General features: G+C 35.0%; 11 protein-coding genes and 1 long non-coding RNA gene across 15 annotated transcripts; 6 read left to right on the forward strand and 6 right to left on the reverse strand.

Annotated features, from left to right (window-relative positions):
- Positions 1-46,019: 46,019 nt before the first annotated feature.
- LOC128202452 (uncharacterized) lies at positions 46,020-85,567 on the reverse strand. The gene is made up of 3 exons (XR_008253791.1): positions 85,298-85,567; positions 47,332-47,424; positions 46,020-46,215 (listed from the first exon to the last, which is right to left on the reverse strand). It is a non-coding gene; the product is annotated as an uncharacterized LOC128202452 (long non-coding RNA).
- A 330-nt stretch (positions 85,568-85,897) lies between these two features.
- LOC113522687 (pseudouridylate synthase TRUB2, mitochondrial) lies at positions 85,898-89,149 on the forward strand. The gene is made up of 5 exons (XM_026908455.3): positions 85,898-86,120; positions 86,220-86,411; positions 86,838-87,054; positions 87,498-87,634; positions 88,472-89,149. Exons 1-5 carry the CDS (start codon positions 85,997-85,999, stop codon positions 88,744-88,746), a joined length of 945 nt encoding a protein of 314 aa, XP_026764256.2. The 5' UTR covers positions 85,898-85,996; the 3' UTR covers positions 88,747-89,149.
- An 822-nt stretch (positions 89,150-89,971) lies between these two features.
- On the reverse strand, positions 89,972-90,613 carry LOC113522688 (PAXIP1-associated glutamate-rich protein 1). The gene has a single exon (XM_026908456.3). The coding sequence runs from the start codon at positions 90,480-90,482 to the stop codon at positions 90,021-90,023; it is 462 nt and encodes a 153-aa protein (XP_026764257.2). The 5' UTR covers positions 90,483-90,613; the 3' UTR covers positions 89,972-90,020.
- Positions 90,614-90,808: 195 nt separating this feature from the next.
- LOC113522686 (box C/D snoRNA protein 1) lies at positions 90,809-92,759 on the forward strand. Its single transcript, XM_026908454.3, has 5 exons — positions 90,809-91,008; positions 91,084-91,360; positions 91,641-91,959; positions 92,143-92,295; positions 92,378-92,759. The coding sequence occupies exons 1-5, from the start codon at positions 90,965-90,967 to the stop codon at positions 92,704-92,706; spliced, it is 1,122 nt and encodes a 373-aa protein (XP_026764255.2). The 5' UTR covers positions 90,809-90,964; the 3' UTR covers positions 92,707-92,759.
- LOC113522684 (nudC domain-containing protein 1) lies at positions 91,982-95,247 on the reverse strand. Its single transcript, XM_026908453.3, has 2 exons — positions 93,720-95,247; positions 91,982-93,256 (listed from the first exon to the last, which is right to left on the reverse strand). Exons 1-2 carry the CDS (start codon positions 94,957-94,959, stop codon positions 92,763-92,765), a joined length of 1,734 nt encoding a protein of 577 aa, XP_026764254.2. The 5' UTR covers positions 94,960-95,247; the 3' UTR covers positions 91,982-92,762.
- A 2,429-nt stretch (positions 95,248-97,676) lies between these two features.
- Positions 97,677-100,493, forward strand: LOC113522978 (uncharacterized). 2 transcript variants are annotated; one of them, XM_052902896.1, is made up of 4 exons: positions 97,677-97,858; positions 98,604-98,709; positions 98,949-99,104; positions 99,317-100,493. In XM_052902896.1, the coding sequence occupies exons 1-4, from the start codon at positions 97,812-97,814 to the stop codon at positions 99,428-99,430; spliced, it is 423 nt and encodes a 140-aa protein (XP_052758856.1). In that variant the 5' UTR covers positions 97,677-97,811; the 3' UTR covers positions 99,431-100,493. The 2 variants fall into 2 exon arrangements, with proteins under 2 accessions (XP_052758856.1, XP_026764634.2); XM_026908833.3 differs by having other exon boundaries at positions 97,681-97,858; positions 98,581-98,709; positions 99,317-100,492.
- A 154-nt stretch (positions 100,494-100,647) lies between these two features.
- LOC113522856 (vesicle-trafficking protein SEC22b) lies at positions 100,648-107,066 on the reverse strand. The gene is made up of 5 exons (XM_052902895.1): positions 106,838-107,066; positions 106,552-106,661; positions 104,755-104,875; positions 103,505-103,706; positions 100,648-101,972 (listed from the first exon to the last, which is right to left on the reverse strand). The coding sequence occupies exons 1-5, from the start codon at positions 106,910-106,912 to the stop codon at positions 101,824-101,826; spliced, it is 657 nt and encodes a 218-aa protein (XP_052758855.1). The 5' UTR covers positions 106,913-107,066; the 3' UTR covers positions 100,648-101,823.
- A 1,616-nt stretch (positions 107,067-108,682) lies between these two features.
- On the reverse strand, positions 108,683-408,190 carry LOC113522849 (ecdysone-induced protein 74EF). Of its 3 annotated transcripts, none has more exons than XM_052902908.1 (10): positions 407,903-408,190; positions 342,230-342,320; positions 319,193-319,247; positions 294,668-294,756; positions 293,454-293,848; positions 292,700-292,951; positions 291,856-292,207; positions 153,481-153,606; positions 137,447-137,650; positions 108,683-112,823 (listed from the first exon to the last, which is right to left on the reverse strand). In XM_052902908.1, the coding sequence occupies exons 5-10, from the start codon at positions 293,526-293,528 to the stop codon at positions 112,279-112,281; spliced, it is 1,554 nt and encodes a 517-aa protein (XP_052758868.1). In that variant the 5' UTR covers positions 293,529-293,848; positions 294,668-294,756; positions 319,193-319,247; positions 342,230-342,320; positions 407,903-408,190; the 3' UTR covers positions 108,683-112,278. The 3 variants fall into 3 exon arrangements, with proteins under 3 accessions (XP_052758868.1, XP_052758867.1, XP_052758869.1); XM_052902907.1 differs by having other exon boundaries at positions 291,850-292,207; XM_052902909.1 differs by lacking the exons at positions 291,856-292,207; positions 292,700-292,951; positions 293,454-293,848; ... (2 more) ...; positions 342,230-342,320; positions 407,903-408,190 and adding an exon at positions 196,564-197,090.
- Positions 298,016-345,851, forward strand: LOC113522848 (U7 snRNA-associated Sm-like protein LSm11). Its single transcript, XM_052902910.1, has 4 exons — positions 298,016-298,395; positions 307,267-307,382; positions 343,187-343,334; positions 343,818-345,851. The coding sequence occupies exons 1-4, from the start codon at positions 298,098-298,100 to the stop codon at positions 343,973-343,975; spliced, it is 720 nt and encodes a 239-aa protein (XP_052758870.1). The 5' UTR covers positions 298,016-298,097; the 3' UTR covers positions 343,976-345,851.
- Positions 408,191-451,354: 43,164 nt separating the features above from the next.
- LOC113522852 (ADP-ribosylation factor-like protein 16) lies at positions 451,355-454,614 on the forward strand. The gene is made up of 3 exons (XM_026908694.3): positions 451,355-451,648; positions 452,546-452,644; positions 454,378-454,614. The coding sequence occupies exons 1-3, from the start codon at positions 451,397-451,399 to the stop codon at positions 454,582-454,584; spliced, it is 558 nt and encodes a 185-aa protein (XP_026764495.1). The 5' UTR covers positions 451,355-451,396; the 3' UTR covers positions 454,585-454,614.
- Positions 454,615-455,891: 1,277 nt separating this feature from the next.
- Positions 455,892-463,059, forward strand: LOC113521117 (zinc finger protein 771-like). The gene is made up of 6 exons (XM_052902862.1): positions 455,892-456,153; positions 456,742-457,273; positions 458,094-458,268; positions 459,188-459,282; positions 459,596-459,774; positions 460,532-463,059. Exons 1-6 carry the CDS (start codon positions 456,043-456,045, stop codon positions 460,739-460,741), a joined length of 1,302 nt encoding a protein of 433 aa, XP_052758822.1. The 5' UTR covers positions 455,892-456,042; the 3' UTR covers positions 460,742-463,059.
- A 56-nt stretch (positions 463,060-463,115) lies between these two features.
- LOC113510416 (dual specificity protein phosphatase MPK-4-like) lies at positions 463,116-473,553 on the reverse strand. The gene is made up of 8 exons (XM_052902864.1): positions 473,286-473,553; positions 473,084-473,202; positions 472,325-472,456; positions 471,453-471,552; positions 468,540-468,775; positions 467,375-467,745; positions 465,837-466,026; positions 463,116-464,973 (listed from the first exon to the last, which is right to left on the reverse strand). The coding sequence occupies exons 2-8, from the start codon at positions 473,193-473,195 to the stop codon at positions 464,870-464,872; spliced, it is 1,245 nt and encodes a 414-aa protein (XP_052758824.1). The 5' UTR covers positions 473,196-473,202; positions 473,286-473,553; the 3' UTR covers positions 463,116-464,869.
- Positions 473,554-497,520: the final 23,967 nt, after the last annotated feature.

Genomic DNA, 497,520 nt, shown 5'->3' on the forward strand with positions numbered 1-497,520 from the left:
GGTGATAATGGAATGGTAACCCCACCAGCGCTATCGGTATACACCGGCGGGACACCAGTGAAGGATGATAGGTGAGGATGAAGCAGGTCAGTTAGCCCATCGTGACGAATTCAACAAGAATTGTTCACGATGGTTTCCAGGGGGAACCACTTGGAGGTCGACTTAATATTGCTAGCAATAAGGCTGTCAAACTCCATTGCTAATAATCCCTTTCCCCCTAGGCTTGCAATATTGGGTTAGTATTAAACACTTGAAGCACAAGTTACCAGTTGTGTATATTCATGAGTATTTTAAGTATTTTTTTATGGTAATATAGACATGCGGGTGTAAGGAGCAGGAGTAGCTAAGACTTTATAGTTTTTACGTGATACAAAAACACGGGCAAAGGCACTAGTGTCTTATATTCTAGCTACTAAGTAGTACAGGTGTATAATAATATTGTGGTATGTTATAATTGGATACGATAAGGGATCTGACGAGAAGATAAATATAGATAATCGAGGTTCTTAGTGTATTAAGGTGCATATATTAATTTAATTAATGTATCCGACACTTCATAATGTAGTGGACGACTATCACAGCACCGCACACCGCGTACTGTGCAATGCCAACCGAGGGGTCTGCGCTAACCGAACAGAACCAAGACGGTCACGGTTCGGTGGCTACAGATAACGAACGCAATTCAATGTCCTCCCCTACATAGGCTCCACAGCCACACACTTAGGCACCATAGTGACGAGGCCCTCAACAAAAACTCGGCAGGTACGTTGCACACTTGTGCTTGTTACGAACCCATACAGAAATGGACCGTGTATATGAGGTAACAATACTATTTAGAAACAATGCTTCGTTGCGGAGACTCTTTGATTCTCCCCTCTTGTGTCTAATTCGCTGTTTGTTCGTAATAAATTAAAAGCGTTCCTTGATAGTTACATTTTTCTATTTTCACAGTAGAAACATAGTTTATTTGTTTCGTCAATATGCATTCGAATTCAAGACATCTATGTAATATACGTTTATTAATTTTTACATAAATGTTTATGCATCACCGATAACATTACACGTTAATAATCGATATTTTTATTTTTTTATACAACTTAGAATGGCATACAAGCTGATGGCCCACCTGATAGAAAGTGGTAATCGTCGCCTATAGATATGAGCAGTACCATAGACATAACAGAGTATACAGTTTCGCCCATGATACCCCCCATGTGTTGCCATTCCTGAGGACTCGGGTGTTATTCCTCTGTACCCAGTAAATTCACGCCATATCCCACTCTTCAAACCGAAACACAGCCATGCAAACACAACTGCTTCACGGTTGAAACACGAATGGGACAGAGGTACCCAAGCAAGTTGACTTTTGTACAAAGTCTCCCTCTCCTTCAAGTTTTTTTTTTTATGGGTGATAATGAAATGGTAACCCCACCCGCGCTATCGGTATACACCGGCGGGGCACCAGTGAAGGATGAAAGGTGAGGATGAAGCAGATCAGTTAGCCCATCGTGATGAATTCAACAAGAATTGTTCACGATGGTTTCCAGGGGGAACCACGTGGAGGTCAACCTGGTAGGGCACATTGCTAGCAATGGGGCTGTCAAACTCTATTGCTAACAATCCTCAACAAGAATTGTTCACGATCGTTTCCAGGGGGAACCACGTGGAGGTCAACCTGGTAGGGCACATTGCTAGCAATAGGGCTGTCAAACTCCATTGCTAACAATCCCTTTCCCCACAGCAAAGTCCAGGTTAGCTACAGAAATATGTAGGTGATTACTCATGAAGATAGATGACACGCTGTAGTCTCTATATAGTTATTTGAAATAAAACAACCGAATGAATTTAGACGTGATAAATTTGTTACTTATATACGTAATCACAAGAATTTTGCCTTCAGCTAAAATTACTTAAACAATGTTCGTTTAGGTAAATAAAACGCGAGAACATCCTCCCGAAGCACGTGAAGCGGTACATATTTTGTCGGAGTTTCTTGAAAATATGCGTGGTTTGTACGCATAGTGCAGTGCGAGCGTGTCTATTTGATTACATTCTATTTAATAATTCTCATTTGCAAAGATTACGATAGAGTAACATTTCAGAATGGTTTATATTTATTTTAAACAATACTGCACTATATTCAGTGTATGCTGTACTACTTGAATTATTTATTTATTTCTTATTGAATTCCATAATATAATTAGTAGATAACATTTCAATTTCAATTATGGACCCTGTTGGGCATAGCAAGTATGAGAGAGGAGAACAACACTTTTTCACTTTAGAAATAACCTAAGAATCTGTTACAATATTATCCAGTCATTGAAATTGTATCATTATTATTACATTATTAATATTATAATTATTCATATTCATATTGTAGAATTAATTAATAAATAGTTTAATAATAAAATTTCAGCAATGTCAGTTTTAGCTATGTCTTAAATCATTATCAATTCATAATTAATCATTTATTTGTAAATTACAAGATAAATTTTATTTTACATACATACATATCTGTCACGCGTGTCTCCCATTAGGGTAGGCAGAAACAATGGAACGGCAAATGCTTCGAGTTTTTTTTTCGAATTTTATTTTATTATTATAATTAGTAAATAGATCATGATTAGGTCCGTTCACTTATTTTAATTAGAATATTTATTCAAAGATAACAATTCAGTCATAGATACAATTTTCTTTTGATTTAAAAACTATTACGGCATACAAAAGTAAAAAAATACCCGTAACCGGCGAGCGTGTATGACAAGATTGATGAATGTGGAAGAAGCGAAAGAGGTTTGTTTGAATCGAGGCATTGGCGTTCCATTGTTTCTGCCTACCCTAATGGGAGACAGGCGTGACAGATATGAATGTATGTATGTACTGCATACAGTACAAATTGCAGCTTAAGATTGCAAATTGAAAGGAAAAACATCGAAGAAACAATAGGACGTTTATAACAAATCCTGAACTGGCATAACATAGTTTTTCCGGGAATAAGAGTTTCACTGAGTAGTAAAACCGATTGCTTTTAAATAGAGCATCGTAACTGAATCGCAAATGCCTTACATTTTATTGCACAGTGAAGTTTATTCGTCGCGGACGCTCGCTGGCATCTGGTTAATGGCGCGGGGCACCGGCACCATTACTAGTTTACGGTGCACGCACTATATTTACTATTGCGAGCACGTACACATGTATAATTAAAACAAGTTTTCAATTGATTCAAAAAGAAGATTCGGCTGTATATTTTCATTTATGTATATACCAATTCCGAGTAATAGTGGTAGTGGTGTATTTCGGGTATGGAAGCGCGATGATCGACGATAAAACGCCAGATGTTCATTATTGCGGTGCAGATTTAAAGAATTCCTTGAAAACTTGATTGATTTACTTATTTTACTTCGACCAATATATAGCTGATGTAAGGAGGCCAAATAAATGAAAATTTATAATAAATTCGACGAAAGGGATGAACACTTTATAGTTTTTTCAAGTTTGGTAGCGTGCAAGTTATTTTGAACAATATAACAAAAATGTTGACGCCAATATTTTACAAAAATGTTGACGCCAATATTTTACAAAAATGTCGACGCCAATATTTTACAAAACGCAAGGATGTTGAATAATTTTATGCACATGCCAAATCGCCTCATCATTTATTTATTTGAAAATTACTCACCACACTTACAGTCTCCTAAAACGTGTAGTGAGCCATAGGTTTATTTTACAAACTTACAAATTTTGTACAACATTTTAAAAATATATCTATTTTGTCATTAAATATATCAATATCTGGCTGCTGAGCAATCAGAGAATTGAACAGAGAAATAGCCTGATAAGTGGGAGCAAAATGAGCAGTACAGGTGCGAACCGGCGGTGTCGATAGTAGTCGACAAGCACGCAATCGCAATCATCTCTCACATAAGAGACTTTTGATACTCTAGTGTTACAGTCGTCCATAGTTACTACGTTTATCACTTACAATCAGGTAGATAATTTGCTTGGTACCCTTCTTGATTATAGATATATATATATATATATATATATATATATATATATATATAAAACTATTAAATTGTTTACTCAGAATTTAGAAGAAATTGAATTGTAAGAATTCGATTCATTCCAGAGAGTTCCAGACAATCTCATGGCCTATGAGATGATCCATAATCGATATATGTACGTGTTTTGTTTGCGAACAAAACGGCAATGAAAAGCTAGTTAACAATAATAATAATAAAGGATGTAGCAGTTAGTTACCCCGTTAAGTGTACACGCACGTGTGGATATTGTGTAACGTGTACGTATGTACTCACACGAGCTCGGATCCGATCTGGTGTTAATTAATGTATTTCGTAAACTATACGTAAATAAACAGACTGTGTGAACAGTACTGGAAGATTAAAAACAAACCATCTGTTATCATATTAATTGTACGACGTTGGACGGCCGGCTAATGATGCACTATTGGAGAATTTTATGTATTATTTATTTTTTTATATATTAACGAATAGATGTGCATTTGGCCAAAATCTCACCTGATAGAAAATGAAGATCTAAGAAGATCTAAAAAGATCATTTCGATTATTGACAGTTCCAAAACAAGTTTATCAGAGGATAGAGGAAGACTTTGTATAAAAGTCGTTTGCTAAGGTACCACTGTCCTACTCATTTTTCTGTCCTCAAGCAGTTGTGCTTCCATGGCTGTGTTTTGGTTTGAAGGATATGAAAATAAAATTGCAAGGGACGAATGCACCTTAGTTCTCAGAAAGGGCAATACATAAGGTCTATAAGCGACGGTTACTCTTTTCACTATTCCTAGTTATATAAAAAATGAAGCTCATTTAGATTATTTCTAGAATTACGTTGCATAATACTTCTAGTGGTATTTGTTTAACTTTTGTAATTTTTATTGCTGTCCAGCTTTGAGTTTAAACATCTGGACGTGTGGCCGAAATGGGTCCAAGGTCGTGGGTGCGATCCAGATGGGCCGGAGTCGGGTATCAGGGACAGATGGCCTGCCTGACCTCAGCCAGGCCAGCGCGCGACGCAAGGCGTCCCTTTGTTCTTGCGTAAACGAATACATATTAATTGAAAAAAAAAATGTGTTCCTACTAATTAATTGGAACTGAAGTTAAGATTATTATTATATTTAGATTGTTATATTTAGACTTTTGGACATTAACTCAGAAGGAAATGGATAAACTTAGAACCTTTGAAATGTGGTGCTGGAGAAGGATGGAGAAAATTAGCTGGAGGGATCGAATTAGCAACGAGGAGGTCCTGCTTAGGGTTAAGGAAAAAAGACAAATTATTAGAACTATTGAGGACAGAAGGGGAAAAATGTTGGGACACTTGATACGACACGACGAACTTATGAACATTATAATAGAAGGTAAGATAGAAGGAAGGAGGGGGAGAGAGAGACCGAGACATAGTTACAACAGGCAGATCAAGGAAGGAGTTGGTGTCGTGTCGTATCAAGAGGTGAAGAGACTCGCTGAAAATCGTAGCGAGTGGTAAGAGCTCCACCGACAAGAGCGCAGCTCTTAAATAGGATAGATATTTAGATAAGCTATAACACAAGATTAATATACAAGCTAAAAATTAAATTATAATATAATCCTCTAATGAGGATAATTCTTATCCTTATTAGAGGATTATATGATCAGTTATTCGCATTTATAAATTTTAATGCAATGACACCTAAGTTGATATTTTTAGAAACAATATATGAGGAGTAAATAATATGTAATTGTCTGATAACGTAATTAATTCATGTTGGTAAACCGCACGATAATTACTATAATAAAATTTGATTAGGTACTCGTATACAATTAAAACTTGGGTAATTTATTTATGTACGTTTCACTTAAATTGTAAGTAAATTTCCCATCAACCGTTATCTGTCCATTACTGAACATAGGCTTTACCCTATTGATGGGGGAGGGGGGAGGGTTTGCCAGTAGATGCCTTGATTGGCAACTACAAGTAAAAGTTAGGCTTTGGACCACCAAAGCCTAACCCTAAAACCTCTTAAACCATTAAGAGAGACGCTACTTCCCATTCCACGGTTATTAAACTCCCTTAGTTGCTTGCAACACCCACGGGAAAGGAAGGGGTGGCCCATTGTGTGTCAAGACCACACTGAAAGTAAATTTAGCTTAAAACGATAAACGACGGAAAATTCAGTAGACACATTGTTAAAAAAAAAACAACAGATTTAGAACTTGCAAACTTTTAAAAATTACACAATAAACACAATCTGCAATGAATTGCTCAATTTTCTCTTTCGCTTTATGTAACCATCTCGCCATGTTATAATTAATTACGGTAAATACAGTAATAATAGGCCAATATATGTGCATGGGAACGCCGTCTGGTTGTACATTGTACGGCCCACCGTCACCGTTCAGTTTCGCACGCACGCACCTGGTGCGCGCTTGTAAACACGCTGATATTAAAAGTCAAGGGGGAAGGGATTGTTAGTCATGGGTTCTAACAGCCCCATTATTAGCAATATACCCTATCAGGTGGACCTCCACGCGGTTCCCCCTGGAAACCATCGTGGTTAATTCTTGTTGAATTGTTCACGATGGGCCAACTGACCAGAGGGCCTACCATGAAATGTTTTCCGAAATTTCGGAGCCAGACAAAACACAAATTTGATGTTAAAATTACATAATACATGCTGTTTGGAAATATTAAAAATGTTAAGATATCGTTCCTTTGGACTTTTACGATAGGATGTATGACGAACGAAATGTTAAATGGTCTTGATTTTGGTATAAATAAAAACATGAAATTGACTCCGAAAATTCGGAATTTCATTTCATGGTAGGCCCGCTGTTTCATCCTCACCTATTCGTATCATCTATCACTGATGCTCCATCAGCGTATATCGATAGCGCAGGCAGGATTACTATTCCATTATCATCTATTAAAAAAAAGTCAATATCATTTATTGGAGTAAGACATTTTTTTATCATTTACACACGTCATTTTTTGCTCTAACATATAACACGAGGTTTCAACTGAACTAACAAGTAACTGGAGTGTTGCTCTATTTAAATACATTACTTATTTACATGCTGTTTGGCCCCGGCATAGAATAGGCCATCCCTTCCTTAGCCGTGAGTGTCGTAAAAGGCGACTAAGGGAAGGCGAGGGATGGGCAGCAGCGTCCCTCTTAAAACATCTCCAAAGCCTAACTGCGGTTGCCAATCCGCCTGTCAAGCGTGGCAACTACTGGCAAAATCTCTCCAAGGAGAAGGCTTATGTTCAGCAGTGGACAGTTACGTATTTTACTATTTATTAATTTTAAGCAATTGGAGTTACTGCTTTGTTATCCACTTTTCTAGGATGCAGTAAGGGGAGACAAAGAGAACAAAAGAAAAGAACACTAGTGTAAGGAAAGGAAAAGTTGAAATAAAACCTAATAGCAAGTTGTCTGGACAACGTGGTAACATTATATCCGCCGTATCCGTCTTACACGAAGCGAAATTTGTGCCCAGTGGTGGGATGTCTATGGGTTATTAAGGCATGACCAACAGTCTACATGACTGTCAGCATACTCATATAACGTATCAACAACACAGATGTAACAAACATTATATGGATGAATTGTGTATATCTATTTTATGACTATGTATCAAAATCATAGTCTATTTGATGAACAAATAAATATTTTTTAAACAAACATCCAAACAGTGAGTAAATATCGTGGATTACGCGGAGGTCGCGACTACTGCGTTCACCGCGAGCGAGCGAGCGTACGAATTTCCGGACATCGGGTAGTCACCTATATTTTTCACGTGACACAAATACATAATATTATAACGGTACGGTATGACTGTTTCATTTGATTGATGGCCGTTTACTAAAAAAAAAAAAGGAAATGAAGGAGAAATAACATTAGATAAGATCTTTCTTAGTCGATCACTCTTGTCGGAGCGGTCGTTGTTGTTTACATGGTCTGTACACACGGTGGGTCTACATAATAGTCTTCTTGTTTTGGATTGCTTGTTCTATCTTGTCTCCAGTTATGCAGTCGGTGAATGTTAGATAATAACTAAAAAGAAACTGTAATAATATAAACAATGTGCTCAACGTCGCTTATGATTTGACAATGTAGGCAAAAACAATGAAATAAATTCACCATTAGTTCTACACTTGGTAGACGAAGAGTACTGAGTACTAACCAGGTTTGTTTGCAGAATTCGTATGATCAAATTTAACGTTTTAAGACGGGCAATTTCTTGGACACAAACAACGGGGCGTCATATACAAACTAAACATATATTTGTGCAGAGTCAGTCACTTCCGTGGAGTACGCTCACTTCCGGTACCATTATTTATGCTGGTATCGTGCCTAAATAGAAGACGTCAAGGAGCGGACCGTACACCGCAGCGGTTGCACCGTCGACTGCATGCCGCGTGTCGTTCAATCATATGACGGTTAGTGGCTCTGTCCTGATCATTATTGTAAAGAATTAGTGAAATTGCCAATTTTCTAATAAATCTTTTAAAAACTAAAAGTTAAGTTCCAGAACTCTACAGCGTCAAGTTGTTACCTAGTTACTCCGACTTTTAAATTGCAAAGAAAAATATATAAAGTATTACATAATAATGTCCTAAAACCTAAAGAGTTATGTATCTTCATGGAAATTCAAGCGTCTTACTTCAATCGGCTTTGTACCAGAACATATACTTCTTCTTTAACTATACGGCATGACTCTTAAGCTTTTTATCATTTGATATATAATAATTTCTTTCTAAACTGAACGTAAAGTATTATGTAAGTTACTTAATTCCCGTAATTTGCTATTGTTTAATAAAACTCACTACTGTTTGTTTTTTCTTCCAAATATAATAAAATTTTTAACTTAAAGTAACTTAATTTACTAATTTTCTAAGTAACTTGAAAATACATACTCATAAAATATACTCAGAGTTCATCATCCTAAGCTAAACTGTATTATCTAAATTGTTCTCATTGCGGCTTTATGAGGGATTTATTGCAAACATGGGTAATACTGGAAGCCAGCGTCTGGAACGGTTCGGCAGTTAAACGTGGCCTAATTGCTCGGTTGGCGGTGGCGAATGTAAAGCAGATTCCAGACAATAAACACAAGTTTGCAAATAGTCGGAATGGGGTCGTAGTGGCGCACGGGCGGGCGCGGAGCAGGAAGTGTTGCGGCAACCGCGGATGCGCGCATCAATTGGTTTATTGCCATTCGTTATACGGCAGCGATTACCACCATTGGACCTAATTCGTGGCAGACCTTTTCCTAGTGTACGTATTTATTAACAATATATACTTCTGAGTAAAGCTGTAAAGAGAGCACGGAACAAATAAGAAATACAGCAGCACAAGCGTCCCATCAAGGGGCGGGTCGCTGCCGTCGGAGATGAGGTGAGTGCGAAAGCGAACCCATGTCTCCGACATATGGCACCTCGAGGGTATATCGTCTGGTTTTTGGTGGGTACACCCCCACCTTACGGGGGGACTCCCACAGTACCCATTCACCTCCCACAAGGTGTATGGGTCTGCATAAAGCATTTTCCAGACGTTAAAAAAAAAAAAAGCACAAGCGTCGAGCTTAACAAACAAAGTAGACAGGAACCTCAGACTTCTTCACTGCTTTATCTTTGATGTAACTTTATAAGAGTATCTATTTATTCTGCTGATAAAGTCAAGCGTAGCGGTGATGACCGACGTTGTGGATATCACAAAATATATAGTTACAACCATGTCACCAGCCTTCATTATCACTGCTGAGGAATAAACAATTATATATTGTGGGACAAGCGTTATTTTATATTTCGGCTTCTTATAATGTTGCACGTTTCTTCTTGGTGCTTCACGAAGATAAGTAAGAAGAAAGTACGCCAGCAAGTCACATTGAACCATTAATGAATTTAGGAATTAAAATAAAACCACTTATTTGTCAAGAGCCTAATATTATCTGTTGTAAATATGATAAGAGGCGATAACATTGAACATGCAGAATATGTGGCATTAGCAGCAACTGATTGCGCCGCACGCAATGTACGAGTACACACAAATAATACACATATGTGCTATCTTGTTCTATTTACGAACATCGTTTACCAGTATGGTACACAAAACTGAGTTATGCAATAATGCTGGACTTCGTCAAACCAATTAATAGACTGACGTGTTTATGGGAGGTGCGGTGTAGACGTGGCCCGCACATCAGTTTATCGCGTTAATCACTGTGGCCAGTTGCCAGCACATTGCGTAGTTGTATCCTACAGATCCTATTGGCATTGCTGCACTTTAGTTTCATACCACTCATGTCAACAACATATATTTTGTTCAGAAAATTAAAAAAAAAAAAAACACGACCGCTCTGACAAAAACATAAAAAATATATATTATACTGTGACTCTGGATACAAGCCTGTGAAAAATCGAAATTTTGGATTAAATTTCGTGTTTTTGTTTATACCAAAATCGGACCAATAAATGGAGTTTAACATTTCGCCTTATCATAAAAGTCCAAAAGAACAATATTATAACATTTTTAATATTTCCAAACGGCATGTATTATGTAATTTTAACATCGAATTTGTGTTTCGTTTGGCTCCGAAATTTCGAAACATTTCATGGTAGGACCTCTGAATACCTCATACATCTAAATCGGTTGAAGTATTTACAAATAGTGGAAAAAACTCACATACATACATGAAGCTTAAAATATAACACTCTTTTTTGAGCAGTCATACTCATATAAAAAATTGTGTACTATGTATTTTTCTGTAAGCCTTTTTTGGTAGTTACAAGATTAGAAACAGAATTAATTTTAAAGAACAATATAATAGCTCGTATCTCGTTTGGCGCATTACTCGCATGTGTGCGGGTGAGCAAACATTAGTCGCCTTGGAAATGAAACGGAATGGAATTAACTGGCATAATTGGTAAAGATATATGTAGTTACCATGCGCAATGCGAGTATTCACACTCTAACAAATGACAACAACAAATATTATTAGGCTTTTAAATCAAATAATTGTTTGACTACTTTTGAGTACATTTTAAGGATATTTAAGATTTATACAATTCCTGTTTGCTAATAAGATAACACGCACCTGCGACTGTCAATTTTGAAAATAAATTTAAATATAAAAATCTTTTATTTATTAACTTATAACGTCTGTCGTTTTATCTGTTGTCTTCATTATATTTCATAATTCAATCAAATTATCAGACAAAATTTTTTAACTTAAAACTTTCTATTTGCGGAGGGCCTACCATAAAATGCTTCCCGAAATTTTGGGGTCGAACGAAGCAAAAATTTGATGTTAAAATATTATGTCTTTGAATTGTTATGATTGGATTTATGACGAACGAAATGTTAAGTTTCATTTACTGCGCCGATCTCGGTATGAACTAAAACACGAAATTGACTCCGAAAATTTGGAATTTCATTTCATGATAGACTCACAGATAATGATTTCGTGACAGCTCTTTTAAAAGCAAATACAATAAATATTTCGATTAACGTGATGTTTAATAATAGAAATGAAATTAACAAAACAGAGGATTCACTGAAAACGTTATCATGCTTCGTAATTAATGCAGTCATAGTTCATTATGGCCGCTGTCGCTATAATTTTGTTAGCACTCCGGTAAGTGCCTAGAAAATGAGCGAAGATGACTCCTCGCCGCGTAATTGTTTTATTTATTCGCGTGTTGTGTGTGCATGACGTTATCTATTTACACAGATGACTTCAATATGAAATCAGCGCGTGGATGTATTGAGCTGTGAATCAGTCCGCCTACAAGTTTTGGCAAGGTCCGCGACCCAGAGGTGTTTCCCGAGATCTCAAACTTTATGTGATTATAGCATTTTATTGTATACATTAATACATTATTGTATTCAAAATATTTTCTTTTATCTATAAAGAAAATACAAAAAAAAAAACTATTGTTGAGAAAGAACGAAGAACATGCACTGGTATAAAACATAATCACAATCATAAAAGTGAATTTTAGATTACAGTAACATATTATAACCATATCCTGCTACAGTTGCTAGTATTCATACATGAAGTAGCTTTTTCAAAAATCGATTTTGTTTATTGCCATCGTATAAAAGTTTTATGAATATTTTTTTTTTATTGTGATAAATGAGCGTTAGACCTCGATTTTACGCAATAGTAAACGACGGCGAGGTTTAAACTGAAGTACGCTCATCTTTGCTTTCGAAAACAGACAATAAACTGCATGATTCGAGGACACAAAAGCACCTAGTACTTAGTACTTCATTCCCTAAATAAATTTATGTGGGCCACAATATTAGTGTACCCGACGATACACGAGCTTAGAATCCACCTCTAAGTCTACAAGACTTAGAGGTAGATCTGATGATAGGTAATTCTCATTATAAATAAAGAAATAATCATGGTATAACCTTAATCGTGATGAAGAGTTATTAATACATACTACAAGTACATGACTTATTGTTTATAAGAGACAGGAATTCACGTTAATTTCCATTTCTTATAAACCATAAATCATGCAATGCGAAAGTCTAAACGTAAATAACTATATGACTTTTTAACATTTAACTCAACACTTGATCCGTAAGCATAACAGGAAAACGGCTACTAATCTAAGTAATCTATGTTTACAAAACAAACTAGTAGAGCCGACGATAAATGGGAATGTGACCGAGCGGAACACAATGTCACACCACACCGCCCAATCGCAAGGTCGTCGCTCGTCCGACACTTCGCCGGCCATTGGAGATTACCGACCACGGACCTCTTAAGGATTGTTTGAGCAGACGCTCCATTAAACTTACTTATGTATACTTAATCTGATACCTCCAGCAACATTTGCTACTCTGTCACTGTCCTAAGAGCTCGCTTCTAAATCGTTATTGGTAGAATAATTCTGCTAAATCTTTACCCTCTTCCATCTTCCATATTTGAGACTTACTCTAACTGCATACGTATTTATAAATCTTCCATAAACATACCTGAAACAAAAAGAAAAGTCGTTTACATAAACGTCAAAGATAAAACAAACGCGGGAAGCTCTCTCAAAACCCAACAATGTTGTTTACTATCTTGTGTTATATTTTATATTGTGCTTGCCAAACATTCCGCTAACATTACTAGGATGAGATTGCAATCTCTGCCCGACATGTCCTTTCCGAGTGTCAGTCATGTCATTCAATATATGTATCTTGGCATTCTCGTGGAAAATCACAAAACTTTTAAACCTTGTTATAATTATAATGTAACCTATTAATACAAATGATTATTTTATCAAAGAAACTTGATGTAAAGTCGTTATTTCTATTTTCTTTATAGAAAAACATTAAAGCAGTATTATTATATTCATTAAATGTCTTAGCAAGACGAACACTAATAGCATATTATGAGCGTCTCGCCGGTAGTCTGTCGTCAATTGCCGACGCGGACTTATTAGCTTATGTTCGACCTCGGATCAAGTTTCCTTCGACAATCAACAGTACCGGTGCCGTAAGGGTTTGCAATAGTTTGCATACTTCTCTATAAAGTGTTCATAATTTACACATTAGGGTTTATCTGTTCTATACATTGCTACTCATGTTAATAGAACTGTGCATGATCATCGATTATAAAATGTGCATCGTAAATCTTACAATCTTACAGAGATTTTTCCCAAAAAAACAAAACGGACTTTAAGAGATTCTAAAAAGTTTACATTTTCTAATACACTAGAGACAACATAAACATTATATTAATAGAACAATAAACTCTTAAAAAAAAAAACGAACCCTTGAATTTCATAGATAACATCATTAGATCAACAATATAAAATAAATTACAATGTAAAACAAGTTATTTGGACACCAATACGCTTCGAGAATACGACATACACTAAAATTGCAATAAATTCTCCTTGAATCACAATGTACAGTCGGGCGCCAAAGAGCAAAATATTAAGAAATATTTTCTTATGCGATCTGTCACGTCAAATTATTACAATTATAAAAATGTTTGCAATATCCAATGACCTGAATTGTTGGAAAAAAAACTGTAATGGAGTGGTGTCAATGGACACAAAAACGAAGGTTGTACATCAACAGTAGCAAGTAGTTTACGAGCGGGTTCACACTCTTACAACAAGTTTCGTTCGTGTTTATTTACTCTGCGGCACTAAGAAAATTCAACTCTCACTGTTAATACTTTGATACTAAAGAACCGAGCCGTAATTATGCTTTGAAATATTATAGGTCTGTATTTCCGAGAAGTATCGCGTCTCGATTTTCTAAGAATTTGTTGTGTTCAGCTCTTTTCATTTATCAGCTTAATTATTCAAGATTTAATTACGGAACTATTTTTCCTGTTCTTATTTTGGCGAATCGGTTCCCCGAATTGACAATCAGTCCAGGTCTCAATCAACAGTTCCGCTCTTCACCTCGCCGACCTCGTCAAGTGTCTCGTTTCGAATTAATCGTGGTGCACGCCCACCTAATTGCGAGGAGTTTATTAACCGTAAAACTGATTCGTCCTTGTAAACCAAGACACTGAGTGACAATCATTACTTCTGTCAAAAAAAGCACAGATACAAATAAAAACATTATCGTATCAATAGCCTTCAGTTATTTTTCTTATATAAAATACTTCATAATGCGGAAGCGTTACGATAATTGGATTTTGAAGGCTGAAGAAGAAGAAGGAAACATATGTTTGCCTAAAACTACGAATACTGTAAAGTAAAAACTTGTTGACTCATCTTAAACGCCTTGTAATCAGTCAAAATATAATATCAAGTGGGTTGTATTCATACCTACATAAATACATTGTCTTCCACAATTAGAGGCATTAATTAGACTTAAACGAATAAGCTTTGGTGGCGTGAAGGACGAATTTGTAATTAAACACGTCATGCTACGTATATAGTATCATCTATTTCTTGAACAATATTCATTTGACGTTACGCAAGATTCGTTCCATTTCATAGTAGCGAATGCAAAATAAAATTGCATTGTGCATCGGTGGATTACGTATGTGGCAGACACTCGATTGGTCAATTTAACGGGATGGCGCGGTGCGCAAGGTCGAGCAAGGCCATCTCTCGAGCTGTCGCCGCGGGTGAAAGGTGCCTGCGAGCCACTACAGCGTTTTCTCGAACGTATTGTTACGTGACTGTTTTCGAATATCATGAGAATCTCGATGTACGTAATGAAGATTGAAAAGTTCATACAAAGCGATATTGTTGTGAAGCTGATAAAAATAATGGAAGATTCATTGGATCCTCTATAGTTTTCGTGATTTCAATAAAATGCATTAATTTGTTAAAAGTTTGTCCGGGTTCTTAATTTAGGATAAACTTTGTGAAATCATTAGCCAGGAGTAAAACTTTGTAAGTGTTTGTCACGGAGATTATCTTCACAAGCAATTAAAGATTAAGTGAGCTCAAAACATTGAAACCACGTTTCATTAACACGGTCGTCGGCAGTGCCAGTAATTGCGGAACTAGACGCCGGAGTAGGCCCAGACGTCGCCATCCTTAATAACTCGAACCACCCAGCCTACACCCCTCCTCTGATCTCCCTGTGGTATTCTCTTCTCACTCATCTCATTGAAACATTACGACATCATTTTGACGAAAGTGCCGATAGTCAAATCGGCAACGGCGACGGTGATTCAGTGGAACAAGTTTTAGCTTATAACTGACTAAATAACATTGAAATTTTATGTAGAGTTGTTGATATTGAAATTAAAAGGCAAAGGTTTTTATCTGTTTGTATTGGTTCGGTAAGGTCAACATGATCATCGTACTCGTAAGATCATCCTGTGTTAGCTAATGAATGAAAGATATATCAATAGGTAGTATAAGACTAAATAGTTGTTCATAGTGATTAAATAAAATGGTTTTTGAATCATAAATACAATTTATATATAAATTTTACAACGATTCGGTATGTTTTAGGAACCTAGAGAAGTCAGCAACCGTTAGTCATTCACTCTCTTGGATTCAATGTGACACAGTATTTATAGAGTCTGACAAGTCATATTCGTACATTTTATGCAAAGTTACATTTTGAAGCACCAACAATTTTTAAAACCCGTCTAGAGAATTTCTCTATAATAAATTGAGTTCTTACATTTCTGTAGCTGCTACGCTCTTTTATTACAGTTGGCACGTTTCTCCTTACGCTTTACATATTCAGTGATCCAATATGCGATTATTACCCGAGTACAAATTCTTTGAGCGATAAAGGCGAAGCTATTATTTCCTCGTTACGTTATGAACATGTGTTACTTCTAAATATAACACCGCCGCCGGTTTGGGCAGAGCTGTTCAATTCATTGGTGTTATCGTGAACTCAACTTGTTAATGGGCCTACGTCACGTATGTAGGTTTGTCTGTATAAATAATAAATGTAGGTAACGTCGTGGTTTATTCCAATTACACTAGGATATCGACAAATGAGGCTAATATTGAATTTATATACGTATTGTGGTTCTATTTTTTGCCAAGTTTAAATATTTAATATATCTATAAGTATTAGATAGAATAAAGATATTAATTGTATTAAAATGTTTATACCTAATTTGAATTTTTATTTGGGTCAACGATGTAATGTAGAAACAAATTTTTTTCTTTATTTGACATTAAGCACTTAATAAACTATCTTGGCACGTCTTTTATTGAGTTAACGTCGCATAAAATGATCATACAACTAGATATTTGTATTAATAATTGAATTATTTATTGCATTTATTAATTTCTTTATTTTAATACAAAATATTATAATTCATCCTACATTTATATACTATAGTTAATAATGCATATCAAAGTCTACCAATGTACCGAATCGACGCATCGTACCCAAGATATTGGTAGCATTACTTCTTTGGATTGTTAAACTTATTTTTTTGCGCGTAATACAGTCTTGGCCAAAAGTATTTGACACCCTAAAAACCCTTCGAAATTTCTTATCTATTGACATGTTTTGGATTAATAGTCGCATAGTGCACGTTTAAAGATTAAAATGAGCCAAACAAAACAACATCTCATAAAAAATAAACACAATAGAAGTGACTCATTTCCAGGTAAGTCGAATTTTAGGGAAATTTTTATTTCATCATAGTGTGAGGAGGACTGTGGACAAATTATTGTAAAATAAATGCCGTAATTAAAGCTAAGGGTTTCAAAACGAAATATGAATGTAATTTTAGCATTAAAGGTATTTTAAGTACATGGTTTTTTCCCGTCCAAATTTTAAGTATTTTTTAAATCAATTGTAATTTTCTAAGGTGGCAAATACTTTTGGCCAAGGCTGTAGGTATCAGCTCTCTCACCATAACCCCAAAGAAAAAAGGCGCGCTGCAATTATTCGATAACAAAAGTTTTTTATCTGAGCTCCACGGGACTATAGTCTCTACAGTAAATGGTAAGAAACATTAAGACCTCACCAGACGTTAGTGTTAGTTAGTAAATTAGTATAACTTTTAAACGGCGAATATCGATAAAAAAAATACTTGTACTTCTTACTCATACTTATAGGCTACATTTACGATGGCGCGAAGTCACGGGTACCATCTAGTAATATATATGATATCGCAAAATAATATTACCGCATAGTATATTCAACAGAAATAGAACTCGACGTAGACTTTCTAGAAACGTTTGAAATAGCAAAACACATCGCGTCTGATTTGCTACGGATATTAAACTAATAATCCCGGAGCGTAAAAGGCGAAAAGTGGGACAGATAAACAAACGCAAGCACGTGCAGTGTATGGAACTCGTCAGGAAGCGTCGCCACGCAGACAAGTAAGGTACTAGGCTATTTGGGCACGTTTATTGAAAGAAACATGGAGCTTCCGCTAACAACCAAGGACTTTTTGAAAACTTCTTGAGATGTTGCAAATAAACAGATACTGCTGCGTTGATGCTTGAAAAATCTGCAGAAAATTAAAACTACAAATTTTATTGCATGACTATACATATTGATGAAACTGATATACGAGGGGGGAAAGGGATTGTTAGTAATGGGGATCTAACAGCCCTATTACTAATAATATATTCCATCTGGTCGATCTCCACACGGTTTCCCCTGGAAACCATCTTGATTTTTTTTATAGGTGAAAATGGAATGGTAAACCTGCCTGCTCTAACGGGATATGCTGGCGGAGCACCAGTCGATCAGTGATCGATGAGAATGAAAACAGGCCAGTTAGCCCATCATGATGAATTCATCAGGAATTAACCATGATAGTTTCCAGGGGGAACCGCGAGGAGGTCGACCTGGTTGGGTATATTGCTAGCAATGGGATTCTAAGTCTCCATTACTAACAATCAGTTCTTTATGAATTCGTCATTATATACCAATTGACCTGTCTCATCCTCATCTATATCTCCCCTCACTGGTACCCCGCCAGCGTACATTGATAGCGCAGACGAGCTTACCATTCCATTATCATCCATAAAAAAAAACTGACATACGAGTGACGATTGAAACTGTCCAATAAAATGTGATTGATAACGATAGCAATACAGAGTGTCATTGGATCATTCGGCGAGTTAGTATGCCGCACACGACCCGTCATTGTATGTGAATGATATCTCGAGCCATGATTTATAATATTTGCATATCGATGCCACCGGAACATACACACACACGTCACTTGTGGCTTTATAAACAAGCTGACGCCACTTGTGAAGATGAGCAGTACCATGGACTTATAAATACATGTGTTTTTTATTCACCAGCCATATCCCACCCTTCAAACCGAAACACAATGCAAACACAAATGGCAACTACAATCACTTTTATCGTGACAAACTGAAAGCAAGCATAACCTTCCAAGCGTGAAAACAACCTCTTATCTAAACGACGACCAATCGTAGACATTAGATCGAAAACATTTGAATTTAGAACACGGTATCGTGTCTACAAGTGAATTAAGTGATGTTTTTTATCAACAAATAAAAAAAAAAACCGGCTTCAATCGTCAAACAATTGATATGGGACTAACAAGAGCGCCAAATTTAACGACCGCAAAAATGATTATAAAAATTAGTACAGAATTGGCGAAGAAAAAAACCGGACGAATTAAGAACCTCTCCTCCTTCTCTTCTGAACGTCTCTTAAAACACGCTCATTATTTCGAATCGAGCATAAAATGCTTTATTTATAAGTTATGTCAATAAATGTCCATTCATGAGATGTATGTACGAACTGCGACATGTGTCAGTAATGCGCGTGGGCATACGGCGTGTATGTATTGCCTGCACGTGGTATGGCGTAACCAGGCCTCGAGGGTGCACATGCTGTCACATAATCGTATTACAGTGCTGTCAGTTACGTATACAACACATATAAGTAATATGACCAAATCACTACGGGTTCAGGACTCGGTTCTCTCTGCAGACTTGGTGTGAAGATAGATTTTTTTATGCTCCTTAGAATGGCAAACAAGCTGACGGCCCACCTGATGGAAATTGGTAACTAAAAAAAAAATAACAACTATAAAAAATAGGCAACTATAAAAAAGTAATGGATGGAGTAGATTTAGCATTATTTATTAAGAGTAAATATAGGATCAAAGGACACAAGTTGTCCTGTTCTCCCGTCATTGTAAATATACGTAGTAAAGATAAAAATGTGGAGGCAATAACGGGGCGGATGCGTTCAAAATGAGACGCGATCACGCGACGCGTGCGCGTGCGCACGCACCTAGAACACTCGGATTAAGGGCGTCGTTAGTGCGCATTTGATGTATTGAGATCGTTTGTGACAACATTAGACGAACGTGAGTTACTTAAGACACTTTTCTAGTTTCAATTTGTTCTGCTTCGTTAATCTTTATTACAGCCTAAAAAACAGCTTCTTTTATAGAATAAACTATATTTGAGATTAATGACTTATCAATAATTGAACTGGTCTTTTAATATTTATATAGATTTTAGGTTTTTTTATTTATTAAATTTTTTTTATACAACAAATAAATAAAGATTTTAGGTTGAGTACTTATTACAAATAAAGAACAAAGTATTATTGATAAAATTGTAAATTTTGTGCCAGAGAGAGTGGTGTAGTAGTTTGCCGAGCAAAACTTATAAAATTTGCATTCAAGGTAATAAAACTAAAGCGTCTTTCGTAAACGGTATTACGACAGCGAGAGTGAGCATTATAAGAAAGTAGATATTTTAATCAGGCGTATTATTAACATTCACAATCATTTCCACGTAACGTTAGTGGCAGGTAATAAAAAAGATTAAATATATGTAGAACACTTATCATTTACACAATTATTGATTAATATCAAGAATATTTTGCTCCCTTTAAAAATAAGTATATGTTTTGTAGATATATTACCTTTTAGATTACTAATGTAATAAATTTGCAATTAAACGATGTCTATACATGGCAGATATTTAGGAAAAATATACGGGGTCTTTGTAAGAGCAACACATGCCAAAACTATAATTTTTAGAAGTTTTATCTGCCTGTATGTTTGTGTTACGACATCCCGCTAAAACTACTCCACCAAATTGGATGCGGTTTTAAAAACAAGTGAATTTGAACCGTAGATTTTGCTTTAATAAACGACATTTGGATCCGCAAAGAAAACGGCAGCTTAAATCTTCGCAAAATTAATATGGGACTAAGATGATAATGGTAAATATGGAAATCAGACTTGAAAACACCCATAGCGATTTCCAAAATTCTGTATTACAGCAGAATTTTAAAAACCGGCACAGAATCGGCGACATAGTCGTGTAACATAATCGCAAAAACACATGGCCAATTGAGTGTCCACCTTTTTTTGGAATGCATAAAAAAAATACAACCTTATCAAGCATGAAGTCTGGACGTGTCATGCCCGACCCGTTCACCCTTTACGTGGTGTGTGGGTCGTCGACCGAGGGGACCGTTTCCGGCCTTGTTTGTGTCTCCTACACATATCTATGGATGCGAATACAACATGACAAGAAAGCAGCTACGTACCTACATGAGTGCCGTGAAAAGGTTATTGTTCTTGATTGGCCTGGTTCCCGAGGCACAACTTGTAAATTGATTACTTATATATAACAGAAATAGAATACAGCTTTAGCTATTGATTGATATAATACGAGGTGCAGGGGGGAGAAAGGATTGTTAGTAATGGGGATTAGACCTCCTCGTGGTTCCCCCCTGGAAACCATCGTGATTGATTTATTGTTAGATTCGTCACGGTGGGCTAACTGACCTGCTTCATGCTCACCTATCATCCTTCACTGGTGTCCCGCCGGTGTATACCGATAGCGCGGGCGGAGTCACAATTTCATTATCATCCATTAAAAAAAAAAAAATACGAGGTGCATATATATATATATATATATATATATATATATATATATATATATATATATATATATATCATTATATAAAATTTATTTCCTAGGGTTTAGCCAAATCTCTTTTTTCATGTAACATGCACTGGAATACAAGCTGCTGGTCTACCTGATGGACTAATAACGTCTATAGATTTGAACAGTACTAAATACATCACATAATGCACTCTGAGGGCCATGGTACCCTCTCTCATACATTGCCAGGGAGAGAAAGGATTGTCAGAGAAAGGGGGATCCCGTTGCTAGCAATATATCTTGTCAGGTCTACATACGTGGATGTAGCCACCTTCCACAAAAGCATTATAGTTAATTACTGTCTTAATCTTCACCAATCATCCCTCATTAGTACCTCGCTAGTGTATACCGATTCACCTATCATTCCTCACTGGTACCTCGCTGCTAGTGTATACCGACAGCGCAGACGAGGTAATTTGTCCATTTTTATCATTAAAAAAAAATGCTTTACCTGAAACGAACTTGGTATATTACTGTCTATAATGTCTAATATAGTTTGAAACGTATTTAAATTCGAATATTACTTTCATGTGAATGTATTAATTACTTTCACATGAATATGCAGTCATGAATATTATAGCCTGCTATTAATCTGAATGTATGAGATAAAGTAGATTAATGAAATGAAACCAACTTATCAGCAGTGGGGGAAGGGATTGTTAGCAATGGAGTTTGACAGCCCCATTGCTACTAGCAATATGCCCTATCAGGTCAACCTCCACGTGGTTCCCCCTGAAAACCATCGTGAACAATTCTCATTGAATTCATCACGATAGGCTAACTGACCTGTTTCATCCTCATTTATCATCACTCACTGGTGCCCCGCCGGTGTATACCGATAGCGCGGGTGGGGTTACTATATCATTATCCCACAGATGTGAGAAAATAACTTAAAGACCTTAGTTTTATATGAATGCGTACAAACACAAAGACACACAGCGAGAGACACGCATGCACCTACAGACACACGCATACACACACGCACACGTACTCGCACACACACACACACTCACACGCGCGAGCGCGCTCACACACACGCACGCACACACACGCACGCACACACACGCACGCACACACACGCACACACACACACAACTCCCAGATTGAATTATAATTATTTATCTCTTCCTATAAATTATATTTATTACATTGAATTAATTTATTATATTACAAGTACTTAGTAAGTAACCCTGCGGAGTGAGGCCCTGGTGACCTGTAATACAGGTATTCTTATACCTATCTCAGGCACCAGTCTCTCACAAATATATTTATAATACTGATTACTTTAATATAAGCATGTCTCATTGTATCTCACTGTGATGAATTGTGAAGAGAAAATAAATCGATTTATTATCACCTATAAAAAAAAACTTATCAGCAGTAATGACAAAATAAAAGCAAAATCGAGATGAATATATATAATATTTGATCATTACAGAGTTATAACAATGTATGGTGGTGGGTTCGACTCAGATTCTTTATTTGTAAAACTGAAATTATATTACCAAAGGGAGACATTGTACAAAAGTCGTTTGCTTGGGTATCTCTGTCACATTCGTGTTTCTACCGTGAAGCAGTTGTGTTTGCATGGCTGTGTTTCAGTTTAAAAGGTGGGATATGGCAGTTAATTTACGGGATATAGAGGCATAACATCTTAGTACTCAGGTATGGCAAAGCATAATGTGCTGAAGGCCTACTATGAAATGTCCGAAATTTCGGGACCGAACGAAACACAAAATATTTATGTTTAAATACATAATACATGTCGTTTACAAATATTAAAAATGTTAAGATATCGTTCTGTTGGACTTTAATAGTGGGATTTATAACGAACGAAATATTAAGCTCTATTTACTGCGCCGATTTCGGTATGTACAAAAATACAAAATTGAGTCCGAAAATTTGGAATTTCATTTCATGGTAGGACCTCTGTTCATGTCTATAGGCGACGGTTACCGCTTTCCATCAGGTGGGGCGTCAACTTGTTTGCCATTCTAAGTTGCATAAAAAATATTTAGTAAGACTGCTACTGCTTACGTCACAACAATATAATAGTAATTAGTTTTTATCACTCATTCAATCGTGCGCATCTAATACAGTTTTTTTTAATGAAATAATTACAACATAAGTAAATAACACAAATGCGATAAGACACCATCATAAAACTAGAACGAGACGTCAATATATATCTATCTCACCACTTTGTAGTCTCGCTTCGCGTTGCTACAATTAGGTAATGTAATTTAGTATTAATTTTGTTTACTCGCGAAATTGGATATACTGTACTCGGATAAAAAAAAATTAAAATAATCTATAGATTTTGATAATGTTGTAGTATTCTGTACAATAACTTTATTTAAGTACTTGTTAAATATTTCTAACATAATTACGTATTTATTTTTGTATAATTATAATAACAATAAAAATTAATATAAAATCATCGGATAATGATAATAATCGTGTTTCCAGAAGGTATAATGTGAATACAGTTCTATTAAAGGAATTAAATATAATTTTAAAGCAATATACATTTATAATAAGGGATTCGACAACTCCAACATCAAGTTGAGCCAACGTTACTGTTCCATTAAGTACTGTATACAAAACAGGAAAATTACTGAGAGTTTGATGTTAATTTTCATTTATTTTACAAAGCACCAACAAAATATCAGCGCTGCGAGTACTCCACAACTTATTCTGAGTATAAATAATAACTAACTTACAAATTTTCGTTTTAAAAATTAATAAATTATACACATATTACGGTGTATAAATAATTTATCTACCTATCTATATAATGTCTCACAAAAAAACAAATTTGTGCAAAATTAAGTGAACCCACATAATATTGAACTGTGTCACTGAACATAACAATACTGTAGTATTTTGTCATATGACTAGATATTTTCTTAACGATTTCATAATATCTCTAGTTATTTCACAAAACTTCTAAAACGTTCATTTCCCTGTGATACATTTGATAAATAATGGAACAACACAACAACAATGTACTCATACAACTTACGATATTTCTTTTAAGGAAATCTCGCACAAAATTGTTCGGTTTGTGCGCATGCGCGCAAGGTTGCGTGAATGATAACAACATGTATATTGTATGAGATGCCACTTGGCACCAATAGTGTTATGTAAATAAACAGGTTGTTACGCAAATATATCAAAAATGCGGCCCTGACATTCGGACACACGAACCTTGATCAGTGAAGAGAAACTAAACGCACCTAGTTGAATTTAAATTATACATATTTAAGGACTAATCTATTTGTCAATTTAAATTCTGAATTGAAAAACTAATCAATAGACAATTAAACGAATTATCAGTTCCTTAAACTCGATGGTAAATGGTTGTATTTGTTTGGTCTTGGAATGAAATGAAATTTTCAATTTAGTTTCGTAAAATGTAACAGCAGTTTCAAAAAGCTACTATAATATTAATAATCACTATATAGTATAAAACAAAGTCGCTGTCGCTGTCTATCCGTCCCTATGTATGTTTAAATCTTTAAAATTAAACAACGTATTTTGAAGAGGTTTTTTTTTTTAATAGATAGAGTGATTCAAGAGGAAGGTTTATATGTATAATACATGCATAATATAGTAGAGAAACACTGATAAATTTAGAGGTTTCTAATGTGATGTCAGAAAAAAACACATTTTTTAGCTTACATTTCAAACGCTGGGTGAACCCCACGAGATAAATCAAAATAATGTACTACAGTATCGTACACCTTAAAAAGGTCAACAAAAAAGTCCGCAATGGTATATGTCTATCTCTTAAGGATAACCCACAATAACCATTTTTTATCCTTTACATTTTATGGAAAAAAAATGGCTTATTTACGAAGTGATTTTAAGCATCATTAATTTTTATCCAATTAAGAACCATAAATACATTGTCCATTTAATATAGATCAATATATAGTATTTACAGCATGTAATTTAAATGAATATTTCCGAGGATATTACAGATTTAAAATGCAAAGACATAGCGGTGCGGCATTGCACCCGTGCGAAGCCGGGGCGGGTCGCTAGTATTTATATAAAAAAAAAGATAATGATAGTTTTAAAAATGGGTTCCTAGATATTAGTTAATATCTACAATTGTCTGTAATAATGAGTCACAGTACCAGCGCCATTAGTAACATAGGAAAATTCAATCATTTATACTAATAGTATATAAAAATAACAGAAATGTAGGTACTCATATTTGACGTAAATTGTCTATATGCAAGTAATTAAAATACAGTAGAATCTCGAATTTCCAGATGAAATAAAACCAGGGGTATTCCGTATAATCGTACATCCGGATAATGGAATTCATTGGCAAATCAATGAGTAATTTAATATTAATATTTTTTTTTTATTATGTAAAGGGTTTTACACATGTTATTAAGACAATACGATATAAAAACATTACGAATTATAAAGATAATATATTACATAATACCTATTTACCCAATTAATACATAATACTATTTCTAAATCGGTAATAAGAGCCGTGAAGAATAAGTCCGGATAATCGAATATTCGGATAATATAGATTCAAATGTGCTTTGTATCCTTACCAGATTTGTGTAAATAAGTTGACTTTACATTGTAATTTTTTTTGAGGATGTAATCGTCGGCATGCAAAACTAAAAACATTAAAAAATTGTAATACATATATTCTTAAATTGCAAATAGAAACTTTGGCCATAAAAGAGTGTATTATGAAAATTTTTAGTAACATTTATAAAGCCCAAAGTATTTATAGCCAATTTAGTCATATCGAGACATTTCCCAAGGTATTCCTATATTCTGCAAACCTATTAAAGGTTACAGAGAACACACACACAGAGAGAGAGAGAAAGAGAGAAGATTAAATAAATTGTTCAAGTAATAGACAATTTATTCGCTTTATCTGAAGATACCGCATTAGTCTAGTCTATGTGGGCGCCGACAGACAGGCAAGTGACGTCGACGAATTTTTTATTTTAAAAATATAAGTAATATAAAAAAAATACTCATAAAATATTGAGATATTTAGTGTACAGTGTGACTATTGGTTGAATGATTATGAACACCTTTCAGTAGGTACGTTATGTAGAAGTAATCATCCAAACATCTCAAGGTTCAGTAAGATCAATCAACGTATTTGTTTGTTACATTTTCAAGAGTGAATAAAGACGAGGGATTCAATCAGAGACCCGCATCTGAGAGACGACGACAACGTTGTCATCCGGTAAATTGATTAGAAAGACCAATCCATTTCCACGAAGTTACTTCCTTCTGTTTATATTTTTAATTTATTAACTTTTTTGAGTCATTAAAGAAAAGCCAATTTCAATTGAATTTTAGAGAAAAACAGATTTTTTTTTACAACACAAGGGGCAAACGAGCATGCGGCTCACCTGATGGTAAGTGACTACCGCCGCCCATAATCACCCATAACACCAGCGGCATTGCAGGTGTGCTGCCGGCCTTTTAAAAAGAAGCCTTTTCTTGAAGGTTATGTTGTCGTATCGTGTCGTAACGAAAGACTAAAAATGGAGGGCTAACTAATGACGTAGATAAGTGAAGTATATGTATGCATAAGTAGCTATATATTATATAGTATATGCACCCACATTCAGACTTACATGCATTTATATATCAGCGTAACAATATTAGTAGGTACATATATATACACTGAAAAATCAAAACTACGAGTTTATAAGAATTACACAACTAATGCATTAGGGTGAGAAATTTCTCATATTCCATTTTACAAATGGATCATTATTAGGGGGAAAAGGATTGTTAGCAATGGAGTTTGACAGTCCCATTGCTAGCAATATACCTTATTAGGTCGACATCCACGTGGTTCCCCCTGGAAACCATCATGAACAATTCTTGTTGAATTCGTCACGATGGGCTAACTGACCTACTTCATTCTTATCTATCATCCTTCACTGGTGCCCCGCCGGTGTGTATCGATGGCGCGGGTGGGGTTACCATTGCATTATCATCCATTAAAAAAAATGGATCATTATTACAAAGTTATTTCTCCTGATGTAACTGGACATTTTTTACCTAAACTTTGTCATACTGATTAAGATTATTACGTCATCAAATTATTTCATTTACCTTTGATCACACCATCATTGGATGAGGATATGAAATATTAGATAGTAATAAATTAAGATATGAACTCTCATGGTAAGTATGCGAACACATGAAACCGCTTAATATTCACCGTACAACACGGAAATAGGCCCAGCGAGGCAGGGACACCACACATACTATATATTTTTATATATACTCAACGATCGATCCATTATTATGATACTGCTAGGCACAGGTTTTTAGGATCACATTTCCCCATGCAGAACTACAGTGTTTACATGTATATACACACACTATAGTAAAGTATAACTTGCTTAGTATAGATTTTTATCTAAAGTTCTCCTTCTCTTGCACTTATTTACTTAAGTATGGTGTGGCGGGAAAGGGATTGTTAGTAATAGGGTATAATTGCCAGCAATACACCCTATCAGGTTGACCTCCACGTGGTTACCCCTGGAAACCATCGTGGTTAATTCTAGTGGAATTCGTCACGATGGGCTGACTGACCTGCTTTCATTCTCACCTATCACCTCTCACAGAAGCCAGCATATGTATATCGATAGCGCTGGCGGGGTTATCATTCCATTATCATCCATTAAAAAAAACATGTACAGTGCTTTATCCCTTCTGACGAGAAGTAATCTTCAGAACAAAAACAACCTACTCCAATTACGAATAAAAAATATGTAAGTAACAGACAAAATCAATACAATAAGATCGTAAATATCAATATTATTAAATAGTTGTTGCGTTTCTAAACATGTAGATAAAATATTTTTATATAGAATAACTTGATGTTCGAGAGACGGGCGGAGACGGAGAGAGCCTCTCTACGTGACGGAATGAACTATCCGCCAAAAAACAACCAATAGCATCCAACGAGTCCTACATAATTTATTACGTGGACAGACCAATCTCTACCGTGGTTGTTTAACATTTACTAATATAAAATTATACAATTTTTAAATACAGAAAGTTTTCTAAGGTTCTAATCTAACTAATTATGGCAATTAATATATTTAATATAAATGTATCAAATAAAGATTATCAACTGGTCACATCACTGTGGATTCGGCAAGCGAGTATGATCTGCGCATATTGAAATCACTGTACGATGTATGTATGGGTACAATGTGTATGTGTGTTATAAGCACAACGAACGATGTATCTGGTTTTTATTTTTTATTATGGCCATCAAGGTATCCTTGAAAGTCAGCCATGTAGCTATTTTTAGTACTCAGGACCCTTTCTTTGTGAAACATGCATAAGTTTATTGGTAATCTAAAACTCAACGATGACATGGATTTGTGTTTCGTGACTTCTAAAATATTGAGTCCTAGTTTTAATTCTAAAAACAGATAACAAGTACATAAACAAATCAGAATCATGAAATTCAACAAGAGAGACGTTTTATGATGGTTTTTTTAAAGAAAATCTTGGAAATACCTAAACAATTTTATTATATCTGTTTTTTTTTTTTTTATTCTTGAACAAAGCAAATTTACTATACAATAGCTTCATTAAAATAGCAGTCAACAGTATTAGGTATTTTTGTCTTAATCAAGAAATGAGCTCAAACAGCAGATTATAAACAATGATAAGAAATCATAAATGCGAATTAAGCGGAAACATCAAATACTAATGTTTGTATGCAGAAAAATATGATATTACTTGCATCACATTAATTAATAAATCACAAAACACATGCAGAAAAAGCATTATTTTGTAATAATTTTGTATTCGCTTATTCTTCATTATCTGACCATCTAGGGGTGTTAAGAGACCCGAAAATTTGAAGTTTCAAAATATGGACAGGCTTAAAGAGGAAAATGAAAAAATGGATACAGATGTAAATCCTGACCCTTTTTTATCTTGAAACCTTCTTGGTGCTAGTTGTAGTAAACTTGTACCAAATTGTTTCTTGAATTATTCAAATATTGGCACAGACTAGAATATAGTATTGCTTGTATTTTATTTCCTACGCGAACTATGAATTTATTATAGTTACAATGCGAAAAATTTTAATAAAAAAGAAGTATGATGCTGATATGAATCTCACCTGATAGAGCGCTAATTTAGACCAGCTTGGCACAGAAATGAACGCTCATCGAGATTACTGACTCCAAAAAAAAACTATCAACTTAATCCATATTTATGTCAATTGCCTTTTATCACCTTCATTAACATTCCGATCTTAAATACATAATACATTTTTGTCTATCGTCAACGACCTACCCACACACTCTCTTTGTTGATACTAGTATATATAACAACACAGCGAAATTAAGTACAAGACCAATAATTCAAACTATTCAAAGAATCTCAAAATATGAAATATTTTAAACAGTAGCGTTGAAGAGTATGTATTTTATTGTTATGTATATTATTTCCTTCTTTTCGTTGTAGTATTTATATGTTTACAGCAAAAAATAAACAGGACTCTAAAAAATGTAGGTAGGTATGTTTCTCGTGTGGTCCCAGCATAGAATAGGCTACTTCATTTCCTGTGGGTTTATTAAAAGACGGCGAGATATGGGTGGCAGCGTGCCTCTTAAAATATTTCCAAAACCTATCTGTGGTTATCAATCCGCCTGGCAATTACTGGCAAAACTCTCCAAGGGCTTTTTTTTAATAGGTGAAAATGGAATGGTAACCCTGCCTGCGCTAACGGGATACGCTGGGGGAGCACCAGTGAAGGGTGATCGATGAGAATGAAAACAGGCTAGTTACTCCATCATGACGAATTCACAAGTAATTAACCATGACAGTTTCCACGGAGAACCGCGAGGAGGTCGACCTGGCTCCATTACTAACTATCCCTTCCCCCTTATTCCCCAAGGATTATGTTCAGCAGAGGATAGTTAAAGACTGATACGAAAAAATGAAGGATTGTAAGATCACAATAAGATCGAGACAATTATAAAAAAAAAAAAACATGAGAATCCTTCAAACGTCCGAATAAAATTTTCCATAAGTTACAGCCCCATCGGGAATTACAGTCGTGAGTTTATTTATTTTCCGTAACAACTATTATCTTTATTACTTTCCTAATGTCTTATCGCAATACTTTCTTGTTTGCTGTAGGTGTAATGTAATACTTTTGTGAAATTGAATACGCACTGGACTTTTTCCGCGAAACCGTTTACGTGGAACAAATTTATTACGTTTTTTTTTCTTTGTTATTCACCGGTATTCTTGCGTTTGTTTCGTAAAAAGTTTATTTTTGACGGTCGTCTAATTTCAATAACAATATCCGAATCCGACTACATACTTAGGGTGGCTTTTTCGTAGGTAACGAAATTTCTAATATATTTAGCATGTTATCGTAAATATTCGGTGCATTTCTGTTTATTCACATAAAATAGCTATTGTAAACTATCATATTTCAGCGCCACATCTTCGTTGGCTTTACGCCCCGAGTGAACGGCCTGGGCTGCCCTCTCCTAAAACCAGTACTGCTATAGCGTTGTTGGTATGAAGTCAATAGGTAATTTTAATAACTTTAATTTTCGTTTCTACGTCTATATTCACGTCTGTTGTCTGGTGTATATTAGATATATATGCAGAGGAAACCAAGTGTCAAATAACTTTATTATTAAAAATATTATTTGCTTCGTTTACTTTTATAGCTCTATGTAGACAAGCTCGACGTTTCAAGAGATATGAATTACCATATATGTGCACTATTTAAAAAAAAAACATACACACATAATACTTTCAAGACAATAGAAAATGAATGAAATGAAATATAATTTGTCGATTTGTACTGATTTTACAAATAAAAGGGAAAGTGTTAAATGATGCATTCCACATAAATAAATAGTTACTCAGTCCTTTATTCACATGAGATACACATCAAATCTATTAATTCATGGCATATTGATGGTAATGTAAATTCTATGACGTCACTGTTGACGTCATCAATCCGACTAATTGTCGCATCTTCCACTTCAACAGTGTAGAAACATCGTACAGTGCTGCCGTGCCGCTGTCATACAAAACGAGGTGTCGACAGACGGTGCGCAGGCGCCGTGCGCGCGCACTACTATTGGCCGTTGCCAATTTTGTTTAATAAATACACATTTGTAACGTTTGAACTTTTTCGTAGAATGTATCCGTGGCTCCAAACAAAATAGACGTTATTGCTTTTTTCACTTGCGTAATGAAAAATATGCCAATGCCAATGATTTTCTCGAATTCCTTTTTTATTATGCATATTTACAGATAATAAAAATAAAACAAAAGACATTCAGTATGAGGACGTCACATTACTATGATCTAATATTTCAACAGCAATTTCATTTGCTTCCTATAAATAAATACATTTACTTCCTCCCTCTACTTCAGAACAGCCAATTCAATTGTGCCAAATTGTCAAGGCGTCGCGAACTCGATATGTAATGTAAATTGGTCTCTTATTTCCGCACTAAGCTTGTCATTTGGGTCGGTGTACGTGCGAGGCAAACTCGACATACTGCAGTCGCGGACGGAACATGTGGAGCGTTTGACGACGTTAGCCTAGCGATGGGTTCGCAATCGGCCGCGGAATGTTGCCGCGACGCGTTTCGCTCACATACTCATACTAAAAGCATTATAGGCCGATTTATACAAGTTGTTTACATCGGTCAAGAAGCTAATGCGTGCTCATATCCACGTACATATTTTAGTCTAGGTGGTCTCTCAGTTGCTTCATTATTATGTATTAGCTGTTGCCAGCGATTTTGTCCGCGTTTCCGTCGTTTTTCTTAAAATAAGTAGTATATGTCAGGGTACAGAGAAATAACATCTGAGTCCTCAGGAATGGCAACGAATGGGGGGCATCATGGGCGAAACAGTATACTCTGTTACGTCTATGATACTGCTCATGTCTATAGGCGACCGTTACCACTCTCCATCAGGTGGGCCGTCAGTTAGTTTGCCATTCTAAGTTGTATAAAAAAAAATATCAATAATTACATTGTAACATTTACTTGCACCCACACATAATTACAATATACAAAAATAGAGCAGATAATATTCAGCCGGGCGAGCTCACCCCTAATTGCTTTGGTAATGAATTAATGCCCAAAACACCGACGACAAGTGGGTGTAAAGAATAATTATATGCCATTTGCGTATTCGCCGTAAATATAGTTTAAATTTACGATCCCGGTGGAATTTATATAAAAATTAGTCACCTTTATTGTAGAACAACTATTTTACTAGCCTCCATAGTTTCGACTCGGGAATTTGGGATACATGAATTTGGAAAGAGGTATTTTAGTTATTTATTTCCGCTAAGAAAATCAGGTTACAGGTATCATATTTCTTAAGTCTACTTTAATTTCATTGATAATTCCCGTCAGGATTTCATTGATAATCGAAATAAACTATTTAATGGCACACTTAGATCAGTCAGTTTGGAAAATATTATGTTCATTGAACAGTTACTGTATTATATTATAGAGTCGAATTAACAACAAACTGAAATTAAATAAATTGTAAAGTAAAAGCTCAGTCCAAGTGCATTAACAGTTCCCAGCAATTGATTTAAGCACCGCCGCCGCGTCGCTCTGCGGAGTTTACGCTATGAATTTCACTTTTCACAACCGTCTGAGCGCGCAGACCGAGTCATCTATTATTTAATAGTTAATTAATAAGATGCGCTGAAGAATAACTGCTAATTTACTCTCAACTATACTGCGCACTTTTATCTATTAACTCGTCTTTTAATTTTCCTTCTACACCTAAAATTGATATTATATTTACCATTTCATTACCAATTTACCAGAGGGAGACTTTGTACAAAAATCGATTGCTTGGGTACCTCTGTCCCATTCGTGTTTCAACCGTGAAGCGGTTTTGTTTGCATGGCTGTGTTTCGGTTTGAAGAGTGGGATATGGCGTGAATTTACTGGGTACAGAGGAATAACACCTGAGTCCTCAGGAATGGCAAAGCATGGGGTGTATCATGGGCAAAACAGTATACTCTGTTATGTCCATGGTACTGCTCATATCTATAGGCGACGGTTATCACTTTCCATCAGGTGGACCGGTCAGCTTGTTTGCCATTCTAAGTTGTATAAAAAAAAACAAAATTAACACACAAGTCTTCCAATTAATTTATTCTACTCACCGAGTGATTTATGACTCGGTTTATACTACATAACATTCATAAATTATCTATGTAACAGCACTCGTGGACGACTCACATGCGCACACAATATTACGCATATTGTGAAGAATAGATTTATCAATCCATAATTGTCGAATGTGGGGGAAGCGTAAATGGTTAGGACTGGAATGTATTAAGATGAGTTATGGCCATCTGTTACTAAGTTGGAGCTAGCTACGGCCGTAATATTTGTGCGAATGCGAACATAATTACATTTCAGTGAACTTCAACCCATATAGTGAACGATTTCTAGGTAGTTAATCCAAGCAATATCTTTTGTCTACAGTCGAGACGGCAGACAATTCTCTTTTAAGACTAAATATAAGAGAGATAACACAAGTTAGACAGTATTTTCTTGCATTTAGTACAAAAATATCTCTTTATATACATTGTATATAATATGTTGGTGCGGTATATAATTAATACTTACCTGCGACGACACTACGCACTAGTAAACAAGATCTAATTATAGCATTGAGAGAAAGTAGCAGGAAAATTGTTGATGCAATGATATCATTAAATATCTATGTACACACGGGTACAGTTTGCTCAGATAAAAAAAATATACACCAATTTCTGTAATGGCAGAAACACACCGATGAACGACGAGATATTTTGTAGACACATTAGATTGAAAATATTTGATTTTGGAACGCAGAACCGTGCATCTACAAGTGGAATTGGCTTCGCAATAAACAGGATATTACTTTGTAAAATTGTAGCTTTAATTTTCACAAGACTAATGTATAACCAACATGGAAGTAAATAAATAAATATTAATTCCAAAAAGAATTATAAAGATCGATTCAAACAGGACGTTCGTGGCAACCAGGTGACAAAGTCTTTTAATAATTATTATGAAACAAGACGATGAAAATAATAAGGAGAAAGCGAGCAATGTGACTCGATGTAATACTCGTAACAGAGTGCGAAGATCCTTGTATTCCGCTACACTTTCGTTTAATCAATGCTTTTAAAAGTATAAACGCATCTGTAAGTACTATTTGTATTTATTCTCACGCCAGGTCCATTGCACGCCTGGCTAGAGAGGATCGAATACCAAAGCTCGCTATTTTTACAACAGATAATATTCATAACTACTCTTATGCATGCCTGCCACTTGCCTCTCAGGTTCAAGCTCCATTTTATAGACACTATATCTTCCGTTCGTTCATCATTAAATAAATAAATAAATATATTCACACAGATTATATAAGTTCACTTGTGTTATGGGATACTAACTCAACGATACTATATTTATAATAGATACATATATAGATAAACATCCAAGACCCAGGACAATCAGGATAAGATCGTTTTCCATCATGATCTGGCCGGGGATCGAGCCCAGGGACTCCAGGGCCTCCACGTCGCAGGCAGGCGTGTTGACCGCTGCGCCACGGAGGACGACAATAAATCATTGTATATATTCAAATACATTATACCATTATACTTTTTATAAATAGGGTTTTCCTTTTATAAGAGACCAAGCTGTACTTTTATGAATTTAATTTCACATGCTGTCATTACTCAGTCGACCGTATTCACACATAAATGTGTAGCCACGTGTAGTTTATACAAACATTAAAATGGATTAGAGATGTAATGTATTCGTACATACCATTCCTATAAGATACAAGTACAAAGAAAATAAGCGTGTATCTAAAAATAATGGTCTATCAATAGCGTGTAATGCTACTACTATGGTGGTTGGCGGCTAGCCATACACTCAACCTTGATGCTGGTGCATTGCAGGTTCGTTACTTGCCAATGTCATGTCGTAAGGCTACCTGTCCATATAGTGTAGATGGCAGATAACTTGCACATTTTAGAAAACATTCATTTATTTATTCTACACTTTATTGCACCATGTAAAAAAAAAATAAATACAGAAAATATTAATAAGAAGTTATAATATTTAATAGCACACGTATAACAGGAGGGAATGAAGGAAAATGAAAAGAGAACACAGGAAAATAGTACTAAAGGCAGAGGTAGTAGGATTTAACAGAGGTTATGATGCTAGTAAGAGATTGAGCGCACTGGATAGAGGAGGGTAGTGAGTTCCACGGACGAACTGCTTGGACAGTAATGGAGTTAAAATAAAAGGAAGAAGCAAGAGCGGGAAATTGGACGTGGAGGTTCATTCTTTATAAATGTCCACCGATTTGTAGAGGACGTAAAGAAAAACCATTGATAGTATTCGTGAAACCAAACAAAGCATATATAGATTATAATGAATCCTTTGTCCTCTCTCCACTGAGAATATGGCATGTAGACACTACACCTACATGGTGATATAAGAATTTTATTGTTACAATATTGTAGTACCCAACGCTTTGAGGTCATATTGGTCAAGAGGTCGTATTGGTTTAACTACCAAACAGTTCAGACGTTTATCCTACACTGCGTATGTATTATGAAGATCTTTAACCCATATGCATTAGTAATTGACACTCTTAAATGTAAAATAAAATTTGTTATAATCTGGAGTAGGAAATAATAAAAAAAAGCGTAATTGTACGAAACATATAATACACAATATGCTCCCATTCTTTCAATAGTTCTCAGTTTTCATCCTCGTCCTTGTATTCTATTCGATTTGATTAATCAATTTAAATTACTTGTTTAATTGAATGTTGTTGAAGATGGAAATGTGGAGTTAAACGAAGATTGTGAGATGACTAAATCTTTGAACATAGTCCTGACCCTATTCAAAGATTTTGCCTGTAGTTACCATACTTGGCAGATGGCTTAGCAATCGTAGTTAGGATTTGGTGATGTTTTAAAAGGGACGCTGCTGCTCAACCCTCGACCATTAAAGTTCGGTTTAGAAAGGAAGTGATGGCTCATTCTATGCCGGGACCACATGGCAATGTTTTTGTTTTAATATTTACAAACAATAATAATAATAGTCTCTTATTTATTCTAATATTAAAAGCCTTTTATTTATTTCCATATCTCTATTATATTTACAATTTATAATTTTTCTTAATAACTAATTGTTAGTGCAATTCTTACTTCGATTCTTGGATATGGACCCCTCTTTGGGTGAAGGCCTCCTTCATCTTTCTCCACAACTCTGTTTCTGCCTGTCATAAACCAGTCTTTTCCTGTATATTCTGTTATATCATTAGCCCACCGTCTTATTGGTCTACCAACATTTCGTAATACAACCAGTAAATATTTACAAACAAACGCATGAAATTATATTACTGCCCTATCATCAGTCCCATTGTACCCTGTCATATTTACAAACAAACAGGTGTATTCATCATGAAACCTGCTTTTTTATATTACTATAATGCTATATACCGTTAGCGCAGGCGGGGTTCCATTAATCATGCATTAAAAAAAAAATGCTATATGGGATCTCAGTCTTTTAATTGTAGAAATAAATATAATAAAACGATCGCAGATAGACAAACACAAACAAACGCGGCCGATAACGTGACGCGAAGTAATAAACAGAGATGAGATAGCGCCACTAATAGGCCACCCAGAGAACATTTTCCAACTGTGGGTGCATGTCAATTTAATAGTATCTTCAACCGTCATACTCTAATACATTTTTAAGCGACTTCGAAAAGAAGCAATTTCTCATTGCTTCCGATTTATTTGTTAATTTCGTTTGTCTATGTCACGCGATTACGTTGCCAACCGTTTTTACAATTCTTTTTCTAATCAATAGAGTTTATTTCCCGTTGTTAATAATTTCATGAAGCAAAAACCTGTTTGCTGCAGAGCAAGCTGAGTTTATAACATATGTGTTCGCGGGGGAAAAGGGATTGTTAGAGCAAATTGCTAACAATGGGGCTATCAAACTCCATTAGGAGTTTGATAGGACCATTGTTAGCAATTTGCCCTATTAGGTCGACCTCCACGTGGTTCCCCCTGAAAACCATCGTGAACAATTCTTGTTGATTTCGTCACGATGGGCTAACTGACTTGCTTCATCCTCACCTATCATCCTTCACTGGTACCCCGCTGGTGTATACCGATGGCGCGGGTGGGGTTACCATTCCATTATCACCCATTAAAAAAACATATGTGTTCGCGTTCTAAATACATATATTTTACTTTTCCTTGTTCTTTAGTGTGTTCACTATTGAAGTCACTTTTCAAGCGACTTAAAAAAAACGATGTTCCGAATACGGTTGTTTTTCTTTATGTTTGTTACTTCATAACTTTGTCAGTTGTAAACAGATTTCGAAAAATATTTTTTTATTTAGAAGGATATACTTACAGATTGGTCCCATACAAATCGTATCAAAATCGTTTCAGTAATTTAGTTTTTAAATCAAAATAACTGCTTTTGTTTCAATTGAAGTAATTCTTTTTGGACACAATCTCTTTTACGGAGTCAAAGGTACTTGTTAAATAAAGACATAAATAGTTCACAATTCGGCTGATTTGCAATCAAGTATTCACAGATTCAACGGCTCGAATTCTATAACGGCAGATCTCCTTACTTCAGTTTACACTTATACGGTACAACAATTAAATCGCCAACAATACGAGTAACCACGATGGTCTCCGCTCACCTAGTCAACAAACACGACAGTAAACGATCGTATGGTCGCACACGGGCGACAAATTCCACATCGTATCGCTAAGAAATTGTATATTCACAATAGTGGGAAATAAATCATAAAAAAAAAACATACACAATAACTCTCTATATTTATGAATATATGAACATCTGCGTGCTCGAGAAGCGAATGTAGTTATAGCGTATCGGTTCATCCGCAACTCCTTACGGGGTTGCAGGTATGGGTCTCGAGCGTGTAATCTTTGCCCGGGCAGTCTGCGTAGACTGCAGTCTGCGCGTCATTAAGTTTAGGCCCATAGGGCCAAGCCGACACTATTGTAAATAACGCCGGCTGAAGGGAAATAATATGGAAATAGTGTGGGGAAATAGATCACTTATAACTATTGTAAATATTTTACAGATTTAGGTGTTATTTCACAGAAGACCATATCATTGGTTATGTTGGCAGTTGTACGCGTAGTAGAGGAATTAAAATATTATTAAATTAATGACAAAGATAAAATATTCTATGTGCACAGTAAATTTTTAAATATAACTGATTAATCGCTTTCAATTCAAACAAATTATTAATCTTCCACCGATTCATGATTACAAATAGATTTAGCTAAATTTATTAGTGGTCCAACGCCTTTGACATATCCCAAACGATTACATGACAGTGGAAGATAGGTAGGCTAGAGTTCTTTAGAAATGTAATATACACTTACGTTACGTACTTATTACGGATTTATTATTCACAAACAAATATCTTAGATGGAGTTTAATAGTAGGTCCCTAGTTTCGTATCACGTGTTAAAATTATACGAATCATACTTGAAAAACTGCCACTCTCTTAATAGATTTACCTATGTATATATGCTATGCCAAAATAGTACCACGTGGCTTTTGTAATAATTTTAAACTGTTTATTGCAAATGAATTAATTTCATTACTTTTTATTTCATATGTAGATTGCTGCTAATTGTGCCTGCTCAATGCTTTGAAAAACAAATGCTGAAGTCAGAACCATTTAATGTTGATCTCATTTCTCTCTCTTCGTCCTCTTCATTAACGAAGGTCGTGTCCTTGAAAGGTGTCTGTTGCCTCTCTTATGATATTATTCCATTTTGCACGGTATTCAGCTTCTCGCAGGGCAGCTGTAATTGACAGTCCCGTATCGGGGGTTCTTGGTCCGACCATCGATTAGGCGATCGTCCGCGTGGTCTTTTTCCCTCTATCTTGCCTACAACCATTAGTTTGTCCAGATTGTCGGACTGTCGTCGAGCAACATGACCGAAGTATCCAAGAATCCTGTCTGACTGTCGAGAGCCTATATTTTAATCTCAATTATATGCATAATAATTATTGTTGGAACAACTTCGTGATATTCTGACGTGGACACGTCAACAACAACTTACTTCATAGACTTCGTTACGGTTTGAAAATCATTGTTTGTGTTTTGTATTCTAATATATGGCATCATCCCGATCATCAATCAGCGTCAGCGGCTGACAAGAGGTGGGATCAGGGCGCGCGGTGCTCCGCCGGGCCTCGACATAATTATTGACTTCACGCACCTGTGACTCGGTTAATTACAAGTGTATTTTCGGAAGCCCACCGGTACGTATACTGTGTGTGTTGATTATGAATGGAAGAGGGCTTGATTACTTCCTTTAATGCTGTTCAGTCGGGTGCAAACCGGTGCTTTCTGGGAGGTTAAAAACTCCACTGTATGTCAAGCAGAATAGTATCTTTCTAATGTTTTTCTAGTCCATAATATATATATATTATATATATATATATATATATATATATATATATATATATATATATACACACATTTGTGAAACACTGTGTTTTGATAATCCCTTTATGGACTCCCGCGATACAGGTTACCCTAGTGCGAGGTCCAATGTATTCTATGTTGTATACGTCTGTATATGTCTTGTGTTTAATAAATAAAATAAAAATTAATTTGAGACACACACACACACACACCCAGAGACAGAGAGAGAGAGAGAGAGAGAGAGAGAGAGAGAGAGAGAGAGACAAATCGTTCGCCATATATATGTATATATATTACATCTTATTAGACTAATAAGACGACAGGTTTATCAGACTCGGTGGGTTATGCACTTGAAGAATCGTTTGCCCCGTGTTATAAGAAAAAAAACAAAGTATCAGATTTTAACTAGCGACGTGCAAGTACCGGACGGAAAATTTGCGAAAAAAAAAACGGTCACATAATTTGCAAATATATAAAATTTATGAGAATATTTTTCTGACATCAAATATTGATCATGTTCTTAAACTGACTGGTTTGCCACTAAATTACTGGTTTTGGCGGCATGCTCCATGTACCTATATACTTTGATACTACGTGCGTAATAATCAAACACCTGATTTTAGGTCTTTACAACCGACTTCAAAAACAACTCCTTGTTTACAAAAATACATTCGAATTGAGAACGAAGGAATGTATTTTTGTTTGTTGGCTCATAACTTCTTTAGTTATGAACCGATTTGCGAAATACTTTTTTACTAAATTTATTTACTTACAGATCGGTCCTATAAAAATTTTATTAAAATCTATACAGTAGTGTAATTTTGAACCGGTTTCTCTATATTATTACCAGTTAATTCATCAATTGCTGTTATTTCCCTGGAGAATTCGTTTCGATTAAAATTTACATTCGTAGCAAAATTACAAGAACAAAAATAATAGAAATGTATTTTAACATTTGGGAACGACAATAGTCCCTAAATTATATAAAATATTCAACGGATATAACGTTTTCTTCGACGCAATTTTCTTTTATTTTCGACCTCCATTAGATTACATAATAACAAACAGGGATATATCTAAATATAAAATCTTGTAGCATTTATATTTATGATTGTTAACGAAATTTTATTCGCGTTAGCCTCCTGTTTCAATAATATTATAAAACATGTAAATCTACAATTGTAATTTACAGGATACAGAGGAACAACACCTGAATCCTCAGGAATGACAACGCATGGAGAGTATCATGGGCGAAACAGTATACTTCATTATGTCCATGGTACTGCTCCTGTCTATAGGCGATGTTTACTACTTTCCACTAGGTAGGCCGTCAGCTTGTTTACCATTTTATGGTGCATAAAAAAAAATCTTTATAAACTGGCTATTTATTACCAACGACGCTAAAAAATACAGAATGGGTTCGAATTGAATTTGGTTATAGGCAGTGATTAGTGTCTCGAAGGAAAATGTAACAAATTTATCTTTATATCCATTGGAACAACTCTGAACATTCTAGGCTTTTACCCCCGGCTGTTCGTAAAACACCCAGGGTACCCCACTTTGAGAATCAGTGAATCATTTATATTGTACTTACGGTAAGAAATTCCTATGTTGGAAACTTCAACAACACGTTGTCAAACTGTCAACATACATTTACTATGTGACATTAAAGTTTTAAGTGAAATCGTTCGTAGTTAGAACGCAGTGGGAAGTGAGTCGTTAGGGAGGGGCGCAGAGGAATGCGGAGGCGTCCGGAGCACGGCTCGGCTCCCGGCTGTCTCTGCTGCATAATTGAGGACGGCCCGTCAGCCCGCCGTCCCGAGTCACCGCCAATATTTAATAGCTAGTAAACTTTATTACAACTGCATAGAAATCACCACAATACGTTTCAGAGCCGAACAAAACACGAACGCAATAAATAAATCACGAAAGAAATGCTGTAAAAATTGTAGAGTTTCGATCGTTCGAATATTTCATGTTCTGTATTGGCCAGATGGTGGATACCATTTGCCATCTATGGACATGATTTCAATATGATCAAAAGTTTATGTGTACGATTGTTTCATATCAAAGCTCCTTATTCACGCTTCCTTTATTCGCGTTTTCACTATTCGCGGATTAAAAAATTGCGACCCAATTCCTATATTCGAGGCTAAAGATTTCTATATTCGCGGATCTAATCATTGCACATATTATTAAAAAGGATTAAGTATCCTTAATAAACGTGTCACCAAATAGACTAATAAAAAAGTAAAACAGACTTACAAACATACTACGTCTAAAGTATGTTATCAAATGCTAACGTCGCTGTATAAGTGCTTCGGCTGTCCATATTCACGGTTTCTGTATTCGCGGTATATTTACGGAACGTTTACCCCGTGAATAAAGAGCTTCTGCTGTATATTAAATAAACAATATAGGTACGTGATAATATAAAAATAGATAGAAAATGTAGTTAAATAAATAGGTACATGTATTCAGTTGGAATTCCGGGATTACGTTTCATATTAGATCCTCCGAGTCATACTACATTTTGGGGTTCTTTAAAAGTTTAAGTATTAAAGTGTCTTCAGGGTCAGCAACGCGCACGTGACACCCCTGGTGTTGCAGGCATTCATAGGCTTCAGTGACCGTTTATCATAAGACGAGCTGGTGCTTGTTTGCCACCTTTGTGGTATAAAAAAAAAAACTTAATTGAATGGATTTGAAAGAAATTTGATACAAAGATGGATCAAATCCTGAATTAAAACATAAGATACTTTTATCCTAATACGCGCGGGCAAATACACGGGTTACAGCTAGTAGTTATAATGTATTATATAGATTGTTACAAACTGCGAGTTACTACAATGAAGCCGCGGCCACTATCAGTTGCCGGGCGGACGTGGTCTAAAACTGGCACAAGACCGTACGACATTGTCGGTTAATAATGACAATGAACAAAATAGGGCGGAATATCTGGGTTAAAAGTTATAGGGCATCGAAGGAGCGACAGTATATTAAAGGCAAACGAGATTTTCATAAACCGAGAATAGATATCTACGTCTAGTGGTAACAGAAAGTTAGGCCAAATAGTCAGTTTTAGATATATTATCTCATTATGTAATTTCTAAACTATTGCCAATCATGGAACAGTCATGAATTAGTTTAATTTCATGCAATCCAATACAGATTTACTACAATTTGAAGTTTAATTAGATTACGAGAAGTTTTAGAATACAAATTATGTAACAAATTCTATTAATTTAGAAGCGCAAACTCTCTCTAGTTAATTTGAATTGGAAGTATCGACGAATGTCAGAAGCAGTTTGGGGATCGCTGACTAATCGTTTTCATTGAATGATTTGTTTACGTGTATGATTCGATCATTAAATTAAAGATGCACGCGATAAAATCTGTTAACGTCCATTAATTAATGTTCTTTTAATAAATTATATTCAATTAAAAAACGAAAGGTTTACGATGACCTCAGTCTACGATATGTCTGCACTTCTGCAGAGGTTTACGTCGGGTTGCAGTAATTAACTAAAATTAATTACTTGCGAGTTTTCGTACACCGCGCCTTTGAGTTGTAGCAAAACAGACGAATAAATCAACAGAAAAGGGCGTAAAGTAAGTGAGCATCGCGGCGTAGTTTACTACAGCCAAAAGACTCCAAAAACCATCAGTTCTTATGTTGTTGATACCAAAAGCTTTGGGTTCTCTATATAATAATTGAATTTTCAACTTAATTCAGATTTTACTTCACAAAAAACAACTTCAATCGTAATTAATCTAATGTAAGACTAATCTGGAATCAATCGCTTTCCATTGCAAAAAGAATTATCAAAATTGTTTTAGATTTGGCAAAGAAAATGATAAAACCAACCACAGATAAAAAAAAAATCAACCGAAATAATAAATAACATAGCAACAGCTACTAACACAGTAACAGCTTTAAATATCTCCTAAAAATACCCGTTAGTGTCTTTGATTTCTAATAACTTAAAGTTAAAACGATACTTATACGTAACTGTCGACGTAGTGACAATGGTACCAACTTTATTTAAAACTAACTTCTTTGACCTTCATTTCACGCGGACAAAGTAGCGGGTACAACTAAAAATACAATTTATGAGGATAAAGGTCATTAAAATAAATTACAGTGGCCAGCAAAAGGGATCGCCCCTCCGGGTTATCAGGAAGGACACACGAGTAGATATAGACTACGTCACAACAGCTTGCTCGACGCCTGTCTACCTTAATGATTTATAGCACGTTCCAATCCATTTTGATACTATTGCGTCATTGTATTTAACGTAATATTTGTTTATTTTCTTAGTACACTACACTAAGTGTAGCTAGGTAATTAGAAAGTTATGTTATAATCGTATTAAAGCTAATCTAATGCTGTGTGATCTTAATAAAAGATCAATCGTGGCAAGAGGCAATTAACTCAAGATCATATTAGTGCCTACGCTCATTAAATAGACTTCGAAGCTCATTTATTGCTGAACACCAATGGCGGATATGGCGAGACAGAAGACGTATAGTAATTTGTGAGAGAGAAATTTATCTCTGACCTGAAATAAATATAGTAGTTATCTCACTGCTTACGCGGCCTACAGGAAAAACATGTCGGACCTGATATTACTAAATGGGAACCACAATTAACCGCAAAAGTAAGTAAAAGTTGTTTGTTTGTACGTAAGAAAATGAAGCACGAACAAAATTATATAGTAGCAAATGATGGTGTATGCAATTAACTATTAAGTAATAAAAATTTATATTTTGGACGAGATTGCATTGATCGTTTTTAAATAAAATTGATTAATCGTTATAATGATAACAAACTGTCCTTACATATTGATCGTGTGTCAAATTAAATTTGAGAAACAATGTTACTACTATCGAATTGTTTGGAAACTTTATGAAGATTGATGAAATGAAGTTGACAGTTCCAAAGAATTAAACACAGACTGTTTTAGTTAACAAAATTTAGAACTTTCTTGCAAAACATCTTAAGAATTTTATCTTAACAATTTGTTACATATTCATAAAACTGCAATATGAATCCACATGAAGTCGTCAGGTGAACAGCACCGCCGAGACAACGGTCAGCTCCTCGAGGCAGCAAACAATAATTTGGACGCCGCCAAATTAAATTTGAGTCCAGATACAAACACACCACACCAAACAAATGTTACTACATGTGTGTTATCGAATTGTTTGTAATATTTAAAAATATTAATGTAAAGATTGATGAAATGAAGTGTGACAGTTAGTCTGCAAAGAATGGTTAAACACAGTATATTTATGTTTTAGTTTAAATTAACAAAATGTGTAGAACGAAAACTTACAAGACCTATAGTAAAATTTTACAAAAGTGCAAAACAAAAAATATATAGAAACAAGCAAAAATTAAGAAATTTTAATGATAATATTAATTAACATGAAAATTTGATATGATTAAAATTGATAATATAATACATATTCAAATATAAACAATTTATTTAATGACAATATGAATAAATTATATGATCATATCAGTAAGAATGATAATGCCAAAACAATATTTTTGACGCCAAGTAGTGACACTGAAATTACGGATATTATAAAAACATTAAAAAATACAAACTCAGTAGGTTATGATTCAATTAGCACAAAAATTTTGACCTTGGCGAACAGCACCGCCGAGACGAACGGCACCTCGGTCAGCTCCTCGAGGCAGCACTGCACACCGAACTTGTATCGCATTAAATAAATTATATTCTTCTTCGTCTAAAATGAACGCCATACAGAGACGCCGCCAACATCGGGCCGCGTATATAAATGTGCCTAATATAATCACACATAAATGTATACTATAGCTGACGATACAACTATATTAATAAAATGTAAAAATAAAGATCCTAGAAACACAAATTAATGCAGAAAATAATTTAAAAATTAATTTAAATCAATTTGGCACATATCATTCAAAATCTGTGAAAATGAATATAAATTATCAAAATCAACCAGTGGAATTAGTGGATAGTGTCAGATTCTTAGGATCTGTAGATAGACATTGTCCAGATACAAACACACCACACCAACACAAACACTTCACTTCACATGTGTGTTAATAACAACGCACTTGTAAATGAATTTGGTAATATTTAAAAATATACTAATCAAGTAAAATATGGAGTGATTATTTTGGCATCAGGGTTGCATCGCCTTCGAACGGGCGTGTCGTGGCACAGTCGCATAGCTGCCGGAGTCATTAGTCTGCAAATGAACGGTCCGTGGTTAATGACGCCCAGGTATAAGTATACGTCAAAACATTCTTCAACTATCCAGAAAAAAGTAAGTATAAGATAATCCAAAATTACATTTGATACTTTTCTAATTTTCTATGGAAATGAGGTAATCTTTTAATTAAAATCACATGTCTGTGAAGCCACAGAAATGTTGAGAGGACACTGGACAAATATTGGATGTGGCTGTCAGTTCATCAATTTATAGGAAACCATAAAAGCGCTGTCATGTTTTAACTTAACACGTTTAGGTAAGTAACATAGATAATGACAGGACTATGAGCAAATCATATAACGTTAAGCTAAGTCGAAAAGATTATGATTATCTAGAAGGTTATGGTGATTGCATCATAATTTGTCATTCATTAAACAACATTAAGCCATCAAGATTTGACACAGACGTAATAAAATTTACTGCTGCAATTATTATTCCTTTATAACAAGAGAATTGTCGATTTTCTCATTATTTTATATCCAACTCTCACTGGCAAATACCAGAGCGGAGATATCTATGGAGTTGTTGTAAACCACCAGTTGTGCTTTATGGCTTATATAATGGTAAAAGAAAAGCTCAAATAATCATTCTATTACCAATTTTAACTATTCATTCCACATCGGCTATTTCAGATTATAACTGATGGACGCAAATAATTTTTCTAATTCAAATATTTTTTCTTAATTAAAACGATAACAGTAGAAATAGAGTTAATTTGATAAGTGGTCACCGCATACCATGAACACTTACAAATATCTATACATTGATTATCCTTGATTGTGTACTCAGTAGTTATATTGTCATAACTTACTGTTCAAAAAGAAATCGAAGAATATTTGGTGACAGAAATTAGATAGATTTAATGGAAATAATAAATTTAACTTCCGGTCTAATTTATGTGTAATTATATCGAGAAAGCTCGATTCACTCGCTCTGATTTCGGGACCAATTCGGGATCCTTAATCATGAGCGACTGTGACGAGAGCGAGGACCTGACTAAGTTAGCTTGCGACAGATTTACTAAAGCAGACGACTTTATTTAAAGTTCTCTTTGGTATTCTTAAGTTATAATATCAAAAAATGAAAACTTACAAAGCTGGCTATCGATTCACAGGCGGCAACAGGCACCGGCCAGTCATTATATTGATTACCCACCGCATTGGGCTCAGGCAAATCTTCACATTTCTGCAATAAATAATATTAAATATAATTTATTATTCTAAGAATACGAACACATATAAAAGGATGTTTGCAATTTTAATTGTAAATCTGTGCCAACTAATTATTGAAATAAACAATAATTACAGATTACTTCTAGAGATCGTCCTTCGCGTGTTGCCAGGTGTGTTGTTTGTGCGAATACGATCTCCTTCACAGTTGATTAATTTGGATAATATAACATATATATATATATATATATATATATATATATATATATTTTTTATATTTTATATATATATATATATTATTTTTTATTAAATTGCTGATAAACAATAATTATATTCTTAAAACTACAATATAAAAATTCTTTTTCATATATTTCTGAGTGTAAAAAAGAAAGCAGTATATAGAAGACAATTATGTACAACAATCACCAAGATAGATATTGCAAAATCGTGACTAATTACTTCGAAGATTCATAAATTAGCTATTTATAGGTAGTCTGTGAAAACATGAATCGAGTTATGTGCACGAACGCTCGCCAGATGTTTAAATGTTCACTACCTGTTACGTACTGCTCGTATCGTCTAATAAGCTAACAATGTTTGATGTACAGCTAGTTCGCTACTAGCTGAACTGACTGGTCGGGTCCTACGCTGAGATGGGAATGTTGGCGAGCAGCCAAATCATTCTAATCCGTTACCTTGAAACTTTTACGGTCTGCAAAGCTTCGCCCGTAGGGCCTCAGAGAAATCCAATAAAACAGATGTTCAAAGACAGCAAGATAGTAAATTATTGACTCGGAGTTAATCGGCACAGCAGTTTAATAACTATGAAGGTGTTGAAAAGAGATGTTGAGCGAGGCGATTATAGTAAAAAAAAACTAGTGGAACAAATGATACAGTTATTGATAGACGAGAAAGCCGAAGAAGCCGAGAGAGCAGACACATTACACAGCTGATCATATGCAAATCATATGCTCCATTTGTTGTCATTAATTTGTTACACTTTTGTAACATGAATGAGTCAATGAGTTATCAGCGGATGGTGATGGCGCCGGAGCCACGACTGATAGCAACTAATCGGTCAATACGAACTATGTTTAGCGTGATTGCGAGCTTCTGTCGCTCAATAAAATTTAAATGTTTTACATTAAAATCCTAAAGAAATGTGTCATTATTTGCCTCAAATATGTGAGAGAAAATCTTGATTTGGTTAAAACCAGCCATTATCTATAATATTAACAACCATGAACAATTTTCCCCGAGTTTCATTTTCCCATAACACGGATTTCCTATTGTCAGGTACGAGGAAAGATGCTAATATAAGTATTCTCAGAATCACGTCACGTTTTTAAAGTAAGTGGTGTAACCTCCATAACCCGAGAGAATGTTGAATCTGGGATAATCGGCCGTAATCTCAAGTTACACCTGTTAATGTTGTTGTATCATATAGACTGCTTTCTGTTAATTAAAATAATTTATTATTAATTTTTTTAACGGAGATCAGTTTGCTTGCGGGGATCGTATAAATATAGTAGTGGGTAGGTATTATGATGAAAGTTCACAGAAGAGTATATAGAACTTTGAACTTCAAAGATCAGATGTAAAATAAAATACACTTGTACCACGATCTTTATGATATTTAAAGAAGTGATCTGCAGGAAAACTTGAACGCTTCAACAGACTAAACAAATGGCTCAGACAGAAAAAATTAATTATAACTAATGGCTTTATAATATTACATGGAACTTATTGAAAAGAAATAAAAGACTTTTTACTTATTTTAAAATAGAAAATAAGAATTGCTCATATGAAATAAATGTGAAACCAACAGCAAAGTAATTATGTGTTATTATATTAAGCGAGTGTACCAGCATTACGAGTAACAATATGAGAACGAGGCATGGTGGTAGTATCGGATTGTCGGCGACACACGTACAAATGCGCCATTTACTTAATTGCTGTTTTCCGCTGGTCACGCTCGACTCGACCAGTTTGGGTTGAACGATCAATTGAATAGTCTGGTGGCAAATGGCAATGATTAATTGTGTACGGAACAACGGAACCAATCAAGGCAATGGTAACCACGTGCGATTACAAAGACTAGGTTTCGGTATTTTTCAATGTGTTCAGGATTACTACATGAAACCTTCTTCTTTGAGTTGCATCCCTATTGGAGGTTGGAAAACATAAGGGCAATCTTAATTTTTGAAGCGGCTGCTCTGTAGAGCGAGGTGCTATAGTTAAACTACTCTCGCAGATTCTTTAACCAGGAGGGCCGCCTCCTTCCGGCATTTCTTTTACCAGCAATCTTGCCTTAGATGATTAGCTGGAATATTCTGTATTTATCATTGTTCATGACGTGACCAAAATACGACATTTTCCAACGCCTAACGGTGTTCATAAGCTCCAACTTTTTCCTAATCTATTTATATATTTATAGGATTACCAACATAAGATACAGCTAAACATTTCAATACAATACACTGGTAGATTAGATCTAACTGTTCTTACATTTATAGGCAACCACAGCATGCCTTGAGTTTGATAAACATTAAAATATAATTAAATTATTAAAAGTCATTATATAAGTAAAAATATTAACAATATGAATAATAATATAATATAATTAATGGAAATTGTATTTAAATTATTATAAATTATAAATAAATATAATGTAATGGCGAGGTACATCAACATTTTAATTGATCCATGAACACAGAGTGACAATCGTTGTGAATATCAAGTTCAGGCTTGGTTTTTATAATATCGTTGTACAGACGCGTTATGCGGACGATAGGTGATTCGCGAGCCAAGTTTGTTCGGCAAGCTGCATTTTTAAATAGATTGCAACGATGCCGCGGCACTCTAGTTGGTACATTGTAATCAAGTTTCCTCAGTATAATCCTACCTAATACTTCAATATTTGCGACTCGGTCACGCCAAAAGATTTCCAAAATACGAGAGTATGCCCATATCGCAAAAGCCTTCAGCTTCTCCATTGTTCAAAAGGGGGGTAAAGAGGTTTCTTCAGGGTTGGCAACGCACGCGTAATACCCCTGGTATTGCAGGTGTTCATAGGCTATGGTAACCACTTACTATCAGGTGGGCCGTAGGCTTGTTTGCCACCTCAGTGGTATAAAAAAAATTGTGTTCTGTATGAGAGGAGTTCATGCCCCTACGCTATACTACTATATAATATCACTCGGAATATATTATTCTGTCTTTATCATCTACTTAGACATTGTTCTTTTATTATCCTATCATGTAACGTCAATAGCATCGTATATGATACCAGATTATCTGTACCTTTATGAAAAAAAAATCATCGATTTAAGTTTATATCAATAATTATATTCAATTCCCTTGAAAGTTTCGTGAGATGTCTAGATAGTGGTAATTTTATAGTAGTTTTAGGTAAGTTTATGTCTATTTGCATTGAGCGAGTAAGCACTTTGAAACAAAGTTAAGAATATCAACAGATGTTTATGTGGCAGTCTGGTAGCAGTTTATCGGTATAGATTCACGTCGCAGTAGCAGGCTCACTAGCGTAACACAATCATCAACCGAGCGTGCACTGAGACCAATCGATCACTTACGCTGTGTCTCACTTAGATTAAACAAAAGAACGCTGAGACAGCTTAGCAATCGCTCTCTAAAGCGCTTAGCGAAAAATTGGCATTTTAGGATCCCGCTGGGCGCCCTTAAATATACACTATACGGAACAATTGAAAAAATCTTCGACAACAATAAATTGCACAAAAGCAGAGCGAGAATTTCAGAATCAGGATCGATTTATACACTAGAAAAAGGGCGCATATTAAGGTCATCAAATACTATATTGTTCCAAACATGTCTCACCGTTTCCGGCATTCAAATGGACCGCATATACGGCGCGGCGTAGTGTCGTCATGTGTTCGTAATCAATTATGCTACACATAGTGACTGTTTGTGAGACCTCAACTATAAACGGAGATTCAACACTTCTCATAGTGGCTATTATATTCAGTACGCTACCGTATATTTTATACGATTATTATAAAACTGCCATTTGATTTCCACCATTATTAATATGGTACACAAAAACGCTGTCGACCGACTGTGACTAAGTGCCAAATTATAGCTGCGCAGGTTGATGTCTGTGACATTAGATTTGTACGTTGACTAAAAAATTTCGTCAGTACAGATGCAGTGAAGCTATTATTTTGCAGGTATGTCATTTTTGCTGTATAATCAATACTCCACATTAGAGGACCGATGCAGAATGCTAAGTTGATAACATTAATAAAAGTAGCTTTTATTTCAAAGCAGCGTGTTATAGATTCAATAAGAAAAACACATAAAAGAAAACGTGCCTCGGATTCGTGTTACCGCCTCTATCGGCAGGCGACGAAGCAAAAACGTTTACCATAAACCAGTAAGCAATATCGAACTCTATTATTATAAACTGTGAGTCGCATTTGTTCGATATGGTCTAATTTGAAGATTGAAATCTCGTTTGACATTGAAGCGAGAACAAGAACCAACATTGACGTTGCTCGGCATCGAGTTATACAAACCGGCGCAATAAAAGCGTATCTTCTTTAATCGGAATTGAATGAGGAATTAACAGCAACTCTTGTCGTGTTCACCTTAACATGTATACATAACTTGTGCCTAAATCTAAACGATAACTCTGTTATTTTTTTAAACATAACGCGTGTGCGACATGATCTTATATTATTATTACACAAGACGACTAATCAGAAAGCTTGAAACTCGACGCATTAAAATTGCAGGCAAAAATAGTAGCACAATGAGCTTCATAAATATTAATTTATTGCCCGTTATTTATGATTGAATATGAATAAACCGAAATATGTTTACATCAATTAATATCCATATTTTTTAATAACACAAAGGTGGCAAACAATCATATAGCCCGTCTGATGGTAAACTGGTCACTGTAGCCTATGGACGCCTGCAACGCCAGCAGTGTCACGTGTGCGTTGACGACCAATAAGAAACTTTGCAACGCCATTATTGAAGAACCCCATACTGCAATTTCTAGAGAAAACCTCGGATGGGAGCTCGTAGGAGAAAATTTCTCTGAAACCGCACTGTAAAATACTTAGTAGTTTTGGCGTAGTAACGAAGACACAAATAAACAAATAATAAAAAGCACATTTGTAAAGGAAAGGAAATAACCAACAAGTGTGAAGTTACGTCGCTAATTGAGATTGAGCATGGTACCTGCTGAATAATGCATATTTTACACTACACCTACGAGAAACATATCACAACTCGTTTACTTATTGTTTAATAATAAATTTATTAAAACTGCAACTATTGAAAGGCAGTAAAAAAGGTTTTATGTAAGTATATTTATCGATAGGAATCATTATACTCTTACCTTGATCGCAACTATTTGACATAAACACGTTATTACTGACTTGACAAAGCACACACGACAACTTTTACTAGAATTCAGATTTCAAGTTAATAATGGATTGGATTGACGAAGTTAAAAAGTTTAAAATATCTCTAAAAAAAAATATTTAATTACAAAAAGTTATTATATACACTACAGGAATTTTTCAATGAAAAAATTTAATTGTATTTGTACCTATTTGTTTCAATGTAATAATGTTTTATTTATTTTATGTTAATCGACGATACATATATATATAATGTAAAAATTTAGTTATATACTTTATGTAATATTTATTAATGTGATCGCTGTGCCCTTCCAGGGTTCGTGTTGATTCTTTACTTTTAATAACTTGAGACCTATATTGTTACAACATGTAATAGCAATAAATTATTGAATTGAATTGAATAACATAAGGTTATTCTTACAGTAAAGACGTACTGTTTTTATATTTATATATATCCACTCACTCCATATACTTATTAATATTAATAATGGAATATTATGAAAACAAATCAACAGCGGTGGCGCGTACATTTCTCGTTGCTCCGTCAATGATTACAACAGCCGACAGACAGTTTGAAGGTTTCTAAATCGGGGTGATATATTATGATTGACTGTAATATATGTTATATATTATGGCTGGTAAAGTTTTGTGACACTCGCCTAGATACGTATAACTGTTACCGAGTTTAACATGTGGCATATTGGTCTCTGTTTATTTATCTGACCTAGATTGTTGTTATTTTCAAAATTGGTCATTCAAAAATAAAATATTATATATACTAAACAATAACATTAGAGAATAACACATTTTTTTTAAATATTTGTTTATTTTATTAGTAGTCCCTTTTAATAAAAAAAAAAAAATAAACTGTCATTTAAAAGATTAAGTAAAAATCCAGAGACTATCTATAAGATAAAGGTATGTCTTTTATATAATTTGGAAAGGGAAACAAGCCCCCAGCACTGCTGATGGGAAGTGGATACATGCTTTTTTTATACAACTTAGAATGGCAAACAAGCTGACGGCCCACCTGATGGAAAGTGGTAACCGTCGCCTATAGACATGAGCAGTACCATGGACATAACAGAGTGTACTGTTTCGCCCATGATACCCCCATGCGTTGCCATTCCTGAGGACTCAGGTGTTATTCCTCTGTACCCTGTAAATACACGCCATATCCTACCCTTCAAACCGAAACACAGCCATGCAAACACAACTGCTTCAAGGTAGAAACACGAATGGGACAGAGGTACCCGCAATCGACTTTTGTACAAAGTCTCCCAAAAATTCATGAATTCGTTCAATCCTTGCACCTTATAAAAGGTATTATTATAATTAAAAAATCGCATATGATACCTATAGTGGTATTATTCTTATAATTTTTTTTTAATATATGATACGTTTTGAAAATTCATTATGGCAATCTCTGCTGTATACTTTTTTAAAATATATACGGAGCCTCATAGTTGTTAGGATGCGGATGTATGTAATCAGTAAACACTAACTACCGAAATGAATAATTTGCAAGTCATTACGCGTTCAATGTGAAAACTTGTGGAAAACACGGAAATGTGTTGATAAAGCGCTAACTGATGAGTCGGGAGTTCGCTAGTGTTGGCAAATTAGGGGCTAAATTGCGGAACAAAAGCACCACTGACGTACGCTTGAAAACAATGCTTAATGATGCAAATTAAAAAATGCTAAATAATAATGGTTTGTTTAAATCAGAGCAGTTGGCAACAAACAATTTTTTTTCGTATTTTTAAGAGCTAAATTGCATCATTCCTACATAGAGTTAGGACAAGTACCAGCAGCATTCTAAAAGTAATAGGCGAGAAACACAACTCGTCTATAATTAGGCATTTCATTCAGATGCTGATCTAGTCGGCTGGCTCACATTTGAGTAATTCACTTTAGTTGTATGCTTACTTTTTTTTACTAACATAATTTGTAAGAAAATTATTACTAACATAATGAACCAAATTGTAGTCTGAATCAAAAATGATTATAATTATAAACGATCTAACAGTCCACGTGATGGGAAGTGGCTAAAAAGTTGTCCATGAACACTTGCAACACTAGAAGTGTTACCAATGTGTTACCGACTTTTTTATGTATATGTATGTAAACCTGCTTGATGTTAAGTAATATTTACCTAATAGAGATACAAAATTCCACGTTCTAAATTCAAATTTGTATTAAAGAAATAAATAAAAAAAAAAACTAAAAAAGTTTCACCATCGATCGGTGACTATACTAGACAATATTGCTCGTAATTTTGTTTTTTTATACAACTTAGAATGTCAAACAAGCTGACTACCCACTTGATGGAAAGTGGTAACCATTGCCTATAGACATGAGCAGTACCATGGACATAACAGAGTATACTGTTTCGCCCATGATATCCCCCATGCGTTGCCATTCCTGAGGACTCATGATGTTATTCCTCTGTACCCAGTAAATTCACGCCATATCCCACCCTTCAAACCGAAACACAGCCATGCAAACACAACTGCTTCACGGTTGAAACACGAATGGGACAGAGGTATCCAAGCAATCGATTTTTGTACAAAGTCTCACTCTGGGAGTTATGATTGAAATAGGTGGTTTTTAAGGAAACCATGCGCTACCTGTTATGTATGCATATATGTATATGTAAATAGTATTAATTTAATGTATTCTAATGTAAGTATATTATAAGATTATTATAAGATCATATAGATCATAATGTACAATAATTGTCCATTGTATGTGTTATTAGTTTTATTATTAGTGTATAACAGCGTTATCTACGCTTAAGTACATAATTAATTAAAACAATAGAAAAGGAAGGGTATAATAAAACAAATATATTTTTAGATCAAATACAACACATATAATATAACACATACACACACACGCACACGCACACACACACACACACACACACACACACACACACACACACACACACACACACACACACACACACACACACACACACATACACGCACATACACGCACACGCACGCACGCGCGATCTTTGTTCTAATATTAAATCATATTTATTTTTACTCCACGCAACTACCTTTTACTTTGAATTGTCAATACTTTATATGGGGGGGGAACTGGTGTCTAAGATACAATTTACTACTTAGTTTAGGCTCCAGATCACCCACAAATTATGATACTTTTATTTTGTATAAAGTAAAATGTAATATTATTATACATTGTAATTTGTGGAGATGAATAAACTAATTTTTATTTTATTATTATTATATAATTTATAAATCAATAATGGACACGTCTGTTATTGTTTATCTACGCCAATTATCAATTTGTCACCGCATAATTATATTTCTGTTTTGCCAAAGGTTGATATGGAGAAAATGTTATACAGTATTAAGTCCGCCTTTTGTACCGATAATTTTTTATAACGTAGCCAATAAAGAATAAATAAATAAATAGAACAATCTAGTTGTGCGTGCTGTAAAGTCACATCCAATTTCGCGAAGTACTTTTGTATGATGATGTAACAAACGTACAATTTTTCCAAAAATTGTTGTTTTCGTTTCTATTGCTCTTATCAAGATCTCTCATAACATTTTTTTTAAATATCTCCCATGCAGAGATATCGCGCAGTTACAAATTTTATTATACTCGTATGTATCAGTGAGATTAGATCAATTTAAGCAATGTATTAAAAACAATAGACTGAGAGGAGGCCTATGTCCAGAAGTGGACGAATAATGGCTGAAATGATCATTAGAAACCAAAGTCCTCGGCACAGTTAATACTTTTTGATTTCGATTAAACTGACATCAAATTTTGTCCTTATTTAATATACAGACCACAAATACAAACACGTCGCCACAATGAAGCGCTGGTACATCAAATCATCGATCCTTAATTATTTTTATGCCTAATCAATATAATGATTACGTATTATATCTACATTAATTGTTGAACCTTATCGACGTGGTATGCAAATACTTTTAACGCGGGGGGAAAGGAATTGTTACCAACGGAATTTGACAGCCGCATTGCTAGCAATATGCCTTATTAGGTCGACCTCCACGTGATTCCCCCTGGAAACCATCGTGAACAATTCTTGTTGAATTCGTCACGATGGGCTAACTGACCTACTTCATCCTCGCCTATCATCCTTCACTGGTGCCCCGCCGGTGCATACCGATAGCGCTGGTGGGTTAACCATTTCATTATCATCCATTAAAAAAAAATACACACAATATATATTTACCAACAATGAATAAAATATATAATTGGCAAGGTATATACTCGTTATTCTAGATAGATAATAGAGTGACGTCACCGAGTCTTGTGACTGATAAGATGCCCGCTGTGCAAGCACTGCGATAACGGATGATTTAATTGAATTACTGCCTCGATGACATTTCTCGTCCAACTGTCATTGATAATCCTCGCATAATAAATAAACAATATCGGTATATCCGTGTGGCGGTCATTATATAAACATGCGACCAATATATTTGTCGAGGTGGGAGGGGGGAGGGAGAGGAGTTATTGTTAGTAATGGGGACTAACAGTGCCATTGCTAGCGATATACTTTTTTTTTATACCACTGAGGTGGCAAACAAGCATACGGCCCACCTAATGGTAAGCGGTTACCGTAGCGTATGAACGCCTGCAATACCAGAGGTATTACGCGCGCGCTGCCGATCTCTATGGGCTACACCTGGAAGCCAATGTGCTGAATTCTAGGTGTTCAGGTGTATTTATCATGATGAGCTAACTGGCCTGCTTTTACATTTTATTCTATCATCTCTTACTGGTACCCCATCAATGTATACCGATAGTGTCAACGGGGTTATCATTTCATTAAAAAATAGAGCTATGTGGTAATATTAGGTCGGTATCCTCGCGGTTTCTTTCCCCATGGAAACTTATTAGATCCTTGTGAATAGGCCAAAACTATATCTTTATTTATCATCCCATACTGACCGCGCCATATATCTACAGAATATGTACGGTTTAGGTTTGCATCGGTTGAGAGGTATGGGGTGCAGTAAGTCGGCAATGCCGCTATAATCCAAGGAGCGACAGGAACCATGCATCAAAAAAGTTACGCCAGACTCTTCCCAGGACAAGCAGAGTCAAGTAATCAAGTACTCTATCCTTTCATACAACCTTTAGACTTTAACAACACTTCCATAACTCATCCGTCGCGTGTATACCAGTATGGACTCGAATTTATCACCATTACAATTTTAGTGTTGTTTGTCAAATTTTCGTTATGGTTTGCCCATTTGGAGAGGATGGATGAAAGAATAATTACGAAAGAGATAAATCGAGCAAGAATGAATGGAGATGTAGGTAGGGGCCGCCCTAGACGGACGTATGTTGATCAAATAGGCGACGTGCTGAAGAAGGGCCAAATTAAATGTACCCGTAACCGGCGAGCGTGTATAAAAGGTTGATGAGTGTGGAAGAAGCGAAAGAGGTTTGTTTGAATCGAAGCATTTGGCGTTCCGTTGTTTCTGCCTACCCTAATGGGAGACAGGCGTGACAGATAGATATATATATATATATATATATATATATATATATATATATATATATATATATATATATATATATATATATATATATATATATATATATATATATATATATATATGTATGTACAATTTTAGTGGTGATAATTTATAAAGTACCTACAGCCAGCAGTGATCAAGAAATAAATATAATATAATCTAAACAATAAACACGTTATAATGTTACTCTAATTAACAATTGTCGATTAAGGTTCGTTGTGTACACGGCACGGTTGGCTGACTGCTTGTTACTTGCACGAGTTGCAAACCTTCACTTTCCCAATATGTGGATACATTCGGTATGTTTCATACACATTTTTTTACGTTGCAGGGCGTGGAAAATAAATGTGGCTCCCCACCACTGGCTGTGTTCAGAGTATTATAGGGTATTAGATCTCGAAGTATGTACTATGAAAACAAAGTCATTAGCATCCTAGCCAGTAGTTGCCACGCTTGGCAGGCGGGTTGGCAACCGCAGGTAGGCCTCACTGATGTTTTAAGAGGGACGCTGCTGACCATCCCTCAAGCATAAAGTTCTCTTAGTCGTCTCTTACGACACTCATGGGAAAGGAAAGGATAGCCTATTCTATGCCGGGACCACACGGCGCCTATAGAATACCAGAGAAAAATTTCAAAAAACCAATAAAAACATTGTTGAAAGTAAAAAAAAAAACACTGACACTTACTAAATAAGTACTTAAATGATATTTTTGGTAATGTATAATAAATCAACGCCAAATTTGCTAATCGGGACGGTCATGATACATCTCAAAACGCGGGGCGCTCTTAAAATAACTAAATATTATCGTTTAAAAACCAGTTAATAACCGTTATAGCTCGAGCTCTATTAAAATATCATGAAATGTTTACTACACTACATAACAGTCTGCGCTATGACTCCTATGACTGACGAATTGAACGGGTCAACGGCACTAACATCTAGATGTTATCTGCCAAGGAAATTTATTTGCGCATTTTAATGTCACCATGCAAACAATAAATAAATTGCAAATAGGTACATTTTGTATGAACAAGAAAAAATATCAAAACATAGAAGTGTATGTATATTAAGTCCTCAACATTCAAAATATGCCAAAAGAATTTATATTTTAATCTTTTAGTGTAATTACTAAAACTCAAAATCGCCTAATGTTTTTTTACTATATGATCTAATTCTAGTAATTTTAGTTTATACCAAATACTGTAATATAAAATGGATCAGAAAATATTATTGGTAATCGACAATATAGGTAGCGGAGTAACATCTTGTAAAAAAAAAAAGAACAAACAATAAAATGTAGAAGGAAATAAATCAGAGGGAGACTTTGTACAAAAGTCGATTGCTTGAGTACCTCTGTCCCATTCGTGTTTCTACCGTGAAGCAGTTGTGTTTGCATGGCTGTGTTTCGATTTGAAGGGTGGGATATGGCGTGAATTTACTGGGTACAGAGGAATAACCCTTGAGTACTGCTCATGTCTATAGGCGACGGTTACCACTTTCCATCAGGTGGGCCGTCAAATTGTTTGCCATTCTAAGTTGTATAAAAAAAAACGAACGATAAAAAAATACCCTTGACAACTCTATGGTCTATGGCCTATTGCAATTTATTCCTCTCTTAGATTTTATCGCACATAAAAGCTAGTTTCCAACAAAAGTAAATTAGTACAAAACTAAAACTATTATTATATGTAAGAAGAAATGACCATAATTGGTGCAGAATTGGCAAAAATATCGTGTATGATACAAAAAAAATATACAATCGAATTGAGAAGCTATTCACTTTTAAATTGGTTGAAAATAAAGCGTAACAGTACTTAACACAGTGTATTCTAGTCAGAGATCTAGGATGAACTGCGGCCAAGTTCATTGACACGCATGATTTGACTGCGCGCGCGCATCTAGGCACCGTACCGCAGCAGGCGTCCCCGCGTCACCGAAAGAGTTTTCACAACTCTTTCGGTGCACTATCGTAATCTATTTATATTTCTATGTATTAATTATAAACATTCAACTATATTTTAACACAACAAATGGAATATTGCGCTCTATTTTAAATGAACATTGGGTTGAATAAACGAGGTGAATTTCGCTGTAGGCGCGTTTATTTAAAGACAATCGAACCATTTAGACAACACGACACATCTACGCTACAGTTATTCGTGAGGTAACGCCGTGTTTGTCTCACTTCATTGTAGCGTAAGAAATAATTAACTGATATATAAAACAAAGAAAGTTCCCAATTAAAATTTATTATATTTCGTAAATTTTACACGACTGCTGTTACTTTAAATGTTTAGGGTGGTTTCATAGGAACGCGGACAAAACGTGTCTGTGATATAAGCTTGTTATATACCATACTTGGTTTTATTAATACTATCCTAAGAGATGGCCAGAGATCTATTTCAATTTAGAGAGGAGGGACTTTTTATGCATGTAAGCGGGAAAAATAATTCATGGTCGTCAGGGGATGTAAATTGGGATCTTCTAATGGAACATTGATATGCTGAGTGGGAGTCCCATTTGGTACTCACTGAAGTAAATGTAATGAGAAATTTTTTTTTATTCAACTTAGAATGGCAAACAAGCTGACTGCCCACCTGATGGAAGATGGTAATCGTCGCCTATAGACATGAGCAATACCATGGACATAACAGAGTTATACTGTTTCGCCCATGATACCCTCCATGCGTTGCCATTCCTGAGGACTCAGGTGTTATTCCTCTGTACCCTGTAAATTCACACCATATCCCACCCTTCAAACCCAAACACAGCCATGCAAACACAACTGTTTCACGGTAGAAACAGGAATGGGACAGAGGTACCCAAGCAATCGACTTTTGTACAAAGTCTCCCTCTGGTAATAAAATAAAATGGCGAATATTTGTTATTATATTTATACCTAGTATTATTTTCATATTTACATGTAAGTACTTATGTTACGTTTTGTTACATTTACTTCACTATACACCAATAAAAGACTACAAATTGAGATTCCCAATTCTCTTGTATGTACTCGTAGATGTTAGTTTGTTATACAGTATTTTTGTAAATTTTTAGTCCATTTTGCTTCAATTCATTTTACAATCGATTTGGTTGACTACCTAGTTTCTTGCCAAGCAAAATAATTAAAAAGTTTAACGTAACCAATTTCTAGTAATTTATTTATCTATTTATATTTATTAGCGTGCCATATTTAAATCCGATAATTAAATAAATGTTAATTAAGGAAACAATACATCACATGGTATGTCCTCGTCACTATATTATTTGTAGTATGTTTAAAACTACGACAGAATTCGTCACCAAAAGCAAATTACGATTGATTACAAATCCCCTCGAAAGTACACAGAGTAAAGGACGATGTCATTGGAAACAAACGCACGTATTTACACGGTCATGTAATTTGCAACGGATTGTGGGCAGTTACGTGTAGCGAGATGCCTCGAGCCTCCAAACATGGCTTGGTTGTGGTGGGCGACAGACGCTGCAAGTTAATGTTCCGTTGAGGACGTCTCCTCTGCAAGGACATCGTGAAATATGTCTTTCGATTAGAATGTATACGTGGATCTGAAGCTTGAACCAAATATAGATGTTCTCTTAGAGATTCCTATGAACTGTATACTTTTGAACATGGTCATATGGTATTCCTACACTACTAGCAGCATTCATAAGCTCCTAGTCAGCATGTTATGTGATTTATGTGAATCTGATTTTTTTTACACAACTTAGAAAGGCAAACAAGCTGACGGCCTACCTGATGGAAAGTGGTAACCGTCGCCTATAGACATGAGCAGTGCCATGGACAGAACAGAGTATACTGTTTCGCCCATGATACCCCCCATGCGTTGCCATTCCTGAGGACACAGGTGTTATTCCTCTGTACCCTGTAAATTCACACCATATCCCACCCTTCAAACCCAAACACAGCCATGCAAACACAACTGCTTCACGGTTGCAACACGAATAGGACAGAGGTACCCAAGCAATCGACTTTTGTACAAAGTCTCCCTCTGGTATAATTAGGATACAAACAAAAAGCCAAAAGATAAGATAGGCAGCCAATTTTAAAATGGAAACAGTATCAAGTGACGACACAATACAGATAAACGTAGGAAAATCCTTCACTAGTACATGGTTCAAGAGCGTCTATGGGATATAAATAAGAAGTTATAACTGATAGGTACAAAGACAATGATTATTCAGTTGTTCTATCCTTAGATTATATAGATAGAGTGTCTCCATACAAATGCTTCGAGAAAAACGACTCAACTTTTTCATACAATTTTGCGTGATAAATAGTTACGAGTGATTCCTTTATAACTTCTATATTTATATTCTGCATCTTTTGAATGTGTAAACACTCATTTTATGTATTATATAATATATATAATAGTTTAAGATGTATTTTATGCGTAAATGTATAGAATACTGATAAAAAAAAAAAGAGTCAGCTAATTTCACAATTAGCTGACAAAAAATTGACCCGTTTTTGAGGCTCAATGCTTTATTTATATAATCTAAGGTATCTATATCATATGATTCTCGTCAAACAGGTAAAATGGCATCATATTTTTTCTTTAACACGTTGAGCGCCACGCGTATTTCTACAGCAATCCCGTTCAGGCCACGCGCGCCGCTTCGAAGCGCTGGTACTGCAGGAGCTGGTGTTTCCTATCGTAGTAGAAGGTAGTTTACGTTTGGAACGTGATTCCTATAAATTTTAAATAAATTTTCTGTAATTCCGTAAAATAGTGTAAAATTTTATAGTTCTCATGTTACACGCTGTCAGACACCGATGGCTGACGCGGCCTAAACGGAAAGTCTAGTGTCAGCCACCGATGGCTGACATGGCGCTCAACGTGTTAAATACAGACTCACAATATTTAATTTCCATGGCTCGCCAGTCCGAGTCGTAATCTGTAACCCCACCCCTGATATAGATATAATATTTGAAAACATAATTTTACAGCTCACAGATAATCTGGCCATTAGGTTCATCTTTGGTCTTCGTAAATATGATCACGTTTCTGCCTTTCGCAACCAGTTAAAGTGGCTTCCTATCCGACTTCGACGTGATATGCACATCCTTTCTTTCCTTTATAACATACTTAATAACCCCAATTCTCCTTCGTACCTCCGCTCTCGATTTAAATTATACCACCACCAATTTCAGTCCAGGATTCTCGACCTACCTTTGTGTAGAACACATTTTAAACCGTATCGAGCTGCCCAATTATGGAACAAACTCCCTTAATCAAGAGAGTTATATTTAGAAAAGGAGAAGTTACATTTTCTTTCCTTTGAGTCATAATTTATTTATTTTTATAATTTTGCTTTGAAATCATATATAAGTGATTTATTTAGTAGTATATTTAAACGACATCTACTGTATAATATTATTATATTTATTTATAGTATATGAATAATATTTTATTATGTATCTTAATATTTTATTTAACTGTATATTTGTTTATGTATTCTAAATATTCAAAAATTGGGTTGACTGGAAGAGATCTCTGTCAGAGATAAGTCCACCCTTGCTCACATTATTTATAAATGCATTAACATTGTAATTTACAGCAATAAAGAATATATATATATATATATATATATAATACTTGCATAAATTAGGTTGAGGATTCCTGTGAAATAATTTGCAAACCAAACCGTGGCCACAAATAATCAAGTTATATTTATAAGAGATGTTGCATTGCGTCAACTTATTATTATTTTTGCTAATATATAAGTGATTTATTGTCTAAAACGACCTATTAATATTTAACCATGAATAATTATGAAACTTATTCAAAAATAAACTAATGCAGTCAAACATCAGCTAAGGAACAAAACCGCAAATTGTTTTAATGTAAACAAAACGAATACACATATTCTGTACCAGTGATATATTTAATAACAATTATATTCTGGACACAAGCTGGCACTCGTTTGTTCTAGAAAACACCAGATTTTCAAAGTAATTTCATCCGCCATCCAATTTTCGAATACACTTAAAAGAAAAAAATATTTAGGATATAATTTTACAAAAAAAAAAAAAACTCCAACTTTAATCGTAACAAAAAAACAGTTATTTTGATTTAAAAACAAAACTATTGGACCGATTTTGATAAAATTTTAACGTAACACATGTACATATTATTATATGGCAAAAACATAAAAAAAAAATACAATCGAATCGATTTGAAAGTTTCCTTTTTCTTGAAATCGGTGGAAAAATGAAAAATATTTACTAGCCACAGGCTTTTTTACGATTATCTATAGAAAAAGTTTAAATTTGAAATATTTATATTTCGAATTCTTCAATTTTTATAATGTGCTCTCACGCTATCTCATATATCACTACGAGAGGGAGGCTTTGTACAGAGGAATAACATTCGAGTGTTATTCCGTGAATTTACTGGATACGGAGGAATAACACCTGAGTCCTCAGGAATAGCAACGCATGGAGTAACATGGGCGAAATAGTCTCTGTTATGTCCATGGTACTGCTCATGTCCATAGGCGACGGTTACCACTTTCCATCAGGTGGGCCGTCAGCTTATTTGCCATTCTAAGTTGTATAAAAAAAATCTCCAAAATTTTTCCAATCTATCCACTGCCTCGTGAAAACCTCCTTCAGATACATGAGGGCTATCGCTATTTTAGAGAATATCTGGTCTAGATGTTCAGACGCACACGTGATCGTGATTGGGGTCAACAGCGAGGGTCAGACGAAATACCGTCCGATCGTAACAAACTAGTTCGTAGGCACCCGCACCGCTGTTTCGGGTTACGTTACGGTGTCGTTTAAGCTTCTGGGCTTAGCAACACGCGCGACACTGACTGATGTAGCAACAAAACGACATACGTAGACAGTTAGCCAGTAAAGCCAAACTAATCTTTTATCTTGATGTGGTTCGACAAATAAAAAAAAAAAACAGTAATATAATCGTGACAAAATTAATATCTTATACCATAGAGATTTTTTAAAATCTAACAGGTTTATCAAGCACATTCAGTTTTGAAGTCGCTTTATAAAAATTGTCTTTCATTTCTTCTAAGGGAATATAGATTTTTGATTGGGTACCTCTAATTATATCTTCCGCCAAACTACTTCTTTGCCAGCTTTACTCTTAAAATTTCCATAACTTAAGAGACAGCAATTTACAAATGATGCCTGTGAAGTAGCAAACTTTTATGCACCAGAGTGACTGTTAAAATTAGGCGTATTATACGCTTCATAATTTCCTCGCATGGATAGAAAATAAATGAGTTCATCTATGGTGTTGGTTTTATATTAGCTGGGTACAAAACTATTCTCTTTTGTATCGTGGAAATAAAGCTGAGTATAAAAATGAAATTGAGAAAATAAAACTGAAACTTCATGGCTGAGGGATTTCAAACATGGAAGTTTCACGAGTCTATTTCTACAGCTATTGGAATTCAACGATACATAAAATACAAATGCCTCTACAGTATTCTTTGATCGTAAAAAGGAAGATAACAATCATGTTATGAAGCGGACAGTACTACAAATGGTTAAGCCGGTCGGTCGGTCCGTCGGTAGAGACACAGTGCACGGGAGCGGGGTATTCGTGTCAGGACGCATTTGGCTCAAGGGCATGCATGCACGCGGTGCGGTGTCAAGAGCAATAGATATGGAACACCATCCACCATCCACCGTCCACCGTCCAGAACGATGGCGATTAATCAGGCGGTCTCCATTGCCATGCTATCAAACTTATTTTTTTTTTAACTAAACAAATCAATTTCAATAAAATTAATATGCGAGCAGTGATGTTTATAAAAAAAAGATAGTTAAGAGTTAATAAATAATACCTATAAAATTACCACAACACCAGAAAGAAGTTCTCAGAAGCAGAACAGAGCAGAATTATTAAAAAGAATTTAAGATTTCTACAATCTTGAAACCAAATTATTTCGAGGGAATCTATAATGTTTTACTTACTAGTTGTGAATGCACTCGTAAATGGATTTCGCAAGTATTTTGTGATATGAAATTATAAAAAAAATAAATGTGACGAATCAAAAGAGTTTGTAAACAAGTATATTAGGTGCAAAGATTATTGTTATCTATGTATTATCAGATGATCGATGAAGGAACGGATCGATTCAGGATCTAAACAATGAACTTTAATATACACAGTACACATACACACGCGGAGTATTGCTTAGATAGCATATATATGCAGAACACGCGACAATTTACAAAGTAAGCACACAATTTGGCAGTGACTTTGACCGTCGCGGCGCCTCTTTGCGGCGCACAAAGGCAAGGCCGTATCAACGTTACCGGCCAAATATTCATATATTTTTTGCCTACATCTATTACAGCTTCGCAGAGTAATAGTTGACATACGTACTTTGGTATTCCACAAGTTACTAGAATGATTGTAGCGGAATTTTAGCTCTTCTTTGAAGTGATGCAAATTGTCTCTATTATTATGTTTGGTCTTCTTATTTTCTTAGTATTATCTGAGTCACCATCTATATATGTTCTTATACATACCACATCACATATTTTTGTTAATATCTCCTTTCAAACAATTAAAACACTCATTTTGGATTTTGCGCATTCTTTGTATTCATCGACTAATAATTTGAAATTTTCTTCCACCAAAAAAAAAAAAAAAAAGTTTTTATGCAATATGAATAAAAATAATATGCAACTTACAACAACTACTTACCATTAGGTGGGCCGTATGCTTGTTTGCCACCTCAGTGGTATAAAAAAAAACTAATACGGGAGTAAGCATTAATGAATTTAGGAAGATGATATTTACATTACAAGGTAGTATTTTTTATGGTTTGCGGTACATTATTTAAGGCATCCCGTCTTCGCTATTGGATACGGGCGACGAAATGCCTATACAAGAGGGTACAAGGTACAATGTAGACGCAATATTTGAGGAGCAATAAGAAAGTACATTATAAGGTAGTCAAAGCACTTGCCAGGTAGGAAGGTGAAATAGCGATGGTAACACATATGCACCCAGAGGAGACACACAATATATCGTACCAGTAGAGACGAACTTTATACTGTAGCCAGACGGTGCTGTATTCGTATTTGTAATATTCAATATACCTACATCAGTCTAGATGCTATCTTCCTTCAATAATTGCTTGGTAGCTGGTCAATAGACATCCCAATTTAAGCACTTTAAAATAATTGACAAATTGTTTATGCAGAGCACGTGAGGTTTGCCTACTCCATATGAACACTACAAGTTTGGGAAATTACCAAAAGAATCTTTGTACAAAATCGATTGCAGATAGAGATATCTATGCAGACGATTTATTATTAGAGAGAAATATATAGAAACAAAGATGTTTCCATATATTTTTGCAGCCAAGCAGCTGTGGTTACACTGCTGTGAAATTAAATGGGTATGGAGTATAACATCCTATCATCATCACAGCAGTTATCTGTCCACCGCTTAACACAGACCTCCCCCATAGACTGCCAGCCATATGGGTCGACCTCCACGCTTGTGGCTTGTTAGCAATGGGGGCATTAATCCCCATTCCTAACAATCCCTTTTCCCCGGGCGTCCTATACTGTATTAACATTAACTAATAGCCTATGCTTCTTGGGAATAGCAATACACAACAAGCATAAGCATTAAAAATACAATAACTTTCGACAATTCTAGACAATAGTTGACGATATTAATTACTGTTTTTCTTTTCACACTAGCGTTTATATAATATGTTATAGTCGAAAAATCAAACCTACGACGAACCTAGCTTGGGTTTGGCATGTCAACCCTCAGGCCTGCCAAAAAATTTTAGTCATCGACACAATTACTTTTGAAATAGTTCATATTCAATTACTTATCTCGTATCTCCTAGGAATAAGTACTAATACTTAGGACTCTAAACTTCATCACAAATTTAGTCACCATTAAAAACAAGATATAGACTTTGTTATTCCTGAGGACTAAGCCACAAAGACATAAGCCTTCGTACCCAATAATTTTACTGCAATATCACTCTTCAAACCGAAGTACATCCAAGCACAGCTGTTTGATGATAAGAACATTAGTAGGACTGAGGTAGCCATGAATTCTGAACACACTTCCTTTAATAAAATCCTACCTTGATTATTTTTCGGGGGAGCTATATACCAGCCTATATACCAACTACAAGTATAACATCCAATTTGACGAAATACTGATACAATTACGTATAAATTTCGCGGTGCTCTAAAAGATATTATAAGTGCGCATCAGCGATGTCTCAGTTGGCTCGCTCACAATGCCTGTTTTGCGCAGTTTACTCAAGTGTCCGATGAACAATCGACTTGACAACAATCGAGCTCGCAACCAAACAGTCAATAACGCACCCGCGGCTCCGACAGCACAATATCCTTGAATCACTACGACTGTATCACATTGTCCCACAGCCATATAGGTATATAGATGACAATAAAGGGAGAAATATAAAATCATTGGTTCTAAGGAAATGTTCGACTAATGAAATTGAACATCTTTCCCGAATAAGCATGAATCTTCGAAAAACGTGAAAGCAGTTCGGTCATTAATTTGACAGCTGGATGAGCCGTGTTCGTTGATCGGGGCTGAAAATTTTAATTTAATAATTGTTGGTTTGGATCCATTTAAAAAAATAAACTGCTATATCACAAATTGTTAATTACACGATATTTGCAAGCCATTTGAGCAAGTCAAGAAAGCGTTAAGCGTCGTGAAAGTGCAGCGAGCTAGGGCACCAGTGATTAATTATAAGGGATTTACTGATTAAGGATAAGTTTGAAGTAACTAGTGGATAGTATATTTATTTATTCGTTTGCCCTAGCCTGGACTATTATTTTGGTTACACAAGATAATGTTATCTTCATAATTCAAATCTAGGACTTGTGCATAAATCGTTACACCATTCAATGTTACATTAGATGCAATCGCTTTTGTATCAGTTAAAATACAACATTATTATCAGCTAGGCTAGGCACTCTTTATATGAAATTAGCTTATACCCGCGACTTCGTTTGCGTGACTGGGATATGTTTACTGACTGGGATAAAAAGAAACCTATATCCTTCATATATTGTGTATGTATACCAAATTTCACAGTGATTAGTTAAGCCGTTAAGGCGGTTTGAGGTAACAAACAAATAACGATACATACACTTTTCAAAATCGCATTGCCGTGTTGTCCCTGCACAAAATAGGCCACTTTTCCCATAGGTGTTGTAAGAGGCGACTAATGGAGGGCGAGGGATGGGCTGCAGCGTCTCTCTTAAAACATCTACAAATCCTAACTGTGGTTGCCAATCCGCCTGCTAAGCGTGGCAACTATTGGTAAAACCCCCCAAGAGGGAGTCTTATGTTCAGCAGTCTGATTGATACGACGATGATGACATTACCTGAAAAATTAAATGTCAAATGGACTGTCCCATCCTAAAATTTTGGTTCAGTGAGACACGATTGTATCAATGTAAGAGTGTATGACTGATACGACCATGTTTGCCCAAATACTCCAGATAACATTTGTAAACAAATGTACATTATCAGAGTCTAATTAAATAAATATTATTATTATTATTACTCAAAAAGGTTAAATGTCAATCTGTTGGGAACTAAAACCTAAATTTTAGGGTTCAGTGAGTAACGATTGTCGACTTCATTTTACAGATGGAGTGACTGACCTGACCATGTTTGCCCAAATACTGGATAACATTATGCTAAACCGTTACTTTATGGCAGTCACACTTTTAATAATACAAATAACGTAATGGACGGATAAAACTGAAAAAGATGAAATGAAAGTAAATATTATATCTTCAACACACGAAGACAAAAATAAAATAAAAGAGCATAAAAGAGCAACAAAACCGAAAAATGTTTATGGCTCTTTAAAAACTGAATTATTGTTAATAAATTACAAAATTCATTAATAGTTATTTAACATTTATAGAGTAGGTGACGTTAACTCATTGTCTGTTGCTGAGGAGATTGATAGGTAAGAAAAAACAATACAGTGACGGAAATAAGTGAGATCACAAGAAGTATCTCACGCAGAAAAATTTGTTAGTAGCCTTCGATATTAAATATTTTGAGTTATTAAAATTTCTAAAAACGCAAAATATTTTGCACCATACAGAGTTTACGAAACAGTAGTTTTGTAACAGCAATGACGAACTAGAGTTTTTTTTTTATATAACATGGGGCAAACGAGCTTGTGACTCATCTGATGGTAAGTGACTACCGCCGCCCATGATCTCCCACAACACCAAAGTCATTGCAGGTGTGCTGCCGGCCTTTTAAAAAGGAATATGCTCTTTTCTTGATTCGGAAATACTGCTGCTGGAAGTTGATTCCAAAGAGTGGTTGTGCGTGGAAGAAAGCGCCTTGAAAAACGCACGGACCGCCATCTATCACTCAGCGTGGCGTCACCCTATGATTACAGGCTTAACAAAACCGAGGAATCTATGTATTGGAACTGATATACCTTTACACTAAGTATATTTGTCTTTAATACTAGAATAACGCAATTTCACGTTTTATCAGACATATGTGATATCGGTGGCAGTTCGCGGATGCGATAACACGAGTGACGATCGGTTGCCAAAGCCCTAACGACCATGTTAAGTGCACTCAACAACAGACATATCACAAGATCTGTTGTGTTTGTTGCAAAACAGCAAACTTACTTAACAAGTACACTGTTTAGTTTATAAACGTTCATTATTTAAGCATAGCGGCACGCACTATTTGACAGCTGTGTCACTGTAATTGTCATGTTATCTGTCATTTATATCTGTCATTTGTTTTTTGGTTAGGTCTGACAGATTGACGACGATGCGTGCGCGTTATAGTTGCCGCCAAAAAAGGGGGTTTTTGTGTTTGTTAATATTTTTATATTAATACAAAAACAGGGTTAAATTCGTATCTATGTAACTCTAGCTAGATATTCTAATGGCATGCGCTGTATATAAAATATGTCAATTTACTAAACAAGTACAAACGGTCCATGTAATTCTAAAAATACTTTGCAATTAATAAACGACCTTCAGAATTATTTTCCTTTTTCCTTATAGCAACTGCTATTCTTTAAGAGAGTTTTTCCTTTTACGTGATCCTGATTCAAATAAAAGTAAAAGGAAATATTGCTTTGCTATATATATATATATATATATATATATATATATATATATATATATATATATATATATATATATATTATGAATATTATTATTAGCTGCCCGTTTATTATTATCTATATTAATTTTGTCCTAATTAACAATATCTACTTTGAAGTTTTCAAACACAAACGCCACTATGCTCTAGATTATGTACAATGTGACTAGCATGTTCACAAACGTGATGATCTATCACGACTTTCTAACTTCAATCACCATCACTCTCTTTTTAAGTTTGAAATAAATATTCTATTCTATTCTTCTGTGATTATCCCTCTCTTTAAAAAGAAGGAGGTTTTTAATTCGGTAGGATTTCTTTTATATTTGTTACCTCATAACTCTGTCAATTTTAAAATTCTTTCTTTTTCTGAAAGGATATACTTACAGATTGGTCTCATAGAAATTTTACAAAATCGGTTCAAAAATTTTGTTTTTAAATCAACACAACTAGTTTTGCCACAATTGAGGACGGTTTTTTGTGGGACACATTTTTTAAATTATTATAAGGTCGATACGGCATATTTTTGGTTTCCATTTAGACCTTGATTTAATTATTTCACTTGTTATGTCACACTTTCAACATTTGCACATTTTTCCCCAGTCTGTTTCTTTAAGTTCACTTTTATACATCCCTTCCCAAACTCATTAACTTTTCTACAATTAGCGTAATCGTAATATTGATGTATTCAGAATGGCATTAAGTTGCAAACCATGAGGTCAGCAGCCAGTCACGAGTCTGCCTCCGCACCGCACCGCGCTCATAAAACCGGAATTAACCACGGTGTCTAGTGACCTCAGAGGATGGGCAAATGTGACGTAGACCACAACATTGTTCGCATCGACTCAATATCGAATACTACAGCCGCCAGGGTCAAGTTTAAGAGGCGTTTATTAAAAAAAAAAAGAATTAAATTTTCGCGATTACATTTGCCATTTATTTGGGGTCGACGCAATATGTCTTATTCTTCCACGAATCCCTGTCGACAGTCAATTCTGAACTCACTTCTCTATTGTGCATATCATCTTTCATATAGTCCATTCAACATTTCTGTATTTACACTTAATATGGTAATAATAAAAATCTAATTATCGTGGTACGAATCTGAGGGCCTACTGTGAAATGTTTTCCGTAATTTCGGAGCCAAACGAAACAGATGATGATGTTAAAATTACATAATACATGCCGTTTGGAAATATTAAAAATGTTAAAATATTGTTCCTTTTGACTTTTATGATAGGATGTATGACGAATGAAATGTTAAACTCCATTTATTGGTCCGATTATGATATAAACAAAAACACGAAATTGAGTCCGAAATTTCGGAATTTCATTTCATGGTAGACCCGCTGCTGTACTTTTTATTCATTATTTAGATTTGACTACACGTAAACAATGTGCTCTATGAATTTAACAATCATAAGATGTCAAAAATAAAGAAGCAAACCGGACATAAACAAAATACAATCGCTTTTAATGTCATACACATTGTGGAGTACAGGCCAGATATATTATTAATAGATTTTATATTATTTAAAAAATTCGAAATTGACACATAACTCTATTGTTTACTTTTGGCTTCCCTTTACGGCCTTAGTCTTCTAAGTTCTAAGTTCGTCAGTATACATATATTTCCAATTTCCATTCGTGATTTCCTTTGTCGCCTACACACATACATATAGAAGATGTGGGAATGAGAAAATCTTCCTCTTGGAAATAACCTTTCTTTGCATGATTTTGTTTTATTGGTGAAATAAATGTTAAAAAATTGTTAAAAAAATAAATTTGACAGCTATGTTTTCTTTTTCTGGAATGGACATTAAAAAGGTATCCAGACACGATTTATTTAAAGTGAACTTGTTCTTTTATATAATTTTTGGGCATTCAATGTTATGATTGAAATTTCCACCATTATGCAAAGAAGGGTTTTTTTTATGCGTGAAAATGGCATGGTTACCCTGCCTGCGCTATCGGTATACACTAGCGGGGTACCAGTGAGCGATGATAAGTGAGGATGAAAAGGCAGGTCAGTTAGCCCATTGTGACGAATTCAATGATAAATTGGTCACGATAGTTTCCAGGAGGAACCGCGTGGAGGTCGACCTTATAGCAATGGGGACTAAACTCCTCATTACTAACCATCCCTTCCCCCCTGCAAAGAAGGGTAAAACTGGACTGCACGGTTGATACTACTCGTAACTTAAACGATCATTTTCTCCAAATACATTTTGTATTGCCCGCATTAGGTGTGAACGTTAGGTAAGTATAATACACTAGTGTTATTTCCGCACGTGAAGGCCACGTTGGTGATAGCTTACAATGCTACACATTAATATTATTTTCACGATCACCGACACAATGGGGGACAATTATCATTTCCAACATTGAGCAGCGTCGTTCATCACGGCTGAACGGCTCATCAATCGTGCAATTAGACAAACAATGAGACGCGACAACTCGGCAATCTTTTACTAAAAATTAAAAGAACGAACACAATTATTATTAGCATTGTTTCGTATTTCACCTCCCATGCTCGCATTTGTTACGCCAACCTCATAAGTGGTAATTGGTGAGAATAGTTAAAATAATTTTTAACAGACTTCCAAAACGTTTTCGTGTCTATTTTAGTGGCTACGTAACGTAATGCGATTACGTAGAAACTAAAATACCAGAGGGAGACTTTGTACAAAAGTCGATTGCTTGGGTACCTCTGTCCCATTCGTGTTTCAACCGTGAAGCAGTTTTGTTTGCATGGCTGTGTTTCGGTTTGAAGGGTGGGATATGGCGTGAATTTACAGGGTACAGAGGAATAACATCTGAGTTCTCAGGGATGGCAACGTATGGGAGGTATCATGGGCGAATCAGTATACTCTGTTATCAGCGTCGTCAGCTTGTTTGCCATTCTATGTTGTATATAAAAAAAAAGTCGACTATTCAGCTTCGATTTTGAATTATCAAAATCGAAGCTGAATAGTCGACGTTTTTTATGCAATCGATATGGCTGGGGGAAGGAATATTTTAGTAATGGGGTCTGACAGCCCCATTATTAGCAATATACACTATCAATACGCGGGTTCCCCTTGGAAACCACCGTGGTTAATTCTAGTAGATTTCGTCATAATGAGTCATCTTTCACTGGGATCTCGCTAGTGTATACCGATAGTGCAGGCGAGGAGGTTACCATTCTATTATCATCCATAAAAAGTCCATAAAGTTTACTTTAGATATGTAAATGTGACGATAGAACTACTGTTACTGTTTTTCTTTGTGGAGCAAAAAAACTACTCATAACGGAGCAAGATATACTTGTAGAGACGATTCCGATATGTACAAGAATTGTCAATAAAACGTATCTACAGAACGTGTAGATTATAAAGCCCACCTTACACTAATCATAATAGAATTTGCTTTACATAATTCGCCAAGTTCAATAGTCCTCTCACACTGAGGGAATAATATTGAGAGACTAGTATATTTAAATGGGCGGATTATACAAAGCGAATCCTGTTATGTTACTGTTAATCTTGTTTTTTTTTGACGTTTGATCTGCTCTTTTTTTAAAATAAAATTGATTTGCGAGAAACATTATATGTTGTGTACAATAACATAATAATGTTCAACAACGAACAAACATTAAACATACAAGCTACCGGCTCTCGGGCATATTTCAAAAGTTTCGAATTCACGGGAGCGAACAATGGAGTTGTGGTTAACAGGAATAACGAGAACAAATATGATCCAGAATCCAGGCTCATTCATATACAAATTATCACTGACTACGATTATAGAATAATTCAATCCATTTCGCATTCAAATCATGATTGACTCTGATAACAATAGGTATGTTGTTTTCAATTAAACATTAATTTCAGGATATGTTTATTATTATGTACATATTTATATGTTATACATATTGGCATTCAAGCATAAAGTACATAATTTGTATTTAGAATACATAGAATCGTAATATGTTTTAGACATTGCTTTGCTGATGCTTAGGTTTCCTTTGTATCCGAGTTGTTTTTCGATCAATATTATATATATACATTTGTATATATATATATATATATACATATATATATATATATATATATATAATGTAAATGAAATGAAATGAAATTTATTTGCTAGAAACATTGTAGAAAAGGTGTTGCATTTGTGAAGTTTATAAGATGTCCATTATGTTTCGCCACATCGAATGGCGTGCAAATATTAATTATTGAATTAAATTATTTTTTTAATTAATTAATTAATTAAAATATGTATGTATAATGTAAGTAATATAAGTAGTACATATATGTATGTTATTTTTCAATTACTGTTATAATTTAATATTGTTTATTACGTTGCACCGTCAACTTCTATTATTCCCGTCTAATGTCAATGATGGTATGGTAGATAACACCATATGGTATTAAGTCAGCCATTTACACTTTCTAGGTGTATTAAAATTTAATAAATAAATTATTAGGATCATACTTCCCGTACTTTATTAGAGGTTTTTAAATATGTTTTAACATTGGACCTCTTTTGCATAGCCTTTAAATAAGAAAAGCTTGGTTTTGTTTATTTTTTAATTAAAATCATCCAAAACTTGACATATAGATATTGATTCCATAAAAATTTTAGAAATTATCTGCCGCAACCAAATCCGCCAAAAAAATTCACGAATGTACATGATTTATATCTTAAGGACATAAATATTATCACCGAGGCCTTACGGAGCCTCAAGGCTCAGTGAAACGCACATTGAGTAGCAGTCGTATATAATAATAAAAAAATAAAAAAATTGGCAACAAACTTAATAAATTCAACACAACATGTTGCAGTGTTAACATCGCCCTTCAAACTAAAATGCCGATTTCTACGATTACTGTTAAGGATTGTTTTTACAAGTCGTGTCGACAATTCGTACTAGTGCCGAAACCATCACGAATATCATATTATCCTAATTTTTTCTCGTAAAATTGTTGTATTTTGCAAATTCTGCAAATAGTTCCAGAGGGAGACTTTGTACAAAAGTCGATTGCTTGAATACCTCTGTCCCATTCGTGTTTCAACCGTGAAGCAGTTGTGTTTGCATGGCTGTGTTTCGGTTTGAAATGTGGGATATGGCGTGAATTCACTGGGTACAGAGGAATAACACCTTAGTCTTTAGGAATGGCAACGCATGGGGGGTATCGTGGGCGAAACAGTAAACTCTGTTATGTCCATGGTACTGCTCATGTCTATAGGCGACGGTTACCACTTTCCATCAGGTGGGCCGACAGCTTGTTTGCCATTCTAAGTTGTATAAAAAAAAAAAATTATAAATATAAATACTAAATTACTGCTTATGTGTATTTAGTTAATATTCATGTTTACAAACTATTACTAGAAATAAGTTTGATTATTCTAGTCGCTTCTGTAATTAATTTAACGTTATCATGTAGGCACTCAATGATAATTACCAATGCAAACTGCAGAGATAAGGAAAGAATCGTTAAGGATACCTACGGTATTCATTTGAAAATCGAATCACAACAAATACGGTCATCAATATGTCGTATACGTAGGGCCGAATGGCACACGCTTACGACTTACGACCTTGGATGAGGAAATATGTGCCCTTGATTTGTTTTCCGGACCGTTGGTGACCTTGGCGACAGACGTTACGCAGTGACGCCATTGGTATTGACGAATAAAGTTACTACAAATGGTTGTTTCGCACAACGCACAAGCGATCGTTTTATTGGCATCTTAATAAACCCTAATTGTCTTGGCATGCCAATTTTTAGATGTCCCAATCCTAGTGATACCGGTGCTAATATAAATGTGACCGTATATTCTAGTATATAAGGATTATATGTGTTAATTTTAATAGTTGCTTCTTCGTTTAAGTCATCAACATAAATCAAACCTCGTAATTTGCTCGATTTAAAAAATACATATATAAGATGACAAGTTTTTTTTTTTTTTTATTACATTGTTATGTTCAGGAATTTCTGTATAGTGCATGATTTAGATACTGTCCACTCAGTTTTATAATATGTATGGATACACATATAACTGCCTATGATAATTACATTATTCATTACCCTAAAGATAATAAAAACAATATTATTTTAATTGGATATTAATGACTTAGTAGCTGAGGGCCTATCATGAAGTATTTTCCGAAATTTCGGGGACGAACGAAACAGAAATTTGATGTTAAAATTACATAATACATGCTGTTTAGAATTATTAACAATGTTAAAATATCGTTCCTCTGGACTATTACTGGATAGGATTTATGATGAACGAAATGTTAAGCTTCATTTACTGGGTCGATTTTGATATGAACAAAAACACGAAATTGGCCCGAAATTTCGGAATTTCATTTCATGGTAGACCACCTGAACTCGTGTCTTACTTCGTATGGGCCTCTAAACTATCCATATGAGAATACATATAGTAACAGTTAAATACCAATTCATTCGTTTAAAATAAATAAATCCACACACCTTTATCAAATTTATTACATTAGATTTGCCTAACCAAGTAATGCATTATTTACCAATTAACAGACTGGACGTGAGGAACTAAGTACATCTTCAATTTAACTCCTCAAAGGAAATGAAAGTAAGCAAACTACAAACCAACTTTTAAAGATAAAAAAAAAATAAGAAGAAGAACACGTTTGCTATCGTTTTTGTTAGAACAATAGATGGCGTTAACCAAGTACAAATATCGTTCCATAAAAATTTTAGATTGAGGTCTGAAGGGGAAAAATATTGGGACATTTGATACGACACGACGAACTTATGAACATTGTAATAGAAGGAAGAATGTGAAGAGGGAGACCAAAGCATACATCAGACAGATCAAAGAAAAAGTTGGTGTCGTGTCATATCAAGAGGTGAAGAGACTCGCTGAAAATCATAGTGAGCGGTAAGAGCTCCACCGACAAGAAATCAGCTCTTAAATAAGAAATGAAAATGAAAAAGATATTACAAAACAATCCGATAGTCGTTTGCTTATTATTTTCCGAGAAATATAAAAAACTGGAGAGAAGTCAATCGACAGTAGGGAGGCATGTATGCGACATAATTATAATGAACATTTACCTATCGGCAGCCTTGGCGAAAGGCTCAGCTGAGATAAGCTGCCATTACTGCTATTAAACTGTATGTATGTAGGTCAATATGACTCGTGTAGGTCGCAGTCAAAGACACGAACACGAGCAACAGCGGCCGCGACGCGAACGGCAAGCTCGCGTGCGATGCGACCACATTCACTGACGACTTTCTTTGTCGCGAAAAAAACATTAGGCATCTACCCATTACACACACAAATTTAATTATTTTCCAAATATCTTTTGTAATCAAAATCACTATAATTTTGGACGTAGTATTTTTATGAACGCGAAATGATCATGCGATTTACAGAGTTATATGTTTAATACTTTCTTCTGAAAGAAACCTTTGAAAAAGGACTTCAATTTTTCTTATGCAATTTAAAATGGTTGCTGAAAAGCTTACATTTCACCTGATAAGAAGTGGTAAACCATAACCATAATGCTAAAATGGTTGATTCTTAGAATAACCATATTAGCATTCTGGACAACACAGATTGGACTGAGATGCATATTTCATATTTTATCGTTCCTAAGGCTTGAGATATTTACATCTCCCTGTTTTTTTTTTTATATGAAAAAATAAATAAACACCAGATGGGTATACGAGTAAAATAATAATTAAAGAACACTAATAATGCATGTACAACATACGTAAATCTCTGGTTTTCCTTGTTATAAGTCTAGGATTATACTGCTAACTATATGAGGAAGTTTCAAGTTGCTCGGCGATCTATACACGGGGCTATACTTAGGAGTTTCCGAAATGAGGATATACGCCGAAGAAACATGGTAACTGATATAACCCGAAGGATATAAGGAGCTTAAAGAAATTTTGTAATACTAGATCTAGTACTAGGTAATTTTAATTATATACAAAAATCAAGCCAAACAGCAGTCCATTGTGAAATGTTGACTTGGCTGAGAATAGAAATAGATGAAGGCATATTGCGAGGACCTTAATCGCCACGAAAAGCTTCGTCGACAATTCAGTGCACGACTGAAGAAATAGAGATCAAGATTGGCGCGAAAGTTCGAATCCTGGCCAACCATCAGATACTGTCCAGAAGTCATAACAGCGACAGCGCCCGCGTCCCCTCGTCACACATATCGATTACATCAGCGCACGTGGCCACCGCGCTGGCTGGCTGCCTAGCGTCTGTCTGTATACATGGCAATGAATAATCGACCTCGACAATGTAACTATTCGGCCCGTGCCGTGTCAACAAATTAAGCGCTGTTATCGTAAACAACAATATTAATATCATAGAAGGCTAACAATAGCTTCCGCTTTTTCAGTGTACGAAATATCTTTACAACAGAGAGGACACATCGACAGCTTTTACCCTTAAATAAACTGGAATACTTTATCCACATAATGCGTCTCTTGCGGATGCCGCTGAACAGGTTAGCTAGTTTTTCTCCTTGTATCTGCATTACATATTTTATTTTTACATTGTATAATTATTTCATCCGGCATTCTTTCCGCAAGCCTGAACCAACAAAATAATCGAATAAAAAAATTAATTTCAACGAGTTTAGAAAGAAATTTTACTACAGTAATGTTCATATTCCCGTATGGTCCTGACATAGAATAAGCCACCCTTTCCTTTCCCATGGGTGTTATAAGAGGCGACTAAGAAACGGCGAGGGATGGGCATCACAGACCCTCTTAAAACATCTCCAAAGCCTAACTGCGGTTGCCAATCCGTCTGCCAAGCGTGGCAACTACTGGCAACATTTACTGGCGTGAATTTACTGGGTACAGAGGAATAACACCTGAGTCCTCAGGAATGGCAACGCATGGGGGGTATCATGGGTGAAACAGTATACTCTGTTATGTCCATGCTACTGCTCATGTCTATAGGCGACGGTTACCACTTTCCATCAGGTGGGCCGTCAGCTTGTTTGCCATTCTAAGTTGTATAAAAAAAAAAAAAACATCCTTCGATAGTGGGAGGCTTATGTTCAACAGTGGACAGTTAAGAGCTGATATGATGAGTGTTCGTATTATGTTCATTAGTACCTATTAATATTTTTAAATACATGTTATCGTTACAGTAAAATATAGCCAAATTCGATACGCACATGCCACAACATGAAATTGACACGTATATTAAATAAAATAAGTATATATATATATCACCTTGAGATCATCGTATATAGTTAATTAAAGGAAGGCGTAGCGTAACCTGGCAACATGTTAATATGGTGGGCGGAAAGACGCCGTTGGGAATTCACTACAACAACAGAGGTACTCAGATAATGTCGCGTGGCTACGTGCCGCCCGGCCGGACAATACAGATCGATTATTTACGTTATTCCATTCAATTTCCGGGTCCGTTTTTGGTCAGCCTAATTTTTCTTATAGCCGAGCTATGAATACACCACAACACCTCTGGCACATCCATTTTAAAGTTTACCACCTGCTTTCGAATAAAAATAATACGCTGTCCGATATAGCAAAAGAAATATTAAGTATGGTCCGTTTTAATACATTTTAATTATTTTTTATGTCTTTATTTATACCACGATCTATCTCCTTGCTGGAATAAAAAATAGTATGTTTGACGTATACTTTAATGGCGCGCTCAGTATGCGACTTGAGTCGCATCCTACTTTATTTTATTTAATCATGTCTTGGGACATTTTGCGTTTTAGTCTGCGGGTCGTGAGCTCTACGTCCATAAGGTCTCTTGCCAGTCTGTCAGGCAGCTTTGTTACTCTCTTCTTGTAGGATTGTGTGTGCTGTAGTATCCTAACAGTTCCAATTTTTAAATCATAATGCAGCTGTTGAAGAATGAAATAACAGTCTACTGATATCCAATGGAATAACTTTATATACTTAGAGGTGTGTTTCTGCAATAATCTCTACAAACCTTGGTTACCTTTTCATAAATTCCACTAAAGTAGAGGGAGACTTTGTACAAAAGTCGATTGCTTGGGTACCTCTGTTCCATTCGTGTTTTAACCGTGAAGCAGTTGTGTTTTCATGGCTGTGTTTTGGTTTGAAAGGTGGGATATGGCGTGAAATTACCAGTACAGAGGAATAACACCTAAGTCCTCAGGAATGGCAACGCATGGGGAGTATCATGGGCGAAACAGTATACTCTGTTATGTCCATGGTACTGCTCATGTCTATAGGCGACGGTTACCACTTTCCATCAAGTGGGCCGTAGGCTTGTTTGCCATTCTAAGTTGTATAAAAAAAAACTAAGAAATAGACTGTAATAATATGAAATTAAATTTAGTTAATTTATTTTAGAATGTAAGTAATATACTCTACATAATAGAGCGGAAAAATTTACTTTCCGACGAGATTCGAACCCACATTTCTCAACTGTCCAATTCGCGAAAGATAAACGAAGCATGCTTACAAATACTGTTTCTCATAAATGTCTAATAACCAGCTGCGGCTGCCGTAACCGCTAACCATTAGACTGAATACATGTTTGCCATTACCACCATCGTATAAAAAGGCAGGCATTATCAAGAGTTAAATATTCGAGTGCGACAATTATTTTTGTTTCGATGCACGATAAACGGCGGGTGCCGTTGACATGTGACATCATTGTTGAGTCAGCTGGCGGCGGTGCGCATGCGCAGCAAGGTGAGCCGAGCACAAACGACCTAGGCAAGGTGTCCGTTTCATATACCTACGTGTCTCGAGTTTTTGCAGTCAGCTATAAAACAAGCCGGGCCATTAGTTGCACAACCCTATTTAGTGCTTACAGTGAAGTAAACTTTATTTTAATTGATACATTAATACATATGCTGACTTAGCCATTAAAAATTTATTTAACCTCCTAACAGTCTCTAAGGCAACAGAACCAAATGACCAACCTTCCAATTAACAAAAACAAGACAAGGAATTTATGTGAATTCAATTATGATGTTTTATCAAAATTTTCCACTTTCCCCTTTCCCATAAACCATAATTTTATTTTAATGAATAAATAAAATAAAATAAAAACAATAGTTAGAAAATATTTCACAATTAAGTATTTATATTAAAGAACATTTAGACACAAAAAAGATTTTGTAAATGAATATTCTACTATTATTGAGTCCATATTGACAGAGAAGTAAAATACTATTATTATTCTACTTCTCTGTTAATCTTTATATTTTTCCCAAGATTCTGACTTAATTATTGAACTCAATCTTTCACACATCCTTTCTTTTCAATAAATTTTAATTGTAGAAAAAATCAGCAACTTGGCAAAAACAAATTGGCAAAGATTCATATATGCATATTTATTCAGTAACTTAAAAATTATAATAATTGGCAGTTTGAGTGATATTAAGTAAGTTTTTGATATAAAATATAAATAATATTATAGTAGATATAAATTAATCAAAACAATTTTGTTCATTAAAAACTACTGCTCTGTTTAATTAACATTTTTTCCTCGTATCTTACTGAAAAAGAAAGTACAGTGACATTCTAACAGCTTATCATAATTGTTGAGAATGTAGGTAAAAGGCAGACGCTCGAGTTATTGTACTAGATAATAAGAAATAGAATAATATATTACATGACTTGTAAGGTAGATAACACAAAACACACACACACACACACACACACACCTACACCTAACAATCAAACAAGTTACTACATATCCAGTACCCAAGAATTTTATAGAATATCTATGTCAAAATAGTTGACTGTCAGCTTGTTTGTTATGTTGTTGCAAAAAAAAATTTACAAATATTCATCTATATCTCTATAGATAAAGCATGTACTTTCACATGTAGTATGTACAAACATTAGATACAAAATATTTTTTTTTTTTTTTTTTTTTTTTTTATACAACTTAGAATGGCAAACAAGCTGACGGCCCACCTGATGGAAAGTGGTGACCGTCGCCTATAGACATGAGCAGTACCATGGACATAACAGAGTATACTGTTTCGCCCATGATACCCCCCATGCGCTGCCATTCCTGAGGACTCAGGTGTTATTCCTCTGTACCCAGTATTAGATACTGGAATAGAATAGGTGATATCTATTTCACGATTATTATATTATTTCATTGTAAATAGGCCACGTCTGTGCATTCATTACACAAAAGCTATTGGATAGGATAGTGGATAGTTACTATTATATTTAAATATTTTATAATGTTAACTGTAATTGATTTGTAATGTTATTTTTATTTTATAATTTGAATGTTATTATTATTGTTATTATTTATTTTATTAATTACAAAATTAGAATGTAAATATTGACTTGCCATTGTGTGACGAAAACAGTTACATTGGTTAATAAAGAAATATGAATATGATAGACTTTTATGTAATTAATTTAAAGTAGTGATAACTTAATATCAAAGTCAATATACAAGATGATTGTTATGTTTTTGCAAATAAAATACTTAATTGATTAATATTTTTTCCTACTGTGATTGCGTTTCATTTGTATAGAAAAAAAACTTTTTAACGTTGACTGGTAGAGAATGCTATTAGCATTAAATCTGCTTTTTGTACCATAATACTAATTAATAATTTTTGTACCATTTTTTGTGGTCAATAAAATTATTTAAATAAAAAAAAATGCAAAAAATTACTGTTGCCCAGGTAAGCACTGCTCTGCCCATTACCATCAATACTGGATTAATTTTTTCATATAAGAGTAAAACTTTTGCACCTCTCAAATTGGAACAAACCATACTGTTACAAAATTTCATATATATATATATATATATATATATATATATATATATATATATATATATATATATATATATATATATATATATATATATATATTAGGAAACAGCCAAAGACATTCAGATTCTTCTGCTTACTTTGGTAATGGGATCTGTTGTGAAGATATAGATGCATCAATACTCATCATATTTTAATATTTAGTAAAATATGTAAACACACTGATTAATAAGGCAAATCCAATTTCAAAACAATTTAAGATTCTGACTTGCAAAAGAAAAAGCAACATTAATTTTTACACAATTAATAAGGGACAGACACTAAAATCCATTCAAAACTGGCAATGATGGTGTGTTATACACACAACACAGATTGAGAATCTCCTTGTTTTTGATATAGTTTAAATACAAATCATTATAAAACCCATAATTGCAAGTATTAGATTGTATGTTGTAAAATATGATGTCCATAGGCTGTTTTTTTTTTGTTGCATTTTATAAACAATTTTGACATTTTCTCCAAAATGCATAATGATTAATAAAATGAACTATAATATTTAAAACTTAAGAAAATGTATGGAAAGTAGTTTAAATACTGCAACAGGTAATCAAACATGAATGTATACAATGACAAGGCATTATACAGTCAAACTTATTTAATTAGAATTTCGAGACAAAACAAAATTAACTGTTATTACTTATTGAAGTAACCTATTGATTGTAAACTATCGACTGTACAACGAAATTCACAAGCGACACACGTTAAAACATAACGAAACTACATATCTATACAGAGAAGGCAAAGGGGCAACGGTTTTAACGACATAGAAATAAGCAGAGTTAGTACATTAAAAACAGGCTAGAATTCTTATCAAGAAAACGATACGCCAAATAGGTTTTTAATTACTTTTACATGTTGGTGGTCAAGTACGTTAACTACAGTTAAATAGTTACTTGATTTAACAAAAACATATGAACTTACCAATAATAAGTTTCAAATGAAATCGCAGTCGTCCTATTCTTCGTTCACACCTACACAAAATTTTATTTCACTGTCATATAAACACAACGTTAATACACAAGAATTTGCACTACCATACGTACTTTTATCTAATTATTCCAAAACAGGAATTATATAAAAACAACACGAAGCAAATCGAGACAGTCACTCTACAGAAACGATATTCACCAATCGGCCATTGCACGATCACTCAACTCGCCACGGCAAACACGGCATTCAGCAGTTGTCGTGTCAATATTTTTTTTCTATAAAATTGCCAAAACTAATAAATACATTTCTACCACTACGGTAGGTATTCAAGATAGTTATCACAAATTGAATAATGATACTACGTATGTCGAATGAATTTATTATGTTTATGGTTGTGACCTAGTTACAACAAATATATAAATGCGATAAATTGCACTATATTTTTTGTAAACATTCAATAGTACTATTTAAAAATATTTTTGATGCATAATGCAAGAATAATTGTTGGTGCTGCCTCTTTAGAGCGATTAACAAATTAATGTCTAAACATATTATGTTCTGTGGTTTTGTAAACATAGTTGTATTATCTGTGACCATCTTTGACAATTTTGTTTTTTAAATTTTTATTTGGATGCAATGTAAATCTTTTTTAAGTTATAAAATTGTAAACATATTAATTTTCTTTGTATAATGGGGAAAGTTCGTAATGCGGTAAATGCATATAAAGCTTTAAATGGACTTATATGTGTCTATAAACCTGCGTGTGTTCCTGTAAGACAAGTTCAACATACACTTATAACCAATTTGTGTAGAGGTTAGATTTTATTATTAATTTTTAACTATCGGTATAAGCTATGTAGTTAATAATTATTGCAATTGTGACTTTTGAAAATATATAATAAATCGTTTGTAGATTTGAATGCGTTACCTAGTCGTCCTCAAGAACAGAGAGTTGAAATAGTCGGTGCCACCAATGCTCCTCTTACTGTAAAAGTAGTACCAAATCTTGCGGATGATCCCTTGGTCTGCGGGCCACGATACATACATGACGATTTCCGATGTAGCTGGGCCTCTCATTTAGGATTATTCACCAGTGGAGTTTTATGTAAGTTACAATGTTGTTATATTATGAATTTTTAAATGGTGTCTGGTATTATTTTACCATTCCTAATACTTCCCATATTTCTATTATAATTAAAAATAAGATGAAGTAGTCACTAATAAGTAGTTCTTTCTTTTATTCCTATTTGAAATGTATCTTTAGAAGTTAATTCATGAATTGGTTTAAAGAACCTTGTTTAATTTTATTAAAAAGGCCGACAGCACACCTGCAATGCCTCTGGTGTTGCAGGTGAGCATGGGCGATGGTAGTCACCATAAAAATCAATATGGCCATGACCTATATATGTAGATATTATTTTTTGTAATTCCTTTAAAAATAAGCTGATAATACATTAATATGTTCTATTCAAAAAATATAATATTTAATATAGATATTAAAAAATGTTCTAATACCATTTTTATCTTTTAGTATTAGGTATAAACGATGGCACCAGATTGACATATTACATAAACAGTGCTAGACTGACCAGAGCTTACAAAGTCCACGGTCAGTTTGGAAAAGCTACAGACACTTATTTCTGGAATGGGAAAACGGTTGAGAGGGCTACATTTGGACATATTACAAGGCAAAAGATAGATGGCGTTGTAGCTCATATGCAAGCTGCACATCAAAAAACTATGTTTCAGTTAGTATTGCCATTATACTTAAATATACAACTTTATTATCAATATCAGTTTTCTATAGTCTACTGCTGGACATAGGCTTCTCCCAAAACACAATATAGTGATCTTTAGTTGTTTACTTCAAGCTGTTCTAAATAATTCTTCACCTTACATGACTATGACTACCTAATCAGTGTTTGTTCTATATGTTATACCTTGCTTGCTGGTAATATTTTATCAGTAATAAACAATATATTTAATAATTTGCAGTATGATTAATAACAAATACTGTTATTGGGGAAATTAGTCAAAAAACTAAAGTGACAGACACAAAATCAAACTTATGACCACATGCCTAGGTTTGCTTTTATAATTTTATCATAATTCAATAGAATTATTTTAAAAACAGATATGAATTTGCTTAACAGTTTAATGGATTTTAATGTTATCTAAACACCTTCTCCAGGTTGACCGGATTGCACATGGACTCGCAATCAACATATGAACTGGCATCTCAAGGGTTGATTCGACCAGTAGACAATAAATTACCAGTTATTTATGGCATGAAGTGTATACACTTTCAACCACCTCACTTCACTTTAGGTAATTTTTATGCAATCTTTTTTTTTTATGCAACTTAGAATGGAAAACAAGCTGACGGCCCACTTGCTGGAAAGTAGTAACCATCGCCTATAGACATAAGCAGTACCATGGACATAACAGAGTATACTGTTTCGCCCATGATACCCCCCCATGCGTTGCCATTCCTGAGGACTCAGGTGTTCTTCCTCTGTACCCTGTAAATTTACGTCATATCCCACCCTTCAAACAGAAACATGGCCATGCAAACACATCTGTTTTACAGTTGAAACATGAATGGAACAGAGGTATCCAAGCAAACGACTATTGTACAAAGTACAAATTATCTAGTCTTAGTAATTAGGTAGCAGTACTTAATTTGTATAGCAACAATGAATTGTGATACTTTTGAGTAACCATTCTAACCTTAGAATGCACCATTATATTTTAAAACAAATTCTGTGTTTTTATGAATTTACTTGCCAATAAAATATGTAACTAAGATAGTGAATTTAAATAGTTTTTATGACCCATACTGCTGTCAGGTTAGCATAAATTGTGGCTATTTTTTGTTACTGTGGCACCATAGATGTATTATAACATATTATACATTCTAATCAAAGTGTTGCATGCACACAAAAAGAAAAAATGTTATATTTTTTATGTAATTATTGTATTTTTTTTTCTTTATTTTATGCATTTATATGTGCTTGTTATTATTTGTGCTTAAAAAATACAAATAAATGTTGACTGAGATGATGATGATGCTGCTTTAAGTCCTTTTAAAATGATTTTGATTTCACCCCCTCCACATATACAGAGGGTGAAATACTATATAAGTGCAATATTATTTTGTTACAGAAATTCAGTCTGTAAATGAATATGATAAGTATCTATGGACGATAATTCACGATTTGGGTATACAGTTGAAAACTGTGGCTCACTGCACTGGGGTCCAGTGTATAAGACAAGGCAAGTTTGATGTAGAACTCTCTCTGCTCAGGAAGCATTGGCAGTTGGAACACATCTTGAACAATATGGACAGATGTCATCAGCTGATAGAAGAACATGGAGAACTTTTAAAACCAGAATCTGCTACTTTAAAACCATTAAGAAGTAACAATGAAGTCTTATAAATATATAAGTCTGGTCATTGTCTGCACATAGTCATAAGAAACATTTATTTCCGAGGTCTCTGTAAAAGTAATAAGGTGCTAAATAAAAAAATAAATAGTATCTTATATGTCTAAGCTTAAATGTCCATATTTCATTGTGATGCATCATTTAGAAGCTGAGTTTCAGGCTGAACTTTTTTTATTCTAGACATCTATAAAATAAATGCAAATAATAATCAATTTTTGGTTCCTGAATCAATTGACAAGTGGTAAATAGTGCATTCTTAAAAGTAATAAAATTACTGGATGCAAAATAACAGAGGACTAGTTAAAAATTACTGTTGTTATAGTAAAAAAAGTTTTATTAAACTGTATAACTGTAATACAATTATTCCTATATATACAATAAACAAATTATATTACATTTGTTATTTTATTATTATAACTTCTATTGCTCAAAAAACTTCTTTAAAGACATCTTACACACATACATAGTGGTATAAAGAAAAAAATTAAATACCCGCTTTCTGAAATTTTATTTTATACTTCACTCGTAAACATTGGTTTTTCAACTATAATAGTTATTACATTTTTATATATGCTAAATGACAACTGGATTAGGTTGTTTCAAAATCTCCTTGAGCGGGGGGAAAAAGGATTGTTAGTAATGGAGACTGAGAATCCCATTTCTAGCAATATACTCAACCAGGTCAACCTCCTTGCAGTTCCCCCTGGAAACTATCATGATTAATTCGTGATGAATTAATCATGATGGGCTAACTGGCCTGTTTTCATCCTTAATCAATCACCCTTCACTGGTGCCCCATCAGCGTATCCCATTAGCGCAGGCGGGGTTACCACTCCATTTTCATCCAATAAAAAAAAAATCTTGAGCTTCTCACATACATATTCCTTAATGATAATGTTTTATTTTAATTGTAATCTATCAATCAATAATTTATAAACAAATTATTAGTAACCAAATCATTTTTCCAAAAAGTAACTATATTTCAATTTAAAAGTAAATTAGCTAGTATAATTTGACATTTCTTCATCCTTGATATAATTAATTTAACCAAACTGTAAAGAGGATTATCAAATTGTTTTTAAAATTGGAAAAATGTCTGTATAAGTTAAGGATATTGTCCCCAATTCTAAACACATTTTTTACATAAAAAATATAAGTGAATTGAAACCTCTTTTGAAGTTGCTCAAAAATTAAGAGTGCATATTGAAAAATACTGCATTCTTCGTCAGAATAACGATTTTATTTGGCGGTTGTACTAGTATATATATCAACTTGGTTTAGTAGACGGTGCATTCGATATGGGTGTATTTGCTTGCTTTTCCATTTGCTCTATCCGTTTGTGTCTGATCATGTTGGATAAAATTCCATCAAATGATGTAGTTTTCTTTTTAGCCGAACCTCTCAATGTATCCTCACCTTCCCTGCGTACTCGTAAATTTAGCGAATTCACTTCGTCCATAAAATCAAAATCGGATTTCTCTTCTCTGACTGGTGATACAGGCATTTCTGGTTGATTCGCTTTACTTACTGGAACAGGTGAAGGAGCTCGCCTTCCTGGACACTTCCATTCCAAGCTAAGTGTCCCTGATTTTTCAATATTCTTATAAAGTTCCTCCAGTTCTGTTGGATCAGGCATCCAGCTTTTGCCGATAATAACGCCAGCTTTTGATAATTCCTCATCTGAACACGGCAGCTCCCAATCATCCTCTTGAAGCTCAGGGGTTCCCATTTCTATATATTTTCTGTTTAGAATTTTTATATTTTATATAAAAAACTAACAAAATAAAAAAACAAATTTTAAAATACAAAACATTGACCATTTGACATTTTATTATAATCAAAGAGAATGGGAATTATAATATCTACGGTAATATCTGCGCAAACCTACTATCTATGGTATATTAGGTAAAATTAAGAATAGTTGTGATTCGTATATGACGGCCCTTTAATTTAAATCCTTTTCGTAGTATGTGTAAGGAGTTTATGTAATCTTTGGTATAAAAAAAAAATCTTTGGTATCACTTAAATTCATAGAGTAATGCTATTGTCATTCTTTTTTTACGGCATCTATGGTTCAGTAGTGGTTGTCATGTTGACATCAGTTTGTTTTGTTTTGGAAACGTTTGTCCATGCTTGGTCTAAATTTTACATTGATCGTTTTATTTTTGTTGTAATAATATAAGAAGTATATTTTTGTAGTTTTACAAAACAATGTCATCTTCCGAATCTGAAACTGAAAGGGACCCTTTATACAGGTACATGCTTTTTTTATATATGTTCATTATACTTTCATTGAACATAACCTCTATATTAAAACAACTATATTTTAGATTGGGTGATTGTGAAGTATGCGGAGCAAATAAAGCTATTTACACTTGTCCGAAATGTGAAGTAAAGACATGCAGCTTAAATTGTGTGAGGATACACAAAAAAGAATTAGAATGTGATGGTATAAGGGATCGCACTAAGTTTGTAAGGATGAAAGACTTTTCCGACAGCGATCTACTAAGCGATTATCGTCTGTTAGAGGAATGCGCACGGTTCGTATATGCCGTGAAACGAGACGAAAAGAAACGATTTACAAGAATCGATAAGGACTTACCTATTGTGAGTAATTTACCTCCTAATTAATAATCCTATCAATTATATCTATTAATATTTTGCCTCAGGTATTGTTATTACATAAACAATTTGACTCCTCCATTGGGATTTATTTAATAAAGATTAACAGTTAGTTAATAGTTAATCTAAAAATGAATGAATAAATATTAGTACATACTTTGTTTTTACAATATATAATATTTACACTTTATATTAGAACAATAATAAAATCATTACAGTATGAAATATATGTATTAATTTATTAATACTTTATTACCTATTACAGCATTTATTCAAGCTTAAATCGGCAGCCAGGCAGCGAGGCATAGTATTGCAATTCTTAGCACAAAACTTCACAAGACATAAAATAAATACAACTAAATACAATTACAAGGAGAATTTAATAAATTGGAGGGTGGAATGGGTGTTCCCTAATGTGGATACAGATCCTATAAAGTTTGTGGATGACAAATGTTCAGAAAAGAAAAGATTATCAGAATTATTGAACAAATACTTAGATCCAGATGCTGTCGCTTTTGAGGGTTCTAAAGCATTGACTTACTATAAATCAGTTGGCTTTAGTGGAGTCAAGGTGCTTCTGAAAGGTATAATAAACATATCAGTTAATACTTTTTGTTAATTATTTATTTATTCATTGACAAATTATATACAATTTATTTTAATGTTTACTTTAATATAAATATGCTTATTTACTGCAGATAAAATGAATAACATGTATAATATTTAGGATTATTGCTGCAAATTTAGTTTATCAATTATTTTCACAGCTGAAAAAGTGAGAGGCTCATCAAAGAAGTTTTTTGAATTGGATCTGACAGAATCCTTGGCAGAGAACTTGTCTGGAAAATGTATTGTGGAGTTTCCTATTATATTTGTGGTACTCAAAGACCATGCATATAATTTCGAAATAATTACACCAGGTAGGAAAATTAATTTTTTTTACTGTATTTATGTACTTAACTGTAAAATAATAAAAACCTAATATATATATTTATATTTTAGAAGATACATTTGAAAACCAAAACAAAAAGAACGACAATGATGAAGTAGTAAGTAAAGAAAATGTAACTAATAGAGGAAAACTATCAATTACTAATGGAAGTATGAGGCATAATAATGGTAACATAAAAAGTTCTGTAGTGCAAACTCAACATAATTTACAGCCAAGAAAGAGACAACTTTTGACAGAGAAAATAGCAAAGGAAAAAGAGTTGGAGATTGAAAAAGAAATAAAAGCAGCTAAAAAGAAGAGGCCTAAAAATCTTCTATTTACAACAGGGTATTCCTCTGAGGAGAGTTTAGGGGACAATGATAGTGACATGGAAAGTTAGATTTAAGGATATATTTAGTTTCTGTATATAATAAATAAAATTTGTATATATTATTCTTATATTATTTCTATAGCAACCAAATTGTTTTCAGTTAATACAAACAAGTGTTCATTTGTAGCATTGATACCAATAATTTCTCCATACTTGTCAATATTGAACACATGCTGTTGTCCAACCTTGATATTTTTCATTACACCCCCAGTACGTTTTCTCAGTTGGCAGTCTTGGGTACCTGCATTTTGATAAATAAATATATGTCTTGTTGCCTCACATACAACACTATATGAGAAGTTTGGTGGGCATGTAATAAACTTTCGATTCTGTTTCGATGATTGTACATATCCAAAGGCCAGGAGAGTTCCCTGGTGCTTGAAAGGCCAAGTGTTTGAATTGATTAGTTCAGCATAAGGTTGCCAAATGCAAGCATCTACGTCATGCCTCAATACCAATGCTGGAGACTCATGGGTTTCCAATTTTACATTGAACAAGTACTGGTGTACACTCAGCGGTATTCTGTGTGTGATTTCATGATTTGCTGCTTGTATTCTCACTGAAAATGAAAGAAATACTGACATTTTAATCTTCACTATTTAAATACAATGATCAATATATATAATATATAGAAATTGTGTCATCTAATCTGTACTAATATTATGAGTAAGAAAGTTTGTTACTAGACAATATCATAATTAAAAACTAATAACCATAATATGATAATAATAATAGCTTTTGAATTGACAAACCTAACTTTCAAACATTCCCTATGAGGCTGGCATAGAAATCCAGGTGTACTGAAACCTCAACAAAAAATTTGTAAAAAACTAATAACTTATTTATTTATTTATTTACACTTTATTGCACCAAGTAAAAAGAGAAATAACAAATACAGTAAATATTAATGAGTGACACAAAAGGCGGCCTTATCACTTAGCAATCTCTTCCAGGCAACCTTTGGGTAGAGGACATTAGATTACATTGTACATTATTAAAAGGGAGTAGAATATTATATTTACCTAAGACTGTATCTTCTTCTGAGGCAGCATCACATTCCTCCAATTCCTGTGTAGAGAACCCTGGTACTGATTGATCTACTACTGCCTCTGTCTCCGAGCACAAGTGTGCTAGCCTTTTGTGTGCCTCCTCTACTAAGCTTGCATCCATAATTTGCTCTCCATTGCAATCTCCACCTTCTAGAAACTGATCCCAAATCATGCTCTCAGATTTAGTGACTAAGACATCAACTTGCCCATTCTCTTGAATATTCCATGTTGTTAACTCACAATCCACCTTGTGCTTCAACTTGCCCTCCACAAAAGTATTACCAGCATAGCTTATTTTAATTGTTAATGGTGTCACACTAACATGTAATAGACTTTTATCAAAATTCTCTTGTAATTGCAATGTGACTGTAACATCTTCTGTTGTCTGCAGCCACGTGTAGATAATTTTTTTTGCTTCTTGTTTTGTTGGCTCGATAATATCCTTCTCAGAGTCAGATGTAAATTTGAAAACATTGTCTGAAGCTATGTACAATGCTGAGCAGTTTGTTTCAATGGCCGAGTAATGTACAATGCCTTTGCCTTGCAACTGCTTCATGCTTATTTGTTTCCAAGTCTCCTCAATATTTTCAAAAGTGACCCATGTGAGAACAGTGTTGAAATGCTTCTCGTTCTGTTCTACAGATTGCAATAAACAATGCAATAATTCACTATTGCCTTTTTCTTGTATCCTCGAGTCTACAATTATAAAGTATTTGTCTTTCCCAAGAACCAGACTTGAGTGCTGTGTCTGCCATAATTGATTTCTACTAGCAAGACGGTTTCTGCAGCCAGTATCAATAATGTGAAGGTATCCAGTACCATCACTAACTATGGCTAAATTACCTGAAGGAAATGTGAGACAGAGATTGAAATGCCCAGATTTTCTTTCAACATGTGCAGGAACGTCATAAACAACTGTACTCTGGAAGCTATGGTTAGTGGACTCAAATGTAATGTGATGAACTTGCTGTTTTTTATCAATGTAGTAATAGTTAAAAGTATGAGCCCAATAATCGAGTATTAGGTGATTATGGAGTGCGAAAAGTTTTGCATGTATAAAAGAATACTGGATTTCGTCTGGGTACACTTTATCCACAGGTGAGGCGAGTTCATGCACATAATGTGGAAGAGCTTGTAAGTTTAGCTTGTAGCCCTCGAATTCATGATCTAAAAGTCGTCGATCTGGACGGAGTTCTACAAGTGACGACGGCATGATGTACTTTAATGAATACTAATGTCGCAGTATTTATTTTATTTACGTAGTTCTAAATTTTTCAAATTCCAGGCAAGTCAGAGTTCTTTTTCGCAAAAGACAATGTAATTTCCTGTTCTTTGCTGATGAATTGGAAATAGTTTTTTACTTAACACTGAGGAATTAACCACTACGTTCACGTTATTTAATTATTAAGGACTTAAAATTATATTGAAATGAAAAATTAAAAATGCTGAAAACACAAAACATAAACTAGGGTATGACAGTGCTGAGCTGACAAATTACTAATGTTGCCATATGCGAATATTGAGTTTTACTCGAACAGCAAAAATTTTTTCTCCAAATCGAATCACTAAATTTTTTCCATGTGGCACAAAATGAGGAATAAAAAACATTTCTTCTTTTATCCCATTCTCTGTTTTGCTACTCTAATTCATATTATCATCATATCAGCCGTTAACTATCCACAACTGAACAAAATCCTCCCCTTTAAAGAGTTTTCTCAGTCAGTAGTTGCCACGCTTGTCAAGCAAAGTGCTAATTGCAGTTAATTAATAATGGAATGGAAGCGGTGGCTTAATCTATACCGGGATATTTATTCATATATTCCATTATATTTATACATCTTTATGAGTTTATGAGTTCAAAATTTCCAAAAAAATTACCTGAATTTCTCCAAACCATTTCACTTTTCCCCAAAAATTTTCTATGAAATATGAAGTCACACTTGATAATATTGCCACGTATAGAAAGACTGTCCCAATATCATTCGCTATGACTCAGATAATAACTGGGCATTCCTTTGCGAAGTAATATCTACATAAGACACAAGCTTGCGCGTTCACCGCTAAGAAAACCCCATTTGCTGTGGCTCCACAGTTCCAAGGCACGTCTCTTAACATCTCTAAAAGCATTGGGATCCTTGGTGTCGACATCTCTAGTGATGTACAATTCCGTGGCCACCTCGAAGATAAGGTGAAGCTGGCATCCAAAAAACTCGGTGTGCTCAATAGAGCGAAGCATTACTTCATGCCGGATCAGCGATTAATTCTGTACAAATTGCAAATTCGGCCCCACGTGGAGTATTGCTGTCACTTATGGGCATGGTGCACCTAAATACCAGCTTGAACCTTTCGACTTGTTGCAACGACGAGCTATGAGAATTGTCGATGATCTCAGGTTCACAAGCGGTATCGAACCTTTAAGTCTTAGGAGAGATTTTGCTTCACTCTGCGTGTTCTACTGCCTGTACAACGAATTGTGCTCAGAAGAATTGTTTAATATGATGCCCACAGCCACTTTCTACCATCGTACGGCTCGCCATTGACAGGGAGTTCATCCTCATGTCCTACAGGCTCAATGATCGCGTACTGCGCGGTTTCAAAGATGTTTCCTCCCACGAACACTCAGATTGTGGAATGAGCTCCCTGCCAAGGATTTCCCAAGAGACTACAGCATGGGGTTCTTCAAAAGGGGGGTAAAGAGGTTTCTTCAGGGTCGGCAAGGCACGCGTAATGCTTCTGGTATTGCAGATGTTCATAGGCTACGGTAACCACTTACCATCAGGTGGGCCGTATGCTTGTTTGCCACCTCAGTGGTATAAAAAAAATCGCATCCGCATTACCGATAACAATACGTGCCCCTGCGATAAAAACTCAATCCAGACCATCCAGCACTTGTTGCGTTATTGTCCTATATTCACTACATAGTGGCATAACCATGCTGCGCCATGCTTAGAGTCGCACCATACCAGTTAGATGATATCATCTCCAAGGAGTCTGCTGTTGATTTCCGTACATACATTGTAAATAGGTTAAAAGTAATCAATAATACATAGGTTTAGACAGTCCATTGTATAAATCCATATACATCTTTTTAAACATTTTATTTATCATATTTCGATCATGATCATCATAGCTATAAATAAAAAATATATAAGTGATATACCGTATCAAATATTATAACTATATAAGTGTATAAAAAATAAATAAAAAAAGTATAACAGAAAATAATAAGAATAATAAAAAATAAATAAATAAATATAATAGTATGTATATTTGGTATAATAAAAATATAATAAAATACTAATAACCAGCAGCTGTATATACATAATTCAGTTCGTTATTGTATGTACATAATTATTCTTTATTTCACAGCGGTTTATGGACTGTCGACTTTCGGATGCGCGGCCGCAACAATGCCCGCGTGCCCGGTAGTCGACTATTCTTTTCCTTCTTCGCGATCCCTAACCGCTCTCTACAAGCCGTTTTCAATTATTTTTACACAGTGTAATGCAAATACATGATTGATGTGCTTTCATACGCCCTGCGTCATCTCTTACGGCTGATGATCGGCCGTGCCTCGAATTGGGGACCGGTAGACAGCAGAAGTCGCCAGTTCAGAGACCGACCACATATTAATTTGTTGCAGTATCCGGCCGTATATTTATCTTTCTAATACTTTTTAAATATTGCGTCTAAGTTGCGCTCACCAAGTACCCTCTTATATAGGCATTCTGCCACCTGTATCCAATAGCGAGGACGGGATGCCTTAAATACTGTACCGCAAACCATAAAAAAAAAAGAAATCATTTGTTCAAAATTTCGCATATAAAAATTTTATTACTTTAAAATGCGTAAAAAATATTCAATCTGGTAACGTTGCAAATTATACAGATTAGACTATGACAAATCACTCAGTTTGACAGCACAACGTCAACTGTAATAGTAATCTGTGTATGTTTTGAAATTACTTATGAATTTATTCTTAATGTTACTAAAAAGTTTATAGTTATTTATTTTTAATTTAAGTTAATTAGAAAATATAACATTGGCAAATGTCGTACGTAAAGAATGACGAAACATATTGTAATATGGGATTTCATAAGGAAAGTACTGTGGTATGTAACCCTTCCTTATGAATTTAAAAATAAGTTTTGGCGCCTTAAATTATTATGAAATTTGGGAATTCCGCCTCTAAGAATTTTTTCAATGAATGGTAATCCCGCCTGCGTAACGGCATACGCTGGTGGGGGACCAATAATGGATGATAAGTGAGAATGAAAAGGCAAACTATTTAGTCCATCGTGATAAATAAATCTGAAATTCAGCACGATGGTTTCCAGGGGAGACCACGTGGAGGTCGACCGGTATATTTCTAGCAATGGAACTGGCAGTTTGCATTACTATCAACCCCTTCTCCCTGTCCCTAAGTGTATCCTATACCCGAATTTTTGTTTTTTTTAATAGATGATAATGAAATGGTATTAATGAATGGCTTTTTTAATGGGTGATAATGGAATGAGATCCCCACCCGCGCTATTGGTATACACAGGCGGTGCACCAATGAAGGATGATAGGTCAATGGAGTAGGTCAGTTAGTTCATCGTGACAGATTCAACAAGAATTGTTCATGACAGTTACCAGGGGAAACCACGTGGAGGTCGACCTAATAGGGCATATTGCTAGCAATGGGGCTATCAAACTATATTGCTAACAATCCCTCCCCCCCTTCCGAATTTTGGCTTGTTATACACATAGTATTAACGTTTTATTATAATTATTAATGTATTATTATAGTTGAAACAAACCTTTGAGAAATGTTTGTTGTCTCTAATTACAGAGTGAGTTTTATCTTCATTTAAGTTTAAAGGAATTGGCTGCCAGGAGTGAGTTGAACAAGGATGTCACATTCAGATGCAGGACCATTGGTATTTTGCAGAGTGTTAATGGAAGGTTTTATTTGACTGAAGTAAATACTTAAAAATTATCTTAAATATATACCTTATTAGATGTAGTTTTTATATACAAAAGTTGATTGCTTGCACGCCTCTGTCTCATTCTTGTTATGAAACAGTTATATTTGCATGGCTATGTTTTAGTTTGAAAGATGGAATATGGTAGCACAAGTTTGTGTCCTGTACTGACATATTTTAAGCTTTATTTAGATTATTAAATTGTCATAAAACAAAACTAAATAATTGATTTTAGTTGACTACACCTGTGTATAGATCTGAAACAAGTATTCAATTATCAGCTGCATATCTCAAGAGTCCCCCTCCATCCACGGTTATCCCGTATCCAGTGCAGGTGTTTGGGACGGTGCAGTGGTGTAAGAAGCCAGTGTTAGTTGCCAAATTTATTCAAGTAAGTCGACTAATATTTTAATCTGTAAAGATTTTTCATATACAGCTGAAAGTTATAAGTATCCTTTTAAGGAAGCATTCTATCAGCGAAATTAAAAATATTTTCCTAAAATAAACATGCCATGAAAATAACAAAATTTTTTATCCTTATATCAATTCTGTTTAGTTGGTATGAAGTAGATAACATTTTGTTGCATTTATATTTTGTTGCAGACACTCAACGCTACGATGGCATTACGAATGAAAGATGCAGTTACTTCTATAACTGATACACATTTAGCTACCCATAGTGATGATGAGCATTTCGAGAGAGAAGCAAAGATATAAATTGAAGTTTTTTTTGTTGTATGAATAAATGGAATGGAAACCTCACCTGCGCTAACGGGATATGCTGGCGGAGCACCAGTGAAGGGTGATAGATAAGAATGAAAACAGGCCAGTTAGCCCATCATGATGATTTCATCTGGAATTAATCATGATAGTTTCTAGGGGGAACCGCGAGGAGGTCGACCTGGTTGGGTATATTGCTAGCAATGGGATTCTAAGTCTCCATTACTAACAATCCCTTTCCCCCCAATTGAAGAGTGTTGTGTATTGACTGTCATATACTACCGATTTTATAGGTTTTCTAAAAGTGTATATAAAAAAATATATGTAATAATAATGGATCTTGTATAGTTAACTTGTGGTATACCTAATTAGTTTAACGAGGACATTGTTAATTCAGAGTATTATAGGGTAGGATATATTACAAGTACAATTAATGTCTGTGATAAAACAGCTATGTTACTAATTCATTTAATATAATTTATAAATAAGTTGACATTTGTTACTTATTTATTACTGAAATATAATTAAATAAATAAACAATATGTATTTTTAATTTCTATAATCAAAACAATAATAAGGGAGACAGTTTAAAATAGATGTGTTGTTTATCTGTTCCACTTGCTCTACTGCTGGCGTTGACAGTTGGCTATATCTTACTGATTTATTAAAGTTGTAACTAAACGATGTCTACATAGGAGATATTTAAGACAAATTTACATGAGGGGTATGTAAGATGCCAAAATAATATTTTTTAGAAATTTTGTCTGTCTTTATGTTTGTTTTGGCATCATGCAAAAGCTATGGATGCGGTTTACACAGTTGTGTTCCTGAAGGACTAATTTAAAATTCTGTGTATATTTTACCTTAATACCCCATCAAGAAGTGTTCAAAGATATTGGTTTTCCTACTTCTAAAATCACATGTACGAGTAGCGAGCTAAAAGTTTTACTAACTTATTATCACTGAAAATTTGAAAGTTTTTTTATCACACCATAGTTTTTGTAAGCATAACCTATTAATAGGCCCGTCCTTAGCCTATTTGGTGTCCCTAGGGTTTTTTGGATGGCAATGGCAAAAAAAGGCTGCTATAATCCCCCTGTTCAAACATCTGTTCTGCGTGGTGGTGGATCTGCCAGTGTCTATTGCTAATAAAGGGGATTAACGTCCCCAATACTAATAATCCCATTTCTCTTAGCTACAGAAAAAAAGAAAAAAAAAAGTACAAATAATGCACATTTTTATTCATTCTTAAATAAATATATTTATTAACAATAAGTGAAAATTTACAACATTCCTTCACCGAACATAGCTATTTATAAAAAAAAATATATATATATATGATTTATTATCTGCAGAGATTACAATTGAAGCCATTTCATTAATAAAATTAAATATTGAATCATTTATTGGTTGAAAACAATACAATTAAAATAAAAAAAAAGGTAATCTTATTGCAAATATATTGCAATGGAATGCTTTTTTCCAAACGTATTTACCTACACAAAAAAAAAAAAATTGCCTAAAGCTAATATTGGTCATGTAAACACTACTTCAGGAGCATATCAGTTTGTATTTAAAATAAACATACAAGGACATATCAGTACTATGTGATGTCTGTATATGGCCAGACCTTCGAGGTTCACGCCATTGATTTAATATGTACTGAATGCATGTAGTAAAACAGTAAAAAAAATTTTTGTAATTGACCAGCATGCATAAATTATTGGACCAATTAGTATTTTTATTTTATTTTTATTAAAATGGAATATAAAAGGACAGTAATATGTTCACAACTTTCCCAAGGTTAAAAAAAAACTGTTACTCACTTGCCAGTTACACTGATTCTTGATCGTGGTTATTTCATTATCTATGACAAAGCGATTTCGCAACAATTTCTTTTTCTTTCTAGATCATCCCTTTCTTCTAAGAAAATGTACATTAGTGCGAATACATAGAAAATTAAAAGAGAACTCTCGTTAATAATTGTTTATCAATGGCGAAAATTTTGTCTATGGATTATTTATAATTCAATGTTTAACAATAGATAATTTTCTGAACATATTACTTTTTGTTGTATCTAATGCTTATATTATTTAGTTTTGTAAAAATGAGTTGAAGCAATTTTTTTTTTAATAATATAGAGCAATTATTAAACAGAAAATCTCTATGTTACAATTACATATTCTAAGTTTTTTTCATACAATTTATATTACCTACTATTAATAATATCATAGATAAATAAGGCAAGTTTTACATTATAATACATTTATTAAGCCACAAAGCTACGAGTCAAAAACAAAAATTCGATAACAATATAAACATAGACAAATATTTATTTCAACTCATTTTTACTATACTAAGATCACAAATTATACAGCCAAATTAAACCCTTAGAGAACCCAGAAGTACAATACAAACACAAGTAGTATAACTGCGCCCGCTGTTACCTTTACCAACATAGATTTTGTGTTTAGGTATGTTGCGTCTTTCTTGTATTTTTGTGTCATCATTGATAGGTTTTGCGTCTTTGTATCCAATTCTGAAAGATTAAAATAAAAAAAAAATCAATAATGTAGAATGAAAGTGCAGTTGTCATTTAATTGATGGACATAATAACTTTGGATGTGTGATTTAAAAACTGCTTTGCTTCGCCTTTCGTTGATATCTACACTACAGAAATATTCATGAATATATTTTCGTTCTAGCATGGATGTTTTCCTATATATATTATACATTCACTATCAATTTTCTATTACATTTGGGACTTTTTTATTAGATGAAAATGGAATGGCAATCTCGCCTGCGCCATATAGGTATACGTTAACCCTTCTCTGCATGATTTTTTTTATTGGTGAAATCAAAGTCATATAATCAAAGTGATATAATTCATGTTTAAAATTAAAGGAAAAATGGTTAAAACAATAAATTTGACAGCTATGTTTTTTTTTTCTGCTATGGACATTAAAAAGGTATCCAGACACGATCAACTTAAAGTGAACTTGGTCTTTTATATAAGTTTTAGGCATTCAATGTTATGATGGAAATTTCCACCAGTATGCAAAGAAGGGTTAACGAGGCATGAGTGATGATAGGTCAGGATGGTCTCTTATTAGTTGGTCTACTGTGACAAAATGATCAGGAAAGCACGATGGTTTCTAACGAGGACAATGCCAGAGGGTCTGAGATCTGATAGTACATTAATATATTGTAATATTGTTTGCAATATATATGTATCACACTTAATTATTAACAATACTCCTCCTGCTTGACAAAGTCGGTTTGCTCATATTTTTTTTTATGGGTGAAAATGGTATGGTAACCCCGCCTGCGCTAACGGGATACACTGGCGGAGCACCAGTGAAGGGTGATAGATGAGAATGAAAACAGGCCAGTTAGCTCATCATGACGAATTCTTCAGGAATTAACCATGATAGTTTCCAGGGGAAACCGCGAGGAGGTCGACCTGGTTGGGTATATTGCTAGCAATGGGATTTTTAGTCTCCATTACTAACAATCCCTTTCCCCCCTTGCTCATATATTCAATATGCTGTGTAATATCATCATATCAGCCATTTACTGTTAACTATTGAACATAGTCCACCGTGTGGTCCCAGCATAGAATAGTTCACCCCTCCACGGGTGTCGTAAGAGGCGACTAAGGAAACTTAATGGTGGAGAAATGGACAATTGTCTTAAAACACCACTAAAAAAAAAGTAAAGGAGTTAAGGGGCCGCCTGAAAATCAGCGCTATATAGGTACATCTCGCTGGAGCTGTACATATATAGCAACAGCTGAGGCGGCTCCTATTACCAGCAACATTGTTCTTTTTTCTTTTTGTTTTAATTTTCTTGATAATGGTAATAAAGGTTATCTATCTATCTACCTATCTATCTATCTAAAAGCTTAACTACAGTTGCTAAACCGCCTGCCAAGCATGGCAACTACTGGCAAAATTCTCTTTCTGGGGAAGGCTTATATTCAGCAGGGGACAGTTAACGGGTATGACGATAACTGAACCTAGGCCTCTCGCTGTAATGCTGTAAATGTTGAGTAGTATTAATCAGAATTACCGGAGAGTACGGCGCCGCGCTGCAGCACGTCGTCGATGTTTTGCATCATGATGCGCTGCACGTCGCCGAGTTGCGGCGCCAGCGAGGCCGCCGCGCCGCCCGCGCGCCGCGCCCGCGCACCACCCTCCGCATACTGCCGCCGCGCGCGCTGCATCCACGTGTCGAACTCGATGAACGTATAAGGCCGCGTCACTGTATTCACCTGCAACGTTACAGTCCTCTTATTTTGATGGTTGTTTTTTATACAACTCAGAATGACAAACAAGCTGACGGTCCACCTGATGGAAAGTGGTAACCGTCGCCTATAGACATGAGCAGTACCATGGACATAACAGAGTATACTGTTTCGCCCATGATACCCCCCATGCCATTGCTGAGGACTCAGGTGTTATTTCTCTGTATCCTGTAAATTCACGCCATATCCCACCCTTCAAACCGAAACACAGCCATGCAAACACAACTGCTTTACGATGGAAACACGAATGAGGGAGAGGTACCAAAGCAAACGACTTTTGTACAAAGTCTCCCTCTGATAAATGATAGGCAGCAGGCGCTGGAAGTGCCTATATAATGGCTATATAATTTAAGGGGCCGCCTGAAAACCAGCGCTATATAGGCACATCTCGCTGGAGGTGTGCATATATAGCAACAGCTGAGGCTTTCTTTTTTTTTTTTTATATTATTAGTGGTAATAAAGACTGCCTATCTATCTATAATGTAAGAAAAATTTATAATTTATATATACAAATCATAATTCTCAGAAGTGGTAAAGCATGGGAGGCGCTATGGACATCACCATGTATTCAAAATGTGTATCGACGACTGTTACCTGAGGCAAAGGTTACTACTTTCCATCAAATAAATCATCAGCATCATCAACACATTTTTAAGAATACATGGATGGCGAAATTTGAGACTGTACTGTATTGTTACTAATGGGGAGATTTGTCCCCATTGCAATCAATATATCCTATCAGGTTCCCCCTGGAAACAATCGTGACTAATTTATCGTCGGATTCGTCACCATGAGCTAACTGACCTGCCTTTTCATCCTCATCTAACACCTCCCACTGGTGCCCCGCCAGTGTATACCGACAGCGCAGGAGGGGTTACCATGCCATTTTCATCCATTACAAAAAGTTGAAACTTGCATTATTGAGTGTTGGCAGAGTTACCATTCTATTTTCATGCCATTAAAAACAAACCTAACTAAATTATTATTAATGTACATAGTATATTTACAAACATACCCTTTTACCGTATTGTTGGTAGAATTCTTGTGCAATTTCTTCTAAATAGCTGAATGCTAGTCTCTTACTATAGTTACGTTCACAGAGGACCAAATAACAGATCTCGTTCTCAATTAAATAACTGGAAAAATATAAACGCAATAGTTAACATTTAACAAACATATTTAGATATATATTTAAATTTTAATATAACTAACATTATTTTAACTATTAAATTTTATAGTGTGTATATATATATATATATATATATATATATATATATATATATATCATACATATATATATATCTCATATATATATATATATATATATATATATATATATATATATATATATATATATATATATATATATGTGTATATATATATATATATATATATATATATATATATATATATATATATATATATATATATATAGGAGAGACAAAGAGAAATTAATGGTAGAAGGGTTTTCCTGCCCCCCTCAATGATTGAGGGTAGGGCAGCAGCATCCTACTTAGAATATATCACCAAAGGCTAACTGCAGTCGCTAACCTGCTTGTCAAGCATGGCAACTACTGGTATACCACATCTTTATAGAGGACGCCTATGTTCAGCAATGGGTAGTTAATGGCTGATGATGATGATGATATATCTGTGCCTCTAGTGAGAAAGGGTTCAATTCAAAACACTTTTCAGGAGAGCCAAAAAACAGAAAAAAATTCTGCTGCTTTTATTATTTGCTAATTGAACAAGTCAATGATTGCATTTATAGTAATTTTTTCTCCTCTTTCTTATGAAATTGTCAGTTTTTGTGTAAAACCAATAGTTTTAAAAATAATTCTATTATACCTAATCACACTTAACAAAAATATTAAAATTATCATGTGAAAATAATTTTAAGTTGAATTAAAACTATTTTATTGAAGTATTGAAGAAAAACAATGTTGTTTATTTTACGCTATAAAAAAATAATCGCTATTAAATGGTGTAAAAGGTTCAAATCAAATGATTCATTTTTCATATTTAAAGGGTGGTTCTAAGTATGTTGTCATTTTTGGCACTATTTTTGTAAAATATTGTAGTTTTATTTCTAATTATGACTTTTTTACCACAAATATTTTGTTAATTTTAGCCTTTTACATGTTTACTATCTCTATTGTTTTTGTTACGGTTCTTATACCATTCGAAAGAGAAAAATTTGCTTATTTAAAGTAGCCTAAAAAAGAAAAAGGCTATAACTTGAGTTATACCCTTTCTCACTAGAGGCACAGATATACATATATTTATGTAGAATGTAGCTAATTAAAGTATTTATTATTTTAATAAAAAATATATTTTATTGAGTGGTTCTAAAACAAAAAATAGAATGATAATAATAACAGAGATAATAAAAAATAATAGAGAAATTATGTTCCACAATAAATAAAAAAAATTTTTGTTCAAGCAATCTTTTAGTACCATTAAGATTTATATTGCACAAGGAATGATATCTATTTCATCAGCTAAACATAAATCAACTGAACTTATCAACAATATAATTTTATGGATTATTATACATTCTTAGATCATTTATATTATGTGTATTTATAACATTGCAATATGTCTAATGTCCAAGGCTATATCCATTTTCAATAAAATTGGTAGGAAGCTGTCAAAGTATAAAACACATACAAATAAAACATCCCTATTAATATTACATGTACAGGTATTGTTTTAAGATCAGGGGTTTAACAATAGTACACTAAATAATAGTTAAGGTAACAATAAAGATGTATATAGGGAGTAAACAAAAAATAACAAGCTCTGCACTCACTGGAAGAGGTATGGGCCAGTCTCAATGGAGCAGCGCAGGGGTGACTGTGGCCCTAGTTTCCTAAACAGCATTTTTGCTTGATTCTGATACTCCAGAACATTGCAGCCGCTCTGCGAACCACCACAGCAAATTAAAAATAAAAATATAATTAAGAAAAAAGAAAGTAACGCAACTTAAACATATTCGGGTCGATAACTCTTAATACGTATGTGGGTGTTGTGAAATTTACTCCGTGTGCAAGGAATTGGAACTAATTATACGTGAAAAAAATAAATTATTATGTTACCTGCTCATCTTCTTGCATAGTGGCTGCTAAGGGGAGCCCATCCACAACCCTCGCAATCATTGTCATTAAAACCATTTTGTAATTTGTTAAATGTCTATCACCCTAAATAAAAATAAATTTATGTTTCAACCAGTAATTTCATACAGCAAAATTCACTTTTACTTCTCATTATTGGGATAGTGAAATTGGAAAACAACTCGAACTGACAGCTGTGGATACACGTAAAACGTCAAAATGTTAGTGACATGACAACAACACGTCATTTATGATTGTCTGTGGTATTGGATATCGATGCGTTCGTTGTATCTTAATTTTTTAAATGTGAAAATATAAAACAACGTAATATTCATGAAATTACTTTTGATTTTGGTAATATACATCTACAACCTTTTGTAAATAATTATGTATCAAAAGAATGTGCTTCTGGTAAAGTAATTTATGAATGTACCATTTATTTGCAAAGAATAAGTAAATTTTTGGTTGGATATTAGCAGTTTTTATATTAAAAAATCTTTTGCGTTCGAGGCCACTTTTTTTATTTATAAATTTAATAATATTTAATTTAATATATTTGGATATATTATGTAGCGTCATCTATTAACTAAACAGAGATTATAATATGGGCTCTAGAGAATTAATAAAAATATCTCAACATTTGTTAGCACAAAACTTTGAGTGTGTGTGGGGGGGGGGGGGAGTTTTTTTTAATGGATGATAATGGAGTGGTAACTCCGGTGACGAATTCAACGATATATTAGTCACTATGATTTTCAGGGGCATTCATCTATTATTGATAGCAATGGGGATTAACTATTGTTAATAATGGTTAGTTAACAGCGTCATTGCTAGAAACATACTTTATCAGATCGACCTCCATGCAGTTCTTCTTGGAAACCATCTTGGTTAATTTTTGTGGAATTTATCTGCGGATACTATAAGCGGGGTTACTGTATCGTTATCACTATAATTTAAGATATACCCGCTTATTAATAAAAACGTCAAACCTCTCAGAAAACTATTTTAGATATTGAAGTGTTTTGTCCTTTTTTTGTACTAATTTCTCAATTAAAAAGACAGTACACTTTAATAGTTAAAATAGGTTTGTAGGTTTTAATTTTTATGAATAAAGAGGTAATCTATTAAAAAAACTTTGTAAATAGATACAATTTATATAATACCAAAACAAACATATATACTCATGAATCTTTGTGTTGTACAGCATTTGAACCCGTCACTATGCCTGCACAGGCCATGAAAATGTTTATAATGTAAAAAAAAGTAAACTGTCATTAGAAGTCTGCTAACAAAATAGTATGTTATGTATCTATTTTTGTATTATTTTTCTCTTTTTCTTTCAGGGAAATTAAGTTTTTAATAAATTATTTTCCCTGCTATCACTACAGATTAAAACTGGCCTAACGTTATAGGATCCTAATAGAATAAATTTTAGTAATGGAGATTGAGAATCCTATTGCTAGCAATATACCCAACCAGGTCGATCTCCTCGTGGTTCCCCCTGGAAACTATCATTGTTAATTCCTGATGAATTCATCATGATGGGCTAACTGGCCTGTTTTCATCCTCATCTATGACCCTATACTGGTGCTCCACCAGCGTATCCCTTTAGCGCAGACGGGGTTACCATACCATTTTCACCCATCAAAAAAAAAAAAAAAAGAATAGAATAAATTGCTGCAAACTTCTTCATTGACCGCATTAATAACGGTACAAATGATAATATTTAATTCGTAGGCCTGTGTATTATATTGACTAGATATAATAATTTCATTGTTTGCACTCACAGTCTAATATTACGTTTATTGAAGGGTATAAGAAAACAAGAGATTGTATTTTATTGTGGATATTTTATTAACATTATCATCATGCATCAAATTTATGTGCTAACTCATTTACACTTATAACTAACTATACATAGAAAAATAACTTAACTAGGGGGCAGAAAATACAGTATTTGTAAAATTAACAACTAAATTATAATTAAGATATCGGACTTGTAAAACTAAAAGCAAGATCACTGTGTCGTACAAAACTCTCAGAATACGTAAAAACAATTTTGTTACAACGAAAGTGCCATCTATTGTCGGGTAGTCAAAACTCAACAACGGGAGTCGATTATAACATTATGTTGTCAATTTAAAAACGTTTCCCTTTGGAATTATGTATTCAAACATCGGACACAGATTAAATAACGTCAATAATACATTGAAATAGTATAGTCAACGACAAACATTTTCAAGTTCTGCCTAAGGCGATCGCAGCGCCCTCCTCGCCTATTACCAAATCACTAACCTTCTCATTGCTTCCATGCAAAATATTTTCATATTTTACCTATCTAACGGCCTAGTACGTGGTACTTGGGCCGTGAGGGTGTGCGTTTGGTTCCTACATCGTCACTTTATTTACAATAAATTTATGGTCGGCGCGACGCTGACGAGCGACGCGCAAGCGATCGTGCGTGCGTAACGCGTGCAACGCGACGCGACGCGACGCGACGCTGGTCGCCGCCGCGCGACTTTCAAGTGCGACGACATCGCATACCGAACACGCGTCCGTATTAATTTTAAATAAATTTTATGATGCTAAGACTAGGCTCGATTAAAATAATTTCTTTAACAATAATTTTCTCGAGGTGCTGTTATAATTTACATTGAAAATTTAAGTACATTAAGTTTATTAGAAACTTTGATTTTTCAACAACATCAATTCGACTAAAATTATTAAAACTTTCCGAGCATCATTTTAAATGCTTGCTCAAACATTTTGCCTACTAACCGGTAACTCGTGTTTCACAGTATCGATTAGCATTATACACTAGCCGACTTATAATTCTGAGAGCATTCACCTTCGCGTGGTCCATTCATTAACTACTAATAATTAATTTATTATAAGTATATTACAATAAAATTTGTAACCTATAGAACGAAATTTCCTAAAGGGAAAGACTATGAAGTAGCAGCGGAGGCGAAACGATTAAGTACGGCGCGACTGTCGCACGACAAACAGTCGCGCGCGAGTCGCTACCGACCCGCCATCACGCACCGCTGCGTCGCTGCGCCTCGACCAGCGACGAAAATAAATAAGTTAAAATCTATAGATATATTTACAAAAGCATAAAGAAAAGTGCCGAAAGGAATAGGTCGTTTTGAAAATTCCATCTAGCTATATAAAAATATTGTTAAAATTCCACTTTTTTAAAATATTGATGTACATATATATATATATATATATATAAATAAATATATATAATATTTAATCACATGGAACGGGCACTGGATTTGTTCGAAGAAGTTTGGACACTGAGATCTTTTTACCTATTTTATTAACAATCACTTAACGCACTGGTTTTTATATAGTATCGCTTCACCTGTATATCGGTACTATATTATTGGTCTAACATATTGCATGTGTTGCTAGGCTGTCAGTCGGTCCCTTGTAGCACCCATCATCCTCGACACTGGACTCTAAGGCTCGTCACACCGCACTCTGAGCGCGCGCAGCCCGCCACGACCCTCCAATTACACTATAAACACTTACTCGCTACAACTTGATATATTTTACTTTGAATATAAAAATATTGCATATTCAGATAGCCGTGCGGTGTCGCGCGGGCTGCGGCCGCCCTAACGTACGCTACGTACACACATATAGCAAATACACCGCACCACTTCGCGTAACCACAAGTAGTTGTGGCTCTCCTATTTTATAATACAATACCGTCTCTGTATATAAACACGTATATAAATGATTGCTTCTCTTGTAAACTACAACGCAACGTACCGTCCACTGCCGCGTGCGCCGCGAGCTACGCTACACCCTAATCGACCTTTCTTTATCATCTATCTAGTTAAAGTATTATGATTCATTAACATTGGACCACAAATCGTAATTAATTATTAATAATATTTATTCAGGTAACAAAAAAATAGAGATCTCGCGTGGCGTTGATGCGAAACAAATGGCAATAATCTCTTAAGCGGATAGACTCTTGATATGCGCCCGTGGGAGACGGCACTATAACGATTTACAATATAATACGATTGATATGTCAAACAAACGATGTAGGCTGCGCCCGCGCGAGATCTCCGTCCAACAGGCTTACTATCATAAATTTAAATAAACAAAATAATCTAGGACATGTCCACTTAAATAGCTCACTTATAGTAAACATCTATTCATAATAATTAAAACAATAAACGCACAAATCATCCCTTAACTATATTCATTATATCAGATTTCTAACAGAAAGTTGGCAGTAGGTTTCAGTACTAATGTAGACTTTTAATTCCACAAAATAAAAGAACCAAAAATAATATCATTTGAAATTCGGTTTCTGGCTACATGGTACGCGGGCGCGGGGGGAGGCGGGCCGCTCGCGATTGGCCGCCGAGCGGTCCGCTCTCCCCGCCCCGTACACTGACAAGCGACGACCAACACTGAGATGAACTGAACAATAACTTGTACAATGCACTTCAAGTAAACAATATAATATGCTATATAATATACATGTATATAATCAACAGTTTAGTGAGGTCCTTTGTAACAAGGTGTAAATATGCAAATGGCCTTGACAAGCACCAAAAACGTGATCTGAGGATGTCACATATGTTATATGATAGTTCCGTTGCTATATAAACATTTTACGTAAATATTTCTTTAATATAAACTCTTATTGTATGTATATATCTACTATAAGTTCACACTAATTGCATTATTGTAAAACTGTATTTTCAAACATCGTAAATTGTATATTATATCCTTATGAATCGTTACTTTTGCTTAGTTTTGAGGTAGGAAGTTCTGATTTCGTGGATCCACGTAAACATGCAATATATAGAAACTTCAATACAAACATTTAAAAATTCGTTTTGAACATTATACAAAAATCACTCCGTACCGTAGGTATAACAAACAGCTAGCAAATTTAGTGTTCCTCTTCTGAAATACCCCTAAAAATAGGTACCTATATAAACATTTGAGCAATATATTTCGTCTCTCCTATTTTTGTATAAATATTAAATTCAATGATAAGTTTATATTAGTTCGATTTGAGAATATAATATTTATCTTAATAACATTATCATAAAGCGATCGGAGAACGTAATGCATGATGATTTGAAAAATAGACGAATTTACTAAGTATTTAGTGAAAAAATGTAAGAGAAAAATGAATACGCATCTCTATAACGTAGTTACGTATGACAGAAAGTCCTGTGTCACTCAGTCCATCACTGGAGATTCGAACCGATAACGTTCGGGATAAGTCCGGCTCGGCGCTCAGCGCTCAGCGTTCAGCGCTCACCGCTCACCGCTCAGCGTTCAGCGCTCAGCGCTCACCGGTCAGCGCTCACTGCGCACCGCCCACCGCACCGCTCGCTCGCTCACTGACACGCTCGCTCAGCGCGCACGCGGGCGGCTCGCGCCTACGCCAGCGAGCAGTCTATTTCGACGATGTCCTTGGGCACGTCTACGAACTGGTAGACGAGCCGCTGGCCGTCCACCTTGGCGAGGATGCCGCGCTGGTAGTAGTAGCGCAGCGCGCGGCCCATCGTCTCGTAGTTCATGTCCGGCTTGTTCTTGTGCAGGCCCCACAGCCGCGACACCGCCTTCGAGTCCACCAGCTTGAACACGCCCTTCTCGCGGTTCGTCCACTTGATGTAGCGCGGGCAGTACTCCCGGTCCTGGAGGAGCTTCAGCAGGAACTCCCACAGGTACGTGGTGGAGCCCTCGCGGCTCTTGCGCTTGACGCCGGGCGTGGGTGGCGCGTCGCTCCGCGGCCTCTTCTTGGGCTTGAGTTTGTTGTGGTGGTGGTGCCGCTGGTACTCGCCGAAGTCGAACACGGAGTAGGGCAGGTCGTCGTGGGGCAGGGGCGGGGGTGCGGGCGCGGCGAAGTGGTGCGCGCCGCCGCCCCCGCCACCCCCGCCGCCGTACCCGTAGCCGTAGGCGTCGCGCTCGCTCATTGCACCCACTGGAAAAGAACGCAAACGTGGAGCTTAGCTACAAGTGATGGGCAAGAAGTAAAATATACTAGTAAAATAGCACACACAGAAAACCATTCATTCTTTTTTTTTTTAATATATATTTTCTTTATTGCACGTGAACAATAGACACAGCGATTAGTTTATCAACTTGTTAGCAAGGAAGGACTTATCTCTAAAAGAGATCTCTTCCAGCCAACCCAGTGTAGTTAGAGAGAAAATAATTAATTGGAGGGTAATCTAGTAAAGGAAAAGTACAAGTAAATGTATGTCTATCTATCTAAACTTGAACAAATAAATTCGAGATTTTCAGTTTAAAGTAGGGCCTATATCGTCATAGTCGTAGAATACTGACGGATCTTTATATGTAATCTTTGTTCGATCCGTCAGTATTCTACGACTATGACGATATGTACCTAGTACATATTTGATCTCGTGAATGTCGTAAGAGGCGACTAAGGGAACTTAATGGTAGAGGAATCGGAAAAAGCATCCCTCTTAAAACATGTCTAAAATTCTAACTGCGGTTGCCAACCCGCCTGTCAAGCGTGGCAACTACTGTTAAAACTCTCCTTAATGGCAAGTCTTATGTCCAGCAGTGGACAGTTAATGGCTGAAATGATATTATAATTGCACTGTAGGCTCATTTGTGTGTGATCAGTGTAAAACATATTTGAATTGGGTGTAAACTCAATTTAAACAATAGTGAGATCTCCCACAGTTTCGGCGTGGGAACGCTAAGTCTAGACAATCCATATTGTCAGATCTAAGCTCGCTGTTATAATAACATTCTTTAATGTACATATTAATTAATGATCATTAATATTTAAATGTTAAGCAAACGTATTGTTCATTAAACTAAATTATTCGTTAACTAATTCATCTATTATAACCTAAAAAACAGATCGTAGTTTCAATTCTTGTCCAGAGAGGCACAGGATTTTTTTTTCCATTTGGAGAAAAAATATACCAAAAAATTTGGTAGTAAAATTTTATATTATTATAGAATAATCTAGGCACTGAGAATTGTAGATCAAATTGGTTGTTGCTATTTCAGCTGTGGAAGAATTGTAATTACTTATTATTTTTTTTTAATATTCAATCTTAATATCACGGGACTATAATTTTTTTTTCTCATTTAAGACTTTCCTCTTGTCGGTGTAACTAATTCATGCATCTTCTTCCAGCCAGCTCTATCGCAGGCCATATACTTGACCTCCCTATACGACATGACACCTAGTGTTTCTTTTATCTGTCCCATGTAGTTATTCTTCGGTCTTCCTCTTTCTCTTTTGCCCTCTATTTTTCCTTCTACAATGCTCTTAAAAAAACGTCATGTCGTATAAGGTGACATAGCATTTTGCCTCTTCTATTCTCTATTATTTTAATTAATGTTCTTTCTCGTTCACTCTTCTCAGGACTTCCTTATATAATATAAAATTAAATTAAAAAAAAATTGCTTCTTACTCGTATATTGAAGAACATGAAGAAAATAGAGTAGCAACGGAAATTTCTCATTTTTAACATTTGAAAGTGGGGGGAAAGGGATTGTTAGTAATGGAGACTGAGAATCCCATTGCTAGCAATATACCCAACCAGGTCGACGTTCTCGCGGTTCCCCTGGAAACTATCATGGTTAATTCCTGATGAATTCATCATGATGGGCTAACTGGCCTGTTTTCATTCTCATCTATCACCCTTCACTGGTGCTCCGCCCGCGTATCCCGTTAGCGCAGGCGGGCTTCCCATGCCATTTTCACCCATAAAAAAAAAACATTTGAAAGTTGGTTAAAATTAATGCAAACGAGGTTCAAATGTTAACGATCAATGTTTTACGATTATCTTTACCAACATACTAGCTTTCACCCGCGACTTTGTTCCCGTGACGGGGATATAGTCAGTGACTGGCATAAAAACAAAGAAAAAGCCTATAACCTTCTCAGTGGCAAATATTACGTGTATTCCAAATTTTAATAAAAAAAATAGTAATTGGTTAAGGTGTTAAGATGTAACAAACCAACAAACTCACTTTCATATTTATAATATTAGTGAGTATTCTTTCATTGATAAGGATTCATGATTAACGCTAGTTCCGAAGTTGTGTTCTAAACGTGAATAATGCCGCTGATTCTATTTTGGCGCCATTGGTTATGATGGCCCAGTTTCGTAAATATACTAAAGTTGTAGAATTATTCATGGGAAATGTTGGCAATAGATCATACGACTCGTCGGACGTTATATTTGGATTCACATAGAATTTTATTTAATTGTAAAACATTCAATACTTGAATGTAAGGAAAATTAAGTATTAAAAATATAATTGTTTCAATATAATATTTTATAAACAATATTACATTATCGTCATCGTCATTTCAGCCATTATCCGTCCACTGCTGGACATAGGGTCCCATAGACTGCCATAAAGGACAGTCCTGAGCTACCCGCATTCACTTACTCCTTGCAACAGCATTACATACCTAGTAGTCTATTATGAACAGGAAAGATTTGTATTTTTGTGTGTATATGTTTGTAATGAATAAACTCAAAAACTACTTGGTCGATTTCGAAAATTCTTTCACTATTAGGAAGCTACATTCACCCTGAGTAACATAGGCTATATTTATTACTAGAAAAGATTAGGGATCCTTACTAAAACTTTAGTAACGTAACTCAAGGTGTAAAGATAATGCTAAAAAATATCTTTGGTCGCGTGCGCTGCGGAAACTATTGGTGATAGAACAAAAGTATGTTCTACAATATTGAAGAAAATATCGATAACTACAAAAAACTTGTTGGTTGTTATGTCACAATATTCACTTTATAAAATGTTGTAAAAATGTCCACCTGTCCGAAGTCGGGCCGAGCCGCTAGTATTGCATAAAAGAAATTGGAATTTATTTTGATAGCTACGTAGTCATAACTTCGGAACTAGACTCGACTCATATGTTATATGTATTATTTTTGTTTATGTAATGCAAGCATTTGATATTAATATGTCTATTTAATTTAATTTTCAATAGAATATAAAAATTAATAATTCGATATTTTAAACATTAGTTTTTACACTTTTTGTTATGTATAATACACATTTAAACGAATCCATTACGATTGTTTTTCAGCAACTATTTCTACAAACTTGACTTCCGTATGTCATCGTTCAAGGAACGAAACTTGGCTCCCGTTCAGCCATTCATTATTACGAAATAGTTACTGTAAGAATCTAACACGTATAGGTACCTAAATACAATTTGATAACACAATAAGTGGTATAGATAAAGGCGCGCTAGATTGCGTCAACGTTGTGTATCGCCGCCTTGACCCCAATGCCTCTGCTCGCTAGCCTGTCACTGCGATTTTCCTCACGGCACACGTCGGACATGATAGTTCTTTCAAATATCTATTATTATTATTATTATTTTACTAATTTGCCCTGTTTACGTTTTAGATTATAATTTCTTTGTTTTTTTTTTTTAATTCTAGACATAAATATATAAAAAAATATGAATAAGGTTTCCTACGTATTTTACTATTATTAAAAGAATCGAAATTTTATAAACATGTTTGTTACTGAAATGACTGAACAGATTTGAATGTTTTTTTTTCTATAGTACAAAGAGCAAATGAGCATACGGCTCACCTGATGGTAAGTAACTACCGTATATTCATATTTATCTAAAACATATTTTCATATTTTATCTTTTGTTGTATATTTTGAAAAGTGTTAATAAATTTATTGTATAAACTCATTTGTAAATTTTACGTATGTCATAAATGGCTCAAATAAAAAGTTTATCTATCTATCTACCGCCAGTCATGAGTAAGGTAGAAATTGCAGGTGTATTGCCAGCCTATATACATATAAATTTGGCCTGTATGGATAGTTTTTACTCTAATTGGCGTAAATAAGTTAAATTAGAAAGGCCAAAACATAACATATGAACTGCAAGCAATGTTTCCATTTAGGCGTACAATACCGAAGCTATATATAGACAGATAGGTACTAGCCATATTTTCATTATATACTTTCAGAGATTCTCTATATTAAACAACGGTGTTATTATTTGCGAACAACTAACATTCTCAAGAATATCTTTTGGTAAACAAAGTTTTGCGCCAAAGCTCTGAACAATTCGGCGAGGTGTTACGGGAAATTTTCACAGAAACCAAATAAAAAACTTCGTAGCTATTCAGATTTGAAACTTCAAATAGATAATGCCACGGGAAGCGATAAAATTCGCTTGTTTGCTCGGCCTGTAATTGACCTGCTTTTTATTCTTTTGGCCACAAAGGAAAATGTGTTATGCGTATGCTGGGTTACCATTATAAGTTTGCACTAAGACGCTTAGGTACTATCTTAAATGATTATTATCGAATCATTATTCGATTACAAATTACGCAAATATTCGAACGATTATAAAAACAAGTGTACTGTATACCTATTTACGATGTCTCCGTAATATGCAGCAATACTTGATGTTATAAATAAATACTTATGCGATAAAATTCTGTTTTGTAATGTTTTCCTTTAATAACATTATTTATCAATTACTTCGCCTTGTAGGTTGTCCTATTTATGCTTGTTTTTTTTATTACAGTACCTACTTCACACTTGTTCACACCTATTAGTTATTTGAAATCATCTAGATTAATGTGTGCAGATAGGCATCTTCCGAACGTATAAATGTCGCTTGCCAATCCTGCTATGGGCGTCGTCCACCATTTTATGTCTAATATTATCTAGTCCGCGTTATTTTGCGTGGCTTATCGGCAGGTCGTTCACCCTGCTTATTGACACGTGTGTTAGTCCGTTTGTCACGTTCGCACTCATAATTCGATGCTAAGGCGTAAGGAGCGCAGTTTCTATGCAAAAGCCTTTTATGGATGCCCTATAGTGAAATAATCAATCGTGCTTTGTTGACTTTTATAATTAAAAACAATTGGGAATATATATGAAAGAATTTAGGTATAGAGTTTCGACGTCATAATGCCAAATCATTTAGTAATATACCACCATAGGGTTAATATTAAATTTCTGTCCGCAATGATGATGGAAAAGCTGGGACTATGATACAGTATCTATAATTTCCCTGATATGTATCGAATTTTTAACGATAACGGGCTCTAAAGTGCTCGCAACGTTTATTTACCTGGTATTTACAATTTAATGAACCGTTCCACGGATGCAGTCCTCATAAAAATCAGTCGCGGGCCTGGGAAGCTACCAACAAAACAGGGTAGAACATGTATTTTATACCCTGGCGGTTCTATTTATAGCGCATGCGCTGGACGCATCCTACTGGTAGTACAGCAAGATCAAGGTTACGCTGCCATACACACCCGTTTACAGTCTAAGAATGTCATCTTTACTTGGCTAGTTAGTAGCTGCAGCGAAACGAAAAGAAAATTACGACTGATCGCTCGCTGTTTCAAAATAAGCTTTATTCTATTTAGCTTCGGTAGTAAATAGCGTGTCTCTGGTCAAGATGGATTGTTTTATTCCCGGATGCAAGTATGCGAACAGCGTTCGGGGCGAGGGGGGCCGGGAGGGCGGTAACCGGTTGCGCTTGCGCATCCCGCGGTCGCAATAAATGGGTTACCCCACAAACCTCTTGCGATACAAACGCCCGCTGCCGTGTTCCTTTACAGGCTCTATATGCTGTTTCGCAGCAAACAAAGCGAGACGATGGACTAGGAAATAAACAAAAGGTTTACGTCAATAGTTACGCGAGCACGTTATCAGTTTGCGAAAATATTATCGTCTATTTTCGCGCACTGTGTAACGAATTAGATAGATAAGATACGCGCATCGTTTCCTCCAAGCAACCGGTCGAACTGTGTAAAAGTTACGTGAACAACAATGGTCATGTAAAGATAACTAATATAATGAAGACTAAATTAGAATAAATATGCAAATTTATTAATTAATTATGTATGTACATTCAGCTATTTTTTCATATAAATAATGACATTTTTATTTAGCTCCGCATCGTCCTTTCCTATCCAATTGGCATAAAATTATAAATCCATGTCTTTCCTGTGTAACCGGAAAGCGGTGTGCGTGTTTCTAAGATTGCGAGTGCACCATGGCGTGGTTGTGTGCGCGGGCGCAGACGGGCGCGTCGGATGCGGCGGGCGGCAGGCAATGACCAGGAAATGACGCCGCCGGTTGACCTTCACATATACACACAGCGGACTGCGCGAGCGCATCCCTCTATGCTCCTGCGTGCCTGTCTTCACTCCATTTGTATACAAATTTATTGCTCATCCATAACTGATATACGGCTTTCAATTACTTAGAAGTTATGACTGATAGGTAGATATAGCTAATCGAAGTTAGATTGCTATCAATCGATGCTAATGACTATTTGTAAATACCAAAATATATACTTAAAAAAATTATAACAGAATATCAGTGCTTTGCTCTTTTGAAGGCGAAACAATAAACTGAGTTGTGACCATTTTGTATCGTTATGGCACACGCACAAAGAAATATTGTACTCGGCTTTATGTATTTTTTAAATCATTTATGTTATCTCGCTTTTTATTTATATCTATATATGTTGTAATTTGTGTGCTTTAAGTAATGCAAATAAATTATCTATCTATCTATCTACGGATACCTAAGTAATTCGACCAAGCTCGGTATAATGTTATTTATTATCAATAAGATAGCTATCTACAACAAAATAGCTCAAATTTCATGAGCTTTATAAATTCTTATGCATTATATTGTTCTCCCTCTCATTATTCTAATTCATGGGAAATATTTCTTTCTTAATTTTCGTCTGACACCATCTGGATAATTATCATCAAACCATGGTGCGAGATGTCAGGAGGAAACCAGATTTCCAATTTTTTGATCTTGACCGTCTTCGAAATTATTTATTTATTAAACTTAATTGCGTCGTTTATAAAAATAATAAATACATAATAAATTTTAATGAAATATGTTAGAAAAGAGAATAATTCAATAAATTTGACTAATCTATATTATTAGAAAATCTCTTTTAATTTTATTACATTTATTGCATTTAAATAACAAATATAAAGTAGGCACATATCATTTGCAATATTATGACATTTGATCTGAGCATGATGTTAAGATGGTTATAAGAGACGATAAGTCTTTGATAAGTCGCTTTTTTTATGCAATTGTTATCAAGGTGACATTATATATTAAGCGGATGTCTAAAAATAAGTTGTTTTGTTAATTTACACAATAATAAATTTGCTAGAAGCGTGTACAGTTTCTTTTTCGTGCTCCTTTCATTGCAATGTGTACCACGGTCAGATTAGTGGGATGCATTTTATTTGGCAGCGCGTGCACGTGCGCCGAACTAGCGCTGCGTTAAGTAAGGTCAGCGCTGCTATGGTTGCGCGGGCGCACGGCGCGGCGCTGTCTTCGCTGCACCTTGCGTAACGGCGCGATAACAGCGCAGAGGGCGACACTTGTATTGGGGTCACGTGGGGGCGGGCGGAGATCGTGACACCACACTTCTAGTGTGACATTGTAGACTTTCTTTGTGACATAAATAGAATAACTTCACATATAAAACGGAAAATTAACTCATCCAGATCGGTTGGATCCAGAGGTTGAAGTGATAAAATGCGATTACAGCTTATTAGTAGGTAGAAGCTTGTTAATAGTGCAAATTTTTGTTTTCTAATATTTTTTTTATACAACTTAGAATGACAAACAAGCTGACGGCTCACCTGATGGAAAGTGGTAACTGTCGCCTATAGACACGATCAGTGCCATAGACAGAGTATACTGTTTCGCCCATGATACCCCTCATACGTTGTCATTCCCAAAAAACGCAGGTGTTATTCCTCTGTACCCTGTAAATTCACGCCATATCTCACCCTTCAAACAGAAACACAGCCATGCAAACATAACTGCTTCACGCTTTTGCTGTGTTATAATGCGGCTCACCTGATGGTAAGTGACTAACGCCAACGATCACTAGCAACACCAGAGGCATTGCAGGTGAATATATCACCAAATGTAATATTTTTTTTTAAAAGTGCCTATTAGGCGTAGTAATGACTGGGTAATTAAGCGAGATGGCGCCTGCGCATTGGTAGTGTCGGTAGAGTTACTGCAAACGAGTTTTTATTTTATTTCATGAGTTTTGGAGAAATAAAAATTATACATATTTAGTACGTATTAAATTATTAATTTATTAAATAATAAATTCAAGTGCCGTTATTAGGATTTGACTTATAAATTTTATAATGTCATTGCTGTAGGTCACATATTTTATATAAAGACTTTTGACTGATTGTTACGTAGTGTAAGTACTTAGTCAATCATTTTACTATTAAGATTGGTTAGGTTTATAGCCAAAAGGAGTGGGTGGGCAGTGGAATTTCACGTTTGGCTCTCGTACACTCACTTTTCGGTTATATATTGTAGGTATATGAAATAAGATTCAAAGATGTACATATATTATTGTATGATAATGTGAATATATATATATATATATATATATATATATATATATATATATATATATATATATATATATATATATATACCATGTCTTCTACTCCTTTTCGATGCCAGAGCATGGAAGAGACACCTTGAAATAGCTGCTTGCTATATTAAGCTAATTGTATCTTTTTATGGGGAAAACAGTGGGACGTTAATGGGTTGTTCATATAACTCATGTGATATAGAGTGAAAGGGTTTCTTATTAATGGCAACAAGCAATACTATATTATACTATAGTATATACTTTATCATCGTATTTAATTCTTGATCAATAAGTCATCTCATCTGTTTTCAACCTCACCTATCCTATCCCTCACTGGTGCCCCGCCAGTGTATACCGATAGCGCAGACGGGGTTACCATACCATTATCATCCATATGATATATATCGTTATACATTTAAATGTGATACAATTTTCGTTTTTTTTTTTTTTAAATACTTCCTATTCATTAATACAACATAAACTTCTTCATAGGACACATCTACCAGAGGGAGACTTTGTACAAAAGTCGTTAGCTTGGGCACCTCTGCCCCATTCGTGTTTCAACCGTGAAGCAGTTGTGTTTGCATGGCTGTGTTTCAATTTGAAGGGTGGGATATGGCGTGAATTTACTGGGTACAGAGGAATAACACCTGAGTCCTCAGCAACGCATGGGGGGTATCATGGGCGAAACAGTATGCTCTGTTATGTCCATGGTACTGCTCATGTCTATAGGCGACGGTTACCACTTTCCATCAGGTGGACCGTCAGCTTGTTTGCCATTCTAAGTTGTATATAAAAAAAAAAAAACCATTGGGATCTGTAAATATTATCAATAGCTGTGTTTGACCAACTGGCAAGCTCTGACGGCATTGTAATCAATTTTATATAGATAATACAGTAGTTAATGTATATATCGTAGGTATGTACCTGTTCGTAATCACCATTTATATTATGGCAAACAGATACGAGGGTATGACAAGTTTAGTTCTATATGATCTGAGTTAAAGTAACCTTTGTGTCTCTGCTCGGCACGATAAATGGAATGTTCGGCTCGAGAGTAACTAAGTTATTATTGCCTTTATTTAAATAACTAACTATTAATATAATTAAACACATAAAAGTTATAATTACGTTATAATATTTATTATCATCTATTATTATTACATGTCCACTATTAATCATATTATTATCTGTAAAATTTGTCTTTGCTAATGTTATTTTTATCACATATTTGCCTTTTGTTTCTTTAACAGAACTGTGTTAATGTAATACGTATTAGTAATAAAATAATATTATAATTTAACGATGTTGGTATACGATAGATGTTTAAGAAATGGTAATATGTGTGGTTTAAATAAGACCAATAGATGCCGTATTAATATTTTTTTTAAAACTGTCTGTCTAGACAAATATATCTGTACGTTTGTTTCACCATTATGTAAAAACTACTACACTAAATTGGATGCAGTATACAAAGTCGTGTTCCCAAAGGTCTGACTTAAAATCTGAGGGCCTATCATGAAATGTTTTCTGAAATTTCGGAGATAAACGAAACAAAAATTTGATGTTAAAATTACATAATACGTGCCATTTGGAAATATTAAAAATGTTAAAATATTGTTCCTTTTGACTTTTATAATAGGATGTATGACGAATGAAATGTTAAACTCCATTTATTGGTCCGATTATGGTATAAACAAAAACACGAAATTGAGTCCGAAATTTCATTTCATGGTAGACCCGCTGGAATAGTTTTTCTACATCTAAAATCCACGGGCACAAAGTAGCGGACTAAATGAAATATAAGATTTTTTTTTTAAATACACGTTTAGTTTCGTTAAAGGAAGTTCTATTAACTTGATCAGTGGAATTCATGAGACTAGATGACTAGAGTTCGGATCGAACGTTCCGTTCTACCGATTCAATATGTAACGAACTTGAGTACATTAATGTACGTAAACATGATCAATAGGGTGGATTTTTTAAACCTAACTCTAAAAATAAAACCTGTGATAATAATAATTTTTTTATTGTAAGGACCAATATTTATTAATTTTCTAATTGATTTAAGGTAAAATTATTATAATTTTATGTCTTATTTGAATGTATTACAGTTCTTAGAACTGAAGTTTTTTTTTTATATACAACTCAGAATGGCAAACAAGCTGACGACCCACCTGATGAAAAGTGGTAACCGTCGCCTATATACATGAGCAGTATCATGGACATAACAGAGTATACTGTTTCGCCCATGATACTCCCCATGCGTTGCCATTCCTGAGAACTCAGGTGTTATTCCTCTGTACCCTGTAAATTCACGCCATATCCCACCCTTCAAACCGAAACACAGCTATACAAACACAACTGCTTCACGGTAGAAACACGAATGGGACAGAGGTGTCCAAGCAATCGACTTTTGTACAAAGTCTCCCTCTGGTAAAAAAAAAAATGTCTCTCTGGTAAAGAAGTTCAAGTATATTTCTATGTAGCTAAATATATAACTATAATCTTTCACATAGATATTTTATTTCCATCTGTACATTATCTAGCATAATATATTTTATATTTATTCAGATCGTCCGTTTCTTTTTTAACAAGTAGGTACACTCGCATGAATATTTCTTTCAACTTGCACTTGTATACGGTAACAACCATTTATGTTTTGGCTCGACCCGATACCCCAAGATAAGGTTATCACGGTGGAAAATATACATATAAATAACAAATGATGTGTGCAAATATACTGCCGGATGCAGTTATCATATGGTTGGATGTGTTTCGGTTCAAATGCGCGCACTGTTTGTTTAGGTCGGTTAACATCGCCGCGATATTGTGGAAGGTCAGGTTCTGTAACGCCATATTGCGTACCTACGGCACGGATAATGTATTTGTTATTACCACTACCACAGATTAAATATAAACACTGGACTGATTGTGCCAAGTTTGCCCATGCGGACGTGATATTTTTTATCTACGCTCAAGGCAAATAGACTCCTCTTATGCAACCGCGACATTATTGTTACATTTATATTGTTTTTATTTCCGTGTCTTTACTAAAATAAGATCGTAATACGCATTAGAATACATTATAAATATTTAGTTTTTTGTTACTTGTCCTAAAAAATAAGTCAAATAATAAAGCCGTTTGAAAATTATACAGGTCTCTTACATCGTAACACAATTTTTAATCTTTATTAATAATATTTTTAGTTTAAATAATATGAACCATAGATTACTTTTATGCATAATTACATATGTATCATGGAAGTACGACAGATAACTCTATTTTTAAAGCGAAACAGTATTTTTTTATTTTTTTTTTTTAGTTTCGCAGGGAACAGTAATAGGTCCTCTTCTGTTTACTAATTTATATTAAAGATTAACAAATTTCCGTTAGTAATTACCAATTTAAGGTTTATATATCATCACATTGAGTCCCTGCTGAGTATAAAGAGAGAATCGAGACGCGAAAAAAAAAAAATAACTGATAGAAGCTACTGATTTAATTTTCAAAATATTAGTTGAGTATTCTATCTTTCTCTATACTTTTTGACGGGAAACATTCATTTATAAAAATCCACACCATAATGAAATAATTTTAATTTTAAATTACAACATTACGAGTTCATTCATATAATATTTAGATAAAAACTTCTATTATATTATTGGAATTTTACGATTTCAATTCGCAATTTACGGTCTTTCAAATTTTTTTCTAATAAATGTATAGTAGCAATTAATTGAACGATTAATTGATTTTTTTACTTTTATTTTTATTGAATGTTAATTTATCACAGAGAATACTTATATTTTTTTTTATGTGCTAGTGGAGGCTAAGTAGCGACGATGTTCATCCGATCGTTGTACAGCTTAAATTTCCCGCGCTCGCCCAGTGCTGCAACCGCGTGAAAGTCAGCGGTACACACTGTTTGTGGATGTTATCGATAACTATTATTACCGAAGTGACCTCAACCTGCAGATTGGGACGCGACGAAGGTGAGATTCAATGCTAAGTTCGTGCACCCCGCTTACGTAAACGTTTACAACTGTGGAAATATGTTTTAATGTTGTAACACCGCACTGTCTTTTGTCTTCTGGAGTAACATTTTGACCTAAGCGACGGGTTTTCGATGCCATTGGTTGACTGTTCTTTGTTTTACTTCATGTCAATGTACCATAGCGGGTGACATTGAGAATGCATATTTGCATTTGTCAAATTCCATATTTCATTACTTACCTATCTATGCATTCTATGTGTGTATGTGAGAATTAAGTTGTATGATAAAAGATTTAGGGAAACAAAAGTGCTTACTATGTTACGCTCCGCAAGAATGATTAGGAAGGCATAACTTTGTGAATTATTTAACTAATTCAATTTTTAAAACAATAATGGCGGGAAAATAGTCTGATTGAACACTCCCTTGAAATTACATAATCTCAGTAAAGTCATTCGGTAATATTTATGAAATTTCTGCGCAACGCTACATAGCTACTGGGTATCATGTAGCAGATATATATAAATTATATATAATGTAATGTATATCGCGAAACTTGTGCAATGTTAGGGGGAAGTGGGAGGAATAGACGGCGGGGAGGAGTGGATGGGCGCCAGGGAGAAGGGAACGAGTGTGAGGGACGCGGGGAGGGTGGTTGCAACTGTTTGCGCGCAGCGCTGCGCTGTGTGGTCAATGACACGGCGACATTGCATCAACGCGCGAAGGTCACTCCCCCGCCCGCGTCCCTAGCGCCGGGCCTCCTCTCCGCGCGCCCTCTAACGCGTCTTGCAAATTCCTACACTTCCTTGGAGTCGCCATCTTGGATCAATCACTCATGAGGTTGCTCTTTGTAAAGTTTATTTATAATTTATTATTTTGTAAGTGCTATTTGAATTACCAATAAAAATGAGGAATAAAAGCGAGGCCCAAAAAAGGAAAAAACAATACTACTACTAAGAAAAATTTAAATTACAAATAATTTAAAATAAGTTTGAGATCTTTGTTTAGTTTTCTTATGTCGTATTTTCAGAAAGGAGGTAAGACACCTATATATGGTTTTTAGAGTGTAAATGAATAATTAATTACCTACATATTAATTTAATAATTATTTATATTGGACGCCACAGGTGTATTTTAATATGTTAATTTTCTACCTCAATTAAGTATTGTCGACATGCAAATCAAAATATAGAGAAACACGCAAGTAGTTATTTGAAATTTGAAAATACTTTAGTATTCTCAATTCACTGTTAATATTTTTATTTTCATTTTATGATACCTACTTAGAATGGCAAACAAACTAATGTACATTGGCTGTTTCCTTTCCGGGAGTGACTCAGCCTTCACATAAATGGCATAATGTATATGATGTTCGTGCTGGTTATGTTGGCACTACATGAAAATGCAATTAAAAAAAAAACATATTTGTCTAGATTATCTACTTATTCAGTTAGTATAAATAAATATTCTACTTCCCTTTAGATACCAATACTCAAAGATATAATGTGATGTATTACAGAAAAGGGGAAAAACGTACAGAGAAAAATTAATACATAGAGTCGAACATAGAATCTTTTACTTTTTAAAGTCAGTTATAAAAGTTCGTAGCCTAAAATACTAATCTATTGGTCATCCGATAATCGATTAAGAAATCATTCGAATAATTCAATTGTATTAAGGAACAATGCTTTATCTTTCCACTAAATTTACGTCAACACTAGCTGATCGTATTTGATTGAAATCCGCTCTGGAATCGAATCAAGGGTTCGTTAAAGTCTGGTACCATTATTACCTGTTCTATTGTTACTGTAAACATAATGAATAAACTCTTTTTATTTCATTCATAATCCATAGTTTGTATTACATTATAATATATAACTATCCACAATTATTGAATAATAACTACCGTGAGTCATACTGTATTGTGATTATTTATGTTGGCTTTACACACGTTTTAAAATTAAGGGAGTGTCCGATTAGTTTCGGACTCGATAGGAGCCCTTATAATAATGTACATATATATATTATTGTTTAAACTAGTAAATATAAATATTTGTTAGTTACTGTAAGATATTAAATTAATCATCGCCATTTCAGCCAGTCTGGATTCATTATCCGTCCACTGTTGGACATAGGTCTCCTTCATAGACTGTCATAAGAAACGGTCTTGAGTCCTGAGCCACTTGTATCTCATTGACTTTCTGTAATGCATTTGAGGTCGTCACTCCATCTCTCCATCTAGTGGGGGGGGGGGGGGGGGGGGGGGTCGTCATACACTGCGTTTGCCAGGTCACCACTCAAGATCCTTTCTTCTCCATCGGTTGTCGATTCTACGAGCTATATGACCAGCCCATTGCCACTTCAGCTTGTTTGTCCTTATTTCGATATTAATTTAAATGTTCTCGATATAATTTGATTACAATTTAAAAATCTGAATGCGACTTTATTAAAATATCCTTTAATATAAGGATTGTGACTTCATTCATACTTCATATCATTATTACACTGTATTATGTAGTGATTTTTGTTTTTCCTCATAGATTATATTCGAGTTCGAGCCACGGCCGGTTGTTTGGAACATAACACAAGTGAATTTAAAAAATAATGTGTCACTCCCCGAGCGGTGTAGAATGGTGCTAGTAACAATTGATAAATTGTCGGTTTTTTAAAGTAAAAGAACTATTGAATGAGATTTTTGGAGTCAATTGAATTTATTTCTATTAATCATATGTTCTAACCTGATATTCTTTACAATCAATTGTTTATTGGAATATAGAAAAATTGACAAATGTATGGAATATAGTAATCCTAGTAGACCTATTTCTACTGTGATAGAAATAGGTCTACTGGGATAGCTTGAGCTGTGCACATAATGTAATAACCTAATAACCTAGCCGAATGACAAATGTAACTATTATTTAAGTTTTTAATAATAAATAAATAAATAGTTGGTATACTATATTAACCTAAAATATATGTTAGGGAACCGAAAATTTGAAAAGCAACAGATCTATGATTTAATAATGATTTATAAATATATATGCGTCACGCCTATCTCCTATTGGGGTAGAAAGAAACAATGGAACGCCAAACGTTCCGATTCCAACAGAACTCTTTCGTCTTCTCAACATTCATTATTTTATTTATACGATTTAATCGGTTACGAATACATTTCACTTTGTCATTTTACATCACGTTAAGTTGCCTTTTTTATTTTAAACATTTTCATTTCCATTGGAGTTCTACGATGAATATCAGTTAAGTTCTAGGTTCTTCAAGTTAGTGCTATAAATAGTTGACCGGACAGGATTAAGCAGTGAGACGTAAGAGGCAGGGGGAGGGGGGGGGGGGGACGGTGCTGCGCGCGCGCGTTCATGCGTGATACTAACGAATTTTCGCCTTCCGTTCATCTCTTGTTTCCGGTAAGTCGGATCCGGTGACCGCAATGCATTAATATTTCATTATTAGCAGCCCTTCATACATCGCTACATCAGATACAGTTGTTACAGAATGCAAATGGGTTTGTGATTATGAATTTGAAGAACTAATATACATATTTGCTACCAGCAATTGTTGTCACTGCTTCGTACGCGTGTTTTCAAGAAGTAGGAAAGATCAATGAAGCGTACATCAGTTTTTAAGTTGGATATTTAGGAATATAACAATGAAAACCGTTTGGTGCAGTAGCTTTTGCGTGATGCCGGAACAAACATATAAACATAAGACAGTCAGATAAACTTCTTAAATATCTTCCACGTGCAGACATTGTCCAGTTATAATTTTATTATATTAATATCTAAGATAAGATTTCAAGGCGTAGGATTAATTATGATTGGGTATTCATTTTCAATAATTAAGAACAGAATCGTCATCGTCATTTCAGCCATTATTCGTCCACTGCTGGATATAAGCCTCCCCCATAGACTGCCATAAGGAACAATCCTGAGACACCTGCATCCACTAACTCCCTGCAATACATTTCAGGTCATCACTCCATCTAGTGGGGGGGGGGGGTCGTCCAACACTGCTTTACAACAGCAGAATAAAAATAATAAATGAATGATTACCCTGTAAGGTGTTACCGTGAAGATATCGAGATAGTATTAAACGTAACACTAGATCACAGTTATAATGTTAAAGTTTACGGTGTGACCAGCCATTGACGTCATGTTCTGTCACTTCTACTCCGTAACAGGAAACACATGTACTATGACGAGGTAAACAATAACTGCCCTTTGTCTTTAGGGCAAAAACTAAGGTAGCGCTTGCGATAACAATCTGTTTTTGTACAACTCTAGTATAACACTGTATACAGCGTCGCAGCGTACACATCGCTTCGAAATGCTGCGGCAGTAAAAACACGGGTTGAGGGGCGGCCGTCGCGGTCAAGGCTAGCCAGATTTCCATCAAGCGTTGCCCAATCTGACCCTGACTCCACCGTAATCAGGCCGGAACGACTTTTTTCACCTAATTATCGATTGAAACTGTCATTTGATACCTGTGTCTATTGTCACACGCAAATTGTCTGCAAAACACATTTCGTGAATATCATAAACCTCAACTTGTAGCGGCCGCGTTCAATAAATAGATTCGTGTTACCATCATCGCTGCAACTATTTCGAAAATGGCCCGCCTACTTTAATCCGTCCCATATTCCCACGGCCCGACGCCGGCGGCAGCATTGACACGGACGTTATATTAAAACAGTGATTTTGCAACGCCACTTCCCTGGAATCTGTCGGGCTGTTGGCACGGGGCTGTCGTGTAAACAGATTGCGAAAGACCCCAACTATATTATATTTGCCAGTTCCATAGTGCGCGGGCATCGTTGCACGCGGAGAGTGGAGCGCGCGGCTATTTATGCAGCGCTATGCGGCCTAACACTGACCCGGTTAGGTCTCCGACGCATAAACACAAGGATAGCCGGTGGATTCGCGATCTCCTCTTCAAATTATTTACAATCGTTTACAGATGGCGTGTCGATGTCAGTTTATTTAGAGTAGAGGTACAGGGGCGACAGAGGACCATGAAGGACGAGTCTTTTGCCGCTCCGCCGGGAACGAGCGGATAATTTTAAAACGGGAAACCAGTGGAGCGCGTATGTAGGACGCCTGGACTCCGGTGCCCCTCTGTTTTTATACCTATCGTAAAAGATACTCTCGTATGAGGTTTCCGGATAAGTGGAGCGCTGAGATTCTAGTATGTGGAATTGGGTCACGATGATTTAACGAGTGTTGGATTGCGCGTATTTCGGAAATGGGAAGATCGAGGCGAACGCCGGATTGCGCCACTTCTCTCTCGGTGCGAGATGAGTTACGAAATGAAGCGGGCAAAGGAAGCCGCGTGTGAAACGGAACACGTAAGATGACGCACTGTCCGCTTGCGCCGATTCTATAAATGATTCATGGAGACGTAATAGTTGATTAATTATTGCGGTTTTGCTGAAAGTCCTGTTGATCGTACGGGTTATAGGTCACGTACGCACATGGGACACCGTGATGGGAATCGGGCATGGTAAATTCCGGACGGTGCGCGCGGTCCTTTCGCTTTCGGCGGCGCGTGCGCTGCGCAACACTCAAGGTCGGGGGCCGTTCAACTCGGATGCGACCGTGGTTGCGACACCGAAATATGTAATTGTAGAGGAGTAGACTCGCGTTTGGCAGCGGCCGCGCGCGCAAGTGGGTCGCTTGCGTGGTTGCGCAAGTGACTCTCGTACGACAGATGGCGACGTGTCTTCCTTATACGGCGATGCTTCACGGGATTATTTTGAACTGTTTAACGAGTTCTGAGTTTTGTTGCAGGTACTATTTGTACTAGCACTACTCTACTGCGTTAGAATATTTACGATTATTTGCCTTTAAAAAGGCCTATATGTCCTCTTACACATATTTTGCTGACAGCTAAAAGCTCCGTTCCTGATCCTGGGTCGGGTACCAGACATTTTTGGGACGGGTACGCTCACCTCAAAATAAATATGCCTGTGACTGTAAGCTAAATGCAGCCACTATATTATTGCCTTGATTGTCTGAAGAAACATTCAGATCATGAATTTCTAAAGTCTTAATATCTCGGAAATTTATATTTCTCAAAATTTTTATATTTATTATAGGACTAAAGAATAATTTTAAATAAATATTACAAAATCAGCGTGGTGATCGATGATTAAGAATTTAGAAGTCATTGTTATTGTTGTGTCGTCTACATATCTTTGAAATTCTAAATAAAATAAGGAGCTCTGAGATAAATGAGGTTAGAGAAAACGTGAAGAATGTTTATGGAATGAGCGCCTATTTTTTCAATGAACGTGTTAAGTTGAAATATTGCGATAATGAAATCGTTATGGAGTGTTTTATCATTGATTGCGATAACTCTTGTCCAAGAACCGTCTGCTACTACTGCAAACACAAGTGCCAAGTGTAGCTGAAATTAGTCACAAAATATCTTTACATGTATCATGACTGGAAATTTGTAATGTTCATTATAATTTTTAAGATGATAAGTTTTTTGTCTACATTTTAATTTTTATGTATTTCCAAAAGATTAAGATATTTTTTAATAACAATACAATTAGGACAATGTTTTCTTTGGTTATTTTTTATTATTTCATAATTTTAACTCAATACTTGACTGTACAGATAGTACCTATTGTTTTTTTCATAGTAATTCATATCTTGTTTATCTTAACATTGTGCAAAGGTTTTAACTAATAAATGGGTCATAGATATAATCATATTGTGTAAATGACTATGCTACCACGAGATAAATATTGTTATTTTTGCAGAGATGTCTAGTATTGAGTTATGAGATGAAGGAAATCATCGCATTCACTCCGCAAAACTTAAATAAACTAACATGTGGTTTCAGTTTGATCTAGGGCTTACAATTTGTTCAAAAGCTTTAGATTAAATTGATGATTTAATCTTTCAAAATATTTCATTAGATCCATAGTGAAATGTAGCAGATTCAAAGAGAAAAGTCGTTGTTTCCTCGGCTCAAATACGACAAAAACAGGAAGAGTGTGTCATCTTTGGTGTGATGTAAGTACTCGTTTCGGTTTGCGAATGTCAATATAACGTTCCAATCCCCCGGCAGCGCGGGCGCAGCGAAAATAGTCGCCAACTATTAATACAAGGCGAGCGCTAGCGCTGCACTGCCCTTGAAACGGGCCGATCACCTCGCGCACACTGCTGCGCACACTCACACGCTGATATGTTAGAACGCACACATGCACCTTATCGCGATGCAGCGCAGAATAGACGCACCGATAATTTTAATTTCCATTTCATTCGCGAATGTCACATTGACGGTATCTCTGTTTGCAGTAGTTATCTTATAAAAACAGGCGCTCTACTGTCCGGAGTGTGTGACGCAATTAAGGAGGATACGCTATCAATTAATTTTCTCTTATAATTTGACACAGACTTAAAATTATATATATGAAAAATACTTTGTGCATTTATAACAAGCTAATGTATTTATCGTATGATTGATTATAATAAACCAATGCACTGCGTTTTGTACAAACGGATGCGGATAGACATCCGCGCGTACGCACGCCACTACCCATAGCCACGGATCTGGTGGTCACGACTCGCGAGCTATGCGGTTTGATTGTGCCGACCAAACATATTTCATTTTACACTTTTACTGGTCGTAATCTATATTCTATTTGCACTAAAGCGTATTTTGTAATACTTCTAGGTTTCCGTTGGAACTGCCCGCATCATCTAATGCATTTCAAAAATCAACTCACAAGGTTCTTGCTTTGTGTCCGCACGCACACAGTTGTGTACTATCTGTATTCACAATTTGGCAATTGGCAACATCCAGCCAAGGCCCACTGTTAATTAAAGATAAGATTTGAGTAACATTCCAAGAATCTTGATATTCATTTTTTATTTAGTGATTGTGGCATTTTTAATATCCGATATGTGTCTGCGATTATGGTTTTGTTTAGTCTATCTCGTAGATGCTAAAAGTCATTCACAATATAGTTACATCAACACATTTGCTGTTTTGTGCGATATTTGTGTTTTGCTAAATATAAAAATTGGCTTCATTATATTTGAACGGCTTTATCGTTGTCATATTGAAGTGCCTATATTTTTGTCGCGCTGTTTATTTCGTGTACTTACACGCTGTACATTTATCTAGGTTGATTTGTAACGATGAAGTAGACAAATGGTAGCTAGAATACATGTCGAGGTACTCTATAGCCATACAATCAGGTTTTGACTGCCCAATCCGAATAGGAAGGTCGTGTGCGTTTCGCCAGCGGCTGACAATGGCGCGGTGCCGGTACCAGCGCTGTTGCCCAATAACACGTTTGCAACACCGAAATTTCGTGTGTGCCGTTACACCAACGGGCGATTTAATGCCTCCTCGTGTTTCAGACATGCATCAACAGTGCTGGCACTAAAAAACAATTCATGTTGATAAGCCCGTACGTTTGTGGTTTCGGATCTGCGCCTTTGTTTACTACGAGCATAGTTATTGAGGGATTCTGACGCAATAAATTAGTTCATTTAACGGTGGCGGTTCTCTTATTAATGAATGGCTATGGTTTTAGCTTCAATTACAGCCAATTAGATTGTTAGATGCTTTGAGGTTGTAATTTAGATGGTTTTTAAATGAGCATCAGCATTATGTAGAGTTTTATTCATTACTTGCTAATCATTCACATAATCACATTTGGAATGAAAATGCAGAAACGCAGCATGCGTTTATTCAGATTTTGGATTGACATCACAATTATATGTACTTTTATAACTTATATTCCAAACCTTATAATATGCAAGTACGCATTCAAATTGGCAACCATCAGAATGTTCTAGTAGGCTGGAAAACAAAGAGACGTCAAAGAATTTACCAAGTACCAGTGGAACATTATAATGCAACACAATCGAAAGTGGTCGCTTCGCATGCGTCGGCAATCGCCGGCGACGCGTCGTGCATGCATGTACGTATAGTTGGTCGGCTCGATTTTTTGCATCTTTATATTAGGAGCACTGACCTTGCGCAATGTCAAATAGCTGAGGACGGACGGCGGCCGGAGAGCCAACTTGGCGATAAGTGGCCGATGCATCCATTCCAACTGGTTCCGTTTGTCCGTCGGTCGCATCTTTCGTTTTAGTGCCACGGGAACCGCTTCGCTCGTTGTGTCTAGCAATGAACTCCCCATTTTATGTATCGATAAATATATATCTTGTATAGCTTTACCTTCGATGTATTTTTATCATAAATAATAATGTATCTATACTGCTTCCTCAGGAATATTTATTTGATATTTGTTTATGTAGGTTTTTTTTTATGAAACAAAAAATGGCAAACAAGCTTACGGCCAACTTGATAGAAAGTCATAATTGTTAAGTATAGGTTTTTTTTTTTTAAATATTCCTTTGTTATTAATATATGTATGTAAATGTGAGTTTGTTTATGTAGTATTTATTTGTAATTTCTTAACAGGTCAATACTCAACTAAATTCGAAATTCTCAAGGGAATTAAGCATCTACATAGTATGTATTTGGCACGGAAAAGATTACAGGTTACTTTTTACGCCATTTTCCATTATGTTACGATACGTTATCTTATTTATGCGAAATCACGGGCAGAGTCTGTGAAACGAATAATTTCAATAATGAAACAATATGAATACTAGATATGCACGTACCTGACATAAAATATGGATGGTGCATACAAACAATTTACAATTTGAAAGGATTATAATTTTAAAATTATGACAGGCCGTCAGTTTGGGTCTGGTACCAATAAATATTGTTTACGTTTTGTCAGAATACTAATATGTTAGGTAGGTATTACGTGCGGTTTGTTTTCCGCAAAAATAACCATCCGTGAGAAATTGGTGTTTACAATGTTTTGTATTTATAAGAATCAACGGTCTAGACGTCTTTATGCATAAAGAAATAATACGTAATTAATACAGGAAGTTAAATAATTTAAAAAATTATTTACGCATTTTCTAGACTATCCGTTGGGCTAATTTAAATATATATATATATATATATATATATATATATATATATATATATATATATATATATATATATATATATATATATATATATTTATTTATTTATTTGAATAATAAACAGATTTTATATAGTTATTTATTTATTATCATCTGATATATATAATATACCAGATGCAGTGAAATAAACAAATTATGTTATTTAAAGCTATAAACGTGTGGAATCCGCGAACAAGGAACGTAGCGTTTTTATTTCAAACAAATTGTAACATATGCAGACTTGATATATTACCGATTTATTAGTTCATTTTAAATTTAAGAAAAGGTGAATTGGCGGCTTGCCAGGGTGCAGAAACAGCCCCGGAAGTGGCTCCAGTGGTGTAGGATTGCATTTTAGATGACATCCAAATTGCGACTGTTTATCTTATGAAATGTCAGCGTTAATATATCTACTTATTTAGTGATTTATCGTTTGGAATGTGAAGTATAGATACATAGATTATTACCGTAGTTTTGCGGGTTGCATTTTAATGATCGTCCATTGCTGGTTGTAATACATTGTAACGAATTTACACGCTCGTAATACCGAGATATCGCAAGCATTCCTGCGATTCTGGTCCTATTTATATAACGTCATATGTCAAAGGTGCAGTTCCATCACTGTTTCTTTGGAATGCATACTGGTAATACAAAAGAATAATTAAAAAAAAAAAAGGTTTTTTTATAATCTTGCAAATTAAAGAAGAAAGCAGAGAACAGAAGGGGATTTCTATAGGAAATTATTGCAGTAAATTTAAATAGCTAAAACTTATGTGAAGCAATCATCTATTGAATCTAAAAAACTATACCTATGTCAAATGTCTCAAGAGATTGTTATGCCATATTATTGTTTATTTCTTAATTAGCACGCTGTGTTTCCTTTAAAATGATTGTACACTAAGTATAAATAGACAGTAATTTTAATATTAAATCTTATCAGTGTAACAATTGCTAGGAGACCAAATAAAGATAAAATAAAAAATAAATAAAAAGCAGAAGACGCGATTGAAAATTTTACGAATGGAATACTGAATCTTGATCGAACAAAGAATATTTGATTCGAAATTTAAAATCTAATATACAGGAATTAGCAATATGACAATACATTAATGTCATTAATCAATTAATTACTTTAACAATCTTCATATGGGTGGGGGAAAAGTGAGAAGACGGCCCGTTCGCGTTTTCCCGAATTCCCTGCGCGTACGCACGTAAGGTGACCTTCCGGGTACGGTTACCAGAGGGAGACTTTGTACAAAAGTCGATTGCTTGGGTACCTCTGTCCCATTCGTGTTTCAACCGTGAAGCAGTTGTGTTTGCATAACTGTGTTTCGGTTTGAAGGATGGGATATGGCGTGAATTTACTGGGTACAGAGGAATAACACCTGAGTCCTCAGGAATGGCAACGCATGGGGGGTATCATGGGCGAAACAGTATACTCTATTATGTCCATGGTACTGCTCATGTCTATAGGCGACGGTTACTACTTTCCATCAGGTGGGCCGTCAGCTTGTTTGCCATTCTAAGTAGTATAAAAAAAAAAAAAAAAAACGTTCACCGGGTCACCTACAACGCAACCGCCTCAAACAATACCGTGCTATTCTATTTTTAATGTTTCGTCTGTTTTATGTTTAATTTTTCTTCACTTATGCAAGTGTGTCGAATACTTTTTGCCATACAATAAAAATATTATGAATAGCCATTGGTTATATATCGCATTGTTGGAAGTATGTAGTATAACTCTATGTAGTATGACTCGCATTATTTTTGCTATTGGCCAGACTGATCCTAGAAAAACTAGAAGAAACCTACATGTACCTTGTTGTCAATTTCATAAGTGCCGACCCAGTTGTTAAGGCATTATAAGGTAATGGATTCATAGGTTATCGAACTTCCACCATTCTTTCATACGCTACTATTATTGAGTAATAATAATATATCATTAAGTAGTACAAATACATTCCATTCTTCAGAGCAAAATAAATCTTCGCAATCATGACTTCTTGGTGGGAGAAACACGAGTGAGATAAAATATTCATGCGGTAGACTGCACATTTCTCTTCTCTCTCGTCTTCTCAGTAAAAAAAAGGAGTATAAAAAGGCTAGTACTCACCAGGTGGCCTCGGATGTGCGGCGACATGGTGTTGTAGCGTGTTTGCTATCTGGTGGTGCTGGTAGAAGGGCAGGAAGGGCGTGTGGAAGGGCGCCGGCGGCGGGGGCTGCAACCGCGCCTTCAGCTCCTCGGCGGAGCCCGCGCCTGATGACGACGACTCCACGTCGGACACGCCGCTGTCCGCCGGCGACGGGGGGAGGGAACCTGGTCGGAACATAAGAAATATTACATAATTACTGCGCGAAATTTAGAAAAAAATTTTTTTTTTCTTAATTAAAAACTACTTTAGTAGTTAAATCGATTGACCGATGATAATTTACTATTATATTAAGATTTTTGACAGCATTAAAACACGCAGTTAGTGGTTAACCTGTGATATTTTCCTGATGACGAAATATAGGTGAAATTTATCTTTTTTTTTTTATGGTTAGAATTGTCTAAATAAGAAAATTTCATTCAATAAATCTCCTTGTTTTTTATGTTTATTGATAAACATTTATGTTGATAATAAGTAAATAATTAGGTATTCAAAATAATGTTTAATTTCTATGTTTGAGCTTTTAAATAAAAACATGTGGATGTAGTACAAATGTTCTCACGTAAATTGTGTATATATATGTATATGTATATGTATATGTATATGTATATGTATATGTATATGTATATGTATATGTATATGTATATGTATATGTATATGTATATGTATATGTATATGTATATGTATATATATACAATTTTACATTTATATATTTTTTAATATTTTCAGCAAACCGTTAAACACGTTTTCACAATGGGACAGTATCTATTATAACTCTAACGGCTACTTGCATAATATATTCGCGTGCAACCCTGCAGATGCAGTGATGAATCCTCTACGGGTCTTTAAGACCCAACGGTCAGTCTGGACAATAGGTACGGTGAGATTAACCGTTAGAAACAGCAAATTCTGTAATGCACTTGCGTTCAACCTGTTTTCACATGTGGGAATATGCATGGCATGGTCACTATGCGATTGTTATGCAAAAGTTACATTGCATGGTGTTATCTTAATTTATGATTATGCAGATTGTTGTTTTCAGGTGGGTAGCGGTGGGTAGGGGTTGCATTTTTTTGCATTTTAATGCGATGTTTTCGGTTTGTTGAATGAACATGTATCTATTTAATTCAAACGACGAGTATTATATTGCTGGCATTAGTAAATCGTGTTTCGTGTTTGACACAAATGATGTAAAGAAAACCAAAATATGTCATGTAGAACGCGGACTCGAAACTGTACAACTTTCTCATGTCCGGCCCTTGCAATAAAAAAGTTTGACGAGTAACGGTTATACGATATTTAAATAATATAATCAACATGAGCCATACAACTAGGAGGCGAGAAAGAAAGCTGTTTATTCATACATTTCCTCGTCCATTGAAACTATGACTGGTATTAAAATGACCATTTGACCGGTGTGAGCCATAATGCGCTGTCCACACCCCTTTGTGGCCATTGTTAACCCTTCAGTGTCATACAATGAGTATGGGAACCGGGAAGCGCTGCCGGTCAGTTTGACCATTTAAATAGAGAATGGTATAGCGTTACGTGTTTGGATATTAAAAAAGGCAAACTAGATTAAAGGGCGCAATCTTCGTCGGCGAGCACGCAGAGCCGTTATTAAATATTTCTGTTTTAATATTATAAAGCATCTAATTTAGTAAAGTTTTTTTTTTATTACATTTTTAGTGTCGAAAATATGTTGTCCTAGAGCTTATTAACGCGAGATTTCTTTGCATATTAATGTTCCCAAGCTGGCGATGTCACAAAAGTTTGTCACCCCAGCGGCGGGCCGGCAGCGGCGCGCTACTTCGGCCGCGACTGACCAACGGGTACGAACACGGAATTCAGCCCTATTGTATCAATCCTTTCATCTCGCGTATCAAAATAATAATAAATTAACTGTAAATAATGACCGCTACGGGTTCCTGTGACACGAGGGTCCCAAATCAGGTCTACCGGTCGACGAGGAATGCGGTCCCATTAGTAAAATATCACAATGTGGAACAAAGGTGAGACGGACCCTTCCTTAATCGGACCATCTTTATGGAGTGACCACTGTCCATCCGCTTTGTGTGCCGGTCGGCGTTAGACCATAATCCTTGCGAATGAAGAGTTAGATTTTTGCGACTGTTTGCATATGAATGCGGTGACGATTATGCGCAGGTAAATGTTATGTAAACGGTCTTGTCAAACGACCATAAAATGATATCCTTCACGACTGATGTTACACGTGCAAAGAGTTTCACCTCTAACTTCTTTATTTTAATTATATTACTCCTCTCCATACAAAGGTTGTCTGGAAGAGATCGCTATTAGCGGTAAGGTCGCCCATTGTTTTCTCATTGTGATTATTTCTTGTAATTGTTTATATTTATAATAAGTTTACTATTGTAATCTTTTGGAGGAAACAATAAAGAGTATCTATCTGTCTATATTTAATTGTAGCTTATATACGTATATATAAAATTCCCTAAAACTAAAACCTAAAATGCAAAATTCCCTTATGGGGGATGCTTATGTTCAGCAGTGGATAGTTGAAGGCTGATATGATGATGCAGACGAAAGATTTTGATAAATTCGTACCTCTTCTGAAATGATCTAGATTAAACAATTACTAGAAATAACAACATGAAATTTCGTAAAGATTAACGGATTTAATGATCATTTGGTATAGAGATGTACCATATTGTAAATTAATATAGGATTTTTTATCCTTATTTACTCCGACAAAGTTGAGGGTCAGATATTTGAAAATAATTTTTCTGTCACTATTTCTAAATATATGCATCTTATCCACGTAAAAAGTTTTACAGGCGAGTAGGTATTATCCAAATTTTATTATTTAATTCAAGTAGATACACCATTCAAATCGTTCGTGCTTTAGAAGATAAAAAAACACGGGATCTCACAGCATCTTTTGATGTCCCCTTTACTTTGGCCCCTTTTGTTACTAGCTCCTTTAAGATGTTAATTCTGCTTACGATTGTATGTAATTTAGATGCGCTGCTGATGGCCAGTATTTAGAATATGACTTAGGTATATAGAGTGCGGTTTTGGATCGCCATTGTTAAGACATTTCGGGTGTGAGACGTCAATAGTGGCAAGAATAGAATCCAGAGGCTAATATATAAGCTGCCATAATTACCCTTCATATTTACTGATTGCAAATCGAATACAATACTCGGACCCAACAATGGGTTGCATTTATGCACCCACGCGTGACATTCTAATTTCAAAGTGTCAATAGCTCCGGAAAGCCGCCTGGGCGAGTTCAAAAGATGAAAGGGATGCAGCTATAGACGGGAGGGAGATATAGCTATCAGATTAGCGTCTATTGTGATGTATGACGCAGCGATTTCGCAGTGCAAGGTGCAATAACCCATTTTTGCATAGAAACAGGGTTTTTGGGTGAAATGTGCGATGGCGCAATGTGTGCAACCATCTGCGTTCGTCAATTGTTTGCTTAGGATGTTGCATGTTTATTTGTTAGCAGAGGGTCGCACTGACCTGCTGTACGATTTTAAGGGTTAAACTTGTAAAGGATTTTGCCGACGATTTTAGTCGGTTTTGAATATTGGATTTCAATGGTTCTATGTTATCTATGCAATATAAATTCGCTTTATAATAATGAAACTCTACTACTTAGTTTTTTCCAATTTTCGTTCTTATTTAGTTTAGTTTTTTTCCTTGCTTGTAAGACATGCCTTTTTTTTAATTCTGTAGGCATCATAACTACTTGATATTTTACAAATTTCTGCAATATGATTATACTGAAACTTACATACAGGTAAAAATTGATATTACTTTTATCCCGAGAAATGAAACAGTATCATGTACAAGAACAGTCGTTTCAAAAAATTTAAAAGTTGAGGTGAAATGAATAACTTCGCCTCTTTCGAAGATTTTCTTTTAACCCGTACTACTATTGTGGCCACGAAGACCTTTACAGCTTCACTGGAGTCTTAAAATGCTGTTTGTCCTGTGTTATACACGAATTTTTTTATACCACTGAGGTGGCAAACAAGCATACGGCCCACCTGATGGTAAGCGGTTACCGTAGTCCATGATCATCCATAACACCAGCGGCATTGCAGGTGTGCTGCCGGCCTTTTAAAAAGGAATATACTCTTTTCTTGAAGGTTATGTTGTCGTATCGGTTCGGAAATACTGCTGCTGGAAGTTGATTCTAAAGAACGGTTGTGCGTGGAAGAAAGTGCCTTGAAAAACGCACACATATATAGCTGAATGACCTGAGGACATTGTGTTTGTATCACGTGTCGCTCTATTTCAAAGGCTTATAATAATTTTATATTAAACATTGGGATTTCATTGTTAATACACCACGGGCGCCAGTCCGCACTGTGTTCACGTGTAGGTACAGGCTGCACAAAAGAAATCCTCTAATAAGACTGCGGTAACTTCAAAGTAAACATTACACGTCAAAATGACGTAACGTGTCAAATGTGTTTACTGACTGTGTGCAATATTAAATTGAAACCCCTTTTTGTTATTATTATTATTTTTACCAAACACTGGCGACGTATCGTATTGTCAGGTTTAACATAATCCACCCACATGCTGTAAAATTAATAGTATTTATAATGAAATTGCACATTTTGGGTCAGCACGACCCGCGCCACTCGAGCGGACATCTGCGTAAACTTAGCACAGAAGGGTTAGATGAGAGTGAAAGCCGAGGGGTGGCCAGTATGAAAAAATATAAATACGTTGCCATATATATACGTATTGTGCTATTTATCGTTTATATATATTTATGCCGTGTGGTCCCGGCATAGAATAGGCCATCCCTTCCTTTCCCGTGAGTGTCGTAAGAGCCGACTAAGGGAGAGCGAGGGTTGGGCAGCAGCGTCCCTCTTAAACTATGTCCAAAGCCTAACTGCGGTTGCCAATCCGCCTGCCAAGCGTGACAACTACTGGAAAAGTTAAAGGCTGATACAATGATGGTGATGATATATTTATCAACTATTAAATATATATTATATATATTTATGTTAATACAATGAATATTTATGAACATTGAATTTAATGAATACCAATTACCTAATCAGAGGGAGACTGTACAAAAGTCATTTGCATGGGCACCTCTGCACCATTCGTGTTTCTATCTTGAAGCAGTTGTGTCTGTATGGCTGTGTTCTGGTTTGAAGGGTGGAATATGGCAGGGAATTTGCATGGTACAGAGGAATAATATCTGAGTCCTCAGGAATGGCAACGCATGGAGGATATCATGGGCGAAACAGTATACTCTGTTATGTCCATGGTACTGCTCATGTCTATAGGCGACGGTTACCACTTTCTATCACTATATACGTATATATATATGTATATATATATATATATATATATATATATATATATATATATATATATATATAATATATATATATATATATATACACAAATTTAGTCGAAATTCAGTGATAGTATTAATTAAAGTAACTTAATAAGAATTAAGTTTAAATTTTATTTTTAAATTTGATAAAAGGTACTTGTAATTATTTTCCTTAATGTTTTACTTTCTTAATTATATAATTCTTAATTATATATCATACCTACTTGTACAACAATTAGTCCATTACCCTAAGGTTGTCTTGAAAAGATTGCTCTCAGCAATAAGACCGCCTCACTGTACTTATACAAGTGTATCGTTATATTTATTAATTGTCTTGCTTATTTCCTACATTGTATAATGCAGATAAAGTACTCATTACTAATTATAATTAAGTAATTAAAATATTAACACAAATATAACAATATGTATTATTCCGGTGACGGTAGAGACGACGGTAGACCCGTCTGCGCTACAACGTGGGATTAGTCCCCATCTGGAGATTATTCTCTATTATGATTACCCTCAGGACTACGAAGCCCTGTAGGTAATTATTATTTTACAAACCCTTCAAATTTGTTTAAAACCTAAAAGTCCTGGGTTCGATCCCTGAGAGAGATGTGTTGATGAGTGAAAATTAATTTCCAAATTTTAAATTATTTCTATTGATGCAAGATGGGACGATATACAGGTTTACAACTGGGCTAATAAAAAATTAAAAATATTCATATATACTAATATTTATAGACAATAGAGAAATTAAATAACTTTTTTCAAACATGCTTGGAAATGTGAGCATTATTTTGACAATCTTCTTAGAGATAAATCAAAATTGCCGTACTGGCCAGATACATGCGGGCAGCGGCCGGCAAAAGTTGTATGAAAATCCATATCTGTCGTGTTTAGCGGACAGATAAATTACTATGTAAACTCATATCTGTCCTGTAATTTAAAAATGGAGTGACTTTTTACTTCGAAACATGGCTACCAAGGAGGTAACTAGTAAATGATTTTATTTAAATTTCGAACTGGCTTGCAAATAGAAAGCTGTTTATTGAGAAAAAAACAAAGTAACATTATAGCGCGTGAAAAATTATTATAGTTCGTTATTCGTCATTGAACTTAAAAAGTAAAATTGTGTTTTTGATTTCGGCGCATTGTTCGAGAAAAGTACTATACAAGCCTTGGCCACAACTAGGCATTGATGGACTCACGTATGTGTGCCTCAGCTACTCCTCGGCCCACATTTACACGTTCGTCCATCAATGCCTCAGTTGCTGGCCGCTGCATTAATGTACTATTTTATACAAATTTTAGTAAATTATATAAAAACAAAAAATTTATGCGATTATTCTGGTTGAAAATAACTTAAAGTAAATAAATATATATAGGTACTTGTAATATAAGTAAAAAATATCGACGCGACAATCTCCAATTTTTTTTAAAGAAATGTATATAACAATGAAAATCCATGAATAAATTGAGACAAATATCGGAAAAATACTAAATTGTATATAAAAATGCTTATACATCATGGCGGTATTTTAAAATCATTGGAAACGTCGACATAAAAAGGGCCGGATAGGAAAAAACATACGTTTATAAACACAGCAAAACGCGTGTTACCACGCGAGCGTTACGCAACGCGCGCCGGTGTGTGCGTTCGGGGGTGTAGTGCGTGTGCGTGGGGGTGCCGAGGGCGGGGGTGGGGTCCCGTCGGGCCCCCACGGCCCGGCGCGGTCTTGACATTGGGCGGATCAGCTGACGCCTATCGATTGCCAGACTTCCTCTTTGTTCTATGAATTTTTCATGGCACCGCTCAGTTGTTATGACGGCTGGATGGTATTTTGGCCGATTGGTGGCCCACGCTAGTGTAAGTTAATGCGAGTTAAAGCCGGCAAGCGACTTTTGCCGTTAAGATAACCCACGTGACGTCTGAGACGTCATTATGGTCGATATGAATAGGTTTCAGGTTGATAAAGAGATTAAAACAAAGTTTGTTCATTAGTTTAGCATTTACTAACTGTATCTTTACTTGCATGAATTAGGATAGGGTTTATTTATTAAACTTTAATACAGCTAGTGTAAGTGGCGGACTTAACACTATATGGCGTTATCTACCAGTTGACCGCACTTTATCTGCATCAAATTTACATATATAACAAACATTGAAACATCTTCACATTTAGATATTTTGGTAAAAATAATTTTTATTAATCCATTAAGGATTCAATAAAAGTAAAAAAAAGTTACAAATAATTATTATGAAATATATATATATATATATATATATATATATATATATATATATATATATATATATATATATATATATATATATATATATATATATATATATATATATATATATATATATATATATATATATTTCATTCATTAAGTACAGGAAAGTAAAACTTTGTTTTGTTAAGTTTGGTTTCATCCGTAAATAACGGGCAAGAAATTCGACCGATGTTCTTTTCAAACAAAGAACAATTTTATAAAGAATAATTAAAATATAGTAAATATGCACATTTTTATATAAACAATGAAAGAAAGAAATATTTATTTTGTGCTTAATTTCGCACGTAATTACAAATTTATTTAACAATAAAAAAAAAATGAAAAGAAAAGCACTAACATGGTGTCACTCAGCTGTATGCCATGTTCTTTCGAACATGGCGCCGGATTTTCAGTGGCACAAATTTGTTTGAGAGAGCCCCACTTTAAATCAAACAATATATATATATATATATATATATATATATATATATATATTGGTAGTTGGTTTATTGTATTTAGTCTTTTAATGTGTATACACGACCTTTATTCAATTTCTCCTTGCTGATGCCCAAGTTGACTACGATAGAAATCCTGTTTCAAGGGATCAGTCTGCCAATGGATTACCTGTGGACCTTACTAACATTATAAATGTGAAAGTGAGTTTGTTTATTACCTTTTGGAGTGGTAATGGTTCTACTAAGTTTGCTATATGCGTAGTTTTTAGGAGCAAGAGGGATATGGTTATTTTGTACCTCGATCATGCGAACGAAGTTTTGGATACATACTAGCTAACTGCATAATCTTTTGTACTCGTATAATAAATTTGAATCGAGTTTTTTTTTGCTTAAATTTGCTAGCAAACTTGTTTTTGCTCCGCTAAGATAAATAGCATATGCCAAAATTACGTTTTTTATGCAACATAGAATGGCAAACAAGCTGACGGCCCACCCGATGAAAAGTGCTAACCGTCGCCTATAGACATGAATAGTAACGTGGACATAATGGGATGTATTGTTTCGCCCATGGCACCTCCCATGCGTTGCCATTCCTAAGGACTAAGGTACATAGTAGTAAGCACTTTTTTCATTTAAGAGTTTCCTCTTGTTGGTGCAACTAATTCATGCATTTTCTTTCAGCCAGTTCTATCCCAGGCTATATCTTTGACTTTTATTCCAAAAAGAGAAGTCCCTTTGGATAAAAATTGTAGTTATTTTATGTTTAGATTATCTGTATATATACGTATTAATACAGACACGGCGAGCGCAGACTTTATAAGAGCTGTGTCTGAAGTGAACGTGTAATATTCAGGAGCAAAGTGGGTAGTTATGTAATATGTTACATAGGTACCTAGTACGGACGTGATCCCTTTATATATTAGAAGTTGTAAAGGTGGCTGCATATCGGCGGATCACTATACGCCACTGATAAGAGAACATTTTGAACATCGATACAGAATTTTTATTGGCAATTTAACTTATTTAGAAATGTAATAAACAAATTGATTTTTACTTTAGACAAAAATATTAATTCTAAGATTAATTCATACTGAAAGAATTGAAATTGAATTAATATAAATTTTATACTGATTACATATATTGTACCAGACTTTTGTTTTGTAATGTGGTCAAAGATAAAGATTAATAAAAAAAAATCTTAATATTCTTATTTCAAAATACATAAAATGCACCGACGGACGAAGAGATGTTTCATAGACACATTAGATTTAAATATATTTGAATTTAGAACATAGAATCGTTGTATAATATACATCTGTAAGTAGATTTTGCTCTTCGCCGTTGGTGTCAGCATGGAATGAGCCACCCCGTTCTTTCCCGTGGGTGTCGTCAGAGGCGACTAAGGGAACTGGTCAAGTGATGGGCAGTTGCGTCCTTCTTAAATCGTCACCAAAGTCTAACCGCAGTTGCTAATTCGCCTGCCAAGCATGGCGACTACTGACGGAACCTTCCAATAAGAAGGGTTTTTTTTATACAACTTAGAATGGCAAACAAGCTGACGGCCCATCTGATGGAAAGTGGTAACCGTCACCTATAGACATAAGCAGTACCATGGACATAACAGAGTATATTGTTTCGCCCATAATACCCCCCATGCGTTGTCATTCCTGAGGACTCAGGTGTTATTCCTCTGTACCCTGTAAATTCACGCCATATCCCACCCTTCAAACCGAAACACAGCCATGCAAACACAACTGCTTCACGGTAGAAACACGAATGGGACAGAGGTACCCAAGCAATCGACTTTTGTACAAAGTCTCCCTCTGGTGAAAGGTCTATATTCACCAGTGGACATAGAAATGAATTCAGAATCATTGAATTATAATTTGGAAATTGTTTGAAAACATAAATATTGCAGGAATCATATAATAAACATGTACACAGATAAACATGTTAGATATCAGAGTACAATTTTTATTGACTACATATGTATATGTATGTACAACATTGTTGACTGTGATAGTGGTAACGATCTTATCTTATTGTGTATCAAACAAATAATACTGAAACGGCCATATTGAATTCAGACATTGTGCTTACTCACTAGTGCTGTTTCCAATATGCAATATCTTTATTCATACAATACAAACATAAATACAATATAATATTTTAAAATTGAGCTACGATCCCATTTATTGGAAAAAATACCAGAGGGAGACTTTGTACAAAAGTCGATTGCTTGGGTACCTCTGTTCCATTCGTGTTTCAACCGTGAAGCAGTTGTGTTTGCATGGCTGTGTTTCGGTTTGAAAGGTGGGATATGGCGTGAATTTACTGGGTATAGAGGAATAACACCTAAGTCCTCAGGAATGGCAACGCATGGGGAGTATCATGAGGGAAACAGTATACTCTGTTATGTGCACGGTACTGCCCATGTCTATAGGCGACGGCTACCACTTTCCATCAGGTGGGCCGTCAGCTTGTTTGCCATTCTAAGTTGCATAAAAAAAAAAAAAATGTTATTACACTGTTATTGACTTTTGTTCTAGTGATTAACGTAAATACTTGATGATGAATTGAAATGATGAATGACGTATATATATTTTATATTATGACTTTATTATGAGCTTGACATTGTTAATTGTAAAATATATTTATTATTTTTATTACAATATTTCTAATATTTAATTTTGTTTAATGTATTTGTTTTTTTTATAAAATCGTACATAATTACACAATATACATTGTTTTATAAATAAATGATTAATGATTAATTAATATTAATTGAATCATTCAAATAAACTTAATTATAAGCATTTTTATTTTTAAATTTTTATGATTCTATCGTCTATTTGGATTTTTTTTTGTAATTGGAGAGGTTTGCCAGTAGTACGCTTGGCAGGTGGATTGGCAACCGCAGTTAGGCTTTGGTGATGTTTAAAGAGACGCTGCTGCCCATTCCGACATTACGACATCCACGGGAAAAGAAGGGGTGGCCTGTTCTATGTCGGAACTAGGTACGGGGACATGGCTATACCGTACATTGTTTTATCTCAAACGGTTTAGGCAGCATTTAGTCATAGTCGTAGAATACTGACTAATAATATATATATATATAGGTAATCTTTGTCATATCTAATCCGTCAGTATTCTACGACTATGACGATTTTCGACGAAAGTCAACGAAAAACTTTCAGTCGGCTTGATTTCTTCCGAATCCGTCGTATTTTAATAAATTAACACAAAACAATATAAAACTACACATATACACTTACTTCTTAAATCATTTATTGATGAAAACTATTTACATTATTTATTGATTAAAACTGTATAAAAATCCGTTGCGTAGTTTGAAAGATCTAAGCGTACAGACGGCGGGAAGCGATCGTTTTATACTATGTAGACATGTTGACTAGGATTGAATATTTATAACTTTATATAAAGTTATAAATATAAATATCTATATAGAACATTTTAGTAATAAAGTTATTTTAATAAAATACTTATTTAATAACGTGTTTATTGAATTGTTTATATATAATAGTATTACTGTAGGATTGGACGTTAAATGTCGACGCTTGACATTAGTGCACACCCACCGGTCGGGTCATTTGAATAATTTATTATAATCATATATATACATATATATATAGATCTACTATTATATACGTATGTCTATATAAGAACTACGTAGGAACATTAATTCCTATTTTAGACAGATAATTGATTTGATTACTTAATACGCTCCTATTTGGAATTTCCCGTGATTTTTTTTTTGTTGAAATACGGAAACGGTCGCTATATTTATGAGATTCTTTACACTTGTGCTCGTGTTATTTTTGTAAAATAACATTAAATTATAGAATAGAATAGAATAGAAATCATTTATTCAAATAAACTTACATTGAAGCACTTTTGAAAAGTCATTACATTTTTTTTAATTTACCGCTCGTTCGGAAAGCTGTCTCATCACAAGAAGAACGAGCAAGAAACTTGCGTGATGCTCTTTTAAATAATTTTATTATTATTTTACATTTTTAAGTTTAATTGTGTGAATACAAACCACCAATTAGCACTAATTCAATTAAATACTCAAAAAGAAAAAAAAATTGAATACATAACCAACTGGTTAAACAATTAATAAGAGGAAATCAGTCATAGTGATTAGAGCAGACCAGTCCCTACAAGCAGCACCCGTTCACGAGTATGACGGATGAGCCAGCCATCACTGCGCTCGACCATATTTTAGGGAGCCCAATGACCTGGCCCACCACGCCGCCACAAGTCTGGACATTTTAGTGAGCATGACTACTCAAAACACTAGACCACGTCAAAGCTACTCACAATTGCCATCTGATAGTTATAGTATTCACATTTTACATAAGAATGCATGCGGCAATTAATACAAAAAACCGCTACGCTTTCATATTTCTAAAATTAATCAATTAAATCAAGAAAGCAATGAGAAAATAAAATTATAACGTTGTATGCTAATAAACTAATTATTTACTTGATATGTTGTCATCTATGAATTCGTCTATCCTGTAATAGGCTTTCTTACATAAAAATTGTTTAATATAAGATTTGAATTGCCTCTCTGTCAGATTTAATGCAGATTCCGGCAGTTTATTATAAAATCTTATGCAATTACCATAGAATGAATTACTGATTTTGTGCAGACGGCATTTAGGTAAAATAAGCTTATTTATATTGCGTAAGTTTCTACTTGTACAGTCTTTGAGTTTTTTAAAACTCGCTAAGTTCTTCCGTGTATACATAATATTTTCATAAATGTATTGTGAAGTAACTGTGAGGATATTTGAGTCTTTAAAGCACTGACGTAATGACTCTCTTGAACCCATACCATAAATAGAACGTATGGCTCTCTATATTATACTACTATATTATATTTTTAAATAAAATAAAATAGTACAATTTTTCACGCATCCTGTATGCAATGTATTAGTATGTTTGTGAAAGAAAGAAATAAATAAATATTGTTATTCAAGTAAACTTAGATTTCAACATTTTTGAATAGTCATTTTTTCATTGCTGCCTATTCGGATTGTTATTTGAAAAGCAAGAAAAGTCTTGACCAAAAGCAAAACATTTAAAAAGTCCGTATATTTTCACAAATGAAAGTAAAAACTACACTCGCCGGTCGTTTTGTTACAATACATTTTTAACTTATAAAAGAATATTAAGAATTCATTCATTCATGACGTCAAAATGTTTCATTTCATTTAACCGACTTAAAAAATGATGACCACCTTTCTCTCAATTCGATTCTACTTAATTTTTTTGCGCGTTACTATATACTACAGACACTTCGGTGATTTTTTATGATCGAGGTGGATGACGAGTGTCGATTTTGATGTCTCTTTTTAAGCGACTTCCTAAAAGAGGAGAGTATTAATTTATTTATATTGTTTATAGTTAAACAGATTGTTTTAATTCTTTCTGTAATTGACAGGGTTTGTCTCGTGCTGGTTAACTAAAAAACTGCATTAAAATAACTGCAAAATCAAATTGTAAACATACAATTCCGCTTTCTATTCGTATATTAAATTATTTTCAATCTTATACGTCGACGAAGTTGTTACTTGAAAGTTTCGCAACAAATTTTGTCAAGATTGGAGTAAATTTTTTGTGGGAGTTTTAAATTATTCTGTACAATTGTAAAATGGCCAGTATGAAGCGAGCCGAAGGGCAGCTCCCCGGCGGAAATTACTCAACTCTCAGCTCTTGAGGGCAGGGCATTCGCACAAACATTGTAGCATGTACTCCTAGCCAGCCACCCGGGCGCCCGCGCTCGTGCCCTTCCTACCTACAACTACCCATCTAATTTCCGTTAGCGCCAACGTATACGACAATTGAAAGCAAAAAATTCTCAATTATAACACAGAGGTAAGCAAAATTGAGAATCCTTACAAGAAGGCAAGAGACTTTTGAGAACACCTTTACTTCCTTAATTGAAAAATATTTTTAGCATGATCGTAAATGTAATAAATAATCGAAACAAGTTAAAGCGTACAACACCACAAAAACAAAGATGATTTTATATATATTTTTGTCGTATTTAAAAATACTGGGTACAGAGGAATAACACCTGAGTCCTCAGGAATGGGAACACATAGGGGGAATCATGGGCGAAACAGTATACTCTGTTATGTCCATGGTACTGCTCGTGTCTATAGGCGACGGTTACCACTTTCCATCAGGTGGGCCGTCAGCTTGTTTGCCATTCTAAGTTGTATAAAAAAAACTCAACTATTATTATTAGTATTAAGTAAGTTAAGTAAGTAAGTTCGTAGTAATTTTTATATAATCTCACGGAAACGAGACGTTTTAGTTTTAAGGAATTATAGTTAGTATATTTTAATCTAAGAAATAAATTATCATCTATACCAAATTTTTAACACTATCTGTCTAGCAGGTTGTGCGTGCAAAGACACGGTCTAGTTACAGTTTTATTACATTTTTTTTTATACAACTTAGAATGGCAAACAAGCTGACGGCCCACCTGATGGAAAGTGGTAACCGTCGCCTATAGACATGAGCAGTACCATGGACGTAACAAAGTATACTCTCTCGCCCATGATACCCCCACGCGCATTCCTGAGGACTCAGGTGTTGTTTCTCTGTACCCTGTAAATTCACCGCCATATCCCACCCTTCAAACCGAAACACAGCCATGCAAACATAACTGCTTCACAGTAGAAACACGCATGGGACAGAGGTGTCCAAGCAAACGACTTCTGTACAAAGTCTCCGTCCGGATAATTGAAAGAATAAAGCAAAACAGACGAGAATCGACAACGTGACAAATAGTGTTTTATAAGTTTACCTACGCTTCTTGACTGGTTGGATCACTCGATAATATTTTATTTATTTATGGGTATTTTATGTCCATGGTCTAGACTTGTTCTATTTTTGGATGCATCGAAATCGGATCTATTGATATTTGTAATGTAGGTTTACTTATACGACACGACATTGATACGAGTATTAGTAAGGAAATTTTTTATCTTTAACTATTTAAATTTTATTCCATTATAATCAAATCTAATTAGTTATTTTATGTGTAATTAAATTAATTGACTGAAAAATACAATAAATTTATATGTAATTATTATAGCTGCATATGTAAAGGCTAAACTAAACTATTAAAGTTCCTTTTTATATTTCTTAATAGAAACGTCTATAGTAAAGGTTAATTATAAAATAAATCGACATATCAGAGAAGTATGTAATCATATCGAACCTAGATTTTGTTATTATTGCCTTGGATTTTATAAATATACAATCATTTTAAGCATATTAAATACTGTTAAAATATATTTTTAATAAAAAACAGAGATGGTTTTAAGCTTAATTTTAAGCATTTTTTATAACTATCATTCAATTTAGAAAAACATTTCTTTAGAAAAACTCAAAAAATTTGGGGAGATTAATTTTACTATGAGTGGATTTGTGATCCATTGCAATATGCAATAGTATTTTAATGAAATAGAAGTAGCTAGAAGTTTCTATATGCCTTTATAGCCTATAATTTTACTGCGAGCGAATCGATTTCCTAACGTATTGCAGTGGGATGGAAGAACCAATAAATTATAAGCAGATGTATTATTAATTCCATTCTTTACGGTAGTTTATGCTCAGCAGTGGACAAACAACGGGGTTTTATGGGCGACACTATAGAGGTGTCCCTCTCGTGTTAGCGTTTTACACTGGTGAGGTACTGGTGAGAGATCATTAAGTGAGAACGAAGTTATGTGAATTAGTCTATTGTGGCAAATTTATTAACAATTACCGGTTAAACTGATGGTCTTTTTGTCTTGTTTTATTTTTAAAATATACCAGATGTCGCTAAGCTACTCTATGTGAGAGGAAAGCATAGACTGACCTGTGTTAGGTGCGGTGTACAAGTGATGCCTGGCGGCGGGTGCAGGCGCTAGCAGCCCGTGCAGCAGCGCTTGGCCGAGGGAGCCGCGCGCGCCCAACCTCAGCCCTGCCGGCTCACCGCCGTCCACTGTAACAATACATAGCATTTAAATAAATAACGTGATAAAGTATTCACTTCTAAACTAATATTATTGAGAGAAAAGATCGATTTAACAAATTCTTAGAAGCTTATCTAATTTATCTTTCTACTTGTTTACCCATGTGACGCCGGAGTGAGTCGCTAGTACTGAATACTGTTGTATTAAGTAAACATTCTGTAGAAAGAATAGGCAGAGATCAAAGTACATGAAGTTTAAATTCCTGGCAAATTTAATTTAATGAAATTGTAAGGGCACATTGAAATCGTTTTGCATGGTTAATGAAGGAAATATAAAGTATTATGTGGCTATGTGACGGATGGGAGATAAGATACAATAAAGATATAATATGGAGTTAATTTTAAAATAGTTTATCGTATTACATATATCGAAGGTGACACAAAGGGGAGACATAGTGTAAACTTAATCGAGAAACTGGAAGATATACTGCGAATTTGGTCCCTACAATATCCACGTTCACCAAATAACATTTAAGCGGCCACGTCCCCGTGAAGTTGGCGGACGGCATCTTAATCTTGATCTATGGAACCTAAAATCTTTAGAGCCAAAAGCTTCATGTAGACACTAAGGTTAACGTCGATAGACGTCGTTTATCAAATCCTTCTTTATATAAGTTACAGATTACAATGTTAAAGTGGTCCCGACAGGCACACTGTTCAGTTCAGACGGTAATTATTCTCTGGACCTAGTTGTCTGGTGCTCGAGCGAGTCTTTTGTAGTCATTAGTGAAGACGAGTACATGGGTCAGACGTTCGCTACGATGGTTTCCTTAGGCTCCCAATTTTATGATTTTGTTACTGTGGACTGTCTATTTGCCTAGATTTTACAAAAGCTATTTGTTGATAGCAAACGGCAGGAAGATCGTTTAATCCTCTATACTTTTTTCGACATCAACTTTGTGCAGGAACTTTGAATGGAGATTTGTCATCGATTACAATCTGCAGAGTCTAATGTAGGATAAAAAATTAGTACATGCTGTTATATCTATTTATTTATTTATTCTTTATTGTACATAAAACATTTGAATTTATTTGAAATTTGTGGCACCACGTCTAGCAAAATCCGAGAAATACATCACGTCTGGAGCACAATAAGACATGCAAATAGGTTGTGAGCTTATCAGTCCACAGCGATCACCTTCATTATTCCATATGCTTGGGAAGTATACATTATGTAGAGCGGGACATCTTGCAATTGTGCTTCGTGCAAATTTAATTAAACAGTAAGGCATTGCCGATTTACCGGCAGATCGATAATGTATAATTTATAATCTTAATACACTCGAGCCAGACGCTTCCGTGCTCTGACCTTGGAGCCACCCGCACCCTCCTGAATAATTCAGCGAGCCACCTGTTGTCTCCCTCTGACGTGGGCCGGACTGCGCATGTTTGACGCATAGAAAGGGATGGAGGGTTCCCCGTCGCTTTCCAGGTTGAAGTGTCTAGACGGTGAACTTTTTACGGCTCGGAACACATGTGAGAGAGAATATCGTCTGATAGCTGCTATCACGGGACCTTATGTAAATTACTTTCGCTTTTCGTGATTGCGGCGATAGGTTGGCGCACGCGAGCCGACATCGGCGCAGCAAAGGTTTCAGGTCGAGCTACACTTCGCTCGGGACGTCGAAATGAGCTGCTTCGGACCGCAAAGCTAATATCCACGGGGAATACAAAGCGCTGGATTTCGAGTTACCCTTACATTTGTTGTTGAACGAGTTTGATGTCTTGAAATATGTTCTCTTCAATGTAAACGGAATGTCTAAGTAGGCTGATAGAAAATAAAAGAGCTCTTCGCTGTTCTCTGTGAATAAATAATTTGCGATAACTAAAGGGAGTTTTAGAATTAGTTTGGTCGTATGTGGATACTGTAGATTTTTATTCACCGACCTCATTTCGTTCGGAATCCCCGCAGAATGCTCGCATATTGAGAATTTCAATACGAATAGCTAGTATTGGAAACAACAATTCTTTCATCTAGAAGATTAGGTGTGTAACGGGAATCGGGGCGAGAGTGGATTAGGTAGGAGCTGCGAAGCTCTAAAGGCTGCATAAGGAGTAGTACAGACATGCACAACACTTGAGAAACGTGATGAAAATATACATGTTCTTATTGTCAATATTGGGATGTAAAAATGGTATTATGTTTCTTTACACCAGATCCCTTACGAAGGACTTTGTGCTAAAATTTCTTTTGTTACATTTTTATAACTCGGCTTCTGTATGCATATTGTTACTAGAAAAGATACGACATTCAAATTCTAAGCATTCTCAGACAGCATATGAAAACTCTGATCGTGTGAAGTCACTCTAGGTCTTGTCTGATACTGTAAATTCTATTCCCATATGTGTTATATTTCTGTTCTTCTGTTATGTTGTTTCTATATACTCAAATGAATGCAGCATACGGACTAATTAAAACAAACATACTGTTGCTGTACATTACAAATGTAAAATTGTAAAATGTAATTATTTATTTCATAACATTTGAACAAAAATATTTCTAATTGATTTACATTGTTATTATGCGTAATTGTCAATTGTCAATGTTTTTTTTATTATATGCGATTAGAAATGGCAAATAAACAGTCCTCAAAGTTAATTTGGAAGGAAAAGTACAAAAAATATTGAAAATTTGTGACTTATGTCTTTCGTCTTAGCTGAGCAGTTACCACCGACTATGTTACATCAGGGATGAAACACGTAAAGTTTAAATATGTATATATTTGATTTTTCGCCTTTTTCTACAATGTTTCTTATTTTATATTTAAATTTTGCCACCGTCGCACTTGTGAGCGCAGCTTTATCGCGTCAAACGGATGCACTTCGGATGTGAGCTTGCATTATTCAGTAGAATCTAGGAAGGCGTTGCATGCAAACTGTTTTTGCTATTGCTTTTTAGGGGTCGTCGAACTGCAGCGCAGCAGTATAAAATACCTACAATACTGTACTGCATTCAATTCGTATTTGTATAGTTAGGATATCGAGTAATATCGTAAATGCTTATGTTCGCACTGTACAACCGTTTCACAATGTGCCACGGCAAAATGTGTTCTCTGTTATTTTAATAAATACTTTATTTATTTAACATTATCAAAAGAGAGCTATATTGTTTATAAAACACCAGTACGTATCTTTAGGTTAACTAGCTAGGGAATTCTTTTTGAAGTTAATGAAAACACATGTAATAGACTGTCTGATCCAGACCGTATCTGAACTAGGTCTAGATTATTCTAACATCATACATTTATGTTCAAAGAAAACAAATAGGTATGTATAAGATCAAAGGAATACATCGTAGTACATAAATAAAATAAATAAATACATATGTTTACGACTATAGTACACAATGTCTACGGGTATCAGAGTCTGAAATGGATAATTATCAGTTTCTTAATTGTATTTAACACATTAAATAACTTTAAAGTGGTCTCATATTTATATTTTTATATATCATCATATCAGCCCTTAACTGTCCACTGCTGAACATAAGCCTCCCCTAGGGGGGCATTGCCAATAGTTGGCATGCTTGACGGACGGATTGGCAACCGTAGTTAGGCTTTGGAGATGTTTTAAGATGGACACTGCTGCCCGTCCCTTGACATCTCTTAGTCGCCTCTTACGACACCCACGGAAAAGGAAAGAGTGGTCTATTCTGTGCTGGGACCACATAGGACTATTTTTAAACATAGTTAGGCGATAAACAATGTCGAATTACTACTAAATGCTTATTTGTTGTAAAAGATACGATTTACTAATCTGTAGTTTTCTTTGAATTACATATTCTTCGTTACTAATTTATAAGAGGAAAATGGGGGGCGTAATAAAAAAAAATAGTTAAAATATATTAATATAACTACTTATAATTTTAATTTTTAAAAACTTTCCTTTTAATTATGTTTTTGAAATAAAGTGACTGTTATATTTCGTTGTTACAAGTAAATTGGATAAAAAAAACATTGGCCTTATTATAATGGGAAATGGGTACGTTCCGTTGGTTTTTACGATAACCGTGAGGCGGACGTAGTACCCGGTAGCGTTTCAGGCAATCGATACGGTGGAAAAGCAGGCCGTTCGATACAATAAGCACTACTTCCTATCGCCTCACAATAGGGTTTCGCGTCCAATGTCTACCGCAGGTAGCGCCTTCAATCTGGTGCCCTTATTTCGATGGTCTCAGTAATCGATACGATGACAATTAATTTTACGAGATCTTTTAACGGAGCTCTTCAATTTGTCTGTATTTTTTTGTATGTTACGCGATACTTTTGCCATTCTCTGAATAGATTTTGTTTTTTAATTATTTTCGAAATAGGCGAGGTTTATTTAATTTAGTAAAGAATGAAGCCGCTATTTTTCTTTTGCGTAAAAAAATCCTGTTTTATTTCTTTATTTCTATTTATATAATACTTTATTGTACACGTTAGTAACACTTAAAAATATGACAGAGGTAATCAAATGTACAAGGGCGAGCTTAACTCTAATAGAGTTCTCTTTCAGCAACACCCAAAGTTTATTTTTTGCAAATTTACTTGTATTATTTAGATACATGTATAATTTCGCGTTCAAATACTTTCTGTTGACTCTTCTGTGTTTTTACAGAGGAAAATGTATTGGTTGAATCATACATTCAGTTACCAAATAAAGTTATGTACAATCATAAATATATTTGGTAAATGAATTATTATGTGTAACTAAAGTATTTACGTGGTATAAATGAATATCTATTGTGTAGGTATACCTTGTACAAAGCTGTATCGTAAAACGCGCAACTAATACTATTTGTCGAGCACAGCACTGAAAGTGAGAGTGTCAAACTTCAGCAGCAAGCAGTGCGCTTTCATACTGGCTGGATTTAATTAAAATTAGCCGAGATAATTGCTGGAGCCACAGCGGACGCTTTGTGCATACAGCTCGAGATACAAACTACTTTTACTTTCCTACCCTGAAATATTAACATTCATAAGTTATGCGAGGTGGAACCACCCTCAGGTGAATGCTCGCGCCCTCAGCCCCCGGGCTCACAGCCCGGCTGCAACTTTATTATTACAAGCGAAACACTGGTGAAATATGTTCGGAGGTGTACCGTGTTGGTTTACTGCGGTGCAATGTTCGTGGTCTTTTTCCCTTTGTGTTGATGTGTTTGACCTGTTGGGTAGTTACTGCCCTCTAGGGGCGGTGGCAGAGTTGCCAGATAGGGTATTTTTGTCGCAATTTCGGCTAAAAAATTTAACATTTATGAAATTTTGGATTGAAATGAAATTCTTGGAAAATTTTTTGGAGAAAAGTAAAATTTGACTTGGAAAAATATGAGATTTTTTGCAATTTTGAGTAATAGTTTTAGTACTTACAATGTCTGTACAGGTATATAAGGTACATAATTACACTAAAATATATCACTATAGGTACATAACGAAAAGAGAGAGAAAGAGGAAAACGTAGAAAAAAGGGAATAACTTTTTTTTGTAGTTCATTTTGTGGCACATGACAAAACGTAGTGAAAAACGATACAACTTTATGACACGGTAAAAATTCTGAAAATCACATCGATTTAGAGAAAAACTATTTGACGTGTGGGTAAAAATTTAAATTCGCATCTGGCAACCCCGAGCGGTGGTTTGAAACAGGACGCTTCGGGGCAAACACTATCACTGGCTTAATACTATGTACTCATACTTTATCAGCTATATATTACGTATTAGTACAACTACATATATGCAATATTGCCAGTATAAAAAAATACTTTTCAACTAATTAAGGGAATTCCATTGCAATATGGCTGACATGTTTGTGTCAGTATAATCCTTAATTATTATGTCACATAATAAATGAGTGCTATAAATATAGTGGCGAGTGTCTACGTGATATTAACCAATAATTGTTATTTATTTATATATTCTCTTGGTTTTAACCCACATTGTGTGTGGCTAACGTTAGTATTTCTAAGTAATTAGGCGGTTATCTATCTATGTGGTTCTATTAATGTAAATTGTAAGAAATGACGCGTATTTCCTCATATTGTGTTCTTGGTTACTATATAAAATATAAATGAGACGAAAACAAGAAGTAATTAAATAATTATTAAAAGTCGTTTAGTAATATTTTTTTTAAACTCATTAGTAAGTAACTGACAGTTTACGATATTTTACTTTGTTTTAATTCTAAATTTTGGCATTTTCTTTTTAGGTAGACATTCTTGCCCAGCAGTGGGATTATAAAAGTACATTGAAATGTTACTTTATGCCTACTGAACCCCAAGCGTGTCGCATACATTCCGCACTCATAATTATAACCCGAATAGCTATTTGTCACTTCTTGCCTACGGTTTTGTCCACATGAAAATAATTATAATTCTAAAGTTATTTTTAATTTCAACACAAAGGGACGCGACGTTTGTTCGAAGATTGTAAATCTGTATGTTTTGTTTTTAACTCGAAAAAGAATTAAAGATAAGTATTGCGATTTATGGTACAAAATAAAAAGTCAGATTTCGTGTTTGTGACACTGGGATCGTTTTACGCGTAACGAATTGAAGTTGTTTCAGGTGATATTGTGTTATTAATGTACATATGTGCGTTTGATGTTTGTTCACATAATGTATCAAAAATATAATTAGCATAAGTAAATAAAAAATAGCCGATTTCTATTAAGAGAAATTTTCAATGGAAATATGACGCATTTTCAAATGTGGCGTATTAGGCCGGATCCACACTGTAATGCCGCCCTTGGACCGTTCTCGGTACTGTATTATAATGTGAAGAACAATGTGTTTATTAATACTACATTAAAGGGGGGGGGGGAAGGGATTGTTAGTAATGCGGACTATCAGTCCCATTGCTAGCAATATACAAGTCGACCTCCACGTGGCCCCTACCTGGAAACTATCGTGCTGAATTCCAAGTGTATGCTACACGATGGACTAACTGACCTGCCTTTTCATTCTTACTGGTTGCATCATTATCATCCAAGCAAGCGGGGTTACCATTTCATTATCATCCATTGAAAAAAAGTACTATATTACAGTTCCCGTACCGTTTCAGTGGCGATCAATCTGAAACTGTTCCTAATATCGAGATTGGATCGAGAACGAACCTAGGACAGTGTGGATTATGACTTATACTTCTTATATTTCGTTTACTAATTTTATACAATTATTTTTTTTTTATACAACTTAGAATGGCAAACAAGCTAACGGTCCACCTGATGGAAAGTGGTAACTGTCGCCTATAAACATGAGCAGTACCATGGACATAACAGAGTATACTGTTTCGCCTATGATACCCCCCATGCGTTGCCATTCCTGAGGACTCAGGTGTTATTCCTCTGTTAAATGTATGGACGTATACATGTTCTAGTGTATTAATTTTTTTTCAGTTAATTAATAATTTTGGTCATATTTCTTATAATTATTTCAATTATTAATAACGTTAATTGAGTGAGACATGTTTACCACCATCGAGCATGGGGATAAAGTTAGGGATATTTTATAATTATATACCTACATTGCTTTTGGTCTTTTTATTAGTGGTTTCCTTCGTCCATGGTGTTGTGGTACTATATACCTAAAGGTTCACATTCGAATTGAGTGTCGACTGAGTCATATTTTTATACTATTTTTTTTTTATACAACTTAGAATGGCAAACAAGCTGACCGCCCACCTGATGGAAAGTGGTAACCGTCGTCTACAGACATGAGCAGTACCATGGATATAACAGAGTATACTGTTTCGTCCATGATACCCGCCATGCGTTGACATGTTTGAGGAGTAAAGTGTTATGTCTCTGTACTCTTTAAATCACTGCTATATCCCAACTTTCAAACCGAAACACAGCCATGTAAACACAACTGTTTTATGGTAGAAACACGAACGGGATAGAGGTACCCAAGCAAACGATTTTTGTATAAAGTCCCTTTCTGGTAGTAGAATGTAATGCGTTAGAGGTCGAATCTATCGCCGTCACTCGGATTTAGTTTCCATTACTGGAAACTCTTCAGTTTTTTTTTTAAATAAGTCGGAATAGTATTATCATTGTGGATCAGAGACTAGGTTCTGAGTGTGACCGCATCAGGAAGAAGTATTGGTCGCGATCCATACCTATGAGGAAACTAAAGTGGGTGACACAATAAAATTAATAAAAAATACCCAGGTCACGCGCTCTGACATCACAGCTCAGGTGTTCGTCGAGGTGCAAGGAATAGGGGACTCACGAGAATATTAGGAAAATTGAAATTATATGATTGAAGATAATTAGTGTGTTTGGAAAAAATATCATATTATTTACTATGCACAGGTATCTTGGCGTAAATTTACAGGGTACAGAGGAATAACACCTGAGTCCTCAGGAATGGCAACGCATGGGGGGTATCATGGGCGAAACAGTATACTCTGTTATGTCCATGGTACTGCTCATGTCTATAGGCGACGGTTACCACTTTTCATCAGGTGGGCCGTCAGCTTGTTTGCCATTCTATGTTGTATAAAAAAAATCTTTGTCAATATAGTTTTATACATAAGTGAGTGAGTTAATTGCTGGTATAGAAAAAAGAAGAAAGAACAAATAAATATTCATGTAAACTTAGATTTTATTGCATTGCTCCCTGCAAGTGGATGCAGGTGGCTCAGGACCGTTCCTTATGGCGGTCTATGGGGGAGACCTATGTCCAGCAGTGGACAGATAATAGTTGAAATGATGTAGATAAAAGTTAGGTTTAAGCATTTTTGAATAGTAATTTTTTCACTAACGCCCATTCGGAATGGACTACACAAATCGCAGACTACAGTTATTCATCGACTGATTATGTTGCATTATTTTTAAATACCTAATTGAAACTCCCGCATTTCAGTTTCAATCACTGTTGGTCCCATGTTAAAAAGTACGTTTAATCTCCACATCAAATCTCCCGATACAGTTTTAAAAATAATATAAAAAAAATGTGAATAATTCGTTAATAGTATCATTGGCCTTACCTTACGCGTGTTGACGGACGGTTTTAAATTAGTGCGAGAGACATGCTGTCTTGAAATTAAACAGCTAAAATTTAAAAACAAAAATGATTCATCTGAAATATAGCGCGGCCGTGTAAACGCTTGTTGAATATAACGACGACACAAACAGAAGACGCTAGCGTTTCTAGTTTAGTCATAATTATTTATCTAACTAATATTATAAAACCTTGGCTTCGTTTAAAGGACGAGAATTACATTTTCTTTCACTGTAGTTACTCTTTTGCATTCGTCTGTAATTTTTTGACTAGATTTGTCATATTTCCTTGTGTGTGTGCTATGTATGTGTTTATATGTGTGTGTTTACGTATTTTGTATATTGTTATAATAAGTAGTTTAATAAGTTATATGTATTTGATATTTTTGTGCATTTATAAGTTTTTGCGCCACTTACCCACTTCTGTCTGTTCTCCTTTAACCAATGTTTGCCTGTAAGAGATTGCATTAGCGATAAGACCGTCTTTCGTACCTTTATGTGTATATTTCAATCTGTATTTATGTTACTGTATTTCACTTGAATTATTCACTTGTTATTTATATCATATCAGCCTTTACATATATATATATATATATATATATATATATATATATATATATATATATATATATATATATATATATATTTTTTTTATTTATTTTATTTCATACATATATAATACAGGTTTAACACCTAGTACAGGCACCAGCTCCCATAAATAATATTGTTAAAATATTTTGCAATAAGCCCTTAATTGTTTGTGGTGAGAAATAATAATAAATAAATAATACATACAAATGCATACATACAAAATCCGAAGTATGACTGCCATAGTATCAACTGTCACTGAACACTCCAGCTTCTCTCGAGACTTTAATATCAAAATTCTTGTAATTTTAAATTTGGAATTTGAAATTACAAACATTAAAATTCGACAAATATTAATTCAAATTAAAAAAAGGTGTATTTTTATTTTGGTTCGTAGGTACCTACACTACTGTCTGAATTTGTATTTAAAATTTTATATTTTTTCATAACAACTGTTCAAATATAAAGTAGGCACAAAATAATATATTCATAATTGTAAATTATAACAGATTTTGTATTATAGGGCAACCAATTCTTTATTGCGCACAATTGACACCTTATTATATTAATATAATAAAATTGTGACAAGACGGTGTTTGTTCCGACACCACGTTAAAACTACTGCACCAAATTGGATGCGGTTTTCACGTTTATGTTATTGAGGATCTAACTTAAAATATGGTGTTTATTTCATCTTGATAATTCATCTAGAAGTGATATTTTTAATTGTATTTCCTTCTTTTCAAATCCACATAGCAAGTAATAGTTAAAAATGGTTGACTGGTAAAGTACGCCATTAGGTGTTAAGTCCGCTATACTTATATAATTGTGCATTGAAGTTTAAATAGATTTTTTTTATACAACTTAGAATGGCAAACAAGCTGACGGCTCATCTGATGGAAAGCGGTAACCGTCGCCTATAGACATGAGCAGTACCATGGACATAACAGAGTATACTGTTTCGCCCATGATACCCCCATGCCTTCCCATTCCTGAGGACTCAGATGTTATTCCTCTGTACCCAGTAAATTCACGCCATATCCCACCCTTCAAACCGAAACACAGCCATGCAAACACAGCTGCTTCACGGTTAAAACACGAATGGGGCAGAGGTACCCAAGCAATCGACTTTTGTACAAATTATGCTTTATATTATTCTCAATTTCGTGTATAATATAGTATATGTCATACATATGTAAGTATATTTGTTATTTATATATATTTAATCGTTTATATATGTAATTTTAGTATGTATGTATATCAATAATTACTAGTACCGCATTCGAGTACTCTGACACTTGCCTATGGTTGACTGGGAGAGAATGCTTTTAGCGTTAAGTCCGCCATGTACACATATTTGTACTAATGAATAAATAAATAAATAAATAAATAAATAAATAAAATATGCACGTACTTATTTAAACGAACAATAAGTTTATGATTTGGACCAAACCCGCTTCGGCACTAGTTGAGGAAAACCACGGTAGATAATGACGTTCCATGTTGATTATGCGATATCGATGAAAAGTGTTAAGTGATGTTCCCACTGGCTTAAGTGCGATGTGATTATGTTCACGACAATATACAGTATGGGACGGGCTCTGAAATGTTAATTTAGATACATACTCGTGTATACGTTTGTAAGAAGATTTTGTATTTCCTAAATGTAAAAGAGTAACGATTTTAGCAGTTTTTTTTAAATCATCAAATTATTTTATTAGACACGAACACACAACACGGTACGAACAAGTTAGTAACACATGGATTGCATTAAAAAAAAGAACTCAAAATCGGTCCAAATTTAGTAAAGATATCGTATAACATAAATACAAAAATAAAGGAAAATTCAAATCTCTTATTTTTGAAATAATATAAAAGTATTCATTATAATTGGTTTATAAATGACGAGCACGTCACGTAATGAGGTAACACCTAATACACACGCAAACTGCAAGCCAATTGAGAAATTAACTTTTTTTTTAAAGTGTCGTAAGTAGAAGATTTCATGTAAACACTTATTCAATTAAATATAATATAAGGATTTTCAGATAGATAATTTGGGACCGTCTAAGCATCAATTTATTCTTAATGAAGGTAATGGAGGGGATATTTACCGTACACAATGGATTTTGATCCTTCCAACACATAATAACAAGGATAATTTGAGATTGTCAGTGTTTCGGCAAATCTCTAGCGAGATGCTTGACGTCAGAGTACATCCGGGAAGCGATTGCTATTTCGAACTCCAACAGCCAACCAGTTGGAAAAACTTGGATTACTTGTTAAAAGTATGGTAGCTGAGGTCATGCTGTGCTGGACGGTATGTACCTACAGCCACGGGACGGTGTGTTATTTGACGATTGATATAATGAATGCTTAGAATAATGGCGAAATCGGGACATTTCAAACTCACCTGCGGGGTTTTTAATTATAGTATACAGGTGGAGTCGAATTTTTTACAAATATCGGTGATGAAAAATGTTGAGTGTCCCATTCCATAATGGCGCGTTCAGCTGTCATGTTAGTTTTTTTTTAAAGATTGGCTCCATAAGGAACAGGCTAAGGTCGATATCTATGCTGCCTAATCTTCAGTTTCAGCTTAAAAATAGCTGTTAATTAAACGAAATGATTGTCTTCACTTGTCAATTATTTATATTTCACATTTTATTGTCCGAGTCAAATTTGTTTAGTGAAGTTTTTGGGGATGGACGTTCTTAGTCGAGAATACACATAGATTGTTCAATTGGTTTTATAAAATTCCTTTTTCCTTTCAAGTTCTTTTAGTAGGGAGTTGTAATTTTTTTTTTTTTACTTTTCGAAGCACAAGTACGAATACGTAATTGGAGCTGTTGATGCAGAATGTTGTTGTATGGAGCTGCTGATGTACGATAACTACCCACAGGAACATTTTGAAATCTACTAAACCGTAATATTTAACTCCTGTTCTACCGTCACTTGTAATATATTTACAAAACTTTGTATTTTCTCGAGCAAATTAACTGTAATTCTTTGAGAAAATAAATATATTAAATTATAAAAAAAAGGACGCTCAAAGGTCGGCTATTAACATTATAAATACATTAATTTAAATAGTTTTATTGACCAAATGAGAGTACTTATTCTATAAAAGGGGGAGTTAACGCTAAAAGCATTTTCTACTAGTTAACCTATCCATAAAATACGTATAGGCGAATTAAGCTACTGATGTATCTAAAACAAGAGCAACGCCACTCGACATCTATATAGTTACGGTTGAATCGAGAAAATAACAATCAATTCTCGTCCGCCGTCCGTCCTTGACGGTGACTTGCCTCCAGTCACGCCGTCACCGTCCGCAATGCATACTGAACAGTTTTTTTTTTCACATCTATAAATTATAATAATTATTAAGGTGTCTAAGTATGCGAGGAACTTATATCATATAGTTTCTGACTGTTATTTCTAGCGCTACTTGGACAATGTTAATAATTTTGAGGCGATATTAGGATTACTGTGAAATCCCAGCATAGAATGAGCCATCCCTGATAGTCCAATTGCTTTTGTACGAAATATCTATAAATATATAAAATGTGTCGTGCTGCTGACTCTGCTTATGGATAGATAGATAGATAGATACTCTTTATTGTTTCCTCCTTAAGATTACAATAGTAAACTTATTATAAATATAAACAATTACAAGAAATAATCACAGTGAGAAAACAATGGGCGACCTTATCGCTAAGAGCGATCTCTTCCAGGCAACCTTTGGATGGAGAGGAGTAATAAACAATTTGGTGGGAGGCACGTTGTTAGTTGTTAAGCATTTAATAAATAAGCTATATATATATATATATATATATATATATATATATATATATATATATATATATATATATATATATATATATATATATATATATATTTCTCCGTACTTATTGTTATAAATGTACCAGTGCATGTTGTGTTTGGTTATAAAAAATTGTTACACTTAGTTCTGAGCTCCATAGTTGTATATATATTTACATTATTTTTTGGAAACAATTGTTGGTGAACCTAAATAAATAAATAATTAAATCCCTTCCTTTCTCATGTGGAACAAAAGAAACTTAATAGTCAAGTATTTTTTTTTATGCGTGAAAATGGAATAGTTACCCCGCCTGCGCTATCGGTATACACTAGCGGGGTACCAGTGAGCGGTGATAAGTGAGGATGAAAAGGCAGGTCAGATAGCCTATTGTGACGAATTCAATGATAAATTGGTCACGATAGTTTCCAGGGGGAACCGCGTGGAGGTCGACCTGATAGGGTATGTTGATAGCAGTGGGGACTAAACTCCCCATTAGTAACAATCCCTTCCCCCCTAGAATAGTCAAGTCTTAAAATATCACCGAAAGCCTAATGCCTAGCGTGGCAACTACTGGCAAACCTGCCTTATGGGGGAGATCTTTGTTTAGCAGTGGACAGTTAACGGCCGATGTGATGATGGTGATGATGATGATGATATTAGATTCACAGAATTATACTTAAATATTTTTGTATGTTTATATGTGTATCTATATATCTACTTTATTTGAGATAGCAAAAATATTTTAATAAGTTAGTTCAAGTGAATATTCAAGTACATAGTTATCTCTGCGGGACTCATTAATTATAAATATTTCATACATTATTGCGACTTTATACAAACAAAGCTATTATTGTACCGTAACAACACGCTACATTTCAAATTGATCAATGTGACTCTTTTGTACCCCAACCTTTACACCTGTTTCTACATTATACATGGGTGTGACTCAAACAGTGTCCTGCCTTCTGTGAGGAAAATATTGAAATTATTACATAAGCCTGTACATAGATAATACCTATGTAACTATAGAACACGAGGATAACATATGTAGACTTATTTATTAATAATATGACATTCCTTATATTAAAAAATTGTATGGTTTGAAGGACCATAATAAAAAGAAAGTATCACTTACTTATAAATAGTAATAAAATATATGTTAATTTTATTAATAATCGATAGAGACCAAAAATCATTACCCAAATGTAGAAACAATAAAAAAATAATTTAACTATTTTCATTATTATTGGTAAATGAAACGTTAAAACCGAGCAATCATCTGGCCCACAGGCAAATCCAAGATGGCGTCGGAAAAGCGCGGGCACTTTCGCCGCGCGCGGGAAACGAAAGAAAGTCGCTGGATGGCGGCGCGTCGCGCTGCGAAATGGAAACTGTTGCGATTATGTTGATAATACGTTTATCTCACTTTAATAACTCACTTTGCACTGCATACCGTTGCATTTACAAGTAATGTAGTTTAAATACATTTACATTACATGTTGTTTGCAATATGAGTAATATCTGATGATTTAAAATAAAAGAAATGGGTATATAAATGTATAATAGTTATGGACGTAGGTACTATTTTGGTATAACTTTAACAATTAATACATGTAAAGTATTAATAATTCGTTATTAGGTCCTAGAATAATAGATTAAGGACCGTTCCCGTCAACATTTTAACTTTTACATTATTAAGCTGAATGATCGATAGATAGGTGCTAAAATAAACTTAAAATGTTTCATTATATTAAGCTAGAGATACATTGGTGCTTAGGTCCTTATTGTATAACTATTTACTTATAATATTTTTATTATTTTGATGTAAATCATTAAAGCAAATTTCTTATTTAAAAGCAGTAAACTGATAAAAAAAGATTTGTTATAATTTTGCTCAACAAACGTAGATACATTTCTATTACCGCGATACCTGACAGTCGGAACTGGCAACCCTAGCTATATACGGATATCCGGAAAATATTATATAAAATAAAAAAAAAATAAGTTTTTGGTACTTATGCAATAATAAAGAAGGTAATAAGTATTATCTAATAAGTAACAATACAATCTTCAGGCCGTAATGCTTTATGCAAATAATTTTTCATTACGTGACTTTAATCTAAGTAGGCATGAGTCACGAGGGAAAATCCTGTTAAGTCAAAGCCCGATTTTCGTGGTTGATTGCTTAACTTTTAATAAACAGTATGTCGTCAATGGTATTACCGTTATCAATAAATGAGAAATAGAGTGTATTCATGACTACTAATCTTAGGAATAATGGTGGTCTTAAAAAAATACCAATTTAGAATGATCATTCTCATTGATTGTTTTTCTTGGATTAAAAAGATTTCTGTAGTATTTTACCAGAGGGAGACTGTGTACAAAAGTCGATTGCTTGGGTACCTCTGTCCCATTCGTGTTTCAACCGTGAAGCAGCTTTGTTTGCATGGCTGTGTTTCGGTTTGAAGGGTGGGATATGGCGTGAATTTACTGGGTACAAAGGCATAACATCTGAGTCCTCAGGAATGGCAACGCATGGGGGGTATCATGGGCGAAACAGTATACTCTGTTATGTCCATGGTACTGCTCATGTCTATAGGCGACGGTTACCACTTTCCATCAGGTGGGCCGTCAGCTTGTTTGCCATTCTAAGTTGCATAAAAAAAAACGTATTTATGTGGCATTTAATCTTATTATTTATTGAATTTTTCTTTCCTTTTTCGGTTATACAATTCAATTTGTTTAACAATATGCTAAGATAATGAATAAATGTAAAATCGTAATGATCTATTATTTTTCATCAGTCCACCTAGAAACAAATGCGTAGTATAGTTATTTGTGCGCCGGCGCACTGCGGGCGCAGTAACTAGGTCAGCCGGGCGCGAAGGGCAGAGATGCGCGCACGCTTCCTACGCTCCGCTCACTGCGGACCAAAACAAAAATGAAACACGCAAACATTAACTCTATTCCGGTACTACAAGGTCCAAATAGATACAACTGAGTCTCAGAGAACGTCTACACTGATCTATGGTGTATGGTCGATTAACAGAATGTGATTGCTGTCGACTGATATCACCGCGACCCTTTTAAAATAGGTATTACGTTAAAATATTTTATTTAAATCATTAGAAAATGTTTAAGGGATTTACCTCAGCCCGTTATAGAAATAATAAATTGTGTAAATAGTTTAGAAAACAAAAAATCAATAGCGTTTAAATATTTAATTTCTGATTTGGAAAAAAATTCGTCGTTGTGTATCAATCGGTAACGAATGCGGAAACCGGTTTCCCAGTTACGGTTCAAAAATCCATATAGGTTTAAATGTTCAAAAAAAAAAAAAGAGAATCGATCACTATCGAGTCGGTCGTTTCGCAACTTATTGTCCATTAGTCATGTCCTAAAAGCTGGTCGTTGCGATAGATTTTTTGGGCCAACTCCCGCGGCAACCTTGTCTGAGGAAACAACAGGTTGCCGACGTGCAGCCTCGAATAGATGTTAATTCGATTCACGGTCGTGCTTACAAACATGTAAACAAGCCTTTATATATATTTTTTTCTAGATCTTCGCGGTTATCGGTTATCGGTACGAGTAGCGATGAACTTTTGTTTGTTAGTTTACTCCAAAACGGATGCAGTACGCTGTGAATATAATAAGTTATTTAGAGAGCCATATACTAAGATCGAATAATATATGTATAATATAGTTATTTCATATTATAATTTTGAATAAATTAAATATCACCTATTTTAATATCGATCGTCTATTACTTTCTTTCATTTCAAGTTAAATTGAAACGTAAAATTAAATTGTAAATAAAATATAATAATAATTTTTTTATACACAAAATTCATAGACACTTATTGAATTTCATAAGATTCGATATCTGTTCTATAGTTAGAAGATTCTTAAATAACCCAGGTCACAACATAGCTAAAGATCCATGATAAAATAAAAACAAGAGACTTTGGTACATAATCCCGTACTTATTTTTACAAAACCAGTAGCACACTGAGAAGATCTCATGCATAGCATGTAACAATAAAGAATAATAATCTTTATTATTACATGCTACAATAGCTCAATTTGTTAGTAAAATAATCTTAGCCCAATGTTAGTACATCTTATAATAAAGTAAATAAATAAAAGAAAAAAGAGACAACAAATTGTATAAATTGTATGACAGAACATAATTACAAAGTTGTTTATCATATACGGGAGCGTGTTGCATTAATTCAAGTCGTCTCTGATAAGATGCCACTACGAACTGATAAACACTATCACGATTACGTATGATACTGTACGTAGGAAATAAGAAATAGGGACAAGGATATTTGGCCGATTCAGATATATTTGTTTGTTGTTTCGTCAATTAGTTACACGTGTAAACTGTTGCAACATACATTACAACAACAACATATTTATATACATAATGAGAGTAATTAATTTAAGAAAAATCCAGAAAATCGTAAATGTGTCATCGAAAAGGAAATTGCACGTCACTATCGGTCCGCCATGTTTGGTAGTGCAGCGCGCGAAAGTGAGATTTCACGTGAACGGTGCATCGCGGCTCCCTTGACCCGGTTGCGAACGTTCCCCGCACTGCGCCGCGTCCGTCCCGCGCGCCCGCCGCACCCGCCCGCGCCGCGCACTACGATAGTAAACACATAGATTGTCTAGGCGAGATGTGCATTCTACTGAATGCGCATGTGTGTGCAAACAATATCAGAGTTTGTGCTCGTATCAGATATTAATAGTCTGAATGCCGTTTTGTGGCCAGTGGAAATATTTTTCAGGGATAAGTACCAGTATGTCTTATTATTGACGTACGTGAAGGGTTAAATTGTTCACAACGTAAATTTTGCAATTAAAGTATTTCGATCAGGAGAGTTTATAAAAAACGTAAGTAAACTTACGTGGTTTTATCATCTATCTTTATACCGGTTTTTATTATATCAAATACCGGTATTGAAAGGATTTCTTACAGAACTGACCTAATAATTACGTGCAATGGATCTAGTACTGGGCCACGCCGGCGCAGCCTGCTGCGATGCCGTCACGCTGTTGCCACGGTTGTCGTTGATTGGTGAACTTTACATTGAAATATTTATGTAACCGGCGGCAATTCTATTCATCTGGAAATATTGCTCTATTCGGTTTACATAATTGCTGATCAATTGTCATTAATGGCATAACCGTTATTAACCGGTTTATATCATTAAATCATCTTCGATATTTATTATCGTATTATTATAGATCTGTCAAATAAATTGACATGAATAGTATTAATAAAAAGGCAATTTATTTGAGGAAATCTCTTATAGACCGTAGTTATAGTTACTGGCATAAAAGACGCAATGTACTTTTTCAATAGTAATTACGAATTAAATGATGAAGCAATGGCGGAAACGTATTTTTTGTTTTGTAACAACAAACGAATAAGATCTCCGTTTGGTGTAAAACAATCAATTGAGGTCTCCAACCGTAGTCGAGCGGCATGTAACATTTACAATGACGGATGATATAATTTGCAGCAAAAAATCGATAGTCTAGAACCGATAAAGTGACCGGAAGTGTTTGCCAATCACTAGTCGGCGGGAGATTGTGTTTGACATACGCAATACGTGCCTGTGTGTAATATTGGCTTACATTTACACACATATAACAATATAGGTTTCATTTTATTTCCACTGATGGATGAAATTGACTTTTAGCCTTTTGCTACTATCGATTTTTGTTATTGTCTATGGATAACTCGAGGTTAAACCATAGATGAAATAATATTTGTTGTGAGTACTAAAATTACCGTCTTAGAAATAAATGTTCAAATAAACCTGTTCACTTGTAATCACCATGTAATTTTGTAGAGTAAATGATTGTTAGATAGGAGATTTTTTTATACAGGTAACACGATGCATATTTTTATATTATTGTATATATACTTATATATTACCAGAGAGTATAAGTATTATTTATTTGTACATTGTATTACATATTATCATGTTCTTAATCAATATACCTAAATGATGACTCAATTCCGGTAATGTTGTGTGAGAATTTAATGTCGAAGTTCACGCAGCGGAACCCGCGGTCATTCGCTAGTAATCCTCTATTTTTACGAATTATATTACATTAGTAAGGAGGTCACATTTAATGATAAAATGGAATGTACAGATTTAGGTTCTCAGCGATTGATTTTCCTGTTTATACGCGGCGCGGCAGGGCCGTGGCGCGGCGGCGTGCGCTTGCGCAACACCGCGCACGTTTGTTCTTCTCAATTCACTATTACGAATTACGATATGTAAAACTGGTTTGATGTCACGTCACTGGTGATTGCAGTGTGTTTAACTATATATGTGTGGGAACAGTAAGGTTTATTTGAAAATATTGTAATACTAGCACTCAGCGTTCGATCCTACAATTTCAGTATGTTTTTTGACCGGGATAAAAAGCCTATATCTTTCCCTATTTCATACAGTACATGTGTATGGTCCCGGCATAAAATGGGCAACCCCTTCTTTTCCCGTGGGTGTCGTAAGAGGCGACTTAGGGAGCTTAGTGGTAGAGGGATGGGCAGCAGCGTCCCTGTTAAAACCTCTTCAAAGCTTAACTGCGATTGACAAACGTGGCAACTACTGGCAAAACCAAGGGGGAAGCTTATATTCAGTTAACTGCTGAATTGCTGAATGTTGAATTCACCAGATAACAAAAGCTATATATTGTTTTATTGGTGACAATGAATTAATAATAATTTTAGCAAATATAATTTCACTCACGTCACGAAACATGTTTGATGACGCCAGTGAAACTATTCGCGGCTGCACAGGTGGTCTGTGTTTTAAATCCAATATGTTTTCGAAAATAATATAATATCCAGTTGGCATAACTAAAAATTCACTTGCCATCATTGTCCAACGTATACATACTTGTCCAATGTATAATAAGTACAAAGTACGAGTAAATATGCACAATGTTATTTATGCGTATGTGTGCGTGAATAAAACATGTTTTTTTCAAATATAAGCGTTTGAATGTACATACATCACAATACAACGAATATTTTCTTTATTACTAACCTATCATTATTGTGTAAATAAAATGTAGGTACATTTTTATAAGGATCGTGAAAATCAAAGAATGCGCTGTAATGCCCATAGTACTTTAGCCCTGTAGATTAAAGTGTTATGTTTTCGACAATTAATATACATATATGCGTTATTATTGTAGTTTTTGCCAGAAATGCGTTTTATAATGATCTCTAAGGATCTGTTCTGTCATACAGTAAGGGCATATGGGTATGTAACTCCGGCTTCCCGAGCTATTGCAGTATTTTGACCAATAATCTTTACTCGACTGCAGCGTTCCCCTTTTTCTTTATATTTCATTCCTTTTTTTTAGCAACTTCCTTTACCCTCCCTCCTTTTTTCTTGAACCTTTTTTCCATACCGTATACGACAGATATCACCGACAATTGCATTCCTCAAGGAGGGTTGGCCAGTCGTAAAACCAGAAGTGAAAACTTTATGTAATATCAGTAAAATTATATTACGCCAACCTCAAATGATCAGGATAAGAACAGGATGATGATGACCCGTTATTTGACTTTTTTTTTACAACACAGGGGGCAAACGAGCATGCGGTTCACCTGATGGTAAGTGACTACCGCCGCCCATGATCACCCACAACACCAGCGGCATTGCAGGTGTGCTGCCGGCCTTTTAAAAAGGAATATACTCTTTTCTTGAGGGTTATGTGGTGTGTGTTACGGTGGTGAAAATCAGCAGCAGGTATCAAAATATTATATTATATTATATTATATAGGTATATTAAAATATTATCACTGTATATGCATATATAATTATGTATCGTCAACTCCTAGTTTAGATGACTTAACAATATAACCTTGAAGAAAAGAGCATATTCCTTTTTAAAAGGTCGGAAGCACATCTGCAATGCCGCTGGTGTTGTGGGTTCATAGGCGATCATAGGCGGCAGTAGTCACTTACCATCAGGTGAGCCGCATGCTCGTTTGCCCTTTGTGTTGTAAAAAAAACTTGTATTTGGTTTCACTGTTTCCATTATGTATACAAGCGACCAGTTTGTGGCAGTGATTATAGTTTTGTTATACTAAAACAGCGGAGGAAGCAAATAGGACAACATCAGGTGGATGTTTGTCCTCTCGTTTGTTTGTTTGTTGTCGGCGGCGCGTGCGCAATGTACGGCCGCGGCATCCTCCGGTTTCCTGTAAACCAGCTTGTTTACCACCAACTACTATGTCGCGTAGTTTGTCTATATTCGATTTAAATTTTGAATAGTTTAGAACTATAGAACTATGTTTTTTTTTTCGTAAGTAATTTAATACATTATATAAGCTTTTAGTCGAAAAAAGGTTTGTTTTAGAATGTTATATTGTCGATTTTTAGCAGGCTGATGCTTCTAAAGTTAAAATCTTTAGGTGAATATATTATTAGGATGGTTTCCAGTTTACCACAATATGACTGCAACAATTAGCACTAATTGTATGTATTTATGACTTGATTTTAATTATATGAAGCTGTTTCAGTTGTACAATACTAACAAAAAACCCAAATTTCCAAATTCTGAGTTTGAAAAGAACGAATCAGTCTTTTTAGTCCATTTTCAAGACTGTGAAATAGACTGTTGTATTTTATTACGTATATATTATACTGTAACTAACTTAATTAGAATTTAAATAATGGAATAATTAACTCGATCATAAGACAGTCTACCGATGTCTAAGTGATACTTACAAATAGAAAAAAAAAAACGATTCATTGATTAAATATTTCGATTTGTTACTAAATTGACTTTGAGAGTACTTCTATGGTAATTTTAACAAAATTTTCCCCTGATGTATGTGTGCTACTAAATATATGTATGTTTATATATATAAAAATGTGTGTGCGTGTGTGTGTTTGTGTGTGTGTTTATATACATTAATATCTATATAACAACGCGCCACCTACCCTTTGTCTTTTTCTCAGTGTCCTTTACCCAAATGTTGTCTGGAAGAGATTGTTTAGCGATAAGACCGTTTTTTGTATCACTTCTCATTAATATTTACTGTATTTATTATTTTTTACTTGGTGCAATAAAGTGTAAAATAAATAAATAAATAAATTTGGTTATAGTTTCATTATGTCCTATTGAGACAGACCATAGATGTCTAGAGGTACCTGTCTAATATGGGAGGCGAGCGGCGAGCGCCGGCGACGACGCTGACGGCGCGTAATGGCTGCTAGTTCCCGCGCTCGCGAGATTCTGACATTGACACACTTGGCGGTTTCGTAAGAGGTGCTATGTTTGCGGAGACTGTCTACTATTGGACAAATTTACTCTAACTCGCTCGCATATGGGTGTTTTCGAAATATTCATGTGTCAATTACGTTTACATTACGTTTGTTAACGCGAAGAATAAGTGCGTGCCAATTTGCAATTACGATTCATTGATTTCATTGTTGCTATAAAGAGTTTTCTACAAATTGTAGCTATTGATGTATATATATGTATTTATTTATCAATAAATAAATAAGTAACAGTGCTACTGTGTTCCCCTTGAAGATGATTTTCGGTTGAAGTCGAACCAATTGTCGGAAACGACAAACATATTAGGAATTTCATAATATTCCCGTATGCATATGTGTATTAAAAAATGGACACAGGTTTAAAAAAAATAGCTAGATTGATTTTTAATACAATACTGCCTATTATTATTTAAATATGTCTGTTTTGTGTAACGAATTGCGTTCTGACGAAAGACATGAACACTACAGCCAGAAAAATTACTTAGAAATTCAACTCTACTAAAATGGCAGCGTGATTTGATGAGTTAGTTTTCTCTAGCAAATGCTCAAATCATGGAATAGGATTTTTGACGACATCCGACAGACTAGTGGTAGACAATTTTGGTGACTGTAGCGAGTGTGACTACTGTGGCATGCAAACGTCTCCAGGTCACCATTATAGTTTTTCTCCACACTTATTCGTTTATTTATAAATATTATTTTATTTAAACTTTATTAATACATAAAAAAATATGACAGAGGTAAGCAAATGTACAAAGACGAGCTTAGCTCTAAAACAGTTTTCTTCCAGCAAACTTTGGGGAACTCGTTTGCCATCATTATAAGTCTCCTCCTTTGGGACGTTTTGCCAGTAGTTGCCACGCTTGGTAGGCGGAATGGCAACCGCAGTTAGGCTTAGGAGATGTTTTAAGAGAGACGCTGCTTTACCTTCCTTAGTTGCTTCTTACGATACGCATTAGAAAGGAAGGGGTGGACTATTCTATGCTAGGATCACACGACTAGTTACAATATAAAAAAAGAGGGGGAAAAGGGATTGTTAGTAATGGAGACTAAGAACCCCATTGCTAGCAATATACCCAACCAGGTCGACCTCCTCGCGATTTCCCCTGGAAACTATCATGGTTAATTCGTGATGAATTCATCATGATGGGCTAACTGGCCTGTTTGCATTCTCATCAATCACTCTTCACTGGTGCTCCGCCAGCGTATCCCGTTAGTGCAGGTGGTGTTACCATTCTATTATCAACCATAAAAAAAAATATTAAAAAAGATCCTCGGAAAAGTGAAGCCTAACGTAGTGTTAATTTCCCAATAACAGCAACAATAAACTAAAGTTTAACTACTCATGTTAACGGCTATAAAATTTCTGTAATCTACTACGGGTTATAAAATAGTGATATATATGTAAGTATAATACTCGATTCGATATTAGATGTTTCTAATTGAAGTGTCTGTTTGCGCAAGCCGGCGGGCTGACCTTGCCGCATCCGCATTGTGTGAAGAAATCCCGACCTACCGTCCCAATGATTGAACAAGAGTACATACAGAATGCCTGTACAAATACCACCGCACGGAAAACGTGTTGCTTTCTTGCGTACAAAAATTCACATGAGTCATTTTTAAACATTTTCGCGTTATTATGATAGAGACTAGCTTATTCGAGTTCCGTGCATTAATTTGCATATGTTTAAATATAAAAGATTACGTTCTTACGTATAACGTGTCTTTGTTTTTCCGCTGCACCAAATACAAATAGGTACAATACAATTTTGAAATCTTTTTTTTTTAAATCAGTCGTAGATACTTGGAAACTCGACGTCCGTGATGGTAGGCCTTGCGTTCTATTAGTACGAGATGACTTCTCCTCTCAACGGATATTGCCACATTATCCGGCGAGATTTGTCAGGAAATGAATTTAGTGTAATTAGTGAACATTTGTGGACATGTCGACAACAAAAAAAAAATCTAAAATTATCAACAACAATATGTTAACATTGTCACTGAAATTGCAAATTGTGTTGCGGCCGATAAAGCGGGCCATGCGAAAATGGAGCTTGTCCCGTTGTAATAAGATGGCCCAACGGTGGTAGTGGCACAGGCGTCGACCGGCTTTTTTTCAACACATCGCTTGCCCAACATCCGAGTGACGCAACCCGCTCGGAACGTAGTCAACGTGCACGCGTACCTTGAGAACGCCCACTAAACGGTTTCAAAACGTTACCTTTCCAAATTTTGTTCCGATCAAATCTACTTTGGTGTTTTTTATTCATTAAAGGTTTAACCAGTTTTATATTGTACGTTGTTAACTAAACGGGAAATATTTTGTTTATGGAAACTGCAATGCCCTTATATTCAATTAAATTTCAAATAAATCATTAAAATTAATATGATCCTTATTTACAATGATACTATAACCCTATAAAATATTTATTGCTAAATTACATATGTCAATTATCTACAACTCTGTATGTATTAGTTTTTACTATATTACTTAATTGTAGGTTTTCTTCTTTTTTCATCCCTGTATATGCTTACTTTATACGCGTACGGTTAAATTTTGTCAATTAACTATATAAACTTCTATTGTATATATTTCGGTACTCGTTGTCTATTTTTATATCACTTAAAAAAAATATAATTAAAATTTTTTTTTAATAACTGTTTGTACCATAAATAAAATGAAAACTTTCTATAAATGTACTTTAATTTTTACACTGTCTCGTTACTTTTTAAATTAGATTTTAGAATTTAGAATAAAGAGACAAAACAGTTCAATAGCTAAAATAGGTTTATGAGAGAATTTATGTTTTTTTTTTTTATAATAAAGGGGTAGTTGTAAATTTGTGAATATGCAATTGAAGTGAACATTGAACATATACCATTTTCAATAGAATTCAAAATTCAAAAGTTTCTACAAATTATATGAAGACAAAACATTTACCACATAAAATAAAAAAAAAATTACAACAAATGTGCAAATATATTTTGTGCAAAAAAAAAAGAGTTAATTAAATTAAGAACTATATTACTGTCAGAATAGAAACATGTAAATAACCATTTACATACTATAATACCTTATGGAAATCTCAGTATGGGCATTACAAGTATGAGGAAAAGTTGTGAATCTAGTATGTAAGGATATTTTCTTTCCCAATATAGATATAGACGTATAAATATTGAAATATTTATTGTATTGGATTCTTAATGTCTAATCTAGATTCAGAGTACCGCACGTGTAAGCCCTCGGTGGGGGTATGTACTAACTAATACATAATTTATAAGCTGTATAAACGCTACCCTGGATACATAGGCTAGGTATATAGGCTTACGGTTTTTCAAACTTGTAGGACACGCCCTGACGAGTGAAATTTTAATTGGAAATCGAACACATTGTTCGTGGTGATTTAGAACATGATGTTTGGTTTGGAGAGTTAGTTGAGTGACGTGCCTAAAAAGGACTGGACATCTAGATTTAACTAATCGAAGTGACAGCTTTGGGACAAACATTGTAGAATTAACATTTAGACCTTCACGTTGCATTTTTTACGGTTTATAAGTAATTGTAACTAACGATCGTTTAGGTAAATTATGATAATTCTCTCGAGTTATCTCGACATTTCGACTGGATTATATTGGCCGTGGTTACGAGTAGATTGATGTGGCGATGTAATGTCTCCGTCCAAATGATCGTGTTAATTCCCATTTCTCATAAAATATGAAACATTGTAAAAATCTACAGATTAATATGAAGATATTGGCGATTGACCGTAATCTCTTCTGATGAGAGATAACAATGATATGAAAGATGGAACCTCTCGGATTCATAATCAAACGTTCTGATTATAAAGCTCAAGAAAAACAGAAGCTAGAAGATAATTGGTTAACTGAGATAAGAAGTGTAAAGTTGAAGTAAATTTGAAAAGATCTTTATTTTATAATTAACTATATACAACGAAAGTGACTACAACAGTTTATGTTATTGTACCAAGTTAAATAGTTATTCTTCGAACAATGAATTCAGAATCCAGACTGTACGAAAACAAAGCATACTGATTAGAAATAACTAAAGATATAACTAATGTCTGAAAATATATTCGGTTAGAAAAAAAAAACAGTTGTGTAAACACAGAGAGAGAATTTTGAATATGACGTCGAGTCTGTTGCTTTGGGCTCCAGTGCTCTGCCTTGCGAGTCACAAAAAAAAAGGCTTGCGTAACAACGCCCCCGGCAACCGAATATGATTTTCTAGACAAGACCGAGACATGTAATTGGTATTTATTACCAAAATACAGCGGGGTACCTACTGTCGTTATTATATAGCTATACAATAGATCTGTTTGTATATTCTTTAACCCAATTAGAGGCATGTTTGTTGGAAATATCATCGTGAATATGTACAGTAAGTCGACTTTTTGGATCTAGTCTACTCTAGAAATATTAAAATGAGGCTCATAATAAAAAAGATTGTCAATATGATTCTGTGAGAGATGGCAAATAATTTTATTTTATAGTTTGCTCACTACTATACGTATGTACGTATGTAATACGTACGAGGTAGTGTCGGAGAGTAGTTATCACGTTTCCTTATGCACTCACGCTTGTTCTGAAGATTAAACTTCTCTTTTAGACCGTACATGATCTTTTAAATCTAATTTCGTAAATACAAATGCAAATTCCGTCATATTATATTACTGTAATAAGAACAAAGAGTTGAAACACGTAGCCTACTGTGATGCAAACTCTGAGTTCATTTAGTACAATAAATGTCAGAAAATTAATCTCGCTCTAAAATGGATCATAGTGTATATATAAAGTGTTCGTATTTACGCAAACTATTGTTCCATATTGAAGTATAGTGGTCTCTGTCAGTGTGGGTGTCGGTCAGGACGGAAGCGGCGGCGCGGTGACATCACAGATATCTGCCAATGCCTCCTGTCTGCCATGACGCACGCTTAGCACCGAGCATTGCGCGCTGTGTCCAGCCAGACCGGCTCAACGATCCGTCCACTCTCATAAGTACGATTGTTACAATTTACAACTTTATAATAGTAAAAAAAAACATTTATGTTGAATGTACTTATAATATACAACCATATTTTGTATTAAATAAACTAATAAAATTTTATCCCAATCGTCTGGACGAGTGGCGGTCCTCCACCGTGCGTTTTTCAAGGCACTTTCTTCCACGCACAACCACTCTTTGGAATCAATTTCCAGCAGCAGTATTTCTGAACCGATACGACATTATGACCTTTAAGAAAAGAGCATATTCCTTTTTAAAAGGCCGGCAGCACACCTGCAATGCTGCTAGTGTTGTGGGTGATCATGAGCGGTGGTAGTCACTTACCATCAAGTGAGCTGCATGCTCGTTTGTCCCCAGTGTTGTATATATATATACATATATATATATATATATATATATATATATATATATATATATATATATATATATATATATATATATATATATATATATATATATATATATATATATATTAGGTAACATTAAAACTTAATTGTCATTGCCCTCTTGAATTGCCTCCAACAATAATTTGGCTTTGTTTTGTCAACGTAAAAAAACGCTATCAGCGAATTTTTTGGCAACACCAATTGTACAATGTTTTTGTTTAAAAAATACAGGGTTTAAGTCGTTTTAAATAGAGAGAAAGACGAAGAAAGGTTATTGCGAAAATAATTCGAGGAAGTTGCAATATTTCATGTATTGTTCGTTTTTGGAACGCATAAAAAATATTTGTTACGTTAGACAAAGGAGCATGAGAAGGTACCGTTGCTGAACATGGAACGCGACCGTAAATTTGGCAATAAAAACTTTAGTGCAGCGTTGCAAAAAATCGCGAAAACTATGTCCCGTTCTTTCCGATGCATGCATAAAAAAAAAAATATTTACAGTTAGTTTTTTATTCACCGGGGGTGTACTCCCGCTACCGGAGGCAGGTAGATTTTTTAGGGCGCGTTTAGAAATTGGGTTAAGTGTTTTTTTTTTTTTTTCTGTGCGACAGATGAGACGGCCAAGGTGAACGGTGTATGGTTACGGAAACTTGGTGGTTTTTTACCGATACAATATGACCCCATTAAACTATATTTTTTGTACTCCGGCATAATCAGTTCACATGTTTTACTTTAAGCATAGAGCGGTGCAAAAAGTAAAGCGATTGTTTTTTGTTTAATTAGTGAATATTACAACACGCGAACTGAAATAGTGGTTGGTATGAAACGCTCGCGTCGCTGCCGAGTAACAGTGGCCGGACAGGTCGCCTGTCTGTTTGTCTGTGTATGTTGTGAAACTTACAGCCTTGTATAGCGGTTGAAGGCCGGCCGAAACTGCGCACGCGGCCCCACGCCCAGATGTACCCAATTCAAAGAGCATTGCACGCATAAATGTAATACAGATAAGATTCTAATAAAATATCGATACCTGTGGTCGACAACGCGCCACTATCGCTACGTATAATGCTAATGTTTATGAATAATACTGCTCAAATTTTATTTCCGCATATTTTCAGATATATTAAAAAGCTTTTATTTTTACAACACAGGGCGCAAACGAGCATGCGGCTCACCTGATGGTAAGTGACTAACATCGCCCATGATCACCCACAACACCAACGGCATTGCAGGTGTGCTGCCGGCCTTTTTAAAAGGAATATGCTCTTTTCTTGAAGGCTATGATGTCGCATCAGTTCGGAAATACTGCTGCTGGAAATTGATTCCAAAGAGTGGTTGTGCGTGGAAGAAAGTGCCTTGAAAAACGTACGGCGGAAGACTGCCACTCGTCCAGATGGTTGGGATGAAACTTTAGCTGCTATTTCATTCAAAATTAATATGATCAACACGAGTGTGCAAAGAACGAAAAACATTAAAAATCATTCAAATTGTAATTTTTTTTTGATGTCACTTAAAAATATAATGATTTCATTTGTTTAGAATTATTGTTAAATTCACTATAATACAAGGAAGTTATAAAATTTACAACACTACCAATAAGCACTGCCGTTGTTTATGATACTGTATTTATTTTACAAATACTAAAAACGGATGCGCTAACATCATTTGAATACGAAAAGTTAATTTGAAAAAAATACCGTCAATGAAGATACCGAAAATATTTTTTGTGTTAGTGTCTCTTTCTTGCACAAATGTTAAACGGTTGTGCGATAGAGGTAAATAGATTGCAGGAAGCTATCCTAAAAAAAGAACAACCCTTCCTCACCCTTTTGGGCATTCTATTGTTTATATGATGACAAAAACGTCATAATGCACCGCGAGGGCATTCAATTTCGATCTGAACTGCAATGACTTTAGAGTTTATGTTTCGAAGACAATGTTTAGGAATATAGAATAAATTGAGTCGCGGAAAGAATTAATATAATTCAAAAATGATCTTTTTTGTCGTTCGAAATTTAAATACCTACGATGGAACAGGTAGTCAGTCAGCCAGTGTCTTGATTGGGGACTAATAATAATCATTAGATAATAGGTACGCTGACACGTCTCTTATAATGTTTACGCCAATAATAAATTAGTTTTTTTTTTTTATTACACGAATGCTGAAGAGACCAATGACCTTTCAATGATGTCCTGGTTCAAGAGTGAGTATCGTGTGTTTAGTATATAGATTATTTTTTCGGGCGTCTGGTGACTTAATATAATTTCTAAATTTATTTTTTTAGAGGTAATACTGAGTTATTGCAATATAGTCCTGGCATAGAACGGGCTACCCCTTTCTTTTCTGAGGGTACAGTAAGAGGCTACTAAAGATACTTAATGGACGAGGGATGGTCAGCAGCATCTCTTTTAAAAATCACATCAAGTCCTAGCTGAGGTTAAACCAACCTGCCTGCCAAGCATGGCAACTACTGGAAAAATAGTTCTTCATGGGAGAGGCCTATGTTCAGCAGTGGACACGTAATAGCTAATATAAATAAAATACATAAAGGGAGTAATCTTCGGCATGTCTTCTCTTCAGCTTGTCATTTAACTGACAATCCGAACCTGTTTCACAAAGAATTTTGAAAATTTTATATAACCTATCTTAGTTGTTGATAATTTTTTGTAGGCGAAAAACTTTTTAAAATAGTTTTTAATTTTACCTATTACCTAATACAACAACGACGATTTCCAGGGAGAAACACGTGGAGGTCGACGTGACAGGGTATATTGCTAGTAATGAGGCTATTTGACCTTATTACTAACAATCCCTTTCCCCCCTCACTAACAATAAGTTAACTTACTATTATGTAATTAAACGTTACAATTCCCGATTAACCCGAGTTAATTACTGCGACATCATATGTTTACAATGGGCCAAATTAATGAAGTCTAATCATTGAAGGCGGTCGTGAACAAATTATAGGTAAATCTCACACAAACATCAATCGCTTCGTATTGTTTACGGTGGAGAGGCGCGCGCGCATCCGGCGCTGTCCGTCGATCACGTACTTATAAATAAGATTTTTTACGCACCTTTCACTTCCGACCTGCGTCCGCGCATCGCAGGTATCATGATAATGCCGATACTATTTGGCAGCTGCATTATGATATTGTTTCCTGTGTCATCCTTTCCCGTGAAGGTTCATGGGAAAGTCTGCGACAGTACGGAGATAGGTACCATCAATACACATGGCCAATTAAAAAAAAAAGTATTTTAAACCAAATTCAATTCAAATCGGTTAAAGTTACTTTGTACTATAAAAACAAAGATTAGATATGCTACTATTTTTAACTGGTTAAACGTAATAACTGTTTTTTATAGGGGGGAAAGGGATTGTTAGTAATGGAGTTTGACAGCCGCATTGCTAGCAATATGCCTTATTAGGTCGACCTCCACGTGGTTCCCCTGGAAACCATCGTGAACATTTCTTGTTGAATTCGTCACGATGGGCTAATTGATCTGCTTCATCCTCACCTATCATCCTTCACTGGTGCCCCGCCGGTGTATACCGATAGCACGAGTGGGGTTACCATTCCATTATCATCCAAAAAAAAAAACAAAAAAACTGCTTTTTAAAGTCAAAAGAAATTTCGGCCGTTCGAGATGTGTGAGTGCAACATGTAAGTACCTACATAACGTTTGGGGTTACCCACATTTTAAAATATATTACAATATACGCCGAGCGGATAATTTACAAGTGTTGCCCATTTGATTAGAAATGATTTTTATGTCTGTCCGCTGGACGTTACAAAGGTGAGTTCATGGCCATGACGGACTTGTTTGTCTTGTATGTGATTTTGTGGCTTGTTTACGATACGCTAAAGTTATTTCCATAGAGGCTATGTTGGTATTGTACAACGTAAGACTGTTTCTTACTTTTAAATTATTACAAAAAGTGGAAGACTCACAATTAATCTTTACTTTTTTTTTTGTGGTTATATTACGCGATTGTATTGCCAACTGGCTTTTTTTTTTTAATTTGAGGGAATTTTTATGAATGATAATAGAATGGCAACCCTGCCTGCGCTATCGGTATACACTGGCGGGGTACAGTGAGGGATGATAGGTGAGGACGAAAGCCATCTCGGTAATCGATATGTTTCCTGTATTGATTCTATATTTTGTGACCTTTTTTAGCCGAGTAAACACGATTTTATATGCTTCAAACTTAAAATCTCTACAAACATTCATTTGTTGATGTATTTATTTATTTATTTTACACTTTATTGCACCAAGTAAAAAGAAAAATAACAAATAAAATAAATATTAATGAGAAGTGATACAAAAGGCGGCCTTATCGCTGAGCAATCTCTTCCAGACAACCTTTGGGTAGAGGACATTGAGAAAAAGACAAAGGGTAGGTGGCGCACTGTTATATAAATATTATCACATACAAACATATATACATACATACACATATTTAATAGCACACATACAACAGAAGAAAATGACGAAGGAAAACGAAGAGAGAACACAGGAAAATAGTACTAAAGGGAGAGGTAGAAGAAATTAACAGAGGTATGTATATATATATATATATATATATATATATATATATATATATATATATATATATATATATTACTGTAGTTTTTTTTTATATTTATACTGTATGAGTACATAGTAATAGATCATTAGTATTCCGTTTCTATGTACTTTTAAAAATCATTAGCTTCATTAATATTAAATACAAGAACGAGATACCTACTACATGGCTTTGACCGCGCAAAGCCTGTTTCCTGTCGCTCCATAGGGAATACCCGAAAACCCTCACATCGGATTCCTTTATGGATGACATACCGGTCTGAATCAGTTTTGTTTAGAATTAGTAAAAGTACAGTAAGTAAAGTACACGTGTCTGCTGGGATTGAAAGCGAAGTCGTTTCTTTGCTCTAAAAGAGATATAAGTGAATTATTTATATTATTTATTTATTTATTCATTAGTACATATATGTGTACATGTCGGACTTAACGCTAAAAGCATTCTCTCCCAGTCAACCATAGGAAAGTGTCAGAATACTCGAATTATGAATTCTTCTCTTTTTTAAGCCATTTAAAAATTTAAAAATATATGATTTTTGAGTGAAAAACTTGTGGTAATTTGTATTGAACATATATTGTGGTAAATATTTGGATAGGTATAATAAAAATAATACATTTTCATGCAATTTCAACAAGGAGGACTTTTTCAAATTGTTTGTATTTTTCATATGTTACTAGGCGCTATCTTCGCCGAATTTATTTATTTATTTAATCACCTATATCAGCATTACAGTCTCTCAATACGCTTACTTAGGAAAGCATCAGTCCAGTAATACGTATGTATAATTAAAAGGAATTATATTAATAGGGTTTAACTCAAATAAAAATAACATTAGAATTTAAATCTCTGAACACAAACACTGTGCGGTCATCCGACGAAACTCTAGCAAGTTGGAGGCAACTTTAAAACTGCTTTATAATAATTTCATTAAAACTGACATTAGTATTTTTTTTATTAATCTATATTTTTTTATATATCATTACTAGTCTACTTACACGTCACGTCTAGTACGTATAGTCTAATATAAGAACTGAATCGCCTAGTTTTATTTGTTATTCTGGTATTTGGGGCAGATAGCAAGATTAATATTGTATTCGCGTTTTTAATTTCAGTTGATTTGTACAGCGACTGTGGCACAGATACTTTCTTGACAGACTATATGATATGTTTCATTTAATATACATATTTTAATTTTTTTTTTAAGAATATAAACACGTTAGTACTTGGCTTTTCCTTCTTGCCAGAACTTTTAGTGTGCAGGTATAAGTATATAAGTAATAATTACTATTTTGAAAGAAATATTTAGTGAGTAATTTAGTGTTACTGTTTATATAAAAATCTCAAAGCTACCTAGCTAATAGATTTTAATATTTGTTTAGTACACTCGTGCCACCGATCAATATGTGTGTTAGTAGATATATAAAAATATATACTCTATCACCTCTATATGTAAGTGTGGTAAAATATAAAACTTTGCTTGGAATTTCCATGACTTTATTTTTGATTTAAAACGTTAAAATAATTATAATATTTTTACATGATAAGTCATAGTCAATTAGATACAGGTCAGCCGTATGATAAACTAAGATGGTCATGTTGTAAAAATTATCTAAGTTAGATTAAGTTACATCATTTATCGTTATATGGATACATTGTTTGCATTCAAGTTATTTGCGACAAAAATGGTGTGTTGACAATTGTCATTCGATCCGTAATTGTATAGCGTCGTGCCTAATCGTTTTGCCGACTTTTGCCGTCCATACTAGGAAGCGTAGGTCGTCGACCTGGTAGGTACCGCGAAATGCTGATGAAGCTCTCAGCCGTTTGCTGACCGTAGGTATTTGATAAACGTGACAATTGCATTGTAGTCAGTGAGCGATCGAACGATTTATGGTATGGAATTTTATCAACCAAAATGAAACTTAGTACAAAGTAAGCAAATCTACCCAATTCTAAATTCAAATCTTTTTATTCTGTATCTATGAATAATTTTATTGTTTATTAATGTTTTTTTATGTTCGAAATATTTTTTTAGGTAGCTGTATCTAGTACGAGAATGTAAAAAGCCTTTGCAATCTCTGTTTTTCTTATAAATTCGGCTGCAGTTTGCTGGATTATTTTTCCATTTTTAAAGGGTGTGATATGATAGGGAAATTAGTAGTTAATTTGGCTCAAGATTTTTATAGATTATTATAAATCTACAATACCTAAGAAAGAAGCATATTACGAGGTCTGTTTCGTATAAAAGTGTTCTGGAATGCGAGAAAGAGGAGTGGGGAGGCCAGGTAAGCGCAGGACCCCTTCCTTATGTCCCTAACAATGCTTCAGTTCTGGTCTGACCGCCGTGCGGTGCGAACTGGCTTGTCACGCCATCTGTGAAGTTACCTCTTAACGAAACCCCGTCGGCATGGAGCCCGCTTCCGTTGAAGAGCAGCGCGTCGTAATCAAGTTTCTCTCGAAACTCGGCAAGAATGGCCGTGAAATTTTTGCCGATCTCAGAACAGTTTATGGGGATGATGCTGTGAAGGAACCAACCGTCCACAAGTGGCTAAAAAGATTCAGAGAGGGCCGAGAAAGCGTTCAAGATGACCCACGTTCAGGACGTCCTTCCACTTCATTTTTCGAACATTTTTAATGGGGACCGTCGTTTAACGGTCAGACAGTCGTGTGGCACGAGTTCGTCCAGAATTGGCGCGAGAGGGGCGTTGATTCTTCACCACGACAATGCCCCTGCCCACACCTCTCTTGTTGTCCGTGAGTTTTTGAGTAAAAATTCCATTACGGTGACCGAACACCCCCCCTATTCGCCGGATTTGGCCCCGTGTGACTTCTTCTTGTTCCCAAAAACCAAATTGGTACTTCGGGGGCGGCATTTGGGGGACATAAATGAGATAAAAAAAGCTACGACGGGGCAGCTGAGAAACTACACCCAGAGGACTTTCAAGGAGCCTTCTCACAGTGGAAACGGCGTTGGCACAAGTGCATTATGTCACAGGGGGAGTACTTTGAAGGGGATAAAATTGATTTACCTGAATAATTGTAAAATAAAATTTTTAAAAAACTTTTATATGTACTTTCCGGACAAACCTCGTATATCAAATCGGTTACTTCAATTTGTCATTTTAGTTATCAGCAGGACTTATAAATGTGTGTTTTTGTAAATTTCACCTATTTATTTATTACTTATTATTTATGTCTTATATAATATTAGTAAGGATTTACGCACTATTTTTTTTTTATGTTCTAATAGTATATTAAATAATACTGATATAGACTGGCTGCGTCATGCCAGACCTGTTATAATGCAATTCATCCGTTTCTTTCCTTCAGGTGTCGTAAGAGGCGACTAAGAGAATTTAATGCTCAGTAGATGGGAAGCAGCGTCCCTCTGCAATTGCTAAACTGCTTGCCAAGAGTGGCAACTACTTGCACCTTTCCCCCTAGGGGGAGGCTTGTGTTCAGCAGTGATTATTCATTGCAATACATAAGCCTCCCCAATAGATTACCACAAATATAAGACAGTAAGCTCCTGTACCATAGTCATTGTTTTTAACTTAGCAATTTTCGAATATATTTCGATGATCATTTTCGCAATCAACAGGGTTTACTCCGCGTCAGTCATATACTGTGACATGATTTAAATAGTTTTCTTTCCGAATTAAATATCACTTGTAGACATAATTAAATTTTGTATGAACACTTTGTGAGTAATTACGAAATACGTATTAATTAATGAGGAAACGAATAAAATAAACTTATCGGAACAATATGTTTGTATGGTGCAGTGTTTTCCGCGATGTGTCAATGACATTTATTCGTGTTAGCGCTGCGTAGGTATAACGTAATGAATTATGACCGCCATTTTGTTTGCATTATGCATTTTTATGCTCATCACTGAGCGTTGTTACGAGTTCAATTCCTTATTTGAACATGTCATGTGTTATTTTGTTGCGAGTTTAAATAATAAAATTGATTTACAATTAAGTTCTAAACCTGTGACGTCATGATGAGTGTTTTGTTCGAGACGCGGGTAGTATCTAGTAAATTCCAACGTATCAATAACATAAGCTAGTACCGAAAATAGCAAAACAGTTCAAAAAATATTCGGTCAACATATTTAGCCACTTATTGCGTACCGAACTATCAAACAGAGGGGGGAAAGGGATTGTTAGCAATGGAGTTTGACAGCCCCATTGCTAGCAATATGCCTTATTAGGTCGATCTCCACGTGGTTCCCCTTGGAAACCATCGTGAACAATTCTTATTGAATTCGTCACGATGGCCTAACTGATCTGCTTCATCTTCACCTATCGTCCCTCACTGGTGCCCCGCCGGTGTATATCGATAGCGCGGGTGGGGTTACCATTCCATTATCACCCATTAAAAAAAAAAAGATCGAGCAGAGAGGCCATACCTTCTTATTGTGTTACAAACAAATTCTATCAAAAAATATCATCGCATCAGACACGCGAAGGGATTAATTTTAAATATTTTGTTTTATATTAATACACATTTTATCCTTTGTTTAATAACAGAGTAAAATAAGCTGCGTATAAAGGAACGGAAAATAAGGAATAATTGGGGCGAGCTATGCGAACCTCTTACGGCGTAGGAACTTAGGTACTAACTTCAGACATTACTAAAATGGTTAGATTTTAGTTAACTTGTGATTCAAAGAGTATTAAAATTTAACCAAAATGTAGACTAAATAACCTTGAGACTATTAAATATAATACAGGCACACAGCTATTGTACGTTTATTTAGACTTGGTACTTAGTAATTCATGAATTGTATCCACAGGGAGATAGTTATAAGTCTAGAAAATAATTATTTGCTTCTTTTAAATTGTCTTGGTGAGCGAGAGTGTACTTATCTCTGACAGAGATCTTTTTGACCTCCTTGCGGTTCTCTCTGGAAACTATCATGGTTAATTCCTGATGAATTCATCACGATGGGCTAACTGGCCTGTTTTCATTCTCATCTATCACCCTTCACTGGTGCTCCGCCAGCGTATCCCGTTAGCGCAGGCGGGGTTACCATACCATTTTCACCCATCAAAAAAAACAACCCAATACAGTGAGAAAGCATGTCGTTAATATAAATAGTCGCTAAAAATATGTAATTTTAGAGAGACGACTCGCGTGTTCACAATTAGGATTTGTTTTGCAATAAACAGTATTTTGCTCTGCAATAAAACGACATTTTTATTCGTCACAATATTAATATGGAAGTAAACTCTATTAATTACAAAAATATTTTATAAAAATCAGTTAAAAAATTGAAGACTTGAGAAACTGCTTGCGTTGGTTGCTTGTTTTAAGTTTTTTAAAAAATAAGCAAGAGGAAGTGGTCATCTGAAGCCTAGTTTCTCTTGCAAAGATTATGGATAATCAGTGTCAGAGTGACGTATAATTTGAGTCTATGAGTGAGTAATTATTGAGTATTGACCGAGATCGTGAGTATTGACCTTAGACTCGAACGTAACGTTACATCTCGCGCGGTTCACGTAACGCTTGGAACGATTCGCGGTCACAATTTGTTAAATACGATAAGAATTATAAGATTTACAAATTATTTTTAAATCAACTATGTGTGGAGTCAAATTATATGTAACAGATGTGGTACCTTGTCATATTAATAATGTAATACTATAACGAGAAATACTCAATTGAATCATTAATAGTACAACTGTGACAAAGGTTTAAAGTACATGCACGTTCTAACCGTGATACTGCGTTGTGTCTGATAATGGAATCGATTGATTAAACCTCTATTGAAAGGTATGGTACAAACAAATTAGTGTGCAACGTGTTCGGTGTCTGTTTGTCTGGACCAGAGCTATTTTAGCTCCCAGTGGGCGGCAATCCGACGTACGTTGTGTATAGAGATGAATCATTGAATCAGGAAGCTGACTTTATTTATTTACTTTTTATATTTCTAGTGAGCGAGCTTACCTGATATTGATGAATTTTATATAATTTTTTTATGATTATAACATTTGCATACACACGTTGCACAAATGTTACATTCGTTGACACATGTTACATAAATGTTACATTTGTTTACACATGTTGTAAAAATATTGCATTTGTATATACCAGTACATTTTTTATTTTTTTCAGCCCTTAACTGTCCTTTGCTGAACATAAGCCTTCCCCATAAGGGAAGTTTTGCCAGTAGTTAGCACGTTTGGCAAGCGGATTGGCAACCGCAGTTAGGCTTCTATAGATGTTTTAAGAGGGATACTGCTGCCCATCCCTCTACTATAAGCTGCGTATACAAATATAAATACTAATACATATTACATTAAAAATAATATATAAATATTACGCGATAGTGCATGTTGTCGTTGTATATGCATGTTACATTTATATATATACATGTTATATTACATAAAATTGTAATATTTCAAGATAACATGTATTGTATCATGATTATTACAATTATTGGTCACGATCTCTTCTCCATATAAGGAGGAGATTTGTCAATTAATATTATGTTAATAAAACTATGCTTTTAAAAACTTATGTACTGTGCATTGATATTACATAAAATAAATTCATAAACAGACAACCTTGCGTATTTCTAAAAATGATAATAACATTACATTATGTATGATTTTCAATCATTAATAATCTTATATGTCTACCATCTCATATATATATCTAATTTAATTATACCTACTTACTATAAGTAGTCTCTTATCGTTCAGTGGCATTAACCATATTATAAGTAAATTTCTTCTAAATATTCTAAATGTATTTTTTTTCTGTAAAATTTACTTTGTAAATTAAATGAAATTAATTTAATTTATTCTGCTAGAATATAGATAATTTTTAGACGAAAGAGGTTTACATTTCCCGTGTACATTCTGGCTCTCACATTCAGACCCCCGTTACTAACAATTCCTTTCCTCTCCTACACATAGTGTCTAGGATAGTTAGATATTTATGAGTTACTTTTTATCGCAATCAGTCAATAGATATATTCTGGTAATATAGCCGGAGTTACAGGTAAGGTAGAAAGTATATATAAGCAAAAAACTATTATTAAATTTCCTATCGTGTATGCACTATTTGTGTGTACATTTACGAGTATGTATGTGTATATAAAATATATGTATGTGTATATATGTGTATGTATGTATATATGTTTGTATATGATAATATTTATATAATAGTGCGCCAACTACCCTTTGTCTTTTTCTCAATGTCCTCTACCCAAAGGTTGTCTGGAAGAGATTGCTCAGCGATAAGGTCGCCTTTTCTATCACTCATTAATATTTACTTTATTTGTTATTTTTCTTTTTACTTGGTGCAATAAAGTGTAAAATAAATAAATAAAAATATAAACAACGTGGTACGGGGGCGCGTGGCGGCATTCTTCATGGAACAATAGATCATTGTCGCTGTCCGCTTGTTTGTACTGTTTACTACATTTTTTTTCCACTGCACACACGAGTGTACACCACACTCCATTACATTGCTGTGACGTCGTTTTCCGGTTCATATTAGGTGTTATCTGCGGATAGTGGACGTCGCGATAATATTGTTTGGATGGTTCAATTCTGTTTATTCAAGAACATTATTTATCAATGTATGTATTAGAAATTAATCATTACTAATATGATTTAAGTGTAAAAGTGAGTTTGTTTGATTTTTATTACTTATTATATATAAATCTCTATCATCTAAAATTACCTGCATTCTAGCAAAATAAATTCATTTCATTATTATATGGGATGGAAGGCATAAGTTTTTTTTTATCGTGGTCAAAGAACATATTTCCGTCATACAAAGATGCGGGTAAAAGCTAGTCAAAATATTCTTAAATAAATACGTAAATAAAATACAAATTACCAAAAAATTACCACGTTAAATATTACCAGAGGGAGGCTTTGTACAAAAGCTGTTTACTTGGGCACGTCTGTCCCATTCCTGTTTTAACCGTAAAGCAGTTGTGTTCGCATGGCTGCGTTTCGATGAAGGGTATGTATATGGCAGTGAATTTACAGGGTACAGAAGCATAACACTTTAGTCCTCAGGAATGGCAACGCATGGGAGGTATCATGGGTGAAACAGTATACTCTGTTATGTCCATAATACTGTTCATGTCTATAGGCGACGGTTACCACTTTCGATCAGGTGGACCGTCAGCTTGTTTGCCATGCTAAGTTGCATAAAAAATAAAATAAAAAGAAAACAAATTGACGAAGTAAAACAAAATTATAAACTAGTAAACATAAATCAAAATATTACACACGGTTTTTTTTTATTACCGAGTAATTAAATTCATATTATTCGAGAATAACATCACATAATTTATTATTCATGAATAATTTGCATTATGATGTTTGAAATATATAATTAGTAATCAAAATAAAATCGAATAACAAAGCAATAACAATTTAATATATATATATATATATATATATATATATATATATATATACCACATACAATACATATATTGCGTATATATACATAACTATAAGTTGAAATATATATACGAGTCATGGATAATCATCATTGTTGTGGCAGTTTAAAAGAAACGACCACGAAGCTACTTAAATTAAGCGGACAAAACCGCAATTTACAGACAGTAGTATTATAATTTTTAATTAAAACGCCGCACCATATCTCAGATTTAACAGCGGCTCACACTTTAAGATAAGGCTAGGAATTTCCAATTCCGTCCAAGTGGAGAGAGGAGCTTACAAAGTTCCAAATATCTAGTACTTATCTGCGCTTTGAGCAATTAGGAATCGTGTCTTGTACACAGGTAGGTACGCTAAAGTATATATGGTCGTTGAATACCTATAATCGGGTATACAGGCATCCCGCGGGGCACACGTACTGTATATAGTACATATAGCGGACGTATTGTATATATTTACTGATCACGCGTTAACTTCGAGAAGATTCGGTAAATTTTGAAAGGAAAATAACAGCAAGATTTGAAAGGCTTGAATTAATCACATAGGTAATGTATATAGGAGTTTGTTTGCGATTCTAAGTTGTATAAAAAAAAAATGTATAATTGTTACTTCAGTATATATTAACACTTATCTATAAAAGCTGTATACGCCACTAATTGATACGTTCATCTAGCCTTAAGCTTAGAAAGAAAGTATGAAATGTTTTTGTTCAAGTAAACTTAGATTTAAGTATTTTTGAATAGTCATTTTTCATTACTTACTTAGTTATAACATTGTACATAGTCCTGTTTAATTATTGTGAACATATTGTTTGTGTATCTTTTATAAATGAATAAATATTATAATTTTTTATTATATGTTTTTATGTATTCCAGATTGGACGTGAAATTTTCTTGCAATAAAGTGTGCGAAAATAAACATTATGCCATACCTATGTACAACAATTATGTAATACCTAAATATGTAGGTATTGTACAGACATGACGCGACGCTGCGATAACGGGCACAGTGGAATAAAAGATTGTGTACTAAAATAATAAATGTTCTAAAAAATACCTAATAGGAAATTATCACGGTAGATAAAAGTTTGAAAACAAAAGATTAAAGCGCCCGTAATAGGCACCCACCCACCGGCTTTGCATTTTCCTACGTTAGGATAGGTCAATTACGTATTTAATATCGCTGTATTGAGTCATTTAATAAATTACCTAGTTACCAAAATAAAACGCGCGGAATATTAAACACATGTACATGTAAATCTCGCTATTAATATTTATACAAGAAAAGAGAATTAATGACAGAGAAAAAGCGACTTCTTATATATAAATATACAAAGTACTCCAGAAAATTTCATAGAAACGGAAGAAAATTGTCACAATGTGATAAAGGCACGTAGCAACCGCTACGGATGTAGCGCGTAGCGGACTCTCGCATCCCTCTACAGACACTTTCACGGTCTCGTAGCTGCGTAGGCATATGCATGACCTAACTTCGTAGACTTGGGCCACAGTAAAAATTTGGTGCTCAAGTTACTTTGTAAAACTTAAAATATTTTTATAACAATATAATGTTAAAAGTGCGGCGTTAAATAATATGTTCTGTAATAAACTGCCCGTAAAAATATTTGTTTACATCACAACTTGTCCTCATTCTGTCACCGACAGGCTGCTAACTGTAAAACTTCAGCTCACGGCGGCCGACCGAGGTGCCGGAAATACTCGACACGTAACAGCAAAAATACATTTATCATAATTAATGTGCTAAGTGAAAATTCTTACTGTATCTCTTCATGAGTGACTTCTTGTACGCCTTGCCGGAGACGGCGTCGTCGCCGGGGCTGAGCCGGCCGGCGGAGTCGTCGGACTCCGTGCCGGAGTCTCGGCCGGTGGCCAGGTAGTCGTGGGACTGTCTCAGGATCACCTGTGCTCTCACGTAGTCCGCCGGGTCCGCGAACGAGTGGCGCGCGAAATCGCAAACTGATATCTCTTTACGAACGGTCAAGTCCAAAGGCGCTTCGTCTTCTGGCTCCTGCTTTGGGGATAGCGGCTCCTCAGGGTATGCCTTCCTGGCGGCCAGGGTGCGAGGCTCGGCATCAGCGCTGAGCGCGCGGCGATCGGCCGCCGGCGAGCGGCGCGGCTCCGGGCCCGCGCTCGCTGGACGCGCCACAGCCATCATATTTAATTATTTACACAGACACCATAATCACCACAGTTTCAGTTATGTCATACAGCGTAATGTGTCGTGTTGTAATCGCGCGCCGCGTCCACCGGCGTTCGCGTCGAATTGCGGACTGATGTCCCAGTTTCGGCGATGAGTTCCACTGACTTCGTGAGCTCACTTCGGCAGCGCTCGGCGCCGCTCGGCCACTTTCGTTTTCGTAGCGCGCGGCTGTGTGCCACAGTCACACTAGCGGCGCGTCTGTGTTCGCGGCGATACGTGTGTGCGTGCCGCCCTGCTACTGTGTGAACCAAGCTTTTTCCACTTTCGTCGGCGAGCTTTCCTTCATTTTCCGAGTTATCTAACAGGTTCTCACTGGTTCCACAGCAGCCTTATTAATTTACCGCTCGCGGCTCGTCTCTAATTGTTTCCAGTTAATGAATTATATTGCGAATTATTTACATAAATTTATTAGTATTTTAGAAAAGTGTGAATTACGACGTATTGTGTTGTCTGGGGGAGAACAATTATTGTATTATTAAAAGTTGATTTTTTTGTATGTATTTATATACACATTAATGTTCTATTTACAATTGGCGAGCTCGTTATCACCGCACCCGACTATTACAGTAATAACTGTACGCTTATATTGTACTTTATAAAGTATCACATAATATTTATATAAACCGGAACGCGATGAACAATCTGAACTTCGTTTTGCGTAACGAAACACGTAAACAATTCGTATGTTTTTTTTTATCTAACACACCGGGGCATTGACCGACTTTACAAATAAAGTTGCGCGCGCGCCGACCACGTGACACAGTGACTCGGCCAGTGTAAGCTGAGCTGTGTTGTGTTCGCTCCCACCGTAGTTTGTACGTAGCGCGTTTGAATTATCAACTATAGCGCAGATCAAGTAATAATGGTGGTAAATAGAGTGGGTACATACGAATCTAGAGCCAATGTCACAGCTCTACTGCTGTTTGTCGGAAGATAAATTTGGTTCCTCTACGAATAGCTTATTTAAATATTCGACGAGATTGTATTTGTAGTAATACTATTGTTACTAAATAAGTTGAACAATTTGCTGCGTAGTACAAGTAAAAAATATAGTATTTTTTAATTTTTTTTTTTTAATTATGCTCAAAAGTTGTTTGTATTTTTCAGTGTGTATGTTAAGGGCTATTAGTCGTTAATTCTGGAACAAATTTGACATATTTCTTTTTGTAATTGAAAAGTTTAATTCCTTGTGGGTCTAAACGCTGTTTAAAAATAAATTTATAACTGGCATTGTTTTATTTGTCCGTCGCGGATGGTATTCGTGCTGAATTAACGACATTGTTACATAAACGCGTCACTAAATATCTAAGCGTGGCGGTGACAATGTCAAGAAACGATACCGGGGTCGGGAATGGTTTATCACAGAAATATTACATGAATGAAACTCGGAGTTAACGATTGATTTGTATATTTACATTAAAGTTCTAAATTAGGATCAATATGACAACACCAGAGGGAGACTTTGTACAAAAGTCGTTTGCTTGGACACCTCTTTTCCATTCGTGTTTTAACCGTGAAGCAGTTGTGTTTGCATGGCTGTGTTTTGGTTTAAAGGGTGGGATATGGCGTGAATTTACAGGGTACAGAGGAATAACACCTGAGTCCTCAGGAATGACAACGTTTGAGGGGTATCATGAGCGAAACCATACTGTGTTATATCCATGGTACTGCTCATGTCTGTAGACGACGGTTACCACTTTCCATCGGGTGGACCGACAGCTTGTTTACCATTCTAAGAAAAAAAAAACCGACATTCCAGTTAGAATAAGTTACTTTATACGGTATACGGTAAAAGATTTTCCAAAGAGTTACCAAAGATGTAGTCCATAACCAACTTTATCTAGCAGAGTTAACAGAGGAAGTTTTAATTTCTAGAAACAGTGTCCAGGACTTAGGACACTACTCAACGAGAAAAACCAAAAACATATTTCATTTTATAACCAGAATTTATTTACAATGACATTTATGTGAAATGTAATGGGTGAATAGTTAAGTAATAAACATATATAATATATGTGGAAATTAGAGACGCTAGTTAGTTATTTATTTAAAATGAAACTATAATAATGTGGGTGTGGGTTTACCGATGTACCAAGTGACTCTCCATTAGTAATGTATAATTGGACTCCAGATATAATTAATGAAGTAAGGATATTACTTTGAAATCAAAGAAAGGATGACCAAGACGAGCATTTATGTTGTCGAGTACAGAGTAGAAAGTGAGGAATCTTTTTGTTTTTATTAATATGAGAATGCTAGCTTCGAAACCTCAGTTAAATCCTATTATCTCTCCCTTTAAGTACTATTTTCATCATCTTCCAGTATTTCTCTCTCCTGTTGTATGTATGCTTTTAAGTTTGTGTATGTTTATGTATATATTTGTTTATATTTGTTTCTATACATATAATAGTGCGCCACCTTCCCTTTGTTTTTCTTTCTTTTCTCAATGTCCTCTACCCAAAGGTTGTCTGAAAGAGATTGCTTAGCGACAAAACCGCATTTTGTATAATTTCTCATTACAATTAAATGTATTTACTATTTTATGAATGGTGCAATAAAGTGTAAAATAAATAAATAAAAATGTAAAATAAATAATAAAATTGTTCAGTGACTCGTACGTTCAGACCACCCAGTGTAGAGCTCGAGCCTGTACAAACTGTGGACTTTGAACGTTTTTCACAGAGTCATTGTGCTGTTGGCGAACTAATGATATCAATATTCATATCTTTCGTGTCGTCTAGACTAGGTATACATTTCAAAATTATTTCGTAACAAAAAATTAAACGCTGGAAAATCTGGACAGCACTAATATTTTTTTTTTTCATTTATTATACTCGTATAAGGACCACAAACAGGTTTATAATAATAATAACAAAGCTTTTTATTTCAGATATAGATCGATAGATACTCCGTATTATTTCTTCTAAAAAAATTACAATAGTAAACTCAGAGTATATACCCAGAGTTTACGTTAATTTATTTTTTTTATTTTCATTTAAGAGTTCCCTCTTGTCGGTGCAACTAATTTATGCATTCTCTTCCAGCCAGCTCTATCCCAAGCCATATCTTTGACCTCCCTATACGACACGACACCTAGTGTTTCCTTAATCTGTCCCATGTAGTTATTCCTCAGTCATTCCCATCCTCTTTTACCCTCTACTTTTCCCTCTATTATGCTCTTTAAAAAGTCGTCATGTCGTACAAGGTAGCCTAGCATTTCGCCTCTTCTATTTTCTATTGTTTACATTCATTAGTGTAATTAAATTTTAATTAATTATAATTTTTACAATATATAGATCTAATTAGCAAAATACCATTTAAATTTTTTTATTTTAAATTCCTGGGTCATCAGGTGCGCACTGTGGAATACTGTCTTAACAATAGAATCAAGTATTTTCGTCAATCTTATCAAATAAGTGTTATTTGATATTTTTTTATACAATTTAAAATGGCAAACAAGCTGTCGGCCCACCTAATGGAAAGTGGTAACTGTCGCCTATACACATGAGCAGTACCATGGACATAACAGAGTATACTGTTTCGCCCATGATACCCCCCATGCGTTGCCATTCCTGAGGACTCAGGTGTTATTTCTCTGTACCCAGTGAATTCACGCCATATCCCACCCTTCAAACCGAAACACAGCCATGCAAACACAACTGCTTCATGGTTGAAACACGAATGGGACAGAGGTACCCAAGCAATTGAATTTGTACAAAGTCTGGTGAAAATTATATCATAATATATAATTATTTTATATTTTATGAGATAATTTATATATTATAGATTAATCTGCATATATTGTTTTATGTTATTTCATATAGAATAATTTATGTTTAGGCACATTGTTGTCAACGAGAGTGTATGAGTAGTGGTTTATGTTTGTCGTATTCAGCGAATCGGAGATGCTGCGCAGTGTGATACCGTTATCGCCGCGGGTCACGTGTTATCATATCAGATCGGGCGGTCATCGAACCCCCCACCCTGGCTTATGTAAGGACATTATCAGTTCTAACCAAGTAGGTTCTAACCAAGGTTCTTAATAACATCAAACTTGTTGTTAAATATCAGTTCGTGATGTAGTTGGAAAAATTTATATATCGATTAAAGAAAGGTAATAAATAAATATGACCACCCAATTCGATTTCGCCCATACCAGAGGGAGACTTTGCACAAAAGTCGATTGCTTGGGTACCTCTGTCTCATTCGTGTTTCTACCGTGAAGCAGTTGTGTTTGCATGGCTGTGTTTCGGTTTGAAGGGTGGGATATGGCGTGAATTTATAGGGTACAGAGGAATAACACCTGGGTCCTCAGGAATGGCAACGCATGGGGGGTATCATGGACGAAACAGTATACTCTGTTATGTCCATATTACTGCTCATGTCTATAGGCGACGGTTACCACTTTCCATCAGGTGGGCCGTCAGCTTATTTGTCATTCTAAGTTGTATAAAAAAAATAGTTCTTTTAAATTGTACTCTTCTCTTAGTTTTAGAGAGTACGAGTCGTTATGTCAAGTGAGATATTACCTTAATAATTTTCATTTCATTTATTTATTTTGTGATACATAGGTATATATATATATATATATATATGTGTGTATGTACATATTTTGTATACATAACAATGGATGGTAAAACAAGTCCTCGCTGATCGACCTCATCTATCGAGATATACAAATTCACAAACGCATAGGTATATAAGAAAAAAAAAAACAAAAGAAATCCAGCAATGTCATTTACAGTATAAAAATCATAGTATTATAATTAAGGTAATTTATTGCATTTATCTCCGAGGAAATCGTCAATTGATTTTTGGTTCACTGGAACACATATTGTATTTTCATACGTTATGGTATGCATAAAATTTTGTGTACGTCATCTGTATGCATGATGATAAAAAAACAGTCTCGATGATCAAAGACTGTTTTTTATATATCGCTTTCATAATTTAATAAAGAGTTTATCTATCTATCTAGTTTCAGAAGGTAATTTATCTGAGAGATATTTCAATAGTTACTATTATTATATGTGAATGCTTATAAAGATGTTCGCTATTGAATCACGTTGAAACGGCTGAACAGAATTGAATGCAATTTGGCACGCAGATAGACCATGGCCTAGATGAATGCTTTTTGTGACGACCTCGGTGGTATAGCGGTCTGACACCCTGACTCGCCTTCCAATGGTCACGGGTTCGATTTCCGTCTGACACAACTTCTAAATGTTGAACAGATTTTTTTTATAAGAATGGCAAACAAAACCAAAGTGGTATTCATTGCCCGTAGACATGTAGAGTACCAACTGAACAATGTATGTACATGGTAAATATTTAATTCAAAATATATGTAAAGGATTTGATTAGGAGCAATTGAATCTTGAACAATAATTTTTACATTTTTTTTCTGTCTGTTTGTCTCTCTATATGTTTGTTCTGGAATCATGCAAAAACTACTATACCAAATTGAATGTGGTTTTCACTCTTGTGTTCCTAAACGGAGGGCCTTTCATGAAATATTTTCCGAAATTTCGGGGACGAACGAAACAGAAATTTGATGTTAAAATTGCATAATACATGCCGTTTAAAATGATTAAAAATGATAAAATATCGTTCCTCTGGACTATTACTGGATAGGATTTATGATGAACGAAATGTTAAGCTCCATTTACTGGCTCGATTTCGGTACGAACAAAAACACGAAATTGAGCCCAAAAATGTGGAATTTTATTTCATCATCCACCAGTTAACTGAAGGTTTAATTTTAAAACTGGTGTATGTTTGTTTGATATGCCATCTAGAAGTAGTCTAGTCTCATTGTTTTTTTACTTCTAAAATACCCGCAAATGAAGTAGCGTGCAAAAAGGTAGTTTTAAATATTGAAAAAAATATTTTATCTTCCATTCCATTGCATAGGCAATAATTAAAAAAAGAAAATTAGATATTTTTTACGAGATTATCCTATTAAGACCTTAAATGTAAAAGTTTATCAAGATGTTTGTTATTTACAGAACTACGTTTAAACATTTGAACTTTAACACGTTTATAGATAAAGTATAGCCCAGATAAACACAGATTATTCTTTATCCTAACAGTGTTTTTTTTTTAATAGATGATAATGGAATGGTAACTCCACCTGCGTTAACGGTATATGATGGCGGGGCACCAGTGAGGGATGATAGGTGAGAATGAAAAGGCAGGTCAGTTAGCCCATGCAGTGATGAACACACCTGGAATTCAACACGATGGTTTCCAGGGAGAACCATGTGGAGGCCGACCTGATAGCGTATATTGCTAGCAATAGGACTGGAAGTCCGCATTACTAACAACCCCTTCCCCCAACTTAATAGTGCTCAAAACCCAGTAATACATACATCTAGTAATTTACATTCGCTATTTCCTTTTATTATTCCCTGAAGAGGCTAACATTGAATAACGTGGCATAACATATACCAACATGCAGTTGACCGGAGAGGGCTAAAAATATAGCAGAAACAAAAAAAGGCCATAGACAACCAGTCTTCCTGTGCTAATCGACGCCAATTACAACTAATGTATGTGCAGAGCGCGCGTGTGTGGGTTACGCGATGTGCAGTGTGCAATGTTGCTAGATGCAAAATTTTATTTCTACCCAAATTAAAATAAAACAAAATCTTTAAATTGTTACGATTAATTTCATTTTGAGTGATTGAGTCTCACAAATTTGTGTCACTTTTCACTACGTTTTTCCATGTAATTACTATGCGAATGACAAAAAAAAAAATGCCTTACTATTATTTCTATTTTGCAACGCTTTTTCACCTCACATTTACATTATATTTCTATTAATTTACAGTTCACAATAATAAAAAAGCTGTCAAAAAATATAACCCAAATTTCTTCTCACCTATTTTATTTTGCATCAAAAAATTTTCCAACAACGTTGCCAACATAAAATTGTTTACCCAAATTGTGAATAAAATACCCAATCTAGCAACACTGGCAGTGTGCAATGCGCGGGCGCAGCGTAACCTTGAATGCGTGCGACGACTGCACTTGTATCAATGTTAGTTCGGATACTCGCAACTACGCTCTCTATTTTTTGCAATACATAACGGCTCTGTGTACTGCCAGCTTTTTATAGAAATATTAAAGTTATGCTTGCGTTTACGTTACCAAGGGCCCATTTATTGCAGAGTTGATTTTTACAACTGTATTTTTATGGGATTTGTTTAAATAGAATTAGTATATAATTAGAATTATTTCCTATAAGATTTTTTTAAGAGGTTTTCTTTACGGTCCAATTACTAAAAAGATACCTAAAGCTAGAGTTAATTTGGAGTCTACCAGAGGGAGACAAAAGTCGTTTGCTTGGCACCTCTATCTCATTCGTGTTTCTACCGTGAAGCAGTTGTGTTTGCATGGCTGTGTTTCAGTTTGGAGGGTGGGTTATGGCAGTGAATTTACAGGGTACAGAGGAATAACACTTGAGTCCTCAGAATTGGCAACGCATGTAGGTATAATGGGTGAAATAGTATACTCTGTTATGCCCATGGTACTGTTCATGTCTGTAGGTGACGGTTACCACTTTCAATCAGGTGGGCCGTCAGCTTGTTTGCCATTCTAAGTTGCATAAAAAAAATATAAATATCTTATGGGGGAGGCCTATATTCAGACAGATAACAGCTGTTATAATGAGAATAATAAACACATAATCTAATCTTATTAGAAAATAGTCAATACCAGTTATTTTATTAAATGACATAAGTACTCAACAATATCTGACGATAAAGAAGATTTACGTGTTTATTTAAAATACATTTTATAGCAATAACCTTCGAGAAATACCTAATTCTCAGTTATTAGTAATATTTTTGATAACACTTTAATAGTATAAAAACAATTCTTATAACATTTTTGCTTAAATACGAGTATAAAAGTAAAAAAGTGGATGAAGCTGGCGATGTAAGGAACTAAGGATAGAGACTGCATTCGGTATTTTTTTTTTTAATGGGTGATAATGGAATGGTAATCCCACCCGCGCTATTGGTATACACCGGCGGGGCACCAGTGAGGGACGATAGATGAGGATGAAGCAGGTCAGTTAGCCCATCGCGACGAATTCAACAAGAATTGTTCACGATGGTTTCCAGGGTGAACCACGTGAAGGTCGACCTGATAAGGCATATTGCTAGCAATGTCGAACTCCATTGCTAACAATCCCTTTCCCCTCTGCATTCGGTATTATCTACCTTTACCACTGTAATTTAACATAAACAGTTTTACCACTAAAATATTTTGTAATGTACATTTTATATTACGAGATTTTAACACTATTTCTCGATAAAGAAGGCATTTCCAAACGTGCACTAGTTTGCAACACCTTCGTCCCTAAGTTGCATCTCGTTTCTCGCATTCTCCGTTCCTGTCTCGCCAATAATGCAGAGGTATTGCTATCTCTGTCCCGCTTGTATATAATTGGCGCAGGAAGCGACGAGAGATTGACGATCTAAGCACTGGTTTGATCGGCTACCAGCGCGCGCTTTTTTCTTTTTAGTACGCCGTTGTTTCCTTTTTTAGGCATAGGAATATTTCAAGCCAGCATATCATTTTAATTACTTTTTATTTTTCCGTTTTATATGTTTTTTTTATAAATTGATTTAAAGCTATTATTAGTATGTAAATATTGGTTTGAAGACTACAAAGAATTTATTTTCTTATATTATAACAAATTAATTAAAACAATGATTTTGCATTTTTTTTATGCAATTTAGAATAGCAAACAAGCTGACAGCCCATCTGATTGGAAGTGGTAACCGTCGCCTATAGACATGAGCAGTACCACGTAAATAACAGAGTATACTGTTTCGCACATGACACCCCCCATGCGTTGCCATTCCTGAGGATTAATGTGTTATGGTTTTTACCTTAAAATTTACTGCCGTATGCCACTCTTCAAATCGAAACATATGGGTGGAGAGGTGTTGGTAGTAATGGGAATTAACTATCCCATTGCTAGCAATATACCCTATCAGGTCGACCTCCACGCGGTTCCTCCTGGAAACTATTGTGATTGATTTATTGTTAATCACGATAGGCCAACTGACCAGCTACATCCTCACTGGTGCTCCGCCAGTGTATACCGTTAACGCAGGCGGAGCAACCATTCCATTATCATCCATTAAAAAAAACCGAAACATAGCCATGCAAACACAACTGCTTCATGATAGAAATACGAATGGGACTGGGGGGAAAGGAATTGTTAGCAATGGAGTTCGACATTGCTAGCAATATACCCTATCAGGTCAACCTTCACGTGGTTCCCCTGGAAACCATCGTGAACAATTCTTGTTGAATTCGTCACGATGGGCTAACCTGACCTGCTTCATCCTCATCTATCATCCCTCACTGGTGCCCCGCCGGTGTATACCAATAGCGCGGGTGGGGTTACCATTCCATTATCACCCATTAAAAAAAATACGAATGGGACAGAGGTACCCGAGCAAATAGTAACAATGTGCTAATGTAATAATAGTTCATCCTATTACAAATGTTAATTGAAATGTAATAACTACGGCTGTAGTGCCCAGTAACTGACCACTCTATACGTACAGATAATTGTTTTATTGTTTACAATTAACATAGGAACTGTTATCTGTAAAGAATTAATTTACAAAATAATAGTATTTAGGTATGTATGTATTATTACTTATGATAAATAGAGTATTCGATTCGTCATACAGTGATGATTACTTGGATTGGTTTTGTGGTGTAAAAGTAAGAGAATTATACATACATACATACATATCTGTCACGCCTGTCTCCCGTTAGGGTAGGCAGAAACAATGGAACGCCAAATGCTTCGATTCAAACACACCTCTTTCGCTTCTTCCACATTCATCAATCTTTTCATACACGCTCGCCGGTTACGGGCACTTTTAATTTGGCCCTTGTTCAGCACGTCGCCTATTTGGTCGACACACGTCCGTCTAGGGCGGCCCCTACCAACATCTCCATTCATTCTTGCTCGATAAATCTCTTTCGTAATTCTTGTTTCATCCATCCTCTCCAAATGGGCAAACCAACGCAACATTCCTTTTTCGATTTTTGTCACTACATCGTCTTTCAGTCCACATTTCTCTCTAATCACACTGTTTCTTACTCTATTTTTTAATGTAATATCACACATAAGAGAATTATAGAGTCCACTAATGTGACGATTCGAATTAGGATTCAGCGAAATTATATATGGTAGTGACTAGTACAGCAAATGTTAAAAGTGAAACTGTTTCCTCTTAGCACCTTAACGGAACTCTGTATAAAATTTGGTATACACATCTACACTAATATTATAAAGAGGAGAGATTTGCATTTTTGTGTATATGTTATGTTTGTAATGAATAAACTCAAAAACTACTTTGCCGATTTCAAAAATTCTCTCACCGTTAGAAAGCTACATTCACCCTGAGTAACATAAGCTATATTTATTGCTAGCAAAAGATTAGGGATCCTTACTAAAACTTTTGTAATGTAAACTCAAGGTGTAAAAAATGCTATAAAATATCTTTGGTCGCGTACGCTGCGGAAACTATTGTTGATAGACCAAACGTATGTTTTACAATATTGAAGAAAATATCAAGAACTACAAAAATTTTGCGATATTATATGTCCAACTATTATCGTTATGTCACAATAGCCACTTTTTAAAATGTTGCAACTTATGTTGTCGTATCGGTTCGGAAATACATAAAAATAAAATAAATAGTTGGGGGTGCTCAATAGGGTGAGACGGTATTTCACGCCAGAAAACCGCCTGAAACTGCTCAAGTGAGGCCACACATTCCCACAGTACCAACTCCTTCCGTTAGACCGCATTCAAAAGCTCGAAGTTGACGATCGGCGTCTTGTGCGTGAACTGCGTAGAGAGTTGCATCTCTGTGTCTTCTAAAACGGCCTGAAGAATTGTTCGGATTGATACCTGCTGCAGATTTTCACCATGTACAAACAATACATCTATTTATAATATAGGTATTGTGTAATTAATTGAATCATGATCAACTTACCGTACTCAGTGAGCCGCACTCGTTTTTGTGTTAAAAAAAAAAAAATACTGCTGCTGGAAGTTGATTCAAAAGAGTGGTTGTGCGTGAAAGAAAGCGCCTTGAAAAATGGCCAGATGGTTAGTTGAACAATACCTATTTATAATATAGGTATTGTGTAATTAATGGCACTTTATAGTTAATATGAAATAAATCATTCATTATTATTTATATATGTATATTGATGGCCAAGTCATTTTATTTATCAAGGCTCTCAATTCGCTCGTACATATTTTGTTTGTTTGTTATCTCAGAACGCTGTTATGTTATTTATAAACCGATCTGGTAAGTTCTTTTTTTATCTGAAAGGATATACTTTCTGTTCGGTCCCATTGAAATTTCATCAACATCGGTTCAGCAGTTCGGTGTTTAGATTAAAATAACTGGTTTTGCTAAAATTGAATTTAATGTGTTTATATATGAAACATGATCTACTTTTTAAAGAGATAAAGATGTTAAATTTTGATATGGGCGCTATGAAATATCGCCAATAAACTAATTAGGTAACATTTATCAGAGGGAGACTTTGTACAAAAGTCGATTGCTTGGGTACCTCTGTCCCATTCGTGTTTCAACCGTGAAGTAGTTGTGTTTGCATAGCTGTGTTTCAGTTTGAAGAGTGGGATATGACGCGAATTAAAGGGTACAGAGGAATAACACCTGAGTCCTCAGGAATGGCAACGCATGGGGGATATCATGGGCGAAACAGTATACTCTGTTATGTCCATGGTACAGCTCATGTCTATAGGCGACGGTTACCACTTTCCATCAGGTAGGCCGTCAGCTTGTTTACCATTCTAAATTGTATAAAAAAAACCATTTGATAGTTGTTGGATATATATTATGCTCCTATAGGTAGGTACTAAATACATTAACCAACTTAGTTTTACATTAGATTTTTTTAAACCGCTTAGGTGGAAAACAAGCATACGGCCCACTTGATGGTAAACGGTCACCGTAACCAATTAACGCCTGCAATACCAAGGATATTACGCGCGTTTTGCCGACCCTCCAGAAACCTCTTTATCCCCCTTTTGAAGAACCCCATGCTGTAGTCTCTTGGGGAAACCTCGACAAGGAGCTCATTCCATAACCTGAGTGTTCGTGGGAGGAAACATCTCTGAAACCGTGCAGTACTCGACCATTTAGGCTGTAGTACATGAGGATGAACTCCCTGTCGATGGCGAGCCGTACGATGGTAAAAAGTGGCTGTGGGGGCATCATATTGAACGATTCCTCTGAGCACAATCCGTCGTACAAGCGGTACAACACGCAGAGTGAGGCATACATTCATCTAAAACTTTAGATCTACATTTTTTTTGCGATAGAAGAACTGCGTTGTGAGTCTTGACTTTTTTTAAAACATATATTTTTGATACGATACATGTTTAAATTCACTATGATATGTGTATGACAAAATTAAGCAGAATGCTCAGCGTATTTAATATTCAAGTTGAAATTTCCCCTTATTTTCTTAAATAATATGCCTAAATGGGAAATATCGATATATTACAGTTATTTACCGTTTAAAGTAACATTCTAATTGTGGTTTTGTAGAAACACACACGGGAAATAACCGCTAAATATGTGAAATAGAAACATTTATCAACAGCTTTAATGAATTACAATAATTATAATGTAATAATAACAATACGTACATACACATAAATAATATAGGCGATTTTATATACTTTTAGTTATCTACAAATTATGTATTACAAGTAATATATATATGTATTATTTGTTATTCTCAAATGTACGTAGGCAATTGACACATTTCTGACCTAAGAACGGGAAATACGAACATAATAAGTACTGTTTGCTAAATTTAAATGTAACGATATTGTATATTTTTGTATTTTATTTTTTATTTGTATTTATTTTTAAATATATTACGAGTATATTATATAGATAAATTGTAACAGAATAAAATAGGCAAATACATTAGAACAGTAAAGGTCTAGAAATTTTTAAAATATATAATTATCTATTATTAAATTAATTAATAATTAATGAGTCTTTAATATTTAGAGGCAACCACAGTATGCTTTGTTTTTAAAAAAATATTAAAATAGATTTGAATTATTGCAATACAATTAAATTAAATTAAAATTATATTTGATCAGTGATCAGTTTCGAGGACAAAATCTCAGGGAGAGGCTAGTAAATAAATAAATTAATAATCTTTGACTTTTTCATACAGATCCCGCGATTACGTGACAGATTTAGTATGAAATTTTCAAAATTAATTTTAGATATAAAATTTATTTAGTAGTTTTGAAGATATTTTTTAGAGATTATTTTTTTTAAATTAATAGTTATATTTCTTTCAAATCATAATAGAGATTACACTCGAAATGGCTACAATTTGACGTGTCATCGGCGCACGCGCAGGCGTGCACAGTTTTGAATGAACACAGGCAGTACGCAGTCCAAATTGGATTACGATTAATGACTACTATGAATGATAACCATTTATCAGTCAGGTACGTGAGGTCATGATAAACCATAATGGCGGGTATCAGATTAGTTCATTAATGAAAAAAAAAATAGTTTTCTAACTTACAAATAAGTATTTACTTATTTTGATGGTTAAAGAAATGCTTAAATGTTAAAAAAATGCTGGTTTTTTTTTATTATATATTATTTATTAATTATATTAATTGTAAATTAAAATACTGTCTGTTGACGTGATGCATTACATATTTTTTTTCTATTTTTCCATAAAAACTATATATAAAAAGGTACATTTTGAATAAGAAAGTTTCATAGTTTTTATTACATTTGTTTGATTTAAACACTAATTTGTTAAGTGACTTAAAATAAAAAAAAAGTAAATTCTATATTTTATACAGACAGGACATTTTTACAAAGCAAATCATATTAGGGTTGCCACCTACTACTCCTAGTTACAAGGGTTACCAATATAAAAACCTGGTAATCAAAAATCATAAAGTAATCCAGCAGTACAATATAATACATATGTATGTATTAAGATACGACCATACACGATGTTCATATGTTACCGTTACTATTAGAAGTGGGGGGTAGAAGAAAAACCTTCCGATAATACACGGTAAGCGGTAATCAAAGGAATTTTCACTCACGAGAAAAATATAGAGAGTGAAAACTGTAAACAAACATGTTGAGATATGTTGTGTACGGTCAGCACACAAGTGGGCTGTGAATAAAAATTATAATTTAATCGTAATTCCTCAACAACAGTACCTTTTGATATTTTATAATATTGTTAACCATTACATGGAAAAAAAGGTGTATTTGACAACACGCAAATACATGTGAAATGAAATTAATTTATTTTGCTAGAATGCAGGTAATTTTAGATGAAAGACGTTTACATTTCCCGTATACACTCTGGCTCTATGTCGGCGTGCAAATTTTTAATAATATAAGAAATTTACATATATTCTGCATTATATTTTCTTTGAAAAAAAAAAGTCTGTACGATAGTTATCTAAATTTTTTAAAGAAAATATGAAAGCGTATTATTAATAACAGTAATAATTTTGAAAACAAATTGTGGATCAAATATTTAACCATCGAGTCCATGACGAGAGACCTCTCATGATGGTTTCTCTTTATTTTTACGTGCCCAAACACTTTCTACCTTTTTTTTTATACAACTTAGAATGGCAAACAAGCTGACGGCCCACCTGATGGAAAGTGGTAACCGTCGCCTATAAACATGAGCAGTACCATGGACATAACAGAGTATACTGTTTCGCCCATGATAGCCCCCCATGCGTTGCCATTCCTGAGGACTCAGGTGTTATTCCTCTGTACCCAGTAAATTCACGCCATATCCCACCCTTCAAACCGAAACACAGCCATGCAAACACAACTGCTTCACGGTTGAAACACGAATGGGACAGAGGTACCCAAGAAATCGACTTTTGTACAAAGTCTCTCTCTGGTCAATCTAAATTCCTAAATTCTTAAATAAACAAACATAATTATTACTATTGTAATTTTTTCCATATTTAAAAAAAAATAGTTGATATATATCGATAAAGAACGTCACTGAATTGATAAACATATTGAGATATGATTGTGTATGTTTAATAGTAATAACTTCTAAATGCAACGTTATCTAATGTCGAATAACGCAAAAATAACTGTTTCATTGATAAATGTGATAATATTTTTACATCCACTTATCATTGTATGATAATTCATTTGGAATATTAGAAACTCGAACGTGATAACGAAGTAAGGCGTAGATCGCATACGAGCTGGTCGTTCAAGCAAGTATGGAAGGTCCCAAATTTCCTGTCGTCTTTGAATTAAATACATTTGGGAACTTTGTTGTTTTATTACTAATATTTTTTGAGGGAAAATGTTCATTATAAGCCTAATTTGTACTAATTTGTAATCATTCCAATGTTTTCTATATAATTTAATTATATTCATTATATTATTTTATTATTAATTTATATTTGTAATATTATATTTATAAAGCTAGCCGCATAGATTATTTACTTTAATGGAAATATTAATGAAATGTTTCACAAAATGTGTTAAATATTTTGTAGAAATTTTCACAAAATAGAATATATTTTACAAATAAACCAGATCAAATTAATAAACCGTTTAATTTAAGCCTTAAGAAAGAACAATTAAAATTTATACAAATGCAGCAATCATCGTTGCATGCGCACCGTACAGTGCTCTGGTGGCGCATGTCGCTTCAGTTTTTGTGCGCCTGCGCAGATCACTGTCCATCAGCGAAATTGAAAGTGGAAACCGGCTCCAACACCACATTGTTCTCGCGAGAAAAACTCGAGCGTGCGAAAAGCGGGGAAACCGCTTCTATTCCGATAGGTGCGCGTGCGCGCGCTGCGGTACTAGCATGCAGTTTATTAAATTGCACAGAAGTATAACATGTCATTAGGACATAGACATAAAGTCGAATAGATGTCGCAAGATGTTTTTCTAGAGAGAAACTGTGCAAGAAAGAGATGAGAATAAGATATCGATTCGGATGAATGAAAAATGGGTGTTTATCCGGAGTCCTAATAGACTTTATTGAGCATAGAGAATTAGCTAGAATCCAAGCCCCACTCTAGTGCGCGTGGGAGTTTCTGTATAAAATATATATCAGAAAAAAAGATTAAAGGCGCATTAGACGTGATATTTTCGAGTCTGGCTTAGAAAGAAACTTACGGTGTGCGTTGGAAATAAAATAGCTTTTGGTAATATAACAGTAAGTAGAAAATAATGTACGATGAGTTTTTATAGATGTGTTATCTATTTCGATCAATGTCTGTGTATAAGACGGCCGTCTGTGTAATTTGAGTAAATTGGTATGTTAAAGAAAATGCGTGTAGGGAACAAAAGAAATATGTGAATGTAGGTAACCTGGTATTACTCACTGGCGAGCCGCATTGATGTTTTTTGAAATGTAAATACTTGAACGTTAATTTTCCTATTAAATTGTCATAGTAGAATAGAATTGTCTCCGTGATGTATTTGTTATATTATTTTCCAATGTAAAGGGTTCCGGTAACTGACTCAGGTATAGTGATGGAGAGAAATCGCTTACAAAACGTATGTACTCGTATACAAGCACGCCTGCATTTAGTTGAGAGGGAATTTTGATAAAATAAAAAGTAGGCATAACAACGACTAGACTTTCATCATCATCATCCTGAGATGATGACGATGATGGCTGGCTATTATCAGGGGATCCTGCCGATTAGACTTTACTGGGGGGAAAGGGATTGTTAGTAATGGGATCTAATAGCCCCATTGCTGGCAATGTGCTCTCTCAGGTCGATTTTCACGCGGTTCCCCCTGGAAACCATCATGGTTAAGTCTTGTCGAATTCATCATTATGGGCCGCGGCTGACCTGCATTCATTCTCGCCTATCATCTTCCACTGGTGTCCCGTCGGTGTAAACCGATAGCGCGGGCGGCGTTGCCATTCTATTTTCACTATTAAAAAAAAAAAAGACTAGACTTTACGTGGTAAGTAATTTAATTCCATTAAGATATTAATTTTAAAAAGAAGGAGCTTATCAATTCGGTTGTTTTTTTTTTTATTTTTTTACCTCATAACTAAATCAGTCGTAAACCGATTTAAAAAATTCTTTTTTTATTTGATAGAATGTACATCCCATATGGAGTAAACCCACAGAATTATTGATAAAATATATTTAGTTTTGCAATCACTAATTGTAGTAACTAATTGGTTTTGCTACAATTTACCAGAGGGATACTTTGTACAAAAGTCGTTTGCTTCGGTACCTCTGTCCCATTCGTGTTTCTACCGTGAAGCAGTTGTGTTTGCATGGCTGTGTTTCGGTTTGAAGGGTGACATGTGGCGTGAATTTACAGGGTACAGAGGAATAACACCTGAGTCCTCAGGAATGGCCACGCATGTAGGTTATCATGGGCGAAATAGTATACTCTGTTATGTCCATGGTACTGCTCATGTGTATAGGCGACGGTTACCACTTTCCATCAGGTGGGCCGTCAGCTTGTTTGCCATTCTAAGATGTATAATAAAAAAATCGATTCTCTTTCTGAGCAATACAATCTATTACACAATACATTCTGTCCATGTGTCTACATAACAGCTCGATTATCTAATATTTTTTTACGAAACAAAACAGTACTTGTATACACAAGTAGTCAATTGTTATCCTAGAGGAATGCCCAATTTATCTTAATACGATTATTGTTACCTCCTCGCTTGGTTTCTATAATGTTCTAGACTTATTTGAGAAAGGTGACCTGTAAAAGGTACACTCGAGTAGGTACGTAAGACTCGGTAAGACGACCTTTTCGTGTCATTATTCACATAAATAATGTTACATTATTGTAATAACAATAATATATAATTCTATCACAATTTAAAGCCAATTTACTAATGGCCGCGTGGTCCCGGCATAGAATAAACCACCCATTCCTTTCCCGTGGGTGTCGTAAGAGGCAACTAAGTGACGGCGAGGGAAAGGCAGCAGCGTCCTTTTTAAAAAATCTCTAAAGCCTGACTGCGGTTCTTTTATGGGTGAAGATGAAATGGTAACCCAAATGGTAGCCTACGCTATCGGTTTACGTTGATGGGTCACCAGTGAATGGTGATAGGTGAGGATGAAGGCAGGTCAGTTGGCCCACTTGTGACCATTTAAACAAGAAATAACAACTATGGTTTCCAGGGGGATCCGCGTGGTGGTCGACCTGACAAGATGTATTCCTAGCAATGAGGTTGTTAAATCTCATTACTAACAATCCCTTTCCCCCCGCCTGACTGCGGTTGCCAATCCGCTTGCCAAGCATGGCAATTACTGGTAAAACCCCCCAAAGTGGAGGCCTATGTTCAGCAGTGGATGTTTAAGGGTTGATATAATGCTAATGATACTTCTATCACAGTCTAAAGATGACTTTGAAGGTTGGTTTGACACACAGCCTTACCTATCGAATGCGGGTTCGATTCCCGTACATTAATATCGTTTAATTTTATTATCGTTTAATATCAATTGTATCGATTAATATCGATACAACAATTATTCGATTAATAACGATACAAACATTGCTTCGTATAACTGTTTATATTGATCGGGAAAAGATATCTATCAGTTGTCTAGTATCCAAAGTAAAATCTTTGCTTAGTTTTAGAACTAGATGTCGCTGTGCAATAGTTTATTATGTAATAACAAGTCAATGTTTAATACAATTTATAAATATACCTAATAATATTATTAGATTAGACCTTACAAAAAGAAATCGACATTAATTGTGATAAAATCAGTTATTTTTATCTAAAAACTAAAGTAATAATTAATTTATAAGTATATCCTTACAGATAAAAAAAGAATTTAATATCCCAAATCAATTTACAACTGGCCGACTTATGAAGATAACAAAAATAAAAAAATACAAGCGAACTGAGAACCTCACTTTTTTGATGTCGGTTGAAAATAATATTATTAAAAAATAATAGATTTTTCCTTATTCAACAATAATTATGAATTACAGAAGTAGTATATTTCTCTAGGAATAAATTTTACACATTTTTTTGGGCCCATAACCTGTTGGTGATGAGGTAACCGGTTTCCAATTATTAATTATTAACACGCACAATACTTTAGAGAGTAGACAGCGTAGTGATAAAATCGTTACTATACACGACGTGGGAAGTGCAAAGGAAAGTGCATAGACTGCCGACATAGGTTTCAAACTCGGTGAACATATCTTATAACTTATTATCCGATATGACGACGCGCCAGCTCGTAAACACTAGGGGAAATGCTCATTACTCGGTAGTCGTACAAACGGGAACCCGGGATCCAACATAAGCGCCTTGTGGTACGTCGTGTGGTTTTTAGTGGGTACGAATCTCACACACCCCAGCTGCCCTCCCTCCGCCAGATGGGACGGTCTGGCTGAAGATTTTCCACACGTTAAAAAAAAAAAAAGGGGAAATGCTCATAAACATTGTCAGGTTTTGATTGTAAAATACAGAATATTTATTATTTAATCAATTATGGTTTTTTTTTTATAAGGAATAATACAAGTAGGAAGAAAATTTTGCTGTGCATAAAATTAAATAAGTTGACTGCTCACCTTATGGCAAGTGTCATAATAACGACTTAGACATCATGGAATATAGGAGTATACTGCTATTTCTAAAGACAATGGGGTTATATTTTGCAAAAATGATTATCAAAATTGTCGAAACAGAATTACTGTTCAATTCTTTTTGAAGTCTCTTAAAACGATGAAACATATGTTTTCTTTTTTTTTTATATACAACTTATAATGGCAAACTAGCTGACGGCCCACCTGATAGAAAATGGTAACCGTCGCCTATAGACATGAGCAGTACCATGGATATAACAGAGTATACTGTTTCGCCCATGATACCTCCCATGCGTTGCTATTCCTGAGGACTCAGGTGTTATTCCTCTGTACCCAGTAAATTCACGCCATATCCCACCCTTCAAATCGAAACACAGCCATGCAAACACAGCTGCTTCACGGTTGCAACACGAATGGGACAGAGGTACCTAAGCAATCGACTTTTGTACAAAGTCTCCCTTTCTATATTAAACGTGATGGTAATGATATTATGAAAGTCATTACGAGTATCCAAGTTCAAATAAGTTGATAGTTTTTTTTTTAAGTAACAGCGCCCTAGGTAACCGACTAGGTAACAAGTTAACGACGTATTGTTGCGATGTTCTAGACTTATTTGTAGGTACTGCAGATAAAACTGTGTCGCGCTTGACTGTGTGTGGGATGTAACGAGACCTCACAAATATTCTAAACTAACTGTATCTCGCGGCTTCGCCCGCATGAATGAGTAGTTTTTTAATGGATGATAATGGAATGGTAACTCTGCCTGCGCTAACGGTATACGCTAGCGGGGCACCAGTTAGGGAGGTCAGTTAGTTCATCGTGATGAACACATCTGGAATTCAGTACGATGGTTTCCAGGGGGAACCACGTGGAGGTCTGGAGGACTGGAAGTCCGCATTACTAACAACCCTTTTCCCCACTCATAAATGAGTAAGCATGAAATCCGTTTTAAGGTAGGATATAACCTATCTGTTTATCAAATATCAATTAATCAAGGGCTTCTCTTTGCCCCCCAGATGATGTGTGGGCGGGCGAGGTAGGGGCCTCGGGGCGTTCCCTATTACCCCAGTTTTTACTCCGGAGATGACAACCTTCAGATCGCTGGATTTGCAGCCGGCATACACTGTTGGTCTGTGTATGCCGGCGTGTTGTCTTTCAAATATCAAATATTTTTTTATAAAACTTCTATGGGACCATATCCTTTCAGATGAAAAAAGAATTTTTCAAATCGGTTCATAACTGACCGATTTATGAGGTCACAAACAAAAACAATACAATTAAACTAAGAACCTCCTGCTTTCTGAAGCCGGTTTGAATAAAAAAAAACACATAGTAGAGATAGTTTTGTATTCACGTCACTTGTAATGTTAACTGGTGAGCTAGGTAGACTCCAAGGCCTCCCCAAGGCCTACGTCTAGACTCTAGACAGTCCAGATGGCCTAATTTTCTAATAATTATTATGAAACTACCTATAACCTACAGCCTTTTTGTTGTTCATTAATATTATATTTATAATACGGGTAATATATTTATTTACTTTCTCTATTTATGTGAATTATAAGAAATAATTTTTACCAGAGGGAGACTTTGTACAAAAGTCGATTGCTCGGGTACCTCTGTCCTATTCGTGTTTCAACCGTGAAGCAGTTGTGTTTGCATGGCTGTGTTTCGGTTTGAAGGGTGGGATATGGCGTGAATTTACTGGGTACAGAGGAATAACACCTGAGTCCTCAGGAATGTAAACGCATGGGGGATATCATGGGCGAAACAGTATACTCTGTTATGTCCATGGTATCGCTCATGTGTATAGGCGACAGTTACCACTTTCCATCAGGTGGACCGTCAGCTTGTTTGCCATTCTAAGTTGTATAAAAAATATATATAACTGCTCAGTTTTATATAAAATCGCCTACTGGTTAACTGTAACTAATGGGAGTGGTAACTAAGCCGACGGCCCGCCCATTGGAAAGTCATGGGCATTACAGTATAATTATACTGTGCCATCCAACGCACTAATCGCAAATTGTGCTGCAGATTGAGGTGTTATTTATGTCTCTTGCCACTGATTGCACTGGCTATCTCTTTTCTGAAGTTGTTCCGTTTAAAAAGTACTTTTTATGACAATAGTTTTATTTCAAAAACTTATATTTATTTTCAACAATGTCTATGTATAGGGGGGAAAGGGATCGTTAGTAACGGAAACTGAGAATCCCATTGCTAGCAATATACCCAACCAGGTCGACCTCCTCGCGGTCCCCCCTGGAAAATATCATGGTTAATTCCTGATGAATTCATCATGATGGGCTAACTGGCCTGTTTTCATTCTCATCTATCACCCTTCACTGGTGCTCCGCCAGCGTATCCCGTTAGCGCAGGCGGGGTTACCATTCCATTTTCATCCAATAAAAAAAAAACCTTATCATGTCCATAAAAAAATCACCTTGGTTCCACCACGGTGGGTTCCGTACTCTCCTGGCCGGGTATCTTATAACAGTTGTCTTTGAGTTTTATCCCGTTAGCGCAGGCGAGGTTATCATACCATTTTCACTCATCAAAAAAAAAAAGGTCTATGTATAATGGGATTTTTTTAAGCTGCTGTTCATTTAAAATAAACATCCAGTTTCTTTACTAGATGATGTATAACCTTTAATAGTATATTAAAATTCATAAAACCTTTTAGTTATACTATAATGTAAAATTATGACAAAAATCCGGATATACCTACATATATATATCACCTTTATTATACCACATATTTATATCACCTTCTATTAGTCGAAAGAAAGAAAACAAATAACAAGTTAGTAGTAAATTTTGAAAGCATTTTTGAATAACCATTTTATGATTCTACGATTAATTCTAAATACAATTTTAACTAAGAAAAACAAGTAATAAACTCAGTTGTTGGTTTTTTCAAAAAGTTTAAATTTATAAGTTATGAATTTGTGTGAATACAAACGACTAAGCAGTAGCGAAAAGTAATAATTAATCCCTTTATACATTAAAACTAAAACGTTCTATTAACCTATTTTTACTAATAAAGTGTGTATGTGTTTTACTGTGTTTTAAATTGAGAAATTAGTGCAATAGAAAAGGATAAAACATTTGTACAACTAAAATAGGTTTTTGAGCGGTTTGACGTATTTATGAATATGGGAGAAAGATTTATGAATTGGCCGCTCAATTACAGGGATCGGGAAGCATTAGTTTCTCTCGATTAAAAAGACACAGTATCCAAGGACTGGTAGAAAGATTTACAGGCAGAGACTGAGAGCTGGTTAATGGATTGGCCTCATCATTTATTGACAAAATTTAAACCTGACATCCGGACAGCAGATTGGATTATTGTTCTATAAGGAACAGATTGCCAATTAGCAGACTAAAAAAGAAAAAAAAAAAGTTTTAAGATTTTTTACTTCTATAATCATCATTATCATCAGTCATTAATTGTCCACTGCTGGACATAATCCTTTCCCATAAGGGGAGTTTTGTCCATAGTTACCACGTTAGGCAGGCGGTTTGCAACCGCAGTTAGGCTTTTATTGCTATTTAAGGAGCGACACTGCTGTGCTGTCCTTCTACAATTAAATTCCCTCGGTCGTCTCTTACGACACCTAGTAGAAAGGAAAGAGTTTATTTCTGTAATACTGAATGTTAAACCAAAGTGGCTATGTTGACATTTGGTTTGGAGATTTCTTCAGCTATTCCATTACTCTAGCTAGATCTTTTTCAACGTGTAGGTTGGGTCCCCCCGGGGGTCGCGAAGCCTCGGTAGGAAGGTCGCGACAACGACCTCAGTAAAGAAATGTTTCCGATGTAAAAATTATTTTTTATATATTTTTATTAATTCTGTAAATATCTGAAGCCTAATTATGCCAATGCATAAAACTTTATAACATTATAAAATACGTGAAAAAAAGCGAAACGTCGGGGGTCGCGAAATATTTTTTCATACTGTGGGGGGGGGGGGGAGTCGTGTCTCAAAAAAGGTTGAAAAACATTGCTCTAAATAATAAGGCTACATATATGCTTATATTTTATTACAACGTGTACGTTTAATTCTATTAAAGTGTGCCTGTGGGTAAGTTTAGTTGAAGTAGCCGAGCCGAGCGGCGATGCCAACTTTCTGCTAATCAGGTCTGGTCGGTGCGAAAGGGAAACAGCGTAATAATATTGTGCACAAGCCGAGAACGGTTTCAAGTTTACTGGCGCAGTGCAGCGCCGGCGCACAGCTGCATAGCGGGGTGGCGCGTCGCGAGATAGTTCTGAAGATATTTCGTATCGCTCGCGTTGTATTTATCAAAAAACTCAAAATATATGTATTTATTGATATTACATTTTTTTTATACAACTTAGAATGGCAAACAAGCTGACGGCCCACCTGATGGAAAGTGGTAACCGTCGCCTATAGACATGAGCAGCACCATAGACATAACAGAGTATACTGTTTCGCCCATGATACCTCCCATGTGTTGCCATTCCTGAGGACTAAGGTGTTATTCCTCTGTACCCTGTAAATTCACTGCCATATTCCAAACTTTAAACCGAAACACAGCCATGCAAACACAACTGCTTCACGGTGGAAACACGAATGGAACAGAGGTACCCAAGCAATCGACTTTTGTACAAAGTCTTCCTCTGGTGAATTTGGTTAAGGTTACATACTTTAACTGCAACTCGTGCACTAAACTCAAGGCTTGCATCGCGGCAATCTTGTATCATTAAATACAATTTTTTTTAATACAGAAACTAGTTTTACAACGTATTAAATACAAAACAAATAATTATAGATTGATAGATACATTAAAAGGTAATGAAGAGAGATTGGAATATTGTGTGTGTGTGTATGTGTGTGTGTTTTATCGATGAAATTTGTTAATTAATTTGTAATTAGTGATTTCTTACTAATATTAAAAATGTAAATCTGATGCTTGTTTGTTATTTTTGATGCTTTAATGGTTTAACAAATCATTATGAAATGTATTTTATAGGTACTACATATATGAAATGGAAAAGGGCATAAGCTACTTTTAAGCCGATCAGTGAATATATCCCGGTGACGCAGACGAAGTCACGTGTAAAAGATAGTTTTCTATAAACAAAGTATAATACAAGAAATGGATATAGCCTACTTTTTAACCTGATATATTATGTGGACGGAGTAGCGGATAAAAACTTGTTAAATAATAAAAACAAACGCGACGTGTCTCGGGACCTAATCTCATGTGTAGCCAGCATCGTAATGTCAAGTTTCCCTCGCCTAGCCGTCCGTGTAGAATGCACTTTCTTCCTACTGTCACGCACACATCCGTAATATGCACCTGCACACTTGCACCGCACATTTACGTTGCACTCACACATCTAATGTCGCTTGTAAACGAAAGTTTGTGAATGGATTGTGTACTATTACGCGCCTATATATGAAATACTGATTTCATTCGATATCTAAGCGTATTACACTTAGTCAATATTGGAAAGCTCACAAAATTGTCGGTACATGTGACCCATTTTCAATAATTTACTCAGTGAAAGCACGTCCACTGACACTTTACTCAATAAGATAGAAAACATGATTAATAACAATGATACGGGCTCGGTGTTTCAGTGGTCTAGTTGTTAAATGTATCGCTTCATTTTCGATGGCCGTAGGTTCAGTTCTTGTATAATAAAATACAGTAAATATAGTATATAAAATATATAATCCTGTATAATAAAGTACTCTTTATTCGCGGTGTATACGTTCCTAAAAAATATACCGTGAATACAAAAACCGTGAATATGGATAACCGAAGCACTTATACAGCGGCGTTAGCATTTAATAACATACTTTAGGCTTAGTTGTAATAAAGTCTGTTTTACTTTTTTATTAGTCCATTTGCCGACACGTTTATACGGGCGCCAGTGTGCATGATATGTGAGGATAAAAAGGCAGGTCAGTTAGTCCACTTAGAATTCCACACGATGGTTTACAGGGAGACCACGTGGAAGTCAACCTGAGAGGGTATGTTGTCAGCAATGGGACTAGTAGTCTGGACTATTAACAATTACTTTCCTTCTAATCTGAGTATTTTCTATGTATATTTACTTAATAAAGTTATAAAGTATATCTTTCAATTGTTTAGTTCCTTTAGTGAAAATTCTGTTTAATTTGGGATTACATGGCGCATTGTAATACCTATAATATATATATATATATATATATATATATATATATATTTTTTAACTTATTATTTCTATCCGTTCTCCATTTAAAATTTAAAGGTTATCTGTATCCTGCTGTATTTTAATTGAATTTTCTAATTATCGTTATATATTTTTACATATTAGATGCAATAAAAAGTTAAATAAACAAATATTAATTATTATATTATATATAACAGGTCCTCGTTCCCGCTGCCGTTCCCACGCTGCCCGTTCTCCCGACCGAGTGTGGTAATCAGGGACCGAGAGTGGTAATTAAAGAGCGACTGTGGTAATTACTGGATCGCACCGTGTCATTGGGGTGTAGTTATTATAACGGACATCGCACAGCGCGGATAGTAGCTGCCTTGTCAATATCTAACTAGCACAGTCATAATTAATGTTAAGTGCAAATAACAGAGTTTCAATAGCTACTATTTTTATTAGTTAGTTAGTTAATTTTAAACTCTGCTTACGGTAATAATAGTTACCTTAATAATAGTAATGGCAACGCATGGGAGGTATCATGGGCGAAACAGTATACTCTGTTATGTCCATGGTACTGCTCATGTGTATAGGCGACGGTTACCACTTTCCATCAGGTGGGCCGTCAGCTTGTTTGCCATTCTAAGTTGTATAATAAAAGAAATACCTATATGTATAATAAAATTCACAAACTTTCCTTTTATTCAATGTCTTTGTTAGAATTAATATTATATAAGATTAGCTATTTGTAAATTGCTAAAAGCAACATTTGAGAACGGCTGGACTAATGTAGCTATTTTTTTTAATCTTAATAACGAAGATGGATAGATAGATAGATAACTTATCTGCATTACTTACAGCACACAAACAACAATAGACATAAATGTACAGTAAAAAAAGATACATGTACAAAAAATAATAACAAAATGCTTAAATTGGTAATGAAATTTAAAGGTATCTTAAATACATGTATCTTAGTCTTTAGTACTGGTTACGTGTGAAGGGTATTATGGATGATGGATGATACAGTATACTCTGTTATGTCCATGGTGGACCCCAGGTGGGCCGTCAGTTTGTTTGCCATAAAAGGTTGTCCTCATAAATGTTCTTAGAGAAACAAGTCTCAGGACAAATAATAGGAAATAAAGAAAGGAATTAAGGATTCCCCTAACAGCGATGCATGTGAAAACGTGTAAAAGTTTGCAATATTCATGATGTCATCATTGCTGCATGCCACAATATTCGATTTGTCAATATCTACGCACGTCAGAAATATTGTAGAAGGAAACATACCGTAAAATGTTGTTTTACGACGTGCTTATATGTGTACGTGCCAATTATCAACAATTACCTGAAACAAATAAAGAGAACAATTTTTATATGATATATAAGAAATTGCATACAATGTATAATACGCTATTTAATTCAAATCAATTTATTTATTATATTTTACAATAATATTTTGAAATATATTAATAATTAATAAAGTATATTGTAGGCCCTGTCGGGCACAGCAAATAGCAGCGAGGAGGGCGTAGTTTACCAGAGGGAGACTATACAAAAGTTGATTGCTTGGGTACCTCTGTCCCATTCGTGTTTCAACCGTGACGCAGTTGTGTTTGCATGGCTGTGTTTCGGTTTGAAGAGTGGGATATGGCGTGAATTTACTGGGTACAGAGGAATAACACCTGAGTCCTCAGGAATGGCAACGCATGGGGGGTATCATGGGCGAAACAGTATACTCTGTTATGTCCACGGTACTGCACATGTCTATAGGCGACGGTTACCACTTTCCATCAGGTGGGCAGTCAGCTTGTTTGCCATTCTAAGTTATATAAAAAAAAAGTTTTTAAAATTTTTATAAAGGTAATAATTATTTAAAAAAATTAAAATCTAACAATTTTAAGTTATGAATAGACAAGTTGGTGTATGAGCCGTAAATTGTCCACTGCTAAACATAGTCTCTGCCATAAAGGGTGTTTTGCCAGTAATTATGTCCATGGTACTGCTCATGTCTATAGGCGACGGTTACCACTTTTCATCAGGTGGGCCGTTAGCTTGTTTGCCATTCTAAGTTGTGTAAAAAAAAAGTTGTCACGCTTGGCAGGTGGATTGGCAACCCCAGTTTGGCTTTTAGTGATGTTTTAAGAGGGACGCTGCTGTCCATCCCTCGCTCTCCCTTAGTCGCCTTTTACGACACCCACGGGTAAGGAAGGGGTGGCCTATTCTATGTCGGGTCCTACCCGACTATATTATTAGTATATTAATAAATAAGTAGAGGATTTAAATTAATTTTTTAAGAACAAACTCTGTATTATTCTTTTATTGAGCTTCGAATGGCAAAGCTGAAGGCCTATTGGATTGGAAATAGTAAATACATAATTAAGAATATAATTAGAATAAGTTTAAACTAAAATAACAGTATTTTTCTAAGATGCAACTTTTTTTTAACTTTAAGAACAAATATCTATCTTATTTAATGCAAGCTTTAGCCTTAATGCAAACTGTACATGGTGTCCGAGTTGGGTGCCTGGATTCTTGAGATACAGATCTCTGATCTAGTTTAGGGTCAAGTCTCTCACAAGTTTTACAGACCATCGTAATTATACATACATATATAGTTGTATTTTTTCATGTAACTGTATTTTTCTGTAAAATTTGTGGAGAAAATAAACAAATAAATAAATAAAAATATTTTTGAGGTTTCTCTTATGACTCACACAGATACATACGCACACTACTCTTTTTATACACACAAAGGAAACCCTTAAATACATATTCTTGTTATATATCTACAAGTTTCAATGTAAAGTGTCACGTCAATTGAAAGAGATCGCGTGAGCGTCAGTGAAAACTGCATTTCTTCAGCGAGCGAGACGGTGGTACACATTTGTGGTGATGTAGAACGGGACAGATACAGGTGTTTTCCAGGCTAGAACAATGCAGCCGTGTAGGAGTGGCCCAACCTGCTCTCAGGAAAGGGGTGGTACGTGCGCACAGAGTAACGTGATGTAACAGATTAATTCCATTTACAATTTAAATATGGCGTGATGCGATACGTCTGTTATTACTCGAACGAATGTGTTCTGGTCGCTCTCCAACTTTAGTTTATTGTCGTGAATGTGCATGGATTTTCTTAACCTATTTATTCAAATGGATGGAGGGGGTGCTTAGTGATGGGGGCTAGTTTTCACATAAATTTTAAACGTTTTCTTTTCAGTTTTTTTTAAGTAATAGAAAAAACTTAAGCGGTTTTCATTTTTCCTATATTTTTTGTATGCATTCAGTATGAAATTCTTTTCGCCACTGTCAATTCTAAACCGATATGGATCATTCCTTTTGAAATTGATAAATTAATTAGTTGTTGCCACGTTAGCCCAACTAGGTCGACCTCCTCGCGATTCCCCCTGGAGACTATCATGATTAATTCCTGATGAATTCATCATGATGGGCTATCTGGCCTGTTTTCGTCCTCATCGATCACCCTTCACTGGTGCACCGCCAGCGTATCCCGTTAGCGCAGCGCGGTTACCATATCATTTTCACCCATCAAAAAAAAAAAGGTAGACTGGTAGAGAATGCCTATTAGCATTAAGTTGATTTCGTACCACATTTTAAAGGTTAATAAAGTATAAATAAATAAATAATTACTTTTTAAACTACACAAGAAACATTTGCGCTTAGCAAAACGGCAAACATAGTAAGTTTATTAAATTACCGTTATTCATTTATTTATAAATATTATTATTGTCTGATTTTAGTTTAAAATGTGATTTATAATATGTATGTCTTAGATTTTACAGATAGAGAGTTCCCATACAAATGCTTCGAGAAAAACAGGGTCAAATTTTTCATACAATTTTGCGTGCTAAATAGTTACGAGTGATTCCTTTATAACTTCTATATTTTATTGTCTTATAATTTTTTAATCATTTTAAAGCGTAAACACTCATTTTATTTATTAAGCAATGCGTCAGAATACATTTTATGCGTAAGTATATAGAACACTGTTAAAAAAATCGAGTCAACTAATTTGACAATTGGTTGGTAAAAAGTCGACCCGTTTTTAAGGCTGATCTATCTATATAATCTAAGATGTGCATATGTCTATTAATGATTTTTTTGTTATATATTCACCCACAGTGACAGATTGTCACGACACCGCGATAGGTGTAGGAGTGACAGATTTCCGGAGAGTGCCACACCGTCGTCACTCGCTGACAGGTGGGTGCGATCGAAGACGACGTGAGTGCATTCACGAGGGAATTGTACACGTGTAGCAGTTGCAGTCTCGGAATACGTCACATTCTCGATTAATAATTTACTGTATTCTAATTATTTATGTCCGCTTTACTTACGTTTTAAATTCAGAAATGACCGACTAATTTCGACTACACATATCGGTGAATCGCGCTCATGAATAAGGGCTCCTATTTAGTTCGACATAGCCTGAAGAATAAGCAAACTGAAGAGGCAATGGGCTTTTTTTTTAATATGTGATAATGGAATGGTAACCCCACCCGCGCTATTGGTATACACCGACGGGGCACCAGTGAGGGATGATAGGTGAGGATGAAGCAGGTCAGTTAGCCCATCGTGACGAATTCAACAAGAATTGTTCACGATTAGTTTCCAGGGGGAACTACGTGGAGGTCGACCTGATATGGCATATTGCTAGCAATGTCGAACTCCATTGCTAACAATCCCTTTCCCCTGGGCTGGGTACATAGCTCGAAGAACCGACAATCGGAGGGGAGGAAATCTTCTTGAGTGGCAACGTCATATAGGCAAACGCTGTATAGGTCGATCACCTACTAGATGGAGTGACGACCATTACATTGCAGGGATTGAGTGGATGTAGGTAGCTCAGGACCGTTCCTTATGGCAGTCTATGTTGAGCAGTGGACAGACAATGCCTGAGACGATGATAATGAATTAGTCATTATAAAACATGATCATCATTTGTCTTGTTTTGTTTTTTTTTTCTAATAATTTAAATAACTCTTGTGATAATCTGTATTGATACAAACCAATTTTTTGTTTAAATTCATTATAACATATAAGTAAAGTAATCGAGTTGTAATTAAATCATCGACGAATAAAGACATGCTTTTAATTTTTAAAATACCTTCATTCTTATTACAAAATACGTTAGCGTTAAGATAGATAGATTGACTTCTTTATACTGAAGATCAATGGGATTTTATAGCCAAGCGTTCAGTAGCTGTCTATCGATCACCGAGCTTTCACGTAGCGCTTTATAGAGCTTTTTCAAAGTATTATTATGTCATTTAAATGATCGGATATGTATAATTCTTTAGACGAAGATTCCCGTTCAATAAAATACAGGAGAGATATAATTATTTTTTATTTTTTCGATAGGTGAAAATGGTATGGTAACCCTGCCTGCGCTAACGGGATACGCTGGCGGAGCACCAGTGAAGGGTTATAGATGAGAACGAAAACAGGCCAGTTAGCCCATCATCATGATGAATTCATCAGGAATTAACCATGATAGTTTCCACGGGGAGCCGCGAGGAGATCGACCTGGTTGGGTATATTGCTAGCAATGGGATTCTCAGTCTCCGTTACTAACAATCCCTTTCCCCCCAAGATATAAATGTTGATTACAATAGATTTTGGTTCCGATTTGGATAGATTTTTATGATAGAATGGTAAGTATGACTGACGACCCACCTGATGGAAAGTGGTTTTTTTTTAAATGGTTAATAGTGGAATGGAAACCTCGCCTGCGCTAACGGTATACGCTGGCAGAGAACCAGTGAGGGATGATAGGTGAGAATAAAAAGGCACGTCAGCTAACCTATCGCGATAAATTTACTTGGAATAGTACAGGATAGTTTACAAAGGGAACCGCGAGGAGGTCGAGCTTATAGGGTGTATTGCTAGCAATGGGGCTACTAATCCCCATTATTAACAATCCCTTCTTCCTCAATGGCAACGTATTGTTGGCTATAGACACGTACCATAGACAATATTTGTGATATCCTGATCTGATGTGTACATTCTTATGCGTTACTGATCTTGAGGACTGCGATATTATACCTCGGTGCATATTCAATTTAAATTAAAAAAAATCACCGTGTGGTCCCGGCATAGAATGGGCCACCCCTTCCTTTCCCGTGGATGTCGTAAGAGGCGACTAATGGAACTTAATGGTCGAGGGATCAGGTCAGGGTCTGCTGACCAGCAGAGTCCTTCTTGATACATCACTAATTGCGGTTTCTAACCTGCTTGCCAAGCGTAGCAACTACTGGCAACCCCCCCCCCCCCCCTTAAGGGAAAGTCAATATTCAGCAGTGGTCAGTTAACGGCTGATACTGCGATGATAACATATTCAAAATACTAAACGTGGGGGGGAAAAGGATTGTTAGCAATGGAGTTTGACAGCCCCATTGCTAGCAATATACCTTATTAGGTCCACCTCCACGTGGTTCCCCCTGGAAACCATCGTGAACAATTGTTGAATTCGTCACGATGGGCTAACTGACCTACTTCATCCTCATCTATCATCTTTCACTGGTGCCCCGCCGGTGTATACCGATAGCGCGGGTGGGGTTACCATCATCCATTAAAAAAAAAAAATACTAAACGTGTCTAAATAAGAAAATACACTTTGTTAAAACGGCTAAAGAATCGAATTCCGTTGTCAATTCGTTTATACCAAACGAAATCATGTTATGTTGGTGCAATAAAGTGTTAAATAAATAAATAAATAAAATGATCACAGCTCAATAAAGACGGATATTATATGTATAAAAAGAACAAAGTAAAACAGGGCTAGCAAATAAGGGTTATATTAATAAAACTTGGTGTTTAGCTGAAAAATAACTTTATCCCGGTTCCCGTTTAAGGGCTGTGATGAAACCCTTAATTAAGGGCGTAACCGCGGAGCCTGAACTTTCAACTTCCTGTTTGAACGTTTCCGTTCTACTAAGGAAGGAACATAATTATAATATGAAAAATAATAGCGCTCGCCTGTCTATCTAAAGGTCACCGGAAGATTAATGGGCGAGGTTTCCAATTTTCGTATAAGCATTAATTCCGCTTTTTGGAAAATGTGATTTTTAAATAAATATCAGATATACTTAGGAGTATTCCTAACAAGTGGACACGACGAAGTAAAAAATGAATTTCTTAATTTAATTGCATATATATATATATATATATATATGAACTGCGAGAGATTACTGTCAACTGGGTATTTGTTGTCCCTTAATACCTTGGCACATTGACCACATATTAATATTATTACAAAGACTACTTACTTCTTAATTTGGTTACACAGAAAATAATAAAAACAAATAAACATTTAAAAAAAATTCAATGGAAAAAATAATCACGTATTCATTATACCTAATAATTTTTGGAGAAATAAAAATATTTTATTTTTGTAATAATATCAATATTGTGGGAATAGGATTGTTTTCTCGCTCCCGTTTGTCGTGTTGCGAGATTGCTTTATAAAATATTACCGGATATAGAACGCAAATATAGAAGGACGGTAAAAGTTTAAAATAGAATACTTGGAAGGACATTGTAATGCTCAGAAAAGGAATTATAGCCGCGATTCCAATAATACCTTGCCTTTTCTTTTTGATTTTCAAAGCTCTTTCCACAATTTTTGTATACAATGACCTTTTTAGTATTGAGATAAATATTATTGCCAATACGTAATAAAAATAAATAAATAAAATAAATATTATGATTGTAATAAAATGGTCAGCAATTTTTAAATGTTCGTACCCACATTTTGATAGGATATTTGAACTCAATGTGTAACACAAGAAATTTTTCTGTATAATAAACATAATGGACACTTCGACACACATTATGACACACAATGGAAGAGATTGAATCTTAATTGTACAACACTAGGGATATTATATTTTATTGTGTTGATGCTACTACATGGTTGCATAGATTTATTTTCCAGTTTCGTCAATATAAGGGCAGTGCCGACTCTTAAATAACGTAGTGGTAACCTTCTCAGTATTATATTCCATGAGGGCCTAATTCCAAGTAAGTAACATCGATGTACACTAAATACGAGTCTTTGTACACATGAATAGACTAGACAGCTTCATTATTTACTAGTCTAGTTGAAGCGGCACACGTTATATGGCGATCGCAGTTAATAATTCTGCCGGTACCGTGACACTGAGTCACCATTCTTCCAAATGCCACCGTCGGTGAACGGTCGCCACTCCGATTATCAGAGTTGATATCAGAATTTGAAATAAAGCTTTAATTAACAAAGTACACGTGATTTCCTAATATATTTTTATGTGGCTTTCGAAAGGAGCTCCAATTTAGTAGGATTTTTTAACTGACTTCAAAAAAAGGAGGTTCACATTTCGCTTGTATTTCTTTTATGTTTGTTACTTCATAACTGCGTTAGTTATAAATCGATTTGTTTTTTTTAAAGGATAACTTTACAGTTTGGTTGTGTAGAGTTTTAATTTTATCCAAATCGGTTCAGTTGTTAAGTTTTTAAATGAAATAACTAACTTAATAATGGCCACAATTAAAGTCGGTTTTTTTTTTGCAGTATTCAACTTTACATATTTGTAGTTATGTTATGCGATTACATCTATAGGTGACGGTTACCGGTTTTTTCAAATGAACCGTAATATTGTTCGTCATTCATAAAAATATTCTGAAAATGATTTTCAAAATTCCTTAAAAGTAGTTTGAAAAGTGACTAAGTAGAGTTCTCTTTCCATCAAGCAATATTTTGCTTTGGAATATAATAAAAATCTGTATAAATGTTATAATAGATTTAATAAGACGTTGGATGGCATTTAGACGCCTTATTAAATAAATAAATAACTATATAAAATCTGTTTATTATTGAAATATATATATATATATATATATATATATATATATATATAAATTTTATATATATATATACATATATATATATATACATATATATATACATATATATATATATATACATATATATATATATATGTATATATATAGTTTAACTTTTCATTGCTTTATTCATTTAATCTTCTATGTGGGTCGAATGTTATCTTAGAATAAAGTTGTTTTTCCTTTGATTACATTGGATTAAGTCGTGCGTGCTTAATTAATTTTTAACTGCAAAATGCCTTGGAGGAAATAATGTACGTAGGAACAGACATCTAAGACTTCAGGAACATTACACGAGATGAAAGCTGATTCTATAGAGTTGGCGACTGGAACGTATCGTGTAGATTGTATATAATAAGGTACATGAATTTTTGAACTATCGTTCATTCGAAACCGTATATATTACAGATATTATTTCGGGCTTCAAAATATTTAAATTTAAAGAGAAAAGTCACTGAAATGTATAGGGTGGATGCGTGAAAATTTTCAGACTTCGTGTTTTGTAAAAAACTGAAATTATAGTTATATCAATTAGTTAATTGCATCTAATCTGTTTCATTTTCTATGTTTCCCTCTTGCCAGAGGAAGACTTTGTACAAAAGTCGATGCTTGGGTACCCCTGTCCCATTCGTGTTTCAACCGTGAAACAGTTGTGTTTGCATGGCTGTGTTTCGGTTTGAAGGGTGGGATATAGCGTGAGTTTACAGGGTACAAAGAACTTTTCTATGTCGAGAGCAAAGGGTGTTTATATACTTATTAATTTATTCATTAAAATAGTAATAACATTATGACAGTAAAGACAAGCAAGTAAAGCAAATCAATGTTACAACCCTAGAGTTTAGATACAAAATTATATTAATGGTATTGAACCCGACTCCAGATATTTCTGAGCCTCTTTCTAATATCTTCGGCAGGCTATCACTGAAAACATCAATGATACTTTTATAATATTATTTAATATCTACACTGTGCGAGTTCACCCTTCTTTGCATTATGGTGGAAATTTCCATCATAACATTGAATGCCCGTAAATTATTTAAAAGAACAAGTTCACTTTAAGTTGATCGTGTCTGGATACCTTTTTAATGTCCATTGCAGAAAAAAAAAACATAGCTGTCAAATTTACTTTCTTAAACATTTTTCCTTTAATTTTGAAAATGAATTATATTCACCTTGATTTATTTCACCAATAAAAAAAATCATGCAAAGAAGGGTTAAGGAGCGCACTGAAGGAACCATATGGAAACATGCCTAGTATTCGGATAGCCAGACCAGAAACCGCGTATTTTGGTTACACTGAAAAATGAAAGCTCGCTAACCTAATTTTTTTACATGCTCAACTAAACAACAAAGAACGCCTATTAAGCGTTACACAATCACCTATTAATAACACCTGAAAAAAGCCACCCCCACATGGATACAATTTTGTTCACCCACACATACACGGGGCGTGAAGTAACTGCGCTACACAGACAGATTTTCGTTACGAAAGCACTTTTCGGTGTGTGGGTGTTTTGTGTTGTTGGTTTTGTCGGTGTGCGAGTTTTAGAGGGTGAACGCCCTACCCTGGTCGACCTTCAGACGGGGCGGGCGGCAGGCGGCGGGCGGTGGGCGGCCGTCTAGGAAGCTCCACGGTAGGTGTAATTAATAATGGGATGGGGTTGCAATACGAATTTGACGCTCTAAATGAATTTCGATCATATTTTTTATTAATTTAAGATTTAAAAAAATCGAGTTAAGGTCTTCATAAAATCATACATAGGTATTCAGGTACAGAGGAATAACACCTGAGTCCTCAGGAATGGCAACGCATGGGGGGTATCATGGGCCAAACAGTATACTCTGTTATGTACGTGGTACTGCTCATGTCCTTTTCCAAATTTAGCCACCTTTACCAACCTTTTTAATTCGAAGACTCTAGTTCGCAACCATATTAATTAAAAATTTTTTGATAATAAAAAAGTAATTTTTGACCTCAATTTTGCCGCTCCTAAAATCTGTCGCCCTGGGCTCCAGCCTACGCAGCCGGCTGGTAAATCTGCCACTGCCATTAGTATATTTATTTATTTATATAAACTTTAAAGCACAGTAAATTCTACGTACATTTGGCGGACTTAACACCGGACGGTGTTCTCTACCAGTCGACCATTGGGCAAACTCAGAAATACGTAAGCGGTGGATTTCTGAATAGAGTAAAAATACAGCAATACTTATATATATATATATATATATATATATATATATATATATATATATATATATATATATATATATATATATATATATATATATATATATATATATATATATATATATCGGTACCACTCCAATCTCTATATATATTGGGTTATCCTTGGATATTGATGGTGGATAAAAGGTTTTTACCCATTTCGATATTGCCCGTACCGTAAGAGGAAGACTTTGTACAAAAGTCAATTGCTTGTGTACCGCTGTCCCATTCATGTTTCTACCGTGAAGCAGTTGTGTTTGCATGGCTGTGTTTCGATTTGAAGGGTGGGATATGGCGTGAATTTACTGGGTACAGAGGAATAACACCTGAGTCCTCAGGAATGGCAACGCATGGGAAGTATCATGGGCGAAACAGTATACTCTATTATGTCCATGGTACTGCTCATGTCTATAGGCGACGGTTACCACTTTCCATCTGGTGGACCGTCAGCTTGTTTGCCATTCAAAGTTGTTTAAAAAAAATCCGTAACTGAGGGCGAGCCTACCGTCACGCGGATTTGGACTGTTATGGGTGTGTTTCATCACCGGAAATAAGTGTTTAGTTCTGAAATTGTTCTAAGTGGTGTGAGGTAGTCGCCCACACCTGGGCGTGGGACGAAGGCTTCTAGAGCGCGGGGTAAGACGTCATTCCGGTATAAAAATAAAACGATTCGGGCGACGCGACTACACTCCTATTGTATAGGTCAGAAACTGACATTGCATGAGTAGTTAATTGATTTTAAAATTTAGTAGTATTCAACTTAATAAGTACATTTTTTACTAGCTGCTTCTGGGGGGAAGGGAATTGTTAGCAATGGAGTTTGACAGCCCTATTACTAGCAATATGCCTTATTACGTCGACCTTCACGTGGTTCCCCCTGGAAACCATCGTGAACAATTCTTGTTGAATTCGTCACGATGGGCTAACTGACCTGCTTCATACTCACCTATCATCCTTCTCTGGTGCCCCGCCGGTGTATAGCGCGGGTGGGGTTACCATTCCATTATCGCTCATAAAAAAATAAAAATAAAAAAAACTAGGTGCTTCTGTCGCAATCGAGTTTTTACCGTGAAGCACTTGTGTTTGCATGGCTGTGTTTCAGTTTGAAGTGTGGAATATGGCAGTGAATTGACAGGGTAAATAGTTTAACTGTACAAATAATGAATTTATGTGAATACAAACTACTAATCAGTATCAGATCCTAAAATATATAGTATATAATTAAAACAAATCAATAAAATAAATAGGTTGCAGTGACCAGAGCAGACAGGCAGCACCCGTTCACGAGTATGACGGCTATGACGAGTGGTCTAGTTTAAGGTGGCAAAAGTTAACAAACTTTGTTTTAAATTTCTAACACTAACTGTATCCTTCGGCTTTGTCTGTATGAAGTACGTAAAGTATCCTATATGCTAAATTAGATTATAATTGTGTACCAACTTTTGTTCAAATCAGGTCCAGTAATTTTTGCATGAAAGAGCTTGAAAGACATCCATCCCCCCAAACTTTCCTATTAATATTAATATAATATTAAGAGTATTACATACATACATACATATCTGTCACGCCTGTCTCCCATTAGGGTAGGCAGAAACAATGGAACGCCAAAGAGAGTATTAGTAAGGATAACAGAACATGTGTTTATGTATATATAGTACATACACATAAATACATTGACGCCATCGGGCGACTATACATACGTGTAGATGGAGAAAAATCTACTTTTACCGGTTCGGTCCTGTTGGATCACAATACGCACTGAAATATTCAGACGTTTACAATACCGTGGGGCAACGAGGCAATTCGTGGAAGTCGGGCTTTCGGTTAATATTAACTTGCCCCATACCGGTATATACCGGTATGTACACATATGTACATACAAGTGGCGACGTAGAGTTATTAAGTTAGTTATTAAACTTATTTGAATCTAGCGAATAACATAATTTTGGATGACAGAAAAATAACTCGAGTCACCATGACATGATTTGAGAGTACACCAGAGGGAGACTTTGTACAAAAGTCGATTGCTTGGGTACCTCTGTCCCATTCGTGTTTCAACCGTGAAGCAGCTGTGTTTGCATGACTGTGTTTCGGTTTGAAGGGTGGGATATGGCGTGAATTTACTGGGTACAGAGGAATAACACCTGAGTCCTCAGGAATGGCAACGCATGGGGGGTATCATGGGCGAAACAGTATACTCTATTATGTCCACGGTACTGCTCATGTCTAAGTTGCATAAAAAAAATACTTTTTTATGCAACTTAGAATGGCAAACAAGTTAACGACCCACTTGTATTATGGAAAGTGGTAACCGTCGCCTATAGACATGAGCAGTACCATGGACATAACAGAGTATACTGTTTGACTCACCATACCCCACATGTATTGTCATTCCTGAGGACTAAGATGTTTTGCCTACGCACCTTGTAAATTCACTGCCACATGCCACCCTTCAAACCGAAACACAGCCATGCAAACACAACTGCTTCACGGTTGAAACACGAATAGTATAGAGGTGCCCAAGCAAACGACTTTTCTACCAAGTCTCCCTCTGGTAAATTTTTATCTTTATTCTTTTTATTATGAAATTTTGTAACTGTTGATTTTTCTTTAATAAATAAATAAAATAAACAAATATAGACATACTGAGACGAGTTATAAATAGTCGATTGCTTGAAATATGTAAATTGGAGCTCTATTTATAACTTGATTGCGCAGTTTGCGGCTTCCGTTTCCCTTTCATATTTTTTTTTTCATCCAAATTGTATGTGGCAACCACTCTGCAGCCACCCTTAATTATTCGCGAAGTAATGAAAGAAACGAAAATAATTATTTTATTTTTAACACTCTTATTACATAATAATATTAAAAATAAAAATAGACCTAGGAACTCTTGGTACAAGAGGGCGCCACCTTTAAACTGATAGTAGTATATCTACATTTATATTATAAAGAGAAAAGATTCGTATTTTTGTGTTTATGTTATATTTGTAATGAATAAACTCAAAAACTACTTGGCCGATTTCAAAAATTCTTTCGCCATTAGAAAGCTACATTCACCCTGAGTAACATAGGCTATATTTATTGCTACAAAAGATTAGGGGTCCTTACTAAAACTTTAGTAATGTAACTTAAGGTGTAAAAAAATGTTATAAAATATCTTTGGTCGCGTGCGCTGCGGAAACTATTGGTGATAGAACAAAAGTATGTTCTACAATATTGAGGGAAATTTCAATAACTACAAAAACCTTTGCGATACTATATGTCCAACTATTATCGTTATGTCACAATACAATAAACTTTTTAAAATGTTTGTAAAAATGTCCACCCGTGCGAAGCCGGGACGGACCGCTAGTTACTTAATAATAAAATAAAAAGGGATCAACTATGAAGACTGTTCACCAAATGACATATTTTTTCTACGTCTGATTTTAGCTTTGATAAGATACTTTGAGCAAGACCGACATCTACCGAATTAAATTTGAACTCTTTCATAAATAATTCCCTTTCGTCCTTACTCCCAACGCAATCCATCAACAAAAATGTCCTATGTCCCCCAGCTTTATCACGCGCAGGACATCTGTCGGAGCGGTTTTCCCTTTATTAAATATGCAAAACTTTGCACTTGGATAATTTTCCAAATGGAGTTACAACTTTATGTTATTAATATAATAAATGTGAAAGTTTGTAACGATGGATGGATGTATGTTTGTTTATATTTTACGTAAGGACTACTGAACTTAAAAGAATAAAATTTGGTACATGGGTAGGTTATTTATTTATTAATACATCGACAGTGTTGTATATACTCGTAATTTGTTGTAATACAACACTTAATATAAACATGGTGATATATGCATACCAGTTAAAGATGTATGTATGGTATGCATATATCACCATATATTTTACCAGAGGGAGACTTTGTACAAAAGTCGATTGCTTGGGTACCTCTGTCCCATTCGTGTTTCAACCGTGAAGCAGTTGTGTTTGCATGGCTGTGTTTCGGTTTGAAGGGTGGGATATGGCGTGAATTTACTGGGTACAGAGGAATAACACCTGAGTCCTCAGGAATGGCAACGCATGGGGGGTATCATGGGCGAAACAGTATACTCTGTTATGTCCATGGTACTGCTCATGTCTATAGGCGACGGATACCACTTTCCATCAGGTGGGCCGTCAGCTTGTTTGCCATTCTAAGTTCTATAAAAAAAAAAAAAAAAAAAATGTATTTTTACCAGAGGGAGACTTTGTACAAAAGTCGATTGCTTGGCTACCTCTGTCCCATTCGTGTTTCTACCGTGAAGCAGCTGTGTTTGCATGGCTGTGTTTCGGTTTGAAGAGTGGGATATGGCGTGAATTTACTGGGTACAGAGGAATAACATCTGAGTCCTCAGGAATGGCAACGCATGGGGGGTATCATGGGCGAAACAGTATACTCTGTTATGTCCATGGTACTGCTCATGTCTATAGGCGACGGTTACCACTTTCCATTAGGTGGACCGTCAGCTTGTTTGCCATTCTAAGTTGTATAAAAAAAATGTATACAGCGTTGCCTATATATTAATCATAACATGTGAAAATATATAATTATTTATTTATATATACTTTTGCACAAATTAGAAAATGTCTACAGAGCGGATTTAATGCCTGATGGCATTCTCTACCAGTCAACCGTTACGATAAACAGAGCAAATGGCGGTGCATAGATTAAAAAAAAAACATTGTAAATTAAATAAATATTTTGAGAAATAACATCAATTTATGATAAATAAACATACATAAATCACATACAATACATATATAAATAACTATACATAATACATATTCAGTTAATAAATATATAAATCATAAATATATGTACTTATTACAAAAATACTGCAAAAAAGAGAAGATATTTAGGTTATATTCTAACTTAGCACGTAGTATATTTTATCATTGATTCATGTGGGTAAAGTAGAGTGATACAGCTAGTCTTAATACACACAGTTTACAGTTAGTTTAAATATGACTTTCCACTTTCCATCAGGTGGGCCGTCAGCGTGTTTGCCATTATAAGTTGTATAAAAAAAAAAAATAAAAAAGAAAATATGACAATGAATTTATTCGTTTGTTATTTACAAGGATTCAGCCAATCGTTATGAAATTTGTATATACACAGGCATTATTTAGGGATGAGAATGGACTTTTTATCGCATTCCCATAATATAACCTGGCTACATGAACGAAGACGCGGGTAAAAACTACTTGTGCTATTATTAAGCGAATTTCAAAAAAGTTAGTATGTTTCTCGTTACGCTAATCGATCATATCGCCAATGCTGAATCGATTCTGATCATCTTTTTTTGCAACTGACAGATTTCACTTCCATGTTGATCTCGTATTAATTTTGTCACAATTGAAAAATTGCTTGATGTGAAAACAAATCTACGCAGTACCGCGTTCCAAATTCAAATATTTTTAATCTGTCCACAAACAACTCGTCCTCCATCTGTGATTTGTTTTTTTTTTTTTGTGTAATGATGAGACCAAGGTACGCGATCCCTCAGCTCACTTTGTACGGTCGCTGTTTAACTGCAATGTCTATTTTTTTTTTTTTGTAATTCTTTGTTGTTCGCGGCGCACTCACTTTAATCGCGAAGAAAGCATCGAAGGTTCCTATATCCAGTTCTTGCTAGTTTTGTATCACAAACCATTAAATGTCTTATTCACAGTGACAGAAGAATAATTATTAATACAAATTAATCTCAGGAGACCTGTACCTGTGACATGAGCAGTACCACGGACATAAAAAAGTATACTGTTTGGATATTTGTGGTTTTCAATTGGCTTCAAAAAGAAGGAAGGTACCTACTCAATTCGGTTGCATTTTTTTTATGTTTATTACCTCATAACTCTGTTAGTTTTAAACCGATAGGGAAAATTCATTTTTTTTTATCTTAAAACATATTGCAGATTGGTTTTATAGAAACTTTATCAAAATCGGCTCAGTAGTACATACATACATACATATCTGTCACGCCTGTCTCCCATTAGGGTAGGCAGAAACAATGGAACGCCAAATGCTTCGATTCAAACAAACCTCTTTCGCTTCTTCCACATACATCAATCTTTTCATACACGCTCGCCGGTTACGGGCACTTTTAATTTGGCTCTTCTTCAGTACGTCGCCTATTTGGTCGACATACGTCCATCTAGGGCAGCCCCTAACGACATCTCCATTCATTCTTGCTCGATAAATCTCTTTCGTAATTCTTCTTTCATCCATCCTCTCCAAATGACCAAATCAACGCAACATTTTAGTTTTTAAATCAAAATAACAATTTTTTGCCACAATTAAAGTCGGTATTTTGTGGTGCACAATCTACAACTATGAAACTTCCACTTGTTAATTTTTTATGTAACTTAAAATGGTAAACAAGCTGACGGCCCACCTGATGGAAAGTGGCACCCGTTGCCTATAGACATGAGCAGTACCATGGACATAACAGAGTATATTGCTTCGCCCATGATAAGTGCTTTATATTGTTCTCAATTTCGTGTATAATATAGTATATATCATATATGTGTAAGTATACTTGTTATTTATATATATTCATTCGTTTATATATGTAATTTTAGTATGTATGTATATCAATAATTAGTAGTACCGCATTCGTGTATTCTGACACTTCCCTATGGTTGACTGGGAGAGAATGCTTTTACCATTAAGTCCTCCATGTACACATATTTGTACTAATGAATAAATAAATAAATACCTCCCATGCGTTGAAATCATCATGTAAAAACATTAGACGCATTCACTGTAAAAAATAGACCTAGAAACTCTTTGTACAAGAGGGCGCCACCTTTGAACTGACAGTAGTATATCTACATCTACACTAATATTATAAAGACGTAAGATTTGTATTTCTGTGTGTATGTATGTTTGTAATGAATAAATTCAAAAACTACTTTGCCGATTTCAAAAATTCTTTCGCCATTAGAAAGCTACATTCACCCTGAGTAACATAGGCTATATTTATTGCTACAAAAGATTAGGGATCCTTACTAAAACTTTAGTAACGTAACTCAAAGTGTAAAGAAAATACTATGAAATATCTTTCGTCGCGTGCGCTGCGGTAACTATTGGTGATAGAACAAAAGTATGTTTTACAATATTGAAGAAAATATCAATACGCATATTTGTACTAATGAATAAATAAATAAATACCTCCCATGCGTTGAAATCATCATGTAAAAACATTAGACGCTGTCACTGTGAAATGTACAATAGTGTTTTCTAATATTACTTTGTTAAACTTGAGTGTGATTGGTCATTTAATCAATCGACGATCGCTCTTATCGGTATTAACCGGTTGTCCACCGGTTAGGTGGATCGTCTGAAAAATTACTCCTCAAATATTGGCGGAATACTTATGGGCATTAGCGAAATTTGATCGGTTTGACATTAATTTCTTGTGTATGTTAACCTATATAAAAAAAATTGTTGAAGTTTTTTAATCCCACTCTAAGTTTATCGAGATAGTTTTTTTTTTTTTATTTTTCAACAAATTTGAAAATATATACAATATTCAAATAGACTTGTTTATAAGCATTTTTAAATGGTAATTATTTTTAATCTCCCCACCATCCTCACCAGAGGGAGAGTTTGTACCGTGAAGCAGCTATATTTGCGTGGCTGTGTTTCGGTTTGAAGGGTGGGATATGGCGTGAATTTACAGGGTACAGAGGAATAACACCTGAGTCCTCAGGAATAGCAACGCATGGGGGGTATCATGGGCGAAACAGTATACTCTGTTATGTCCATGGTACTGCTCATGTGTATAGGCGACGGTTACCACTTTCCATCAGGTGGGCCGTCAGCTTGTTTGCCATTCTAAGTTGTATAAAAAAAAATACTAACCCAGAAATCAGGACCCAATCTAGAGGGAGACACTTCAGCCAAATGTACAAAACGGCAAAAATGGAAGGCGACAAAATTGACGGCGTCTGATATAGCTGACAAAAACGTGAAATATATATTTATACAGGGATAGGCAAAATTGCTAAAATATACAACTTTATCATCAATTTGAAGGGTCTGAAGTTAAAAGCACAGCGTCGAAGTAAAAAGGATAATTAGCTAATTATTGGGATTTGCTTCAACAGTTAGCTGCTTACTGCTAGATGAACACGGCACGTGCTCTCTAAAATTGACTTCCTACGCTATGGTACGAAAATAAAATGAATTCAACGTGCCTTGCTCCCTGCCGCCCTGCAGGGACGCGTTAGTGCTTCGATGGCCGAAATGCTCTCTCGTGTGTAGTAAATTCAATCTATAAATAAAACTCTGACACACTCCTATATATGTATATATATATATATATGTATGTATGTATATATATATATATATATAATTTAAAAAGAACAAACTTTCTGCCTCTATTCGGTGCACTCAAACACTCACTAGCTTCTATACCTCTGTTAAGTTCTACTACTCGTAACTCTTCCTTTAAGCACTATTTTCCCTAGTTCTCTTTTCATCTACTTCAATGTAAGGTCATTATATTATTGCAAATGTAGTGAATATTCATATATATATATATATATATATATATATATATATATATATATATATATATATATATATATATATATGTGTGTATATTTTTTTGCGGATATTTTAAAGTAAAATGATTTTTATCATTTATAATTTGACACAATCTTTAATTGTTTTCTATAACAATTAAATATTGTTGAAATGGCCATTAACTGTCCACTGCTGAGCGTAACTTCCCCCCATAAGGGAGGGGTATGGGGTTGCCAGTAGGTGATACGCTTGACGGGCGGGTTGCCAACCGCAGCTTGGCTTTTGTTCATGTTTTAAGAGGGACGCTGCTGCCCACCCCTCCACCATAAGTTCCCTTAGTCGCCACTTACGACGCCCACGGGAAAGGAAAGGGGAGGTCAATAGACAAAAATAAACAAAAATAACCGGGTTCAATTGTGATAAAACTAGTTGATTTCAAAATTAAAGTACTAAACCAATTACGATAAAATTTCTATGAGACGATATATTTTTTCAGATAAAGTCTTTTATAAATCGATTTACAATTGACGGAATTATGAAATAATAAATATTAAAAAAAAAATACAACCGTTACCACCTCTTTTCTGAAGTCGACTGAAAATAACTATATTTTAATCGTCACTAGTGCATAATAAAAAAGTATAAATCATTTTTTTTTTTATTAATTAAAACAATATTTGTAGCTAAGGAACCACAGAATGCTAATAGGATAGAGAAAGTCCTAAATTTCTTTTGTTACTTGTGGAGGTTTTTTTTTAAACTTAGATGTTTTACGTTAATTTAAGGCAATGTATCTAGTAATTGGACTTATTAAGGTATAATACGCGTAGTAAATCTCATTTCGAACAACAATTACAAGCAGAATGCCTAGAGCATAGACATGTAGGTACGTATATAATATATATATATATGTATATTACATTCATGGAACACATTTACATAAATTATTATTCCCAAGACTAATTCGTCCTGACCGACCAAGGACAAATAGTGCTCGTCGTGGGACCTGGAAGGACTAACTAAATTGCCAACCTATTTTGTACTTTATGCCTTTATTAAATTAAGGTCGACGTTGTCTGCCAACACTATTGTGAGTTACGACATTACACCAAAGCTATGTTAGCTTGAAAGCGAAATTTATACCTGGTAACATCCTCATTGCAAAACAATAGTAATCGCAATGTAATAGAGTTGAATTTGGAACGGCGGCAATTCAGCAGGCGACCAACAAGGACGGGTCTATGGGTTAGAAAGAGACGCCCATGTCCGTGGTGGTCCGTGACCTATCCTACTGACGAATGTCGAGTCCCCGGAACACCGCATTTTAACAAGTTGTCTAGACGGCCACGAATGTGTGCTTCTTTTTACGAATGTGTGTGTAAGTCGGCACTAAGAATGCGGCTGTATGAGTGCGTCTGTGAATAGCGGTGTTATGTTATACAGTAACGTGTTGGGACTGTGTGCATCTTCTTTAAGCTACGTCTAATTTCATAAGGTTCGGTAAAGTTTGAGCTATCAAAGGATGTTTATTTTGAACCGACACTTTGACTTTAGACTGAAATTTGAGACTCGTTAATACCGTATTATTCCTTTGTAATAGAATTGACTTCAAACGATCCTTCATGTATCACTAAAATGTTTAAAGATAATATATTTCTATGACCTACTTAACCTAGGTTTCGAAGTAAGTATTTTGCAGTATCCACTTTTTTAATAGGTTTTAATTTTTAATGTCTGCGCTATCGGCATACACTAATGGGGTAGCAGTGAGCGATGACAGATGGGGATGAAGTCAAGTCGATTGAACCCGTTGTGATGAATTCACCAGAAATTAGAAATTAACTATGATGCTTTCCAGAGATGATCAAGCGGAAGTCGACTTGATAGAGTATTTAAAAGCATACCATGGGGCCTTTAGAACCTATCACAAACAATCCCTTTTCCCCTGCAGTTTCTATTTACTAAATTGAGTCTATCTTTTCTCTCTCTTTCCTCTCTTAAGGACCTATTTTAACTACCTACTTTTGCATCAAGTTACTTCTTCAGAGGGAGATTAAAAAAGTAATCAGTATATATATCATAGGATACTTTATATAACGTATAACGCGGGCAAAGCCGTGGGATACAGCTTAGTAAATAATATAACAAAGAATGAATGGAGATGTAGGTAGGGGCCGCCCTAGATGGACGTATGTCGACCAAATAGGCGACGTGCTGAAGAAGGGCCAAATTAAAAGTACCCGTAACCGGCGAGTGTGTATGAAAAGATTGATGAATGTAGAAGAAGCGAAAGAGGTTTGTTTGAATCGAAGCATTTGGCGTTCCATTGCTTCTGCCTAACCTAATGGGAAACAGGCGTGACAGATATGTATGTATGTATATGTATAATAAAGATGTGTTACTCCGTTAAATGTACGAAATCGACTTTTGTTTACACGCAAGGCAATAACAACAATACGATATTCCGTGTACAATGTACGTGTCGTATATACGGGGTCATAGGTCAGGTGTGTACTTGTCGCAAATAAAGGAAATAAGAACAATAACCATATGTTGTCATTCACAATTTCATTGTTAAACAAATAATATACTCTTCCGCGTAGTTCTGTAAATAAAGAGTTACTACTTCGCGTCTTTATGATGACGTAAGAGGCGACTAGGAAGCACAGTATATTAGGTTTTTTATTCAAATTAGAATGGCAAACAAGCTGACGGCTCATCTGATGAAAAGTGGTAACCATCGCCTATAGACGTGAGCAGTGCCATGGACATAACAGAGTATACTGTTTCACCCATGATACCTCCCATGCGTTGCCATTCCTGAGGACTTAGGTATTATTCCTCTGTACCCTGTAAATTTACGCCATATCCCACCCTTCAAACTGAAACACAACTGCTTCACGGTTTGAAGGTTGGAGTATGGCAGTGAATTCATAGGGTACAGAGGCATAACAATTTAGTCCTCAGGAATGGTAACGTATATGGGGTTCCATGGGCAAAACAATGTGCTCTGTTATGTCTATGATACTATTCATGTCTATAGGCGACGGTTACCACTTTCCATCAGGTGGGTCGTCAGCTTGTTTGCCATTACAAGTTGTATAAAAAAAAGACAATGGTAGTGTCAGCATAGTGTGATGAAGTATGCAATTCGCCCTTGTGACAAGCAGGGTCGATGCACAGACGCCCGGACGCTGCGAACCTACGGGAAAAGGTCTTACCGAGTCTAAACTCAGCCAGCCTAGTCGCAGAGGTGAAGGTGAAAAGGGGAAATCTTGATGTGGAGACATCTATACTGTTTCAGCAATGTCAGGTTCGTGCAACGAACTCAAACGTCCTCTTTATTTTCCAGAAACTATTTATTATAACCAATATATGATGTTGTTAAATACCTACTGCATTTTTTTGTTATCATTTTCATAATTTATTTAAATATGTATGTATTGATGTGAATAGAGAATTAACATATCTATCTATCTAGCAATTGTATTACTTTGAACAAAAGCAATTTTAGCCACATGTTTTACTAATCAGCCTTAAATTTAACACTGTGGGTATTTACCGTGTCCGGCCCTTTTCTTCCTAGATCAGGACTTTATGACGTGTTAAAAACAAGGTGTTACAAGACATAGAATGATAAAAAAGCCTACGGCCCACTTGATGGAAGGAAATAAACGTCGTGTGAACATGCATCAAATGTAACAGGATATATTATGACGTCCAGGCTATCTTTTATACCTTGCCATTCCTTAGGAGCTACAATTGTGTAATGCTAAGTTGTAAATATTGTTTAATTATTATTATTATACTAATAAATAGTAATATGTCTACTCAAATAGTTATATTGTCTCTCAACAGTATATATATATATATATATATATATATATATATATATATATATATATATATATATATATATATATATATATATATATATATATATATATATAGCCTAGACACTTAGCTGAGTGGTGACCATTTTGGTCACATATATTCGTAATAATACATTTATTTTTTCATTTTACTGTAATTGGTATGCTCAAAATAAATATTGTTCTTTTTTTTTCTAAATAAGTCTACTATACGTTCTAGTAGCGTAAAACTTACATGTGTATATTATATATACATATATAAAGATTATGTCCCACAAAAAATTAAAATTGTTTTTAATTCTGACAAAATCCGTTATTTTGATTTAAAAACTAAACTACTAAAGCGATTTTTTTATAATTTTTAGGAAATTAATCTGTAAGTATATCTTTTCAAATAAAATAAAAATCTAATTGATTTATAACTAACTCCTCTTCTTTCAATAATAATTAATAATATTAATAATAGCCGGATTCAAAACATCTTTTTTTATGAACTCAATTGAAAAGACTTTGTACAAAAGTCGTTTGCTTGGGTACCTCTGTCCCATACTGTTTCAACCGTGAAGCAGTTGTGTTTGCATGGCTGTGTTTCAGTTTGAAGAGTGGGATATGGCGTAAATTTACAGGGTACAGAGGAATAATACCTGAGTTCTCAGGGATGGCAACGCATAGGGGATATCATGGACGAAACAGTATACTCTGTTATTTCCATGATACTGCTCATGTCTATAGGCGACGGTTAACATTTTCCTTTAGGTAGGCCGTCACCTTGTTTGCCGTTCTAAGTTGTATAAAAAAAAGAACTAAAAGGCTTAGTCGGTTAAAGATGCTAAGTAATAGCAAGCGAATACTTCAGAATAAGTATTTAACCAGATGAGAATACAAATTATGTTGAGTTTTGAACAACTCTTTCAAAACATCACTTTATCATAATTTCAACTCTGGTTAAACACATTGGATTAAAGAAAAGAGGACAGAGAAAGAAATTTCTTGTAGCTATTTTAACTTCCTGTTGGTGGAAAAAAATATTACCAGAAAGAATTTGTGTTTTTACGATTCATTACAGTTATGCGTAACAGCTGTGTTGATAACTTGTTATTGGTAATGTCAATAATTAACTTTATTATTTATAGTTTTTTTATTGTTTTGGTAGAAATTTTCAAATTATTTTTCTTAATACATATATTTCTCTCACGTAGATTTTGTGAGTAAAATTTTAAGACTCTAAGATCTAAATTTAGTAGATTTTAATGTATTCTTATAAAACTGTTAATCTTAAATATCTCTAAAAGCCTAGCTGCTGTTGTCAACCCGCCTGCCAAGCTTGGCAACTACTGGCAAAACTCCCCTTATGGGGAAGGCTTATGTTCAGCAGTGGGCAATTAACAGCTGAAATAATAATATAATTATAACCTGTTAAGACATTTACTTTTATGTATAATAATTAATATGTAATCTACATAAAAGACATTGTATGTAAATAAAATACATAAGGTTTTACAGTAATTTTCCAATAACCTAATAGAGGTCGAATAAAAATAAAACTTCCTCTTATAAAACCGATACGCAGCAAAACAGTGTCGCGCCGCCGCCCGGGCGACGGGTCGTAGCCCCTCTACGCCAGTCTACGGCGTAGAGGTGACGCTACGAAGGTGACAGCCGCTACGGGTTCGTCAGCCGGCCTAGGCTGGGGGTGACAAGGGGACGGTGGGGTTACGTTTTGTAACATTTACTTGTATTCCTGAGATTTCACATAACAAAGGTATCTTACTAAGTAATTTATTTGTATAGCTAAAATTCTAATAATTGTATATAATTAATTAATGGTCAGAGTTTTAACTCTTTTACTGGATAGGCAGACACTGTCATCTTGTGCTGTTGGGAATAGGTGGATGGTTTTAGTCCGAAGTCACATGCTGTAACGTTATACAACTAGAAAATTGATTACATAAATCTAGCTGATCTATTTGATGTTGTACTGTTCAAAATTTAATTTATTTATTTGTAATAATTTCGAAAAGGTTTAAAAAATATATGCAAGTGTCTTTCAATCGACTTCAAAAATTTCTATCAAAAAGAGGTTCTAAATTCGATTTGGTATAAAATAAACGTATATTCCAAATTACAGCTTATTCTAAATTTATTATTCTTGATAGTGTATTAATAGTTAGTCAGGACAAACGATTTGACAAATATGAATAAAAAAAAATTAAGTCGAATTCATCTACGTAATTTCATGGAAACTTGATGTTTGCGGCGGTGCTGACGGTCAGCGTAGATGCTAGTGGAAGCACGGGCGGGCGTCCTTCCCAGGGCGGGCGACGACCGAACCGTCACGCCGAACCGTTAGCCCGTCATAAAGGTATTAACTATGTTGTGTTTTTTGGGAATTATTTTTAAAATCCGTTTAAACTTTTAACAAGTTTAATATAACTATTTACATACATCTTGTTTATTATTTAGATGTAATCCTAATAGTATGAAGTAAACAAGTTTGAATGTTGGTATGTTTGTTTAACAATGACATTTGTTAATTTTATAATTATTGGACAATTATTTTTAATTATTTCATTCCTTCATACTTTTTCTGTTTACTGTAAAATTTCTATGGTATCTTCTTATAACTTATAAATAATGTTTGAACATGATATAATATTGTTACGAATAAAATGAATTGAAATTTAATTCAAATGACGCTTAAACGGCTGGACGGATTTGAATGAAACTTAATACATAGGTAGGTTAAGTTAGGATAACTTAATACAAATATTTACTAGCTTTTTACTGCTCTGTCTGCGTGATTTATGTATGCTTACTGGCCGGGATAAGAAGTAGGCTATATCCTTCTCTGTCGTATATAGTATACATATACCCAATTTTATAGTAACCAGTTAAGCCAGCAAAGCGCTAAGAGATAACAACATTTTGACGCGGCAGTGGATTCATAAAAAAAGTGCTTGTAAACAAGTATATTTGATTAAAGATAACTTTTACTTGAAATATTTTATTTCATTCGTTTGTAAAAGTATAAACACAAAAACTAAAAAATAAAAAAAAATCTAATATCTATAGAAAGCTACATTTATGGACATGTAACACGGCTTATGTGTTACTATGGCACACGCATGGAGGAAAGGAAAGAAAGGAAATTGTTAGTTTATATATTTTGTTTTTTTTTTGTTTTGTGCTTTTTTATTTTCATTCTTTTATCTCTTTTACTGTGTATTATGTGTATGTTTTTTTATTGTAATTTGTGTGCTGTAAGTAATGTAAATAAATTATCTATCTATTAAGCTAACTTTATAGACACTCATTATTATACATGGTTCCTTTCATACATGTACTTGTATTACTTGCATACACCCACTCTAACTCGCCTACTTCGCTTTGGAATTATAATTCTCGTTTGTATAAATAAAATCCGTTATTGGCTGTATTCATAAGAGACTTAGCATGTAAGTTGTGTTTAAAAAGCTGTAGATTTTTGTATAAAATAAAATAAAAAATAAAAAATTATCAAAATAACCGTGAAAACCCGGGGCGGAGCGCTAGGAATATAAATCAATCGATCCAGAAAATACACAGAAATCCCTAATAAAAACACACGCGTCGATCTTATAATGTCATTTTAAAAATCGGGCCTGGAAAACAAACTGTTGGTGCGAGTCCGTCCCCGGGACCGAGTCAAGGGCGCGAGTGCGAAGGTGGAAGGGCGTCCTTCCTAGGACGGGCGTCGACTCCGCTCCGGGCAGGCTCGGCTGGCTTATTTCATGTCCAAATACCGCCAGACGCAGTTATTTGTGTACGCGTACTTACTGTTTGATACTACACTTAGCCAGGTCAGCCCCTGGGGGCCGCGTTGTCTGGGGATCAATGTTCACCTTTGAGTACATTTCTGTTGCCCTAACTTTTATACGCGACTTCGTCCACGTCGGTTATGCCCTTTTTACCCCAGCATAGAATAGATTAACCCTTCCTTTCCTGTACGTAAGAGGCGGATAAGGGGATGTAATGGTCGAGGGATGGGTAGCCACGTTTCTCTTAAATCAAAGCCTAACTGCGGTTGCCAAACCTGATGCTAAGCGTGGTAACTTTTTTTATACCACTGAAGTGGCAAATAAACATACTACCTACATGATGGTAAGCGGTTACCGTAGCTTATGAACTTCTGTAATACCAGAGGCATTATCCCCCAAGGGGAGGCCTATATCCAGCAGTGGATAGTTAAAAGCTGATATGATGTTGATATCCTTTTCATCCCTTATAATATGCGTATACCAAATTTAAAAATAATTAGTTAAGTTAAAGTACTAAGAAGTAACAAATAAACTTATTTCACATTTATAATATTGAGAAGTATTTCAGGTAAATAACAAAAATAACTTTTATGTAACAGTGTATCTGTTATGTGTACTTCTATAATATTAAAACCTGCAGTAGGTAAACGAAACTGTAATAGAAATAACTTGACATTGTTTAACCGACTATAAAATATAGAAATACCTAAATACGACCGTATTTGTTTTTGGAAAGTGACAGATAATTACAGTGTTGCCATGTTTCAACAAGCTAAAGTTAAAAAATGGAATGACATTATTGCCAACTAAAGTAATAATCCTTTTTTTACTAGTACCTATATTATAAAACATCTAATAACGGCGTGTAGTATGTTTGTGTGCGTTCAGCATGGATTTAAGGTATATTTGAATGGATTAGTGTGTATGACTGTATGTTAAGATTACATATATATCATTATTTACCTTTATAAACCATAAATAGCTACAAAAATTTATATCCCTGTCAATCGACGTATCCCGGTCATGCGGACGAAGTCGCGGGTAAAAACTATGTAGTACATAAATAAATACCTCTAAACATAATATTAAACAGCGCCATCTGTTCAGTTTGGAACGAACTAAACAGAGCTTATAGACAAATACTTAAATACTTTTTTTAAAGAGGTCGTTTAATGGCAATAAATGTTTTTTTTTTTTACTAAAAGTGATGTCTGTGGAACTATCCTAGTCAGCTACTATTTCAGTTGAAAGTTGTACTGAATGGTTGACAGTAGGAAGGGCAAGGGCGGTGCGTCCTGAAGGGCGGACAACAACCCAGGTTCTTGTTAATGGACTTGCTCTTTGCTCGTACCAACTTTGCCCTTTAGTTACACTGTTTCTAGACTTCTGTCAATTAAACAGATTTACTTGGCTTCATTTTAAATATTAACGCGTCACATTCTAATTGTACGTTTAAATAGAAATGGGGAATGTTGAGTATTACGTTTATCACAACGGTAATAAATGTAACTAATTAGTGTCTAGTTTTTTGACATTTTTTTTTATATTTTGTTTTTAATTAACATTTAAAAGGGGGAGTGTAGGCGACGCACTACGATTTAGTTTATTTTATTATTATTTGTACTTTTTTACTTGTATACCTATATAAATGTATATTTTACGCTCACTATGTATATGTATGTATGTATATGTACGCTCACTTTTTATCTTTATCCGAGCAGTAAGTGCTTTATATTGTTCCTAAATTCGTGTATAATATAGTATATATCATATATGTGTAAGTATATTTGTTATTCATATATATTTATTCGTTTATATATGTAATTTTAGTATGTATGTATATCAATAATTACTAGTACCGCATTCGAGTATTCTGACACTTCCCTATGGTTGACTGGGGGAGAATGCTTTTAGCATTAAGTCCGGTATGTACACATATTTGTACTAATGAATAAATAAATAAATAAATAAAATGTACCCACTTATTTAATACAGTCCATAATAAATAAAAATTAAAAAAAACTGAGGGTATGCACTATATTTATAAAATTAGAATTACCTTTTCCTTGGTTTAGTGCGTGCTCTGTCAGCGCATAGACAGCATATAAAAATCGGTTTTTTTATTTCGCATCCTTTAGAGGGAGCTTATCAATTGTTCTGTCTTTTTGTTCGACAATGTTGTATTCTGAGCTTCGGAAGGCTTTTTCAGAGGAAGTACGGTACATAAGCTTCCCCCTCGGGGGGTTTTATTATCAGTAGTTGCCAGTCGCTTGGCAGGCAGATTGGTAACCGCAGTTATGGCTTTGGAGATGTTTTCTGAGGGACGCTGCTGCCCATCCCTCGTTCTCCCTTAGTCGCCTCTTATGACACCCACGGTGTTACACTACCTATAGTGTCGTCGTGGTTCCCCTTGGAAACTATTATGGTTAATTCCTGATGAATTCATCATGATGGGCTAACTGGCCTGTTTTCATTCTCATCTATCATCATCATCACCCTTCACTAGTGCTCTGCCAGCGTATCCCGTTAGCGTACACGGGGTTACCATTCCATTTTCACCCATCAAAAGACTACCTATAGTGTACCGTGCCTACTTATAGTGTACCGTATAGGTCCCGTACAGACCTACTTGTCTATACACGGGAAAACTTTATTATAAATATATTCTATTAACTATGTAAAACCTAGGAAGAGAAGATAATTTTACGGTTAATGACATTTAACTGTTAAACTTGTGTTAGCACAGCTGTGTTTCGGTTTGAAGGGTGGGATATGGCGTGAATTTACAGGGTACAGAGGAATAACACCTGAGTCCTCAGGAATGGCAACGTATGGGTATTATCATGGACGAAACAGTATACTCTGTTATGTCCATGGTACTGCTCATGTCTATAGCCGACGGTTACCACTTTCCATCAGGTGGGCCGTCAGCTTGTTTGCCATTCTAAGATGCATAAAAAAAAACTCTCAAGGTGAATTTATTCACTTATAATAAATAACGTTATATGAAACATCTGTGCGAACGGAATGTGTTTAAAGAAGAATTATTATGTCCAATATATATGTACGTAGAAAATGAAAATAATATAAAAAATACATAAATTGCGCCGCAAAACAGAATAATGATTTCATAGTAGTAAATATAATATATGAGGAATTAGTTCAGAATTGGCCATCATGGCCACGCAATATATACACAAAAAATATAGGCGAATTGATATTTATTTTCAATCGATGATAATGAAATGGTAGCCCCGCCTGCGCTAATGGTATACGCTGAAAGGGCAGGTCAGTTAACCCACCGTGATGAATACACCTGGAATTCAGCACGATGGTTTCCAGTGGGAACCACGTGGAGGTCGACATGATAGGGTATATTGCAAGCAATGGGACAGATAATCCGCATTACTAACGATCCCTTCCCACCAGCGAATTGATATTAGAACCAGAGGGAGATAGTCAAATGCTCGAGTACCTGTATCCCATTTGTGTTTCTCCCATGAGGCAGTTGTTTGCATGGCAGTGTTTCGTTTTAAAGGTACGCATATGGCAATGAAATTACAGAATGTACAGGCATAACACAATACAGTTAGTCATGGTATGTCCATGGTACTACTGCTCATGTCTATAGGCGACGGTTACCACTTTCCATCAGGTGGGCCGTCAGCTTGTTTGCCATTCTAAGTTTCATAAAAAAAAATCTACAAATCTAATTTAACTATTACACTATTTTATCACTTTCTTTCAAATTGAAAATTTAACAAATGAGAGAGAGAGAGAAAGATAGAGAGACAAAACAGCTCAATTAGCTAAAATAGGTTTTTGAGAGGTTTGACGTTTTTATGAATAAGGAGATAAGATTATTACGTTAACCCCCTTTGCTTAAGTTAAAAATTTATTTCGATTTTTCCTTGTCTTGCGCTAGCATATTTTCCTTAAAACACCTATATTACCTTACGTATGTTGCCACTCCCGGGGGCAATGATAAATGTGTGTTTACTGTTCGAAAAGGGCAAGTTTGTGTACACACAAAAAGTGAGGGTAAGAAACGAGCGCCTTCGCACCGTGCCCGGGCCCTAGCGTCCTTCGGGGGCGTCCTCTAGACCGGAGTCGATGGCCAGGGAGGCCGCATCGGATGCTTTGGGGAACCCGCTAGGTGTGAGTACGGTTTGGGGGATATTTGAAATGATTCTGTGCAATTATAAATTATATAAGTAATTATTTTATTTTATTGTTTTGAGGAATTGTTTGAAATTATGCCACTTTTATGCTCGTACCGTTCGCCATCGACAGGGAATTCATCTTAACGCGCTTGTATCTAAATGGTCACGTACAGTGCGGTTTCAAAGAATTTTCTCCCGCGAATACTCAGGCTATGGAATAAGCTCCCTGCCAAGGTTTTCCCTAGAGACTATAGTATGGGGTTTTTTAAATTAAATTAAAGTTTCTTTAGGGTTGGCAACGTACAAGTGACGATACCACTAGTGTTGCAGGCGTCCATAGGCTACAGTAACCGTTTACCATTAGACGGGCTGTATGCTTGTTTGCTATTTTCGCGGTATAAAAAAGTCTATTTACTTTTTTGTAAACTGGATGTTGGTTGATATGGAACTTTAATGAACATTCGTTATTTTCTGATAAATGGTTTTAATGTCCATCAGTGTACGGTGTAAATTTATTGTAGCGTCTAGCACTTGCACTGATACCGTGTTATTATTGATAACTTGTCGACCCGACAACTAACGTTCAACCAAAGAAATAGTATTTTCCAATTTTCCTTTCTTATCATTTATTAATAAATTACGCTTACCTAAATATAAAACAACTAGAATAAAATAAATATATGTAAAACATTACATCTATATATGTAAAATAAATATAAATATACAAGTATAATACGTTAAAGACGACAGAAGATGCTTTTTTAATTTGCTCTCGAAGATGTTCTACAAATGATAATCACGACTTTAACTATAGTGAGAAGGTATGGGCAGGGATTTTAAGAATGAAGGACGTAATATTAAAATCTCTGTCCATTCCTCGATAGATCTACAGCACATGTTAATGGGAACAAGGAAGTTGAAACGTTCACTAAATAAATAACCCAATAATAGACAAATAAAATATTATGGATTATGTATAAAAATGATGCCAAACTGGTTGAATGTGTATTAATACTATTCCATTATATACCATATTCACAGGAAATAAATATAATGTAATTTTTTTTACACCACAATGGGGGCAAACGAGCCTGCGGCTCACCTGATGGTAAGTGACTACCGCCGCCCATGATCACCCACAACACTAACGGCATTGCAGGTCTGCTGCCGGCCAACGGTAATTTAACTTCATTTCACGAAGATAAGTTGGGGAAGAGGGATTGTGCAGTATAAAATAAAAGAAAGTTAACACATAATTAACGGCGTTGACGGATCGGTTTTCATATTTTATTTTACGCAACTTAGAATGGCAAACAAGCTGACGGCCCACCTGACGGAAAGCGGTAACCGTCGCCTATAGACATGAGCAGTACCATGGACATAACAGAGTATACTGTTTCGCCCATGATACTCCCCATGCGTTGCCATTCCTAAGGACTCAGGTGTTACTCCTCTGTACCCAATAAATTCACTGCCGTATCCCACCCTAACACAGCAATGCAAACACAACTGTTTCACGGTAGAAACACGAATGGGACAGAGGTGTCCAAGCAAACGACTTTTGTACAAAGTCTCCCTCTGGTAATGTACCTTAATATTTTATAAAATATTATATATACTTACTACTTTATCATATACTTTAGTTTCTGTTTTGAATTTGTAACGATATAATATTTAGTTTTAAAATTATGTACGGTTAATAAATTAGCAAATTACAATATATACTGTTAGCATAGTAACACATACTTCACCTATGTGCAAGCGGCCACTTCACCTGGGTACGCAACGCCCTCTAGACGAGTGCGTTGCCCGTTAGTTCGCCCTTCGCGTGCGTGTGTGCGTGGCGTATTGCATATAGCTTGCGTATTGTTACGCGCCTGAAATTGCAAGGCGTGTAGTACGCTGTAAGTAAGCGCGTATGTGTGTGTCGCTTTTGGGCTATGTAATGTTCGACTTGTTATGAATGATTGGAAATTTTTTTGTATGCTTATTTTAGGTAATTTGTATGATTTTTAACTTCAATTGGGGGGAGGTAAGACTGTATTTTTAAGTGACTTAAAATTCTCAATTTATCCGTATTTTATTGCATATATTATATGATATATTTGTATTCCGTAACGAAGTTTTTTTTTTTTTATACAACTTAGAACGGCAAACAAGCTGACGGCCCACCTGATGGAAAGTGGTAACCGTCGCCTATAGACATGAGCAGTACCATGGACATAACAGAGTATACTGTTTTATTACTTATTGTAATGTAATAATAATGCGGATAAATGTAATATAATAACGAGATATTTTCAAAGTCATCGCATATTTATAAGGACACTTTGTTCTTAGTATTGTATTGTTTTGTAACAGTCCGTTTGTGTTACAGAGTAAATACTATATGTTTAAATTCTTAATAGTGTATATAAAATAATGATTAAATGTATTTTAAAGTCATTGTCATTACCTTAAAGGTAACATTCATTAAAAAAAAAAACTAATTCATATATATGAAGAGGGTGTCGAACATATTAATGGAATACCAGAGGGAGACTTTGTACAAAAGTCGATTGCTTGGATACCGCTGTGCCATTCGTGTTTCTACCGTGAAGCAGTTGTGTTTGCATGGCTGTGTTTCGGTTTGAAGGGTGGGATGTGGCGCGAATTTACAAGGTACAGAGGAATAACACCTGAATTCTCAGAAATGGCAACGCATAAGGGGTATCATGAGCGAAACAGTATACTCTGTTATGTCCATGGTACTGCTCATGTTTATAGGCAACGGTTACCACTTTCCATCAGGTGGGCCGTCAGCTTGTTTGCCATTCTAAATTGTATAAAAAAAAGCTCTTTAAAATTACATAAAATGAATATTGTACTCGCTTTTAATAGGTGCTTATGTCAAATCCAATTTTTTATAGATTTTTTTTAATGTACTATACACGTACTGTTGGTGTGTTTTTAAAAATAAATAAATACATTTTATTGATTTAATCATAAATTTTCTTTTTCTCATTATATCAATAAATACCACGGTATAACAACATTACATCAGGCAGATCAAGGAAAGGAGTTGGTGTCGTGTCGTATCAAGCGGTGAAGGGACTCGCTGAAAATCGTAGTGAGTGGCAAGAGCTCCACCGACAAGAGCGCAGCTCTTAAATAGGATAGATATTTAGATAACAATATGAATAATATCGTTTATAATGTCAACATTAAGTTAAACTAACCGACTATTAAGTAAAGGTTATTAATATTCAATGTTCCCGTAACATTCGCAGCTGATAACTGTTGGCTCAAACACAACTAGTTACAAAGCGAGTTGTTATCGACCGTGTTAAGCGTCATCAGATAAAACAGATTCAGTGAAGACTCACAAGCACGGAGGCGGTTGGTTATTATCTATGCGGACGACCTCACTCGGGTGTCGAACCCGCTACTAAGTGGGTCAATGCAGCAAGCGACGTCCCCGCGTCGACGGCCGTCGATACACGAAACTGTGGACGAGCCGTGTACCTACATGTTTTATTTTTATTGTATTTTTTTTTTATCGTTGCAATCATATTTTTTAATAGTTACCAATAGACACATTCAAGGGTTTCGTGTAACGGTACGTCGATTTAATTGTTTTCAGAGAATAAGGGTTATTATTTTTTTTTTATACCACTGTGGTGGCAAACAAGCATACGGCCCACCTGATGGTAAGTGGTTACCGTAGCCTATAAACACCTGCAATACCAGAGGTATTACGCGCGCGTTGCCGACCCTAAAGCTAGATAGGTATTAGCTAGATAGATAGATAGATAGTTTATTTGCATTACTTACAGCACACAAATAAAAACAGACATTGATATGTTGCAGACAAAACTCTTAACTAAAATACTTTTGACCATATTACCGTCATTATAACGACTTACTGCTCGACCACATATCCATCGATATATTCGGTACAAAATATTTGATATTTAGAAAGAACTTGTTTTCTATTTTGTAGAATACGATTGAAAATATGTTTTTTTTTATATAGTTTTATCTTTTATATATTTATATAACATTTTAAGTATTTCTTTTTATATTATGTGTTTGCTTTTAATAAATTACTCAAGCTGTGCACATAATGTAAATGGATTATTACCTAGCCGAATCACAAATGTAATTATTACTTAAGTTTTTTATGGTTGTAATCTGTTTTATGTGCCAATAAAATAAAATAAAATAAAAATAAAAAAAAAATATGCTTTAGTCAATAATACTGTTGACTAAAAAATCTGTTAAAAGTACCTAACCTAACCTAACCACAAACTTGCAGTCAAAAGTACTTATAACCAATAATTTTCAGTCAAAACCATTTTTGACCAACTTGTTCAGTCAACTGGTTAAGAGTTTTAACTGCAACAGGTAAACATACACAAAAAAAAGAGATAAAAGATTTTTTTTATATATGATCACACCAGCCTTTAACTGTCCACTGTTGGACATAAATCTCTCTCTTGGGGAGTTTTGCCAGTAGATATATACATACTAGATTAACAGTACAATAGTTTTTGTTTTAATTCACGTTAAGACAAGTTGCCGAATAAAAACTATATATTATATATTTATCGTCACGTAAACTAAGTCAAGAGCTAGGATTTACATATTATTGATTTGTTTCCCCATAATTTATATATATTTTTTATATTTATTTATACTTTTGCACATATTAGAATATGTCTACAGGGCGGACTCAATGCCTGATGGCATTCTCTACCAGTCAACCGTTACGCTAAACAGAGAGAGAGCAAATAGCGATGCATAGATTAAAAAAAAATTGTAAATAAAATAAATATTTTGAGAAATAACATTAATTTATGATATATAAACATATAGAATAATATACTTACAAAAACATACACACAATACATATATAAATATAAAATTGTCACGTCCAAACAATTTCGTGACTGCATCCACTTCCCTCCATCCCAGTGAGGAAAACGCTAAGACAAGAAAAGTGCACAATCTCAATTACTTCATTATACATATTAAATAATAATTTGTAAACAATTACGTTAGTATAATGTACGTTCATGGTAAAGAAACGGCTACAACGGTTCAGTTAACTATTATCACTTTATTAGTTTTAATTGTATTTGTTATTATAATAAATTAATACCAACAGTATGTTAGTCCCTATTCTGTGGACACTTCAAAGTACATTATCAATTTAGAAGCATTATACCTACTTATAAAGAATTATTAATAATTTTAAGAGTGGACTTAAAGAGCATCTTCTATCTCTATGAACATATATTTATTTATCTATATATGTAGGTATATTGTATGTATATGTGTATGTATGTGTATGTATACGCATAGATGTACTGAAATACTTCAAGACTCCTTAAAAGCTTTCAGTTTTTTTAGTGGACCGAATAATTGTGCAGACTTTAAATTTAATATATTTTTTTATATTACATCAATTATTTATTATTATACAGTATTTAGTTCCTTTTATATATCAGTAACACATTATTAGTTGAAATAAGTAAATACAAAAAAGTACATATTTTGATTAGCCATTCAATAAAAAAGGGAAATACAACAAGTTTAGGGGAAAGTGAATTTCTTATATCTATATGTAAATAGTGTTTTCTTCAGTTATATTCTAGGTCATAGATTAAATAATTTACCGAGCTTGGTAACAGCCCAGCTTCGTTGCCATGGTTACCAGACATGCTTGAAAATTTGGCTGGGAACGACGTAGTGGGTGGAATTTCTAAATAATTACAACGTAGTTACCACAGTGGGGTTAGTTTTAACATAGTTCACTGTTATCGCATATAAAAGTTGAATAAGGTCTTATGTACATGCTACATAGGTATTTGCATGATAGAACCTAAAAATCTGCACGAATGACGTGCTCTTTGTAAGTAACATATATAGAAGAAATCTTCCTTAGTATTAATCGTGTACTTGCAAATACGTGTGCAGGGGATGCAATGTATTTCAGGTCGTCACTCCATTTAGTAGAGGTCATTCAATACTGCGTTTACCCGTACGCGATAGCCACTCAAGAACCTTTCTTCCCCATCGGTTGCCGGTTCATTTCATGTCGGTTACCTTTTTTTTTTATATAACTTAGAATGGCAAACAAGCTGACGGCCCACCTGATGGAAAGTGGTAACCGTCGCCTATAGACATGAGCAGTACCATGGACATAACAGAGTATACTGTTTCGCCCATGATACCCCTCATGCCATGCAAACACAACTGCTTCACGGTCATTTAATTATTTCAACTATTTTTGTTTTACTTCTATTTTGGCCGTTAGTAAGACTTATTTTCGATCATTCATTTATTTACTGTCCAACTCATTCCACTTGCGTGCATGCAAATAATAAAATAACGATGTCTATTCAAATTAGCTTCCATGTTTAGTTCCAAATTATCATTGGCATGAATGGATGCGGATGGACAGCCACTAACCCGGTCTGGTTTTGGCTATGCTCCAAACATTGTATGGACAATGTCAAAGATGAATGAAAACAGCCTTGGGAGGGTATGTTGAACTATTATCATCGTCCATAATGATTCTAATAGCTGCTATTGATGATTTTAATGAGCGTCTTAAGAAAATTGCTTCCGATTAACGCTATAAAAATTTTCCTTCTTCGATCGATTTATTTCGAATTAATCGATTCGATTTATTTCAAATCGTATCCTGTAATATGGATAATCTACAGATCTTTAAAGTTATCAGCAATTTATTGTTCATTGCTTCTTCTATGGAATGCTAGAAGAAAGAGTCCTATGCCACTTCAATCCAGCTCTGCGTCAATTTACTATAATTTTATAGAATTAGCGGAAGGTATTCTATACTTGTATGGCCGTGAGGTCCTGGCATAGAATTGGTCACTTCTTTCCCGTAGGTGTCGTAAGAGCCGACTAAGGGAAGGCGAGGAATTTTTTTATGGATGATAATAAAATGGTAACCCCGTTTGTGCTATCGGTATACGCTGGCGGGGCACCAGTGAGAGATGGTAGGTGAGGATGAATGCAGGTCAGTTAGCCCATCGTGATGAATTCAATAAGAATTAACCACGATGGTTTCCAGGGGGAACCGCATGGAGGTCCACCTGATAGGGTATGTTGCTAGCAATGGGGTTGGTAAACCCCATTACTAACAAATTTTTCCCTCCGGGAAGGTAAGGAGTGGGCAGCAGCGTTCCAAATCCTCTCAAATATCCTCCTTCGAATCCTCTTCAAATATTTCTAAAATCTAACTACAGTCAATCTGCCTGCCAAGTGTGGCAACTATTGGAAAAACCCCTCAGAAAACGTAGCGTTTTATATTTATATCAGCGATAATAGCTCTCAGTCTACTTAATTTCTTCCAAAATCTTGAACATTTATTGTCGTATTGCAATAAATTAACACAAAACTGGTATTCAGTAGTTGTATCGGCTAACACTGTTGTCCATAGTCTGCCTGCCAGAGTTCGCACGACATGTTAAGAAAGCATAATGGGAAAAATAAGAAAGTAACTATTGCTTTTATAGAATATAATTTTTAAATTAGAGAAAATCTGACTTGGGGGTGCGTCATTTACAAGAAAAACACTACAAAAACAATAATTAACTATGCGTATAAACCTTTCTCTTGAATCACTCTGGCGTGAATTTACTGGCTACAGAGGAATAACACCTGAGTCCTTAGTAATGGCAACGCATGGAGGGTATCATGGGCGAAACAGTATACTCTATTATGTCCATGGTACTGCTCATGTCTATAGGCGACGGTTACCACTTTCCATTAGGTCGGCCGTCAGCTTGTTTGCCATTCTAAGTTGTATAAAAAAAAACTATCTATTGTTGAAAATAAATTGTTGTGTAAATTAAAGATCTTAGCATATAGACGGCGGGAAGCGACTTTGTTTATATTCTCTTAAGAAATAGTACGTTTAGAAAATGCATATTAATTTCGCATTACTCGGGGTCGGCACGCAGTTTAGAAATTTCTAATTTTAACCAATGATCATTATAATTCCTATACAATCGCGATCATGGCTGCAACCGGCTAATTGTCATGTAAATTAAAAGGTTTCTATTTTAATTGGCCATAAACGTCTAAGCATTACGAATCATTTTTTTTCTACAATAAACCGTTTTAACTAAAAAGGATCGCATTTCTGTCGCCGTCTCTGGTCGATTGCTCTTAACAATACAAATGTCACGGTACAACTGTCACAGATCAAAATAAACTTTAATTGAAAGCAATAAAATCTAGCGCGGCGGCATTTTAAGAGTTATGCCACAATGTTGTGAGCGTGGCCGCCGAGTGGCAAATTGAACTTTGCGCGACGGTATTAAGGTTGTCGGCGATAGTTGTTTGTTGTTGTTAGAATCGTAACTAGGCCGGTCGCCTTGAGAATTGTGTTTGCATGACACGACCTCGCGCGGCCAACGATCCGCTGGCCTTACTAGCGCTGCACACTGGCTGCACTCCAGTTTCCTTTCTTGCTGATACCCAGTTCCTACCATCAGTTATATAATCACGTGAACGGATTATGTTTGTTGCCAACATAGCCAATGATGTTTTGTTCGTGTCGACTTTCGACGCCTATACGATAGTTGTCAAAGAGCTAACACGTGTAACCTCGGCCGAGCTCTAGTTCAAATATTGTAATTAGTTATCATTGAATTACCTATTCGTCCCCTTTAGATACCGTCTAACTCAGGGAACAATTTCCCTGTCGTTTTTGAACCCTATACTTTTTTTTATACCACTGAGGTGGCAAACAAGCATACTGCCCACCTGATGGTAAGTGGTTACCGCCGCCCATGATCACCCACAACACCAGCGGCATTGCAGGTGTGCAATCTAATCAATGTCCGTCTAGGGCGGCCCCTACCGACATCTCCATGTACGTATGACGACCAAACAGGCGACGTGCTGAAGACGGGCCAAATTAAAAGTACCCGTAACCGGCGAGCGTGTATGAAAAGATTGATGAATGTGGAGGAAGCGAAAGAGGTTTGTTTGAATCGAAGCATTTGGCGTTCCATTGTTTCTGCCTACCCTAATGGGAGACAGGCGTGACAGATGTGTATGTATATGATAGAAAAGAATTTTATTACTAAATGTGTACGTATAGCAGTAAACATTGCTTTGGACTTGACGTTAGTATCAACAGGTTTTGATGATATTTTAAAAGGAATCCCATCTCTCGATCATAAAGTTCCTTTCGTCGCATCTTACGACACCCACAGGAAAGGAAGGGGTGGCCTATTCTACGCCGGGACCATACGGCAGTTACTATATCAATATGGCATTCATTGAAGCTGCTATTTTTTAACCTATTGATATAATAAATGCGAAAGTTTTTAACGATGGATAGATGGTTGTTTGTTTCTCTTTCACGCAAAAACTATTGAACGGATTTAAATAAAATTCGGTACACAGGTAGGTTATATCCTAATGTAGCATATATGAATTTATATACTGTTTCACGCGAGTGAACCCGAAGGATATAGCTACTTATTTAATAATTATTTATGTATGCTTCTTATTATTTTTAATTCATCAGATTTAATTGAATATTGTAATACTGTTGCGGTTATAAGACTTGAAGATGTTAATGTTGACTTGAACACTCAGGTTATGGAATGAGCTCCCTGCCGAGGTTTTCCCAAGAGACTACAGCATGGGGTTCTTCAAAAGGGGGGTAAAGAGGTTTCTTCAGGGTCGGCAACGCGCGCGTAATACCTCTGGTATTGCAGGTGTTCATAGGCTACGGTAACCGCTTACCATCAGGTGGGCCGTATGCTTGTATGCCACCTCAGTGGTATTAAAAAAAATTCGTTATTTTTAATTAAGCTGAATTGTGTTCAGTCGTAAATTGTTTACACACTCATAGCGGCGCTGTCGTCTAAACCATACGTATTCTGATCATTTATTGTTCCCAATTCTAAAGTTGTGGTCTTATGGAATCGTCGTGTGGTCGAATCGCGCGAAATAGGGATAGGAAGGGGTGGCCTGTTCTATGCCGGGACCACACGGCAATTTTAACACGATTCCCACGTTCTTTTTTTTTTATACAACTTAGAATGGCTAACAAGCTGATGGCCCATCTGATGGAAAGTGGTAACCGTCGCCTATAAACATGAGCAGTACCGTGCACATAACAGAGTATACTGTTTCACCCATGATATCTCCCATGCGTTGCCATGCCTGAGGACTCAGGTGTTATTCCTCTGTACCCTGTAAATTCACGCCATATCCCACCCGTAAAACCTAAACACAGCCATGCAAACACAACTGCTTTACGGTTGAAACACGAATGGGACAGAGGTGCCCAAGCAAACGACTTTTGTAAAGTCTCCCTCTGGTAAAAAAGTAGCAGTAGAAATTATCAATTATTATTCAATAAAATTATTTATCTCCGAAAATGGGCATAAAGTTGCAATAGTAACAACTTATTAAAATTACGTAAAATGTGATTTTGAAATGAAATAGGCACTTTCTATTTTTACAAGCGAAATGGCCGACTGCCGATAAAGAATTTTGAGTAAAAACAACTTTGAACCCTTTTAAGTTTGTAACCGTCAATCGGCCGAGTGTTGGTACGGGTAGGACACGAGCAAATATTTGTGCAACGTATTCGATAGTTGTCTGTCCGTGTGTTGCGACACGCCACGACACAGACCTTGGATTTTGCCACATATGTCCATTCGCTGTACCCCAATCAGGTTGTAGAGCATGTAGTCCTGGAGACTACGAAAGAATGTTTAAAATCGATTTATTTTATGAGATTATCTATTGCAAATAAAAAAAAAAAAACATAAAGATTTTTTTTATTAGTCTTAGTTTACCAGAGAGAGATTTTGTACAAAATTCTGCTTGGGCACCTCTGTTTCATGCGTGTTTCTACCGTGAAACAGTTGTTTGCATGGCTGTGTTTCGGTTTGAAGGATGGGATATGACAGTGAATTTACAGGGTACAGAGGAATATCACCTGAGGCCTCAGGAACGGCAATGCATGGGGGGTATCATGGGCGAAACAGTGTACTCTGTTATGTCCATGGTGCTGTTCATGTCTATAGGCGACGGTTACCACTTTCCATCAGGTGGGCCGTCAGCTTTTTTGCCATTTTAAGTTGCCTAAAAAGAGTCTCCTTGTCGAGGAAGTCTTGAGAAGAGTGAATGAGAAAAGAATATAATAAAACAATAAGAAATAGAGCGATTCTTTTAAAAAGCATACTAGAAGGAAAAGTACAGGACAAAAGAAAAAAGGTAAAACCGAAAAATATCTACATGGGACAGATAAAAGATACTCTAGGTGTCATGTCGTATAGGGAGATCAAAGTAATGGCCTGAAATAGAGCTGGCTGGAAAAGCAAGCATGAATTTGTTGCACCAACAAGAGGAAGCTCTTAAATGGAAAAAAGAGAGAAAAAGTCTTTTTATTAGTCAAAACGAATCTTCAAATATTTTTATTATTTTACATTTATAAAATTGTTAGCGGGAATATATTCTGGTATTCTGATATTACGACATTTTCTTTTATTGAGACAAAACAAATAGAATTTAGAACCTAAAACGCGAAATTAGAACAGCGACTAGACTTGAGAAAGGTAAATATGAAACAGCAAATTCCCCATTGAGTGATTTTATAGGAGAAATAGTTTACCCAATAACAATTTCATTGGTTAAAAAACATATTTACTTACAATAGTCCCAAGGGACAGATTAGTGAATACATCGAATTGTCTTGTTTCAGCTCAGAAATATGTATTTATATATTTATTTTATTTATACTTTATTGCACCATTTTTTAAAATAATAAATTTAATGCTAAGCGATAGAAAAGGCGGCCTTATAGTTAAGCAATCTCTTTTAGACAACCTTTGGGTATGTAGTGGATTTGAACTTAAGCTCTTAGACTATGAGTTAAAACGTGCTTATAGAAGTAGCAATTGGCCATCGAGCACCGTATAGGGTTCATTCGAGAATGTATCTAGTACCCTAGCCAATATATATGAATATGCTCACGACTATAATACTTAATGAAGTAGTCAGAGGCATTTTCGACCGTTGTCATATATCTTTTTCTTTATACAACTTATAATGGCAAACAAGTTGACGGCCCACCTGATGGAAAGTGGTAACCGTCGCCTATAGAGCAGTACCATGGATATAACAAAGTATACTGTTTTGCCCATGATACGCCTCATGCGTTGCCATTCCTGAAGACACAGGTGTTATTCCTCTGTACCCTGTAAATTCACTCCCATATCCCACTCTTCAAACCGATTTCATTTCACCGAACATACCCAATGTGGCAGTGTACAAGCTTGCCAACATCACCCAGGGAATTGTCATTTATTATGGGTGTTCTCCAACATTTTATATTTATTTGAAATTTTAATTGGGTATTTAAAATTTTTGGTGTCGATTAGATTCGAACTCATGACTTTTACAGTCTGTATATGAATCCAGATAACATAACACTCAACACCAATGCTCTCGCTACCACATTTAATTTCTAGCTAGATCATTCTCTATGTTATGGACAGTAGAAAAGATTTTTTTTAAGTAACAAAGCTATAAATTAAAAAAAAATAATTGCTACCACCAAAAAAAAACATACAATAAATATTTAGAAATAATAGTAATTTAAAAATAGAACACAAATGGGCCACAAAAAATGGTTTGATCAAATTGTTTTCGTAAAAACTTGTTTTGGTAATACTTAATTAACGACGCCATATTTAAAAAACATGAATAAAATATTTTTACATGTATTTAGCCCAAAATATTACACTCCTTTCTTCGGAAATTGTGTAAAAAAAGTTAACTATCGCGCTTATTGTCGGTTCTTCTCTATAATTTATGCTTTACACTGAAGACTACGCGAATGACTATCGTTTAGCGAGAATCTCGGGTAATTCCCACTATCGCCTTATGAGACTTAAATAAAATTTAGTCAGCCAAGGATTATCTGAGATCTAAACTTCGCAGTGTAGCAAAAACAAGCATGTATAGCCATACTAGTTTTTTACAAAGATCCATAGAACGTGGACCGGTTCACCTCACTAAGTGGGACAGGATGCAGGCTGCGTATGCGCATGTTACGAGCGCGCGCGCGCGCGTGTGTGCGAGCGCGTTATGTAATTGTCACTTAATTGTGTGCTTTTATGCGCAATTAACAAGATTTCTGTGTGAATATACAAATGTGGAATTAATGTATTTAACATTAAGTATATTTAAGAGTGAAACTTTACATAAAAACACAAACTATATGGTCATATTACATATAGATTAATGGTTAAATTGGATATTATTGGTATACTTGTGATATGCGAGTAATGGGGAGGGAGGGATTGTTAGTAATGGGGTTATTAGTCTCCATTGCCAGCAAGAGGGAGACTTTGTACAAAAGTCGATTGCTTGGGTACCTCTGTCCCATTCGTGTTTCAACCGTGAAGCAGCTGTGTTTGCATGGCTGTGTTTCGGTTTGAAGGGTGGGATATGACGTGAATTTACTGGGTACAGAGGAATAACACCTCAGTCCTCAGGAATAGCAACGCATGAGGGTATCATGGACGAAACAGTATACTCTGTTATGTCCATGGTACTGCTCATGTCTATAGGCGACGGTTACCACTTTCCATCAGGTGGGCCGTCAGCTTGTTTGGCATTCTAAGTTGTATAGAAAAAAATTCTATGTAATAATGTTGAATCCGTCACAATGGGCTAACTGACGACGTATTATTTTAAAGTAGCTTTATATTTGTGAAAGAATTTATAAAATCGGTTTAAAACAATAAAATGTTTCCTCTTTTTTAATATTAATATAGATAATATTTGTAAAGTATATTTTTTTTTAATGGATAATAATGGAATGGTAACCCCACCCGCGCTATCGCTATACACCGGCGGGGCACCGATGAGAGATGATAGGTGAGGATGAAGCAGATCAGTTAGCCCATCGTGACGAATTTAACAAGAATTGTTCACGATGGTTTCCAGGGGGAACCACGTGGAGGTCGACTTAATAAGGCATATTGCTAGCAATAGGGCTGTCAAACTCCATTGCTAACAATCCCTTTCCCCCCAAGTATAATGTTTAGTATAATGCAAATAAATATAACTGGTAACGTTTTCCGTCTCGATTGACGATTCAACTGACAGTCACAGGTACAAATACAAATATTGTTTTTTTTCGTCATTGCGGTTTTTTACGATTATATAATTTGGCTGTAGTAATCACTTACCATCAGACGGGCCGTATGCTTGCTTGCCACCTCAGTGGTATAAAAAAATATTCAACAATTGAAAATATTTGAATAAAAAATTATAATAATTTGAAAAATTTATTATGATAAACATGGGCTGTACGGAGAGATTCCTTAACCTTTCGCTTTGGGGCGAACAGAACAAAAAAAATATTTGGATAGGACATCTGTTAGAAGACTTCTCAACTTCAACGGATTGTAAGAATAATAGAAGTAAAAGTATTTGGTATTTGCACGGAAAGTGTTTTTTGTTTTAATTATTTGTAATACATTGAGTTACTTACCATGGCGGTAGTATGTCAGTAGAGTGTCTGATTTTTTTTTCACTTACCTGAAAAAAAAAGAAGCATGAGTTAAATGAAACATTTTAGAATAATGTTATCTTATTTCTATGTTTGACACTGCATTTAATAATATAATACTAATATATTGTAATTTGCCGCGTAGTCACGGCATAAAATTCCACCCCTCTTTTCCCGTGGGTGTCGTAAGAGGCGGCTAAGGGAGCTTAATGGTCAAGGGATGAGCAGTAACATCCCTCTTAAAATATCACCAAAAACTGAGGTTGTCAATCCAATATAAAAGTCAAAAATAAATTTTGTTAATATATAAAAAAAAAACTAGCTGTATTCAACGGCTTTGTCTGGGCGAATTAGTATGAAAATATAATATTATATATATTTTTTTATACCACTGAGGTGGCAAACAATCATACGGCCCACCTGATGGTAAGCGGTTACCGTAGCCTATGAACGCCTGCAATACCAGAGGTATTACGCGCGCGTTGCCGACCCTGAAGAAACCTCTTTACCCCCCTTTTGAAGAACCCCATGCTGTAGTCTCTTGGGAAAACCTCGGCAGGGAGCTCATTCTACAACCTGAGTGTTCGTGGGTGGAAACATCTCTGAAACCGCGCAGTACGCGACCATTGAGGCTGTAGGACATATATATATATATATATATATATATATATATATATATATATATATATATATATATATATATAAATTTTGTTTCAGTCGTTTATTGCCCACAGCTGAACATAAGCCTTCCATATAACTCCTTATGTGATTTGCCAATAGTTGCTATATCTATACTTATATAAATATATATATATATATATATAGCCATGACGACCTAACACAACAAACTCTGGTATTTATAAATTAATCCTTAAAATTCCACTAATTCGTTAGCGTGAAATTCTAATGGTGTGTTCTGTGACACCCATGGGCGTTGCGTCGCGCACCATAGCTAATAGAGCGTGCAGTTTTGTTTGCGCGCAAAAAATGCGTACGCGCATCGCAAACGTTCGAACTGTCGCGTTTGACACGTGACGCGCCAGGACGAAATGTATATTCGTAAGGGGTCCCGTAGAAAAACTAATATTTAAAACGGATAACGTTTAATTTCAGAAATAATAAAAACAACAATAACGAAGTAGAAATGGGAAGATTCAAGTAACGTTCATTTTGAAATTTTTTAAACACCTAACACCTGAGTCCTCAGGAATGATAACGCATGGAGGGTATCATGGGCGAAACAGTATACTCTGTTATGTCCATGGTACTGCTCATGTCTATAGGCGACGGTTACCACTTTCCATCAGGTGGGCCGTCAGCTTGTTTGCCATTCTATGTTGTATAAAAAAAAAAAGAACAGTTAAAGGCGGATATGATAATGATGAATACATGGGACACTATACAGTATTGCACGCGGACAAAACCGCGAGAAATAACTAGTATATAATATTAAAGATGTAAAACCGACGTATCCCTAAATAAGGGGTATGACTGTTAAATTCATAACTAATGCTTCAAAACAGGCTCCCGGGGATTAATGTCACCAATTTATTATTTGGCGTCTCTTCCTCTAATGGTGTATAGAAATATTATATTTTCCGTTGTAAATAAACGTCGTGACATTCAAACATATATATATTTCAGTAGGATCATTTTAATTTGATGTAAATAAGCAATTAAATTAGGGTAGCAACATTAAGGTCTTGTTAAATCATAAATTATACAGTGGATGTTAAGTACTTCGTGTGCTTCGCAACTTTATTTTCCTTCTTGTATTATTAAAACAAACATTCTGTAAAACAACACACAAATAACAAACAAATGATTTATCAAAGTACAAGATATCCATTTACAAAAAAAAATCTACATTGTTTCCAGTCAGTTTCAGTTAATTTTGTACCTTTTTTTTGTTTTTAATAGGAATATAAAAGTACAAAACAAAATATTTTATTTTCAATCGATTTAGAAACGAAGGAAGGATTTTTTTCAGGTTTAGTACCTCATAATTCCATCAGTTGTAAACCGATTTGAAAATTTTTTTTATCAGGAAGCGTAAAAAAACATTATCTCCCTTCCTCCGGTTTTTTTTTATACAAACAAGCTGACGGTCCACCTGATGGAAAGTGGTAACCGTCGCGTATAGACATGAGCAGGACCACGGACATAACAGAGTATACTGTTTCGCCCATGATATCCCCCATGCGTTGCCATTCCTGAGGACTCAGGTGTTATTCCTCTGTACCCAGTAATTTCACGCCATATCCCACCCTTCAAACCGAAACACAGCCATGCAAACACAACTGCTTCACGGTAGAAACACGAATGGGATCCTGTAATCGAGTAACAGGAGCAAAAAAGGCTAACTGATTAGATGAAACCCTCAAAACGTTTATTTGAGAATTTAAATTATTTCTTTAACCATTTGTAGCCTCTTCATAATGTGTCTAGTTCGAATTGATTTATTAACGGGCGAAGTTCCTCTCGTAATTGGGTGCAAATGTTACCTTTTAGATGTATGTTTTTTTGACTTCCCCCTATTTTTAACAAACTTGATGGGAAGTGGAAAAAAATATCGCATTTGGTTAATTTACTTGTATGTATTATATTTAGTAGTGTATTTTTTTGATGGAATTAAAATATATTTATTAAAAATTGTACATAGTCCAAACAGTTATATACATATATATATATATATATATATATATATATATATATATATATATATATATATATATATATATATATATAACGGCTTTACCGATTTTCATAAAATTTTGTGTTATATGCATACTGAATTTATTTCCTTTCCTATGGGTGTCGTAAGAGGCGACTAAGGGAGCGCGAGGGATGGGCAGCAGCGTCCTGTTTAGAACATCTCTAAAGCCTAACTGCGGTTGCCAACCCGTCTGCCAAGCGTAGCAACTACTGGCAAAACTCCCCTTCTAGGACTGCTGTCCAACAGTGAATAGTTAACGGCTGAAGTAATAATAAAAATATAGCATAGGACATTCGAGTAACTGTCTCACAATCAGATCGACTACCGTAATATGACATCAGCGGACTGACTTATAAGCTGGTAATTTATTCGACTGTTTACTTATTAAGTTCTTTTGAAATAGTACTACAGTGGTTACAACAGTGACATCCAGATAAAAATATATTTATCAGCAATTGAAATATTAAGGACAAAGGTATTACAAATACAGTTATTTGTACGATATTGCATTTCATGGCCGTTTGGAGATAACATTCTTCTGATTGCTGTTTATTTTTAAATTTAAAATATACATCCTACACTTTGAAAGTGGTCATACATATTTTATATTATATTATATTTACGGTACTTAGAATAACAAACAAGCAGTCGGCCCACCTGAGAATAAAGTTGGTAAAATAATTTTCTTCATTTATATGGAATAAATATGGAAAAATTTTATAAGTAGATAAGTATTATATTTATTTTATTATATATTTTTATATTTCATTTAACTGTATATTTGTTTATGTACTCTAAATATTAATAGTTGTAGCACTTCAGCTGCCCGCTAGCAACATGTTTTCTAACTGCATTGGGTTGACTGGAAGAGATCTCTGTCAGAGATAAGTCCACCCTTGCTCATAATATTTATAAATGCATTAACAATGTAATTTACAAGTGCAATAAAGAATGTTATATATAAAATTTATTTAAGCAATATATTTTAATAATTAAAAGGTACGATGGTACGATGGTCTCCAGAGGGGAGTGGAGATCGACCTGACAGAGTGTACTTGATATATATATATATATATATATATATATATATATATATATATATATATATATATATATATATATATATATATATATATATATCTTCTATAAGGTCTAGTGTGTTATAAATTTTATCCTGTTTCTCGAGTACTACCTATCGAGTGGTGGCCCCACTGAAAATCAGTGCTGTATCACCACGCTGCAGCTTACGCTGAGTGGGGACCATTTAAGCTGCTACCACATAATTATTATTTTAATGTATAAAATTGTAATTAATATTGTTATTTTGTAGCTGAATAAATGATTTATTATTTATATATTATTTTATAAAAAAAATCCGAATTTGATTTTGTTCATAATTTCCATTAAACCGCTACGAGATAATAGCAGATACATGAATGATTCTATCTATCCCACTCTAACACACATATTCTTATATTTTTATCTCACATTCAAAATTGCGAGTACATCTAGTTGCTAATAACACAGGAGTGCGAAATCAAAAGGGCATTAAATTTAATGAGAGCACCGCTCGTCCCAGATTCGAGTCTTGCGAAATGTCGAAGGTAATTTATTGCCTGAGACTCTGTAACTACGGTTGATATACAATGAGAACGGTTAAATTACTAAGCCGAAGCTGCGTCTGCGCATGCCTAATAGTGTTACTTAAAACGGAATACGGAATCACTGCGTAACGAATCGATCGATGTTTTTTCAACCGACTTCAAAAAAGAAGTCGCATATCACAATTCGTCTCTATTTTTTATGATATACGATAACTTCGCCATTTTTGTTGATTCTCAATATTTTTGCATTAATTATGGATTGATTACCGAATGCTCACTACATAATTTTTTTTTATTGTTTTGTCGGTGTCAGTTTTGTTAATATGTAATCCATGACTTAAGAAAATGTTGTGTACATCTGTAATTGGTGTAAATGCAAGATGCAAGCCTTGTGTATATCAATTAAAATTAATAATTGTATTTACACTGTTGATGTACCTTTTAAAAATAAATAAATGCCAAGTTTAGAGGTGATACATGTGTCGCAACTTTTGCAAGACAACCAGAGGGAGACTTTGTACAAAAGTCGATTGCTTGGGTACCTCTGTCCTATTCGTGTTTTAACCGTGAAGCAGTTATATTTGCATGACTGTTTCGGTTTGAAGGGTGGGATATGGCGTGAATTTACAGGGTGCAGAGGAATAACACCTGAGTCTTCAGAAATCGCAACGCGTGGGGTGTATCATGGTCGAAACAGTATACTCTGTTATGTCCATGGTACTGCTCATGTCTATAGGCGACGGTTACCACTTTCCATCAGGTGGACCGTCAGCTTGTTTGCCATTATAAATTGTAAATACACGATGTGTACGAAAGATAATTAAGAAAAAAAAAATATCACGAGAGGTCTTATTAAAGACTATAGAAGTCAGAATAATAATTTGTAGAAATTTTCTCAGTCTATCTCTTTATAAGTTTGCTCCGGTGTTATGTAAAAATTACTACACCAAATTGGATACAGTATTCACAGTTGTCTCTCTGTAGTTCTAATTTAAAATCTGGAGTATATTTTATCGTATTACGCCATCTTGTTTTTCACGCACACACACTTCTTAAACCCACGCGTATGAAGTAGTGGGTTAAAGAACATGTAAATATATATATATATATATATATATATATATATATATATATATATATATATATATATGCGTTATACATGTGCGTTATCTATATCATGTGTGTCTATGTATGTTGTCATTGACACGCATACGGTAGTGAAGGAGCTGGCAGAATTGGTCTAACTGCATGTACAGACAAGGGAAATATATATATATATATATATATTCTTTATTGCACTAAAACATACAGTAACAACAATAAGTTAATAACAATGTTAGCAAATATTAGACTGTTCAAAATACAGGGTGATATTTAAATACATTAAGGGATTTCTTCCTTTTTTTCTTTAAGAATTTTCTTTAAGGAACCACTGAAAAGAAATGGTTGTCGTAGGCGGACACAAGTCAACCAAGTAGGCAACGTACTGGAAAAAGGTCAAATTAACGGGCGAGCGTGTATGAATAGATGGATGAAAGCGGAAGAAATGGAAAAAATTGTTTGATTCGAAGCATTTGACATTCCATTGTTTCTGACTATTTACAATAGGAGAGAGGCGTGACATTCTCGTATTTGTACGAGATATGAGAGAGATATGTACGAGTACGTATAAAATTTTTATCCTAAAATATTTTATAGCCATGCGATCTCCACTTCCTTTCCCGTGGGTGTCGTAAGAGGCGCTATAGGGAACTAAATAATCAAGGGATGGGCAGTAGCGTCTCTATTAAAACATAACTAGAGCTTAACTGCGGTTGTTTATCCACCTGCAAAGCATGGGAACTACTGACAAAACCCTATTTGTGGGGGACATCTATGTCCAGTAGTGGACATACGTATAGCTAACGATTTCGATTTCACTTTGTAGGTATAGTAATACCAATATAATACTTTATTTATGTATCATTTTCAAGTTACTTCAAAAAGAAGAAGCTTTTTAATACACTTGTATTTTTTATATATTTACTACTTCAAAACTTCGTCATATATAAAGCGATTTGAAAAAAAAATATCTTTTTTTTATCTGAAAGTATATCTCTTGAATTCCAAAAAAATTTTATATGGAAACGTTTTACTAGTTTAGTTTTTAAATCAAAATAAAGTTTTTTTCATAATTGCGATGGATTTTATTTTTGGAACACAACCTTAAATTATACAAGTATATAAAACAATAAATAAATAAAAATTTGACTTATTTTTTTTTTATACAACTTAGAATGGCAAACGAGCTGACCACCTGATGGAAAGTGGTAACCGTCGCCTATAGACATGAGCAGTACCATGGCCATAACAGAGTATACTGTTTCGCCCATGATACCCCCCATGCGTTGCCATTCCACCCTTCAAACCGAAACACAGCCATGCTAACACAGCTGCTTCACGGTTGAAACACGAATGGGACAGAGGCATCCAAGCAATCGACTTTTGTACAAAGTCTCCCTCTGGCATGACTTGACATGAATGACTTATGCCATTGTGGTGAATGTAAGATTTTTGCTAACCACATTATAATTCTACGTAGCAGGAGTCTAGCTTACCGTCGCCACTCGGATTAATGTGGTTTAATAATTACTTTACAATTTTATAATATGTAGTGTAGATTAAGATAATATTTCTATTATTACATATATATATATATATATATATATATATATATATATATATATATATATATATATATATATTTCTAATCTTTAGTTAATGAATATTTAATTTACTATCAAAAATAAAAAAGATTTCAATAAAAACAAAATGGGGGGAAAGGGATTGTTAGCAATGAAATTTGACAGCCCCATTGCTAGCAATATGCCCTATTAGGTCGACCTCCACATGGTTCCTCCTGGAAACCATCGTGAACAATTCTTGTTGAATTCGTCACGATGGACTAACTGACCTGCTTCATCCTCACCTATCATTTTTCACTGGGGCCCCGCCAGCGTATCCCGATAGCGCAGGCGGGGTTACCATTCCATTATCACCCATTAAAAAAAAAACAAAATAGTATGGGACTAATGCGAAACGCTTTCGAATAAAAGAGACATTAAACTTGTTTTATCAACTTCACAGGTATTCTAGAAAGATCATAATAGGTTTATAAAAAAATATGTATGCAAATATTAAAAATAAAATTCGGCAAAATCACACTGACCGGGAACAACGAAAACGTAACACTTTCGGCGGATAAACGCGACTTCGCACTGAGATTGGAGAATAATTGTGAGTCTCAAAACATTTATTGTCCATTTAAATATGCTGCTACAGGCATAATATTAACATGTAATGTTAACAATTAATTATAAGAAATATGTCAATAAATTGTCAACTAATGCCAGCTTCAAGATATTTACATTTAAATAGTATAACTATTATATATACAAGTTAAGTATAGAGATTGGAATCGCTAACACCTTTTTAAGGATGTATTCTACTAGTGAAACAGAACATTCATCACAAAGAAATATATTAAAAAAAAATAACAAAAAAGTTTGGACGTCGCGAACTAAATTCTCTTCGCCGCAACTTAACAGATGGCAAACATATTATTACGAGAAGCTTTAAAATATTTTGTAAATTTCTAACGTTATCTAGAAAAAAAAAATACACTTTAACTGATATACCATACTATATTGTTAGTTCTAATGCTATATATATATTTTTTTTTTATACAACTTAGAATGGCAAACAAGCTGACGGTCCACCTGATGGAAAGTGGTAACCGTCGCCTATAGACATGAGCAGTACCATGGACATAACAGAGTATACTGTTTCGCCCATGATACCCCCCATGCGTTGCCATTGCTGGATCGGTAGAGAACAACATCCGGTCTTAAGTCTGACAAATATACATTATACTTATATTGAGCATTAAAGTTTAAATAAATAAGTAAAAAGAGCAATAATAATACGCTCGAAATATTTGTCGCTGTGGACCGCGGCCGTCCGATCCGGTCAGTGTGAATCAGCCTCGGTTTCAGTGGCAATCTTATGCGTTAATACAGGATGTGTGCCAGTTATCTGTATCGGTAGTTGCGCGTGTGTGCGTGTGTGTAGGGTTGTCATTGACACGGATAAGGTTGTCGCACCGGCTGAAGGAGCTAGCTCCGTGTGTGGACTGTAGTATGCTCACACTGACATTTGTAATAGAAACAATGTTTTTTTATACAATGAATTTTGTAATATCATATCAGCCTTTAACTGTCCACTGCTGAACATAAGTCTCCCCCTTAAGGGGTTTTGCCAGCAGTTGCCATACTTGGTAGGCGGATTGGCAACCGCAGTTAGACTTTGGAGATGTTTTAAGAGGAACGCTGCTGCACATCCCTAGTCCTCCCTTAGTCGTCTATTTCGACACCCACGGGAAAAGGAAGGGGTGGCCTATTTTATGCCGGGACCATATGAACATCAAATGCATTATTATATAATATATAAATTAGTAAATAATAATTATAGAATAATAAGTGTGAAAATAAAAACGTAACGAATTTCTCCGCAAAGTTTATTTTTTTATTTTTCAAACAAGGATACAGCCCGCCTGATTGTAAACGGTTACTGTAGCCTGTTAAAATCTACAATACCAAGGACGTCACGTGTGCTGTTTTTACTATAAAAAATTTCCAATACACCCTGTTTGAAGAACCCCATACTCTCTCTAGGGAAAACAACAGCAAGGAGCATATTCCACAGCAAGCATGCGCAGGAGAACACTTCATTGAAGCCGAATCTACTATCCGCAATTAAGTTCTAGTGTGACGATGAATTCTCTGTCGATGGCGAGCGGTGCGATGATAAAAGATGGCTGAATTTATATTACATATGATTTTTATAGACTAGTATTTCAGCGGTTGTGAGCGAGACTGTACTATTACGAAGGTAATTAGGGTAATATAGTTTTATGTGTGACGTTTCCGCCGGCCGACAGCGGCGGCGGCGGCGGCGGCGCGGCAAATGGTCGCTATGCGCGGGCGCACCTACGCACTAGCGCCACGACTACCAGGTGTTTATTTTCCTATTATGTATTTCTTAGGTAGTTTTTGTTTATATTTTGAGAAAACTAATGTAGGTTTTTTTTATTGTTACAGAATCAATTAAAATAACAATCCGCCTATTGGGAAATAGTTACGATAGCTTATGAACGCTTGTAATAAGTCAAGGGCGCTGTTGGCTTTTTAAAAAGGAATATGCTCTTTTCTTGAAAGTTCTAATGTAGAATCGGTTCAGAGATACTGCTGCTGGATGTCGATTCCAAAGAGTGGTTATGCGTGGAAGAAAGTACTTTACCAAATGCTGTTTGAAGAGCCTTGGACTAACGATCTAGCCCGGTTTCATACAAGTAGATAAAATTTTTGCAAACAATCTGCAGCCCATGTTATTCAGGGATAATGTAGCATTCTTATAGTGATAGAATTTTCAAAATCGGTCTAATAGTTTTAAACTCTAAAATTTTTCGAAACGTATAAAAATACAAATCTTTCCTCTTTAGAATGTTTGTTGAGTTTTGCCAGTAGTTGCCACGCTTAGCAGGTCGGCTGGCAACCGTAGTTAGGCGTTTAGAGATATTTTAAGAGGGACGCTACTGCCTATACCTCGCTCTCATTAGTTCGCTTAGTCGCCTCTTATGACACCCACGGGAAAGGAAGGGGTGGCCTATTCTATGCATAGGCATGCACGATGATATATATATATATATATATATATATATATATATATATATATATATATATATGTAGTCACTTACCATCAGGTGAGCCGCATGCTCGTTTGCCCCCTGTGATATAAAAAAAGGAACATTAAAAAATGCTAATTTAAATATATATATATATATATATATTATATATATATATTTACATATTATATATATATATATATATATTTACATGTTCCTTTTTTTATATCACAGGGGGCAAACGAGCATGCGGCTCACCTGATGGTAAGTGACTACAGCCGCTCATGATCACAAAGTGCCTTGAAAAATGCACGGTGGAAGACCGCCATTCGTACAGATGATTGAAATTTAAATGCTCTTTTAGATTTTGAGAATAGCACTTTCGAATCGAGTATATATAAATACATACTAACACATATATACCTACACACATATATATATGTGTAGGTGTATGTATATAAATATAATAATGAGTAGGGATAATATTTATATTATTATATGTATCACATCTCCCATATCTGGAACTAACAAAATTTTTCACCGTGCCTCCCACCAAATTGTTTATAATTACTCCTCTCCATCCAAAGATTGCCTGGAAGAGATCGCTCTTAGCGATAAGGTCGCCTATTGTTTTGTCATTGTGATTATTTCTTGTAATTATTTATATTTATAATAAGTTTACTATTGTAATCTTTTGGAGGAAACAATAAAGAGTATCTATCTATCTATCCAATATCGTACCTCACTCGACGTATTTCTAATTAACAAACACACAACCTTCAGAACAAATATCTGAGCACTTTCCTGTTTACACCAAAGTTAGGTGGCGTGAATATATGAATGGGCGCGTACCGGCGGCCGCATTTTGCAATGGATCGTATTAATAATTTGTAGGTCACGGCTACACGAGCGTCGATCGACAGAAGCTACCCACGCCGCGCCGCGCCGTGCCGGCCACTGACTCGCTGCTGTCGAGGCGGAACGACCATAGGCATGCTTTGATTTTATATTTATTTATTTATATTTACTAGCGGCCCGTCCCGGCGTCGCACGGGTGGACATTTTTACATTTTAAAAAGTGGCCATTAAAGCTGCACACGCGACGGAAGCTTAAAAATGGAGTAATTTCTCCCGTTTCCCAACATTTTCCTTCACTGCTCTGTTCTTATTGATCGTAGCGTGATGAAAAGTATACTATAACCTGCCCAGGAGTATGAAGAATAATTGTACCAAGTTTCGTTAAATTCCGTCGAGTAGTTTTTGTTTCTATAACGAACATACAGATAAACAGACAAAAATTTTACTAATTGCATTTTTTGCATCAGTATCGATCATTAATCAGCCCCTGATAGTTATTTTGGAAATATATTTCATGTACAGAATTGACCTCTCTACAGATTTATTATAAGTATAGATTGTCCACTTGAAACATGAGATTTATATTGTTACAAAAACCATAAGTACATAATTTACATTATGTTATTGTGTCACTTCAATATGTCAGTGTTAATTTAATTTTTTATTCCCTGCATTATATTCATTAATATTTTAATTTTAATAAATTAAAATTAGAGAAAAATTATATATGACTCCATAGTCTTTTCAGATGCTACAATACTGGCTGTATTCCGTGGCTTTGGGCGCGTAAATCAGTACATGAAGTGTCTTATGACTTAGTTAAGATATAACCTATCCGTGTACCGTATTTTACTTAAATGCGTTTAGTAATTTTTGCGTAAAAAAGTAACAAATATCCGTCTATTCTATGTCTATTGTTACAAACTTTCGCATTTCTAATATTAATTGAATAGGTCCCCATCTAACCCTCGTACGTCAATAAGACTTTGATTGATTGATCAACCGTCTTAATATAGAGGAATAAGGAGAACAGTTCATGTCTATGGTACGTTCACCTTGACGCGTATTTGATAATAAAGTGCGTTCCAGGAAACTGTGGCTGTAGCCAATAATTACGTACGAGATTAAAGGATGTCGCGAATCCTATTTTCCGATACCTTGACCTGATTCTGTAAGAGTTTTGATGTCACTCCCATAAAATATTTCACGGAACGTTTATAAAACTTCTGTTTATAACATAATAATAGGAAAATGAATCATGAATTACCTATTTAACGAAATAAATGTCACGCATCGGCACCACAGAGTATACTACAGAGCGCTGTAGCAATTAAATTGCTGCAGCACGCGCTGAGAAGTGGCCACGTTGGCAATAACAAATGTAAAGTTTTAAAAGAAACGGGTTGATAATAAAAATGCTTAAATATTGTAGTTCTCTTTTATCACGTCTTCGTCGGTAGGGAAACAAAGATTAATAATTGGCAGAATTGTAAAAACATAAGAACAATAGGAATATTTTTTTTTTTTTACAACACAGGAGGCAAACGAGCATGCGGCTCACCTGGATGGTAAGTGACTACCGCCGCCCATGATCACCCACAACACCAGCGGCATTGCAGGTGTGCTGCCGGCCTTTTAAATAGGAATATACTTTTTTCTTGAAGGTTATGTTGTCGTATCGGTTCGGAAACACTGCTGCTGGAAGTTGATTCCAAAGAATGGTTGTGCGTGGAAGAAAGTGCCTTGAAAACGCACGGTGGAGGAGCGCCACTCGTCCAGATGATTGGGATGAAACTTTAGTTTAAAATATGACAGACGGAATATGATTTTTTTTTCTATTGATAATCTGTGTAACCTTTTTTGTTGTTGGCAATAAATGTTTTCTTCCTTCCTTTCTTTCTATTAAATGCATTCATCATCATCGTTACTATATCAGCCTTTCACTGGCCACTGCTGAACATTATCCTCCCCCTTGGGGGGTTTGCCAGTAGCTGCCACACTTGGCAGGCGGATTGGCCACTGCAGTTAGGTTTTGAAGACGTTTTAAGAGGGACGCTGCTGCCCATCCCTAGCCCTTCCTTAGTCGCCTCTTACGACACCTATGGGACAGAAAGGGGTGGCCTATTCTACGCTGGGACCACACGGCAACTATTTATATTAGTTTATAATAATACCAGTGTTGTCAGTACATAGTATAAAATAAAGTCACTGTCGCTGTCTGTCCGGCCCTATGTATGCAATATGTATTAAATCTTTAAAACTACGCAACGGATTTTGAAGCGGTTTTTTTTTAATAGATAGAGTGATTCAAGAGGAAGGTTTATATGTATAATACATGCATAATATTGTAGAGAAACACTGATACTTTTAGAGATTTCTAATGTGATGAGATGTAGTGTGCACCCGTACGAAGCCGGGGCGGGTCACTAGTATATTATAAATGTGACACTTTGTGAAAATGTAAGGATGAATTAAACGTCTTGAACGTAGTTTGACACGTGGGTAGGTTATATATATAGCAGGTTGTGGAAAAACCTTCCTGTCGAGATTTTCCCTAGAGATTAGAAAGAAAGGAAAACTTTATTGACAGCGAATTGCATTTACCAATTAAAACAAAAAATAAAATACACGTACATACAAATATAAAATATTCTACGTGTATGAATATAGAAGTGACATTCATAAGGTCGTATATGTCACTACCGCCTCATCGAACATCCAACAATCCACAGCCCCGCTGATTGTGGAGAACAGAAAGATAAGTAATTACTAAATTTTTTAGGGCTTCGTACCACTAAAGGAAAAAAAGGAACCCTTCTAGGATCACTTCGTCATCCGTCCGTTCATCCATCCGTCTGTCAAGAGTCTTTTTCTTAGGAACACGTGGAGGTTTCAAGTTAAAATTAATATCATATACTTAGATCTGCAATCTCTTAAAATAGTGAAAAAAATCAAGCTTCTAAATCGACGCAATCAAAAGATACGGCCGTTTATGTTGCATTTATATAACATATTTTGACATTCACAAAGGGAATCAAAACCTATAGTATACTTCCCAGTGCCCTAGAATCACGAAATTTGGCAAGAAGCAATGCCATATAGCACAAATAAAGGAAAAAAATCGAAAACAGTAAATTTGTAATTATTTCCCAAAAAAAAAATTAAACTTGTTGATTTTGTACAGAACCCTCATTACGTGAGTCCCACTCGCACTTGGCCGGCTTTTTTCTAGTAAATATTCTTTATAATGTTTGTTAAAAACATTTTTTTATATTCTTATCACGTAACGATGGCGGAAGATTCTTCTAGCAGCATGTAGCAGAATAACGGATAGAGCCCCTAAAAGATGCACTTTTATATGTTTGAGGAGGGAGCAGGTGAGAGGAGGTCCTCGTGCGATAGTGATAGTGCTACCTACAGCATGGGATTCTTCAAAAAAGGTGTAGTTAGGTTTCTTAAGGGTTGACAAAGCACGTGTCGTACCTGGTGTTACAGGCGTCCGTAGGCTACGATAACCCCGTTTATCATCGGACGGACTATTTATTTATTTAAACTTTAATGCACAGTAAAATTCTATGTACACTTGGTGGACTTAACACCGGACGGTGTTCTCTACCAGTCAACCATTGGGCAAACCGAGAGAGACACTTTATTTATTTCTCTCACAAAATGACAACATAATAAAGTTTACAGCTATATACGTTACAATTTAAAAACAACAAAATGTTAAACTTAGAATGGCAAACAAGCTGACGGCCCACCTGATGGAAAGTGGTAACCGTCGCCTATAGACATGAACAGTACCATGGACAGAACAGAGTATACTGTTTCGCCCATGATACCCCCCATGCGTTGCCATTCCAGAGAGAGCATTTTTGAATAGAGAAAAAAATACAGCAATATTTGATAAATTCATATAATATAAACATACATATAATATATTAAATAAATAAATATATACATACAATAAATACATAAGATATTACTATATAAAACAACTGCAATAGTCTTCTATATATAGCAAATAGTAATCTATGACTCAAACAGAGTAATCAGCAGGAGAAGTTTAAAGGGAGAGTGATTTTTCTAAGAAATAGGTGCGCAATTTGTGTTTAAAAGCTATAGCTCGCTTAGGGTAGATCTTATGTCAAGCGGCAGTGTGTTCCAGTGTTTAATAGCTTGAACAGTGAAGGAATAATAAATGAAGCTATATGCTTGTTTGCCACCATAGTTTGGTACATATGTACTTATTCACGCGGGCAAAGCCCTAACAACCACGGGAAACAAATAGTGGAAGATAAATGCGTAATATTTAATACAGTAACAGCACACGCACGGTTTAGCTGCCCGTCTAATGGGTCTCAAGGTGAGATGCGGGCACGACGCGGCGCGGACGCATGCTCACTATAGCGACATATTTGATTTAAATTAACTAATAGATCTTCACGCCAAAGCTTTTATGAGATAGGTCGATATAAGTATTGGTAAATAGATTGTTTGTGAAGCGACGGAATGTAAAACTAACTAAAATTTTTTTTTCATCCCTTGAATATTCGCCCTGTACCCCAGTGTACTCCCAGCAGATCGATGCTTTTCTTTTTTTCCAAAAAGCTCAACCTCGAGCAATTTCCTGTACATATAATATTGTCAGGAGGGAAATTGAAATAATGCAATGGTGATTCTGGTGAATGACGGTCTGATACATTATTTGAATATATATTATAAAAATTTAAATAATTAAAAATATTTATAAAAAATGGTTAATAAAAAATTTCGAAGTAATCTTTTTCGGAAAAGTTCTTATATCTAAGAGTGTGAATAAAAATAATGTCAATTGCCAATAAAGGTATATGATAAAAACAACAAATAATAAATATATTATATATTTCACTTGTTGCGATGCACGCGTCGCAGGCGCACGCTCTATCTTGTGTGACATAACACAACACAACACAACACTACGCGGCACACACACACGCACCCTACAGCTACACAAGTGTGCGGTATTTGCGCGCAGTGAAAACGAGGTCATGGTTGCGCGCGCGCGTGTGTGCACACTCACACATGGACAACTGTGACGCACGCGCTGCAACGCGTGCACGGACTGCGGATGCACGCGAGATAATATACGCAAAGGGCAGAGATGGAGTGCAGGCGGAGATTGCCAAAAGTGTCAAATGAAAACTTTGTTGAACGTTAATATTCGCAATACCAGAGGAAATGCAGGTGTGCTGCCGGCCATTTAAAAAGGAATATGCTCTTTTCTAGAAGCATACAATGTTATATTGATTCGGAAAAGCTGCTGGAAGTTTGTTCAAAAATTCCAAAGTGTGGTTGTTTGTGAAAGAAAGCGCATTGAATAACGCAAGGTGGTAGCCCGCATCTGGATAGTTGGGAATTTATAGAATTAAACATGTAACAAATTTATTTTTAGTATATATATCTTTAGTGGCATAAACAATTAGTCAATCAGACTCCTTATATACCTGCTATATATTTGTTTTTTAATTATAAAATTAAGCATTGTTGAGCTTATACCAAAATTGGTATAATGGACAAAACTATTAGAGACAAAGATGAAACATTACAACACATTTTCTTTGATTGTAGTCCACTCATGCACAAGTGAGGCATCTTCGGAAAGTACGCTTTCATTCTGAGAAGATCAAGAAAGTGGTCGCTAAGAACATCTTAAAATTCCTGTCACTGGTAGCCATTAGCAGAGAAGTTTACAATTGGACGAGCATAATACTAATGGTACCAAGAAGGCTGCAGTGCTGCAAGTTTGAAAGCCTTAAATGATGAATCTTGGCTTTTCGGTCACGGCGATCATGTCGATTCCTTTTACTGAAATACAAGTCCTTGCGGAAGTTTATACCACTGGTTATTTGATTAAAATTATTTTGTTTAATTCCGCTACCAATCGTTTGTGTGTGACTTCCGACACTCGAAGATCGACCACCATTATTACCATCAGAATTTCTACAATCTTCCATATTAGCCATCAATCTCTGGGTGCCATTTCAGTTTTGGCAAAACCAATTATTTTAGATTGTGAAACTAAACTAATGAACCTATTTTGATAATACTTCTGAGAGACTAATCTGTAAATATATCCTTGCAGATAAAAAAGGAATTTACCAAATCTACGTATTACGACTGACGGAGTTACGAGGTAACAAATATGAAAAAAAAAAACAATCGAGTTGAGAACCTGCTTCTTTTTGATGTCGATCGAACATATAAGTCATTGAAAAGGAAAATGTTCAAATCCCAATAGCTACGAGAGGTGTATAATTTAAACAGTGCTGTTTCCCGTAAATAAATGTTCCTGGAAATCTATATAGGGCAATGTCACCGGTGGCGCCTAGAAAACTATGCCACTATGAAGTCATCAGAGCATAAATATTTTCTTTGAGAAATTGTTTCTTTGAATTCTATAATTATTGTGACATATGATGTAATTCGTATAAAAATATATAGCCGTGTGCTCCCGGCATAGAATAGGCCACCCTTTCCTTTCCTGTTGGTATCGTAAAAATCAACTAAGAGAAGGCGAGAGATGTACAGCAGCGTCTCTCTTAAAACATCTCTAGAACCTCACTGCGATTGGCAACCCGCTTACCAAGCGTGGAAACTACTAACAAAATTCCTTCAAAAGGGAAGGTTTCTGTTCATCAGTGGACAGTTAAAGGCTAATTTAATGATGATAATGTTGCATATCACAAAGAGGAAATAATTGCTTTTTTTTTACAACGCACGGGGCAAACGAGCATGCGGCTCACCTGATGGTAAGTGACTACCGCCGCCCACGATCACCCACAACACCAGCGGCATTGCAGGTGTGCTGCCGGCCTTTTAAAAGAGAATATGCTCTTTTCTTGAAGGTTACGTTATCGTTTCGGTTCGGAAATACTGCTGCTGGAAGTTGATTCCAAAGAGTGGTTGTGCGTGGATGAAAGTGCCTTGAAAAACGCACGGTGGAGGAGTGCCACTCGTCCAGATGGTTGTGATGAAATTTGTTGTTTGCATTAAATAAACCTAAATATATTTCACTGATTTAAAAAAAATTCTTTCACCCCTAGAAAGCTACATTATCAACGTGCTTTTATTTGAAAATAAAATAAAAGATCTACCTGTCTATCCGTGTGAAGCCAGGGCGGGTGGCTAGTAATAAGCAACATTTGCTTAACTAATTCTATAAGTTACGTGCCTACCAGTGACATCATTAACAAAGTATGTAGGTCAGACATTCTGATTTCATGAATTACCTATTCCAGTTTGTATGAAATCATAGGATACAACTAGGTGATTGTTGGAGGAAAGGGATTGTTAGTAATAAAGACTGAGAATCCCATTGCACGATGAAAAGATTGATGAATGTGGAAGAAGCGAAAGAGGTTTGTTTGAATCGAAGCATTTGGCGTTCCATTGTTTCTGCCTACCCTAATGGGAGACAGGCGTGACAGATATGTATGTATGTATGTAATCCCATTGCTAGCAATATACCCAACCAGGTCGATTTCCTCGCGGTTCTCCCTGGAAACTAACATGGTTAATTCTTGATGAATTCATCATGATGGGCTAACTGGCCTGTTTTCATTCTCATCTATCACCCTTCACTGGTGCTCCGCCAGCGTATCCCGTTAGCGCAGGCGGGGTTACCATACCATTTTCACCCATAAAAAAAAAACTAGGTAGGTGATTGTTCGTATTCTAACTAATATTATACAAGTGAAAGTGAGTTTGTTTGTTTGTCACTTTATAGTACTTATACACGTACATTATGAGATGGAAAAGGATAGGCATTGGCTACATTTTATCCCAGTCGGTAAACATGTCCTGGTCACGTGGACGAAATCGCGGGTGAAAGCTAGTTAATAAATAAATACCTCTAAATATAATATTAAACAGCGCCATCTGTTTAGTTTGGGACGAACTAAACGGGCTCATAGACAAATACTTTAATAGTTTTTTATATGTATATTTATATATATCCCATACTTTTTCTTTTTTTTAAACCTTAATTAAACCAATATAAAAATGAAACTGATCAAGTGCGAATTGGACTCACACGCCAAGGGTTCCGTATAAAAAAACAATGTACAGTTTTTTGGTTGTTTTTTTTTTTATTTTATTTTATATAAATATGTATATTTTTACAGTTTCTACTACAAGAGTTAACTCCGTTATTTGTCAATTACTAGTTGTTTCCTGCGGTTTTACCTGCTTTTAAGCATTATAGAAATTATCCTATATGCTAAATTAGGATGCAACCTAACCGAGTATTAAAGTTCATTCAGATACGTTCAGTAGATTTTGCGTGAAAGAGTAGCAAATATACATCCATCACCAGATTTGTACAAAAGTCGTTAACTTGGGCACCTCTGTCCCATTCGTGTTTCTACCGTGAAGCAGTTGTGTTTGCATGGCTGTGTTTCGGTTTGAAGGGTGGGATATGGCGTGAATTTACAGGGTACAGAGGAATAACACCTGAGTCCTCAGGAATAGCAACACATGGGGGGTATCATGGGCGAAACAGTATACTCTGTTATGTCCATGGTACTGCTCATGTGTATAGGCGACGGTTACCACTTTCCGTCAGGTGGGCAGTCAGCTTGTTTGCCATTCTAAGTTGAAAAAAAAATCTATTCTCGTCAACTTTTTCGTTTATTGAAGAAGTGGGATTATCTCTGAATATTTAATATATATATTTAATATACATATTTAAAAACATTTCGTTTTATACAAAAATAAATTATTTCACTTAAGCCAGTGTTTTTCAAAGTGTGGGTTGCGACCCCGAGCCTCTACAGGGAGTCGCGCAAGGTCGCGAAGCAGTGAAAAATCAACAGTTCCGTAAATACATCAATCAATCAATGATACATAATGAAGTATCTATAACAGACATCGATTACATGGCTGTTTTAGACACTTTATTGTGTATTATTTATTTTATTTTATCGATACCTAACTGTGAATATAAATACAACTGTACGGATTTCATAATTGTACTATAATAAAATTATATTATTACATACACATTCGAAACCGTGGACGGTAGGGGGTCGCAAGATATTTTCACATAATAAGGGGGTCGCGTCATGAAAAAATTTGAGAAACACTGACTTAAGTATCCCATATGTAGACACGCACGCGGTATATTACGAGTATTGATCATTATCTTTTATGTGCCGCCGAAATAGCAAAAAAATAGGTTGTTGGAAGAACTTTCAGTAGATAAAAAACATATTACGGTTTAGCAGTTTAGCACTCAAGTACTTTGCGCTGCGACAACAGTAAAGTGCTGTCCCTAGAGGGAGCCACTTCGCTTGGTGGAACCAAAAACTTGTGGATTGGCGGCGCTTCTTATATTGAAAAGGAAACGTCCTATCTAATGTGTCACTCGTCTGATTTTTGATATTTTTTTTTCGAGTAACTACAAAATTAATGGTAAAAAAAGATCTTTTTTTTTTATAATATATAAATGGGCCCTGATCAGCGTTATGCTGCAGCCTGCTGTTACAGTTGCAGCTGCAATTAGTGAAAATGGTGTTTTAAAACAATGAAGAAATATGTTGTAAATATTTTTTTATACTACTGAGGAACAAGCATACGACTCATCCGATGGTAAGCGATCACCGTATTGGGGATTGTTAGTAATGCGGACTACCAGTCCCATTGCTACCAATATACCCTGTCAGGTCGACCCCCACGTGGTCAACCCTAGAAACCTTTGTTTTGAATTCTAGGTATATTCATCACGATGGGCTAACTGACCTGCCTTTTCGTTCTCACTTGTCATTCATCACTGGTGCCCCGCCAGCGTATACCGTTAGCACGGGCGGGGTAGCCATTCCATTATCATCCGTTAAAAAAAATAACAGTATAATCTAATGTTCTAAAGAGAAAAAAAGCGGTAAATTAAAAAAAATGTAATGACTTTTCAAAAGTGCTTCAATGTAAGTTTATTTGAATAAATGATTTCTATTCTATTCTATTCTATTCTAAAAGATTTGATTTTTTGTATGTTTGTTTGGAAAATTAATAATTGTACAATTTAATAGATGTATCATAACGTTTGACAGAGTATGATAGTGTGTTAGGCTGAGTATTATTAGGGAAAGTCGAGAAACTCAGTGTTAGCTTTCGCTTCCGGCCGCACGGCGGCGCCACATGGCGTTAAATCGGTATAATATAAACTTGTAGGTGCGAACGAACGTTTAATTTTACATCTTATTTTAACAGGTACAATGTCTATTTCACTGTAATCGATTCTGAGGAGTCATTTCTCTAAACCTAACTATAAAATTTAAATTTGATATCACAGCGAAGACTTTATTCTAAGGACCAATATGAAGTAAATTTAAGACAAAATCATTATAAATTTATTTATATCTTATTTTAATAGGTATAGTGTCTATTTCACTGTAATCGATTCTGAGGAGCCATTTCTCTAAATCTATTTAAAAAATTTAAATTTGATATCACATCAAAGACTTTAAGGACCAATATGAAGTAAATTTAAGGCAAAATTATAATAAATTTAGCTATTAACAGTCCATAAAACGGTAATTTAGCGAAATTATCTTATTAATATATAATGTTAAGAAATAAGTTTAGACAAATTGGATTAATATATAAAATTTATATAAATAGGTATATATTTTGTCAAAGTATTTTTTTTTTCTAAGTTTCAATTAATTAAATTTAAAAAGATGAAAGAATATGAAAAATTAGTAAGTAGTTTACAAGGTACAGAGGAATAACACCTGAGTCCTCAGGAATGGCAACGCATGGGGGGTATCATGAGCGAAACAGTATACTCTGTTATGTCCATGGTACTGCTCATGTCTATAGGCGGCGGTTACCACTTTCCATCAGGTGGGCCGGCAGCTTGTTTGCCATTCTAAGTTGTATAAAAAAAAAAGTGTTCTATATTTGAAGATCCAAAAAAGAGGTTGCTAAATAAAAAAAAACCTTACTCAGAAATCTTTGAACATGTCTGTAAATTATTGATGCGCATTAATTCCTATTTTTCCGTGAGTAGGGAAAGTAGATTTTTCCAGAGGGAGACTTTGTACAAAAGTCGAGGGAAACCTCTGTCCCATTCGTGTTTCAATAAACTTTGGGATATGGCGTGAATTTGGGAAATCTGAGTCCTCAGGAATATGGGGGTAGAATAGTATAGTCTGCTATGTCCATGGTACTGCTCATGTCCTGTTACCACTTTCCATCAAGCTTGTTTGTCATTCTAAGTTGCATAAAAAAAAAAAAAAAAAAAAAAAAAAACTTATTCTGGGAAATCAGTTTAGGGTAGAATAGGGCTGGTATGCCTGAAGAAGGTAAGCCTTTAAGAGTTAAAAAAAAGAATGTAGATTTACAAATATTATTAAATTTAAAAAAGGCGGAATAAAAAAAATTTGCATAAATATGAAATTTGTGTAAAATATTTTTATCACAGAGTTAAATTAGATAGTTTGAATCTGTAACAGAAAAAGCAAAGGTTGATGCAAGTAAGGCATAATTATATAAACTGAAATCGCTTCCTGATTTCGAAGAATACATTAGAATTTTATATTATCCATCCATTGTATTATATACACCATAAAAGTCATTCATTTATTTACTTATGTAGGTTTTATTATTATTTATGTGCTAACATTCTCGTAAGCAATATATTAAAAAGTAGGTGCGGAGGTAAAAGCGGCAGACCGAAAGGAAAATCGCTACTACTTCCTTGAGAGGAAATCGAAAGTGCACTTTGATTGCTGGAGAAAACTGCATAGGTAGGTAGATGCCGGTGCATCTCAGAGAGATTATAATTTCTTTAATACGTTACGACTAGTACTGACATCTATGTAACATTTTGGAAACTAATAGTGTAATGACGTAATTTTATGCTAGTACAGTTATTTTAGTTTTACTATTCGCCACTAGCTGTCTCTTAGTAATAAATATTTTTATAATTGACAATATGATAAATAGGTACTCACCTTTACCTCCTCCAGCATCATGCACCTGCGGCTTTCCACTCGGTACTCGTTGCATTGGCGATGCACTTCCATAGTTCATAGTTGTCCCACTATAATCTGAACTCATTGGTTCTTGCTTTATGCCGCTAGATGTCGCTGCTAGTTTCTCCGCCAACAGTGGGTTAGCAGATGCGATGTTGTATCGACCATTGTTGATATTACTCGTGACAGCATTACTGATCGCGTTCGTTCCCGACCTCAGTAATTGCTGTAACCTCTGCTGCCCACCATTAGGTAGAGACAGCTGACTTGAAGGCTGGTAATATCCTTGTAATTGACTCCCGGAGGCTGGCGATGATATGTTATTATTTTCTTCTTGCTGGAATAGAAGATAGAAAGTTTGCAGTAGATTATTGATGATAATTAAATAATATTAGGAGTAGATTAACTCGTGGGTTTTTGAGCAATACAAATGTTTGATGTCTTGTTAAAATATAAATTAAAATTTCTTATAATACGAAAATTTGCTGGAAGATGATCGTAAAGTAAATGTTTGTAAAAATCACACTAGGCACTCAAATACTCATTTGAATACTTTTCAATAAAATTTTGGACATATATATACCTATAATAGTTGAATAAATTCTTATCGTTGTGGTCCGTTAATGTGTAGTAACATTGTCGACCTCTATGACAAAGATTAAAATCGTTATGTCATTATATACTAGCTTTTATTCGCCACTTCATCCACATGCCTAGGATTTGTTCAATGACCGGGATAAGTAGACTATATCCTTCTCATATAGTACATAGATAGCAAAAAAAGTGCCTTTACTAAGGGCCTCGTTGCAACAGTAATATTCATACTTACCTTTATTTCGATTGGTGGAACTGCTGACGCCGTAGCATTTGTAAGATCCGTGAAAAAGGTGTCAAAATTATCGAAGGCAGTCTCCCCCAGTTGCTTGAGTATGTCATCGGGGTCGGCGGCCTCTGAACCGTCAGGCTCCAGCGTGAGTCCGCCCACAATATTGGACAGTTCTGCCTGGGATAGCTCTCCCAGCGATGACGCCATTTGTTGCAGTTGAGCGGCGGCTTGACCACCAGCAGCTACTACCGCGTCCTGTAATTGAGGTATTATTCTTGGTTAATAATATTATTCTTTTACCTGACTTTCTTTAATGAATTTGTGTATGGTAAAATGGTAAATATTACGGACTGACACTGTGATCAGCATAGCACCTTTCATGCAAAAGTTGGTTGTATACATTTGTCCTAATCGTATTTCTACCGTGCGTGTGACGGTTGTGCTCGCATGCTTATATTTCAGTTTGAAATGAAAGAATATGGCAAGCAAATAACAAGGTACGGAGGTCTAATATCTTAGTCTTCTTGATGTCATAACATTGCTCTTTCTATTTACAGGCGACGATTACCACGGTTATCATAAATGAATCATCAGTTGCTTTGTTATTTCAAGTGGCGTAAACAATATATTTTGTAGCAACATATTCTAACAGTAAAGTTCCTTAGAGCGCGAGGAGGGGAAGAGCGTAATCACTATTAATTTAGCTTTATTAGTACAACTAATGACATAAAATAAGTTATTGTTCAATATAAATTACCTGAAGGCAATTGGAGAGGTCGACCATTCTGCCCTCATTCTCCGCAGACCACCATTCGTCTTCAATAAAGGGCATCGCCAGCGCCGGACCCGACGGCGCATGCGTCCCCGCCACGTTGTCTCTACTCCACGCCAGGTGGCGCTGTCACACACGCACACGCGACTACACACAATATAAATCGTCTAAAACTGTATTTACACTAATAAATTCGTTCAAAATGTTTGGCAGCGTCTTGGACGGATCGTACATTATTCGATGTATATTTTACGCAATGTTTAGGTACTCGGTTACGGCGGAACACATTTCGGTTGGATTGGCGTTGGTTGAAATTGACTTGCTCCGCACCCGGGCCAGGTTACCTCACCCCTCTCAGTCCTCTCCTTTTCAGCAGCAACCTGTGAAAATAAAAAGCGTAGGCTTTCACGTCTTTTAACATGTTTCTTAACTATACAACAATTAGTAATAAAAAAATGTGATCACAGATGTAGCAACCAGAGGTTATACGTCACATTGATATTTCTCCGAGCATACTCGTCTTTGAACCCAATATCAGATATAGTTGCAGCGAGTTTACCACCTTCTTTAATTATTGTCTTAATAATAATGTTTAATTACAAGATTTTGTTGCAATAAAAGTATAAATTCATCACTACACTTAATTCCTTGCGAGTAGGCAAATAGCGAGTCGCAAATACTTATAAGCTTACGATTTGCTTCATCTGTTTATATAACTCGGTATATATATATATATATATATATATATATATATATATATATATATATATATATATATATATATATATATATATATTATCAATTGAGATATATGAACAATTATACCTTATATAATATAAATATATAACTCAAAAATAATATGAGACATGCGGATTCAAATTACTTCAAGGCGACTAGTCGGAAAAATTCGAGTTCTTAGTTCAAGTTTCTAGAGTGTAACAGTTTAGAAATTTCAAAAACTAAATACGATACTTCATGCATCTATATTAATATTACAAACATGAAAGTGAGCTTGTTTGTTCGTTTATTTGTTACGCTATAGCGCTCTTCCAATAGTCATGAAATTTGGTATATCCATAGCGTTTAAAATGGGTAAGAAATGACGTAGCAAACGCTACTTTTTATACCCTGGCCGCACGGACGAAGTCACGGGTAAAGACTAGTTGTGGAATAATATTGGAATTATGCGGCGAGATCACCTGGCGACGTCCCAGTGTATGTTGAACCTGCGTCGATACAGCATAGATGCAGCGGGACGCACACCCACTAAGCACACGCCGCCGCCGCTCTGCAATACAAACACAATTGCGCTTTTAGTACAATCATCTACACTACTGTTCTATACTACTAGACTAATCTAACGCCAAGAGGGAGAAGGGTCAGGTCAACCTCCATGAGATTCCTCCGGAAACAATCGTACTGAGTTCCAATTCAGTTATTCAATTTCAAGTTCAATTTATCATAAAGAGCGAACTAACCTGAATGAATTAACTAATTTTATTGCATGCCTGCCTTTTTGTCCTTGCCTATATCCCTCACTGGTGCCCCGATAGCACATACACCATACATATACACCACCAGCGTATACCATTAGCCCAGGCGAGGTTAACATTTCATTCTCATCGTTTATGTTTACGTGAATAAAAATTATTTTATTTTTATTTTAATAATCCGTTAAAATTGTATTGTAAATTAAATATGTATGTTAATCATAAAACATCGTGTTGTTATAAGATTCATAAGGAAGTATCATTAATTATATTATATATCTAAAAAGGAATAATTGTTTTATTACATAATAATACAATTATCTACATATATCTTTTATATTACTATTAGAAGTAATTTAAATACTGTAAACACAATAAAAGTGAACTCTAACATCACTGCTTATTACTAATGACAGAAAAGTGGCGCCATCTAGTATCAAAGTTTCTAAGCATCATTGTATATTAGTGCTTTCAATGTTGTTTTAAGCACGTTTTGAACCTGCAGCAAATATTTATTATTATTACAATTATCCAAACATAATTAGCTGAAAAGTACAGGAGGGCTGATTGGAAATACGTATTCTATATTAATCTACATAAGGATTAATCATATTATGCTTGCAAAGAATAAAAGTGACAAAGAGTCTACTTATTAAAGATTACAGCATATATAATCATAATACTCGTAATATAATTGTTTACCCATAAAAAAAACAATGCACGGAAGGCTAAGCGAGCGAGCGATCGCGGGCCCCGCAGCGACTAGCGAACATTGCAAAAACGAAACAATGCCCGCTCTTTCACTATAATTGTTATAAGTACGCCACACAAAAAGATGACTTTTGTTTTCTAAACGCTTCCTATACTTTCTTCACATTGCGTGCGTTGACGTAAATATCATTTGGCGAAATCATACGGCCAATAGGATAATTCACGTAATAGGTACAAAGTTATTGCGCGCACCGGTCAACGATTTGTTTGTGTATTATTAGCTGTAACCTGCAGTTTCGCTTACGTGAATTAGTATATATAGTATTCTAAATGTTAAGTTAGAATATAATCTATCCATGTACTAAATTTCATTCAAATCTGTTAAATAGTTTAGGCGTGAAAGTGTAGTAAATGTCCATTCATACATTCTCGCAAACTTTCGAGTTTTTACTGTAATACTTATAGTATTAGGAGATAGCTCACACTATATCTCTACAAAGGTTTATGAAAGATTATGCAGATAATTTATAATAACCAGAAATCCATTTTTGTAAATATGTACTTTGATGGGCAAAAATCTTAATATGTCTATAAAATCCCGCGTCATGGTATTACGCTAATCTCAAAAACCGCTTAAACGATAGTAATTATATTTTGTCAACATTATTTGATATTAATAACAGAATAGAATAGTAAATATATTTGTAATATATTTACAATTTAGTGAAAAATACATACTTTATTAGAGATTATGACAGATAAAATTTAAAAAAACAAGGCCTGTTCTAAAAATATCAATGTTCACAGCCAGTATTAAAACTCTAACACACATTGGAGTCATATGAAATATTTCTGTATTTTTTCACTAAATTGAGAATATTTTTATATTGCTAATATATTTATTACACTATTCTGTTGTTTATAAAAATATTGTTTACCCCGATAAGAAAAAATAAAGCTATTAGGTGTTTGTAGGGGACAAAATAAGGTTTGTTGGATCTGCTAATTAAATAATAAACTGATCATTTTATGTATAATAAAATTTAATAATAAATAAAAAAAAAAAGAGAAGTACTAACTCATACATTACTACAAATATTTTACGTAGAGACCTAAATAAATTTACTCATGATGTAATAGTACGTTTTGTTTACATTTAATTGACCATCAATAGGAATACATCAACTAACATTTAATATAGAATTTAATACAACAGTTATGTGTGTGATTAAATACATACGATAAAATTTATTAAGGATCATGGGAATGTTTAAATTGTTCATTGCACATGAATTAAGAAACAGCGTCCTCTAGTGTCGAGTAGTTGAATATTTAGAACAGTGTTATTATAACTTCGATATCTATTTCATAAGAGTAGGACTAGGGAATATTTAAAACTATTTAAGTTAAATTAAGGATATATTTAAGATTACTGCTTGTAAATAATATTGTAATAATTTTGCCATATAAAGTAAATATCAATGAATATTTCAAAGATTTATAGTCAATGGTCGAGCTCAACCTTGAGTGCACTTCCTATTGCATATTACTAGGACCTTGTTCACGCAATATTGCGAAGCGACGAGATAGCTTGTTTACACAATTATCTTATTGTGAAGATTGTATGACTCTAAAAATAGTTCTTTACAAACTAAATTTAAAAGTAAATGGTAAGGACACAAAACTAAACCTAATTTTAATGTTTTTGCATGTAGGAATATGCTAGGACAAAAAAAAACTACACAAAATTTGGTACGTACATTCAGTTGCAATTGAATTATTAAATTACATTATAAAAAATTAAAATAAATATCAATATTTATCGGGCGTTATAAATAATACCCGTATTAATTATTGGTCTATAATATTTATAGAGACGTAGACGTTTGTTATTACCCTAATAATTATAGAGGAAGAACCTTCAACATTCTATCACGAGATCGATATGATTGCAATGTCGATTGAAAAAAAAACTGCAATTACTTATGTATTTTCGTTTAGTAGGTAATAGATACCTACTATTAAATATTCTTTAGCGATTTAAAAATAATTTCCGTATTACTGCTGGGCTATTTCAAGTGTTACTGCGTAAATTGAAACGCATTTTTATTGCGTTATATTTTATTAAACGTGGCATTATGAAGACACTAATATTGAGCTGATGAAATATATAAATAAATTCTACAATTAATAAAATTAAACTGAGTTTAAAATATAAAATTAAACAATAATTTATTTATAAGGTTATTTTTTTAATTATATATTTAGTTTTTTTTATTTTTGTCTCACTAGCTAGTCGCAAATGATGAAACTAAACGCGCCGTAGCTAGTCTGTGGCTTTTATCTTGGTATTGTCAACTGTCAGTTTAGTGGTTTTGTTTTGATATAATTTCATAATAATTGGTTTGTGTAGTTTAAAAAATTTATTATGTCTGAAGAAGCAAATTCAGACTCTTCAACTTCAGAGTCAGAAATTAGTGCTTGTAGTTCTAGTTTTAATCCGTTTAAGGCAATATATTCCGCAAAAACCAAAATACCGGTGCAAAATGCTCCAATGTATGAAAACTTATCACAGTACGAATCGGCACAGAAAGGTTCAAATACGATAATACCTGTTGGACAGAGAGAGTTAGTAATGAAGAGAGAACGGGAAAAGGAAATGAAGAAACAAGAAACACAGAAGTTACTCGAAGAAAAGAATAAGCAGCGGTTTGCAAAATTTCAAGGTAGTGTTTTTAGGTTATGTTATTAGTAAATAAACTCGTATAATGTTACCTACTATAGCAGATACGATAAGGCCAGTGGGGAGGATAGTTTAATTAAAGAAAATATAAAATTTTTACACCAAAAATTTACTTTGCATAGTTTAAGACTTTTCAACTAATTTAAAATTGGATTAATTGTTTGCTGCTAAATATTATCTTTATATCCATGTTCAATCATGATTTCAGTAATTATTTATTTCGTCATAGTCGTAAAATACTGACGAATCTGTTATATATTACTAATAAAGATCCATCAGTATTCTACGACTATGACGTTTTTAAAACAGTATCAGTTTGTAAAAAAATCATTATTTTTTAAACATAAATTAATCATTTAAAAATCGATTTTTATTCTAAGAAAATCTAAAGTTATTTTAATTTATTTATGGTGCTTTACATTAATTCCTATTGTCTTTACATGTGACACTGTTATATTTATTAAAAAATATGTGTGTTGTGCAAATAAAGCAAATTTTTGCTCTTTTATGTGGACACAGGCAAGTTCAAAGTAGCCCTGTAAGAAGTACCTCTGTCCTATTCGTGTTTCAACTGCAAAGCAGTTGTGGTTGCATGGTGGTTTGTAGAGTGGGATATGCCAGTGAATTTACAGGGTACAGAGAAATAACACCTGAGTCCTCAGGATTGATTTGACTTATGCTGACTGAAGCCTTGTTTTAGTTGTCAATCTCTTAGTGTGGTGTATTGTGCTAGCGCTCTTTATTTTCTTAGTTGCATCTTATATTATTTTTGAGATGGAAGTGATAGTATTGTCACCTCACTGATAAAATTTGGTGCACTTCTAAATAATTAGAAGATTTATTGACCTCCTTTGAAAATTATGCTCCTGCTATTTTCCTGAATTGTATTTTTAGTATTTTGATAAGTTATACCTTATATATAATAATTTCTTCAATAATTAGCACCGATTTCCATGTTTGATATAACATTCAATTGATAGGGTGTATTCCTATGTTAGAAAGTTAACAAAATTTTATTTTTTTTTTATTGAAAGAATTTATTCTTGTACTGGTTTTATATTATTTTTTTCCAACTTTGAATAGTAAATAGTCTGGATGGAAAATTACAACTCTTTTTTTTAATGAGCAAAACTGGAATGTTAACCTCATCTATGCTGGCGATATATGCTGGAGGGGCGCCAGTAAGAGATGATAGGTAGGGTAGTAGATGAAAGCAAATCAGTTAGCCTTTTGTGATGAAGTCAAGAATCAACCACAGTTGTTTCCAGAGGTAACTGGGTGGAGGTTAACTTGATATGGTACAATTGGTACTCTATTACTAATAATCCTTTTCCCAACTGACAACTGTCACCTACAGAGATGAATAACATAACTATAGAATGTAGGAGGGAAAGGGATTGTTAGTAATGAGGTCTAAATTGACCAATTGCTAGCAATACACCCTATCAGGTTGACATCCACGAGGTTCCCCCTGGAAAACTTGCGTGGTTAAATCTAGTGGAATTCATCATGATTGGCTAACTGACCTGCCTTTTCATTTTCACCTATCATCCCTCACTGGTGTTCCGTCAGCGTATCCCGATAGCGCAGGCGGGGTTACCGTTCCATTATCACCAATTAAAGAAAAAACTACAAAATGTACTGTTTGTTATGGCCCATTGTATATTATGGGTTGCCATTTTTGAAGACTAAGGTGTTATGCCTACATACTCAGTCATTTCACTGCTATATCTTACTCTCAAATACATATGAGTACATAATCTTGTTAAAAATTACATTAGGTGATTTAACAAATTCCCTTTTGCTTATTGTTTTTTTTTTAATAACATTAATTGAATCAACGACTGATATCTCTGAGTAGTAGTGGTGTTTGTCGTATCCTATACCCCCGCGTAACGTTAGGTCACGCACGAGGTCAGTCTAGGCCGTGCGTTCAACGCAAGCCATTCTGTGTCAGCCGCGGGCGACGACCTCTCCTCTCCTCCCCCACTCCCCCAGTGCCCCCACAACACTCCGCCCTCGGGATAATCTCCGGCCACCCAAACCGCGTAAGGATTCACAAACTCACGGATATAATACCTAAATGGTGGATCTTATTAAATTAGGTTTTATTTTTAGCGACCGCCAAAAGAAGGAAGTTTTAAATGAGTTTGGATTTTTTTTTATAGGATTAAAATGGAATGGTAACTCCACCTACGCTGTAGGTATACGCTGGCGAAGTATCAGTGAATTATGATAGATTTTATGTTTTGGAGAAATATCTCCGTATGTTTATTAATCGTCTTTTGTATTTACATATTTAAAAAAAAAAAAGAAACATACGAGACCTGACATGAGATAAATTTGTAGAAAGCTATTCAATTTAGTACACTAAACACTTAATACATCTTTAAGAAATTAACATATGAAAAGAAAACACGATATATTTGTTTAAGGGAATTAATATAGAAATATTAATCTTTTTAAATCGTTTATATGCATTTAATTATTATTTTTTATAATACTGACTTTGGCGAACAAACTCGCGGTTCTCAATGTAATAGAAAGTGATCATGTATATGACATAAATATGACTATGGATAACATCAATCAGAACTCGTCGAAGTAGGTGTTACGTGTTCTATCGATGGATAGAAGAAATTGACATGACAATTCGACAGATGTCGCTTTACCAGGAATGGATAAGATGATTGCTATGCTTGTGTGATTTTGAGGGATGGGATATAGCAGTAAAATTGCATATGCCACAGACTTGTATTCTGTTTTAAACTTAATGAAATTGTAAATGAGTAATTGATCCGGTTATAAGACAGTCTGCTTTTATCCAATATAAAATTGTAATAAAAAATCGATTAAATGTTTGAATGTCTCGATTTGTCACCAATTTCATTTGAGTCATTGTTTCTGTATTAATCGTCATCAAAATTTGGTTACCTTAGACCTTAAGCATGGTGTCGTATGGGTTACCATGGGAGTATTCTAAGTTTTGAGTGGTTATCATTTTCAAACAGCGTGTCTGCCATTCCAAGTTTTATAAAAAATCAAGCAGCCGTTTAACAAACTAGGATAAATTTGTCCTCTGAGTCATTAGATAATAAACATCTGAGCGAACACCTGCTCTTAGAACATCTGTTTTTTTTTTTTTAAATAGATAATAAAATTGTATTAGGACTTTACCCGACAATAATCATTAACCTGTCATATTGAGCTAATTGCAATCTTATAAAATGCAATTTAATGAAGTCGTATTTTAATTATATGTCTTCGAAAACTTCAGAACTTATCAGATCAGTGTAATATAATACTGGAGTGGAAATATTTAGTTTCTGATACAAAGAACTGGTTGTACTCGTGAGTTAGAATGATTACCGCCAAATATCTATTTCTCTTGTCACACCCGACGAATTTTGGTGGACTGACCTCTGTGGCGTTTAACGCGCCAAAGCCGGACATAATATATATACAACGAGAACAAGTCCAAGGTCCTTCAATTCAGACTTGGCAAATTGATTTGATAATTGATTGGCGGTCGATAAAACAGTACCTTTAACTGCACAAGATGCCTCTAGATGAATGGAACGGTCCAGGCTCGTGTATTCATTGACGTTGTCACGGTATCAGCGATGGCATCAGCTCATTTGCATGGCGCCCGTGACCCGCTGCCCCGGCCTTGTTGTATTACATAAACTGCTTGGTTTTTTTTCTTTTCGGCTTGTATTATAGTCGATAGAAACGTTTTGAGGTGAACCTCATTTTGTTGTTTAATTACATCATCGCTTTTGACTCGAGGAATGTCTGGACGTTTATAATTCCACATAGTTGCTGTTTCATTTTTCTTTTTCTGGGCTTTGTTTAATTTAGTTATTTGATTAGTGATTTCACGAAAAGAAAAGTAACAGTTTTTGTTTGTACACATAGAAAAAAAACATGGACGCAGCATTTTAATGTACTTTGATGTGTATATTATTTATTCAGCTACTGAGTTAAAGTTCTTAATCAAGTTGTTTCTGCCTGTAAAGTTAAGATGATTTTTGCCCTTCAGACCAGTTCAGGTTGAAACAGAATTATGCATTGCTACCTCATGTTGAATCACATGGAATTTTACCAATTTATAACTTAAGTAATATTTATTAAGATCAAATTTATTCGTTATTTAAGATTTAATCAAGGAAATTAAATGTGGTCACACGCGATCGCATGACGGTATCGTATTGGTGTGTAAAAATACAATTTGCGTAAAAAGAAAGTGCGCTTGCCTCTAACCAATTATTCGTGGGGGGAAAGGGATTCTTAGTAATGTAGACTAAAAATCCCATTGCTAGCAATATACCCAACCAGGTCGACCTCCTCGCGGTTCCCCCTGGAAACTATCATGGTTAATTCCTGATGAATTCATCATGATGAACTAACTGGCTTGTTTTCATTCTCATCTATCACCCTTCACTGGTGCTCCGCCAGCGTATCCCGTTAGCGCAGGTAGGGTTACCATACCATTTTCACACATAAAAATAACCCAATTATTCGTTCGCGGATACCCTTAGATGAAAGTTATTTCTCTAGTAATTTAATGATATTTAGTAAGGAATTTAAAATTCGTCGTGTGGTCCCGGCGTAGAATAGGCCGTCCCTTTCCCGTGGGTGTCGTAAGAGGTGACTAAGGGAGAGAGGGGGATGAACAGCAGCGTCTCTCTTAAAACATCTCCAAAGTCTAACTGCAGTTGCCAACCCGCCTGCCAAGCGTGGCAGCTACTGGCAAATCCCCCCAAGGGGAGTGGAGGGGCTTATGTTCAGCAGTGGACAGTTAAAGATTGAAGTGATAATGATGAGTAAGGAGTTTGTGTGGTGACGGAGAAATGAAGAATACAATGAAGGGGTGAATTCTAAAACGCTATTCCCCGCACCTATCTTAAATTCAAATTGATTGTTCCGCGAAGGGATTACGTCATCCACTATAAAGGAATATGTTGTAAAGTAAAATTTAAATTTGATTGGTTGTTGATTACGTATATCAAGTGTAAAAGTCGTTTATTTAAAATTACAAATTCATTCTATACTGATTTATGGTAGAATGAATTCGCTAATAATATTCGTAATATTACATTAAAATTTTAACTTTAAAGAGAATTAAACATTCTCAGTTTGCCGACAGAAATAACTAGATAGACCGAAGTCTTTTGTACAAAGTCTAACCTTCGTCCTCACCTATCATCCTTCGCTGGAGCCCCCCGGTGTATACCGATAGCGCGGGTGGGGTTACCATTCCATTATCACCCATTAAAAAAAAAATAAACATCTCTATCAGCCGTTTTAATGTGTATTTTGTTATGTTATTGAAGTTATTCTGCGTTTTTTTTTAAATCAACAATTTATTTTACAATAATCTTGGCTCATACGTCATACTCGTGAACGAATGCTACTTGTGGAGACTTTCTTCTATTTTGTTTAATTTTATTTTTATATGTTTATATCAAAATTTATTTTAGTAATTTATAGGAGTTACACATGCAATGTTTAATAAGCAAAACACTCCTTTGAAAGTATGTAAATGATTTCGATTCAATCTGTATAAATCATTCGAACTAATCTATTATTAATATCAAGTGGTTCTCCAAGATCCAGTAGCTCTAGCACTCCCATAGATAATGCAAAGACGGTTTAAAATATCTCGCTTCAGATACGAGGTTTGTCCGGAAAGTACGTATAAAAGTTTTTTAAAAATTTTATTTTACAATTATTCAGGTAAATCAATTTTATCCCCTTCAAAGTACTCCCCCTGTGACATAATGCACTTGTGCCAACGCCGTTTCCACTGTGAGAAGGCTCCTTGAAAGTCCTCTGGTTGTAGGTTTCTCAGCTGCCCCGTCGTAGCTTTTTTTATCTCATTTATGTCCCCCAAATGCCGCCCCCGAAGTACCAATTTGGTTTTTGGGAACAAGAAGAAGTCACACGAGGCCAAATCCGGCGAATAGGGGGGGGTGTTCGGTCACCGTAATGGAATTTTTACTCAAAAACTCACGGACAACAAGAGAGGTGTGGGCAGGGGCATTGTCGTGGTGAAGAATCCAACGCCCCTCTCGCGCCAATTCTGGACGAACTCGTGCCACACGAGCTTTGAGGCGTCTGAGCACATCGACGTAGAATTTTCCATCAACTGTCTGGCCTGGAGGGACGAATTCTTGATGGACAATCCCCCGAACATCGAACTCTTTCTCGGCCCTCTCTGAATCTTTTTAGCCACTTGTGGACGGTTGGTTCCTTCACAGCATCATCCCCATAAACTGTTCTGAGATCGGCAAAAATTTCACGGCCATTCTTGCCGAGTTTCGAGAGAAACTTGATTACGACGCGCTGCTCTTCAACGGAAGCGGGCTCCATGCCGACGGGGTTTCGTTAAGAGGTAACTTCACAGATGGCGTGACAAGCCAGTTCGCACCGCACGGCGGTCAGACCAGAACTGAAGCATTGTTAGGGACATAAGGAAGGGGTCCTGCGCTTACCTGGCCTCCCCACTCCTCTTTCTCGCATTCCAGAACACTTTTATACGAACTTTCCGGACAGACCTCGTATGTATAGTTTGCTTTATCTTGTTATCTAGAGACGCAGAGTTACGGCGCGCTTCGCTAGACGACTTTCGCAGTACACAATTGTTGCGTAACCGCTTTCCACATGAGTGGGATGCATGTTGTCTCTGTTGCGCGCGGCGCCGGCGCATCGTTGCATCGGTCGTTGACGTCCATCCAGATTCGCCTGGGACCGTCGTCTCGTACGCGTATTGGGTCAACTTTTAAAAAGGCAATGAAACTAAACTTCTATGCCTTAGTGCTTAAACTTTTTTTTTTCTACTTTTTAAATTGATCAGCACTTTAGTGCAAATAACCTTAGAATTATTTAAATTGTTTCAAGGGGTATAGCTATGTTTACAATTCTGTTAAGTGATAACTTATCACCGCTGAGTACGCACGCGCCGATGTTGACATGAATTTTTGCATTATCGAATCTTGTATTATCAGTGTGTATCTTTATTGTTTACTGCACTCTATGGGTGGTTTGTTAATTATCATAATGTAAGCAATCTTTATTTATATAGGCATAGACCTCGGGACGACGCATAATTTAAAAATACTTATTGTTCCTTAAATGTATACGCAACGGAGCGATATGGCGATAGATATGACATAGCAATAATAATCATCTGGTAGATGATAAATTAAGTGGTATTTAACATTATTAAAACATTCCACGCTTAGTTCTTATTCCGATAATGATTTATCGGTAGCTAGTACTAGACTCCCGTACTTTTCTAAATATAGTGTTAGGTAGGCCAAGCGTTTGTATTCTATTAATAGTTCCCCGGTTTCGCGGACAAAATGTGAGAGAGCAAGTAATGCAATGCAGAAAATCAAATCGGCACGTGCAATCCGAACGCATAAGAATCACGAAACGGAACGCAAACGGAAGTGATGCAATGAAACGCGTTTCGGCGCGCATCTGTGTAAACATGGCGCGCTTTTCTGAATGGCATGATGGCGGGTGGCGTTTCCCGCGCTCGGCTCGCGGGCGACGACCCCGGCCGTGCGGTCAGCGCCCGGGGATAGTGGAGTGAAAGTAATTCGCGATCGGCGACCGCATGCGAGCCATGCCTCCCTGGTACCTCGACTCGAGAGCTGCATAGATTTATCGTTAGTTTTACGTTGTTATTTTTAAATTAACAACTAGTGACTAACTGGCGTTAAAACAGATTTGTTCTGTATTACATGTATGTTGATAGAAATTTATATGGTTTGTATCGTGGAGAGATGCGATAAAGAGAATGCATAAAAGCTATCTCTTTCTAAATAGCAAAAGTGAAGTAATGAAACAATTTGCATTCGCGATCCGTATCTGCCTATCGGGGAACCTGTTGTTTAATTAATTTTGACCGGCTCTCGGTTTCATTTGGAATTTCTATTCTATTATATATTTTACACGTTGAATTCCCTTTTCTATCAACTGTTGCATTTTTGTATCAATCTAGTCAGTGGCATGGTTTACGTTCCGAGATATTTCAAGTACATTTCTTTGAATTTTTAGCACTGTGTGCAATATTCCCGTGAAAGTCAAAAATAAATTTAAATTTCTCGTACCGGCTGCATCTGATTTAAATTATTTTCGGGTATTATGACTCTGGCTGCAAGTTCTCAGATTCAAGGAACTTGAGTATGCTTCGTATTTTTTTTTTAAATGTACTGCTAAAGTTTCTGGGGTGTTATGATCAATTTTCAATTTCATAAAGTCTGTGTCACTAAACAGCGATTTGACGTCATCGTATTACGCCAATATTTTAACAGGTGTGATAAGTGTGTCATAGATAATACATAGGTATTTAACACATAGGTCATTGACTTGTTACGATTCATCAGCCTTTAACTGTCCACTGCTGAACATAAGTCTTCCCTTGAATTGGCAACCGTAGTTAGACTTTAGAGATGTTTTAAGGGGTTCGCTGCTACCACTCCCACACCAAAGGATGGCCTATTCTATGGTGACAACACATGCCCACTTATTAGTATTGCAAAGTTTTATTTCTATAATTATATGTATAAATAGTAAGTACATAAAAATAAATACATAATATTATTTATGTACTTGAAGTTATCTCTATTGAAGAGAGGAGATACCGGATCGTATTGGGAATTGTTGGTAATTTACTCTAACAGAGTAAGGCTTGGCTGTTGAAAGGCGCATTCTGGAAAGCATTGTGTTTGATTCCTAGCAAGTTCGTCATAATAGGTAGACTGAGTAACTTCATCCTCACCTAACGTTTCTCATCGATTCTCTTGTATATTTAATGTCGTTTAATGTTTTTTTTTTTCAGTTACGGCACCTGTGCGCAAAGAAAAAGTTAGCCATAATGTGCTGACCCGCATACAGGCAATGGACGGTCCTCTGGCCACTCTCAAGGAATGCGTTGATAATAGACTCAGGATTAAGGTATGTAAGTCAAGCAATATTTTAACTAAAATATGTTTTTTTGAGACTTAGAATGGTAAACACGCTAACCACAAACCTGTTAGAAAGCGATAACCATCGCCTATAGACAAATGCAACGCCATGGATCATCGAATACACTATGAAACTTATGGTACCCTAATCATTGGGGTGAAAGGGATTGTTAGTAATGGGGTCTAATTTTCCCGTTATTAGCAATACACACTATCAGGTCGACCTCCACGCGATTCCCCTAGAAACTATCATGGTTAATTCTAGTGGAATTCGTCACGATGGGCTAACAGACCTGCTTTGATTCTCGTCTATCATCTCACCCATAAAAACCCTTAAACCATAAATCATTGACATTTTTAAGCATTAAAGTGTTATGCCTTCGAACCTTGTAATTTTATTGCTATACATGACAGTTCAAGAATTGCCGTATGGTCCCAGCATAGAATAAGCCACCTCTTCCTTTCTCGTGGGTGTTGTATGAGGCGACTAAGGGAGGGCGAGGGATGTGCAGCAGCGTCCCTCTTAAAACATCTCTAAAGTCTAACTACAGTTGTCGATCCGCCTGCCAAGCGTGACAACTACTGGCAAAACCCCTCCAAAGGAGAGGATCTTGAGTAGTAGACAGTTAAAGGCTGGTATGATGTGATAGTTCCTATCATGCGTTGCCATTCCTTAAGATTAGGGTGTTATGTGTCTGTACCCTGTAACTTTACTGTAATTTCTAAACAATGTCAGGAAAAATATCAAAATGTATTTATACAATACAATATGAGAAGAAACAATACAGTTTTAAAACTAATATTACGTTTATAACATACATTTCGTCATAATCGTAGAATACTGACGGATCTGACAAAGTTACGTATAAAGATCCGACAGTATTCTACGACTATGACGATGTAACTATAATAATTTGAGTATACATATAAAATTTAATAATTTGACATGTTCTTGTACGAATTTGTTTATGATAAATTTGTTTATTTATTGTAAAATTAATTAGTAAATAAAAAAAAAAACTATAATTTGCATGCTTAATATTAGCTGAATATGGAGCTATCTATTTATTAAATAAGAATTAAGTATCACATATTCAAAGCAAATATTCTTTCTAACGGTATTTCACAACCATAAGAATAAAGACTAGATTTATTCTCATGCCACAAGTTGGGTCGTCATAACGCCGAGCCCTGTGCATCCTTTGTGAAGTTCTGGCGTAACTCCAATCCGGAACAGTGCAACGGATGATGAGTGATCCCACACCGAAATAGAAACAAAGCCCTTACTATATAGTTTTGAAGAATTTCCACAGTTATTACCCGAATGTGGGTCGATGTGCTTCCGCGAATACCGCGGACGTATGAAGACGAGACTTTAACCCCAGAGTTAAGTTTTTCATCAAAGATTTTACAAGTAACGGTGGGTTATATGTAGATAGATAGATATTCTTTATTGTTTCCTCCAAAAGATTACAATAGTAAACTTGTTCTAGATATAAACAATTATAAGAAATAATCACAATGAGAAAACAATGGGCGACGTTATCGCTAAAAGCGATCTCTTCCAGGCAACCTTTGGATGGAGAGGAGTAATTATAAACATACATAATAATTGTAGTTACAATATCTAATAGAGATATATTAAGTATCGGTTATTTAACAAAAGAATCCGCTCGTAGTGAATATAGATATCAGACTGGTATGGGCGATAACGTAATGGGTGGTCATCATCGTATGGAGGAACTCAATATATAGTTATTGGATATATATTCTTTTATACAACTTAGAATGGCAAATAAGCTGACAGCCTACCTGATGGAAAGTGGTAACCGTCGCCTATAGACATAAGCAGTATCATGGACATAACAGAGTATACTGTTTCGCCCATGATACCCCCCATGCGTGGCCATTCCTGAGGACTCAGGTGTTATTCCTCTGTACCCTGTAAATTCACGCCGATATTATTCACCTCTATTTACAAGGCACTTGACAATTGAGTTTTCTGTCCAGTAGGGTAATGGAGTATGAGTTTATGGCTGAAACGATGATGATGATGAAAGTTGAGTCGACTAGAAGTAATCCCTTCATAGGATAAATCCACCTGAGTACTTTATATATATATTTTTTTTTATTACCTGTTATTTATTTTAGATATCAATATATACAATAAAGCTTTTATGCATACCTTCATAAAAGCGAATTCTTAAAAATATTTGTTTCTCATACTAATAATAGTGGCTCTATATTTTAGAGTGAAAAAAAAATGGTTACCTTCCGACAAAAGTTTTATTTTTCATTTCGTTTTACAACAACACAGTGACTTCAGTCGTGACTCATGATGGTTCATGACACCGACGGACCGAGACATGTGTTTTTAGACAGGTTGAAAATATTTATAATTTAGAACGCGGAGTCATGTATCTACAAAGTTTTGCGTTGCATCAGACAGTTTTTTGCTCTGCAAACAAAAACGTCAGTTTCGTCAGAAAATTTCCAAGGGCATAAATGCTATCGATACAAAAAATAATTTTCGAAAGTCGCGAACTGTTAATGTACCTGTTATTTTTTGGGTTTTATCTAAATTATAGTCGCAGTTAAATATACTTCTTATTATTATCAAAATTCGTTCAGAAATAATATTAAATTTGTCAGTTTTTCGCCAAATTTTTGATACGATTTCCTTCACTTTTACCCAATCAGTGTTATATCAATTTTTTTTACATTTTTTCCATGTACAAAGTGAACGACGATAAAAACGCCCTTACCTATACTTTTACATTTAGCTCTTCTCTTATCCTATTCTCGTGTTTTGCTTCATTCATATATTTTATTATGTTTATATACAGCTATACAGTTTACACGTACCAGAATTGTCAAAAAATACCTATATTTCTCCAAGCCTTTTTCACTTTTCTTCAAAGAATTTCATTTCACCAATAAGTCAAGAACAGATTTTTTTTAACTCAAAATTGTTAAAAATATCCAATCTGGCAACACTGGCTGATGTCGTAACCGCGTAACACTGGCAAATCGAGAACTCCCTCCCTCTTTTTGAACGCTTAATAAAATAGACGTCAAGGAAAAAGTTGATTTTGAATCTTTCAGGGTATGTCTTTGTAGTAAAATATAAATAGATTCCTTTATGTTTGTATCACGAGACGTTACTGATATGTCGGTTTATGTTTTCCGCGAGAACGGTGAAGTTATTGACTCCTCCATAGGCATGCGTTTGCGCATATAGCGTATGTACAAGTGACGGACATGTTATATTTAGCGGGGACAGGCCGGATATTTGGACGGTAATGTTCTATAGAGAGTAAACAAATGCATGGACATCATACAGTACACAGTTGGCTTTAAACCATAGGAGCGTAGGTATATGAAAAAAGTAAAATTTTCCATAATCTTTTATAGTTACTCTAGTGGACCTGTTTAACTTACGTATATTTTGGTCGAGGAATGTCGACTAGATTCGGGACCATCTGGGCCCTTTAGCTTTGAGCAGCTGTGACTTGAGCGCAAGCCTCTTCAAGACTTAGAGTTTACTAAATTACACGTAAGTTAAATAGGTAGTTATTACATTAAAAAATATAGTTTTAAGGGTTTTTTAAATGAATGAAAATGTAATGGTAACCCTGCTTGCGTTTTTAGTTTAACCCAAGTTTAAACTCAAGGATAAAATAAAACTCATCGTGGCAATTTAGTCATAAATTAACCCCGATGCTTTTCAGAGGGACCGTTTGAAAATCACCATTTTATTTTTATACCATTAATAATTTAAGACTGCGTTACACAAAAAAGAAACATCAATCGTGGTTAAATTTATATTTTTTATTTTGATGATTAAACAGTTATTTTAATTTAAAAACTAAATGTACGTATGTATGTAAACTTATTATCGTGTCTCTGCAAATGTAATAGAATAACATTATAGTGTATAAATACACAGCATCGACCTTTCAAGTCGATAATGTATTGACCACGTGATAATGCAGTACCCACCTATTGTATAAACATACATCTTTAGATAGATTTCTATATTTAGCTATTATTATTTACCTTAATCTAATTTATTTCGTGCAAAAAAAATTATGTTTCGAATTTTTTTTTATACGACTTAGAATGGCAAACAAGTTAAAGACCTACCTGATGGAAAGTGGTAACCGTCGCCTATAGACATGAGCAGTACCATGGACTTAACAGTACATACACAGTTTCGTCCATGATACCCCCATGCGTTGCCATTCCTGAGGACTCAGGTGTTATTCCTCTGTACCTTGTAAATTCACGCCATATCCCACCCTTCAAACCGAAACACAGCCATGCAAACACAACTGCTTCACGGTAGAAACACGAATAGGACAGAGGTACCTAAGCAATCGACTTTTGTACAAAGTCTCCCACTGGTGATTCAATTGAAAAATGAAAAATTCGAATATTTTAAAATTTTTTATATATATATATATATATATATATATATATATATATATATATATATATATATATATATATATATATATATATATATTTAAATAAATAAACTAGTATGAATATAATATTTCATTATATAATACTTTGAATATGATAAAATTTACGGTTTATGAATAAAAAAGTTATGAGGTTTGTTATCTTACAAAAAAAAAACATACGAACGAATTTCTAACCTTTTTTGAAGTCAGTTAAAAAGTAGTTTATTCCTGTAGAAAAAAAAAATTATCGTCTGTACGACGCTCAGATTGTACGGCGCCATTAATAGGATAAAGACGTGTCGGCGCAGGCGCAGCGTACAAGCCTGGCGACAACCAAGGCTCTTCCGAGACATTTTTATGAGTCACAAACTCGGAACGTAAACTAGACTTGCTTGTCATGACTATACCTACCGTAGGTACATATATGGTAACAATTTCATTTTTAATCCAATCTCAAAACGAAAATCCCAAAGTGGGCAATAACGCCCTTTTGTGGGCGCTGCAGGACTAATAGGGGCGGTAAGAGACCCAGAAAAAAAATTGGGGCGTTGTGTAGAGGCTGGCTTAGGCTGGCTGATAGTAAACAGTTACTGTAGCATACATAGGAGACACCTGCAACATTGTGGTAGTCACGTGCGGATTGCTGATCCATAATTTGGCAGTTTTTTTTGGTATATGTGTATATTACACGACATATCCGTAATTACGAATCAATTTTAATAATACTTTTATAATTAAAAAATTACTACTTACTTACATATTTATCCCATGGTAATAGTATCGATAAACTTATTTTTTTGCAAATTTTATCATATTCAAAGTATTATATAATAAAATATTATATTCATACTAGTTTATATATATAGATAACCTACCTTAGGTTACCTTCAATATCAATAAATTTCTATATAAAATTTTTGGTACTTATTTGTGTACAGTTAGAAGATAACAACAACATGATAAGAATAAATGTTCAAATCTTTCCACAGTTTGTTGGTAGTGTTAACTTTTTTAATTGCTCGCTCAAGTGTACATTACGTACTAATATCACGTTTCCTTGTTTACGCAGCCCTGCGGCGCCCTACGCTCGCCTTGAATTTTAATATGTTGATTTTATGTATATTCTTTGTTGATAGTCGCAGTTTTTATTGAACATTTGAACGTCGCGATTACAGTACTGTGGACACTTTGATGTTTTTAACAATTTAATTATAAATATGCCGGCTTTCAGTCGAGACGTCTTTCGCGTGATCGGGTTTTGTTGATTGACCGGTATAAATAGGAGCTTATGTCCTTCGCCATCCCAAATATTATGTTTGGTTGGGCCGTAATGGTGCCAAAAGGCAGCAAAGCAAACTTTCATATTTATAATATTAGTAATCATCATCATCATCATCATCCATCATCACCAGTGGGAGACTTTGTACAAAAGTCGTTTGCTTGGGTACCTCTGTCCTATTCGTGTTTCTATCGTGAAGCAGTTGTGTTTGCATGGCTGTGTTTCGGTTTGAAGGGTGGGATATGACAGTGAAGTTACAGGGTACAGAGGAATAACACCTGAGTCCTCAGGAATGCCAACGCATGGGGGGTATCATGGGCAAAACAGTATACTCTGTTATGTCCATAGTATTGCTCATGTGTAAACGCGACGGTTACCACTTTCCATCGGGTGGGCCGTCAGCTTGTTGTCATTCTAAGTTGTATAAAAAAAACATATCTGCTGTTGTCTGGAATACACAGATACAATCTCTAAGACTAGCACAAGCATGGTATCGATATATCATTTTGAACATTACCAGTATTCATTAATCAACGTCATTTCAGCTATTATCCGTCCACTGCTGGACATAGGCCTCCCCCATACACGGCCATAAGGAACGGTCCTTAACCACCTGCATCCACTGACTTCCTGCAATGCATTTGAGGACGTCACTCCATCTAGTGGGGCGTCGTCCTACACTGCGTTTTCCCGTACTGAGTCACTACTCAAGAGCCTTTTTCCCCATCGGTTGTCGGTTCTTCTAGCTATGTGACCAGCCCATTGCCACTCCAGCTTGCTTATTCTTTGGGCCATATCGGTCACTTTGGTCCTTTTGCCAATATTGGCAAGAATATTAGGAATTACTGAATTAAAATGTTTGTACAGTATATTAATAACTTAACCCACTACATAAATAATTTTTTTTTAATAGAAAAGATTTTTATATTATTTAAAATAAAAATTTAAAAGGATTAAACTCTCGAAAAAAGAACAAAGGTATGTGTTAGAATCAACGGAACTACATAATGATAGGTGTGTACATACGTTGTACTTATAAATACTTGTAGTATGGTGGTCATAAAAAGTTTTATATCCGAAAAATTTGTTTAAAGAATTTTGACGGTCGATTTTTTGTCACTGTCGCGCCTGTTTGTTTATATTTATCTTTATATGTGGATATAGTAGATAAAAGCAATGCTGGATGAAACCTAACAGTCGTTCAATGTAAGAATGTTGCATCTTAATATTATAAATACGAGGTTTGTGTAGTATAAAAGTTTTTTAAAAATTTTATTTTACAATTATTCAGGTAAATCAATTTTATCAAAACTCCCCTGTGTTTTATATCCGAAAAATTTGTTTAAAGAATTTTGACGGTCGATTTTTTGTCACTGTCGCGCTTGTTTGTTTATATTTATCTTTATATGTGGACACAGTAGATAAATGCAATGCTAGATGAAACCTAACAGTCGTTCAATGTAAGACTGTTGCATCTTAATATTATAAATATATAACTAAGTTTGTTTGTTACCCTTTGGTGACTTTACGGCTTAACCAATCATGATGTAATTTGGTATACAGGTATTATACGGTATTATAGGTTATTTTTCATCCCGATCAATGAACATATATGCTAATAGATACTTAGGGGGGAAAGGGATTGTTAGCAATGGAGTTTGACAGCCCCATTGCTAGCAATATGCGCTATTAGGTCGACCTCCACGTGGTTCCCCCTGGAAACCATCGTGAACAATTCTTGTTGAATTCGTCACGATGGGCTAATTGACCTGCTTCATCCTCATCTATCATCCTTCACTGGAGCCCCGCCGGTGTATACCGATAGCGCGGGTGGGCTTGCCATTCCATTATCACCCATTAAAAAAAAATAGATACTTAATTCACCACAATTGCATATAATAATGTGGCTGCTGATTGTAAATTTATTACTGCTTCATCTTTTTTTTTTATACAACTTAGAATGGAAAACAAGCTGACGGCCCACCTGATGGAAAGTGGTAACCGTCGCCTATAGACATGAGCAGTACCATGGACATAACAGAGTATACTGTTTCGCCCATGATACCCCCCATGCGTTGCCATTCCTGAGGACTCAGGTGTTATTCCTCTGTTTAAATTACTATACTGTATATTATTGTACAAATATTATATACATGAACGTTTGTAAAGTGTTGTGTATGTTTGTTCTCATTCTAAAACGGCTGTATGGATTTCAATAAAGTTGATACACAAATAGACCACTATCTATCACACAGGGTCATCATTATCGTCATTTTAGCCACTACCTGTCCATTGCTAAACATAGGCTTCCCTCATAGATTGTCATAAGGAACGGTACTGAGCCAATTGCATCAAACGGGCTATTTTATCCTAATTCAGCGGACAAAAGTGCAAGCTACCATTAGCAAATATTGATTAGACAGTTTAATCATTTAAATGATTAGATGACACGCACATATTGGGTACAGAGGAATAACACCTGAGTCCTCAGGGATGGCAACGCATGGGGGGTATCATGGGCGAAACAGTATACTCTGTTATGTCCATGTTACTGCTCATGTCTATAGACGACGGTTACCACTTTCCATCAGGTGGACCGTTAGCTTGTTTGCCATTCTAAGTTGTATAAAAAAAAAAAAAATACAGACAGTGAATAATACAAGTTTAAGGTTTCACGCACATTAAAATGATTTATTTGACATTGTAACGACGTACACGTACGTAACGATTTAACCAGATCGAGATACTCGTAGACGCAACTTTCGTCCGTCCCACACCAGCCTGCATTCCTATACCAATTAGCCGCCAACTCGATTTGCGCTACAAAAATGTCCGCCGTATGCACGAATCGAAACCCATTTGGGAGCTATTGCGTGGGCCCTAAGTTAAAAATATTCTTTCGAACCGGTGGCGATGCCGTCGCGGCCCGAAGGCCGCCGGCTGTCGCAGCAAACACTGTCATTACTGTATGTTACACAGCATGCGTGATGCACGTGCTGGTACGGATAGCAGGAAAATGGACCACGCCCATACAAAACTTTCCTCTTGTCCAAAAAAACAAGATACTTCCCTCTCCCCTCCCTAGTAAGCTTGTTTGTAGAAGTGGCAAATAAATAAATGAACCAGACAAGGCAAGACTAGGACAGAATACATATTCGGTGATCTTTATTATACCTGAGGATTTAATACTCCTGAGGATTTGTGTTATATTTTTATATACTGTAACTTCATATTTTATACAGAAAGATAGCCCTACAAACATAATTGTTTAACAGTATACTGTACGAGATTGTCGTGTAATCCCGGCATAGAATAGGCCACCCCTTTCTTTTTCATAGGTGTCGTGAAAGGCGACTAAGGGAACTTAATGGTTGAGAAATGGGGTGTAGGGTCCTTCTTAAAACGCTTGATAAACGTGACAACTACTAGTAAAATACCCTAATAGGGGAAGGCCTATGTTCAGCAGTGGACAGTAACGGCTGAGATCATCATCATCATCCATATGAGTGAAATCCGTATATATGGTTGACTTTTATACAAAGTCTCTTCACCAAATATGAATTGTAAGAGTCTTCTGAATGTGTACGAATTGTAATGAGTTTTTTGTTGCATTCAATGTAATTGATTATAAATAAACTATCGAATGATGTAATCGGCACAAAAAAAATATTAATCTTTAAATGCTAAGTGCATATTGTTTGTAAATACCACCCGCGTGTGTGGCGTCAGAAAACTTCCTTAACTGTGTTACTCTCGGCTGTAAGCCAAACTCTTGATTCTGGGTTAAAAACCAGAGTGCTATTAATCTTTGTATATTAGTTTTTGAGTTGATCTGAAGAAATTTGCTGACTTACAGAAATTTTTTAGCCTTCCAAATACCTGAGCATACGACCTTATGTTAGTTTGCCTATAACAACCATTGCTGTATAAAGAAGTAAAGATACCGTATATTTGTGAAGACATTGATGAAATATATTTCATTACCAAAATCGTATTACAATTTACAGTTTAATTGGTGTGGCGTTGCTAACCATACCAATTGGCGGGACCTTGTTGTGATGTCAGTTATCTCATGGTCGTCTTTAGCGTGTGTGCGTCGCTCGAGCGTGTACGCACACATGCCTCCGTGTGCGTAACAAGGGCTGGCTAGGACGAATCGAGCACGATACTTCCTCGTCGGCTTGATCCATTTATCAGTAGGTTGTTTTCGGCAGTCGTTCACCTTGATGGACGCAGCGGCTCGATAGCAAATGATTGTTCGAAGGTGGTTATGAAAGAATCTTGGGTTATTTACTATGCTCGTGATATAATATAATGGCGTAACGTTGTATGTGACAATGTAGAAGTAAATGAAACCCTTGTCTTGAAAAGTCTTATGAATAACATCTTTTTTAAAGTCAGCTTCAAAGATAATTATGGATTTATGGTATTTATCATATGAAAAGAGCATGTATCTGTGCGACCCGAAAAAAAACGAATCTGTTGTCTGTAGATTTGATATACAAGTATTTTTTATTATTATTAGTAGGAGTACCTAGTATAAAAATATTATTGTTCATAGAAGCGAGATTACTATAGCCTATATTTGCCCTGCAAAATATGTGTAAAGTGTAAGGTGCCAACTGCCAATCTGTTCACAACAGTTGCAGAAAAAGACTTTGAAATGAAGCCGGGAGCGTTGCTAATTTCAATTGTCTTTCTCAAGAAATACTCTAAGTGCTAAGTTATTTATCAATCTTTACCTGATTATAAGTATATCTCTTTCTTTATTGAATCAATACAAGATATTAAACTGTCGTCTATAGAAGCTGAAACTACTGATAATACTTAACTCGGGTGAATGAATATGAACTTTTGTATTATATTAATGTCAATATATCATTTGTTACTTTGTTGCTTCTTATGTAACTTAAATCAACAGCTTTACTATCAATAAATCATTGTGATTATAATAAATTAACAGACGCTTCAGTATCAAGGTCTGACCCAAATATTAAGATTAGATTTACAATTTTGTATAGGTATTTTTATCTTGAAGGGGGGGGGGGTGCCGAGTTGGAGGAAGCACTTTACTACAAGAGTCCACTTGTTTGCTGATAACATTGTAAATAGAGGATTAACAGTTATTTCACGCTCTTCAATATTTATTGATCGTATCGATGATTTTATTTATAAAACGAGAACGTTTCTTATATTTGTATGTTGGTCTTAAATATATTCTATAAATTTTTCCATACTTTTTTTTAAAGTCATGTTTTGCTCTCTCCGTAGCGTAATGATTGCTTTGTGTCAATAAGGTTTCAAAGATTTCTAGTCTTGAATGACTTAGTTAAAAAAAAATAATTAAATTTGAGATCTGTAGTCTCTAAACTTTAAAATACTCCAATTCAAAGATAAGTTTGCTTTGTGTAAATCAGATTTCAGAGATGTTTAGTCTAGGTTTGGTCAACTGAGAAAAATAGAATCTTTTAAATTTTAGTTTATTAATTTTTAAGTATCATGCTATATATATAATCATGAGTAGGGATATATATTTATATTATTATATGTATCACATCTCTATATTTAGAACTAACAGAATTTTTTTGGTTGAAAACCAAAGGTTGCCTGGAAGAGATCGCTTTTAGCGATAAGGTCGCTCATTGTTTTCTCCTTGTGATTATTTCTTGTAATTGTTCATATTTATAATAAGTTTATATTTGTAATCGTTTGGAGGAAACAATAAAGAGTATCTATCTATCATGTTTTAAAAGTCAATTTAATACATAAGTACATAAAAATAGTCATTTTTTTTTTATTATAAATGAGCTCTTGCTGTCCGTACCCGCACTATATTCGACATAAGCGGTTCACCCCGAATTGTTAGCAATGACAAGGTCGTCTACATTCGAAGTGCGGATAAAAAGCCTCCGCACTTCATTGCAGGCTCCATGTTTAACAATTACGTCTCGTTTTGCTCTATTTAGAACTTTTATTGACAGCCTTGCGACAAACTCCTCTCGGGCGGCTTTAACGCAAAAAGGAATATACGTAAAGTATTTTGCTACTTACAACTGTCTGACGGCTCCCACGCTGGCATCCAATCAGCTCTTATATCGAGCCATACCTGAAAAACGTCAAGTGCAATCCTATTAATATAATAAATGCGAAAGTATATAACAATGGATGGAATGGATGTTTGATAATCTGTCATGTAAAAACTACTTACATACTTAAATATGTTATATCCTAACTTGGCACATTGAATTTTTTATGTTTTGGTTCACACGGGTGAAGCCACGGGATATAGCTAGTATACAATAACATTATCGTTACACGTTATAATTCAAATACCTAATCGGGCCAAACGTTATCACAATTATCTACAAGGCCTCGCTTAAAAAAGAAACGTTTGTATTGATAAATTTATAGTTTCAATAATCATTTGGTTTGAAGCACGCGGCAGGCAAAGGTATGATGCATTCGGCCTCGCGGGTAAACAGACGTTAGATAGCACTAGACAAAGACGATGCGAGGTCATGAGCGTAGCCTTGCGCGGGTGCGCGCGCGCTCGCTTCCGCCTGTCGACGGCGGCTGCGGCCCGCATGCGATCGCAGTCGATGCCCGACCGTCGAATGAGCCATACGTTATAATCACACATTTGCTTAATTAATTTAAACTTTTTAATACTACTGAAGATATTATACATTATCATCTTGTACCGAACAAAATAAATATTGTACTATCGATCCTAGGTAACTGATACATACATATATAGTTTTTTTTTTAAATACCTATATTTTACACGTAGAAAGTACCCAGACAAAACAAGAGTAATTTTATTATTATACATGGATTGCACCATGAGATGTGGTGATGAGTTTATAGACCATTAAACAATTGAGACAGCCAATTTTAACCTTTATTAGAGAAATACTTTTTTTAACCGATTTGAACAATAACAAATCATATAAATAAAATATCATAAAAATAAATTATTTTATATACAGCTTATAATAAAATTATCTTCCTTTAAGGAGAGCAGTAACTCTCGAAGCGTCGACTGCGTGAGCTTACAGATTGCTCATACATAATTATGAATGTGTTGCATCTTCCTACGTAACTGCATAATGAATTCGCATAAGCTCGCGAATCGACACAAAGACTAGTGTATGGCTAATGTATGTAAAACGAGACAAGCGCTAGCTTCTGTCAATAATGGCATGTATTAAACAACTACCTACTTTGGTCATCGGTTCGACAATATAGCATTTCTGTTATGATAGGGTTAATCTGGAATTATTTAGATTTTTTTTACACTCATCTCATAATTTTATTTCATTTAATTATGCCAATGTTTTTCAAAGTGTGGGTCGCGACCCTTTGGGGGGTCCCCGAGCCTCTACAGGGGATCGCGCAAGGTCGCGAAGCAGTGAAAAATCAACAGTTCCGTAAATACATCAATCAATCAATGATACATAATGAAGTATCTATAACAGACATCGATTACATGGCTGTTTTAGACACTTTATTATGTATTATTTATTATATTTTATCGATACCTAACTGTGAATATAAATACAACTGTACGGATTTCATAATTGTACTATAATAAAATTTATACACATTCGAAACCGTGGAGGGTAGGAGGTCGCAATGTTTACATAATAAGGGGGTCGCGTCATGAAAAAGATTGAAAAACACTAAATGTTAATGATAAAATCAAGATAAATAATGATAAAATAATGAAATCAGGTGACTTAGGACAGTTTCTTATTCCGGTCCATTTGTGAAGCCTATATTGAGCAGAGGATAATGAAGAATTATATTTAATGAACAAAAGAAAAACAAATTAACTATTATAATGACTTAAATATACAATTATAATTAGGTACATAAAACTATGGAGCAAACTTGATTGGTAAATAGGTTAAGTAGTCATAATGTTATATATACATAAATAAAAATTACAACTGTGTCAATGATTGAAGTGATTGATAATGCAGTGTTATCGGTATCATCGATCTATTCATATTATATTACAGTTGCATCATACGGTATTAACAGTGATAAGAAATATATATATATTTATATAATATTTACCAAGATAGTACCGATGATAAATGAATTTGTTATAAAATTTGTATCGATTATTTCATCATCATCACATTTGATTTTTGAAACAGTTGAACAGTTCCAAAGGGAGATTTTGTACAAAAGTCGATTGCTTGGGTGCCTCTGTCCCATTCGTGTTTCTACAGTGAAGCAGTTGTGTTTGCATGGCTGTGTTTCGGCTTGAAGGGTGGGATATGGCGTGAATTTACAGGGTACAGAGGAGTAACATCTGAGTCCTCAGGAATGGCAACGCATGGGGGGTATCATGGGTGCAACAGTATAGTCTGTTATGTCTATGCTACTGTTCATGTCTATAGGCGACGGTTACCACTTTCCATCAGGTGGGCCGTCAGCTTGTGTGCCATTCTAAGTTGTATAAAAAAAAAATCAAATAGATTCTCAATTCGCCTGTACATTTTTGTGTTTATATTACGTGTATTTTCGTCAATTTTGAACAGATTTTAGAGATTCCTAAATTATTTAATTATAAAACAGCTTCATCGTCATCATATCAGCCATGATCTGTACACTGCTAAATATAGGCCACCCCCATGGAATGCCATAAAGAACGGTCTTGAGCTACCTGCATCCACTGACTCCAAAATAAAAATCAGCTTGTCAGGCATTAAAATTTTCAGCAATTCGTACTTTACAGCAATTCGTATTGTACAGTACACTATTTTTTTTTTTGCAAAATGATGAACTACATTGCCATCCTGTGATTTTTTTTTATTAATTCAATGAAATAAGTCTACTTGTGAATAAAATAATTGTTTTAATAAAAGTGTTAACTTCTGTGTGATCCAATACTTTCTCTAGATAGAATTTGATGAAGACATTTTTGGAATAAAATCATAATTATACGAAACCACGTTAGCTGTTGCTGAGAACTCGTTGAAAATACTGATCTTCATTCTACCTTGCATAGGAATAATGCGAAGATATTATGTATTTAGTCGTGTATGCAATCAATTTGGCCTTATGTCAGCGCTTAGTCACTGTTATCCACTTATTTGTATTAGCGATCCGCCGTGAAGTGGATATATTATTCACTCATATGCAATAGAGTTAAATTAATAATTTTCTTTTTTAAATTGAATCTATATATAAGTTACTTGAAGATTACATTAGATATAATTTTTTTTTTACAACACAGGGGGCAAACGAGTATGCGGCTTACCTGATGGTAAGTGACTACCGCCGCCCATGGTCACCCACAACACCTACGGCATGGCACGTGTGCTGCCGGCCTTTTAAAAAGGAATATGCTCTTTTCTTGAAGGTTATGTTGTCGTATCGGTTCGGAAATATTGCTGCTGGATGTTGATTCCAAAGATTCCAATTTTTACAAATTACCTATCATCTAATCCTATTTGATATCTTTTATCAATCAATGTTAATATTTAAAAATGTAATAATTTAATTTAATAATTTAGTAGTTTATATTTGATATGCCGCCCCCGAAGTCTTTTGTCACACGGGGCCAAATCGAATAGGGGGGTGTTGTTAATGGAATTTTTTTCACGGACAACAAGAGAGATGTGGGCAATCGTGTTAATTTGGACGAACTCGTGCCACACGATGAGCACATCGACGTAGAATTTTCCATCAAATTCTTGATGGACAATCCCCCGAACATCGAACTCTTTCTCGGCCCTCTCTGAATCTTTTTAGCCACTTGTGGACGGTTGGTTCCTTCACAGCATCATCCCCATAAACTGTTCTGAGATCGGCAAAAATTTCACGGCCATTCTTGCCGAGTTTCGAGAGAAACTTGATTACGACGCGCTGCTCTTATATTTGGTTCGCACCGCACGGCGGTCAGACCAGAACTGATATTGTTAGGGACATAAGGAAAGTTTATACGAACTTTGGGACCTCGTATATTTGGTTTGATATTGTTAAAGTTTTGTGGGCCTGGTCTGTGTTTATGGTTGCCTTTATTAAAAAAAATATTTATTTATAGGTGTCAAATATTATGAAAACTTAGTTCATCTATAGGAAAATGGTTAGTTGATTGTAGTGCATATAGTTTTTACACATTTAAGTATTTATTATTCTGTTGGATTCTAGGTAAAATAGTTGCAAATAACAGGCTGACCTTACTTAATTGTCACCTTTGCGATATTAAATCGGAAAGTTCATGTCGTTAATATAAATGGATGTGCTTGTGCTTTACTGTATGAAACGGTCACGCGCCGACCTCGTCGCTGTCATGGCCAGCGCCTGCGCGACACTTCCTCGATGCACTTTTCACAGCTTGCCCCCATGGACAGTGCATTTTGAAATATCTATACTGCTTCGTAGTAATGCATTTTGAAATATCAATGCTTTCATTTTAGTATTTCTTTTCGTAGATCGTAAACATACTGCTCTTATCGTAAATTGTTTGAGGTTGACGTATTAATTCTCTTTTTATTATCTCTTATTGCGGTAATTCCCCAGCATACCCAGTAATTACCAAAGGGAGACTTTGTACAAAGGTCGTTTGCTTGGGCACATTTGTCCTATTGGTGTTTTTAACGTGAAGCAGTAGTTTGCATGGCTTTGTTTCGGTTTGAAGGGTGGGATATGGCAGTGAATTTACAGGGTACAGAATAATAACACCTGAATCCTCGGGAATGGCAACGCATAGGGGTATCATAGGCGAAACAGTATACTCTGTTATGTCCATGGTACTGCTTATGTTTATAGGCGACGGTTACCACTTTCCATCAGGTGGGCCGTCAGCTTGTTTTCCATTCTAAATTGCATAAAAAAATACCCTTAGACTGTAATTAGAATATGTGTATTATTATAATTAAAAACTTTTTGTGTGGGGTCGCTTGTTTTGCTCAAATAAATCCATTCTTTCTATATTATGAATTCTTTTAGGATATCAAACTATACATGAAATATACAATGACGTACCACAAAATAATGCTACATCTATGCAAATGTTCATTACCACATAATTCCTTGACTATATATGTAAATACAAGATTGAATCATACCTATAAATATAGAAGGAAAACAAAAGAAGTACGAAATGCCTTTTAACATCGTACGGTGCATAATCGATACTTTTTTTTTAAATCTTTGATTATCCGTATGTCTAGTTTGCAAGGCCATATTAATTTGGTTAATGCACGTTTTATTAGTCTCTACACTTCCTTTATTAAATCCAAAGCTCGTGGTTTCCTTAAAAATCGCGAGGAAATTAATGCATTTATAATCGCAGCTCGTGCGTCGAGCAAGGACACACGGAAGTTTTGTATTTTGGGTTTTATTTTTAACTTTAAATGTTTCTGATATAACGGAAAAAAAATACATTGTTTGTGTACACTGTCATATCTTATGTCTTTATATTAGTATCGAGAATAAATTCAACCGAGAGAGAGAGAGCCCATACATATTTTGATAATATGTATGGGCTAAACACAAAAGTATTGTTAAAGAAAAACTCAAGCACACGGGGACATTTAAATTTCTTATATACAGAGAGATCAATAAACGGTTGAAACAATACGAGTAATAACAAAACCGATAATATTAGCAATACAGTTAGCTGACTTTGAAAAAGAATTTATACAATTTGATAGAAAGTTGTCAGAGCTAAACTCAGTTGGTTTAATATATTTTAGAGGTAAATAATTGGAATTTAACATATAGAGAGTAGATTAGTTATATAATGAAGTGATGAGACCAATTATTAGTAGTTAAGTCAAGAGTCTTCGGTACCATTATATATATATATATATATATAATTAATTTTGTTAAGCACATGAAAGACACGGAAGTCATCATGTACTCGAGATTTGTCCAGTTATAGTAATGGATAAAGCAAAAGATGTATTAGAGGTATTTGCCAATGGATCTGTCCCTTAGAAAAGCAGCAAAAGAATCTATCGCATACGTTTTTACTATTTTTTGCATGAGACAGGAACGTCTGATGTCTTGTTCTTTCTTGTGCGGACAGTAATCTGCCGACTTCAGATTCACTTTTATTTTATGCAACTTAGAATGGCAAACAAGCTGATGGCCCACCTGATGGAAAGTGGTAACCGTCGCCTATAGACATGAGTAGTACCATGGACATAACAGAGTATACTGTTTCGCCCATGATACCCCCCATGCGTTGCCATTCCTGAGGACTCAGGTGTTATTCCTCTGTACCCAGCAAATTCACGCCATATTCCACCCTTCAAACCGAAACACAGCCATGCAAACACAACTGCTTCACGGTTGAAACACGAATGCGCCAGAGGTACCCAAGCAATCGACTTTTGTACAAAGTCTCCCTCTGGTGTGGGGGCAGGTGATTGATTAATACATAGACGGATTATATTGTCAATTTGAATGTCAGTGACGGTTACACAAAAAATTATGACCTCTAAATCGTCTTCATAGAGTCCATCAACAACCTTTACCCACTGACTGGCGAGACCTTGCCTAGATTTACTTATTTGTTATCACGGTCTGTCGCTTTTATCGCTTGATAAAGGGCCCGCCCTTGAATCGTATCAGAGCAAGGTTGCGCTTCGATTCCGGTTGTTTTTCGGCAGTGTTCGTTATGCATCACTGAGAGTTCCGGCTAAGGTTTCCTTCCTTGTTAGATTCAATTGCACAATGCAGATTTTCGTCCAAGGTTGTCATTTGAATAGTTTTTTGGAGGCTTCTGTTGTGCGCCATTTTTGTCGCATCGGTCTTGCTTTGTGCGGTGTTTTGTCGTGGAATGTTGTCTTGATTAACAAATATCCAAAAAAAACTTTTTAAGCAACTTCCCAAGATGTAAGTCTTAAATTCATTATCTCAATGTCACGCGATTACGTTATAAATTTTGAACTGTCATCAATAAATTCATTTTGTAATTGATATTTACTCGCTGTGTAGTCCCGGTATAGGATGGGCCACCCCTTCCTTTCCCGAGGGTGTCATAGGGAGCGACTAATGCAACTTAATAGTCAAAGATGGGCAGTAGCGCCCCTCTTAAAACCTAACTGCGGGTGCCAACCCGGCTTCCGAGCATGGCAACTTCTCGTAAAGCCCCTGATAGGGGAAGGCGTATTGTCAGCGGTGAACAGTAAACAGCTGATCTGATGATGGTGATGCCATATTCTCTTGTTGATCGCATTAACAAAATTACCGAATACCGAAATACCTGCTCTTTACAAAGTAAAATCTTGTTATAATTAATGGTATTTAAAAAATCATTAGTTGAAATTGAAACACGTTTCCGTGTTTCTAAATTCAAATTTTTTCTATCTAATATGTCTATGGAATATGTTCTTTTTTTCTTTTTTTTCTCTTTCGACGATGTGTTTAGTAATGATTTAAATTGCTGCATGTCATGGAACAAAATGTACACTTGTCACTTAACTACAAGCAATTCTTTGAAAACATGGCTTCTTTTAAAACGTGTGGACAGAATACAATCGTAAGTTTGGCCGATAGTTTTCAGACATTTACCAATTCAATGCACTTTAACAGATTTGATTCGCTCACGGACGAGCCGCGTGAAACTTAAGAACGGCTCTGTCTCATGAATACTAATGTAGCACAGTCCAAAGAAATGTTTCCTACCATTCGTCCAATAGACACGTTTTTGAGGCAATATACTAAAGGCATTAAAGAGCAATGCATCCCGAATAATCACATAAATGTTCGGGTCATTTCAAATCAAATCAAATCAAACCATATTTATTCGCTTGCTACATGGTACAATAAGACGTTACATACATATTAAGGGACATAACATGCAGCACCCCGCAGAGGTATGCAAATGTTAGAATGGTTTTAAGTCTACATTACATATTGCAATTATAAGTCCAAACATTTTCCAAATTACATTATTCTCTATGTCAAATTATCATATAAAATTATGGTTTATATTTTAAGTAATTTTTAATGCATTAACATCTTTTATGTCATTTAAATATTCAATATTTGTGTAATAGCACTTTTCCAAAAGAAAGTGAAACAAGTTTGATCTAAATCTTTCTATCGGAAGATCCTTTATTTCTGAAGGTAACTTGTTGTATACCCGTATTGCCATTGGATAACAGCTGTCAAAGCAAAGCAAAGCAAAGATATCGAATCACTGATTCGTAATACTGCACTAATACTATTGTTCTAGATGGTGTTTTGTAAGAAATTATGTCCTTTTAGTCAAATACAGTAAATATGTAGATAAAAAAAAGAGGTATAAAAAAACAATAATAAAAATAACAACTGTCAGTTGTAGCTAGAAGCTTAATGGAGAATGATTATATTGTATGTCTTATATATAATAAAATAATATACCAAAAGGAGACTTTGTACAAAAGTCGATTGCTTGGCCACCTCTGTCCCATTCGTTTTTCAACCGTGAAGCAGTTGTGTTTGCATGGCTGTATTTCGGTTTAAAGGGTGGGATATGGCGTGAATTTACTGGGTACAGAGGAATAACACCTGAGCTCTCAGGAATGGCAACGCATGGGGGTTATCATATACTGTGTTATGTCCATGGTACTGCTCATGTCTATAGGCGACGCTTACCACTTTCCGTCAGGTGGGCCGTCAGCTTGTTTGCCATTCTAAGTTGTATAAAAAAAAATGTTTTTAATAGAAATTTAAGTATTATAACACATATATGAAAGCAAAAGAGTTTATTTGTTTAAACGTGCTAATCTTTGGAATTACCGGTAAAATAAAAAAAAATCTTTTTGCATTTATTTGCACATTTCTTGAAGGAGGTTATAGATATTCAAGACTACGACTGAAGTCGCGTAATACAATTAGTTTAAGTATATAAGACATTAGAAATCCACAGTGAAAGATTATTGTAGCTCATAAATTAATACGTAACAGCCGTTGCCATGTTTAATTCAGACGTTGACATTTATGTAACGAGTCGAAGTAGATGTTGATTCACAACACAAATATAAAATAATTTTAATCATAACTTGAAATCGTTACCGTCATATTACGACAATATTAAGACGTAAACAATAAAACAAGAAAAGCGAATCGAAAGTGATGCCAACTGCCCGTGAACGTGGCCACCGAAAACGAGAGTGCATGATTTGGTTTGAGTGGTATCACATAAAACCAATTCATACGCCACAAACTTTACCTTGTTGTTTGTTTAAACATTTTATTTTACTATTTACTGTATCCCGTGGCTTCGTCTGTATAGATCAATATATAAAGTACGAATTTATAGTGTTCTAAGTAAGGCCATAACTTATCTTTTTTTATGCAACTTAGAATGGCAAACAAGCTGGCGGCCCATCTGATGTAAAGTGGTAACTATCGCCTATAGACATGAGCAGTACCACGGACATAACAAAGTATACTGTTTCGCCCATGATATCCCTCATTCGTTGTGATTCTTGAGGACTAAAGTGCTATGCCTCTGTACCCTGTAAATTCACTGCCAAAACCTATCCGTGTATCAAATCTCCAAATCTGTTTAATAGTTTTGGCGAAAAAGAATAATAATCATCCATACATACACACATCTTCATAAACTTTTGCATTTATGCAAATATATCTATATTTAAAGATTTTTTTATGTTTGTACTTGGAAATTTTAAAAGTTATAACGCTATTTTTAAGAATTTAATAGCTTTTGATAGCTCGATCCAATAGAACTCTAAGCTATCTTAAGCGGATGCGGTCCCAGTTACGAAAGAAAGATCGTTTTATGAGTTAGTAAACTCAATTTATATAGTGAAACAAGAGAAAATATATTTACGAATATTTGTTACCTTTATCCCATAATGAGGCAAAATGCTGGGTCACCTTATACGACATGACGAATTTTTTAAGAGCATAATAGAAGGAAAGATAGAGGGCAAAAGAGGAAGAGGAAGACCGAGGATTAACTACATGGGACAGATAAAGGAAACACTAGGTGTCATGTCGTATAGGGAGATAAAGGATATGGCCTGGGATAGAGCTGGCTGGAAGAAGATGCATGAATTAGTTGCACCGACAAGAGGAAACTCTTAAATGAAAATGATCTTAACCGCTCATCCAATTGTTATGAAATTTGTTTAACACATAGTATTTGAGATGGAGAAGGAATTAGGCTATAATCATTATCATCCTTGTCACATAAGTGAAGCCGTGAACAAAAATTAGCATTTAATAGAAACAAACGTTTATTGTGTAGGCTACCAACTATGTTTGACCTGCTTGACAATCTTTTTTTTTATATCACTGATGTGGCAAACAAGCATACGGCCCACCTGACGGTAAGCGGTTACCGTTGCCCATGAACGCCTGCAATACCAGAGGTATTACGCGCGCGTTGCCAACCCTGAAGAAACCTCTTTACCCCCCTTTTGAAGAACCCCATGAGAATCTTGCTGACTTAAGCAACGGACGTACGAAAAACATTCTTATTGCCGTATATAATAAGTCCAAACTTATTAAAAATGTAAATATTAATCATTACATCATCTTGTACCAAATATTTCTTTCACTTCATCCAAATCTCTAAATGTAAATATCTTCAAGCCAATATCTACAAATATTTACTATGTTAAACTTTGAAAATGAAAGTACAAGAGTTAAAAGGCGCGATAATGTGAGATGACCATGGCCATGGTCGATGACAATCGATGTTCTGGATCGAGCGAGTGGTATCACTCCTACAGGTCAAATACAGCGTGAATGTTATTATAGTTTATCTGTTAGACGACAGTTCCGCACGATCCGTAATCTTATATGGGATTAGATTATCCTTACTTGTAATAATTAGAAGCGCAAGAGTTTGTTATATTATTAAAAGATTCGTAAGTATACATAATATTACAGTGTAATTACTATCGGTATAACTTGCGTGTAATTTGGGCGGGAAATCTCGACTAGTTTCGGGGACTATTCGGGGCCATTAATCTTGAGCGGTTGCGACGAAAGCGTGTGTCTGACTGCGCGTCTTGTTTGTTTGTTACCTCTTGTCGCTTTACGAATTGTATGAGATAGGAATAAACATTATGCTGTTTGTAAAAGTCAATCAATGTATCCCGGCCACGCTGATCATGTTGCGGGTAAAGCTAATAGAATAAGTCATTGGTAAAGTAACTAGTTCGGTGTCGTCAGAGGCGACTAAGGGAACTTAACGATCGAGAAACGGGCTGTAGCGTTCCTCTTAAAATATTACCTTTTTTTTTTTTGTACAACTTAGAATGGCAAACAAGCTGACGGCCCACCTGATGGAAAGTGGTAACCGTCGCCTATAGACATGAGCAGTACCATAGACATAACAGAGTATACTGTTTCGCCCATGATACCCCCCATGCGTTGCCACTCCTAATGAAAGAAATCTTTAGTTAACTAAAGATTTCTTGCCAATCAGCATGATATTATAAGTTGAATTGACATTCAATTTAAGCGACAGATAGACGATAGAAGGTTCGTGATATCTTCGCCAGTTATGATCTAATTTTGTAATTATTATATATTATACTGTTTTTTGTTTTTATTATTATAATTTCATTTGATATTACAGCGAAAGAGCCAATATGAACTATCTTTCTAATAGTTTTAAGTCGATTTAATTATAATTTTAGTTTATGATATTCTATAAAACAGTTAAGAGATAGGTTTTGGAGAAATAGCGCCTCAGAATCGCGTCGTTAGCAGGTGTTTGAATTCAAGTGCGAATACATTGTTTTTAAAAATAAATATTGAATTTCTACAAAGCAAAGGAAGACTGCAGCAAACAGCTATAGTAATGGAGCTTCTTTTGTACAAAGGATAGAAAAAAAAAACAATTGCGAAAACATCGTTTTGAAAAAATAAAAGAATTTCTACGAAGCAAAGGAAACTGAAGCAAATAGCTATGACAACGGAGCTTCTTTTGTACAAAGAATAAAACAATAGCGCAATATCAAGTGGCCGTGACCGTGGCTGCCGAATGGAGAGTAACCAATCTGGAGCGGGCTCGCGGCGTCACGCCCGCGAACTTTGTGTCGTACACGGCGTCGCGTTATGTCAATACCACTCGTCACTGACGGCCTGCACTGAGTGGGTAACGTTCTATTAGCTACATCGTTGATGGACAATGCAAAATACAAGAGCTCCTTGTATGTAGATTACGTGGCTGTATGAACTATGACTTTAACACTGTTTTGTCACTCTCTTTCAAATTTGGAATTTATTGTTAAAGAACGAAATAAAACAATTCAATAACTAAAATACGTGTATGTGTATGGAGATTTGACGTTTTTTATGTAGAAGGGGTGTTAAAGTTTCCCATTGTTTTGGTGGATACTAACACCATTGAATATTTTCTTTACTAAACATAAGCTTCCTGTCTTTAACCTTATGTCTAGAATTGAAGCTTGAACACTCAGGTTTTGGAATGAGCTCCCTGCCGAGGTTTTCCCAAGAGACTACAGCATGGGTTTCTTCAAAAGGGTGGTAAAGAGGTTTCTTCAGGGTCGACAACGCGCGCTACTAGTGTTTTGGTGACTAAAGGACCAAAACAGTAGAACACTAGTAGTAGAAGAGGAGTAATTAAAAAATTTATATCTTATCTGATTCCAAACAATAAATAATTAATTATTTAAAACAAATAAAGGAAATAATAATGATTTTAACAGTTTTTTTTTTTTGATGGGTGAAAATGGTATGGTAACCCCGCCTGCGCTAACGGGATACGTTGGCGGAGCACCAGTGTAGGGTGATAGATGAGAATGAAAACAGGCCGTCATGATGAATTCATCAGGAATTAACCGTGATAGTTTCCAGGGAAAACCGGGAGAAGGTTGACCTGGTTGGGTATATTGCTAGCATTGGGATTCTCAGTCTCCATTACTAACAATCCCTTTCCCCCCTGATTTTAACAGTTTGAACTATGATTTATTTTCTTCTGAAAGTTTCTGTAATTATAAAGGCAAATAACTGATGTCCCGTACGAAAAAGGAGAAGGTCAGTAGAATTTGCTTTTAATCAAAAATTTTGAAGTCGATTATAAATAAATTTTGTATATATGTCGAAAACGTATAGTATGTTGCTAACATTTCTTATTTGCACAATTTCTTTAAGGGAGTGTAACATTATACTTCCATGATGCGTTCTAAGGACAGCCTTGCAAAGAGTTAAGACAAAAAAAAAAAGATTTGATATTCATGTTTCAACCGTGATGCAGTTGTGTTTGCATGGCTGTATTTCGGTTTGAAAGGTGGGATATGGCGTGAATTTACTGGTTACAGAGGAATAACACCTGAGTCCTCAGGGATGGCAACGCATGGGAGGTATCATGGGCGAAACAGTATACTCTGTTATGTCCATGGTACTGCCCATGTCTATAGTCGACGGTTGCCACTTTCCATCAGGTGGGCCGTCAGCTTGTTTGTCATTCTAAGTTGTATAAAAAAAAACACTCATAAGACTCATATGTTACATGATGCAGCACCTGCATAACAGCTTTCATCTGCTGTCATCGTGGCCACAACCCAGTCTAACTTGTATAGCGTACACGCCTATAAATAGTCTGTCGATATCCAGCAATACTGGTGCCAGTGAGCATGCGAGCAAATACTAATCACATTATCATACCTTCACCTTAGCTACTGCGCTACGCTTCCGCGTACCACGCGTCACCGTTCACTTTCACTGCGACTCCACGGTGGGGTACCTGCCTGGCGTAACTACAATAGATACGATCTCCGAAACAAATGTACCAAATTGTACCCTACCGGCAACGTGATACGGTGCAATTTTCAAAGTAGTTGCTATTCGATTTTTTTCGTTCACATAATTTGGTCAACGTTCTTAAACGGACTCACTCGGTAATGACATAACGTTGCTTTTTGTTTGTAGGAGGTGTGTCACGGCCTCGGCAAGGCCGCACGCACGTCGCATAACAGTCTGTTTACTTTCTCTAGCGGTCAATGGTCACTGTGTGTTTGGGAATACATTTTTTTTAATTGCTCAAGGTCGGGTACGTTCTTACGTGTGATAATAGTGACGATTGTTAGCCTCGGACACCATAAAGGTCTCGATTAACAACTGGTCTTGTATTTATTATCGACACATGACATAGAGGATGGTGGCAGATGCGTTAGATTGACAACAACCTGTATTACTGTAGATATGATATCAGAGCAACTGGTTTAGCATCTTTTGTTTGCAAAACCGATTAATGGAAGTTTTTTTTTTGTTAACTCAAAGGTGTTTAATATTCTTAAAAGGCTAGCAACTGTTATATTGCTAAGTACATGAAATTTTATATATAAATGAAAAATTCCTTTTCAACTGGCCCAAAAAGGAAGGGGTTTTAATTCTATTATATTTTTTTGTGTATTATACGAGCTCTTTATTTCTATATTCGTTTTAGGTTATTTTTTTTTATAATCGATGTTTTACACGTTGGTTAACTGGGGAGTAAAATGCTAAATTATTCCATGTACTTATAGAGATTTCTATTTTATACAAAACTAGCTGATATATATATATATATATATATATATATATATATATATATATATATATATATATCTCATATCATATTTCGAGAACTATATATAAAAATTACAATTATTATATCCTACTACAATTATTATATTCGATTGCTATCTTGTAACCCTATTGCGGCATATAAAAATCGCTATTAAAAAACAGGGGTTGATCGCAAAAGCATGAAAATTTAAATTTGTATGTATTTTTCAATCCTAAGTCATAATAAAATAGAAATAAAAAAATTTACAAAAAAATAAAAATAAAATATTTAGAGGTGGGTCGCCCTTATTATTGAGGGGTATGAAAAATAGATGTTGACCGATTCTCAGACCTATCCGATATGCACACAAAATTTCATAAAAATCGGTAAATCCGTTTCGGTGGAGTTTGGTAACAAACATCGCGACACGAGAATTTTATATATTAGATTAATCTTTTTGTCATCTAATGTCTCGACCAAGAAAAACAATTGAATCCAGAAGCAGACAAAAAACTTTCTTCCCAAAGCGATTAATCAAACAAACTCCGTAAGACTGATTGCCTACTTTTATATTAAACTAACCTGTTGAGATTCCAATAATATATATACTTCGACTATGTTATGAATCAATCAGGCAATAGTTTATGTCGTATATAGGTTGCCGTGGCTCGCCCATTATTCGGCGGCCTTGCTATGCAAAAATATCTATCTATCCTAAACCTACTGACCTAATATATTTAATGTTCTTTATACGTCCTTGCCTTTGGACAAATCATCACGTATATTATCATATTTAGATTCGTATGAATTATGCATATTTTAAGACCTTAAAATATTTTATACTGACGTCAAGGTACCAATAAAAAAATATAATATTTATTTGTCCTTTATGTGCTCCTTAGCATAATACTATTTTAGAAACAAACATAACAAAATGTATACAACAAATCGTTTACTAATTTGTATATAAATTGATATAACTGTAATATCTCATTACAATTCTATTTCTGTTCACGATTTTGATGATTTATTTTGCAATCAATAGGATTGTTATTGGTTTCATTTTAATTTTGACACGTTTAAAGTACCAAGTCTTCTTTTCTATTTATTGCTTACAGTGTTTACAATTGCATATCGAGATCGAGATCATTTTGGTCATCGATGATCCGGTCGGTATGATCGATAACCTTTAATCTATCTCAAATACATAACATCGAATCTACAGTATCCATATCAAAGTGAACTTTGTATATGGCTGTCACCAGATTAGATGGTAACGACGCGAGCTATAGGTTTATTTATGTCTTTAGTTAATAGCAAATGTGCTAGTCGTTTTGTGTATTTCTTGTAGTTTCAAAAATGTGTTTCGCTTTCAAACACTCGCAATACTTTGCAATTTAGTACTATCATTTATACGTACAGGTTATAGAGGAACTTCGGTCAACGCCTGTATGACTTTTCGAATTTTATATAAAACGTCTTCTTAGAGTAAACAGAGCTGTTTTGCTTCTGTAGCGCAAAAGGCATATGTAGAATGTCGCACGCAAAGCAAGGTAGCATACACTGGTCGTTAACCCTTCTTTGCATGATTTTTGTTATTGGTGAAATCAAAGTCATATAATCAAAGTGATAAAATTCATGTTTAAAATTAAAGGAAAAATGGTTAAAACAATAAATTTGACAGCTATCTTTTTTTTTCTGCAATGGACATTAAAAAATTATCCAGACACAATCAACTTAAAGTGAACTTGGTCTTTTATATAAGTTTTAAGCATTCAATGTTATGATGGAAATTTCCACCAGTATGCAAAGAAGGGTTAAATTATTTTCTCCTTTTCATCACTCTCTTTGGAAAAAGTGGTCCAATTTTGCGAATGCTGTTACTGTTCATTCCGTTTTATCATAGAAATTTATAGAAACAGTATGTAAATCTAAAGTAAATAAACTAATATAGAAAATTCATGTGTTTGTCTTCTTATTCATTTATTGTTTTAGAACTTTGTTTGTTTGAATGTAGACGTCAAACAATTAGGCATCACGGAGTGTCTCGTTGGAACCTAAGCGCTGGATTGTATGATTTACATAATTATTGTTTACTTTCACCTAACGTCAATTTACCTACGTTTACACTTACACGTGTCCTTCAACTTGTTCCCGTATCTGTTTGCTTTTGTTACGAGAAAATTAAATATTACTTAATTCTAAATAAAGTTGTCAAATAATAAATTTTCGTATTTGGAATGTTATTTTATTATTTTAGTTATCTATGTACATAAATATCTGTAATGATTTTTTTTTTCAAGAAGCTACAGCATAGTGTTCTTCAAAAAAGGGGCAAAGAGGCTTCTTCAGGGTTGGCAACGAGTACGTAATCTTTTGGTATTGCAGGCATTCATTCACTACGATAACTGCTTACTAGCAAATGGGCCCTATACTTGTTTGCCACCTTAGTGGTATAAAAAAAATGTTTCATATATTTTTTTTTACATATGCTACTACTAAATCAAAATTTTAGAATTAAAATGTCTTACTATAATTGAAAGATGCACTAACCCTGAGTAATATAACATATGGTGTATTTTGTAACGATGCACAGTAACGGGTATCGAATCGAATAAGTGGACTTGATAGCATTGGTTATATAATATTCCAAATATATTAGCTAATTCAAAACTTATTATAATAATGACGACTGCGTCGTAATAAATTATAATTCTTTTTATAAACGTCAACGCACGAATGAAGACGAGAAAAACTTCGAAATGAAAAAGCGAACCGTGATAAATGTTTCAACGTTCAAAGAGGCCCTAAACCTTGTAGTAACGAGTCTTACAGCGCGATCAAGGGCCAATATTAACAACAGGGCCACACATGTACTCGATGTGGATACGTAGTTAGATGCAATTGCAACTTGACAAGGAAAATAAATCATCGAAGACCAATTGCAGCGCGAACAACCTTTATACTCCATCATCCTGTGGTCGTGTCAATTTTATGATGAGGTTTAAAAAGTATGATCGACATTTGGTAATAAATAAATAAACCTTTTTAGGACATCGCGTTTATCAGAATCAGTTTTTTTTTTTGTAGAATTGACCGAAAATTTACGATAGTTTTAGTAAAGGTTATTGTCCTTCATGTTTTATGATCTAACTAAAATTGCAGCATTTTGATACTTGACACATAGTAATAGTGCGTTACAAAGACTTTATGATTTACATGAGATATAGTCATTCAGACTTCATAACTCTTAAATCTTTAATTTCGTTTTCTCTAAAAATAAACCAGGACTTACTCATTTTCTTATTATGAGATAATTTATTAGATGCATTGAAATGCATCAGATGGTTTGTATCGTTTTTTAAGTAACCCTCGTATTATCAACTCCCACACTCAAAAGTCATTTAATGGATTTGGCCCTGCACGCCATTACTACATACAAGTATATCCCAATCATACACTCAAAGATACTCCTGACCTTATTCAACTGATAAAGGTCAATATTGAAGGAACATTATATAGAAATCCTTTCTGAACTTGAGACGTGTGACCGTATAATGTTTGGTGTTCGATAACTAGCAATAAATGTATTGCCCAATTTTAGATCTTCTTCAAATCTTGTATTGAAATCACGACCGGAGCCTTTACCTTGTGAACTGTTCATGGTTGCAACCTTCAGACTCTTACGAAACAAACAGTTTTTCCTTCCGTTCGATACTTACAATAGTATCTCGGTAATTGTTATGCTCACTGGCTGCTTGTAATTGAATGTAATATCGTATGTAAATGCCTTAGCAAAAACAAGTAATGTTATAATCCATAGAGGTCACACGTATTGGTAATGTTAGGAAAAGTAACTATGAATTATAAATTATGGTAATTTGTACTCTTTTTAAATAAATTTCCTAAATTGGTTTGCTACTTGTTTTGTTAATTTTGTGATACTAACTCAAAATACACATTTTGTTAGTGTCAATAGGAATCTAGTTTAGTTTGTCTCAACTTCCGTTCCTTTATCCTTCTCTCGGAGCTCTAGTAACTCATCCGCCACAGGAATACATGCAGATACTACTTTATATCAGTTAGTGGTAAATAAGTTATCAAGGCTCTTAGATGGACGAAGGACAGAGTGGCTAAAATACATTTTAATAACAAAATGGATGCAATTCGTCAGTTGAGTAGCCTCAGTTTTCCAGTAAAACATGCGATATATAAACAGCCAGTATTAAGGAAACAGATCTTTAATTTTAAATAGATACTATAGTTAATTGTAAGATTATGATAATTTCAAACACAAAACGATATTACAAATGACGTTTATAACAATATTATGATAAATTTGAATGTGGTTTCATTATATGAAGAGTAAATAGGCTCTCAACCTCACTATTATTTACTATCAAAGATCAATTAACATTAGCTGAACATATATTTCCGCGTTGCTTTTTTCTCCTAAATCTACTACAGTTGCAAAATGAGATAAACTGTTCAGTCATGGTCGAAGATATTTGGCTCCGAGACACCAAGGCGAAGGGCGCTGGGCACAGTCCAGTTACATTATATTACGCAATAACAATGCTATTTATACACTTTACTCGTGGTTACGTCCTATTGGCGAAGGGATCCCCTGGCAAGATGTTATCGTATTGTTATGAGCAGATTTGATATTTATAAAAATGTACTTGTGTAACAGACACAAGTACGTTTTGTCTAAATAAGTTTGTTACGAAAGTAGATAGATAATTTATTTATATTACTTACAGCACACAAATTACAATAAAAAACATACACATAATACACAGTAAAATAGATAAAAGAATGTAAATAAAAAAGCAACAAAACAACAAAAAAAAACCAAAATATATAAATATAATTATAGATTATTGTTCCAGCAGAATTGAATGTAGTTAATTTAATAATTAGTCTAATAATCATTATATCAAATGACTTGATTTTGCGGTGTATGAATTTGATTATGCGACTGATGAGAAAGTAAATGATTCCAATTGTAAATGATGTCGGATCCTATTAGTGTAAAGAGTAACCTACTGAGCCTTAACCTCAAGTACACATGTTCTAGAACGCGACACATTAGACTTTTTGTCGACATCATTTTTAGTTTTAGACTACATTCCAAAACTCTTTCATCCGATAGCAAAAAAGTAAACTTATAAAGTTACCTTCACATTTATTTACTAAGGACAAGCAGGTAAATGATGCAATAAACGCAAATAATGAAAACCATTTTCTCACAAACAAAACAATGCAGCATCAAACAAAAGTCCTTCTCACCGATGAAAAGGACAAGTTTAAATGGCCGATGGAGGACTAAACACTAGACAAAGTAATAGCAGTGACGTGGGAACTGCACAGTAGGAAGAGCATTGATGCAAGCAATTTAGTAATCGCAGCGAGGACATGAGACAGCAACAAGCTGTGACAGGTGCAAGGGATATCACGCCCACCCAACGGGACTTGTTTGCAATATTTGTTTTGGTCTAGCTACAATTGTGTTTTATTCGTTTAAAATAGAATCTACAAATACAAACGTGAAGCGTTCACTCGAAATAATGATTAAGTATTTTGGTAATCTTATTTTTTATACTATTAAGGTTTATGATTTATTATACTTTTAAGGATTTCCAAAAGGACAAGGATCTTACTTGTATTTTTTGTTGATTATGAAATAATTTCGGTAACTGGATTTATTTCCGTATTGACCTACCCCATATAAATTGTATCACGAGTGAAATTTTTGTTATTTTTTTTTTCGGAGTACAATCCTTTATTCCGAAGCAAATTGTACTCACTTGTAGATATACAATTCTACGTTCTAAATATAATATTTTCAAATCTTCAAAACATCTGGTTGTACATTGGTATTTTTTTTTATTGAAGTCGGTGATTTTCCATAGTATAATGTACCTCTTCCTGTTCTAGAAGGCCTGGTAATTTATTCACTATTGTCCTGAATACTAAGACCAATATTCGGTTTTATCTTTCGGACAGTAGTATTGTTAGATTGGTCTTCAAAGTTTTCCATACTTGGTATCGAACATCTAATAAGCTTCAATTCGTGTATGTACCATATTTGGTGCATCAATATTGTCAGCAAAAAATACAGTGACGTAAGCGTTAAATACGAGCAGTGCTACAGTGTCCTCACTCGAAGCCTTCGACCTTGCGTCCAGAACAACTTTCAACCCGGAAGCGCGCCGCGCCATTTTGTCACCACTGTGGCTTGACTTTTATTTACTTTAACCTTACCTGGTCATGAGTCAGGGTTAAAAAACAATATGCAACTGCACTGCTGAATCTTACTAGGTTACCTGGAGATCAATGGCCCAAAGGTTATAAGAAGTTTCCCTTGAAAGAATTTTCCATATTTCTTTCAATGATTGCAGATTAATGGTTGTATTATTGAAATGAGTATTTCCCATTCTGAATTTACTGATAGCCACAAATACAAGTATGCAATAAGGATACAGTTATTATTAATTTAGCGTACAAACGGAAGAAATTACTATGTAATTAATTAATTACTACTTAATTTTTTTTTTATTATCTTTTATGATGTATATGTATGTATATTAAGTTTCTCATTTAATTTAGAAAATATGAGGCTTGTAATCGATAGACACAATAATAGAAATCAACTATACCTTTAAACAATTATAAAATTTTCCATATAATAATAGTGAGAACTAAGAATAGAACGAATCGCGTACGGATGAAGTCACCAGTCAACAATGATGGTCTACGCAGACGAGGGATATTTAATTCACAGGCTAAATGTCCCTTTACGTTTATGTCATGTACCTAGGCTTTTAAATTCGAAGAGACAATGCTCGGCGTACATTGTGTAAACGTAGATCATAATTAAACTCCTGAAATCGTATACTCAACATATACGTAATGTGTGAGTACGACAGACTTATTACACAAAAGGAAATTGTATTCGCGGACAAAATATCCCTACTTTTTGTCCCGGTCTGTGAACATATTCCGGTCTCTCGAGACAACGGTAAAAGTTCGTAATAAATGAAAAAATCGTCCAAATACAGCCCGAAGACAGACTGAAGTTATAATGGGAATGTAACCAATCGAAAATTAATTACAAAAAAAAATTAAAAATAAAATGTTTTAATTAATCTTTTCCTTTCCATCTCGAAATATTACGAAAGAAAAACCAAAGAGGGTACTGCGAAAAACCCTAGTCAAACGTTTGATGATTAAAATAGGCCAAAAGGATATGCAGTTGTGACTAGGGTTGCTTGTCAAATTTGAATTTTATTGATAGACTTAGAGAAATGGTGCCTCAGAATCGACTTCTGAAATTTATATTTTAATAATTTATCTTGTACAATGCTTATTATAAATGTGAAAATTAAGTTGTTTGTTCAATTATCAAATTAAAACGTATCAAATTCTGAATTTATTTTGGAATGCACTTTAAAATGCCACTGTTCTCGAAAGAACATTCTACAAGCCAATGATAGCGAAATATGTTAGGTCTATACGAATCCGTCAATGCATTACCAGTATGTCTTTGTACTATATTACATATTTTTGCAAATAAATTTATCTTTAGAAAATTAAGTTGACTTGAAAGAGGGGCCTAAAGTTGGCTGGAAGAAGATGCATGAATTTGTTGCACCGACAAGAGGACAACTCTTAAATGAAAAAAAGAAGAAAAAGGGGGAAGTTTCACTGTCTTTAAAATTGAGAAATTTGAACTTAAAAACAAGATAAAACACTAATAGTCAAAAGAGGTATATATTGACGTTTTTATGTAAAAATTCATTTTTATTGTTTTCGTTGAAAGTGCATGAACATTGCATCGCAAGTGCATTGAGCATAGGTTTTAGGTATCAACCCTACGTTTTATAAATAACAGACCGAATGTACCAAGATTGAAATTGATTGAGTTATTGTTTACTTTAACGATGAATTAGCTGCTTTGCCAGTTTTTAAATAACGACCGACGAGTATCGAATGGGAATTGTAAAATTGAGGCAAATTGGAGGAATCACGAAATAAAAAGTCGTTTTTATTTGGGTACAATTTGACAGCTGATGTATTTATGAGTGTAAACTCATTGTCCATTCGGATCAGATGGCAAGTGGATTGTTGGTTGATGATCAGATCCTCATTTTGGAGAGTTCAATCTTAGTGTACGTGTCATGGTTTCTGTTTTATATCACTTCTGTGAAAGACTTAGAATGATACTAAAGGCCAAGTTCAATGGAATATGCCAAGAAAACATCTTCGATGATGACAAAATTATTTATTTATTTTTATTTATTTATTCATTAGTACAAATATGTGTATATGATTCGGACTTAATGAAGAAGAAGAAATTTCCCAGTCAACCATAGGGAAGTGTCAGAATTTTCCGAATGCGGAGACTACTAATTTCAAAAAAGGGGTGTTTGGGGTTAGCAACGCGCGAGTAATGCCGCTGGTAATGCAGGCGTTTATAGGTTACGGTAACCGCTTACCATCAGGTGGGTCGTATGCTCTTATATACTTTGCCATTCCATTTTTATCCTATTAAAAGTACAAAAATACAAACTTACCAGTAGGATAATTTGTAGAATATTGCTATGCTGGAAGGCTGAGTTGTATTTGAACACATTAGGTGATAACGGCTGTCCCAACACTTTACACCTGTAACAACAATGCACTCAATTGTAGAAAAGTTATAAAAATACATTCAAGGAAAAATAAAAAGTAAATGCTGTCTTTTTAATAGATTTTTTTTACTAAAGTATTCTAAAAGTGTAAAACATGAATAAAATAAAATACGAATCAGTCGAGTTAAAGTTTTTATTTAATTATTGGTTCATTTATTTCCTCTGTTATTTTTTTTTTTTTATTATATACTTCAATCAAAAGCGTTGTGTATTAAAATTTGATTATTAGAAAATACCAGAGGGAGACTTTGTACAAAAGTCGATTGCTTGGCTACCTCTGTCCCATTCGTGTTTCAACCGTGAAGCAGTTGTGTTTGCATGGCTGTGTTTCGGTTTGAAGGGTGGGATATGGCGTGAATTTACTGGGTACAGAGGAATAACATCTGAGTCCTCAGAAATGGCAACTCATGGGGGGGTATCATGGGCGAAACAGTATACTCTGTTATATCCATGGTACTGCTCATGTCTATAGGCGACGGTTACCACTTTCCATCAAGTGGACCGTCAGCTTGTTTGCCATTCTAAGTTGTATAATAAAAAATTGTTTAATTCCGCTACCATTAGTATTTGTGTGACTGCTAACACACGAAGCTTGACCACCACAATTATTACCATAAGTTCCACTACATTCCAAATACATTAATCTTCAACTGCCATAAATGATATGACAGAACAATATGGCATGTCATATGGCACTCACACACATACTAATAATAGCGGAATTAAACAAAATAATTCTGTCCAAATAACCAATGATATGGACTTCCGTAAGATAACACTTGGTTCAGTAAAATATTAAAATGTGGTTTTATTTCAATTAATTAAATTCTGTTATGACAGGTAATAACTCGTAATGAAACAGGCGTGAGAGGGGTGCTACACGCCAACCTGATAGCCTTTGACAAGCAGTGGAACTTGGCTCTCTCTGATGTCCTCGAAATTTGGAAGCGGAAGGCACCGAGGAAGAGGAAAATACCTCCAGGAATGAGTAAGTGAATAATAATATTAATAAATTAAATATTCACAACAACCGCTTAGTCTTTAAGCTAGATATACCCTGTGTTTTTTTTTGTGTATTTTTAGACAAGTGATAGCTAAGGGTACATCTTTTTTTTTTTTATACAACTTAGAATGGCAAACAAGCTAACGGCCCACCTGATGGAAAGTGGTAACCGTCGCTTATAGACATGAGCAGTACCATGGATATAATAGAGTATACTACATCTTAGAATACCTAGATTTAAATCAAGATAGAACATCATTTATACTACTTTATTGCACCAAGAAGATATATATATATATATATATATATATATATATATATATATATATATATATATATATATATATATATATATATATTTTATAACTCCAAACTGGGTTGGAATCATAAAAAATGACTATTCAAAAATGACAATTAAGATTATTTGACTAAAAATATTTTCATTTCTTTATTGTTTCATTCAAAAAGGTATGCCAGCGGCGAAGGGTTCCGCGGCAGCTATTTCTCCAGTGCCTAGAATCACGGAGACGCCATTAGGGAAAGGAATATGGGAGTGCACCAGGCATATTCCCCAGCTGTTCGTTCGTGGAGAACACGTCGTTCTAGTCAATATTGTTGAGCGGTGATGGTATGGTTGATAGGTCAGCGGGCTTTTGACGCAGTTGAATTGAAATCAAATCGGAAGCGACGGCAGAAATTGGAATGTACTACCAACGTACTATTTAGCGTTTACTCGATCGAATTTCTTTTTTTTATTATTATGGATGCAAACTAGCTGAGGGTTCACCAAATGGGAAATGACTACCGTCGCCATGACACTTGCGATGTAACGATTCGATTCCAATTCAGATGAGATCAAAAGACAGGCCACTGAACTAGTTTAAGATATTTTCTGTTTAGAATAACTCGAAAGGTTATTTTAATGAAAAATAATATGTGAAAAATCATTCACATATTGAATTTATTTTGAATCTCCGGTGCCTATATTGTAAATTGTTGTCTAGTAGATTTTTTTTTTATTTTTACTACTTACTTACCTACTATATTAGGTATAATTATGTTTGTGAGCTTTTTAAGCTGAATTAATCATCGTGAAATTTGATATACACTTATGTTTCTTAGAGCGATACATAGTAATTTATTTTGATATTAGTCACACGGTCAAAGTTCAACAGGCACCGCTTGTTTCTCATTCAAATACAAAATGCTGTTAAAAATAAAAAATAAAATATTAGAAATGAAAAATGGCGCCCATACATTTGGGTAGCAGCATTCATTTTTTAACATCATATTTATATTCGACTATAATCCTCTTAGTGACGTTTTATGTTTATATATAATATAATTCAAAATTTATTTCGTTTCGATTTTTTAAAATTTGTTGGGCGCCATTTTCCATTTCACATTTTTCAACATTTTATTTCAATTCAGTAACTTTGGAAATCCTTTTGGGCAACATTATTTTCCAATTTTCTAATATCGGATATATTGAAACTGGGATGAACTGATCGTTTATGTCCTTTTTCATCCCAGTTTCATGGTTCGTTGATTATTTCGTCAAATGGTAACAAACTCATTTTCATATTTATAATATTAGAATAGTATTGGACAGGAAATGTACAGAGGAGAACATGAACGGATAAAGTTTTTTTTTTTCTAAACGTAAGTCCAAATACGTCCCAGTTTTTGTATTGGTTTACCGAAGTCACCAATATTTTGGTGTTTGGTGAATAATTGCTGTGTTGCGAACAGCACTATGCTCTATGATGTTATATATGTATTTATTTAAATAACTTTTTTCACCAAAATAAAGACACAAATGACGGACTAAATGCTAATAACATTCTCTGCCAGTAAACCTTTGTATAACAAGTAAAAATGTATACCAATACATAATAAATAATACGTACATAAATATAAAGGAATATACATATATATACAACTAAATAGATATATAAAATATAAATAAATAAAAGATGAAGATTAGCTCTTATTTTTGTATGTGTAAATGTTGTGAGTTCATTAAGGTGAGCATGTATGTATGTATGTATGACTAATGATAGTTATTATTCCATTATAATTATACTTAATATAAATTCAGAATATTCAAGTGTTGCCATTAAAAAAGTTCACGATTTCAATATACTTACGTAATTGTATGTAAAACAGTATTTTTGTAGCCGTCATAATTGTTTTATTTTTACTTAGTTCCTAGTTATTAATTTGTTTTTTTTTTTGTGTATATTTTTGTTTATTACAATACATAAGTAGTGCATGCATGACTTTTGTTGCTTTAGCTATTACTAGCTACTGTTGATTTTTTTCCACACTGTTAAATATTTTTAAATTAAGTAAATAAGTCTTGTTAATGTTTTATATATTTGAAATATATAGAAACAGCTTACTGCCTTATTTAAGTACGTATTGTACATAATTAAAATGTAGTTTAAGAGAAAAAAATGTATATACATACGTTCGAAATAAAGAAGTTATGACCGATTCTATTGTTGTATGATTTTTATACATTTCCATATTTTCGAAACCAAATTATTAATGACAGACAGTATTAATGAACAATTTGCTCCAAAAAAAAAAATAATGATAATTAGAAAATGATTTCTCAATCTTTCATACTAAATATATATCGTGACCGCATGGTTTGAATGGGAATAAAAAAATTACGTATTTTCAAATTTCGAACTTGTTCTTTGGGAGAAGGTTGTTTAGTATTATGAGTACTATGAGTTTCGGCTTGGTTTCTTTTACGACATTCCCGGTTTTTTTAAATCTTAGTAAATCACTCACATGTTAGAGCGGTAAAGTTTCTATAAATGACATAAACAATGGGTATTACATACATTTCATAGTTTTAACTGCTTGTTCTACGATGCGTCACCACATCAGGTATTGAAACAACGGAAACATAGTACAACGGAGTGATAGTTAAAAGGGTCATCGACTTAATTAGGTCTGTGCAGAGTGTGGGATATAGCGACCGAAGTCATTGGCCTACGGACTGTTTTTCTGAAAATTTCTTCAAATATTTGCTTATAGTAGTAAAATTTTTACCCTAAAATCGCGAAAATAATACCTAATCTGGCAACACTGATTCAAGTTTAACTTCACCAGATTCGAACTCGCTCATTCCACGATCCCGACTACTACGCCGCGGAAATATTCTCTGTTTGACGCATTAACACTTATCGTATACTACCCTCTAGCTAGGTGGGTGTCATTGGAGTACGGCCAGGGGGCGTCGCCCCGAGCGGCCATTGTCTTCTAGCTCCTCTATATATAGGAGTATAATTTATCTCCCAAATTTGCGGAGAAATATATTTCGGCTGTCGATAATAGTTCTAGATAGTCACACCGAGACCTTTGTATTGTAAGAAAGCTGACACTGATCACAATTGGCGATTATTATCAGTTTTAAATACATTTCATATGCGTAGGTTTCAGAAGTAGGAAAATTAATAAAATAGTCTATTTCTAGATAACTTGTTAGGTTAAAATATAGACCAGACTTAAAGTTAGACCTTTAAGAATGCTCCTGTGAACCTCACATCCAGTTAGATGCAGTAGTTTCTGAGTAATGCCGAAACATACAAATAGACAATATTTCTAAAATTTATAGTTGTTGCTGCTATTGTTCTTACTAAGACTACTCACAATTTACGTTAGTTTTCTTAAATATTTCCTATATATAGACATTGATAGATGGTCGCATACAACGCAGTTTCAGAGATGTTTTCTCCCACGAATACTTAGGTTATGGAATGAGCTCCATGCTGAAGTTTTTCCAAGAGACTACAACATGGGGTTCTTCAAAAAAGGGGGTAAAAAGGGTCAGCAACGCACGCATAATACCTCTGGTATCGCAGGCGTTTATAAGCTACGGTAACCGCTTACCATCAAGTGGGCCGTTATATACAATTTTGATTTCACTATAATTTTTTTGCAGTGTACAATTTGCATACGTGTGAAGCGACGAAAGGGTTTGCTGTCGTTTTAGATAAATTTAAAGAAATAACAGTACGGGCCCACGGGACACGGCGGTGCAGCGGCGGCGGCGGCGAGCGGCGAGCGGCGAGCGAGGTCGACGCACGGTCGCCGGCGGTCACGCCCGCCCGCGACCGTGGCACCCCGCATGAAAATGGGAAAACAATTGTTTCGAACAATGCGTGCACCCGCGCTTCCGTGTTGGGGCGCGAGCTTCTCGTGGCACCTTATGTATGGGATAGTTCTACAACCTTACGGTGCTCACTTGAGACTATTAAAGCATCTTTTGCAATGATAATGTACTCGAAAAATATAAGATTTTTTTATTTTATTTTTATACTCATGACTAGTTGGCTAGGTATATAAGTATGTTGTTATGTCCCTCCCACCACTTACCTAGATCACTGTTCAAGATAAAAAAAAATCTTATTTTTTAAGTTACATATTTTCATTAAAATCGATTGAATGGTTTCACGCACGAGAAATTATTGATAGCAACTTCAAAGTCGGCGGTGGATTTTAGTTTTTTTTTTTTATACAACTTTGAATGGCAAACAAGCTGACGGCCCACCTGATGGAAAGTGGTAAGTTTATACTTATATAATTCACATTGACACTATGTACATATGGCGGATTTAACACCGGTATTTAACACCGGAGTTCTCTAGCAGTTAACCATTGGGCAAACAGAGAAATAAGTAAGCGGTTATTGATTAGAGGAAATATAAAGTAATACCTAATATATTCATATATTAACATATAATTAGACTAATATATACATACACATAATGCATTAGATACATAAATAAATACATAAATATTACTATAACAAACAACTGTATTTTACCAGAGGGAGACTTTGTACAAAAGTCGATTACTTGGCTACTTCTGTCCCATTCATGTTTCTACCGTGAAGCAGTCGTGTTTGCATGGCTGTGTTTCGGTTTGAAGGAGGAGGTTATGCTGTGAATTTACTGGGTACAGAGGAATAACACCTGAGTCCTCAGGAATGGCAACGCATGGGGGGTATCATGGGCGAAACAGTATACTCTGTTATGTCCATGGTACTGCTCATGTCTATAGGCGACGGTTACCACTTTTCATCAGGTGGGCAGTCAGCTTGTTTGCCATTCTAAGTTGTATAAAAAATAAAAAAAAAAATTAGAAGAGCAAATGAAATAATGTATAACTCAAACAGAGTAACCAGTAAAAATAAGTTTAAATGGAAAGTGAAAAAAAGGGAAAGATTTTTATAAATCGACCTTTTTCAAAAAATATGACTGCAATATATTTAAAAGCTAGTTAGCTTAGGATCTTATATCAAGCGGGAGTCCGTTCCAGCGTTGCAATTGATATAAGCGAACAACCCCCTTGCTGGCAATGTACCCTATCAGGTCAACCTCCACGCGGTTCCCCATGGAGACCATCGTGGTTAATTCTTGTTGAATTCGTCACGATGGGCTAACTGACCTGATTTCGTCCTCACCTATCACTGGTGCCCCACCAGTGTATACCGATAGCGCAGGCGAGGTCATTATTTCATTTTTCATCCATTAAAAAAAAAAACTGATATAAGCGAGCCTTGGGCCGCCGGCACAGAAACTAACTAACGTTACTGTAGTAAACAGTTAATTGTTAATGCGAGATAAGATAAACAGTTTAGTAATCGCGACTTTCACCGCTCGGTTAGCCGATGCGTTAGTCAGAGGGTGCGTATAAATAGGCAAGATTGCGCAACCGCGGGCGATGCACCGCGCGCTGCGGCCGGCTGCACCGCTTCTCGTGACATCGCAACTCGTGATTAGCGGCTAGTTAATATCCAATGGGCTTGGGGGAAAGGGATTGTTAGTGATGGAGACTGAGAATCAGGTCGACCTCCTCCCGGTTCCCCCTGGAAACTATCATGGTTAATTCCTGATGAATTCATCATGATGGGCTAACTGGCTTTTTTTCATTCTCATCAATCACCCTTTACTGGTGCTCCACCAGCGTATCCCGTTAGCGCAGGCGGGGTTACCATACCATTTTCACCCATAAAAAAATATATATCCAATGGGCGGGTTTTTTTAAGGATGATAATGGAATGATAACCCCGCCTGCGCTATCGGTATACACTGGCGGGACACCAGTGAGGGATGATAGATGAGAATGGAAAGGTAGGTCAGTTAACCCATCGTGACGAATTTAATGATAAATTGTTCACGATGGTTTCCAGGGAGAACCGCGTGAAGGTCGATCTGATAAGGTATATTGATAGCAATGGGGACTAACCTCCCCCAATGGGTGGGGTAGGTTTGTTAATAAATTAAAATAGAGTTAGAACCACAATAGAATATTAGTGTCTTACTCTTTTGAGGGCAATTGAGTTGTGGCCATTTTAAGTTACTATAGCATACGCATGAAAGAAAAAATTGTTACTTGTTTTATATATTTTGCTTTTTTTCTGTATATGCATTCTTTTATATCTTTTTATTGTGTATGTAAATAACGCAAATAAATTATATATATAGATATTTCAGAGTAGACAGTTCGTATATGCTGGCAGATTACCAGTAAAAGTTCGATAGGTGAAAATTAAATCAGGTCGGTTGGCTAATTGTAATGAATTCACCAGGAATTAGATAGATAATTTATTTGCATTATTTATACAAATAACAACAGATATAGGTTTACAAGAATTACTAACAATGTTTTCCAGTGGGATTGCGTGGAGGTATACTATGAACTATTTCCTTTTTTAAGTCCTTTTAAGAAGTTTATATTGATTGTCCAATATGTATTTCAAGGATACTGGAAATAAAAAATTATTAAGAGATTACATATATGCAGAAAACCACTGTGAGCTTTCAGTTTAAAAGATGAAATAGGAAGTACAATCTTAAAAAGAAGACAGCAACGTAGTTCGTAGTAAAAGTAGCGTGCAATGGATATTTGGATAGCATATTGTATTTAAGTGACAGATGTCACAGTATTTAGACAAGTGACATTAAAAAGGGAGAGGTTCTACATTCGTCTGCATATCATCAGATCATGGATCGATAAGATCGAAATTTTAATTGTCTTGAGTGAAGTTTATATTTTACATTGAGAAACATATCTACTTGTGTCAACATTCCTTTCATCAGATGGACCATCAGCTCGCATATGCTCGGTAACATTAAAAAAGCAAACATATGGTTAATAAACACTGCCGTTAATCTCTCCACAATACTTAACTCAATCAAAAACAACTTGTATACATAAAGTGGTTATAAATGTATTGACATTGGTGTCTACATATAAGGCTAACTGGTCGTGCCACTTCCGTCATATATATACGACACGCGAACATACAATATGTTGTTAAATTATGTATATATGTGCCGATCAATGTCGCCCACTATTCTTTTATTTTTCCAGCCTTGATCGTCTGAACTGTTATACATATACTAGTATTAACATATATTACGATTATATTTCATTAATTAAAACATTTCAATGTTATAATAATATCAACAGAAATATCTACCGTCAGATAAAAAAATAATGATTAACTTATTTAAGTTTATTTTCTATATATAGTGCGAGTACCAGAATAATTTTATATATATAACTAGTATTTAATATTTATATAAAAATGTATAAAAAATAAATTAATGATATTCATAATATTCTCTGTCTAGAATAAATAGTAGTGAGTGGCAAGAGCTCCACCGACAAGAGCGCAGCTCTTAAATAGATAGAGATAGATAGAATAAACAATCGAATTAAATTTAAGCGACTAATAAACGTTATGATAAGTGATTTATTGTTCGCATACGACATAATTTTTCAGTATCTATCAAAATCGCATCTCTATCGAACTCGTGACCTTAGTCAAATTATTTTTAATGAAAATAGTGAACCTCTTGATTTATTATACTGCTATAATAAAATATAAAATAAAAACAGTATTTTAGTTTAAGCTAGTTTTTGATAAGTCGATACCGACTTATGTTTATTTTAATTACATTTTCATACATATCGTTTCTCGGTATCAACTTTTCAACAATACACGATGTTACTTTGATATAATTTTGAAAAAAAAAAAAACTCAAAATATTATTGACAAATCTTAATTAAAATGGTACTCTATTACATTCATTGACTACAAATGCAAATAATCGTAGACACGCATAGATAGAGCTCACTAATTAATCAAATGTTTAACAGGGATCAACGGCCGCGGTGTGCGCGGGCGCATCTCGCTTTACTCTTTTTGTATTCGTTCTTGCATCTAACTTGGGATTGGCTTGACCCATTTACCGCAAATAGACACAGCTACAAGACGGGGCTGGACGAGACGGACAAGGCACGTGGCTGATATCGTGGTATTTGGGTTTCGTCGTGTTTCTAAATGGCATTCTTTGGAGTTTTCGTCTGCCAATGGGATATTATTGTGCTGGCGCCAAGCGTTCAGTATAATTGCTTTTTAAATATTCTGGTGTGGGGCAATCTGTTTAAGAATGGATTAAGCCGGAGTTATTCTTCTGGCCTTCAATACTGCCAAAATCGAAGTATTCGAAAGCTTTTCGAATAATATCCGAAGTATTCGAAACATCGGTTGTCATGTTCTCATTAAACCCATCTATTTATCCACTAATGAACATAGGTCTCCTTCCTCGTTCAAAGAGTTACAACCGAGTTCTTTGCCCTTTCTTCACAGCTGAAATTGCATCCCGAAATGGACAATAAATTCACACAAATGACCACTCAAGGATGCTTTTAAATTATCTTACTTGAATAAAAACGTTTTTAACTTATTTATTTACTTCATCACAAAGTCCGTCTCGCGCCACCTTCGTCTGTCGATGCCTTATAATAAATTTCAGGTCGCCATTTCATCTTAGAGGGTTTCGCCTCGTACTGATCTTGTCTATACAGGGTCGTCACTCGAGAACCTTTCTTAACTATCGCTTAACGATTGCTCGGACTATGTAGCCGGGCTATTGCCACTTCAGCTTTCATATTCTTTGGATTCTATTAATTATTTAGCCTTCTACCGATATATCTGCGTTCCAAATTGTATCACGTGGATAACAATAAAAAAAGGAATAAGTAATAAGTTGCTAAAAAAAAAACCTCATAACTCTGTCAATTATAAACCGATTTGGAAAATTCTTTTTTTTAGCAATTTTGTCAAGATCACAATTTTAGTTTTCAAATCAAAATACCTGGCTTTGACACAACTGAAGTGAGGATTTTTTTTTCGTAAAACACAATTTTAAAATATTAATTATAAAAAATACCTAATTGAGTCACACATATTACTGTCGAGAATATTATAGTTAAGTAAATATTAGTTATAGTTAACCAAACATTTGTGGACACAGTCTTTGCTTTAACATGATCCCCTGCGTAGAATAGAGTTACACGTGTATCTGGTAAGTTCATACATAACATTTTCGCTTTATTCCATATTAAATATATACGTATAAGAGAAACGAGCCGCTGAAAGCGCTGATTCATTTAAGCTCCTTTGTATCTTGTTTACTATAAGATTTAATACAGATCAATACAAGAAACGAACACTGCTATTATTAATCTATTTCTGTTTCTCTCCTTGAATTTATATATATATTTTTTTATTCTTTTCAACAGTTAATTATTTTGTATCGATATAAATTATGTAATTTTATGTTTTTATTATTATATATTTTATATTATTATTTTTTAATTTATGTATTTTTATTTTAATGTAAAATTAAACTAGTTGTATCCAGCCGCTTCGCCGATGGTTAAATAAAATAATAAAAGATGGTAGAACAGCGAATCAAAGATTAGTCATTAGTCATTTATTTAAAAACAAAACAATGCACATTGTATCTGAAATTATGTTTGGTCTTACAAAAAAGTATTAAATTGAATATTAGATGTATTGAATAACAATAAATTAGTTGAATCGATTTAATTCACATAAAAATATTTGTTGGAAGAAATCTCTAATTAGAGGTAAGCTCACCTTTGTACATTACGTTTAAAATTAATTGTTCTTAACATTATGTAAGCCATTCGTGTTTCAATCGTGAAGCAGTTGTGTTTGCATGGCCGTGTTTCGGTTTGAAGGGTGGGATATGGCGTGAATTTACAGGGTACATGGGGGGTATCATGGACGAAACAGTATATGTCTGTTATGTCCATGGTACTGCTCATGTCTATAGGCGACGGTTACCACTTCCCATCAGGTGGGTCGTTAGCTTGTTTGCCATTATATATATATATATATATACAGGGTGCTTCAAAAAAATGTATACACACTTTAAACTATTGTAGTTTTCCCGCTCTACAAGGTATTTCTTCGCCAGGTGCCAGCATAATCGTCCCTCTATGTTATATTATCAGTTAGAATTTGTAATATTAACATGGGGGACGTCGAACGATTTGAGTTTTGAAGAACGTAATTATATAATCGTCATTTCCAGACCACGCTCTCCAAATTTTTACACCACTGGATTTCTCATTGGACGTTTTGATACGGTTTAAAAACAGAATCAGTGGTGACTCGTATTAAAATATTTGTATTGATGTTTGCAGGTCACCAATTTAATAAGTATTAACATTTGTTATTTATGTATCATTTACATTGGACTTTCAGCTTTCTATTTTCCTGAAATTTAACTTTGTAGAACGGTAAATAAATTTTCTATGGAAATATAAAGTGTGTATATATTTTTTGTATATATTATATATGTATATATATATATATATATATATAGATTTATATAATATGTATTATTTTCTTAATCACCAGTCTCTCAAAGTCATTCACGAAGTAATTGCATTTTATCAATAGATATTTATATTAGTATTTTTAAAATTTTCTTTTTACGTGCAATTTTTAACTGGATAAATATTTTTAATTAATGGATGATAATGGAATGGCACACATTAACAACCACCCGCGCTATCGGTATACACTGGCGAAGCACCAGTGAAAGATGATAGGTGAGGATGAAGCAGGTCAGTTAGCCCATCGTGACGAATTCAACAAGAATTGTTCACGATGGTTTCCAGGGGGAACCACGTGGAGTTCGACCTAATAGGGCATATTGCTAGCAATGGAGCTGTCAAACTCCATTGCTAACAATCCCTTTCCCCCCACTGGACAGGTATTATTAAATAATATTACATCATCATCATCATCAGCTATTAACTGTCCACTGGTGAACATAAGCTCCCTCCTTGGGGAGTTAGTAGTTTACCAGTAGTTGCAGGCAGGCGGATTGGCAACCGCAATCAAGCTTTAGACATGTTTTAAAAGGGACGCTGCTGCCCATCCCTCGCCGTTCCTTAGTCGGTTCTTCCGACACTCACCGGTAAGGAAGGGGTGGCCTATTCTATGCCGGGACCACATGGTCAAAATAATATTATGTAATATAATGAAATTCCATAAAAAAAAGTCACAACACAAACAAAGAGGTTTTTATACCACTGAGGTGGCAAACAATCATACGGCCCATCTGATGGAAAGTGGTTACCGTAGCCTATGAACACCTGCAATACCAGAGGTATTACGCGCGCGTTGCCGACCCTGAAGAGACGTCTTTATTTTAAACCAGTTCATTGACTGTTACAGTTATTGTTTACTTATTGTTAGAATTTAAACTAATGATTACATACTTGGAGTCAATATTGATTTGTTATGGGTTTACGGTCAAACCGTCGAACTCATAGCTTGATTTGAAATTTGATAGAAGCCATTATATATATTGACATTTCCAGACCATTGAAAAATTTATTTGATATTTTTTTTTAATAGAATTTATAAATTATTAAAAGAAAAGCTAATTGATCAAGTTTAAAAAAATAATCAGATAGGAACAAAACAAATTATTAAAATAGGTTTGTGAAAGATTTGACGTTTTTATGAATAAGAAGGTTTATTTATAAATATAAACTCTTACCAGCTTCAAAACCTCTGTCTTACCAGCTTCAAACTCTTATTACCTCTCAGTTTAGTTCCATTTTCTTGTGTTCTCTCTTCGTTTTCCTTCGTCATTGTTTTTTCTGTTGTATGTGTGCTGTTAAGTATATATTTAATTGTGTATATATTATATATGTATGTGTATGTATGTATATATGTTTGTATATGATAATATTTATATAATAGTGCGCCACCTACACTTTGTCTTTTTCTCAATGTCCTCTACAGGTCTCTCTAAAGGTTGTCTGGAAGAGGTTGCTCAGCGATAAGGCCGCCTTTTGTATCACTTCTTATTAATATTTACTGTATTTGTTATTTCTCTTTTTACTTGGTGCAATAAAGTGTAAATAAATAAATAAATAATTTTAATATAAATTAAGGAACAAACTGTAATGCACATTCATTAACAACGTCAGATCTCTGCGCGCGACGAATACTTGAATAATATCACGACTTTGACATTTGACAATGTCTACAATAAGGTCATGTGTGACATTGAGAGCACTCTGAAAATGATTGCATTTGTCCCTTGAACATGCGTGCAATTTCCAAAAAAAAGGAAGGTCTCAGACTGGTTTGGTCATTTGGAGAGGATGGATGAAAGAAGAATTACGAAAGAGATTTATGGAGCAAGAATGAACGGAGATGTCGGATTCGTCCGTCTAGGACGAATGTTGACCAAACAGGCGACGTGCTGAAGAAGGGCCAAATTAAAAGTACCCGTAACCGGCGAGCGTGTATGAAAAGATTGATGAAGGTGGAAGAAGCGAAAGAGGTTTGTTTGAATCGAAGCATTTGGTGTTCCATTGTTTCTGCCTACCCTAATGGGAGACAGGCGTGACAGATATGTATGTATGTATGTATGTATGTCTCAAACTGTATTTTTTGGTGCTATTTTAGGGACTACAAGGTAAACTATTCCCTATGGTAACCCCTTTTCCCGTGAGTGTCTTAATAGGCGATTAAGAAAAATAAACTTTATGGCCAAGAGGTGGGCAGCAGCGTCTCTCCTAAAACATCACCAAAATCTAACTGCGGTTGCCAAGCGTGGCAACTACAGGTAAACTCTCGCTATGGAGGAGGCCTATGTTCAACAGTGGACAGTTAAAGGCTAATGGGATGGTAAATATATCTTCGTATTACGCGACTCATATAATAATGAGAGAACTTCACTTGGAAGTTCGTTTGATCATACATTTGTATCGCCATTTCTAAACCTTCACTGTTTTTGCATCAATCCCCGTTTAGTTAATTTACAGAGTACAGAGGAATAACACTTGAGTCCTCAGGAATGGCAACGCATGGGGGTATCATGGGCGAAACAGTATACTCTGTTATGTCCATGGTACTGCTCATGTCTATAGGCGACGGTTACCACTTTCCATCAGGTGGGCCGTCAGTTTGTTTGCCATTCTAAGTTGAATAAAAAAAAACCTAAACGTCAGTGACATATTGTCTTTGAAGTCTATGAATAAAGCAAAGATCGTAAAAGGTAGGATATATTTTAATGCTCATTGTAACTGCAGTACAAAGCTAGGATTCACTAATGCATAGACAAACTCGCATTCCTAGATGAATTACAACTAGTTAACATCTATACTGTTGCGGATTCGCTGCCAGCCGTCCGATGCACTCGCCACAAAGGCCATTTCTCCAGGACAATGGTTATCGTGCATCTAGTTCGTGCAACTCTATAGGATACTAACGCAAACGCGCCAGTAACTTGTGGCGAACGTTAGAGACTCGCGTGCGCCGGCGCAGTGAAAGTACTTTCGCGCGCTCGTTGCCCCGGTCGTCGACCTTCGCGAGCGAACGCGATCGCGCCATACGGGCGAGCGGGACGCATATAGTTTTCTGAGGAAAGCCGTGAAAAGCCCGCCGGGTGCAGGGTGCGAGAAAGTCCACCAGGAAATCGGTGCGGTCGTAAACTTTGAGCCAAATGATTTTTATGTGTACGCCTTTATTGTCGTTATAAAAAGCAAAAATGTCGACACTTTATTATAAAAAAGGATTATAAAATGTTTTATTACCTGTCGATCTATATTTACGTGGACAATTGCAGTTTTATCCTTACAACATCACTTGTAAATACAGTATGTTGTTGGAACCAGTTTGAACTAGACGTATCAGATCTATCAAGATATAAAACCAATTTTCAAAGACTCCATCGCATGAGAACGAGACCGAATTCTCAATTTTTTTTTATACAACTTACAATGGCAAACAAGCTGACGGTCTACCTGATGGAAAGTGGTAACCGTCGCCTATAGACATGAGCAGTACCATGGACATAACAGAGTATACTGTTTCGCCCATGATACCCCCATGCGTTGCCATTCCTGAGGACTCAGGTGTTATTCCTCTGTACCCAGTAAATTCACGCCATATCCCACCCTTCAAACCGAAACACAGCCATGCAAACACAACTGCTTCACGGTTGAAACACGAATGGGACAGAGGTACCCAAGCAATCGACTTTTGTACAAAGTCTCCCTCTGATAATAATAAGTAGTAATAATAGGAATAATAAATAAAATATATTAAAAACATTGGTGTCACTAAAAATCAGCGTCGTGTTCGAAAGAACATGGCACATAGCCGAGTTACACCATTTTCCTCCGTTTCCATCAGGTTTCCATCAGGTGGGCCGTCAGCTTGTTTACCATTCTAAGTTGTATAAAAAAAATGTGTCATTACTATATAAGATTGTAAAATGTAAGAACGGGTAAAATAAAATCATCAATTGTACCATCTCTGTTAACATTTAATAGGCTTACTTGCGGTTTTCTATTCTCAGTCATTGCGAAATACACAGATACAATCTCTGAGACTAGCACAAGAATGTTAAACAATACCGGTATTCATCCACTGCTGGACATAGGCCTCCCCCATAGACTGCCGTAAGGAATGGTCCTGAGCCACCTGTATTCACTGACTCCTTGCAATGTATTTGAGGTCGTCCCTCCATTAAAGAGGGGGATTCAAAGTCTCCCCCCCGAATTTTATGTCAAACAAGCATACGGCCCGTCTAATGATAAGGGACGGATGGACGGATTGCGTGAAAGATGATATGCGTAAAAGAGTTATGAGCCCAGGTATGACGGTTGACAGATGTATGGAAGAAGAAGGCATACTGCGCCGACTAATAGAATACACCTTTAAAATGTTGCAAGTTACATCGATTTCACTCAGTATTTTTAATTCTCATTTTAAATAAATCAATTTTCAACAGTATCTGCTATTTAATAGATCGAGACAAATTATTTGAAAATAGAATTATAGAGAAACGGCCAGTTCGATAAGTTCTACCTTTGTTTGTTGTTTGTGAGCGTGAAACGAAACGTGCCACCTAATGGGTCACAGTTCATCGGCTTGTAAACAACAATCAAATAGTACTTTAGCGCTACGAACACATGTACGTGCGGACGTACCTACGTACGTACGTACGTGACAAGCCATTTGCAACCTTAAAAGTTCATGGTAAAGGTGAAATTATAATGTTAAGGTGAAAAGCGCTGACCTTTAATATAAACATGTAGTGATACTCTTTATAGAGGTAAATTAGCAATTTTTATTTCCAATATGATGCCAACAGAAATTTTTACGAGTCTAGAAGTCACAAAATAGACTGAAATTTATATAGTCCAATAATTTTAGCATACTTTTGAGAGTTTATGAACGATATATTTATTTTATGATATCATTGGCCATGTGGTCCCGGCATAGAATAGACCTTCTCTTCCTTTCACGTGGGCATTGTAAGAGGTGACTACGGGAGGGCGATCGATAAGCAGCGAGATCTCTCAAAAACATCTCCAAAGCCAAACTGCGATTGCCAATCAGCCTGCTAAGCGTGGCAACTGTTGGCAAAACCCCCTATGGGAGGCTTACCGAAATAATTCAAATTCTAATTGAATAAATCACTTTTAACTACACTTTTTTATACCACTGAGGTGGCAATTAAGCATACGGCCCACCTCATGGTAAGCAGTTACCATAGCCTATGAACGCCTGCAATACCAGAGGTATTACGCGTGCGTTGCCGACCCTGAAGAAACTTCTTTACTTTTTCTTTTTGAAGAAACCTATGCTGTAGTTTTTACATTTAAAAGGACTGCTTTGAGGTTTTTTTTTTTGATTAGTGAAAATGGTATAGCAACCCCACCTGCGCTAACGGGATACGCTGGCGGAGCATCAGTGAAGGGTGATAGATGAAAATGAAAACAGGCCAGTTAGCCCAACATGATGAATTCATCAGGAATTAACCATGATAGTTTCCAGAGGGAACCGCGAGGAGGTCGACCTGGTTGGGTATATTGCTAACAATGGGATTCTCAGTCTCCATTACTATCAATCCCTTTCCCCCCGACTGCTTTGGGGTGTCGCATAGCAGTATCTTTTGAAAGGAAATGAGTGAGACTTTATCCCAGCAGTGAACCAAGATGAGGTAATAAAATAGAATCAATTAAAATTAAATTTACATAGTGAAACTAGTGGGTTGAAACTGGTTTCAAACCACAGAATCAGAATCGATTTCATCAACAGTTTCAGGTATGAACTTTCCATTTGACTAGACACATTTTTATAATATACTAGCAATCCGGTCCGGCTTCGCTTCGGGTAGGTAGAATTTTCAAAAAATAATATGTTATATGCCTGTATGAATAGCTGATAATGTAGCTTTTTTTAAATTAATTAAGTAGTTTTTGAGTGTATCCATTACATACAAAAAAACAAGCAATCCGATGTTCCTATTTTTTTTTTATTGGGTGAAGATAGAATGGTTACCCCGCCTGCGTTATCGGTATACGCTAACGGAGTACCAGTGAAGGGTGATAGGTGAGGATGAAGGCAGGTCAGTTGGCCCATAGTGACCAATTGAACAAGAATTAACCACTATAGTTTCCAGGGGGGACCGCGTGGAGGTCGACCTGATAGTGTGTATTGCTAGTATATGTAGTATGCTGTATTGCAATGGGACTGTTATATCCAATTACTAACAATCCCTTCCCCCCCCCCCCCCCGATATTCCTATTGATAATATTAATACGGACTAGCTTTTGCCCGCTGCTTTGTCTATCGTTATTATATCAGCCATTATCCGTCCACTGCTGGGCATAGGCCTCCCCCATAGACTGTCATAAGGAACGGTCTTGAACCACCTGCATCCACTGACTCCATGCAATGCATTTGAGGTCGCCTTGCATTTGATTCCATCTAATGGGGGATCGTCTTACACTGCGTATAGTATGTATGTATGTTGCCTATGTATGTTATTTATAATATATTATTATTTATTTGTTTATTTGTAATTTTTATTTATTAATAAACTAATTGTTTTTGCAGCATTTTTTTTTGTATTATTGTAATATAATAGTCAATGCGACATCTTCTGCATCCCACATAATATGTGTATACCAAATTTTATAGTGATTGATTTGGGATTTGGTCGTGGCGCTAACAGGTAACAAACAAATAAACTCATCAGTTTCAAAATACCAAAATGGTTTCACAATTATTATTTTTTTTTAAATAAAACTAGCGTCATGCATCCAGTTGTATCGTGTAAACGTGATGTGAAAACTTTATTTTCAGCGTTATACTAGATTTCACAAGTTTTTTGTATGCATCGGAAACAAAAACATGTCGAATCAAAATTATGTTGCTCTCACACCTGTAGTTATGTAAGTACGCACATCTCTTACAAATAATTCTCAATTCATACAGAGAACTAACTTTCAGAATTAATTTCATGAGATCTATTTAAATTCGAACGTAACTGGTTTCCTAATTTAAATAAAATTTCAAGTTGCGACGTTGTGTCAAATAGACAAACACATACATGACATCACACATTCATCACACATTATACGACTTAGAATGGCAAACAAGCTGACGGCCCACCTGATGGAAAGTGGTAACCGTCGCCTATAGACATGAGCAGTACCATGCACTTTAAAATTTGTATTTTTATATAACACGCGCAAATGATGCGACTCACCTGATGCGTTGCCATTCCTGAGGACTCAGAGTGTTATTCCTCTGTACGCTGTAAATTCACTGTTATATCCCACCCTTCAAACCGAAACACAGCCATGCAAAAACACCTGCTTGACGGTAGAAATACGAATGGGACAGAAGTACCCAATCGACTTTTGTACAAAGTCTCCCTCTGGTAAATATATATATATATATATATATATATATATATATATATATATATATATATATATATATATATATATATATATATATATATATATATATATATATATATATATATATATATATATATATATATATATATATATATATATATATATATATTCAAATGTAAATGATGTCCAATAATAGTACAATAAAAAAACTGATTCATTCTACGATGTGTCGATATTTTACCAATTTAATTTAAAGAGTGTTTCTATGATAATATCAATAAAACTTGGTTACGTATTCATTAAAGTCTATTTATATACACTACGCTTTATTTATTAACTTTTTTACCCCCTACTTCGTACGCGATATTGCTTGTATTCATATATATTGCCGTGTAAGTTCCGGCATAGAATTAGCCATTCTTTCCTTATCCGTGGGTGTCGTAAGAGGCGACTAAGAGAATTTAATGGGAAAGGAATGGGCAGCAGTGTTCTTAGTACATCACCAAAGCCTAATTGCGCTTGTCAACCTGTTTACCAAGCGTGACAACTATTTGCCCACTTTATGGGGGAGGTCTCTGTTCAGGGGTGCAATATTGAGAATTTATTATGAGATTGAGAATTTATTACTTTGGAGATGTTTAAAGAGGGATTTATATATATACTATATATATATATATATATATATATATATATATATATATATATATATATATATATATATATATATATATATATATATATATATATATATATATATATATATATATATATATATATTATTTCATTAATAGTATTACTAAGGAAGGATTTATAATCCATGGTAATTTGTTTACAAAAACAATCATTAACAAAAAATCAATGCGTATATTTCATTGAACCCTTACGTACTCAATCGGCCGTGTTCGTCACAGCTCGTGCCCTACGTGTAAGTAGCTCGGCTGAAGCCTCAAAGCTGGTACACGCTGGCACGTCTAACGTAGTACTAGCCTTGAGTACAACTACCCTTTATTGATCGCCTAATATCTGTTACTTTCTAGGCGTTATGACCTTTCACAATACAAAACTGTGATGCGTGCTTTCAATTCGATCGATAGAAACTATATTTACTGCCTTTATTTTCAAAACAACATTTTTTACCAGAGGTAGACTTTGTATAAAAGTCGTTGGCTTGAGTTCGTGTTTCTACCGTAAAGAACCGTTATGTTTGCATGGCTGTGTTTCGGTTTGAAGGGTGGGATATGACAGTGAATTTACAGGGTACAGAGGAATAACATTTGAGTCCTCAGGAAAGGCAACACGTGGGAAGTATCATGGGCGAAACAATATACTCTGTTATGTCCATGGTACTGCTCATGTCTATAGGCGACGGTTACCACTTTCCATCAGGTAGACCGTCAGCTTGTTTGTCATTCTAAGTTGCATAAAAAAATGAACAATGTTTGGGTGTTTGTTACTCTTTCGCGCAAAATAGATTTGTAGAATTTGGGTGCACGGGTAGAATATATCCTAACATAGCATATAGGATAATTCCTGTACTTATATACGCGGGCAAAGCCGCGAACGATTGTTAGTTTACTATAAACTGTTAACAATCAATTGACAAATTAATCTATTTATACTTGAAACTTCGTCGTGATAAGACGAACGCGATTTAGTCAGGACATATTTGTATTTTAAAATTGTAATTTCACTTTACAGCTTGGCCTTGTCAATAAGTCGATTACAATGAAAATAATATTTTATTATTATATTACAATTTATTATTCTATTTAGCGATAAGTAAAGCACAGTTATGGTAAAGCATAGGGCCGTTGTTACCTAAACAGGTAGGGCAAAACAACTTTTTGATAGAGTAGAAGCCATAATTAAGTGACTTCAAAAAAACTATGTCTAATTTTTTTGACATCTTTTAAGGTTGGGCATTGGGCCTTTTATGATAGGGCATTGCCCCTCAATGCCTCCCCCTAGCTATGACCATGCTAGAGCACCTTTAGAAATAGAAAGTGACTTAATAATTGTACGTTTAAATATTTTCGAGTTTAATACTTAATTTTTTTAAGTAACATCAATAAACTGATGATTTATCTATACAGTGTTGCCAGATTGCGCATTTTTTTCGCATTGGGTAAAAATTTTTTGTTCGCTAAAATTTTGGAGGAAAAAGAAATGCTTGGAGTATACACTACCATAAAAAGGGAAATATAACCATACAAGTACGAATGGGATAAAGGTACCCAATGCATTGGGTACTTTTATCCTATTCGTACCTTTACCATACGACTTTTGTATCGTTTGATTTCATATGATATACAGTATGTTAATTAACGTAACCCGTTCCTTAAATTATAGTTTTAATAGTCATTAATAGGGACTCAAAACAATATTTTTTCCTACATTTTTTTTTTCATAAAATTTATTACGAAAAATAGAAAGAATAAGGTTCTTTCAAAAAAGAACAACCTGCCGAGGTTTTCCTAAGAGCCTACAGCATGGGGTTCTTCAAAAGGGGGGTAAAGAGGTTTCTCCTCTAATATTCAGGTCCTCTGGTATTGCAGGTGTTCATAGGATACAGTAACCACTTACCATCAGGTGGGCTGTACGCTTGTTTGCCACCGCAGTGGTATATAAAAAAATAAACCTGCAATACACAGTACATGGTATGAACGCCGATATGAAGACAGAATGTACAAGGGAAATGTAAACCTCTATTTATATAGAAATGGGTATTGGCGACCCGCACGCATGCTAAAGGTAAAGGAGTTAAGGGGCCGTCTGAAAACCATTTCATTTCAACACACCTATTATTATGTAAGTGCCGTTGATGCAGATACAGGTTTTTTTTTTGAGAGAATTTTAATTTATTATTTATTTATTTACACTTTATTACAGCAATTAAAAATAATAAATACACTACATTTTAAGCGTTTATTTGAAGTGATACAAAAGGCGGCCTTATCGCTAAGCAATCTCTTCCAAACAACCTTTGGGTGGAGGACATTGAGAAAAAAGACAAAGTAGGTGGCGCACTATTATATATATATATATATATATATATATATATATATATATATATATATATATATATATATATATATATATATATATATATATATATATATATATATATTGAATATTCACTACATTTGCAATAATATAATGTCCTTACATTGAAGTAGATGAAAAGAGAACTAGGGAAAATAGTGCTTAAAGGAAGAGTTACGAGTAGTAGAACTTAACAGAGGTATAGAAGCTAGTGAGTGTTTGAGTGCACCAAATAGAGGCAGAAAGTTTGTTCTTTTTAAACAAAATCTAGGAAAATAAATTTTTTGAGACTCTATTAATGTATACTAACACTAATTTTAAAGAATGAATTAAATTAATTAACACAGTATATAAATAACAAAATCATAAACATTTTAAATTCTAAATCACTTGCGTTATAAATTCTTATAAATAATATTCTATTTAAAATTTGTTTTAAATACAATAATTATAATACGTTATGCCAAGGACAAGTTATACGTAATAATTGCCAGATATAACCTTAGAGATAATTGGTACAATTATATAATTCAATGACCTTGTTCATTTTAATTATTTGTTTTTATTAGTAGCTACTATAGTGGAGTTTTACATTACTTAATTAAAAAAAAAAAGAAAAAGAAAAGCTCTCCAAATATTTCAATAATGGCAGGAAAACATATTTGAAACTTTTATTATTTTTCGAACTCATGTTTGTTTGTGTCTATTGAAAACAGCTACGCAGTTGTAATAAGTTTAATTTATTTTGTGAGTTTGTTTGTTAACTCTTAGCATCTTAACTGGGTAATCAGTCACTGTACAATTTTATACCTACAAGTATAGTATGGGATAGAGAACTTAGGTTGCATTTTATCCCGATCAACGAACATATCCTAGTTAGGAAGACCAAGTCGCGGGTAAAAGGCGCTCATTCAAGAGTTTCGTTTTGTCGGGGCAATTAATTCATGCATCTTCTTCCAGCCAGTTCTATCCCAGGCCATAACCTTGACCTCCTTATACGACATGACATAAAAGGTTGTAGTTTCAATCTTATTTCTATTGATATTAATAAATGCAAAAGTTTGGGGGGAAAGGGATTGCTAGTAATGAAGACTGAGAATCCCATTGCTAGCAATATACCCAAACAGGTCGACCTCCTCGCGGTTCTCCCTGGAAACTATCATGGTTAATTCCTGATGAATTCATTATGATGGGCTAACTGGCCTGTTTTCATTCTCATCTATCACCCTTCACTGGAGCTCCGCCAGCGTATCCCGTTAGCGCAGGCGGGGTGGGGTTACCATACCATTTTCACCCATAAAAAAAATGCAATAGTTTTTAATAATGTATTCGTAAATGGGTGTTTGTTGCTCTTTCAAGCAAAAACTATTGGACGGATTTGTACACAGGTGGGTCTAATTTTAACTTAGCACGTAGGATACTTTATTGATCACCATATCAGCTGGTAATTGTTCACTGATGAACATAGGCCGCCCCTTTAGGGTTTGCCAATAGTTGCCACGTTTAGCAACCGCAGCTAGGCTTTGGTGATGTTTTAAGTGGGACGCTGCTGCTCTTCTCTTGAACATTAAATTCTCTTAGTAGTCTCTTACGATACCGATGGGAAAGAAAGGGGTAGCCCATACTATGTCAGGATTTCACCAGAGGGAGACTTTGTACAAAAGTCGATTGCTTGGGTACCTCTGTCCCATTCGTGTTTCAACCGGGAAGCAGTTGTGTTTGCATGGCTGTGTTTCGGTTTGAAGGGTGGGATATGGCGTGAATTTACTGGGTACAGAGAAATAACACCCGAGTCCTCAGGAATGGCAACGCATGGGGGGTATCGTGGGCGAAACAGTATACTCTGTTATGTCCATGGTACTGCTCATGTCTATAGGCGACGGTTACTACTTTCCATCAGGTGGACCGTCAGCTTGTTTGCCATTCTAAGTTGTATAAAAAAAAACATCTACACAGTGAAGCCACGAAATGCAGGTAATAAATAAATATATCCATGAAATGTATTCTTATAATGTTATCGTACACTACCCTACAATTGTAATTTTTTATGGTTCCAATAAATACATTTTTAATTTAAATTTAAATTTTAAAAACCATTATTTTACATTCTAACAAATACATACAGTAAGAACTTGTTTTTGTAGTGAAAAAAAAAACATTTCGTCAATTAAAGTAGTCTTATTAAACGTTTTTATCTAGAAATTCACTATTAGTAATTAATTGTACGCATGATTTATATATAAAAATGAATATTTATGTAAATTAATGAAAGGCATGGTAGTAACTATAGTTATTGCATTTCTAACAATAATAATAATGCATTCGTACAAGTGGATAGTAGAACACCCTATGTTACCTCTTTTCTTTCTTTTTGTTTTTTTTTTTTGTACATGTTTTGTTTTTTTTTTTAAATATGTACCGATAGCTAATGTCATTTGTGTGCTGTAAGTGATGCAAATAAATTCTATATCTATCTATCTATCTAACACTGTCCATTCGATGATAAAGCTTGACCACCAATCAATGTATCCGTTGATAATCCCTCCTCTTACTACTCTCCCCCCCCCCACTAATATCTTTCTTCGCTGAACAATATTCAATTCTATTAAACATTCCGTGTTAATTCCTGGTATAACTTAAAACTCACTTGCCCGAAATGCTGCGTGGGCTCATTCCAAATTGTTACACGTGGATACCCCACCGAGTGCTCCGCCTCCCCCCTCACTCCTGAGGGAACCCGGCGTGGGAGACAGTGGCCTTCAGATACTATTTAGGATTCTATAGTGATGGATCCCACATTTTTCTATTCATTTGTCACAATATTCTTGTTCTATAAGTAAAGATACGTGTACACAAATTTCTGTAAAGATTTCAGGATTTTTCAGGATCGTTGAATGGTGATTTTATTAGTCTATCATATGAACACTCAGTTTTGTATATTTTGCAAAAAAAAAAAAAAAAAAATATAAAAAATAAAGATAATACTAATAATAAAGTCCTATTGTTGATTAGATGAATTTGTTGACGTGTAAAAAATAAAATGAGGTAGAATTTGTACAAAAGTCGATTGCTTGGGTACCTCTGTCCCATTCGTGTTTCAACCGTGAAGCAGTTGTGTTTGCATGGCTGTGTTTCGGTTTGAACGGTGGGATATGGCGTGAATTTACTGGGTACAGAGGAATAACACCTGAGTCCTCAGGAATGGCAACGCATGGGGGGTATCATGGGCGAAACGGTATACTCTGTTATGTCCATGGTACTGCTAATGTCTATAGGCGACGGTTACCACTTTCCATCAGGCGGGCCGTCAGCTTGTTTGCCATTCTAAGTTGTATAAAAAAAAAAGAATGAAATTAAACAGATATTTTACCATCATTGTCGTATCAGCCGTGAAATTCAGCACTAGTGAACATAGGGCTCCCCCATAGTCTGCTATAAGGAACAGTTCTGAGCCACCTGCATACCCCTACAATATTTTTTTTTATACCACTGAGGTGGCAAACAAGCATACGGCCCACCCGATGGTAAGCGGTTACCGTAGCCTATGAACGCCTGCAATACCAGAGGTATTACGCGCGCGTTGCCGACCCTGAAGAAACCTCTTTACCCCCTTTTGAAGAACCCCATGCTGTAGTCTCTTGGGAAAACCTCGGCAGGGAGCTCATTACATAACCTGAGTGGTGGGAGAAAGTATCTTCGAAACCGCGTTGTACGCGACCATTTAGGCTGTAAGGTATGAGGGTGAACTCCCTGCCGATGGCGAGCCGTACGATGATAGAAAGTGGCCGTAGGCATCATACTGAATAATTCCTTTGAGCACAATATATTTGAGCTCGTCACTTCATTCAATGGGGGGTCGTCCTAATCTGTGTTTGCCCGTACAGGATCGCCACTCAAGAACCTTACTTCCTACACATCGGTTGTCGGTTCTTCAAGCTATATGATCAATGCTACTGTCACTTCAGCTTACTAATAGATATTTCGGAAATATTTTAACTACATCACATGGGGGGGAAAGGGATTGTTAGTAATGGAGACTGAGAATCCCATTGCTAGCAATATACCCAACCAGGTCGACCTCCTCGCGGTTCTCCCTGGAAACTATCATGGTTAATTCCTGATGAATTCATCATGATGGGCTAACTGACCTGTTTTCATTCTCATCTATCACCCTTCACTGGTGCTCCGCCAGCGTATCCCGTTAGTGCAGGCGGGGTTACCATACCATTTTCATCCATCCAAAAAAAAACTACATCACATGGAGGAAAGGGATTGTTAGTAATGGGGATCTAACAGCCCCATTATTCTCCACGTGGTCCCCCCCCCCCCTTGGAAACTTCGTGTCATCATGCTGAACTCCAGATGTATTTATCACGATGGCCTAACTGACCTGCCTTTTCACCCTCACCTATCACCTCTCACTGGTGCCCCGCCAGCATATACCGATAGCTTGTTAACTTTAGCATTGTTAACTTTAATTAAACTATTATTCATGTTGTATGAACATGTTTTAAGATATCAAGCTTGTCCAATATCTTGTATATCTATAACTAGCGGCCCGTCCCGGCTTCGCACGGGTGGACATTTTTACAACATTTTAAAAAGTGGTTATTGTGACATAGAGATAATAGTTGGACATATAGTGTCGCGAAGTTTTTTGTAATTATTGATATTTTCTTCAATATTGTAGAACATACTTTTATTCTATCACCAACAGTTTCCGCAGCGCACGCGACCAAAGATATTTTATAGCATTTTTTTACACCTTGAGTTACGTTACTAAAGTTTTAGTAAGGATCCCTAATTTTTCTAACAATAAATATAGCCTATGTTACTCAAGGTGAATGTAATGGTGAAAGAATTTTTGAAATCGGCAAAGTAGTTTTTGAGTTTATTCATTACAAACATACACACAAAAATACAAATCTTTCCTCTTTATAATATTGATGTAGATTAATTATGTACATTTTTGATTGCTATCTGTTGTGTTTTCTAAATAAAATAAATAAATAAATAAATAGCGCAGGCAGGGTTACCATTCTATAATCACCCATTAAAAGAAAACTACGTTACATTACTACCAACTATATATGATACAAAGTATGTAACAATTGAAAGAAAGTTGTTTCTAAAAATAGGTTAATACTCGTATAAGGATGGGAAGAGTGTCTTACAAGCTTATAAGAAAAGTTTTCCTCGATGATAGCAATATCTAAAAGTATATAGTATTTATATACTATGTATATGTATAATTATGTAGTGACAAGAATCGAAAAAGGAATGTTGCGTTGGTTTGGCCATTTGGAGAGGATGGATGAAAGAAGAATTACGAAAGAGATTTATCGAGCAAGAATGAAGGGATATGTCGGTAGGGGCCGCCCTAGACGGACGTATGTCGACCAAATAGGCGACGTGCTGAAGACGGGCCAAATTAAAAGTACCCGTAACCGGTGAGCGTGTATGAAAAGATTGATGAATGTGGAAGAAGCGAAAGAGGTTTGTTTGAATCGAAGCGTTTGGCGTTCCATTGTTTCTGCCTACCCTAATGGGAGACAGGCGTGACAGACATGTATGTATGTATATGTATAATTGTGTTCGTGAAAATTAGCTGGGGAGCAATAGAACCGATTACCTTGCGACTTTTTCCGCGATAGATATGCCAGGATTGATTGATGATTCCAAAGTTGATTACTTAATACAACAATAAAAGAACAAGACCCTCTAGACAAGTGGCAAACGAATTCGTCGATAGAATCGACATCGCTAGCGAGTCCGTGAATTGGAATGAGACATCCGACGTTGCTATCTCATTCTATATCGCGGACTCGCTAAATATGTCGATTCTATCGATGAATTCACTTGCCACTTGTCTAGAGGGCCAGGTAATAACTAGAAACGAAAAATAAAAAGAAAATAATCGACTTAACTGGAGAAACAGAAAATACAAAAAAAAAAATATTTTAAACTGAATGCATATGTAGTTCCAAAGCGTAGACAGTTGAATGCCATAGAACCGCCATGAGCGTATGTATTTTAATGGAATGGTAACCCCACCTGCACTAACGGTATACGCTGGCAGGGCACCAGTAAGGGATGATAAGTGAGAATGAAAGAGCAGGTCAGTTAGTCCATCATTCATACACTTGGAATTAACCATGATGGTTTCCAGGGGAGACCGCGTAAAGGTCAACCTGATAGGATATATTGTTAGCAATGGGACTAGTAGTCCGCATTACTAACAACCCCCCCCCCTAAGCGTATGTATTATGAAATAGCAACAAAATAACATCATTGAGCATACGAACAAATAAAAAATGTACCTTCTTATTCGCGACCTATAATAATGACATAGCTATTTCATTTGAACGAGTAATGTAAACATAATTTAAAGGGATACGATTTTTATTTAAATGAAATAATTTATGTCTAAATCTATAACTGTAATATTAAATTTTATTTGTGAAATATTAGATTTTCCTGTAGATCGTTTCGACAACGATAAACCCAAAATACAACAATGTAATTTTGGGGGGAAAGGGATTGTTAGTAATGGAGACTGAGAATCCTATTGCTAGCAATATACCTAACCAGGTCGACCTCCTCACGGTTCCCCCTGGAAACTATCATGGTTAATTCATGATGAATTCATCATGATGGGCTAACTGGCCTGTTTTCATTCTCATCTATCATCCTTCACTGGTGCTCCGCCAGCGTATCCCGTTAGAGCAGGCGGGGTTACCGTGCCATTTTCACCCATTAAAGAAAAAAAAACAATGTAATTTATTTTTAATATACCTATATTGAAAAATTAACTATTTTTTAATATAAAACTCTAAGGTAAAAAAAAAAATAAAAAATAAATCAAAGTAAATTAATTTTAATCGAATACACACTCGCGTATAACAGCTATCGTTTGATTATTGGTAGCTACTAATTGAAGTCATCTAAAAATAAAAGCACAAGCAAAACAATATATCCGATTTTGCTCACATTTCCGCGTTTTACTTATATTCCGTGTTAGTCTCGTTTTAACGAAATGAAATGATACGTAATTAATTTATTTAGGTTCAAACAAAGAGATCGCTTACAATAACATAATCATGTGAATTTATTTTTGTCAGCTATTTAATTGCTTTATAGTACAAATAGTTCATTTATCATAATTTTTATTTTCATTTATCAGTAATTTAAATTTAACAAATAATTTAAAGTAAATTAAATTAAAATATTTTTTGTATATTGCACGTCATATCTATTTTTTTTTATACAACTTAGAATGGCAAACAAGCTGACGGCCCACCAGATGGAAAGTGGTAACCGTCGCCTATACACATGAGCAGTACCATGGATATAACAGAGTATACTGTTTCGCCCATGATACCCCCATGCGTTGCCATTCCTGAGGACTCAGGTGTTATTCCTCTGTACCCAGTAAATTCACGCCATATCCCACCCTTCAAACCGCAATGCAAACACAACTGCTTCACGGTAGAAACACGAATGGGACAGAGGTACCCAAGCAATCGACTTTTGTACAAAGTCTCCAAACTAGGACTATTAGGACCTCAGCAAGGGCCCCAGGTACTATTCTTAATCTTTGTTCTAAACACTGGTAATTCATCTGAGGTTCGAATTTGAAATTTTGTGCGGCAAAAGAAATGAGACTTGATTTTTTTTCAGCAAATAGTGCCAAATTAAAATTTATAAGAACTAAGGCGTAGTTTCGAACTGCGTATGCCCCTACAATCGATCATAAGGCACTGCAGTGCTGGGATGAGGCGGGCGGGGCCGGGCGGCACGTGTAGCGTCGCCTAGCAACTCGTACTATGACCTCCCACACTCCTAGCTCTGTATCCTTATTTACAGACTAGAACATTTAATTTATTTCTTTAATATTAAAATATAAAAATAATATTATAGTTATTGTGTAGCTAAAAAGTTTCAAACTGCACACTCTGCACTACTCTGTTGGGCTCAATGCTCCTACCAATTGAGCGACCATTTCAAACATTAACAATTAAACACTTCACTTCACAGTTTTCAATTAATATTACTACAAAACAATCGACTTTAGTTGTCACAAAATCAGTTATTTTAATTTAAAAACTAAACTGTTTAACCGATTTTGAAAAAAAATCTATCGGACCAAACTGTAGATATATCTTTTTAGGTAAAATAAAATTCAAATCGATTTATAAACTTTAAAAAATATATAACCGAATCGAGAACTTCCTTTCCCTCCCTCTCTTTTTGAAGGCGGTTGAAAAGAGAAAAAAAAAAACGGTAAACAAGTTCAATGTCCTATAACTGTGAGTACTTTTATAAATGCGAAAGTTTGTGAAGTAGAATGAATGTTTGACTCTTTCAAGTAAAAACTTTTGAATGAATTTGAATAAAATTTGGTACACGGGTACGTTACGTACTATATATAAAATAAATAATAAAATAAAAATATTTTTTATTCAAATAACCTTAATAATAAGCATTTTTCAATAGTCTTTTTTTTTAATCTACCGCCCAGTTTAAAATGCAATTTCAACTGATAAGAACGGGCATGAAACACAGCTATACTAACTTAGAACATAGCGTACCTTATGTACTGTTTAATGTAATGTAAGATTCCTTTATAATATATAATATCATGTAAAATAGTCTAAATTATATAAAAATATGTAAAAAATACAATCTATCTATTACATACACACCTTACATCTACGTGCAATAAGTATCAAAAACAAGTCCATAAAAAATTACTTAAAGATAAAAAATTTCTTTGAGATCACTGCCAACTGGTAGGGTACCTAGGGGACTTGCTGCATTTCCACGCTGTATAGCTACGGAAATTGTTTTAAACAAACGGACACAGCATCATTAATTGATATATTTTTTTTTCAAGATATTATTTTCATATTTTAAAATGTAAATTACATATTTTTGTGCATTACATGTTTTTGTATTTTATGCACGAAAAATTATTAATTCACTCTTGCGCCACCTGTTCTCCTTTAACCAAAGGTTGTCTGTAAGAGATTGCCCTAGCGATAACACCGCCTTTTGTACCTTTATGTGTATATTTCAATCTGTATTTATGTTATTGTATTTCACTTGAATTATTCACTTGTCATTGTATATTTTTATTTATGGTGCAATAAATAGTTAAATAAATAAATTACATAAAAAAAAACAAGATATATATACAGAAAATCTCGAAAAGTAGGTAGGTTTATACAAATCCAAATTAATATTTATTTGATTAGAATTATATATATATATATATATATATATATATATATATATATATATATATATATATATATATATATATATATATATATATATATATATATATATATATATAATATGGAAGGTTTGACGGAAAGTAGTAGTTAAGTAGTTTGGTACCCGTCATGCGTTGCCATTCCTGAGGACTAAAATGGAGTACATAATATGCCTAATGAACTAACTGAAATGCAGTGACTTTGTTAGGCATTCACGCAGTGTCGTAGCCGTAGCAGGACTACGCTCGCGTCAGGTGAGCGCTACGCGGCGGCTACGAGAGCCTACGACGCCGCTCCCCGCCCGCGCGCAACCCGCGTCATAACTGGTCAGGCTACGCAACCATACAGTATATATATAAATATATATATATATATATATATATATATATATATATATATATTGTGTTATAATTAACAGTAATAAAAATAAAAAAATAATAATAAATAAATCTGTTATAATTTATGTATAGTTTGTTTTAATAGAATTTTATGAAAATCTCTGGTTTTATCCATAGCAATTGACAAGAAGTGTTTTTTTTTTTATTGAATGAAAATGAAGTGGTAACCCCGCCTGCGCTAATGGGATACGCTAGCGGGGCACCAGTGAAGGGTGATCGATGAGGATGAAAATAGGCCAGTTAGCCCATCATGATGAATTCATCAGGAATTAACCATGATAGTTTCCAGGGGGAACCGCAAGGAGATCAACTTGGTTGGATATATTGCTAGCAATGGGATTCTCAGTCTCCATTACTAACAATCCCTTTTCCCCCCGACAAGAAGTGATTATTGAGTCGTTAAGGCGATAATAAAAATAACTCATTTTCACACTTGATATACTAATGAGGATAGTTGCGTTCTGCGGCTTTGTTTAAGTCAATTAATATAAAAAATTGACCTAATTATTGATTATAATTGTAATCCTTTTGAATCATCATACCAGCCTTTAACTGTCCACTGCTGAATATAAACCTCCCCTTTAGGGGGTTTGCCAGTAGTTGCCACGCTTGACAGGCGGATTGGCAACCGCAGTTAGGCTTTAGAGATGTTTTAAGAGGAACGCTGCTGCCCATCCCTCGCCCTCTCTTAGTCATCTCTTACGACACCCACGGGAAAGGAAGGGGTGACCTATTCTATACCGGGACCACGCTATCTTTTTAAATAGATTGAACAGATTTCAATGAAATTTGATACACAGATAGACTTAATATTTGAATATATATACATAGGGGGAAAGGGATTGTTAGCAATGGAGTTTGACAGCCTCATTGCTAGCAATATGCCCTATTAGGTCGACCTCCACGTGGTTCCCCCTGGAAACCATCGTGAACAATTCTTGTTGAATTCATCACGATGGGCTAACTGACCTGCTTCATCCTCACCTATCATCTTTCACTGGTGCCCCGCCGGTGTATACCGATAGTGCTGGTGGGGTTACCGTTATCACCCATTAAAATATATATATATATATATATATATATATATATATATATATATATATATATATATATATATATAATACACAGATAATGTACTAATAACGTTAATATTCTTATATATTTTATAATTAAAACATAAACTTTTAATTTTAAACTTTAAGCGAAACGAAATTAAACAAAAAAAATAATTAAACATACACAGTAAAAAAAAAAATACGAGGATAATATAATTAACGTTGTAACATAACAGCTCCCCGCCGCCCGCGCCCCTCCCCCGCCACCCCCGCTCCTATGAAAATGGAAAGTTGTTATGGCAATAAAATTAATGAATAAATTTTAATAATTCAAAGCGGCAAGTATGCATTCATAATTAATCACTTTCAGCTTCTATGATTTATTAATAGCGACCCGCCGCCGAATGTTTCATTCAATCTAATTACTTTAACAGCATCTTATGTTTTATATTTGCAAAGAAAATTTAAAAAAAAAGATATCCCAGTCGTGACTAGTGTGGGACCGACTATTATTGATTTTTAAAAAAAATCGGTTAAAAAAGGTAGGGCGAGGGATGGGCAGCAGCGTCCCTCTTAAAATATCTTCAAAGTGTAACTGCGGTTGCCAATCTGCCAAGCGTGGCAACTATTGGCAAAAGCCCCCAAGGGGAGGCTTATTTTCAATAGCAGATTGTTAGAGGCTGATGATGATATAAAGAACTTATTCGTTAAAAAAATATCGCCAAAATTAATTCACGATCGGTAAACTTAAACAGAGCGTAAAAAAAAAGGCAAAATTGTTGAATAAAGAACACTTTTTAGACCATTAATAATAAATATCGATTAACTAGCTAAATCATTAAATGTTTCAACACTTAGACGACATTAAAATACATTAACGTATGATAATTTTTATTGTTGCACTTTCACATCTCTAATTGGCTGTCAATTTAGTTTGACAGCGGTGACAAGGCAGCGATGTGGCCACGGACACAGCGGTGACCTCAGTAAAGGAACATAAATTATATTTTTTTTTATCGAATTATTTTCAAATCAATTTATTTATTGCATTCTAAAATATTATTATGAAAGATGTTAATAATTGATATAGTACATTGTAGACCCTGTCGGGCACAGCGATTAGAAGCGAGGAGGGCGTCGATCTTTAAATTTTCATAAACATTTCAATAATTAAATAATTCATTTTCAATTTCATCAATGTAATTAAATTGTAATTAAATACAAAATACATTTAATGATTTTAACGAATTTTTTATTTACATATGTTTTATTTTAATTTAATGCAATTTAATGTAATTATTTTGTAATTATCTGTATCTAGATCATGTATAATTAAAATATATATTTATTTTAATAGTGACAATATTAGTTTAATACTTAATTATGATCAAAAACATGGTCACTGCTGAATATGGGCCTCCTATATACAATAGACTGCCATAAGAAACGGTCCCGAGCCATCTTTAACCACTGATTCTTTTTACATCCATATATAGGGCGAATCGAAATTAATATCATCCTTTTAAGTGAATGTTCTACCAGTGAAATTGTAAATAGTTCTTAAAGAAACATGGCTCCAAAAATGAAATAAACGGATACAAATGATTTAGAAATCATACTGTATATTACGGCTTTCCATTACCGACTTATTTTACATAAACATTATATGTGTGAGGCTTAAGTAGTTTTAATTATATTTGTTTACCTACTTCATATGATAAACATAATAAAGATAAATAACGCTTCGATTTATCTTATTATTCACAAAGTACGAGTACTTATGTTTATACTAAAGAAGTACATTGAACACGCTGTAGATATTTACTTCGAAAAATAAATAAATAATTGAAAATGGCGTTGAACAAGTTAACAGAGTAATTGTTGCATTATTGTAAAATTTCGTATATTCATTAAAATTTGATACAATATATCTATTTACTTTGCTATTGATACTTTTCTTGCACTATTGAGTTTGATCCCTCCTGTTAAGCCACTTTAAAAGCCTTCGTACGAAACGAAGGCTACCTAGAAACCTTTGACACTAGAGGGCACCACAAGTAGTAATACGATAACACGCCTCTTCTTCCTTTCTGTACGTGCAATAGCAATAGTGTATGTCTCAAAGGATGCACAGACTAGCCTTCAAATCAAAACAACAACGTTGGTATGAATAATTAATGTATATTTGTTGTTCAGATCATTGATATATTGTATAATTTAATATATTGTACAAAAACTAATATTATTACAGTTTTCAGTCTAAATAGGAAAATTAAAAAATAAATTATCTAGTGCACTAAGCCTGGCAGTACTTGTATTTACAAGTTCTTCCAGGCGTAATTCATAACAAAAATATACACAAATTTACGTAACAATTACATTTATATTAAATGTCTCTTATATAATATTTATTTGGATAAGTTAATTAAAAAATATAAGTGATGTAATCGCCCCTAAATAGCATAGACCAGTATTTCCAAATTCAAATTGTCAGTTGTCAAAATGAAGCAAACGTTTGCGCACTTATTTTTAAACAGACGAGTGACCTCAGTTCATGAATGTAGTGCCAATGTCAGTGTATCTGGGTCTATGTCAGGCGACCGCGGGCGGCCTCAGCGCGGCCACCGCGCCACCGCGGGGATAGGTTTATGCGCGTTTTGTGGCCTTATTTGGCGATTTCGGCGGGGTCACTACTCGTTTATAGAGGATCGATTTCGATAGTCCGGACTCGGATATAATCGGTTATTGTATCAGTACACTGTCGATTCATTAGTGATGTCACTTTCGAAAATAACCGACTAGAGAACTAAATCCTATAATAAATAATTTTTAGGGCCGCCTTGTGACGATTGTTGTTTATATTTAGGGCGGTAAACAACACAATATAAATCTATTTATAAGTGTTGTTTCAACGCGGAAATGTTTACTTCAAAGATACTGTGTCTAAATTACACGATAACTGGGTTGGAAAACGATAAATAATAATTCAGAGTAGTTACGATGTCATATAAAAACACTATATGAAAACTTTTGTCTTTAATTAAAATGGGATATAATACATTTATTATTAAAATTGTTTAAATAAAACGAGGAAGAACAATAACGTTGAATAACGTTATGTAAAGAATTACGGTATGTATATTTTCCTCGTCCAATAAAATTATATGAATATTTTATCATAATACATAAATATAAATAATCCCATCTACTATTCAAGTTTCTTCATACATAGTTGAGTTCTCGGCGACGTCATCAATCGGTTAAAGGTCTGTTAAGAAACCTTACGTAACAAAATTACAAATTAAAGACATATTTTGTATTCTTGGTAATCCTACGCTTTGTTTGTAAACAAAGAACTTATTAATTACACTTTATTTATAGAGCCAAGGATATGAACATCTTAACGTCGCAACCTAGTGGTGGTGAGGTTAAATTCAAAATGGCGACGTCAATTGGCGCGCCTATATAGAAATAGATCATGCACCTCTTGTACTATTTATCAAAAATATGAAAAATGCTCCAAAAAAAGGTCAACTGTAAAAAGTTGGATTATTGGATTTTTTTGTACTTCATGTAAATCTAAAAATATTAATAATATGATAAAATAAAATGTCAAATTGTGTAATGGAATTTATTTATTATAGTCTTACAAGATTAATATAATTTAATGAATATTTAGCTATTTTTGTAGAAGCACTTCTATCTCTATTTAGTTGTTATATTAATAAAATAAATTTAAAATAGGTAATTGTTTAAAGGGATTTTTTTAATACATTTATTACTATTATTATTTATTATTATTCCTTATTTGTAATAACGTCAAACCTCTCATAAACCTATTTTAGCTAGTAAATTGTTTTGTCAAAGTGACAAAAGAGTTTAATAATTAAAATAGGTTTGTAGGAGTTCTCAGTACTTATAAATAAGGGCGTAAAAGTATTAAACGTTATTTTTTTTATATATTTGTATAAACTGCCATTCAAATTCACTGTATTTTTATTATTACATAGTGCTATAAAGTGTAAATAATAAAAAAATATTTATTGTCAAAATACGATCTTATTGCCACAGTGTCAAATTAAAAAATACAATTACATTTTTGATAATTATTTCGATTATTAATAAAACAGTGTTAACAATTCGATACAAATCGTTTGTGGTACGTACATTTACAAGCACGCAACACTATTCGTGACGCGCGACCATGAGCGTAACCTTGCTGCACCTGTCTCCCTCTGTCGCACGCGATTCACCTATCTGCGTTCCTTTCTAACTGAATGTGTGCGGTGTCACTACCGGATTCCGAGCGAGTGCGTCGCGATGCGGATAAATTGACAATTTGGTAATAAATTGTCAATTTTATTACAGTTATTTTTGAAATTAAACTGTAATCTATGTATTATTTAATTTCATAATATGGAATGGGAATATAAATAAACTGAGCTATTATTAGGTACCTATGATCAAAGCGTAATGGAAGATTCCATCGCCTTTTGAAATTGCAGTGAATCTACAGATATTGCTATTATTATAGATAAAAATTATTTTTTTAATTGATATTATTTTTTTTATGTCCATCCTCTTTTTCACAATTTTTATTATTAAATTTTAATAAAAAAATTATATAAGAATCGACAAATGAGCATCGTTAAAAAATTACTTGCTTAATTGATTATTTTCAAATTTAAATTGATCTATTATTTATAATTCTCTTTTCGTTTAACAGTTTCCTCTTGTCGGTGCAACTAATTCATGCATCTTTTTCCAGCCAGCTCTATCCCAGGCCATATACTTGACCTCCCTATACGACATGACGCCTAGTGTTTCTTTTATCTGTCCCATGTAGTTATTCCTCGGTCTTTCTCTTCCTCTTTTGCCCTCTATTTTTCCCTTCCCTCCACTATGCTTTTAAAAAAATCGTCATGTCGTATAAGGTGGCCCAGCATTTTGCCTCCTCTATTCTCTATTTATTTAAAAAAAGTACCCATTTTTATTTATAATAATTAATTTAATATAAGAGTAAAACAAAACATGTATATATATATATATATATATATATATATATATATATATATATATATATATATATATATATATATATATATATATATATATATATATATATATATATATATATATATATATATATATATATATATCATATCAGCCCTTAACTGTCCACTGAATAGATCTCCCCCTATTGGGGGGATTTGCCAGTAATTGCCACGCTTGGCAAGCCAATTGGCAACCGCAGTTAGGCAGTTAGGCTCGTCCCTCAACCTTTAAGTTCCCTTAGTCGCCTCTTATATATGCTGTGGTTGCCTATAAATGTAAGAACAGTTAGATCTAATCTATCAGTGTATTGTGTTAAAATGTTTCGCTGTATCTTATGTTGGTAATCCTATAAATAAATAAATAAATATAACTATAAATATATATAAATCTATTTCTCTAGTCACATAGAGTCAGAAAATACAAAAATATACTCCAGATACCATATTAATCTTACCTGTTTGTCTTGTGATATTGTCTGCCTTTCTCCCTATATTGCTATACCTAACGAAGTACATGGGGAGGAAAGGGATTGTTAGTAATGGAGACTGAGAATCCCATTGCTAGCAATATAACCAACCAGGTCGACCTCCTCGCGGTTCTCCCTGGAAACTATCATGCATGCATAATTCCTGATGAATTCATCATGAGGGGCTAACTGGCCTGTTTTCATCCTCATCTATCACCATTCACTGGTGCTCCGCCAGCGTATTCCGTTCGCGCAGGCGGTGCTACCATACCATTTTCACCCATAAAATAACGAAGTACATGCCGTGTTATGTATTTTGTAATGCCCGTAAGATATTATGTTATATGTGTAACAAAGAAATACTTACACTGTGGTCTTGTCCCGGTGGAAAGTGGACAGTGGATGACTATCAATGACATGAGTAAAACTAATATGAATTAAGTACAAATAAGTTCTACATTATGCTGTGCCAATTAGAGAAAACCATCTCGCAGTTTTGCTGAGCAATTATCCCTTTAATTTTTTTTTAATGGGTGATAATGCAATAGTAACCCCGCCTGCGCTAACGGTATACGCTGGCGGGGCACCAGTGAGAGATGTTAGGTGACGATGAAAGCAGGTCAGTTTGTCCATCGTAAAGAATCCCACGAGAAGTAACCACGATGGTTTCCAGGGGGAACCACGTGGAGGTCGACCAGTAATATTGCTAGCATGGTCCCAACCACATGGCAATATATTTTGGTAAATCATATTAATATTATTATGGGAAAACCAATACCAATGACTGTCCGCTCCTCCGAGATTATGTTTATAACTACATACTTAACATGATATTACAACTTAGTTCAAAACAGATAACTAAACAAATTAACTCGTGACGTTAGTGTACCAGTTCGAATTAACTATGTTAAAATGCATGTGAAAATCAGTGAAATCATGCTGATATGTCGTGCTCAATTCAGGGCATGATTGCAAAACAATATGATGCATTTTGCATTTGTGCAGTTTGAACAATAAAAGTGGACCGTTGTGTAATGGCCCCGATGACATCGTCGTTACAGTTGTTATAATTAACTTATGCACTTTATATTTTTATTTTTAACTTTAACTAAGGTATTTTTGTCGTAAAACGACAATGGGGCTGATTCTGTGACATTGTCACTCTCTAAACTTAATCCTTCTTTGCATTATTTTTTTTATTGGTGAAATAAATCAAAATGTTTCATGTTCAAAATTAAAGGAAAAATGGTTAAAAAATAAATTTGACAGCTATGTTTTTTTTTCTGCTCTGTTATATTGTGTCCAGCAGTGGACGGGTAATGGCTTAAAATAATAATGAATATAAATATTTTTTGATAGTAAATTTTTAAAAATCTACCGCTAAACTCCTAAATTAACAGTTACAGTTAAAACAGGCTACCTGTTTGTTAAAGAGATAAGTAAACCTATAGTTTATATCATTATAAACGTGCGAAATAAAGGTATGTGCCATAATTTTTCTAATTTATTTATTTAATAAAAAAAAAAACCAAGTATGTAAAAACCAATCCTGAACTTGATATTCACAACGATAGTCACTCTGTATTCATGACTAAAATAAAATGTTGATGTACCTCCCCATTACATTATATTTATTTATAATTTATAATAATTTAAATACAATTTCTATTATTTATATTATATTATTATTCATATTTTTAATACCTTTACTCACATTTAATAATTTAATTATATTTTAATGTTTATCAAACACAAGGCATGCTGTGGTTGCCTATAAATGTAAGAACAGTTAGATCTAATCTAACAGTGTATTGTATTGAAATGTTTAGCTGTATCTTATGTTGGTAATCCTATAAATAAATAAATAAATAAAAAGGTGCGCATACATAGGTGGCGATAATGACAGGCGAGCGGATAGCAACTTGTCTGTTGATATTCTTCCACTTTTAACTTTCACCATGCAACTTACGTGCACAGCATGGAGAACGCACACTTTTGACGTTTCAGATCAGGTGTAGACTCAAATCTTTACAAATACTATAAATATGAAACTGTCTTTTTTGTTATCTCTTGACGCATCAATAGCTCTAGCAATCCCTAATAGTGAGATGGCTATAGACTATTTAAATTTGTGTAGGTACTCAAAGAAACTTTTTTTTTTACAACACAGGGGGTAAACGAGCATACGGCTCACCTGGTTGTAAGTGACTACCACCGGGGGGAAGGGATTGTTGGTAATGGGGAGGTTAGTCCCCATTGCTATCAATATACCGTACCAGGTCGACCTCCACGTGGTTTCCCCCTGGAAACCATCCTAACTAATTTATCGATGAATTCGTCACGATGGGCTGACTGACCACGACAACTGACCTGCCTATTCATCTTCACCAATCATCTCTCTCACTGGTGCCCCACTAGTGTATACCGATAGCACAGGCGGGGTCATCATTCCATTATTATCCATTAAAAAAAAAGTGACTACCACCGCCCATGATCACCCACAACAGCAACGGCATTGCAGGTGTGCTGTCGGCCTTTTAAAAAGGAATATGCTCTTTTCTTTTTTTTTTTATTAATTATTTATTTTCTTTGTGTACATATAATCTGCATCATTGGCATCATTGATCGTATGGTCCCGGCACAGAATAGGCCACCCCTTCCTTACACGTGGGTGTCGTAAAGATCGACTAAGGGAGGACGAGGGATGAGCAGCAGTGTCCTTCTTTTATCATTTCTAAAACCTAACTACAGTTGCCAATTCGCCTGCCAAGCGTGGCAACTCCTAAAAACTTCCCAAGGGAGAGGCTTATGTTCAGCAGTGGTCAGTTAAAGGCTGATATGATGATGAATTAGTATCATGATAGGAAGGGAACAATAATTTTCATTCATTCATTCAACATAATAAAGAAGGTTTGCACCAAGTAGCTATCGTCTTTTTTCTTTTCTCCTCTACCCAAAGGTTGTCTGGAAGAGATTGCTTTAACGACAAGACCGCCTTTTGTACTTCATAAATATAATCGATCTATCTATTCTATTTAAGAACTGCGCTCTTGTCGGTGGAGCTCTTGCCACTCACTACGATTTTCAGCGAGTCTCTTCACCTCTTGATACGACACGAACTCCTTCCTTGATTTGCCTGATATAACTATGCCTCGGTCGTTAGGTCGTCGTGTCGTATCAAGTATATATATATATATATATATATATATATATATATATATATATATATATATATATATATATATTATTCTATTAATGGTCCAATAAAGAGTAAATAAATAAATAGACAAGCCTTAAAATAGGAAAAAGGCTGTCATGGAGATACGTCGAACGAAGCAGCTAGTAACTGGACACCAGCTGACATATCCTTCTTTCATTCCAGCCCCGAATTACTTTACTAATTAGCTTAAACTAAACCAATTACAAAGATTACTAAAATTAGAACGAGCTAGTGGCGGCACCTTAAAATGGAAAACGTAAATAGAGAGAGAGAGGCGGAAAATACCTAGAAATAAGACCACGAAATTGCCTAAAAATATAGGACCTTGTACCGCTTTATGCGTATCAAATATTTTGTTAATTTAAAATAACAACTTGTCTAAACACTGTTCACATTGTGAATATAAATTTTCTAGTTAAACTCGACTGTTAACAATGACATTGATTCTGAGATACGATTCTTTAAAATGATACATACATACATACATACATATCTGTCACGCTTGTCTCCCATTAGGGTAGGCAGAAACAATGGAACGCCAAATGCTTCGATTCAAACAAACCAAAATCAAATGAAATTGATAAATTAATTAATTAATTATTGATTGATTAATTTGATTCAAATGATAATTTTCTTTTAATAGTTTAGCAAATCTGTTACGGTATGGACTGTTGAGAGTTCAATGTAAAACGTCCTAAAAATAATCATTTTACTATAGTAATCATCATCATCATCATATCAGCCTTTAACTGTCCACTGCTGGACATAAGCCTACCCAATGGGGGTTGTTACCAGCAGTTGCCACGTTTGGCAGGCTGATTGCCATCCGCAGTTAGGCTTTAGAGATGTTTTAAGAGGTACGCTGCCCATTCTTCGCCCTCCCTTAGTCGTCTCTTATGGCACCCACGGAGTAGGAAGGGGTAGCCTATTCTGTGCCAGGACCACACGGCTACTTTGGCCATAATATCAAATTAAAATTGTTATTTTCGAAATAGAGAATTGCAACTCAGAATTGGCAACAATCTATTATTATTGACAGATAAACAACGGTTTCAACTTTTATTTGAAAAAAAAAACAACAGCTGTGTTTCTTGCCTGTTTTTCTCATCTGAAATGGCATTCTGAACTAGGAGTTAGATTCATAAAAAAATAACTACTCAAAAATGCTCATAATTAAATTTACTTGAAGAAAAAACGTTTTTATTTTTTATTTATAAAAAGCAAATAATAAAATGTTTGTGTAAATGCCGCGTAATATACTCATACTAAATGGTCGAGGGATGGGCAGCAGCGTCACTCTTAAAACAACCAAAGGCTAACTGCGGTTGCCAACCTGCATGCCAAGCGTAACTACTACTAGCAAATCCCTCCAATATGGGGAAGCCTATGGGGAAGTGGTCAGTTGTCAGTTAACGGCTGATAGGTCGATGTCGCTCGTACATACTTAAAATAGTATTCGAGTATAGCGTACATGCTATTGACATTTATATATATTTTTCTATTTATACAGAGGAATAACACCTGAGTCCCCAGGAATGACAACGCATGGGGGTATCATGGCTGAAACAGTATACTCTGTTATGTCCATGGTACTGTTCATGTCTATAGGCGACCGTTACCACTTTCCATCAGGTGGGCCGTCAGCTTGTTTGCCATTCTAAGTTGTATAAAAAAAATATAAGTATAGTGCACGCAATTTCGTTTCTGTATGATACAAATTTAATATATTTGTATCGGCTATATCGCGTAATTATTAACATTTTTTTTTTTTATAATAGTACAATCAAGTAATTAATTGACAATTATGAATTACAATCGTTCATAAATTATGATATGACAAATATAAAAATGGATGACCTAGATTTTTTATCGGATTGTACTTGAAATATTACTTGATAGCACAATGGTTACGGACGCGCCTTCGCTTGCAACAAGCGTTTGATTTCCGTTTGAGGCAATTTAGGGATTCAGTCACATTTCGCCTCTGCAGCTAATGATTTTGTTTTGTGATTTTCTTAGGTCATGTAGGGGGGGGGGGGGGGCTATGTTCAGCAGTGATATAATAATAAATTGCTCAGTAGATCCTGGCATAGAATAGGCTATCCCATCCTTTCCGGTAGGTGGAATGATGGGCAGCAGCGTCCCTCTTAAAACATCATAAAAAGCCTACCTGCGGTTGCCAGTCCGCCTGCCAAGCGTGGACACTACTGGCAGACCCCCCCCCCTTTTAGGAGGGAGACCTATGTTCAGCAGGAGAGAATAAACGGCTGATATGGTATAATATTAATACACACATATTTTTTATAAACAATGGTTGAGGGATCATTTGTTGAGACTTAAACTCGATGCTTTATCTAACATTGCACATGATTCAGTGATTTTTAGTATAGACAATCGATGTAGTTCTTTGGCAACTTCTATCTTCTACCTTTTTAAAAAGAGTCTATTTTCCCTTGTACGGCCTTCCGCCAAATAGGGTTTTTTCAGTACTTGTCACACTTGGCAGGTGGATTGGCTTTGTTGATATTTAAAGGGGGACGCTGCTATCTATCATTAAATTTCATTAGTCACCTCTTACGACACCCACGGGGCTACCTTTTCCATGCCGGGACTACAGGCGGATTTATCATTAAGAAAGACTAGGTGGTGCTTGGGTTCTGTGCAGTTCAGTGCTCAACCAAGGGCATAACAATCATGAGCAAGTAGTGGATCCTAAAAATTAGTATCAATATTGTAACAATCGATAACTGGCCTTACCTCGTAACAAGGTCACGGTAATAGACAAATTCGCACTGTCTGGTGGGCCAACGCGATGGTGGCCGGCGTTCTTATTGCCAACGGTGTAGAGGTCACATTCGCTTGTGCATCCAGCTGGTGATGCTAGACCTTCGTGGAGCTGAACGCACGCGGCCCTCGATGCGATTTATTTAAACTTAACCCACTGATCATGACACACTTTCAGTTACGCAGCGTGTGTGCGCGCGCGATTTCGTACACTTTTGCGGAGCGTCCGCCATATTGTAATAATTACGATTGTGCTCCACTAAAAAAATCGACTTCAAACTTCTTAACTCAATTACTGAACCGATTCTGATAACATTGACCGATCTGTAAGTATATAGTTTCAGTTTAAAAAAAAATGAATCTCCCAAATCGGTATACAATTGATGCAGTTATGAGGTAACAAACTTAAAGATAAATACAAACAAATTAAGAAACTCCTTCTTTTGGAAGTCGCTTGATAATAGGGCGATGGCGATGATTTGTATTTGCAGCATTGCATTTGTAAATAACATTGTTAATGCATTTATAAATATTGTGGACTTATCTCTGACAGAGACCTCTTCCAGTCAACCCAATATATATATATATATATATATATATATATATATATATATATATATATATATATATAATTTAATAAATTATATATATATATATAATTTAATAAATTTAGTGGTGAAACATGATTTACCAAAATATATTGCCGTGTAGTCCCCGCATAGAATACGTCACCCCTTCCTTTCCCGCGGATGTCGTAAGAGGCGACTAAGGAGGGCGAGAGATGGGCAGCAGCGTCCCTCTTTAAACATCTCCAAAATATATATACGTCATTAAACTTATGTTAAACATAAGTTTTATAATACAGTAGTTAATATTAATATTATTTAATGAATGAATGAATGAATGAATGAGTATACTTTATTTGCATTATACAATATAGGAAATAAACAAGACAATTTACAAACACAACGATACAATTGTATAAGTACAGTGAGGCGGTCTTATTGCTGAGAGCAATCTTTTCAAGACAACCTTAAGGTAATGGTAAGGTAATAATTTAATATATTTCCTTTGCACAGTTCACCCAACAACAACAATAAAGTGTGTGAGATAAATCTACATAAATCTTCAATGTCACAAAACACTTATCTACATTTTATATGAACAAGCCTATCTTTATGTAAATATCTGAAACACAAGGAGTGACACGTGACAATAATAATGGTAAACGTACATGTTTGAAATATCCCCACATTCTGTTTTGGTGTGTGCTTCTGAAAGAATGACCGCTTCGATTGTGACAGAATTGGTTTACTTACGTTGTTGTCCAACGCTAACACAAAAATAACTATTAAAATTGGTCCAGATTTAAGTGAAAATATCGTGTAAAATATACACGAAAAAATATAAGTGAACTCAATTCACATATTATATATATATTTCATCCATTTTAAAGAGTACAAAATACATAAAAAAGACAAATAAATAAATAATTAAATTTTGTGTAAAAAGATTGTGTACCAAATTAAAAACCTCCTTCTTTGAAGTCGGTTGAAAATGTATGTCACACTCGCTCTAAACGAATAAATTGAAAGCTTGAATTGTCTTTATTTTTCAATTTTTTTTTTTTGATAAAACAAAATCTTTTGAACAACAAATTACAGGTTATATAATTCATTGAAAGAAAAGTCGAAATATATATATATATATATATATTTAACAGCACAATAAAAATAATGTTTGAATTGATTCGGCGAAGGCGGAAAGAGCGGGCGCCAGATAGAGGCAAGGCCAGCCGTCAAGGTCCACAAAAAACTATATTTGAACAATTATACACTTTGTTACGTTGGTGTTAAAGTCGTTAATTTATTAGCAAACACTTGTAAGACAATAAGGTGGTATTAATGCAGCATTTTTCAGTAATAGGTAGAGATCAAGGTTGTAACGTTGACGTGTTGAATATTAGTGAGACCGGGGTGGGCGCTCGGCTGTATGTAATAATAATAATATACTTTATTATCCAGACTACAATGCGATCCAATTTTGTTAGTAACAATTTTCTTACAAACTATGTTAGTGAAAAAGAAAAACAAATTAATTTAATTAAGCAGTTCACCCAGATGTGAGCCAGCCGACTAGATCAGCATCTGAATGTAATGCCCAATTGTAGGCGAGTTATATTTCTCGCCTATTACTTTTAGAATGCTGTTGGTGCTTGTCCTAACCCTGTGCAACAATGATGCAGTCCTCTTTCTCCTTACAGCGTAGTAGTCATCTACGCGAGATTGAGCAAACATACTAGAAGCGCTACAAAAGCGAGCTAGCCCCAACAGCACTCTAATATATATATATATATATATATAAAATATGTATATACCGCGTTCACACATTTTTTTTTTGCTCAGTCAGAGGGCGCTCAGTGCACATTAATTTAATAAAAAATAAGCTCGTCGTTTACTTTATTTTTATTTATAACTGTGGTACATATAAAGTTTTTAAAAGAGACTGCAAATTAATAAGTTGTTCGAGTAGCTCTAAAGTGTATGTTTTTAAACATTTAAATAAATAAAATACTGCACATTTTTCTAAAATACTGTTAGATATTGTTCTCAGACCTAAACATAGTTTATTTGTTGGGAAAAAAGTTGGAAACCCCATGCTACACATGTCAGTGTCAATACATAATATATTACATTATATTTACAATTAATCATTATGTCTTTTATACTTATTTATTTATTAAAAAGAATGAACTATTGATGCAGGTTATTAGGTATATCAATGATAATACAAAGTTCAGCTAATACAGAATTTATAAAAAATTCGGTAATTAAAAATAAAAACTAATATCAATATAAATACAGTAAGCAATAATTTTGATAGTCAGAGACATCCAAAACCGAAGATCATAATATATATAGATGGAGCACCGAATAGCAAAAACGTTACTAAACCGTCGACTGACATGTTATTTTTTTTTATATTGTGCAAAAGTCTAAAAGTGTAATATTAAAAAAAAAATGGTAAAAATAATAAGAAAATAACAGTTCGTATGACAAAAGCTATTTAAAAGTGAAGTTACGAAAATGTATAGTACAAGTAAAATGTAATGCATGCGCCAAATCCAGGATTACATATTAATGTATTAAACATTTGATATAAATTTATATTTTCAATTATTTAACTGAGAAAAATTTCAAATCCATTAAAAAAAAATTGGAATGTAATTTGAAATTATTTCAAATGAGTTTCAATATTTTCATGGATAAAAATAAACTACTTGGAAGTTAGTAACTCAAACAAGTAATTTATTAACATGAAAATATTCTTAGAAATCAAAATAATTATATAGATTCAATTAAAAAACTTAAGAGCAACTTAAATTACTTACAAAACTACCTATTTAAGGTAACTTAAATGTTATTATAATTATGTATAATAATTATTATATAACGGACACATATATATATTCTCATTTTTTTTTATACAACTTAGAATGGCAAACAAGCTGACGGCCCACCTGATGGAAAGTGGTAACCGTCGCCTATAGACATGAGCAGTACCATGGACGTAACAGAATATACTGTTTCGCCCATGATACCCCCCCACGCGTTGCCATTCCTGAGGACTCAGGTGTTATTCCTATGTACCTTGTAAATTCACGCCATATCCCACCCTTCAAACCGAAACACAGCCATGCAAACACAACTGCTTCACGGTTGTAACACGAATAGGACAGAGGTACCCAAGCAATCGACTTTTGTACAAAGTCTCCCTTTGGTAAAATGTTATTATAATTATGTAGAATAATTATAATATAACGGATATTTTCATAATGAGAAGATCTCATCAGAATGTGTTTTGTAAACCAATTTTAAAATTTAAACCCCATAAGATAAATAGATAAATACTCTTTATTGTTTCCTCCAAAAGATTACAATAGTAAACTTATTATAAATATAAACAAGAAATAATCACAATGAGAAAACAATGGGCGACCTTATCGCTAAGAGCGATCTCTTCCAGGCAACCTTTGGATGGAGAGGAGTAATTATAAACAATTTGATCGGAGACACGTAATTAAATGGCGCACACTTATAACACCGCATTTAAAAATCCATAACAAGCCTTAGACAAAAATTTATGATCGTTACTTTTTTTTGACGATCAATCAAATAAATGATCTGTCACCAGTGTAACAGATCTAATTAAGTGTTCGTACGCAAATTCAATGCAGATGTGGGTCACGGATGGCCCAAAATGTTTCATTGCTGCTCAATTAATACATGAATAGGCAATGGCTCTGACAAATTGCAGCGGTAAACGGACAAAGTGAGGCAGAGACAACGGTAGCGAATTTCTATAGACAATAGAGCGGGCGTAGACTACAGTGACCTTATGCCACTGACATCGTAAACTTTGGTGAAATTTTTAAGTGTCTATTAAAGTGTAATCATTAATTTACATGCAAGTTAGGTGTAAAGGATTCTTTCACCAAACAATTGTGCTTGCAAGGCGGTTTGGTTTTCTACTTTATTTTAAAAATATCCTGGGTAATCAATTGAATCCTTAAAAGTGGCGAAACTTACTATTAAAAAAAGTAAGTTTTTTCTTTTTAATTATTGGTCATAAATTATATAATATATGTGAGATTTTTTTGACAAAAATTTTCTCGATTTAGTGTGCGAATAAATCGATACAATTATATCGATCGGAATTATTTGATTAAATGGAAAAATTATAAATACATTTTCACTTCATTTACTCATGCATTACATAGTTATAACAAACTTATACATACATAACACAGAACTTAATTGCTTAGTTTTACTGAGCTTTTTTTTAAATTTAGTGTATTTTGATTAAAAACAAATACAAACATAAAAACCATGTATAATAATAAAAAGAGAAACGCTTATAATGGCAACAAATGGGGGGTATCATGGGCGAAACAGTTTACTCTGTTATGTCCACGGTACTGCTCATGTCTATAGGCGACGGTTACTTTCCATCAGGTGGGCCGTCAGCTTGTTTGCCATTCTAAGTTGTTGGTTTCTCTTAATAAATTTAATAAAAAAAATCGGCTTCTTTAAAAATGGAAAATTAAAAAAAGATATATTTTATTTTTTATTCGTATAGTGATATAATATGTCGACAAAATAAGATATAAATATTATAATTATGCGATATTTTAAGACATTTCCGTATAGAAAACAGCTATTATTAAATCCAATACAATCTAGCTAAATTCGATCAACAAAATAGGGTCAAAGGTGACAAAAAGATCTCGTAACATACATAAAAAAATAGGCGAAAAGAGTCTCTCCTTTATTAAGATGTTGCTTAAAAATATATACATACTAAACATGAAATGAAATGAAATTTTCGCATCACAATATAGGTTCAATAAAGCCTTCACGGTTTAATGTCAGAAGGGAGTACGCTACCAACAAACGCGCGCACGCTTTGTCTTCACAAAAATTGAACTTGCGTCATCTATTCTACTAGTGTCTGTTTATGGAATAACAGTTACAAAGTAACCTAAGGGCCTAACACAATACTGTTATAAGGAAAACCGGTCTGTGGTTAAAAATATTATTACAGCTATGTAAAAACATGAATAATTAGAATAATTCGGTAATTGGTTAAATATTAGTCTTGTTTGCGGATGAAACTGGATTTTAATTATAAGGTCATGTAATAGGAAATCGTATAATATTATTGTAAATTATATAGTGTATGAAGATACTGCATATGTTAATATCTTTGCCTGTTAAAAAATAATTAAAAAAAAATAAACATTTTTTTCATTAGTCGTGTTTCGAAATTCGAATGTCAAGAATGAAGAAATAATTTTAATAATACGGGTGCTGTTCTTAATCTATGACACCAATAATACGTCAGGCTGTTACGCGTAGATAAAGTAATAGGTATTTTTTTTTATAATGAAAATTAATCAAAGAAGTCGGTAAGTTGGTGTACCTGTGATGTACCTACTATCAGCTTTATCTTCATTTAGAACTGACAACACTGGGGCTAAGGCATTAGGACAGGAGTACTGTCAAAGTGGGCCAAGGTTACCGCGGCAGCGCGGACGTCCGCGAACCAGATCTATTTGACCTCCAAGATAGTACCAGTATGTTCCTCTCTGCCAGTTATCATGTAGTAACGCGCGGGGATGGATAGGTCAGTTCAATCTGGTCACGCCGTGACGTGTTGCCGAAAATTGTCGAAGGTTGCCGAGCGGCACCTAGATATAGTTAATTCATAAATGACGCTTACACATACTGGATACATTTTGTAGGTGAAATTATTGCTGAGCAGTGTCATACGAGTGACACCATTTAAGCGCTCTTCGTGTTTTTGTTTATATTTAATGTTTAAACATTTTTTGTTATTATTGCCAAATAATTAATCTTCGCTGTATTTAAGTTGAAGCATAGTATAATTTTTTTTTTCTTCTATCTTTTATATTAAATATGTTTAAGTAAAATCATTCTTGTAGGAAATTAGCATAAATTAACCTCCTCGTTCATAAAAACGTCAAAGATTCTTATAAACCTATTTTAACTATTGAAGTATTTTGTCTTTAACTTTTAACAATCATAATTATTAAATTATTAATACTTCCCCTATTTTCTGAAGTCTAAAACGTATCTCTAATTTTCACAGCCTTAAATTATTGTATAAGGACCTAATAATTATTATCTGTGCTTATAATAATTAAAAAAAAAAAGTACAAAAACAGAGTCGGCCTCAAAGTAAACATCTTTATTTAAAGAAAAAAAAAACAAAGAAGATTTAATTGTCCAAAATCCTGGCTGTATAAACAAATACGCGCAAAAAAGTAATTTATACATTTTTTTTAAAAAAAAGTTACTTCTATCGTGACAAAATTAATAAACGATGTATCAAAATCGAAGTTTCTTTTTTTATACAACTTAGAATGGGAAACAAGCTGACGGTCCACCTGATGGAAAGTGGTAACAGTCACCTATAGACATGAGCAGTACCATGGACATAACAGAGTATACTGTTTCGGCCATGATATCCCCCATGCGTTGTCATTCCTGAGGACTCAGGTGTTATTCCTCCGCATCCAGTAAATTCACGCCATATCCCACCCTTCAAACCGAAACACAGCCATGCAAACACAACTGCTTCACGGTTGAAACACGCAGAGAATACAAAAAAAAAAAAAACAATACTGGCAACAAAAAAAAGAAATGTCATTCAAAAACATACATGAATTTCGAACATTCTCTTTTTAAAATTTAGCAAGAACAATAAAACACCCATTATACGAGTTAATACTGGTTATAAACCAGCCAATGTAATCAATTTTGTAACGTTAGCACGTGTACGAGTGTATTTTAAAATTATCAATCTTATTAATAGATTATTCACTGCCATTATATTATGCAATTATTTTGTACCAAGTATGTTATTTTTATTAATCACGTATTTCTAGTTATTGATAGGTACCAAATGAGCCAATTTACAATTCTGATAATAGAATAATATACGAGATAATACTCACATTAGTGACTTGCAAACTCCTTGACTACTTTTGAAGTCGTCTGCTTGGGTACCCCTGTACCATTGGTGGTTTAGTCGCGATGTACTAGTGTTTGCATAGCTGTTTCGGTTTAAAGGGTGGGATATGGCAATGAAATTACAGGGTACAGAGGCATAACAGCTTAGTACTCAAGAATGGCAACGCATGGGGGGTATCATAGGCGAAACAGTATACTCTGTTATGTCCATGGTACTGCCCATGTCTATAGGCGACGGTTACCACTTTTCATCAGGTGGGCCGTCAGCTAACAAGCTGACGGCCCACCTATACATGACTGACATAGCAAACATGCTATTCTAAGCTGCATAAAAAAGGGCGAAGTAGAAATATTAACATCCATTCAAGAGAGTTTTCTACAAGCGAAATTGAACGTTTTCACCTAAAGAATAGGGGTCGAACAACAATAAACATTTTTGAGTCTCCCAAACTAATAACCAGGGATTGGTACAGATAATTTGACAACTGACAACTTCTTCATATCATTGCCAAAATCGATATTAAAATAAATAATTTGACGAATCTCATCCATTTGAAAATTACTAAAACAAAGTAAAATTACAAAAGTACAGTTCAAAGTGTCCCGTTAAAATTATAACAAAAAAACGTAATATTTTATCATAGCACGATCTGTTTTACAGTTTTGTTACATTAGAGAAAAAAAAATACCTTTTCTTAAACATTAACTTGGCGTTTCATACATGACGAAACAATATTTACGGCAAGTTATTTACGATCACCATAAAAAAAGCAGTAAACAGTGCGCGTAATAGTTTCTTTACGTCGAGACGTCAACCCTTTCTGTGGGGTTGCCATAAAACAATTACTATAAAACAACTACAATGACAAATTATGTCGTCCGTGTCTCGGTTAAGTTCTTTTTAAAATCATTGCGTACGTATCCTTTGAATTGATGATTTTTAAATCGATGTGAAAGTTTGTAAAGTTTTTTAACTGTTTTAAAAATTTGGATTCTTGGATTTTTTATGGTAACCCTGCATTTTGACGATATTAGTTTGCGTCATTGTTGAACACGCTACCTAACTTCCGTAATTACTGACACGAATCCCGCAAAATATAATATATATGTATATACGATTATATCTGTATGTATTGGTCTGGATATCGTCTTATTTTAATTTATTTATACTTTATTGTACATAAAAAATACATTGTAACAATAATTTATTTTGATTAAAAATCTACAACAGGCGAACTCTGTGCATTTAACTCTGTAAGGGAAAGAGCAGGAGAGAATAAGAAGAGGAGGAGGTAATATTGTCATGTATAATAAGGATGTATTTGAAAAAAAAATTGTCGTTTCATAACCTTAATAGTTCGAGCTCTTTTTAAGTAGATGGCGCTCTGTAATATGTCCAGTACTATTTATTAATATTTTTTTTTAACTCAAAATATATACATACTAGTTTGAAAAATATGTTTAAACTTATTTTATTTCTATTTCTCTTTAGTTTAAAGTAAATTTTTAAACCTAGTATTATTATATTTAGATGTTCTGATATAAAAATTTTGTAGTTTACGTTATCATGAGTACAATCAAACAACTAATATCTAATATTATATAAAACCTATGAATTGTTGTCTAGGCGTCAATAGATAAACTATAAAAAAAAAACAACAATAGATATATTCATATCAATAGTTGTCCCATAGTCTAAAGAACTTTTCCTGTATACTGTAATCTTAGATTCTATAGATAGAGCATCGACCCTCAAAAACTGGTCAACTTTTTTGTCAGCTAATTATGAAATTAGCTGACTCGGTTTTTTTATCAGTATTTTTTTTATACAACTTAGAATGGCAAACAAGCTGATAGAAAGTGGTAACCGTCGCCTATAGACATGAGCAGTACCATGTACATAACAGAGTATACTGTTTCGCCCATGATACCTTCTATGCGTTGCCATTCCTGAGGACTCAGGTGTTATTCCTCTGTACCCAGTAAATTTACGCCATATCCCACCCTTCAATCTGAAACACAGCCATGCAAACACAACTGCTTCACGGTAGAAACACGAATGGGACAGAGGTACACAAGCAAACGACTTTTGTACAAAGTCTCCCTCTGGTAAAATTAATATTCTATATACTTACACATAAAATATGACTCAACGTATTATTTAATTAATAAAATAAGTATTTATGTAATAAAAAGATGCAGAATTTAGAAGACAAAATAAATGTGGAAGTTATAAAGGAATCACACATAACTATTTATCATGCAAAATTGTTTAAAAAAGTAGGCCCGTTTTTTTTCGATTTCTATGGAGACACTCTGTCTATATAATCTGAAACTGTAGTTTATCTTTATTACGTCTTGATGCTTTAAATAAACAATTGTCACCAAATTTAGTATACACTAATTTAGATGATACAGTCCTAGTCATACAGATGAAGTCACGGGTAAAGACAAGTAGTTTTTCAACACTGTACCCATAGCATTAATATGTATTATATTAATTATATAATATTTATAATATTATCATAACAATAAAATTCATTCTTATGGCATTATCATAGTTTTTATGTGTTTTAACTGCCATATTAAAACTCCATCAAGCGCCGTATATCGGCAAGTCCTTGATCACTATCATGGAGAGTCTCACGTAAACTATCAAACTACGGGGAAATGTTGATCATATTCTGGATCTAAATTGACAGAATTGTGAAATACTCATGGGAAAGCCATCAATTAAACTTGTATTATCGAATAGACATTGTCAAACAAGTAGGTGTGTAATTATAGACACTTCAATCGAAGCCAGTTGGGGGGAAAGGGATTGTTAGTAATGGGGTCTAACAGCGCCATTGCTAGCAAAGTACCCTATCAGGTCGACCTCCACGCGGTTCCCCCTGAAACCATCGTGGTTAATTCTCGTGTAATTCTTTACGATGGGCTAACTGACCTGCTTTCATCCTCTTCTGTCATCTCCCACTGGTGCCCCGCCAGCGTATACCGATAGTGCAGGCGGGGTTACCATTTCATTATCATCCATTAAAAAAAAATCGAAGCCAGTTAAAAGGAGGTTTTCAATTCGCCCGTATACCTTTGTTTTTGGGTACATTACATGGTAAATTAAATAGTGAGCAATATATACATATATTCATAACTGATCTGCGAAGATTTTAGGTTATAGAATGAGCTCCATGTCGAGGTTTTTCCAAGAGACTACAACATGTGGATTTTCAAAAAAGAATAAAGATTCAGAGTCGGCGTTCATAGGCTGCGGCAACTATTTACCGACAGGTGGGCCGTATGCTTGTTTGCCATCTCAGTGGTATAAACAAAAACTACTTGCAAAACTGAAATATTATGCTTTGTTTTAACAAAAAAAAAGTATTAATATTCACTAATTAATAATTTTAGTCAGCTAAAATAACACATAGCTGACTATAGCTACATTACTTTGGCTGACTAAATCTCGACTTGTTTATGAAACTGGATGCTCTCTATCTTTTACGATTATAAAGATAGATCATTTAACGTTTGTTCTATCTGTCAGATTTCTTCGTTAAAAACTAACTTAATACGAGTCTTAGTCCTCTGAGGAGAGCTTAGATGGTGGCTCGAAGGAGATTCTCTTTGCTTCAGTTTCATCAACATAAAAACAACAACCCCCGGATCTTGGGCTTCATTGCCTCCAGGATTGGCATTAAATTCATTGGGTTTCTTAAGTAAATCCAGTACGACTATCCGAAACAATTATCAAAGCCAGAAATTTTGGGAGAACATTGAAACCATTGTAAAAAAAAAATATCATAAAATCTACAAATATATTCTGTGACAAACTCTCCACAAATAAAAGTGGGATCAAGAGCAAGTCCCGTTATATCGGCTAGCTGGACGTCTCGGCCGATTTGTCCCAAATTCGTGGTTTTTAATTCGCCAATTTATTTCTGTATGTAAAAGCCATAAATCGTCTAGTTCACCCACTTTCGCAGTTGCGACTAGCTGTCCGGGACTTAATTGAGACCGGCGCAAGGTCACCACGTCACCACACCATAGTCACTGAGATCTCTATAATATGCGTATAAATTCCCTAAAATGATCTAAAATTCCTGATCCAAAAACTAAATCAAAATCTTCTAAAAAGGAGGAGTTATCAATCTGGGTCTGAACCGATTATGATAATTTTTTGAAACACGGATATATCAGGTTTTTCTTTTTTTCTTCCTTTCTTCTCGGAGCAAAAAACTATTTGTTGCAAAACAATACCTTCTTGTAGGCACACGATTTCGTATTCTAAATTTAAATACTTTAATTTTAATGTATTTAACAGTGGACTGACGTTCAGAATTTTATTTTTATCATTGTAAACATAAGAAATAATATATAAACTTTACCCTTGATGTTATAAACAAAACATTGATTATATTTTAATTAAACTTTGCCAAGGTCAAGGTAAAAAATCCGCAAGTATTTGTATGCGTTTTATATTTGTTTCAAATAACTTCTTAAAATATTCCATCTGTTATATATATATTCATGCAAATTAGAATGGCAAATAAGCTGACGGTCCATCTGATGGAAAGTGGTAACCGTCGCCTATAGACATGAGCAGTACCATGGACATAATAGAGTATATTGTTTCGCCCACGATACCTCATCCTATGCGTTGCCATTCCTGAGGGCTCAGGTGTTATTCCACTGTACCCTGTAAATTAACAGCCATATCTCACTCTTTTGTGGCTTATCCCACCCAGTGTCATATTTTGGGAATATACTATATTCAAGTTAAAAAGTTTAATCTCTGAACAGCTCCATCTGGCAGGATTTGGACCAGTATTTCTTTGATGTCCTAACCGGTATGAAGGATAAGTATAGAGACCCAGACAGGTGGACACGCAGCATGATTAAAGCAATTGGCAGACGAAGAAATAAAATATATTATAAAATTTGAGTTAGAGAGACAGAGAGAGAGATAAAAGAGTATATTTTAATATTTTCAAATGCAAAATTATTTTCAAAATAAATTATGGCACTGACATGGTTTTCTTTAGTCTGCGTTTTGTAATAAGAGAGGGAATGTAGGATTATAATTGTTACACACAAATAGTGGCCATGGAATATTATTGAAAAATTGCCTGTATCAAAAATTAAACGGTCAAATGATTCATTACCATTGATTATCTGTGGTGTATTTTTCGCGTGAGTGCGTACAGAGCACGGCGCGGGCGCATCACTGCCGCCAATGTGTGTCAAGGAGACGTGTGTGTTAGAGAAAAATTCGCGAACCTTGACGCCATTAGATTAGAATTAGGACTGTCCGAACTTATTTATTTTATTACGTGTTTCGTTGAGTACATTATAAAACAAATATTCCTTGGTTTTTTTTTTAAAGTAGATACTTATTGTGAGACATGTTTATAATTGTGTAATTTATAAAGTCCGGAATAAACGCAAGGCTCGCCGATACCAATGTCATGTGATGTTGATTCGGTGAAAAAATCTATTTCATTTATTTGTGGTACTGTTAATATATATTACTCAGCACTGTCTTATTTGAAAGTAGATCGATTTCCAATCTATCCAATATAAATATCTAGGTCAAACTCTATAGGTATATATAAACATATCGATCAAAAATTTACTATCTGAATTGTATGCACCCATGATACTTGCATATTCAAATCTACTACATCTTAATACACTACTAAATGATGTCAAAAAAAGTCAACCAAATATTAATATTGATTGATACGTACAATTTTTTAATGAAAACATAGCCCCAATTTTTCTAATAATTAAATTTTTAAGGTTTTAGTACAATTATTCAAGCATACATCGAGGAATCACAGAAATCTATCTGTATGCCTAAAAAACAATTCACTCATATAAAATTAATATAAATTTGTGAGTCGCCAAAAACAATCTATTTTTGGCGAAACTACTATCATAATAATTCGTATTTTTTAACACACATAGGGAAGAAGGGACGTGTTTCTTGACACTTCAAATTATTAAAAAAATAAAATAAAAAAAAGTAATTAATTCTCTATAACATTTCTTTTAACGAAATCTGATAATCACGTTTATCATACAAACCGGCGGTTTATATGTACCTAGTAGCAGAAATTTACACAGGCATATTTTATTGACCTTCGCCCTTAGGGCATTGTCAAAGGCTTCGAAAATAAACCTTTTATTTAATACCTAAATATAAGGGTACCTTTAGCCATTTACATTAGTCAAGCAATTTTTAAAAAAGTGTTTTTAACAAAAACTATGGTACTACCAGAGATAGTGGATTATATTAATTCATCTGAGGTTGCCACAAGCAATTAATAGATAGATAATAAATTAAATATAGAATAAGCATGGTCATTTGAAATTATATTTAAATTTAGAACTTCGAAAAACACATTTTAAAGTTGCAATTAAATCTCGTAGAACTGGCCGTGCGGTCTTCTACTCTATGCTTTCTACGCTTGAGTTCACCAATGAATTGCCTATGGTCAGTGACGTGAGAGCATAACGCGGTATGTATCTCGATCACCCACAGGAATGTCCCCACGCAGTAACAGTTCATTCACCTGTACACACATCATTTGACAGTTCATAACGTTTTGATGGATTAGTACTTATTTTCGGTTGCTAACCTATATCTATGTAAAAAAAAAAAAACAAACATTAAAAAGTTTTAAAAATAGAGAGCATTTGAGGAAATTATGCAATTATTTTTAATCAGTCAATGACAATTGGTGACACAGAAAGTGGCCTAAATATTCTGCAACATATTTTTAAACGCGGAAATTATATTTTCCGTATTCATCTCCACTCATACTTTGTCCTATACACAGTTCTTTTTTTTTATTTTAATTTGGGACAAATGTAACTTCTGCGTGGTGTGTTTTAATTTTTATCTCTTAGCTATTTATGGCTACTTGAATAGGGTTTAAGAAATAAAAAGAACACTGCAAAGTTAGATTAGATATAGAAAACTGATTTTTCAATTTTAATAAAGTATAAATGAATGAAACGTAGTTTTTATATAGCTATGTTATATTGGTCGCAATCTTAAAGCTATTATGGTCATTGAACTTGAGGGTCCGAGTTCACTCTGTCATTGATAAAAATAACTGAAATAGCTAGCAACATTTGTTACTCCGTTCATCCAGGGTTCGATGTCCTCTTTCGCTATATTGGCCTACCTACAAATACCTAATTGTTTGATAAATGGTAACATTGTTCCGGTACACACAAACACACACTTACACACACACATCGTAAATAAGTACCCACTTATATTTAAACGAATAATAAAATTAGTCTATGGTTATCAAATTCCAACTCAAGTCATCTTTATTTAAATAGACTTGTTTACAAGCACTTTTTTTTTCTTAATTTTTTTAATGCATGGTTGTTATATATTGAGAAGAGCTCGCAAGAAAATCAACAGTTTCTCTTTTAAATCTCTGTTAAGATTTATGTGTATTCTTATTTAAATAGGCACATTGATAATATCAAATTTATTTAATCAAGGATAATTCTTAATCTTTAATTATATTTAATCAGCCGACTGAATTTTTTTAAGTTTAAAACTACATGTTTAATTTACACGATACATGTAGAAGGAAAGAATTTAAAAAATTGTCCTAGACATAAATTTTGAACGAAATCTGTGAAAGTACTAATTAAAAATAAAATCATTTACCATGGTATTGTAAAGATAAATTGATAATATTCCAGTATCGAAATCTCTTTTTATAGAATTTGTAATGGTATATGTAGCAACAGACGGCCCACTCGATGGAAAGTTATAATCGTCACTTATAAACTTAATTACACTTAAATTTCTGTTTGCTCTATGGTTGGAAGATAGAGAACACAGACAGGTGTTACATCCACTATTACATATATATATATATATATACATATTTGTGTATTAAATTTTATATAAATAAGAATTAACAGCAGCGTGGCCGTCGCAAGATACACTATGATGTCACATAACATATTATACCTTCTTGTGCAAACATACATTGTACGTCACGGTTGTCTCCCATTGGGGTAGGCAGAACCTTTCTTTTAAAAAAATATTTTTAGTTTAAATTTTAAATTATACATGGTCAATTTCTTTTAAATTAATCATAATGACTATTTATTGAAAAAGCTTTCTTTTATTTTATTTTTTTTTTGAAAAATAATCAATTTTCTTCCATTACGAACTAAATTAATCTGCAAAAATATGTAAATAACTAAGGTCATAGAAATTTGTACAGTAAAGATGTAATTTTGTAGCTATACGTTAATTATATTTAATTACTACACTTAATATGTATATATTTTATAAAAAAAATATGCACAAATACGAACACAATTCACATTATTTGTCAAATAAATGACTAAACATATATTTTAAATAAAAAAATATTCAATCAAATTGAAAATTAGTCTCACAAAATTCACAATAAGTAAAAATTATATAATTGCGTGATTTAAACGACGGAAAATTATCATTTTTATGATTTTGTTTGTCAATCCATCTATATATATAAACACATAATGTGATAGCGAGCAATGCTCTGAAACCATTGTAATTATTGTTTACTCTATAAAATCTAAAAAAAAAGTAAAATTGAAAAAAAAAACAGAATTACGTTATTTTCTACGTAAACATTTAGATTCTGAACTATAAACACTGGAATATGAATAATTAGTGTTTAAATAAAAAAAATTGCTAATTCAGTCATGGTAAAATTAACATGGGAAAATACTAACATGAAATAAACACTCTTCGATTGTAAAAGAAAGAATCTCTATGTACTTTCACTCCGAAAAGTGCATGCAGTCGAAAAATGTTTACTTCAAACGATGTTAATAGAACCATCGTTAGAAACACCCCACACCATAAAAATATTATTTGCTCCCTTGTGATACTATCTCCTATTCTATTTGATACACTTCTAATTCTATCCAACGCAATCTTGTGTCATTGACCCAAGATTTAATTATTGTTGGTACAACACTTGTACAAATGCGGAGTGGGTCTTTGAATTGTCGGCAATGTTCTAAGACAAAGCCACTAAAAAGTAAACATGACTAGACACTGGCCGGTCCACGTAATCGAAGTGACGTTCCATGTTTGAAATCATACTTTCACTTTCAGCTGCGCCGGCGCACCGCGTTGCATGGCCGTGTCGCGTGTACGCAGCACCGTGCCTACCGCACGTCCTCGTCGCTCGTCTATGCGGAAGCCATTGCATTCGAAAACTTTTACTTATTTTTTTTTTATTATATCACAATCTCGGTCAAGTGCGGTATCCTAGCCTTGACTTTTTGTTACTTGCGCAGTCAATACTAAAAGAAAATAAGAAATCATTTAAATACTACTTAATTGATTTTTAATCATAGGCCAGTTAATAGAGCTTGTATCCTTTTTTATTTTTATTATTTTTGAAAAAAGAACTATTTCAGTATTTATAAAAAATAATTGTACCAGAGAGTAAACATTTGTAATTAAAAAAAAAAGTATTATAATTTAAAATTAGTCTACAATTAATGAAGACGTTAGAACACACACAATAGAGTCCATTTTAGAACATCTGTCTTTTTTTTGTAACCCGTCAATAAATGGAGTACTTACCTACCCTAACGTTCACTGCGACCTGCGACAGACTTTTTAAATGCAATACACAATAGTAATACACCAGTGAAAGTATATCTTATAAGTCATTAACATGTGATACGAACATTTATTAAAGAACTAGGTATAGAGTCGCATCTCTAAACGAAAGTATTTGACGTTGCGCTTTACGAAAAGCTACCGCGACCGTACACGAATTTAAGTCGTAACTGGTGACGTTAAGAATTATAATCGTACACGTAATGTACCGTAATATTCGAAACTGCGAATGTACCGAATCATCTAATAATTATCGTAGGAAAGCGAGTGTACGAATGACACGCGAGCTTGTAAATGTTTAATAAATTGGCCGCTGCAGTAGTCGATTACAGAAATATGAAATTTATTTTTTATTTATGCGTTGGGGATTTCGATTTTTTTTTTATACAGCCAACAAACTGTACAAATCAGAGGGCCTACCACGAAATATTTTCCGAAACTTCGGGACAGAACGAAATAAAAATTTCATGTTGAAATTACAATATAATATACAATAAAAATGTTACAATATCGTTCCTTAAGACTATTATGGTAGGATTTATGACGAACGAAATGTTAAGCTCGATTAACTGAGCCGATTCCGATATGAACGGAAACACGAAATTGAGCCCGAATATTCGGAATTTCATGGTAGACCCCCAGATTACATAACAGACTTTTTTCCACGTAAAATTGTTACTGCTTGGTGTATTAAAATATAAATGGTAGCACAGTATTCATGTTTTTTAACATCAGCAATATATCTTCCATCTGCCTAATATCGCGACTTTCAAAAAAGATAAATTGTTAAATAGAAATTCAATCGTTGAATCATCAGAGGGAGATTTTGGACAAAAGTCGTTTGCTTGGGTACCTCTGTCCCATTCGTGTTTCTACCGTGAAGCAGTTGTGTTTGCCCAACTGTGTTTCAGTTTGGCGAGTGGAATATGGCGTTTAATTTACAGGGTACAAAGGAATAACACCTGAGTCCTCAGGAATGGCAACGCATGGAGGGTATCATGAGCGAAACAGTATACTCCGTTATGTCCATGGTACTGCTCATGTCTATAGGTGACGGTTACCGTTTTCTATCAGGTGGGCCGTCAGCTTGTTTGCCATTATAAATTGTAATATACATATATATAAACAAATCTGAAACAAATGGCCTATAACCTATCTATGGTCTACATATGGCCAAATAACCTTCATATAAATAATTAATTTAATTTTCTTCATCTGATATTTTCAATAATTACATTACACTTATTTTCCTTAGCCTGTCGTCTGATATAGTTTCTCTTTAGAATAAGGACTGTTTTAGCGCCTTTTTTAAATTCTTTTTTTTTTTATGAATGCTTACAGTGTTGCTATATACAAGTTTATTAACCTACAATTTATCTTATAATTTAGTATTTATTTATCCATCTATCTAGAGAACTGAGTGCTCTTATATTATTTACATTGATAATGCCAAGGTTGCTCTGCGTAGCAAGTTTGTTTTGATAAAATACTTTATCTTCTTCTTCTTCTGCTTAGTTTTTTTTATGCAACTTAGAACGACAAACAAGCTGACGGCCCACCTGATGGAAAGTGGCAACCTTCGCCTGTAGACATGAGCTGTACCATGGACATAACAGAGTATACTGTTTCGCCCATAATACCTCCCATGCGTTGCCATTCCTGAGGACTCAGGTGTTATTCCTTTGTACCATGTAAATTAATGTTTTTAATCCTGCTTAATGATACCAGGATCTAACTTTAGACACAATTTCCTCCACTTGTCTCAGTTTTTCTTTATGAGTTTATTAGTTGCCATATCTTGGTGTTAAAATCTACCATTATCCCAATAATGAAGTACCACGTTCGTGATTCACTGTTCATCCCAAAGGTTGACTGGTAGATAATGCTACTAGCATTAAGTCCGCCTTTTATACCATATTTATGTATTCCATATATATTTATTTATTTTTACCAGAGGGAGACTGTACAAAAGTCGATTGCTTGGGTACCTCTGTCCCATTCGTGTTTCAACCGTGAAGCAGTTGTGTTTGCATGGCTGTGTTTCGGTTTGAACGGTGGGATATGGCGTGAATTTACTGTGTACAGAGGAATAACATATGAGTCCTCAGGAATGGCAACGCATGGGTGGTATCATGGATGAAACAGTATACTCTGTTATGTCCATGGTACTGCTCATGTCTATAGGCGAGGGTTACCACTTTCCATCAGGTGGACCATCAGCTTGTTTGCCATTCTAAGTTGTATAAAAAAAATAGCAAATAATTGGATGCTATATAATCTTGAGATTACAATTGTAATAATATTTCTTTATTATTTATATATATATAACAATATGGCATGTCTACATACAGAGATACGTTACGGGTTTATCTGTGTACAACCATTTGCTATCATATTAAATATAATCTTTACTTATAAACCGATTTTTTTTATTAAACCTAATAATATAAAGTGACTGTCTATCGTTCATATTTTAGCTATTAAAACATACATTCGATGATTTTTTCCATTCAGTTACCTAATTTTAATACGAATATAGATTATTACAAACATCAGATGCTTACACAAGTGTACAGCTAAATATAATATATCCAGTAAAAATAGTTTGCGGTCCGCAAATTCAGTAACAATTGTGTCAACTTACATGTCTATAAAAAGACACCATTAAGCCGTGGCACCGCCAAATTGTGTCAATTTAAATATAGGAATTCGATTTTTTTATCCATGTTCATGTCACCGTAAAAACTCTGAACTGGTTAAAAATGCTTTTGGCTGCATAATAGAATGAAAGATTTTGTGGAGTTAGCGCTTTGTACTAGGTAGAAAAAACTTTTTCCAGCCAATTGAGAATTTTGACTGTAACATAAATGTATAAATAAAAGGTAAAACTTGTAGTGCCAATATATCCCAAATACTTTTGTTTTTAGATAGAGAAAACAAGAAATATTTTTTTTTTTTGTCTTTTCAAACCCAATGTTTTATTAAAATGTTTATATAAAATATATACTTAGACATGTTCGTTACATAATTAAATATAATATTTATAATAAATTAGAAATATTTAAAAGGAAAATATATTAGGAGGTGAAACTATGAAAGTACACGCTTGCATATGTTATAACATAACAAAATTTCCTCTGTTCATTTACCAACCATAATAAATAATACACGAAAAGCAAATACTTGTTTTGTAAAAGGGCTTTCTGATGAAGTTTATATATCAAACTTGATCGAACTCTGTTGCTGCGCAATTCTCAGATAAACCCACAAGGCCAATTCCTAAATAATAACTTTGTATAAATACAACGTTACTCATCCTCTTGGCACACTTTTGGATATAACAGTGTCGTACGTATTTCAAATGAAATAAGCACCTTTGCATAATTGACAAGAACCTGTCACTCCTTCGGGCGTATTTCACATGTAAATAGGCGTATGTGTAGCTAGATACCCAATAACTTTATCGCGTTCAATCGACAAGTATGTATTTATATACCAATATGGTAGATAATAGATAGGTATATATAAATACCTATTTATATACAACGTAGTATATTTTTACAGTAGATAATATATCGTAAATAAACATAAATAATAAGTGAACTGTTGTCCATTACAGCAAGTGTTTTCTAGAATTGCAGTTAATGAACGTAATTAACATGCATTAATTAAAAACTTTAAAAAGTATTCATGAATAATTTGAGAAATTTTGATTTCGAACGAAACTTTCCTTTTCACGTAAATTGGTTCGATTATATTTTTATCAATAATATAACAATATTAAATTAATAGCGTTCAAGTTTTTTTTTTAAATTACGCAACGAAATACAATTTTAATGAATTATTTGGGAGAGATCGTAAAGAAAACCTTTCATTTAAGTTTATTTACGATATACGTTAAAAAGTAAAAAAAAAAAAAATAGTCGCACTTACCGAGTCCAAAACGCAATCCAAAAGTTTACAGATCCGTCTTTATGCACCACAAAAATAAAAAATAAAATATATATCCATATAATATAACTAAGTTTGTCAACGTAAAACAAAATTCCATTCACTGCAACACTCCTGTCACTGTCAGCGATTTTTCAATTTGAGAACACACACGATTCCAATTTCAAAATATTATTCCACGCGAAGGCTGCGCTCGTCGAGCGCGTTCTACGCACGCGCACGGTACACGTCCGTCCAAACAGCACCGCGGCCCACAAGTCACTGAACTAGCTTCTCACTCACCGCGCCCCCGTCGTCAACCGGTGGATGCTCGAGTATATTTTTATTATGGTTCCTAAACGAGTGTTATCATTGACAAGCCCCAAAATGGTTGTGAATTTACAGAATTAGGTCAGCCGACGACGGCCATTCACGTGAGGATCCAGATGTTCGTTTTCCAAATTCGATGTCACGTGTCATTTGCTTATATATTCACGTAGTTTTTTTTTATGAGTGATAATGAAATGGTAACCCCGCCTGCACTATCGGCATACACCGGCGGTCAGTTAGCCCATCGAATTCAACAACAATTATTTACGATGGTTTCCAGGAGGAACCACGTGGAGGTCTACCTAATAGAGTATATTGCCAGCAATGGGGCTGTCAAACTCCATTACTAACAATCCCTTTCCCCCCATATATTCATATGGTGTCAGGGTAAGGATATAATCTTCTGAGAATTAATCTAACATTAGTCCATTCAATTCCTAGAGTATCATAAAAGATGATTAGGAGAATTCAATACAATACAATAGAACAGAAAAAGGAGAGCCTCTAAATGTTTAACACCAATTCCAAGTCAACGGGACAACATACCTCAGCAGGCTCATGTCTCTCATAAACACACACCACGAGAAATATTGCTAATGTGAGGCCTGGGGGGAAGGGATTGTTAGTAATGGGGAGGTTAATCCACATTGCTATCAATATAACCTATCAGGTTGACCTCCACGTGGTTACCCCCGGAAACTATCGTACTAATTTATCGTTGAATTCGTCATGGTGGACAAATTGACCTGCCTTTTCATCCTCACCCATCACCTCTCACTGGTACCCCGTCAGTGTATACCGATGGCGCAGGCGAAAAAAGGCGCAGACAGGCAGGTAAAAAAAATGTGGAGGCTAGCTTTTAAAATTCTTTGGACACATTTTATAATATAATATTTGTATAATTTTGTCAATTGATTTATTTAGTATTGTAGCACCAGAATCTCGTAGGGGAACTCATTCCATAACCTACATGCGGAAGAAACCATCGGGATACACATACAGTAAACGTATGCCATGCATCCAAAAATGATAGATAGATTCTTCATTACCAACAACAAATACTGTCGATGAATAGTCTTATCCCAACCAGTCTAGAACAACATCTCAGACGGTCGGGATTCCAAGGCGGCTTACTCCCGGGAAAGATGCAAAAAGCGGTGCTCTTAGATACTGCTCGCATTGTACGCCTGATTCTCTCCCTTAAGAGCGGATATGTCAATTTTCTAAAAATTTAAAAATAATAATAATTAATGTTAATGAACAGTCTTATAGCGGTACTTTTAGATTCTACCCGCATTACGCCGGTTTCTCTCCCCGGGGGCCCTAAACCTCGGCCGACTGTGCTTCTGTTGGCATGATATCTCAGGTATTACAACGTAAGGTAACATTTTACCATTAAAAGGCTAAATGCTTATTTGTTACCATTATAATATAAAAAGACCACATCAAAACGATTTGACCAGATTTGAAAAAAGAGAAACCCCATAACCAGCTACGAAATGTTTTATCACGATAATAATGATGTTACATCATTGATGATGAAGTTAGATAAGTACTTAATTAGAACGTTAATACAAAACAAAACAGAGTTGAGCGAAACAGAGCAGTGCAGAGGCAGGGGAATTTGGTATTAAATAAAAGAGTAGGTTTCTTATAGTGCAACGTAATTATTAAGTTATAGACAATCTCAGCGAGTACAAGAGAAGGCCATTACAAAAAAAAACAGTGTTGCCATAGACAGTAAATCAAAAGGAACTAAGAGAGAGTGATAATAGTTTTTAAATAAAGTGGCTACTACATTTACAACTTAACAAGTTGATTTTTTTATTTTTTTCTAGAAAATTCACTTTTCAATCAAACATCACACGGCTTGTTTCTAGAAATTAAACATTTAATATATGTCAAACGTTAAAAAAATATTAAGACAAGCTTATTATTTCTCATTATTGACACAGATGCCATTTCTGTGACGTTCACACCTTATTTACGTGTTCAGTTTCATTTTTACATATTAAATGAAATTGCTGAAAGTATTTGGATCATTTGATCGAAATGAATTCGATTTTGATTTTTTTTTTCATCTCTAATGGCCTTTATAAACACACTTTTCAAAAAAGAACTGAAATTATTAATACTCCGACAGTAATGTATTTATCATTATTATTTATTATTTAGGGATTACTATTTTACAAACACATGTTTTTTGGGAATTAATATAATAAAAAGATTTTGTTATAAGTACAGATCTCCTAAGAATATTAATTACAAAACTGTTTAAAACAAGTTTTTACCCGTGACTTCGTCCGAGAGACCAAGGTATGAACACTGAGAATAAAATGTAACCTATGTACTACAGCACCCCATATTGTACTTGTATACGAAATTTCATGGTGATCAATTAAACTGTATCCGCACTCCCATTGTATCCACATTAGCTATTTTACCGCCAGAGTCTAACAATAGCTGTATAGTCAGTGTTCAATTATTACTTATAATATATTTGTTAAAGAATTGTTTTGTATTTTTATTATCTAGGTCCTGTAAGGTCCTATAACAAAATGCAATTTAATCGATTTATCTTCAATACATAAATCGATTAAAAATACATTAAACTGCCACTTTTGGCAAACAAGTTTACAATCATCTAATAGAAAACGATTACCATAGTAGTTGTAATATACGTTACTGACTTTAAGAAGCTTTAACAGGTCTTTTTTCAAAGAAATCTCTATACAAAACCTCAGCAGGAAGTTTATTTCATAGCCTGAACTATCGCGGGAGGAAACTACTTTAAAATCGCATTGTACGCGACCATTTCTAGGTTCTAGAATGTGAAGATTAATTTCCTGTCGATTGCGAGCAGTGCGATGAGTAAAGGTGGCCGTGAACATCATCTTAAACAATTTATCAGAACATAATCCGTTATACAAGCGGTAGAGCAAACAAAGTGTGTGTATATTTCGTGTTAAAGAAAGATAATCAGTTGTCAAAATATTATTGTGTGCAGCATTCATTAGCGAATAAAGTACCAATTATAATGTGTACAAGTAATCACCGATTATAGGCGAGGACGTACGAACAGGGCCGAGCCCGCCACGGGATTTGCCGAGCGACTCCGGCCGCAGCCGATCGCTCGCGGCCGCCAGCGAGGTCGCACCGCGGGAAGCGCGTCATTCAAGGTGAATTCTTTTCCCGCCAAACTACGTCATGGTGACTTTGTGTCTAATCTGTGAGTTTTGTATTGTGTTGCCATTTTATTAATTAAATAATATTCAACAATTGTAATCTACAAAAAGTCACTGTTCAATCTTAACTCCATTGTTTCGATTTTCATGTCGCATTCTCAATAAATATGCGGGGAGTTTTTCATTGAAAACATAATGACATCATTTTATTTACGGCGGAACATTTCGATGTAAATTTGAATTGTATAACTAATGTTGAATAACGGAATAAAATAAATAGTAATGGGTAAATATAAAATAACGATTGCAGTAGCTATGGCTCGGTGATTTGTTCTTCTTGATTGATGATTGGTTTGTTGATGAATGATTGATTTGGTGATTGATTCTGTCTTCATTAAGCAAACTAAATTTCATACTATAAGTTCGTCATCACCGATGTCTGCAGATGCTCATCACTGAGGACCAAAGATGATTTCAAATGATAGGAAAAACAATACTGAATATTGGACACTTTTTGAAAAGATATAAACATTTAAATTCATTTAGATATAAACACATTAAATGCAATTCAAGTAAAATAAAAACTTATATTAGTAATCCCAAATTCATATTAACATCATCATCATCATATCAGCTTTTAACTGTCCACTGCTGAACATAAGCCTCCCTCTTGCAAGAATTTACCATTGTACAACCCGCCATAAACTAAAATTTCATCCCAACCATCTGGACGAGTGGCGGTCTTCCATCGTGCGTTTATCAAGGCACTTTCTTCCACGCACAACCACTCTTTGGAATCAACTTCCAGCAACAGTATTTCCGAACCGATACGACAACATAACCTTCAAGAAAAGAGCATATTCATTTTTAAAAGGCCGGCAGCACACCTGCAATGCCGTTGGTGTTGGCGGGTGATCATGGGCGGCGGTAGTCACTTACCATAAAGTGAGCCGCATGCTCGTTCGCCCCATGTTGTATAAAAAAAAAATATTTCGCTTGGCAGGCGGATTAGCAACCGCGGTTAGGCTTTGGAGGTGTTTTAGATAGGAAAATTAAAATAAATTAATCAACTGAAATATTAAATTATACACAAATTTATATAATTAATAAAAATAAGTAACTCAGATGTTAACCAAGCAGGCTCCCAATATCAGATATCTGATAATATCTCAATCTAGGATATCTAACATTAGATACTCTACTTAACACAGTCTGTGAAAACTATTTAAAGACTTCTATTTTTAAATCTCATCAAAATGAATTCAAAACAAAGAATTAAAAATTAAAGATTTTTTTATTTCTTTAAATATGTTTTAAGGCCTTGTCATGTAATAATTAATATTCAAAACATAAATGTGTAATAAGTTTACTACTGTAATCTTTTAGAGGAAACAATAAAGAGTATCTATCTATTTAAGAAACTATATATGTATATATGTATGTATATATATGTATTTAGAAACTTGAAAAATCAATAAATATAGGTATTATATAATCGAAATAGCGACTGCAGTTCATGGGAACAATGAAAGTGTTGAGAACACGAGAAACACGCCAATCTTTCTTTATATCACTTGTAAGTGCAAGAATTTATGAAGTCTATTAAGTAGTTTTCGAATTTATCCATTTCAAACAAACAATCAAATCTTTATTAATTAATCTGTATACTTCTGACATATTTTATAAGTAAAAAAAAAAATATTATAGTAATTTAAATAAACAAATTAAAAGTTTAAATATTAAATATTTTTTAATTATTATTGAATATTGCTATATTTTTTTTGTAAGATGATAATAGAAAAGTACTACGCTATCGGTATACTCTGGCGGGGCACCAGTGAGGGATGATAGGTGAGGATGAAGCAGGTCAGTTAGCCCATCGTGATAAATTCCACTAAAATCAACCACGATGATTTCCAGGGGGAACCGCGTGGTGGTCGACCTGATAATGTATATTGCTTGTAATGAAGCTGGTAAATCCTTATTACTAATAATCCTTTTCCGCCCTATTTATTGTTATAATTATATCAGCAGTTACTTGTCCACTGCTGAACATACCGCTTCCCCATAAAGGCAGCAGTTGTAATTCGCCAGTAGTTGCCACGCTTGACAAGCGGGTTGGCAACCGCAGTTAGGCTTTGGCAATGTTACAAAAAGAGCGGTACTGCTCATCCATTAACCAGCTACTTTTTTTATATACAACTTAGAATGGCAAACAAACTGACGGTCCACGTGATGGAAAGTGGTAACCGTCGCTTATAGACATGAGCAGTACCGTGGACATAACAGAGTATACTGTTTCGCCCATGATACCACCCATGCATTGCCATTCCTGAGGACTCAGGTGTTATTCCTCTGTACCCTGTAAATTCACGCCTTATCCCACCGTTCAAACTGAAACACAGCCATGCAAACACAACAGCTTCACGGTTGAAACACGAATAGGCCAGAGGTAGTCAAGCAATCGACTTTTGTACAAAGTCTCCCTTAATCTCTTAGTCGCCTCTTAGGACATCCACGAGAAAGGAAGGGGTGGCCCATTCTCTGCCGGGACCACACGTCTATAAATGTATACTTATTAGAAATTCAATGTAAATTCTCGGTCGGCATACGTTTATAATTAACTACAATTATTATGAAATTCTTACCTCCTTTTGCGTGAACAAGTATTTGACACTCTATTAATTTTCATAATTAAACTGTACACCGATTTAGATGGATATACAGTTTTTAAGGCGGTCTATGCTTCAGTAGTGGACGGATAATGGCTGAGATGATGATGATGATGATGATGATGATGATGATGATGACGACGAATATAATGAAGATTTATCAAGTTCCTATCCACGGGAAATTAGAAAATTTACATTTTATTATATATATATATATATATATATATATATATTCTTTATTGCACTTAAACAATATATGCGACAATTAGTTTAACAACTTGTTACCAAGGGAGGACTTATCTCTGAAAGAGATCTCTTCCAGCCAACCCAGTGTAGTTAGAGAGAAAATAATTTAATTTGGGTAATCCAGTGCAGGACAGGTACCGGTGAAAATAATGTAAATACAACAAACACAAATTGGGAATATATATATATATATATATATATATATATATATATAATAAATAAAATGTAACCATATCTCTGAATCATAATCTCGAATAACAGAAAATCTTGTGTGCATTATGTCAGCGCTCCAGTTTCACCGAGCGGACACTTTCGCTCAATATTTCCATAATTGCTATATTTATTATATCTAAACAATCTATCTCAACAATGTTTAAGAGCATCAAAATATATATATATATATAATGTGCAAATAGTGTTTGTACGCAATATAGAACAGCAAACACACAGCCCACCGAATAGAAAGTGGTAACTGTCGCCTATAGGCATAAAAAGCATCAAGGACATGCCCTATGATGCCCATAAGGTCGTAATAATAATTTACAGGGTACAAAGGAACAACACTTGAGTCCTCAGGAATGGCAACGCATAGGGGGGTATCATGGGCGAAACAGTATATTCTGTTATGTCCATGGTACTGCTCATGTATATAGGCAACGGTAATCACTTTCCATTAGGTAGGCCGTCAGCTTGTTTGCCATAAGTTGCAGAAAGAAAAGATGAACCGCATGCTCGTGTGTCATAAAAAAATTAATAAAAAATCTTGGTATAACACTTTATCAAAATGTCCGTGTGAATAGAACAATGAAATAACTGTAATGAAAAGATTATTGTGATAAATAATTAATTACTCATGTTTTTTTTTATCAACCTTCACTGGTGCTCCGCCAGCGTATCCCTTTAGCGCAGGCGGAGTTACCATACCATTTTCACCCATCAAAAAAAAAACCATGATAGGTTCCAGGGGGAACCGCGAGGAGGTCGATATTACTAACAATGGGATTCTCAGTCTCTATTACTAACAATCCCTTTCCCCCCATTATCTATGTATTATGGTCTTAATATTATGCTTTATCTGTTTTTTTTTTAATGTCACAATTGTTTTATTTATTTATTTATTTATAGGATTACCAACATAAGATACAGTTAAACATTTTAGTACAATACACTAGTAGATTAGATCTTACTGTTCTTACATTTATAGGCAACCACAACATGCCTTGTGTTTGACAAACATTAAAATAGAATTAAATTATTAAATGTCATTATATGAGTAAAAAGTTTTCTCTATATATGTCTTAATATAATAACTACCAGTTTAACTTGCGTGCAATTAGATCAAGAAAGCTCCACTAGTTTCGAATACAATTCGTGATCTTTAATCATGAGCGGTTGTAACGCGATCACAAGCTTAAACCTCCTAGATATTACATTAAAATAATAAAATGTACTTACGAAACTTTTAACAATATATAAACATATGATCTTGGTGTTAAAAAACAAAACAGATTAACGTACAACCAATTTTTACTATCTACATATACTCGAAAAAAATACCTTCGTTTCCTTAGAATAAAAATGGTGAAACTTTTAAATAAATTTGTTGGTATATAATTCAAAAAGAAAGACATATCCAGACCACTTTCACGCTCGCAAAAAAAAAACAAGGAAAGCGGTTTGTTTTCGGTAACACTTTTAAACGCGCCACCGTGAATATATTTGCAAAAATTATTATAAATCATGTTAATCTCGACTGGATGTTGGCTCATCTAAAATTATACAGATGTTGGTAATTTAAATGTATCAATTTGCTTTAAACTCGCTTCAAACAGCGCGAGTAGCTGGTATTCGACCGTGGCGTCTTAAAATATTTGTTTGTATTTATGTTAACAACCAGTTGATAATATTAATTTTATTGTATTGTATTGTAAATACTTTATTGTACATAATTCAAATTAAGTACTGATAAATGATTTAATATACAATGGCGGACTTATCCCATAAAGGGATCTCTTACAGTCAACCTTTGAGAAGCTCAAAGAAAACTATAAAATGTATAATTTTTTTTTTTGATAATATTGCTCATGTGCCTATAAAAATTTATTGGTTTAATTTAAATTTAATTTTTCTCTTTAATCTCAACAATTACCAATATTATTCTTATATTATTGTTTAATTATTACATTAAATTTGCATGCTTGCAAACTTAAGGCAATTATATAAACGGATGCCAAAAAGTTCTGTCACGTGGCCTTTATTATATTAAATGTCTGTTTAAAGCATATAAATATTTCATTTCATTTCATTACATTATTGTCTTTTAGATAAGATGCTTTTAATGAAGTTTTCCAAATTTCTCCCAAATCGCAGGTATCCCAGAAATTTTATGGGGGTAAAAATAGTTCATCGGTAAAACACTTTACTTATTAAACACAATTACCACTTTCCATCAGGTGGGCCGTCACTTTGTTTGCCATTTTAATTTGCATAAAAAAACATTTCATCGGTAAAACATTTGAATAAAAGAATAAAATATAATAAAAGAATAAATATAAAAGAAGAATTACGTAAGAGATTCATCAAACACGAATTGATGGAGATGTCTGTAGAGTCCATCTTAGAGACCTATGTCGACCAAATAGCTGAAAAGGGCCAAATAAAAAGTACCGGTAACCGGCAAGCGTGTATGAAAAGATTGATGCGTTTGGAAGAAGCGAAATAGGTCTGTTTGAATCGAAGCATACGGCATTCTATTGTTTCTACCTACCCCAATAGAAAACAGGTGTGACAGATACATATGTATTAGAAACATTTTAAGTTATTTAATTAATACCTATTAATCTACAATCTTGCTGTGTTTTTCGGGCATAAAATAGGCCACTCCTTTCTTTCCCATTTCCAAAATATAACTGCGGTTTACAAATCGCCTGCCAAGCGTGGTAACTACAGGCAGAACCCCCCAAAGGGAAAGCTTATTTTAGCAGTGGACAGTTAATGTCTGATATGGTGAATCTACAAAATAACGTAATAAATTTTTTATATTAAAATTTGCATTTATAAAATAGGCAACCGTTATCCTCATAAAATAGGATCTTTCACACACAATAAGACAATTTGTCCTTTAATATTATTGTCATATTGTAGCTAAATTATTATACCTAATTCTTTTTATGAATGCATATGAGGTTGTCACAGATAAAAATAAAAATAAAACATTAAGAAAATTAAACAATACTGTGGCTGTGATGTTATCTGTGCAGCGAGGTTCGGCACAATCACCGCGCTATAGTTGCAAGGTGCTGATCAGACCCGGAATAAAAGCAAGGCCGCTGCTGGTCTCATGCGTCATATTATTTACGGACCAGTATTTCGTTTCTGATTCTATACACCACTTCGCACATTGCGAGATTTCTAAGTAAAATATTATTACAATATTATGAAAATAATTTACTATATAATAATACAGGCCAAATAAAGTCCGTCGGGAAAGCGGGAAGTATACGAAACATTAAAATAAATTACAATAAATGTATAAGCTATTTTATAAGATCAGCTTCATGACCACTTTTTAATTACTTTAATCACATGTTATTTTATATTTTATAGAAATAATACAATTGTATTATTTTATTTCTATAAAATATTCTTATATGTCTGTATATAATTCCTATCAATGATAGGAGTTTTAAGATGTTTTTTGTAACGATTTTTTCTATCTCCTCAGGATGTTTGTAAAATATGCTGGTCCTTGTTATTATATATTATTATTTAAATATATTAGTTGTAAAATAAAATTGTCGTCTGTTGACTTGCTGTATTATATGTATATTTTGTTCTTTTTCAATTGTTTATAAATATTCTTTTAATATATTTAATTATAAATAAAGAACTACAATTGTCAAAGTATATAAAAAGGTTAATTTTGAACACAGGATATAGTGTGTTTTTCAAAAAAGATATATATTCGTAAATAATAATTTAATAACTAATTAGTTATTAAATTGTTATTATTGATTTTATCCATTAAAAACAATTTCTCCTCTTTTTATAATGTTATGTTGTATACAGCTTGTTTGCTATTTTTATAAAAGTTCTATAAAAAAAAAAAAAGATGGACAACGGACACATTGTTGCGCACAGCTAAAGTTACGGTAGCAGCTACACTGTACTGTAGTCGATTTTTAGTCGCGCTGTGTACGAAAAGCTGCAATTAAAAAGTTTTTCATTACGGTACCCATTCGGCGCAGTATTACTCCAACGAAGGTTGCCTGGTTCGATCAATTCCGGCATCGAATCGGTGATGGATCCCTGTAAATTATTTCACCATTGTCGTCTTCAGTCTGCCCTTATATTATTGACTAGCAATCCGACGCGGCTTCGCACGAGTAGACAGAACTTTCGAACTATCAATACATATAATAAAAAAGGTTCAACCAATTCAATCGATTGGTTATTTTAGAGCTTTATGTATGTGATTTTTTAGATTCGTATAACTTTTTTATTTATGAACTTATTGAAATGAAACAAACATTAAATGTTAAGGGAAGAAAACCGTAATACAATAGTGAAAACCGCATTCAAATCGGTTAAGCCGTTTCTGAAATTAGCGTGCACAAACGTACAGACAAACAGGGTACACGTTTATTTTACTACATATTTAGAGATTAAAAGAATTCTCTAGAAACTTAAATAGCAAACAAGATGACGGCTCACTCGATGGACGGCGGTAATTTTCACTTTTAGATAATGCATCGCTTTTTATAACTAGAAACATTAATCAATGAGTCAATTATATAAATTATTCATTTGTTTCATTGTATTATAACAATAAATAACGTGTTATAACCATTAATTCCTAATTTAACAAAATGGCGTCGTAAAAATTACATGAAGGTCAACAGTTCTGAGCAATAGCGCAATGGAAATGCTTGGTTAGATGTGTATTATATTCGTTTTTCCTCCGTTTTTTTATAGAATGGCAAATAAGCTGACGACCCACCTGATGGAACGTGGTGACTGTCTCCTTTAGACATGAGCAGTACCATGGACATAACAAAGTATACTGTTTCGCCAATGATACCCCCATGCGTTGCCATTCCTGAGGACTCAGGTATTATACCTCTGTACCCTGTAAATTCACGCCATATCCCACCCTTCAAACCGAAACACAACCATGCAAACAAAACTTTACGGTTAAAACACGAATGAGACAGAGGTACCCAAGCAAACGACTTTTGTACAAACTATCCCTCTGGTAAAATATTGTTTTTATTTTATAATTCAATTGTTGTTATTATTTATTTTATTAATTTAAAAATTAATTAAAAATTTTAATACATTGGTTAAAGAAATATGAATATGAATAAAAAAAAAAAACAAGGTTGTGGTTTCGAGTGTGTGAGTAATACGCACTTATACCGTCAAAATTAAAATAAAGTTATAAATGTCATAAATCGAATACAGCGGTCGCTAGTGTTCTTTTAATAAGACATTATATGCTCACCTTCGCCTTTCGGACCTTTCGCGGTCCCTCGTCTGGTCGCATTAGCACCGCAATCATTGCAAGAGCATATTCCTTTTTAAAATGCCGGCAGCACACCTGCAATGCCGTTGGTGTTGTGGGTGATCATGGGCGGCGGTAGTCACTTACCATCAAGTGAGCTGCATGCTCGTTTGCCCCTTGTGTTGTAAAAAAAAAGGCGAGGCTCCGTGTGTGGTTTATTTATAGGTGATAATGGAACGGCAACCCCGCCTGTGCTATCAGTTTACACTGGCGGGACACTAGTGAGGGATGATAGGTGAGAATGAAAGCAGGTCAGTTAGCCCATCATGAGGAATTCCACAAAAATTTACCAAGATGGTTTCCAAGGGGAACCGCGTGGAGGTCGACCTAAGAGGGTATATTGCTAGCAATGACTTTGCTAATCTCTATTACTAACAATCCCTTCCCCAAGGTGTGATTTGATCATATAACATGGTCGGTCTTTAATAACTCAGTCGTCAATAAGTCAGTCTTAATAAGGAATTTAGCGACTGACTCTTGGCCACAAGACAATATCAGTGTTTTGCTCTTTTGAGGACAAAGCAATAAACTGAGTTGTGACCATTTTGTGTTACTATTGGCACACGCATGAAGGGAAATTGCTGTTTTATATATTTTTCTTTTTTTTTTGTTGCTTTTTTAAAATTTCATTCTTTTATCTCTTTTACTGTGTATTATGTGTATGTTTGTATTGTTATTTGTGTGCTGTAAGTAATGTAAATAAATTATCTATCTAACTTAACTTTAAAAAAAAAGCTACAACTGAGTATCTCGTCTGTTCTTCTTGGCCGAAATTTCTAAATTGTTTAAAAAAATGCTAGAATTTAAGTTTGCTGCAGTAAAAATATTTCCTTTTTTCTTTACTGCAAATACCGATGGCAGGAGTTTGTGATATAGCCGAAAAATTTTTTTAAATAATAGTGACTTACTGGGTGGCTAAGTGACAAAAAAAATAGATTAATTAATTAAATTAAGTAAAGGTACTAGTAGCCTCATTGCTAATCAAATTTTAACAGAGAGGGCAAACAAGCACGCGGCTCACCTAATGGTAAGCGACTACCGCCGCCCATGATCACCCACAAACATCAACGGCATTGCAGGTGTGCTGCCGGCCTTTTAAAAAGGAATATGCTCTTTTAACATCGGTTGGCGTCTTGCAGTAAGTTGTATGTATCGATCTCGTTGTGTGATTGTACACCATCCTCGACCTGGGTGCTGCTCAGCAGGATCTCCCGTGTTAGTGTAACGCCGATGAAGACGGCAAATAACGCTTCTGTTGATATCAAAATACCGAGATACTTGAGATTGACTTCTTTCCGCTTGCAACATCCCTACAGCTCTTTGCATTTCATCTGCGTTCAAATAACGTAAAAACTGTCTCAAAATTCAAATTTGTTTAAAACTTTTTTCAAATTATTGTTTAAATCATAAAATTAATACAGAATACTAAATTTTAATAAGAAAGAAAACGCTATAAAAATCGAACAAATGCATTCGCTTTTGAATTTGTAAAAAAGAACAAATGATACTCGTTTTTTTTACAACCAGCCAGTATGTTCTCTAGATAAAAAAAGTTTACATAGATATTACCAAGTAAGAAATGATATAATAATTGATTAATAATTTGAAATAGTATGTGTTGCTTAGACTTTTTTTATTTATATATATATATATATATGATGTAATTAGCTATTTTTAAATACAATTTAAATTTTATTATTGGTATTATTTATTATAATATGTTCAATGCGTGTATTATTATTTTTTTTATTAAAAATAATACACTCAAAGATATGGCCTGGAATAGAGCTGGCTGGAAATAAATGCATGAATTAGTTGTACCGGCAAAAGGAAACTTTTAAATGAAAAGAAGAATAAGTTTATTTGGTATAATATTTCTTGTATTACTCTGCATAACATGCACTATTTATTTTTTGATTGACTATTATTTGACATTTAAAAAGCAATATGTTAAATTCCAGACAAATTATCTTTTTGAAGACTAGGCAGCATGGTCTCCGACCTTAGCCTGTTCCAAACGGAACAAACGTACTAAAAAAAAAAAAAGCAATATGTTAACATTATCCGTTCAAATCAAATAGCTATGCCACTTTTATACGTCGCGAATAAAGAGGTACATGTTTTATTTGTTCATTTACTCAATAACATCATTCTATTGCTATTTCATAATGCATACGCTCATAGCATTTCTATGGCATTCTCTTTTGGGTTTAGCTAAATAAATTTTGACCTTTTTTTAACATTCTATCTAAGAATTTAACATACTACTGCCTACCTACATGCCTATTTCAGATGCACAAGTGTGTAATACAGTAGCCCAAGGCCATATGACTTCAGCTAAAAACGGCGTCCAGTTGCCATTTTAATTACGAAAGTTTATCACAGCGAGCCTTGGGTAAGGTTGCGCGAAACTGTAAGGTCACTGCTCGCCGCCTCGAGGTGACGCTGCGGTTCACGTGGCTGTGTGTTTACGTATAATATTGTTGCCACTTACCACCTATGCACACGTCAGGGTTGCCAGATGCGGCTTTTGTTGTTTATACATATTTGAAATTATTTTCCTTTATAATATACACGGTCATATTTATTTATAGGAATATGAGTGTTATTTATTTATTTATTTAACTCTTTATTGCACTAGAAACACAAAAATTAACAATGACATATAAATAATTCAAATAAAGTACAGTAGGATAAAGTACATATTAAAATATAGATAAATTGTTAAATAGAAATTCAATTGTTAAATCCCAAGAGGGAGACTTTGTACAAAAGTCGATTGCTTGGGTACCTCTGTCCCATTCGTGTTTTAACCGTAAAGCAGGTGTGTTTGCATGGCTATGTTTTGGATATGGCGTGAATTTATAGGGTACAGAACAATAATACCTGAGTCCTCAGGAATGGCAACACATGGGGTGTATCATGGACGAAACAGTATACTCTGTTATGTCCATGGTACTCCTCATGTCTATAGGCGACGGTTACCACTTTTCATCAGGTGGGCCGTCAGCTTGTTTGTCATTCTAAGTAGCATAAAAAAAAAAAATATCCTCCTTTTGTAATAGTGACCACAGGTAAAAAACATCTATTCATAATATATTTAAATGTTAAGAGAGGGACTGGCTGAAATTCAGCGCTATATATATATATATATATATATATATATATATATATATATATATATATATATATATATATATATATATATATATATATATATATATATATATATTTAAAATGTACAAAAAGCGATCTTACCGTTAGAATTAATAATTACAGACAACCTTTGGTTAAAGAAGAACATAAATTATAAAATATAAATATCATAATAACTATCGTGAGTCATACTGCATAGCAATTGTGTTTATTTAAAATGTAAGTAAAGCATTACAATAAAAATGATATTCCAATAATGAATTAATAATTAAATGAAAACTTCTTTATTGTTACCTCCAAAGAATGATACAGATTATATTTTAATGTTTGTCAAACACAAGGCATGCTGTGGTTGCCTATAAATGTAAGAACAGTTAGATCTAATCTACCAGTGTATTGTATTGAAATGTTTAGCTGTATCTTATGTTGGTAATCCTATAAATAAATAAATAAATAACAAATTAATGAAAATTTTCAAAATGGGCCGCCCACTGAACCCACAAGAATCCAACGTTTTCTTGATGATATGATTGATCACTCGTGTTTCTACCGTAAAGCAGTTGTGTTTACAACTGCTTTACGGTAGAAACACGAGTGGACTGTGCATCATCAGGTGGGCCGTCAGCTTGTTTGTCATTCTAAGTAGCATATAAAAAATATTTAATTATCCTCCTTTTGTAATAGTGACCACAAGTAAAAAAACTTACTCATAATATATTTAAATGTTAAGAGAGGGACTGGCTGAAATTCAGCGCTGTGCAGCTAATAATGTGCACACATTGCACTGGGACACTCACAGCATCAGCTGAGCCAGTTCCTTTTGCTTAATACATATAAGACACTTTTTATATGTGTAATAATTTTGTATTTTCTTTTGTAATTGTTTTTTTTTTTGCTTCATTTTTTTTTCACATTCGAATAGATAAAGTACATTTCTAAATTATTCGATCTCTTACTTTAGTTACTGTCAGCCATTATTAAGTCAATTCGGGAAACTCTTTGACCTGTTCACCTTATTTACTAATTTATTCGTTAAAACGTTCGCCGTAACCGCAGTAACGCAGTACTACTACAATTTTCCGTCGTTCCACCCTGCTCTGTCTGGGCACTATCTTATGCAACCATCTACTAGATTTATTTATTTAGAAGAAGCGAAAGAGGTTTGTTTGAATCGAAGCATTTGGCGTTCCGTTGTTTCTGGCTACCCTAATGGGAGACAGGCGTGACAGATATGTATGTATGTACTACTAGATTTATGTATTAAATTTCTCAGTCGTTTTATTCCAGAATTTTTCATACAGCTATATTTTATAGGTTAAATTGTGAAATTAATTTATTCTAATCTTTTTAACTATCAGTTTTTTTTATGGGTGAAAATGATATGGTAACCCCGCCTGCGCTAATGGGATACGCTAGCGGAGCACCAGTGAAGGGTGACAGATGAGAATGAAAACAGGTCAGTTAACCCAACATGATGAATTCACAAGGAATTAACCATGATAGTTTCCAGGGGGAACCGCGAGGAGGTCGACCTGGTTGGGTATATTGCCAGCAATGGGATTCTCAGTCTCCATTACTAACAATCCCTTTCCCCCCTAACTATCAGGTTGACAAAGACCTCTTTTCTTAAGATTTTTTTGCTGATGTTTTTTTGGTGCTTGTGTGTATACTCTTTAGTATAAATAATCTGTTCTAAACGATAAGTATGTCTATTTATAGCCATCAGGGAAGGAAACTGCTTTGTACTGCACTGGAATTGTCTGCGCATTTAAGTTGTCGTTTTGTTTTAAAATTAAATTATTCTTAAATTAAAAAAATAAATAAAAATGAAGCTAGAAAAACGTTTCAAAACAAAATGCACATTATTCCGTGTAATGTTGCAAGTGTTACGTAAACCGGGACAGATCTATGGATCGGCATAGACTAAGTGGGGGACAGTGAAAGTCTAGCTGGCCATGTACACTTGCTGTTTTATATGTAAATGATGTAAATTCCTTAGAGTATACAGATAATGTAATGTTAATGATATCTAGCGTTTGTGAAATTTATTATATACACTTTTAATAGGTGCTTAAAGTCTTCTTGATTATAAGGAAGTCCGGTTCGGGCGTTCTCTCTTATAATATTTACCTTCTAGCTGTAAAACGTGGCTCCGTCTGCGTGTATCAGTGAATAAAGTATTCTAAGTGCAAAATTAAGATATAACTTACTCCTGTACCAAATTTCATTCGAATTTGACAGTTTTTGTGTCAAAGAGTAACAAACAATCATCTATTTATTCATTCATTTATTTCAGCCATTATTCGTCCACTGCTAGACATAAGCCTCCATCCTCGTCCTCATCCTCCATCCGCATCCTCCATCCTCATCCTCATCCTCCATCCCCATTATACATCTTCATCTTCCATCCTCATCCTCCATCCTCATCCTCATCCTCCATCCTCATTACCCATCCTCATCTTCCATCCTCATCCTCCGTCTTCATCCTAAATCCTCATAAAGAACGTTCCTGAGCCACCTGCATCCACTGACTCCCTGCAATGCATTTCAGGTCGTCACTCTATTGTTACAAACTTTTACATTTATACAGTCTGTCTGTTTATATGTTTACATTCTATTATATCAGTTAAATTCTGAAGGATGTACTCGCCTTTTACAGGTACTTGTATCAGATCTAATTTTATAAAGATTTTCTTTTAATATATTATAAATATACTGTTTGTGTGCCTTAATAAATAAATAAATTCCTTTGGAGAAAAATTTAACCTTTCTTCGCCCTTTATAATTATATAATATATGTATAAATAGAGGGAGACTTTGTACAAAAATCGATTACTTGGGTACCTCTGTCCCTTTCGTATTTCACCCGTAAAGCAGTTGTGTTTGCATGGCTGTGTTTCGGTTTGAAGGGTGGGATACGGCGTGAATTTACTGGGTGCAGAGGAATAACACCTGAGTCCTCAGAAATGGCAATGCATGAGGGGTATCATGGACGAAACAGTATACTTTGTTATGACCATGGTACCGCTCATGTCTATAGGCGACGGTTACCACTGTCCATCAGGTGGCCCGTCAGCTTGTTTGCCATTCTAAATTGTATAAAAAAAAGGTAATAAAAAAAAACATTAATATAACATAGTTTAGTCGCCTCTTACGATACTCACGGGAAAGGAAGGAGTGGCCCATTTTATGCCAGGGCTACATACTCTATAAATTAAGTACTTGAATAATAATAATAAATCTTTACTTCACTCTTTGTTACAATATATTTTGAACTCCGTAACTCCTGAGGTAGGTATAAAAAAACCTGTGTTTCAGGAGTTAGTGACCTCTTCCATATGTTGTTGTATTACATTTTTAGTGAAACAATATGAAACATTATAAAATTAATCATACAATTTTTTCTTCCTAGATATTATTTAGAATTTCCGAAGGCAGAACCATAATCACCTATAATTATTCACTGCTGAACATAAGCCTCCCCCTTGGGGGGGTTTTACCAGTAATTGCCACGCTTGGCAGGCGAATTGGCAACCGCAGTTAGGCTTTAAAGACGTTTAAAGAGCGACACTGCTGTCCATCCCCCGCCCTCCCTTAGTTTCCTCTTACGACACCCACGGGAAAGGAAGGGGTGGCCTTTTCTATGCCAGGAACACGAGAAGGCAGATTACACATAATTAAATACATATTTTCAAATAGTACTGAGCTAGTTAGTTAGTTAGCTAGTTGTATTATCACGCAGATAATGTAAGGCACAATATTAACTCATACAATGCAAACAGCCGTTTTCTACTTTCGCTGCATTAAGACCGATCACGTTTGCATTATGGCCGCCCGCCAACACTGGGCCATTTTATTGTCATAATTTACCTTCGGAGCGTATTCGGTCTAGAATTCTACTATTAAGCTACCTAGACGTAACCTATATGAACATATCTATTATATAACGTTTGTGGGAGAAGATTATATTATTACCAGAGGGAGACTTTGTACAAAAGTCGTTTGCTTGGGCACCTCTGTCTCATTCGTGTTACAACCGTGAAGCAGTTGTGTTTGCATGGCTGTGTTTCGGTTTGAAGGGTGGGATATGGCAGTAAAATTACAGTGTACAGAGGAATAACACTTAAGTCCTTAGGAATGGCAACGTATCATGGGCGAAACAGTACACTGTTATGTCCATGGTACTGCTCATGTCTATAGGCGACGGTTACCACTTTCCATCAGGTGGGCCGTCAGCTTGTTTGCCATTCTAAGTTGCATAAAAAAAATCTTTATTCAAGTATACTTTTACAAGAAGCATTTTTAAATCGTAATTTTTTTATCTACTGCAGAGTTCGTAAAGTTGTTATCTGTTGAGAAGAGGCCGCAAGAAACTCAACAGTTACTCTTTTAAATCTCTGTTAACATTATGTGTATATACTACCTCTGTATCGTGGCTCCGCCTACGTTAATTACTAATTACCTATCCTATATGCTAAATTAGGATACAATCTACTCATGTACCAAATTTAAATTAAATCCGTTTAGTAGTTTTTGCGTGAAAGAATAACAAACATTTATCCATAGTTACAAAATTTATATAAATTTTTTATGTATCATTTGAAGAATTTAAATAATCTGATGGTCCCACCTGGTGGTAAGGAGTAATTGTCGCCCATAGATATGTACAACACCATAAACATTACAGAATACAACTGTAGGTGTGTGACTATGCTTGCACGCCCTATAATAGGAATGGGTAATATATAATATAGCAATCTCTATGCTATTGCCTCAGTCCTATGATTAACATTATAAATACGAAAGTTTGTCAGGTCCCATGGTGTTATATCTTTTTTTTTATACAACTTAGAATGGCAAACAAGCTGACGGCCCATCTGATGGAAAGTAGTAACCGTCGCCTATAGACATAAGCAGTAGTATGGACATAACAGAGTGTACTGTTTCGCCCATGATACCCCCCATGCGTTGCCATTCCTGAGGACTCAGGTGTTATTCCTCTGTACCCTGTAAATTCACGCCATCCATTTATAGACGATGGTTACCACAAACAGTTAATATATACCTCATTCCAAATATAAAACAAAACATGCCAACATATTGATATATCCATAATAATTAAAGATTATGTCCCACAAAAAACTGACTTCAATTGTGGTAAAACTCCACTGTTTTGACTTAAAAACTAAATTACTGGACCGTTTTTGATATAATTTCTATGCAACGAACCTGTAAGTATATCCTTTCAGATATTTTTTTTTCAAATCGATTTATAACTGATCGAGTTATGAGGTAACAAACATAATAAAAAATTTAACCGAATATAAGAACTTCCTGCTTTATGAAGTCGATCGAAAATCCTAGGAAAAGTTGAAGTCGATGATAGCCTCCCAAGAGAGTTGTAAACATCTACCGCTAGTAAAAGACGCTGGCTCGAAGCTCTCTCCTCTTGATGTCGATAGACCCACTGTTGCAGTTGTAACCACATCGTGCGGAATTTAGGTTGAAAGTATTTTCTAACTAGCTGAATCCCGTGGCTTTACTCGCGTTATTCGGTGTACCAAATACCCTATCTCTTAGCGTATAATATGATTTCATTTATTTATTCTTTATTGCACAATAAAACTTTGTACAAGTGGCGAGCTTAATGCCATATGGCATTCTCTACCAGCTGACCATTAGGTAAAACAGATTCACTTATTTATCAAAATATCATTCAAATCTGTCCAGTTGTTTTAGTATGACTTTATAAACTTTCCCATTTATATTCATATATTAATTTTTTTTATTATTTATATATTTATTTAGGGTGGGATATGGCAGTATATTACAGGGTACAGAGGCATAACACTTTAGTCCTTAAGAATGGCAATGTATGGGGGGTATCATGGGCGAAACAGTTTATTCTGTTATGTCCATGGTACTGCTCATGCCTATAGGCGACGTATACCACTTTCCATCAGGTGGGCCGTCAGCTTGTTTGTCATTCTAAGTTGCATAAAATAAAAATTAATAGAATTAATACACAACCATGATTAGGCTTAAGACACGTCTGTTTATATTTTAATTCTACCTGAAAACGGTCTAGTGACGGCATATTCAGAGAATCTTTAGGAGAACAGCAGAGAAACTAGGCAGCTACTTTTTCAAATAACGATTTCAAGCCAATATAGTATAAATACAAAAGGTCAATTTACGAACAAAATAAAACAGTTTTTAATAAACTAGTGCAAAGTAGATCCCACAGTACAGATCCCTGTATTCAAGAGTACAGGAGTCACTGAAACACTACGCCGAGTCCTTTAAGGGATGAGTAAAGAGTACATTTAGTACAATAAGGATACATCATAATCTAATGACCTTGTCATCAATGATACTTATATAGTTTTCCTATGACCCTTTTTCCTTCAATCTAATGCGAAAACAAACCACACGTTCGCTTGTGTGCATTAGGTGCGCAAGAGCAGGCTTACATAACATCAGCGAGAGTGCATTCACTCTGCGCGAGTGGGGGGTAGTGGCAGGAGGGGGGGGGAGAGAAATGCACCGATGCACGCACGCATACAATGTGATATAATACGCGACGGATTAAAGGCTTTAATTGTGTTCAGATTGCAACTGCAAATTGCTAGTTATGTATGCGTTAACAGAGACCGCAAGTGTCAGACGTAATATTATAGATTTCTAAATAATTCTAATAAGAGATAGTGTTCTATCTCGTAGTTAATCGGACACGTTACTATAATACGTATACGTCACCTCTGTCTCTCATTGTGATAGGCAGAAACGTGGATATTTTTTTAAGCAACATAGAATGGCAAACAACCTGACGGCCCAACTAATTGAAAGTGGTAACCGTCGCCTGTAGACATGAGCAGTACCATGAACATAATACGGTATACTGTTTCGCCCATGATACCTCCATTGCGTTGCCATTCCTGAGGACTCAAGTGTTGTTCCTCTGTATCCTGTAAATTCACTGCCGTATCCCAACCTTCAAAACGAAACACAGCCATGCAAACATAACTGCTTCACGGTTGAAACACAAACGGGACAGAAGTGCTCAAGCAAACGACTTTTGTACAAAGTCTCCCTCTGGTGACATATTTGAATCATAGTTTTATTTTTCGCTTTTTTTTTTATAAAATGTAAATATTTATCATGTATTCAAATAGTGTTACGTGACTTTTGTAATAATTTTAAAACTGTTTAAGGCAAATAAACTCATTTCATATCATACAAAGCAAATTTAGAGAAATCTTCCTAAAACAAAACATTACTGTTAGGTTACAACATAACCTTCAAAATAAGAGTATATTCCTTTTTAAAAGGCCGGCAGCACACCTGCAATGCCGCTGGTGTTGTGGGTGATCATGGGCGGCGGTAGTCACTTACCATCAGGTGAGCCGCATGCTCATTTGCCCCCTGTGTTGTAAAAAAAAACAGATTTTAATTATTTACAAGTATTATTATTGTACTGATGTTTTTCTGGGTGAGCGTATTTTTTTTTAATTGGTTGAAATTGGTTGACGCTGGCGGGGTTCCAGTGAAGAGTGACAGGTGAGGATGAAGGCAAGTCAGCTGGCACATAGTGGCGTAAAACATACCTTTTAAGTCTATAGGGTACAGTAATCATTTTCCATCAGGTGAATCGTCAGCTTATAGCCCAAGTTGCATAAAAACATAATGCAGCAACTAAATATAGGCGCTAATAGTTGTAATAATTGTAACTGATAGTTGCCACGTACGGCGGGCGAGTTGCCAATCGTAGTTAGGTTAGATTTTTTAAACTGAAGGACGGTGGGGGGGGGGGGGGAAGGGATTGTTGGTAATATGAACTACTAGTCCCATTGCTTGCAATATACCCTGGCAGGTCGACCTCGACGTGGTCCCTCCTGTAAACCATCGTGCTGAATTCCATCACGATGGGCTAACTTACCCGCCTTTTCATCCTCACCTATCAACCCTCACTGGTGCCCCGCCAGTGTATACTGTTAGCGCCGGCGGAGGTACCATTCCATTATCAAACATAAAAAAAAACTGAAGGACGCAGCTACCCATTTCTCGACCATTAAGTTCTCTTAGATGCCTCTTACGACATCCAAGGGAAAGGAAGGAATGGACTATTCTGTGCCAGAACCTATATATATATATATATATATATATATATATATATATATATATATATATATATATATATATGATCTACTAAAGCCTTAAACTATTATTTACAATATTATTAGAGTATATGTGTCTCGAACGGTGGCATAGAGACACATTCCTATACAGAGTAGAGCGTACTATCGTGCCAATGTCGATTTTCAATAAGAAAGCCGCGCGAGGCCAGCCACCGGCCACGAGTAGGCCTTCCGCGATATACAGCGTGCTAGAGTTGAGGAGCGTAACTCTCCACTCTCCACCTGTACAGTTAAAGTCTTCTTTTTTTTATAAATATATTATTATATTATATTTCATTATTAACCAATGTAGCAGTTTTCGTCGCACAATGGCAAGTCATTTACATTATAATTTTGAAATTAATAAAATAATAACAATAATAATACAATTTGAATTATAAAATAAAAATAACATTACAAATTAATTATAGTTAACGTTATAAAATAGTTACTACATGTCAATATAATGGTAATATCATGGGCGAAACAGTATACTCTGTTATGTCCACGGTACTGCTCATGTCTATAGGCGACGGTTACCACTTTCCATCAGGTGGACCGTCAGCTTGTTTGCCATTCTAAGTTGTTAAAAAAAAACACTTTTACTTAAATTCCTATTTAAATAAACATTTTGTTTCTATAAATTTGCATAACAATCTGTATATATTATAATATTGTTTGTTCTAATTTATATATCAAAGCACAGACTAAACCAAAGGGGTTAAAAACTTGAAATTTCGGCAGTTGATATATATTTTTAATGTATACATCCACTAAGGTGAAGTTTTTGAAATATTCACCTCTGAAGAGGTAAAATAAGGGATAAACGGTTGTACGTAAAACCGTAATTTCAAAGTAAATAAAAGTATCTGATTAGAAATGGCATGACACCGGTTGGGGGGTATCATGGGTGATACAGTATACTATAGATAGTATTATATTATCTGTGACTGTAGTAAACAATTTACATGTATATTAAATACATACGTATTGCAGTGTTTTAAAAAATCTGTCCCTCGAAAGGATGATATAGAGGCTGAATATTTATATAGATAGATAGATAGATAATTTATTTACATTACTTACAGCACACAAATTACAATAAAAAAAAAACATACACATAATACACAGTAAAAGAGATAAAAGAATGAAAATAAAAAAAAAGCAAAGAAAAAAATAGGAATTTAGTCACTTTTGAAGTATGAAGAGTTACATTTAATACTAGCGGCCCGTCTCGGCTTCGCACGGGTGGACATTTTTACATTTTAAAAAGTGGCCATTAAGGCTGCACACGCGACGGAAGCTTAAAAATGAAGTAACTTCTCCCGTTTTCCCAACATTTCCCTTCACTGCTCTGCTCCTATTGATCGTAGCGTGATGAAAAGTATACTATAACCTGGGCAGGTAGTATGAAGAATAATTGTACCAAGTTTCGTTAAAATTCGTCGAGTAGTTTTTGTTTCTATAACGAACATACAGACAGACAAAAATTTTACTGATTGCATTTTTGGCATCAGTATCAATCACTAATCACCCACTGATAATTATTTTGGAAATATATTTCATGTACAGAATTGACCTCTCTACAGGTTTATAATAAGTATAGATTAAAGTAAATGCTTTAATATTAAATTTAATTTTTTAACAAACAAAAATTGTAAATTTGAAAGTTTCTGAAAACGGGTCATCATCTTCATCTCTGCCTATAACAGTCCACTGCTGGACTTAGGCCTCCCCAAAAAGGAGGGATTTGCCAGTAATTGCCACGCTTGGCAGGCGGGATGGCAACCGCAGTTAGGCTTTGGTGATGTTTTAACAAGGAATCCCTCGACCAGTACAGTTGAATGTATGTTATGTATGTATAAATGAATGGTTAGATGTTCGGTACTCTTCCACACATAAACTGCTGAATGGATTTGAATGAAATTTGGTACACAGATAGGTGCCTGTCTTAGCATACAAGGTACTTAATCTACTTCTTCACGCGAGCGAAACCAAGGGATACAAATACTTTCAGATAATTAAGAATTAATTTAAGGGATTTGAATTTATATGCGATAGAATTTGTTAAAAGAAAATACTAAATAATTAACTACTAATATATGATTGTCTGTGTGTTTGTATATTTACCTTTATAATTATTAATGCATAAGTTAAACAATTTTTTGTTGTATGAATTACATTGTGTTTACAGACTTGTCTAGCTGTGTGTTGTATGTTTTGATCATGCTGTATACGCATATTTTTGGAGGGTTGAGGGAGGTTTGAACAAAACATTATTGTACTGTATAAATTAATGTAACCATGTTAATTCTCTGTAATGTGTACCTATTGAAATGAAATAAAATAGAACTCTTGTCACGCGGCCAATTTTTCAGATATTTTGCAATTTGAATGAATTCATTTTTATTCATTGTTATTATTATTATTAATTAAACAAATATTATAGTTAAGTAGTGTGGTCCCGGCATAGAATGGGCCACCCCTTCCTTTCCCATAAGTGACATAAGAGGCGACTAAAAGAACTTAATCTTCGAGGAATGGACAGCAATATCGCTTTTAAAACATCACCAAAGACTAACTGTGCTTGCCAACCCGCATGCCAAGCGTGGCAACTACTAGCAAAACCCCTAATAAAGGCTTATATTTAGCAATGGAAAATTAACGGCTGGTTATGGTATGGTATAATCAAGCACTGTTTCGTGTACCACAAAACAGTAACTATCTACATGATTAATTGTCAAAAGGTCATTTTGGATTTTTTTAATGGATGATAATGGTATGGGAACCCCATCCGCGCTATCGGTATACACCGGCGGGGCACCAGTGAAGGATGATAGGTGAGGATAAAGCAGGTCGGTTAGCCCATCGTGACGAATTCAACAAGAATTGTTCACGATGGTTTCCAGGGGGAACCACGCGGAGGTTGACCTGATAAGGCATATTGCTAGCAATGGGGCTGTCAAACACCATTGCCAACAATCCCTTTCCCCCGGTCATTTTGGATTAGTTCGCTTCTCTTTAATCGTACACTCTTGACAAAGTGATCGTAGTTTTTATGATAAAAGTGGATCGTCGATGAGGCCCTCCTTCGCGATTGAGGTCCTCGCAATGCGTCTCCATCTACTTCTGCTCACAGCCGAGCGAAAGCATTCCACAATAGACTGCTGTGTGGCCGTTTTGACGTGATAAGATTGCTTACTAAGCACTAAAATGATTACATTCCCTTCAAGTTTTCTCGTTGCCAAGGAATATTCTGAGTATCAAGCAATCATGTAATTTTGAAGACTTCATTATTGTAATTAAAGGTTATACTGAGCGTTGAAAAAGAGAGTAAACAGCAGGCAGCGGCCGCATGATTGAAAATATACGCTGCAGGTGCATATGCATGTTACGAGAGCGTTTCTCGTGATGATGTAATTTTAAAGTAATTTAAACAATTTTTACATATTTCGAAATTGTAATTGAAATTCGAATATACGACTATTTATACTGTTTGACGGCAAAGCAGGCACTATTTTTTTTTTTGATGGATGAAAATGGTATAGTAACTCCGCCTGCACTAACGGGATACGCTGACGGAGCACCAGTGAAGGATGATAGATGAGAATGAAAACAGGCCAGTTAGCCCATCATGATGAATTCATCAGGAATTAACCATGATAGTTTCCAGGGAGAACCGCGAGGAAGTCGACCTGGTTGGGTATATTGCTAGCAATGGGATTCTCAGTCTCCATTACTAACAATCCCTTTCCCCCATCAGGCACTATTAGAACAAAGCACGTGAAGTTAATCGAATTTTAAGAGATTCTTAATTCAATTTGAAGCACGTTTTTGTTTTCTTTTTTATCTTGTGTACGTTTATGTTCACCAATTATGAATCGAATTTGACAATTCCTTTTTTAAATTTAATTCATCGAAATGTTATGACGATTGGTTCCAGAGACAAACGCATGGCAATCGACCTGACGTACTCTGTGTTTGAATCTGATTTTAGACTGATCAGTCAGTCCCTCCGGAAACTAATGTTTTTTTTTTTTATAGATGAAGGTGGATTGATGCACCCACCAATGTTTACGGTATACAATTGTGGAGCACCAGCAAAAAATAAATCTATGAGGTTGAAGTCAAGTTAGTTGACCCATCGTAGCAAATTCAAAAGGATTATTGTACTGTATTGTAAAATTTTTATTGTACATAATTTACATTGGATACGTTAAAATGTTTAATATACAATGGCTGCTTTATCTCATAGAAGGATCTCTTACAGTCTCAGAGGTATTAACCACAATGCACTAATCCTGTGTAAAAAAAATAAACATAAAATAAAAAAAAAATAAACAGTAATAAATTTCTTTTTAATCTTTTCTCTCGAAAATAAGATATAAGATCATACTCTTATCTAGATCGGCAGTCCGTGACGAAAGCTCTTCAAGCTCACCCTGTGAATGCAGAAAGTGCAGCCACAGTACGTATGTGCGCGTGCCGGTATTCACACGCTGCACACCAACACACGCTCACTTTCACTTGGCGAACTATTCCTAAGGCGAATACACAATATGCGACTTTTACTGCATTTAGATATTAAAACAATTTTAGTTTATTTATTCAATACTCTGTACACAATTTTTTTTATACCACTGAGGTAGCAAACATACGGCCCACCTGATAGAAAGCGGTAGCCGTTGCCTATAGACATGAGCAGTACCATGGACATAACAGAGTAAACTGTTTCGCCCATGATACCTCCCATGCGTTGCAATTCCTGAGATGTTATTTCTCTGTACCCTGTAAATTCACGCCATATCCCACCCTTCAAACCGAAACACAGCCATAATTAATAATATACCCTGTTAGGTTGACCTCCACGTGGTTTGCCCTGGAAGTCATCTTACCAATATCCAGATGTATTCATTACCATGGGCTAACAGACCTACTTTTTCATTGTCACCTATCATCCCTCACTGGTGCCCCGCTAGCATTCACCATTCTATTATCAGCCATTACAATAATAAAGACACCTAGTGTTTCCTTTATCTGTCCTATGTAGTCATTTCTCGGTCTTTCCCTTACTCTATACTATGTACTAAATATATTGTATATTAGCAAATAATTAAAATACATAGTAAGATGTACGAAAAAGAATAAATTCGAAAATGCACATCTCTCTCTACCTAGCCTTATTAATGCCTTTATCATCCTTCGCCAGGCCGTCTTAGGTCGTGAAGTTGTTTGCTTAGATCCTCTTCAAGTCACTTGACGACGAACTGCTAAATCGTTAAAATCGTTAGTTCCCCATCTTTTTGTTCTGGTCTCTAAGTTTAGGGCTTTTTGGTTATACGATTTCTTTATTCAGAGTCAACATATGATCTTTTTTTTAAATCCTAGACATAACACTAGTTTGTATAAGCCCTTATAGATCTATTAGTGTTGCGCATGTGTGCGTGCGGGTTTGCACATTGCGTATGTGTGCGTCTAATGCATCGCTTAGATTATATCACATAGAGTTGATATGATCTCAGCCGTTTTATTTTTTAATTTCGATCTATTGATTTTTTTTTTATTAAATATTATACGCAACATTTTTCAAAATAACAAATTTTTTATGATTTATGACAAAGGTACCTTCTAGTTTGTCTGTACTGTAAATCTATTTGTACTATAATTATAGAACCATATTAGACTCCCATTATTGAGTGAAAGTACGTCTGAAATTGCAAATAAATCGTCTCTACAATGATGGAAAGGCGCAGGACTCCGCCTGCTGAATGTTTATTCAAATCAGAACCTTAAGATCTTTCATTTTAATCTTAGCTATAGGAGCTATTCGGAAAATATTGAAATTTTGCTCCCTATTTTGCACCTGTCACATTTTCGGTATGTAAACTCTATCTTTGTTCGTATCTTTCACGGCAGACATAGAAAGAAAGATGGCAGTAAAAAATACCGTAAGAAAATTTAGAAAGGAATTTTTTTATTAAACATTTGGTACGCTTGCATTTTCCACGCATTGTTGGTTATTTTTTTAATTGAATAAAGAAAAACATTTGAAAATGGAACGACTTGTCGTAATCGTGTATTGCCTTTCAGCTATCCCTTTTCTGAACGAATAGCACAAACGAGAAAAACTATTTATTTGACAGATATGTAATTTTGTAAGTTGATTAATGCTGAGGTCATTTTATATTTTAGGGGTACATTACCACTCCATATGCAACTCGTGCGTGCTCGGAGTGGGGTAGCACGAGGCGCGCGGGAGGCGGGGGTTGCGTTCGGCACAATGCGCCCGCGCAAAGACGTTCGTTGCTCCCGCGCAGGTCGTTGACTCTTTCACCGGCGCTCGCGCACGCGACCCGGCACTTTCGCGACGCGATAACATTGCCTAGACGTATGGACTTTGTCGATTTGGAGCAAGACAGACATATATGGAGCCGAACGACAGAAAGGGACGGTGTATACATGATTAAATGGTCGTAGCCGCGGTAAAGAAAAAATGCAATTAATGTAACCATGACGTGCTGATAAGTGGCAATAACCGCTTTTTGCTGCCTCGTTAGGTGTAAACGATTGTCCACTTGTGGGACAATTGTACTTACGTTACAGGTAATCATATCATTCAGATTAATAATTTTATTTATTTATTTATTTATTTTTATTTTTATTAGAAGGTATACACAACAGGTATCAATAACATCATAAACATTTATATAAAGACAAAAGTATGAACTAGATTTAGACCCAGACAGGTGTACACACAGCATGCTTAAAGCAGTTGGTAAACAGATAATCAAGTATATGGATGGGGCAAATTTTTAAAAAGTCTTTTATTTTCATGTGTTACCCTAATAATTTTTTGGCTATCTTTATTTTAGGGGGAAGGGATTGCTAGTAACGCGGAATACTAGTCCCAATATTAGCAGTATACCCTGTCAGGTCGAACTCCATGTGGTCTAACCTAGAAACCATCGTGCTTAATTCCATGTGTATTCATCACGATTAGCTAACTGACCTGCCTTTTCATCCTCACCTATCATCCCTCACTGGTGCCCGCCAGTGTATACCGACAGCGCAGGCGAGGTTACCATTCCATTATCATCCATTAAAAAAAACCTACGTAATATGTATGTATTAAATGTCATTGTAATGTAATGAAATTTAATATATACATACAACAAACTCACTTTCAAATTTATAATATTAATTCTTAGTAATCCTAATAACATCCTTATGTTTTTTTTATTGGTAGAAAATGGTATAGTAACCCCGCCTGCGCTAACGGGATACGCTGGCGGGGCACCAGTGAAGGGTGATAGATGAGAATGAAAACAGGCCAGTTAGCGCATCATGACGAATTCATCAGGAATTAATCATGATAGTTTCCAGGGAGAACCGCGAGGAGGTCGACCTGGTTGGGTATATTGCTAGCAATGGGATTCTCAGTCTCCATTACTAACAATCCCTTTTCCCCCAACATCCTTATGTTAATGTATTATTTTTGGAGTTTTAAATTGTGATCTATAAATTATTTCGCTCTAGCCGCAGCGCCGTGCTGCGATCAAACAAGTTATTTATTTATTCAAAGTGCCAATCAACGAAACGAAATTCTTTCGAACACATAATAAATATGAGAATACAATTTCTTTAATCAGAAAAAAGATTTCTAATATTTTTTTTTTCTGTCACAGTCTTGTGGCTCACACGATGATAGAAACTGATCATGCGTGAAGATTAGCAATACTAGTGTAATCACCGATGCGGTGCTTTTTTTTTGGTAGGCGAAAATGGAATAGTAACCCCGTCTGTACTATCAATCTATGCTGGCGATGTATCAGTGAGGCATGATAGATCAGGATGAAGCAGGTCTGTTAGCCCACCGTCACGAATCTAACAATAAATCAATCATGATGTTTTCCAGGGGGAACCACGAGGAGGTTGACCTGACAGGGTATATTGCTAGCAATGAGGCTACTAATCCCCATTACTAATAATCCCTTCTCCCCTCCCCCCCCCCCATAATATGTAGGTTGGAGAAAGACATAAGCTACTTTTTATCCCTGTTCGTAAACATATCCTGATTACGCGAATAAAGTTGTCGGTAAGAGCTAGTATAGACAGTAAATTTAGATACAGTTTTAAGAAATTAAAGTAATCTATCATGTTTGAATAGATCGGGTACTGTTTGAAAAAACTAATTATTAAAAAAAATAAAGAAAAAAAATTGTCCCATTTTTTTTTCTCTTTCAAAAATTTATAGAATCTCCACAACCAGAGTTATAAAAGAGAACGAAACAAAAGATGTGTGGAACGTTCAATTTATAGCATAAATAAAAAAAGTAAATATCTTTGTCTTAGCTTGAGGATAAAACAGTTAGTGTCTTGTTCATGGCACTTGTTAAATAAAAAAAAAGTTTAATAATAATATCTCAGCCTAGTTGACATTCGGTTTTCTCTACCCAGTAAAGAACCTGTACATGAGTAAGGTATGAATGATATGTATCAATGAATTAATTAAATATAAACATAAATTACCCATTGTTCAACAATGTTTTTAATAAACAAATTATTATAATTTATGACAACAATATGTCGCTATTATAAATTATAACAATTGTATTATAAGACAGAATAAGCCTAACCTATTCTGCTCTAATTTATGTGAATCCAAATCTAGTTAACACCTAAATTTTTTACCTTAAATATTTTATTTAAAATTCCAGATGATTCTCTGGTAATAATTATCGTCAAAGCTTCATAATCTATGTCACTCGACTGGACCTAAAACTAGACTACACGAGAATGACAGTTTACAAAGCTCTCGCGCCATTATTTTTGCTTGTCAATAACTTTTTTTTTCTTGTCTTTGGTCGAACTGCTATCACCTTTTTTGCATTGTCATATCTGCATTAAGAAATAAAACTAACAATTTTATTTATTGTTTTTATTTTACCAATAAATTATCCCAAATTAATTACTTACCATGTCTTCTGCCCACTTTTTCTCTGCTATTTTTTATTTTTTCGTGTCAAATTCGGTCCTAAATATTTTTTTTTTTTATAAAGAAAGATATTACAATATCAAGTAGGTACGTTGTTTGCTTGGCCCTTTTCTTTGGACCATTTAAGTAACCATATATCATAGACCTATTGTAGATCCACCCCCTGCTATTTTAAAACCAAATATACTCGTCGAAAGGTGGACACATCGAGCGTTATACATTGTATATACGATAAACACATCGATAACAGTTGACTAGTGTCTGTGAAGAATCTATCACAGATTGCAGCCGTGTGCATCATCATTTCACACATTATCCGCCCACTGCTGGGCATAGGCCTCCTCCATAGACTGCCATAAGGAACGGTCCTGAGCCACCTGCATCCACTGACTCCCTGCAATGCATTTAAGGTCGTCACTTCATCTAATAGTCCTACACACTGCGTTTGCATATTTTAGTAATGTCCAGATGCAACGCATTTGAGGCCGTCACTCCATCTAGTGGGGGTCGTCCTACACTGCGTTTGCCCATACGGGGTCACCACTTAAGAACCTTTCCTCCCCATCGGTTGTCGGTTCTTCGAGCTATGTAACCAGCCTATAGCTACTTCAACTTGCTTATCCTTCAGGCTATGTCGGTTACTTAGGTTCTTTTGCAGAATTCCTCGTTTCGGATTTTGCACGCAAAGAAACACCGAGCACAGCCCTCTCCATAGGGGAGAAAGGGGTTGTTAGCAATGGAGTTTAACAGCCCCATTGTTAGCAATATGCCCGATTAGATCGACCTCCACGTGGTTCCCCCTTGAAACCATCGTGAACAATTCTTGTTGAATTCGTCACGATGGGCTAACTGACCTGTTTCATTCTCACCTATCATCCTTTACTGGTGCCCCGCCGGTGTATGGTATACCGATAGCGCGGGTTGGGTTACCATTCCATTATTACCCATTAAAGAAAAAAAACCCTCTCCATAGCCCGCTAAGTAATTTGAAGCCGTGCATATGATATAAATGCAATGTGCAATCTGGGTTATATAATATCGATAAAATAAACATAATATTTCATTATATAACTTAGAATGGTATGCTAGCTGTTGGTCACCTAATGGACTATGGTAAGTCATAAACAGGGGGCCCACCATGAAATGAAATTCCGAATTTTCGGGCTCAATTTCGTGTTTTCGTTCGTACCAAAATCGAGCCAGTAAATGGAGCTTAACATTTCGTTCATCATAAATCCTATCCAGTAATAGTCCAGAGGAACGATATTTTAATATTTTTAATCATTTTAAACGGCATGTATTATGTAATTTTAACATCAAATTTCTATTACGTTCGTCCCCGAAATTTCGGAAAATATTTCATGGTAGGCCCTCTGTACCACGATCTTTTCTAAATATATTGTGATGCCGACGGTGGCTCTTATCATTTCATTCACCATTTCAGCCGTTACTTGTCTACTGCTGAACATAGGCGGAAAGGGATTGTTAGCAATGGGGTCTTACTGACTGATTGCCAGCAATACAACCTATCTGGTCGACCTTCACGCGGTTCCCCCTGGAAACCATCTTGGCTAATTCTAGTGGAACTCGTCACGATGGGCTAACTGACCTGCTTCATTTTTAATTGTCATCCCTCACTGGTGCCCCGCCAGCGCATACCGATAGCGCAGGCAGGGTTACCATTCCATTATCATCCAATAAAAAAAACTGCTGATAATGGTCTCCACCATAAAGGGGGGTTTTGACAATAGTTGTCACGTTTGGCAGACGGGTTGGCAACTGCAGTTAAACGTTAGTGATGTTTTAATAGGGACGCTGCTTCTCATTCCTTGACCACTGAATTCCTTTCAACGCCTCTTACGACACCCACGGGAACGGAAAGGTAGCTCATTCTATGCCGGGACCACACGGCAACAGAATATAAATGCGAAATTTTAAGACATGCACTAGATTACCCGCTAATTATTTTCTCTCTCACAGCATTGGGTTAGCTGGAAGAGATCTCTTTTAGAGATAAGCCCACCTTTACTAACAAGTTGTTAAGCTAATCCCTGTATTTTTACTTTGAAATGCAATAAAGAATATTGATTAAAATTATTTATATTAATTAAATATTTCATGCTATGTGCTCAGGTGACACCAGAGGGAGACTTTGTACAAAAGTCGTTTGCTTTGGTACCTCTGTCCTATTCGTGTTTCAACCGTAAAGCAGTTGTTTGCATGGCTGTGTTTCGGTTTGAAGGGTGGGATATGGCGTGAATTTACAGGGTACAGAGGAATAACACCTGAGTCCTTAGGAATGGCAACGCATGGGGGGTATCATAGGTGAAACAGTACACTGTTATGTTCATGGTACTGCTAATGTCTATAGGCGACAGTTACCACTTTCCATCAGATGGGCCGTCAGCTTGTTTGCCATTCTAAGTTGTATTAAAGAAAAGGTGATGTGACTAGTGTGAAAACTTTAATCAAGTTCATTAAATTCTGTCGATGCGTCCATTCATCCCTGTGTCACGCGATCACATACTCGCGCGAGTGTTACGCGACGGCTGTCACTCTCTACACTAGTGTTACGTTACGGACGGTGCGCGGCGCGGTGTAACGCAGTCGTGTCGCGTCATCCACTGTCACTTTCTGCGCTTCTACGAGTACGGTGAAAGGGGAGTCGTGCCGGCTCGGTTTATCGAAATTTTAGGTTGTACAGCTTTCTGGCCAATTTGGTTTCTCCATCTACTTATAGCTGTTTTCATTTTCATTTGTTATTAGAAATTCACGCCTAACCCCATGGTATCCCCACAGAGTTAGATCATCATTTCAACTATTTTTTTATGGTGAAAATGGAACGACAACCCCGCCTATGCTAATGGAGTACGCTGGCGGGACACCAGTGAAGGGTAAGATTGAAAACAGGTCAGTCAACCCATCATGATGAATTTTATCGGGAATTAACTACGATGGTTTCCAGTTTCCTCGTGGAGGTCGACTTGGTTGGGTATATAATCCCACCCCCCCATTTCAACCATTGTTTGTCCACAGAACATAGGCCTCCCCATTTACGGTAATAAGGAACGGGAGCATTCTTTATGGCAGTTTACCATTAAACAGATTTTACCAGCAGTTGCCACACTCAGGTTGCCAATATACCTGAGATTGGCAACCGGAGTTAGGTTTTCATGATTATTAAAAGGGAACGCTGCTCCCTGTTCCTCCACCATAAAGTTCTCTTAATTATTTTTTACGACACCTACGAAAAAGGAAGGGACGGCCCGTTCTATGCCGTGTCGTCCCGGCTGGGCCATTAGGAGTTAGATATAGAACGTCAATTAACAAGTAATTTATCTCAAATAAATTACTAAAACATCTCTGTAAGTTATTTATTGTATACACGAGAGAATACAACGAGAAAGCAATATTGGTAATGGCCAACTATAAAGGTATTATACTGTTGTAAAATTATCATTAGCATAATTAATCATCATTTTTTTTATACCTTAGATAGAACATCGAGTATAAAAACTTTTTCCAAACGGGTCCACTTTTTGTCAGTTAAGTGTCAAATTTATCACGTTTTTTTTTTAATAGTGTTCAATATACTTTCGCACATAATGTATTTTGACGTATTTAATTATATAATAAATAAAATAAGTTTTTACGCATTAAAAAGATACAAAAATTATAAAATAAAATAAATGTTGAAGTTATAAGGAAAACAATTGTAACTATTTGTCATGCAAAATTGTATGAAAAAGTTGACCCGCTTTTCACGAAGTATTTGTATGGAGACTATCTATGTAACCTAAGATTCGAGAATATGAAAAATATAATAAATAACATGCCTAAAATATTTACACTTGTTTATTTCAATGTCATTTTTCTAACAATAAAATGTTTAATATACAGGTATTTAATGCCACTATTAACAGTGTATTAACATTGAAATAATCCTACTGCTAAGACGGAGGTGTAACATTCAGTTTTCCTTGAAACCTCAAACACTTCGCAACAAAGCCTCTATTGAAGAACACTGTGAAAAAAAGAAATCTTAAAAAAAGTTTACAATAAAGAGATTTTGCTTTTTTCCGCGCCACGATTCGGGTCAGACCGCTCAACTTAGGTTTCAATCTGATATATTGTGAGCAAGGTGAAATTTTGCCACGATGAAGGCTCCAACGATTTATTTCTCTTATTCATTAGTTGACAGCGGTGGGAAACAAACGGAATGTTTTTTGTTTCAAGTACAAATAAAATCAAATTAGGTATTTCTTTGCCTAAACGACTTATGTGAAAAGAAAAAAAAATATCAGGGTGCTGGTCTAAATATTCACCCGCGTGACTTCGAATTAAAAAAGGCGTATTAAAAATATATGCACAATACCATGAATATTTATTTACTTCATTAATTAAATGCTTCTAGATGGTTGCATAGATTTGATTTCCAATTTTGTCAATTTAAGGACAGTGCCGTCTCCTAATTAACTTAGTGATTACTTGTTCTGTGGTCAACATTGTAATTAGAAAAATATGCTACTCTTGATTTTTTTTTTTATTAAAAACTAAAAGACAAGTATCGATGAAACAATAATCGTATTTTAACTGCACCGTGCATTCTGAAACCATAGAGCGGTCTCGCGGCAGGTTTCGTCGGGCCTTACGTGTCGACCTCACTTGGCGGCCACTACAACGTGTGCTCGTGTAACATACCTACATATTTATTTAATTTGTACTAAACGACTCTCAACGCACGATACGAGTGTTTGTGAGTTACTTATTTAATAAACAGTGACCTAATTTTTCATGTCCAAATACACGATTTCCATTGTTTATCATTATATGATTTAAACATTAAAAAAATGAATATTTTCCATTCTTAAAATCCTTAGTTTAACAAATAAAACTTTAGTACGTTAACCATGTTAGTGGACACGATTCGTAACGTGTCCTCCTATTGATTTACAACTAATTAACTTACATTATGCCTATTTACGTTCGAGTCATAATTGTGTAGATAAATACCTAATTACACAATATTAAGGTCACGGATCGTTCTATTGTTTTTAATGCATGCACTACCTTGCCTGCTGGACAGACCGATCGGCATCGCTGTTTGTTTGATAAAATATGACGCAGCCACAAGGTCGCCGAATTTTATCTTTAATTCTGCCGCTGAGCATTGTTTCATGGTTGTGTTTCCATTTACGGTATAAAATATGGCAGTGTAATTAGATATTGGATACTTAGGCATAATCTTAGTACTTAGAAAATGTAAATTGAGGTATCATGAACCTTACAGAGTAATGGATACGTGGGCCCTATAGACGGTACAACGTTCCGTCATTAAGGTTTACATATTGTGTTATAACCTTAAAAATAGGCTATGTTCATCATCATTTATTTCACGTTCAAGACAACGACAAATAATAAAAAAAATCCAATATAGAAATAAGCAGCGAAGGTCACAACACATCAATATTTATTAAGCACTTACTTAGTACAAAAATAGTAACGTTTAATGTGTGTGGCCATAAATAAAAAAAACAGTGGACATCAAGCGTCACATACGAATGCAAATTCAAAATTGGAACGTCGAAAACTCCAAATTTAAATGTAGCCATAAAAACGCAAGACACCAAAAGTTAGATGTGAATTCAAATTTAATATTGGAACGTCAAATTCCAAATTCGAACATTAAGCTGTTGCGATGAGTAGTTGCGCAAATGTAAAAGAGTTTTGCTTGGTGTATTATTTATTGATTGTTGAAAAACAATGGCGGGCGCGCTTGCTGGCAGTGAGTCAGTGGGTCAAGGGTGCGCTGGCCTAGTTACGCAGCCCGCGCGCCGAAATTTGCGCGCTAACCAGTTGCTAACCTCATACTAGGGAGGAGCTCACTAGACGTCAGTATATATTATAGCGATTATTATATATTTTTTTTTATAGGAATCTATTGCAACCTTCATTTTGAACGTACAACAATCCGTGTATCTGGGAAATATTGATTGACCGGATTATAGCGTATTTTAACCTTCATCCCGAATGTTTAATACACGCTTAAATATGGGACAAACGGAGTGTCTATTTTTTTGTTTTATCAGTAACAATGGAATGGTATACCCCACCTGCGCTGTCAGTATACGTTAGGGCACCAGTGACAGATGATAAATGACAATGAAAGCAACTCAGTTGGCTAGTGACGAATTCATAGAGAGTTAATTAAAATGGTTTCCAAGGCGAACCGTGTGGAGGTCGACCTGATATATTAATATATATTGCTAGCAATGGGGCTGCTAGATCCCCATTAGTAACAATCCGTTTCCCCTGAAAGTATCTATTAGTAATAATAGATTTCTTTGCAAACTCCGTGAATCAAAACCATAGTGGTCGGTGGTGAATACACCATGATAGGCTATCTAACCTGACCGCATCCTCATCATTATGTCCTTCACTAGTTTCCAGCTATTTTACACAGGTTGATGTACAGAGGGAGACTTTGTACAAAAGTCGATTGCTTGGGTACCTCTGTCCCATTCGTGTTTCTACCGTGAAGCAGTTGTGTTTGCATGGCTGTGTTTCGGTTTGAAGGCTGGGATATGGCGTGAATTTACTGGGTACAGAGGAATAACATCTAAGTCCTCAGGAATGGCAACGCATGGGGGGTGTCATGAGCGAAACAGTATACTTTGTTATGTCCATGGTACTCATGTCTACAGGCGACAGTAACCACTTTCCATCAGGTGGACCGTCAGCTTGTTTGCCGTTCTAAGTTGTATATAAAAAAATTAAAAAAAAAACACCAAATTTCATAAAAAATAATTGAATCGTTACAGTACCAACCTTCTTATCATCATCACCATCATCACCTCATCCATTATCTGTACATCGCTGAACATATACTTCCTCCATAGACCACCATAAAGAACATGGATGCAGGTGATCAGGAAGTCACCTGCATCCACTGACTACCTGCAACGCATTTGACGCCGTCGCTCCGTCTAATGAGGGCTCATCCTACACTACGTTTGCCTATACGGGGTCGCCACTCAAAAACCTTTCTTCCCTCTAGGTTGTCAGTTCTTCAAGCTATGTGACCTGCCCATGGCAGTATCATACAAACACTAATTTTCTCTTTTGTAAATCTTCTATTTAATAATAAATAAATAAATAATCATTATGATCAATTTTAAATATATTTTACTACATAAAAATATATATATATACTAAAAAATAAATATATAAAAATATATTATATGTAGGTACATAAGACAGCAATAATTTTGTTGTACATTTCCTATCTAAGCTATTCACTATACGCGTTCACTTACCTTCACACAAAGGTTCCTCTGCTGCCATGTGTTTTATGACGTTATTAATTTAATATTGTAACTTTAATGATATAATTTTACATTAATGGTAGAGCTCATTAAAATGTATTTTTTATTAATAATTTACTTATATACAAAATATGGTAATTTTTGTATAATGCTTATATTTATTTAGCTACAGTGCATATATTTAGTAAAATTATATGTACTATTATTTTATTTATTTTAATCTTTAATATAATAATAATTTTGCAGTCCATATCATCCTAAGTCTCTACCAACGCATAGGTTTTTTTTAATGGGTTTAAATGGATTGGTTACCCCACCCGCGCTATCAGTATACACCGACGGGGCACCGGTGAAAGATGATAGGTGAGAATGAATGCAGGTCAGTTGGCCCACCATGATGAATTCGACAAGAATTAACCGTGATGGTTTCCAGGGGGAACCGCGTGGAGGTCTACCTGAGAGGGTCAATTGCTAGCAATAGGGCTGTTAGACCTCACTACTAGCAATCCCTTTCCCCTCCATAAAAATATAGAGTCTCTATTAAAAACATAATATTTCTAGACACAGCAATTTCGACTAGTATTGTTTATCCTATGTTCTAAATTAGAATATACAATAGAATTTAGATTATCCGGATCCAGTAATCAAGGGTATTCCGTATAATCGAAAATCCGAATAATAGATTTTTAAAGTTAAATGAAACGATAATTAAATTTTAATATTTTTTTTATTATTATGTAAACATACGTTATTTAGACAATAAGATATAAAAAATTATGAGCTGTAAAGATAATGGATTACATAATACTTATATAATTAAAAATTTTGGTTGGAAATAATTAACTTAATAAATCACATATTTTCATTGCGGCCAAGTCCCTGGTGCGCTTCAGTTGTAACAACTGTATCGGATTCGAATAATCCTGTCTTGTCCGGATAATCGAGATTCCACTGTAATGTATCCGCGTACCAAATTTTATTTAAATCCCGTCTACTATTTAAGAATTATAATTTTTTTTGTAACTCCACCTGCGCTATCGGTATACACCGGCGGGGCACCAGTGAAGGATGATAGGTGAGGATGAAATAGGTCAGTTAGCCCACCGTGACGAATTCAACAAGAATTGTTCACGATGGTTTCCAGGGCAAACCACGTGGAGCTCGATTTATTACTAGCAATGGAGCTGTCACATTTCATTGCCAACTATCCCTTCCCCCTAGCATTATAGAGTAACGAAGCTCGTTTCACACTCATAAACTTTCACGATTACAATATTTTAGTGGGATATTCGGAACCATTGGCGTTAAGTGATGGACAGCACATCACTACGCGTTACAAGGAGCACACGAGCGAACGTTTACGTAACCCAAGTTTAAGGTCGACTAGATTCGGCTGGACAAGTTGCACGGCGAGCGACACCCACGTCACGCCGCGCCGCCTCAATGGCCACACGCCGGAGGCGTATTGATATGCATAATTTCACCCACTTGGCTCGTAAAAACCGTGTTCGTATTTGTACAGGGCCGTCACACTGTCAATGTAAAGTGGACTCCGTTGTCCATATTTAGCCTTGAATTTGCGCCGTTGCGAAGCACTGACTGTAGTCCTTGTATCCTCTTATTTTTTTATTGTTAAGAAGCTACTGCAAGCTGACCATCCACCCCGGAGGGAAAGGAATTGCCAATAATCAAATACTAGAAATATTTTCAGGTCGACCTTCACGCGGTTTCCCTTGAAAACCACTATAGTTGATTCTTGTTGAATTCGTCACGGTGGACTGACTGGCCTGATTTCATTCTAATCCTTATCTTATACCACTGGTGCCCTCTAGCGTATACCAAAAACGCAGGCGGAGTTATCAGATCATTTTCATCCATAAAAAAGACTGTTCGCTCCGTAGTATACTTTTTTTTACAACAGGGGGCAAACGAGCATGCGGCTCACCTGATGGTAAGTGACTACCGCCGCCCATGATCACCCACAACACTAACGGCATTGCAGGTGTACTGCCAGCCTTTTAAAAAGGAATATGTTCTTTTCTTGTTTGTAAATGTTTAACAATATAAGAGCATTAAATAAACCCATCTCTTCGTTCGAAGTTTTTTATACCACAAAGGAGGCAATGGGAGGAGGTAGCTTATGGACACCTGAAATACTAGGAATGTCACGTGCGCGTTATCGACCCCAAGGAAATCTTAATGTACTCTTTTTGAAGAACCCCCTCCTATAGTCTCTAGGGAAAACCTCAGCAGGGATCTCCTTCCACAGCCTGAGCCTTCGCGGAAGATTCCTTCGTAACCGCACCGTACGTGATAATTTTTTTTTGATGGGTGAAAATGGTGTGGTAACCCCGCCTGCGCTAACGGGATACGCTGGCGGAGCACCAGTGAAGGGTGATAGATGAGAATGAAAACAGGCCAGTTAGCCCATCATGATGAATTCATCAGGAATTAACCGTGATAGTTTCCAGGGGGAACCGCGAGGACGTCGACCTGGTATCAATATACCCATATTGCTAAGCAATGGGATTCTCAGTCTCCATCATTAACAATCCCTTTCCCCCTGTACGTAATCATATAGGTTCAAGCGTGTGAGGATGAATTCCCTGTCAATGGCGAGCGGTGCGATGATAAAAGTTGGCTGATCATTTCAAACAATTCCTCAAAAAAAAACAATTCGTTATTTCTGTATAATGGATTGTGTTCTGAGAAACGGACTATGTCTTTAATCTCAGAGTCTAAACTTTAAACACAGAATTACTGTATCTGCATGTTATTTTTGTTATATTATTATTTTTATTGTGTGAAAAAATATAGTATCTAATGTTAATTCACGGCCAAATAAAGTCATGATTCATAAAGCCGTCGCTGTAAATTTAATTATGCAGGTAAGTAACAAAAATACATTTGTAATAAATTAATGTAATTAAAATATAGCACTAGCTTTTACCCGCGGCTTCGTCCGCGTAACCGGACCATATGATCACTGACCAGGCTAAAAATCCTATGATGTCCTAGAAAAATCAATATTTGAATACTAAATTTCATACAAATTTATATAATTATTTGTGTGTAACAGCGTCAAACAATTTTACATTTATAAACCACAGTAGGAATAGAATTATAAAATATTTTAAAATTAATAATTACAACGATTGATAATTTAGATATATTTGTTATATTAATGAACTATTCAGAAACCAATAATTATTGGTTTCTGATTTGCCTTTTGGCTGATCCGTATTTTGCCTGATTATAATCAGGGTAGATGTCGTTCAACTGTCACGTGACCGCTGACTGGTTGGTTTATAGCGTTCATAATACAAATTAGCAAGGCAGTTCAATTTACGCCGTAATCTGCCTGGAAGTAAAAGTTCATAATACGACCCCAGGTATCTGGAAATAAGGTTCAACGTTTCATATAAAATAAACCTTGCGCAAACAAGACACCTGTGGGGGGAAAGGGATTGTTAGTAATGAAGACTGAGAATCCCATTGCTAGCAATATACCCAACCAGGTCGACCTCCTCGCGGTTCCCCCTGGAAACTATCATGGTTAATTCCTGACGAATTCAACGTGATGGGCTAACTGGCCTGTATTCATTCTTATCTATCACCCTTCACTGGTGCTCTGCCAGCGTATTCCGTTAGAGGCGGGGTTACCATACAATTTTCACCAATAAAAAAGTCACCTGTATCATCGTCATATTAACGCCATCTGTTATTGAATAGAATAACTAATAAATTACTGTAACTTGGTTACATCCAATATCGACAAAATATTTAACTAAAAACATATGACAGCATCGAAGGCGTATTTATTTTAATTTGAAATTAAAAAATCTGTCATGGACGATCAAGAGAAAAAAATTAGCGCGCTTTGTTTGGGACCAAAGGGGTCAGGTAAAACAACTCTTATGAAGAAATTGCAAGACGCCGAAGGTATAGACAATACATATAGTCCTGTGTCGACAATTGGAACAAATATTTACGACATTTACTACTTGAACAAACATGGGAAGAAACAAATGTTGACTGTGAGAGAAGTTGGCGGCGAGATGGCGCCACTGTGGAGTAATTATTTAGACGGAGTTAATAAAGTAAGTAATTTATATTATATATGATAATTCAATTTTTTTTTTAACAGATAAAAATGGAATGGTAACCCCGCCCGCGCTATCGGTATACACCGACGAGGCACCAGTGGAAGATGATAGGTGAGAATGAATGCAGGTCAGTTGGCCCACCATGATGAATTCGACAAGAATTAACCATGATGGTTTCCAGGGGGAACCGCGTGGAGGTAGACCTGATAAAGTACATTGATGGCAATGGAGTCTAACCTCCCTATTGCTAACAATCTCTTTCCCCCATTATACACTATTAGAATACGCGAGTGCACCATTCTATATTCATTTATTAAATAACATTGTGTTACAAAAAACGACTTCAAAATCAGTTATTTTGATTTATAAACTAAACTACCGAATCGATTTTGATCAAATTTCTACGAGACCAATCTGTAAGTATACCTTTTTAGATAAAAAAAAATCCAAATCGGTTTGTAACCGATTTGAGAACCTCCAATTTCAAGTCATTTAAAAATCTAAGAACAAGGAATTACATAGAAGGAATAAAAAAATAAAAACTGTAAATCGTATGGTTGCCTCCTTTCTTCTTATGCAAATATAATTAGTAAAAAGAGGATGAAAGATACACCATCAGTTGCTATTTTTCTCAATTCATAGCAGACTAGTGTATAGAAAACGTTTGTTATGTCAATTATTTGTCAATGACAAATTTTACATTACTGGATTATATACTTCATACAGTTTATGTGGAAAGTATGCAAGCAGGTTGTATCTGAATTTGGTAGGGTTATACGGCCGTATAACATTTTCTATACACTAGCCTGCTATGAATTGACAATTTTATCACTCCTATGTAATTCCTTGTTCTTAGTTTTCAACTAAGATTAAAAATATAATTAATTACAGGTTATATATGTGGTAGATACTTCAAACCTCTGTCAGATATCGGCCGCCGCGGTGCTACTCTATACTTTGCTTGCCGAACCGCGCCTAAAAACCGCCAAGGTGAACATAACTCACGCACTAAAATGATTTATTATTTTATGCAATGTTTAATCGCCTGTAAATCATAAAGACAAATGTATGTATTGAAAACTAATTACTATTTTGATTGGCCTACCGTGTACATATACTATACCGTGTAGATATATTAGATAGATAGACATTTAGACAGATAGATATATAATTTAATTGCTTTACTTACAGCACACAAATAACGACGGGAAAGGGATTGTTAGTAATAGGGTCAAATAGCCCCATTACTAGCAATGTACCCTGTCAGGTCGACCTCCACGTGGTTCCCCCTGGAAACCATCGTAACTAATTCTAGTTGCTCCGTTGGTTTGCTTTGTATATTTTTTATATAATTATATTATCATTCTAAAACACCGTGTTGCCATACCAACATACAGTTTTTTCGTTCACAAATTGTAATCGACCAGCCAATGATAGATAGATAGATAGATAGATATATCGTTTATTTGTTTGTTACAAATCACACACAACATGTTTATAAGAATAGACAATACATAAAACAACATAAGATTTATAAAATTGTCTTATTATGTGTGATCTGCAGCAATACAAAAAGGTGGAAGCTCAGCGTGGAACATTGTTCAAGGAACAAAACACTGATTTTCAGCTTTAACCCATTTGAGGGTACGTGAAAATAATAATTAAAATAAATAAAATGATATGGACCTTCGCACAATAACGCTCAATAAAAAAAATGTTTAATGTTTTTTTAAAGACCCGAGAGGTTTCATTATGTAGTCATGGCATTCATCTTCTACTGAGAATGACTAAACAAGTTTTTATTTTTTTATTTTAATGCCATTGCATTGATTATCATTATAAACCCGCGCTAATAGTATGCGGTAGTGAGGCACCGATGAGGGATAATAGGTGAGGATTAATAGGCAGTTAGCCCATTGGGATGCAGGAATTCCAGGAGGATAGAATATCCAGGAATTCAGCACGACAGATTCCAGGGGAGACCAAGTGAAGGACTTGACAGGATATACTGCTAGAAATGGGACTGGTGAACTACCAGCTACCTCAAATACTAAAGCCGTGAACAACACCAACCGATAGGGTGGAATGAATATTAATAACGGAAACTAACTATCTAGCCCTTTGATAGCAAAGTACTCTGTCAGATTGATATGCACGCGGTCTTCTCAGGATATCTTTTTTCTTATACAATTTAGAATGGCAAACAAGCTGACGGCCCACCTGATGGAAAGTGGTAACCGTCGCCTATAGACATGAGCAGTACCATGGACATAACAGAGTATATTGTTTCGCCCATGATACCCCCCATGCTTTGCCATTCCTGAGGACTCAGGTGTTATTCCTCTGTACTCTATAAATTCACGCCATATCCCACCCTTCAAACCGAAACACAGCCATGCAAACACATTTGCTTCACGGTTGAAACACGAATAGGACAGAGGTACCCAAGCAATCGACTTTTGTACAAAGTCTCCCTCTGGTAAATACATTATATTATTACAGTTATTTTCTTTACCTATCCTAATAATGAATCCTAATCCTATCCTAATTATTTATTTTATTTATTTATTATCCTAATAATGAAGTACCACGTTCATTATTCATTGACCATCCATAAAAGTCGACTGGTAGAGATTGCTACTAGCATCAAGTTCGCCTTTTGTACTAAATTTTTTCATGGTAAATAAAGTTATTTAAATAAATAAATACATTTGTCATTACAGTTCATGCTAGTTCTGAGCAAAATGGACGCCGCGTACCGCCAAATGCGTAACGAAGCGTTACTCATGCTTCAATACGCAAGGCTTAGAGCTGAACTCAAGAACGCGCCGAAGTTGCTTGAGGCTTCACCCCTGACTGGCGAGGGAATTGACGAGCTGCGAGCATTCCTCGCCGAATCTAAGCAGACACCGCCAAAAGTTACTGCTTAGACACGGAACAAATAAAAAAAAATGTTTCTTGTTTTATTATTGTATATATTTCTATGAAGTTGGCGCTACCTGGTTTTTTTTTACAACACGGGCAAACGAGCATGCGGCTAATCTGATGGTAAGTGACTACCGCCGCCCATGATCACCCACAACACCAGCGGCATTGCAGGTACGATGTCGAGAGTTTATAGGCCAACTTAATTATTTTACTTATTTATTTTATTATAACACTTAGGTAGGCAAACAAACTGACGGCATACCTGCTGGATAGTGGTAACCGTCACCTATAGACATGAACAGTACTATGGATGACCATAGTACGTACGTACATAGTACGAAACTATACTCTGCTATGAAGCAGAGTATAGTTTCGCCCATGATACCCCTCATGTGATGCCATTCCTGAAGAAGCTATGAATCTGTACCCTATAATTTTTCGAAGACCTCTAACGTGGCTTACTGAACAACAGCTCATACCTATTTTGTATTTTTAACAGATGGCTAATTAGACTATCCGGTCTATTTGTTTAAATAATATTTGTAAGGACTACCAGCTCCATGATTTGCCCCATTGCTAGCACTATCATATCAGCCATTAACTGTGCACTGCTGAACATAAGCCTTCCCCATAAGGAGAGCGTTGCCAGTAATTGCCACGCCTGGTTGGCAGGTTGGCAACCGCCGTTAGGCTTTTAGAGATGTTTTAAGAGGGACGCTGCTGTCCATCCCTCTACCATCGAGTTCCTTTAATCGCTTCCTGCGCCATCCACAGGAGAGGAAAGGGTAGCCTGTACTATGTCGGAATCACACGGATGTTGCTATTGCTAGCACTATATTCTGTTAGCAAAACCTCTACGCGATTCCATTCCACCAATCAATCACATCAATTTTACAAATTTTGCCTTCGCCTACTCCTTATTAGTGACTAGATACCTATAGCCAACGCTACAGCGTAATTTTTTTCTTATCTGGACAAAAACTACTCTATCTCTCAAGCTCTCTTAAAGCAAACAATACAATTTTAAAAATCTTCAGTAAAATCACAGACATATAATAATAATTCTTTATCATGTCTGTGAATAAAAATTGGTTGTGGAGTTTCATTTCGGAGATTATAGATTGATCAAACATCGCGATATGAGATAAAAGAGAGCCGTAGGTTGCTGAGATTTTTTTTTTCATTTGGCTTCGGCTTTTTAGAGTAGCCATTAGCCATTTTCTTGCTGAGGTTTGCGGAAATAAAATGCAAAAGTATTTCAATTTATTCCTCACGTCAATCTCTTAAGTGTAACTGTCAGTCAAAATAATGTCAGTCAGTCAGTCATAAATCAATATAATGAAGCTTTACAATTCGATTTGTAAACAAAACACACTTTCGTCACATACTGAATATCTATTTAAAAAAAAAAACAATTAAAAGTATAAATTGTATTTAATACCTACATAGTTATATACAAAATGGACGTATCGAAATTATGCCGCAGTTGTATGAAGGAGGTCGCCTCTTGGGAGAAAGATAATTTTGATCCTAGAACCATTGAAATGTTTAGTTTCTGTACAAATATCAAGGTAAATACAATGCTACTTTCTAATAACATACTATCTATTAACATTATTTTTCAGATGGGACCTGAGCATTTAAAAAAGTCATTTGTATTTACAAGATCCAAATAATTATTTTAATGACAAATTAAATTGATAAGAACAGTATTTAAATGTACCTTATGTCTCATTTACATTATAGGAAGATGAACAAGATTCATCTGTGTCTATATGTATCTCACACACTAATATTTAAGTCTTAAAACAGTATGGGTTTGTTTTTGTGTGAAGGGCTTGATAGACAGATATGGCAATTAAAATACAGAGCATGGAGACATTTTTTTTTATACAACTTAGAATGGCAAACAAGCTGACGGCCCACCTGATGGAAAGTGGTAACCGTCACCTATAGACATGAGCAGTACCATGGACATAACAGAGTATACTGTTTCGCCAATGATACCCCCCATGCGTTGCCATTCCTGAGGACTCCGATGTTATTCCTCTGTACCCAGTAAATTCACACCTTCTGTCATATAGTCCTCAGATATGGCAATATGTAAAGGTTGGCATAAGTTTAAATAAAAAAAAAAAAAAACATTAATTTTTCTATAGGTTACAGAAGGAGACAATCTACCCCGACAATTTTGTTATGACTGCCTAGTCAGAATAGAATCATCATACACATACATAATGGAAGCCCAAAAAGTTAACATCACATTAAGAAATGTTGTCTCTCGGGCCACCAGCGTCATAGTGGAACCAGAAAGTTATTCAAGACACATCATCTCTAATAATATTAATCCAGAAAGTGCTACCAAAAACCTAATATCGCCTGATTATAAAATGAGTACCATAGACAATTTTGATGAACAAATCTTCTTCGATAATGTGGAGAATCAATTTGAAAATGATTTTAATAATAAAAATGATGAAAATGCACCACAGAAGATCACAGAGAATACAAATACAGAGATACCAGGCAACAAAGAAATCGTAAATGAGAAAGAGATGGAGAATATTGAAGAAACTAAGAAGAATGTGTGTCCGGTGTGTAGGAAAGGATTTACATCTAAAGCATGGTTTGCTAAGCATATGGAGAAGGAGCATACTGGGAATAAATATGCCTGTGCACACTGTCCTAAAAGTAAGTGACTTTTATTATCATGGTCAAATAATAATAATATACTTTATTATCCAGACTACAATGCGGTCCATTTTGTTAGTAACAATTTTCTTACAAACTATGTTAGTAAAAAAAAAAGAAAAGCAAATTGATTTAATTAAGCAGTTCACCCAGATGTGAGCCAGCCGACTAGATCAGCATCTGAATGAAATGTCCAATTGTAGGCGAGTTATATTTCTCGCCTATTACTTTTAGAATGCTGTTGGTGCTTGTCCTAACCCTGTGTAGCAATGATGCAGTCCTCTTTCTCCTTATAACGTAGTAGTCATCTATGGGAGATTGAGCAAACATGCTAGAAGCGCTACAAAAGCGAGGTAGCCCCAACAGCACTCTATTAAATAAGATATTTAAATAGATCTTAGGTGCTTATTTTCAATGAATGATTCATATATAGATAGTTTATAAAAAAATCATAGAATAGTTATTGAAAAATTTGGTTATTTGTAAATATTCCCAAAATTGCTAGCAATTGGGCAGGATTGTTGCTAACTCTGTTACTAATTAAATTCCTCCTCCATGGGCTACAAAACTTATTAATTTGCTTAAATGTGATATAATAGTTTGAATTTTCTATTCTAGTTTTTTAATTCAAATATTCAGCATTTTAAACCAAAATTAATTTTACAAAGCAAGGTGCATTATTTTCTTTTTTTCTCTTTTATTTTAATCATGTTTATTAAAATATCCTACCCACTTTAGCATTTCTTCAATTACACAGTAAATTTTCGAAATATACTTTTCATATTTTAAAAAGTTATGTTTAATTAAATTTCTATCACAGCATTTGCTAAGCGCTCTCAGCTGTCGTACCATGCAACTTCGCACTCGGAAGAGCGACAATTCGAGTGCACAGCACCCTCTTGCGGCAAGCGGTTCAAACGACGTAAACAGCTCGTGGCACATTCGCGGGCGCACGGTGATGCCAGACCATTTGTTTGTGATAAGTGTAACATGAGGTAAATGTGACATTTATTAATAATAATATACTAATATAAGCCTTTATTAAATAAGTAACATAATAAACAATTCAATGTAATTAATATTGAGTCAGTAACTGTTCTGTCACCTCTCTCTTGTCCAAAGACAAAGGCCTCCTCCAGAGTCTTCCATTCTATTCTGTCTTTGGCTATCCTTGTCCAAAGTGCACCTGCTACTGCTTTTATATCTGTAAGCCATCATGTCAATGGTCTTCCCTGTCTTCTTTGGCCTATTCTAGGGTACCAGTCTGTTACAGTTGTTGTCCATTTTTGTGTTTTTTCCCCGCACAATATGTCCTGCCCATCTCCATTTTATTTTTTTTATTGTATAGTATGTATTTTAATATTTTTGAATTTTGTTTTCTTTTTAATGTCTACTAATTTAACCCTATTCTTTATTTTTATGCCTTTTTTTTCTCTATTGTTTTGACATACTTTTAATTTTTTAAGATTTCTTTCAGTTAATGGCCATGTTTGACACCCATATGTAAGACAAGGCAATATGCATGTATCAAACACTTTCTTTTTGTCATTCATATATATATATATATATATATATATATATATATATATATATATATATATATATATATATATATATATATATATATATATATATATATATATATATATATATATATATATATATATATATATATATATATATATATATATATATATATATATATATATATATATATATATATATATATATATATGAATATTGGCGATTCTCCTGTCAGTCTCTTTGTGTCATTTGCTAGAGAAATTATTTGGCCCAGATATAAATATTCTTCAACATATTTAATGGGTTTGACAAATAAAATATAAAAAAGATGAAAACTAAACGCATTGTAATTCTAGAAGGAAGTATAAAATCTTGTGACTTCTTTTTCAGATTCAAAATAAAGAGTATCCTCAAATGTCACATGAAAGTCCATGAGGAGCAGAAGCAGTACTTGTGCTCGTTCTGTGGATGGAGTTTCAGTCAAGGTAAAAGAACTGTTGTTATTAGGTTAAATTTGATAATCTTAATTTATGTAAAGGGAACACGTAGCGCCATCTATTATCGCTTTGGGAATAACTCAGCGCACGCCATATTGGTATTTCTCTCTGATTTCGTCTGTCATTTGCGTTGCACGGCTAAAATATGTATTTAAAGTAAAATATAAGATTAATTATAACTCTGATCATTTCCAAGTGGAACATTGAGGCTTTTAGATCTCTATTGGTAACAAACCCTTTTCCCCCTCTAATTTCACTGTTTGAGCACATTGTATTTACTATCTGTATCCTCTCCATACAGCGGGCAATTTGAAGGTGCATTTGCGCGTACACACGGGTGAGAAGCCGTTCTCGTGCGAGCAGTGCAGTTTCCGCGCCGCCGCCGCTTCCAACCTGCGGCGCCACCAGCGGCGCCACTCCGGCCGTCCTTCCCACCTGTGCACGCACTGCTCTAAGGGGTTCTTCGACGCTAGCGCACTGGTGAGTAGTGTCTTTCTGTCTGTATTATTTAAAAATTCAAGTGTATGTGATTAGCGCTATCTCGTGGTTTAACGTCCCCGTCAATCGGTATAAAAAGTTTCCTATAAGGTAGGATTTTTATTTGTTTGCTAAATATAATTTGAATCTATTACAATATTACAAATATAATTCTTGCCTAAAGAGGCAATATTTTACCTGTTTTAACTAATTTTTTTTTAATTTACATGGTACAGAGGAATAACACCTAAATCCTCAGGAATGGCAACGCATGGGGGTATCATGGGCGAAACAGTATACTCTGTTATGTCCATGGTACTGCTCATGTCTATAGGCGACGGTTACCACTTTTCATCAGGTGGGCCGTCAGCTTGTTTGCCATTCTATTAGTTGTAAAAAAAAATGTTTAATGAATGAAAATGGAATGGTGCCCCACATGCGCTAACGGTAGACGCTGGCGGGGCACCAGTGAGGGATGATATGTGAGAATGAAAAGGCAGGTCAGTTAGCCCATCGTGATAAATACACCTGGACTTCAACACGATGGTTTCCAGGGGAGGGGACGTGGATGTCGACCTGACAGGGTATATTGCTTATAATGAGAGTAGTAGTCTATAGTATTAACGATCCTTTCCTCCCTACCAATATTTAGTATATACAACGTATTAGTTTTCGCCATTGTTTATATTGATTTGTTTGGAAACGTTTACTTAATATACATATGTACTAAAGAGTAAAGTTTGGTGGTATGTGTTCGCAGGCGCGGCACAGGCGCACGCACTCGCGCGAGCGGCCGTACGCGTGCCCGGGCTGCGCGCGCGCATTCGCCGACAGCTGGAAGCGGAACGTGCACCTCGCGCGCGCGCACCGCCTCGCGCTGCACCACCACCACCACCACCACCAGCACCACCAGCACCAGCACCAGCACCACTCGCCGCGACCGCGCCCCGCCGCACACTGCGCGCGATAGTGGCTGTTCCTCGCTCGCTGTCTCTCGTAATGTACAATGTAAATTGCAGTCTCTTTTGGCGCTTCTTTTTTTAATGGATTATAATGGAATAGTAACCCCGCCCGCGCTATCGGTGTACACTGGCGGGGCACCAGTGAAAGATGATAGGTGAGGATGAAGCAGGTCAGTTAGCCCACCGTGACTAATCTAACAATAAATCAATCAAGATGGTTTCCAGGAGGAACCACGAGGAGGTCGATCTGACAGGGTATATTGCTAGCAATGGGACTACTAATCCCTATTACTAACAATCCCTTCTCCCCCTATTTTCCGCGCTTAGCCTCTCATTTGGGCTGTTGTGCATATGAGAGTTCGCTGTCTCTTTCTAATTTAATCAGATCTTCGTCAAACATACAGACAAATGAACAAAATAAAAAATTAAGTAGGGCACTTAAATTGATCTTATTGAGATATCTCCCATGTACAGATATCGCCTAGTCATAATTTACATATATTTACAATTAAATACAACTTTCTTCCTGATAGATTAAGCACCCTTAAAACGAGGAAAATAATTGGCCACACATATACATAGTACTTCTTTGGAAATAAAAAACAATTGGCTAAAACATTATTTAATTCTATCTGTACAAGCCAACAGTCAACAGTAGTAATATATGATCTGCTTTAAAATAATAGTATACATATAATATAATATCTACATTATGTTTACCCAGCTATACAGGCGTATTACGTGAGCTAAGAGTCGATTCACTTACAAATGTCAGCACAAAGAATAGCGGATCGCTCATCTGACATTAAATTTCAAACATTTGAATTTAGAAGAAAAATGGCAAACGAATCTATAGACTAACCACTTATTCATAAAAACTAAAATCATTTACAAATCTATTATACTGTTTTTTCACTAATTCAAATTTAGAACACAAAGGAAAGAAACAAAACGGTTAAATAGTTTAATGAGAGGTTTGACGTATTTATGAATAAGGGAATACGTATATTTTAAAATGTATATATATATATATACACTTACACGAAAAAGAAAAAGACATATTGCCGTCTCACTCTAGGGACTGGCTATCGCTAACGATTCTATTGACAGATTCAATTATTACTTCTCTAAGGGAGTTGTATCATCCGCCCGATACTCAATTATATAATTTTGTTGGGTATATGAAATGAATATTGAGGTAAAATAATTATTTATTACAAATTTGAGCTATTAGGGCAAAAAATTTACAAAATGTTGGAAGTAATTTAACGAAGTTGGAAGTATAGTCAACATGTTACCCCCCCCCCCCCCCCCCACTTTTTATTTCCATGCATGTGACCATGTCTGCAATATACTCTGTTTATGTTTGTAAGGTAACACCTTCAGTAACGACCTGGCTAGAGGAGTATTATATTTCTTGGTCTAAATCTTATATTTTTACTCATACATCTTTAATTCAAACCCAAATTATAATAAATAAAATCCAAAAGGATTTTGGAGGGCCATGCTGTTATCATAGAGAATTTAAACTTATAAGTTTAAATTAATATTCTAATATCTAAAAGATTTACCCTTGTCTAATTTAGCTAATGTGAGTTTACGTATGTCTCGCTACAAGTACATCTAATGACTGGCTGGCTTTAAAACCTAGGAAGACGCAGCGGGTGTTTTTTTTTTTTATTGTGTCAAAATTTTTGGACTAATGCAACAAAAATAATATTTATATTTAACGGCCTTTTTAAAATACAACACTACAAGAGCCTAAGAATATTCTTAGCTATTACTTTGTTATATTAAAATTTTTATGCCATTGCAATACTTATGTTTTTTTTTACATGTTATATTTCTTCTAAATTACTATTAAATTATTGTTTAAAAATTGAGGTATTTTTTATTGGAAACTTGTTGTTATACTATTTCAATGCAATTAACTTCCAGCGACCTGTGATAATTACTTCACTTACTAATTCACCAGAGGGAGACTTTGTACAAAAGTCGATTGCTTGGATACCACTGTCCCATTCGTGTTTCTACCGTGAAGCAGTTGTGTTTGCACGGCTGTGTTTCGGTTTGAAGGGTGGGATATGGCGTGAATTTACAGGGTACAGAGGAATAACACCTGAGTCCTCAGGAATGGCCACGCATGGGGGGTATCATGGACGAAACAGTATACTCTGTTATGTCCATGGTACTGCTCATGTCTATAGGCGACGGTCACCACTTTCCATCAGGTGGGCCGTCAGCTTGTTTGCCATTCTAAGTTGTATAAAAACAATATTTGAAAGTATCAGCTATATCTGTGGACCAGCCCAACGAAATTGAGAACATTTGCAAATATAATTCATTATTAACGTCATCATTATCAGTCGTGAACCGTCCACTGCTGGACATAGGCCTCTGTAAATAAAAATATTTACATTAAACTACTATTTACTAAACCGTCTTTAAAAAAAAAGCGTTCACGCTCACTTTTTATCTTTATCCAAGCAGTAAGTGCTTTATATTATTCCCAAATTCGTGTATAATATAGTATATATCATATATGTGTGAGTATATTTGTTATTCATATATATTTATTCGTTTATATATGTAATTTTGGTATGTATGTATATCAATAATTACTAGTACCGCATTCGAGTATTCTGACACTTGCCTATGGTTGACTGGGAGAGAATGCTTTTAGCATTAAGTCCGCCATGTACACATATATGTACTAATGAATAAATAAAATAAATAATACATTTTTAACATGCTTCATCGAAACACATTCGTTTACAATAAATTCTGCAACTAATAGAAGACAATGTTGCCTGATAACCGACAGTTTGATTTAAATGGCGAAACATAGTGAACGTTAAAAAATAAACTGTACCATCATATTATCTATGGTTCTGGCAAATAAATTATTATTAAACTACAAATAATCGATCAATTAATAAATAATCAATAATCACATAGTATTTTTTTTAATAACTTAAGATTTTGTGTTTATAAAAACCGAACTTTAGTTATAGCAAAACCAATTAATTTAAAATCATATATTTATTTCCATGCGTGTGACCTGATCGTATAATGACGCTCATCAAAATGACCTTGACATATTTGTACTCAGTTATAATCAATATCGCAGACAATTGTATAAAATAATGTAATATTTAGAAATTTCTTATATAATTTTGTTTTGTTTTTTATTTAACTTTCTTTATGTTTATTTTTATGTTTAATTTTTTCACTAATAGTTGCAACCTAATGGCTTTGTTGCAGTCGCATTTATTATTGGATCATGCTGTGTGCACATGTTGTGGCAAGTTTACCTGATCAATACATTAATGTACTTGCATGTTATAATTTAAGTTTGTATTTGTAAACTTCTGTTATGTGCGCCTAATAAATAAAATAAAAATTAAACTTACTCAACCGATTTTGATAAAATTTCTATCGCACCAATCTGAAAGTGTATGTTTTCAGATAAAATCTAGAATGTACATATTTGACATTGTCGATCAGCATATACAATAAAGTATCTATCGACTCGGGTGAAATTCAAGTATTTTATTTCGTGGTTTAGCCCTTGAGGGCTCTTTCAAACGTCGCTTTTAAATTATATACCAGTAAGTACAGATTGTACCGTCAGACCAACAAAAAAGATATTAATTCCTACTTACAACACACTACCAGCTATGAAACCATCCTTCAATAATTTAATATAGTGACGCGATTCTAATTGCAATTCTCATGGCAACATTTTTTAACACACATACTCTTAAAATTGCTTTTTGTTGTTGGCCTGGATCAAACTACCACAGAGTCGAAGTCTCTACGTTATTTTAAAGTCGGCACTCTTATGTGACGAAACTAGACAAAAATTCTATGCAACCAATTAGAATAACCAACACAATAAAATAGATGGTTCGTAATGTTGTACAAGTGTTAATAATATACCCTAATTTCAAATATAAATATCAATAGATCTCACGAAAGTGTTAAACTTTTAAATTCAATGAACTGGTTGCATAGTTTTTTTTATTCACAATGACTCGAGCCCGTTACCTAAAATTTTTTCTACTATTTGTCTAGTAAACTTTATACAAGTGTCTCACTAGTATGTTGGCATCACAGTAAAATTTGTGGTTTCTTCATACAGTAACCTGTACGTTTTGCACTATGTTGGACCATTCGACCTTGGAAGGCACGAGGTAGAACGCCGGCGCCACCTTCTGTCCGCACGGGCATTTACAACCTGAAACAGAATTATGTTATATGTTATAAACAAAACAAAGAAAAATGATTCTTGTATGGAGCAAAATTAGGTTTCTTTTATTCTAACGCCTTGATCGAAAAGAAATCTCTGTTAAAAACTCTATAACTTAAAAATACAAGTTTAGTATTCTGTGTAAATAAAGACTACCAACAGCATAAAAACAAAAAGCAAATTTGAAAAATTAAGAACTTAATTTTCAAACCAAAAATATCTTATTACATGATAAATTACTACTTAAAGTGAAATACCGGGGTGTAAATGCAAATCTTGATCATCAGGAATAAGAATGCTTTAAGGCAGTGTTTCCCAACATGGGGCGCACTCCCCACAGGGGGGCAATTTGATAATTAAGGGGGGGGGGGCAATTAAAAAATAGACTCGAAGTGATTTTAATCCTCTTGCTCCGGATCATTTAAATGCAATGCTACGATTAGATATCGGTGCCAAATTTAACAAAAATAAAGTTAATAAAAAAATGTTTTAAATACTTAGGTATAATTTCGTTTGACGTTACCAAAATATCAACTGGGCGAAAATATAATAGAAATGTTCTAGTAGGGCATGGCACAAAAAAGGTTGGGAAACACTGCTTTAAGGCATCATCATCAGTTTTTTTTTTTTTATTGGTGAAAATGGTATGGTAACCCCGCCTGCGCTAACGGGATACGCTGGCGAAGCACCAGTGAAGCGTGATAGATGAGAATGAAAACAGGCCAGTTAGCCCAACATGATGAATTCATCAGGAAGTGTTAGACCTCATTACTAACAATCCTTCCCCCCCCCCCCCCCCCCAACAATATTTGTCTGTGCACATCTATGATGAAGTTGAAAGGAGCACATACCCATGACCCAGTTGAAGCTGCCGATTTTGTTCTGGCACTTGGGACAGTGCAGCTTGCCCTGCGTGTCGTGCTGCACCTCCTTCATCCAGGCCATCGGCTCCACGAACCACATCAGCCGGCAGACCTCGGGCGCGTCGCGGGCCGCTATGTTCGCGTCCACCATATTGCCCTCGCTGTACCCATCTAACACCTGCATATACAGATATGGAAGAAACTTTGCTATAAGTTCACTTTGTGTCTTTTATTACATTGTTTTTTTTTCTATAATCTTAATAATCACAAACATTAGTCTTGTATTCATTTTTTTTTTATACAACTTCGAATGGCAAACAAGCTGACGGCCCACCTGATGGTAAGTGGTAACCGTCGCCTACAAACATGAGCAGTACCATGGACATAACAGAGTATACTGTTTCGCCCATGATAAGCCCCATGCGTGGCCATTCCTGAGGACTCAGGTGTTATTCCTCTGTACCCAGTAAATTCACGCCATTTATTTATAGACGATGGTTACCACATGATTGACTAACACCATGCACTTTTGTCGTTCAAGTAATTATTTAGTGTGTAATAGGCTTTGTTCAATAAGTGTTTTTTAATAACAGTTTTAAACTTAATAAAAGGTAGATACAAAATATCCTTCGGTAACGTTTAATGTCCATTCCCATGAATGTGAATGTGAAAAAGACTATTTTCCGCGTTAAGCCTCTTATTTGGGCCGTTGTGCGTATGAGTCGTGGCTAGTACAGCCAACCTAGCTTCGCCCAGAAGCACAGAAGCTTCCTGGGTTCTTCACAGGCCTCACGGAGCGACTTCACCGTTCCGAGGATTTCTAAACGTTGATGGGCCACAGCCTCACATTCCAGGATTACGTGAGCAGCCGTTTCTTCGGCGTCGAAACAGCCGCGAAATAGCAATTTACAATTTCCTATTTATTGTTATTTCTATTTCTCGAGTGACAACACACAAAGAAATACTCTTTATTTAACTTACACTATCTTAAATCTAGTAAAATCTATATAAAATAACAGGGCTGTCTGTGGCTCCTATTGTGTATAAATGTTTGTTTAATGGACAATGTCCCGTTATTGTCCCTATCATTATTTTGAGGTTTTTTCTATCTCGATGTAATAAACGTTTTGATAGTCGTTGATTCAACGTAGGTACGGCCAATTTTGATTGTCTGCAATCAGTAGCCTGTATCCATCTTCGGTTTTATATGTCAGCGGTTCTTTGACGAATCGAACGGAAGAGGAAGAAGTGGATAAGGGCCTACCACCCTCGTTCCTGAGCCTCTTCTAGCTTGTCCATTCCCATAAAAGACCTATTAATTTTTCCTAGACAATACTTCCGAACAGCAATTTTATATTTCTATCTAGTATTAAGATTATTGAGAGCATTGTTTGTTAAGAAACAGTTGCAGTTTAATGTTCTATATTAAATCTTGTAATAAAGAAATCTCTCAAGTAATTAATTTGTGAATTTGTACTGTCTGAAATAAATTTATAGTTGAAATTTACTAAATTCAATACTGTTACCTGACTAGGTCCCTCGTCACTCTCGTGATTGCTGTCGCTTTTCTGGCTGTTGCTCTGTCCCGGACTGTTCAGGTCGCTGTACGTATCAACTTTTGTGTCCAAGATCTGACAGGCGAGACTCTTCAGCTTTTCCAAAAGGATCTCTCCGTTTTCAGCACAATTCAAGCCTGTGAGCTTGCTGGGAGGCGGTCGGATGCCTTTCTTGGCTAACTCCACCTTGACCTGTTTCGGTATGTGGGGTATGATATTGTTCTGACTGGCGACTATGCGACGACACTTCTTGCATCGGTACACGATAGGATCGGGTCTCTCGCGTATCAAGCCTGGGTCCGGTTTCACCAGATCCGCAAACATTTGCGGCAGAATTTTCACTGGAATTAACAATGATAATAAATAAAACAAAAAATACTGTGTTCTTGAATAAATGAATGAACAAGTATACTTTATTTGCATTATACAATATAGGAAATAAACAAGACAATTTACAAACACAACGATACAATTGTATAAGTACAGTAAGGCGGTCTTATTGCTGAGAGCAATTTTTTCAAGACAACCTTAGGGTACTGGGAGGAAAGGGACTGTTAGTAATGGGGTCAAATAGCCCCATTACTAGCAATATATCCTGTCAGGTCGACCTCCACGTGGTTCCCCCTGGAAACCATCGTGAACAATTCTTGTTGAATTCGTCACGATGGGCTAACTGACCTGCTTCATCCTCACCTATCATCCTTCACTGGTGCCCCGCCGGTGTATACCGATAGCGCGGGTGGGATTACCATTCCATTATCACCCATTAAAAAAAAACCTTATGGTACTGAACTAAATGTACAAGTACAGTATGTATGATAATATTGTTTAATTAAGTCAGCTTGTTTGCCTTTATAAGTTGTATAAAAAAAAAGTATGCATATTGGAGAAGGCTTATGATCAACAGTAGACCGTTAATAGCTGAAATGATGATAATGATGATATTGCACAGCGCCATCTAGTGGCAAACTATACAAAGCTTGCACTGTGGGTAATTCACTACAAGTCAATAACGTAGATTAGCTCTATTTATTTATTTTATAACTATTTCTGTCCAAACCTATAGAAAAAGATAAGAATTTAAATTATTTATAAAAATATCTGGCAATTACAAATAAAAATAAACCAGATATACCTTGCTTTAATTTTTGCCCAGCCATTTTCAACCTAAACTGCTTGTATCTAGGGTCCTCTTTGTTCAGCATGAAACCTATATGGCCGAAAAGTTTCAGTTGCGCCACGAACCCCACGTTGGGGCTGATGAACCGTCGCTTGCTCTTCACCAGCGTGAACGCGTCCTCGTAGCACAGACCGTACTTCTCCATTATGTAACCTATCACTATCGCCGCTGAACGGGACACTCCAAAGTAACTGAAAATATTGGAATAAATGAATATCATTGAACATCTCACACAACGCCATCTAGTGTCAAACTAAGCAGACCTTGTACTATCGGTGTACTAGACCAGTGTTTTTCAAAGTGTGGGTTGCGACCCCTTGGGGCGTCCCCGAGCCTCTACAAGGGGGTCGCGGAAAGATAGATAGATAGATAGACAATTTATTTACATTACTTACAGCACACAAATTACAATAAAAAAAAACATACACGTAATAAACAGCAAAAGAGACAAAAGAATAAAAATAAAAAAAGCACAAATAAAAAAAAATACAAAAACAAAATACATAATCTAACAATCTCCTTTGTTACCATTCCTTCATGAGTGTGCCATAGTAAGTAGAAAGGTCGCGAAGCAGTGAAAAATCAACAGTTCCATAAATACATCAATCAAGTAAATACATATAATGAAGTATCTATACCAGACATTGATTACTGTCTGTCTGTTTTAGATACTTTATTATGTATTATTTATTTTATCGATATCTAAATGTGAATATAAATACAACTGTACGGATTTCATAATTGTACTATAATAAAATTATATTATTACATACACATTCGAAATCGTGGACGGTAGGGGGTCGCAAGATATTTTTACATAATAAGGGGGTCGCGTCATGAAAAAGATTGAGAAACACTGTACTAGACAATTAAATAAAATTATTTAAGTATGGTTAAATATGTAACCAAAAAATCCTCAATAAAAACATTTTGACTCATGAATACAAATGAACTTAATTAAAAGAAATAACTTATATATATTCTTTATTGCACTTGTAAGTTACATATAAAATAATGTATTTATAAATATTGTGAGCAAGGGTGGACTTATCTCTGACAGAGATCTCTTCCAGTCAACCCCGTACAGTGAGAAAGCATTTCGTTAGCGGGCAGCTGAAGTGCTACAACTATTAATACATAAACAAATATACAGTTAAATAAAATATTGAAATATATAATAAAATATTACATAAATACATACACTATAAATACATATAATACCCACCTACTTATATAATAAATGTTAAAATAAATTAATATACTACCTACATTAGAAATTTAGTTTAATGATTTTAAGATTTGACAGTTCAATTAGAAAATTTATATCTCTTGAATGAATGCAGAGTATACTAATGTTCTCATATAAAAAAATCTTTTTATTTTTACTATTGACGTATCGTCAGCGAAGTTCTAACAGTATGTAAGTCGAACTAAATAATATGCTATTTCTGTTTTTATCATATTAAGTTTTTTAACAATAGGTTTTGATATAGGGCACTATGTTTAAAATCGTGATTTTTATTATTTCAAATGATCCACACTACTCAGTGGCGTAACATTAGGGTGGCAGGGCTGGCAAAATGCCACGGGCCCCCGACCTAAAAGGGCCCCGGCTCAAGAGGCCGCGAGGTCAGAATTTTTTTTTAAGTTTTTTTTTTTACAACACAGGGGGCAAACGAGCATGCGGCTCACCTGATGGTAAGTGACTACCGCCGCCCATGGTCACCCACAACACCTACGGCATTGCGTGGGTGCTGCCGGCCTTTTAAAAAGGAATATGCTCTTTTCTTGAAGGTTATGGTGTCGTATCGGTTCGGAAATACTGTTGCTGGAAGTTGATTCCAAAGAGTGGTTGTGCGTGGGAGAAAGTGCCTTGAAAAATGCACGGTGGAGGACCGCCACTCGTCCAGATGGTTGGGATGAAATTTTAGTTTATGGCGGGTTGTACGATGGTGAAAATCTGCAGCAGGTATCAATCCGAACAATTCTTCAGAGCACTCCCCATGATAAATTCGGTAGAAGATGCACAGAGATGCAACATCTCTACGCAGTTTCAGTGGGTCGAGCCGGGCAATAAGACGCCGATCGTCAATTTTATTTTACTTGAAAATAAATTATAGGGCCCCATCAAAAGAATTTGCCACAGGCCCCAAATGGTATAGTTACGCCACTGACACTACTCAACAACTAAATTAAATTAGAATATAAAAATTGCAAAAAATTATTCACATACTATTAGAATTTTTCTGACAATATTTTTATTAAATTCTTTGCATTCATTTTTTTCTTATACAATTTAGAATGGCAAACAAGCGGTCGATCCACCTGATGGAAAGTGGTAACCGTCGCCTATAGACATGAGCAGTACCATGGACATAACAGAGTATACTGTTTCACCCATGATACCCCTCATGCGTTGCCATTCCTGAGGACTCAGATGTAATTCCTCTGTACCCTGTAAATTCACGCCATATCCCACCCTTCAAATCGAAACACATTTGTTGTCCATTAAAGAATACAGAACCCGTACACCCTGAAGTTTCTCAGAGGAAGTTCAGTGCTACCTGCATGAATCATGTGCCTGCAACACCCATGAGATGCACTCCTATTCAACCATGCTTGTCTGCCATCTGCATAACTCAGCTGTATTTTTTATATATGTTATGCAATATATTTTTAATACTTTATAAAGTGATTTTAATGATTCTTTTTGGATTAAAAGAGTGTACTCATTAAAAATTGCAATTGGTAACCCGCCTGCCAAGCATGGCAACTGCTCTCAAAACCCCCTAAGGGGGAGGCTTATGTTCAACAGTGGACAGTTAAAGGCTCATATGATAACTCACTAAAAATTATTATATTACTCACCAATGCACCAACACCGTGCCCCCCTTAGAGACAGCTTCTTTGATGAAGTCATTAGTTTCAGGCAGGTGACTTATCAAATCTTCTTTGGGCACATCAGCCACTGCAATAATAAAATACATATATTTCCACAAATTGCACCAAATTATTTTTTAATGTAACATCTTGTCACAACATTAGCAGTCGGAGACATTTAAATGTATTAAGTGAATAATACTAGTAATGAAAGATACTAGAGCAGTGATTCTCGACCTTTTTTTTTGTTGTGGCACATATTTAACGATTTCAAAATTTGGCTGCACACAAAGAAAAAGTTAAAAATTATTTACTTACTATAATAACACACTGCATAAATAGTTTAAGACAAAAATTTTAAATATTTGCAAAATTTGGCGGCACACTTTTAAAATTTGGCGGCACACAAGTGCTGCGGCACAGTGGTTGAGAATCACTGTACTAGAGGAAGAGTTTGTACAAAAGTTGTTTGTTTGGGTACCTCTGTTCCATGCATGTTTCTACAATGAAGCAGTTGTGTTGGCATGGCTGTTTCGGTTTCAAGGATGGGATATGGCATGAATTTACAGGGTACAGAGGAATAACGCCTGAGTCCTCAGGAATGGCAATGCATGGGGGGTATCATGGAAGAAATAGTATACTCTGTTATATCTATGATACTGCTCATGTCTACATATAAGCGATGGTTACCACTTTCCATCAGGTAGACCGTCAGCTTGTTTGCTATTCTAAGTTGTATAATTAAAGTAATTATTGATAAATAAATATTTATGTTTAAAATAATTTTTACATGTACTCTCCTATGGTCTGTGACAGTACTTGATTAACATATACATAATAACCAAATACTCATAACTTACATTTGACATATTTAAAGGTAATATTGGTACGGTCGAGAGCTGTCCGTGGCAGAGGCACCACATCTATGGTCAATATGTGGGTTACCTGCAACTTCTCTAATGTCTTGTTGTCTCTGGCGCATGCTAGATTTCCTGAAAATTATAAACAAAATAATATATAGCCTCAAAATCAATGAGACAATTGATGTGACAAAGCAAATTTTACTAGAAAGATACTATGTATTTGGTTTTTTTTTCAGTAATTTCTGCTTGAGAGTAGCTATACTTGCATGGGTTTCTTTGAAGGTTGCGATATAGCAGTGAATTTACAAAGTACGTAAGTATTTATTTATTTCTTATTGCATTCCATAATGTGGTTGGTATATAACAAAACAACTCCAATTATAGATTGCGCACAACAAATAGGAGAGAGGAGGGCAACCTTTTCTTTTTTTTATTTTAGAAACAGTTAATGAGTTTATTACAATATTATCCAATCATTAAAATTGTTTCATAATAGGTAAGTATTTTACAAAAACACAGTGGGTTTAATAATTTCTATTTATATACATAGACATCAAATAATATGAACAAGTTTAAAAAATACTAATACAAAAAATTTTGGTGTTCCTCATAAACCCTCTATTAGCCTAAGACATCTTCGACTTATATACAATATTTCATTCAAATCTGTCCATCAGTTTATGTATATTGGATAACAAACATAGAAACTTATTTGTAAACATTCTGACTAAAAAAACAATAATAAAAATCACTGACCTAAATACAGCCCGTCGTCTATAAGATCAACGCTTACGTCCAGATTGTCATCCTCTAGATAATCCTGCGAGTCCGAGGCATGGATCTGGACATCAGCCACCTGCTTTGCCATTTATTTGCTGCAAAATTAATTTCTCACTAATATGATTTTTAATAATTATAAAAATCGTTACAAGTTTTAGCTATAATAGAAATAAGTAACCTTGCTAATATTACTTGAAATTTTGATTAAATACTCCAAGTTAGTAGGTTTTTAACGTTGTTTACATTGCACATCAAAAAATCAATAGAATTTATTTCATGTTGCTGTTCGAATGACACTGCAAAACTTTAAAAAGGTAATAAGAATACGCTAATTAGTGCTTCCAATGTTATTGTTTTTTATTGTTATTATAATTTAAATCAAAAGCAAGCAAACAAGTATAAAATTTGATTTTAGTGGGAAGTTGCGAGCGAAGTGTGAAGCTAACATTATCTTTGACAGCTGAGTTTTTTTTTTTTTTTTTTTTTTTTTCTTCTTTTGTGGCGTTCACCCCGATATTAGGGTATTTTGCCAAGAACAAAACGGGGAAACGATAATAGTAATAAAAATACCTAACACAAACGAATTTAGAAAGGATAAGGATTAGGTCTAGGATATTTATAGGATATGAAACATATACTTGTACATATGAGAATATACTTATAAATATATAGGAAAAGCAATTGATGCAACTATAAATGTATTCATGTAATATAACTAAATCTTAATATTGTTATCATATATATATGAAGATAGTATTTTATAGATAATAGGATCATTGGAAGAAAGTAGAGTAAGAATAGAAGTTGGGAATGGAACACGGATGGATCGGAGATGATTAAAAAGGGAGGTGTGGTCAAATTTAGAACATGAGAAGAATATATGATTCAAGTCCGCCACTTCAGCACCGCAATTACACGACGAACTTTGTACAATACCAAGCTTGTATAAATGAGAAGGTGTGCATACGTGACCTAGACGCATACGAGTTATAATAGTTGTTGCGGTCTTTCCAAGCTTTAATTTACAAAACCATGGTTTGAAAGGAATATCGGGTTGTATAAGGCGATAAAATCTTCCTTTTATTGTACTTGTTTTTTCCCAATATTCCTTCCAGGCATACCTTAAATATATTTTTGGGAGACAAGCTAGGTCACTACAGTAATTATGATACGGATACATATCACCACAAGTTACAGCCTCTCTTGCAATAAGGTCAGCTTTGTCATTGCCGCTAATACCACTGTGTCCTGGTAACCAGGCAAAAGAAACGGAATACCCTCTCAACATGCAAAGATAAAGACTTTGTCTTATGTCACAAATAATGGGATAAACTGGTTTTGATTTAAACGGATATTTGGCTAGAGCTTGCAAAGAGCTCATAGAGTCAGTGAAAACTATTGCCTTATGTAATTTCATTAAAAGTATATATTCTACAGCTTTTAAAATACCATAGCATTCCCCGGTAAAAACTGAAGACTCCGGTGGAAGTTTAATTTTTTGAACGATATTAAATTGTGAATGAAACACACCCACATCTACACAACCGCTATTGTCTGGTTTTGATGCATCAGTAAAGATGTAGTGCCATTCATTCCATTCAATGTCAGTTATAAACATAAATTTGGCATTCAATTCTGAATCATTTTTTGATAACCCAAAATCATATTTAATATTAGGAGATAAAACTAAAGATTGATATGAGCATTTATAAATGGGAAAACAGGACGATGTAAAAGTGGGAGATTCTATGGATTTATATTTTTCATAACTTTGTATTAAACATGGAGGTTTTTTATGTTTCCAATAGGATGGAGACGAAATAAAGATATATAGTTGAGATAACTTTTGAATAAGCGGATGATTAGATAATTGTAAACAACGAAAAAAGAAGCGATCAGATAAATATTGCCTTCTTAAAACCAAAGGTGGATCACCGACTTCGAGCTGTAAAGCATTGATTGGACTTGATTTCATTGCTCCAGAGATAATCCTCAAGGCCTTTGATTGAATTAAATCCAATTTCTTAAAAGCAAATGAACTTCCTGGAGCTAACAAAAAAGTTCCATAATCAATGACACTCCTTATAAGACCATTATAAGCAAGTTTTAGTGAAACGGGATGTGCTCCCCACCAAACTCCAGCAAGGCACCTAAGAATGTTGAGGTTACGCTCACATTTCGTGGAAATATAATTACAGTGGGACAGACCTGTTAATTTATTATCTAGCACGATACCTAAAAATTTAATTTCAGTCTTTATAGGAATGTATGAGTTATCATAAAGCACCTTAATTTGTTGCGGTGATCTCATTCTTGAAAACAAAACTACACTACTCTTGGTTACAGAAAGATTAAGACCATTTGCATCTAACCACGTTTTTAACAAATCTAATGAATCAGATAATTTGGCAGAAGCAGATTCTATGGACTTCGCAATAAAATATAATAAAAGATCATCAGCATATTGTAAAATTTTGACGGATTTATCAAGGAATAATTCTAGATCGTATGTGTATATGTTAAATAAGATTGGACTGAGAACAGATCCTTGTGGAAGGCCTTTCCATACTGTTCTAGATAATTTGGTATCTTCATCTAAATTCATATATATTGTTCTTTCTGATAAAATATTAATAATGAAATTAGAAAGCATTACCGGTACATTTAGAGCTTGTAATTTAGTTTTTAAAATAGAAATTATTACATTATCATAGGCAGAATTTATATCTAAAAAGGCTGAGAGGATTGACAAATTTTGTGAGAAAGCTATATGAATATCTGAAATAAGAATGCTCACATTATCTAAGGTGCTCTTACCTTTCCTAAAACCAAACTGGTTCGGGGATAGTAAGTTATTACTTTCTAAAAACCATTCTAGACGGTTCTTCACTAAATGTTCAGCTAGCTTTAGTAAGACAGAGGAAAGTGCAACAGGACGGTATGAAGATGGTTCAGAAGGTGGTTTATGAGGCTTTAGAAATGGTATAATAATCTGAGACTTCCATGAAGTAGGTATATTTCCCGAAATAATTATGGAATTAATTATATTTAAAAAGTAAATTAATGTCGCATCGCTAGCATTTTTAAAAAAGGAATACGGTATACCGTCTTCTCCCGGTGCAGAGTCTTTAATACAAGCTAGAACACCTTTAAGTTCTACAAGAGTAAAAGGAGACTCAAGTTCGGATAATTCGTCAGAGACGGATAGAGAAATATTGTAAAGGCATTCCGGCACATAACTAGGAGCAAGGCGATCTAAAAATTTATTCGCTAAAGTTAAATCGAGTGCAGAACGTGATGTATGATCACTAAAGGCAGATCTGAATCTTTTAATATTATTCCAAACGACTGATGAATTAACTTCTGGACAGATAGAAGAACAAAATCTTCTCCAACCTTCCAATTTCTTTTTTTTCAGTAGTTTTCGAGTAGAACGTGAAACTGCGGTGTAAATTTCAAAATTTTCTGATGTCATGTAATTATTATAATTTTTTTCAGCCTCTTTACGATTTTTAATTGCTTCCGTACAATCTTTGTCCCACCAAGGTGGGGAGGAATTTTCCCTGAAGCACTATTTTTAACAGGAAATAATAAATCAGCAACCTCCTTCATATTAATTATCAAGTCATTACAACATTGATGTTCATTTCCATGATAAACAATAGGTAACTCCGATATTTTATTATCTAAATATTGTTTGTAAATATTCCAGTCTACATTTGATAAATTATATTTAAGTCGAGGACCACTCTTTCGACTTGAGGGAATGGAAATTGGAAAAGAAAGAATGAGGGGAAAGTGATCGCTTCCGAAGGTAGAGGAATGAGGATACCACGACAGTGAAGAAGCTAAATCAGAAGAACATATTGAAATATCAGGAGCACTAAACCCTTCATTCGGTGCAGTTCTACGTGTCGGTACATCTGAGTTAATAATACATAAGTTGTAAGTGTCAATTATCGTCAGGAGTTTTCCACCATAAAAATTAGAAGTAGAACTGCCCCACGATTGGTGCTGAGCATTAAAATCGCCCATTACGAGAAAAGGTTTAGGTAAAATTGAAAATAATTGTTCTAGTTGTGAATATATTTGGCATGTAGGATCAGGAATATATAAAGTAACAAAACAGATACCATTTATAATTATAGCAGCTGCATTAATGCCGCTATATACAGGAAGCGAAAAGAAGAAAAAGGAAGGGAGTTTTTGACCAATATGGCAACACCGCCATATCCGTCAGCTCTATCATCACGGAGACTTGTAAAGCCTGAAATCCTAAAAGGATATCCTGGCTTTAACCAAGTCTCTTGTAGAGCTATTATAAAAGGATTATATTTATTAATCAAATAAAATAAGTCTGATTTCTTATTTGTTATGCTACGACAGTTCCACTGAATTATTTGGACTTTGTAATCCATTGTGAGAAGTTAATAATTGAGAAAATACATTGTACATGGCATCGTTGGACGGTGGTAAAGTTGTTTGTATCATTTTTGATTGCGATAACACTTTAATAAGCATGAGAATAATATTAATGATGGATTGATTATTGTCAATATTATTTGATGATAATGCACAACCATTAGAGGGAGCAGGAATATTATATTCCTTAACTATGGCTTCATGGGCAGAACGATCATATCCTTGTTGTATTTTTTGAGGAGAGCGTGGTTTAAGTGTAACTGTTTTTTTATATGATGATTGTATATGTGGTAATGATGATTTCTCTTTAAGGAAAGAAGATTGAAAATGAGATTTATTGGAAGGAGATGATGATGTTAATACATCTGAATATAGTTTAGAAGTTGGAGGATGAAATTTTGATGCTTCAGCATAAGAAACACAACTATGGGCCATTGTTTCTTTAATGGCTTTCTGACGTGCATATTCAGGACATTTTTTACTAATTGCTGAATGAGAACCATTACACAAGATACAAGAAACATTTTCCTCATCTACTTCACATTTATCACCTGTATGATTTTGCCTGCATTTATAACACCGAGGATTTGAACGACACTGCATCTTGACATGTCCGAACCTACAGCAGTTATAGCATTGGATAGTAGGGTAAATGTACAAATCTACAGTTAATGATGTGTAAAACATAAATACTCTTTTTGGCAATATTTGTCCATCAAAAGTAATAACAATGGTTTCAGTATTAATAAAACTTGGTTGTCCTTCATTAATTGTCTTTTTCTTTATTCTTCTGGTTTTTAGAATTTTCCCACAACCTATCGGTACTGATATATTTTGGATTACTTCCTCTTCTGTCCAATCTTTAGGAATACCCCTCACAATTCCCATACGGGTTACATGGAAAGAAGGTATAAATGCCTTAAAATTATGTGTCACTAAGTTACTATTATTTAAAAATGCATTTGCATTTTCAAAATTTGAGAAAGAAAGCGATAAACGGTTTCTTCCTATTCTTTTGAGGCTACCATTCACTATATTATTTATCTTATTAGTGTGTAAAAAGCGACCAAATGCAATAGGATGTAATGTAGTGTTATCATTAGGATGTGTTTCATTTTTTTGTACATGAACGACATAAGGAGCTACATCCTCGGCATTGTACAAAGTTCTGCTTAAAGTACTGGGTGGAGAAGCAGGTTTAACAGACTCGGTATTGTTTACAACTGGTATTGATACTTGAGTTTGATTCTCATCTTCAATACATTGACAATCACTATCTTTAATTTTAGATTCAAGACCCTTGGTGTGCCTCCTTCGTTTTTTATTGCAATGTTTGCAAATGCGACGTTCACCACGTACTCGCTTACGTTTAGAACTTGCAACGCTAGAACCATCTGTGTCCATACTAGATTCACCCAATATATCAAAACTATTATTGAATGGAATAGTTATATTTGCAGACACCTGGGGGGTTGTCCCCCCAGGGTCTATAGGTGGATCCATAATGTTAATATAGGTAATTTACTTACCAATATTTACAGCAACAAACACTATTACTACAAAATATACAATTAAATATACAATCTAATACACAATATATAAAAAAGACTAATCCTTATATAAATAAAAATAAAATTAATTTAAAGAAGATCAAAAAACACTCCCGCTTTTTTAAACGTTTCCCGCGCTTTTTCGACAGCTGAGTTGACTGACATAAGCGATTTGACAGATTACCAGACTGACAGTTGATGCTAGCGACTAGACACTCGGATTAAATGCCAATTAGTAGGTACTTTATAACCGTAACCTTTATAGCCATAGAAAATAATACTACCCGAAATAACTCAACAGAAAGGGAAAAAGGATTGTGAGTAACGGCGTCCATCAACCCCATTGCTAGTAACATACTTTACAAGGTCGACCTCCACACCGTTCCTCCTGGAAACTGTCGTGGTTGTGTCTTGTTGAATTCGACATGATGGCTATCTGGCCTGTTTTTATCCTCACCTATTACATTTAATTGATGCCCCGCCAATGTATATCAATAATACAGATGACTTTACCATTCACTTTTCATCCATCAAAAAAGTCAAACAGACGCAATCATTGCTAATATTTTTTTTTTAAAAGCGTTATGACTTTACTATCAGATATTATCCGAAATTTATTATACTATAAATGTAATTAAACTGTAGATAAAACGGTTTAATCAATCATTATTGAAATATGACGATTGTTATGTAGATTAGTTAAATAAAGTAGTTTTAACTTTTAAGTATCAAGAAACTTACTTTTATAATATGTGTAATAAAGATAGTCAATAGACAACAATAGGTATTGATTTATTTCCTTCTTAATCAATTTTTACCCTATATGTGATATTTTAAAATAATGAAATACACACTTTTTCTTCTTAAAAATTAAGCTCTGATATCTCTCCTTTCTAAGACTTCTGATATCTGCATTGTAATATAAATAGAGAGATGTGATAGGTGAGGATGAAAGCAGGTCAGCTGACCCATTGTAACGAATTCATCAAAAATTCACCACAATGGCTTCCACGGGGACCCTCGTGAATGTCGACCTTGCTACACATATGAGGATACATGAGCTAATGAGATGGTACTTTCCGTTACAAAAAATCCCTTTCCCTCTACGTTACACTAAATAGATATTGTATGTAATCTCCAGTTTGTGGGTTAGGTCCATAGGTCATCCCCTGACCTCCAAATTTGCGTAAACAAAATGGCGTCAGGTCAACACACGCGAGGTAACACCAACAATACTGTCAACCGCTTTTACCTGTTAACGTTCTTGCACAATGACTTTCTAATTTTTAACATAAATGCATGTGATTTAGATATTCTGGTTGCTGTAATGCTGTTCAAGATCTTTGAAGGTGATTATTTTACGCGATGAAATTCCATTTTCACTCAGATTAAAAACGTATTAGTTTTTTTTTTTTTTTTTTGATGGTTCATAATGGAATGGTAACTCTTTCTACGCTATTGGCATAAGCTGGCATATATTGATATTCCATCAGTGTATGAAGATAGACGAAAATGAAGTCATGTTATAATTAACCCATCATGGTTAATTTACAAAGAATTAGCAATCCCTTCCCTCGCCTTAACATATATTAGAAATATAACAAATGATTGATTGATTGATACGAAAATATGTCATTCAAGTCAGTATAAAATATAAATAAAAAGATAACTGCGCTAACTGTCATCCACCCAGACGTACCGACCCTTCGCCGTCCCTCGACATATATTAAGCCGAGGCCGAAATAGGCGCACACACACATGAGTCCATAAGAAAGATCGACACCTCTGTCGCTCCCCTCTCGCGGGCGAGTGCCATCAGCATGCCCCTGCATTCAAGCTGTAAAGGCCACACACGGCCAATAAACATCATAAGTAAAAAAAAAGCTAACTGTCATACACTGGCGAGGCACCAGTGAGGGATGATAGGTGAACATGAAAAGACAGGTCAGTTAGCCCATCGTGATGAATATACCTGGAATTCAGCACGATGGTTTCCAGGCGAGATCATGTGGAGGTTGATCTGACAAGGCATATTGCTAGCAATGGGACTGGTAGTCCGCGTTACTAACAATCCCCCCCCCCCTCCCTGAAATAAAAAGATATTACGGCTATTCATATTTGAAAAAAAAAATCGAAAAAAAATATGCTCTACTATCCATGCCAAGCGGGAGTGAGTTATTGGTTATGTATAATTATTTCAGAAGCTTTATCCGAACCAGTATTCTTTGGCCCAGCACATAGACACATAGACACACATCATACCGTACTCGTATTGTATAACTGGTGACTCAGTGACTTGCGTCAGGGACATATGACCACTTACCTATAGGTGATAATTTCGACGTTATTGCAAGAAACTTTGTACTTTTTCAAAATAAACCTTGGACTTTGGATTGTACTTTCTAATTGCAGGTTACATCTAGCTTTGTGTGTAAATAGACGTTCTATTAGTCATCCCACTGCATAAATTTATTTTGTTCTTTTTTTTTTTAATGTAAATACAGTGGTACACTAGCCTAAAAGCCAGAAAAGGATCAAAAGATGTGGATGAAGTGAGGTTTCTCTAGGAATTCATAATTCTCTAAAAATTAATTACACTGTTTACTTTTGAGCATGTTCAAAATGAAACTTCATGACAATTTATCATATATTATATGTATTTTGTTAAGAGAGGGACTGGCTGAATTTACTGGGTACGGAGGAATAACATCTGAGTCCTCAGGAATGGCAACGCATGGGGGATATCATGGACGAAATAGTATACTCTGTTATGTCCATGGTACTGCTCATGTCTATAGGCGACGGTTACCACTTTCCATCAGGTGGGCCGTCAGCTTGTTTGCCATTCTAAGCTGCATAAAAAAAAACCACCGCTTTGCAACTGAGCCAGTTCCTTTTGCCTAATATGAAACACTTCTTATATATGTAATATTTGTGTATTTTCTTTCGTGATTGTGTTTTTTCTGGCAAGAAGTAAGTTTGGACTTTTTATTTGTATTGGAAAAATCTCAAAAAAGATTTAACTAAGTTATAAAATATTTACACCTAGATAAAGTTATCAGCGAGAAATATGGGCAGCTTGTTATTAAAAAAAAAAACTCTACGTAACTGAGACAGGGTTATTAAAGCATAATAATTTCACAAGTGTTTTACAATCAACAGACAAACACAGCACGGGGAAATCATGGTGTATATACGCAAGTCATCGTTTAATTATATTGGGCCATCGTGAAAGCATTACGCTATGGGTACGCTCAACAAGAACGGCTTACCGCTTGCACATCTAACGCAATACGAGGAAAACATAAGATCGAAGACTTGTCATTAATGTTTATTTATTTATTTATCAGAAACCAATGGCGTTACAGTTAATATTTACAGACTAGTATTTAAAATATTAAGGCTTATAACAGGTTTCTTATTAAAAAAGTACAGAATTGGTTTGCGCAAAAAAGGAAACGTACAATGCGGATATGCGATCACAGGTAATCGTAATATTACGGATCATATCAGATCATATGTCAGGCTCAGCAACATTCACGTGAGATTCTTTGTGCTGCAGGCGTCCATTGTACATTGTATAAAATTTTCCTCTGCTAAAGTAGCATACACTTCCTATCTCGTGTTGATTTCATTAATCTAAGAACGGTTTTAGCATTACGTCCGATCCGAATTCGATCAAAAATCTCCTCCGAAATGGAGATTCTAGAATGACGGAAAGAAATCGAATGACAAAAATCAGATCTAGTGCATAAATTACCATAGAAATAGTTCTACGACTACCTACTCCAAATAGTGTTGCCAGGTCCAATTTGTTTTAAATCGGTATTCATGTACCGATTTAAAACCTCATGGTCAAAAAAATCGGCATTTAGGGTTGCAGATCGGGACAGTAAACAAATAACTAGAGGTTTTTAACTCTGGGTTCAATTTATTGCGTTTTAAAATACTGGTGCAAGTATAGTATTATATTAATTACCTAAATTAAATATGTATTTAATCTAGGGAAGGTAGATAAAGTTTTGTTGGAGAAATCAGTTCAGGGTACAATAGGACTGATATACCTGAAGAAGGTAAAAGCCCTTAAAATATTAAAAAAAAAAAAAAAATATGTATTTAATCTTACATAACAAGTAATCAGTTTTGCTGGACTAGTAGAAATTATAAAATAAAATCGTACTTTAAGTGTAAATATAAATTTTTTTATGAAACAAAACTTTTTCATTTTTTTAATTAATCGGGACATTTAGCGTCCCGATCAGGCACAAATCGGGACGCTTCCCCAGACCCCTGAAAATCGAAACTACTGACAACACTAACTCCGAACCATATTTTCACGGGTTCGGATCAGGGGGTCTACCATAAAACGAAATTCCGAACTTTCGGGCTCAATTTCGTGTTTTTGTTCGTACCGAAATCGACCCGGTAAATGGAACTTAACATTTCGTTTGTCATAAATCCTATCATAAAAGTTCAAAGGATATTTTATATTTTAGCATTTTTAATATATTTAAAAGGTACGCATCATGTAATTTTAGCATCAAATTTTTGTTTCGTTCGGTACCGAAATTTCGGAAAATATTTCATGGTAGGCCCTCAGATTCGGATCGGACATAGTGCGAAACCGCTCTAAAGGTAATTTCACCATAAAATTTGCCGCTTCTTGAACCGGGGTGCATGATCTTTATCCGATTCCACGGAAAATACGCGCTTGCCACATTTATTATGTAAGCGCACATTAAATATTGAGCAGTCCTTGTAGTTTAAGTGAAATGTAATCTGGTTGTTATGTAACCATTGCACCGGCATCCCAGTGCTCCGTTTAACGTTTTGCAATTGTTACTAGAACTCGGCGTAGATATGGGCAACTGCCTTAATTACATACAATTGTTTAGTAACCAAAACATACGGTATTTATGACCATTATTTCGAGTTATCATCGTCTAAAAAATAATTTACTAATCGTAAATTGAGTTAGAACGCACCTCTATTTTCTGACACCCCTATTTAGATAGATACTCTTTATTGTTCTCTCCAAAAGATTACAGTAATAAAAAATAAAAAAAAAATACTTATAATAAATCTGTAGAGAGCTCAATTCTGTACATGAAATATATTTCCAAAATAACTATCAGGCGGTGATTAGTGATCCATACTAATGCCAAAAATGCAATCAGTAAAATTTTTGTCTGTCTGTCTGTATGTTCGTTATAGAAACAAAAACTACTCGACGGATTTCAACGAAACTTGGTACAATTATTCTTCATACTCCTGGGCAGGTTATAGTATACTTTTCATCACGCTACGATCAATAGGAGTAGAGCAGTGAAGAAATGGAAATGTTAAAAATGTCCTTACCTGTTGACTGCTGATTATGCGACGCCTGGTTTGTTTTTCTATTATTGACTTAAGATTGTGTCATTGTCTGTAATAATACCAATGTATCGTTATTTTTAGTTGAATAAATTTCTATTTAGTCATAAGTTGTAGGCAACACGAATTAAAAAGTAATGCTTTTAATTTCTGTCATTAAGCAGTTGCGCTTGAATGTCTGAGTTTCAGTTTAAAATATATCATCAACATTATCAAAATGTCAGCCCTTAACTGTACACTGCTGATTATGTATATCCCCCCCCCCCCACAAAAAATTCGCCAACGGAAAATTTTGAACTCTCACTTGATCAAGCTTTCAATCAAGGGGAACACATATATAATTGTATATATATGTATGTAATATAAATATTTTTATTTAGCGTTGGAGTGTGGGATGAAGGTAGCATCAACAGTATCCTGGATAGGATCTCGAGCAAACGGGACTGTTTATAGATGACTAGTCCTTACTTCATATCTAGCAATTTAATGTGATGTACAAATTATTATTAGTGGGGCGAAAGGGAGTGTTAGTAATGGAGACTGAGAATCCCATTGCTAGCAATATACCCAACCAGGTCGACCTCCTCTATAATGATGATGACCAAAAATTCATTTCTGAAGAAATTCAAAAGCTATTAAAAGATGGAATTATAGAGCCAAGTATGCTTGTTATTGACTATTCACGAACGATAAACAAATTTACAGAACTTGATGCGTATCCATTGCCGAACATTGAATTTCTTGTATCTAAAATTGCTCAGAATAAATATTTTAGCCAAATAGACCTTAAAAGTGCTTACCATCAAGTGCCGATTCTGCAAAAGGAAAGACCTTATACAGCATTTGAAGCATGTGGTAAATTATATCCCTTTTGGAGTTACAAATGGCGTATCAGCATTCCAAAGAACGATGCAATATATTATTGATAATGAAAATCTTACAGATACTTATGCTTACTTAGACGTGGACACTATCATAGTTAATTCCTGATGAATTCATCATGATGGGCTAACTGGCCAGTTTTCATTCTCATCTATCTCCCTTCACTGGTGCTCCGCCAGCGTATCCCGTTAGCGCAGGCGGGGTTACCATACCATTTTCACCCATAAAAAAACCTGATAACAATCTGTCTCTTTTATGTTCCCCCCTATGTTTACACGCTAGGCAGGCGAGTTCTTTTGCTACGGAATGCCGTTTCCCTAAATATTGAAAGCCAGTTCCACTTCGTTATCGGGAAACCAAGTGTAATGTTAAATTTACGATTTATTTGGTTTTAAGTTTTAAATTTTCTGTCGCTATTTGTATGAATATTATAATTTCATGATATGATGGCAGGCGAGTTGACAACCTCAGTTTTGCTCGATCATTACCCCTCGACTATTCCCTTAATCGTCTCTTACAAAACCCACGGAAAAGGAAGGGGTCGTCCATTCTATTCCGGGACCATACGGACGAGTATAGACGTCTTCTTTTCATTTAAGAGTTTCCTCTTGTCGGTGCAATTAATTCATGCATCTTCTTCCAGCCAGCTCTATCCCAGGCCATATCCTTGATCTCCCTATACGACATGATGATTATCTGTCCCATGTAGTTATTCCTCGGTCTTCCTCTTCCTCTGTTATATATATATATATATATATATATATATATATATATATATATATATATAGTATAGACGTATTAGATTTAAAATAATTCTTATTGTTTTACTAGCTTATGAATTAGAATATAAAATGATCAATCATTAATTAATAATAGAAAGGTGACAAAAGAAGATGGAAGTTGCTAAAATTGATAATTGCGTGAGAACCTCATAAACTGTCATTCCCGTGTAGATCAATCAAACTTATTGATCTAAATTATATAGATCATGAAACGTAAACACGAAGTAACGTATGTTTTAAGTTTTATAAGTTAAGTTTAATAAGGAACTTAGGTAATGGTAAAAGGATGGGCAGCAGCGTCCCTCTTAAAACACCTCTAAAAGCCTAACTGCAGTTGCCAACCCGTCTGCTAAGCGTGGCAACTACTGGCAAAACTCCCTCTTACGAGAAAAAAGCGAAACTCTTATGAGGAATGTTTATGTTCACCAGTGGACAATCAACGATAATTGTTGATGATTTAGAATAGAAATAATAATGTCTATTCTAAATATCTTATTAGTCATCAATGTATTTTATTAATTTTAAATGACTAGAGGGAATCTTTGTACAAAAGTCGTTTGTTTGGGTACCTCTGTCCCATTCGTGCTACAAACGTAAAACTGTTGTGTTTGCATAGCTGTGTTTCGGTTTGAAGGGTGGCTAGTGGTAACTTCCATATAGTATTGTGTATACATTACACAAGACAAAAAAACATCCATATTACAAAAGCAAGTTTGGCGCTCTAGATGTTTCGATTCCATTTAATGATACCTTAGAAAAGGAAGAATTAATTTACATTCTGAGCCTCCGGTACTCATTATGAATGAATGAATGATAACTTTACCAGAGGCAGACTGTACAAAAGTCGATTGCTTAGGTACCTCTGTCCCATTCGTGTTTCTACCGTGAAGCACTTGTGTTTGCATGACTGTGTTTCGGTTTGAAGGGTGCGATATGGCAGTGAATTTACAGGGTACAGAGGAATAACACCTGAATCCTCGGGAATGGCAACGCATGTAGGGTGGGTGTATCATGGGCGAAACAGTATACTCTGTTATGTCCATGGTACTGGTCATGTCTATAGGCGACGATTACCACTTTCCATCAGATGGGCCGTCAGCTTCTTTGCCATTCTAAGTTGTATAAAAAAAATTATCTCAGTTATGAGATTAGATATAGTTTTTTATCACGTTTAAAGCCACAAGTTTTTGTGGAGCAAAATCAACTAGTACCATTTATATTTTGTAACAAGGAAATACGTGAAAATACTTAATAAACAAGTACAAGGCAAGTGAGTAGAGAAAGGCAGGCTTGAAAGTAGCGCGGGTGATTCAGAAGTTGCAATGTTTGAGTTTAACCTTAGATTTAACTAAAAGTTCAACATTATCGTGACATACATGTAAATGTAATAATTTTGAATTATGCAAATAACCATAATCAATATAATCATAATCCTGCATAATCAATGTAGTTACATCGCCTTACGCCTTAGATACAACAGAACCTTCAAGTAAAGAGTTTATTTCTTTTTAAAAGGCTTGCAGCACACCTGTAATGCCGTAGGTGTTGTGGGTAATCACGAGCGGCGATAGTCACTTACCATCAGGTGAGCCGCATGCTCGTTTGCCCCCTGTGTTGTAAAAAAAAAAATATAGCGCCAATGAAGTTCTAAAAATGCATAAGGCTCAGAAATGTATAAAAAATATAAGAATAAATACAAGTAATACAGTCAGACCCTCCTGTCTGTTGAAAATGAGTTTGTTAATTAGTTATTTATTTATTTATTTTATTTATTCTTTATAATAATAATAATAATATTTATTATTGCACAATAAAACTTTGTACAAGTGACGAGCTTAAGGCCATATGACATTCTCTACCAACTAATTAAACCATTAGGTAAAAACAGAAAGCGTATGAAGGGCAGATGTGGTGAGAAATATGTGACATAATTATACATAATAATGCTGAAATAATTATACATAATAATACATAATATATATATATATATATATATATATATATATATATATATATATATATATATATATATATATATATATATATATATATATATATATATATATATATGAGAAAACAATGGGCGAACTTATCGCTAAAAGCGATCTTTTCCAGGTAACCTTTCGATGGAGATATATACATAGTATGTGGCTATATGCGTTCCGAATGGGCGATAATGAAAAATGACTATTCAGAAATGCTTAAATCTAAATTTTGGGGACAAATGAAACAGAAATTTGATGTTAAAATTACATAACACATGTCGTTTAAAATTATTAAAAAATGTTAAAATATCGTTCCTCTGGAATATTAGGATACGATTTATGATGAACAAAATGTTAAGCTCCATTTACTGGCTCGATTTCGGTATCGAACAAAAACACGAAATTGAGCCTGAAAATTCGAAATTTCATGTCATGGTAGACCACCAGTTACACGGACGGGTTCGCGGGTAAAAACTATTGTCTTTTATAATCGAACATTAGCTGCAATAGAGTGTCAATATGCAGTTTTCACAGTCGGCTGCGTACTTTATTATAGGTAACGTATAATTTTACAAGTTGTTGCATGTCTTTTAACGTTTCTGTTATTGTACAATACCTAGGTTACAACGATCACTTGCAGTTTCCACTGGCGATGCTGGTATTGCATAATAATTGCATATTATATTATACTATTCCAATGATTCTATAAGACATGAATTTTTTTTTAATTAAATGCCTCTTATATTTGATATTTTAAAGTTAAGACTCCAAAACCGGTACCGAAAATACGCACCACTACGAAAAAGTAGTTTGCAGACAAAAGCAAGTTTTTTTTTATGGCCAACAAGTTGACCGCCCACGTGATGGAAAATGGTAACTGTCATGACATGAGCAGTACCATGTACATAACAGAGTAAACTGTTTCGCCCATGATACACGATACCCCTATGCGTTGCAATTCTTGAGGATTCAGGTGCTATTCCTCTGTACCCTGTATATTCACTGCCATATCGCACCCTTCAAACCGAAACACAGCCATGCAAACACAAGTGCTTCACGGTAGAAACACGAATGGGACAGAGGTACCTAAGCAATCAACTTTTGTACAGTCTGCCTCTGGTAAAGTTATCATTCATTCATTCATAATGAGTACCGGAGGCTCAGAATGTAAATTAATTCTTCCTTTTCTAAGGTATCATTAAATGGAGTCGAAACATCTAGAGCGCCAAACTTGCTTTTGTAATATGGATGTTTTTTGTCTTGTGTAATGTATGCACAATACTATATGGAAGTTACCACTAGCTACCACTACATATTTTATTCAACGTTGCATGATTTTGCAATTTGAATTTAATTTATTCGAAATAGTTAGATATAATTTAACTTTTTCTATTACTTCACAACTCATTTATATGTGTATTTCTGTAATAAATATAGTATATATTTCCCATGATATGAAATATTTACAAAAGAAAAAAATTGTGTTTTTTTTTACTACTTAGGCGTCGACAATTCTAAAATGATTTTCATAATTCTTTTTTTATAGCTTTTTTTAATGTTTACATTATTTATATAATATTTGAAACGAAACTGTCGTAAACGGTATTGAAGACAGCTTTAACCATTATTTTGCTTTATAAATGTTTTTTATTGTTCCTTATTTTGTCATTGTTTGTTTATGTAAATGATTAAAAAAAAAAAAGAAAAAAATTGACAGTATTGATTTTCATATTTGACCTATATCAATTTAATGCCGACTGAAGCTGCTGTCTTTATGAAGCAAAAGACTGCTGGTTGCGAAGCAAAATCAACACTTGTAAATATGCGATTCTATATTCAAATATTTTAAATATAATGTGTCCACGAAACGTCTCTAAGTTCTCTCTCTCTCTCTCTCTCTCTCTCTCTCTCTGTGTGTGTGTGTGTGTGTGTGTGTGTGTGCGTGTGCGTGTGAGTGCGTGTGCTTGTGCGTGTAAGTGTGTGTGTGTATTACAAATGTGCATATCTCTAAAAAGAAACATCACAGTGAGTGTTTACGTAATACGAAGGATGAACCATTTTGAGTACTACAAAGAAACAACACGGAAATCTCATAAAGAGTAACCGTGTTTGTTCACAATGAGACAATACATTATGACATCGGTAATTATATGGTTCATGTGGGAACAATGACATGTTTATTATGAGAAAGTCCTCGTATTGCACCGAGCACGAACACGTATCTGCCTTTTATCTAAATCGGCATCATTTCGTTGCAGCGGCACGGTCCCGCTTAGCATATCTATTGATAATAAAAATGCACTAACAATTTGTCATGAGAAATTAATGTGACGATTTCACAAAAACTTTTACTGTCTTGTCCATTCCTATATTGTGTTTCCCAAAAAAAAAAAAAAAAAAAAAAACAATTTAAACACGCATTGTTTAAATTGTTTTTTTTTTCAATCGTAACAATATTAAAATTACTCTACAGTATGATACCTACAGCCACCTTTTTCCATTGCACCGCTCGCCATCGGCAGAGAATCCATCCTCACACCCTAGAATCAAAATGGCCACGAACAGTATGGTTTCGGAGAAGCTTCCCGCGACGCTCAGAGCAATGGAATGACCTTCTAATGAAGGGTTCTCTAAAAAGGACTTATTAGGGTTTCTTAGGAGTCGGCAACGCGCGCATGATATCCCTAGTGTTAACCCTTCTTTGCATGATTTTTTTTATTGGTGAAATTAATCAAGGTGATATAATTCATGTTCAAAATTAAAGGAAAAATGCTTAAAAAATGAATTTGACAGCTGTGTTTTTTTTTTGCAATGGACATTAAAAAGGTATCCAGACACGATCAACTTAAAGTGAACTTGTTTTTTTTATATAATTTTTGGCCTTTCAATGTTATGATGGAAATTTCCACCATTATGCAAAGAAGTGTTAAAAATGTCCATAGGCTACGGTAAACCCATTTACCATCAAACGGGTTGTATGCTTGTTTGCCACCAGAGTAGTATATAAAAAAAAATTATCTAATATTATATAAACTCCCATGGTCAGTTCTTATTTCAAAATTTGTTAACTTACTTTACAAATAAAGTGCATTTAGGTACAATGAGATGTTTCGTAGATTTAAAATACTTAAATTTATGAGAAAAAAGATATAATTTAAGAAAATTATAGACTATACATGAAGATTTCTCGTACTACAATTATTATTTTCGCTTGCCATCTTGCAACCCTTTTTCGGAATATAAAAATCGCTATTAAAAAACAGGGGTTGATCTTAAAAGGTTAAAAATTTTAAGCTGTATGTATTTTTTAATGCTTAGTTATAATAAAATAAATATAAAAAAATTGTCAAAAAAATAAAATATAAATTTTAGGGGTGGGTCACCCTTATCATTGAGGAGTATGAAAAATAGATGTTGGCCGATTCTCAGACCTACCCAATATGCACACAAAATTTCATGAAAATCGGTAAAGCCGTTTCGGAGGAGTTTGGTAACAAACACCGCGACACGAGAATTTTATATATTAGATTACATAACAATTTTGCTATAGATAAGCAATATTTTGCTCCGCAGAAAAAATAACTGCTTATTCCTTGACCTTAATATCCATCAACAGAAAAAAAATCAGAAATTTAAATAAACACCCAAAAAATTTGATATCGGTAAAATTTGAACCCACGACCTTCGGAATTGACGACCTATGATTATTACATGAAAGTAGAAAACATAACGTTCATGAGCTGCGGTAACCGCATACCATGGCGTGAATTTACTGGGTACAGAGGAATAACACCTGAGTCCTCAGGAATGGCAACGCATGGGGGGTATCATGGGCGAAACAGTATACTCTGTTATGTCCATGGTACTGCTCATGTCTATAGGCGACGGTTACCACTTTCCATCAGGTGGGCCGTCAGCTTGTTTGCCATTCTAAGTTCTATAAAAAAAAAAAAAAAAAAATACCATCAGGCGAGCCCTACTGTTTATTCGCAGCCTTGTATTATTTAAAGAATTGTTTATAATATTAGCTTGTTTGCCAAATAACTGCTAATCCTTAGAAATTCACCGAAGGCCACCCATCTTTCAAAGACGGACGTTGCTTCATTTAAACTCTATTTATAAATATATGAATTCATTTCCAATTTGCAAATAATGTATGCAATATGACTGTCTATAGAAGTATTGCGTACATTAATGAAAAAAATAATTTTTAAAAAGAAGTTAATTTATACATATGTATAATACAATAAAAACTATAAGAACTTGGTAAAATTAAGTCCTCATCTTTCTGTTATTGTCTCATATTTCCTCGAAGTTTCTTCCATCACCTTTAAACCAATTTTCTTAATATTTATTTAAATAACTTTATTAACCAAATACAAAACTATTCCATTCCCTTTCTGGCCATGTCATCTTTCACAAAATGGGGATACCATTTCATTATCATCTGCCTTTTTTTTACAACACAGGGGGCAAACGAGCATGCGGCTCACCTGATGCTAAGTGACTACCGCCGCCCATGATCATCCACAACACCAGCGGCATTGCAGGTGTGCTGTCGGCCTTTTAAAAAGGAATATGCTCTTTTCTTGAAGGTTATGTTGTCGTATCAGTTCGGCAATACTGCTGCTGAAAGTTGATTCCAAAGAGTGGTTGTGCGTGGAAGAAAGTACCTTTTTCTGGATCTTACATACTTACCATTTACATACATACATTTCTCTTTTTTCATACTACACTTCTCATCTCTAATATTATATCACATGATCAGAATACATATATCCAAACAGTTTAGAAACGTTCGTTTCCTAGACTGGCCTTCTAATAGAAAATCAAATCTAGGTCCCCATTTACGTAAACCAATGTGCCTATGATTACGACACCCACACCTTTATTATGACAACAGATGTCGTCTACATACATAAATAGGTATTAAATGCTATTTGTTGATAGGCATGATCATTTAAAAATGATTAAATATTAAGTGACAAAAGTGGCTAGAAAAAAAAAAATTAAGTTTAAAAAAAAGACTTGATTTTGAAGTGGACAATCTATACTTATAATAAATTTATAGAGAGGTCAATTCTGTACATGAAATATATTTCCAAAATAACTATCAGGCGGTGATTAGTGATCGATACTGATGCCAAAAATGCAATCAGTAAAATTTTTTGTCTGTCTGTCTGTCTGTATGTTCGTTATAGGAACAAAAACTACTCGACGGATTTTAACGAGACTTTGTACAATTATTCTTCATACTCCTGGACAGGTTATAGTATACTTTTCATCACGCTTCGATCAATGGGAGCAGAGCAGTGAAGGGAAATGTTAAAAATGTCCACCTGTGCGACGCCGGGACTGGCCGTTAGTTTGAAATAAATCAAGAATTTAATAAATAGACTTTGCTTTATACTCGTAAAAACAAAATAACATCACAATATAATCCCATTTTTTTTATATTTGAAAACAAACAAAACGCGCCGTCTAACGATGAAATATCGTGTGAACAATAAATATATTAGATTTAAAATATTTGAATTTAGAACGCGGAATCTTAAAAAAAACATCCATTTTCTTAATATTGCCAACCTTGTTAGATGTTTGTTATAGACGCGCCAAAGTCATTTATACTTAGTCATTGAACAGAGAAAGCTTGAAGTAAATGTGCCTACCACATAATGCACATCTGTTTTACACACAATATAATATTAAAATACTCCGTTTACGTCTTTATTGTTTCTATTTACACGGTATTTTTAAGCGATTTTCAAATTCTCGATTGGCATAGTTCTTTTTGTCTGTTTAGCGTTTCTTTTTATGACATTTTTTTTTATAGGTGGAAATGGTACAGTAACCCCGCCTGCGCTAACGGGATACGCTGGCGGAGCACCAGTGAAGGGTGATAGATGAGAATGAAAACAGGCCAGTTAGCCCATCATGATGAATTCATCAGAAATTAACCATGATAGTTTCCAGGGGGAACCGCGGGGAGGTCGACCTGGTTGGGTATATTGCTAGCAATGGGATTCTCAGTCTCCATTACTAACAATCCCTTTCCCCCCTTTTTATGACATTTAGGATGGCAAACAAACTGATGGCCCATTATACCCAGGTAATAAGTTATCGCATTAAGGGGAAAGAATTGTTAATAATGCGGACTACCAGTCCCATTGCTAGCAATACACCTTATCAGGTCGACCACCACGTGGACCCCCTAGAAACCATCGTGTTAAATCATAGTATATTCATCGTGATAAGCTAACTGACCTGATTTCTCATTCTCACCTATCGTCCCTCACTGGTGCCACGCCAGTGTATATCGTTATTTTTTTTTGTCTATTAATATATTTTACGGCTCTGGATACAAGTCCTTTTGAGTATACCGTTAGCGCGGCCAGAGTTGCCATTGCATTATCATCCATTAAAAAAAAAAGAGACAAAAACAAACAGATGTCAAAGTCGAAATTGGAACTTTTAACGGAACTTGACCTTATCGGATCACTTGCCCCTCAATGACTTTTTCGAAGTCAGGGAGCGCCATTCAAATTTACCCAAATGATTATGTAATGATAACCATGCCTAATTACATAAAATATATGAAGTATTTTCGAAAAGCATAAATAAAAATACTTAAAACGTAAAATACCTCTAAGTATTTTCTTTAATGGATGAGTAAGGAATGATTACCTTGCCTGTGCTATAGGTATACGCTGGCGGGGCACCAATAAGGGATAATATGTGAGGATAAAAAGGCAGGTCAGTTAACACAACTTGATATTTTTAATTTTTTATGCAACTTAGAATAGCAAACAAGCTGACGACCCACCTGATGGAAAGTAGTAACCGTCGCCTATAGACATGAGCAATACCATGGTCATAACAGATTATACAGTTTCGCCCATGATATCCCCATGCGTTGCCATTTCTGAGGACTCAGGTGTTATTTCTCTGTTCCCTGTAAACTCACTGTCATATACCCTGTAAATTCATTGTCACACAAGATTTTAAGGTATTAATTATATTATAAATAAATATATATATATATATATATATATATATATATATATATATATATATATATATATATATATTTATTTATTTATTTATTTATTTGTGTTTTTTATTATAACTTTATCACTCAACGTATGTTAAAAAAGAAAAAGATTCCATTTTTTCGTTTTTACTCATAAATAACTTATTCTATTTTTAAAATTCTTTCACAAATAACACAGCTGTTACTCGCAGATAATGTAGCTTACCACGGTGTTTTCACCACCGTGGTGAATTCACCACGGTGTCTACGACATCCAAGGAATAAAAAGTAATTATATGGCGATGCCATAGATTAAGAATAGTATCTGCGTATGCATTCTCTTTCTATGGGCGATACATTGTATTTTTACATCAACTCACGCCCACATGTCATGGTTATTGACAAATACCCACTATTAAATCTATTGAATTGTTATTCGCAGAATGAAGTATACTTATGTAGATTTATATGTTTTGCCATAAAGATTTTCAGATAAAATTTGCAATGAAAATGTATTGCAGTACTTCAGAATGTTAGTATTAATGTTACAAAGTTAACATATTTTATGGCAGTATGTCGCTGTTCACGATAATAACTTAATTACGTGATGTATTGTAAAATTAGATAATGAAGACAGAGCATCGAGTGCAAAAATTTTGTGTCAAAAACACGTAAAAAGAGTTTATATTCAAAGCCTGATTAAATTTTGACACATCTTTTCTGTAATTAAAAAAAAACAAAGCGCGCCATTTTTCAGTGTTGCAAGTAATTGAATTTAAAAATTACAATTAATAAAAGGTGAATTATAAATAGCCAAGTATCATGTTATGTTAATTTTAAAGTTATCCAGCAATTACATATTTTAATTATAATATTGTACGTAATATTTTATTTTTTGAACTCCGACCTGCACGTAAGCAATGATTACGGTCACTAGTATCGCGGAACAGTTCCGGAACGGTATCGGTGCAGAACGCTCGCGGAACAGTAATGTGACCAAAGGGAAAGTTGTTTTGTAATACCTTTTGATACTTAATAGTGTGCAGTAATAATTAGCATATTATGACAGGTTCATTATTATCTATTCTTACGTATTATTATTTTATTTACGTGTACCTAATACATATAGGCGGGGGGGGGGGGGGGCTTGTTAGTAATACGGACTATCAGTCCCATTGCGAGAAAAAGGGATTGTTAGTGATGAGGTTTAACAGGCACATTGCTAGCAATCCACTCTATCAGGTCGACCTCCACACGGTTACCCCTGGAAACCATAGTGGTTATTTCTTGTTCAATCGGTCACTGCGGGCCAACTGACTTGCCTTCATCCTCACCTGTCACCTTTCACTGGTACCTCGCGAGCGTATGCCGATAGCGCATGCGGGATTACTATTCCATCTTTATCCATTAAAGAAAACCTTGTCAGGTCATACTCCCCGTGGTCCCTGGAAACCATCGTGCTGAATTTTAGGTGTATTCCTTACGATGGGTTAACTGACCTACCTTTTCATTCTCATCTATCATCCCTCACTGGTGCCTCGCCAGTATACACCAATAGCAGGGACGGGGTTACCATTCCATTTTCACCCATTAAAAAATATATAGGCATCTGGCTATATATAGTCATACTCTTTTAATAATTAGTGCTGCCAGTTATCAGATTGTCGACGACTTTATGGCTGTGTGGTCTATGTACCTTTGCCTGACAATTACTTTCTGAATTTTTAGCGGGAAAACTTAGATGACAGAATTTTTATGCATGTAAATGTATGTATATAGCACATAAGTTAGTCACAACAGTGAAGGCTTTGGTACATTTACAATATGATGATATATGTTTAAAAAAAACCATGTCAAGTTTCTTTTTAAACAAAGAGCGCGTGGATGTCGCTACCTCATAATATAACAGTGAATATACAATAAGTGTGTATTTCATTTTGTTGAAATGTGCGTCTGTAGAATGTTAAAGAAAACACAAATCATTGTAAAACAATTTTATACCACCGAGGTGGCAAACAAGCATATGGCCCACCTGATAGTAAGCGACTACCGTAGCCTATGAACGCTTGCAATACCAAGGGCATTACGCACGCGTTGCAGGCTTTACAGAAACCTCTTTACACCCTTTTTTAAAGAACCCCATACTGCAGTCTCTTGGCAAAAAACATTCCAAACTTTCACGATATAAAAAATCGAATATTAGTTAGAAGATTGAATAGATTTCAATAAAATTTAATGAAATGATAAATCATATGTTGGATTACTTTTTATCATAATCCACGCGGGAAATAGCTGGTAATTAAAAATTACACAACGCTACGACCATTAGGTAGGTGGTAAGCAGAACGAAATGGTGGACATGGCGAAACACTTAACACCGATGGCTACT

The sequence above is a fragment of the Galleria mellonella genome, unplaced genomic scaffold (genome assembly GCF_026898425.1).
Source record: "Galleria mellonella isolate WM207_F2 unplaced genomic scaffold, CSIRO_AGI_GalMel_v1 utg962, whole genome shotgun sequence".
In the NCBI taxonomy this organism is placed as follows: Eukaryota; Metazoa; Arthropoda; class Insecta; order Lepidoptera; family Pyralidae; genus Galleria; species Galleria mellonella.

Excerpts from the sequence above, each read along its gene's own strand:
- LOC113522687 (XM_026908455.3), top strand. The coding sequence starts at position 85,997 with ATGGGGAAAGTTCGTAATGCGGTAAATGCATATAAAGCTTTAAATGGA. Across the intron at positions 87,055-87,497 it reads CATCAAAAAACTATGTTTCA|GTTGACCGGATTGCACATGG; the intron begins GTTAGTATTGCC and ends CACCTTCTCCAG. Across the intron at positions 87,635-88,471 it reads ACCACCTCACTTCACTTTAG|AAATTCAGTCTGTAAATGAA; the intron begins GTAATTTTTATG and ends ATTTTGTTACAG.
- LOC113522688 (XM_026908456.3), bottom strand. The coding sequence starts at position 90,482 with ATGGGAACCCCTGAGCTTCAAGAGGATGATTGGGAGCTGCCGTGTTCA.
- LOC113522686 (XM_026908454.3), top strand. The coding sequence starts at position 90,965 with ATGTCATCTTCCGAATCTGAAACTGAAAGGGACCCTTTATACAG. Across the intron at positions 91,009-91,083 it reads GAAAGGGACCCTTTATACAG|ATTGGGTGATTGTGAAGTAT; the intron begins GTACATGCTTTT and ends ACTATATTTTAG. Across the intron at positions 91,361-91,640 it reads TCGATAAGGACTTACCTATT|CATTTATTCAAGCTTAAATC; the intron begins GTGAGTAATTTA and ends TACCTATTACAG.
- LOC113522684 (XM_026908453.3), bottom strand. The coding sequence starts at position 94,959 with ATGCCGTCGTCACTTGTAGAACTCCGTCCAGATCGACGACTTTTAGAT. Across the intron at positions 93,257-93,719 it reads AGAAGAAGATACAGTCTTAG|TGAGAATACAAGCAGCAAAT; the intron begins GTAAATATAATA and ends TTTCATTTTCAG.
- LOC113522978 (XM_026908833.3), top strand. The coding sequence starts at position 97,796 with ATGTCGTACGTAAAGAATGACGAAACATATTGTAATATGGGATTTCAT. Across the intron at positions 98,710-98,948 it reads GAAGGTTTTATTTGACTGAA|TTGACTACACCTGTGTATAG; the intron begins GTAAATACTTAA and ends AATTGATTTTAG. Across the intron at positions 99,105-99,316 it reads TAGTTGCCAAATTTATTCAA|ACACTCAACGCTACGATGGC; the intron begins GTAAGTCGACTA and ends ATTTTGTTGCAG.
- LOC113522856 (XM_052902895.1), bottom strand. The coding sequence starts at position 106,912 with ATGGTTTTAATGACAATGATTGCGAGGGTTGTGGATGGGCTCCCCTTA. Across the intron at positions 104,876-106,551 it reads ACTGGCCCATACCTCTTCCA|TTATTTAATTGAGAACGAGA; the intron begins GTGAGTGCAGAG and ends ATATTTTTCCAG. Across the intron at positions 103,707-104,754 it reads ACCAACAATACGGTAAAAGG|GTGAATACAGTGACGCGGCC; the intron begins GTATGTTTGTAA and ends GTAACGTTGCAG.
- LOC113522849 (XM_052902907.1), bottom strand. The coding sequence starts at position 293,528 with ATGCCCTTTATTGAAGACGAATGGTGGTCTGCGGAGAATGAGGGCAGA. Across the intron at positions 292,208-292,699 it reads TTCCACCAATCGAAATAAAG|CAAGAAGAAAATAATAACAT; the intron begins GTAAGTATGAAT and ends CTTCTATTCCAG. Across the intron at positions 137,651-153,480 it reads GTACACCGCACCTAACACAG|GTTCCCTCCCCCCGTCGCCG; the intron begins GTCAGTCTATGC and ends TGTTCCGACCAG.
- LOC113522848 (XM_052902910.1), top strand. The coding sequence starts at position 298,098 with ATGTCTGAAGAAGCAAATTCAGACTCTTCAACTTCAGAGTCAGAAATT. Across the intron at positions 307,383-343,186 it reads ATAATAGACTCAGGATTAAG|GTAATAACTCGTAATGAAAC; the intron begins GTATGTAAGTCA and ends CTGTTATGACAG. Across the intron at positions 343,335-343,817 it reads GAAAATACCTCCAGGAATGA|GTATGCCAGCGGCGAAGGGT; the intron begins GTAAGTGAATAA and ends TCATTCAAAAAG.
- LOC113522852 (XM_026908694.3), top strand. The coding sequence starts at position 451,397 with ATGGACGATCAAGAGAAAAAAATTAGCGCGCTTTGTTTGGGACCAAAG. Across the intron at positions 451,649-452,545 it reads ATTTAGACGGAGTTAATAAA|GTTATATATGTGGTAGATAC; the intron begins GTAAGTAATTTA and ends AATTAATTACAG. Across the intron at positions 452,645-454,377 it reads CGCGCCTAAAAACCGCCAAG|TTCATGCTAGTTCTGAGCAA; the intron begins GTGAACATAACT and ends TTGTCATTACAG.
- LOC113521117 (XM_052902862.1), top strand. The coding sequence starts at position 456,043 with ATGGACGTATCGAAATTATGCCGCAGTTGTATGAAGGAGGTCGCCTCT. Across the intron at positions 456,154-456,741 it reads GTTTCTGTACAAATATCAAG|GTTACAGAAGGAGACAATCT; the intron begins GTAAATACAATG and ends ATTTTTCTATAG. Across the intron at positions 459,283-459,595 it reads TGGATGGAGTTTCAGTCAAG|CGGGCAATTTGAAGGTGCAT; the intron begins GTAAAAGAACTG and ends CTCTCCATACAG.
- LOC113510416 (XM_052902864.1), bottom strand. The coding sequence starts at position 473,195 with ATGGCAAAGCAGGTGGCTGATGTCCAGATCCATGCCTCGGACTCGCAG. Across the intron at positions 471,553-472,324 it reads TACCTTTAAATATGTCAAAT|TGGCTGATGTGCCCAAAGAA; the intron begins GTAAGTTATGAG and ends TTATTATTGCAG. Across the intron at positions 466,027-467,374 it reads GTGACGAGGGACCTAGTCAG|GTGTTAGATGGGTACAGCGA; the intron begins GTAACAGTATTG and ends CTGTATATGCAG.